The sequence below is a fragment of the Chamaea fasciata genome, unplaced genomic scaffold (assembly GCF_029207755.1).
Source record: "Chamaea fasciata isolate MVZ Bird 193981 ecotype frontalis unplaced genomic scaffold, bChaFas1.0.hap1 SCAF_8, whole genome shotgun sequence".
Lineage (NCBI taxonomy): Eukaryota > Metazoa > Chordata > Aves > Passeriformes > Sylviidae > Chamaea > Chamaea fasciata.
The window spans coordinates 33142718-33675476 of NW_027094093.1; the positions used below are offsets into that span (position 1 = coordinate 33142718).

The following is a 532759-nucleotide window of genomic DNA, read 5'->3' on the forward strand; positions in this document are numbered from 1 at the left end:
AAAAAGTCTTTACGACTCAGTGAAAAAGTAGTTGACTATAACTGACCTGGGTTTTAGTGCTGTGGAATGGCAGTGAGTCTGGATAGTCTTCTCCCTGTCTGGGAGCTTGACGTTTGGAGTATGGGAAGGAGCTGATAGGTGTGTGTGAAGCAGGAGTTTATCTTGTCCCAGGTTTGGAAGAAAATCTCTGAAGATTTTTACTCCTATGGTATATTTACTCTATCTGGGTTTCCCTCCCCATGAGAAGTGGAGGAATTGACTGCAGAGTTGCCATATTGCCTGGAAATCACATGCACTTTATGATGAAAACTCCTCCAAGAGATGGTTTGGAAGTCTTTGGTTTCTTTGACCCAGGTTTGCCCTAAGCTGAGACTCAGGGCTTTCCCTGTTCTGCTTCCCTCTTGCTCCTTTGGCTCCCACTGAAAGTGAACAGTCCTTCAGTGCTTCATCCTCTCAGCTAAAAACTAAAGGCTGGCTCTTCAGCTTCTTTTATTGTCTTGTTAAAAAGCAGAACCACTGTTTCCTCCCTATCAGTCTTTTAGATGGGGGAGCAGCACAGTTTGGTGTTCTTGTGAGCTTCATCACTCTTCTGTTTGCAGAAGCAATTGGAAGCAAATGATCCAGGTCGTCATTATTACTCATATTTTGTTTTTTTCCAGTTCTGCAGCTTCAGCTCCTTATTTGAGCTGCGTTGACACGTCATGAAGCACCACATTTTGGTCTGTAGTCATGCATATTAATAGTCAAGGCTGCTGCACAGCCTCTCCCTGATCTTGGCTTTCCATGGTGGCTCTCTCGGGTTTTGTTCCAGGACAAATACATTGTAGGTGCTCAAGAGGAAAACATTTTCTCCTAAATTATTTCAGCAAATGGAAACCCTTTTTTTACTCTGGCTGAAGACTTTGTCTTGGCTGTAAGCTTGAGAGATTTAAACATTTGCAGTTCCTTTTTATGTTTCAAACCCGTGCAGCATATTTTAAGTGAGCGAGCAGTCTGTCAAGTTACTAGAAATCATTACTTTGCCAGAGAGTTATCGAATGGATGTGAAAACAGGTGTTTGTCAGATTTTTACCTTCTGGACTGAATATTTTTGATGTTTGGGAACTTTTATCTGCAGTCAGCCATTGTGCTTTGTAGAGGAGAAGGCTTAATTCAGATTATCTGAGCAATCGGGGAGCTGAGATGCGGTTCTGTGATTCATAATTGAAATTTAGCCTTTAGATTAACTTCATTAGTATGCTGTTGAACAAGGACAGGGTGTTAATAAATGAAAAAAATCCTTCTGGGTTTAAGAACCAAGAGCCACAATAGGTCTTTGCAGATCGTTGAATGAATTTTTTATTTTTGCTGTGACAGCATTATTTTTGATTGGACCATGCTCTTTTTGTCTTTATTCCTCAAAATTGTCAAGAGAGAAATAGACAAAAGTTTTATCTGATGTGAGATTAAACCGAAAATTCTTCTACTAAAGCCACATTTATAAACCCCTCTGAGATCAAGAAAAGAAACATTAAAAAATAGACTATAGTTTCCTTTCTAACTGATGATTTGGAGTAATGAGTGAAACCTGACCTACGTCCTTCAAAGACATGAAACTTTCTGAAGAAGTAGAGACTACAGAATCTCCAGTCATTATCTTCTAAATGTTTGTAAAATGTTTGTCCTACTGAGATGACAAATATTAATTTCTGATTACTTTGTAAATTCTTGATCTAGGGTTTAATTAAAGGACTTTTCCAACCTAAACGGTTCTGTGTATATCTCACAGTAGTCCACGGGCCATCAGCATAGAAGGAAGTACTCAGACTTCTCCAAGTGGAATTTTCTTGCATGAAATGAAGGTTAATGTAGTTGAGTTTTGAATGACTGTGCTGTAATGGAGGAAGTTATAATTGGTTTTATTTGTAAGACCGTTTTTGCATTTTTATGCTATGTTTTATATGCTTTGCATGGTTTTATGGAAGATTTTGATAGATTCTCATTCATTAGTTGTAGAGCAGTACTAAGAAAGTAGGTTCACCAAAAAAAAAAAAAAAATTCCGGTTACCAGAAGAGCAGATATTAGGGATTTTTTGGTTCCTTCCCATCTTCACAGTTGCTCTTGATCTCCCTAAAACCTGAAGCAGAATATTTTGAGTTGTCTGTACATAGGCTTTTCAGCGAAGAGTCTTGCACTTGATGTAATCCTCTGCGCTTTGAGGTGCCGAGGCATCTGCTTCGGCAGGGAAGGATTACGGATGTAGCTTTTTTTTCCCTGCATTCAGCCTTGAGGGAAACACAGATTGCTGAACAACAGAGCAGATTGGTGTCTAGTGCTTGAAAGGCTGGGAGCTGAGTTTGAACTCCTGCACGGAGCCTGTGTGGGCCTGCAGGGGTTTGGGAAGCTTTGGGAATTACTGCAGCTGAGAGTCTGGGGTAAGGACAGTTTGGAAAAGAGAAGTGAAGAGTAGAGCGGGAAGTCTGTGTTATAATAAGTGGTGTGTAGAGTCCTTCAGTATTTGGGAGTAGCACAGGTTCTGATCTGACATACATGTCTGGGCTATGCAGCATTTTTCCATAGGGTTTGGCATGGGAGAACACATGCTTAAATGCTAGAAAGTTGTGACTGAGGAAACAGAGCTTGTATGAGACAGCTTAACATGGAGTCTAGTAACTTCCATTGTTTATCCCTGTGGAAGATGAGTCCTCACCAGCAGACGTAGTTCCCAGGTCCCAAAGTTCATAGTTCATAGATCCCAAAATGTCTTAATTCTCACAATAAGCTGTTGTTATGAAACCTTGACTTTATATACACTGCTGGACTGCTGTGGGAGAAAATTGCACTATCAGTGGTTCCGAGCTTACTGCAACCACTCTGTAGGAGAAGTGAAATACTTTCTCTCCAGAAGGATCCAGGCCCAAAAATATAAATTAAAAATAATTTTAAATGTGCTTTTTTTTTTTTTTTTTAAATATTTGCTATGCCTTTGAGCAGTGCCCAGAGTATAACATACTGTGTTCAGTTTTAAGTAGGGAAGCCTAATCTGCAAGAGCTTCCATTTTTCTAAGAGAAAATGATGCAGAGGGAAAGAAGAGGGAGAGAAAAAGGAGTAAATTAGAGAACTATGGACTTCAGATAACATTTAGCTATAATCCAATAGAACAAAGTTTGAATGATGAACTACCTGCTTGAAGACCAAAAGATAAACTCGATCTCCCCATAATCATTAACATTACACTTGATAGATGCTGTGAGAACAAGCAGTTTGTGAAGATACTTGAATAAAGGATGATGATGGCTTTGATTCACTTAATGAAGTGTGGTTTCCAATAGAAAAATAGTGTGAGAGAAGTACATGAAATATCTAAAGAGATTGGGGAAAAAAAAATGTTTGCTTTTCAGGGCACCACTGTTGATGTTTCATTTTGACAAGATGCTGTAAATAAATTCCCTGGAGATACTCGAGAGTCAAATATGCTTTCCAGTATTTTGTTTTCTGTAATTGAGAGCATTTCTGGTTACTAGGAATTTTTTTATTTGTCTTGATCCTTAAGCTGGGAGGAATCTCCGTTGGCAGCAGCAGCAGGGGAGTATGTTTAGCCTTTGCACACTCTTGAAAACTTGGGTCTGAGCAAGGGCACCCACTGCCAGGTCTTGGCTGCCCTCAGTCAATAGATTTGCCATTCTGAAAGTGAAATACGTGAACTAGAGATCGTGCTTAGTTCAAATGGCAAAACGCAAATAGTAATTTATCTACAAGATCTGAAATAGTAAAATCCTGGATGGAGGAATGAGAGAAAATCTTCACTTCCTTGTTCATTTGCAAAGGTTAAACTGGGAAGGTTTATCAGTGTGATGTGTTGGAGCTTCTCTTGATGTGATGGGGGTCAAGTGTTCCTCTTGCATTCTTGATGCTTCCTATAGTGTTAACTGGAGAATATTCATGAGTACGCTGGTGTTTATGGCCAGTCTGAAGAAAGATGCAGACAAATCTAACTTTTTAACTATAATCGAGTTTATTTTTCTTACTCAGGGGTTAGCGTGACCAGTCAACTAAAACAGATGATGCTTTTTCTTTTTATTTATGCAGGTGAGAGGGCTCGAGGAAATGGCCCTTAGCTGAGATAGGGGAAGTTCATATTTGGTATGAGAACAAAGTTTTTTGCTGTTGGGGTGGTCAGGCATTGGAAGAGGCTGCCCAGGGAGGTGGTGGAGTCGCCATCCGTGGAGGTGTTCCGGTGGAGCTGGATGATGAGGTTTAGGGGTTTACGGTACAGTGGCAGTGCTGGGCTGACAGTTGGGCTGGATGATCTTAAAGGGCTCTTCCAACCTTGGCAATTCTATGATCCTTTGCAGATCCAAGTGTGTATCATTTCCTGTATTTAAGTGATTACCTAATTATTCCTCCCCTCAAAGAAGGATTAAACCCTTCTCCTACATCTCTTTGGTGACTTGACTGTCTTTGTCTAAGTGGTCTTGTGGACTAAATCTTGTGCCTTGCTGCGTAGAAACTGTGATTCCAGATACAAATGCTTAAAATTCTCATTGTTAATTACTGGTCCTTGATTGAGACCCATGTCACAATGAGAGGTACCTGATGTGGTGTGACTGACCCAAGTCCATAAAACCTCTAAGAAGCTGCAACACATGGATATCCTTATTCTAATGAAAAGTTACAGTAAAAGGTTTAGTTTCTGTAAGACAAATGTGTATGAAATATAACCACAAATGGAGACCTTTCATTGAACTGGCAGCTTTTCTGCTCTGTCCTCATTTTCTGCGCCACTTTTTCCACTCATCGCTTCTTTTCGTGGACACATTCAAAAGATGTAACACAAAATGTTGAAGCCAGCTGAAGTCCGTTTGAGGTTTCTTGTTGATATAAATGTGAATGCAAAGGCTAGAGGTCCTGGACTTAGCTTTAAATAAATTTCCCCCTGTATCGAAGCACTGTCTGGAAATAGACTGTCAACATACCTTGAAAGAATTTAAGCAAAATTGAAAAAGCAAGAGTAGAGTCTGCTTCCAGCTTTTAGTATTATTATTTTGGTATTCCAGGTTTTCGCATCATCCTTTTCTTAAGCACTTCACAGAATCACAGCCTGAATTTTTAATGCATCTGCTCGTTTGTGGAAGGTATCCTGGTAGGCTGTTTCTGTTGAAACAGAGCTTAATCTCTGGCTTCACTGATCCTCTCTTTTAGTCAGAGCTGTCACTTACTTCAGGTCAGTTCAGGCACACTATAAATCAGGACCTTCTCACTAGTCAATCAGTGATTGATTTAGTTTTGCAGCACTCGAAGGCAGTCGTTTCTGGTTTAAAACTGAGTTAATGTGGCCTAACATTAAGGTAGGGTTGAGCACATCGCTGGGAGCTCGTGGGTTCTGGAGCAAAGACTGCTTTGTTACTGATTTGCAGTGTGGACATAGGCAAATAATTTTATGATTTAATGTAGAAGTACCAGCTGTGCTTCAGTCTTTTCTCTTCTCTTCCATGTTAACTTGAGTTCTTTAGGGCCTTGGAGTTGGAGTGTTCAGGGTTACGTGGGCTCCTTAGTACCTGGAAGTACGTAGAGATGGAAAACCATTCACCCTGGTGTGTGCCTCAGATGGAGACATTTGTGCTAATGGGGCTTTAAAAAACAAAGAGCTAGGTTTGCAAAGACCTTTAAAGGTCTTTCGCAGACTTATGTTTGAAAGTAAGACTAAATAGAATTGTTTTTTTCTTTTGAAGGTATGGAAAGCCTTCATCCCATTCCATGCCCTATCTACACCACAGCCCAAATACTGGAAACCCTCAAATGCTTTGCAATGCTGAACAGTGGATAACAAGTGCATCATGAGGGGACTGAACTCTATATGATAATATTGAAAGTTCTTGGGAGGGACCAGATTTTCTGATGTGCAGTTTGGATTTCTGTGCCTCATACTGCATGAAGAGTTAGTCTCACATCATGGTATTCCTGTGGAGGGAAGAGCTTGTATGTGAAGGAATTATATAGGAATTGGAAGTGTATATACTTGTGCCTCTCTGGGTTTCAAAGTTATCTCATGTGTATGTTCTGTAACCTTTCCATAATCTCAGAAAGTGGGAAAGCACTGCTGGTGTGAAGATGCTAAGCATTTCAGCTTTTTAGTAGAAAGAGAAAAATCCCTTGAAAAACATCCAGTTTTTAAAATGCAACAATGTTCAGACTTCTGTAATTGTTTCAAAATTTAATATGCTTTGTAAGTAATAACAAATAAAATCTGTTTTCCTGAGGCAGATGAAACTACAAGGATAACTGATAGTAAATCAAAAGAAAGTAGGGAAAGACTTTCATCCTCCTATTTCCTCTCTTGCAGTCTGTGGGTCTTCCGCTGTGGTGTTCTCCTACTTTGAAATTGCCCCAGTTAGGTTGGTCTGAAGTTATTGCTGCTACAAGAGAAATGTTTTTACATTACAAAGGTGTTTCATTTGACTAGCCTTGGAAGGGGGGAGGTATTTTTTCAGCAGTAGTTCCATTTCCAAAAGTACAGCCAACATCTCAGCGAGGGCAAGTAAGGGAGTCCAAGAAGCGTGTTTTCTGACAGTACATGGAATTTTTTTGTTTTTCAGGATGACTCTAAAATTCTGTTCTCTTGAAATAAGGATGAGGAAATACTTCTGGTTGTCTGGTTAGGGAAAAAAAAAATATTGTGTGATCTGTGGAATATACTTGGAACAATTCCAGAGCAGTGAGGGATGCTGTGGGTAGTGAACAGGATCCTGCAAGGCAGACTGCCCTCGGTGTTCAACAGAGCGTCTCTAACTTATTTAGCTCTTTTATGTCTCAATATTGGGGATTTGCCGGGGAGTGATGGCTGCTGTTGTGTGCTGGGATTGCTGCCTGTGTCACAAGTGACTGGATTGATGAATCGGTGCTCCCTGGAGCAGCTTTGCTCCCTGTGCCAAGCTGACATGGCACACACAGCCACATCCTCAGCTCTCCTGCAGGAGCATGAGCAGAGACTGTGGCAAAGCTGCACATTAGTCCAAAAAGGTTCTTTCTGAGCATCTTTAGCTTCTTTAAATATATGCCTGTATTTATGCCAGAATTTCCGAGTAATTATTCTGTTAAAACATGAATATTTGAAGCAACTAAAACAAATGAGGTGTGATAACATTAAATACAACTGAATTTGCCTGATCTGTTTAATAGATACGAATTGGTGCTGTGTTTAGCTTAATTTGTCATCATTTGCCCTGCTTTACTTTTGTTTCGGATGCAAAAAAATGAATGTCTAGATACTTGCTCTTCTACAGAGGCTTAATGGCATCCATAAAGGAGCTGGTTGCCTGACTCAGGAATTTGTCTGCTTGCGTTTCCACCTCACCTTCTCCTTCCTGGTTCCTTCTTGCTACTTTAGGCTTTGACCACGACAGTACTTGAGTGGCAGCAGCTGTAGAGATGAGAATGAACTGAAGCCAGCCCTTGTAAAGTAGGGAGTTAATGATATATTTATAAGGATACTATATATAGGTACTTTGGTATCAATATATACTATTAAATAATGTATAAGGTATTTACAGGAAAGAAACTTCAGCTCTGCAGAAGCAATTGTACCTACAATTACATGGCAACAAGCATCACACGCTGTGTTGTAGGTATAGGTAATGTTAGGCTGTTTAAAAACAAGTGGAGAATTGCTCCAAAAGTCCAGAATGGGCTAAATGCCGTTGCAGATCTTGAAGCAGGTTATAAAATTGTTCAGAGAAATCTTTTGAGGTAGTAAACAGAATTTAAAAGCCCCACGTGACTTTGAACTTGAGAATTGGAGCATCTTCTGTGAGAGATTTGTCAGTGTGGGAGAGCAGTGTTTTAGTGAGCTACCCCTAGAATAGATCCCGTGGGGAGCTCAGGATTATTGCAAACCTCTCCACCAAGTGTTGGGAATATTTGTTCGGCCTCACCTTCTTTAATAGAAGAAGTAAGTGGTTGTATGATAGGACTTTGGAGATTAAATAATGGTTTTTGATTATATGGAAGAAAACGAGAGCTACTCAGCAGTGTGGAAGATTGGTCTTCAATCCAGTAAGGCAGGTGGCAGAAATCCCTGAGTAAATGTTAACACTTAATAAAATCAAAGCTTTTCTTTCTGTAATTTCACCATGTTAACAGGAGAAAGGGGAAGAAGAGTTTAATAATTCATAGTATAAACAGTACATTGGCTTATAAGGCAGTTTCTGTTCAAAGCCATTAATTATGTTTTCTCCTTCATACAATGTGATCAAAACCAAATTAAAACCACAAACAAGCAAACAGACCCCCCAATTCCCTCTAACAAATCCCAAACCAAAAAAATCCCCTGAAAATAAACAACCCAGAGGTCTGATAGTTGTCTGCTTTGACCTGAGACATCTTGTCCCATGTCCCATCACCTCATATTTAAGCTGTTTGATTTTATAGATTTTTTTTTTTTGAGATTGTTCTTGTTTGGAATAATATAATAAGTAGTAGGATGAAAAGAAAAATGTGGATGGCAGAGCCAAGAGGAGCAGTTGAGCTTAAGGGTGGTAGGAGTCACTACCTGCAGAGATATCTTAGGTGACCACTGTGCTGGAGGCAGTGCTGGACACGTGCAGGAGATGCATTTAAGGGCACATCCCTCTCCTGGGGCTTTGGAGAGAAACTGCTCCTGCCCTGGTTTCTTCTGCCTACAAAGTGCTACTGCCAAACCTGCTCTTTTTTGGCTTCCCCAGGGTTTGTTTTGGGGAGAAGCCACCTCAAAGAGCTGCTGGCAAGGTCCTAGTGCTACCTTCAAGTGTTTCTTACTCAATTCCCTTATTATTCTGTCACGGCTCCATCCTGGTAACCTCTGACAGGGATCCTTCCCTCAAAACAACCTGACATTGAGTGAGGATAATACACTGCTCAACCATGATGATGATGATGGATGAGCTAATGTTATTTGACATGTATTTCATGTTAGAATTAATGTTGTCTTTGATGTTGCGAAGGTTGAATTCAGAGAAGGTTAATTGATTCTTGAGCTGAGAAGATGTCTTCAAAGTTCTTGGCAGTTCCTGGTAGTTCAGGTTGCAGGTGTGTCCTGGCTGTTATTCTACTTGCAGACCATCCTGGCAGCCTGGTGGGTGGAAGTATCACAAGTGGACATGTCGCATGAACACAGAGAAACAGCAAAAACTGAGTGGTTTGGGAGGTTTTTTTTGTCTTTTTACTAAAACCCCTGGGGTTTCATAGAGTTACAAAGCGCCTGTATCATCTTTTTTCATTCAGAACTATGTAAATTAAAATATGTGTGGGAGAAATAGATAACTGATTTGCAACTAGTACTAGATAATTTACTAATTACTTGTGTTTTCCAGTGTGTAGGATTATCATTTTAGAATAAAAAAAGTTGCCTCCAGATGCTCTTTTGAATTTGATTTTAGAGAAGATAGTGAAGGTTCAGGTATTCATCCTTGGAAATACATTTCAAGGTGGTGAAGCAGCCCTGAAATGACTCCGTCCTCTGATTCTGGGTGGAAATATCATGGATTGCTGGCTGCTTGTGTTGCATAATCAACATTATTGGAAGTTTATTGCCCAGTAGCAAAAAATTCTGACACTAACAGGACCAGTCTGTGTTGTTTAAAGCTTTGTGTGGTGGAAGTTACCATTTTTATTGTGGAATTGCCTCCTGTTGTTACAGCACTGGGCAGTCATCAAAATAAGTAGGAATCTCTAAATATTACTAACCACGACATATAAAAAAGTTTATATGATGTTTTGGTTATTAAATAAGTAAAGTCTTCTAAATGATACCTTTCACTATAAATGTGCTGTGACAGATTTAGTTATTTAATAAGTATGTGAAGTATTTTCAATGATACCTTTCACTATGAACATAACAAGAGAATAAATGACATCTTTAACATTGTGTCTCAAAGTTCTTCTATATTTTCGTGAATAGCCAAGTGTATTTTCCTTGTTACTTGATTGAGACCAGCAAAAGTATTATTTTAATCCATTTTTGGATAAAGTAGTAACACTGATATGTGCAGCAGTCTGACAAGATGTTAATTCATTGTAATATTGTTATCAACAGACTTCTAATAACTTTAAATACAACTTTGTCATATTAAATGTTCATGTGCCGGTAGAATGGGAAAGGTTGTTTTCAAATTCAAGGAAAGTGCAAAAGAGTGCTATTTGTCCCTAATTAAATATTGAGGACTTTTGTATTAAATATTTAATTGGCCAGCTGTACTGCAGTGGAGTGGTGGAGAAATGATAAAACCCTGCATTTGCACTTAAAGACTGTTCTTGGGCAGTCAAGTGACCTGTTGCTAAACGAATTGGAAGGAAGGAAGAGACTTAAATAAAATTACTTTTAGTGTGTTTCCCACCACTGCTGATCCAGGAAAAGGGCCCTTGATAATCACGTGGCTACAGCAGGCTCCTCTGAGCCGTTTTATATATAAGTGCACTGAGGATCTGTTTCTGACTTCTGTTTTCTGAAGGAGTCCTGGAAGTTTGGAAAGTCTTTAAGGCAGAGGAAAAGAGCAAATGCTCCTTCTGTGTGATAAGTCTGTATGAAAATTGGTGTTAAAGCGATGCAAATTGAAATGGTTCAGGTTGCTAGAATCTTTGTCAGTTTTACAGACAACTTTGAAGCAGACAGTTACCAGAAGAAGTGAATGTGTTCTTTTACGATGCATAAATTAGTCTTTGCCTGTTGAGGAGAAAGTGTAAAAGTCAAAGGGACGTATCAGACAAAACACGCAGGTCTGTTTTGAACCCTCTATAGATTCAGTTCAGAACAGGTAACTGCACTATGAAAGATGCCAAGGCAGAGCTTTGGACATGAAAATGTTGTGTGGGCTACACCTGTGAAATTGTCATGGGTCCGTAAGACCTCAGGAAAATCAAAATGTACATGTGGTGTGAGGCTGCGTCACATTATCATTTGGTCCAACACCCTGGGGTTTGGGGTTGTATTGCAAGCTTAAGTTCTGTGTCTCAGTAATCACAGAAGGATTTGGGTGGGAGGGGACCTTAAAGACCTCCTGAGTCCAACCCCCCTGTTGTGGGCAGGGGCAAAAACTTTATTACGAACCTTAGCAGTTGTTCCTAAGATGCTTTGAGGAATGTGTGTGTTGGGAACTCTGCGTCATTCCAGACATCATGAGAGGTGACATGATGGTTCTGCCCTATTTGCTTATCCTTCCTCTTCCATCCTGTCTCTACCCCTCCGTGAGTAACTGATAAGTTGAAGGAAAGATCAACTTCACATCTCAAGATGAATGATGTGACAACAGCTGACCTGGGCACACATTTGTCAAAAATTATTTTAACCTGAAAACGGAGGGTTTAAGCAATAATGAGAGATGTCCTGGAATGGCATCTCAGTCTGAGAAATTTTGTATTTGAAATATCTCTCTCTGTGCTGCTGTACCCAAGGGAGTTTCACTCTTTGGCATATAACTTTGAGTATATGGATTTCTGTGGGGTTTGCTTATGTTGTCTACAGTGTGTTAGATTTAGGTCACAGCAGATGTACTGTATTTGTATTTGGCTCGGGTTAATTGGATTACGAGGCTTAAGGAATGGAAAGCATGCTCATCTTGAGCAAAGAAAGATGAGATTTTTGGCTTTCTTCTGCAGCACATGGGGTCACGCGTGTTCCTGGATCATTTGGGTATTTGGTGCAATGAACAGTGATGCCCATGATCTGTTGTGTATTTCTGTTTCACTCTGCTGCCCTGACTACTGTGTTTTCCTCTGGCCTTGCTTTGTTACTGGGTGTTGGAAGAGATATTCAGAGATGCTTTATGGTTTAACTGTATGTTAAACTTCACCTCACTTCTCTGTGGCTGTGGGACTGAGCTCAGCAATGCAGGCAGTTCTTCCTTTGTTATGTCCCTTGAATATATTAGCTGGCTAGTTTTCCAAAAGTGGAGCTGTTGTTAATTACTATTGTAATAAATGTTGTGGTTGAATTAATGAAACCTAAAAAAGAACTCCAGATTTCATTGGGATGCCGTAAAGCTACGTCTTTTAATAAGTGTGAGTTTTTGTAAGAAGGAGCAAGACTTACTAAAAATGAACATAATGCTGTGCCAGTGTGCTAGCATGCTATAAATTCTGCCAGTATGTCGCATTCTGACATTTAGTAGTTTCGTTATTCTGTTTGTTGGTCACTTCTGAGTGAAGAGTTTTAATAAGAACTACATAAAATGTTTTTCATTAAAGCCCAGTGACTTTGAGGGCACTTCATGTACAGGATTTGCACACTCTTTTTTGTCCTTTTTTTTTTTTTTTTTTTTTTTTTTTTCACCAGGCATCACATATTCCCTCTGAATGTTATCAGTGTGTGGGTGTGATAATTTTTTATATTTTGAATTATCTAAGTTTTGTCACATACAGTGAACAAGGCTGTATGGGGTGCATAGCACAGACCCAGGAGTATTCAGTGGAGACTGTTGTGTGCTAGAGAGAAGAAGAACTGTTTAACACAGCAAACTGAAAGTTGTGCTCGTTCCTTGTATGGGAAACCAAAGTCCACTGAGTGGGAAAGTCTACCCAAGATTCATATTTATTTTCATAAAAAATATGTGTTAAGAGATGTTTCACTTTGTGAAGATTGTTTGTATTGCAAAGTGAGTTTCAGTTCTTCCTCTGACTTTACAACAGATGAATCTTTCCTCCAGTTTCTGAATTGCATATGTGCACCCGTAGGGACAGATTCCATCTTCTGAATGTCTAAAACTTTTTCCAACATCCTTATGCAAAATACTTTTTTATCTGAAAACTCTAATTGCAACTGAGACAGCTTAATGAAATATTCTGGGCTTGATTGAAGTTCTTCAATATTTTTTTCATGTTCCCAGCAGAACTTCTGGTAATTCACCAGAGAGTCAGTAGCTGGTAGGATGGAGGTGGAGATTTAGATTTACTTAGGATGAGGGATGCCTGCATTCAGATCAACTCTTCTTGGCTGCATTCAGATCTAGGACTTGGATTAATATTCAGGGATTCAGTTGACTATTTTGAATAAGGAGCTGTGGTGAGGTGCATCTCTCTCATGTTTTTGATGTAAAATATATGTGAGAAGGATAACCTTCATAATCCACCAGAACATTAAAAAGTTACAGGATGAAATAAACCACTCCAGTTCAGCTTTAATGACAAGTCACGGATGAACCCTGCAGCTCCTGCGTGCATAAGACAAGACTTATAACTGGGGAAGTTGCTTTAATTTGGCTCGAAATGTGGCCTGTCAGGAAGCCTTATAAGCAACTTTAACTGTATTATGCAATGGAAGGAAGCTATTACTTATCTAATTGCCTGGATTTTCATTAATAATGTAAAATTCCCTGCTTTTTTATTCCTCCAGGTGATTAACTGAAGATTTTTCTCAGCGATCTCCCCTCTGTTTTGGGAGAGAAGCAATGAACAGTCCAATAGATCTTTATCTCTGCTTTAGAAAAAAGGAATTGATGTGATTAACCTTTAGCAAAGATACCATGACTGTTAACATCTCATATGGTAGCTGTGCTGAGCCAGTGCTGAACTGTTGGGAAGAAGGTTAATGACTGATCCTCAGGCTCTAAAAGACTTTGGAGCTCTTTCCAGTACCTGGAGGGGCTCCAAGAGAGCTGGAGAGGGACTTTGGACAAGGGCATGCAGAGGTGGGACAAGGGGGAATGGCTTCACACTGACAGGGGGCAGGGTTAGATGGGATATTGGGAAGAAATCCTTTCCTGTGAGGGTGCTGAGGCCCTCACACGGGTGTCCTGGAGAAGCTGTGGATGTCCTGGAGGTGTGCAAGGCCAGGCTGGATGGGGCTTGGAGCAACCTGATCTTGTTGAAGATGTCTTTAAGGCCCCTTTGAGCCCAAACTGTTTTGTGATTCTGAGTTTATCTCCCATGATTTAAATACAGATTGCAGTGCGAGCTGGAGACTGTTGGATTTTTCACTGCTTCTAACTTTTCGTCTAAAACAACAGCAAAACTTTGGTGACAGAAAGTCACTCCACTCAGAAAGCCTGGAATTTTCAGCCTCCAGGGTTCCAACAGCAGAACTTGCACTGAAATTATTACATTAAGATAAACGGGCTACTCAGAGTTACAGATGTGTGATTTTAGTGAGATACTGGGGTAATATCATGAACTAGAACAGCAAAGCTTGAGTATTTCATGTGTTCACTGAAAGCTGGAGGTGGTGTGGGATGGTGGAGATGGCCTCATTATCTTAAATATGTTGGCTCATACTTAAATTTTACCTGAGAAGATGTCCGTGGATTGTGCACTGCTGTGGTGGGGTTTTCAGGGGAGCAGCAGTTTGTTGGCTGGATTGCTAATGGCCGTGGTGGGATCTTCATGAATTACCTTTTTCTCTCTGGGTTAGTGCCATTACCTTAACAAAGCATGAAGACTGCTAATTGCTAGAACTAGCAGCTTACCTTTGTGTGTAGCCATCAAAGAAATGTTGTATATAAACCACATGTGGTATGTTGTGGCATTAATTGGCTTTTATTGGTTTATCTTAATGATGGTCCATACTCAACAAAATCACAGGAATTCTTTTATCTGAGTAAAGGCTGGGATCCATGAGCAGAATATCTGGGTAAAGGCACTGACTGTTGCTTCCATTCAAGACATTGCTGCGCTCCAGCTGTCACATAAAAAACAAAATTCTCAAATGTAATATTTCTTAGAATTTATTTTTGTAGAGTTGTTTCTATGGCAGTTGTTATTTTCTGTGCAAATGGTGTGGTGAAAGTCAAATGGGTGAATGTTTCCTGAGGCTGAAGAAGCTTAGCGGAGCAACTGTTGCTGACTTTAAAACAAAGCAATCAACATCCATAACTAATGCCTCAACTTTTTAATGTGACTTTTAATATTTAAGTAGGAAAAAAATGCTGTGAGATCGTATAATCAATGCAACTGATAGATTTTAAGAAGTAATATTTGATTGAAAGTACTGCTTTTTTTCAGGTTTCAATCCATAATCATTCAGTGCATTGTTTTTTCCATAACCACATGTTCATTATTTTGTTCAGCCAGCCTTGAGCTAAAGGGTTGATGGATTAAACCTGACTCTAAGCTATTGCTTTATTTTTCTAGATACAATATTAAACCCAGGGATACATTTTAAGTGCAGAAAGTTGTGGTTACCAGGGTTGTCAGGCTCCAAGTAGCGTGTGCATTTCAAAGTGGGCTACAACTTCAGAACAACTTTGATTGTGGTGATTTTGCTCTTCAGCTGTAGAAGAGGAAAACCTGGCAGCAAGTCCTTGGAAGCGAAAAACAAAATCTGAAGCTTATACTTAAGCATTGGCAATCACAAAATGCTTTATTTTTTGAAGCCCCTCCTGGAGTAGGACATCCCCTGGGATGGGTTCATGAGTGAACTGTGGATGTGCTGCGTGCACATTTCTGTGCTGGTGCTTGGCTCAGTGTCCTTGTACTCACTGGAGTGTTGTGTCTCCTCCAGCTTCCCCTGTGCTCAGTATTCAGAAGCTGCCCTACAAAAGGGCTGGGTGTGCTGTTCTAACACACGTTCATTAACTTCCTTGCCCTGTTACTTTTTCGTGGAGGGAGTGCAAGGGTGGTGGAGTGAGTCCAAGGACAAGGGGCAAGTCAAAAGGAGAACACAAAGATGCTCCGAGTCCTTGGGCACCTCTGCTGTGGAGACAGGCTAGAGGAGCTGGGGCTCTTCAGCCTGGAGAAGAAAAGGCTCCAGGGAGACCTTAAACCACCTTCCAGTGCCTAAAAGGGCTCCAGGAGAGCTGGAGAGGGTCTTGGGACAAGGGCCTGGAGTGACAGGACCAGGCTTGCTGGAAGCCACTGCCCAGAGAAGCTGTGGGTGCCCCATCCCTGGAAATGTTCAAGACCAGGTTGGATGAGATTTGGAGCAACCTGGTCTAGAGGAAGATGTCCCTGCATGGGGTTGGGGTGTGGGTTGGAACAAGATGAGCGTTAAGGTCCCTTCCAACCCAACCCCTTCTATGCATTTGGGATTGGATTTCTTGGAAGAAGGTCATCTGTTGTCTTGTCATCTCTTCTGGAACACTTGCAGCCTGATGGTCAGCTGGATAACCTTCCTTTCCAAGCAGGGTGGTGGCAGTGCCTGTTGCAGCTGCCGTCCTGCTGCAGAGCTGTAACTGTGTTTTTGTAAAACAAAATGTAAGTAAGATGCTGTCTGTGTTTTTTCTCAAATGACTTTAATACTCTGGGAAGCTCAGTGGAGAATTAGGTGTTTATGCATGGATGAGGAGAAGTTTAATGAAGAGGAAAACTACAGTCTTTACTCATTTTAGCCTTTCTACTGTTTTTCAAATAAATCCACAGAGAAGTCGCAATATTAACGGTGTGCACCTATTCTTGTTGTACCTCTCAGCACTTTAGCATAGAAATTAAAGGCAAATAAACCCCTCCAAACCAAACCCAGAGCCAAGCTTTGAAAAATGATAATGGGACAAAACCTCAGAGCACTTTGTGTTTCAGGCTTTACAGAGCAAACTTTTTAACAAATGAGGGACTCCAGGGCTATAGTGTTGTAAAGTGAACCTGTGCTTTCATTTTAATTGCCCAGGTATTGAGAAATGAGAAAAAATTTTGAAAGCAGGGGTTTTTGCCCGGGCACAATCTTGAAATTAAATAAATAAATAGTATAATACAGAGGCACACACACATATATATGCACCAAGTGTTCTTTGCTGAGGGCAAGACTTAAGATGCTGTTTGGCTTTATCCTGTTCATCTCCCTGCACACATTTTGCTTCCCTGACCGCATGTGAGAAGGGGCAGCGGGAAGGAACTTATTCCGTAGCATTTATATTCATAATTTATGCCTGCAGCCTTGAAATAATCTCATTTGTCTTCCACTGTTACCGGAACAGTTTTGCTAGCAATGAAGAATGCTGGGAGCAATGAGGGATTCTGTTGTTTCAGCTTTTCATTTGTCTTCTGTAAAGAGTGGTTTTGAATAGAAAGATGAATCGGGCAGCGTTGTGTAATACAATTGCGGGGACGTACCCAACCTGATTTTGAGGAGGCTCGCAGGACTCCGGCTTGTCTGTTCAATAGATAACCAGGTTTATTGGGCAGATAATGCATTTCTCTGGGGCACAGGAGGAGAGCATGTCAGACACCTTCTCCTGCCTTTCCAGGGGATGGGCCGTGCTGCTGGCAGCAGGACTGGAGGAGGCTGTAGCTTTGCCAGGGAAGCGAGCAGGGGTGAAGGGAGGTTTTGAATCCCTGTGTGTCCCCTGCAGCAGAGTTTATCTGCCCCCAGCAGAATGCACGCAGAGAGAAGGCAGGGCTGCGATCCCACTTGCAGCTGGGAATCATTCCTAAAGTGAGCTCAGATCAGGCAAGGACTGATTTCTTTAATGAACCCTGACCAGGAGGAAGCCCTGCCCTGTGCACCTGAGCAGTGGCTGTGTCGGGGATGTCCTGGGGGACAGTGCTGGTTCACCTGTGCTCAGTCACAGAAACAGCTACACAAACTTTAACCTGAGCCAACTCAACCATTAGCAGTCTGTCAGCAGCAGTATGGCACTCAGCGTGGATTAATTTTTCCCTCTTGTCAGTAGTTCTGTGATTACAGAGCAGCAGTGACCTGTACCTGCAGTTTTTGTAGGTTAAACCAGCAGGTTATAGACTGCCCTGCAAAGTGGTGAATTGAGTCTGTAGAGGAAAAAATGATTTAAAACTTTGCTTGAGAGGAGTTTATAGAAGATTTTGGCTACTATAGACCTAGGAAACAAAAATGTTTGCGTTAGGCATTTTGTGTAACTTCTTACCTTGTTTACTCTGGAGTATATCTGAGTGAATGCTGGTGATTTAGGATTTATTTGGTGTAAATTAGATTAAAAGTCACCCTTGGGACCTAATTAAGCCATGTTATAAACAGGGCAGGAAGTTAAACACTTGCAGTAGATTTTGCAGATAACAGGTGTGAATGGATGCAAATAAATTTAAATTTTCATTGATCCGGGAATTTTAATTGCAGTTGTTGGTTGCTCTTGGGGTGACTGCCAAGAGCTCAGGACCATGGGCCATGAAGCTGTGCTGCTGCCCCTGCACAATCCATGCCATTCCACCTCTGCTCTCTGTGTTTCATGTTGTGCTGGTTGGTTCCCCTTCTTCCTCTGCCATTGATCCAAACGAACATATAAATGCATTTTTTTGGTTAGTCTAAGCAAGGGCATAGGATTTAAGAAATTTTCCTACAGACTCTTTCTTGTCGTTGACAAAATACTTTACAGACAAGCTTCAGTTTCCCAGTTGTCCCAAATGCAATCACTTCCTGACTGATTAAATATCACTTCTGCAGAAATGATTAATAATTCTAATGTAGTGTCTTCTACCTTGTTCCTGACAGCTAAAGGTGGCTGTGGGAAGTTTTTATACAGCTTCCCTTCCGTTCCCCTGATGGACGTTTCTGCAGTCAGGGATAAGGTGCCAAGCTCAGCATCAGCCACGTCTCACTCCCAGAGGCTCTGCTGCGGCCACAGGCTGAACCCTCAGCAGAGTCTCATTAACTTGCCACATACTTAGTGGCGGGCATGGAGAGCTCACAGATGTGTCATTACTGTGCTTAATGAAGGAAGCCACCCCTTGCTAGAGCACTGGTAAGATGTCTGTGTTTCCAGCTTGGCTAGTTTTATATTCTGTTAAATTTTAAATATTGTTTCTTCTAACTAAAGGCTCTGTGGAAGTAATAGGGAGCTTGTGTTTTATTTTCTGTTTGATTGAATCTTGACTTCAGTGCTGAAAGTAAGAGATAAATTCATTTTAAAATCTCTCTTTCCCTCAAAGAAATTTGATAACTAAGCTCCACATATTTTATTTTTATAACAGCTATCTGATGGGCTTTTAATAATTATAGTGTTGCTGAAGACTGCTGATGTAAAAGGAGAAAGTTGTTAGTACTTGTGTTAACTTTTAAAAGTATTTGGATTCACTTTCACAGAATGATTACTGCAAAGTGCTTTGTGCAACTTCAGTTGGGGAATGTCACCTTGTGGTTACCATTCTTTCAGGAAGTTTACATCTGATAGGACTGATCCTGCTGTTGTTGAAGATGGCAGCAAAACCTTTCCAGAACGCAGCAGTTCTTGTTGCTGGGACAGGAGACATTTGCTCTGATTGCTGGTTTACAGGGAACTGAGGCCTCTCCTCCCAAAATCAGGGCAGAGGGTTGTGAGGGGTGGTGTGGTTTGTTGGAATTTGAGCTGTATTCCCTCTCCCACACCGTAGTGCCCAGAAGTCCTTAGCGGTGTGTGGCTTCTCTGAATCTTCTTCCCCAAGAGCAGCTCTGTCATGTTTGTCACCCTTGTGCTCCAGTGAACGGGGCAGAGGTTTGTAGGGCACCAAGCTGCTTTTCACTTGCCATTAAAATTAAAGAGGGCCTGGGGAGCCCCTGTGCAGCAGCTGGTGATGCTGTCCCCGTGTGCCAGACTCATCCTGGGGAGCTGGTCCTTTGCCTCTGCTGTGAGTCTCGTGACAGGTGTGCAGCATCTCCCAGGAGTGCTGTTGTTGGTGAACTGAGCAGAAGATGAGTGCAGGCATGGTTGGGGAGGTGGAACAACCCATTCTTCTGGAGGCACTTGCTCCCATGATGTGGCAGTCCTGCTCTTGGGCTGGTGATGTCCGTCAGTGAAGCTCAGACAACCAGCTGGGGCTGGGGGCCAGAACTAGAGCAAGCCATGCTTCTGTTTTTTAAATTTTCGGCTAAAATTGAACAAAGCAGCAAAACTAACTTCCTCAAAGCAGACCAAAGCCTTAAGTGTAACTTCTGCAGCTCTAGCTCAGTTTAAAGCATTTGCTCAGATTACCTGGTTTGGAGGTCTTTATGGCTGATGAGCTTTCTCTCTTTGGATTAAGAGAATAACCGAAGCGAATCGTTGCCATGTAAGATATGGAAGTTCAAACGCAGTTCATGTTTAAAAGGGTTTATAATGAACTTCATTAAAAATGTCTGCTGATTACCTCTGGTGAACTGAAGTGCATATTGTAAAAGCTACTGATTTAAAGTCCATCTTACATAGGCTTGTATGTTGTGAACTTAAAAGATTTTTTCAGTATGAATTTGGACCAGCTCTTTAAGTGAGATTACACTCCGGGTTTTTAGGATGTGGAGATTTGGAAGATGTGTATCTCCACATTCTTTGAGGTGTTTTTGTAGACCAGAAGTCCTGTCCCTTAAACAACTCCTAAGGAACCCAGTGGTGCAAGGTTTTTACAAGGTCTAAACCCTCTATTGCATAGATAGAGATTTCACATGAAGTTTCCCAGACACATATTACTCAGAGGAACTTGCCACTGTTCCTGCTTTGAAATGCTTAAAAAACCTGTGGTTTGACCTTAAGAAAATGGTTGAATTCCTCCAGCTGGGCCCTGTCAGGAGTTTTGCATTCCCTGTTCTGCTGAGCATTGGTGTCACAGCAGGTACAGAGCTCCTGGACCATTGTTCGGCTTTGCTCGAGTGGTGGAGCAGAGCATCACCTGGTCCCTCACTGTGTCAGCTTCTGTGAGGCTGCACCTGCTCTAAAATAGCCATGTCTGCATTCAGTAGTAACTAACGCTGAGCTGTGCTGTGAGAAGTCTGTAGGAATAGAGACCTACAAACCTTGGAAGAGCTCACTGTGTAGAAGTCTCTGTGTGTGTGGGGGGGTTTTCTCTTCCTGTGAGGGTCTGTGGGGACTGTCTGTGCCTTAATGTGCCGGTGTTTGGAGCCGTAAGCCCAGATCCCTGGGGGAGGGCGGCTGAACAGCAGCAACTGATGGTGCTGTACTGCGCATTATCTTGTGGGAACATAACTTTGTCAAATGAAAAGCTTTAAGGCCAATGGTGTCAACTTACCCCGTTTCCTTTTCCTCTCAGGGATTTTTTTTTGTAGTATTTTTTTTTGGAATAAACCTAATACTCCTGATGTCTTACTGAAAAATGCCTCACAATTATTTTATGGGTATCAAGCACTGCAAAAGGAGTGTGGTGGTTAGTACTGAAATAGTGAAACGACTGGGGGCCTTGTACCTTGGCTAGAAATAATTGACTCATTAATCTTAACCACATCGAGCCCACCACATGGGGGTCAAACATAGTTTAATCCTAATAGGTGGGAATATGTCAGATTACACTCCAATTTTGACAGTAATTCCTCTCCCTGGAAAATTTGCTAATATTTTTACAAAGAAATTAGGAAGAAAGAGAGTAGAAGATACCGAGCAAGCTCTAATGCATATACTGAGACAAAAAAAGCAATGAGGCAGAATTGAAACCTTTACAAATGGGATTTTGAGGAATATTAGATGAGAGCCAACAAATGAGAAAAAGGGAAGGATGTGCCTTTTTTGGAATTTGATTTTTCCCTGTGCTGGTTGGGTGCTGGTATTCTTTCTTTTCCCTTTGGAAATAGTTGTTCACCCATGCACTTGTCAGTCTCTACTCCCTGAATCAGATGCTTAATGCTGTACCACAGTACAAAGTAATTTTTAAGCTTGAATATGTCTTCTCCTATCAAATCTGCATGTTACAAAATACCACATTGCAATGTAGTGGTTGTGATATGGTACTGTAATTTAAATAATGTTTCTAACCATTGGCAAATACAGCTCAGGGTCTGGTAAATAATGGATGGAAATTACAGTCGAAATGAGAATGTTAAATAGCCATTCCTAACAGATGGTCATCAGAAATCATTCAGCTTATCTGTTATAGACAGCACAAACACAGATATCCGTGCTTCTGCTGAATCAATTTTTACTTGAGCGCCTTGAAATCGTGGAGCAGTGTCCCAGTGCTAGTGCTTCTCTGGGAAGTCCATGTGATGGGTGGGTCTGTGTGTTGGCTGGGCACTGAAACACGGATCTGAGCATGGTGGATTGTGGATTCCTTGCCTTCAGGCTGCTGCTCTCAAACCTGTGTAAAAAGAATTGATTTCCTGAAGAGAAAGTCTCGGGCTGTGGGCTGAGCAAGAGGTGAGAAAGGTATGTCCTTCCTCCTGGCCCTCTTCCTCTCCATCCTGGAGCAGAGGTGCTGTGTGTGGTTGGGCTGAGGAACTGGGTATTAGAGCCGCATCTTATCTCATAAATCTGGGATGATTGACACCTAAACCTGCACCGTGGCCACCGCTGGTGTGTTATGCACGTGTTGTACAGAAACTGGCAGGAAGCCCATCAGGCTGAATTTCAGACTCCATGTAACAAGCACTTCCCTACGTTTCTCTGAAGGAAAAGGCCGCTTTAGAGCTTTAAATGAGTTAGTTACTGCAGATGGAGTCTCCTTGAAAAGTGCTTCCCAAGCTCGGGTATGCAAACTGCTCCTGCCCATGACTGTGCAAGAAGCTGGTTTTTCAGTCTGTATTAAGTCTAGGTTTGAGGTTGGTTGGTGGTGGGTGTTGGGTTGTGGGTTTTTTTTTTTTTTTTTTTTTTTTTTTTTTTTAAGATTAGGAAGTTTGGAGAAAAGAAATATGAGCCATGACAGGGAAAGGAGACTGCCAAAATGAGGAGAGCACAGAGGTATTGTGTTCTTGTTATCCATGTATGTGTAGTGTGTGTCAGGATTGTCCTTAAAGGGCTGTCCTAGGGTGACTATGATGCTTGTGTCCCCAGCTGTCTGTTCTCTGTGTGCTGTGTGTTGTGTTCTGTACCTTTAAGTCTGGTTCTGAGAGTGAAGCAGGGAAGGAAGTGCACAGTTTCTTTTGAACAACACAGTTCACTCCTCTGCATTTTCTTCTTCCTCAGGATGGTGTGTTCATCAGATGCACAGACAGCAGCCAGAGAGAGGGGTTTTTTTGTTTTTCTTTTAGTTAGTGTAGCTTGCTGAGGCAAAGAAGCTACCTGGACTGTTTTTTTTTTTCCTTTTTCTTGGGACTGTTTAAATCTGCTCTAAACTGAAAAAGCCAGAAGAAGACCAGGATCTCACGCCCACAGCCCACTGGGGCCTGGACCTCGGCATTTTCCAGCACTGAAGGGACTGGGACTGATAAGAGACTGAGAGAGCTGAGCTGAGTCCCAGCAAAGACTTCTCTCAGTTTTGCCATCTCTCTTCGGAGCGGCGAGAGGTTTTGTTGTTTCGTATTATTCATTCCTTATGCCTGTGGGCATTTTGTTTGTCAAATAAATAGTTTTTTCCGCTTTTCTCCAAAGAAGTTCTTTTTCCCAGACCGGCTGGAGAGAAAAGCCATTAAAGTTTTCTCTCCAGAAAAGCCCCATTCAGAGGTTTCCTCCCAAATTTGCCCTAAACCAAGACAATACATTTTCTATTGGCGTCCAACGTGTGGCTCTAAATAGTTAAAAACCCTTGTATTAATTGTTGATTGCATTTTAATTGTACTTTGTGTAAAAATAAAATAGTCAGTAGCCATGTTGCTCCTTAAATTCCTAATATCTCTTAAAATAAAGTCTTTTCTGTGTTTCTGTTCCCTAAGCTTTTTTGAAGTTTTAATACCTTTCTAGTCCCTAAGTTTGTTTTCTTATTCAAAAATAACTCCAATATTGTCCCTAACTCATAACTTTTACACTACCCCAAACACACCAAAATAAACACTATATACTCACAAAAATAAAAACCACCACAAAAGAGCTAAAAACCTATCCTGTACCTCATACTACAACCCGTAACACCATTCTAAATTTTAAAAAACAAATTCTTTGAAGACATAGTACCCCTAAAACAATTAAGTCAAACAATAAAACTCATTTCAAAAATAACCTTATCAACACCTGGCCTAGAGAACATAACAGTAAATGAATATACCATATCCTCTACCATACACCAACTGCCAAAAAGAAACAAATACAATCAACTGTTACAAACCACCTTAAAAACATTCAGTAAAAAGTCTTTCAAAAATTTGAAACAACATCTAACAAAAACCGCCTAGTTGGTTAACAAAGTTCCACCAACAAAACCAGCCCTGTCCAGTCTAAACTCCTGCATACTATAAATAAAAATAAAGTCCCTGTAGTGCATGTAAAAAATTTATTAAAAAACCAGTTTAAATTAATTCTGCCTCAAGTACAAACAAACCCATCCGTAAAATTGCCTTTACTCAAAAACCACATTGCACATAATAAATAATACAAAAAAAAATCCCAAAAACCAACACACTGTGTACCTCAAAAAAATCTAATTGTTAAGTAAAAACCATTTGTAAATATCACTTTTTGTTAAATGTCACTTCATTAAATGTCATTTTGTTAAATGTTTTCCACTTTTTTCTAAAGAAGTTCTTTTTCCTGGACCGGCTGGAGAGAAAAGCCGTTTAAGTTTTCTCTTCAGAGGAACCCCATTCAGAAGCTTCCTCCCAAATTTGCCCTAAACCAAGACAAGGGCCCGGAACAAAAGAGGAAAAGCTTTAAACATTCTGTGCTGCCTCAGATACTCAGTGAGTGCAGAGGTTGTCGGTGCTTTTGCAGATGTGAGAAAGAAAGGTCCAGCACTGCCAAGAGCTCTGGTAATGATCCTGGGGTACTGGCACCCTTAAGCAAATGAAAAGGCTGGGAAAGTTTTGTACACTAGCACAAAAGTACACGAGCTTTCTAGCATTGCTCTCATTTCCCCCAGACAGTTTGGGGACAGTTAACGAGGGGATTGTAGGGACAAAAATCCCCAGGTGCAACCACCACAGGAACATCCAGCAGCATGGCATGGTTTTAGAGGTAAGCTTAAGGACTTTGAAGAGAAGCGTGAGTTAGGACATGTCATTGGCAGTCACCATTATTTTTAAACCAATAAAGTAATAAGAACGGTGTTGAAATAAAAAAAAAAAAAAGCCAACTGAGACAGCTTCAGAATCGGATTCTATTTAGCAGTGTTACACTGCAGATAGATGCCCATGAAGCCGGGGCTGTCAGCTGCTGGCGTTTCGCTCAGCAGCAGACTGAAAGATGAATGCTTGTGCTGTCTGATCCTGATGCTGGAGTCATTGGGGATTACAGATGTATGAAGACAGACATGAAAAAATCAATATGATTTGGGGTTCGAGAAGTTGCCACCACTTTATGAAAATGGTGCTCTGTGTCTCTCAGGAGGAAGAGGTAACTTCAAGGTCGCAGGAGATGGTTGCTCCGTGCTGTGGCGTGATAGGTGATAACACATGTGAATTGCAGGAGCACAGGTGATGGCTCTTGATGTTTCATGAGTTCTCCTCAGCTCTGATAACTTGAAATGAGAAATGTTAAGGCTTCAGGATTTAGCACAACTCGGACAAATGAATACGTTCTCCAGTGATGCTGATTTTCAGAGTGGAATTTTATCCCAGGAGCAGCCTGGGTCTCCTCAAGGACGAACTGGTTGTTGTTGGCAAACTTGTGTCATAGTTTGGCTGTGCCTATGTAGATCGTCTGTATTGCTTAGTTACAGAAAGGAGAACACGGTGAGAGATCTTGAGGACAGGTTCTGCCCATCAGGGCTTCCTCAGAACATCTAAAACATGTCAGAGATTGGACATGAAATACATCAGAGCTTCTGCAACAAGGAGAAGCAGTGAATTATCATCAAAAGTGGCCAGATCTTGTGGTTCCTTGCTCTCAGCACAGAAAATACATTATCAGAAACACTGATACCAAGTGAATCATCTGTGTTGTTATATAGCAAATAAATTTTGAGTAGCTAAAACAAGCTCTGTGCTGTGAGTCTAGTCAAACATATGTATGTCGACAATGATACATGGTTGCTGTTAAACTTTATAAATCATTTGTAGTGAGGTAAATGAGCTAAAACCGGGCTGGAAGAAGTATGCAAATTAAAAGCAGAATGGAAATGAAGAAGGCTAGAAGGGAAAGGAGAGGTACCTACATTTGTGAGAATGCATGAGAAGAGGCTGTTCTTGTATAACATTTGCATTTGTGTAATCCCGCTCTGCGGACGGGGGATGGGAGGTGTTCCTAATCAGCACAGCTGTCTCGGCAGCAGGCTCAGGTGAGGAGGAAGAGCCTTGCTTTGCTCGGAGACAGGCAGTGGAGGTGAAAGCCAGAATTGTTCTGAGCAGCTCCATCCCCAGGAAAGAAGCGTCAGGTGCCCAGCCCCAACACTGCCCCATGTCCTGGTCTCCAGCTCAGACATGGTGCCTGATGGGACGGTGGTGGGAAGGGATTGGTTTGATAATGGAACTCTGCAGGGCAGAAGTGCTGCTGAATTCATCTTCGCTGCTGGTAGCTCGAAGATGCTGTGAAGGGAATCTGCAGCTGAAGACCGACTAAAATTTCAGGTACACTTTGATATTTTTCCTTTGTGACACGTTTCAAGTGTGACCATTAAGCACACGACCTTTTCCAGTGCCACTGACCTTGCGTGATGCTGCTGATGGAGTGGTGATGGGCAGATCCTGCTGCAAGGGATGGCTCATTGCTCAGGGAGCAGGGGGACTCTTCTTTCACAGAGAACGGCATCTCACACCAAGGTGAAGGACTCTCAAAAGTTGGAAGAACTTTTCTGTGAACTTGGGAGAATGGATGAGACTGAAGGAAGCCTGCTCCAGCTGATGTGAGCTAGTGTCCTTCCAGCAACTGACTGGACTGGCTGGTGGGAAGATGGACAGGGGCTTAGCTGGCCATCTCAAGAATGACTCCGGAGAGATGCTAATTTTCCTTATGCATGTCCCTCACAAGTTGAAGAAACTGGTGTGCTCATAGACTTTGAGAGGAGGTGCCCATGGTGCCCAGGCTACTGGAAGTGCTTGGAAGATTTAGCATAGTTCTCAGTTGGTGTAGTTGGATTGTGAGATTTTGCATCCCCTGAGGAACATAATCTGCAGTGAGGGAAGGCAGATAAAGTACAGTGTGCTCTGGCATGTTGCCTGTAAGCATGTGGCTGATGGTGGTTCATAAGATGGGAACTCATCTAGGACTGTCAGTATTGGCATTTAACTGGGCAGGAGCCTTAATCCAACTTAAATTGTTATGAGGCTTTCAATTCCCTCAAATTAAGGCTTCAGCAGTAAGTTTCTTTCAAAAGACAGGAAGATTTCCTAGCGCTGCGGCGTGTGATGTATTATTTGTCTGCCCTTATGATTCAATTTTCTGTGTGCTGCTTAACTGCTGTGAGGAGAAAGGGAAAGCAATTTGGTGTGGCCATGTGGGAGAGGTGCTGCAGAGCACGTTGTGCTCGGGCTCTCTGGGAATGCCAGCCAGGGCTGGCAGAGACAAAATGTGGGTTTGGCTCACACGTGGAGCTCCTGCTCTGGGGTGGCAGCAGGATCTGTGCAGTCCCTTCAGCGAGGAGGCTGCAGGGCATCCAGGTGACAGCTTGGGGAGCTCCACCATCCAGCCCGTAACTGCAGGTGTCCAAGGATGGGGCTCTTGCTGCTGGCCTCCCTCAGCACCCCAGCAGTACCCAGGTTTGGTTTTTCTCTGTTGGGCTTCACCTGCACCAGCAGATCCAGAAGTGGATGTTACTTCAGACCACCTGTGCCTGTCTGGCTCTGGGGGCTCTGGGCCTCTGGGCTCGTTCAGGGTTCATTGCCATAGTCCTGTCTTGCAGTTTTGTACTGGATATTTTAATGCAAAACATCAGGTGATTTCCCCCCTCTCCCCACACTGTGCTCTTTTAAAGCTTTAAGATGTGTTGAGGTGCTTTTAATTTTCTGTTGGGTTTCTGATCATCCCTTGGGATGCATTCAAGGTGGTGTCTGCAGATTTTATGTTGCCACCCTGAAAGAGACAAAACTTCCTCTTCTGAGATAAAGGAGATTCTGATATAATAGCACAATGTATGGATTGGGTCCTTAAGGTAAAGAAACAAAGTAGTGATGCACTGTAAGGGGAATATTTATGGAGGAAAATATTTTCCTGTTGTAGTAGGAGTGATTAATTTTAATTGTAGGTCTTGTACCATGCCAGTTGCAGACAATCAATTTTGTATCAAATAATATAGAATATCTTGCCAAATTATATATGCTAATTGATTATGAGCTTGTGTGTAATGTATTATTAAATTTTATTTTTAGCCTGGACTGTGCGTGCCTGTGTTCTGCTGCATGGTCTGAACCAAATTTCACGGTGGTAGGTGTGTCAAAGGCAATCACATTTCTGTGTGTGGAATGGGGGCTGGTGTGTGCCTGGAGCAGACTCAAACTCAGCTCCCACGGATGGCAAGGCTGCAGCATCCCAGGTGTGGTGGGCATCCCATCTATTGCTGCTACCTGTGTGCAGAGTGGGGGTGTGAGGAGGAGTTTGCTGAGCTGATGAAACAGCTCAGGTTGTGTGAGAAACTGGAGGGAAGCGTCTAGGGAGCATCCATACAAATCCAGGCTTCAGTACATCCATGAGACACCTCCTGCATTAGGTAAAACCATGAAGGAAATAAAGATTTACATTTTTCTGTCTGATGGGATTGTACTTGAGTTAATTGCTTCTAAAACGAGACCATAACTTCTGGCGAGGATGATGGGTGGCTACTGTTCAGATTTCATTTTGATAGTTTTCTTAATGCTTTGTTTTACATCAGAAACCCAACTTGAGATGCAAGAGGCCACTTTTCTGTTTGAGGCACTGGAGCACTGAGGAGTCCTGCTAAACAAATGAGTGAACTTGATTTCTGATGGATATTTTTTTTTCCATCTTTGTACTTTGCTGCAATACATACGTGTTTTCGTGCCGTGATATTTCTGAGAGGCTGTGGGAAATGGGATTATTAATAAACACATTCAGTAAGTACATTAATGAGTTTATTTTATGTATATGACTGCTCATCTGCATACATTACATGCTCCAGGGCTTTATCCAGAAAGGCAGTTTTCCTTCTGGTTATAAAGTGAAACGAGTTTTAACCAAGGAATGTGTTTTTGAAGTGGATTAAGTTGCTAACAAATTTCATTTGAGTTCAGTGACGGCAGACTCAGGTCCAGTATTGTAACACTTCATATCAAATGGCATAAATTCCTTTGATACAGGATTTATCTAGTGCTAGTCTTTTAAAGAAAGATTTAGAGAGAGCTTTTAATTCATACTGATTTTCTTTTTTAAAAGGAATGGATTTTTTTGTCATGAAAAATTCATATATATTACACTAATTAAGGAGTGTATGCACCCGATCTGTCTAGACTTAATTTCTGTATATTTTTTCTCCTTTCTCTTCGGCCTCTCTTTCCTCTAGTGCAGACTTTTTTTCCCTTTCAGAAGGGAATCACTTTACAAAAGCTTGGGCGTTTGCACAAGCCAGGTTTTTTTAAAAAAACGTTTTTAATCTATCTTAATATTTTTTTTTATATCCTATAGCAATATACAGTAGCTTTTATTAGGATCCTTACAATGTCTTTTTAAATCCCCAACTAACACTCGGCATGTCAGGATTATATATAAGCATAACCTTTTTTTAGAGCGTGTCTGGAAATCACAAGGAGCCTGATGGACGCTTATTTTTCACAGGCTGCTGTTTTAACCCCCCTAAGGCAATCAGAAGAGACTTTGCAGTAGTGTGTGTAATGTGAATAATTTTGGATACATTTCTTTCTCGTTTCTCTGAGATGCCTGGAAAAGAGTCTGGCTTCTGGAGCTTCTCATCACCTGCTTTCTGCAATCCCAGCCCATTTGCTGTGTCTTGTAAGGGGCACCTGAAATCGCTGGTCACATTTGAGAGTATTGCTAAAAAGGTTAGAATGATGGTTTTTTCCCTCCCCCAGTCATTTTTTTTTCCATCAGTCAGACTCATACTGCTGTATTGGAATGGAAAGGTACAGAAGAGACAGGGTTCACTGCTTACATACCTGTTTGTTTGTTAATTTGGTACTTTAAAATTCAAATTTATAGCTATAAATGGTGCTTAACTGCAAGAAGAATTTACATAAATACACAATTTCTTATTTCCCTACTCTTAACACTTTTAAAGCAAGGTGATATCCGTATTTAAAGTACACATCATAGCTTCAGTAAAAGTTTTGGCCTGGATACATGTATTTTCAGGATGGGTCTTTGGTCTGTTTAATTCAGGAAGTGAGACTGGATGTGCACAGTGATCTCCTTAAACGGTGCCAGTATTTATTGGAGAAAGTAAAATTACAAATTTTGGAGGAAAACAGGTATCTCTCTATTTGTTCAGAAATTAATTAAGCAGTAGCAAACAACCGGTGAATGGATTTTGAATTTGCAGAAACTTCTCTGTATTAGAATGGAAACAAACACGGATGTTGAGCAGATTCTGGTGGGTGTGTTTGAAGAGCTGTTAATGTACAGACTTCCATGGGGATACTTAGAGAAGTGTATATGTACAAAAGAATAAAAAATTATACTGCTGTAACTTCATTCCTAATTAACCTGTTTTCATAGAATGTGATGTTTATTTTTAGCTCTGAGAGCAACTCCTGGTTCTTCTCTGATGAGAAATGCTATGTGAGACAAAAGGGAAAGTTGGTTCTTCTGACTTACTTCTCTCTACAAGTTTTGCATTAATAAACAATGATATTTAGTACAGCAAATACGTGGAGGGAGGAAAGGAGCAATGTTTCCCCTGAGTTCCAGTGTCTGTATATCATTTTGGGTGCATAAAGTGTGCACTGAAATACCACAAAAATTGAAAAATTTGTTCTGTCTCAAATCACTGATAATGTTAAAGTTCAGTGTGTGCTGCTGGAGTGTGCATGGCATGGCAAGATTGTGTTAGGCTGCCAAGAGATAACAAAATGATGCAGGGAAATGTTTAGGAGACTCACTGGAGCTGGTGCACAACTATTTACTGGCACTTCCATCCCTGAGAGGCCTCGAGGAGTTTCATCTCGAGTGATGCACCTTACAGAGAGGGTCAGAGATCTTCCCTTGCCTGGAGCAATGCTGCTGTCCTGTTTTGGGGTCTTGGTGGCTCCCTGATCCTGGGGTACTGCTCAACAATCCGACAAACTGGCATCAGGATGAGATGGTTCTGCTCAACCTACTTCTGATGGTGGTACAAGTTTTGTTAAGAGATGGAATCATTTCCCAGGATCATCATTCAAGTATCTGATAGCAACTGGCCTAATGCAGAAATAGAGGAGAAAAACTCCTCTTTTCTTTCTCTTGGTGTAGGGTAGGCTATCAGTGTCTGTACAATGTTCCCTCATGGATTAAGTGCTGTTCCCCTGTTGATAGACCAGACATCAATCTTGCCAGCAAAGGAGAGAAACACCTCTGAGCTGGCCATCAGTTCCTGGCTATATGCTATCATCATTTCACTCCTGGGAGATGTGACATCTGTCACTTACTCCTGTGGGATTTGTGGACTATGGAGCGTTGAGAGTGACAGCTGCTTCAGTGAGTCTGGCAGCACTGATCTGAGCTTGGAGACCATGGCTTTGGTGAGGTGCCCTTCTCTCAAGGTGGGCTTGGCAAAGGAATCTGCAGTTTCTTTATGTTCTGTGTCGTTAGGAACCTGCCTTTTTTCTCCCCCATGCTGACAGTTCGTTCATCTGAAGGTGGGGCATGCATTGATATTCCAGTGCAGCTCTTCAGCTGCTGGAGGTGTTGGCCCATCACAGGGATCTGCAGGAAACCCTCCCTTTGTGTGTGTGTGCCTTCCAGCCTTGCCCAGGGAGCTGCTGGCACCAGCCAGATCACCCAGATCATCCAGCACCCACAGCCTTGGCAGTGTCTGACATCACTAACAAACCTCGTCAAGTCATTTTCTGAAAGCAGTTTTTTTTAAACTTCTTCCCAAATAAATTCCTGAAGATTAAAAATATATGCCTTGTAATAATGTCCCTATCTATTTTGCATGAGGTGGTGCATAGCTCTTTCTGCCTGCTAAATGCTGCATATTGTTTAAAGCATGCCTTGTGCTTTTTCTTATTGATTAATCTAAAATACAAATTTACAATTGATTCTCAAGTCTTGGATGCTGCTGAAAACCTCTGCTAGGAATAGACTTATATAGATGGTATTCACTGCTGCTTCCAGCATGTCGAAATATACTGAAGCACTATTTTTAGATGTTTTATGTGCAGTCAAAAGCTTTTTTGCTCACCCTCTCGCCTGTACTTTTATTTCTTGCAATTTGGAGAGTTTTGGATTAAAATAAAGGGAAAATTAGGAACAACAATCAATTTACCCTTAGCCTTACAGTTCCTTATTACAATTGCTAATTTATCAGTGGGTAGGTACCTCTCTTTTGTAATGGATATTGAGGATAATTTTAAATGCAACTTCTAAGCTTAGCCAATTTACATAGTACTCTGGGAGATTAGTCGCTTCTGCATAAAGAGCTGTGTGCATTTCAGGGGCGTTCTCGAGCCCTCTTGTGTAGTTTTTTTTTGAATGTTTGTTGTCATAATCATTGATTTCCTTAGCAAGGTGTTGACCTCTTAAGTAAGTATTGCAGATTGAAGCAGGCAAACTTTGGAGAATTGCTTGGGAGTCTTTGGTTGGAGCAGTTTTTCTCAACTCACAGTTGTATTGTGTTTGGAAGATTGGGTTGGTGCCCAGGAAAACTGTTGGATTTTATGTTCTGTGCAGGCAGTTTCCATGCTTCTGAGTTCGGGGTTCTTTGGTTCTGGTTTGCTGCTGCTTTGTTTTTGTCTACCATCAAGTGATCTTCAGTGAAACAGAAGCTGCATTTTCCTTCCCTTCTACCTCTGTATATTTACTTTCCTTGTTTATTTAAGCCATTAACATCACTAGCATCAGGACAGAAAATGTGAGAGCCACTAAATGGGATTATGTTAAAATGATGATTTAATTGAGCTCTTACACAGGATAAGAAGATTGTCTTGTTTTGCTGAACTGCAGTTTACAGAGGTCCTTGGCAAGGGGATGCCAAGTTGCTTTCGGCACTCATTAACACCAAATCCAAATCACTGCTAAATTTGTTTAGCAGGAAAAGTAACAAATAGAGGAAAAGCAGCGCCCATGGTTTTAAGTGTATTTATGTTTGCAAATATGTGTTCTCCTGTAATTCAGAGGAGATTCTTCCCACAGGACAAAAAATTCTCTGTTTTTTTTCCCCCCTTTATCTTAGAGTTGAAATGTTCCAATGAAACAATTGCTGGCATCACAAAATCCCACTCTTGAAAGTAGGACAGGAGACATTTTCCACTTTTTACAGATCAATCTTTTTGTATTACTGAAAGCAATTGCAGTCCTTTAAAAAAGGACTCAGGTACTGAGTAAAAATTACATAGTAAGTGGAGTTTAACTCTAGTTGTAACCCAGTTCCCTGCTAGCTTTACTACATAAAGAAGAAAAATATCCATAGAATTATGACCCAGCTCTTGTACTGCATCTGCCAAATATTGCCTGGTAGGCCAATTTTTAAAGAAATTCCCAGGGCTTGCAATATATTTATTTCTGCCATTTAAGTTTTAATTTAATTTTAGATTTGTTTATGTAATCAGATATATTGGATTACTGCTGCTATCAAGTCCTGTATTTAGTTCAGATTCCCATCTTTCTCAGGGAAGAAAATGCTGGAGGAATGTAAAATAGATAATGTGGAATACAAGCCTCTGGGAGTGGATGCGGGTTTTAATACTGAGAGTGTTTGTAAAAGAAGTCCTAAATACTTTAGCAAGATTTTAATCAGGTATAAGCACAGCTTTTTCACTGCAGAAGCTGTTAATCTCTCTTAGTGTGAACCCACAAAGAGCTACTGCCAGCACTGATTTCTCCTGAAGGTTGGCTCAATTTTCATTTAAATTCTGAAACACATGGGAGAGAAGGCTGAAGTCTGGTAAACATCCATCTGGGTGTGCTTTTACAGAAGGCTTTATGTGTTAATTGACTTATTAATTCAACTAATTGGGAAAAGTGTAAAAAAATGAGCAGGGAAATATATTAACCTGCAAAAGTCTGATGAGTTTACCTTGGCTAGTATGACAAATGTGTTTTTGAACGTCTTTCTGCTGTAACCATCCCAAAACTTCAGTGGACAAAATGCAAGGCTAAGTATGGATGTTTGGAACTGAGGATTTTGAGCAGGCTGTTGTGTTCCTAAAATACCCGTGTAGGCCTGACTTGGCACTTGAGTTGCTTTCCATCCTTCTCCTGAAACAGTGTTTTATATTCTTTGCTTGCAGCTTACAGGTGTGCCCTGTATCACTGACTGACTATATATAGTTATATATGTTATATATATATTATATATCCGTTTTACTTTGCTATTAAGGCTGAGATGCAGCTTTAAATCAAAAGTAGCCAGTGAACATGGCTAACTTCTCTTGTAGCATTTGTTGCATAGGCTGTATCTATTCTTTCTTAACTAGGTGGAAGCTAGTCCATACTGTGGTTATCAAATTTTGAGTTATTTAACCTAATATATTTAAGTAAAAAGCCTTTTTTTTTTTTTTAAATGGTGCACAGAACTGTTAAGAGTGAAGTAAATAACATTTGCTGTAATTGCAGTTATTGAATTTACAGGTACTTTCTGCCTGTTTCAAAGAGAAGTATGAGTAAGGCTTTAAGAGAGGGTTGAAAGCAAGTGTGATGAATAGATAAAAGCAAAAGAAGTCAAAGATAGATTTAAATTGCATTTTAATATAGACTTTAGTAATATGGTAAAAATAGATGTAATCACGAAACCTGACTATCTTAATACATTCCTGCAAGGCAAGCTTAATTCCAGGATTTCTTAAATGCTGATTATTCGTTACTGTAAAATTGTTATAGTATCCTCTTTTGGATAGAACGTGTGTGGTGTTTCCAAGCATCTAAAAGGCGGGGGGAAAAGGCAAAAAAACAATAGAGAAGAATATGTGAGAGTCATGAAAATGACTCCCAGGGAATTAGAGAATAGAAGGGAAATGGAAGTGAACAAAGGGCTTGTTAGGAGAAGGAACACAATGCTTTAGGGTGAGAAAAAGGGAGAAGAAAGCAAGCTGAGCAAAGGTGGTAGATGTAATAGAATTCTATCTGTTGCCTTTGGAAGAAATCAGCTAGTTTAGTATGGGAGAGAATTAAGGGCAAAGGATAGAGAGGATTTGAGGATTAAGGACAGGGTACTCAGGAGGAGATGTGCAGCAGGTGATGAAACTGGTGAGTAAAGAGATGGCAGAACTGAATGGAGGAAAGAGAATGGTAGTGAGGTGGGGGAAAGTCCTGGTTGTGGGACTTGGATGAGGTAAAACAACATCAGACCTCATGTCAGTTTGCATGAGCTTGGCAGACTGAGCTCTCTCTGGTGGGAACAGAAACAAAACAAAAGATTTGGGGGCAAATGTCAAGTATCCTGTGTGATTCACAGCTGTCTGGTCCTACTTTGAGCAGAAGGTTGGACTGAGGTGGGGTCATGCCCACCTGTCTTGTCCTGTGAGTGAGGAATGAGCTGCCCTGATGACTGTACTCACAGGGAGGAGTGGTCAGAGCAGGCAAGCAGTCTTTGGGGCAGTGCAGGTAATTGATGGGAAAGGACATGGCTCAAATGAAGCTGATCTTGGGAGAAACGAAGCCGTGAATGTGGAGCTGTGGGAATGGGCAGCTGTGTAAATTCACTGTGGTTCACTGATCACCTTGCGGAACTCAGGGAGGAAATGTATCTTCCTTTTTGCTCCTCTCATGCCTATCACCTTGAGTAAATCTGTGCCTTAATGATATTAAGGAGACATAAAATAGAAAATTGTATTTGAAACCAAATTAATGTCCTATTTCAGTGAATGAGATTGTTGAAGTAAAGCTGCAAAACTCATAAGGACACTACAGGCACTAGGCAAAAATAAATCCACACAGAGCCAGATCCCTCAGACACAGTCCCCCCTGTGACATCCAGTGGTGGAATTGGAGATGAAGGGACTGTAGGGGGCTCCGAGTTTTTACGGATGGAATAGATGTTCCTAAAGCAACAGGGGAGAGTCAGAGGATAGGTGAAAGTTAAGGGAAGTCTCTGCTGGAAAGATGCAGAAGGAAATGGAGGGAGAAACAAAATTTGGGCACCAGTGAGCAGTGTGTGCTCTGGGGCAGGGAGAGAAGACCCAGGCTGACACTACCGGCAGTGTAGGAGATTTTGGTTTTGTGGAAGTGTTTCATCCAGGTTTGATGTGTGTGTGAATTTTATTCTGCCTGAATTACTTCAGTAGTAGTTTTGGCCTGTTTTCTCTGCTCAGGTGTTTAATTTTTTAATTCAGACCAACCACTGCTGAATGCATGAATAGAAACCATTCCTTTAGTGGAACTGGCAGAGAGAAAATTCGAAAAGATAAATCCTTTTGGTGTGGCAAGGGTTGTTAATCAGGGACTCACCAGGTAAAGTGGTTCTGGATCCTTGTGGGCAGCACCACCAAAGAAACCAGACAACACTTTAGGTTACATGTTGAAGCTCTGAAATGTAAAATTAACTGATAATTTTCATAGGTCACGCTCTTCCCCATAAACCAAACTCATCTGCTCTCCTGGAGGGAGACAGAACAACTGAGCTGACTTCTCATTATCTCTTCCTATGGCGTATCCTTATTGAATTACTGCCGGGTAGAGGCAGCAGATGCTCATCAAGCCACTGCAGGACTCCTCTGTTAATTGAACTGTGATGGGGATGACAGCAGGGAAGGTCAGGATGATGGGACCAGTGATGTAACGTGAACTCTGGTAAGAGCAACCTGCACAGGCAATTGACCTTGCTCTAAACAATGTCACAACGAGGTCTTTTAGCAGTTCATATAATTACGATTATTTTTTTGTATCAATACTGCGACAGTGTCAGGGCCCCCTGTGCGAATCGTATCATGCTGTGTTCAGGGCAAATATATTTTTCACCGTAAAGAGATTAGACTTTCCAGTGTGATAAAGTACAGTGAGGGGAACAGCCAGCAAGAGGGAACAGAAATGGGAATGGGAAAGGTAACAGAATCACAGAATTCCTGACTAGATCTGTGGTTTTACTCAGCTGGCTGCTCCAACTGCTTTAAAGGGTAGTGTCATTCTTTCTAACTGCCTGTGTGGCAATCTGGAGTTTTTTGTTGCAGTCATGCATAGTTAATCCTGGGTTGAAAGCAAGTTCACTTTTAAATAAATGTGCTGGTATTATGAATGGGTTTTGAAAGGAAAAACCACATTTTTACACCTGGTTCAGCAGCTCCTGCCAAGTGCCTGGGAATGCCCAAGCTTCAGGCACACATCCCAAGGCAGGCACTGAGCTGGAGCATGTGCCTGCTGTTCTTCCCTCTCTGGAGGAGGTGATGGGATGTGCTGGTGTGGCACTTGGCTGCTGTGTGCATCTTCTGGAGAGGCAGATTATTCCTGGATACTGCCATGGCAGGGGGAAGGAGGTCTGGAGACCTTCCCTGGAGTCCCTAATGTGGCAGTGTGAGGGAGTTTGGTAAAAGGAGCAGCTCGTGCATTTCTGAAAGCAAATTCCAGCTGAAAAGCAGATGCTGCTTTTCAGTACAAGCCTTGTACCACTGCACTGTGTTGCTCTTGGTGAGCTGAAATCTGTGTGGCAGTCAGTAAAAGCTGAATTCAGAGTGCAGTGTCTGCACGTTGGCATCTGTGTGTGTGTTTAGAAAGCAATTTTTAGAGGTTCTTTTTACCAATATTTGGGGGGTGTGTCCATATTTTTTTTACCCTTCACTGTATCTTTATATTTTTATTTAAGCAATATAGTTTTTTCTTAACCCTTTTGTTATCCTGTCTGCCTGGGCCAGTTGGCATCAGTGTTGCAAAGCAGATAGAAGGAAAATCAACAAATCAGTATTAAGGAATCACAAAAATATTTTTTAATTAAGTTATTTTGACAGATCCAGCTATAATTATTTAAAATACATGTTCTGACATGGGACCTGACTTATACAGGATTTTATTCTGTAGAAATGATGAAGCCCTGGTTATAGGAGACTTCATCAAAAGACTTCATGGATGATGTTTGATAGGAAATGAAGAGGTACAGTGACAGGGCTTGATGTACTCTGTAGAGCCTGTGTGTTCATGGAGTGCTTCAGTTTTTGCCATGCATTGTGCTCTTTATTTTCTCCTTTCTTACAAGTTTATTCTTTGGTGCACTGAAATAAGCAGCTGATGGCAGAGGATGCATTAGAATAAACGTTTATTTCAGCACTTTGGAAATGAGTTTTTTGAAATGGGATCTATCTTGTGGATGTGTGTGTGTGTCTGTTCTTATTAGCTCATTTGGGTATAGGCTACAGCTAGGTAGTGCAAATGGCAAAACAGTAATGACTACCTACAAATAGAGGTACAGGTCTTGTGGAAAAGAAATTATTCTTAGTGTGTGTGTGACAGCAGAAGGAAAATTACACATTTAGGAAGTATTGAAGGTGGCCTCTGCATGTTTGGCTGGCTATTTTTGCCGAAGTCACCAGTATTTAGAGGTTCAAAACTGAACCCCAAATACTCTGCCCAGAACTGATTAACAGGGTAAAATGGTAAGCTTTTCCTGCCTGTTTGCGGTTGTTTCTTTGGTCAGAGGTTTGGGTGTGTGCGTGCACCCAGTTGCTCTGGTTGAGGTGTGGAAGTGCAGAGTATAACAATTTAAATTGGAGATAAGCTTCAGCAATGCCAGTCCTGTGGCAGGGAGGCAGATGGTCCTTCCCTGCTAAGCAGAGCCCAGATCTTTGCTGAGCTCATATGCCTGGTGGTACTTGATTGTATTATTCTGACCTTGTGTTTAAGATTGATAAACTCTACGTGGTGGCCATATTCCAGTGAGGAGAGAAAGAAAAACCCTGACCTACAGCCTGTGATGCTGTACTAATGTCAAATAATATAAAGTAATATCAGAATGCAGAAGAAAATCACTGCAGTAAAGCAATTTAATTTCTGAACTGAAAGCACTTTAATGGGAAAGCTCAGGAAATCTGCCATTGTTCCAGCAGCAGAGGTTATGAGGTTGTTTATTCTTTTTTTGAAACTCTGCTGCCTTGTAATTGGTGACTTTGAACCTTTCTGTTGTTTTCCATGTGAATGGTCCTGCTGCTAAAGTAGGGACATGGCTCTCTACTGAGTTTGATTCCAGGTTTGCCTTTTAACGGAAAATAATTTCAAATACTAGTTTTCAAATGGTATTATACTGCTGAATGTGCATTATATGCAATGCTTTGCCAGTGAAGTGAGAGTAATCCTCTTTGAACAAAAACTTGCAATAGCATTTACTGAAATGGTGTTGGAAGTAGTGCCAGCTCCCTTTGCCTTTGTTTAATTGCAATTTAACAGTAATCCAAGATCTGTGCAACTGTGACAGCAATTCTTAGATATAGCTTAGTTTCAAAGGACCTTCAGTTCATCCATTGCCAATGATAAAAGCTACAGCAGAGCAGTGTATTGATAATAGACTCAAACTTTTCTCTAGCCATTGAAAAATAAACAAAAAGAAACTTTTTTGTCCCTCAAAGCTATAAAGTTTTGTTGTTACAAAAAGGATGTGCTATAATGTGAAGAAATCACTGAGCTTATTCCAGGCTGTGTTCTGCTGTGCTGGCTGAGAAGCCTGGCATGAGGCATTCGGCTGTATTGCAAAAGGGTTGTATACATAACCTAGATAAAATAACTCCCAAAAAAATTATTTATCCCCCCAAAAATGTGACTTTGTAAGTTTCTAAGGTGACTGTTGGTGCGATTTCAAACAGGATTAATTGGGCAGGCTTCAGTCCGTTTCCCTGAACTTCTTGTCATCCCATTCACTTTTATGGTTTTCACTTGGTTTCAGAATTTTAGCCTTTCCTTTTCTTTACATTTTGTTTCCTCAGATTTTTCTTCTCCCCCTTTATTTACATTTCTTCCCTGATTTCAGGATTAGAATAGGAGTAATTTTGGCAAGGTTTGGTCCTTTCAACTGCCCCTCATTTCATCTCAGGCCATTTGGTGGTAATCACTCCATTTCCAAATTTTCTCTGTTTTTTCGATTGCACTGTTTTTGATCATATCTCCTTTGCAGAGTGTTTGTTAGACTTTGTTCTGTGATTTCAAGATTTCATTCCCTTTCCTGAAAGGAAGACTTTCCTTTTTCTCTGTCGTGTATGCTTTGGCCCTTTTGGCACTTTTTGAAGGGAGAATTCTGTTTCTTCTGGCTAAAATCCTGTGTTCTTCTCCTGATCTGCATTCTTAGCTCTGTTATCCTGTTGTGCTTGGGTTAGTCCTTTTATTATCATTGAGGGGCCCCAGATGCTTGCAGTTCTTTAAAGTATGCAAAGGGTGACAGCGTTCAGTTTCCCTTCTAAAATACAATTTAAAATATGTTCTAGAGCATTATTTAAAATACCTCCTAACATACAGTGCATGTTCTTGAGTTTTACTATAAGAGATCAGCCAGAATTTTTGAATCTCTGTCTCAGGTGTGTTGTTGAGATGTTTGGTTTGAGGTTCTACAGCCTTTTTTTTTTCTCTCTTTTGTATTTAATAAATTTATATAAGTGCATGAATATCCTGAAAAGGTTACTTAAAAGTTGTTGGACACTTACTATGTTCTGCTGCTCAGAAAAAAAAAAAAATAAAATCAATGCCCGAGTTCACCAGAGCAGCCTATTGACAATCTTGAGCATTTTGATCTTAATTGCTCTGTACTTGTCCCTGCTGCGAGGGGTGTGATAATGACTTGAAGAACATTTGTGAAGGTAAGTTACCCTACTTTGAGTGCTAAGATACAACACCAAAAGCACCAAGAGGTCTGTGGCTCTTAAATCCCATTGAGAAGTCCAGGGCTTGGATTTCCCTTGGGCCCTTGCACACTGGGTGCAGTTTGATAAGGCAGATGTTGGGGAGCTCTTGGTTGTTGAGCATCGTTTCTTCTGCTCTCAGTGGGCCTGGGGGCTGCAGGTGGCTGTGTCATGGACAGCTGGGGAGTATCAGGATGGTGCCTTGCCCAAACTCCTGAATCCTTCCTTGTCTTGGAAGTCTCCTGCCCTTCTGAGGGAGTGAAAGTCGCCCGTGTTGGTGTGCAAATGAAGCAAATTTTGCTTCAGCTGTATTTAGCTGATCTCCTGAACCAAGTTCCTGGGAAGTGTCTGCAAACCCCAGTCACTTTATATTCTTGAAAGTCAAGTGTGTTCCCATGGAGTCCATTGGAAGTACTCAGAGTGAAGGAGAAGTAAGAGCAGCATTGTTTAACAGAACAGTTCTGCTCCAGCACTGTTGTAATTAAAGTCGTTCAACTGATGGAAAGTCTATTCTCTGGTGTTTTCTTTAATGTAGTCATAATGCATCAGTCTGAGTTCCCTTGCTGGAACGTCTTTCATTATAATCCACTTAGCTAAGTTTATAATTAAGCTTCTAAATTCAAACCTGCTTTTGTTACATTTTTAGGATGTACAGAGACTGAAGCAGGAAAACTTAGGATTCGTGTTTTTTACCCCAAACAAGTTGATGTAAGTTAAGAAGCAATTATTTGGCAGTACAGTAATTTCATATGCTTGCTTTTAATTTCCAGGATCTTCTGTAGCTTTGGAACAAGGATTGGATGCAATTGAATAGAAGAATAAGGGAAAATAATTAATAGATTCTTACTGTTTTGACTGTAGACATCTCCAAATTACCCAAACTTTCAAATGTAACTGGTGATGATAGTGATGACTTACTGAGCTTTCCAGCAATGGAGTGTTCAGGAAGGTTGTTGAAGTTTGTATCTGAAGATGAACCATGAAATTTCTGTTGACCTTTGCTAATTTGAAGGTTGTGCAGGCTTCCTCCCACCCAAAGCAGGCTGGTTGAGACTGCTCATTGTGTGGAATTATCTCCTCTAGAAAGATGTGGGAACACCAAATACTTTTTCAGGCATTATTTACCCTTTCAGTTATTGTAGCAAATTACCAGAGAACCGTGGAGATTAATGTCTGGATTCTCAGTAAGTGACCACTTAGGACAAAAGTGCTGTCAGGCAGTTGTCAGCCTGATGTACAAATCTCGCTCATTCGCTCTGTATGTTTTTAACCAGGGTTTTCTCAAATGCTCCTGGAAGAAGAGCAAATATTCTCAGGTAAGGTTTGGAGGTGAGGCAGTAGAGGTATAGAAAATCAAGCTACCATTCTCATATATGCAAAGTCACTCTGCTGAAATCACAGGGAGCACTTGCAGAATTGAGTACTAGTGTCAGAGCGTGACCTTAGGTGACTTTTTACACAGGAAGTTTCTGATCGAGTTGGAAGTGGAGTAAACTTTGGGTGCCTCTGCTTTAACCAGAAGACTGTTACCCTCCAAATGTGTAGGGAGAAAATATGTGTAGGGTTTGTTTTAGGTATGGAAGTGTAAGGGAAGTTTAATGTAACTATGTTCATCATTAAATAAAGACTGGGCACATAGGTACTTACATCTGAATGCCTGTTTCTAGTTTGGCTGATGTGATTGTCCAAACACTTCTCTTTTGTTAAACTCCATGCCTGTAACACTAGCATTAGTGGGTTTTTGGAAGTTTCTCCCCCAGGGATGGTCAGCAGTTCTTGTCTGTGGTGATCAGCCTTTGCTGCAACAAGCCAGGCATTCTGCTGCTTCAGAAGAGAATAGAATTAGCTTTTTGGATAACAGCTTTCTGAGCAGTCAAGGCAGACTTTATCTGAGGATAAAGAGTATGATATAAACATCCAGATTATCTTGGAATATCACACACAATGGGTTTGTGTGTAAAAGGCAAACAGTCGCACAGTTACTGCTTATATTTGTATTAAGAAAATTTATTCATGATTAATGATGCTTATCTTTGTGCTAGACACCTGCCAAATGATTTATAACCACACATTTCCTCTGTAATGGCTCTTCTTTTTTGTTGTTGCTGTTCAGAGTATTTGGGATTGTTCTAATTGCATCATGTGTTTTAAATGGAGAGAGCTACCCAGGTGTCCTTGTCAGTATTCCCATCTCATACCAAAAAGTAGGTCAGATTTACCCATGACGGGAAAGGTCACAACTCCCAGTGAAGTCAGGGGGAATTGAACTGATGTATGACAAGGCTGAAATCATGTCTCAGGTTTGGATCAGTTTAAACTGATCTTTTTCTAAATTCGGTATTAAATACGTTGTAAATCCACGTTGGAGCAGAGCCAGGCTGAGCTTGCCTAAACCACAGAAATGGAGCAGAGGACTGGAGAAACCCCTGTCCCATGGAAACCTGGAGAAAGAGCAACTGCTCCCTTCTTTAACAGTGCATCATGTGAGGGTGGAGAGTCAAATTTGGACCATCAGTCTTTTATTTTTCAGTGTTAGATCATTTTGGGGACTCTGATGTGTCTTGGAGTAGCACAGTGCCTGTCACTCAGAAAAACCTGCCTTTGACTGCTCAGCAGTGGCTGGAAAATGGGAAAAGTTTCCCAGAGGCTTTTTCCCCCTCTCTAGCTAAGCAGGGATTAGACTGGAATTTGGCTGTTGGATATTCCATTGAGATTGAAAATTAAATTAGATTTTGATCACTTCAGAAATAAGATGCTTGTCAGCAGTATGCATATTTACTTATTTCTAACACTTTGTCCCTGGAATGCCATACTTTCAGCAGAAATGCAGGTTTCTAAAATAAATTTGCTTTTCAAAATAGTTTTATTCAATCCTGTCATTAAGAGAATTAGCAGTGGATTAGAAAATGTAAATGCGTTGTTATGATCATTAGAAAACTTGCACGTGTCTTTTTCAAGACTGCCTGTATATTCCCAGCCATTACAACTAGTGCATGATATCCGTGTTTTTCTAGACAAGATTCCATACAAACCAAACAAAATGACAAGGATGCTTGTGACTAATCCTCCAAATATCGAAACGACAAATACCTCATTATTTAATTTCAAGAGAATCCATTAGTGCAAACTATTATCTAGCCAGGCCTGGATTATAAAAGGTATTGACTAAATCGAGATAATTTTGGAAGAGCGAGATATTTTTTCAGACTAAAGCACATACGATGAACATATTTAGGAAATAATATGTTAATGTGGGGGTGGTGAGGCCCTGGCACAGGGTGCCCAGAGAAGCTGTGGCTGCTCCATCCCTGGAAGTGTCCGAGGCCAGGTTGGATGGGGCTTGGAGCAACCTGGGATAGTGTCCTTGCCCATGGCAGGGAGTTGGAATGAGATGAGCTTTAATGTCCCTTCCAACCCAAGCTGTTTTATGGTTTTATGATATTTAAGCAATTCCATGAATTTAATGACTAGTCTCGATGAAATCAATTTTTTAAATATAAATTTCATTTTTTTTCCCTCCTTTTTTGTCTGTGTTTGCCAGTTTACAGCTAGCCATGCTGACACATTTGGGAGCTGAGATATCATGTAACTAAATTTGATGTGAAGTGTTGGTGGCCTTCATAATGTAATTTATTCGTGTTTCTGTAGATAGCATATGTTGCCTGTGCAATAATTTTTTATCATATCAGGACAGAACAGCGACCGTTCCAAACTGTGTTACACAAACCTAGATACACAGACAAATTTTCATTGTGCTTTGCTGGGGTGTAAATCAGTGGAATCTATTGAGCTCCACTGGGGTGGAGGAGATTAGAATCAATGTCGTGGTGTCTAATTTATTTCTGGGTTTTTGTTTTCTGACTTAATGTAATCTCTGTTCTTGCTCCTTAGGGAGCAGCAGCCAGTTATCTTTGTAGTCCTGCCCAAAGAATGAGCTGATGTGAGGCCCCTTGTTTTGGGCAGGAGGCTGCTACTCCCAGGGACGTGCTGCTGTTTGCTGACCCTGTGAATGCTGAGATGAGGCAGTGCATTGAGAAAGCAGCTCATGAGCACTACTGGTGCTTCATTAAAAATCTCAGCATCTTTATCAGCTGTTATCTGAGATTTCCTTGGATTCTCCCATTTCACGCCCCTGCCTGTTTAGGTTGTGTGGTTTTTATGGAGTTTTCTGGCCCTGGAGAGCTGCCCTGAGTGCAGTGAGTGCTGTCCGCGCAGGGTTGGGCAGGTGGCTCCCCTCCAGCGCTGAAATCTGAGCATCCCAGTAATTTCTTTCCTGGTTTTGAGTTTTTGTATGTGAAACACAAAACTGACACTGGAGCCAGTGTCACTAACTCCTTTTCCTTCCCTTGACAGAGAGTCGGTGACTCTGTTTTCCGACCCTCATAGACGGTGACTGCGATGCTGAAGGCACTGGGCGAGTCGCTCCTCCTCAGCTCTTCTGTGTGAGGTGAGCAGCCACCCTGATGGGCAAAAAATGCTGAACTACAGGATTTCTGAGGGCCCTTCCTCCCCACACCCCAGGACTTCCCTGCTGCGTTGGATTCCTCGATGATGCTCAAGATTTCTGAGCTTGTGTGCTTCCTATGGAGCCGCTTGTGGTCTGTGTTACGTTGCCTGGGTGTCGGGACTTGGTGGGTTGCATTCTGAATTAAATGTGAATTCTGAATAAAATTTACCCAGAAGACATGGGCGAAGCATAAATGTGTTTCCTTGCCCATGTTACTGTGTTTGGTCAGGTTGGTGGGTTTTTAGGCTGTACATGCGATGCTGTTCATCTGAAATGCAAGAATGAGGTGAACCAGGTAACAGATATTACATTGTGTCGCCCGCTGTAGCTATTCAATATCTGATTAAATGTAATTGCATGAATTTATCATGATAGAAAGTGTTTCAAAGTAATTTGAATACAGCCTGGAATTAAAAGCTCAACTCTATATTCAGTGTGTACAATTTCCAGATTTATCTTCCGTTTCTTATCAAGAACGATGCTGTGTATTATGTGCCGTGACAATGTTGCTTTTCATAAGGTTAGGAATGTAATAGAATTTTCTGGACTGAACTTCTAATAACTGATAATTTTAATGAAAATCACTGAGATTATGGCCGTGAAGACAAATCTTGAAGACTGGTCTTATCTCCATCCTTACGCCAGTAGGGATGTGACATTTTTACCTATAAAAGTAGGATTAATCACTAATAAGTAGAACTATGTGGAGAATTTAAGCATGGCATAAATACATGGTATAAATACAAAAGCTGTTGCATCAGAAAAATCAATATGTAAATTTACATTAGAAACTTGTTTGATGCGGAATACCAGGAATGTTTTTTGAGATTTCTAAATTGTTCCCGCCTGAATGTGGATGAATCCAAAATAACTGAAACTCATGTAAAATCTGCCTAAGTGTCTAGTTGGTCGTCTTGTGGAATGAGAGACACGAAGATTGGAATTATTAGACTGAATTGGAATTTCTAAGATTTTATTTTGTATGAGTTTCCTAATCCTAATGAGTTTCTCCACTGTTTGGAGCTTTTCTGTAGTATACAAACAATGTGGGTGTTTGCTGAAGCTGGCATTTAGGAATTATCTCCTTCTTTGCATGGAAGACCCAGAGAAACATTCCTCCTTGCTTCCAGCACCACTCAGTGATTATTTTAATCAATTGTGTGGTCTGAAACTATTGCAGGAGCAGGACTTGATCCACTCCTGTCTCATTCACAATGTGAATGCCTCTTGTATTTGTCTGAAGTGTTGGGGAGCTTAATTAAAATCCTTTAGTCAGGGAGACCTCTCTGGAGTAACTGGTTGCTAACCTGGAGCTCAAAGATCCAAAAGGACTTGTATGAGTGTCCCAAATTCCATAGAAATGCCTGTGTAGTGTCTGGTTTTCCCTTTCAAGCTGGTCCATCATGTGCCAATAAGCAACCCCCATTTCCCTGCTTTTCCTGCTGCATTTTTGGTGTTGCTCTTGTGTATCCCATGTTTACACAGGGTTTGGAGCTAAAACGCTTCCAAGCCTGGATATTAAATGTAGGGCATGGGCTCTGGGTTTGGAGCTGAATTTTGTGCATGGAATCCATTCTCCCTTTGGTTTAGTCTGCCTGTATCATGATAACATTCCTGCTAAAGCCAAAGAGAGAAAAGAAGGGACACACCACACACTGCCACTGGATCCCTTGCCATTTGTTGGCACTCTTAGGATTTCTTCTTAAGAGCCTGCTAAAAGCATTTACAGGCTGGGACTGTAGGTCCTCTGGGAGCTGGCCCTTCCTCTCTTCCCCTCCTCCTTTTCTTTCCTCCCTCTCCAAGTGAAGCACCTCTAACAGACTTGTCCTCATCAAATCTGGCACACAGGGACTGGTAAATCCACAGTGGCCACCAGGTTACCCTTGGGCTGAGCCTCTTGCTGGGTTAAATATTTTAACAAGCCTTCTCTTACTGTTTTTTTTTTGTTAATTCTAGGACCAAAGAATACAAGAGACTGAATCATCTGAATTATGCTTCTACAACAGAACTGGGTTTCTCCTCATTGGGCATGGCAGAGCCTGGGGAGGCCCTTCCTTTTGTTTGTTTTCTTAATGTTGCAAATAGCTGATCTGGAAGCCAGGAGAGGTCACCAGTTTGTCTGGAAAACAGGTAGGAAAAAGATTTCTTGGCTTCTCTGCTAGATATTTGCTGTATTAAAGGATAGCAGGATTGTTCTTTGTCCGTTCTGTTTTAGTTCAATAGTAAATTTTTAAAGTCTGATAATGTCCTGTATTCTATTTATTTTTTTTTATTCTGAAAGATAGAAGGGGCTAGTCTGTGTTTGACATTAGTAATCTACATGTCTGTTGCAGTTATGCACCCAGAGCATAATTCTGGATTCCTTTCTGCTTTTCATATAAGAGTATTTTTACTGGATTATCATCCTAATGCTGCTTTCTTTGAAATATTTAATAATTTTTTTTCTAATTTTTGTATGCAAGGGGCACACCAGCATGTCTCAGGATGAACTGAGTCAGAAGTTCATGCTCTTGGTCGATTTATTTATAATTCCATTGGTACCTTTAGTGAATTATTTCTACCCCTCAGTCAGGTTGGATAGAAGCAGTGGTTGAATGTGTACAAGGTGGGGAAACCTGTGAAGATGTTTTGGGAGCACCAGACTCTTGGTGCTAGGGTGGTTTCAAGGAGATGGGCGGGTACAGCTGCACAGAACCAAACAAGGTGCATTGGATGCTTTGTAGCACAACACACAACAGGGATGTTCAATGAAATGGAAAGATTGGCGAATTTGGGAAATGTTTACCTAAAGTGCTTAATCAGAAATACCTAACTGAACCAGGGGTTTCATTGCCCAGGATCCCTTGGAGGTTTGGCCTTTTGTCACTGAGCAACGGAGAGATTAAGTAGGATGGAAAAATAATTTTCCTGCCTTTTTTTTTTTTTTTTTTTTTTTTTTGAGAGGTTCTTTGGTTATTTGTTTTTAAATTACATTTCTGTAGAATTTAATAGACTGAATTAGTGGAATAATGAAGCATGTTTTTCTGGGAGAACTCCTGTGCTGATAGGATCAACACAAACTTCTTGCCTGGCTGCTGGTATGGGAAGCAGGGGAAGGGCTGGTAAAGTACAGCACGATACTGTATTTCTAAAGACTTTTTTTCTTTACACTGTCTAGCATGTGAAATGAGGAGGAAATAAACAGCGACTCTCTTTTCTCCAATTCACTGTTATTTACATGATTTTTGAACAAGCTTTGAAAGGTAGAGTTGTTTTTTTAAGACAAATTAGAGCCTTCAGTGCTGTCTGTCTTCTCTTCAGTTCCAAAGCATGTTGTACTGTCTGTCTTTGGGGCTGTGCATTGGTAATCATAAAACTTTAATTTGACTTGATGATTCCAGCTGAAAACAAGGAGCTTTCAATGCTTCAAAGGCATCTGGGGCAGATGTAATTAGAACTAAGAAAATTTGGTGCCCAGGTTTGTGTGGGCACCATGCTCTGAAAGCTCCACAATGGGCTTGTTGTAAAGCTTCCTCTTCCAGATGCACAGGAAAATTGTCAGTTCTTGTGACTCCCACAGTGAATTAAAAATATCTGAGCTCTCGAGAGTCACCTTAAAAACTTTAAATCCTAAGAGTATTTCGATGTACTTTCTCTGCTTATGGAGTGACATGAGGTAGAAAACAACTTTGACTGATACGTTTTCCAAATGAAAATACCTTGTGAGTTTCAGCTGAATGCATTGTCCTGATTGAGGAAAAAAGATTTTTTTCTCCAATATTTGTAAAGATTACCCCCTTCCCTTTTTTTCCCCAGTGAAATATTTTGTTGAAAGTTAGATAAAAGTTACATCTAAGCCCCAAATGTTTAGTTCCAGGTTGAAATGAATAGTAACAGAAATGAATAGTAATTGAAATGAATAGAAAACATTTTGTGTCGCTGAGAGGCTAAGTATAATTAGTGAAGCCCCTACTTCCTCTGCAGTAGTAGTAAATCATCAGCATTTCTAAATTCTGGATCTTGTGTTCTGCAGTTGTCCTAAGAAATAACACAGTGGGCAGGAAAGGGCAGTCTGCTGTCAGGGTGGCATATGTAGCTTGATTTTGTAAGCATTTTCCTACCTTAACTGAAAAGTTTTTTCAGTTGTGATTAATCACAAAGGGGCGTCTTTCAGAAGATTAAAAGGCAATGTTTTGGGAAGAGAGGGGTGGTGACTGACATGGAATAGGTGGATCTGGAGAGGTAGAAGGGTTAGCGTAACCCCTTGTGGCAAGATATTAATAATAAAATAACTCTGGGATGTAGATCATGGAGATCTTGAGCTGTTGAGGTCTGCGGTTTGTATAATAACAATAACTGTGAAAAAATCATCCCACAGTTTGAGGACTTTTGTCCAATACAAAATAATAAAAAGTAAACAAAAGCACAGCACAGTGAACCTAAAATTAAGTCACTTTTAAAATAAAAACTGAGTAGATCCATTCCAGTAGAAGGAAAACCTGCAGCTGTTGTAATTTTTTTTTTAATAAAACAATCTGATGAAAAATGAGCAATCCATAATGGGAAAGGGGATGATCTGTTCTGTTTTTAAATCTTGAATTGTCTGTTGTAAGCATGGCAAGTTACTTACCTGCTGGGGAGAAATTCAACTTCTTATTGAAATGTCATGCTTTATAATTAAATAAGATTATGCTACTGAAAGCTCTGACTTTATGAAAATGAATTTATATGTACTGAAATAAATTTTCCTAGCACACAGAAGTCCAGGGAGGCATCCTTAATATGGATGGGGCTGGGGAAAAGAAAAAAAAACAATATCATATGATTGCTGCAGTTTATAATACAGACTTTTTTTCAGCCTTGACACTGTCTAATGAAGATTTGTACATTTTCATGCTGGGCTTGGTGGTCTTGGTCTAGGGGAAAACAACAGTACTGAGATCATTGCATCCACAGAAAACCCCAGGCTCTGTAATTCTAAAACGTGAGAACTTGGCAGTGTGAGGTAATTTTATACATACTCTTCCCTCAGCTATTCAGAGGGCTATCACTTGCAATGTTGCTAATTTGTGGCCTGTCCTAAAACCATTTATTTTGATGTTTTGGCTTCTAGAAGTTACAAATTAATATCTGTACCCTGCGTCTTCTTGTTTCCAGACAGTTCTTGTCAGATACTCATTTAGTGGCCTCTAAACATGAAAGCAATAATCATATCAGCTAAATTACTCAGCAACATCAAATAGCTGAATAATTTTCTCGCACTTGCTAAATTTAATTGGACCTAAATTCTTGTAAATTAATATTATTTAATGCAGTTGCCAATTAGCAATTAGAATATTTCACCATGTTAATTTTCTCCAACACTTGAGTAGTCCTGAGAGTTTCTGGAATTTCTGCAATGCCAGTGTGCCTATGTTTTAGTGATGGCCATTCAGGATTTTAAAACTGTGTATTGAATATTGACACACACGAGTCCACAGGATCCTTCTAGTTGTTTTTTCTTTTTTTTCTGATGAAGCTTTAAAATTTAGTTCCAAAATCAGAATTATGTGTAAGATACATGCAAATCTTTTGTGTCCTTTACAGAGAGGGGCTGATAATTAGGATTACAAAGTGCTGGAGTGTCGCTTTCCAGATAATCTTTTTGTAGCTCATGGACAAATTTCTGGCTCCCCTTCACTGCTGATGTCTTCAGCCTCTCCATAAACTACACCTCAGACATGTGCTGTTTCCCCCAAAATACAAACAGAATGCAAGATATGAGGGACATCACCCATAAGAAGCTCTCAGAGCTAAAGCAGTGACGTGGATTTATTTTTTAATGAGAGAAATACTGTAAAAAAGGTTTTTTTCTAGGATGAAAATGCCCTGATTTTAAGGAAAATGGTTCTTTAATCATGGTAAAAATGCTATCTGTCATGGAAATAATCCTCTGTCTATAGTGGAAGGGAAGATGGGGACTGTTAGAAACCCAGATGTTGTGTCCCAGTGAGTTTTCCTTCTCTAGAAAAATGAATCAGGATGGCTATTTAGCCCAGCAGGGACGTGCTCCCTGATATGAGTGGAAGAGCACTGAAAGTGAGGTATCAGACTGGGAAATGGGTTTGTAATGATTCTGATCACAGCAGAGAGATTTTTACCTGAGGAAGAAACCATTAAACGTCTGGAGTTCGTGGGCTTTCGGGAGCCAGGTGTGTGAGCCATAAGTACTCCTGCCCAAGGTGAACATAAAAAACTTTAATTTGGAGTTACTACCTGTGTTTGAAAGTCGTCTTTAAAATAGGGTTAGCAGATGGGTTTTGATCTGCAGTCGTTCTTCAGAAACAATCCGTAATGGAAAAGGGACGAAATGAACTTTCCGGAGAACAACTTCTAATGTGGAGGAACCTTTGAACCACCTGTGAGTGTGGGTGAGCCAGCCCTGACTATGATGAAAAAGGTCTTTTGTTCTCTGTTCTCAGATAATACCGCCGTAAAATGCCCTTTCTCAAGATCGTAATTTCAGGAAGGTCAAGTGCTGGTTTGGAAGTGCCTTTGACCTTATGTCTTAAAAGACAAGCTTTTACCCACGTACACCAAATGTTAAAAGGAGTCCAGGTCTTCAAAGGACAGCAGAGCTCAAACCTGCTGAAAGGAGACTCAAAAATAGCTCTGCAACAAGTGAAGTTTTCCCGAAAGCCCGACAAAATGCAGAGTGATTATCAGTCCTAAATGAATTAGTTTCTTTATTTGATAGGACAACAGCTCATGAATGCAGCACAAATGGCTTTTTAGTGATCTTTGTGTGGTGTCTGGAAGGTTCGTGATGTATCCGACTGACGCCTTCAGACTTCTCATTGTGTGGGAAACATTCCCATTGTGGGTTGTTCTTACGCTGCCTTGGTGGACGGAGTTTTAAATGCTGAAACTTTCAAGTGGAAATTTAGCCTTGATTTAATCCAACTTTGTATGATTCAAAGGATCTTCACTATGCTAAGAGGTTGGAACAGAAGTGATGCTCCTGGGTTATAGATTGCAGTCTTGTAGTATTGACAGCAGAAGCAATTAGTAGTTTTAAATAAAACCTCTTAAGTTTTGTTCTCAAACTAACCAGGCCACAGCCATAAACCTGATAATGAAAAGTTGTTCTAAAATGATAAAACTTCTTATTTTTACCTTTAACTTTATTCATGGTCAGTTTATGCCTCTGTTCCTGGGCCAGACTACTCTTTAATTCAAGTCATTCTTCTTTTGGTCATTGCTGCTAATGTATTTATGAATTGAGGATACCAAGCTTCTGGACCCCTGTGAGTAAACTTACTTCTTAGAACTGGTAGGTCAAATGAAATCTTTTCTTAGCACTGCTCATCAGAATTATATCAAATCTCAATTAAGATTTCACCCAGTGATATTTTATTTTATTTTATTTTATTTTATTGGAATTAGAATTGTGTGGCTTAAAATATCTCAGAATAATTTTTGAAAAAATATTTTGTATGAACACTTTCACTTGAAGCAGCGTGGTTGTTTTTAATGTGTTGGCGTAATTTCATAATGTAGCTATTAAAAAGGTGATTTAAATAAAAAATAGTACTTCAGTTCTAAATTTGTCGAAAATAATTACTTTAAAATAATATTTTATGAGACAGTATAATTTATGCTTCTATTTCTACAAAACATTGAAAAAATAACATTTGAAGATTCAAAGGAAGTTGTTTTGCAAAATTTCATTAGAAGCAAAATTTAATATGCTGGTTGATATTAGTCACTGATATTTGAGAAGCTTTAAGGGTGGCCTCAAAGCTAATCTCACGTTTCCTCAGACAGAAGTGCAGCTGTTTTGGATTGATAAATGTTTGGTTTTCTTTCTTCTTTGTTCCTTACCGTTTCCTATCCACATTTCCACCTTTCTGTTCCATGGATCTCAAAATTTTATTACATATGGTTCTGCTCCACTTCACCCGTCTTATTCCACTTCTGATATCGGTTTCATCATCTGGTCTTATTTTCTCAACAACTGTATCCAGCTTGTCTTGGAATTGTGGAGATGCACCTGTTGCCTTAATTTATAACTCCTTGCAGGGGTTGGTCAGTTCATGCCAAGGTGGGTGAGACCTTTCAGAGTTGGTAGAGACCTTGTGCCCTCAGCCAGGAAATACTGGGGAGTTTGGCAGAGAGCAAGACAAATGTAAACCAGAAGAGTTCCATAAAAGCTGGAGAAGCTTTCTTATGCTGGAACGTCATTTTCCAGCCTTGTCTTTCCTCCAGGTGCTTGAGGTCTGCTGCTGGGTTGGATAAATGCCGTGGCAGCCCATGGCACACACACCTGGGTCCTGTCCTTATCCCACTGGGCTGAAAGCTCCGTGGACGGGACATGGTTGAAGGGTTTGTGGCACAGAGTGCCAGCCAGCATCAGAGATGCTGGAATAGCTCCTGGAGGAGTTTGGGGTGCTGGTTAGAGACACACAAATACTTCAGCTGCTGCTGTTTTCCCTTGTCTCTAAAACCTGGCTTGTTTATTAGCTCTGGTTTCCTGTGGGGAACTGTAGACAGCAGAGGGAGGTTCTTGGTGGCACTGCTTAAAGGAGGAATCCTTGGCTTATTATATTTTCCTAGAAAAGCACTCCAGCAAGCAGTACAGGCTGCACAGAGTACCAGTCCAATTAAAAAGGCAAGCAGAGGAGGAACTGAAATAACGCTGAAATAAATGCTGAAATTAACACTTGATGTGCTTGGAGTACGAGTTCCTTGGCAGAGGCGAGTGCTGAGCCTGGCTGTGGGCTGGCTGCCTTCAGGGGGGAGCTTTTGCAGCATGTGCCTGGTCATTCTGTTATTGTTGGGCTTGCTAAACTGTTTCAGCAGCTCTTTTGTAGGAAGGCTGCCTGCTTTACCAAACATCTTTGTCAACCAGCATCAGATGTTCAGTAGGTGGTGGTTTAAACTAGATTACACGGGAGATTCACACTAATCTTTTAATGTCCCTCTTCTTTTCTTGAGAATAATAGTTTTTGAGAATAAGGTGCTTTTTTTCTGGTTTTTGTTGGTATTGGGAAAAGTATGTTAGGCTTCTTATCCTTTTCTTTCCTCAGTAGTTACTATGGGAACAGCGCTGGGGGTCACAGGGGAAAATCTGCAAAAGTGGTTTCTTTTATAATTTTCATTAAAAAAAATAAAAAGATAGCTTATTATTGGAATTGTGGTACTTTCATTCAACTTTGTTGGACTGTATTGTTGTACATATTTCAGTCACAAAAGAAGCACAGTGAGTGGCAAGAAAAACAGATGGGGATGTTTTTGTAGTTTTTCCTTGGGGTTAATATTTTTTAAATTGAATGCAGCTGTTGGAAAGATTTCTGTTGTTATGTATAGGCGGAGCATTAAAAATGGATGATCACATTTTCTGCCTGTTTTAGTGGAGTACTAGGTTTAATTACTCTGCTGCCCTTGTTCAGAACCCTGCAGGTTTTTTTTTTTTTTTAAATAAGTATATCTTAAGAGTTTTACTTGGCCACTTAGTTGACTGATTTCAGTGTATAAGGGTAATCACTTCCTCATTCAGCTCTTGTGTAGAGCACAGTTGTGGGTGAAAAATAACACAAAATTATATTAGAAATCCCTAAAATACACGTTGTTGTACTCAGTATGCAAGTTGTGCTGCTGACTCTTTCTAGGGACTCTCTTCATGAGGTTTGCGAAGTCTGCCCTCTGATACCCTTATTCCCTAGATTTTTTTTCTTCTGTTTTTGAGAACAGTCCTGCCATCACTGTTTTTTTCATTTTTCATTTATTATTTTTTCTTTTCTTTCCAAAAAGAAAACATAATATCTTTTTATTCTTTCTTATTTTAAGAAAATTTGAAGGGCCAAACCCAGAAACACTAAGTAGAGAAGTTGGAAGGGGTATTTCAGCTAGTGGATAGGTATGATGAAATGACCACTTCATGCAGGAGTTTTGAATGTCAGAGCTTCAGTTTGCCTGGGCTGACACCAGTCTGAGTGCAGGGTGTGATTCCAGAGGCACTGCCTGGTCCTTACTCTTGATGACACTGCCTGGTCTCTACCTCTTTGCAGAATTCTGCGGTTCCTTCTTCCAGAGACCTTCTAAAGCTCACGGTTGAATGTGTCTCCGTGTAGTACTTGCGTGTAATGGTGATTTAGGATTACAGAGCTAAGTTTGGAAAAGCATGTTAAACCCTCATTATGGTGGTTCTAAATACATTGGTTCTGTATGCTGGGGGTGAGTTGTAGACAGTTGCTGAAGCAGATCCAGCTTTTGTGTGGCATGTCCTGGAAGGCCAGCCATGAAAAATCACTTTTCAAATGAGAACTTAATAAAAACTTTCCTGCTCTGAACGCTAAGCCCTGCTCCCCGTGCGATTAGTGGTTTCATTTCTTTCCCAGCAGTTGGGTAATGATTATGGCTCCAGATGCTGCAGGAGTGATAAAGAGAGTGATTAATTTCACTTGAAAGGGCATATGTTCAAAGAGGAGCCAGCCCAGGGCCTCCAAGGCTGCTGAGTGTGTGTGCTGTGGTACCCAGCTGATCCCGGGGACAGGGCAGACAACCTCCCTGAGTTACCTTAAGCAATGTATTTGCTGCTTGGCTGTTGTATTCTTTTCCCAGGATCTATTTAAAAGCCCTTCATGGCTCTGTAAAGCAGTGCTGTCAGATTTTCAGGCTTTGAGGAGGGGCTGATGTCGCCAGCACAACCCGAGTGACTGCGAGCGAGCTCGGGGTTGTGTTTGTACCCTGTACAGAATTAAGTGGTAATGAAAGGTTCATATTCCCCGGCTTAGTCAACAGCAGCTTTGAAAGCGTTCCTACGCTTCATTTGCAAGAGTAGTTTGCGCTGTATGACACTGAAAAATTCTGACACCGAAAGCATTATATTTTCAATATGCTTAAAAATTAAATGTGCGAGGTAGGTACTCCTTTAAGTCTTTGTCAGGACTTCATTGTAAGTCGACAGAAATCTGAAACATGACTGGGCGTGCCACCCATGTGGTTAAATCCAGGGGATATCTGGTGTTTATTGTGTTACCTCCTGAAATTTTTCACTGTGTGGTGTCTTTTGGGGTTTATTCTGTCGCCCCTGAGATCCAAAGACCTTCAAATTTCAATAGTGTAATAATATCCACCTACATGTGAGGCATGCTTTATTTCTCTACATGGCGACTTTTATAATCATAACTTTCGCAGGTTTGAAGCTGCTGAAGGCAAAACTTCAGCACTTGTGACATCTTTAACATCTTTTGACCCATTAGTTACATTTATATCACTCATCTGCTTTTAAGCAAAATAAACACTTTTCTTCTATCTGTTGAAGATCTGTTGAAGACTGTATAGAGAAAAAAATATTTTTTTAAATTTTATTTGCATTCAATAAATTTAGATGTGTATTAGCTGCAGAGCTTTGAAGCAGCTGTCTGGATAGGATACAGAATTAGAGTTTTTACAGACAAGGATTAAAAGGAGGCTTTAGTGATTAAACACCAGAAACTTTCTGGAAGTTCTGGTATTAACTGTAGTGCTCATAAGGTAGCACTCATGCTTTTATTGTCATTCCCTTAATATTCTTGGTTGCATTAATAAAATAATGCTGTATCCAAGCAGAAGTGAAAATGAATTTCAGTAAATTGTTTGCAGCTCTGTGTGTTAAATGCATGTGGTGTATCACTAGAATAACTTATCTAAACTTTTCAGTTAAACTAATTCAGTACATCTGGTTTTCAATTGGCATTAAATATTTCATAACCTCTGTGCAGCTGTATCTTGATTCAGAACATTGTTAGTGTGAAATCTGTGATTCTGCAGATTGGAGCTTGTGTCTGCATTTAACAGGAGGCTCACTTGGAGTCGTTTTGAAGTTGTAGGAATCTGATAATGAGGGTTTATCCAAAGTTTCAACTGTTATTGATCCCACTTCTCTCTTAAGGAAATATCAAATCCTCTATCTTCTGCATTCCTCTGCAAAATGCCAAGATGATCTCTCTTTTAGCATTGTCCCCAAACAGTTTCAAACATGAGAAAGTGTGCAAAACAACCTTCCCAAAACCCCGAGTACATCCTTGCCTGCACAGCACCGGGAAAATTATCCGTGTGTCTCAGTGTTGAGTATGTTGTGTGGATGGCAGTGCCTCTGTGTGTGTGTGTTTTTGCATTAATTTTTGCCTGTGTTTTATGTCACCCGTGTGTAATTACAGTGTTGCCATCCAGCCAAGGGCACTGGCGGGGTGGCAGAAATAGAAACAGAGCTGCGATGTTTTGAAAAGACTGGGGACGGATCCAATGAGAGACAGGGAAGTCGGAGTAAATGATGACAGTAATGTTATTGTGCCCTAAGGGTCTTGCAAAGTACAGTACTTAAAACCCAATTTTTTGCTTTGTAGATAAGTGAGCGTGTCTCGGTTAAATCAATATACGTGTGCAATAGATGATAAAACTTGGTATTACATACCTCCTTTGATATTTTTCATACTTACTGCTTTAAAGGTAACATTATATTTATGTTCAGAACACTCCAAAGTACTTTACGCCTTTTGTTATGAGCTTTCGAACATGCTGCTTGGTTTAGTAATGGCAGCTCAGGCAGCCCGAAATTGTCACTCTCATGTTGGGTATTTATTGATGGTTAATTGACTGCTGACCTTTGCCAGGACTCTCTTCAAAGAGCGGAGAGTGATACCAGGGGATAGTAAATCAAAGAAATTGAAAAGCAGGTGAGAAAAGGTAATTCTGTGCAGTTACATTTAAATTTTGAAGCTGTCTTTTTTAGATAAAAACAAAGTTTAATATCAAACACCTCCTCACCCCCACTGCTTTTCCCATAGATATTTCCATGTGCTCCAGTATAAAAAAGAAAGTTTTACCTACTCTTCTTCACTGTGATTTACTTGTCCTTCATTGATTTTTTTTTTTTTAATGGATGAGCCAGCTTTCAAAGTCTTCAGAATGATTTAATTATTACAGCACACAGGGCGTCAAATCAGATTTAAGGTTTTTTTGATATAGTTTATGGAACAAACCAGCGAACAGATGCAGAGGATGGAAAGCTGCTGGTACTCAAATCAACTAGATGATTCTGCAGGCAGAAGATTCCCCGTAGACCTTAACTGAAAGGTCAGGAGGCAACCTTAGAATGTCCCATTTAATCCAATGTCATTGGGATAAATGCATTGTAACCGTGTGTCTGTGGTGTATCAGGAGCTAAAGAACTTGCAGTGTAAAAACTTGCAGTGTTCTGACTATACTGCCAAATAAAGCTATGCTACATCCAATAAAGCAATTACATGAAAAGCATTATAGTCAACTTCAATTCCAATACCAGCAGCATGATCAATCATTTTCAATCCAAGGGATGGTCTAATCGCTTTTTGCTGCTGCTTTGAAAGGTTACATTACTCAGTTATCTTGCAGCTGAGCAACCTTTTCATGTTTGCTTCACATAGGATTTTATAAATGTTCTTTCTTTCACTCTCAGTGTTTTGGTATGGCCTGTTCAGTGAGAGTTAAAAAAACTCGCTAACCTTTCCTTATCCCAATAACTTTTTACAGTTCTTAAACCTTTTTGGAATAGAAGAACTAATTGTCATGGTCAACAAACGTGATTTTTTTTCAGTCTGTTTCTCTTTATGAAATCCCCTTTTTGCTCCTGGTGCTGGTGTTGCCACTTCTCTTTCAGCGGAACAAGCATCCTGCATAAGTAATCTCATCTGTCTTCATCCTCTGCTTGTTCCTGTGCGCTTCAAGGACTTCTCTTCGCTTGGCACAATCCAGCCCGGGAGTCTGACTGGCTCAGTTTGTTGTTCAGAGTCATTCCTGTGACCAGCAGTGGTTTCTCTTCCCCCTCCTCTGCTTCGCTCCCGGCTGCGTGGGCAGCTCGCTGCAGGCTCTGTTATAGATGTCTGCTGGTGGATATTCATTGATACTGCCTAGGAAACACTATTGAATTCCTTCCTTAATCAGGCAGTTGGGGAAGTAGTTAAGGACAATTGTGTTACCATCATTAGGATAGTACCAGTGAGTTGATACTTCAGTGCCAAGACTGAGAGAATGGGGAAAAGATTTCCATCAAGCTCTCCTTTTGCTTCACCTCTCAAAGATAACAGGTGTTGGACTGATAAAATGACAGATGATTCAACTTCTTAACTTTTTTCTAAAAGTTTTATGGGTCCTGATTATTTTTTTTTCTCCACCAGTAGCCTAGATACTTTGTGAAAGATCCTTATTTTCAGCTCTTGTTGAACCAATTCTGTACTTTACTTGTGGACAGTGCCATTTAGACAATATTAGTCACAATGCAAAAGATTAACTTTTAGGCAAAGGATATCTCCTTTTCCTACAGCCAAACCTGAGTAATAGTTACTTGAATTACTGTACCCTGTATGCTGCTTGTTGGCCCATAAATTTGTTCCCTCCCTAGACCAGTAAAATTAATGTATTTTGCATGAATGAGAACTAAAAGGTCTCTAGCATTTTAGGTGGTTTTTTGCCACGTAAATAGCAATTGAAGCAGCTGGAAAATTTTAGCTTAAGAATAAATTATCAGAGATTTGTTCCATTTTATGTCTTTGGTATTGGCAAAGCTGTCTTGTCTGTTAATGTATTGCTGATGGATTTTTCATTTATTTGTTCACTAAATCCTAGCAGTTTCTTTCTGCCCAGCTCAAATACACTTTTTAGAGCCAGATACTGTCCTGTTTCCCTATGGACACACACACGTGTTCTGTTCTCCTTATCTTTGGGTAGCTGTTAACACATGGAACTTCCACTCATCTGAATGAACGTCTGGTGTTTTTTTATTTTTACTCTTTATCAGAACAAATTTATTCAGCCTGACTTCTGTGTGCTTTGTGCACTGACAGCTGCATGAAGGTGCCATAGGATGTCACAGGAGTCTGCTGATTGTTAATGTCATGCATTATTCTGGAATTTTTTTTTTTTTGTTCTTGTTAAACTAGGCTGGTAAACGCCATATGTAAAATTTCATGGCTTTTTCATAAAACCCTTCTAGTATCTTTCTGGAGACTCTGTTGATAAACTTTCCCTTAAGCATACATACAAATTAAATGTGAGAACCTGCGGCTAAAAGAACTTGCTCCGAGGCAATGATTCACAAGGATGAAAAATCAATGAAAGTTTCATTAAGAAAAGGGAAGAAAGTTTAGACAGGCTCTTTGCTTTGCTTTCCTGTGGGAAGTAGAGGGAGAAACTATTTTATTCAGCTTTTTTTTCTTAGAAATAAGGATCATAATGTGTATGGGGGTATTTTTGAGTGTGCTGCAAGTAGAATTATCCTCTGGAGAAGCAGCCTTGATCGCGCTGCTGGAGGAGTCGATTTGAAGCCTGACATGAAGGAAACTATATTTCCCCCCTATATTTGGGAGGACTTTCTGTTGAATCAGCAGTCTGAGAAGCAGCTGTGAGAGGGCAGGAGGGGGCTGTGGGAGCTGGGGGGCTGAAGTGTGCACGCCAACTCCAGCACAGGCACCTGCTCCGGCTGTGCGTGGGAACTCCTCTCTGCTGGGAGAGGTGTCTTGTGGAAGCTGGACTTCTATAGCAACCATATTTCCCTGTCATAACTCTCAGTCTTCGGGGTTTTTTTTTAGTTTTGCTATTAAAACTTGGTGATGACACATGTTAACAGTCTCCCAGTGACGTTTGGCAGTTGTACATCTGTTTGTTTTCATTAAATACTGTTTTTTGAAAAGTTTAAGGGCTGATCCGATTAAAACACAGTTAGGGTAGAAAAGCTGGCAGAGGTTCTCGCAGCCAAGAGTGAATTTATTTCTCCAATCTTGTTTAAAAAAGCAGGAATGCTGGCAGGGTTGAGTAGTAAATATGAGCTGTACATCTTGTTCAGTGAGCTTTTTCTGGATGCCTTGCATGAACCCAAAAGTGAGTTAAGTGAAACCCACGTGACTGAGGCTCTGACAGGGTTGTGGTGATGGATTAAAATCGGATGAGTGAAGCTGCTGCCACCCCAGACCATCTGCCCTGCTCTTTGTTGTGCATCCCAGAACAGCAATATTTGGTCTGTTCGTGAATCAGCTTTTATAAAGCAGAATTTAGCCTGGAATTCTACAGTCATCTGAACTGGGGCTGGTTTGCTTTTATATGTTTCTCCTAAATGGTTTTGGGGAGCTTTCAGACTGCCCCAGCTGTTTGATAAGGCACACTAAAAACGGGCTGCTGTGTGTGTTTCTGATCTGGGTAACGTGCTCGGGCTGCTTCCTCGCTTGTCTCTCCCTGCTTGTTGCTCTGTGGAAGTGCAAATGTGCCCATTTATGTGGCTGCTCTGCTCTGTGATGTGTCCACAGCCCCCCGAGTGTCCCTGTGCCAGCATTGCCTACCCTGGGGGTCAGCACAAATGCTGCTCTCAAGCTAAAGTTTCCTCAATCTACAGCTGAGGTCCTGTTTACCATTTCAGTCCCATAGAACCGCTGTACCCATCTGTAAATATTCTACCTTAAGAGCAAGCTACTCTCTTTTGCTTAAATATTTGTCTGATAGCGTGCAGTGATCGTCTAACTTGCATCTTCACCTGCAGTGCACCTGAACTGTAATTTGAGGAAAAGTTGCTTGGTTTTAGAGCAAAATTGGATTAAAGTTGATTAGCTAGAGCAAATGTGGTGTACCACAAACTGATGGCGGAGTTGTGTTGAAAGCAATAAACGGGAATAAACAAGTGTATGGGGCTGGAAATCCCGTGCCTGCAAGTGCCGTGAGCTCCAGGGCAACCTGTTCACCTTCCCCAGGTTTTGAACAGTGGCAGATGAACAGATTGGATCAGATCTTGTTTCAGCATCGTCTGTTTCCACAGCTGAAGCTCCCATATGATCAGATCCTATAAATTATTTAAGATGCAGAAGCTGTGTAACCAGAGTCTCCCGTAAAGGTTAAGGCTCCATCTGTTCTGCCAACCTCGAGGACTGTGCATTTCATGCCATTATCTGTATTGCTGGGTGACATCAGAAGAGTCAGGAACACTCAAAATGTTGCTTCCCATTTGCTGCTCAGCAGTGGGAACCTCACTGCATTAGCAGCATACACCTGAGATGCTCTTGGCCCAGCTTCATTCTCAGTCAGTGAGAAAGGAGCTGAACTGGACTGTACACAGCACCAAGAGATCTGAGAGGTTCTTGTGAGGAGAAGACAAAAAAAGTTAAATGGGAAAACCCCCAAAAAATCCAGTCTTTTGGGTTATTCTTGTATATAGTCTGTCTTGTTTAAAACATGCATTCAGTTTAAAATCTTAAGGTTAATCAGTATTTCAGTGATTCTCTTCAGAAATGAGTGTAGCAGAATTCCGCAGAATTTCCCATATAACACCACCAAATGAAATGACTCCACGTGCAGGTGATGAGGAGAATAAGAATGGACTTTTGGAAATTGAAATTCCTTTTCCAAGTTTCTTCCTTTAGAAGAGCGGGAATCGACTTTCTGAAAAGCTCCCTGAATTTTGCGTTGTGATATTAAAATGAGATATTGACATTGTTTTCTGGTTTCTCCTCCAACCCAAGTGATATGTATATTCCTAGGTACTTTATTCTACATATATAAAAAATCCCCAGAGAAATGTATGTTCTTAAAATGAGCATAGCTTCAGGTATAGGTAAAGGAGTCGTCGCAACTATCACAGCTGTTTAGTCTAAAATTATGGGAGTGAGGAAGGATGAAGTTTGGTCTCCTGGAGGAAGATTACAAACTTCTAAAGCTTAATTTTCAGAGCTTCATTTTCTCCTGTTCAGTTTATTGTGACCCTACCTGGAGTCTCTTCCTTAAAGCAGGATGATTTCCTTTCAGTTGGAAACCAGGTGGGATTGTAGATAAAATATCTTCTGGGTAGCTCCTGTGTGTTTTTTCTAAGTATAATAATTACGTTTCAGTCTTGTATTCTTCTGATGCAAAACCAAAACCCCAGGTACTGTTCCAGCTTTCTTCTGTGAGTTGTCTGTAAAGCTTCAACAGGCATGGTGGTGACAGCTGCCTGCTACCAGTGGTGTTACTGGTTGTTAGAAATTGTGTTAATGGGGAAATTTATAGCTCACAGTTTTGGGAGAGGAGGAAAACAACCAAAGCTAAATAAAGTCAATTGTTTGCTTTTTTTTTTTTTTTTTTTTTTTCTCCTTTCGAATTTGAAAAGATTTTTTGGCAGATAATGTTTGGCAGACTAGTCTGGCCTCATCCAAAGCTGTGTGTGTGTGTGTGTGACAGCTCAAAAGTGAAATGATTTAGACCCGCTTGCTGTCATATATTAGAGCTCAGCATTTTGCAGCTACTGAGGACAGATCAGACAGAGCTGATGTGCTTGGGTAGAGAACTCGTGGGAATTTATGGGTGGCAGCAGCACAGGCAGTGTAGAGGCTCCGGAGGAATCCTGTTTCTGTTGCCTGTGGAGATCCTGATGGGGTGGGCAGGGAATTGACACCATCCCTGGCATCTCTGAGCCCTGGGCTTGGAATGTGTTTGCACTGGGCTATGGTGAGAGCCCAGGAGTTGTGCAGCAGTTTCAGGAGGTGTTCCAGGTCCTCTGCTCCTGCTGGTGAGTAGGTGAGACATTCAGTCTGCATCAAAGATTTATCCCAGAGCTGAAAAAAAAATTAAGAAGAGGCAGTTAAATCTCTCTTTATGCTTCTTGATTTTATGGGATTTTTTCGTTCTGTGCCATGGCTGAAGTTTTTTGAGCTGGATGCTGAAAATATAACAGAACATAAAAGCTCATAAATTTAACAGAAGGTAGAAAGGCCATAGAATGAATAAATACATTTACCTTCCAGGAAATACCTTTTGCCAGCCACCTTCTCTTCATTCAGATTGGGCTCCACCTTCTCAAGCACATAAACTCCTGTTTCCAGAAAGAGATCTCTCCCAAAAGGCTTTAGTGGCTCCTTGGAAGGATACTAACTACTGAGGGCAGGTGGGCATCCTTTCTAATTTTAATGCGACCACTTTGCTTCTTGATACTTTTAAAGAAAGAGAGTGGCCCAGAGCTGGGATCTCTTTTCTCTCTCTTGCCCCTGCCCTGACAACCCAAGCCCTGTTTCCTGCCTGCTTTTTTGTGGACCTGTCCGGTCCCTGTGCAGCTTTGCATCCATCAGGGAAAGAGAACAAAAAAAGGTGAAATGGAGGTTAGTGGTTGTGTAGGACACCCTGTGCAGAGGGCTGTGATGGAGTGGGAGGAAGGATGTTTGCCAGCACCTACTGTGCTCAAGGGTCATCAATAAAAGGAAATTTAATTGTCACTTTTCTTTTGCAATACTTTCCGTTGGATTGTTTTTCCCATTTCTCTGAATTCATAGCTGTGACAACAAATGCTGTTTATTGGGACCAGTCAGCAGAGAGTTAAACTCTGGTAAATGGTATATGGTTCACCTGGGCTTAGCGGAATTGCAGGAAAACAGGATTTACAGGAGAAAATCAACAATGAAATCCAACATAACAAATTGGGAGGTGCTAACTGCTGCTGTTGTAGCTGGCGTCCTCCTGCACTGTGACCTGCCAGGTGTTCTTTGTGCTGTTGTGGGTGCCTGTCTGCTTTGGGTGGAGAACAATTCCATGAACAGACTGAAACAGAAAGAATCTGTGGCCTTAATAGTTTTTTCAGGCCTCTGCTTATTCTTAGATAAATTCTGTGATGGTACAAATAATAAACTTGATATTAAAATGCATCAGCTGCCTAAAACCACAGTGAGCTTTTCTATGTCTGAAGAGTGGTTAGGCTTACCTGAAGTCAACGTGGCATTATTTGTGCTCATGCAAAGATGTTTTGCTCCCTCTAAAATCATGGGGAATACTTTTCTCCCTGGTCAGTCCTCAAACAGATCCATAATTTCCTTCAGGGGGCTGAATTAGCGATAAAATGTTTGCAAGTACAAATTTTGTGAAGTCTATTGTTTCTCAATTTGTCAGAAAGACAGGCAGGGAAGGCTGTGACACCTTCCTGCTGCAGCCAGGAGCTACTCAAACAATCTAACATGAATCAAATCAGGATCAAAGCCCCTCATTGATTTATTAATGGGACGTAATTAACCAGCAAGCAGTGAACTGTATGTTCAGGGCCAATATTAGTAAGGCACCAGCTGAGCTGCAGTACAAGAGGTTTAATATAACTTTAGAAACACCTTTCAAGTTATAATCCCCGAAAGTTTCTAATCACCATCCCGGCTCCTGGTTGTGGGGGGGTCATTTCCCACAGATGATGTGGATGTTGTGCCCTGTGGTATCTGCCTCCCACTGCTCTCTCTCCTGCTATAAGAAGAAAAATCATGCCTTTTAAAATACTTTTCAAGCAGATTTCTTTTATTATTTCAGAAGTCTGTGTAATTCTTTGGTTGCTGTTTAGTCTGGCTGATGGCTCATGGTCATCCTCTTCAGGCACTTTTTTTGGCAGTTTTGGGCACTCCCAGTGCCATACAGAACTCTGATAAGCTACATCTTGGAGTGGTTCTTGGAACTGCTTTTTCTGCAGATGATATTTAAATCCCAGCCTTGGGATTACCTTAACTTAATGTACTAAGCAATGTGATACAGCTGTGGCTGCTCATCTCCCCACTTATCTCTATTCACTTCGCAGCTGCATTCATTTCAGTTATTTGCTAAGTGGCCTTTCCATTTATAAAGGGATTCAAGGATAGATGAGAAAACACTTGCAGTTTGTGCTGTATTATACCTTGCTTTAAGAGACCAAATGCTATTTTCATTTTAACAAAGAAGAAATACTTACTCATGTCCATAGCTGACTTCCTCTGGGTAAATAGGCAGTTTGTCTGCAGTAATTTCAGAGTGATAGAGCACTCAGTTAAATTTTTGGTCTTTTGTTTAATTCAGTTGATGTAATCTCCAGTCTCTCAATCAGTTTCAAACCAAAATATTATTTTGGATATCAGTGTATATTTCTGGCTTATTAAAGAAACAGATCATTTCTTGGCTGGTTATCGATCTGTTGCCAATTTACCTTTTCTCCCCTTTTTATTCTCCACGTTCGCGGTGCAGCACAGTTCTGTGCTCACAGTTGTTGCTGGTGGGAAGGAAGTGTGGTACTGAAACTCTCACAGTGTCCTGGCAGTGCTGCACTCCGTGCATTGACAAGGCTGTTTGAAACATGAGCACATCAGAAACGACAGTAGGAATAAAATATATTTAAAAAAAAGCTTGTTGGTGCAGAACTGTCTGGGGTTTCCAACCAGAAATGTGTGTGTGCCTGGGATGGAGCTCAGGCTGCAGTTGGGGCACTGCTCAGGAATACTTTATGTCTGTGTGTTCTGGCCACTTGGGTGTCCTTCAGGGGCACAGTGGAACCAAAGCATTCGATCCAGGGCAGGGAATGGATCACTCAGTGTCCGAGAGGGATGGGGTGAGCTTGTCTAATGGTGACTTCACAGCACCCAGGAGGCACTTAATCATATTGCTGGCATGATTCCTTTAGCTCCTGATATTCTTGAAACCTCATCTGTTTCTTAGCCTTGATCCTAACCAGCTTTTCTTTCTAACCATCCAGCTTTGCCATCTTTTTCTTTACATTGTGTGGTAAGCCATAAAGGCTAATCTGTATTAATTTTTTCTTTACAGTTTTCTGGTTTGCACGTTTGGATTTCTGTGATCCTTTTTAACAAGCTTCTTTCTAGCTTTTTGATAAAGTACTTTGCAATGATCATTTACATCTCTTGCAAAGACTTTGTTCAATTTGATTTGGCCTCAAAATTGTTTCAAGTGTATAGACATCACACTTTTAACAACAGTGTAAATAGATATTGAGTTGGAAGGCTCTTCAGTCCTTTTACTTACACTTTCACAGTTAAGTCAGAACTACTCATAAAGCTTAGGCTACTACTGTGTTGTAGTTTCCTTCTTTTCTTTCTGGTGCAAATACCAGAGCTGAGGCTCTCCTGGTAAATATCCAACCCCAAAACCTGTGGAAGAGATAGCTGAAATATTGAATCCAATTACCGAGTTTTTAAAGAAATATTTTACAGGCAATTAACAGTGACTACCAGTAATTTTTTGAAGTGTTATGTTGTTTTGACTGCATACCTAATGATGTTTTAATGGGTGTCAACTCCTATGCAAATACAAGAATTAGAGACGAGGGTGGATTTTTCAACGGCACAAAGGATAATTGGGTGTCTGACTCATATCAAAAGTTAATGCAAGTTGAGTGCCAAGTCCTTTTCGCGCCTCTGAATACCTCACACAGAAAGATAACTAGTCAGTGCTCCCACTACATGACCCTGGAGCAGTTATGTGTGCATTTAAGATTAATTTCTATTTTGGTTTTTTAGCATTGTTTCAAAGTTCAATGTACATGAGCTGGCTGAAGTGAGTGACGCTTGTGTGTGTGTGTGGAGCGAGATGTCTCGTGGGTGTTGGCTGGGGGTGATGGATACAGTCAGTACTGCCGAGGTGCTTTTAAAATCCTTGTTGGGAATGTCAGCTTGAAGACATACTTTTGGTAGCTCCTCTCAACTAACTACAGGCTTTTCATTGAAGGCTGAACATTTTGATAGCCAGGTGTGTCAAAACTGATCAGCTGCAAAATTGCTATTTGCGTGTGTTTCTTGAAAAGTAGTGTTATCTAAACTTTATTTTTTAAAACACTGCTGTGATAAAGACTCAGCCAAATGAACCCTCTGCTGACAGTAAAAGAAAAAGCCACACTTTGAGCCTTAGATGACATTCCTCTCTATGATATAGGGTGTTTTTTGGATTTCATGATTTTATGATGCCTGTCAGAGTTTACTGTGTTGTTCTTTGTTCTCCTTCAGTAATCAAGATCAGTACCTAAGATGGAATATCATTTGACCAAGCAGCTAAATAATTTTCCCTCCCTCAAGCTGTATAACCACTTCTTTTTGTGGATACGCTGGCTCTGGTCCAACGTTTGAGTCAGCAGGAATTTCCACTGACTTTGTGTGAGGTCTGCGGAAACAAAATGATGAACACCACAAATCCAGGCACAACTTCTGACAAATGGTGTCCCAGCAGACAGGTGGATTGCTGGAAAACATTAATCAGACAAATGCTTCTTAGTAGTCTCTTTGTTGGTGTAAGGCCAGAAGATGATGTATGTGAGAATAAAGGTGTGTTTCTTAGTGACCTTCAGCAAACCTTGGTTTTCCCTTCTTTCAAATGAGCCCAAGACAGCAGCAGGAGCGGCCAGCCCAGAGTGCCCCAGTGGCAGCCCCTGTCCCCAGCACTGCCCACGCTTGCTGCCTCTCATGCCCTGTAAGAAAGGGGAGAATATAGAGACTTTTTGTGTCCCCTTCCACTTCTGGCAGCCTGGAGTGTTAGGAAGCCCTGAGCTGCCCCATTATGAGGGATAATAACCTTCATAGCTCTGATGAGCTGTGCCATGAATCTGTCTGAACGACTCTTGAAACAATTTGTACTTCTGACATCCAACCACCTTAGAGCAGCAAGGCCCAAAATTTAATTCACTGCTACCCTGCTACGGCAAGGCTGAAAGAGAGGTTTTGCTCACTGTATCCTTTGGGTAATAAATCATATTCCTTTTTCTTACAGATTGTGCTTTTTAACTGAGTTATGCCCTGTATTTTTGTAAGGTTTTAAGATTGCTGCCTATCGGCTCATGATACAGGGTGAATACTCTTTTCCCTTTTTTTCCTTTACTCTTAGTGGTTCTCATATTGCATACCATAGGCAGTATTTGAAATGCTTCACCCTGAAAACCTGAAACATTCAGTGGCCCTGAACGTGGGACCCTGAGATTTTTTTCCCTCTTTTGTATAACCTCAGAATAAGTACCAAAGCCAGCTCTAAAATTTGATTTAATAAGTCTTGAACTGTGTTGCTCCAAATGCCCTGCCATTTTCAGAGCCAGGCAAGCAGCACTGGCATGGTGGGAGCTCTGCTGCAAGGCTTGGAGCTGGAAATGAAAAGGGGAATTGTCTCCCCAGGAAACAGAGGATGCGCTGGGAATGCTGCACAAAGCCAAAGGAAAGATGATAAATAGGCTTCTTAAAGCCCTGGATATTGCATCCTAAAGCTGAAGTCCTCCAGGGCTGTGTAGGTAGGTTGGAAGCACAGCTATGCTCTTCTTTAATATTAATTGAATCTACTGGCAACTTGCAACGTTGCAATTTTTGTTTCCCCATTCTCTTCTTTGGGGAATCTGTTAAATTTTCCCTACATCTCTGTCTGTGGTTCTGTTTCTTATATATGTGCTTGGCTGCCTGCTGCCAAATTACATGTTTAAGAGGTGAAAAGAAAACTTAATATCAACCCTGTCATGGACCTTTTCCCAACCTTGCTGAGTAATGCCCATCTGTTGACCAGACTGATGGAATGAATGATGAGAGATACCCTGTGAGATGTGTCAAGCTATTGAAAAAGAATTTTTTCCTGTTTTCCCTTATTGTAATAAAAAAAATTAGATCATTAAAACTGTTTTATGAACGTGAATGAACTAGAAAATATTATGACAAGGAAAGTTACTGAAGATAGAGAAATGAAATTTCAAGATGAGATTTATCTTCTTACTCTAATTTGTACTCCTGCTGTACTGTAAATGTAATAACCATCAAAATGAAAAATGCAACAGATTGATAATACCATTGAGTTTTAATTAAACCACTGAATTGAAAAGGGCCCAGATGGATAACTGGAAAATGTAGTTATAAGCCTGGTATGAAAAATGCTGGATTGCTAGTGATATGTCTTACAAATAAATGCTATGCCAAAAATAATCTCATTTTTAGAACATCTTCCTAAAATTAATCATTAAAGTTTCTAAAACAGATGGTTTCTAGATTTTATTTAATTTGGCTGCCAAACAGTTACCCTAGATCAGGAGTTCTGCTTTTAACAAATCCCTCTCTGAGAGGCCTGTCCAGTGCTGTGGTGTCCCAGGAAACACAGAGGAAGTGCCAAGGAATGTGAAAGCTCCAGTGAGTAAAATCATCCCTTAAACTATTTCAGTGTGGAAGCTGCATTAATTTGGCCCAAAGTGCTCAACACACAAGGCGATTCGACATGAGATAGTGCTAAACACTGCCCAAGCAAAACACATCTTTTACTCCTGGTATTTTTAAAATTATCATTTCAGTGGAGACTCTTAATCAAAAGGTGGCTCCATGCTGAGACCTCCCTGGCCTCGTGTCTTGGCACATTACTCCAGGTAATATTTTTTGCCACTAAACAAGCTAGTGTGTGAATTCATACCTGGGTGTGTGTGCACTAGTGAGTACAGAACCCTGGAAGTTTTCCTGATTTTATTTTCTGATGGAGTCTTCTGAAGTTATTGTCAAAGGGAATCTTCATCCTCAAGTTATTTTGTAGATATCTAAAAGTAAAAAAGCACCAGTCAAATTAAATTAGCTGTGATCAAATCCTAAAATTAGCATAGAAAGTCGCACAAATCAATATCTTGTTACCTTTAAAGCTTGTTATCTGTACCTTCTCATGAATTAATTCTAGAAACTTTATGCTAAATGATGTAAAAATTGATCTAAAGCTAGAAAAAAAAATTGGTGATCAATAAATTTCTTCTAGGCGAAGAGAAATTCATTATATTCTATAGGTATTACATTGCCAGGTATTCTTACCCTGCTCTGTCCTAATCACTACATTATTCTTGACTGAAAGCACATTAGCTGTAAAAATTCATGAAATGAGAAACAGAACATTATAAAGATTTTCTTGGGGTTTTGTCAGTAATGAGTTGTGCAGAAAAGTGGAACACACTCTCCTTGCCAGTGAAGATGTGCTGTGTCTGGTACTGCTTTACACTTCAGCATGACTGTGCCTTTTATCATTGCATAAGAAATTATTTCCTGATAAATTTGGAAAAGCATAAAATACGCTTTTCTTTTTCCTGCCAGAAAGACTGAACTTGTCTTTCTCTACCTAAATATATTTCTTACAATAAAATTGGGGGTAGGAGTGATGAGGTTCAGCATGTCATTCAGAGAAGTGGTTGATAAAGGACTTTTTACTTTGTTGGCTTTCCCTGCGGTGATCATCTGTATAATTTTAGCTGGGTGTTAGTGACAATGAGACACCTCTTTGGGCTGAATCACCTGTTTCAGCTGCCACCCAGTGCTTTGGCTGGCTCTTAAACTATCAAGTTTTATTTTCTGGCCCTGTGGCTGCAGTGTCTGTTCTTGGCAGCTGTTTAGAGCTGGATTAGGATTCCTTAGCTGATCAGCAGAGGTGCCCTGTGTTCCAAATTAAATCATGTTTAGGAGCCCCCCCTGGCTGGATACAGTGCTGGTGAGCACATGCCTCTGTGTGTGCTCCAAGGAAAACCCTCTCCTCTGTTAATTACCATTTTCTTACCCTGTTTTACCTGATGCCAGATGTTTTTCCGATCATGCTGCCCTCTGGCCTTTCTTTCCCTGTTCTTGTTGGTATTATTTTTCAATGCTTTGGCTTCTGCATAGATGTCACTAGGAGTGAAAAACAGGAGTTGTTGATATTCATGTAAGTCACTTCCCTACTACTTCAGCTTATTTTGATGATTCAGGAGAGCCTACACATTATGTAAATTGAATAGCAAATATGAATTCCTATTGACAAGACAGGAGAAGTACAATCTAAGAAAAAATGTAAAGCATATGCCAAATAATAAATAATTGAAACGGACTGAATTGTCAGAAAGTACCGGTTAATAATTTGTGACTGATGTGTAGCACTATTGTAATAAAGAAAATTTGGTTTTTTGTGCATTGTATGTCATAGAATAGGCACATAAATGTGAAGGTACAATTTGAAACACATCTATATTAAAAAGCTCCAGTTTGACACTGTGCTCACACGTGGGTGCTGGTTAACTGGTGTCATCCCCTCAGAGCAGTTAATGGGGAATAAGACACAATGGTGTCATGTGAACATGTGAACTTTCTCTTTTCTTGAATCTTGTGGTTTTGTTTAAAGAAGAGCTGCAGTGTGGGTTGAAGTGCAGTTCTTCGAGCAAGTCTGATTGAGATTGGATGAAGCCCAGATAACACTTGTTATGTCTGTGACAAATTTTGAGCAGTCACACTTAAGTTGTCACAAGAAGTGGGCTTCTTTTGTATATCAAGGTTTCTAATGGATTTGCATCAGCAGAAATGAAGTGGAAAAATTCACATTTTTAATTACTGGAATAACTTTATAAAGTAAAGCATTGCCATCTGTTAGCAGTTTTATAGTCAAAGCTCCCCTGGTTGGGCAGAGGGAGATGCCCATTGTGTGCTGAAACTCTTATCTTGGGGAAGCCTTCACTGGCATTTACCAAAAGTGCCTTTTATGACCCAAAGGATTTCAGTACCTGGGAGCCCAAATCTGTGCGGTTACGTACTTCAGAATCTGTGTGCTACCTTTATTTCATAAACCAAGCAAAATTTCTGCCTAAAGTGCAGCGCCTTTGGGAGTATTTCATTAAAACCCTGGTTTTTTAACAGCCCAGTCTCACATATATGTCTTTAAATGTCTCACGGGTTGTTTCATGCAGCTCGTGAGTAGAAGGCAGGCTGCAAATCCAGTCTGTGAGCATTTCATAACAACAGATCTGGATAGCCCTGTCTGCAAGTGAAATGTTTTCCAAGGGTAGATCTGAGGTGCCAGCCACAGTCTGCCTCACATCATTCCTTCTGTAACTTCAAATTAAGCATGTGTTCAGTTTCTCAATGATTAAAGTGCTAAAATATTGATATTATATATGCAGTATTTAAAAATTGCAAATGAATTATTAAGCTGAAACTTTAGACTCTTCCTCCTTCGGAGCTGAAGTCTGTGGTGAATGAATTCCTTTTAACAAGGCCACAGTTGTATGTTGGCCTGAGCCAAAGTTTGACAAGACACATTAAAAAAGCACCTAATTACCCTGTAATTCAAACAATATTATGGAAAGTATTTTCATATTTAGACTCTCTTACTGTGTTTACTCATCCCACTGCAAGTTCACCAATGCATCACTGTACCCTTGCCCTGGTTAATCTGTGTAAACACGGCTTTGAAGAATACTTTCAGGGAATGAATATTGTTAAAGCTTGGCAATTTAAATGATGTTTACTGATTTACTGCCATTAGTGTTAGACATTCATATATTACAGTGAAAAAAAATATTTTTTTTGCCTATTTTGTGGGACTTTTGTAGTGTCAGAGCACATCTGACCTCATGCCCTCCTGGGGATGGGTGGCTGGGTGTTTTGGGGTTTCCTTGTGCTGCCTGTTGTTCCATGCGATTCGGGAAGTTAATGTTACTCTCAGCCTCTGGGAGTTCCCATTTTTCCTTGCTTGGAGGAATGAAGGAGAACCTCTGTGTGTCATCCCACCTCTGATAGCAGCAGATCTCTGAATTTACTCTGAATTTACTCATGCTGCGCCCTTTCAGGCCGTGGAATAATTTGCAGTTGACAGACAGTAAAATTTGACTTTGAAAATTTTGGTTTTTGACCTTTCAGAAAAGTAGAGTGTGCTTCTGTGTACTCCAGGTGTTTTAATACAAATATTACAGTGCTACAAGCTCTTGTAAAATTGTTTTATCACAAGTGTAAGGAGGTGATGGAGATGGCTACAGCAGGATGCACCAGCTGGGGAGCAGTTTCTTTTGAAAGAACCTGTAGCTCAGTAATTTTGCAAAAATTTAATAATGAAAGCACACACATTTCTGTCTCTGTTCCCATGACATTTAAGCCCAGGACATAAAGGCAGGCATTTAGTCCTTCATACTTCAGAGGGGTATGAACAGTCTGTTGAACCACTGCCTGGTGAGAATGAGCTGCCTTTAGGAGCACTGAAATGACTGAACCTCTGAGCCTCATTATGCTGTTTTACCCGTGATCTTCCAAAGCTATTGCTGTTTGTTAATTCATTTGTAAAGCAGGTGTCCTATCTGAAATTCTCTGAACAACCCATCTAGTCAAAGATAAAATCAGATACCAAATAGCTGTACAGTGGAGTACAGAAAACTTTGATATTCAGTAAAATTTACTGAGAAAACTGGTGGTAGGCTTAATAAAAGGCGGTTGATGAAAAGCAACATGTAGCCTCTGATATATAGGACGGAAAGAGATTAAAAAATGGTGGCTTGTAAAATAGTCTAAGGAGGGCTTTTCCTGCATTGTGAGGAACAGCTGGGCTTTGCACGCTTCAGGGCTCCCAATCATCCTACTCAGAGCTTCAGATCAGGGGAACAGCATTTGGAAAAATCCAGCTCCAGAATGGCAGCATCCTGAGGCCTCCCCGTTCTGAGGTGGGGTTATCCCACAGTGCAGACCTTGTTCCAGCTGTGGGAATGAGGGTGAAGCCTTCACAGACGTCTCCAGCTCTGCACTCTGCTGCCGTGGAGTGAGGAGCTGCCTGAGGAGCGCGGGCTGTAGCACCAGTCCTGCAACAGTGGGAGATTATTTCCACTTGAGCTGCAGCAGCTGGTTTAAGCTTCTGCAAACTCTTGCTGTTAGGAAGGGCTGGAGCTCACACAAGTGTGGTGGCAAATACGTGATGCAGTGAGCAGAGGATGGAAGATCCTGGATGTTCCTCCCTTCGTAGAAAGGGAAGCTTTGAACAGATGTGTGTATTTTTAGTATATGCAGGGCATTTCTTTGGAGAATTAAAGTTCTCTGACATGCGGAATAATTGAAGCAATGTCTCTGTCTAAGAACAGAGCAATGTTGTGAGAGAAAATTATTTGTATTTTATGCAAAGTTTTGATCCGAGTGTAAAGTGGTAAATATTTGTAGTAATTCTCCATCTGCAGCAAACTTTTATAACCAGTGACCCATCTGTTTCAAGCTGCTGCTTTGAAACTTTCAAAGTGCTGCATCTCAGCCAGAGCCAATACACTTGGGCATTTATAAATTCAGTGTTTTGCATGATGCATTTAGTTAAAGAAGTGCACCTGACTTACTGGGTTGTTTTTTTCCCCCCTATACTGTAATGTTTCATGGAGTGTATTAATAAATAACATTTTGTTACTTTTTTTTTTGCTGAACATTCAGTTTTTGGGGAAGAAAGCAACCATTTCTAATAAAAGCAACTGATTGTGCTTCATCTTGCAGTCATGACAGAAGCGCTGAAGTGCTTGAAGGGAACAGCGTTGGGCCTTGTTATTAGCATGGAAAACCATAATTATGTTTATAGAATTTGAAGTCTGAAGCTCTTAACTCAAAATCCAGGTTTTGGGTGTTTTTTTTCCCACCTAATTTATGAAAACCTCATGGGAAATCATCCTCCCATCTTCTTTTTGGTTCCCCCCCATCTGCATCATCACAGTTTTGCTTCATTTATTTCCAAAGTTGTTCTTGTCTCCCTCTTTTGCTTCCCCATACCTACAGTACAAACATATAAAGTTCTTTTAGTACTGTTTTTATGGGCTCTATTTTTGGTTTTCAAAGCTTTCAAGGAGTCTCCTGCACACCAGACAACCTCTTACTCATTTTCATTTTTGTCTTCCAGTCATTACAATAATGAAGGTTTAGGAAATGCCTCACCAGCAGCATAAGCCATCAAGTCCAAAGATGTAAACAGATTACAGTTTCACCCACTGTCAGCTTTGTCTGCTCCACCAACATGCTATTTTACACCAGACTTTGGAAATCATTTAGTTGATTGATACAGCAATAAAAGGGCACTTAATAGCAACCAAGATAAAAAGCTTTGCCTAACATTCTTTGTCATGTGATAATAATGATCCTCACAACATTCCAGACCTCCTTAAATGATGAAAGTATTGTACATAAAAATGCTGTCAGAAAAAAACCTCCCTGCACTCTGACAATTCCTGCTAGGCTGAGAGGACCAATTAAAAAAAAAGTTCCTGTTTTCTCTTGTGACACCTGTCATTGCAGGAGAATTTGGAGTTGAGTGAAATCAGAGAAAAATGAACTTTAAAAAAGCGTACTAACCTTTTTTGGGGGTGCAGTTCTTTCCTGCTATGCACTGGTCAGAAAAGGTTAAACAGCAGTCAAAAAAAGCCTGAATATTCTACGGTCTCTTTATTTATTATAACTATAAATTTGGTTGAGCAATACAAGTATTACTTTGCCATAAATATTTTCTAGGTTTTTCTGTCTCAGATCAGATGCAAACATGTACTTTCTCCAGCTAAGGGGCTGGAAACACAAAAGATGTGGGTGGTTAAAGTTTCCTGTTGAGGCAGTTTTCACTTCTCAGGCAGCCCCTGCAGCTGTGGCCATGTGAGATCTCCTTGCCTGGGTCTCCAGTGAAAATGAGGTGTTTGTTCCTCTGTTCTGAATTGCACTTCATGATGAAGAGCAGGGGATGAGTTTGGAGCTGCTGTGTGTGTCTTCGGAGCACATTATAGGCTCTGCAAAAATATTGGATGTAGGGCTTAAGAGATTAGATGTATGAAGGAGAAAAGAATCAATTTAAGATGGAGAATCAGGGATTTTGCTATTCTGGTGCATCCAGTTGATCTCTGCTGGTAGAATATTTCTTGCAGGATTGGGGCAGAAGAAACAGTTGAATGTTGGTGGACTTTTCCTGAGGGGCAGAGAGACTGACAGTAGCACTCCTAGGGCAGAACTGTGGATAAAATCTGTGCTGTTTAATTAGAAGCTCAATGCTTGGTGTGGATGGGTAGTAACAAGATTGCAGAAGTGAAAATCACAATTAAAAGTCACATTCAAGGAGCTCTGACAGATCGGTTTCTGCTCGGAAAGCTGTTCACAATGGAAGGCATCTGCATGCTTCTCCTTTTCCTTTTTAACCTGGTTTACCATCTTGTACTGAATCAAGTCTTTCCCCATATTTCCCCGTGAACCTGCCCAGTTTTCACCATTTTGTGGCTCAACGGATCATTTTGGTATCTACTCCTCGGGGCTTAAAAACATTCCAGGTAATTAATGGGATACGCCTCCTGAAAGTGAGGATTTCTGAGGTAATACCTACAAAATACTTTTTGAAAGGTGACTTAAACTCCTACAGAACGAGTGGGAAAATTCAGAGCTTTGTGTAAAGATTATCTTTAACCTCAGCTGTGTCTGTGTAGTGAAAGAGGAGCTTCTCTGGGCGGAAGGTGCACGTGTGGCCATGACCTGGGTGCTCCCAGTTTCTGCTGGAGAAGCCAATTGCTCTTGATTTACCACTGAGGGCTCTTCCCTTGAGGGCCCTTTATGACCAGTCAGTGCATGTTCATACCCACCCCATCCTCCCAGCAGCAGTGTTTCGTTCTTACAAAAATATCACACGTATCTGTCATGGGCTTGTCTCTAAGTCCTGACATCTAGTCAATAAAAATTAGTTATGTGTGATTCTTCCTCCATCTGCACTCTCGTTTAAGCCAGTTCGCAGAAAATCTGTTAACAAAAGCGCAATTGCAGGGCTGTCAGAGGCTGCAAATTCCCAAATTTCTATAGAGGACATTTAAATATCATATTTTGCCCTTTGAAAACACTGGTTCATTTTTGTTTCTACGCTAACCGCTACTACAAGGTAATTTCCATTTCATAGGGAACACATGATATGCCCAAATGTGGGCTTAAAAAAACCTCTTCCCTTTGAACTTATATTTGTGGAGTTGAGTATCAAACCAGAAGGAAAATGCCTGAGGTGTTAGTGTCTAGCTGACACTGAGTCACACTGCAGGCATAGAATTTTCTTTTTCTTTTTCATTGTAAAAATACAGAACAAACATACCTAAGCATTCCAGTGACTTTCACAGGCATTGACTCAGACTGTACAGTGTTCCATTTGGGGATGAAATAGTATTCTGGTTCAGAACTGGCACCAGTCATATTTAAAAAAAAAAAAAAAAAAAAAGTACTTAACCTGCTCCTAAAGTGTCTGCTGTGCAGAATTATCTGAGACTTGAAGACTTGAAGAGAGAAGCGAGTGTGTATCCTGTTCTTAGACATCTTCACAGATATATAAAAAAATATATAAAAAAATATATATATCACTAATTTATTAGTTCTGAAATGTTTAAACATCAAGCATCATTCTAATTGCTGCAGTTTATAATTGACAAATGTGATTAACAGCACAACAGTGGTTAATCCAGATGCTGCTGCCAGTGCAAGGCTCGGTGGGCGTATGAGCTGCTGCAAATAAATTGACAAACACAGGCGGTGCTGATTTATTAGAGGAAGCTTTTTTTTAATAAGTATTTGAAATTAATAGTTATTCTGTATATTGCAAATGACTGTAAGCTACTGGGACACAAGGTGCCCAGTCTTGGGTGCCCAGTGGGGCTGGAGAGTTTAAGCATCACTGCCTTGAGCTAAGTGGCCTTGATCCAAGATGATTTTGTTACTCCTTCCAAAGAGTAGAAATTAAAAACCAGCAAACATAATTTTAGAAGAAGTGGTTCCCCGTCCTTCTCTACACATCCATGCTACCCCTCACTGAGCTGAACAGTTCAAACTCGTGTTCTGTGAGGATACAGAGCCCTGCTGGATGACTAGAAAAGCGGAGGGGAAAAAAAAGGTTTGGCAGTTTGTGAATTAGCACTGGAGATGGGAAATTATTGCCATTTCAGTTCTTAAGTTGTCACTGGAAAACAGGATTAGAGGAGGAAGGATTTCTCTAAGCCTTGGGAGAAAAGCTTTTGCAGTGGAATATTGACGCAGGAAGAAATGCCTGTATTCTGTGCTGTTAAGCACACTTAGGAAAATTGTTCAGTGCCAGTCACAGTTGGCTCTTCTGATAGTTCTCTTATGTAATTCATAAGAACAATCAGAGGAAGCTGATTTATATGGAAGTCAGCCTTTTTCCACTGTGCCTTTGTAGCTCTCCTTGGTCCCTGTGAGGTGGCTGATGGCAGTGAAGGTGTCCTGGCTCTGGGTGCTCCTGCTCTGGGTACCTGCTGGTGGAAAGCCTGTCCTGCTGTAAATACCCCAGCAGAGGGGTGGAGCTGCCTGGAGAAAGGTTATTTACTTCAAGAATGCTGGCTGGTATTTCCCTGATCTGCCTTTTGTTCCTCTACAGATTATTTTCTTAGGTCTGTTTTTGCTAAGAAAATGTGAAATATCTTCTCTAGAACTTTTTTTTTTTTTTTAATGGTAGTTTCTTTCCAATTTCTGAATGGCATATCAGACACTGGGTCTCATTCATCAGAACTACAAAATGCTTAAATGGTGTGGTGTAAGGAGTAGTAGGATGTTGTCTGTATTGTTTGGAAACAGCTGTGCAGACAGCCATCCAGTGCAGATTGACTAGCTAAACATTATTTCTCAAAATTGACCATTTTTTTAGGACACTGTAGTGGAATTTGGAACATGCTATAAGATTATCTTGCTTAAATGCAAGATGGTAAATCAAAAGGCTCTCTTAAGGGGGAGCAAATGGGGCTAAACCAGTGGCAGTGATGAGATGTTCTCACAGTGATTACTTGGGTTCTCAGGGGAAACTGTGTGGAACTGTGCAATGGAAATAAATCACATTGTGGCACCCATCAGTGTGCTATGGATTGCTTTTCTTAAGCAGGTCTTGGAGTAAGGAGCATACTAAACCCTGAAAGGCTCTTGTCTGGGCGGAGAAAGAAAAGGAACACCTTTAGGATGACAATAGAGAGAGAGAGAGAGAGTGACAGAATGGGAAAGAGAATGATTTGTTTTACCAACACCGAGGTGGAGGTATTCTAAAAATGTATAAAAGAACAGGATAAAGTGTATGTACATAGAATCCATTCATAGAGACTTCTTATTGTTTTTACCCTCCAATCTCCATGTTAATACCTTTGGGTGAAAGAATAAATAATTATTTGTGCTGTGGAGAAATGGTTTTTGGACTCATTCTAATGGGAAGTGTCACAGTGTTGTGGAAGGGAAAGAATTAGAGGTGTTGTGTTAACAGGGTTGGGAAGCAGAGGCAATAGCCCAGAGAGCTATTTTGAGACTGGGTGATTTCATCCAGGGGGAGAAAAGGGCTGTATAATCCCTTCCCCAAACAGGTGAATACAGAGGAGCCAGAAGGAGCCCAAAGATCAGCTCATTCTGTCACTTTTAACACAAATTGGTTGTTTTAACTCACGTGTTAACAAAAAAACTATTGGAAAATTCACGCAATTTGTTTTAATTTTATAATTTGGAATAATTGTGATCAATAAGTAGCCTCCCTTTTGGTTATAAGCTCTCATCACCAATAAAAATTACTTTGTATTGTTCCCCTGGGGTTTTAATTGCATTAAAAAATGATTGGCCCTAATAAACTTCTCCAGTCTGTGATAATTATAATCAAATAAGATATCCATATAAAAGCAGAAAATTATGCTGGAGCAAATGCAATCTTGATCATTAATTAGTGAACTATCAGAGGCCTTGCAGATGGCAGTCATTTGTTGCTTTGCAAACTGAAGTCTGACCATTGCAGCCTCAGCTGTGTGTTGTAAATTTCTCTTTCAGTTATTCCTGCATCAGTAGACATCTCTGTGTTTATCTACTTGGGTTGTGTGTAGCTCCCAGTTGTTTTTCATATGTAGAAATGTCACCAGAGAGGGTATTTGTTGTTTCAGTAAGACTGTGACCCTGCACAGTGCTTTAAAAAGCAGAGAAATGGATAAAGCTGCAGTTCATGGCAGGAAAAACACAGAACAGCAATTCACAGGCAGCGGTAAAGAAGAAGCTTGGCACAAGCAGTGTCTGCAGAAACTGCTGAGTTTTTTGAGTTCTGTGAAGAGGAGTTCACGTTTGGTGGCAGATCGTGCCGTGTTTCAGTGGTAACGTAGGAAAATGAGATTTCTTCCCTGTGAGAGCGGTGAGGCACTGGGACAGGTTGCCAGAGAAGTTGTGGATGACCCTGAAAGTGTTTCAGGCCAGGCTGGAGCAACCTGAAATAGTGGAAAGTGTCCCTGCCCATGGCAGGGATTGGAATGAAATGGTCTTTAAAATCCTTCCAACCCAAACTATTCTATGACTGTACGAAATGAATGAATGAGGAGAGAAGGAAAAATGAAGTGGACTCTGTATTTGGCAGCCAGCAGTGAAATCAAAGCCTCTGTGTTGGGCCACCACGTTTGGTTTTTGTGTGCCCTCCTCACAGGACACGGTGGGAGAATTGATGCTTTGGAGCTCTGGGCACGTTGGTACCAACCCCAGTTCTGCCAACATGGAAATATTTGAAATGAAGTGCAAGTTTAAAGGCACAATATACTTCCCATCTCTGGAGTCCTTGGAGAAATACTGAACCTACAGAAAAATGAATCCAAGGACAGGTGAGCTCATCTGTCAAACCCCTGTGAGATGGTGCCATCAAAAGTGTTGAGAGTACAGCTTTATTTACAAAGAATGCCAGCCAGAACTAAAGATCAGGAGCATCATTAGACCAAATTATCTTAATCTAATGACACATGACTCTCTTGTGTGTGGTATCAAGATAGAATGTGACATTTTTGTCTTACAGTAAGTTCCCCTCTAGTCAAATGGGCATCACAGCTGTCTTTGAGTTGCCGGAAGACTTTGATTCCTAAATCCCATAAAGTGGATTTAGGTCCCAGTTTGCCTTTTATTGATTAGAAAGTTAAATTTAATTGCTTACACAGTGTTTTTTTCCTATTTTACACATTTTATCAGTGAAATACAGGCCCGCATCTTTGACTTCAAACAATTCCATTTACATAATCAGCACATTTTCCATTCTCCCTCACAGTTTACGTATTGGTTGAGCTTGTCTGCCTGCAACGTGATCTGACCACAACGGCTAACCACTCCTCAGAGATAATTTACATTATTATTGCAATATGGATTAGGCATCAGTGGGAAGCGAGTCTGAGTCGATACGGAATTCTTTCCTGTGACTTCTTAAAAGAAATTACATAACAGCCTGATACTCATTTGAAAATTCAAAATGTTTCTGGGCAAACTGAGGTTCATCAATGAAACTTAGCAATTAATTATTCGACATCCAAAACGCAGGACAGAGTTAAATGAAAAATGGAGTAGGAATGTGGACTGTGCTCACCTCAAATTGACATAATAGAGACCAGTTTGTCCCTGTTTCCCTTTGGAAGACGATGCCATGGATGCTTCTGTCAAGTGTCTGCTGGTACTGACACTGCAACCCCCCTGAGTGAAGAACATGGATGTTGCAGGGAGACATATTTTTTCTTGCTGTAAAAGTGTTTTTCTCCTTGAGCTGGCAAACACATACACAAAAATAGACTGGAAAAAACCGAATTCTTGTGCCTGTCCGACCAATTTATTTGTCTAGGGCTTGAATTCCCTGAAGAGAGGAAATATGATGGATTCTGCAGGAAATAGCAGCTGTTCTTCCTCCTCCCTGGGGCATGGTGATCAGTAAACCCCCCCCTTATTTTTTATCAGTGTGATTGGCACCCAGTGTCTTGTTCTAATGGTCCAGCTGTTGAATGCTGTAATCCCTGTTGGCCTGATGGCACATGCTGTTGTTACTGCTGCATGCCCTTTATCTATATTCTTGATGATGGGTTAATATTTTAATGTAGCTTGTATAAGCAATTTCATCATAATGGCATGATTTTGGAGGGTTTTTTAGGGTGACTGTAAAAAGGTGTTTTCAAGCCTCACCAAAGTTTCGATAGGGAAAATCTGTTTTTCCCATAAATTATGAATATAGAAAGCCCTACAGACTTGTTTTTATGGATGGGTTTATTCACATATGAAACTTGAGCAGGGCTTTAACACGTCCTTAATCTAAGGAAGAATTTATAAAATGTTCTTATTAGTTGGTATTTTAAAAAAATTAAATCAGTTTCTATCATAGGTCTCTTTGTTATGCATAGTGTTCTTCAGCTATTACATATGAAATGAAATGAATTACTTAAAAAGATTAAGGTCTGTTGCAATACCCAAGACTCTGAACTTTGTAGTCAGGGAGCCATAGTGACTTGTTTTTCCAAGGCATTGCAGTACCTTATAAATGTAAAGACTGTGAGGGCTGATGCAAAACATCTTTATTTCTACTTACTGAGGCTGATTTATTCCCAAGACTCAGGATTTGAATCTGTCGCATTACAGCAGACACTTGTGTGTTTGCCAGTGTTCTGGCACAGTGCTCTGCCTGGGCTGGTCTGGGGGAACCTGGTTCCCTGTTCCTGGATTTGGGACTGCAGTTTCAGGAATAAAAGCACACAGATCTGTATGGACTGAGAAGGAGAGTCCGTATCTCTAATATGAGTCAAAGTGTTGCGAGGCAAATTTTTTCTCCTCTTGGTCAAGGAGATATCAAGAGATAAATAAATCCAGTTAATTAATGGTAATTTGGCTGAAGCTGTAAGAGGGTCATCACTGTTAGTCCAGATCTAATCATTGTGAAGGAGAAGAGTAACACGGGTAAAGTTGTTACACAGTTCCCACCTTGTACACCTTTCCCTTGCTCCCGTGCATCCTAAGGCTGGGGGTGTCACCTGGGGAGGTGGGAGGGTTGCCAGCATCTGGAATCTTCTCCCAGGAGAAATATGATGCTCATGTTGATGGTTTCTTCTCTAGGATCCTGCAGGAAGCTGTCCTGAAGGGCTAAGAAGATACAGGGAAATGTAGGAGTGCATACACTGTTTTATTCTCCCTTTATTGCAAAGTTTGGTGTGAGGCTTTCTGGACACATGGTGGGAAGCTTCTGCTTTCATAGTCTGGTGCAAACTGATGGCTTGTGGAAATAAATAAGGATATCTGTGGATATGGTGTGTGATCACACATCCGTCATTATCAGGGGAAAATTCTTTGGGCAGCAACTATTATAACCAGGCAAATTTAGATAAATGGAAATGGTGACTTAGTCATCATTAATACTGTGGTTTTGCATGAGTAAAAATGAATGTGGAAGAGTATTTAGTTGCTTAGTTTTCCTGTCAAGAGTGTTTTATTGGTTTAAGTGAGAATACTTGGAAGAAAGGGAATATGGTACAGTGGAGTGGTTTGGGAAGAGTGAGGGGACAACAAAACTAACTGGTCCTTTGGTAAAAGAACCCATGACAGTGCAGCCTACATTGCCTTACAGTGACCAAGCTCGGAGATCAGGAGGTGTTTTCTCTGCTCTTAAGGCATTAAAGTAGAAACAGTGGAAATTTAGCATACCAGCTTTAAGGAAGGATTTTTAAAAAAACACATCCTGGGAACAGTAAATATTGTTTAAAGGAATTGGAATTTTTGCTTGTTTTAAAAAGACCTGAAGTTTATGCAGATTATTAGCCATATACAGCCCACTTTTGCTTTCTGTTTATGCTTTTTGGAACACCCTTTCTATATGTGCAGCAGTATCAAGATTAGGTATAAACTAAAAATCTTTCTGCATCATCGCAGAAGGAATACAAGTCATTTAAGATCAATTTTCAAAGATGATGAATATCTTGAATTTCTAAACTTCAGATAAGGCAGACTGTAAATGTTTTAAACATGTAATGAATATGGATTGCATTTTCTTAGCTCCCTTTTCTTCATTGATTTCTGCATTTGACCAGTCATTTCTCTTTGTATATGTAAAATATATGGCTTACTGTTCAAAGGATCCCAAATCAAATTGGCTTTACTTACCTCAGAATATTCTGAATGAAGTTTGTTATGGGAATCTTAAGAAAGGAATAGACATTTATAATAGAATACTGTTTCCAAGTGGCTTCATTGAATTAAAGAATTCCTAGTGGAATTAAAACTCAATTAAGAGCAGTTATGTCAGTATCCTTAGTGGGAAAGCCAATTTTTCTTATTTTACAGAAGTAGCAGTCTGATTTGTCTACAGCTGAGTGTTCGCCATCTGCTGTGGGTGTAGACAGGTTTCCTGTGGATGGTTACACAAACTCTGCTCTGAACTTTGCAATTCTTTAAACCAGGGTAGAAGACCCAAGAGCTGGATTTCCTTCTGGAACAGCCCGGATAGCCCTCACCATTTTTAAGGGATTTCTTCCTGTAGCAGTGTCTTGTTTTCCTGTGGTGATACTGAATCTTCGCGTACTGGTTAATGAACCAGCTGGGGCATGCTAATGAGCTGGTTCATATGGAGACAGCTTACTCATATAAAACAGCAAAACGAAAAGCCACTTGAAATCTGTGGTTCAGGGTTATTAGCTAAGTGTTTTTATTGCCCTGTTGCCCAAAATCGCTCCTCATTCTGCCTGTCTGCATTACTCTCAGGGGATTTGGGAATAATTAGGTTACCAGATTTCCGTGTTTTGTCCATTCCCTGTCATAACCTGATCTTCAGAAGTATCCCCAGCCTCCATCATGACCTCCAAGGCACTGGAAGTGTCTCCTGAGGGAGGGGTTGGGAGCTGGCTCTGGTATTTCAGAACCCATGGTATGGCAGTCCTGACATTTTACATGTGCTTCTGGTGTGTTGGATACAGACTGAGCAGGAAAACACAGATTGATTCCAAAATGTGAGAAAAATGGGATAATTCGGATATAAATGTCTCACAGCATGTATTTATATGTCTGTGTGTACTTAAATATTTGACATCAGTTATGTGCATTATGCACATTCACACATATATCCTTTTTCTTTTATTTAATAATTCATGATTTTTCTTAATCAGATGTGTCGTAAGATATGAAGGGGAAAGGGATACTTTTCTTGCCTTATCTTTTCTGCCATTGCTGAGCTTGAGCAGGTGTTGGAAGGTTCCTTTGATAGCATCTCCTTTCAGTCAGGACTTTTGGGCTCATCCTCTCCTTTGATTAAACACTGGGGCAGCAACATCTTCTGTCAATATTTAGTAGGTTGAGGGATTTCAGGTGCTATCTGATGAACCTAAATGTGACCTAAATTGAACTGAAACCAGCTTGAGGCTTTTTATCTTCTTGAATCGTGTTTGAAGTGGTGATGGTTCTTGGAGGCGTATTTAAATTAATAACCACTGCATTATCTTGACAATACTGGTGGAGATAATGTGGGATTTCCATTATTCTGGCCTGGTTTTCGATCATTTCCCAGTTACAGTGAGGATGATGAATGAACATCGCCAAGAAATTATATTTTAAAACATTAGTTTTGCCATGTGGTGGCACAGGGGACCAGAGATGATTACCAGGGCTGATGTTTAATTTAAAATTGTCTAAAATTTTTTTACTTGACCCCTTTATATCAAGGTAAACCCGAGGCAGGCTTAGTTTATTCAGGTATCTCAGGCAGTCATGACATCAGTGCGTTAGATTTATTGTGCAGGCTAAACGATCATTTTATACATTCAATAGAGCCACTCAGGACTACAAAAGAGGACTCTTTGCAGCTGGATTTTCATGCAAATATCTTTATTTGTAGTGTAAAACAGTAGAACAGATAGGTGCTCTTGTGCAAATTACTAGCACTGTTTGTAAATATCTCTGCAATTGAAAGCAGCAGAAGTGCCAGATGTGTAATTACATTAGCACAGATATTCTACAGAAAGCTGCTTCTGTGAAACAGAAACAAGCTTAATGTGAAAATCTTTGCTTTTGAGAGCACGCATGCTATGCACATCATTAACCTGTTAATTAAATCTATTAAGGGCTGCATTTTCGGAGGCCTTGTTAAATGATTACTTATGTGCACAAGAATGTCTGTTTTCTAAAAAATCTTCAGTTGCAAAGTGTGGGCTGACATTGTGATAGCAGATGCCTTTGTTTGGATGTGAAATGCACGTACAGCATATGTGCATTTGTAACTGATATTTTCCCTTGTCACCGTTCTTTTATTTCAAAAAGTCAGGGCGTGAGATCTTTTATGGCAACAGTGACCGGATTTCCAAGTTCAAGATTGTTCGGCTCTGCTCAGCAAACAGAAAACCTGACTGCTGCCTGCCACATCTGGTAGTGGTTTTTGAAAGAAATGTGGGGCTGTGCTAGGAAAACCAGCCTCAGGATTAGGTATTATCAGCTGCCTAAACTTCTCAGAGGAGATGGTTTTATCCCTTGTGCTGAAGCTGTGAAAATGTAAGTAAAGGTGTCCATCTGTTAGGATTTCAGTGATAGATGAAGGCCATTCAGAAATGCAAACCCACTATAAATTCAGGATAGTGTGAGCAAAACACCTGCCAAAGAGGTAGCGAAGATCTAGCAGTCTGCTAAGGCTGACTCCTGAGTACTTCAGGGTGCAGTTTGATGTTTGAACACACTTCCATCTTTAACTTACTGGAACTGATGTTCTTCTTGCAGCTTTCTTTATTTCAGTAGTGCAGATATTAAAAAAAAAAAAGCATCCCAAACTCTGCCCCTTCTCCTAAACGTGCTTGTTCCCAGCCTGGAGCGTGGGTTAACACCTTGCAGGACTTGAAACTCTTGGGCTCCTGGTAAGGGCCTGACACAATTTATGGCCCAAACTATGGTACTCTCTTCTCTGTTTATCCTTAGAGCATTACTGGCTTTTGCTCCATGGAATCAATCTCAGCTGGGAAAGGAAAAAACTAAATTAAAATTAAAACTAGTCGAAAAATTCATGGGTTAATACAGCTCCTTCATACGATCCCTGGATCTCAGTCTGGCCTGATGTTCAGATCTTGATCTGACCATATTTTGCTCTCACCTGCATGTGCAGTCGTTTGGAATGATGCCTGGCAAAATCTGTCTCCAGATGGGATGGAGATTTTTCTTTCTTCACCTACTCATCCAGACATGATGTGCTTGGTTATATTTTGTAATTCTTGGCACAAGATTCCCAAGATTTTTCTTATCTTAACACCTGCAAGCCTGAATGAGGTAATGTAATCATGTTCCCTGAGTGCAAACTGAAGCATTTTAGTATTCTGTTCTGCTGTCAAGAAGCAGAATTTATGATGTGATGGGAGTTATTTCAATTAGGACATTATTTTCTTCGTTCTTGCTTTCCTATTACATTAATTAATTTCCCCCCTCTCCAAATTGAACTTTTGTGAACTGGATTTAGCTTTTTGGGGGGGTTTTTGGGTTTGGTTTTGGGTTTGTGTGTTTGTTTTGTTTTAGCATGTGCCATATGCCTGTCCTTCTTCCCTGAAGGGGAAACCACTGGCATCTCAAAACTTTTCACCCTGCTATGCACTGGAAACTGGAGCTCTTTGTCCCTCTCAGATTGCTCAGCCACCCTCCTGTCAGCAGCCAGTGCTCCCAGTGTCTGTGGGACAATGACATTGATTTACTGCTGGAGAACACTTATATTCCACATTTTGGCATAGCTTCTCACTTGGTTTATTCCTGTACAGCTATTTCCACACAACACAGCGACTTGTGCTTTTCTAAAACGCTTTTCCTCGAGAATGTGGAGTATCTAGAGTAAATGGAAATTTAATTATTAATCATTGAAAGGGGATAATTAAATATGGACTGTAAATAAAGTGAAAATGCCCAGTAAAAGCAATTTGTACAGTTCTACAATAACCTCGGTCCAGTTTCTATAGAATTGATAATGCACATGTTTAAAAATAGAACTTTTCACATGAATTAATTATGCTGTTGCCAGGGAATTGTTATTATAGGTGTTCTCCATCTTTGCAGAAATACCAATTAGCAGCAGTTGGGCTCCATGGGGCTCCTGCCCATTGTATAGCTCTTCTATAATGTTTATTAGGAATAATGAGTGCCCCATATGGTTGAGAAGGTATTTCTGTAGAAGTACCTGATGTCTGTGTTTCACCTTTGCTGTTCCAAGCGCTGTGGGCAGCCCCACTTCTGCTCCAGAGCAAGGGGACAGGGCCTGCTCCAAGTGGGGCTCACCAGAGGTCCCACCTGGAGAACTTCCCCAGGAGGACACACCTGTAGGTACATCAGCTCTGCAGGAGGCTGAGGGACAGGTGAAGCAGCTCCTCTCTTTCACCCCAGCCACACTTGGTAGCACCTCCATGAGCAGCTCTGGGTTTTGCGTCCTTTACCATCACATATTGATTGCTGCAGTAGCTGAAAATGTATGTGGGTTCTGGGCTGTGGTGGGTTATAAAATACGTAACTTGGAAATAGGATGAAGTTGAGCAGAAAAATTATAGTTCTCCCTTAAAATGATGTCTGGAGGGGGATGCATGTATTTCTGTGATAATGCGCTTGTGAAGTAAATTTGGATACTTCAGAAAGGTTTTGCAGGTGTGCAGATTGCTGTATTATTTCACAACTTTTTTTCTCTGAAACAGATTTTAATTTTGCTGTTATTTCAATGAACAAACATAATTTAGGCTTCATGAAAGGGTAAGAAAATTAGAAACCGCAGTTGCCACAATTTGGAAGAGAGGTTGGGCTGTATCTTCGGTGTTTTCTGGGTAATGAATTATTACAGATCTAAAGTAAGAATTCTCTGTGTGTCTTGGAGCTCGAATAAGCAGGTGTTGAACTGGTGCCAGTGCGTCCCCCCAGCTGTCCCACCAAGGCCTTGTCTCAGAGCAGTGGACCTTTGACAGAAAGTGTCTTACCGTGGTTCTCTCAGGAGTCCATGAGTGCCAGTCTTCACTGTCTTCATGAGTTCTTCCCTGTGAGGGTGGGGAGGCCCTGGCACAGGCTGTTCAGAGAAAATGTGGCTGCCCCATTTCCCTGGAAGTGTTCCAGGCCAGGTTGGACAGGGCTTGGTGTTACCTGGTCTAGTGGAAAGTCCTGCCCATGGCAGGAAACTGGAATGAAATGATGTTTATGGCCCCTTCCAACTCAAACCATTCCGTGATTTTATGATCTTGGTGATGTTTGCTGAGGTTCCTTGTGAAGATGCAGGTGAGGTGGACTCTCCAGAGCTGAGTGCATCCCAGCTGGGCTGTTAGCAGAACGTGGACGTGGGGTGACACCTGGGCTTTGCATGCTTGAAAAATATCTCAGAGTGCTACCCATGTGAAGGGCAGCAAGGGGAAGGCAGTGTGTGGGAAAAGCAGAAAAAAGTCTGTGTGAAGCTTGCTGGTATGAAAGCAGTGGTGTAGGGAGCTGTATCCAACTGGAGAGACTTCTGAATCACCCAGTTCCTGGAGCCAAGTAAGAAATAACCCCATTCCCAAATCTCTCTCTCTTCCTTCTACTTCTCTGCAAATATCAGAGTGGATCTCCTCAACTCCTTGTTTCATTGACTTTGAAGGGAACTGAGATTTCCTGTGGACTGGAGAAAAGATTTAAGTGTAACTGGGGGCTAGCAATGTGTCCAGCACTGCCCATGGTTCCCCCATGGCCCCCACTGGTGAACCACTGTTTGTGTTACACGAGGTGCTCTGTAACCTGTCTTGTGTTGATTCTGGTTTTGGATTTTTTTTTTTTCCCCACTGAGAAATAACAGTTCCTGTTGGGGATTACAAACCCCAGAGTCAAGATGGAGTGACTGAAGAAACATTTCTTTTGCTCTTAAGGTTACATTTACAAACACCATACAAAGGCTATTATGTTTTAAAAAGAATTGGTTTCCATAGATGTTTGGAATTCCAAAAAGGCCAGAGTTTGATTATAGCTATTTATAATCCAGTACTGAGGTGGTTTTAATCTCACATGCAGTAAACAATTTAGAGTTGTAATCTCTTGATAAGATCTGTTTGTTCTTTTTCTTTTTCAGTACATAAGCTTATATACATTTTGGTATAAGCTTAAATGTATATATCCACTGCTGTCAAGGCCAGAAATCTGTTCTCACAGACCCTCAAAATATGTTGGATGAATATAGCAGAAATGTGTGGGGGTATTTTTTATTTTTCTGTTTCTTAATTGAGAGTTGAAAGGAAAGAATATTTTTCCCTGGGCTGTCTCCGGGGTGTGGGCACATGATTGAGTAGCTCAGCTAATACCGTTTACATTAGTTCTTAATATTGGGAAGTCCTGCCTTCCAGTGCCAAGGGGTTAGTAAATCTCTGTATTTTCATAAACAGCAGTGTTCATTACATTCTGCTGCAGAATGTCTTTCTTGCTGGAGTGTGTCTTGAGTGTTACAGCATATGGATAATAAGGGAAAAACCTGAAATGTAAAATTGGAACAAACTGCTGCATGGCTGTAAGTCACTAAATTTCACATTTATTCAGATCTGAAATAAGATGAATAACTAAGCTGCTGAATTGCTCATTTGTGTAGGTCATGAAAGTTTAAAAAAGTGCTGCAGATATTTAAAATTAATTCCAGGAATCAGAGGAATTTTTTATGCCCTGTGTGACACACTGCAGATAGAACAATCGTCTTTTGTATAGAATCTTTCATAAGATTATAGTACAAAGGGATTTAATGAATTGCTGTTAATAATAAACAGGGAAATAATTGAGACAGTTAAGAACAGGCTAGGAAAATAATCTATATTTTGGCTGAGATGTGGCAGTAGGTGCCGGGCAAGGAGGCAGGAGGGCTCTTTTAGAAAGCAAGGGAATGGGCAGTTCAGCCAACTACAGCTATACTAACATTATATTATGAAATACATTATATTATTTCATGTATTATGGAATACTGAAACATCCCAGATCTGGTGTGCTAGACTCCAAAGATTTTAGCCTGTTTAGTCTGCAAGAAAAGATGTGCCTGTAGTATCCTTATCTAAATCTTTAGAATTACTTTTTTTGGCATGATATGCCAAGAACCACAATGCCTATGTATCATGCCAAGAAAAATAAAAAACATTCGTGAGGAACTGTGTTGTAGCTTTTATGATCTTCAACAGCCTTGGCACATGAGAAATAAATATACGTCCAAATCTCATAAAACATACATAATTCTCATAAAATTACATTAAAATTACATAAATCTCATAAAGCAACCAGTTATTCTGATGAACCTTATTCAGTGGAATTTATTTTTTGTCTCTTGCTAACAGTGAAGATTAATTAGCTGTAGTGCCATTAGGAATAGGCTCATGTGTTCTCTGAGTCAGTTGTTACCTGTTCTCAGAATTCACAGGCTGAGTTGGAGCTTTGCACTTCCCATAACCTTGCCCTGGTGGAAGGATGACATTCAGAGGGATTCTGGAATGTTTCAAGCAGAAGTATTCAATTAAAGTGGATGCTGCAGGGATTTTGGGGAGTTATGTCATGTCTGGTGGAGTTACTCTTCAGTAAATGAAGTTACATGTCTTTGTTATGATGGATAAGAATTAGGAGATTCTGTTCAAAAGCAAGTTGTTAAGGTCTTGAACAATTGCTCCTAAATTTGATAATTAAACTGAAAGAGAAGGTAAAAATGGGTAGAAAATATGACTATTCCAGTGGGTGTCCATTAATTTTTTCAGTGTTCCTTCACTGGAGCATATCTATTATCTGATACAAATTACTAACACAATATTCTATTTTACTGATCGCTCCTCTTCTGCTAAGTTTGCAAATCAGAGCATAGCAACAGGGACAGAGTCATTGTGGGAGATGTTTATTATTGAATGAATTCTTCGATGGTGAAATGGTTTCAATTAAGCTAAAATGTCACAATAAACAGAGCATAATTATTCTAGCAATTCTTATGAAGTAATAACATACTTACTAAGCAGCTTTTATTGGGATACCTCTTCTAAGTTTGGTGTTCAATGGTGTTTTATTTTGTCTGTACAGTGTAATTATTGTCTGGATAGCCTGCTTGCCCTATGTGTGTGTGACCTGTGTGTCAGAGAGCAGATGTCACTGCATCCTTTTCAGACACAATTATGGTGCAGCTGTAGGTAGGTCCTGCAGGCAGGAAAAACAAGTCAGTGCACAGTGCATCAAATCAACTCCAGTTGCTGTGTTATTGCATGTTTTGAAAGGGGTTAGAGAAGCTGTACAGGGTGATAGTACAGCTCTTTCTGGCTGATAAAAGATGAGAAACAGAACAATGTCTAATTTTGCTTTAATAGATTGTCTTGACTTACTAATCCCTTTCATGTCATTGCTTGTAGTGTTACAGATGACCTGAAAGAAACAGTGGGATGTCTTTGTTCACAGTTGTTCATAAACAAAGGCACCTCATCTATCTGTTACGATTTTTGTGTGAGCCCAGCAAGTTTTGTTTCACTTCTCATTTTTGGAAATAGTGATTTGGTTGAACTTCTCTTTGGCTTGGCTGACTAACAGGTTGATTCATGCTGCTGTGTGTTTATTGGTACTGAGCAGATCTCAGTGCTATTTATTAGTGAAAACCTTTTTGGGTTTTTTTTGGCATCCTGCTGGAGAAAGCCTTGCTTTCAGTTAAATGCTCCTACATAGGGAAACCCAGGTTGAAAAGGACCACAGGAGGTCATCTGGTTAAACCTCATCACAGAGCAGGTTCAGCACTGAATACACGCCAGGTTTCTCAGGGTTTGTTCAGTCTGATCTTGGAAACCTGCAAGGATGAGGTTCTGTTGTCCTTTGGGGCAGCCTGTTCCCGGGGTTATCATCACAGCAGTGAGGTTTTTCCTTACACCCAGCCTGGAGCCTCCCTGTTTCCATGTACATGCAGAGTTTCTTTCTCCCATCCGTGTCCTGCTGTGATCAAACATCTGATTAGGTCACAACACATAGGACACAGACTATCAATCCTTTATCTTCATATTGTTGTACTTCCTATAGACAGATCACTGTGACATTAATTTCCTTTTGTTTAGTCTTTTTCTTTAATTACCAGTGGCCTTTCATTCTAGATGGGGAGTTTTAAAGCATGTTTCTGAAATTCAGGCTTCTGATGCCTAAATTCCAGTGGGTTTATAACACAGTTAATATTATAATTCACATTGTGCTGAGATGTTTCTTTTAATTGACTCAGATGTATTTTGAGAAAAGTGTAAATTTAATATGAGCCTTCTAAAAATAATTAAATTCTAATTACAAAGTGGACTATTGACTAGGAAGTATTTACAGCTTTCTCCTCATTTAAGCTACTGAACAGGATATTTAACTAAGCAGTGAAACATTGTGGATAAGTTTACTGCCACGTCCTGAGGAGATTGTCAGGAAGTGAAAAAAAAAATCTATAGTAATGGGTTTTGCATCTGATTTTTGGCTTTCTTTTTCATCCCTCTTTTTTGAGTATGCCAAGAGCAGGCTTTGTTTTTAGCATGTTTGCCAGGGAATAATTGCAAATTGTAACGTGTCTAACGACAGTGTAATTACTTACAAGTTCTTGCTTGGGTTTTTTTTTTTTTTTTTGTAATTTGTCATTCTAAATTCACGTCTGACTTTAAATAATGGCTAGTTCTTGCTTCTGGCTTCAGCTGAGTGTCTCACTCCTGTGAGGAGTGGTCATTCTGCTGTTCATGAGTAGAGCAGTTCATGGGCAGCACCCAGGAGCGTATAAAAAGTACTGAAGAGAAAAGTTCTGTGCAATAGGGAAAGATCAGTGGTGAGTTTGATGAGTGATTTCCTCTGCTACAACTGCTTGGCATTCCTCCATGGGGGGGTTTAATGTTATTTTTAATGCAGTTTACTGTCTTAAGAAATAGTAAATCCTTGATTGGTTTAATGTGTTTCAAGGGCCTATTGATGTGTAAAATACTGTTCTGTTCAATGCTAAAGGGAAATAATTATTTTTAAATTTTTGCTTTAAATAAAACTGGTGAGAATGAAACTTCTCCTTTACGGAAACTTCCACATCTCAAAAAACTAAACCGCCTTTGCTGAAGTGCTGCAAAGAAATAAATAAGATCATGATACAATTAGGTTGTGATGCCTAATCATTGTTACTTTTCTCTGTTAATAAAAAGCCACCCAGGAGTTGAGGTCTGAATTTTGACTGTTACCTTTAGATGACAGTATTTACATAATCTGATGTCTGGTTTCAAATCTTGGTGGCATTAGAAAAGAATATTCTGTTAGATCAAGGTGAAGTACCAAGGACCAATGTTTAAGTTATCAATGGATCTCTTCCCTGTAACTGAACTTCAAAAGCATATTTAAAGATTTCTTTTTTTTTTTTTTTTCACTTAGTTTTTAAGCACACTGGATTCTGTTGACAGCCTGTAATTAGTTTAGGACAGCTTGTAGAGCACACTGGAGTTTGATGCTGCCTTTTCCCATTCAAGATACCTGTCATGGCTGAGTCCTTACCTTGGTCTGATGTCTTTTGGTGTGAAACAGAGGCATAAAAGGGACAAAGATTTTTGCACATAGCCTGAGGGATTCAGCAAAAGCTGGAGCTGTCTAAACCTCGAGGGCTCTGCAATCCCCTCTTGCCCCAGCCTGTCCACCACTGCAAAAGGTGCCTGACTGAGGGCAGAGCTGCAGCCCTGGCCTGAAGAGGAACATGGGATCTATTGAAAAAGAAGTTTAGTTATATCCATTTCCTATCTGCTTTCCTTCCTTTCCTAAAGAAATAAAAATAAAAATCAGGAGTTTTTATTTATTTACTTTCATTTTTCATTACACGATGTCAAGCCCCTGTCTCTGGAGGACCAATTCCTCCAATTCACAAAGAACAAGGGGACTGCCAACAAAACCACCACTGCCTGAACAAAATACCTGGGATTATAATTGCAGCTGGTATTGGACTGGTTTTGGCTTTTGTGTGCGTTTGGTTTTGTAGTATGAACATGTAACTGACTCCGGTAGTTTTAAAATCGATTTTTTTAAAAAAATTGACTGCAGTAGCGTTGCTTAATATAAATCAACTCATTTGTCGCAAGTTCATTGAAAGCTGCAAGCCTCGAAAAAGTAGAAAAGATAGGGCAGTTGCAGTGTATTTTCAGGCAAGAATTACATATGCAGTGTTTGTACTGAACAAAATGTCTCTTTTATGAGGTATTGGAAAGTTTTTAGACTTAGGAACAAGATAACACCCCCTTGAGATGATCATCAAAATCCCTTTAATAGTTAAGATTCGGCCTGAGTGCTTTTCTCTACCTTTGCTCTTCAGTTTGCCAGCAATTTTTTACTTTATAGCCATCATTATTTTTTTTTGATTTGGTGGATTTTTATTGAATAATATTTTCACAGACAAATCGTTCTGTTTAGCCTTGTCTGATTGCTTTCACTTGCAAATCCTCAAGATTCATAGATTACATAGGCATGTTCATGTGCTCCAAAACTGAAAATGACATTGCTGGGGTTTATTTTGGTTTAATTTCTCCTCCAGAATGATGGCTTTGCCACCTCTCATAGTGCCACGTGCTGCAAGTGGAAATGATTTACTCCGTGTACCTTGAGGGTGATTATTTTCATGTATTTATCCTCACTGGTTTATCCCTTTTGGATGGTGATTCTGTGGCTTCCCAGTGCAGTTTATTCTGTTGACTAATTGCTCTATTAAGACTGTTTTCCTCTTATCTAACTTGACTTTCTTTTCCTATTAGATGATTGTTCTTTTATGATCGCTTTTGTATTAATTTGTACAAATGAAATTAAATATTCATTTGGGATGAATTTTACTGCCGCAGAAATTAAAGGCTTGCCTTTAATTCGAAGCACTCTGAGGCATTTTCTTTTTTCCCCCCAAATTTCTCCGAGTGATTCAGTGATGTGAGCACGCTGGGAGAAGCGACTCGCTGCCTTTAGGAAGCATTTAACTAGTTTTAGGGGCCAGCTGGTAGTTATTTGCTTTTTAATACAGACAGGATATGGATTATAGATTTTATATATGATTTATATTTTTCTAACACATAAAGATAGGAGAATGGGGAGCATTTAAATTCAAAGAGGCAGGATTTACGTGAGATGTGAGGAAGAAATTCTTTAATCAGAGGGTGCGGAGGCCCTGGCACAGGTTGCCCAGAGCAGCTGTGGCTGCCCCATCCCTGGAAGTGTCCGAGGCCAGGTTGGATGGGGCTTGGAGCCACCTGGGATAGGGAAAGGTGTCCCTGGACATGGCAGCGGTTTGGAATGGGATGAGCTTTACGGTGCCGTCCAACCCAAGCCGTTCTGACTTTGTGGCGTTGTGGTTGTGTGATGCAGTGCCGGGTGTCAGGACAGATCCCGGGGAGCATTTATTCCATGGCGTTTCTCTTGCAGGTCACTGGGGCCGCTGCATCGGGGACTGCGGCTCGGGGGGCCTTCGCAGCCGGGCCGTCTGGTGCACCCACGCCGAGGGCTGGACCGCGTTCCACGCCAACTGCGACCAGCAGGACAAACCCGAGAGCCAGCGGAGGTGCTTTAAAGTCTGCGACTGGCACCTGGAGCTGTTCGAGTGGGAGGTTTCGGGATGGGACAGGTGCGGGCTCGTCCCGGCCGCGGGTGCTGAGGCGGGAGCCGAGGATTGTGTCACGGCACAGCACGGGCTGCAGCGCCGCAGCGTCCGCTGCCTGCAGAAACTGAACCGGACCGTGGTGTCCGGCGAGATCTGTGAGTATTTCAGCCCCCAGCCGCCCGCAGAGCAGGCCTGCCTGGTGCCCTGCCCTCGGGACTGCGTCGTGTCGCAGTTCTCGGGCTGGTCCCCGTGCGGCACGGGCTGCGCCGGCAGCCTGCAGCACCGCCGCCGGGCCGTCATCGCCCCTCCGCTCTACGGCGGCGCCCCGTGCCCCAACCTGACCGAGTCCCGGGCCTGTGCGGCTCCTGCCTGTCCCCTCGGGGAGGAGGAGCACACCTACAGCCTCCGCCTGGGCCCCTGGGGCGAATGCCGGCTGCCCCAGCCTAAGGACGTGGAGCTGGCGGGGAGGACTATGCTGGATTTGGGGTCGCACTCTGGAGAGAGAAGCTCGGCCGGACCTGCCGGCTCTCATCCCCACCACCATGCCGGGGAGGTGGAGATCGGCTACCAGACCAGGCAGGTCAGGTGTGTCAGGAGCGATGGCAAGCACGCAGCGCTGAGGTAAGGGTGATTCCTGCTCTGGGTCTGTGTGATGGAGCACCTGGCTCTGCCTGGCAGCGTCACAGTGAATGAGCCCCGTTCTTGGGTTTTCAATGGAATTTTTTATGTGTTTTCTTTATGAACCTCTTCTTGATTTAATTCCTTTCTAGCATGTGTTGAAGATTTTGCGTTCTTCTATGATTTGCGACTGTTTAATTCGTTTTGTATTTTTAATAATTCTCTTCTAGGTCTTTGTTGTTGTTGTTGTTTTGAGGAAATGGAAAAATGGAATTATATATCACTTTGTGCTGTTGCTGGGCCCTGGCTGTGGGAGGGGGAGGTTTCATTCTCGGTCATGTACCGCATATATTTGGTATAAGAGGCTAAGACTGCATCTGCTTAAACTCCTTCGTTCTTACAAATCAATGCAGGATGAAATAAGTCTGAAAAGTTTGGCCTTGTGAATATGCTGGAAGATATATTTGGAAAGAGGTCAGTGGGTAAATCTGGGATTGTCGTCCTTATTGAGGAGCCTTCCTGCCTAACTCTTGGCTCCTGGTACGGGATAGGGGACTGGCATGCCCACCTTTGATGGAGGTTGTTGATTCTGTCCTTATCTAATGATTTCTCTTTGTCTATATAGGTTACTTTGCCGTAATTTGAGTGTGAAGGTTACAGTAATACGCAGGAAATAATGGAAAGATTTATTCTTTCTATTTCTCACATTTAAATTTAAGCTGAGCTCTGCTGTTTGACTTCAGGTTGGATTTGGGTTGGTGCCAGTAGCTACAGATGACTGATAAATTGATTGACTTCTGAGAAAGTCAGAATTTCTGGAGATCTTACTGTGCTCTGGTTTTCAAGGAAATTGGAAGTTCTTGAAAAATCCCGCTCTTGAATTTTGCAGAAATCAATCTGTTTCTCAGTAATCCATAGCTGCTGGCGCCTGCACAAACTCAAATGGGAGAGATAAGGAGTTATTTTACATACAATTCTCTACCCCTGTTAATTTCTGCAGTGATCTTGCACACACACAGAGGTGAAAATACGAATTCTAACCTTTTTTCTTACCCACTCCTATTACACCCACAGCCAACTATGAAGCATTTTTTTATCAGTCGGAAAAAGTCAAGCTTTGTGAAATGTTTCAGCAGTTTCTAACATCTTGACTTTTTACTCATCTCTTAATATATGCTGATTCTAAATATACAGATTTTATGCTCATGTAGCTGCTTGACTTTAATGGAGTCACTTGTGTTTTATTCCACAGTGTGACCAGCAGCAGGTTTGTGTCTGTTAACACTTGTTAGCTTTCTCCTGCCTCTTGTATCTCATTCCTTATCAGAGGCTCTGGGAAGGGGATCCTGATTTTGTTAAAATTTCACTTGCTCTGCCCTCACACACTCACTGCTGTATTTCCTCTAAGAATGGAAGCTTTCTATAAATGTTTCCTCTTCTGTGTTATACATTGAATTTCTGGATGCCAGTGCAGAGTGTGCTGGGAACTTTAGTTTTACTGACAATCCCTGATCGAGCTGTCTTCTTTCTTGTTCCTTTCTGGGTTTTTTGCTGATCTAGCCCCCTTTTTTTGGGAGTGTACAGCTCCATTAGCCACCTCCTGGCAGTCTTTTTCTGCTGAGCTTGTGTCTCAGATTTACTGCAGAGCTGGGCCTGACCCATCCTTTGCTCTTACTCTAAATGCAAGTGCAAAGCCCATTGATTGAGTAGAGGAGAAAAGGTCACGTCATGTTACAGCATCCAGACACTCACACACTTTTCCCTTCTTCTTTGCACCTAAAATTCAAAGCTGGAAATCCAGCCCAAAATCCAGTCTGTGTTTAGTTCCAGGGTTGGAGTGTCACAGATATCAAATACTCCTGACAGTGACTCTCTTTAAGCAGCCCCTGGTAGAGTCCTCCTTGTTTTTGTTGTGCAGCAGATTTGCTGCTGTTCTTCTGAAGAGTGGCCCCCGTCTTACAGATGTTGCTTTACCCCAGCAGTGGTATTTTGGCTACTGATAAAGAAGAGTAAATGCATTTGCATAACCCTGTAGTGGGGGCTGGCAGGCAGCCAGGTGTGTGCTGTAAACCAGGAAAGAAGTGCCTTATTTGTGCTCCTGCATTTTCCTGGCCGACGTTTCCCGTTTCTAAGCAAGCACCACTGTAAATTAAACTTCTGTAAAACTGAATATCCCGAGATGTGCTTTAACTGTGGGCCCTGAGCTGCTGGTCTGCCAGGGCTTTGCCTTCCACCACTGCCCAGTTCTTGCAGGTAACAGGAATGGTGAGCTGAATGCCACCAAGGGCCACCAGAGCAGAGGGGCCACGTCCTCATCCTGCCTCCTAATTTATAATGAAATGGCAAAGATGCCTAATTTATTACCAGGGTTATTTAATTTACTGGTGTCTGACAGCAGGGCTGTAAATAACTCTCTCTTACTTGGAGAGGAGCATAAGCATGTGGAAGCCTGGACATGCTGTGTCAGGGGCACAGAGATGGGGACGTTTTTGATAAAATATCTTTTCAGTCTGGAGGTTCCACTTTTCTCAAAAGAGAAGGAAAAGGGACAAAGGAAGAGGAAAGTGAGGGACAGACCTTTTTGAAAACACCTGAAATGACAACAATTGAACAGCCAAACATCAGTAGGCTTCGAGACGGGTCCACTTTTGCTCAGAAACTATTTTGCTGTAGAAACATTATATTCATGAAAATAAAAGATATAACATCAAAACAGCATCCATAGCTATGGATCCAATTTGAACCTTTTAAAGAGTTTCTTTATTTAAAAGGTTGGATTTTTTTCCATACTATTTCAAATAGAATTCAGGTTTCTTTTCAGAAAGATGTTTCAGTTTTGCCTTAAGCCTTACATCCAACAACAGATTCAAACATAAGCACTTTCATGCAGTAAAAAAAAAACCCCAAAAAATCACCTCTGAAAAAGGTGCAAGAAATGAATGTGAAAGAAATTCTACTCTTTTTGTTTTTCTGTCTTGTCACAGTTGTAAAAATCTACAGAATAATGATACAAAGGCACTTGAGTTTTTCTTTCTTTCTTTCTTTCTTTCTTTCTTTCTTTCTTTCTTTCTTTCTTTCTTTCTTTCTCTCTTTCTCTCTTTCTCTCTTTCTCTCTTTCTCTCTTTCTCTCTTTCTCTCTTTCTCTCTTTCTCTCTTTCTCTCTTTCTCTCTTTCTCTCTCTCTCTCTCTCTTTCTCTCTTTCTCTCTTTCTCTCTTTCTCTCTTTCTCTCTTTCTCTCTTCTCTCTCTCTCTCTCTCTCTCTTTCTCTCTTTCTCTCTCTCTCTTTCTTTCTTTCTTTCTTTCTTTCTTTCTTTCTTTCTTTCTTTCTTTCTTTCTTCTTTTTTTTTTTAAATAAAAGGTTGTTTAGGTTAGACACTAAATTGCCATATAGTAAGATAAATATGCATGGTAAGATATTGAAATCCTAAATAAATTTAACCTGATTTTCTAACCTGATGTGCTCAGCTAACCATACTGAGAAGTTAAAGTCAGGAGCAAACAGTTATAAAGTGTTTTTTTATTGTTATTATTTGGATTAGGAGTATTTTATGTGTATATTTCTTAAACTCTTCATTCTATGTGTAAGATGACAACAGTGATATAATAGATCTGGATTTGGGTTTCTGTTTACTTTACTTTGTAAGTGAAAATTCAGGTCAAACTCAGTCAAGGGACAACCCATCTGTCAAGGCGGAGGTGGAGCAGCATTCAGCTCTTTTGTTTGCCTCTGTTATTTAAATTTCCATTATCCGTTTCCTAGTGGATTGTGCTTAACCACTTTGCTGTTGTAGGTTTTGAGGAAAAAAAAATATTTGCAGTTTCAGTGTTGACATTTTTCTGTTCTCTGGATGAATACAGAATTCTACAGTCCAGAGGTGAAAATGCTGTGCTGTAAAATGCTACTTGATGCTTGTGATTCCGATCTGGGAGAGAAATTCTATGTTCACATTCCTCCTGGCAGATGTAGGAATCAAGCCTCAGTGCTCAGGCTTGAAAACAAATCCCAGAGCTGCTGGAGAAGAAGGATATTTTATTTTCTAATGTTCTTTTCAAAAGTTTTGTCTCTCATTTCTTTTGCTTTTATTTAAAAGCACAAGAAACAAAGGAGCAGCGATGGCTTTTTAAATTTCCATTTTATTGGTGAGGCGTTAGAATAGGCTGCTCAGGGGATGGTTCAGAAGGCGTGTGGATGTGGCACCTGGGGATATGGTTTAGTGGTGGACCTGGCAGGGCTGGGTTGATAGTTGGACTCAATGATCTTAGAGATCTTTTCTCCCCTTAACGATTCCATGGTTCGATGATTTTAGAAGTGGTGTCCAATAATAGCTGCATTTTTTCTCCTGTTCCCAAACTGTGCTGGGAGGCAGCTGCCTCTGTAACCCCCAAGATCTCAGAGTCTGCCAAGGTAGTGCAAATGGAAGCCAGCACTTATTTTTAATTAAAACAGAGGATCTGGTGCATTAAGTTCTGGAAACACCAAAACTTCGACATCTTTATTGACGTTTGTTTGGATTAGAGGTCTCCCAGTTCCCTTTCCCTTAGGTCAGTTGTATGGCAGGCAAATATTCCATCTTCATCACCCACAAGGGGCTGATGTTTCTTCTGCCAAAGAAACCTCTGCTGCACAGGTGGAATATATGGTATCCAAAAGAGCCCTGGCAGCATTTGAAGACCCTAAAAATACATTAGGAATTTCTCAGAAGTGTGCCTGTTAACAGTGATTGCCAGTTTCTAAGGGAAATAAGTGTTTTGATGCTGTTGGAAACATGGCAAGACTGTCCATTATGAGATGTTTATATTATTGGCCAAGTGCAAAGAGCAGGTAGTGTGTATTCTAGCAGCCTGTAGGGCTGGGTCTTTGATTACAGAATAGAAGATACTAAAGAAGAGAAAAAATGGAAATGGGTTGATGACGTAGCGCATTTCAGGATTATCTTGCTCTGCAGCACGTGGGTTTGGACATGAGTTCCCTGGTCAGGCGTGACACTTCCCAGAGCTTGGCTGTGGACATGGTACCCTGTGCTCCTGGTGCTGCCTCTGTGCCAGCAGCGTGGCCATGGTGACAGCTTCTCTGTGTGCCCAGTTACTCTGCAGATGATCCTTCCAGTGTGAAAGGTTTAACAATGACCGCCTGTCTCATCCTGTAATATAAGGAAATGCATTTGCCCGTGGTTCTGAGTGCCTTGGTACAGTTGGGCAGGGAAAGCAGGGGTGACTCCTGTGCTGTGCCCAACCTGATTTACTGGTGCACGGCTCCTGGGTGGTGTTGCTGCTTTTTCCAGCTGCTGGAGCTGTTCCCACTCATTCCCGTGTGGTGGATGTGATGGCTCTGTGACTGCAGGGCATGGAGCACAGGCACTGAGCTGTTGGAAAATGAGCTGGTTTTGGTCAGTTGCTTTTTGTCCAGAGCAGGAAGGTGATGTGGTTCAGCTCGGGGCTGCCCAATTCCTGTGTCTCGTGGGTGTTTGTGTGGCTGGAGATGAAGGAGACGAGTGGTGCTGCTCCTTGGGCAGCTGCCTGAAAGTGACACAGCCACGGGGATGTGGAGCCACACACTCAGTGTGGTACCCAGGGCTGCTTTCCCTCCTCCTGTGCTGTTCTGCTCCAGGACTGCGAGTGTGAAAGAGACACGAGGAGGTTTCCTTTGGTTTAGTGTTTTGTGTTTCTTTAATTAGTGGTTTATTGCCCTACTGCACACAAGAGGCTCAGAGGGCACTGTGCCACACGAGTGAGCTGGGCTCCATGCTGCTGCTGCTGCTGGCTGCTCACTAATGGATCCATCCCACACCGCAGGCACCGCAGCGTGGGCTGGGAAACAATGCCTGTGGTTTTACAGTGTCAATCCAAGCATGTAACACAGAAAAAGGCATCAGTTGTGTGAGTACTCTACTATATCACAGTTACCAGATCGACCCCAAAGTAGAAGATCTAACCTGAGACATTAATGTGTCAAAAATCAGTTTAAAAACAGGGCTGATATAGTACCTTTTGTCCCCAAGACCTCCTTCCTGTCCCTGCTGGTTTGGATACAGCCACAGCAGCACAAATCTGTGTCTGGTTTGCAGCCTCAGATCAGTGAGTGTCTCGCAGGTCTGGGCTTCGTCTGTATTAGATCGTCCTAAATACATCTGCGACATGAAAGGCTGTGTCTGAATTTCATGCAAAAGAGTGTTTTTACATTTGTCTTTGTGTTGCTTGGTGTCACAATTAATTTGACTTGGAGGCTCTGAGTGAGTAGGTACAAGTTAATTAATTTTCTTTCTGTTCAGCAGTTGCTTGTAATTCTCCCTCGAAAGCCTACTTGAGCAGGATGGAAATTGCCAGCTCCATGTCTCATTCACCTTGAGGTCAACAAAGTTAGCATCTTGCCTTTTATAGCAGGAGCAGTGGGGGGATTTTCAGGGAAAGAAACAGCTATTCAGCCTCTGGCAAAGGCTTTTGCCAGTCCGAGGGTGATCTCTGGGCAGGGCTGGCTTTCCCAGCCAGAGTGTTGGTGCAGGTTTGGAGAATCCCGTAGGGAGAGGTGTTGGAGGTAATGTCTGGCTAAGAACTGGCAAAGGTTGTTTGAACCAAGACACAATCCAGATTTTTAAAGGCTTCATTTTATTTGGTGTTTCAGTAAAGATCAGGCAGGACTAAAATCTCTTTTGCAGTGGTGCAACCCCAAAGGTGGGTTTTGCTATTCACACTGTATCTGAATGGGAAGTTTTGATCACTTTAAAAAGTAATATCAGTTACCCCCTTCCCTCCGCTGAAATTATCTAAGAACTAATGTGCTCTTAGATAAACTTGACTTTTCTAGTTCCATCTTTTAAGGCAGTGTCTTTTATGTGCTGCTGCTTTATCTACTTAAAATCAGGAATTATTCTTCCTTGTTAATGTTTTGGCGTGGGTGGCTCCCCTGTTGAAAAGATATTAAAAGGGAAATAAAGTCACCATTCTCATGAGTGCACCTAATCTAATGTTCCAAAAACCCATTCATAATCCCTGGGTTAATAAGTGCATGTATAATGATTATTACATTCCAGAGCCTTGTTTTGATAGAACTGACGTTTTGTACCAGAGACAGCTTTGGAATCAGTTCCATTTGACTTGTAATAGACAAATGAGAGATTTTTTCAATTGTAAGCAAGAATAGTTTCAGTTTCAGGGGGCTACATCATGGGCTGTTTGTACTTGTTGAAGTTGTTTAAGTGAATCTCAGTAAAATCATCACAGCACCTGTGAGATTACTGAGTTTTATTCTGGGTGAAGAAATTGAGAGAAAAAATTGTTAGAGTTTTTTTTGTTTGTTTGTTTACTTTGAAGTTCACATAGAAGCCACTAAATGCTCTTATTTTGCTGGTGGTTGAGGGTCTAGTCAAACTTGATGTGTTTCAGTGGGAATATTCCTGTTGACCTATGTGAAAAGGGGGCCAGTTTCTAGACTGGAGAAGGGGGTGAATGCCCTTCATCTTCTCTCTTCCCCCCATGAGGCTGCCCAGCAACCCTGACCTGATTGCCCCTGTCTGTTTTCTTTAGAGGGAGGTAGGTTGGCCAAACTGTGCTGTAAGGAATAGCAGGAGAGGTAATGGCTGCTTTCCTGGCAGCAGTTTGGATTTCACACCTTTTAAGTGTACTTGTGTTTGCTCCTTACAGTTGGCAAAAGCTTGACTACAAGCTGCTGGAGGCTGGAGAAGAAAAATTAGAGTTCACACTGAGTTCATCAGGTGTGGTCGTAATTTCAGAGGCCAGTTTGCATCGTCCATATAACACTCTGCAGAAGTCAAAAGATGTAGCTTTGGGACTCTTCAAAATGTTATTCTGGGATTTTGTATCTTGATACTAAATCTCATCAGTTGGGAGCCCTTAGAATTTGGTTTGCCTTTGTATTTGGCCTAGGGTGGTGTCTTGACATGTTACAGAATGGATGAGATCATGTCCTGATGTCAGCAGGAATAATTGAGTCCCAAAGTCCAGGCCCAGCTGCAGCATTCCTGGGTCTCCGGTTGTTTGACAGGTTGGAAAACCCTCAGGCGTTGTTTGGCAGCACACGTTTGATAACAGCCTCATGGAACTGAGACCTTTCTTATTAGTGTGGGATTAATTATTTTTTTAAAAGAGCAGAGTTGCTCAGCAGGATGGGTTGATGGATAGATGGGTGGATAAAGGACATCTAGTCTTGTGTGTGGGATACTGGAATGGTTACCAGTGGCAGTGTTTCTCTTGGGCTTGGATTCTGTTTTCCATACAGGACAAACAGCTGTGAAATTCCAGCTATACAGGAGCGAATAGAATGTCTTGTGCATCTGTTTTAACTCGAGATAAATGAGATAGATTATTTACAAAGTACTCAGCATACAGGTTTGCACCCAGTGCTCGCTGGAGATGTGTTATGTGCCCCGCATTACAACTTCTCTTATTTCCATTGCACTGGTGTTGATGTAGATCTTCTGCTTGACCATGGATTTCTTCTTGGGGAGTTTGGCTTGGAAGAGCAGTTCATTAAGCAAGACCTCCTCAGCTGTTTGTACTGTCTTCTTACCGCAGCCTCTGCCTGCAAGACCCCGTCCCCGTGACCTCCAGGTGCTGTGTGATCCCCAAGGACTGCGCCACGTCCGAGTGGTCCCCGTGGAGCCCGTGCCGGCGCAGCTGCGGCTGGGGCAGCCTGGCCCCGGGGCTCCGCAGCCGGCGCCGCGACGTGCGCAGCGTGGCCCTGGGCGCCGGCAGGCCCTGCCCGGAGCTGGAGGAGAGGGAAGCCTGCAGTGCAGGAGGGAAGGCACCGCTGCAGCCCTGCCCCAGGTATGGCCACAGCTTCTCCCCTGGGCTGGTGTTTGTCACAAACGGGACGGGACCGCCGGGTGACGCGTTAGGAGCTTTATTCAGGCACCGGTCTCAGGCACCAGTCTCGGCTACATGGCGCGATACAGGAGATGGTACATGCTCTCATCTACCACGGACAGCCAAAGGTCTCTGTCACAGGGCATTTGAAAAGTTTCCCAGCCAACAGCGTGTTGCTGAAACTTACAAACAATTGTTCTAGCCAGTCACTGGAAGCACACGTACACCTGCTTCAAGCAGTGCTTGCTTGTCTGCTTTCTAATAACAATACACAATACTCCATTATTGAGCTTAAACTATCCTGCTAAGCATATTTTTCTACAGTCTTAAACTCTGTCTTAGCCAAGCCTAAAAACTCCAGCTTCTAAAAGTCTTCTTACCTTTACAATTTCCCACACTCCCCCAGGTTTTGGAAGTAAAGAAGCCCCTGCAGATCCTCCCTGCTCGGTTTGTGCATGGAGAGGGTGGCATGCGGTGCTTTCTCTGTGTCTGAGAGATCATTGATTTGGTCATTGTTGGCTGTGATTAGTGGTATAATTTATTGTTACTAATACTCTTCTAATTGTTGCTATTTTCATTATTCCTATTGCAATAATTACAGATATATGTAGAAATAAATTTGAATTACACCCACTACAGTTTACATTTTCATATTTTAAAAACTGAGAGCGGTTGCTCTTGTTTCCTGAAATGGCTTTTGTACTGCTTGCTGTTTCAGAGAATTTCATTGGCTGTGCAGAGTCTGGTCAGGTCTCCATGGCTGAGCTTTTATTGGCTTTGAAATTGTAATTTTTACATAAGATTTAATGATTCTTCTTCATGTCCCCATAAAAAAATCCCAGTCTTGCTTGAGGAAGATGGGAACTGCTCAGAGGTCATAGCTTGGACTTTACTCAGCTTCCATCTGTGTGCTCCTTGAAATGGGAAACTTTGCAGTCCATGAGAGCTTGCTTGGTTTGTGGTGTGAAGGAGAGGATCTCACCTTTCTGGTCTGCAAGCCCATGTCATCATGCTTGATAGTGTGATTTGCAAAGAAAATAAAATATTGCTTGATTTTTCGTGTGACATGTTCTGAGATCGACTGTAAAATGCTTTGGAATTGATAGAATTTTATATGCATGCAGAAAAATCTCCCTGTCTGTGAATGAGTGTGTTTAATGGGAGAGCTGCTCAGTGCTCAAGCCATGAGTTTCTAGGGCTTTTGCCAGATACTGCCAAAACCTTCTATAAAGCCTTTGCAAGATACATTTCTTAGGAAGGCATCACCTGTAAAAGTGTCTCTGTATCACTGGGCTCATTCAAAATCAAATGCTGATCATTTTTATGCACCCTGCTAGCAGAAGAGAGGAAGTATAAAAAAAATATTCTGTTGCTTGATTACATCCTGTGGAAAGGCTCTTACAGAGTGATTTTTGCTCCTGCCCAAGTGCACATCAATTTCAAAGACAATAGATTAACACATTGTCTTGCTGATTTTGTACAGGAGCGTGGGTGCAGGTGACACCTGACTGGGGGAGACTGGCTGGAAGTTAATCAGGGAGTGAACAGACGTGGGTCTGTCCCTGGTTTCTCACTTGCCCTTTTTGACATTGCACTGTATTGAAGGGCAAACGGTTGTGTAGAGCCAGGAGAGCCCAAAAGGTGAGAACCTGCAAACCACTGATAATTTTTGTAGGTGCCTCTCTCTCTGTAGAAGAAAATCTGTCGTTGTTTCAGTGTATTGCTGCTCTGCCCAGGTTTTCATGAGCCTGTGAACTCTGAAACCTTCCCCATCCTGTTGTGCCTCCCTACCTTGAGGCAACACCTCCGGGGCAATATCTGCATGAGTGAGGTTGAACTCTAATGTGCTAGCTCAGAAAAATAACAGTAAACTGGCAGGTTAATAGAGCCACTTAGCTGAAAAAATTAAAAAGTACAACTCTGCTATTTAGTTAATTGTTATTTCTAGGGATGTAATATCTCAAAATGCAGGTGGCAGGCTATGACCTTCCCCCACTGTGCAGAAGAATTTTACAGCAGTGCCTGGTTAGTAGACTTTGATTGATTCACTCAGTATAAAGAAGCGAGAATGAAAATCCATAATATTGCAGTGTGTGCTGTGTGTCTGCTGGATGTAAGGCTGTGGGGACCAGGATTTTGTATGATTGAACAGAAGTAAAAAATGTATGTTATTTAGGTTTCAGCAGCTGGTAAAGGTTGCTATTGGTCCGTGTTTCAGTTTGCAGCCTGGTGATTTGGTGTTGGTCCTTGGGAATTGGTGACTGAACTACTGGAAGTAGCTCAGATTGGAAAGCAGCAGCTTTCCTGACATAGAGAGATGTGGTGTTAATCTCTGTGAAATAATACAAGAAACCTTAGATGCTCCTATTCTCTGTATTTGACCACATTCTATTTGTAGGGTAATACCTAGAAAGATTTTGCTTTTTTCCCCCTTAAATACATGCCACTTCATCTGTGGTTTGCTGAGGCTTACCAAGCAGTGATCTTTTCTTTCTTCACCTTAAAAGAGGATGATGAAAAAGGAGCTTCAGTAGCAGAACTAAGAGGCTCTGCTTAATTTATCTGGTCTCAACACAAATCACTCCTTCTTTTTTTCTGTTTGCCTAATCAGATTAGTTTTTGAATCCTTTAAGGTGAGACTCCTGTTTACTTTCCAAGTTCCTAGAAATTTTCTCCTTTTTTTTAGGTTAATTTGGAAATAAATAGTTTCTCCTTTAGCTTTATTTTTAGGGCAAGAATTTTCCAAAGCATGCTTCAGGCACAGCAAAGAAAATGGGATAGGACATAGACCAGAATAGGTCACTGAGCAGAAGGAATAGAATTAGAAAGAAATTAATATTATACTTAGAAGAATATTAGGAAGAAATAGTTCATTGTGAGTGTGATAAGTCACTGGTACAGCTGCCCCCAGCAAAGTTGCGGCTGCTCCAACCCTGGAAGTGTCCAAGGCCAGGTTGGACAGGGCTTGGAGCAACCTGGGATAGTGAAAGGTGTCCGTGGTCTTGGCAGGGGGTTGGAATGAGGTGATCTTCAAGGTTCCTTCCAGCCCAAAGCAATCTGTGATTTTATGATTTTCTAGAGGCTGTTTTTTAATGCAGGGGCAGAGAGCACCCCATGACTGAATGAAGGTACATAGTGTGTGCTTCATCCACTGACATAAACCAGCAGCAGCTAAAGAGGTAGCCGGGCAGAGTTGTACTCCACAGAGAGAGGTGGGTGAAGTTATATTCCAGTCTCCTCAAAGGATCCAGAGATGACAAAAAATACTTTAAGCCTCAGAACTGCTCAGTTAAATAAAACCTCTATGCTCATGGCAAAGCTACAAGTTAAAGGTCCCATCACAGGTAGGTGGCACAGGTGTAAATTTGCGGTTAAATGAGAAGGGCTTTTAATTTTATGACTGAAGTTTACAATAACATCTATAATCAATAGTCTAAATGCAAGAAAATAAAACACTTTAACTGCATGTAAGACTCCAGAGCTTTGTGCTTTGTTTTACCTTTGGTTATTTGTTCTGAAAGGATTAAGTGCTTAAAAAGCTTAAACGCATAGGAGGTGATTCTACTTTCTTTTATTGTGGTATAAAGTTGGGATAGTTCAATTAAAGTGAATAGGTATATACAGGTATAAAACTTGTGTAAACACTAAGAGCATAAGTCCTGTAGACTAAGGAGACCAAGAGGTTACTATAAATTGGAAAGATATTGAGCCCTTGTTTGTTTCATAACTGTCACCGAGTCATCAGTTTTAAAACAACGTATTGTATCTTTTTTATCCTTGATGTGTCGCTTTCATGCTCACTGGGAATAAATAGATTTTCCAGAATTATGATTATGTCTTCATATCATTCATTTTGCTTGTGGTTGCTACGTTACGAGACAGGGATATAGCAGAAACTCTCCTTGCTTTGTTGGAAATTCAAAGCTTTTCAGAAGTTAAACGATGGAAAATGGGAATGTTTTAAGACTTGATTCTTTTTGAAAGGCCTATTGCTGAGATACAGATGTGATGGTATCGCTTTGTAAATGAGGTTTATTTTGCCAAATTAAAGATGAGGTGTTAGTGTGAAGTAGTAAAGGCTGGAGAGATAGTGCAGTGAACTGTGCTAGAAGGCTCTGGAGTTATACTTGGAGAGTAGAAGCAACACTACCCTTCAGCCCTTTGACTTCCTGGTGGGCTTGTCAATGGCTATGGAAATGTGTTCCTTTTAATGCCTGGAGGTCAGGATTTGTTTTTGGAGCGCTGGACAGCTGAGGGCACGTGCAGGTAAGAGCAGACAGGGCTGAGGCTCGGAGCTGGTGCCAGCAAGGCTGACGGAGCGCCGAGAGCTGTCCTTGCACACTTCTCACACACAAGTTACTCTGGGAGAATATATGAAGGGAATTTTTTTTTTTAAGAGTCATGAGCTGATGAAGTTTAATTATCTCTCTGAGCTCAGATTTAGTTATTTTGCATAATTTTAATCACCGATGGCCTAATTTTCATAGGTGTTAACTCCCGCAGCTCACGCTGAATAGGAGAAGCAGATGCTCACACCTCTGGAAATGAGTCTTTAGGATCCAGAGTTCACAGCTGACTTCCTAAGCCAGATATTGATAATGAGTTTTGCCTTAGTCAATTTTTAAGAGATACTTCCTTAAAACAACTATTTCCATGGCTGTGGAAAGATGCGTGCGTTCTATATTTAAGATTTTAATTTCAAAAGTAGACCTGAAAAGCACAGAGTTCCGAAGGGCTGTGGAGGAGGAATCCTCTTCACCTGGTGTTTGATGAAGAGCACTTCTCATTGCCTTTATGGTTGCATTTATCACTGCAGGCCCAAGAAATGGGATTAGGAATTCCCAGAAGGAACTAACGAGAAGAAGAATTCATGGCTGTGCTTTATATGTTGTGGGAATCAGTATTTGATACTTGTCATGTGAAAAGTGTATTCTTTATTGTTTTCTTTGGGGGTAATGAACCCTGTGAGTGTATCCACATTTGCACAAGATGCTGTGAGTTATTTAAGAGAGCATGAGAGCTCATCTGAACAGTACCTGTAAATGCAAGTAATTGGCAGTATTCACAGATATTTTCCGTGAATACATTACAAAATTTGGAAGTGCTTTGGGGCTAATGAAAAAAGAATCATTCACAAAATAAGTTAAGAGAACACTGATGTGTGCTGAAATCAGTGTGTTTATTTTTCATATAGTTTTGAGATGCAGGTTTGCTTGCCGTAGCTGTAGTCAGGAGCAGATACTCACTGTGGAGAACACACAGAATTATGATGTGGAAGGCTTTTTCTGCAAAGACACCCCACTGAGTTTGAGTTTACAGTGATCAGTCAGCAGTTAAGGAACATATGTAGTTTTAACAACTGTGGATCTGCTGTAAAAGGAGAGAGCATTTGTCTTGAGACTAAAAGAAGGAAATTATTTTACCTAGTTTACATTACACAAAACCAAAAGATTCCATGGTAAAAAGTAAACAAGGAAATTTCGAGGAGGGGAGGCATAAAGCAGCACAAGTGGGAACAGATTGGTTATAAAAACAATATTGCTTAAGATTTGCGTTCGGGAAGCTCGGGAAGACTTTGGGCTCTTATTTTCTCCCCTCGTACTGTGACCTGTGAATCAAAGCGAACTCTGCCTGTGGAAACAGTTGTGTTAGAAATATGCTCTACATTTTCTGTCATGATGGGGAGATAAATCCTGCTTTCCACGGATACACAGCACTGTTTTCCCTGTGGTTTTAATAAGTTCATCCTGGCATTTCAGCTGGTACACACCGACAACTGTTGTCTGTACAGCATTCACCTACCTGAATAAAAGCCTTAAATCCCTTGAAAACCTTTAATGCTCTTTAGGTGTGAATGGAAGATAGAATGAAAGTATTTTTTATATCACAACTTGGGGAAAGTGGAATTAACTGAGATGCTTTAACCAATCCCTTGAAGGAACTGGCAGTACCTTAAGCACTTAGAAAGGTGTCCCCTGTGGAAAAGCTGCAAGTGCTTGGAGCTCCACTTAGGCAGGATTTCAGCTGTTAAGGGTATTTCAGAGTGAGGTGTCCAGCTCTTGGCGGAGAGGGGTGGTTTAGTGCTTTGAGACACATGTTTGAAAGCTACTGTTCACACTTAATCAAACCTCTTAATCTTCACTCATTTTTTACACTCTGCTCAAAGGTGCTGTCAGGATGATTTAGTGTTTCACAACGCTTTGGAGATTGGTGCTCTGTCAAAAGTTTTACACAAGTGCTCCAGACAAATAGCACATACTTAACCTATGTAAATTTAACACTCAAAATGTTTCCAAACATTCCCTGTTTTGGATAGGAAAGTGCTGCTATAAAGCTTAAAATCTGCTATAAAGATTAAACCAATTGTATTTAGTCGTCCAATAAAGTACCTCTCCCTTACCTGTAGTCTTTCAAAAACTCATTTCACCTGTTCTCTTTCTGTTCCCAAAGGTTTGCCTGGAGGACTTCTGAATGGAAAGCTTGCCAAGTGTCTCTGCTCCTTGACCAGCAGGACCCTCACCACCAGAAGCAGGCAGGGCTCTGTGGAGGTGGGATCCAAACCCGGGTGGTCTACTGTGCCCAGATCATCGTGGAGCTGGGGACACACCGGCTGAAGGAGGGTACGTGTGGAGGGTCACTCTCAAGTGCTGACCTGAGCAGATCCGAGTGGGAGAAACAGGGAGAAAGAAGTAGATAAAGGAGTGGAGTCACTGGTAGCCTTTGGCTTGCTGATGCCCTCCTTGTATCCATGCCCACACAGGGAGGTGCTGCTCGGCCCTTGTCACGATCTGCTCACACAAGCGGGGTTCGTGATGGTTCGTTTTAGGGATCTCAGAGCACAAAAGACACAGCGGGGGACAAACTCAGTTTACTCAATCACAAATGCACCTTTATTTAGTGCCAACAAATGCGATAGTAGGGAGAGAAAAAGAGAATAGTTAGAAAAACAGAAAAGAGGGGAAGGGGATTATAGCTACCAACATGGAGGGTCGAGTCCTCGAGGCTTTTGAAGATGCCTATAGACGCGGTCTTCTCCAGTGGGGAGATCTCAAAAGTGAGCGGGGGTCTCCAGGGTTTTATAGTCCTCTCCGAAGCGACAGGCAGTTGGCCAAACAGGTGGGGGAAATCATTGCAGTGTGTTCATTTAGAGAACCCAGAACAAGTCGGTCGTCAGCAGGTACAGCGTCAACCAGTACAGTGTCAGCAGGCACAGTCACTTCACCGTGACTTGCCCATTGTTTCTGCTCAGGTTCTGATGTTCCGATATGGGTGCTGGGTTTTTCCATCGAACACACCTGCAGGCAGCACTTGGCCAACATCCCACCTCAGCCAGGCCAGAACTCCTGTGTTGAGATTTTAAAGTCCCTTTTAGGGGTTTCAGTCTCTGTCCTTGACGATGGTCGTGAGGCAGATGAGGGATCTTCAGACCGTCTCTTACAGCCCTGCAGGAGCTGCCAGGAGCCACAACCTTCTGGGATGAGCTGCTGCCAGTTCTGTTGTTCACCTGCACTGGGGGAGTTACAAAGGATGAAGGAACTAAATTATGCTTGGAGTTGACTTTTCTTCCTGTGTCATATATCAGAGAGCCCAGCCCCCTGGTAGCTGAATGCACTTATCTGTAGTATAGTCTTAGTTTAGAATATAAAACAGTTTGTCACACACCATTCCGGATATGGCTTTAGCCTCTGCTTTGGATTGATACACAATCTTTCTTGTGATTTGAAGGGGAAAGCAAAAATAATATTGTCACAACTTTTGAGCAGACAGATGGGTTTTGGACTCTGGAAGTGAGTTATATTTCCTTTAGAAGAATAATAAGTAGTTACAGATTCACAGTGAATAATTCATCATAGGCTGTTTTATTTACTCAATGTGGTGCTCTTGCAGAATGTGTTTTTGAGCAGAGATGTAAGATAATAACAACACAATATTGTATCTTAGATTTATTTACTTACAGAGGAGAAGGAAGTGTTTCCTGGATGCCCAGTGTGTGTCCCAGCATCCCTCACAGACTCCAAGGTTAGAGAAAACCAGACCTGTTCTAATCTCTATTCTGCCCATGCACAGTGGCTGATTCACCTCTCCCAGACATCTGGCGCTACTTTGCTCTCCCAACACAACCCCTCTCTCTTGTTCCACACAAGTGTGTGATGCAGGGGACTTGCAGAGTTAGAAAAGTGCTGTTGATGAAAGGTGTGGGGCATTTATTGACTTCCTTCCTCCTTCTGAGCGCTCCTGTGTTCTTGCGGCCACTGCGAGGCAGGTTGGTGAGCAGAGAGCTTGAACTGACTTCATTCACACTTTATCCTTTGTCAGAATTGTGAATTTCTCAGGAAGACTAAAGGAGTGCCTCTGAATGCCTTGAGCATTTACTTATCTCCTGTCCAGACTGCTGCTACATATTCAGTGTGTGACCTCCCTACAGCATTTTCCCTTCCTCAAAGTTCAATTCAGCTTAAAAGTTGCAAGCGCTCTCCTCAACTAAAAAAAACCCAAAACCGTGGGATACCTCTTCCTTGTGTTTACTCTTCTAATCTTAAAACAAACAACAATTCATATAGGCAACTGAAAAAACCCAGATGTGCAGAGCAATTGAACAAGGTATAAACTATTGCTGTAATTTCAAAGCAGTAGTGCAGATGTACAGTAGTGCTTGGAAAGTGAAAATCCCATCTACTGTCAGCACAGTCACAGGCAAATGGAAGCAGGGGAAGCCTTCCCTATTATCCCTCCTCGTCCAGTAATATTCAGTGTGTCTCATTTACTAGCTGACTAATTTTTGTTCTTTGAATAAATAAGGAATTACATTTTCTTAGGCTTTTTTCTTCTGGCAGTCAGAACTGGCAGAATACTTTTATTCATCGCTAGGGCATGTCATCTTTTACTGTACCAATTTTTCAGTGATGAGGAGAAGATGAGGAAGTTAATCCTCTACGTATAAAGCAAATACAGTGTCTAATTGCTACCATGGAAAGCACAGTAATTTTTCTTTCTTCACCTCTTGAGTGTCCTTAAAGGGATCATTCAGGAATCAAACAAGCGAGTCTAATGGGATATTACCATCCATCACAGTTGTTATTCTTCTGGTTACTTCCAAAGAGAATTTGGAGCTGGGCCCAATGACATATGTGAAAGAAGATTCTGTCCCGTGGTCTCTCCAGCAGCATTCTGGGATAAAATATGTTGAATCCTAGTTGGAGACAGGTACCATCTGTGATGTGTTTATACATACTGCTCAAAGCTCTTTTATTCCCCAGGGATACCTCTCCCATTTTTTATTTGCTTAAGTCTTCCCATCTATTTCTTCTTTTATTAAAATGTGTGTGTTTGGAAAGGGAGCACCTGTTTCCTTGAGTCCCTATAAGTCAGTTGTAGTTGTTTCAGAAGGTTAAGTCTACTGAAATCTTTCTGTATTTTGATTATAAAGTTCCAGCTTGAAGATACTGAAAATGGAAATCTCTCACTCAGGTATTACTTTAAGGGATGCATTGATAAGATTTCATATTTTCTCTCCCCCAAGACGTGATCTAACTAAGAAATCCCTGTCTTGATCCAAGTGAAGTTACATGTTTTTTAAGCCTTGAGGAGGAAATTCATACTATTAATATGAGTATTTGGAAGGAGAAGATCTTTCAGTCTTTGAAGTCCTTGGAACTATTCCTGCATTCTGAGGCTGTTACAGCCAAATTTACATTGGTAAATGTGTAAAGTGATGTGTAGTTCAGGGGTCTGTGTTCCTGTGTGTGTAGGTAACCTAAGTGAAGAGACTGTACTGGTTTTAATGCTGACTGTTCTGTCCAGGAAGTCCACTCCCTCCTCACTTGTGAGGCTTTTGTGAATTTAGGCTGAACTTCAACATAGTTACCTTTCAACAGATCCTGCTGTTTTTAAATATCTCACTGAATTTTAGCATGTTTTAATTTATAGTGCTTAATTTTCACAGAGAGGTGGTAATCTAGTAATTCCAGAGATGGAAGTGGCAAATCTGCATGTCTGAAATGATGTTGCTTTTAAAGGGGAGACACATTTTACACAAAAAGTAGCACAGAATATGCAAGTGAGCTGCTTGTGTTACAGCCCTTTCTGCCCTTCAGCTCTGGATACTCCCTGATCCCTGTGTCTCTACATCCCATTTCTGGAACAAACTGTAGGAATAGTGGTAACTACCCTTCTTTGTACCTCTTTTTTGAAAGTAAATCTCTTCACTCATATGAAAACTCTTTCAAGCAGCATAGAAATGCACATCCTTAACTTATTTTCAAAGCCAGACACTGGTACCATAGAACACAAATGCTTTCCTCTCTTCTGTAAGTGGGCTTACAAAAAGAGATAAGATTTTTGGGGTTTTATGAAATTTTATCTGAAATGTCTTTTTCCATAATAAATTTTAATTGATCTGGGTGAGTATCACTAAGTAGCAATCCCCAGTGTCCCAACGAAGAAGACATCTGGAAAAGGTAGGGAAGAATATTATGCAACAATCTGTTTATGAAACCTCTCCTTCTTTGGCAGTACAACTCTCCTCTCAATCACAATAAATTATTCCAGTGATATGGGAATGAAAATTCCTCTTAGAATCTGTGAACTGGTGTCTGTATTTATGTTCAAACAGTTAATAAACATATGTAGTTTCTAAATTTAATCTTCTACCTCAGGATTTTTTAACTTTCTTTTCTGAAGACCAGGGAGTATTCTTCTGTTTTCTAATTAATTTTGCCTTTTGGATTTATCTGGAAACTGTATCTCTTTATCAGTGGTCTGGGAGATGGCAGTCTTTATAAAATACTCCAGAAGTATTTCCTCTCTTCTCTGAACTAGTTACCTGCTGTTCCTCGTGACTGGGTTTGCTGCTCTTTCCATATTTTCTGTAGTTTTCTAACTAGGGTTCTGTCTGCCCTGTCATTCTTTCATGAAATTTGTGCCTTGGCATTTTTCCTTTTTTACTTGTTTGTATGAGATCCAATTTACCTCTTGCTTTCAGAATTTTCTTTAAGTGTTTTTGGAGCCTGTCTGCTTAAGTGTTAATTATAGGACTGAAAAGACCTTTGTGAAATATTGCTTTGCTTCCTTGAATCCTCTTTATTGTTTACTCAGCATAGTAAATTTGGCTAATAAAATGTATCTTTTATTACCTGCTCGCCAGAAATCATTCCAGATTCCTATATTCTTAATTTTTGTTATTTTACATCTGAAAATCCATGTGTAATTCTGATGCCTGAACAAGGTTCTTAAGTTTTTTTTTTTACATTTTTTTTGCTTAATGAGTTTCTCTGTCATATTCGTCTCCATATATTTATTTTTATTTGAGCTTTAATTTCAATAGCAGGTGTGTGACATAGTTGTGCCTTCATTATTTTTGGATAGCTTTTAGTGTTACCCTGCAAAACTATTTCTTACAGAAGTCTCTATTATTTTTATATTTCTCTTTCCTTAGAGAGAGATTAAACCCTCACCTGTTAGTAGACACAGTACCTTGCCTGACTTACTCCACTGAAGTTCCCCAGCCTATACTAATTTTTGCTTTATTTTTAGGTTGCAATTCCACTTTGTTCATTTTACATCAGATTGTTTTTTATAAACTTGTGTGTTGCTAGCTGTAGCAGCAAAACCTCCTTTAGTCTGTTTACAACTGAGGATTTGGAAAGTACTCAAGTACCTGTTCAGGTCTAATGGTTACTCTCTGATCCATCCCTGTGTGTATTCCCTTATGTAGTTTTGTGTTACAAGCCCCTTTACTGAGAGAATCACAAAATGGTCTGAAGCTGAAACTGGTCCCCTGCACTTTCATCTAAGTCCTACTTCTGCAAGTCTCAAAATGATTGTTTTATGGCCTTTATACCTTCTTGTTTTCCTCAAAATATTGAGCTTTCTCCCTGCTGCTGATGGACAAAAATGTCTATTCCATTCTTCTCTGATGAGTGCAATTTTCAGATTCTTCTTGATTCCCACATGGGAAATATTTTGGCACCATGTTTTCTTTTTCAGATATTGGTGGCTCTTTGGACTTGCACAGAGATTAATTTTGTTCATATATTATTCTCTATTTATTCTCATCCCTTTCTTTCTGCCCTAATGTCTTTTTTTAGCTCCAAAATTTGCTGTTTTACTTCCTTTGCTCTGTATGTGCTGTTTCCTGATGAGAGAGTGCCACAATCTTTTCCCTGCAAGTTCTTTGTTCTGCCCTGAATCGTGACCTTCCAGTGTGTGTCTCCTGGGGGATTAGTGTTTCAAACTGGTGCATGTGGCATCTGTTCAGTAAACTCTGGAAGTATTCTCGGGAAGAGGACAGTACCAGCGGAAAGTTTGAAAGTGCCACCATCCCCTTGGGTTCCAGGGGTCTCGTGAAGCGCCAGGTCAGACTCTTTAGGAACTGGAAGTTGGTTGTGCAGGTTGTTATTGTTTATGGCTGTTGCCATCCTGCATATTTATGCGGAAAGGACTGTGTTGATGGAGGGAAGCTGCCCGTAGGAGTTGATGCAGGTTAGGCACTGTTGGAGTGAATAGGAGTCCTGTGTGGAGTGTGAGCCCTGTATGAAATGCACTTTTTTTTTCCCTTTTTTTTTTCTTTTTTTTTTTTTTAATTTATGCTGGTGAAACTACAGAAATGAGAAGGTTAATTTACTCTACGGAAATTAGAATTTTAGGACTTTGATGTTTAAATCCTGTTTTCCTTGTCTGGTTTATGAAATTGAAAAGGAATAGGTTAGAATATATTAGTAATGAGAAAACTTGACTAGGACTGTAGGAGGGAGAGAAATGATGGTCAGCAGTGGTGTGAAAAAAGCTTTGTTGAGCTGCTTCTGGTACAGCAACAGGAACATCCAGCCTGGGGCTTAGCTGACCTGAATCACAGAAACCAGATTCTCAGGTGGAGCTTCTCCCCGCCAAGGATCCCTCTCATGCCAAACTAGCTGTTTATCACTGGGATGGCTGTACTAGCTTGAAAAGATGAGAAATACACCTCTGAAGTGTAAAATATATTCAGGGAAGTCTGTATCAGATTTATATTACTGGGATGCCAAGTTATTGATCTGTAAGCTCACCAAATGCTGAGCAGAATTTATGAGATACAACTCACATATTGAAAAAATAAATATGTAACAGCTGGCTTCTTCAAGGGAAACCCTGTAGAAGCTGGAGAGGAAATGATTTTATTCAGATTGTTGTAGTGCTTGACAGTGGTGTTTAAATGTGCATTTCAAAAATTTGAGTTTGAATCTATTAAGGAAAAAAACATTTTCCCTAATGTCTTTCAGTGGTGTAATGTTTTCAGTTATATCATATCTTAAAACTAATTAAACTAAGATGAGGTGAGTAATGTTTAAAAAGACTTGGACAGTGAAAGAAGTGAGCCTTTTAAGAGGTGCCTTATAAATAATAGGCCTTTTATTTGTCGACAAGCTATTTGTTATGACCATGAATAGTTATCCTTTTATAAATGCTTTAATTTGTTTAGCTGGCTGTGGTATCCAGCAAATAATATGCTGCCCAGTTAGTTCACGTCAGATACTAGGTTTTAGTCCAGCCTTTTATCTTTGAAAGCTAACATTTCAATTGCATCTGTATTTTTATAATTATTTCCTGCCACTGAAACTGGATTAATTCCATGCAAGACAGTGACGGTTTGTTCTGTGTAATTTTGTCCCGCTGCTGTTCTGAGGCCGGGGAGCTCCATTGTGTTCAGACAATACCATGGAGTGAGATGAAAAATTAAAAGGATTTGTGTGTACAAGGCTACGCCACAAACTGGGACACTGGGGAGAGAGAACGAAGCCAGAGGTGTCTGGAACAGGAGACACTGGTGAGAAATGAAGTTTGTGTGCCAGGGCCAGCTTTGTGTGGAGCAGCCTGGCTGCTCCCAGGATCTGTGCTGGCTGTGCCACCAGCTCAGCTGTGTCACTCAGCAGTGAGCAAAGCTCCCACTCTTACGAGGCTTTCATGAAGTTTTTGTGGATTTTCTTCCATGTTTCGTAGGTTTTCTTCTCTGTTTTCCTTGTTTCTTCTCTCACCCTCTCTAGTGGTCTGCTCCAGTGATTTCCAGCTTTACTTGGATAACAGCCAAGTGCTCAAATATCCCACAGAATCCTTTTTTCCTTCCCATCATTGCCTTTTCTGCCATCCCAGCATCCCTGTTGCCTCTGGTGTTGTTCCTGGACACCCTTAATGAATTGTCACCTCTGATCTGCTCAGTCATGTGGCTGCTGGTGGGGAGCCCCGTGTTCACTCTGAATTTTTGCCAGATATGTAGAGTCTGTTGTTAATCTCCACAAATTCTGCTGTAGCAAAACAATGCAGTATCCCAGCTGAGATCACAGTCCTCTTGAGCAGCAGAGGGAGGACACAGGGATACTTTTTGTGTGTGTCACTGTAATAAAATTATGAGGATTTTTATTGTTCTGAAACACATTAAGCCATTGTTGCTCTTGGCAATCCACTATTAACCCTCTTTCATGCTGTGATTAGCCTTCTATTCATACATTGTTCTTTGTCTATTAAATAGATTTTAATTGAAAATAGGCCTCCAACTTTGTGCTTAGTGGCTTCAAAGCTAATTGGTTCTTCCTCAAAGCAAAAAGGAATCCTTTCCATCAGCCATGGGGTGCATTAGACCCTTAATAGAGGGATGCAAGGGACTGGTCAGATTGCATTCACCACTTCTCCCTTGTGCAGTGTTTTGTTTTTCCTATAAAAATGTCTTTCAGGTTAGAGAAATTACTTATCCCTATTGTGTTTTACACATGAAGGTGTTTTTGTAGCTTAACTTGCTCCTTTGTGGTTTTCTCAAGTAATTTCCCTTTGTATTGATCCAAGTGTCTTTGGTTTATAAGTCCCAGCAAAGGCAGTAAGAGCTTTCACAAGGATATGCCATCCTTTTCTCGGACCTGCCTTGTATCCTGGCAATCTTTAGTTTGGATTAGTTTTACCATATGGTAAACATTTGGATTTATTTCCTTAAGAATTAAGTATTACCTAAAATATGTAAGAGGAGACCTGATAATCTTTGTGTGTATTCCAGATATATTAGTGATATTTAGGAAAGTCTCATTTTGATTTTAGAATGAAAAATACTTGGGTTTTCATTGTAAAAGGGAGATGTAATTAAAGTCCAGGAAAAAAAGTGTTATTTACCTCCTGAGGAGTTGAAAAACCATATTTGACAGGACCCCTTGCAAACAAAATGCCATCCTATGCATTTCTGCCTCTGTCTGGTCAGCATTGCTTTTAACATGGTGTGGGTATGTGTGCCTGCAAGTATCTGTCCACATGACTCTATTCAAAGATAATTTATTTATTGGCTTAAAATTACATTATGGAAATAATCATATCAGAGCTGATTTCCTCTTCTACTCTTCCTCCAAATCATTACCTCAGTAAAAATATATAGGGAAACAAGACACTTTAGAACCCAATTTATTATCTCCTGCTGGTAGCAATAACCTGAAAATAACAGCAAATAGTAAAATTCAAACTTGAGGCAAGACACTGGTGCTGGGAACAGCTGCAGTTGCATTTATAAAGGATAGATTCAATATAACAGCTATAGAAATGTGCAATGTTTCAGAGGCTCCCAGATTAGTACTTGATTGCTTTTTCACGTTTATTCTATAGATTGGGAAGAACACAGGATTTTAAAAGGTACGAACAAGCGTCATAAATAAGCTGCTACTTGAATCAGAGATGTTTCCTCCCCCTCCCACTCTCTGCTTCCCTGGCTTCTGCCTTTCACCTTCCTCCAAAAATGTGGCTAATGTTGTTCCAAGGAAAACAATTACTCAAAAAGCACTTTTTTCTATATGAATGCAAGAAAATGCCAGTGCAGAGTCAATTATTGAACGAAATCAGAAGGCTGGCCCATTCCTAAAGACATTCCTGGCAGCTGTGTTCATTTATCATAGGCATAATGTCAGTTTCTTTTCCTGAACAGGGCATCCCCAGCCCATCCCTGTGCCATTTGGAGGCTGCAGTGTGTGAGAATTTTGGCATTTAAAAGGTTCGCAGAAAAAGCCCCCCTTATCATTCCTTTATAATAAATAAAAAAGATAAATTCGTTAGAGTATAAAAGAATGACAGTAGAAAATCACATGAAGCTTTGAAATAAACCAGATGGAAATCAGAGGTTTTAACCAAATGGTTGAAGAAGGAATGAAATTCTATTTTAAAGAGGACCCTGCTGGTTCATCCTGTCACTCTGGGTGGAAACTGTGTCTCTCTGCCTGCCAGGCGTTGGAAAAGGAGGGTGTTGTATATGCATTTATCATTACAGCTTGGGTTTTTTGTTCTGGTCTTATTCCTGAAGACTGGAGGATTGCAGTCAGTGTAGAGTGAGGAGTATAAGCTGTCAGAGACTTGGAATGTATTTGGATATTTTATCAGAATGGTATTTTCTGATTTACCTTCTTTAGAATGCAAAGAACTGCTTAAGGAAGTGAGCAAACAAGCAGCCTTATTCCAGTGCCAAATAGGATGTAGGTCCTGGGGAAAGAGCTGCCAGTGCTAGAATTAAATAGGGCATCAGCCCAAGGGAGGAGGAGGAGGAGCAGGAGGGTGGTTGGGAGGGAGAGGAAGGCAGGGATTTCCATCAGAATGGGAAGAAGTCATCCATGATTGTGGTGGTAGCTCCTTTAACTTTTTGCAATCGATTTTTCCTGATTTTTTTAATCCAAAATCAATTTAAAATACTGTTGGGCGCACTGGTTGGTTTTCAAGGAAGGAGAACCATCCAGCTCTATCAAGGCTTCAACATTTAAATAGTTAAATTCAGTATAGAAACAGCCTAAAAATCAGTGAGGTGGGAAGAGCCTTTCCTGGCAATGACACCTTGAGTTAGAGCAAAGCAGGACTGGACTTTATTCCTTGGCTTGACCATTTGTACTCAGTTTTATTTCCTTTGGTTTCTCTAGGTGAACTCTCAGAAAACTGATACAGTTTTGCAAAGCTTGCTACTGAGACGCAGGTTAAGCCATGCATGAGACTTCTTGGTAAAATACACGCTCTTATCCTTAAAACTCTAATATTTATCTCATTCTGTCACTTCACTTGCAAGGTCTCTAGAAAAGGTCTCTTTATGTGAGCATTCAGCTGAATTGGTTTTTGCCACCTCGTTCTAATCTTTAAATGAACATGTCAAAGGCCTTACAGGGTCTCAGAAAACATTCAGAAAATGGTCTTTTTTACCAATGTATTATCTTTCAGTTTAGAATTAAATCACTCTTGTTTAATCCTGTTATTCTGATGAGTTAGAATCACAAGCACTGATACTGGTCTGACTATCGCTTCGGACTGATAGGTCTAAACTCAGCTTCAGGATGTGCAAATCAGAATTTGAGATATCGAGAGCTAAAGTCTTGTGTCTGAAAAAGAAAAAAAAAGTTGTGTTCTTCTTCAAATGATTCATTTAAAAGAAAACGGTGTAATATCAGAAAAAGGAAAGATTACTCATATATTGGGCATGTTTTTACAAATTCTTTTGAAATAAATTCCATGCATGGAAGCAAAGAAAAACAGACATGAAAAATAAAAATGAGGATAAAAAAACCTCAGTAGCTATAAAAATTAATGAAGTCTTGGTAATGCCATGGCAAAGTAAACTCAAACAAGCCTTTGACTTTTGAAAGACTGCTTTGATATTGATTTATCTAAAGAGACAGCCAAATTCAGCCTATAATGTAATTAAAATGCAATATCATATAATGACTCAGAGGACAGATTTAAGAGTCTTTCTTTCCCTTTTTCTTCCTCTCTCTGCCCCTAATAAAAAGGTGAAGAAGTTAATTGAATCTAAAAATCTCTTATGATAAATGAAAATACAAAGAGAGTAAACTTTACAAGTCCATTGTCAGTATCAACTAAACTGGTACTTGGCAGGGTTTGCGATTGGCTCATTTCTGGAAATCCATAGGTGCAAGGCAGCTCAGGTGAACATCTCTCCTCCTAGGCAGGGAAGATGCTTCATGCTTGTGCCTCTGTAGAAGAATCCGAGAGCTCTGCTCAGTTTTATTGGAAGTAGATGAAGAAAATTCCAAGGTCTGGACACTGCATCCATAATCCAGGGGTGGCAGTGCCCAGAAGGGCAGGGGAATGGGGAGAGTCCCCTGTGTTTGAGTTTTACTCACCAGTTGCAGTGGAAGAGTTTTGGATTCCCCTCTTAGGTATCTTTCTCTTCAGTCCTGTCTAAAGAGGTCTCCTTGGCCAAAAATGTGGGATTAGATCCCAGTTTGTTACTCCAGCACTGTGGGAAATCAGCTCTCAATCTAGTTTTAAAGCACCTGGTTACCACTAAGCTTAGTTTTAACTGGCTTGCTGTATATGGGTGATTTAGATAAAACTTTTAAGTGCCTTTCTGAACACAGGATTTACTTTTTGCCCCAAGGAGATAAGACCCTGAAAAATCACTGGATTTTGGTGCATTCTGGAAAACTAAGGCCAGCAGGACAATGTTACAGCCCTGACTTTCTTTATTCTTTTTTTTTTTTCCCTCTTAGTTGCCAGACCAGTGGATGGGAAGCTTTGCCAGGGTCCTGCCCCTGCCACCTCCCAGGTGTGTCACCTGCCGTGCCCGGCCGAGTGCGCCGTGTCCTCGTGGTCCCCGTGGGGTCCCTGCCTGCCCGAGAACTGCCAGCACCGCCACGGAGGGAGAGGTGAGCAGGGAGTGGAATCTTGCAAAAAGACTGCAATAGCAGAGGTGTCACGTTGGACACTGAGAGCCTAATGTGTTTTTTTAAAAAAGTTAATCTAACACAAGACGAAGCTCTTGGATGTGTGTGGTGGAATCTGACCTTTAAAAGCTTTTTGCCGTAATTCGTGTGAGGAGAAAAAGGAAGGTTTTTCAAGCTGATTCAGGTGCTTTTGTCCTGCACTGAACTTGGGCAGGATGATCTCTTGGGCTGCCCCTCTCTGATCCCCCCTGGAAGTCCTGCTGCACACCTGGATTCCAGGGCAGGGTATCAGGATTAAGGTGCTTCCCACAGCCTTGAAATCTGGACTCAGGTGGACCCAAGAGGTTGTTCTCATTCTTGTGGGTTTGGTTTGAGTCCCTGGAAGAAGAATGTGCAAATGTAATTCAGCCTCCCCTGGATTTTAATTGGCTGCTGTACATGTTTGTTGCTGCGACACGTGGAGATTCCTCGCTGAGCCTTTCCTGAGGCCCTGAGTTGCAAAGAGGGCTCTTGGAGTGTGCATGGCAGGGAGCGGATATTATTGTTTGGAAATTAGGCTTTTCTGAAAACTGCTTAAATATGTAAAATGATTTCAGCTGGTCAAAAATTTTCAAACGAAAAGAGAAATAATAGAAAACAATAATATCTGCGAAAGCATTTAATGTTTAAATTGTTCGGAATAATTTCTTTTGCTCATTTGAGAACTGTGGAAGCTCTTGATCTGTTATATATTCTGGGATGTCTTATTTTTCTTTTTATTTTCTGTTTCATGACCAAAGCATTTCCATGTGGCCTCTACTAATGCTGTATATTTGCCCCTGCTCTGAGGCTGTCAGAGGAAAAAAAACCATGTATTTTTTTCTGCCTTTTTCTTATAATTCTGTGTCATTTACATAACAGAACTTGCTGAAGGATACTTGTGTGTTAGTTCAGCATTGTACATAGCAACATGACTTTTGGTTTTATTCAGAAGGAGGTAGATTATGTAATCAATTCTATGATTATTTCTGTAACCTTTTTCTTCCACTTTACATTTGAATCTTCCAGTTTAATAGGATGTCATTTCAAAGAGGTCTGATATGCATTATGTATCAGAACACCTTACACCTTCATGAAACAGAATACTAATTTCTTAGTAAACTGCTCTGCTGTGTCTCCAAACAAATCCTTTCGTTAGCGGATTCCCAGGCAGAATATAGATGTCATTTATATCTTCAGTTCCTTAAGTGGTCCTCTCTTTTTATCTCAGTGCTGTTACAACATTAATGTATGCATCACTGCTAAATTTCTATATTCTGACATGTGTATTTCTATCTAATGTTGATGAAAGGGGAAAAGAAATGTGAAAAATGTGGGTTGCTGGAATTCTTTTCACACTGTTAGACTTTGCATGTCTGGGCACCTGCAGTCCCAATCAGTCCAGTTTGTAAATATTGTTCTCTTGTTTGTCTTTAAATCCCCAGCTCCAGATGCCCCATGGAGTCCTCTTGCTACTAGATTACTGTATGAATATTTTTTTTTTCTGTTGTCCAGTTAATTCAGCTCTGCTTTTTCCAGGCTTTAGGATGAGGCAGAGGCAGGTGGTGGTGGATCCAGTGGGCACCTTGGCAGGTTGTCCCCATTTGGTGGAGTCCATCCCGTGCGAGGACGCGCGGTGTCACGAGTGGCTGGTGTCCGAGGGGCCGTGCGTGACCGACCGAGGCAAGTGTGGGCCTGGCCACCGTGTCCTCAAGGCTGTCTGCAGGAGCAGGAAAGGTGAGCTGGGCTGTGCTCCTCAAGGCCCCCTGGTTTTTTATGCCTCCTAAAATGACGTTTTGTTGCAGAGCAGCTGCGATTATGTACAATGGCTCCTTAGTGAGTTTTTTTATGAAACTTTCAGGTTTTTGGGTAGACTGTGTTGCTCTTGAAAGCCTGGGTCTGATAGAGCTCAGGATTTTGCCTGGAGCCTTCTGTTCCATTTTATCCAAAAGGGAATGGCTCAGCTGTGCAGGTTGTGTGTTGTCATTGCCGGCCTTATTACCCCAGCAGTGGGATATTTGTACTAAATCAGGGCTCGCACTGAGGTCAGCAGCTCTATGGGCATTCAGAATATCAATCCAGCTCCCAGAACTACTTCTACCATCAGTTTTTAGCCTGTGGTCTGAATAATTCTCTCATTGGGATAACACTGTTACAGTCACGAGCAGGGATGCTCGGTTGTGCTGCCAAAATTAATACAAGACTAAGATGTAAATGAAATGATTGTACTGAGTAATCCTTCCCTTGGCAGCAGTTTAGACCTGCAGAGTGTTCGGCGTACAAGTTGCTAATAATGAGTAAGTACATTTTTATGTGACGTTTACAAACAGCCAGCAAGATGTTATTTCTTGTGTATGGTTTGAACCTCAGCCAAAAGTTTCATTTCTTGATAAGGTCACTGTTGTCAGATCTTTAGATTCAATTACATGGGGCACAATTTTGCAGTCCTTAGTCACAGCGAGACCCTGCTATCATCTGAAAAGTGGCAAAATTGTGCAACTTTAGAGCCTGATACTGTATCTGAAATGGAGAATTCCTCTTTCATGTAGTTTTTTTTAGCTGAGACCGATCACAGGAAACAATTTCAGGGTGGTAACAAGTGGTTAATTGGTAAGTGGTTGGTGTAGTGGGTTGTTTACCAGGCATTAGAACCTGGCAGAAAGAAATAATGGCTGCTTTGCTTGGAGAGAGTGGATTGTTCTGAAATGTATTTAAATCTGTGTGATTTTCTTATTTGTTTGTGAGAATGGGGGGAAAAAAGAAATCTTCAACTGGTACAAAATGACACAGCCAGAATGTTGAGGAGAGCAAAGAGCTCATTCTAAATTTTGCATGAGTGGTCTGTGCTGATGTGTGATGATTACTATAGGTCCAGGGCAGCAGGATGTGTGCAGATGGAGGCTGGCATTGCTGAGGAGCACCACGTACTTAACACTGTTAAAACTGTGCCAACATCCATCTCTGTGCACCAACTGGTGCTGAGGACAGAAAGTGTGTTACATGGCAGCTGCTCATTGATCAAGCTGTTCTCTGTGGCAATGGTCCTTCAGAAGCCAGACTTTTGAAGTGTCTCTTCTTCACTCAATTGTTCAACAAGGTATTGGAAGTCTTACAATACCCTTTTCATTTCAATTATCCTGTGCATGTTCTAGTTACAAAGAAAAAAACATGTTGGGACACTCTTCCCACCCCGCTGGCCTGAGGCAAACATTGTCACTAGATGTGATCAATGTCCGCTTACAACTGGGAAGGTTTCATCAGGAAATATCCAGGTTACCAGGCAGGTTAGAATCATTGCTTCGTACTACTCTGAAGACTTTCTGAAGTCTTGATTGAGTATGGGAGGTCTGGAAGGGTCCCTAAAGTTGAAGTTGGAAAAAGAGTCAAATTGTTTTTTCTTCTCTCAATTCACTGACGTAGTTGCTTTGTTCATAACCTTATTTATTTCCTTCTGTAATGTTCTCTTACCTAGATTTCCTTTGCAAGAAGTAGTCTACTTTTTTTTTTGGATAAAAGTTGGAGTAAGCGTCAGCTTTGCTTAATGTGTTTTACCTGGAATAGCTGGTTTGTTGGCAGTAGGAGGTCAGGAGGGAGTTATGTTAAACTGAGATGTGTCATTTACAGGTGAAATAGCATGAGGCCTGTGTCCATGCTTAGCATTGTACCCGTGTTCAGTATTCTGTGCAAGCAATGACCCTGCTGAAAGCTGTATTGTGTGCTCCTATTTTCATTTACTTAGGCGTCTTTTGTAGAATTCAGCTCTAAAATCCAGTGATTTATCCAGTCATTCTGTCATCCATGCTTGGCATTATTGCTCAGTATTCCTACTCAATGCCTGAAGGGATGAAAAAAAATTTTTTTTGGACCCTGTTAAATGCCAAAATCCAGCATATCATCATCTTAACAGTTCATTTGGGCCTGGAGTGAGTTGATGAGGGTACTTTGGGTTGTCTCTGTATTCTGTTGCTGCCTTCATTTCCATGTAAATGCCAGACTTTGTGACATGGTGCTCACTTCTCTTCACGAGCAGCTTCAGTGCTGCTGGTGTCAGCTGTGCTGCAGAGGAGTTTACCATCAGGCTTCTTGGCCTTTCCTACCTTCTCCCCTCCATCCTGAACCCATCCCATGGCTGAACCCGTGTCCTTTGTGCCTGTGCTCGGCTGTGTAACGCTGGGCTCTCCGTGGCTCAGACACAGGACGCCTTTTCCATGTGGGGTCTGTTCACCTGCCAAAAAGGAGTCACCATTGGACCATTTTGGTCACTATTTTCTTTCTCCCATGTACTGACCATGCTGCCAGCCCCTGTCATGAGAGAGGTGAGCGGGGCAGGGGCCAAAAAACCTCTTTCTCCAACTAAAGCCTCACCTTTGAATCCCTTGTAGTGTCCTTTCTCTCCATGTTAAAAAGCCATCCTTTCTGGTGAGATTGTTACACTGGCCCAGGTAACAAACTGCTGCTGGAGCTTGGACAACTGGGGAGTGAGTCTCAGATGGGTCAAGCTCTGATTCGTGGGGTTTCTCTGAAGGCTTCCCTGTCAAAACAACACCTGTGTGTAAGGGCTTGCTTGAACTTCAATGATGTAACACTCGTGCTCAGCCTAGAGGCACAGAAATGGCTTTTTGTTCCTTAAATAGGTTAATCTGTAATAATGAAGTGGTTCCACAGAGCACATACTATGGGCAGCAGGGTTTTATGTAGTAGCTGGAGTCTGTAATTTGTGATTTGGAGTACTTTAGCATGGATGAGGAGTAATGAGAAGACAATAGTAATCTCATTACTTTGTCATTATTAGGTGTCTTCTCCCACCTAGGAGTGTCTCTAATCTTTGTTAATAAGTTACTGAACACGTGCAAGATACTCTTAGTGTCTGGTCCATATCCCTTGAGTGCTTCTCTTCTGTATCAACAGAAGGCAGTAGTGTAATAAGTCAAATTAAATTAAATTATGTGTAGAAACACAATGGGAAGTAATGCATAGAATAGAGAAAGAATTCTTTTGTATGCTTCTTCTAAATAGAAGATGTTTTTTATTTAGCTGGTGAAGGTCAATGGATATGTTTGGGAAAGTCTGTGAAGCCAAAAGAACAGTATAGGAAAATTGATGATTGTACTAAAAATTGGATATTGTGTGTGTCATTGGCTACATTGATCTATAATTCAGATAAAATAATTTATTTGATAACTCTTTTTTTGTATTTACAGACACCTCAGGAATTATTTGTGATTTTTCTCAGAGGGGTTGATTTTAGTTGTTCAACAAGGAATTGAATAATTACCTGTTGGTAATGTGTTCTTGGGCAGAAAGCTGCAAGTATCTGACATTTGATTTTGGGCAGCCTTGATTAGCACTGACAAACATAATTGTGCATTGACCAGATGAAAGAAACTCCCTGAAAACTTTCCAGTTCACAAAACGTGAACATGGTCAAAACTTTTTCATTTTCAAATGCAGTTGTGCAGTAGCCAAAGTGTATTGTGTTTCTTTTTTTGAAGAGAGTGACCAAAATAATGTTTTGTGTGCTTGGCTTCTTTTGTCTTTGTAAGTGGTACAAGCACTTGGAGTATGGTGAGTCAGGGGACATTCAAACAGCAGGGCTTGGCTCAGGGTCAGCAGGTAGAACTTCAGTCCAGACAGGAGTACTTGTCCTTCAGAGGTAATTTCACAGTTGTTTGATTTGAGTGCTAAGAAATATATAAACATGTTGGGTTCAGTCTGATGAAGGAATTTGGGCACCCTTTTTATAGTCGTTTTCCCATACCTGTTTTGGGCTGCATTGGTAATAGAAAATGAGATTGAAACAAGACAAATGCCGAGCCAGACCTTGTTTTTAGAAATGCCCGTGGTGCAGCTTGTGCAGAGTAGTCATTATGGTAAGGAGTACAACCTGAGAACACATACGTAAAAGCAGCTATAACAATAAACTGATGAAATAACAAGTATGACTCATAAAAGTAACAATTCATTTTCCAAGCACTTTATAAATGTTTCTGACAATGCCATAAGCGAATTTTTGCCTATTAGCGAGTGCTCTTGAGTAGATCGTAAAATGTTATTATTCAGAATCATACCCACAAGTCATCAGTCTATTTTGCTGGAATTCCCATGTCATCATTTATTAATTTGCTTCTGCTTGTTCAGATTCCTACCAGAAGAACTATTAGTAGCAAGAGGATTTCTCTGTGACAGTGAACAGCATGGTGTCTAAGTAATCAAATATATGAAATAAGTCATACCCAAAGGCTTAATAGTTTTAATCAGAAAATTGTTAGATCAACAACAGGGATTAATGCGAAGGTCATGTGATTTTGCTGGATTCAGGCTCTTCTACTCTACTGGTTAACAAATCTAAGCGCAGCTCAGAAGCTGAGGAGTATTTTCCTCCCTGTACAGTCAGCTTGTGTGTCAGGGTTTCTTTGGTTTGTGGCAGTTAAAATTCATAGGATCAGAGTATGATTTGAGTTGGAAGGGATTTTAAAGATCACCTCATTTCAACCCCCTCTGCCATGGGCAGGGATGCCACAAGGTTGCTCAGGGCCCCATCCAACCAAGCAATCCAAACTTGTTATAAATGGTGTCTTCATTTTAAGGACAGTCTTTATAACTGTGCTGAATAATCTCTTATTCCTGCGCAGTCCAGGCAGTGCCAGGGAGATGCAGGTGCTGAGCCAGAGGAGCAGAGTCCAGAGGAGGGGCCCAGGATGCTGCTGACTCTCTCCCCTTGTAGCACCCAAAGGACTGGGCTGGGACCTGTCACAAAAACTCCATCCTCAGCCCTTTGTGCCTCACCTGGTGCTCTGAGGCACCCTGGGGGTGTCTGTGCATCCTTCCCAGCCTCAGCAGATCAGTGAATAACACCTGGCAGGTCTCAGGACTCATGGCTGAGGGGGTGAACCTTCCTGCTATGGAGCATCTGCCAAAGGGGCAGCTTGGGGTAAAGCACAGCTGCCAGGGGGGTTCTGGCAGTGCTGCTGAGAGGAACTTCAGCACAGCAGTTTTGTTTTATTTTCCTGTGCCATCTCTTTGGTTCTAGGCAGTTGGAATCTAGAACCTGGTGCTTGCCAAGAAGATAAGAGGGATTTTGTTTTTCAGTGTTAATAAGTTCACTGTAAAAGTACATTTGGGTTGAAGTACATCTGTTTCCAGGTTTCTGTTCCATCTGGCAGTTTTATTTGTGGAACTGGGGAATAGTATTTCAGAGAAAAAATGCTTTCTTTCAGCATTTTTTAGATTAAATGATTAATGTTTTGGGGGGTTTTTTTTGGCTAAATGAACTAGTCTTAAACAAAACAAAAAATTTAATTTTTTAAAAAAGAGGTTGCAAAAGCAGTGTATTCCTTTCAGATTAAGCAATCATTTTGCCTTACCTTGAAATTATTTTTTTTCTAAATCCTCCCCCAGTTTCTCTTCAATTCTATTTTAAACATTAGTTTTTTCTTCCTTTTCCCTTTCCTTTTTTTTTCTTTTTTTTCTTTTTTTTTTTTTTTTTTTTGGTTCAATGCCCAAACAGAGATCCATTATTCACACAACTCAATTGCCAGAGCAGACACTGAAATCCTGTTGGAACTGAAGCGAGGAGTAAAGGCAAGTAAGGTAATCAAAGCAGTGTTAGTTTAAGATCCAATATTGCACTCTGCCAGGGGTTGACAGTGAAGCTCTGCACTTGGAGAAGCTGAGGACTCTCTGGGGGTGGAATATCACCAGTGGTGTGCTCAGCTGCTTCTCTGTGCTTCCAGGTCAGTCTCAGTGTGTCCTGTGGGGTCCCCAAGAGTGTCTGTGATCCCTGCTCGGTGCAGAGCATCCCGAGGGGCTGGAGCATCCCCACCAGCTGAGCCCAAATCCTGCAGGAGGAAGGGGCTGCAAGGGCACCGGACAGCTGCTTTTCTTCCTCCTGAAGGGCCTGAGGAAAGCAGCCACCCGAAACCTAAACCGCTCCTGCTTTAACACTAGTCATAGAATCACTTAGGTAGGAAAAGACCTCCTAGAGTCCAATCTCAGCAAAGCCAAGTTCTTCCCTGGGAAGAGTTCATGGTTTTTCATTTTGCATTGGATTGACGATATAAAATTAAGCTCCATATTCTGTTTAATTTCTCAGAGAAAAGATTTACTGTGTTCAATTTACTGAAAATAAGTCTGAAATTACTTCTTTCCTCTTAGTTCCTGAGTGTCTCTCACCATACCCTGTCACTGGAGCCACTGATCTCAAATCAGTGGTTTTTTCTGACTTTTAGAAACACAGATTCTAAAAGGCAGCATGCAAGGCTTTCTAGCAATTGGGTAAGATCTGTATTTCTCATTTAGCAGCCATGGAGGAAGAAGGATGTTGCAGTATAGTAGCAGGGCTGAGTATTATGAGCATTTGAGGAGTCCTGAAGTATGATGTGTGAGTTGTTCAGTAGATTTGGGACCTGTGTTTCTTGTAGTCATAAAGATTGATGTTCTCTCTGAGCAGGCTGGTTGTTAATGAGCCAGGTGGAGTGGATTTAGTTACCTCCATCAAGCCAAACCTCCCAGCATCTGGTACCATGCCAAATATATGATGTCTCCTGCTGGAAACATTTAAAAACTCAAAATGCAGATTGTGCCCTGCTTGAGGACTGGTGCACAAGCAATGTGAGGACAGACACTGCCATGTTCAGGATAATTTACTGTCCTTGAATCCTCTGCTGAAATTGATGTCTGCAAAAGAAGCAGAAGATCAGCTTCAGGTTAATTTTAAGGTAAGCTGCTGGAAGGTTAGAGCTTTCTCTACTTAGTCACACTTTAACAGTTTTACTTCATTCAAGATTATAGCAGACATGTGGTCCACCAGCCAAGGAAGACAGAAATGGAAGAGTCTATAAATGATTCTTGTAGTAGCTATCTGTGTGTAAATAACTGTCTTGCAGTCAGGACTATTTCGCGAAAGTACGGGCTGAAATATCTAATGCTGGACAGGAGGAAAGCTGTGGACTAGAATTGTGAGGTTAAACTCAAGCATACTCAGATTTATTTTCTTTATCTTTGAATGCAAATATGTTGTATGATTTCCAGCTAAGCTGTGGCTGTGCTTTTTCAAATGCTGGTGGTTTGTCTTGTCAGTCACCCAGAAGGAAGCTACAGTTGGTATCCAGTGGTAATTTTAGCTCCTGGTATTTGGCTGATGGAGATGCAGTGGCGTTACCAGGAATAAAGCCAGCTTTCATCCTGTGCTGTCAGTATTAGGTATTACAGCCACCTGTGAACTCATTTTTTTCTTTTTCTCAGCCAGCTAAGTGTGAGCTTGTGGTCAGTGCAGAACGCCCTCAAATGAATTGCTATGCAAAACCACGATTCTTTTCAGTATCTAGTGCTCCTTTTTGATACCCTCCGTCTCCAAAAGATGTTTTACAAGACTTCAGAGCAGTGCTAAAATGGTGAGGGCAAAGGCTGCTTCTTCCCTATGGCTATTTCAGCAGAGAGGAGGTGGATTGTCAAATACCCAGCTCCCACTTGCACTGTGAGAGGGCGCAACAGATGCTGATGTTTTTTAAAAATTAACCTGAGCTCCAAGCACTTGTAGGTTAGGAACAAAGGGTCGAGGTATCCCTTTCAGAAATGGGAGCTATAACATTAAGAAAAATATAAACATCGGTTAATATGGCAAGATCTGTTTTGCCCTTTCTGTTTTAAATGTTAAGGAATAAGTTTGACCTACGTTGATCTGAGCTTGTGGTAAAGGTTACCTAAAGAGCAGGGGGATGTGTGTGACCTGTAGGTCTGTTACTTTGGTGCAAATGCTTTGAAGAAACTTCATGGGAGAATTAACATTTATATTCCAGGTTAGTGCATATATATAATTTAAAACTTTTTTTTTATAAGCTGCTTTTAATGTCTAGGAAGCCTTTATTGAGTTTGATGCTTTCTAACCTTTTGATTATAAGAGTGACGGAATGTTCTTGTATTGTATTTTGTAACTGCTGAAGTATTTGCAGCTAATTTTTTAAGTCTGGAAAAGAAATTGTATAATAGTTTTATTTGGTTTTGTCCCAGTTGTAGACAAAACCCCCAAGTTGTTCCTGTACGAAACTAGAAAAATACCTGTAAGTATCAACAGGAATTCTTGTTTTCTCAGTGAAATGAGGCATAAAATACCTGCTTGGCTGTTTTCTTTGAACTAAGCAGAACTTCACATACATGCAGTTCATTTTCCTTTTGGAGGGCTATTGTATTTCTTAGGGAACTCTGATTCAGTAAAAGATGCAAGAAAAACAGGATTGTTCTAGAACTGTGTTAGAAAGGTAGGCTGCTGACAAGTTGTAAAATTAACTAAGTGGATGAAACAGGAAGGAGTTTGGAAGGATCTGTTTGAAAAGTATTACTAATGGCAAAATTCTGCATCTGTTACCCAAATGTGGCTGAAGGTACCAGGAGGAGCAGGTGGAAGATGTGACAGTGAGGGTTCGTCTCGTCCATAAGGGTTCTGTTTTCTTGGATGAAGTGGGTTCCAAAGGGAGTTAAGGATTTATTGGCTTTTCTACTGAAGGGTTTCTCATCTGTGGATATGATAGACACTCCTTGATACCACACTCCTTGACCATGATATGGTAACATTTATGTTAAGACTTCAAAACTCACAGCTTCTTGGGGAATATAAGTAATGGGGATGCTTTATGTCATCTTTTTATCCTCCTCATCCCAAGTGGACTCTCTAAGGCATTTTGCTTACATTAATAAAATATTTCTAAATGTTCTGGTGTTCAGCTGATGGGATAAACTGTACAATGGCAAATTCTGATTTTCTTAAGTTGCCAGGGTGAATCAAGCCAGAAAATAGTATTTGGCACAAGTGTTATTTTTCAAATTCTTAATAGAGAGAAGATTGCCCAATTCGCATTTCAAAATTATTTAGCCAAGACTTGTGTTTCCTAAGAGAAATAGTCAGAACAGTATAAAAGGTTTAAATTAAACAGAAGATCATTAGGGTAAAGAAGTGACTGGCTGTGTTTTATTACATTCTGTGTATGAGGTTTAGTGGGATGGACTGCAAATCACATGATATGACTCATGGAAGAAAAAAATGTTTCAAAATATGCCAGTTAAGTCCTGTATGAAGTAGAAATAAACTCAACCTGATTCTGCAGACAGGAGGCTGGTAGTGAATGTCTGTAAGAAGTGGGGTGTGGGGCTGGGGGCTGCCCTGCAGCTCAGTCTGCAGGAGGGGTTGGGGTGAGGGAGAGGAGGGATGAGGAGGAAGGGCAGGGAGCAGCCTGCAGCCAGGAGGTCTCAGTGCTCCCTGTTCCTCTGGCAGGAGCTGCACCCTGGGTCTGTGCTCTGGTTGTCAGCACCAGCCTTCTTCCGAGGCTTACATCAGGGAACAATTCCAGTAACTTCAATAGACGGCTTCTCACATTGATCTCTGACCACAGCCCTTTCGTGGAGGGAGAAAAGCCGGGCTTTTTTTTGTGTGTAATTTAATCCTTCCCTGCTGGGTGGCCCTACAGAAAGCTTTTTCTGTAGCTGAAATTCCTTCAGTGCTGGACAGGAGCGATTGCGAGAACCACCTTTGTATAGTAGTTCTGAAGGCTGTTGAGTGGAAATGGAAGATAAGTCTTGTACTTTCTTTGAGTTTCTTTTTATCAAGCTGTTTATGAAGTAGAGCTGATTTAAAAACAATTTAGTCACTTGTTTTGAGGTTAATGGATGCTGGAGGGGAAGGTTCCCCCCCGTAAAATAAGGAAGTTTTGACAAACTTTTAATTAAGAATTTGGAACGTGGAAATTTTGGGGTAGTTCTGCACTACTGAGATTGGCTCTGGGGCGTATTGGTCAGTCAGGTTTTAAAAGTAAATCTTCCTCTTAATTCTAATTAAGTATTGTAATGCCAGCACTCTTCATTAGGCAGCAATTTGTGATTAGTCAGGTGGTAGTAATGGAAAGAGAAAAACATGTGAAGTAGTAGAGAAGTTGGAGAGCAGGGAAGACAGCTGTAAGATGTGCCTCCCAAATGCTTTCAGCATTCCCCTGTTGGCAAATTTCCCACTGAATTCAGTGAGTTCTGTGGGACAGGATTCAATCCCCACATAGATCCTGCCTTGTGTGGAAACACAAGTTCAGAGGACCTTGATTACACAACTTCAGCTCTGAAGCTGTGTCAAGAAATGATGCTAAGAACAGCTACAAAGAAGGGAAAACTCCTAATTCCCCCCAAACTTTGAAGCCGAGCTATTATTTTAAGTGTAGATACATTATTGAATTGTTTATCTGTGAATTGAATCTCGTATTTAGTAAATGGGAGCTTCTGTGAAGTGCCGGAGTGAATGTGAATTAGTGAGTTGAGAAAGATTAGCTCTGTGAGGAGATTGAGAACAATTTAAAATTCCACTGTATGGTGTTTTTCTTTCTGTCTGTGTGAAGTATGGCTGTAATTGCCTCAAATTAGGTAGTGCCTTTGTTTAGGAGAGTTAAACAAGTAACAGCATAAGATATTTCATGGTCCTTTTCTAAATAAACAGCTTGTTCAGTTTGGATCTTTAGGCAGCTTGTAAATGGCAGAGCCAAGTTTGTGGAGAGAACATATATATATATATACACACACACATATATATAGACATATATATATATATATGAGGTGGAGTTTCCTTAGAAACTGAATCATCCTGGATTGTTGGGATGCATTTTACAATTTGAAGCCTGGTCTTCCCCTACTGTGTAATTTTAGTGTCACCTTTTGTCATGGTTCCTAAAATAGATGTTTTATTAAAAAATTCCTGTGGAGACATGGGCTGTAAGCATGAATTTGCCTTGCTCCTTTCTGACAGCTGAGGTTTATATTTTGCCATCAGTTGCCTGGTGGTGTTGTCACCAATGAACTCTCACATTGACCTTGTAATTATCAAGTCCAGAAAGGGAAAAAACTGATAAAAATGGGCCAACACGCCCACGTGGACTGGGGCAGTTGCACTCAAACAATGCTGGTTTTTCCTTTCATATTTCTGGGAAGGAAAAAATAATCCCACAAAGTTCTTATGTTGGTCTTGTGGCCATTGTTGTCCATGGGGATTCAGGCACTGCATCTGGAGTGAGATGGTTGTAAAGTGACTTTTCTGGAAGGAGGGAGAATCTTTCCCTGCCATCAGCAAGTGAGCAGGGAATCTGCTGGGTCTGGGTGAGCCCAGGGTGCTTTGCTGGAGGGACAAAGTCACTTCCAGCTGGTTTGAGGTTCACCTGGCCCCTTTCCACATCTCCTCTGGTACTGTACTTAGGTCTGTCCCTGATCTGGGGGTTGTTTCCATTCATTACTGGCAAATATTGTTGTGACATAAAAAAACCACATCACTTTTGTAGTGAAAATGCAGCAGAACTGCTAAGTCCTCATGAACTTAATCGGTATTTGGCAATTCTGTAGAACAGGCTCCGTAAGTGCTTGAAGCAGGGAGGAGGTGAGCCTTGGCTACCCCTAATAGATGGTAAAAACCAAGATGATACTGTAAGTTCGAATTCCATTTTTTTTTACCAGATGCAGAATTCCCATCGCTCCTGTGCCCTGCTTTCAGTGCATTTCCCAAGTTTAATACCAAGTCAGCACTGTTTGTTGTGCACTTAGTGCTGTGTCAAAGGGGACCAGAGCCAAGAGGGTGTTTTGTTCTATTTCATGGTGTTTGCAGATAAAGCAGAGTGGTTTGGTAACTCTCTTGGAGACTCTGAGGCTCTAAGTTGGGCAGAGTGCTCCCCAGGCATGCATAGATCTAAGGATAGCACATTCTTGCCCATCAATAAGTATCTTAAGGTGTTTACTTTTAATGCTATATATGACTAAAGTCCCAGGGAAATAATTCCACTACTGCTGTTCATTTGTATCATTGGAGTCTGAATTAATTCAGCCTAGGCTAGGTTTTCTAATACATTATTTATTTAGGTCTTCAAAATGTCTGTGGTGCTGCATGTGGTTGACAGAACATGTTCTTGTTTGTTAATATTATATGGCATCCCGTTTTCCCAAGGCGCTTCAATAAATGCATGTCTTTGAATAAAGCTGGGATTTTAACAGGCGTTTTTTTCCCCTTGTGTTGTAACTGTAGCATCCCAGATTCTTAGCTCTGATTTCTCTTCTCTACAACCACCTATTTTAAATAGTTCTGGAAAGATCTTCAGTTCTTTAATGTTTGTTGTTTTTTTTCTTTCTTGTTTTTTTTTTTTTTTTTTTTTTTTAATGCTTGTTTATTGTTACCTGTGGGTAAGGCTTTATAAAGCCTTACCTATCGGTAACAGTTTATGTCTTGATTCTAAATATTTAGCCCAGTTTCTCCCACTGCCCCCAGGCACTAGAAGTGTATAAATACTCTTAAATTTAATTAAAAAAATCCCTGACATGAAGGGTGCAGCACGGAGCTCATATTTTCTGACAGCCCACAAAACTTACAAATCAAAAGACACGAGTGCTGTGTAAGTGATGGTGAAACAAATGGAATACAATACTTGGAAATGAATGAGTCCTGTGAATGAACATTGGCATGTACATCCCTGGCCCCATATGAAGATTAAAGTGAGTTGTCTGCTCTAAAATTGCATAATTGCTTCTGTGACTGATTTGGTGCTGCTCCATAATAAGTTGTGAACACTGTATGCTGACCTGGTTAATGGGATGTTTACTAAATGGATATATTTGTGTAGTTTAATAGGAGGATGCTTGGAAAAATTAGCAGGATGAGAAAGAATGGCTGGAGAGGGTAATTTTTCAGCAAGTGCTGAGGCTGTGAAGAGGAAGGCAGAGGCTGCCTTGCCATTAGCATTTGGGGGCTTGGAGGGGGAGGTTGGATGGGGCTGGATCCCTGACTTTCATGGAGCATCCTTGTCCTGAGTTCCTGTGGGAGTGGCTGCTCCAGGTGTGGGGTACCCAGACTGTGCCCCCACTGAAGGTGCTGCCAGGTGGGGATGTGTGTGCCCCTGGGAGCGGCCTCATCCTGCCGCCCTAACAGCTTCATTTGCTAAACTAGCTTTCTGGAATTTAGCTATTTTAAGTACTGTAGACTAAGATAATTATTTCATGAAGTAATATTATCTGCAAATTAACCTTGGATCTCTGCGGAGGTTCAGAAAGAGGGAGATAAGGAGTTTTATCACAAATTGCAGACTTACTGGGTTTAACGTAAAGGCCGTGGCAAGTAATACATTTAAACTGCATTTAAGTAGTAAAGACCAGAATATCAAAGTCTAAAAGCAATAAACATTAAATTATTCAGAAAGTTTTTATATTTTCTTTCTAGTTTATATGTTCTTTTCACACACTGTCATTTAATGAGGTTATATTCTGATTAAAGTAGAAAAATAAAAAAAAAGTAAAATGTTTTATTTCAGTAGATAAAAATGTAGCTTTTAAAATATATCAGGTTGCCCTGTGTAGTCTGAGCTGACTGTACAATTTCCCTGTCGTTCAGCATGGTTGCTAACTAACGGATTTTGGGGGGGGAAATCCCCTTCAATAGAGTTTCAACTGAAATCCATATTTTAATTTTAAGTGACAACTAATATATTTACTGTAATCCCTTTCAAATATTCTCTGGCAGGGTTCCCAGACATATATTTTTGAAGGTTAAATGGTTTAGGATTTATGTACTGTACTATGTAGGTGTATTGGCTTTGAGTGGCAAGGTTTTGGTAGCAAGTGAGCTACAGGGGTGGCTTCTGGAGGAGAAAATCGGGATTAAAGTGAAGCCTGCAGGGGAGGGAAGGTGTTTTAAGATTTGGGTTTATTTGCCATTATCCTGGTAATTAAACTGATCTCCCTGTGTGGAGTCTGTTCTGCCTGTGACTGCTGAATGATCCCTCCCTGCCCTTAACTCACCTCATGAACCTTCCGTGCTAATCCATGATGATCTCTCCAGTTGAGGAGGGCAGTGGCAGAGTGGCTTTGGTGGGCACCTGGTGCCCAGCCAGGGTCAGCCCACCACAGCAAGTCAGTCTGAATGAGGTGCTGAGTTCATAGGGCCCCTTCACTGCCAGACACCAGTTTGTGGCTCAGAAACACCGCAGCTGCAGCAGCAAAAGTTCTGCTGGTTAATGACCTGTGTTTCTGAGGGGCCCAGGGTGAGGTGCTGGTCTGGAAAACTGCTTTTTGCTCCTTGCAGAGCTCTCTTGGGTATCATTACACAGGGCTGATTCATGTAGCGTGGATGTACCTTTCTGCCAGCTCACAGTTTTGACTGTCCAGAAACACTTTTTTTTTTTTAATAGGCTGAAATTGGCATGAATAAGCAGCAGTAATTAAAATAATATTCCACAAGGTTTGCTTTTTAGTACGGCAGTGTGATTAAAATTGGTCCTGCCTTTTCCTGTCTCTGGGGAACCATTGTGTGCTCCTTGGCTAATGAAGTGGAATGAGCACTGTGATCAATATTTATGGTGTCGCTCTGGGCACCTGCAGCTCTTCCAACCCTTCTTGCATTGTAAAGCTGCAGTGGAGGTTCCTGACTGGAGCTCTTAATGGCTCCACTGCAGCTTGATGAGAAGGCTGCAGAGCCTGTTCCTGGGAGTGTTTCTCGTGAGGGTCACATGCCATCTGCACAGATTTGCTAGTTCTCATTATTGATTGACCGAAGTGGGAACTTGATTTTCTTAGTGATGTGCCTTCAGGTCTTCCAGTCATCTTTGGTGTTTGGGCTCTCCCTGTGTTGGCAACAACCACCCTTGGGGTACCATATCTTGCCACTGAACACACAAAAAAGACAGCATTTATGGATTATTTGAGCATAGTTTATAGACTTCTGTCCTATGGCTTTTCTTCTTTCTACACTCCAGTCTGCACTACAGGTTCTGTAACTGCTGGGGACAGTGTTTGTTTAATTCCAGCATGGTGCTGTGCAGTATCTACGCTGCACTTTTGCACCTTGCCAGTTTGGGAGCTGCTCCCAGCTGTGCCAAAATATTTTTCTGCAGCTGCTTATGAAGTCCACAGACTATTATCTGTCCAAATCAGCCCTGAACTACTTTATTCCCTTGTTTCTTGACCCCTTCAAGGCTTTCCCAAAATAATAATGTCATCTCTGAACTCTTGGTAGGTTGGTTTGTTGCAAAGTTTGCCCATTCCCTGGCAGTGACAGCAGCTGGAGGCAGTCCAGTGTAATTAGTAAGTATTTTGGAGACTTTGCCTTGGCAGCCCTATTAAATATGTGCAGTGAAAGCAGGATAAGTATGTGGCCTCATCTTTTTTTTTTTTTTTTTTCTCATTAGGGCATCTCTATCATCTGTAAGCTTATTTAATTGGAAATTAGCCATTCTTATTAACATAGGAGATACCCTTTGGTCCAAATCCTGACACTGGATAAATGTATAGAGTTTCCACTAAGGAGAAAAAAAATGCATCCGTATACTCCAGGGTGGAAATTTGCCCTTTTGTGTCCAGTGCAGTTCTCCTGGAAGAGAATTTCATTTTCTAGTAAAGGCAATAAATTTTCACTGCTCAGATAAGTGACTACAGAGGTTCATCATCAGGATTTGAAGAAATAAGCCTCCTAAGAAGATGGATGATGACAGGGGGAGTAAGAGCTGTTATCCAATCATTTGTCATGGTCCAGAACATTAAGATGTATTGGAAAGACCCCAAAGGTGTGTAGAACTTCCTTTTTCCCAGTGTGTAATAAGTTACCCTGTGCAGTCAGCCGGTATTGCGCTGTCTGAAAACTCATTCTGTTTGCATCTCTTTGTATACACAGCACACAAGTGTCAAAATCCTATATATTACTGGGAAGTATTCTACACACCATCCAGATGTAGCCCCACAGCTGCTGAAGAGAAAGGCCGACTTCCTAGGTCCTCATTTTCCTGCCCTTCTCTCACTCCTCCATCCCACTTCAGCTGTTGACATTTCACCTTGCTGTGAGTGTTCTGCTCCTGGCTTTCTCCAGAGGCTTTCCCCTCTGACTGTTTTTCTGTGGTTCCCTGCTCTACAGCCCTTGCCTTCTAGTTCTTCCCTTGTCTCAAAGCTTCAAAACCACAGAGCAGCCATGGGGGACTGTGTCAGCTAGTGAAAAGCTGGATTAAACATTCATGGCTGTAGGAGTGCTTGTTAGCATATATGTATTAATTCAACATTTCCTGCTGGTTTTCAATATGTTGGGAGGTTGTGTTGCCAGTGAGGTGACTTAAAGTCTGTAGTGGAATACGTTCCAACTGACTGCTTGAGACCAGGTAAAAATTTTACTCTGCTCATCTGGTTTCAGAGAAAAACCTTTACTCACTTTAAAAAACTAAGAAGATTCCTCACTAAACCAGACATGGTTGAGACCCCGTTTCTGAGGATTTTGTTGAATTCTGGCTCTGTAGCTGGGGTAGCTGATACTGAAAGTTCACCTTTAAGGAGGAGAGACACACCACCATGGTTTGCTGTGGTGAACTGCTCCTTGCATTGTTCTTTGGTGCTGGGAATTCATGCAAAGGTGAGGTTTTACATGTCTTGTCTGGGTTTGCCATGGCACAGAATGGCTCAGTAGCTTAAATTTGATCCAAAATTGAAAGCTGGCACTGTCTGCCTCCAGGAGGACCCCATGAGTTTGGGAGCCCCTTTGCACCGTTTCTGGCAGCATGTCTTCAGGTCCTGCAGGCATTCTGCAAACTGGTGCGGAGACCTGTTCCTGTGAGTTTAGATGTCAAACACGTGGCTGTGTTTCCAGAGAAGCAAAATGTAATTCTTCTGAGTCCCAGCCATGTAATTACAGCTGTAATAATAGCTATCATTTTGGATGCCTCCGTGCCAAACGCAAAGGTTGTTGTTTCTGTTAATGTTTTCAGAGGACTCTGTTCTGCTACTTTTTCCCTATTTGTGCCTTATCTGTGACTGAACAATTACCGGGAGCGTGATGAGGACATGGTATGCAGAAAGTCACCCTCTTGTCTCTTTTGCTGATGGCTGTGGGGAGTGTGAGTGCTGCTATCTCAGCTGCTAATCAATGGTGCTGGAGCTAATGTGCGCAGTGACCTTTGCGAGGAGAGAGGAGCTCGTGCCAATATTGCACTTGCAGTTTGACTCAGCTTTTACACTTTGTCATCCACTTGACTGCGGGAGCTCCTCCCTCACCTGGATTGCTGCTGGATCAGTTGCTGTTCTATCCACCAAGTTAAGAGATGCTCCCAGTTTCTTTTATATGTTAGTCCTGATGTTTTCCTTGGCCAGGTGTCATTGTTTTATGGGTGACTCCTGATCCTCCTGGTGTAAATTCCTTTTGTGCTTTGTTAAGTTCAAAGTGATCTTGCATAGCTGTATACTTCACAGTTTGGGGAAGTCAGTGGGATTTTTACTGCTGGAATTAGACACAACTTACAGCAGCCCATGGGTGAGCAAAGGTTATTCTCTAGCATTTCCCCTCTGGATTTTTATAGTGTTTAGAAGTCTGATGGATGGAGCTCTCAATTATTTAGCATTTATCAAGTTTTTGCTCACAACACCTAAACAAACATTGGTGTTACATAATTTTTTTTCTGAACATACAAGATATAATTCTGCTGCAGTAATTTACAAATGTATAAAAAACACATACTGTTGCTTAACCATCCCTTTCAATGGAATAGGTTTTGGATTGAAATTTTAAGTATGCATGAAGACAGTAAGATACCATTTGCACTGTTAGGATTTCAATAATGTATGGAATTAGCAGAGCTTTATTATATTTCTGTGCCTGCATGCCCTCCATAGAGTGAAAGTTGTAATAAATATAAGTTCAAAGGTAAAATTTTATTGCTGTGCATGAGAGGAGAAAAAATAAATTAGAATAATGTAATCATGCTCATATATGTTATGAATTTTGAACACTGTCTATTAGAAAGTTTGTCAAAATGTGCTTAGCTTTGAAAATACAGATTAACGCTGAAGGTTTTAATATTGTTTTTCCTTATATTCCTTTTCCTTGCAAATATAAGTGTAAAATATCTCCTGCCGAAAGCAATTGTCATAAAACGACACTTTCCTATTTTAATAGCTGAATAATCAGAACAAAAATATTTTCTAAGTTGCAGAGAGGTTATTGCTTTTTTCACACAAAGAAATTTAGTGGTGGAAAACCAAATTTTAGCCGTATATTCTTCGCTTTTTGTGTTTCTATTCTTATATGTGAAAAGCATGTCCAAATGTCTCCTGACAGCTTCGACACTTCAGGGTGATTAAAAATGGGGTGAGGTGTGCTCATCTGATTCCATTTACTGATTCTGTATTTTTCTTTAATCTGCTGGCAAAGTTAAAGTAGCAGCTCTCCAACAGGAGCTGGAAAATCTGTTAGGGGATGACTGGCTGGTATCAGTCTGGACCCTTTGGGGTTAATTTTTTTTTTCTTTTCTACTTTGGAGCAAATAAGGACCAGGTCAGTGTGGGAGGGCAGCTTCTGGCACTGAACCCAGAAAACATCATTTGTCTGAGCTCCCACCTTGGCTCATGGTCCTTCAGCCTCTCTGGGGCAGCCCCAAGTTGGTGAAATTTTGACAACAAAGGCAGTTCCTTCTGGGTTTTCTTCCCTTACCTTCCTTTTTGTTGTCCTCTCTTACCTCCCTCTCTTCTCCTTCTGTGAGCCCAGGGCACACCTTGAGGGCACTACACAAGTGTTGGCAATGAGCTTTTTTTGGACATTTTTTTCATACAGCGTCAGGTTTTAGCTCTGTCACTCAATTTGGGGAAAACCAAGCAGCTATTGGTGCACATACACCCTGTTTTTTTTTTTTTTGGTTTTTTTTGTTTTTTTTTTTTTTTTTAAGGTGTTTTAAACAGTTTGGATGCTGAATAATTGGGAAGAACACTGATGGATTTGTTTTGTTTTCTTCCTGAAAACAACTATCACCTTTAAATCTATAGAAACTTTCTGGAGAGAGAAGTGGAAGCTTTTCTAAATAAACCATTTTGGGTCATGATAAGTGGTTCCTGCCTTTAAATTCTGTTGATTACGTGGTAGCTGAGATGTGAGCAGGATGAGGCTGCTGTTCCAATATGATCAGTGAACCAGTTCCAGAGGGTGGAGCAGTTTAGAGACCAAATGCAGTTTAAGTGGCACTAGAGGAATGATGCACTACTGACTGAAAATGCAGGCTTTGTTATTAATGATGTAATTAAAGTTCCACCTCATAGGCAAAGTGGAAGCACACAGAAAATATTGTTAATACTGTGTTTCCTACATTTGATTTATCCCCATTTTAAGTACTAAATGATCTATGCAAAATACGGTGGGAATTAAACACTCTGTCTAAAATTCACAGCTTTATTATGTAAAAATGGTTCAAGCAGAGGTCAGGGTACATTAGCCAGAAGTAACTTAACCCAGCTGAAAAATGTCTAATGCACTTGACATGCACATTGCTACTTGGCTAAACCTGAGTGTACAGTGGGAAGTTCTCCTCAAGAGCCAAAGGTCATGGCTTGCTGTTTATATTGTTTTGGTCAAGAACAGATCTCAGATACTCATCTAGACCCTTGACTCATGATAATCTGTGGTACTGGGTGTATTTTCTTTATTGCAATTTTTAAAAGCTCAGTCCTGAGATTTGTGGATCAATTAGAGACAAAATTGAAAAAGATAGTAGTAATACTAAAAATAAAAAATAGCCTAGTATCTGGTCCTGCATATTCTGAACATTTCCTGATGGATAGTGGGAGCTCTCAGAGTTGCTTTATGAGCTTAGGCCAGACTCTGCAGCTGAACTAGAACACATTTTTGTGTTAACTGCTTCTAAATGAGCTCTTAGTTTTAAATAGTTGGCATAAATCTAATTTTAATTTACTGTTTTCATTTTCTTTTGCATTGATCCTCTTTTTGTAGAGATTCAATTGCAGACTTGGAGAAAGATGTTTTTTAAAGAGTCCAGATGGTATTTCCAATTATTTATTATCATTAGTATTCACTGTATCTGAAAACAAGACTTTTGCCAACTTAGATCAAATTCATCTGCTGCTCTATTGTTTATGAATTTTCAGTGTCCTGTGTTAATGCCAACTCACTTTTGGGGTGGTTTCTGGGGCTGCAAGAGAAAAAGGGTCGGCTATTCCCAATACATTGCAAATTGCCAGTTTGCTTTGGGAATATCACTTGGATAACAAGCAGTGATAAGTTTCTCATGTTTATGAGGAAATGAGCAAGGCATGTCATTATTAAGAGTAGCATAATCTGAAGAAAAATCATCATAATCAAACCAGAAGGTACAAAAGCTTTGGGGTTTTTCTGTGTCTGAACACAGAAGTTTTATTTTTGGGGTCAGTGGCTCTGAGGGAGCACAACTAGTTTTTCCCTTTGTAATGAGCCCCTTATAATTTTTTTTCAAGTTTTGAGTTGAGATTGAAGATGGTACCTTAAGTTTTATCAAAAAGAAGAGATTTGGAAATTTACGGGTGTGATGCATTGGGTATAAAATGCCAGCTGCTTTTTTTTCTGAACTAAAATGCCCAAAATCTTCAACTAAAATTATTCTGCCCCGTGCAAAGATATAAGATGAAGTGGATTCTGTACACTATTGGAATGAACAAGTCCACTAATACCTTTTTCCACAAAGTTTTAAAAATATATGTATATTTTATAATATTTTAATACATTGGAATTATTTGTGTAATTGGTTTCTACAATATTTTGTGTTGTTTAGCAATTGGAACAAAGCAGTACAGAGAAGGAAATAGAAAGACACCTGTTTCAATTATACCATAGCAGCAATTTCAACAATAAATCTTAATTGCAATCAGTCTTGATCAACCCACCTGCGCAGATTCCCTCATTTACAAGAAGGGAGGGATAATGGAGAGAAAAATGGAAAAGATTGGAAAGAAACAGAGGAAAAAAAAATGCTGCAGAACACTAATATGGATTATGTTATGTTCTTATACTTTAAGTTTTCAGATTGCTGTGCTGTGTTAATTATTAGGAACAGCAGCCTGAATTTCTGTGCTTTTCTCTGGGGATACAGTGAGTCCGTGTTTACTTTCAGCTGCCACTTGAGCAATTTCTCTTCCATTCAGGAGGGATTGTGCAAACAGCCACGAGGCAGAGCTAATTCTGCTTCTCTGCCCAAGCTCAGCAGGTGAGGGTGCAGAAAATTCCTTGAAGTGACAACTTGTCTTTCTTGTGTGGGGTAGGAGGCACGCCTGAGCTGATCTCACTGTGGGTACCTTCCTGCAGGTGTGCTGGTTGTTTTAACCTTGAGTGTGGAGATGTTGCACTGAGGTGTTCTGGGACCTTCTCTGCAGGCTTGGCAGCTGCTCACTGACGTGCCTCTCCTGTGCCGAGCTTTTGTGGAGCTTCCTTGGAGTCACAAATGAGTTTTCTTAAGTGCATTTGCATAAAGAGAGAAAAGAATTGTGGATAAACAGTCCGAATCGCAGTAGAGGATGTATAGGGAAGAGAGATACTGCTTTTTTTTTCTATACTCATCATCATCTTTTTCTCATAACCTCCGTAATAATCACTTGGACATAGCTAAGGGACAGGATTGTGGCCAACTATGCAGGGATTTGGGTGAGACTTTAGATTTTATGGAGATTTTGTAACATATTTCCAGACATCCATTGCATTTCCATTTTCATTATCATTACCTCTGTTCCTTTTTTGTACTTTTTGTCTTTACTTTTTCCTTATACTCCTCCATTGTTATTCCCTTTCTTTTCATTGTGCATTACGTGATTAAAAATGTTTTTGTAGTGGCATTTAACCAAGGTTTTTGACTCAAAACCTTAAAGATTGTCTCATCCCTTTTGTTTTTTTTTCCTCCCCAAAGAATGTCCTGGTTTATTTGTGTTTGTTTCCTCCTGTCTGTCATGAGTGGCTTGTTCTATTTCACAGCTTCACCTTCTTTCACGCTCTCGATCTCCCTCCCTCTTCATCTCTTTTGCATCCCCTTCCCTTCCGTGAGGCTCTGATAATAGTGATGGACCAGTGCAATTAAATTTATTCCATACACCACTGCTTTCCCTGACAAACTGACACCTCTCTTCTCCCACGTTCTTACCTGTTGACTGGCATTAAACAAAGTCAGCCAGGAGCCAGGATTTCAGTGGAGTGTGACATTCATCTGTGGAGATGACTGAGCACGGCAAGCCCTGGATGCTTTCTCCTCTAAAGCTGGTTATGCAACATGGGAAAAAAAGTAAATCTGTGATCTTGTGATGAGATGAAGACATTCAGGAGGGTTATAAGGAATTTCTCCTATTGTAATTTGATTGTTATTGCGTTTAAATATAACATTTTCCTTAGCTGATGAGGTGCCCAGGCCAGGATCCTGCCAGCTCACAGTTTCTCTTCATGCAGTTGCTCTCAGCAAACTGGCATGCAGTCAATAGGAATCCCTCCGAATTTACTGCTGCCTGTTGACATCTTACTCTGTTACAGGCAAGTATTTAATCAAAGTTTATTGTCACTCTTTTCTGAGATTTAAGTGAGACGTAAAATTTTACGATATGTATAGTATTTTAGATGACAGCTTCATTATTTCCACTGAATAATTTGAAATGCTACAAGGAGAAATATTGATGGCAAACTGGTAATTGTCATTAAATATGCAGCATTTTTGCGGCAGTCACTTGTGCCAAAAATAAATTTTCTGAACTTCTAGGTAGCGGTGCAGAACGATCTGAAATACAGTTCCTTTGTCTTGGGCCTTTTCCCATCATGGAGGTCACTTGAGGCTCCAAACATGTTCAAACCTGAAAACTTCAAAGTGACTTTGCAATTTTTCTTTCTAAAAAATGAGCATGGTATTATATTATCGAATGTCAAAAGGAGAGCACTTGGTTTGTTATTGAGTTGAACTTTCGATTCCTGCTGCCTGATGGGATTTTGATTTTTGCTGCCTTAGTTGTCTCCTGTCCAGTGGACATTCCCTTTTTCCTGAGCCAGGAGGGATGTCTTTGGCAGGAGTAATTAAAAACTGTGTCACGGGAGATGGGCACAACAGGTCACTGGGAAGAACGAGACAATGCACCAGAGCTGCAAGGCAGGGTGTAAAGCAGACAGGTGCAGTTTATTATTGGACTGGTTCCAAACAAAACATTCCTGTTGGTTCAGTGCCTCACCATGGACTGCATTGCTCAGGACTGTGGGAGCAGCTTCTCCTTCTGGAATGCAAAAGACAGTGAAAAAAAATTAAGTTTCTGGAAAACCCAATCTCTTCAGTTCAAGGAGGGTTTTAGGTCATTCCTTGTTTTGTTTCCCTTGTTGGGAAGAATTTAGTTTGCTTCTGGGTGAATGAAAAATTCCACTCAGAGTGGTGCTTCTCTCTTACCTTGTTAAAGAATTCAATTGAGGGACCAGTACATTAGGTAATGAGCTACTTTGTTAGCAAGTATATTTGCAAAAATGCCATGCTTGTCTTCTCTTTTGTAATTATTACGCCCTGACATGAAAGAAAAAAGGATTAAATCTTTCCTATAAAATGCTATCTGTTTGGTATATCTTGAGTATTTAGCTTTATAATCACTAAACTATTCAAGTAAAAGGCAATGAGTTTAAAAAAAACGCCGTTAGAGCTGGTCAGGATGCGTGCAATAAAGCATTTTGAATAGAAAACTGTAACATTTTTCTTAACTACAGCTTCTTTTAGGAAAGCAAGCATTCAGCGAGGCTGAGAACAATCAGTGCTTAAGGCGTGAAATAAAGAGCGTGTGAGAGGGATCAGCTGGGATGCTGAGGGTGCTGTTTCAATTCTTATCCCTCAGGCAGATCAGAAGCTGGATTGTGTGGGTTGTGCTCTCAGGTGATGGTGTCTGGTTGTGCTCTTGCTCCCAGCGTGGGCTGAGCAGCACCCGGAGGTGCTTTTCCACTGGGCACCCTCCAGCCTGGAGAGGTGCCAGGGGGTTTTGTGATCCGAGTGCGGGACCTGGCTCTTGGCCTTGTTGGACCTCACACAGCTGGCCTCAGCCCTTTGATCCAGCCTGTCCAGATCCCCCTGCAGAGCCTTCCTGCCCTCCAGCAGACCCACACTCCCGCCCAGTTTGATGCTGTCTGTGAACTTGCTGAGAGTGCCCTTGATCCCCTTGTCCTGACATCAGTAAAGACACTGAACAGGGCTGGGCCTGGTGCTGAGCCCTGGAGAGCACCACCAGTGACGGCCCCAGCTGGATGGAGCTCCAGCCACCATCACTCCCTGGGCTGCATGTCCAGCCAGGTTTTTACCCAGCAAACTGCACCAGTCCAAGCCATGAGCAGCCAGTTTTTCCAGGAGAGTTCTGTGGGAAGTGATATCAAAGGCTTTGATAAAGTCCAGACAGATATGTCCACAACCTTTCCCTCATCCACTAAGTGGGTCACCTTGTCATAGAAGGAGATCCAGGTTGGTTAAGAAGGACCTGCTTTTCCTAAATGTATGATGGCTGGGAATGATCCCCTGGTTTTGCTGTACATGCTGTGTGATAGCATTCGAGATGATCTACTCCATGACCTTCCCTGGTACTGAGGTCGAGTTCCAGGCCTGAAATTCCCTGGATCCTTCTTCCAGACCTTCTTATAGCTGGGTGTCACATTTGCCAGCCTCCAGTCACCAATCACCTCTGGGACTTTCCTGGATAGCCAGGGCTTCTGGTCAAAGATGGAGAGTGGTGTGGAGAGCCCTTCTGCCAGCTCCCTCAGTACATTTGGGTGGATCTCCCATCTGGCCCCATAAAACACTTTTGTGCATGTAAAGATTATGGAAAGATCTAGAAAGATTATTCAGCCATATGTGAGAGAAAGAATTACACCTTCAAGGTACCAAGTGGACAGTTTGGAAGCTCTTGAGAATTTAATATTCCCTTTAAATCTGCGACAATGCATAAAGTACACTTCAGCTATATCCTGTTCTAGTATTTTTCATGGAAAATGAAAGATTATTACCTCCCTTTTTAGTATACAGTAGTTTTCTGAGAGTTCTCTGCCAGGCAGCTGGTACAGAAGAAATTCCCCTTCTGCAGTAATAGAAGGCAGTAATTAAACCTGAACACAGCAAATGGAGCTATAATGTAAATCAAAGTGAGCGTTGAATTGTACCTTCATGAACCCAGTGGTAAACTCTTTCTAACAAAGCACAAAGCTTCCTTTCTTTGCCCAGGAACTGTGAATTGCTGCCTCTGTTTGCAGTGTTGCTGTTGCTGTCACCTGCTGTAAATCTAGTGTGAAAAATCGTGGAAGGAAGAAGTTGAAAGTGTATTTGCCGCCTTTCCCTGCAGGCTGGTCACCCCACAATATGTGGCATGTGAGCTTATGGGTGGAAAAAGCCACCCCAAAGGGGCCCCAAGTGTTTAAAGCATTTTCTGAGAGGTGTGGGTTGGGTTTTTTAAAGTCTGATTAAATCAGTGGAAAGGCTCTCTTGGCTTTCAACGAGTAGTTCTTCTCTGATGCTTAGGTCTGTAGCACAGTCTCATTGGTGGAAAAAACTGGGCTGAATTCAGAATTTGGTGAACGTCATGGCACTTTCTGGCCGTAAAGTCCTGAGGTAACAGAGAACCTGTGCTGTGGATGGAGGGGTGGGGCTCACACTTTCAGGGCCGGCGTCCCATCTCATCCCATCTGGTTCTGCAGCCTCTCCCTGGCTGTCCGTGTGCTTCCCTGGGAGTGATGGGAGAGGAGGACAGGTGTTTCACCCTGCTTCACCCAAGCCCCTGATCTCTTGATGCTGCTGTACCACTGACTCCTAAACTCCGCCTGCCCGGGCCGCCCTGCCGTTCCCTGCTGCCATACAGACAAGCTGTCAAAACATTAGCGGGGATTTTGACGCTTAAGTGACTCGGGAAGACAGCTGGAATAAGGCTTACAAGTTTATTTGCTGTTTTCACATTGGTTTTGGTTTTTTTTTTTTTTTTCTGTAGGTAGTTCTCAGCATTAGGTGAGCATCCAAAGCAGCAGTGGTGATACAGGGTCAAAGTGGGTTCAGCTTGGTTTTCCTTGGGATGCTGATGGATGGGGGCTCTGTAGGGGGGTGGTGCAAAGACTGGGCACTCAGAGCCTTTCCAGGTGAGCCCAAAGGAAAGGCAGTATAAAACCGAAGTATTTTTAACCATATCTTGCAGTCTCATTGCCTGCTGGATCTGCTGTTCCTTCTCATAATACGCTTGAAAAGTTTTATCTGTGCCTCGAAGGCGATGAGCCTGTCTTCATTTAGGGATGCATCTGCAGATAATAGCGCTGTGCTGTTGACAGCTTTATGTGCTCACAGCCTGCCTCTCTTATTTACTCACTTGTAGACGTGGGCTCTTGTAAAAGCAGCACAGTTTTCTACACTCCCAGTTATAATTGCTTCCTGGGCTGCCTTGTTACGGAGCCGGTTTCTGGAGCATGAGGTGAAAGAGGCACTTTCTGCCATTATAATTTTTTTTTTCTTATGTATAATTAAGACTGGATAGTCAGTATGGTTTTTTTCCTAGGTTCAAAATCAAAGAAACCTTGAAGGAAAGGTTTGTAACTATTGTAAGGGCAAAAGAGGAGGTAACATGTGGTGGGACCCTTTTGTTTATAAACAGTTGAGCTTCTAGAAACTTCAGGTATGTAGCTGAAATTTCCTGAGGATCCAGAAATACTAAATAATAGAACAGTGTAGCAAAGTCAGTCATGACTGTTCATCACTTAAAATACATTTGTAAGACATTGGGTGTGATTCAGTACTAAAAGAGTTATATTTTATGAATTTTTATGAATTATGATGTCCTTGTAAATTCTTTGTGATGACTCAAATTTCTTATTTAAAAAGTAGTTTATTTTCCTTTCTAAAAGCAATAGTTCCCTGTGTTGCGTTCCACATCTCATCCCTCATGTGCCTTAGTTTGCTGCTCATTCTGGCTTGTAGTTCTTTTGGTTGGTAGGTTTTTCCCCACTGTCCTTTCTTGTTGAAAGGGCTTTTGGAAAGATGCTTCTCATCAGGAGGACTGCTTTGGTCCAGGTCCCTTGGTTCTTCTGCAGCAGAAAGTATTTTTCTTTTGCCTGGTGGTGGCCCAGTAAATTCATACTTTTAGATCTCCTAGCTTTTGGGTGGGAAGCAGGAGTCAGAAATAAGAGTGGCTCATTCTGGTGAGGTTGAAGGGGAAGGACCAAAACATCTGCCACATACTTTTCTGGCCTACAGGAAAAAGAAATACAACTGCTTTGGGGACCTGCACAATTTGTATTGTGGAAAACAAGTTCTGTAGGTAGAGATTGCTTGAAAATATGGGGCAATTATCATTAGTTCTGTTGATATATTACAGCTTTCTGTTGATGATAGTGTCTCATTCCTTTCACTTACCTTTTTCAGAGAGTGGACTGCAGCCAAGATGTCACACTGCGAGCTTGAAACAAGTTTTTTTTTTTCTTCTTTGCTTTCCTGAATAAATTTTTAAGACGGTTGTTCAAGTATTACACTTTGCAGCCTGAAGCCTCACCACAAGCTGTTCTGTAGCATATTCCTCCACAGGCAGGTGGACATTTGACAAGAAGTCAGTCTGTTTGGTGCAGGCCGTGGGTATTGAACCAAGCTGTGCCTCCCTCCATGTCTGTCTTGTTTCATTTGCTCCAGGTGAAGAAGTGCCACACCACCTGTGCTCAGAGTTTCCCCATCCTGAGGTGGTGGCTTGTGAAGTCCCGTGTGCCAGGGACTGTGTGGTCAGCGAGTGGTCCCCGTGGTCCCCCTGCTCCCACTCCTGCTCCAGCAAAAACGCCGAGGGCACTCAGAGCAGGAGCAGGTCCATCCTGGCCCTTCCAGCCGAGGGTGAGTGCTCAACATTCCTGGATAATCAGTTCTTTTAATGCATTGACTTCCTTTCCTGAGCCAGACTGTGTTTAGATCAGAGCTAATCCCAGTTCCTTGGAAATCAGGGATAGTACTGAATGCTTGTCTCTGCCTAGAGACTGACAGATCTTGATGGGCTGGAGTTCATGTGTCACTTGGAGAAATTCTGTCACAGTTTAAAACTGTTTACTTCAGCCTCTGGATTGCTGTCAGTTGAGAGCCTGTCTGAGTGTGAATTTGGTTCTGGAGAGCTTCATCCTTTCCCATTAAAATTGCTGCATGACAGAGTCATCACACAAGTGTCTTTATGTGGGAACATATCAGTAATGATTTAAAACCAATGAACTGTGAAAAATGAGGAAATGGAAAAGAACTTGCCTTTTTTTTTTTCTTTTTAATGTAAGACCTGGAATGCATTGACCTGCTTGTTGTAGTAAGTAAATAGCTGTTGATAAACGTATGCCATTTCTTCTGGATCTTCATGGACATATCATGCATCTATTCTTTTACATATTAACGTAAGTGATACAGCTATTTAAACAAACCATACTGTATTAGAAGTGTAGTCTTCTAACACAGTATGGTAATTAATTTATGTGTTGGTTTATCACACAGGATTTGAAAGGTCTTGGATCAAGTGCATAAAAATTCATAAAACGTGAAGAGTTCCAACAGACTAAAGCCTTGTTGACACAAAATACCTGCTAGTGCCAAAACTGGGTGCAGTTAATGCAGCTGCAAAACACTTTTAGATGCAAATCTAGTCCAGGACAAGCTCTGTTAAGTGCTATTTTGTAAATTATCATTAAAGCCACCCACGGTTTCTGGGCTAATGTAAGGACTTGATCTTGCAGACCCTTACTCATGTGAAAGGTCTGTATTCACATAAACATCCTCATAAGCACTTGTGAAGAAAATTGGGACCCTTCAGGATGAAAATAATTGTTGATTGAGTGATAATAACTAATACTAAAAAAGTCTATGAGCTAGAGAATAATTAAAATGAAAATGCAGTTGATCTCATATTTATTTTCCATGGAGGTAATGAATCCAAATAACAGATAAAACAGGGAATTACAAGAGTGAAATTGTGAAAGAGTGAATTCTGGAAGTAGAGAAGCACAATCATCTCAGCCTAAAAGGCTAACCTAAAAAGGGTGTACTCTGAACTGGATACTTGAAGCTTCTCAGGAGGGAATAATTAACTATTATTCAAATAGTTACTATTGTTTGAATAATACTGCCACTATTAACTAAATAAAACTTCTTGACTTTTTCTGTGCATCTTTAGCAATGGTGTAACAATTTGCTGTGCAGAGGCACACATCTGTGTTGAGATAGTGATTGAAATTTGGTAGAGTGGGAGTGGAGTTAATACCATGATCACTGCAATATTAAGGCAATTTTAAATTACCTTTTTTCTCTACCTTTTTCATACCCAGCTCTCAGCTGAGCACCTGTCTTCTACAGCTGTGGTACCTTTGCCAAAGGTATTTTGTTTGGCCTCTGTCAATGGAGGAAGAGTTAGCTGTGGCTCTGCTGTTGGAGGACTTATGGAAATCTTGGGTCGTTTTCTCCAAGCTCTTTACCTGTACCCATATGATAACCAGGAAGCTGTTGATGAAACCTGGGGGACTTGATTTAAATCAGGTTTTAAAAGATAATTCTTTATACATCAGATGTCTGAAACTTGGTGCAAGAGGAGATCATGGAGCAGGCACTCCCAGCAGGTGTAAAATGAATTATAGGAACTGCTGAACATCATAAAAAAAATCTGTAAATGGCTATTGGAATGGCCAGGCAGAGGCATGTTGTCCTGCTTTCTTTGTATAAAAGTCGTCAATGAAATGCAGAAAGTGGCCAGGCCTTTGTGCTCTTTATGAAAACAGCATCTCCTGCTTGCAGTGCTGCAGGCAAGTTTGGACGGGCCATTTCTTACTATGCTGAGATAAATCTGCTTTGTTTAGGAGAGCTTCATTAATATATTGTAACTAACATAGTATTGAAAAAAAACACTCTAATTTTTCTGTGGGAAGTGCAAAATTCGAGTTGGATATGTTATTTAGTTGGTTTTTTTTTCTTTTTTTTCTTACAAATGGATCAGCCATTTTGCCATTTGCTTATTGCAATTATTTATTTTTAAGATGGGTCTCAAACACACACAAAAAACCCCTGGTTTGAATTTTTCCTGCCAAGTCAAATTCTTCAGGAAATAAGCTACCTGGGGCATTTTCTACTCCATCATCATCTTAAGCATTTCTGAGACTGAGCACTGTGTGGAACAGTCCATTTTCATGAAAAGGTGAATGGTAATGTGACATGATTATCCAGTGGGTTCGGCAGTTTCTCTCTTTTTCTTACTGCTGTTCATTGTGGCCATTTGGAGCCTTACCTTTTTTCAGGAGGGTCAGTCATGCAAGGCAATAGGCACCCTTTGACCTCCCTTCATCTCCTGGTGATTTTAGGAGAGTGTAAATGTGCTCTGAACCTTGTGGTATCTGTCTCCAACACTTCAGCTCTTTCAAAACCTTCAGCACTTTGGCTGTGTCCCAAGTTGTCTGGGCTCACCCTTTTGGAGGAGAATGGTTTTGATTTTAGTAATTTTTGCTTCTTTCTTTCTAAAATGACAATGCTTGCTGTTAAATTTCACTGCATTACTTATTACAGGATAAATTCAGGCTGCTGGCTGGAGTGTTAACGGCTTCTGGGGAGGCGCTTCAAACTCCTGTACTTTGGGGCTTTGTCAACAGTTGCTGACAGAGTGCAGCAGTTTAGCAAAATCTTTGGACATGAGTTTGAAGGATGGTGCTTCAGAGAAGTGAAGGCTTCACACTCAAAACATGTCTTTTAAGTTTCTCCCCTCCTAGATTTGCAGATGTGGGTGTCATTTGATGCATCCTGCTGTCATTACAGTTCAGCTTCCTCTGCTGCTCAAATCTTTAAGGCAACATGTGAATAGAGTCCAAATATGAGAGAGAGATGTTCCTTCTTGGGAGATTAGCAAGGAGAATGAACATAAAAACAGTGCTTAATTCGTCTTTAAACCTGATTGTGTGTTTTCTGAGTGATGCAGGCATTTAAATGGAATTAACTTGGCTATGTGTAGGAGTTATTGATAAAGTAACTCAGAAATATCCTTTGCCTATTTCTGTTTCCATTATGCATTGGAATACAATTTTATGCAAGGCTAGTTTAATGAGGAAACAATATTTTAGAAGGTTGTTATTACAGCCATAAAGGTCAACAGCTTTATTTAAGCTTTATTTATTAATTTTTTTTTTACGAGGCTGGGGGGGAAAGAGAAGGTATTGCGCGAATGTGACTTTTTAAAAAATTCTTTTTCTACACCTTCCTTTTGCCACGTGTCATGAGATGAGGATCAGGTGTTCTCTTGACCCTTTGCAGGTGGAAAAGCCTGTCCCCCTGAGAGAGCCCTGCAGGAGCAGCGTGCCTGCAACGAGCAGCCATGTGTACATTTCTTCTGGGAAGCCTCTCCCTGGAGCTTTTGCTCCCAGGACGTGCTGGGCACTGCTCTCAACGCCACCAGCAACTGGAGTGGGGAAACCACCTGTGGAGTGGGCATCCAGACCAGGAAAGTCTCCTGCAGGAAGAGCAGCTCTGGCCATGTCACCCCCAAAAGGTATTTAAAGAAAGCGTGTTAGTGTTTATAAATTAAATGTGTGCTGTATAAATGCATTTTCTGCAGCATTGAAATAATTTCATTTCAGGACCAACTCTCCAGGTACTCCATCACTGTTGTAGCAGGTAAAGAAACCAAATATCCAGCCCATTTTAACTTTTCATGTAAATCCAGGCAAAAAGCGTTCTTTCAGTGGTGGAGATTTTTTGCTGTAGCTACTCTGATTTATACTTTTCTGCAAATATTTTCCCTGAAGGACAGGTGTGAGGAAAATATAAAATACATTTGAATATAATGTTCAGCAACACGTTATTAGCAGTGCTCTAATAAAATAGAAAAGGTAAATAGATTTTGCATTATATTTACACTCCAATAAGGCAGTACCATATGTGTGATGTATATTGTTCACTTGGTTTATATAACTTCCATATTGTGATAGCAACACAACAAAATTACGTATTCTGCAGTAGAAATATCCCAAATTTTGCTTTGCTTTGCTAAATGAGGAAAATAAGTAGCACAGATGTTTTCCTTAATATCGAAAAATCAAGACGTTGCTAATTATTTTCACACCATTAATGAGTCCAGAGAATTTAAAACCAAGTTTGCTTTCCTATTGTAACTCTCAAAACAATGCTGTTTGTGTAAGCATACTGTGCTGATTTCAGTAAAGTTAATTAAAATTCTTGAGGTTAATGGGGTTACTTAAATAAAAGGAAAGAAGTCTGCTATTCATGTATGTCTCAAATGCATTGATAAGCTTGAACTTTACCTAATTAAACATGTTCATAGAGCTATGTAATGCCTAAAATAGTTGTTTGCCCCCTCCACTTTTGAGGTGGTGTAAGGGGAAATGGAACTGAAGGGGGTAAGTAAACACTTAAATAGCTGAATCATGGTTTTAACTTTTTTTTTCTTGTATGGATTAGTGGCACATTCCCCCTTCAAATGGGATCATTTTGGGTTGCATGCATTACTAAGTATTGTTGAGTGATCTTTTTTAACAAATTAATACGGAGTAAGATTAATTCCCTTCCTGTTCACCCACTTGATATGCAAGATCTGACTGATCCCCTAAAATTGTCCCTTTTCTGTTCTTCAAGTCCTCATATATTAACTGTGTCTGAAACTTTTATTAGAATATGTATGACATGTTTTCCATGTAGGAGTTAAAAATGAATGAAGAAAATCACAGAGCTCTTCATACTCTATTACACTTGAAACTATTTTTGTGTTCCTTGGAGGTTGAAAGTTGAGGAATATGTCATCAGCCCTTACAGACAGGTGGTTTGAAGGCTGTTGTGTACTGTGCTAAAACAGGACTACTTTATAAACATAACTACTCACTTTCTTTGGTTATGAATATATCTGTTTTACTCCCATAAGCTTTGTGGTTTTGATGGCACAATCATCAAAACATTTAGTCTGTACGCATCAAGCCAAGCTCCCCCTTTGAAAGAAATAAAAATTGCTTTTTTATTCATCCTTGAAGTGTACTAAATTCAGCTGGGTTGCATGAGTGAAAAGAAAATCAAGGCTTGCTCTAGCCAGGAGTGGTGTCTTTGCCATGGCAGTGTGCTCACAGCCCTGTGTAAGTCTTAGGAGTAAAATCTTTCTCCACAGTTTCAAGTTTTCATTTTGTTTTATCCGTGTTTGGATCCGTAGGTGTCCGGAGTCCCTGCGGCCTGAGGCGGTGCGGCCGTGTCTCCTCCCCTGCAGGAAGGACTGTGTTGTTACACTGTTCAGTGAGTGGACCCCCTGTCCCACAGCCTGTCAGCCTGGTAAGCCTTTAAGAAGTCAAAATTTGGGGGAAAATTAGAGCATTGGCCTAGAAACATGTGGCAGATGGAGTTCATACTAGTGTAATAATTTCAGGGCATTCGTCTGCGTGGGTTTTGGACCTGAGGACTTTGGCCCTTGACTTTTGAGTTGATGTTCTTGTGTGGGATCCTTATGAGCAGCTTTGGAGATGTGAATTCTCTTTGCCTGGAAAAAATTCCTTCTGGGTTTCTGCCTTCAGGGTCCTCCAAGGCCCCTGTGCTGTATGGCTGCACATGGAATTGCTTACATACTGGATGTAATTTTCTTGATCAGCTTGGGTGTACGTACAGGGCTGTGCAAGTACCTCCTGTGCTTTGTGGTTTTTCAAGGGCCAAGCATCTCTTTGATCTTGTTGGTTAACTTTGAGGCACAACAAATGTACAATGAAGTTTCTTTTTATAATCGTCTAGTGTTGGGTTTTCTGACAAATTTGTGTTTCATTAATTGTTCAGATGAAAGTCTGCTAAGTTACCAGAATATTTCATTATTGCTGGTAGTGTCCTTGCCCTTCAAAGATTATCAGTGGATGCTTTAGCATAGTCCTTGTTAGATTTTACAGGAAAATGAGTTGCTTTCTAAAACAGTGAATCCTGTTTTAATTAGCAATTTATTTTTAGACTTTAAATGAGCTGCCTATGAAGGAGTAGAATAAATTACCTGGTAAATTACTTTGTTTATTAAATAATAGTCTACAATTAAAATGAGAAGAAATTAATTATTTAACCTCCTTGGCAGTGTTATCATTTTAATATAATTCTAAATTAAAACTTCTTAGATGAGGGAGTTTGTTTTCTGCTAAATCTGTTATTGATATGGCCGCATTGCAAAAATTTTTTTTTTTTTAATTTGCATTGCACAATTAAAACCTCAGCACGATAATGAAATTTCAAAGCCACTGTACCTACGTGAGTTGTTAGGGGTGTTGTGGTTGTTTTTATAGAAAAGTTGTATTTAATGAAAGCAATATACAGATGGTGAATTACTAATCAGATCAAACAGGAACAGGTATTGCCTGGCAGATCTAAAATTAATTGTGTACCAGCATAAGATCAGAATGTAGACAAACATGGAATCACTAAATCAGCTTTACACAGAACTTTACCAGTTGAGCTGTTCATGGTTTATCTGAGGAAGTACGTCCGAGTTTACCATCTCACAATAAAAAAGCTGACATTTTCCCTACATTTAAATGTCATCAGACAACCGTCTGTCTTGTGGCAGAAGATTATCTCCTGCCTCAGAAGTGCAGACAGCACTGAACTTAGGGCAGGAACAGATGGACAGACAACATAATTCACAGAGGAAGTGCCACTGAATCCGAGCACCTGTTGGAGAGGCAGGAGCAGGGAGGTTGTTGCAAGTTATTGATTCTCTGCCATTGCAGATATTTAAAGGTGGCAACTGTCTGCTGCAGTCTTCTGTAATGTATCTGTTTTACCTGGTCTTTGAGGATGGATTGGAGAACGAATCAGGGGATCTGTAGTGTGGTTTCAGGATATGAAATGGGCTGAATGAGCAGCAGGTAGATTTTCTTCTGTCACCTGCTTTCCTGGGGGTGAAGGTGGCCTGGAGAGGTAACTGCTTTCAGCATGGATGAGGTACTCCCTGGTCTGTCAGCATAGATTTAAAACAGGGAGATTAGAAAAAGCAAACAACTAACAGTAAATAACATTTTTCATTTTCCTTCTGAAAACAGATGGTACCTTTAAGTACCTCTTCTCTTCTGGGCATTGGTTGTCCAGGAAGAAGGTTAGAAATTTCACAGTTACTTAATCCTGTAAACAAGTTTACATGAAGTGTTAGATAGTAGCAGTCCTATTTTTTCCCCATGCCTTAAATCAGATTTGAAATGAGATGGGGTAAAAGTGGATAAAATGCATGGTGTGCTGCAATAAGAAATTCCAACGACCTCTACCTTGTGTCAGACAGTCCATGATCTGCCACTTCCAATCCTCATAAATGCACAACCAGAGCTGGTCTAAGCAAAAGGCTTAAGAGCTCTTATCTCTACAAAGGTGTTGGAGACAGCACTGATTTTGGTGACCAAAATCTCAGAAAATCTGTCCTTGTTTTTTGTGTGAGCAGGGTCTTGTGTTGACCAGACTCTGGCTTTCCATCTGGTCAGGAGCAGAGTGGGAAGCCAAATGATTTCTGTGGAAGCTGGACCTGATAGAGCACGTGTTCCAGGAGTGAAAAGTGATTTTGTCCCCTCACCTGAGAATGGTGGTGCAGCTCTGTGAGCCCTGGGCATGGAAGCCTCTGTGGGTGAAAGACAAAGGAAGGAAGAGGATGCAAGATGCAGGGAGGAGTAAGAATTGCTTGGTAGGAATTGTAATCCCTGCTGTAAAGGGAGGAGGAAGGAGGCTGGTGGTACAGGAGGGTAAGGCACCCCTGAAATTCTCAAACAGCATTACCTGAGTTACAAAGTCAAGAACAGAGAAGTTAAGATGGTCCTTAGATCTTGAGGCTTTACTTTTTTCAGGAGGGCAAACAGTCAGAGCCATGCTGGAAATCAGTTTGGCTTTAAAAGGACAGTCCTCCACAGTGCTAGTACTCTGGAAAAATCCGGCTATAGCAATTTTAACTGAAATATAAAAATTATGCTCATTAACATTTGTAAGGAATGCTATAGAAAAGCTGGTGAGGAAATTCAATTTTGAAAATGGCGTTTGAGTAAGGTGCAATAAATGTTGAGGATAATTTAGTTTCTTGAGGTGGAGAAAATTACTGTGGGAAGCTCATTTAGATTTGGTACTGATTAATAGGAAGGAAATGGGTAAGATTCTAATGGTGGTAGATAATTTGAATGAAAATCATCACAAAGTGATAGAGTTCGTGATTCTTGGAAGGGAAGGATGGCAATATCAGAAGACATTAGGAAAAAAAAGGTATATGTAGACTTCGAAAAACTGCAGGAATTGGTATCTACACCTCTTGGGAACTTATTCTGTGCAGACAGGAGTACAGAAGACCTGGAAGCTCCAAGAAAGCCTGTCCAAAGGGCTGAAGCCCTCTTGGACTCTAATTTCTATTCTGAAACTGTGCTAATAGCAAGTCAGTAGCACTGAGGAGCGAGGCATGTGTGGGTCTGTGTGATTTGCAGCTTCAAGGTTTAAACCATGGAGAGGAGCGCCACACGCATCCAGAAAAGAAGCTCTTTTTTATCTTACTGTCTGAGTTGTTCAGGATCTTTTTTCCTTTTGGATTGTCATATTGTTTCACAAAGATAGAAACAAAAAACCAAGGATGCAAACTGGGCTAGAGGATATTAGATAGTGAAAAATGCATAAATGAATTAAAAATAAGGGGAAACTGAACGAAATATACTTTCTGAGAAATGGGGGATGCACAACATGGGGAATGTGCAGCTGCTGCCATTGTTTCCTATCTGAAGCCAGGAGAAGAATGTACTAAGGAGTGTTTCCATTGAGTTAGCTATTCCCATGTCAGTGAGGTTGTGTGAATAAGAAGGAAGTAGTAAAGTAATGCCAGAGCATCAAGTGACTGTCTTATGGGTGAGAATTACGTCTTAAAGAACTAAAACTCAGTAATACCGAGACAAACCAAACCAAACCTCTCCCCCTCACCTCTGCTCCTCCAAAAAAGAAAGGTTGAGAAAACTGTAGATTACTCATTCTAAATTCATTATGTAGACAGCCACAAGAGCAAGTTATGACTCAAGATATAAACATTTCAAGATTCAGATTGTAATAAACTGGCCATTAAGAATTTATTGAGAACAAATTGTCCCCAATAAATTTAATCTCCTCTTTTTTTAACAGTGTAGCTGTTCTAATTAAGGGAAGTGGTTGATTTTCGACACATTCAACTTTTATCAGGAAGCTGAGGAACAGTGGCTTAAATTAAATCACTCTTAAATGGGCACTCAGCTGCTTGAAAAATCTCACAGTGAAAATAGTCTGTCTGTGTCTCCTTTACTGCCTGTTATTGATACACACTGATAAGATCCTGTGAGCCTTCTCTTCAAGCAGAAGAGTCTCAGCTTTCCTGGTCTCCTCTGTGTGTCAAGTGCGCTGCTCCCTAAATAGTCTTTGTGGCCCCCGGCACCTCTGGACATACAATGGATTACAAAATTAATGAAAGTCAGCGGTTAGAAGTGCTGAAATCCTACCAAGCTTGTCAAATTCGGGAGCATGTTGTATGTAAGACCCCGGAGGAGTCACTGAACTCTGGCCTGGGGAGGCTGCAGATCCTTGGCACAGTGTTGTGAGAAAGTGAGCGACAGAGGAAATTGAATTTGACCTACAAAGGGCTGGGTTTCCTTAGTTTAGAGAGAAGAAGACTTAGAATAATGGGTGAAAACCTTTACAGTTTTGTAAAGGGTATGCATTAGGTGACAGGGATAAACATATAGTGGACAGAAGATAAAAGTTTAATTTCCAGGAGTGATGGTGTGGGCTAAATTTTCAAGGAAAGGCTCTTTGTGAGGCTTTGCAGGCACCAAATCAGGCATGTGGAAAGAGACTGTAGGAAGCTGTAGAGCTGCCTGAGGTAGCGGCTGGGAAAGAAGCAGGAGTGGGATCTCTCTGGATGTGCTTTTCCTGCCCCAGGGCAGCAGCCATGGTGAGCAGCCTCCTGCCAGTCCAGTGTCCCTTGGCAGTGATCTCACTGTGGTGGCACATCTGCCTATGGAGGTTTTTATGGCTTGGTATTTTTAAAGCAAACATTTTTTCGTTTTTTTTGGATCTGTAGTTGTACTTTGTGTTTATGGTGTGACTTCTGAGTGTTCCTTCTACTCTACTACATTGTAATTTTGCTGCTGCAGCTTTGCTCTTATTCTGAGCTGGAGAAAGAGTACTCATAGTGGGCTTACTGGCACACTGCTTTCCTCTTTCATACAGATTTGATGAAGTCCATTATTTAGAGCTTTTTGCCTGGTCTGTAATCCTTTAAGGAGTTTTCCTGAGATCCCTTTTTACTTTTCTAGCACCTGTTTTTGAAGTGTGAGAAGGAATGACATGTGCAGTGGTTAAACCATCTCTGTTTGCTCTTACCACTCACCCAGCCAAGGATTGTGTTTGCTTTAGCTGTAGAGACAAATAGATAAATCTTGGTTTTGTCTTTCCTGCTGCATCCTCTACCATGGATTTTGTGAACTGTGTTTCTAGATGGATTGATCTTGCATCAACTCAGGTTAAGTAGAGAGTTAGCCTCTGTTGGTTGCAATGGTTTTCCTATCAGCAAGTTATCATCTCTGATTTCTAGAGCCATAAAGATGGGTTACTGGTAGCAGCCTGAGACCACCAGAATGTGTTCTCAGAAACAAAATCTTCCATTATGACAGTTTGTTTCTTTGGTTTTTATTCTTTTTCCCCAGTTAAGGTGTTTATTTTCTTATTTATTTATTTTCTTACTTGATTTAGTGTTCTGTTAAATAGATGTTTTTGATGCATTTCTTAGGCTGTTGGTTTATCATCCTTCCAGCTTCTGTCCTCCTGAACTACTGGTAATTTCAAAGGAAGTAATGTTACAGAGTGCTCACAGTTTCAAAATATAAATGAAACACAGAGCATGCTTCTAACCAAGGCACTAAATCACTTAACTTGGAATGACAACCATGTCTGAAAGACAACTTTGTTTTTTTTTTTTTGCTTTACAGGCAATGCCACTGCAGTTAAGCAGTCCCGGTACAGGATTATCCTTCAGGATTCTGCCAATGGGGGACAGGCATGTCCAGACACCTTGTATGAGGAAAGAGAATGTGAAGATGTTCCCATCTGTCCAGTGTATAGGTAAAGACTGTAAGCTTGGAATCAGTCTCTAGTGGGAGTCCACTTCTCTAGAAATGACTCTTGTCCTGCACAATTTTCACCAGATAATAACATAATGTTGGAAAATGCAGAGTTTAAAACAAATAATTTATCTTGCAAAATGTGTAAAAGTAGAGTTCAAACTGGAGATTTCAGTAGATCTGGCATCATCAGAACAAGCACCAACAGACACAGCTCCTAGAAATAGTAACCTCATGGTCTGATGTGTGTAAGGAAGCTGTTACTGGGAACTTCCCCCCTCATTGTATCTAAAAATCAATGTAAGCTATTTTGGGACCACAAGCCCTAGAGTGCCTTAATCATAATTGCATGCTTATTGCAGAAACTCTTGTCTTTTCCCCTGGTACTCTCACTCCAGTGAATAGCACACACTTAAAAAGTTCTGATTAGACAAATAATACAATGGAGCAGTTACTCACTGCTCTTCATTAAGATTCTGTGGCCCATCTGTTGTGCAATGTTAGTAAACAGAAAAGCATTGTATCTTTGCATATGAACCTCCAGCCTGCACATCCCACAGGAGATGGTCCTGGAGCGGAGTGTGGAGCTGAAGGCAGTGCCAGGCAGGGAACACAACACTCTGCTCTGCCTGGTGCCATGGAAAGCTGCTTCCCATGGCTGGTACACCTGGGAGCATGGAAAACAGATTGGGAACAACATCAGTTGTGTAAGAGCAGGAAGAGAGCCTGGTGACAAAGCCCACTGGAGCTGTTTCCTGTGTATGTTACCTAACTTTGAAACATGCCCTGCAAAAATGAGAAAGGGGAGCATTGCTGGACAAGGATGTGGCTTCCTAGAAGGTGAACCTGCCATCTGAATTCCAGTTCCCGGTGCTTGTGTCAGGAGTAATCACAGCTTTGTGACTCCAAAGTCCCCACAGCATATTATGATTGGTCACTGGGGTTTCTGCTCAGATCTGTTCCCTGCTTTCCAGTTTTAAGGATTTCACTGTTGGCTGTTCCTGCTGCAGGTGGAGGAGCCACCGCTGGAGCCCGTGTGTGCTGGTGCCGGAGTCTGTGCGACAGCCGGGGTCCGGTGAGGGCTGTGGGCACGGGCTGCAGTCCCGGGGTAAGAGTCCTCCTCCTTCCAGCCCCCAGGGCTTGAGGTGTTGGACATGCCATTTCAGCAGGGTCTTTGCTCTGCTTCAGCAGATAATTTGGAAACCAACTGAAGTACTTCATGAAATAAAGTGTTTCGGGAACTGCTTCCATTATACATTAAAGTACCGCTAACACAATAGCTTGGAGTATCTGTGCTTGATGTTCAAATATCTTAACCTGATCTTCTGCCTAAAGCTGAAGCGTGTGAGCTTTAAATGAATTATCTATAGGCCTTTATGAAGTAATCCATTCTTTGTGCTAAAAATGGAAAGGATAATTTCCTCATGATTTTGAATTTTACTAATGATTTGCCTGAGGCCTGATTTTCATTAAGAGTGTTGAAGAAGTTCAGCATGGGTAAAGGCTTTGGGCTCCTGCCCTTGGCATAATTAAGCACTTAGAAATTAGTGGTCTCATTGTCTGAACAGAAGTGTTGAGAAGAATGTTCAGAGTATGCATCAGTCTGTAGTGGTGCCTGCAGATGGCTGGAGATGTGGCTGTTATCAGTCTCCTGGGAAATACAATGAAACCTTTAACAAAAGGTTATTTTTATTGAAAAAAAATTGCTATACAGGTATGCTAACTGAGGAAACTTGACATAATAATTTACTCCTTCACGAAGGTAGAAGCTATTCTTTAAAGATGAAATGAATTTCTTATATAATCTGGAAACAAAGGAAAAGAAAGAAAAGCCCTGACAGCATGTGGGATGTATCTGAAAGAAGAAATGTGTTTTAAACTAAAACTCAAAGGAGTAAATATCTTTAACTAGGTTTTGACCACAAGCCTTTCCACAGGGTTATCAAATCTGTAAATTGTATTGTTCAGTCAGTGTGAAGGGATGGTAATCTTTGTTTTCTAGTTGGTGCATGAACTTAGTGTTAATCTTACTCTGACAGAGTAGAAAAGTATCACACTTACTCTTACTCTGTGGAGAGCCCTCCAGTAATTACCTAGGCTATGTGCTGTTCTAGGGTAATTGTGAAAAACCTACCTTGGTGAGTTTAAGCAAAAATCGTTTCAGTGCCACGATCACTTTTGGTAATTAACTGTGGCTTTTGTAACAGCTTCGGCTTTCCTAATTACATCTAGTGATAGAACCACTCTGCTGGGTATTATTAAAGATGAGCGGGGTCTCAGGAAAATGAGATCTCAGATGAAACCCATGGAAGAAGATTTTTAAAGATATTTTGTGTGAACAAAAGGAGTGATCTCCACAGAGAAGGCAGCTGAAACCCAGCTGCTAACTCTGACCATACTGTGTCTGGAAAAGAAGCTGCTGGGTTTTCAGCAATTCTGGATCTTATCTGTAGATGTGTTTGGTATGGGAAACTTTCCTAAAGGTTTTTTTAACGCCTCTCCTTGCTGCTACTTGAACTCCTCAGGAGTGTGCGGAGTGCTCTGTGTTGTCAGGAGCAGCCCTTTAGGCAGAGGAGGTGTTTGCTTACATGCCTTGCAGGGGCTCTTCAGCTTGTAAACCTCAACACTGGAGGACTTCTGATCCTGTCATTCTTCACTGGAAGAAGGTTTTGGACTTGCTTTTGAACTACCATGTGAGGTGAGGCTGGGGATTTGGGTTTGTTCAGCCCAGAAGAGTGTCTAGTGTGGAGTTCACAGAGGAGATGGAGCCACACTTCCCAGAGGTGCACAGTGAATTAAAAGAAGATAAGTCATAGGCTGGAGTGAGAGAAACTCCCAGGTTGCCCAGAGAGACTGTAGATTGCTTGGAGATAATGAACTCTCAACAAAAGAAGGTCTTGAGCAGCCTTTTCTAACTTTGAGGTCGATCCTGCTTAGCGCAGGCATTGGATCCTCAGATCCAATTACCTTGTGTGGTACTGTGAGTCTGTGGGTGTTTTTAGGGGAATCTGTGCCATCAGTAGAAGAATCCCAGGTGTAAGAGGTAGATGCTGCCTTCCTGCAATATTCAGGCATCCTGTGAATGAGCTTGCATTCGAGGTATCACCACCACTCCACACAGTAATTGCCTTACACAATGTACAGCATCTTCAGCCAGTAAGTGCTTCTTCTCCAAAGAGTATTCATGTGAATTTGCCTGGTGCCTTTTTTACCATGTGGCAGCAATTACCCTTTTACCTCTGAAGATAATCAGTCTCTCTCTCTCCCTTGGAGCATCCATTTTTTAGATTTTTTTTTTTTTCTGTCCATACCCTGACTCTAGTATATAAAAGAGGATTTTAGTTTTCAGTGACTGTCATGTCTCGCCAATTATGTAAGAACATTGAATTCATATAAATTATTTCTAAAGAAAAACAGTACGTGTGTATGTGTACCTATTTAGGACAATGACTGTACTGAGGGAAAATGAGGTCTGAAATGACTTTCAAGCTCCATTCTTTCTCTTGGCTTGATTCTTAGAGATAGATAGAGATCCTGTTCCCTGAGTATTTTCACTGAAATTGCATGTAGATATACTGCGTAATATGCAGAAAGTATCAGAATTTGTCTGTGAATAATAAGCAGGATAGCCAAAGAGAGGACAGCTCTGGGGCAGCAGTTTTTATGGTATTATCTTGGAAAGATATTACACTAATTACAATAGACTTTCATTTTTTACCTCACCTTCAGTGGACTAACTTATTCAGCAAGCAGTGTTATAGGAAAGAGAAAGGTAGTCTTTAGAACTAATAAGTATAGTTGTTGTTTAAACTTAGTTGAGGCATTACTGGCAAAAAGCTCCCAAGACAGGGCACTCACGTAAAACAGGGTGATAGCTGGGGTTGTTCAGCCTAGAGAAGAGAAGATTGCAGGGAGATGTTGGAGCCCCTTACAGTGCCCTGAAGGGGCTTCAAGAGAGCTGGAGAGGGCATGGAATGGTAGGGCAAGGGGGAATGGCTTTAAACTGACAAAAAGTAGAGTTGGAGGAAATTCTTAACCATGAGAGTGGTTAGGCCCTGGCACAGGGGAAGAAGCCCTGTGAAGAGAATTTGTGGATGTCCCCATTTCTGAAGCGTTCAGGGCCACTGAACACTTGGATGGGGCTTGGAGCAATCTGGGCTGTGGAAGGTGTCCCTGCCCATGGCAGGGGTGGAATGAGATGAACTGGATGGCTTCCAATTCAGACCATTCCATGATTTCATGAGTATTTGCTGCTTCTTCAGGTGCTGTTTGGTGACTTCCCTGGTCTCAGATGTTCGTGATAGAGGATCCTTCAGGAATGACCTCTCCTTTCAGTGCTGACATGAAGAGCCACCTAAGACATGCAATTTTTGGGGAAAAACATGTTGCTCATTACAAGGGATTGTTAAGGTTTAATTAGTGGTTGGAAAGCCTGTTTTAAGCAAGTGTCTTTGAAGGTTGCTTCAAACACCACTGGTAGTGTAAATAGACACGTATTAAAGACCAGACGGATCTAGTGAGACTCTGCTTTAAAAACTGGTCCTGGAAATACACTGACAACATGATTATGAAAAAAGGAGTTACTTTCCAAAAGCAAGGAGAAGCTGCAGCAATAGAAAATGCCATGTCTTATTTCTCTTGCTCCTGCCACTTTGCTTTGATTCATTTGGAGTGTTTGACTATATTTCCTCCTCTTAATGAGACTGTAAGTCCTTCTCAGACTCCCCTCAGCGCCCCATCTCAAGAATACAGAAATGCTGTGACACAGAGCAGGAAATATTTTTAGAGATAGTTTATTGATTTATGTACAGGAAAACAACAATGCAGACTCACCAATGCAGTAATAAGAAGCTACTCCTTTGCTTTGGAGAACAGAACTCTCCCTGTCTCACCGGAGGTCACGGCGTGGATCAATCCTGGACAGCCCCATCGAGCATCTCTGGAGTGTATTTCTTTTGGTTGCTTTACTGTCAGACCACACAAGGATGTATTTCCTTTCCTGCTTTAACTGGGTTGTAAATTCACACCACATGGACTTTGCTAAGATGGTTAGTGTTAAATATAATCTGTTACAGTTGAAAAGTTGATGTATGAATTGACAGTGAAAACGTGGGATGCAGGCAGCACCAGACTCAGGCAATTTAAGATTCCTGTCTCCTTCATTGCAGGTTTCTGGCTCTTGCTCTGGAGCTTTCTGATAGCTGTAGGGACTTTGCAGACAAGACTGGTTTTAGACTGATTCAGACCAAGAACTTATCATAAGAAAAAAATGGTAACAATCTGCTATCTAAGTTTCCCGAGTGTATCTAAATGCAGTGATAGTTCCAGTGAAATCTTATATAAAACATAGGCATTACTGAGATCGCAAGTCTAATAGTGACCAAGTTATTGCATTATATTAAGCATGAATAGGATGAGTTTAGATGTAGCCTGCTAGGATTTTATCTACACAGATATTTCAAACAGGCATCCTTTAGCTGTATTATCTCATTATCTCATCAATAACACAGTAATGGCCACATATACTGTTGTTGTTTTTCCTGCAATTATTTTATGGTAAGCTCTTTATAATGAGATGCGCCATCAAAAAAGCGTCAGTGTTATCATTTTTTTTTTTTTTTTTTTTTTGCTTATAAGATAAGTCACCCAACAGTTATTCTCTGTTTTGTAGATAGTTAATGTAACTGCTGATTAGCTAAATTAACACATCATTGTGATTTGAGTTGCAGAGTGCTTTTGCACAGAATTACCAATTTCAGGAGGTACATATTAGAATCTTGTGGCAATTTACAGGTTGAAGGCAATGTGATAACCTGAAGTTTACAAGGAAGGCAATTATGATAGCAAACATGTCAGACTCAACTGCTTCTGTTCGCTGGTGATGTTTTCTGAGCAGGGCTCTTGGGACAGTCCTGTGTCAATCTGTCCAGCTCACAGCAGCTTACCTGTCATCAGCAGCTCCCTCCATTATTAGGAAGGAGGTAGGACAGGTAGGGGAATGGTACCTTGGGCTTTATTCTGAGTGATGCTGGGTATTCAGTTGTTGGTCAGTGTTTTTCCTGGTGGTTCTTGTCTAGGGTGTAACAGGTGGTTACAGGGACACAAACAGAGCACAGCAAACTGAACTTGACTGGTCCCAGCCAGAGTGCTGATCTGGAAGACACCTGCCTGGGAACTGGTGGCATTGGGAGCAAATAATTGAGGGGAAAAATAATTACCGGGGTAAAGACAGGAGCTGAGTCTTGCTTGTGATATGTTTGAAAAGAACATGAAGCAGAGTTTGTCTAGGGTGGCGCTGAGGAAGGAGATTGCCTTTCCAGAAAGAAGAGCCTTGGTCTGTTATCAGCCATGTCTGCCCAGGATTTCAGCAACACTTTACAGTTATAGTTACTCTGCATCATATTGCAAATTCGCTAAGATGTGTTGTGTTGTTTCCCTCTTGTCACTGATAATGCACTGATAATACAAAGAGTACTACGGTGGCAAGAAACAACCAAAGCAGAATTGATTCACTATTTTTTTTTTTGATAATCTGATTTCTTTCCTTGAAAAGGCAGTGAGCTAGAGGTCAGGCAATGAGGTAAGTGAAAAGCAGCACAGATAATGTTCTCTTAACTTCAGGAAGACATGGACTCCAGTCCCAAGTGTACTACAGAAGTATGACCTAGAGAAATGCAGGGCGAGGTGGTTGTGCAGCTTGTTGAAAAAACCCATTCCAAGCTCTGTTATCAGCTTTTTGCTGTCAGCCAGGAAGGCTGTTTCAGATAGCTTCTGATCAGATCCTGACAGCTTCCCACGGGGCACATGCACCCTGGACTGTCATCAGTGCTGTCACTAACAGTGTGGATGATGAACTAGAGAGCACATCTGTAACACATCTGGGTAGCTGCAAATTGTGAGTACTTGGAAGGGCAGACCAGAAGTACATGTTGGATAGATTTAAGCATGCTCTGAAATCACAAAAGTGAAATTTTCGTTGAGGAAAAAAACCCGTCAAATGCAGCACTTGCACTCTTAGAAAGGTGAGCAGCAATACTCTAGAGGAAAGTCTGGAATTCAGACTTATATCAGTGGCATGATCCTGTTGTAAAAAAGCACTCATCACAGAATCATTGCTTACGTTTTCCTTCTTATCTCCAAGTTCCTGAAATTTATTCTTCTGTTTCATAAAACAAAATGTATTTAACAGCCATAACACCTTTGGCCACTATAAGTAATGACAGACAATTGAGGTCAGATAAAAACACCAAAACTTTCTCTTGAGTAATTCCAATTCCTGCTTTGCCAATAGATTCAGAATAGATTAGGAACCTTTTTTTTTTAATACCCGAATTTCATTAACAGAAAAATATTAAGTATTTAGGAGTCTACCTCTGCTGAATAGCACTGAACAAATTAAAATCTCTTGAGCTTAATGGAACTTTACCCTTGGTTTTGCATTAAAAACTAATCTTCATTCTTGGTGAGCTGTGTATATCTCCACACAGGAGATGGAGAGAATGATCACTGCAGTATGGATGTGGGATTACATGAGTCCAGATTGTTTGTGTCAGATTTCTATCAGTTTACCTAGAAGCTTTGGTCTGTTTTTAACTGTAGATTTGATAATAGATTTGCTTCATGCAGAAACGTGTGGCAGTGTTTCACAAAGGGGGAAACAAGGAAAAATTGTGGAGGAGTCAAAAATGCCATACTAGTATCATACATACATATATGTCATGGAATGAGGAGGATACCCTCTCCCAGAGAGATTTTCCATGGGATTAATTTCAGTTTTGTAGCATTAGAATTGATTGGGAGCAGGAGGGGAGGGGAGAGTGTACAAATGAGGCTGTGTGAGGTATAGTGGATCAATTTCTCTGAGCACTTCAGCTGCCTTTGATATTCCTGTAATTTAATTTATGAGAAATAAAATCACCTGTTTTCACAGAAGTCATCCTAGGCCAATTTCTTAAAGCCTGGTGCTGTAGCAGAGGTGTCTATGCAAATGTGCACAGCTGGAATCTGCAGCTGGGCACTGCAGTAGGGCATGGAAATTTGTCTTCATATTGTATTACGTCCCGCTGATCTTCCAGGTAATGTGTTCCCCTAGACCAATTTTTCTTTCTTTGGGTGAAGTTGATAGGACAAGGGGAAGAAAGATTGATACTGGTTTGCCAGTGACAGGTTGTTCACAGAAGAGTGATGGTGGACTGCCGTCCTGTTTTTAATGGGGGATGTCAACAGGCATCAGAGGACACTTAAAACTATATTTCAGCCTGGGTCTGCCCAGCTTCCACCTCAGGTAGAGCTGCTCTAAGAGTATTTCATAGGCAGGAGGAGAATTGGCATGACGTTACTTTATAGATGTGAACTAATAGCAGGAGAGACTCCAAGTCATTTCTGTCACTGTAGCCTTATGCCAGCAACATAAAAATTGAGGAGACTCTTAGAGAATTTGTCCTGACAGCAATCTACAGTGCAGCATTTTATCTAAAGGCAACTCAATGATCTGTAGACTTTCTGTAAAATAAAGATGATGAAGACTACATCAGATAAATTCCATGTATTTGATTTCCTTCAAAACCAGGGCAGTATATTCCACTCTGTAGAAGGGAATAAGCAGACTCTCTAGCTTAACTATATACTGTTCCTATCTGATAAACAAAACAAATATCAGCCTCTTAGTACCACTCAGAGCATTTGTTTTCTGAGGGAAAGGAATAAAAAGCCTTAATCAAGTAGAACTGTCTTTTGAAGCCAGAAGGCACGGACCCTGAAAATGCATGCCAAGGGCATGTACCAACAGTGGGATTGTTAAAAGATCAAAATAATGAGAAGTAAAGCAGAGGGACATCAAAGCTTGCCAGGCTATGTATTGCTGCCTTGATTAGGAGGAAGGAGGGAAGAAGGGGGGGAAAAGGGTTTTAGATCAATAGGAAGTGGCCCGGTCACCTCAGACAGCACCATCCAAATGTGTACAATTTACAGGAATTGCTGGAGCATCTCAGTCATAAAAGTCCCACAGGATCTGACAGTGCTCACACCATATTTAACAGGCACAGAGGGAGAGAGTTGAGATTGTCTTATCTGAAGGAAACTCCTTTTTAAAATGTAAGGGTAGATAGATTTTCATTTTGTCTTTCATCCCTCTGATTAAGTTCAGCTCTCTTTGGTCCTCCCAAGATTTCTTTTATCTAGTGTGGAGTCTGTATGATCTAAGCAGCTATCGTTGGCGAAAGTCGTTTTTGGGGTCCTTTTTTAAATGATGGATTGTCATTAAACAGAGTATAGTAGATGAAAGAGGTCCAAGGAGATCCAAACTGTGCTGAGACTTACTCAGGAGGATGAAAGGCATAATGAGAGACGTAATGAAGAGCAATCTCTCCCTCAAACTGGAGACAGGCCCTTCCAATTATGACTTGTTTTTACCACTAGCTTCCAGTGATTTAAAATCCTTGTTATGAGCAGTTGATTCAGACTTTGCACACTAATCTTGAGAAATTTGTATTCTGTGAACAGTTGGTCTGGGTGGTGACACGTCATGGTTTGTGCAGAGGAGGTTGCAGACTAGAGCAGAAATCTCTTCTGTGGCCATGGGTGGTTGTAAGCAGACCTGTTCACACGGTCTTCTGTGTTCTCTTTATCAGAAATATGGGAGCCGTTTCATCCTAAAACTCTGTGTTCTTCACTTAGAACCTGAAACACAAGAGTTTCTAATCCTTGGTATTTTAAATGAGCTCTTGTAAGTGTTGCTGGTTTTGTGTGTGTGTCTGGTATACCTCAGTTCAATGGGGTAACCCTGCAGTGAGCAAACTCTTCTAGTTTCTTGATGATTTTCAATTTAATTGAGTCGTCCTTTGTTCTTGAGGCATTCGTGTCCTGGTTGGTCTCCTTTTTTGTTTGCTGTTTTATATAACATTTTCACATCCCTCTTGTTCACCTCTCCATGTGGAGGCAGGTTCATTCAGTACTGATTTAGATCTACTTTTGCTTCTATAAAATTTTAATTTCCTGTGTGTCACAGTTGTGCTGTTTATAACTCCAAAGACAATTCACGCCAAAGCCACTGTAGTTCGTAGGGAAATTGTTAAATATTCATCTGAGCCGAGCAGGATAAGATCCAGGTTTTCTTGAAAATGGCCTTAAGGAGAACCTTTCTTTAAACAGACATTTTAAATAGGAAAGCTTGAAGCATGACCAAAAATAAGCCAGTTTATTAAAAAGCTTTTATACCCTTAGTTACCAGGAAAACACCAGAGATGTTACTCTCACAGTCTTTACCCAAGTAACCTCTTTCTTGTCCTTAATGGTCACAGTCAAGTGGATTATCAGCTTGTGAGACATTCCAGGGCCATTAGTTGGAAGGATGAAGACCAGTTGTTTATTCTTACAGTATGGTAGAACCAAAGGAGTTTAATTTGAGAAATGGACAGCACTGGGTTGAAATGCTGATCCTGCTCAAATCAATGAAACATTCAAGGGCTCTGTCAATTGTTTGTTCTTCCACATCTTACCTCCTGGGGAAAAAAAAACCAAAACAACAAACCCAAACAAGCAAACAACCTCCCCCCCCAAAAAAAAACCCCCTAAACAAAAACCCAAACCAACAAACAGAAAAACAAATCAACAAACAAACCCAACTGCTGGTGAAAGGAAAACTGAGATGTTGAAAGGAATGCAGAGTTTGATTTAAGCATATATTGTTCATTGTCAGACTCCCGAGGTTTGACCTGTCTGGGGAGTTTCCTTCAGAGGAACGTGATGAAAGTTTCAGTTTGCATTTTCTTTTTCTGCATTACTTAGAAAGCACTTCTTAATGGAGATTATTGAGTAAAGTTTCTTTCAGTAATTAAGAACTAAATACTTACCATAGATATTAGCATCCTAAATAGCGGAACTCATCAATATGGCTTACCATAAATCTTCAAGCACAAGATTTTTTTAAGAAGTGTCATGCCACAAAGGAATAAAAGGAGTCCTGATGTCATGTTTGTTGACTGGGAATTTGTATATTAATGTTACTCCAATTGCTTTATGTCTGCAGTAGATGTTTTAGACACGAGTTTTCAATTTCAGAATAAATTAATAACCTTGAATCAAACTGTCTTTCAAAATTCCCAGCATCTCTCTTTCAAACAGGTGCACCAAAGTGACAGAAGAGTAACTGGAAGTGACAGGGACGCTTTATGAAATGCTTGCACTTGTGAGAATACAGCAGGTGCCTGTGAACTGGTCAATATTACATTTGCTTTGGGTGTCCAGTGGTGCTCTTTTGTGCTTGCACTGTTTCTAAATATGTTCAGAAGTATTAAAAATTCTGAGTGGTGTGTTTAGCACTTTCTAAACCGAGTCTGATGATTGCAGTAGTAATACTTCGAAACATTTTTCCTCTTGGAAACAACCCTTCTCCACTTCCCTGATCGTCATCAATTTGCTTCTGGAAAGACTCAGGAGAAAATTCCGTCCTCTTTATTTATAATAAATCAAGTGAAGCTTCATCCAAAAAATTGGAATTCCCCTGGAATAAAATTACTACACAAGAAAAAGCCATCTCTATACCTTGATGGCAATAGATAGTAATGAAAAATATGTCACCTTCTAACAAAGATTTTTCTAAAGTCAATTTTTTTCCAGGCAGCTGCTGGTTTTGCCAGGTGCTTGCATCATTTATTAAAGGATTGCTGATATTGGCTTTGTGAAATAAGGAAAGTTTTGAATAATGTATTCTGGTATTTGATAGACTTCTCCTGAAGAAGGGTATTTTGTAGTGTTAAATGTGGATCTTGGATGTGAAGCCTTGTAGCAAATGTTACTTTTCACTGCTTTTCTGATCAATTCAGGTCAGTACTATTGTTTCTTTTTGACAGTGCACTGAAGTTTCAGCCCTGCAATCATATATTTGTTTTCTTTGATGTGCCCCAAGCTGATTGAAATTTCTCCGAGTTCTCTCTTTCCTACTGTCTTTTAGATATGAACTTTCTGTATCTTAGTTTTTATCCCGGTCTTTGTGTAGGCAGAGGAAGTGCCTGAACTCGAGCTATGCAGTGTGAGGGGGTCATTCCAACCCATTAAAATGTAATAGGCTTGTCCAAGGCCATCTCCTAGAGCCTGTGTTTAATTCAGGGTGAAGAAGATCAGCACAGCGTCGGGGGATGCGGGACGTGCCGGGGCAATTGGGACATGTGGCCTTCCACAGCCACTGCCCTCGCTGACCACGGGCCTTTGCTGCTGTTTATTTATTCCTTGTGCTCCCGGAGGGAATCTTCATAATAGGCACTTAACAGCTTTTGAGAAAATCAAGCATAAATGGGCCTACAGAAGTGAGTAGCTACTGCAGACATGAGCTCTTGAGGGCGTTTGGGGGATTGTCTCTTCTGTTGCATTCTAACCCCCAGAACGTGGGATGTGTTCACAGACATTCCCTGTTCAGGGCACCGTGGAGAATTTGTGGGACAACATCAGAGCTGCCCTGTTTGTGATGAGTTGCCTTGACCAGTAGGTGCTTTTTCAGTACCTTCTTGAAATGTTTACTTAGTGGAGCACACAAAAAGCAGTGCAGAGCTCAGTCCTGTGAGATGGGATGGGTTTTGTGTGAGCCACGTTGCTGATGTAGTTACATGTGAGCAAACCTCCAGACAAACAGGGACAAATTTGTGCTTTAAGATAAATAGATACCTTCAGTGCCTGGTTTCATGGAGTATAAATTTTCCTGTAACCTAAGCACAACTGCTGATAATAATTAACTTGTGTGATGTGTGAAAGGAAGAGCTACATCAGCCCTATGGAATGGTGAGATGGATTGTTTCCTCTCTGTTCATCACAGTGATTAATTGTAGCGTTTATAGGAAGATGGCTGCTTTTTAGTAATTTTTGGGTTTAGATTATATACCTTGCCCCTTTTTAAAGCTCATTTAAATGTTAATACTCTGCAAATCTGATATAAAAGCATAAACTTTGTAATTTTAAATGCTTTGATGAGAAACAGGGCAAAATGTGTCTGCTCAAATGGTCTTATCTGAAGCCTTTCAAAGACGCCTGTTTTTCCTTATTAGATGAATTTCACAGGTAACTGTAAATACTGGAGGCAACCATGAAAGAGATTTAGAAGGATTATGGAGTTTCATTTGACCCTAATTGCTGGTGTTTCCAAGGGGCAGACTTAATAATAATGACACATATTAGCAGCTTGCAGTCGGTTCTGTGGTTTTGCAAGTATTACATTTTTACTATCAATGAAATAATCACCTAATGTGTTTCCAGAAGTTAAATACACTTAGTTCTTGGGCTGTATTTGAATAAAATTTGATTATATGCTTTGTGGAATGTAAATGTTCAGGCTTGCAGTGGAATAAGTGATGGATACACGAGTACAGCTGTCAAATAGTTTGATGAGGGGAGCCCAATGATCCTGTTGTATTTTCTCCCAGTGCAGTCTTCGTCATCTTCCATTACTTGCAAATGAGTTAATGTGTTCCACAAATGGAATTCAGCCACAGGTTTTTATTGGTGTTGAGTTTGCACAGTCAGAATGGCAGAAGCAAAAGAAATGATGTGTGGAGAGGCTTTATTGAGCAGAAGTCTGAAACTTGGGTAAAGTTGCAGGAGGAGTGAACAGAATTTAGCTTACTATTTAAAAATCTTTCAACGTTGCTCAAATCATACTGATTAAATGATAAACAAAGTACTTTCTTGAAATCTCAGTTAACTGGCATAAACACCCTGATTGAATTGTGCTGCAAACAGAACACTATGAAGGAAAATGTCTTTTCACCAGTTAGAGTTTTATCTTCTTTTTTTTTTTTAAGGTTTCTTATTAAAAATTTCATCTCAGGGTTTTCTCAGAAGATAAACTAGACTCAACAAAGAAGCTAATGCAAAAATAAGCTATTGCAGTGGCATCAATGAACAGATACAAGTGGCAAATAAGCAATTTGCAGATAGAGAGTCAACATCCCATGAAATGTTTATAAAGGTAATATTTAAGATCTCATAAAATCAAATTGTATTCAGATACAATAACAAAAGTCAGTAATAAAACAGTGGTGAATAGTCAGAGATTATCATAAAGCAAAAGGCTCTATTCCATTTCAGAGGTTTTCTTTAGTGCTAAGCCTTCTATGTGTTTTTATGTCAGCTCCACCCAATCTTCACTTACCCAGTTACTCGTGGTTAGAGTGTGCACATCCGAATCAAACTGCTGGAGGCATGTGCTTTTTGATGCAACATAATTTAATTACTAAGGAAGTCATTTAGGATTCACGGTGCTGAGCATTTTTAGGATTTTTGTCCTCAAGGAAACAAACTATTTTTAAAATAAGGCCATTGTTCTTTTTGTTTCACTGTGTCCTTCAACCTAATACAGAAAGAAAGTTGGTATGTATATTTTTTTCCCTTCTTTTGGTACAGCTGCCCCCTGTTGGATGATTATTGTTCCAGTGGTTTTGTGCAAATCACTAGGCTGATGTTCACCTCTGCCACATCAAGATCGGTTTCTCTAAGTTTGCTAGACCCAGGATTCATTAGAACAGACACTTTTGAAGTAGCTGGTTTATCCCTGATAGCCCTTTCCCTGTAAGGAAATCCACTCCCAGCAGTGCAGCTGTCCTGGGCTGTGGAGAGCCTGGGCTAGGTCTTGTGGGGTTGGTTGGCAGAGTGGAGGGTGTTTGGTTTTTGCCCGGAAATTTGCAGGAGGATCCTTTGTTACCTTTAATGCCTGTTGCTAATTCTGATTTTGCATGCTTGTGCTGCAGCCTTCTGCTAATCCACAGGAACCTGACCTAATTTTCACCTTTTTTGTTGTTGTTGTAGTTCCAAGGGCAGTGAATAGCTTTTGACTGAGCTCAGCTGATCTCACATACTCCAGATTATTCCCATTGTGGTTGTGCTCATTCCTCTCTCATAGGAGAGCTTTCTCTTTGGCTTTTCTCTTTTTTTTTCTGAGCTGCACCTTCCTTCAGTTTTCCCTGCCAGCCCAGCTTTCCAGCGTGCCTTACTTAGTTTTAATGCAAATACGTTTATATAAATGTATTTGTTTACCTGCCCATCCCAGCTGTTCCCCATTGGTTCCTGCTCATGGCTTATGCTCTATGCTGAGTGGAATTTACTCTGTCTCCACCCTGGCAGACCAAATTTTACCTGTCATTCTCTGTAAACTGTTTCAAAGATGGAAAAGATGTAAAATTTAAAAATAAGATGCATTTACCATCGTTTACATGCCATTACAGAAGTGCTGTACCTCCTTATGTTACTCTTCCAGTCACATGAATTCACCTCTGAAAGATTGGCTACAAAAGGGTTTCACCCCAAAATATATGTTAATGTGATAACTGTGTAAGCATTTTCAGTCTGTTTTTAGGCAAATATATTCATTTTGTGACACCTTAGTTATCTAAGATGAACTGTGATGCCAAGATGATGGAGGAGCCATCATCACAATTTGGGAGAGGGATTTAGGTGTCTCACCTGGCGCTGCCTCTGTATTTCACAGTGTGGGTGCATTTGGCAACCTGACAAAAATCAGCTCCCACTTTTTTATTTCCTCATGTGAGTTACTCTGAGAAGAGTTAATACTGGTGACTGTTGTTTGCTGTTTATTCTGTGTTTTCGTAGGTGTAGCAGATTTTAGGTTGATAAAGAATAATTTGGTTTTGGGAGGTGATTCTATATAATGTGTTTGTTTGAGGTTGTTGCTGAAAACTCACACTGTGGCTGTAATGGAAAGTGAATTAAACTGCATTTTAAACATATACAATAGAAAGGTAGATAAGCATTTGAAGCATTAGAGAATTAAATATTTCTTCACTTATTCACAATCTTTGCTCATCCTTTTGCTATGAGAGAACTATCAATCTTACATCTTTTAACTTAGATGTAACCTGTGTCCTTACTTCCAGTGAACACTTATGTTTTTTAGAATAATTTTATATAACATTGTGGAACAAGCTGTTACACTGGACAGTGTAGGATACAAGAATCTATTCAAAGCACCATATGAATCTCAGGGGGTTTTGTGTATTTACTGTGTTGGAAAACATGGGAGTTTCATCAAGACTTCTCATTTATTGATAGACACATCAGTGTTGATAGCTCATCTTTTTTTCCTTTTATTAGAAAAAGCTGCGTTTGCTAAGTTGAGTAGAGAAAGAGAAAGAAAATACATCCTGTGTATAGAGTTTTTATAAGTACACAATTCTCATCACTCCCAGGAGATAATGTGGTTTGGGGATGGGTTTTTTAAACTTCACTGTATTTTTACAGTAGTACAAGTACCTAGGACAGTGGGTTAATAGTTAAAATGGCCATTTTTTTGCATTCCTTTATTATTTTGAACAACTAGAAAAAAAATTTTTTGTTCATCTTGATGTAACTACCAATAGTACTTTTCAATCCCTTTTCTTTACCATTACACAAAGTCCAAATTTGTATATGTTAACCATACACCTTCAATATGTGGTATTTAATTTAATTTACATGGAAGGCTGTGAGGATGTCTTTGGTTCACACATCTAATGCTTTATGAGTCAAACAAGTAATTCAAGCTCTGTAGTCACAGTGCTACGTAATGACTGGGACATAATTTTTGAATTGACAGTCAACATATATTAAATCAGATCACCCATTTGAAACAGTTGTATTTCATAAACTGTAGCTGACAGTTTATTATCTTATCTGTGAGAATTCCTTTCTTCCTTCATCTTGCCTGAAAACCAATACCCACACAACTGAACTTTTGGTAGAAGTCAAGGTCACAGCTTTGGAATAAAGTTATATATGGGAATTGCCTGTCTTCATATTGAAAAGGTGAGTAAATCAAAAGTACTGATATGGTAATCTGCAGCGTGTTCTCTTGCATTATATTGAAACAGAATGATAAGAAGTTTGCTTGACTTTTAAAAACTGGTCTTGGTGCAACTTTCTTCAGAAAGCATCTTAATTAACTCATTTAAAAATGCCTTAAAAATAAGTTTAAAAAATCAAGAATGGCAGTAAATTGTAATGTGTGTGTATCTATCTATCTATCTATCTATATCTGTATATATATCTTGATGCCAGATCACACAACTTTTTTGGAATGACAGGAGTCAGGAGCTTGAGGATGTGATCCTTTCAGGGTGGAAGAGGTGTGCTTGGAGATGAGCAGGGGGCTGTTGATGCTCCCAGCCTGTCAGGCTACAGTTCCCATTCAGATTCTTTGTTCTTTTTCTGTGTTTCATCCTTCCCACTGCTGGGTTTTTCACTGAAATTTTGAACTGTGGGCAAAATTATTTTCAAACACTGGCTCTTGTTCAATTCCTTCTTACCCCGTGTTTTTTTTTTTTCTTGTTTTGTTTTTTGTTTTTTGTTTATTTTTTGGGGGGGGGACACATCAGTGAGATCTGCTGATGTGAGGTGAAGAGTCAGCGAAATAAAAATCAAAGTTGCCTCCGAGGATCTTCCTCTTCCTTATTTGTTAATTCAAACTTCCCAGCTTAATCAATGTCTCTTTTTTTTTCCTTGTTGGCACTGACCTTATAGGCCTGAATGAAGGCAATGTTTTTCATTGCTTCTAGGATGTTTTTGCCACATTGTTCATTAATTCACAGTGAAGAACTCATATTATACACACACACCATCTCCAGACTTCGCCATTAGTGCTGCCTTGATCTGTTGAAAAGTAGTGTTACATTCAACAAGATTTTTTGGGGGGATGGTGGGGAAGAAAAACATATCTTAAATTGCAAGTTTGTTTTTTTTTTTTTTTTCTGAAATGAATTATGCATTATTCCAAGTAAGTGAATACCGTGGATGAAATATTGGCATTTAATAATGTAATGCCAGAACCTCCTGGCATAAAGTTCAGTAGCTAGACCAATATTTAAACTGTTGAGCAACGTTATTGCTCTACTAAACCTCATCACTTCACATTTCTCTCTGCAAGACCTACTATTGCCTCAGGCTGTAAATGGAAGATGAGATTTTATTATAAGTCTCCTGGATTAGGTACACAGGAACCACACTGGTTGACATTGGCTTTGATATATACGAGCAAAAGTTTATATAGTCATTTTTACTGCATTTCCATTCTAAAAGTTAATTAACTGATAAGATATAACCCTGGAGCGTGGGCCTTCAGACAGGGCAAGACAAAGGTTTAGAGAGAAATTGAGACAAAGGTCTGATGCAATGAATGATGGAGGAAAGGCAAAATGCCAGTGCAGTAGCTCAGAGAACGTCTCACTTCTGTGTAGCTGTACAATCTGAATTTATTTGCCTGTGCCATGTCAAACTTGCTCATAGAAACAAATTGCTATGAATTCCTGCTATGCTGTATTTATACTTTCATTATAGCAACAGCAAGAGTTGGTCTCCCAAGTACAGCATATTTGTATGGAAAGTTCCCTTTCCTCTGGGCTTCTGATGAATTAAAAAGCTGCTGTTTACTGTTTCTTTGAAATACACACTTAAAATTCCAAATATCAGTTCTCGCTTCTGAAAAGGAAGTGTGATGTGAATCTTGATGGATTTTCAAAGTATTGAGGTAGTTTTGCATTGAGTTTTATTTCCTAAATAACTTATTCTAAAATAGAAGAAATAATTGCCACTTTGGGAAATTTTGGAAGTCGCTCTTGGTTAAGTTCCCTTGGTTTTAAGAGTTGTGGTAGTGCTGGGCATGATTGGAGATAGACTTTGTTCCCTCTGCAGGGAAGGGTCAGATGTTCCTCTGGGCTTCGTGTCACTGAGGCAGCTCCAGGTGTGGGTGGCTGATGTGCTCCACAGGGATGCCCTCCCTGCCTGGCTGGGTCCTGCCTCTCACAGGGCGGCACAGCCCCTGCTGCTGTGTGTGGGCAGGGCTGTGAGGGATAATTCTGCTCTTACACGAGGTGGGAGCTGATGATAATTCCCTGTGGCTCAGCCGCTCTCAAATGGGCATGTGAGGTAAACGTGAGTCTGCTGTTGTTGCAGTGGCACAGTGTGAATAGCCGCCTCCACTTCTAGAAGATTTTATTCCAACTTAATTTCCAGAGATGACCTTCCCCTGCTTTAAGTGCTCCTCAATTTGAACCTCTGATCTCGTAACGACAGTTGGCAGAAACCTTCAGCATCAAGAGAGATTCACACAGAGAGCAATTTTATGGGAGAAACTGCTCTGAGCTCCAACAAAGATGAACAAAACTTCACAGGTGAAAAGAGGGTATAAGCTGAGAGTCTAACTGGTGATTTATTATAGCCGAGATTAAAATGATTTGTACTGGAAAGACTGTAATAAAAGAAAATGCAGCATAGTGCAGTGTCCCAGCCTGTGGTTGCCTGGAATGAAGATTACCAATACCAATATTCCTTCAGCAGGATGGAAACTATTTCTGGGTCTGATGCAATTTATGTTCTGTTGTGTTAATTTTTTTTTATTGTATTTGATTGCTCTTTTCAGTTAAGTAAACCATCAATTATACAATCTGAACCAATGATAAAGGAATCATGATAGAGAACGTTCTGTGTCCAAATGTTGTATCTGCTGTTCATGAATGATCCTATTGTGATTAGTCACTGTTTGGATTTGTAATTTCTTTAGAAACAAATGCTTGCAAACAAATGCTTTATTTGTAGAAGAATCATTAAATAGAAAATATAATAGGATCCGTTGTTTTCCTGTTGAAATAATTGTGAGTTTTCCCATTGTTTCAGCAAGAACACAATCTGCTTGATAACCTCCCCCCGCAGTTATAGCAATTTAGTGCAAATTTGAGTAGCAGCAGCCAAATAAGAAATGTTTCTCTTTTCTTATGCCTGTGAGAAAGGAAGAGAAGATCACTGCATGAAAATCACAATGTCCTGTAAGATATCTCCTTTTGCATCTTCTCTGATCTTCTGCCTTGTTTTTAAGAGACTAGAAGGAAACAACAAATAGTCCCTTTAGATCTGTTAGCTTCAAAAGAGTAGTGAAAAGGAATGTACTGGCAGTGAGAATGGTCTGAGCAGCAAACCTAAGGGAAGATGGATGGAATTATTTTTATTATTTTTAAGAAGCAAAGCTATTAGATCTGCTTCATTCACACACAAAAAAGTTCATTTAGCATGAGCCAGGGGAAATACCGCTCCTAATACTTATGGAAATCAGGGTCTTTTGTATGCCCAGTTTAGAAATACAGCCTTCTTGGACTGTTAGTCTCTTCTGGGGGATTTGGGTGTCTTTTTTAGTTTTGTTTTGTCTTATATTTTTTTTTTTCCCTGCCAAAGAATGGGTGCCCTGACATAGGGTATCCAAAAAACACTTTTCCCCTGCACAGTAGGAATGTTTGGGAAAAAGTAGGGAAAGCTATTCTGGATGGATAATTTATATATTATGTATGTATGTATGGAACTCCCACACATCAGAGTGTGACTTTGCTCTTACTGGGATTCCAGTCTGCGTACTTAGTTTTCCCACTGGGTAAATCTCCTGAAAACCCTCAAACATTTCATTTTTCCAGGCTGTGGGAGGGAAATTTTTCACAATCTCTTTCTGCCTCTCTTACATTTAATCTAAGTACAGTGTCTTTACTGTACTTAGACTGTGCTGACCCTTGAATCTCAAGTCCAGTATCTTTATTTTTCTCTCACGAGGTGGACAATATTGTATGATTGCTGAAAGATACTTAATTTAGATAACATGAATTATTTGAGTATGTGTTTTTATTAGCTTCAGTCAAAGTAATTTCAGTTGCATTATCAGTTTTAGACTGGAGATGAGTAGCCAGACTTCAGACCTCAAAGCATTTAGTATTCTTATCTGTTTTTTATGGTAGAAAAGTGATAGTTAGAGTGAAAAGTTTTATGCAGGACCATATATACAAAACCCATTGGTATTTCAGAAAACTTTGAGAGCGGTTTCCATGAGGAGAATATAGATTAGGGTAAGTTGAAAAGCTGTTGAAGGGCCTGTGTGTGTCCCAGTAGCTTTAGGTGCTGGTCCCTGAGCGAGGGGGCAAGAGCAATGTGAGTTTTGAATACCAAAATGGGAAGAGCTGGAGAATGGGGAGCTGAGGAGGAAAGGTGGACTCAAGTCTTGCGGTGTTTGCCTTGAACCATCGTATTTTAAATCTCATGTTGGGGATCTTGTGAATATGTGGGTGTGTTAGTGTTTTGTTCTGGATTTAGTATCTCTGCTTCACTGCAGAGGAAGTCAGTGCTTGCTTAATCAGCGAAGTCATTTTCCTACTGGAGTTACTAGAAATACTGTAATGTTGTGTTTGTTTTCCATTTTCTCTCTCTCTAGTGTTATTTGGCATGTTTGATTCTCTGTGATTAGTGTCATCTCAATGCGTGTATTTATAGCAGGATGGCTTAGTCGTATTTTCAAGTTGTGCAATAAATAATTCATCTTAAATATAACTTGATGATAGGCACTACAAAGAAATTGAACTCAAGTAATTTTGGTAATTGTGGGCCACAGAAGGAGGAAAAAAATTAACATGTTTTTGTATTTTATGTTTTCTGAAAGGGGCATAATTTTTATGATTAATCATCTAATTCACTTCCATTGATTTTCTTTTTAATAGAAAATGAAAGTAAAAGCAATTCAAAACCTATAATAATGCTAGGGGGAAAAGGAAAAAATTGTGAAAGATTCTTTAGACTGATTGCATAATATAGAAGCACTCAGATTGCAGTTATTCTCTGGACAAAGTAAATTTGAAACATTAAAGGCTCATATTATTTTGCCTTCCTGGCCAGGCAGTGCGAACCACGTAGAATAAGAAAATGTTGTTTGAAAATAGTGCTCAACATTAATATATCAGTCCTGTGTTCTGCATTCAGTGTGTGGGTGGGAGGAGGAATGGGCTTTACAGCAATGTACTTCTCTCCTGCTCCTCCTCAAACAGTGGGCAGTTTTGGTTCCCAGATGAGGAAAAATAAAACCTCAAATCACACGGCTTGGCAAAATTGACATGTGCAGCTCAGCTCTTACAGCAATTCAGATCCTGTATTCCAAACCAAATAATTTATCACCTCATCCATGAGTATCGAAGGAAAATTGCACTCTGAGGAGTTCTTTTAGATGGAACAGAGGTGACTCCAGTTGGAGGCGTTAAATGGTTCTGGAGGTGCCCTCCCACCTTGCTGGCCCTCAACTGCAGCTGGGACTCCTTCTGAGGCTTCTGTGCCTACATTAACCCCATGCCCATCTTACTGTGGAAGGGCTGCAGAGAGAAACCAGCCTAAAGAGCAGCTACAGCATGGACCTTTAGCTTGAGAAAGGTGTTCACAGTTTTGCATGCTGTTTTTCCCTCCCTTCCAATTCCATCTCAAACTTCTCCCCTTTCCCATTACAATCTCTTCTCCTTGCTAATGCTCTGCACCCAACTTTTCTGCCCATTTCTTCCCTGACCCCTTTTCATGCAAATCATTTCAGTTGCTTTCCTTTATCTTTTCAGTTGGTATTTGCCATCTTTATTGCATGCCAAGCTCATCCCGGGCTCCCCTTGTTTGTTTATAGAGCCTGTTGGTTGGGATCTGTGTTTATTCAGTGCGCTGTTTGCTCCGTGGCATTTGTCAGCCCTTTAGCACTGCTGTCAATATCATTAATAATTACAAAAATGGGGAACTGGTGACCTCAGAGACAGTTTTCCTGCTGAAAAACTAGTTGTCCCAGCTCTTCCTCAGTTATTTGTACGAGATTTGTGTCTGTGATGTCCTTCCTGGCATAATTTGGGTTTTTTTTCCCTCAGACTTTTAATGGTTATCTTATGGTGTGTTTCTGTAAGTGCAGACTTTTGGACACAGTTCATGGCAGGGAGTGCTGTTGCATCCAAGGGGGCTGCCACAGGGATGGAGTTAACTGTATATTTATGTCCTTATAGAATCAGGACTTTAAATTTCAACCTGAGTCTCAGCAGAGCTTTATCTTATGTCTTCTATTATGTCTGCTTCTGGCCTGCTATAATGAGGGGTTGCATTAACATACCAATAATAGTGTAAATGTTCCACCTGGGATTCTGAAGAAACTTGTTGTAAGTATGAAGAAGCATCAGTATAGAAAATAAATGAGGTCATCATGAGTCGTGGGACTGTACTTAGAGTGAGCAAGTGTAGACTCTTATAGATATTTTATTCTTTAATTTTCTAATATATTATCCCTTAACTTCTTTTTCACTTACCTTAAACTTCTTTTTCATTATTTTCACTTACGAGTAGTAATATGTGTAAGAAATGATGTGTTATCTCATTACATTGAGGGATACCAAGAATAACTATGCAGCAGAAGTGAGTATTTTTCTGAACAAGAGGGTAAACAGCTATATTAAAATAATTTCTTTGACTTTACGTGCTGCCTTTGATTTTTCAACCGTTCTTAGAATTTGAAGACAGGGAAGATTATGACCTTATTTTGCCTACACCTCTTGCCATTAAAGCTGTTGTCTAGCCTCATAGCTCATCCTATTGTTCCTGTACTAATTCCAGTCATTTGATTTGCACTATTGCATAGCTTTAGTTTTAGTGTTTGGCCTGAGTGTACCTTCCTGGAATTATCAGTCATTGTTTTCAGATGTTCCAATGGCATTTAATTCCAGAGTTTTGAAAACACTAATTTACTTTTCTCAAATTGAAAGTGCCGTGGTACAATATAATTTTACTGGTTCGTAGTTGATGCTCTGTCTTTAGCTATCTGTTGGAATCCATTTTTAAAGGAGAATTGATTGTAACTTTGGTAAATGAATGTGATTACAGAGGCTGTCTGTAATTGGATTTTTACTTAAGAGGAATTAAATTTATGTTATGCTTCCTTATTGGAGGCAATGCTGTGCCTATAATATTTCATTCTCAATACAATTCCTTTTGTTGGGATCGTCTCCAATGCTCTTTAAGTCAGGCATGAGCACCTGGGAGCACCTGAGTTCCCTCAGTTTGATGCTGACACACTTCTCTGGTGACGATGTTGCATCATCCAAGGATGCCTTTAGTGCCTCTGCAGTCTGACAGTGTACAAACATTTGATTTCACCATCTAAAAGTTTATAGGAGAAGTGTCTGTTATTTACTTTCAATTTAGGAGAAATGTAGTTACAGAATGTAGCTCCCATATGCTTGTGTGTGCCATATGCTGAGATGCTGGCACACAGACACGCTCCTGTGGGTGGGAATGCAAAGCCAGAAGACAGAGACTGTCACACTGAATATCCCCTTAGCAGTCCTCGCTCAGTCTCTTGGAGGGGCCCTGTGGCTGCGGAAAGGGAAATTTGCTCCCCAAGCTCTACATTTAACACTTGACTTAAGCCTTGAACCAAAGCAGTTGCATCTGCAGCTATTTTCATTGCTCATATTAATCGCTTCGCAGGTGCATCCACACAGTCTGCTAAACAATTCCAGCCTTTCCCTGAAAAAAAAGGTTTCTTTTATAAGCCTCTTATACCTGGCTACCTTTCCGTTTAATTCGTGACCTCATGTTTATCATTACAAGAGAAAGTGGTTTGGTTTTTATTTTTTTTTGTGACAGCAGTTCTTTTTATATCAGTGGAACTGCATTAAAATGTCATCCCACAGTTTGGCCCCAAGTGTTTAATTCCAGTTTGGTGGGGTTGACTGGATGTAATAAAAAAGAATAGTGGTAGTTCAGAAGGAAATCCTGCATTTCCTCTCTTCATGGGAATCAATATTATAATTTGAAAGCCTTTATCTGGCAGTGTCCTATTATTAGCTGGTTTATTCATATGTTTTTGTCCATTTTAAATGCTGCAGGGATGGTGGAAATCACACATTATGCCTAGGAGGGATTTTTACTCTGATTTTTTTTCTCAGTGCATAGGACTGCAAATGGACTGCATTTGCTCTCTGAGGGTATCCCACTTGAAAAAACAAAAGAGATGTTGACATAGCAGAAATAGCTTTGTGGTATGAGTTTATTTAAAACCATTGTGACAGAACTGAGGATTAAGGGGAAATATTTTTTATGCAGCGTAAACCACATACGAGCCAAACCAATCAGTAGTTTGAAACCACTGAGGATAAATAATTTTACTTTCCTGAAGGTTCACCGAAAACAAATTTCTCTCATTCTCTTTCCAGAAGTGCTTGTATATGAAAATATTTTTCTCTTAGAAGTTAAAGCTGAGTAAACTGGGAAGTTTGCAGGAAGCAGAAATGAGGAGATTGGTTCCTGATGGAGCCATTGGAGTTGGGTCCATCATCTCTGCTGCTTTCTGCCTGCCCCTTCCCAGTCTGTCAGAATGCCCTAATGGGCTTTTGCTTTATATTTTCATTTATTTTAGCAGTTCATGCAGCTCACCTCAAGCCAGGTTTTAAGCATGAACAAGAATCACAGGAGATCCTCTTCTTCCCCTCCTTTAGGTGTTAGGTCTCTTACCAGAGTATCCATTAAATATTATTTTCAACCCCTTCTTGTCTCCGTGCTTATATGTACCTAATCCACTATATTAGTTGTTATTTTAATTTAACTTTCCTCTCTCGTGTTTCCATTGTCAGTCATTTCTTTAAGCTCCACAATCTCTGTCAAATATTTGCCCTGATTTCATACGTCCTGATATATCTGTCTATCTGCCCATCTATTCTAGCATCCAAATAGGCTCAGTGAACTCGATGAGTTATTTGAATGCTTAAAATTGTGACATTTGTGCAGCAGATCGGGCGGTTGGGTAATAACTGATCACAGCAGTGGGGTGTCTGGTTTAACATCGATACCTAGACTTCCATCACTCGTAGTGACATCATTAATAAATGTCAGGAATGAGCTGTGCCTTTCTGCCAGCTCCCAGTGAACATTGCAGCCGGGTGGTTTGCCCTGCAGTCACGCTTGCTGCTGCGTGGGGCTGGCAGTGCAGGACCACGTTCGTGTCCCTGCCAGGCCATGCTGAGGAGATGCTCTGCATCCCCTTGGCCACAGCTGGCGTGGTCACAGCTGTGTTGCCAAACCTGGGGTGTCCTTGCTGAAGGCAGTGAGGCTGCACAGACCTTGGGCACCAGAGTGTGTCACTTGTTTAACCTTGGTGAGGAGGGCAATTACACCGTGTCCCCTCGCAGAGCAGTGCCCTCTGTCCTGTGATTGAGGATGGGGAGGGCTCCCACTCTGATGGTGGGAGCTGGGAGCTGGAAAGGGTCACAGGATTGGAAGTGAAAGGCAAGGATCAGCAATTTAGAGGTGGTTATTAATATGCTGATTTGCTGTCACTTGAGTCTAAAGAGACTTTTAACAATTGCTTGCCTTTTGCATGCTCTTCAAAATGCTGATTTTTTTTCCCACAGAATCTAATTACATTTTAATAAGGTGTTTTTTTTATTTCCAGGTGATTGCCAAGCCATTCCTTTCTCCCATACAGTCGTGTAGTTAAAACCCCAAAAATCATGTGTATTCATTGCAGAGTTACACCCCAGTAAATCTTTTAACTGTAAGAAAACAGAGTTCTTTTTACTTTTCTTTTCATGCACTCTTACATTAAATGCTGGCAACAAGGCAAATATATGCAGCCTCAAACATCTGAATTATTTAGCAATTGTCATAAAATAATATCACAGGTTGTTAAAGTTAAATAATAAAATCTGGATTAGATAATTTCATCCCTAGTAGCTTTATGATACAATGTGTGGACTTGCCTAGAATCAGAGAGCTCAACATGACTAAATTCTCACGGCCAAATTCAGTTCATTACTCTCTCCCTGAGTTTATTACCTTAATCAAGTCATGACCTACCTTTGCTTTGTTTAACCTACACTGGAGGATATAAATAGCCTCTAATCTTGGAGGTTTTGTGAGAATTAATTATTATTAATGAAATGAAAGACTCCATGATGTGCAGGCTATTTTTATTTATTATAATTACTTACTATTAATTCACTGAATTTAGCAGGTTTTATCCTAGGCTTCCTGTGACTCAGATTCATACATTAAATACTTTTGTTCTCTGTCATGGCTATACAGTACCAATATCCACTGTGAAAAATTAATTATTAGTTCTGAAAAAGGACAACAGACAAAGTGGAAGAGTGTTAGAGGTATCACAATATTTAGGGAGCTCAAGACAGAGGAGCCAGACCTGGTGCTTACACCTCACTGCAAGAAGCGTTTAGCTGTAGCATCTACTCAGTCATTCCCTTCATCTGAAATTTGGAAAAAATGACAGTTTTGGAGAAGGAAGCTTTCTTTTATAGTTTTTAGGAGCGTTTTTTACCTCTTTAAAGCAGTTTCAATTCCATGAGTAGCAAGTGCATCACGCCTTGTGAATCCTGGCCTGGACGAAATATGTTTTCTGGCACGTGGCCACAGTGTTACCTGTTTTTTTGCTTGGTTATACAATGTATCGTTGGCTAAAGTGTCCCCACAAGCTTTAAAATAACTGCCTCCTTGAGAATACTGAGTTTAGATAATCATTAGATAACACACTGGTCAAATAAGAACGTGTCTTTACGGTTTTGTGAAGCTTCCAGCACATCACTGAGTGACAAATGAGCAATGCCCTAAAACCAAATCAGCTTTATTCTGTTAATCCAGGGGGGTGAATCTTGCATAAAACACCAGGACTGACTGCCCAGAGTGCAATACTATGTGTATATATGAGAACATAAAGATTTCTGTGCCATTGCTTGCAGCTGTGACGTGCCTGTCGGAGCAGGGTGGCTCTGCCGCCGTCGGTGACTGCGTGCGGTGGGCAGGAGCGATGCCAGCCCTCGTCCAGGAGTGCCTCATTCCCTGCAAGGATGACTGCACTTTCACCCCCTGGTCTAAATTCACAGCCTGCTCCTCTGACTGTGACACAACCAGGAGCAGGAGGCGGTCACTCACAGGTATAATCTTTGACAATATTTGTCTGATTGGGAATAACGCCTCTGGAGTGTTGGAGTGGTGGGAAAGTCCAGTTACCATCTTTAATTGGTTTTTGATCTAGCACTGATCATTGCTAGCCTTATACACATTCCAGGACAAGAGCAGTGCAGAAAAACTCGCTGGTGGAAAGGTTTTGGACATAAACCAACCAGGCTTTGTGCAGGTTTATCTGACCTAATCTGGGGATCGTGCAGAAAATACATGTACAAGAGTACAAATCAGTGTGATTTTCTGGAGGAAGTTTAAAACTGGGAGTTTTGTGCTCAGCAGTATGCCCCAGTTCAACAGGGCAAATTAATACCATGAAAAAAGGAAACCCAGTACCATTAGAACAGCTTTGTTTGATCTTTTACATGTATTCATTAAACTCACCGGTTCAAACCAAGTTTTCCATGCTTGCTGTCGAGGTTTGTTATTATGTTATTTGAATGCTGACCAAACTGAAAAGCTTTAAAAGTCCTTAACTTGAATAGTTTGGAACTGCATGTTTTGCTGGGAGTTGTCTTCCCCCACATGCATACTTAAATCAAATAAAAACGAATTACACTGTTCTTACAGGGTTTATAAGAAATTTGCTGTCATTGTTCTTCTCAACACAGGTTTTTTCATGTTCCTGTGTTGTGTTTGAGAGCTAATATGTACCTGGCTTGAGTTTGCTCCTTCAATAGAGGTGAAACTTCAAAGATTTTGACTGTGGACTGGAGTGCTAAAGTTGCTGTAAGAATATCTGCTGAGATAAAAGCTGGGATCTGAAGAGCAGCAAAATGTGGTGGCCCCCACTGCTCCTTCCTTCTAGACTCACTTGTCCTTGGCTGCATGGATGTCTTCTTACTCCATTTGTAACTGCTGCAATATTCTGTGTGTTTTACTAACTAACAATTACAGCATACATTTATACTGGTTTCAAGCTGCTGTTCATCAGTGTGGCTCATTAAAGGATAAAGATTCCTTTTTCACATAAAACCCCAGTATTATACAATGCTCTGTAGTTTCTGGCAATGAGTGTATTCAAAAGTGTTCTCTATACCATGCCTGTGTGTTTAAAGTAGGAGAAATGCTTGATCCCCAGCAAAATAAAAGGTGCCTGATCTTACAAAAAGTATGTAAAAAATAACGAATAATTACTTACAGGTAGTTTTAAATCTGATTTTTCTTTATGAATGTTGTGCAAGTTACAAAACAGTACAGCCCTACCTATCCCCATTCTTACTCTGTTCTGTATCAGATGGAGATCTGTTTCAAGTAAGTGGACCAAAAATGGTTTGTAATGCCCAGGTTTTGCTGCTTTGTCTCCTCACCTGCACTGTATTTGTGACCTACCACTACCAGTGTCTCCCCATCCAGCCTTGCTGGGTTCCATTTTTCCTGCCAGGGTGGAGCTTGTGGTCTCAGCCCATGCCCAGTGAAGGTGTCTTGAAAAGCAAGTGGTGAACATGCAGTGAGTGTCCCAGGTGGGGATGTGACAACACCCCAGAGAGCAGCAAGGAACAACCAAATCAGACTCTGGGTTTGGTTTGGCCCCTCTCAAAAGGGAAAGTCAGTGAGACAGTCGCCAACTTGTATTTGCATAAAAACTTCTTGAAAAATAGAGGTAGACAAAAGTCTTGAAAAAAATCTCATCCCCAGGAACTCATCCAAAGATTTAAGGAAAATGCCATTTTCAAAAGTATTTTTTGATGTTAAGAGTCCTTTATCCATTTGCATTTCACCTCTCTGTAAGTGTGCATGAATTGTACCTCTTGATCATCAACTGCGTGTGTCTATCCTCAAATGAATGCTTTGGCTTCATTATGAGAGTTCATTAATAATGTCATTTAGTGGAAATCTTCTAATTGTTTGCTAAGTATTTGCTTGCCCTCCACTCAATTTTTAATAGTATAATTCATTTTACTTTGTAATTCATCATCGACTCTACATATAAAATTAGTCATTACTTAAGTGAAAGACTTATTACAGAACGTATCAAAATTCAAAGTCATTACCATGAAAATACAGTTTTTTGGTGAGTCTCCTGTTAATTAATACAGTCAGTAAATTCACTGTATTGTGGATACAAAGCCCTTTCGGTATTTTTAATGTTTCCTATAATTTTTATGTATAGAATGTATTACCTGATAATATTTAATATATATAATGTTTGTTAGTATTCAGAACTGTAATTTTAAAAGAAAACACTATTTAACTGATGGGTTTATGTCCTCAAAAAATTTTGGAGATTGTATTTTTAGCAGCAATTTTTAAAGCAGTCTGCGAAGATGATAAAAATACCACTACCACTAATTCTAAAAATATTTCTTTGTGAAGAGTATGGGATCAATGTCACTTTTCCCCTTAAAATAGGGCTTTCATAGCAACTTCATTTAGAAGGAAGATTCCAACAAAACAGATGGCAGGGCAAGTTGGAAAAACTAAGTCACATAAGTGTGAGATTATTAACATCCTTACCTCAGTCTGTTGTGCTTCATGTCATGATGGCAAAACATGGGCAAATCCCAAACTCCTGTGTTGACTAATACAGTGCAGAACACACAACTGAACAGACAGAGTTTGTGGCTCCTCATGGCTTCTCAAACAGAAAAGGCTGGAAATTCCATTAGAGAACTCCCAATCTAGTCAGAGTCTTTTAAAAGAATTTCCTTGAAGTATGGGGAGTTAGTTGTATCTGCATTTCCTCATAAATATGTACATAAAATATAAACATAGATTTATCTGCCAAACTATAAAGATGCAGGCAAAAATTGATTTTTTTTAAATCCCTTTATGCTGGCAAATTCTACATTCCCCAGAACTCTGGCAATACAGTTTTGAAAGAGCTGGGGCTTGAAGGATGGTGATATTAAGGGTCTACAGTCAGGGGCCCTTCCTTTGGAGGAACATATTTGTATGGAAATAGGCATTGATGAGACCCAGCTTGTGTGCGGTGAAATGGCTCTTGATTCCAGACTGGAAAGGGGGGTTGTTGAGTTATATAACATATCTTTTGGTTTTAGTATCTTATTTGTGTGCAATGAAGAGAAAACATTTCTTCTGGGATCAAAGCTTTAAAAACCTTCTGCAGAAGTGTTTTTAGTGCATCCAAGATCCCCAAAGGAATGTTTTGAGGGTGGGATACAGATGCAGTTTGTTGCTGAAGATGAATTCTCCTGTGCAGATGCCAAATGCGAAGACATTCCTGAGCTCAGCCAGCATCAAGACTGTTCCATGGCACGCTGGCTGATCTGTGCCAAGAAGAGCATTGATTTTTATCTTTAGAGGCTGTGTACTGACATTTGTTCCCTTGAGCAGTTGTAGGGATGCAGGGAGCTTGAACTCTCTTTTTTGCATTATTTCTTCTTGTACTAGGGACCCCTTCTCATGCCTTGAAGTCCTGCAGGAGCAGGGCACAGAGAGTGCAGTTGCAGAGAGATGTACTGCGGGTTTGTTTGGATGCTGCTACTGCTTCCTAAAACTACTGAAAGGGCCTTCTTTTAAAACCTGTTGAAGGAACAGAGCAAAGGAAAACATGAAAGCAAACACGACCATTGAAATGCTTTCCAGCGCTAATAATTTACTGAGGATTATCTTTTTCTGTTTCCTTCAAAGCACGGTTTGTGTGCACAGCTCATCTTCAACTAATTTGTAAAGAAATCTCAAGGAAGTTGTAGCTAATGTAGGGCCCTCCGGAAGTTGTCCTGGCAACCATTGATTGTGAACAAATAAAGATAAAACAATCAATTTATTTTCATCAGATAATTAGAGGAAAATGATATTACATGAAATTACAAAGTTTCTGGGCAGACCATTCCTAGAGTAAGACTCTGTATTTTACTCCTTGATCTACCCATCAGAAGAGTATTTCCAAGTTCTCTGGTTGCCCCTGGAGATAAGTACGTTGTCCTTGCACGCCAGAGCACTGGCAGCAGCTAACAGACGCTTCAGAAACATCCCTGAATATTAACATTCAGATTGTCTTGGTTCTAATGTGTTGAATTCATGCAAGTATAAATAATACGACGTGTTGTTATCAAGAGCAGCAGATGTTGAGCTAACGCGCAGATTTCTGTGCTTGGAACAGGGCGAAGCAGAAAGCGAGACAAATGCCAGAACACAGAAGTTTATCCTCAAGTTGAAACAGAGCCGTGCCCCTGTGAAGTGTTCACCTCCCAGCCCCATGGAAATTGGTCTGACTGCATTATCAGAGGGGGTCCATCCCAGCTGCAGCTGGGAATGCCATCCCAGGGAGTGGCCAGGGAGTGTGGCCCGGGCGTGCGGCTGCGAGCCATCGCCTGCTACGACAAGACCGGCAGACTGGTGGAGCCATCTCGCTGTAGCAGTTCAGGTAAGGAGGAGTGAAACAGCCCACAACACCTGTGAATAGCCCTCTGTGGCTCACTGTGGGGCTTATCCGGGCTTATCCGAGGTGTGTGCTTGCTGCAATAGCTCTCACAGGTTTGCCGTGGGTGTTGGACACAGTTCTTCGAATATCTTCTTATTGCTCTTTAATACTGAGGTCTTCCTCGGTGTAAGGGTCTGCTGGCATTTATGCAATGGAAATGAAGCACAAGAAGGCTGAAGTTGGCTACACTGCCAGAGCACCAGAGGCATTTCTTTTATTTCCCTGAAAATCCCATAAAAGTATAAGCTTCGGAGGAGGTATATTTATTTCTATCAGCATTTTGTTTGAAGATATCTCCTACTTCTGCTTTTTCTTGTTTAGAAATTTTTATTCCCTTTCACTGTGTTTAGAGGTTTGCATGGTTGTTTTCAATGAAGGAATTTGCAATTTTCTAGAGATAATTATATTTAATTACAACATGCCTGTGATATCACCTGCTGTCCCTCATATCAGGCACCCATGGCATCAGCAGCCAATGGTCTCCTCCTTTCAAATATGTGCCAGTGTTAAGCTCAAATTCACAAAACATATTTTCATAAATTCACAGATTCTATTTTCATGTCCCTGCTTCCTGGGATGCTGCCCACTTATATTTCTTCTATAACCAAGTAGCCTGTAGGAGAAAGAGGGCAGAATTAAAATCAGGGAGAGCAGGATGTGTCATTCCATTTGGGTGTTTTTTCCCAATTTCCATGATATGCAGTTCATTGAATGGTTTAAGTTGGAAGTGGCCTTAAATATCATCTTATTTCAGCTCCAAGCCCCATCCAACAGTTCCTTGAATACTTCCAGGGATAGGGCAGCCACAGCTTCTGTGGGAAACTTGTGCTAGAGCTTCACCACCCTCACAGTTAAGAATTTCTTCCTGGTATCAGATCTAACCCTGCCCTCTGTGCGTTTGAAGCCATTCCCCCTTGTCCTATCACTTATCACAGACATAAGGTTTTATTTTAGGAGCAGAATCTCTAGCTGGGCTGCCCACAAACCACTGCTGCTCTCTGACTTACAGCCAAAAGTCTTGGGACACCACAGAGCAGGATGGAAGACTGCTGATGAGCTGTGTGATGGGAGGGGGAGAAATGATGTCTCAGGAGGAGATTAAGCCATGCAGTGGGCACCAGGAATATTCCTGAGAGTATAAAGGAGCAGAGAAATCAGCTCTCTGGAGGGTCTTCAGGATGGGATCAGCAGCCTGAGCTGCGTGTAATAAAAGGAAAAAACCTCCACCCTAATGAAGTGATGCACTCCTGGAGTGAATTCCTCTTGCAGCTGTTGATGGCTGTTCCAGCTGGCTGCACGGGTTCATAAAGCAGCTTTCCGTGGTTTGTGTTTCAACAATGTGCTTTTGTACCAATTGATTATGCCTCTGTTGCCCATGAAGGAGGAGTAGTACACCTTTCCCCCACATTACCTTTTCTTCTGCAAAAAGGGAGCTGCTGGCTTTTGGAAGGTGGGTTTGCCTGTGGCATGACTTGCTCTTTTGAGAAACTCAGGGTTTTTATCACTGTTAAAAAGGGGAGGTTGTCTATGCGTGGGCTTTTCTAAAATAACCTTGAAGGCTGTTTTCTGTCAATGATATTTATGTGGCATTTTTAATGGTCTGGCTTCTCTTAGGGAGGTAGTAGGGAGTGGTGGCTCCAGGGGAATATTGTTCACTTTCTTGTCTTGGGCTTTTTATGTGAGCAAAAATGATTGTGGCACTGCCCTGGCACAAAGCCCACGTCAGAGGCAGAGGGGTGGTCAGTGGCTTTGAGCATAGGATGACTAAAAATGGGCAGAAGCTCCATAGGCTCCACTTCCATCGCCTGGGACCTGCCTTCCAAGGTTACATGAAGGCAAGTCTGATATTTATGGTCTCTAGAGCTGGGAACTTTCAAAATGCATTTCTGAACACCTTATTGAATTAGTGATAGAAACAAATCATTATCCAATTAATAATTAGCAGAATGCTTCTCAACCATAATGGAGAAGAGCAATTTAGAGAAGCATGCAGAATTGCTAAGCCCTAAGAAATTATTCATGACAGTGTGTTTTTTAAGCAGCTCAGTTTATCTTGCTCACAATTAGTATCAGGTGACCTTTTAGCATTTGCTGGCTGACCATGATTATGGCTAATTAATCCATTGTCTTATATACTGAATGCCAGCCACTGTGATATCTGGGCATTGTTCTTGCTTTATGAGGTGGGGATAAGCATGTTCCTCTTTTATGCCTTTCAGGTCTTCTGACTTCTCTTTGTTTCCTGCTCTTCCTTCTGCAGGACAGTGCTTTTCCTTCCTTTCCCTTGAACCAGGACAGAAGTGAGAAGCTTTAGACTTAGACCTCAGTTCTTTGATGGGTCCTTTTGAAGAACTGCAAAATGTAGAAAGAGAGATGTGGGGATATGAATTGTGCCTCAAGAGTATGAGTAAATTTGTCCCAGATTTGATAATGCCCTGAGTACATGGTGTAAGATAATAAAAATGTGTAGAACAGAATAGGTCAGTTTGTAGCTTTTCTAGAGAACAAATTCTGGGCCTTTGCCTTCTTGTTGCAGTGATTTTCATTTTCCCTGACTGAAACCTTGTGAACTGAGACTTGAATAGGGTTTATTTCACTTGGTCAGTGTGACCTATTATTGTGAGTATATCAAGTTGTCAAGTGACTGTGCAGTTCACTTGAGTCTGGTGTCGAAATAAACTGCTCTGAAGGGTTCTGGTTTTGAGGCCCTGCTCTTACACTGACTTAGTGATTCTGCATTTGCAACTTGGAGGGCAAGGGGGGAACCTAAACAAAAACCCAATTTTGTCCGTTCATCTGTGTTTCCTAGAAGTTTAGACTCTAACTGTCCTAAGCCTATTATCTGCAAATACATTAACCCTTTAAGCATACTTTCCCAACTGGAAATGGATATTTTTTTCCCCACTGGTGTAGTTACTCCAAGGAGAATATCCCAGGGTCCAGGAAGAGTCAAGACAGAAGCATTCCAGCTATTTCTTTTTGGAAATGCTCTATTTACCTGCCTGGGGTCTACAGTTTCTTCTGTCAGGACCTGAAGCCTGGGCTGGAGGGAGAGACCTCTGCCCTGACCCACCAGAGCTGAACAAGCCTGGTGTCAGCAGTTTGGGTCAGCTGTAGTGGGCACACAGATCACCACTGACTAATTTACCCCTCCTTACTGCTATTTAATTATGTGTTAGCTCATGGTCATCAAGCTTAAGAATACAAATTGCAGGCTTTCCTGAATTTTATTCCTTTCTTTACCAAATCTTTTCTCCAGGAAAAACGAACTCTTTTTTTTCTTTTTCTTTTTTTTTTTTTTTGTTTTCATGGCTGGCTTTTGTGATAAACTGCTTTATTTTGATGGTGTGCCCTTTTTCCTTGATCACCCATTCAATAAGCTTGAGAAACGAGTGATCTGCATTTTCGAGCTGAGCTGGTGATTTTCTCCCAGATTTGGTTCACCCTTGTTTTTCTTCCTTTAAATTGGAAATGTGCCTATGAAATAATGGATAAGAGGTAACTACCTCTAACTACATTACAAAATTGTAACTGGTAGTTTGCCTCAATTTTCCTTCCCATCAGAAGACTGCGTATATTGTGTTGAGCTCACTACTAGTCCAGAGAGTCTCCGTTTGCTAAATCGTGTCTGGAGCATCGTCTTTGGCCATGAAATTGTCCTTTTAATTGCAGTTCCTCCGCTTCTCAATCTGTCATCTGAGCTGCTCATACTATTTTTGAATTTCCATCTCCTTTGTTTTGAATGATTTCCCGTCGTCCCTTTGCTTCTCTTTCTTGTGTGCGATGCCAACAGGGTTTTTTTAATCTTAGAGGAACATAGGGTGCCTCATCTGTTCCAAATCAAAGGCTGGAGATTTCTGTGCTCTTGCATGGAGCTTCTGCTTTTGATCCGACGGGCAATTTATGGAAAGCAGGAATTTGTGGAGAGGGCTTATCCTATTCTAATTCTGCTGTGCTCACAACAACAGGAACCGGGAAGAAAAAGGCACGACAGACAAATAGATCCTGGTTTTAAATCACTTAGCTGCAACCTGCAATCACCTTAAAAAGCTTTAATTATCTCTGAATTTATGATGGGCACGGCAGGGAAGCTCAAACACCTCCTTACTCTCAACACTGCAGTGTCTCCTTCTGTGAGCTCCAGTTGCTGGTGGACAAACCCATCCAAAAATGAAAATGCTGGGATTGACTCCCCTCATTTTAGGGGAAAATCTGCTGTTTTCAATCCCTAGATTTTAATAAGATTTCTGCAAATATTTATTTTTATAGGTCAAAAAGCCAAAAGCACAGCCTAATAGGTTAAAGGAATATGAGTCAGGTCTGTCCTGATCTGAAAGCCAACTTGCTGCTCCTACAAGGTGGCAGTTTCGGGGGAAAAACTGAAAAAAAAAAAAAAAGGTTGAAAATGCAACATTGAGTAGATGCCTGTTTATTTTTGGAAGTGTATCAATTTTAGTAATTACTGTGGTACTCATTTTTGCACATCTAGTAAATTTTATTTTGAAGAGTGAAATTGTAGAAATCCCTGATTTTGAAAATCTTCAGAAAGAGAAACTTTTCTGAACAGAAGTTCCCCTGTTTTTGAAAATATTCAAGGTTTTAATTTCATTCTTAGTCTGAGTGGCATTGTATATTGAAATTTCAGTTTTTAGTACAACCGGTTGATTTCAGAACCCAGCTAGGCTCTCTGTAATCACTTCCCAGGGATAACAAAGACATCCGTGTTTTGTCAGCACTGCAGCACAAACCCAAAACACAGCCCCATACCAGAAACTGTGAAGGCAATTAACTCTGCCCCAGCCAAAACCAGCTCAGTCTCTCTCTGTGGCCTTTTTATTACATGATTGGATTTCATTAATGGCTGTATTGGTGCTAGAAAGCTTTTCAAAGACTGCTGGAGAAGGAAGTTTCTGCTAAAAATTCACCTTATTTTCTGTCTATCCCATCCCCTGGCATGCGAATTAAGGCTGGGTCACAGGACTGCCCTGCCCTCAAGTCCCCACTTCAGGACTCTTTGAAACCACTGCCACCTTTGACTGTTTTCTGCTCTCTCACAGCTAAATAGCTTCTAAATTTAGCTTTGAAATCCTGGCTTGGTTCTGCTCTGGACTCTCTCTGACATTCCTACATGTCTCCTTGGGTGTGTGGTGACACTTTTAATTACAGCTTGTGGCTGCCAGGGGACCTGTAACAGACACAGAGCCTGGGAAGGACCTGGCCTCCATTTCTTGTTTGACTACAGGATTTTTACATATTGTTCCCATAACAGTGCTCAAAGAATGTTGATTTATTCCTTATCTTTTCCTTTGTTTGTTTTTTTTTTCCTTTTTTTTTTTTCAAAATCTGTTCCCCATAAGAAAATTTGGCCATGGTTCTTCCTTTGTGGATGTTAAAAGACTTACCAAATGAAATTGGATCACAGGACAACTGTTCAGACATTGAGTTCTCTGTGTTTTCCTGGCAACTCAATCAAAGATAAACAGCCATCAAAAAAGTTATTTCTGAATGGGTCAAACTGGCTATCAAAGAGGCTTATTTAAAGCAAGGTAAGACTTCCCCTGAGGCGTTAGTACACAGAAATGCACATTCTTCTCGGTCTTTATCTTCTTACAGAAAGGAAGCATGCATCCTAAGAAAGAATATTTAGAAACTTGGCTTTTGGAGCAGGATCCTCTCTAAGTGCTGCATTTAGTCAGAGAGATGTCTGTTGTTACTCCTTGGCTCTAAATACACATCTTTATTGCTTATCTTCTTGCCCAAATTTCTTTTATGCTTTTTGCTGCATTCCATAAAATGACCCCTTTGAAGAGGTGGCCGTGCCAGACTTTATGAAGGAATGACTTTTTACTGACCTCAAACAGACTTTCTCACGTTTGACATTCACCATCAGCTGCCTCTTGCTGGACCACCTCTGCCCACCCTTGCTCATGACCGTCCCTCTTGTTTCTATTTTTAGGTTCAGTTAGGGTTTTTTTCAGGTTTTTTTACTGATTGATTAAAGCTCTTCCTTGGGAGTCAGTAATGTTTTTAGTGTAGAAATTGTAACTCAGTGTAGAAATAGTCTCTGGGAGCTTTAGGAGAGCTGTGGTAGCAGGTTAATGCACTGGGTGATCTCCTGCCCTGATTTCTGCGGCAGGCTGTGGAAAGAGAATTTCCTTGAAATGTGGCCCATCTCTTCAGCCTTAATAACACATTTGTCACAAATACAGCCTGTTATGAGGCAAGGCTCTAATAAAATGTTGCCATACAAAGATAGACTTAGAATTAACATTTTTCTCTCCCTACATGTCATTCCATTTAATATGCTGTATTGGAAGTATGAAGAAATACCCTTTTAGGGTAATCCTGTTCATGTATTACATATTCTGGTCCTAAGACCTCTGTACTTGTGCTACTCGTGGAGAGCTTCCTGATCCCTCTGAGATGTTTGGCTGCACTGGGAAGTGACGTGGTGGTGGTTCATAGGATTCCTCTCGTCTTACATGGGGTTTTTTGCAGGTCTTTTAACCTGTTTTTGTTTTATACAGCTCTGATGAGCAGGACTTTCAGGCAAATAAATGGATGACAAATAATTTTTGAGTGGACAGTGACAATTCTGTATCTTTACCATTTCTGGGAAGCCCTGTGGCAGCTGGACATTGTAGGTATTGTAGTGGAGTGCAGTGGGCATTAAAGGGTTTAATGTCTGGTGCATTCTGGAGATTTTCAGAAGCAACTTAATTAAACTTAAACTTCAGCTCGGTCTGTTCTAAGGATTATCCCTGTGATACTGACGAGCAGTAGAGAATTTATCCTACCTTAGTCTCTTCCTGGCCCTGAAATACACTTTAATAGCTCTCTGTCCTCCAAGGTTTGCAAATGAGGATGGTGTAAATTAAATTACTGAGGGCCTGGTTTGCAAATCTTCAGATATCCCTCACTGTAGACAGAGATTCCCACTGTGAAATCTTGGCTCTCGTTTGTATTTGGTAACGTGGGGGAGTGACCACTAAAAATAGTGTTATTTAACAGGATTGCTTTGCCTTCTGCTTCTGAATTCACTGAAGTCCTCCAGCACAGGAGATTGAACAACACAACCAGAGAGCTCAAAGTCACACTGCAAAATTGAAACAAAAGTCTATCAGAAATTCAGTACATCAATACTCTGTGCTGGGGCCTGGTAGTGTCACAAAAATGTCCTGTTTCCCTCTCAAGGTTTTCCATCATATAAATGAGTCTCTGCTTTCCCCGTGCCTGAGCTGTGGAAAACCAGGACTGTTCCCTTTCTTAAAATCGTGTTTTCGTCAGATGTTTTTTATAGCACAGCTTTATTCAGGAAGGTCAGATGCTTCTGCAGCAAGGTGACCTCTAATAGGTGGAGTGAGACTCCTTATGCAAGCAGATGGGACCTGGTAGCAGGTACCTGGATTTTGGGAAAGCACTCATGGATCTTCCTGGTGCTGGTAATGGTTAGTGGCATCCTTACAACAGCACCTGTATAATTAAAGCGTGCAGTTGGGCTTCTCCTTTAGGCTCAATAGGAGAAGGAATTGAGGCAGAATATTGATTTAAATGTATTGATTTGAGGGTCATTGTGTCTCTTGCCTCCTGTGGCAGGGAGGGGTCACTGTGTCATTCACCTCCCATGACACTGGGGAGGGGGCAGTGGAGGTCACAGCTGGCTCACAACCTTCCTCTGCCTTTCCAGAGCCTGTGTGACCTGCTCATGAACAGAGGCCCTCACACTGGGAAAAACCCCTGGAGTTTGTAAATTACAGAACTAGGAATGTACATTTAAAGAAAAAAAAATTCATGCTGCTGTGAGCCCCCTTGATAATATTAATTGCACACTGATCTAATTAGTGTTCCTGTCTTCTGCAGAGTCATCTGCTGATTTATTTTGCCTGAAATAAAAGCAATATCATAATGCAGAATACATGCTAATTTTCAGGATGCAGGGAGATGCATCAGCGTGTTCCATTTTGTCAAGTGGAAGCCATAACGTTGTTGTCCAAGCCAAGTTGTCTAAATGAGGCTTTGCTGTGTCCTGGGGTCACAGCTTGGCAGCAGAAATGAGGTGGCATGTTTTGTTGACAGTGCCCATTGCCGTGGCTTCAGAAAGTGGCAGAAAGATGTTCTCCACAGAGGGCCCCAAAGTCAGAAATTGAGTTTCTTAGTGTGCTCCAGCAGAGCCTGAAACCATTGACCTTCAGGTCATTTATGAGGGGGGTAGATACTTTCAGTGACATTTGGCAGCAGCTTTCTCCCAGTGATGGACCCTTGGCTCTGGAAGATGCTTCCTGCCTGGTCCAAATTGCCCAAGTCTGTATTGATCTTCAGAGCACTCTGCAGTGCACATCTATTTTCAGAGCTGCTGTGCCATAAGGCCTCTGAGAGAAGTCAGGTGTAGGAGAAAAGGGAATTTGATGGTCTGTGGACAGTTTAATTGCATTCAGGCTTTTAAAAAAGTATTGTTTTCTTGTATAAACATCCTAATAATAGTAGAAAATAAACACAGTCTTGGGTTTGTTTTAAAAACATGCTCATACTATGAATTGAGTAGCCTGAAAAAATATATATGGTAAACAATCCATAATAAAATACAGTAGGCTGAGTTTTTTTCCTGATATATAGAGGATTCCAACACTGCTAAGAAAAAATAAAAAAGCTACTTCGTTTTATTTGAAGGAAACAGATGATTTTCCCAGTGGCAGAGTGATGAGCAAAGTATACAGAAAAACACAGCTGAGCTACTCCCCTAACTGCTATTGATCCCAGTGGATGGTTTTTTTATTTGAGTAAGGACTTTGTTAAGATGTCAGGGCTGCCAAGCAGCCAGACCAGCCCTTCACCATGGGAGAGCAGCCCTGGGAAAAGGAAGCATCATTCCCACAGTTGGTTTTGGAGCCTGGACAGACCTGTGCAGTGGATTTCTGCCCTCGTGCATCACGTGTCCCCTGTGAGATGAATGTACACTGGGAAGTCCTATTTATTTGCTCTATTTATTTGCACTCAGAAGGCAGCAGACGAGACTCCTTCCCCGGAAGAGTTCTCAGCTTGTTCTGCAATCTGTTACAAGGAAAGTGCTAATTAATGGAGATTTCCTTATTGAGTTTAAAGATTAAATATATCAACTACCAGGGCTTGTATCTAACGTCAAGCGTCTGCTTGCAAGTTCTTTAAGGAAGAAAACTGTAATGCAGAATCAAAAGAAATTAGAAATCATAATGCAAAGTCAGCATCAACCCAACTGCCTCCTCGGGATTTATAGAGACTGTGAAATTGAGCAATAAAACCAACCTTTGGATGAATTTCAATAACGATAATGTTGAGTTAAACTTACCAGCCTTTTTTACAAGTCCTCTCTGGTCTATTTAGAATCTCTAATCAGTCTGCTACGAGATAACGTGAGCGTGTGCATCTTTTGTTGAGAAAGTGGGAATAGATTAGCTAAGGATCCATTATTTGAGCCTTGCAAAATATTTGATGTGGAAGTTATTTTTGCTGGAGTTTTTTTTTTGGCTGTGCATTTGCTGAATGTAAATTAGATTATCTCCTAAATTTCTCAGCCAACTAATAATGCATAAAATCTCTCAAATCCTTGTGTACTATAAAAAAAAGAAGATTAAACAGATTTGTTCTGTGGCAAGATTAAATCCTTTTCGGCTGCAACTCAAGTTTTTAGCAACCTAAGTCTCCCAGACTTACTATGTTTAGTTCCCTTCAGTTAATAATTTTCTCCCTTGGAGCAGGATTTAGATTTTGAACAGGGATTATTTGGGATGATGTGCTCCCCTTGCAGCTCACAAGCTTCTGGAGCCTTTGGTTGTGCTGTGTGGCCTGTGACCAGTGGCTACCTTATTCTTGGCACATTGGGAAAGCCTCAGCCATAAAAATAAATACGAGCTGATGGAGTTAAGTCTGTGAGCTGCAGTCTGTACTCCATGCTGAGGTTTAACCTGAGGTGATGCAAGAGATTTGCCTTGCAGGAGATCCCAGAGCTTCAGCTGAGCAGAATTTGGCCCACAAAATGCTGTGGTCCACCAGGTCTCCCTTATAAAGTCTTTAGTTATTAAATTTCTAGCACTGCTTGGATTTACTGGTGTTATTTTGTGATATTTCACAGTCAGTAACCAAGTGAATGTAAATATTAATTGCAAAATGAATCAGTTTTTTTTTTCCTCTACCTTTGGTCTGTGTAATTAGAAACATTTCTCCTGTGTCACTGTCCAGTCTGCTGCTCCCTAGTTTGTTAAAGGGTGATCTCTCCTGTCCCAGAGACTCCAAGGGAAATTAGCAGTGTTATTACCACTGGCAGCTGTGGTGATGCACAGAATTGTCCCTCTCACAGTAATGACCTTGAGTTTTATGAAGCACCTCAAGGTTTACTAACAAGGGTAGAACTGCTAGAAGTTTGTTAATTGAAACCATGAAATATGTTAGAGAGGAGACAAATGAGTTTAAAGCCAATTCAATTAGAGGTGCATCTGTTTCCAAAGCTGCTGGAGAAATGTTTATTTTTGCATCACTTTTAAGCCAGCCTCTTGGAATGCTGCTGGCACTGTTGTTTAACACTGTATGCAGACCTTACACCCACAGCAGATTTATCTTCTGGAAGTGCAGTAGTCAGGTGGAAGTGTCCCTGATGTTTGCTTGTGAACCCACTGATGTCCTGCTTCTCCCAGCCCAGCCCCATGTGGCACCACTCACCCAGCCCATCACCCAGCTGCCTCCTCTTGCCTTGGCTCTGCTGGGTGGACAGCAAAAATGGGACAACAACAGTTTTTGCACCCTGTATTTGTACCTCTCTGATGCTGGCAGAAGGTGCCCAGAGAAGCTGTGGCTGCCCCATTTCCCTGGATGTGTCCAAGACCAGGTTGGATGGGGCTTGGGGCAACCTGGAATAGTGGAAGGTGTCCCTGTCCGTGGGACGGGGGTGAAACAAAATGAGCTTTGAGGTTTCTTCCAACACAAACCATCTGTGATTCCATGACAGCCACCAGACCATGGTCCTCACTTTATCCATCTGCTGTTGCTTTCTCTCTGGGCTGCACAGGAGAATTGAGGTGAGTCAGGACTGCTACACTGTGTGTCTGAGCCTTCCCAGGACATCCTGTGTCATCTGTGGGTGCTTTGTTTGTTAGAGACACTTTGGAGACTCCATTTGTGGCTTGTTAAGCAACAAGCACTCTGTTCTTAATGAATAAATCATAGTAAAATGAGCTGTGCAGCCTAGGTAAATGCATTTGTTCGTCCCAGTACGTTGACAGTGTCTCAGTAGAAAAACAATAGCACTTAAATGTAGAAAAGGCTTATTTGGTCATCCACATGAATTTTTTCCTGCCATTTCCCAGTAGCATGTTTCGAAGTGCCCATTTAAATAACCTGGTGTTCTTGTCACTACCTCCTGTGGCACCTGTGTGTGCAGCTCCAGCTCTGTGGTGGTCTGTGCTGTTGGCCCAGGTAGGACAGAGGCTCTCATTCTGCTCCGTCTGTATTAAATGAGTTTTATTTTAACAGTGTTTGAGATTTTGAGGAATAAGAATAGTAATTTTAAAAAGGAGGTTAAAGGAAGCGTCAAGAAATCTAAGAACACATGGAAAGCAGGCTGAACGTGGCTGGGAAGTAGAGAACATCTTATTCTGTGGAAGGTTTTGGAAATATGACAATTGTTTGGTACCAGGTTTTGCAGAGGGGAGAAAAATGGGGAATGTGATGAATGAGAGATAAATTTAAGGATGACACTGACAAAACCAGCTGTGTAAACTCAGCCTTGAGTTCATCTCCCAAGCTGAGCAACAGTAGCTCAGAAATGTTATTTACTTTATTAATATTCTGTTATGGTAAGACTATTTCTCTGGATCATAGCTTGAATGTAGAATTCTTTATTAATGGATTGTTTTAATAGCATATTGCCCTTGGGGGTTTTTGTCTGTTTAGTATTGTGCATCATGCCAAAGCTACAACTTTTCTAGGCATGCCAAAACTAGGATTATTGTGGGTCTTCTCAGTCCCCTGACAACAGCAAGTTATTGCTTGGCTCCTACAGAAAAAAAAATACCCTGGTCTCACAGACAATGGATGAGCTGAGTACAATGTTATTTTACTGTTCATCATAAAAAGATACCCATAAAGGCATTCTCTGTCTAAGCAGAGAGGGTGCATCACAGGAACGTTTTTGGAGGAAAATTTTGGTTGAATGAAATCTTTGCTCTGTGAATAAATACCATAGTGTAGGATGAACCTTAAGTGGTTGATAGAAGAGTAATGGCAATCTGTGAGGAGAGCTTGAAGGAAAGTTATGTTTCCATCTTGATTTTTTGTAGAATTGTTCAGTATGGAGAATCAGCTTCCTCTGGCCAGTATGGAAGTGTAGTGCTCTGTAGGTGGCCAGTATTTGATTATATTTAATGTAATTAAGAAACTCAAAAAGGAATGAGCAGCCTCTTAGCAACGGGATGTCTTTGGAATTTCTGTGGTTCACTGTGGGATAACTCACAGCGCTTTCTGGGGATGGAATACAATAGGTTCTTCTGTCTTCAGAGAAGAGTCTGTATTGGAAGGGACCTTTTAAAGGGCATCAGGTGAACCCGGTGAGCTAGACCAGATAGCTCCAAGCCCCATCCAACATGGCCGTGAACACTTCCAGGGGTGGGGCATCCACAGCTTCTCTTGGCAACTGTGCCAGTATTCTGCCATGTTCATTGTAAAATCTTCTTTCTTGTATATAAGAAAGATTGTTTATTATAACTTTTCCTTCATCTTCCTTATTTTTTTTGTAGTCTCTTCCTTTTTCTTGTCTTATATTTCTTTTTATTATAGATGTAGATCTTGAGCTGTCTAAAGACTTAGCCCATTTTGCCTTCTCTGATAAGTTGATAACCCCTCTGACTAATCCTACTTTGAAACAAGGCACTTTCTTTGTTTCTGTTGAGAGTTAATTACCCAGGCTGTCACACAGCCCAAGGAAAGATGATATTTCATACGGTGGTGGAACAGAACTCTTTGGAGAACTGCCTAAGAAATGCTTCTCATAAATCTATCATGAGAAAATTTCTTTTACTTATCATAATGTATTATGAATTGCTTTGAGTGGCAACCTAAGCAGATGGAACAGAATATCAGTGGGATATTTGGGAGTTTTATTTGGGGGAAAAAAGTGAGTCTGTTTTAGAAATATTTGTATGTGTGTGTGCATGGGTGTCATCTCACTGAGGTAAGCATACAAAGCATACAAAGTTGAAATAGCTCAAACATTTCAATATCGCCGGAATGGATTTCAGTCAGAAATAATTAAGATAGCCAGTTCCAGTGGCTTCGGAGTTGCAAATGAAGAGGCACCACAACAGTCAGAGATCAGAGGCAGCAGAGAAAATCAGAGCACGCTGTATGGGCACAGGTCTGCAGAGCTGGGGAAGAGTTACAGTGTGAGTTACGCGGGGAAATGATTGCAGCTGTCAGGCTGCGGGGTGGCCGCCGTAAAGAAACCAGGAGCAGCACCATCACAGGGAATCAGGAGAGGAGAAATAGAGCAGCACCGAGCTGAAGGAGCTGTTGCTGCTGCCGTTTTTTAAGGCACTGTTTACAAAAGCAACACCAGTATTTCTTGTACCTCTAGAAGGAAGATATTTTCCAGCGGATGGATGCCTAAATAAGCCTGAAACTTTTATTGATACTGACTTCAGGGTGAAGAGCAGGAGGGAGGCAGCGAATTGCTGCTGTGGGTTGATGCCCAGACTGTAACACAGTTCTGGTTTGCAGTGAGCAGCAGGCTTGGGCATGGTTCAGCCAGTAAATCCAGCTCTGAACCAGAATAATCTCCGTGCCTCAGCCTTGGTGCTTCATGGTTGTCTGGGGTTGTTGTCTGGGGCTTTTGGACAGCAGCTTCTTCTGGGTTGAGTTTTGTTGTTTGGGTGTTTTTTCCCTCTGTGCTGCAGTGAGCGTCACCTGGGTAGATGGGGGAAACCCTTCCTAAAAGAGTCACGAAATGAGTTAATTTGGTATTCTGTAGGTGAGGAATCAAGAGGGAGTGTTCACATGATGAAAGCCAAACAGAAATAAAGGGAGTAAAAATGAGGAACATCAGAACAGTGGTAGGGATGAAGTTATTTCCATACCCATCATTGCCAGAACTGTCAGAGGGATGAAGCTGCCTCTAATAAAGGCTGAGCTGAGCAGCCACTGGCTTTCATGGTCTAACATGAAATCTCTTTTTTGTTTAAATTACAATAATACGTACAGACATGACAAGCAGATAATAGGAACTGGGGGAGAATGAATGCAGCATGGTAAGCAGGAAGGTACAGGAATTATTCCACACTGCCAACACAGTGGACTGGTGCCACTAATTCCCTGGAGTCCCCCGAGGTTTGGCCACTCTCCTCTGCTGTTCTGCACACCAAGAGCTCCACAACCACTGCTGGGTTCTGCAAAATCTCTCTTCTCATATGCCAGCTCCTAAAACAGCTGTGGGATTGTGCCTTTTTGGAAGAACCTGTTGGGTTTTCATTCACAACGTTCTGGTCCTGCAGATGTCTGGTGTTGTGATTTTAGGAGATGATGATCTTGTGAGGACTTTCATGTCAAACCAGTTTAAGGTGAAAGTAAAGCTTTAAAATGCCATTTTTGAAACCCAGAATAAGCAAAGCATTTGGAAAGAGGCATAAAGAGAACTTGTGAGGTGTGGGAAACAGTTTTCATCTGCTTCTCCCAAGAAAAAGTCCCACAGTGGTCCAGCTGGCAGTCAGGTCCCTCACACAACTAATGGGAGCTGTTGCCTCCACCATCCTGTGGTTCTTTCTGCTGGGGAGAGAGCCTGTGTCTGCCTCCTGCCTGTGCCAGCTCTGGAGATGGCCACTGTAATGCAGAAGAAGTTAGTTCTCCAGAATTTTTCATGGCCACAGTGTAAAAAGGAAGGTAATTACCACATACTGGTGACCACCAGCTTCACAACAGGTACTTTGGCCAGCGTGTGTCCTTTACATCTTTCTGTTTTATCACTGCCTTCATTGGACTAAACCAAGTAGAAATTAATTTTAGTCTCTGCTTTTCTTCATAAATAATGCCATAACCTGACGTGGAATGGTGCTGTTGGTCTGCCAAATGCCTTCTTCTTAAGAAGTTCTTGTTTTGTGTTGGTTGCACATCCCTCAGGGGATGGGAGTTTGTTCGTCGTTTGTGGTGATTAAAACCTTTCTTAAATTTTTGGTTTAGGTTACATTGAGGAGCCTTGCACGGTCCCTTGCCCGTTTGATTGCAAATTAAGCGATTGGTCCAGCTGGTCTCCCTGCAGCTCCTCCTGTGGACCGGGGGTGAGAGTCCGATCCAAATGGCTCAAGGAGAAGCCCTACAATGGAGGTCGTCCCTGCCCCAAGCTGGACCTCAGGAATCAGGTGAGCGATTTCCAGTAGCCAACAGAAATCTCTCTCTGTGCTGTTTTCAGTCGGGATCCAAAGTTACTGTGCTGGTGAAGAAGTTAGAGATGGGAGTTATCTCTGGGCCACACCTTGGGTCACTTTTTGTAGACAAGCCTTGACCTTCTTGAGGACTGAGGGAGAGGTGCTCATGTATCAGCAGAATTTGACCTGACACGCTGTGTTTCTTACATGAAGAAATTGTTATCTCCCAAAGCACAGGAAGCCCTGGATTAATAATCCCACCTGGATAGCATGTAGACATCAGAGAACTCAGATGTCATGGATATTTTCAAAATTTTAATTCTTTCTGAGGCTGTGGTTGCTGTAGAAACGTTTGTTAAATAAAAATTGCTATTTTTAGCAACATTTCCCCTCAACACAGCAGAGGTTCCCTTGAACATTAATCTCTGTATATTCAATATTGAAGTATCCCTTCACAGGAAAATAATTTTTAAATTGCTACTCTTAAAGGAAGATCAGCATCTATTTAAATGCTACTTAATGCTCTATGCATTTCTGCAAAGTACATAGTGATTTCCTACGTTTGCTGATTAATTCTCAGCACTAATTAACACTGATGAAGTACTGTTTAGTTTTGTCTGCCCTATATTTCAGATTCAGCCATGAAAATTAATTAATAGGACAGAAACAGTCATGCTGAAGGAACTTCATATATGTGTTATGAATAATATGAATATGTATATGTATAAAATATGTGACATGTAGAAGTACTTCAGTGGTATCATACAAAGATTTATTTGGTAGGTGCTAGAGCTGGTGTATTCAGTTGTTTTTCTGGACAACCATTGCTGCAGCAGTCATGTCCTGGAATGCAGCACCACTTCCAGCTCCTGATTATGAACTTGCCTCATTTTCCCCACAGTTAATTTTATTTTCCTGTGAGAAACTTGGTAAATACTCCTTGGATTTTTTTTTTCTTCTTTTTCCTTATTTCTATTTGAAATTCATCAGAAGTAGGCTAACAGAAGCAGCAGGGACTACAGAAATATAAAACTGCTATAAAGTGTATGTTGTCCATAGCTCAGTACTTTTCTTAATAGATCAGACAGATCACCAGAGAGGCAAAGTGAAATCCCACAGTAACTGATAAGGTAACAATAAGCTCCTTTGTAATGAAAAGATACTGGGGTTTGTTACCCACAGACACAGCAGACTCCTTCCATTAATAGCAAACTTATTGCTATCATGTGTTGCCTATTCCCACACACATTAGAGTTGCCAGTTTCAAAAGCCTTTCAGAGAATATTAAAGGAAAGAAATTGTTCAAACTTGGAAGTTATGTCTTTGTACAGTTTATTGGTGCACAGTGCTTGCAAAGTGCCACGGCTGGTATTAATATAAACGTGGTTGGTGCTTTTTGCCTCTTTACCAGGAACACAGCGTCATGATCTAAAACCAACTGAATTCATTAGAGGCTTTCTGTTGCAGGCTGTAGTAGAAATGATGCAGAATTGTGTTCAGGTTTGTTTCTTTAGGTTTCTGGCTTCCTGTTTTTCAAGGTGTTTTTTTGGTTGGTTGCTTTTTGGAGCTTTTGTTTCTTTCCTTGTGAGTTTTTTTAGGATAAAACAGAAGCTATTTCTAACTGGTTTGGCACACAAATGGTTTATCTTCTTTGGATTCAGATATAAAGGATTGAGTCCAATTCTATGTATTTCAGAGCTTTTAGGATAAGAAGAAATTGTGCTAATAAGGAAAGTATGTATGTATGTACACTTAGACATGCACACAAATGCACATGCTTTTCCTGTGATTCTGTTCATTGCCTTCCTGAATACTTCTCAATACTTTGTGAGCTTCAGAAGGAGTTCTGCTCTGCACCCACTGGGCTTGGACTTCCAGCCCAGATTTAACACAGTAAGGTCCCTGGGCACATTCCAGGATGCACGAGTTGCCTACCCAGATGGTGAAGTAAATTAGCTGATGGCACTGCTGCTTAGCTAAGCTGGACACATATCATTAATCCACTGTCAGGCAGATTGTCTGCTGCTGTTCCCTCTGGTCTGGGCAGCTTTTAAATCCTAGAGCACAGCTCTACAGATTCATTATATATGAAAATGTGACATCCTAATTATTTTGTATAATCTGGATTAAATACCTGCAGTAAATTCTGGCTTTTGTTTGGTATCACATAGGGGAAAACTATATCACCATTGTACTGAGTTTTACTTTTCAGTGGCTACTGTGTTATATTGTGTTTTATGCATTTGATAAGATTTTAGATAACTTAGAACAAATAATGAATTCCTCCAGGTGCTAGTAGATTTCACTTATGATTTTCATTTTATTTTCTCCAGTATCTTTTGTTATTTTGGTTTCGATTATTGCCTCTGAAGTTGGGTCTTGCTATTGCGTAATCAATTACTTTGGAGAACTCTCCATTTTTCCAGTGTCCTATAAGTAAATCCCTCAGTCACTTTGTGTCTTTTTCTTAAGCCAGATAATCTTTTCACCCTCTTTTTGTACAGGGTGCTGTCTAGGTTTTTTTGGCAGAGCCCTGTATATCCTTTTCTTCAGTGCTTTTCAGGTATTTGACATAAATCTAACTATAGTGTTACTTGAAACACTGTTCTAGCAAGTCTTTCTTACCATTTCCCACCATGTACAGATATTTAGTAAAGCTACTGCTTTGGACAGAGGGACAATTTGCACACACACACACAAAAAAATTATTTTATGAATATAAGTCGTTATTTGAGTCACATAAACTGTGTTGTAAAAGACTCTCCCCCAAGAGTTTGTCCAGTCACTGTAGTGCAGCTTGCTTGTCTATTAAAGATAGAATATTTTAGCAGAAATTTGATTTTACACAGAGCTAATGGCATGTCCCATTACTGCATGATATTCCATGGGGTTTTTGCTCCTTATTCCACAGGGAGTTTGACTCCTCTGGAGTGTCTTGAAGCCATTCTTTTGGATGTGTCCATCTGCCTGTAGAGCCTCTCAAGCAGCCCACTCTTTTTGCAAGAGATGTGAGAAGTAAACTCCAAGTTAGGAGAATTTATTCAGCTTTTTTGTATTTATTCTTCTCATTGTAGGCAATGAACAAGGTTGAGCCCTTCAAGATTTTATTCCAGGCTATTTTCTAATAGAGGTGCCAAACATTTGCATGGGCTGGATGGTATTCTGATAAAATCACTCGATTTGATATGGTCCCTTCAGCCTTAAACTCTGCCTGTGTTGCTGCCCTGTGAAATGAAAGGATAAATTACAATATTTGGGGGAAGAGATGACAGTATTTTAATGCAGCTCCATGTAATACACCAAATTACTTTTGCCTTGTACCTCTGTTTGAAAATGGTTGAAGAGCTGGCTAACTACATTTAGCTCCATCTCTTAAAAAAAAAATGGGCTTTGCATGTAGGGGCTGTGCAGCTCTTATCTGGGGATGTGATTGCTTCTGAGCAGCCGATTGGATTAGGGGGTCAGCTGGCAGATGTTCTTGGCTGTGCCGTGCATGTTAAAAGAGGCGTAGGAAAATTTACATTTTTCTCTGCCTTGCTCTTCTTTGAATGCACTTACACAGCGTGCAGTTGCTATTTAATATGTAGTTCTACATGATGAAAGGTTAAATATGAGTTAAGGGGGGTTTATTGCTTGAATATTCTTTTATAGGTTTTTTAGGATTACTGTGAGAAAATGCATATTATTTTCAAGACTCATGAATTCCAGGGATTATTTTTTTATTGATTGCTCTCATACATATTCTTGTCAAGGTTTCCCCTCCTTCTCCTTCCTCCCCCTCTCTCCCTTAGCCAATACTGCTAAAGGACAAATATCATAGTGAGTAGTTTATTCCCTCTATATATGCTGTATATGTTTAACCAAACATTTTTAAAGGATTGGGAGTATTTGTAATGGCAAGCATAGCAGGAGAAAAATGTAGTGTATTTAAAATGTAAACTTACTGCTTTCATTAACATGAATATTTTATTCCTAATGACATTTTCTGGTGTTCACTGTAGAATATGAGAAATACAGACACTTTTCCCATTAGAATTGCAAGTACTTCTCCTGAAATTGCAGGAAAGGGAAAAGGAGGGTGGTGTGCTTACAGACCAGATCTCTCAGAAACAGGTGTGAAGATGTGTGAATTCCTGTAACTTTTTCATAGGAAGTGTCTGCTTTAGGTCCACTTGCACTTCAGAGAAAGGAATTGCTTTCAGCATTTTCAAAACTTTTAAACTCTTGTGTTAGAAGTTGGAACCCAGCATCTTTCACTGCTGTCACTGAATTATCTCCCATCTAGTCCCTGGCTGGTGAGTTGCGTGTATCACCTTCTTCCAGCATTTGGAATTGGTCTTCAAGAATATCATTATTAATGTTCTAACTATAAATAGCTCTTGCTCAAATCACTTCTTTTATAATACAGATTTCTAATTTTTAGAAAAGTCACTGAACTTTTTGAGGCACTCAGAATCTCTTCCTCTCATGGATTTCAGGTGCCAGTAGTTCATTCCTGAGCCTATTCCTGTACCAGTCCATCAGCTGTGTCAGATCCCTTCCTGTGCCATGCAGGAAATCTGTCTTACATTTTTCTCTGGCTCTATCAGCACTCGTTTGCTTCAAGTACAACTTAACTTCTGGAGAAAATAATACTATCCTTAATCTCAGTTTTACCTTCTGAAGGTCTGATTTCCTCCTACTCTGCCTTAAAGGAAGGAATTACCGCATAAAACACATCTGTCCTCTGATTCTAGTGCAGTTTTACAGTACCATAAAAATGACAAGTTTTTTTGCCTGCTGCACTAATGTGGGAGAATTTTCGGTGTCAGAAAATAGCAAGAACCTCCTGTTTCCCCTTACACTTTTCTTGCTGTGACTGGAAGTTTTGGTACTAAACTGCAATTTAGTTTGTTAAATGAGCAGAAGTAGCAGCCAAATCTGTGCAGCCTGAGCAGTATCTCACCTGCCTGAAGTGAGTCCCCCATGTGGGTGGGTGTTGCTTCACTTCCATGGGAAATCAAACCAGTTCCCATGTTCTCCTCCAGCATAACAACCCTGTAGTGTCTACTCTAACTCCCAGCATGTATTAATTTTATATTCAGCTTCAATAGCTATCCACACTTGATTTTCATTCCTCTTGCAGGTTTTCTGTTGAGTAAAGAGTCATATAAACATATTTTCACAATTGCCACTCATAAAAAGCTTTAGCTTTAGTAATGGAGCTGTTTAACAACTCCCTTAAAAGTATTTTTCACTTGTTGGTTTTTTTTTTCTAGATCGTTTCTTTAAACTTCTCTTTAATAAAAAACAACTTGATGTATGCTGTAATGCTGCTTTCTGTAATTGTGAGAGAACATTTGCACTTTGTGAGGTTAAATATGTTACCGTGTCGATCTCCTTCCTGGCATTACTTTCAGATCCACAAAAATTGTGCTAATTAATTAAACTACATTTTTTCCTGCCTACTCCACCCCCTACCAAGTTTTTAAGGAAATATATACCAAAGCATGAACTTCTGGTTTAAATGAAATTTATATGTTTGCATCTCTGGAACTGGGAATGTATCCATAATTCTTTCTGATTCAAATAGAGTTCCTATGTTTGTTGTTGAAAGGAATATTTATTGTTTAATATGGTAGCTTGTTGCAAAGTGTAGGAAAAGACAGGAATTGCGCCCAAAGTGCTCTGTCCTGTTGATTTCCTGCAGAGGAGATGGAATTAAATGGAAAATCAGCCGTAGAGAGCTGGGTGGCCCAGTGAAGAAAGTATTAACATTTCGCCTAAGGAACTGAAGTTCAACTGGTTTAGGCAATACTTTTATTTTTTAAGGAAAGGAGTGTGGTTTGTGCTGAATCTCTCGTGGACAATATGTCATGTTGGAGGACCTGCAAACGGCGTGTGCCATAAATCAGCGTGACAGCATCTAACACTGAGGCTGAACTTACTCTTGCTTGTCTTTGTCTTAGGAACAGGAGAACAAAAAGGATTGATGCCTTGGTTATTCCTTGGCAGCAGTTTTAATCTTGGGGGTTTTTTTGTTTGTTTGTTTGTTTGTTTTTCTCTCCTTCCTCCTTTTAGGAAGTTTTTTATTTCTTTCGTATGAAGTTTTGTGGGTTTTTTTCTGTTTTACGTTTGCAGTCATTAAGGAAGGGGAGATACTGCATAACAGTTAAAGTGAGGACCTAGCTTCTGTTCTACTTGGAACAAACTCAAGAATATTCAGAACAAAAATGTTGGTACATCTTCACCTTTTCATACAGTAGAAGATGTGAGAAAGAGTTATTTGGCATCTTGCATTTTATCACAGGTGATTTAGTTTTCAGAGAGAGTCAGTTACACAGAAGTACCCCTTCTCTTACTTTTGGCAAGCTAAATGAAGATTTTGAGATATTTTCCTTTTTTTTTTTGCTCTCTTTCATAACTCCTTTCAAAAATTAATTTCCAAAATATGATCTTGTTGATTCTAAAAACTTGTTTGCTATGATGCAATTCACAAATGTGGAAATTTCTTTTGAAATAGATTCTACGCCGAGTCATGAAATTCATGACAGTAATCTCTAGTTCTAAGAACCTGCCACATAAAAACTTCAAAACTTGTTTGAAGTGTGAAGTGCAGCAAGATGTTGGTAAGATGTTGGACCAGGAGTGTGTTGAACAGGAGGCGGCTGGGGTGTGTCCAGTGTGTAGGGAGCTGCTGTGTAAATCTGAATCATGGTGCAGAGCATCCAGCATGAACAAAAGTTGGGCTGAGTTGGTAAATGAGGTGCTGGTGCTGGCCTGATTTAGCTTTGGTTATCATCAGAAACTAGCGTGAGGCTGTTGGTTGTTAAAGAAGATTTTGGTCACTTCTTTCGTTTTGTTAGTGGACAGCGATATCTTCAGAAGGACTGAATTTTCTCATAAATATATAGCAGATTCTGTGTGTCCCCAGTTTAAAGCTGACCCCACTGCAGTGGATGCTGTTATTCCTAGGAGGAACAGGAGTTTGTTAAACATGGTCTGACTCACTTGCACGCTGTGAATATACCCCAAGCATTCAGAGCAGAAAATTTCTACTTTTCTGACTCCTTTATGAGTAAGAGAGAATAATTGGAAATGAAGTTACTGCTCAGAGAGGGTGAAGGGACATGAAGATGTATGCTGTGTGAATTCATCTGTCAGAGCTCTTGAGCAGCCAGGAACTCAAAGGTGCCTGTTGCATGATGGTCATGAAAATAACCCTGGGCTTGCCTCTTCTAAAGTATTTAATATTGCTCTGTTGTTCTGTCTAGAGCAGTTCTCACTGATTAATACTTAACAAGTGTTAATATTTTTTCTGCTGCAGACGTTTCTTGTGGCCGTTGCTCAGAAATTATAAGCAAATAGTTTGTTGGGTTTGCTTTGTTTTATGCTCTGTAGGTGATTGATAGATCCAGAAATGGACTTCATTTTCTTTTCATGTGGTTTAATTGGTTTCTTCCTCCAAGACAGCGGAATAAAAGTGCAGATGACCTTCTGTCTTCCTCTTGATGTCCCCCCACATGACAGGAAGGATTGTGCCAGGTTTGCTGTTGGCTAAATGCGTGCACTTGGACCGCCAGCTGAATACATGAATTTTGCATTGTCTTTAAGTGACAGCATCAAGATCATCAGCATTACCAGATTGCTGGCTGGAATATAAACCACTCAGAGATTTCAGATTTCAAGGCCCAATTACAGCTTTCTGAGTGGTTGTCAAATACAGCTCCCGTGTCAGGGAGGGCTGTTTGCAAGGGCTCTTTAACTAAAGTGGAAATACACTTTAGTCACATTCAGGTAGTTTGGGGAGAGAAAGGAAAAAAACATGACATGTCTCTTGTACAGCAGTTTGGGGCTCTCCCTGCCTCCTGAAGTCCTTGTTTTAGCAGGGCTACCAGGACGAGAGCTGTAAATACGAGTTTGCACAAATTCAGCTAATCCTTCCTCATTATCTATAAATCATGACACATTTTTGAGTTATAAAGAAGTGTGTTGCAGGCTGTAGCCACCACTAGAGAAACCAAAGGTGAGCAGATTTTTATATGTGAATGAAATGCCGAAGGATAGATTCTTCTTCTCCAATAAGATGTATATTCTGTCCATTCTAATTTTATTTACTGCTTCTCACTGGAGGAGTGCATAAATCAGCAGTCCTGTGCAGTTTGTTGTGATTTATTGCTTAATTAAAAGTTATGAGAGCTTTTAATCCGTCTATAATTTATAGTATTTTTGAGTCAGCTGTTTCTCATATTGTAACTTAACCAGGAAACTTGCATCCTTTTATGAAGGGAACATTTTGTGAGCCCTTGTATTCACTAATAGATGTGGTCCATGGTGGTGCCAGATTGACTTTGGAGCTCAAACTCAGAACCAAAGATAATTAAATATTAGTATGCTTAATAAAGTTTCTCCAGCATCAATTCCAGTTTGATGGCAAATTTTGTCTGCATGGTTTTTAGAGTTACAGATTAATTTTAAAAGGGATGCGACTCATGTGTGATTTCACAATGAACAGATGTTAGCTGCACATTAATAATTTAAAAAGCAGGCTTAAAATGGTTATGTAGATTTTAATGGAGGATTAATTTGGTTCTAGTGCTGGACCACATGCTGTTGTCAAAACAGTAGAACATCCAGTTTTAGTGTTTTTAGTTTGGTCATTGGGGGATTTTTATTGTTTTTTCTGTTGGTAGGTTGCTGCTGTGTTTTTTTTCCCATAATTAAAGTTATAACCAGCATACAATTTAAAAACAGATTTTTTTTCTCTGTATGAATTACTATGAAAGAATAAATATACTGTACGAAATTGAATTTTCGTAGTGATAGCAGGAGTGGCTGGCTTGAGGGAGGGCAGTCATCTGCTTTGAACTTCCATAGGTTTGTATCCCTCTTTCTCAAATATCTTTATTATTTGAAAAGACGTGCTAGTTTCAGTAGCAAAGCCTTGTCCAATCCTGGCACTATAGTTTTCAGGTAAAAGGTTTTGAGGTGAGCTTGGATCTCCCTGCTGGCACGTGTTTTGCCGTGGGTTTTGGCAGGAAGGAGGGTTCCCTTGAGCTGCGAGCCAGCTGCCCTCTGTTGGTTAGTTCAACCGGGCTGTGGTTTCATTTGTCATCCGTGTGACTTCTGGTGGCATGGATGGGAAGAGCCTTCCCCGAGCCCCGGCTGCCAGCCCTGTTTGACACCAGCGGGGTCCTTCCAGGAACCCCCCTCTCCTCCATGGGAGGTGGAGCCAAAGACTCAACTGCTCTTAACCTTACTAATAAGTTTTTTCCTACATAACTTCATATGTAATTACAGTGTTGTCACTGAACGGGCTTCATTGTTTCTTATACAAAACTTTGTTCCTCATTTTTTTAAAAAAACCCTTTTCTTTGAAATAATATTTTAGAATCATTAATAAAAGCCATTAAAGTGCTTTGCTGTAAAATCAGGTAGAAAATGTCGTATATCACATTAAATAAAAGCTGTAGACATCTTTTGGGTAGTCAGAAAGATGTTTATTCAGGCTATTCTGTAGGACTTTGAGAACTGGACAAATACAAGTAGCATGAACTTTGGCCATTAGAAGTGCCAAACCAAATAATATCTGTCAGCTTTGCTGGTCAGTCTGCATTCCCATTTTAATATCTGTTAAGTTTAAATGTCCTTTATGCTCTTACAAGTTATATTTAAATTGTTACTTTGAATTTTAAATTATTACTTCACTAAGTAAAAGTGAGAATTTTTCCTTCTCTAAGTGACATTATGAGGTTCATGAACTTTCTGATTAACTACCAGGCATAAAGGTTCTTCATTCTTGTTCTGAAGAGTCTGAGCAAAAAGAGTAAGGTGGAAAAGGTTTAGCAGCCTCTTCTAAGCAAGACTTTGAAAAGGAATGAAGATCTCGTCTTGTGCTACTTTTGTAATGTCTTATTGTATATATATTTAACTGGTGAAAAGAATTAGTCTCTGTTTGTTGATGCTGTTGTACCGTGTTCTATTTAATACATGGAGGTCATGTTTTTCATTCCATATTAGAAGATCTTTGCTCCTCAGTCCGTGCTTCCAGGTCCTGCAGCTGCAGTGGTTGGACATTCCTGAGGCCCCTCAGTTGGTTTTGTTTTTATTGAGAACAAATAGTGGTCACTACGTGCATCATATGGCTTTTTATCAACGTGCAGATTTTCAACATATCTTAAGATAAAGCCAATCTGTTTCTTTGATTTCAATTCTGCGTACTCTCAAGTGGCCATGTGGAACACAGATTTTTCTGTCTGCCACTTTGTAGCCAGCATTTCAGATTTTGTGAGCACCAGTGTTTGTTTGTTTTTTTAATGTTGCTTTTCCCCAGTTTGTAGCTTGGTTGTAAAGCTGAGCAGTAAATAAACAGATTTGTGTTTGTTGGAACACAAACCAGTGAGTACTTTAGCAACTGGAGTAACAATAGATATTCACTAGAAAATCCATGGGAGAAATCAATTACGCTCTGAGTTTGTCTTGTTGAGAGAATGGAAGTACTTGGTCTGTTCAAAGGACATACTACTCCAGTGATCAGCAGGTGGGCAGACAAAACAGGCTTTATGGAGAGTCTCACAGGTGAGTAAAACAGTGTGAAAAGATTAATTTTCTATTCTGCATGTTCCCAGAGCAACCACTGACAAAACAACTGGCTTTTCTGAGAGTGAGATGTGTAAGATTGTGTCTTACAGTGCACAGAACATGCACAACTCATCGGGCCTGAGAAAGGAAAGTCATGATTAAACTCAGTTGGATTAAACATTTGCATATAAAAGAGGTTTTTCTTAATATTAATTTCAGGTCAGTGTTTGATAAATGGCTCGCAGATTTTCATCAGTGCTCTCACATCTTGGCTTTTGCATAATAAGAATCCTCACAGGAGTTGTATGCAAACAGCAACGTTTCAGCCTAGTTACTTATCACACGGCAAATTCGAAGTACAAGTTGTATTTGGGTCATATCTGCATGCTAACCTCAGAAATTAATCCCAGCTAGAGCTAGAATAAATACCTTTTTTAACCTTGCTTCTGTGTTTTCAACCTGTCATAATAATGTAGCGTATCAGGGTGGCTGAGAGCTTGGCAATGGAAGGGAACACAGATGATTTCTGAAGTCCTCCTGATAACACTAAAATATTTATTTGTTTTGGAGTAAAACATTTATTTTAGGCAGATCTCTTTTAGTCTAGTGATGCTGATTCCATGCACCTGATTTCTCTACACCCGAATGAAAAATAATTTGTGATTAAATCCAGAGAATAATCGGTGCCTGACGGGCATTGGTTTAAAACTGAGGATGAGAGATTTTTCTTTCAGTTCCTAATGATGTTAAGGGAATTACTTCACCTTCATTCAGAACAGCATTGGGCAGTAGTTCTTCCCACTGCATCCTGTACCAAAAGACTGCACTTGAAAATCCACTGTGAGAAGTTTGGGTGTGGATCCAGGCTCTGCATGGTTCGTTTTCCACCTCTGTTTGCACTCCCCTCAAATCATGTGTGCCCAAACTGGTGATCAGCTCTTTGTGGGTGGTAGGACGTGTGCTCCAGCTGCTCCACGTGCCTGGTGGATGTGCTGGCACTTTGTGGCAGCTCCTCACTCCTGGAACATTCCCAGAAATCCCTGGCACTTGGCATGGCAGCAGATGCAAACACCAGTTTTATGGCCTGTTTTCCACCCAGTGTTTTTTTAACTACTGCGCTGTTGCAACCTGATGTGTCTGGCCCAATTCTTATCATTTAATTAAATAAAGGCAAATTGCAGTTAACTTTTAAGACGCCTGGAATTGGCTCAGCTTTTTTTAATAAAGCAGTATTAATTTAAGCAATATTTCCCTTTTTTCTTTCTTTTCAGTGAAGGTGAGACCTGGGATCCAAGTTAGATGTAAAGCCCTAAAAAGTGGCCTCCCTATAGAACAGTCAATCATTTCACATACCAGAAATTTTCATGGTTTTGCTGGGTTGTGACCCAGTCTGCAGAATTTGCAACAGATGACATTTGATTTAAACAACCAAAAGATAATTTTTTTGGCTTGAACTAATGTTTATCAATAGAGTTAATAATGAAAGAAACAATCAGTCTCCACATGCTTCCCTGAAATGTGTCCAATAGTATTTGCAACACTGTCGGAGTATCATTTCAATGGTGAAATGAGGAACATTTGTTGTTTTAAAAAGGGTTCATGTGTTGCAAATGGGAAAAAACCCAAATGTTTGGAGCGTGTCTCAGAGTCACACAAATATGACATGCTCTCAGGATTGTATTGCAAGCATCCAGGGAAAAGGAGCACTCTTCCCAGAAATTGATTACAGCAGAGCCAGGTGAGGCCAGAATAACCTGAGATGATGTTATTCTATTTAAAGTAAAATAAAAATATTGTCAGAGGTCTGTGCTGTCTGTTTCCTCAGTTCAAAATCCTTCTGTTAGAGTTCTGTCCCTATCCATTATGCTTTGGGGGAAAAATACTTGTTTATTTTCAGGTTTTTTTACTAATATTGTGTTACTTGCAGTGTGTAAATAGATTTTGTTTAGGGAAGAGTTCCACTTTTCCCTTTTACCATATGAAACTGTTACTGGTTTTGTTATTATGTTTGATGTGTATAAGGGTAACTACATCATGGAACTTAACCCATCCTTCCTAATTTGCTGGGAGGTAAATTTTTCTGTTAAATAATAGACCTTTTCCTATTTCTATTAAATTCAATTGATTAAAAGTCCTAATGGCTTGTGTGGAAACCAAAGTGGGCCACTTCTGTGATGATTCCACACAGCCTTGCTTGGTTCCAAAATTGAAGCTGTTGCAAACAGCATGGGTTGGGGAAAAAAAAAAAGGCATTTTTCATCTAAAAGCAGTTATTAAGAACAAATATGTTGGTTCAGTGTGGGTTTTTTAAATTATATTTTGTAACAAACTGTAAAAAATGAGTGTTTATCTTGGTAACTTTACATTAGTCTTTGCTTAAGCCAATTTATCTTTTCTTTGATACCCCAGAACTACCAAAAACCCATTAAGAGCTGCTAAAGACAAAACCCTATTCATTACCTACTTGCAATCAAAGATCACTTTTTCAGTGGTCTTGAATTTAATTTGCATTTAATTCGAGGTTTCATTAGGATAATTGTCTATTGGTTCACTTGTGTAATTGAAGGTTTGCAGGAAAATTAATGTGTGATCAGCCGAGGGAGAGGAGAGGTGTCACATTGCCTATTGTAGGTTCACACATGAAACACTCGTGGTATTTTCACATGACACAGGACTTACCACAGTCACAGGAACTGCAGACAACTGTATTTTCCAGTTGAAAACATTATTCAATTTTGCCTTGGTATTGGGCACATGATCTGCATTACTGCTGAAAGCCTGGCCCATCCTCTCCCGTTGAAAGTCATTCCCAGGCTGAGTGGATGGGTATTTTCTTCTGTCTCATCTTTGCTGAAGTTTCCATTAGTGCTAAAAGCTCTGCTGTCTGGTATTTTCTTTATAGGAAAAAACCATCTCTATTTTCCAATGATAAGGGAGAGATCCCTTACAGCTTCCTGTCTCTAGACATACTGAAACCTTTTGGCCACTCCTTGCAAACTGTGAGCTTCATTCTCAAAATTGCCATGTTGTTTTTCTTCTGCATTTCTCCGTGTTTGAATTCAGGAAATTAAGTGTCCAAATTTGCACACACCACACTAGAGAGGGTCTTAGCAGGGCTTTGTAAAACACTGGTAATTGCACTCCACCTTCTAGAGAAATTCTAAACTAAAACCTTCCTGAACTGCATTTTTGTCTGGTTTATTTCACAACCACATCACATAATGTTTCGTCTTGTGATTCCCTCCTGTAGTTTCCCAAGGCTGACTTTTGGGGTGTTTTTACTCTCCAGATACGTGATCCATGCTCTGTTCTCCTGAACTGCAGCCTCTTTCCCACGTTCCAGTCCAGCTCCATGTGGATCTTGCTCCACACTGTCCTGCTCCTCTTGTATAAAAATGTCATTTAGCTTCTCTCTTCAGTAAAATTTTAACAGGGCCGTAGCTATTTGTGTGCCAGTATAATTGGTGAAATATTATCCAAGGCTGGCTGTCAGAGCAGTCCCTCAGCAGTGATGCTAATAACTTCCCTCCAGCCTGACGTTCCCCATTTCATGCTCCTGTTGCTGTCCTACCTCTAGCTGTTTCAGGCCAATTTAAAATTTCTGTACTAATCCCCCATCTTCTTCAATTTAACTAATAACTTCCCAGGTGACACAACGTTAAAGCTTTCCCAAAATCGGACTGCCAAGATCAATTTCATTTCCTTTCTCTGGAAATTGAGTTTTTTTTTCTCTGAGAAAGATGTCAGATCAGTGTGCCTTACCTGTTTTAAATCCACTTGGTATTTCACCCCAAACTCTTTTAACTTCATTGGCTTGGATTATTCTTTCCTTAATACTTGTTCTAAGGCTTTGCTGCTGTTAAGGATAGAAGAAAGGGCTTTTAGTTCCTCTGGTAACTTTTTTTCCTTATTAAATATAGATGTGACATTGTTTCTGATTGTATGATATTGTTTGTGTCTTGTTAGATTTATTAAACTTGCTACCACACATGAAATTTTGTATGCCAGCTCATTCACTAGTTTGAATGGAAATCACTTAATTTCTGGACTTTTTTTTTTTTTTTTCTCTTGAGCTTTGTGTTCATCTCAACCTTGATACTTTCTGTTTGGTTATCATCATCATCATCGACATCAATGAGAACTGAAGCGTGTATTAATGAAATTTGGAGTTACCCACTGCCTTTGGTCTGCACTCCAGCTGCTGCAGCCTCAGTGTGTGGCAGCTCTGCCTCTGTGCAGATTATCTCTTCATGTAGCATTTGTCACCTTTCATCACTACTTTTAATGACTTCAGGAGAGCTCCCTTGTCCAGGCTGTGGCAGCTGCCCCTCACTGCCTCCTCTGCTCTCCTCCTCTGCCATTTCCAAACCCTAAGGGTGAGCTTCCCTTTGGTGCTTTCCTCACCTCCTCTCCATCATCCCTGCAGGATTTGTTCTGATCTCCTCAGCAAGAGAGCACCAGGCACGCTGCCTGCGAGTTTTTATTTCTTGCTGAGATGTGGATCCCTGCAAGTACCAGCTTCTCTGACTGAAAACCTCCAGTCCCCTTCCCCTGGCAGATCTTTCAGCCTCATGATCAGTGACTTCCCAGTTGGGTCCCTCACTGTGCACAGGTTGCCCTTTTGAAGCCAAGAGCTGTGACTGAAAATGCCAGCCTGTCTTTTCTAAGGGTTCTGCAAATGCTGGTGAATGCTTTAATTTGGAATTGTCATATTACCATATGCTTCAAATTTATTTTTATTACCAGCTCTTTCATTCCTCTTCCCTAGGAAGAAAAGAAAATCTGAAATAGCACCTTGTTTCAGTGGCTGAATGAAACTGTCAGTGGCTGCTTTTGGGAATATCTGATTCTAGTACTTTTATAAGAGGCATTTGTTCTGCAATAAATGAGAAGTCTTTTTAAAAAATAGTGGCCCAATAACACTGTTTTCATATTAAAATCTCCCTCTGGAGGTCTGGGGTGTGTTGCTCAACAGTATTATCCCAGTGGAACCATCCTAGTGTGCTTTCTGATCCCGTGACAATTTCAGCCTGGTTTTGATAAACTTCTTCAATAATTGAATTCACTGACTCTCATTTACCTCTCACTTTGGTGAATCTACATGGCATCAGGTAAGTCCCTTTTGATTTATATGTCTATAAGAAGAAACTTGAGGTAGCTGCATATCATCTTTATTTGAAGCCTTACAGAGTTGCACGGTGCTGCTTCTCAGCAGGAAACACAAACATCTGTATTTGCTTCCTGCTGCGTGAATTGTTATGTTCTAGGAGGAGTTTAGATTTTTCAGCAGAGCAACTAAAGAAGTATTTTTGTATACATGTTGACTTACAAACTGTATGTATTAGTATGTCCACAGGTACACACGGAGAAGATACTGGAGAAAAATGCAATTATGATCTAAGTTGAACACACACTGTGTATTTGTTTTGATTGACCTAAACACTAATTTATGTCATAAATTCAGTGAGAACTTCCAGTGGTCAGTTGGAAGAAAATACACATAAAAGATACTGTGATGACTTAAATCCTGTTGATACGTGCAGAAATCAGGAGAGCACTTTGGTTGCACAGCTTTGCAGAAGCTGAAGGTGCCCTCCTCCTCTGGCGCTGCCCTTTAGTCAAGCATTTGGTCGTGCATTCACTGATTCTGTGTTCAGCCTTGCCGCTCTTCAGCCTTAAACACAAGCTTGAGTATTCAACTGCAAGTGCCACATGGGAAATGCAGAGGTGTTTAATGAGTGATTGATGTTTTTCACCTTGTAATTAAATGTTATCCGTGAATATTTGTTCACATGAAAAATAAATAGGAATGTATGATGTTGGCCAGCAGGTCATTGGGAAAATTAATGACGAGAAAATTTTTCTCAGAGGTACTGTGGAAAAATGAACTGCACGAGTTAGTGGCCTGGATACAATTACTGAATACAGCAAGCAAATATAAATATATATATAAATTTATGAGAGAGGGCATAGAAAAGTTTAAGAAGAACTTTTAGTCATTAGTTTGTCCTGTTTGCTGGAAACTTTTACCTTTGGGGATGGTAGCTGTGAGTTCAAAGATAATAAAGACAGATCCTCATGAACAGTTTTCAAAAAGGTCTTTCAGTTATCAATAGTGCAAATCTAGGAAAAAGAACTTTTTTTCCTGTTGGAAAATACCACTGTCATTTTTTCCCACTTAATCCCCAAGCTGTAGAACGTTGAAAGGTCAGGCTTGATGGACTCACTTGGGAATATGTGGTGTCAGAGTAGAACAAAATGGACACTGTCAGTGGAGGTGTCTCTGTTCTGTCTCACCTGCATGTCTGTCCCAAATACACTTAAATGACAAATTGTCTGCAGCTGGATTGGTGGTCCTGTCTGTGTGTTCATTTCACCTCTGGTCTTCTACTGTCATTAGCCAGCCCAGTCGTTTGGTGGAGTGATGGGTTTCAATAAAGACGCTCATACATTAAATTCTAGCTACACCGGGCAGGGCTTCACTGCTAAATAGCTGTGACATTCCTGAAGTGAGTGATCTGGATTGGATAACAAGTTTGAAATAGGAGAGACCATGATTATGAAAGTGCTTTCTAAATCATCGATGTGCAACCTAAGAGTTGCACTTCTTTTATTCCTCACTTTAAAGGTGCTTTGTAGGACTTAGCTGGTAAAAGCCATTTTCAGAGGAATATTCTCTCCTTTAGAAGGGAGAACCTGTGTATTGCAAAGTTGTTTATATAGGCTATTAGAGAAACATTAAACTACTTTGCAAAGCTAATGGATATACCCTGATAAAATGCACTCAGATCCTTACCCAAACAGGACATGAGAAAATCTGATCAGCTCAGAGTGGTTTAGATAAAAACTAATGAGTGTGAAGCCTAAGTAATGACTGCCAGGTTGGGCTCATTGTTTGTCTGGTGCTTTGGGCTAAAAAGTGGCTGTTTATATGATCTGCAATGATGGCAGCTTTATTAAAAGTAGCATTGTTTTGGTCCCAATACAAATATCCAAATTCCCTGGACAACTGCCTACTTTTTTTTTTTTTTTTTTTTTTTAATTTGAAAGTCCTTTTATTCCTTGTGACTCTTCAAAATTAGTGAAGCATTCTTCTGTTAGTGGCATAAAATCCACTTTTTATTAATGTGCATCAGCTCTTACCCACAGCCCAGACACTTCACCATAACACAGAAGGGGATAATAGGCTGAATTATCCTTAAGCAATTGCAGTTGTAACTATTTCATGTCTTATTGTGGTATGTTAATTTGATTCTTTGCTGGGTCCCATGGACATATCTTCATTTTGACTACTGGAAGGCACAGTGGGATAAATGGATTAAAGTAGAACTAGCTCTTAGCACTATTTCTTATCACTTTTATGGTAATGTCTTCACTGATGTAGTTGCTGTATGCACACAGAAGGCAAATTTCTTTCCCAAAAATGGGAAAGCCCATCAGTATTAAACCAAATGTAAAAAAACATAATAAACCACAAAACAATGGGAAAGGGTCAAAGAGCAGTGAAAAGGGTGGTAGTGCAGGAATTGTTGGTCATTCAGGGTAATAGTAAACACAATGGGATGATGATGCTATTGTTGCCAGGTTATTTTTTTGAAAAAAAAAAGTACAATAAGTAGCAGCCGGTATTACCAAGAGTCCTGCAACCAGGACGTTGTGTCTGAGCGGTTTTGGGAGGGAGAGGTGAGGCTTGCAGCAGGAGTGAATCTCGAGGAAGTACTGAGAGCTGGGGAAAGGAATGATATTTCATATTAATTCCAGTTAAGCATTCCAGGAGGGTGGCATAAAGAAAGGTATAACATAAGTTCAGCAGTGAGTGCTCCTCAGTGGGGTCGTTGATGGAGCGGAGTGGGGACAACTGAAGTGAGAGAAAGATGAGCTAAAATAATGTGTTGACTGGAGAGGAACGCTTCAGCTATGACAGCCTAAGTGCTGGTTGAAAATGAAAGTTGAAGCCATGGGGGAGATAAAATTAGCTGTGGACAAGGGAGGGAGAAAGAAGAGCAGGCAGGCTGAGGGATAGCTCCCCTGTGCCCCATAAAAAGGAGGATAAGTGGAAGGAGCAAACTTATGAAAGGCATAGCAAAGAGACAGCTAACTCCTGCTCTCGGTACAGTTATTCCTTGGTGCAGTATATATAAAATGGGATGTAACATCTTTGCATTAGAGACCAGCTTTTTTTTTGTTCCTTGTTTGAATCTGAGGCTTTTAACACCTCACAAACACAAATCACCAGTGAGGTGCTCTGGCAGGAGCACTGCATCTGGGTGGTGAGTAGGGCATGTGCTCTTGCCTGTCTGCTCAGGCTGGGACAGCAGTTTTGGATGGCATTTTGTCCCTGCTGATGGTACTCCCACTCCGGAGCGTTCTCCAGCAGGCAGGGATGCACAGCTTTTGCCTTTGCAGATGGAAGTACCTCCGCAGGGAATGTTTCCAGCTAGAAGGAGGAGGGAGGGAAGAAGTTCATCATCGCCAGCAGGTGGGAAATTTTGCTACTGGCACTCAGCTCATAATTTCAGGAAGTTTGGCCCAGACTGGCACAGACTTGTGTCATGACCATATGCTCTGCCTTATAACGCTGCACTCTTTAAGTCTCATAGAAGCTTTCTTTATTAGAATGGTTAGATTAATTGTGTTTTATTAAGTGTTTTCTTGCCCGATTATTCATTGGTATGGAATGTGGAGAAAAGTGAGAACGTGAGACTGATAGGCAAGCTGCAAACATAGGTGATGGGGTTGTTCCCCAGTTTTTGGGGTTTTCCCTGTGCCTGTGGGAGCAGGGACCAGCTGCTTGGGCGTGGGAGACAAAGGTGGTGTTCCCTGAAGGTCAGGCAGGAGAGTCCTGCAGGAGCCAGAACTGGAATTCCCTGGTGCCTGAAGAATGGATGTTCCCTTCCTTCAGCTGCCCCAAATCAGCAGCCTCTAAAATACAATTTTTCCCCTCCCAGAATTTTCACTGGCTCTGTCAGCCCTCTGGGCCCTCTCTTGGATCCATCTCTGCTGCTGCCACCAAATTCAGATTTTCAACCTGCAGAGTTAGGGCAAAATAACTCGTTCAGTTTTGCCTCCATTACTGAGCAGCCATGGGCTGCCTCAGAAGGCAGGTGGGTATTTAATGTGACATTTGCACTTCTGTAAGGTTCTGCCAGTGTCGTGGGGGCCAGCTAATTCAGGTGAGCAATTGCCAGTGGTGGCCCAGTCTCATGAAGAACAGTAACATGACAGTTTATACTCCAGGCTTCTCTCTGTGGGATGATACTGCTCAAGGAAATTAAGCCTAAGAGATAATTCGGCAACAGGCTTATTTTAAATACTGATTAATGACTATTGCTTTAGTGCAGCTCCTGCTTTACTCATGATGTTTTAATATGGCAAAAGAATTATGATTAGTGCTTTTAGATTTTTAATGTTCAGATAGTTAAAATGTCCCGTAATAATCGCTCCCTTTAATATTCAGCATAACTATTACAGAGATATAATTGCGCTTTGGTGTTGAAAAGAAGAAACCAGGATCCCAACGTGGTCGTGAATGCCTTTTTCTGGTAGCTTAAATCAAATCCTTGGATTTCAAAGTCCTTGGCAGCAAGTTTTAAGAACTTTAATTAAAAAAGAAGTCTTCCATAAATTTAAAAAAAAAAAGAAAAGAAAAAAAGATATTTTGTTAAAAGGACTTACTGAAATATTGCAGTAAAAATATAGTGGAATATATACCAGAAAGCACAAGTAAAAGCATCAAAATCAGAAAACAAATTCAGATTCAAGGTGGCTGTAATCTTAGATGTACCTGTATAGCATACAAAGTGCCTCCAAGATTTGTAATCATTATTCTCGTGACATTAACGTGTTTTAGATCTGATTCTGCAATATCTCACACCATTGGAATCAGGAGTGATTTTCTAATAGAATAGCGAGAAGAAGAAGAAAACAAGAAAAACGAGAACAGGCTCCAACTCTGCCAATCTGGCTGATCCTTGGAAGAAGCAAGAAATATTTGCATACATTTTCCCTCCCGTGCCTCAGAGGTGGTATCTTGCATGCAGCAAGTCGTTTTCACCTCACCCGGCTTGTAATTCCGTTGCTTTGGGTTCTCCACTGCGGCTTTGTAAGCCGTGTTAAGAGCGGAAGGAGGGTGAACTCAAACCTTCCCTGGAACAGGAGAATCCCCCGGCGGCCGTGCAGGAGCCCCGCCAGGCTCAGAGCGCGTCTCAGCGTGTGGAGCCCGGCAGCGCTGCCGGGGCTGGCGCTTCGTCTGACGGAATATTTGATGCACGATCGCGGCTCGCAGGAAGGGCAGCGCTCCCGCACAGCCCCACAAGCTCTGCCCCTCCTCGGCTGTGTCAGCCCGCTGAGCTCGTCCTTGCCTCTGTCTCCCTCCAGGGTGAGCCCGTGTTGTGTCTCTGGATGCGCTCTGGGGTTGTGCTGCCTCCCGCGGCACCCATTTGGTCCCCTTGTCCCTCTGCAGCTTGGGGGGTGTCCCACGCTGCTTCAGTGCATGGAAAAAACTTCCCTCTCTGGTTCCTTAAAGCCTGACCTTACCTTCTTCCACGGGCCATTTTAAGGTGATATCCCTGCTGATATTAAACTGACAATTCGTGACACCCCTGCTTTTGTGGAGTTCTTTCCGTGATGTCCTGTTCCCCGTGTCCTCTCTTTGCCTGTTTCTCACTTGGCAAGGGCTGCTCTGATCTTGCCATTCTTCCTGAAAAATTGTTAATAGTTCTTTATTTCAGTGTTGTTTTCACTGATGGCTTGGCTGCTCTTGTCCATGTGTTGAAGTACCACAAGTACATGGCCCTTTCTCCCACTCCGTGTGTGGTTTTTCATCTCTTGGTTCCTCTTTCTGCTCCCCTTCTTCCTCCATTTGCCATAAACCTGAATATGGACAATTGATGACCCTCATCAATTACTTGGTGTGGCATTTCCCACTTTTTCAGGATGAATCCAGGAATCTCAGACGTAGTTAAACAAAGCACCCAGTTTACCACTGTCATAGGGCTGGCTGCTGATTCCTGCAGGAATGCACCAGGGAGGGATTGGAAAGGGAAGGCAGCAGTATTGTTTGCCTAAGTGAGTAATTACCCATAGGGGGGCAGTTTAGCAGCTTCTGACTTTGCTTTGTGTGTTGCTCAGGTAAGGATGAGGTGGAGAAAGGGGAGGTAGCTGAGTATTTTGCCTCTCATGTGAATTTCTCTGTGCACCTTCCAGCTCTGGTAGAAGCAGTGACCTCACTGAACTCATCACTGACAGCAGGAATGTGTGGGACTGGTTAAAGTAGGGCTGGAGCACTAAGCATGACAGGGGAAGGAGAAATGGGAATGGTTTAGCTTCTTGAGTAGGATAAGTTGAAGGTTAAAGAAAAATTGGGGAAAAAGGACACCGTAGAGGTATTCCCATTAATCTTTAAAGCTGGGAGGCTGACATCCTTACATAGTCAGTGGAAGGAGGTGAGTGCCTATAACATGCCTTAACTAGCAGCCTAAATTGAGGGTTTTAATGCCACCTGTTTTATCGTTATGATTCATGATCTTATTAACGCATTTTTAAAATGAAAAGAAGTGTCAGACGTCAGGAAGGATAACGGGTAGGTGTAGAGCCTGAACATCTGGTAAATGTTCTGTTCTGTTCATTTTAATAATAATTTTGGGTGTTTTTTCCTTCCTCTTTCATTATTTTTAGGTAAATGGGATTGTAGCTTAGCATGAAACTGATTTGGAAAATAAATTTGATGGCACGCTCCTTTACTTGCAGAGGTGGCTCGATCTCTGTAATGCAGTTTCTTGCATAAATGCATGGACCTTTTTATGTAAGTTTATTGCTTGTTAAAGCTGGGTCCTCAAGTCTAGATTATTACTTTAAAGGGTTTGTCCGTGGCTGTGGCCAAAACCATTTTTTGGAGCTGTTCAATTCTGATTTCTTTAAGAAGCACAGTGCTGCCTTTATTGGCCACATATCCTAATTTTAATAAGAGCTGCTGCTTTTTCTTGTATTCTTGCATTACTGAACCTCTGCTGTTTTGGCTGGGAGATACACCTGGCAGAATAATTTGCACACCCATACGCAGCTGTCATTTATTGGCAACTTAGAAAACTTTGCAAATGTAGTAAGTGCTTTGTATGTCTGAATTCATTTTTCACAGAAAGTCAGCAGGAAATAGAAGAATTCTCACAGAAGCATCCAAATACAGCTTGACCAATTTCTTCTGTGTTCAAATATGTCATAGTGATGTCTGGAAAGTGAGTGCCTTCCATTAGTGCAGCGCTGCACCTCAGACAGGTGCCTCGGTGGTGGCTGACCCCAGTATAATTGTCTTGGACCTGCAGCAGTCAGTTGTCCTCTGGTGTGTCTCCCCCAAACCATCATCTCTTCCCTTAACTTCTACTCTAAAATCCTGTCAAGCTCATAAATGCCTTTCCCATTCTTTCTCCTCTCTGAGGGCTGAGCTCCTGGCTGACATGCTGATGGATTTTATAAGGAAACGCCGACGGAGCACATTTCTGACACCGACCAATTAGTGATGGGTGTCTCCTGGACCGCTGCGCAGGCAGGAGCCCTCCCAGGGTGATAACTTAGCAGTTACAAAACAAATGATGCCTCACATGAGTTGATAATTACTGGTTCCTGTAGTTCCCACAGTGAAAATCGAGATAAAAGTGGGTTTTAGCCCATGCGCCAGTTTTGGAACTGCTCCCTTCAGCCTCTGAAGTTGCAGCACTCAGAGTGTATTAATGATCTGCTGTATGTGAGTGTCTAGAGAGGGTTTATGGACCCACCAGCCTTCAGCTTGAGCTGTGTTCTCCTGGGGATGTATTGCTGGTGGGGCGTGTGCTCCTGTTCACAGGCAGAATGGGAAAGAGGGTGTAAACCACAACAAGGAGCAGAATAATGAGCAGAATCCAGTGGTGTGGTGATGGTGGCTTAAACTGCTAAAGCAGGAGCTCAAGTAATCATGAGTGGTCACCCAAATTCAAAGCTACATTTATTGCAACTGAGGCTAGAACGTCTTTTCCCCAAAGGGTATCTCAAAACTCATTCTGAATGAACATTGAGGTGTAAGTTGAAATGATTCTTTCGACCTCAGTGATCCTTGTGCTTTCTGGAAATTGTACTGACACTTGAAACATTAGATTAGCCAGGAGGTTTTTTTAGCTCTGATTTCAGAGATGGTTTATGCTGAATATTAAGGAGGAAGGAGCTATGCATAGTAAAAAAAAAAAATTAAAAAAAAAAATCCCAGGTAACTTGATGAAAGCCTTATAAATAACTGTTTGAAAATAAGACCTTGTCATACTGGAACTAATACTGCTGTTGAACTAGTTGGAAAGTTATATTGACATTATTCAAGAATGTTTTATCTCTAGTACTTGTGATTCTAAGCTGTGCATTTATTAGATGTTGCCATTGGGAAAATGGACACCTATTATATATTCTTCTAAGAAAGGACAGTCATCTGGGATTCAGCACATGGCTGAGCAAAGGAAGTAAAGAGAAAATTAATTTTCATAGGGAAAGTTGGGCAGAAGATGAAAAAAAAATACATTAGAGAGGTGGCTGAGTGAAATAAGATAATCTAAAGACCAAAAATCACCTGTTGAACCAAATAAATAATTCAGGAAAACACTTGATGCCCAGGGATCCTGGGCTGAATTGGAAACTGAGCTCTCCCAGTCCTTGCCTGCTGTTATGAATCAATTCCTGACAGCTCCACTGCACTGTGCCAGAGGCTGGGATCTCCCCCAGCTGATCTTGGCAGACTCTGCCAGTGGCTTGTGTTGTCCTGGAACAGCCATAATTTCCCTGGCATTATGATGTCTGCTCTCAGAAATTACCTCCCACTGAAATGAAGGCCAGCTCACCGACCTACTTCTCCTGCAGGAACTTCCATGGCCTACATACACAAGGCTGAATGTTTTAAATAAAGATTTAACATGAATAAAATACCATCAGCCAGCTGACCTGCCTGATGTGGGAGCCCAGGCAGGATGGTGGTGTTTTGGGATTAAAGGTGTCTGCAGGGTGAAGTCCCACTGACACTTAGATTCCCACTGCTTGTTTTGAAAGTATGATTAAAGATTCTGAGGTGATTTATAGCTTCACCCTGTTCTTGATGTTCATATTAAATAGCCATAATCTCTGCAGAGAAATGTGCTGCAGCCTGAGGAGAGCTAGGTCAGGAAATAGAGGTTTCTCCCTGGATTTCTATGACTTCTAGGAAATCTTGGACATTCCCTTGCCTCCAGGTTTCTGAAATCCAGTGCTGTCATGAATCTCAATAGTTGGCAGACCAAATAATTCTGGAAAACCAGCCCAACTGCAATAAATGCTTTCAGATTTTTTGTCCTAAAATGTCTATTGAAAAAGGAACAGGTGAAGGGAAGAGTGAGCAAATGAGAGCATTTTCAGAAAGAGCAAATCACAGAGGGAGCCCCTGGCCATTTTTCAGGCTCTATCACATAATCAGAAGCATTCAAAAGCAGAAGTGTTGGGGGGAGATAAGGGACATGTACATGAGGGCAGTGAGGTCATGGGTAATAATCGGCAAGAACCTGAGAGAAACTGACCAGTCTAATCTCCTTAGCTTTATCTCTGGGAAGAGTAAAAACATTTATGCAGTATTGAGATGCAGTTCCAGTTTGTGGGAGGATGCAGATAAAAGCAGTGCAGAGCATCTTAGGAGCCAGTGTGGCCTAATTAAGAGAAAATACTGAACGTAATCCCCTAAGACTCCTCTCAGTGGTTCTTGGCTAAGGCAGCAGAGTTCAGTGTAAACAAGTTAAATATGCTGATATAAAACTGAATTGCGTAATAAACATACATAGAGAGCTTTCCTTCCCTTTTAATGCCTGGGAAAAGCACAGTAAATGGGCCAAGAAGCCAGGGGAGAGCAAGCAGTGTGATGTTTGAATGGTGTGTTCCCCTTTTCCATCGAAGTCCGGATTCAACCTGTGTGTGCTTAAGCTAAAGATTTCTGGGGCTTGTGTGGGCTGGGGCCATTCAGGCCCCTCTGTGATGCCCTGGCTGCTTCTGAATGGGAGTTTGGGCTGCAGGTACCACAGCTGTGTCATCCCACTGCTGAGGGAGGGGGAAGAGCCAAGTACCTGGTGTGAAAAGGCGTCTGGGGCTGAGCGGTGTCTGTGGGGGTTCGTAGCAGTTCCCAAACACATAAAGGCTGTAAATATCAAAGAAAGACACTGCTTACGCAATGTGGTGCTCAGGGGTATAACAAGAGTAATGGGCTGGAAGTAAGAGTGGAGATAGAGGCTGACTACAAGGGAAAGTCTTCCTAGCTCATCAACCAACCAGTGCTCTTTGCAGAGGGAAAGAGCTGTTGGCGCAGGACCGAAATAATTCTTCCTATAAGAATTTCTCAAGTTCTTCAGGTCCTACCAGAGGCCTGGGCGTGGATTACTGCTGTGTGTAATTCTGCTGATGGAGTGAGCCAGGGAGAAGATGAATAACCGCGTTCATGGTCCTGTTATTTCTGCCATATCAGAGCAGCGCTCGCCTCTCTGCTGCCGCACCAGCCTGATGGAGAACACGACCTCACTGGAGATATGCTTATATCCCCTGTCTGTGGCTGCTGTGTCTGCACTTCTGGCATGCTTGTGGTGCCATGAAAACAAATAAAGCAATCCTTAAGAGACAATATAGCAGAAAAAGGTCTGAATGCTTGGTATCACATTGGTCTGGGATAAAACAAGATAGGCGTCTGGAAGCATTCAGTCTGAGGGGGGTAATTCCTAACAAAAGCACGTGTTCTTATCATTAGAATTGCTGAAAATGTCATTTGCTGTAAGTAGATGTGCTCTGAAGAAGTCCGCACATGTTACTGTACTGAGCAAAGATAATTTTGCCTCACTGTATCTCTGGTTTGTTCTTTGTTTTAGAGCTGCCCTTGTGTGCACCATCAGGGGCTTCCTTCAGTACTTCACCTAATTTTCTTTAAGCCTCCTATAATTGTTCTCCAAGGAAAGGTGTATTTTACCCACTGTGGCATCTCACCTCATCCCCAGGAGGTCTTTAAAGCATAGCCATTACAACAGTGTCTGTTATCAGCTTTTTCTCTGCCCCGGCCCTTCCTGCTGGTGATATGTCTTGTTGATTCCAGGAATGCAAAAAGCATCAAGTCTGTCATCTTTGGAAAGCATCCAAGTGAGTTTTCCAGTAGGCGGGGAGGAGTGTTGAGGTGCCTTTCTCTCAGGTGGATGCTGTGGGCCCTCATGCTCTTCTGTGTGTGCCAACACCTCTGGGTTGCTGCTGTAGGGGGCTGCAGCAGCACTGGGTGGCTTCAATGGCATTCCCCACTGGAGAAACGGGATTTATAAGTATGTGTTCCTGATTTTAGAATCCGGAACTTTGGCAAATCCCAAGTGTCAGCAGAAGGGGTGTCTCTGATGTCTTTTGCCTGTGTGAACCACGCAGGTCCTGCCCAATGTGCCATTAGGCTTTTTCCTTTAGCTGCTTTGGTTTCACACTGCGGTGCTCAGGTGCAGCTGTAATCGTTTTGTCTGGATGAGTGAGGAAAAGAAATCCTTTTTCCTTTTGTGTGGGGAATTTCATGTCAGAGATATTTACAAAGAGCCCTCTGGCTGGCAGTGCACCACAGCTACCTGCTCACATTCCTTGTGGTTAACAGGAGCACATCCTGCTCCAGAGACCTCTGTCCAGTGGTTGAGGAAGCCAGGCAGGAGCAGAGAGGTGTCAATTTTGTGGTTTGGGTTGTTTATTTTGAATATCCTGTTTTGCTGACCATCACAGTGAGAAATACGATTTGTTTTCGTTGGTGTCCAGCAGTTGCCTGAGTTAGAAAGTCAGGCACTGTCCTTGAGAAACATCTTCCGCTGTATTTAGAAGGGAAAAATGCTGCCTCAGGTTTCCATTTTCCTCAATGTCTTTTGTTTTTATTAAGAAAAATATTTCCATGTCTAAACATGCAAAAGCACAAATAACAGTTGATTACTTTTTTTCTTCATTTCCATGGTGCAAAAGAAGGAAATTGTTTGGTGCTTTTCCTTCTATGATAGATTTTGTTGATACTGAAGGTAATAGAAGGCAGCTCAATTGTTCTATTCCATAATTGGAAAAAAGAAAACCAAACAAAACAACCAAAAAATCCAACCTAAACTATGGTTTATTCCAAATGCAGTGGATTTTTTGGTGATCTCTTGCAGGCTGTATTTCTCTATACCCATCTGAAACAATGTGCTCTATGCTGGTCCTCATAGCCTAGACTTGCCAACACTGGGCAATTAAAAATGTCATTTGCAAACTGTCTGATATCCCTGTAATAAACACTGAGAGGAATTTACTGCCATGCTCAAGTATTTTGAAATGGCTCTTTGAGTCAGCAGTTACTTTCCTTGCTGTGGAGTGTTCATGTCTAAGTCTAAATGAAAAGGCAATGAAATGTGGCTTGTGCCATGTTCCAGTATGTAAACGGTGACTACAAAGAAGGTGGAGGCTCCAGTTTTGCAAGGAGTTCTGTGGAAAAGGCACAGATGGATAAAAGTTTACTCCTTCCAGCTGCATACAAGGAAATTTTTTCACAGTGAGAACGATCCATTGGAATAATCTCCCCAGGGGAGGAGGTGGTGGTGGTTTCCCCAGTGTTGGACACTTTTATGAGGCTGGGCTGCCTTGTCTAGACTGTGCTTTTGGCATGAAAAGTTGGACCAGATGATCCCTGAGATCCCATCAAACCTCCTGTTCTCTGTTTCCCTGATTCTCTGAAGTGTGTGTGTCTGGACAAGCACACTGATGTGCAGCTGCACTGTGAGAGAGGCTTTGGTACAAACTGAATGGAGCTTTCTTGATTCTTACACCTGCATTGCTTGCTGAAAGCAGAGATTTCCAAAGTTGGTTTTGTGAAATAAGCTGAAAATAACCACACAAGTGTTGCCAATAGAGAAAATGAGAGCACTGAGGTCACTATCAAGCTGTCAGTAGATACACAGGCATTAGCCTTTTAAGTATTGCTGCTTTTCCAACTTTTCTATCTATTGCATGTCTCACATGATCAGAAGCTGTTACAGGACTTGCCAAACCACAGAGATGACCCAAGTCTAGCCCAGCAGGGTTCCATGTATTCCCTGTTGCAAACAACTTTGTCGTTGCCTCTCTGTGCGCCTCTGTCCTGCCTCAGACGTATTTTGCTTTGTGCTGTACTTTGTCAAGCCTTTGTAAAACACAGTGAGCCTCTTCCTTTAGTGTTTTCCTTTGTCTTTTCTTTGCCTTTATCCTTCCCAGTGTCACTGCCAGTATTCCTTGTTACCGTATTTCTCCTCTTTTTCTTGTTTCCCCTGAAATGCACTTCTGCACAGTAAATATTTGCCCTTCTTTGCCAGTTGTTCTCTCTCTCTTTCCTTTCTTTCCACTTTCCTGTCAATCAGCTCCTGTTTATTCCTAGTGATATCCATGCATACATGCATATCTTTATCCAAGTGCCAGGTACTACGCACTGACCTGCAGGAAGGTCAGAGGTGCACTGCTAAGTTAGGGGTCTTAGTAATAAACACCAGCAGGGGCAGCTGTTTCAGAGGCAAACCAAAGATCTGGAAGCCTCTATCCAGAGACAGGAGACTCCAATTTACATTTCCAAGTCTTCCATCTATTTTACCTACCCCAGAGTTACAGCTGAGAAATGGAAGAATTCATTGATGGATAGATGCAGGCAAGCCACTGTTTGCTTTATTTAAATAATTGCTTTTTTTTGTTCTCCTGCTCCATCCTGATGCCATTGGTGTCATCATGACCTAGGTAAGAACTGTATTCTCCTGCTGAATTCCAGCTGCTGTCTTGCTTAAAATTTAGTAGCTGGATCTGATGCAGTAAATAAAATATTGTCATCTTTGGGGGATCCACATTTGTGGGATGATACATGAATTGGCTGAACTCCAGTGTGCCTCTGATCTATAATGTAGAACTGTGGTTTTTTGAGAGCCTCTCAAAATGTACGTGAAATCCATGCAAGAATCCCTTAATCTTCAATGTGCAATTTGTATTTAAAGTATGTGGTGTGGCTTAATGAATGTGGTGCTCACTGCATGATTAATACGTGATTTAGAAGTCTTCAGTGGAGTTCCTCATTCAGAGATCCTAAGACCAGAGGTACATGATGATGATGATGAGGATGATGATGAGGATGATGATGAGGGTCTGCTTTGACCTCTTGTGCAGGATAAGCTCCTTGTCTGCAGTCAAACCCCTGCCTAGCTGGGGAGGTTGTGGCTGCAGGAGGAATAATCCTGGATAAACTGATCCAGTAGTTAATTTCCTTCATGCTTTAAAAGTTCCTTCTTTGTTTATAATTTTAGGATGAGTTTGTCCGACTACAGCTCTCGGCCTTGGGAACATACATCTTCACCTGCTAGCTTAAAAAGAGGTCTTCTAAGAAAAATTCTCTCTGTATATTCTCAAAAATAATTGAATCTCCTTTTTCCCATCTCTCATTTGAACCAAAGTAGGTTCCTTCCTTTTGCTACTTTGGGGCAAGTGTTCCAGACTTTGAATTATTTTCCTGGGTTTCCTTTAACTGCTCTGTCATTATCAATGTGACTTTTACAACGAGGAACTGGGACTGTAGGCAGTGTTACAACAACAGTGTTGTTAATATTTAATATAATGGCAGTTCCTCCCCTCTGTTCCTCTATGAGGTATTAGACAGCCCCTGGTTTCCAAAACAGAGTCTGGCAATCTGTGATTTATTCAAGGCAGCAGTGAATAAGCCAGCATAGAGCTCAGTGATGCTGCGGATAGATGGTTTCAAGCTGCTGGAAGATCTCTTTAAAGCTCTCTCAGGTGCCTTTTTGCTGCTCTGCATCTGGTGTGATACGGCAGAGTTATTTCTTTTTATGGCCAAGCATTGCTATTTTATCTGACAGTGATACCATGCTTTGTTGACAGACCTGCCGTCATATAGATAGTAACTAATTATATTGGTGTTTTAAATGTTTGCCTGTAAGGCAACAGAGGAAATGCCACCACTCACCTTGGAAATTGCATTCTGGTCTTTATAGTGTTACTGTCATCAGTTGTTCCCCAGTTGGTTCAAATCCTTCAGATTTCTGGTGAAGTTGGATACCTAAACCTGGATGTGCTTCCTGAGCTGAATCTGTGCCGCAGGTGAAGTGGTACCTCAGTGTTTTACAAACTCTGCATTAGTCTCATCATTTTACTGTACTATTGAATCACATTCTCTTTATGGTTCTCTGCAGTTTCTGGATCCAGGACAGTGGTACCACTGAGAGGCTGTTTGTTTCTCATCCTGTGTTCTCTCTGTTGTCTGGTCAGTCTCTGGTCACTGTACTTCTCTTTCAATCTGTTTTTTCATTCCATGTCACCAATTCATAAAGTACATCTTGAATTCTTTTCCTGTCCTCCAGTTGCCTGGCTGTCCCTCTCACCTTGGCAGCATCCACAGTCTGTAAGAATAATTTTCAGTCCATCAGCCCTACATTAATGAAAACAAGGAGTATGACTGGATACAGAACATAAAGCTCTGCAAGGCCATGTGTGTGGTTTCTTGCCAGTTACACTTTACTATTCTGAATGTGATTTTCCAGCATTGTACTGCAGAGTATTAGATTAATCCAAACCGTATTTCCTTAGCCTGAAGGTTTGTGAAAGGCTTACTAAGGTCGACATAATACCTGCCATTTCGCCCCTATCCACAGCATCTCTTATCCTATTACTCAAGAACATCAGAATGATTTCACTCAGTTTGTTCTTTACAAACCCATGCTGCCTGCTGCTCATCTCTTTGTTATTTTCTACTGCTTACAGATGATGTCTGTAGAAAAATATTTTCCCAAGAATAGAAGTTTGTATGGCTGCTGTGCAATTCACTGTTTTCCTCATTTCTTCCTCCAGCTCTCTTGCACTGCATCTTCTGAAGATGGTGGGCATCTTGTCCCTGTCGTTCTTAAATAACCCCATTGACACAGAAGTTATTTCAAGGATCTCTTCAAGTTTGCCCTCCTTGTTAGCCAAACTTTCTGAGTCGATGCCTACCACAAAAAAGTTCATTCCCTGTCTTTGTCTTCACCCTGTTGGTGATCTTCCATTTTCTGCCATTCCCTCTGTTGTGAAGTGACTTTTTTATAGTGCTGGGCTTTCTCTGTGTGGCTCCTGTGATCAGTAATGGTATTAACCCTTCTTTCTTTGATTCCTCAGTTCCTTTCAGATCTGCTATTCAACATCAGTTTCAGTCTCTGCCTTGTTAATTTTCCTTGCTTTTTCATCTGCAGTGGGCTGAGTGAATACTTTCTTTTAGACCATTTACATGATCTTTAAATTAACTGTGTCCTCTAATTTATATCACATCCTATTTGCTATATTGCATTATTTAATCTCTAAAAAGTTTCAGGTAGAGTGGTTCATACGACACACTGCAAAGTACAGCTGGGTTGGGTAGTCTCCATATGCATTTGCTTTCTATTTCCTCCTTTTTACTTACTGTTTTGGGATACAGCCTTTTTCACTCCATTATTTCCAGAACCATGGGTGCGTGAAGGTAGTGCTCCAGGGAATGGCAGAGGTGTGGGATCTGCTAAATCACTCTTGCCCTGACATACCCATCCTGACTGGTGCTACAGAGCAGGACTTGGTGCACTGGTCCTGCGTATTATATTGTACAGTGCCCTCCGGTACTGAATCAGGAGTTCAGTGTTCTGGTAGGGTTTCTGTAGTCAGACACTCATAAACTCCTTAAAAGCAAGAAAATACAGCAATGTGCTGGATGCTGGTTTTTGCAGAGCATGGACACAGGTGTGTGAAGCATTATTCTGTTATTCCCTCACAGAATCATAGAATGGTTTGGGTAATAAGGGACCTTAAATATTATATAGTCCAACTCCCCCCCACTGCACACCCCTAGGGATGTGTTCCTTGTCAGATTTATTCAAAAACCCATTTATTTACTTTTTATATAGCTTCTCATTAATCAGCAATATATAGGCAGTATCGATGTCCACTTTAAATAAATACATACTGCAGCAAAAATTCACCATGATCAATACTTTTTCTTCCCTAAATTTTAGTGAAGCACCTGTAAACGTTCAGATGTTTCTTGCTTGCTACAGCATGTCCCAGTGGAATTCAGTAGAAGTCTTTGCATTGATTCGTGTGGGTTTGTGCAGGTCCATGTAAAGCATTTAACCTCAAACTACGGGTCAGTGGTAGAAATGTAGGAATCTGAAAATACATATTCCCTGCCCTGAAAGAAAGGAATGACAACGGAGAAGAAAGATACCCAGAACTACAGGGACATCAGCTACCCCACAGGGTAGTGGCTCACAAGCAATTCCCTCTTCTCTTTTGGCTTGGGGACAGTGTATGTGCACTCTGATGTTTGAAGTAGGTTGGGTAGAATTTAACTTCTTGCTCAAGGGAGCCTTTAGTTTATTAAATATGGATGTTCTTTCAGGTAGAAGCATGGTTTCTCTCTGCAGCACATCACTTTCCTTGAACATACGCATTCGGGGAAGAAAACATGGCTCTTCTGTACCTAAATTTTTTCTGTCTGGATCCACCTGCAAGAAATAGCAATAAAAACTGTCAAATTGTAACAATTGCAGGATTTTTAAGTGTGCAGTGGTGTGGCTTTAGCTGCCTTCACATCTGTGGATTTGTGTGCCTGGTCCCAAGGCTGAGCTCTGTGCGGCACTGCTGGGGGATCTGCCTTTGCCTCACCTAATTACGGGGAGAAAATCACTCGAGTTATTGCCACGTCTGAACGCGGCACCGGCGTCTGCCTGTCCTGGCAGCAGGACTGCTCCCACAAACAGGCCGTGCAACAGGCTGTCACATCTCCTGCCTTCTGCATTGTCTTGCTCTTCTAGGAAAAAAATTCCAGCTCCAGTTACTAATCAGGGTGTGGGTGATCTCTCTGAACTCTGAAGCTATGGGATCTATCACTCATCCATCAGCGCCTGTCCCGCTCTCCCTGGGAGCACCCGTGTCTGCCTGGATGCTGCTGAGGAGGAATGAGACCTGCTGCTGAGCGGGCTGGGGGAAGAGCCACAGTCTCATCCTAACGAAACAATCAGGTTATGGGCTGGTTTGCATTTCTATTCCTGCTTTTCAGGATCATAAACTGGACTGTTTCTTGCTGTGACTGCGGGAAGCCTCAGGAGCAGTTTGCAGTTCTCTCTGCTTCCAGCCTTTGGTGTAGCCTCATAGACCTGCGTTTCAGAAAACATAACTTTCAACTGCCTGACACTTCCCAGTTTCTTCTATCTCTTGTCTATAGTGCTATCAATCAAGTTGTTCTTGTCAGTTAACTGGTTTTAAATCTCATGTGGAAAAATTGTCAGTTCAAGATCATACTACAGTAAGGACAGACGTGACCGCTCTTGTCGCGTTAATTCATTCTTGCTTAAGACATGAAAATAAACTGATAGAATATCAATTGGAAGCTCTTAGACCTTGAAATGATTTAAAATCTCCTAAAAGAAAGGCTAGGGCTGAGCTTTGTCTCCGAGGCATCATTTTTAACTTAGCAGGAAGCTCTGATGGTCTTTTCTTTAAATTGCCTATTGTCCAGATGCCTGCAAAGAAAGTGCTTCAGCGGGACTGTTTGTGTTTGGTGACGGCGTTTATTTCATTTCGTGTGACAGATGACTTGGCTTCTGGATCGAGTAATTACTCGCTCATATTCCTCCGGGGCAGGTTTCTGACCTGCTGGAGCAGTGATTTGGTCTGGGAGCGCCGGCTGGCTGGCCAGGGAACCGCGCTGGTGGCAGGGACAAGCTCCAGTGCCCCGTGTCCCCAGGCTGGGCTGGCTCCTGCCACACCTCTGTGGGGGCTTCCTTGGGTGTTTCAGTCACGGGAGAGGAGAGGGACATGGCAGCTGCAGACTTCACTAGAGACAGAGCCACCCAATTAATACTTAAATATCTGAAAGCCTTTTTGATCTGTTATGACTGATAGTTCATAATTGTGGGGTGTCTCACCAGATTTCACGTTCATAGATTTTCACAGATTTTCAAAAAAAATTTTTTATTATCCTAAACTTTGATTGTGACACACAGTGATGAGCTCCAGAGGATTGCTGGATGGAGCTGAATGAACTCTGCTTTATTCTTCAGCATAGTAGTGCTTTTCATTCACTCACAAAGAAATGGTTGATTTCTGCTTGAGGTAATTTTTTTTTTTTTTTAAAGATGGGGAAATCAAAGGATTGAATGCAACATTACATTGTGGCAATTCTATTTTACGCAGATTTTCTGCATTTTTTTCCTTTTTTTTTTTTTTTGCAGTATTATCGTGCAGCAGCCAAACTAATGAATATATAATTTTCTTTCCTTTCTGCTTGTCATGCCCTGCTAACATGGACATCTACAAAGGCTCAGGTTGGTGTTGCAATCTGTCTTCATCTTGTCGTTCTCATCTAGTAAAAAAGGGCTTTGATGTTTTCTTCATCAATCAGCTTTTTTTTTCTTCTTCCTCTCTTTAAAACTGGATCCAGCATTATTATAACATAACAGATTCATCCAGAGAGGTGCCACATTTGTTTGTTACCCCTGAAACTTCAGCTGCAGCAAAATGTGCTGTTTCAGAAACAAGGGATATTGATTTATTTGTATCTACTTAAATTTTCTATGCTTCCCTGGCTTTGTGACAGGGAGGCAGCAGCACCTACACCTTCTGAAATCTGCAAAAATGCATTGAAACTCTCACTAATGAGTTTCTGCCTTGTTTTAAACCCCTGTATTTGACAACATAGTAAGATGGCATTTGTTAGTATCTTATCTGGATTCAATACTTTCTTGATAGGAACGAAACATAATTAAAATGTAAAATAAAAGGAGAGGCACACTTTAATGCCTCAGGTTTTTTGATAACTCTGAGACTAAATTGTCTTGCCTGAGTATTTCAGGTAGAAATAAGTACCCAATATGTGCAAGGTTCTATTTTGTGCTGTGTCCTGCTCCTCAGAGGTTGTATTGACAGTAAAACCATGCGTAAACCAGAAAGGCAGGTTTGGGGCCAGGAGCTGCATATTTTTTCTTTATTTACTCATGTTGAATGATAGCAATTTGGTATTTTAATCTCTGAGAAAGAGCACTGATGCTTTACCGTGTTACAATTTGGTGTTTCTAGTGCCTCCAACAATCTCACAGAAAATAAAACCACTTACCACTCGTAAATCTGAATTAATAAACCTTGCTGAGCAACATGGTGGTTCTATCAGAGAGAGATGTAATGACTGGGGTTCGACAGAGCTCGCCTCAATTAACTTTCTAAACAAGGCATTTTCCACTCATTGCGCTTAAGAATTTGAAATAAATCAGTGTCTGACTTTGAATATTTAATTATTCATTAGAAGAAAGTGAGGGACTTACTAGGAGAATTTTGCAAAGTCCAGCAAAAAAAGAGATGAAGTAAAACCATCTAAAGGCCATGGTGAGGGAAAATGGAGCATCCAGATGCCTTTATAGCAAGAATACCCTGCTGCTTTCCTAATTTCTCCTCTTTTCCTCATTTTGCAGCCAGAATTTTACAGTGCTGATTTTTTTGATGGCTTCATCCTGAAATGTCTTTATCGGAGCTTTCCAGGATCTGATTTTAAGTTGAGATATCATCCAGTTAGTGCAAGAAACTGGGCATTTCCAGACTGAGTCCCCCAGTCCCCGAGGGCTTCCTTTAGTAAATCACTCAACTCTTCATCCTCAGTTGTCTCATGTGTAAATTAGGATTAAAGTTGAGCAGTTTTGAGGATGGGGCTATAAATAGATAATCAAGAGCAGGGGAAACTTCAGAGGCTTCATAAGTGTTTTCACTCTTTTCAGAGAAAATAATTTTTCAGCAGTTTTTGAAGTAGTGGAGGAAGGGTGAGGGGTCTGTTTGTGTAAGGGCTTCCGTGCTGCCCATGGGGCAGATACTGGGAACTGGAGCTACTCTGTGTCTGGGCTGTCGTAATTACTGCCCTGGCTCTGAACTTAGAATAAAATGGATCCCATCCTTTTTCCAGATACAAAGTTTTAGACAGTTTCAGGTTTTTTTTGGTCCAACTCCAGTGAAGGCTTTTCAGAACCTTAGCAGAGCTCTAATTGATTTTCTTTTCTCTGCACCACAAAGGAGGTAAAAAACACAAACTCCTTTGATTTTGGTGTAAATGGAAACTAAAACTGCTGAATTTGTTTCACAAGTATTTGTGCAGGGATCTGCTGAAGGCATACAAAATTCAGGAATTCCGATAATTTAGAAGTCTTACCGCAGATCTATTCAAACTTTTGTGCTCTAAGTAATTTTGAGCAATTTTCTTTTTTTAAGTTTTGGTGGCTATTTGCTGCAGCATCCAAATACCTAAAGAAAAGTATTCATCAGTGAGGCTACTGCTTTGCAAAATCTAATTTGCTTGAAAATTAACTGTTCAACCAGGTTTAATACTGGTGAGCGGTTAGCATATTTCTGGCAATCGTGATCAATATATAAACCAGCATGAAATAAAATCAATTTTATTTTAAAGAGAACTATTTAATGTTGAAATTTTAATGAGATAATTTCTGTGATGTAGTGTTTGTTAGTGTGCAAGTACTTGTCCTTCAGATATACAGTTAATTCAGTAAAGCTTTTAAGTGCGTGCTTAGATCTGCCAAATCAAACACGCAGTTAAGTAATTAACAAAGCAATACTCAATTTTTATTTCCGTTTTAAAGAACTAAATAAAAGAAATTCATTGTTAGAAATTATCTGGTTAGGATTAAACAGAATGCGAAAGCAGTATTGGAACATTATAAAAGTTATTCAGTTAATATATGGACACCTTTCAACCAAAGAAAAGATTTGGATGAATGAGATGGAGTCAACGTGGAAGTCAAATTTGTAGATTATTACAATGAATGGACATTTTTCCAGATGTATTTCCCACCATACTGTGGATCCATTTGTGTCAGGCTGGTTGCAGGAGTGCTGGCTGCGGCCCACATGACACCAGGTGGTGGCCGTAAGCTCTGAGAGGAGGAGAACATCCAACTGCTGCCTCCTCTTGCAGCCTGGATGTGCAGAGAAAACATACAAGTGGTTTTGCAAAATGGATTAAAAGTGAGCAAATTGCTGTTCAGTGTCAGTAGGGGTGGTTTTAACCCTTAGCAGCAAGTGTCTTTGCAAACCAGAGCAAGTCAGCTGTCTTCCCTATATGAAATCTTCTCTACCTTTACTGTTACACATGATGGTCTCCACAGTTTGAAAATGGGTTGTTATTTCTTAGGTTCTGACTGTTTCAATGTATTAGGTCTAATGTAACCTTGACGTAAGGGCAGCCATGTGAAATGAACTTATGTTAGCAATGAATTTAACCCATTTGTATTAGAAATGAATAGCACAGAGGTAGTCCTCAGGGTCTCAGGCAACTGCTACAGTGATCAGTTTGGTTGTTCTAATATAATAAGCAGATATTGACTTAGTTGGAGCGAACACCAAGATTTACTGTCATGAAAGCTAAAATATCGACGGAGGGAAAACCAGAGTCAATATTTACCTTGAGGGGCAATAAATCTTGATGTTCACTGAAATATGAAGTCACTATGATTTTCAGAAGTGTTGAACCTCATTCTAGTTTATTCTGCAGGTGCTCACCAGACAGGCTACCTGAAGTATAGGTATGAATTTCTTTTCATGAATCACATCAGTTGAGCAAGTGCATTTATTTCTGTAAGTCCTTTGGAAGCCTACACTTAAATAAGTAAGTAAGTTAGAGAACATTATAAATCACACCAAAGCTCTTTGGTGGTTAGATACTTGGATTTTTCATTAAAATGCAAGTATCAGCTATTAAAAGAGAAAATAAATAGATTGATATTTATATATCCTGTTGAAGTAGCTGTCCACATCAATAATGCTTCAGCAAAGGTTTAGGATTTGCATTTGAGTGAATGGGAACTGGATTGTTTTATTAGGGTAAGCTTTAGCAGATTGTCTCTTAAAAAGTAGCTTTTGTCCTTCTTCCCTTTAATTTATTGACAACTGTGCCCATCAACTTGATTTTGGGATTCAGGTGTTAAAGCAGTGTTCCAGGTTAATTCTGACTCCAAAGAGTGATCCTGTGAAAGGCAGCAGCAAAACTCCCCTTGGTTTCAGGCAGGCATCGTTTCAGCCCTTGGTTCACTGAGCCCAAAACCCAGCATGTAAATATGAATAAAAATTGAGGAAAGCAGTTAATTTGTTAAAATGCCAGAAGACTGTGTTCATTTCTTGAGGCAGTAAGGGGTGAAGCCAGGCTGGTCACCCTGGGTGCTATCTCTGCAGCTCCTTGCAGGTCAAGTGTCTACAGCTTCCAGCATCTTTCTCCCTCCATGTAGAACAATGGGTTCCTGTGCCTCTTGCATGGAATTAATTTCATTTTTGTCCTTCAGGGCATGGATTGTAGCACTACAGCTCCATACATGGGTGAGGGGCTCAGTGTGAAGTGGTTTGTAAATGCACTGTCATAGCAGGTTTGCATAAGCTTGGGGAAGGGTGAGCATTAAGCAGATTATTTTCAAAGGAACTGTTGTCTTTGTGCTTGGGAAGAGAAGTGCCACAGCTTTACCTGGGACTTCTGTATCTGCAGCAGAGGTAGTGGATGGCAAACTTGATGGGAGCCAAGAGACCTATACCATGTGTAATTTGAAGGTTGGATGCACTCTGTTACAGCCAGGGATCCATGGGAACACATCCCAAACCCTTCCAGGACTGGGTGCTTTGGGTTCCCAGGTTGGTGAGGAATGAGGGAGTGAGGACACCACATCCCATCCCAGCCTCTATTCAGGGTCAGGAAAGGGTTGTTCCCAGGGACCCAGGAGGTGAGAAGTGAACCTGGGGCCCTCTGTTTTGTGGGACCCACAGAACAGCAATGCTTCGTCAAAACCCATTAAAAATGAAAAATCAAGGGCACGTCTGTTTGACCTTCTTAAGTAGCACAGCTCCTAGCAAAAACAGGAATGGAAGGATTTAAGGTTTGTTATAGGGGTTTTTTTTCTAAATTAAAAAAAAATAAAGAAAAGAGGATTTGGAGGTGATTGAAAACAAATTATGGCAAGCCAGGAGAGAAAATGGGAGGAAAACATTCTCCTGTGGAGGAAAGGACTGCATGCCACATCACTGTGGTTTTTAAATGCAAAGATGGAGTTACAAATTGCATTCACAGCTTCCTGAACTCATTCCCACAGAGTTCCACCCGTGGAAAGCTTGCATCTCCTTGAGACTCCTACTTTAAAGCTTAATGGCATCCACAGGTGCCTGTTGTAACTTGTTCTGAAGAAATCTGTCCCTCCTGGTGACGCAGGTGGTTATTTACAGCTCTCCAGTGTCCCAGAGGTGGCATTGCTCAGCACTGACACAGGGCAGAGGGGAGGGCTCGTTCACAGGAACGATATGCTGTGGTGTCAGCGCAGTAACTTGGGAAAACAGCTTATATGTGACAGTTATAATTCAGGTTTTTGGTGGTGAGTGTAAGCTGGGGATCCTGACCAAAGAGGAAGTACTGCACAGGTCAGCAGAACATCACCAGGTGTCTGAGGTAGCACAGGGACATGCAGCCAGTGCTGTATGTCCTCTCTCCTCCAGCACAAAGTGGGATGTCTGTCTGTCTGTCTGTCTTTCGGAGGAGGAAGAGAACTGATGGCACTTCACATGTAATCGAACTGGTTTCACTCCATCAGACATCAGGCTAGAAGTGGCCTGATGTATCAATGGCTTTGTATTGTGATCCTCCCTGCTCTTTAAAGAGCACATTTGAAGTATCACTTCACGTTATGTGTATTTGTGTCAGCGCCTATGGGATTTCTGTTTTGGCTCACAGGATTCCTCAGATAGATTTTAGTTCACGTGGCATCCCGTGCCTGCCCAACTCCGTCTGGTTTTCCTACACAGTTACTACAGCAGGTACACACCACAGGAGGTTTTGACCACTAAAACGTATCTATGGTAAATGCCTGATGTTAAGCCTTTGCTGCTGTCCACTGGTGGGCTTTGCTGGTTAGCAGAGGTCTGAGGTTTAAGGGATATTAAGGCAGAGCAATCAGAGGTCAGTGAAACAACGAGATGGGATTCCCAAGCTCTCAGCCTCACCCTGGCTTCAGGCAGCAGGACTGGCAGTGCTGTGAACCTGCAGGATTCAAGGTGGTATACTCTAACCCCGAGGAAGGGTTACTTAATAGAGCAAGGAAAGGAATCTTAAATCCCCAAAGCTGCTCTTTGGACTGCCCTGGCTGCCCCACTGTGCCTGTGGAGGGAGGGAGGGAGGGAGGGAGGGAGGGAGGGAGGCAGAACCTCCTGCCTGCTCCCAACCTCATCTTCCTCTCCAGAAGTCTAAACGGCAGGAACAGGCCACCCAGCTTTTAATAAAACTTACTAAATTTTACCATCCTTGACACTGCCCTGTGAGGCACCTTCTCCCCAGGCTGGCCCCTGGCTGCCAGTTTTGTCCAAGTTTGGCTCTTTGCTCATTCCCTCTGTGATGAGGAAAAAACGAATCAGGCCTCAAGCACCTGTTTCCCTCACTGATCGTCTCCTGTGGATGGCAGGGTGTTTTGTCAGGCTACATAGGCAGGCTGTGGTTTTTCCATCCCCCTGTGGAGCAGGGAAGCTAATAAATACTCCCTGACTCTACATCCATCTCCTGGATGGATGTCTGTGGGGAGCACAAAGGCTTTGCAGTGCCTGAAGAGGGATTGCTGTTGTCCCCGGTGCGTGCAGGACTCAGTGGAGGTGACAGGCTGCTGGGGCAGGATGGTGGCTTCAGCTGTGTCCCAGCATCCGTGGGCTCCCTGCTGGCTGGTGCTGAGCCCAGGCTTGGTGGATGCTGCTTTTCTGTGCTCCCATGTACACTAGTTAATGATAACGAGCCTGGCTGCTCAGCTAATTAGCAGTGCTTGTGGTGCTGCTTGCTCAGTGTGAGAAGCTCAGCTCTGTGTGCACTTTGTACAAGGCGCAGACACCTGGACATTCTGGAGTTGGGCCAAGTGCCAGTGCCTTGGTGCACAGTCCACAAAGAACCAGAGAGTGCTTTCAGTTCAAATGGACCATAAAGATCATCTCGTTTGCAACTCCCCCATCATGGACAGGGACACCTTCCACTGGTTCAGTTTGCTCAAAGCCACGTCCAGGTTTGTCATTTGTGTTTAATAATATGGAGGGAAAATGGTGCTAATGGTGTGATTGCCTTTGCCCCCTTTGTTCTCTTCCCTTTCCCCTCCTTTGTGTGAAATGTGATGCTCTTATTAGATCATATTGTCCTTGCCTTCACCAGTTCAGACTTTGATTTCCCTTTTTCCTGTCTTTTCACCTTCACAGATTTTCCACTTTTCATCATCTGTTATTCTTCCTTCTCTGCTAAACCTATGCCCAGTGTAAGGCAGACCCACAGTTAAAATTATTTTCTGGCATTTTCTGTTTCACAGGAGTTTTCCTTTGCAAGTTTTCTTCCTTCCATTTGAAATGAAGGTGATTTTCTGATGGGACTCCAGTTTTGTTTTCAGACTGGTATCTCAATTTTCTTGTCTTCCCAGCTCCAATATGCTACAAAGAGGGTTTTTTTATTCTTGTGTCCCCAGCATGTCTAGTCATAATTTGCTGTTTTCAAATGAAGCTGTAAATTATTAAACGTGTGGCTGACTTTTTTGGGGGCTAGTTGGGAAGAAGGCCATTGGTTTAAAGTTTTTCTAATGGTAAGAATGAAATGGCTCCACAGCAACAAGGCTGAGGAGGTTTTGGTGTGTGGAAGAAGAAATTTTAGGTATGTTGTATTTTTCCAGGGTGGCACATTATGTTTCATGCAAAGCAACAGGGAATACTGTATCTTCAAATCAGCTTCTGCAGACAGCCAGATTCAAAATAAATAACTTTTATTCATCACTGTAATAGAACTGTTGATGCATTCATTTATTTAAACCTAAAAATCTGCTGAAGTGCTATATCTCAGTGTGCTGCTTTTAACAACCTGAATATCTGGCACCTTTTATCAAGCTTTTGGCTGTATTTTTCTCCCTACGTAGATACCATAGTTCAGGTGAACACACTGTCATGTTTGATTAGGAGATACGTTGGAGATAAGTCACTTGCAGGCAAAAAAGCATTTACCATTTTTGTGTATAAAAATGAAATTTGTAGGATGCATGAAATTTCATTCTTCTGTGGTAAATGGCTTATAAGACTGCGTTAGAAGCAAAGGTAAATGAGTGCTGATTTTAAGTTTGTTCCTTCTGAAACACAAAAGGATGTGGTACATACGATGCTGGTGAATGACATGTGATAGATTATACTGAGAGCAGGCAGAGCAAATGAAATTGTAATGGAGTTCCTCTTCTGGCTGCAGGAAATAGCTGTTATTTATCCTACTTCTGAAGATGCTGCATGCATATTGCTGTTCATTATATACTTAAAAATCCCTTGGCAAGTCAATAATGAGTAAATGAACTTCAAGCCATTACAACAGCCTTGGCATGAGGAGTGTAAGCCAGGATATTTTTTCGGTGTGCCTTTCTGTGGGCTTGGCTGAGGCATTTCTGCAGACATGCTAACCTGGACAGTTCAACCAAAGAGTTTGGTTCTTTTCTCCTGACAGGTGCACGAGGCGGTCCCATGCTACAGTGAGTGCAATCAGTATTCCTGGGAAGTAGGACCATGGTCTCCATGTGAAATCAACAGCGAACAAAATTCCCTGCACTGTGGAGAAGGAATACAAACGAGGAAAGTCAGGTGCGTGAGGGCAAAAGCTCAGGTATTCCAGATCAAAAAGAGCTGATACGTTCTTGCATAAAGCTGCAATATCTGGCCATCTGTCAGTGAGTGTGTTGCTGAGTCCAGTGTATTTCAAATGAAAAGAAACATGTTTATATGCCATGGTTTACAGGAAAAGCATTTCAGAGATGCAGCCTTGGTTTTTCAGGAACACGGCATGATATTTAAATTAGTATTCTTCAACCTAAATGCCATGTATACATAAAACTCCCTGAGGTGCAAAGCCTCCATATTTTGATTTGCTAACATTTTCCCCAAGTAATAGCACTGCACGCATCAGAGTGGCATTCATTATTACTGAATATTCATTCCCCAGGCATGGGGAAATGCTGAGTTATTTCTAAATGTTCAGATGTCACTAGCAGGAGCACTAAGATTTGTTCTCGCTGGTTGTCACTTTCTGTTTGCTCCTTTGTCAGCTGATCAAAGTTAAAATCCCTCTGTATGAAGTAACAAAAGCATGTTGTGCACGTAGCTGATTTCCATTTGCATTAACATACTAATTCTACTTTTTGACCAGCCATGCTGCTTGTAGCTATTGTCATGTCCACGTCCTGTATGGGGTTGAGGAAATTTGTTGATATCCATCGTGTGGTGATACTCTAATTAAAATGTGTGTTTTCTGTGTAGGTGTGTGAGCACTGCTGAGGACCACGGCGTGGAGGCTGTGCCCAACACTCTGTGTAGTGAGGCTGAAGTCCCAGAGACAGTGCAGAAGTGTAGCTTGTACTGTCCCAGTGAGTGTGCAGTGTCTGACTGGGGACAGTGGAGCCCGTGTCCACAGGTAGGCTCTCCTGCCCGTGTTCCTGGCAGTGTTCCTCATGCAGCAGTCTTCGCTTGTCCTTCAACTATTTCATGGCCTAGTTATTTTCTAGGAAAGTAAATTATTTTCTGAGGCATGTCAGCCTTAATGGATCCTGCCAGCGTGGTTGAATCCGGAGATATTTATGTCTCTACAGAGACAGAGCTATAGGAAGTTGGTTAGTGAAACACATAGTTATTACTGTGACAGTTGATTCAACTCATCCTTCCCCTTGATCAGCTGTGGGAGAGGGCCCACACAAGCTGGGTGGGTGAAGGGACACTATTCCAGCTGCAGTAAGGGCTGAATGCCTTAGGAAATGTTTGCAGAGGAGACCTCTATCACTGGTGCATGACTGCTGTAACAACCTGCTGGTAAACCCTGGGGGTGACACTCCTCTGGACAGGTCTTAGTCCTGAGGGAATGACAGCTCTCCCCTCCCAGCACACACTATTTCTGTCCAGTGTCTCCTCCTCCTCAAACCCTTGGGGGAAGATGCGAGGCAACAGCAGCAGAAGGGTATGACAGCGAGGTGCCTGAACGATTTGTCATGTCATGAAATACTCAAAACTTTGTGAATTATGCAGGGATTCAAGCCACTGCGAAGTGCTCTGTGTTTTCCTAAGTGTGCAAGATGGAAAGAAGTTGCAAATTCTGTGTTATGAAAAGCCTCTGGCCTCAAACCACGTGATTTCAGATCTATTGTTTCTCCCTGATCAGTGTTGAAATAGGTGCCAGGTTTAATCTCGGAGGGGTTTTTTAATAGACTTGCTTGATGTATTTAAGTGACAAACATATATTCATTGCCCCCATGTTAACAGGGCCATTACTGAAAGTTGAGTGGTTATTGGACAGGTATTTATACTAGTGCTGACACAGGTAATTTCCTTCCATAATATTTTGTGTAGCGTATCAATATACTCGGTAAGAACATGTCAAATAAAATCTTGTGTTTCATTTCCTGCCTTCACCTCCTCCCAAGCAGCATGGCTTTGATGAAGTATAACACGCTTGCAACCCATACAAATGCTTGGATACCTTGCAGAGTCCCACTGTGGTTGGGCTGTTTCTTTGCCACTGACTTTTTCAGGCATGGATTTTCTTCATTTTCCCACTCAGTGAACTGATGCAGAGATCCTTGAGGCTGTTGAGGGTTTCTCAGGTGTCTTGATGGCAGTCAGTTGGTTGTGAAGGACTGCTTGAAGCTTTGAGCACCCTCACATCTTTAAGACACGCTGAGTTTTTGCCTGAAGGCTCCTTTTTTTTGGCGATAGCGAAGCCTCCGTAGCCCAGAGGAACAGGAAAGGGAAGCCCAGAGCTCGTGGGCTGCACTCCATCAGGCAGCACGTCTCTTGGCAGGCGCAGGGCCACATGCCACAGTCCCTGTGTCTCCTTGTACATCCCTTTGCCATGGTGGATGTTAATTCATAAATGTGAGGGCATCTGCATGCCAATGCAATTAACTGAACAATATGTTTTCACAAGCTGTTCTGCAGTGCTTTGTTGTGAAACTGAGATGACTGTGTGCCGGCGGAGCATGTGTTTCTATAGTTCTGTCCAGATACGAGGCAATAAACAGCTTGAAGTTTTATGGGCAGATAAAACCCTCCCTTTGATGAGTTTACAGCAGCGCTGTCACCCTTTTACAGCTACTCTGGCTGTTGGTGTTGGGTTTTGAGAGAGAGCCACACAGCACAGCCCCTCCCAGGCTGCACATGCTGCACATCTCCAAGGCAAATGCTGGGCTTGCTGTTAGTGCAGAATGACTGTGCTGTATCACTGGTGTAACTTTGGCATGTGTGAGGCAGGGATTGAGGGAATTGTGGTGGCTGGAGTGAGGCACTGCCAGCCAGGGTGATTAATGAACCTTTCATCTCTTGAGCCACAAGGAGAGGTGGTCACTTAGGACAGCTACGAGTCGATGGACTCAAAAATTTCAAAAAATTTGAAAGATCACATCAGCTTGCAATGAAAAAGCAAAACTGTGCATCCTGGCTGCTCTATTTCAAGCACATTGTCATTTCATACCACAATAGATGGCACTCTTAGTCATAACACTCTCATGAGGCAGCTGCCAATGACCATTCCAGGAGGTCTTCCTGTAGCTCTGGTCATGTTTGTCTTGCTGGAGAGAAAGAGGATTTATGAAACTTGACAAATTCTAGTTTGTAAGAAATGAACAATCACAATTTCAGTCTTATCTTTGCCTGAGGAGCTTTTTGATTTGAGATATTTACCTAAGATTTTGTTTAGGTGAGAATTCTTTCCCAGTCGCTTTGGTGTTCTCCTCATGTTTTACAGTGTTGATAATAAATTCATCCTGATAGCAGAATAACTAACTCTTATCAGCTGAATATAAAGAGGCCTTTTAGATTATCCGTTGTACCTTTTGTCAATATGTCATTGTACTCTGGATACTTTCTAGGGTATTACTTGGTTTTATCTTGTAGCAATATTCTTCCCATGTGAATTTTCCACTTTCAGGATGGTAAATGATCTTGAATCGTGTTGAAATCAATGAGTCATAAAGGTGGTGACTGCTTTGTCAATGGAAAGTATTTTCTTCAATACTTTTTTTCTGCTAAAACATTGTATTTTTTCTACCTTTTTCGGCTGCATTTCCCTTTTGCTTTTAAACACTTTTATGGTCTTTTATAATTTCAGATGCTCCCACAATTCTTTTATGTGTGTTTTTCGACTGAATTACATAGTTTGCATCTTGATTATGGTGCTATTAAACACTGCTACACAAAGGTAAATTTTAATATTTCATCTAATGGTCAGAAATGAAGCTGTCAGAAATACAGTGCCTCAAGGTTGCTTTGAGGTTTTGTCTCCGTACTGGATTCAAGAAATGCATAGTTAGTGATTTAAATCTTCCCTATTATTCTTGATTTTTCTATTGAGAGAAGTAAATGCAAAATGGTTTTCCCTGTGGTTGAAGACTATTTTTTGGCTTGTAATGTTTTGTTCTTTGTCCTTAAGTAACATCCAAGTGACTTAAATATCAAGCTTTAAAGCCATTTACAATAACAGTTTGAAGCTTGCTAGTTAAAAGCAGAAAAACCCCCACCAAACCAACAAAAACCCACAAGGAAATTAGGTTGACTTGCATTTTGCTTAAGAGATTTCATATTTGTTCCAGGGACAATAGCCTGTTCAGTCAGACATCATCACTTGATTGCTCAAAGACCCAGCTAAGCAATCTGGGAACTGAAATCCTGTCATCTCTGTTACATATTCAGTGGTGGAATAACACACTCTTCCTGCGGCGTCTCGACTTTGTATTCATCTGACTTGGAAATGTAATTAATTGACTTCAATTGAATTCATCAAAGCATTCTTAAAAAGAGTTAATATGCAAGTGGTGCTACAAGTCCCTGAAATAATTACCTCAAATCTATTTCGTTAGCTCTCTGTCGGCGGATGGCTGTCGCAGCCCCCGTTGTGGATTGGAGTGGCCTCCTTGCTTGCCTCAGCTGTTGGCATTTCTAGAAGCTAATTCCAAGAGGTCTGAAATTAGTTAATTATAGGAGGTTGCGTGTGTGGTGAGTGAGAACAGCTGTCTCCATTTCAGCAAGCGTTTTCCTCATGGATCAATGGCGATGTGCTGCGCTCAGGACTTGCGACAATTGAGTTGCTATTCCCTGGAATCAGCGGGGGGAGCGGGATACCCACAACTGACCAGATTAAAAGTGTCACCAAGTGATACAGCGAGCTCTCAGGTCTGCACTGACTCTCTTTGTCGATGCAAGTTGGAGTTGTTACAGTTTGGAAATGCCAACTGGAAGAGAAATTCCGGACTCCTGTAGATACTGGGAGTCACTGTGTGGATTATGGAAGTCTCCAGCACAACTGGTACCTGAACACAGAATGGGCAAGGTTGGAAGGGACCACTGGAGGTCACCCAGTCCTTTCTTTTCAAGCAGGATTCCCCAGAGCACGTTCCTCAGAATTGTGTCCTCAGACAGCTTTTGGATATCTCCAGAGGCAGCTCCCCAACCTCTCTGGGTTTGGCACGTAAGTTTGGCAGAGGACCTGCGGCGTGAAGGCTGTACTGAAGAGTGAGGCTTGCACAGAGTTGTCCTTCTAGCCCAAGAGATAATTTATTCAAATCAAGCGTAAGAATTATGCTGGTCAAGGCTTTTTGGAAGAACATGAACTACTCCTTATGCATAGCTGTGACTTGGATGTTTTTGTGTGGCTTTGTCAAAAAAAAGTGGGTAACTGCTGTATTTTTTAGATTAGTTGTTTTATTTTTATTAATCTTTGCTAGCAATCGCTTTTTTAAAAGTAATGGTTCTGTGTGGAGGCAGGCGAGGTTTGAGAACCTGGATGCATCTGAAAAAGAAAATTTATGCAAGTACATTTTCATTTCAAAAGACTGCTGGTGTTATTGTGAATGGCTTGTTAAATTGTTACAAAACATCCACACTGGCGTGAACAATGTAATGGTTCATTGCTCTGTTAAAAACAGTCAAATACGGTTGCTGCCTTTGCATTTACCTTATTTTGAGGTTGTATGTTTCCTTATGAATAGCCGGTTAAGGATAATGCAGGCAGCTATTTATAGTGCAGGATGCATTATACAATCTGCTTGATAAATTAAACGGCTTAAAGAGCCCTGTAATGGGTTACAGCCTCTGTGCTGTACAGTTATGAGGCATATGAAAGCCTGGATCAATGGACAGCTCTTAAATTCCATCCCAAAGAGGGTCTAATAGTGTGTATTAATGTGTGACATGTTAACAGCTCTTACACTGCAACTTAGCTTTGTAACCTTGCAACTTTATTTTATTTAATACCCTTCTCTTCCAGAACAAACTTTCAGTGCTTTGTCAGTTCTGTGACTGTCAGAAGCAAAGGCTGGGTTGCATCCTTTGTGCATGTTTTTGTCCCTCACTTTTTATGTTAGCTTTAAATAGTGACAAGTGGTCATGGTGAAGAAATAACTTTGGCTAAAAGAAGTGTTAAAAAATGCAGTAGTCAATAGTGTCAGGAATTCCCCCATAGAATCAAGATGATGGCTGTTATAATTTCTAAGCGGTCCTTTGAGAAAAACCTTGATTTATTCCTGCCTTAACATTTTATAGACCTCTCATTGCTTCAGAATATTTTGTTTCTGTAGTGGCTTATATAATCTGGCCTGTAGATCCGTGGCTCTAGCTCAACTTTTTCATACTTTATGGAAAAGAGTAATGGAAATGGTGAGATTGAATACTATAAAGTAGGCTGGGGCAGTACAGTTATACCCGTAAAGAAACCTACTGTCTGTGTATGGCATCCTACTGCTGTAGGCTATTGATGTGCCACCTGAAGTGGCACCCCATTATTATTTTCATCCAAAAATTAATTCTGTTCCTATCACCAAAGGACACCTCATTGCTTAAAGTCATCAACAAGGAATCTTTCAACATCAACAAGCAACATAGTCTGGAAAACTTAACAGCCAAAGTGATTTGCAGCTGATCTTGAATGTACACAGAATTCTCCAGGCCTCTGACCTTCTACCTCTGTGCGCCACAGCTGTCTCCATTTCTTAGGACTTGTTTCCTCTCTGTTATTTATGGCCAGTGGGCACCCATAATCATTGTCCTTCTTTGATCCATAAATCTTTATTTCTAGTCTGGATGGTGTCAGAAGTGGGTTTCACTTTCCCAGACTAGGGAACATTTGCTGTTACACCCATTTCTATCCCATGGTTACATTCCAAATTCTCCCAACTGTGGAAACCAGTTAAGGGATTTATAACCACAGGCATAAAAATAAGTATCATGAGCATGAAGAGATGATATTAGAAATGCAAGTCAACCCCCCACTCCTGAACACACCTGTTGTAGGCACCTGCATTTGCTTATTTGCAACACTGTGGAAATGTTGGCTGATGCTGAGCACAAACCAGTTGCAGTAGTCTTACAGGCTATGGAGGAGGTAATGGCTGCTTAATGTAAAAAATAATTTAAAATGCTTCGTCTGTCAGTGAAAGCACTAGTTACTAACAGAGCAGTAGAAAGTAAAAGAATGTCTTTGGAAGTGTGGCATCCACTCAGTGGGAAGAGAGGAGCTGTAAATGAAGATACTCAGTAAAGCATTGCTGAAGCACAGTGGGCTTTATTTATTTCAAACTCCAGAAACTGTGGGTTCATACATGCTTGTTATTAGAAACTTGGATCCCTAGGGCAAATCCAGTCTTGATCCATGTACCTGAATGGCACCTTCACTATTTTGTATGGAAAATTAGTTGAGCAGTCAAATTAGTGTTGTCATTTTCTCCATTCGTGAGAATATTTAGAATCAACCTGTTATCTTGCTCAAATCTTGATGAATTCCATGGTAATTTCTTACTTTAGGTACTCAATAAATATTTCTTTCTTTTGCTGTCTTTTCTCTGAGTTGCTGATTGCCATTTCTGTCCTGCCTCCTAAACCTGTGATTTGCCATTGGTGGTGATTGGTTTTGCTCTCAGTGTTTTCTAAGATCCACATTCAGGAGTAGACATGCCCCATTGGCATTGCTTGTTAGTACCCTCAGCATCTCCCCACTGGAAACAATTCCTCTTCTTTACTTTCTCTGTTCATATCCCCTAATGCCACCGAATCTGCCAATCCATTTCTCAGCCTTTGCCATGTCATAAATATTTCTTCCAGCCTGGGTTTTTGGAGGGGTCCTGCAGGAGCTGTGCACCCAAGCCCATTGAGATTTCAGGGTGGCTGGATACTCAGCTCCCTCTTGCTTCTTTGAAAATTCCAGCTTTCATCTTTTTCTTTGCAAGTCATTCCCTCCTGCTGCTTACTCAGTTCCATATATATTTGGCTCAGTTTTTTACGTGGTTAACTTGAAAGAGCAAGGGCAGAAAATCAATTATAAAACTAAATTGACTTCTCAATTGACGTTAAGAGAAATTCAACAAATAATATTACAGGATATTAGTTACAGTTTGCCGACTTTGAACTTTTGCATGTTTCCCATGTCCTCAGCTTGATTAAATGAATGCTCTTCCTACAGAGATTCCTTATTATTCAAAACTAGTAAAAGTGAGGGGCTTATTGCATCAGCTCTGGCTTCGGAGCACCATGGCTCATCAGCACAGTGAGAATTCTGGCTTCAGAGCATCAGTAAACCAGTAAATCAGTTTGTTTGGATCCTGGCAAGCACCAGATAGATTTTGATTTGTTAGCTTGGTCTGCTGCCTACCAGGAGGATATCTGGGAGGGAAAATGGTCCTGCCAGCCAGGAAAACTCTGGGGCTCTATGACAGGACTGGGCTGCAGCAGTGTCCTATAATCAAGCACAACGGGGGCCTTGCTAGACTAGAGAAAAATACTATTTTATTAAAAGAATTTACTTATCTACAAATGAGGCATATTTTCTGTCTGCAGGTCCTTATTTTAAAAAGAGCAAAAGCTGGTATTTCTGAACTGGCACAGACAGCTTCTGTCACAATATCCATTGATTTTTTTCCCCTTTGGTAACATAATTCAGAGAAACATTAATTAGGAATAGCTACTGAGAAACATGCTTTGATTGTTTTCCTTAGTAATTTTGCTTTATTGGCAAATCATTTAAGTTATTAGTGTTATTTGTGAGAATGAACAATCAGATTAGTTGTGAAAAAAGCAGTAAACTATTGGTAAACACTTAGCATAGGTTTAATTTTCAGATAATTAGAAACAATTGGGTGTTTTAGCTGACCAAGGGTATTCAAATAAGATTACCATTTAAAATGATTTGACAAGGTGTGTGTCAGCAATAAAAATGTAATAGATTTTCCTTCATGTAGTGTAAACATAAGCAGAATAGGCCCTGACAATGTATTTTAAGAGCGGACCAGACTTTTTTTCCCATTTGTCCTGATATTTATTCTCTTCAGTTTTGCTATCATCTGTGCAGCTAATCCAGTTTACAGCATTCTGAGATCCAGATTTATGCTACAGGACCATTGCATTTCCCTCTAATATTCACAATACAGGAATTATCCACACTTTCACCTGTGCAGGGCTCGGTGTTTGCAGGCTGTTTGTTGCATGGTAATAAGCCTGTGGTTTTAAACTGTTAGTTATTTTTTATAATTATAGTACTCTATTGAAAAATCATGTTTTAAATCCCCAAGCATTTATGAAAATGTATTTCTACATGCATTGCTTTTTTTTTGCTGTTGTTTGTTTTGTTTTCTTTGCTGTTCCTGAGCAATCCTAATGAGAAACTGCTAGGAATTAAATGGGTCATCTTGCTCCATGAATGGCAGTGAATACCTTTAATACGGGATTTATTTTCATTAGGTTTGCTGTGACCACTTCCACTCACCCATTCCCATTACTGGATTGTGGGAATATAGCTCCTTGCTGCAGCGCTATGGGAGTGAGGATTGAGGGCTGCTAAAAACAAACAGTTTTCATGCCTGTGACACACAAGCAGAAATGAAAACCTGCCTCAGTTGGTTCATATTCCTGTGAATATGTAAACAAGCAAATCCTGGTTTACAGGCAGCTGGACATCAGCATTGGTGTCACAATACTCTGAAAAGTCACCTCGTCTTGTCAGCCTCATAACTGACATGCAATTACTAATGTCCTTCTTTGAAGTGAGGGCTTTGCTGTAATATCAGCTATTACTTAAAAACACATTAATTGCAACAAAAATCCTGTCCCGTTATTCAGTACTGTGGCATTTTACTGGAAGTCTTGGAAGGAGGTGCAAAGCAGTGCACACCAAAGTGGGGTCAGTCTTTATCCTGTTGTCCCCAAGGTTCCTTCCCAAAAAACATGGAAAAAAAAACCAGTATAGGAGGGCTAAAATAGCCAAGTCAGGGTGGATAAAAGATGACTTTTAGTAACACTGGATTCTTAACTTTGAACCACATTTCTTTAACCTTCACCTGCTTTTTAGTATTGTTAGAACAGGAGTGGGATTGTATCCTAACTCCATGTGGCCGTGGATGTGCATGAACAGCCCAGGTCTGTGGTGTCTGCGTGCTTTTCTGGAGTCAGTGATGTCTGTGTGATTTACTGGGGTCTCTGTACTGTCCATCCCTTCTCTGTCCAGGTGTGTGACCCCAATATTATGCAAACCCGAACCCGACAAGTGCTGAGGTATCCTGTCAGTTCAAAGCCCTGCCCTGAAGTTTCACAAATGAAGCCATGTATTCTTAATCAAAATTGCTTCCAGTACCAGTACAACCTAACAGGTAGGTACAAATATTCAATATACCCTTAGTATGTGTTTTTAGTTACGTTTGCTTGGGGTGTTGGTTAAAGCCTTGACATCACTGGTTTCAATAAAGTTAATTACACACCTACATTATTACATATTAGTGGACAAATGCACAATTTTTCTATTTAAATTGTTGTTGAAAGTACGTTGGAAATAAAGCATGCTGAATGGGATTTTCAATGGATTATCAACAGAATTAATTACAAAATTCCAATTAAAAGAGTATATCATCTGTGTGGTTCTGGTGAAGCCAGTAATACCAACGGAAGTCTGCTTTGAAGGTAATATGAGTTATATGGATGGGCATAGGATATTCAGAGCAAAATGCATTATTTAGGACCTTAGAAGCAATTGGTTCTGTTGCAAACAAATTACTGAAACAAAACCGAAAAAATCCTTTTGTTTTGACCAGCTGAAATAAATGAGAAAGGCATGCAGAGGAGAGATCTAAGAGAAGTTTGGGGGCTGGTGGGAAGGGAGAACAAAGCAAGATAAAATTTATGAATATGAAGTCAGTCTGTTTGTAATAAAAGCCCTAGAAACACAGGCAGCAGGATGATGCCTTTTTTATCATCACATTTCAGAAATGCAGAACATTTATGTGTTCATGTTTATCAAAGGTGGAAAACACAAAGTAATAGGTTTTCTTCTCATCCTTCTTATTTATTGGTGGTGTATGGAAATTTTAGTGGCTTCTATTATGCTTTTTGTTTATTTTAAATGGTGTTTTAAAGCTTATTTCAGTTTAGTTGTATTCTGACCAACGTAGTTTCAGACACGTTATAAGATATTAATTTTCTTCCGCTGGAAATACTGCTTTTCTTTCATGAGCATGAGAGTTTCATTTTAAATAATGGATAGCTTTGCCTCTGGTTAAACCAGAGTTCCCCTTCAGAAACTTCCCCAGCTGCTTTATCAAAGTGGAATTTTACTTCAGACAATACAGTCTTGTACCTGTGCCAACTGGATTGAACTGATAGCCTTTATCAGCGTTCAGCATGTGCACTCTGATGTGCCGGTGTCGCAATGGGATGCGGTATCGGACTGTGAAGAGAGCGTGTCTCCTCTGAGACTTGCCTGGCTTTGAGAACAACTTTCTTTTGTGGAGGGTTGTTCTTGGGTGTGGGATGCCCTGACACGGGGAAGTGCTGCTGCGGGTGAAGGTAACACCCATGTTCAAGGCTTCAAAGCCAGGCTGGATGGGACTTTGAGGTTCCTGGTCTAGGGGAAGGTGTCCCTGCCACAGCAGGGGATTGGAACTATACAGTCTTTAAGGTCCCTTCCAAGCCGTTCTGTGCCTGTCTGATTCTGTGTAGAGTGTAAAGGTGCCCTGCAGCCGTGCACCCTTTGCTTTGTGTCTGCAGGCTGGAGCGGGTGCCAGCTGGGGGCCAATGCCACCTGCGGTCACGGGGAGCGGCGCCGCCTCCTGAGCTGCCGGCGCAGCGACGGGGCCACCGTCAGCATGCAGCTCTGCCAGCAGGTGAGCAGGGCTGCGACACACAGAGGTCCCTGCGCTTGCACAAAGCTGGTGGTGCCTTCTGATCCACGCTAAGACATTCCCCATAAACGGTGGAAAAGTTTTGTGTGGTGCTGGGAGCGCACAGCCGGGGGCTTTGGGAAGTAGAGGGGTGTCAGCGGGTGGTGTCACTCCTTGACTTGGGCACACGGGGCATGGCTACCAACCCTGCACCATCCCAAAGCTGGGCACCAGGGGGATTGTGTCCTGCTGTTAGAAATCTAGGAATGAGATTCCTAGATTTTGGAATGAGACCCAAACACTGAAGGGATGCTTTCAACACTGACACCGCATTCATCCACTGCACCCTCAGGAGAGCTCCCCGTAAACACCATGCTGGTGCCCCACAGAGTTGCTGCCAGCTCCTGTTTGGGTTCTTGGCTGTGGCAGGAGGCGGCTGGGGCCTGGGGAAGCTGATGCCTGTGTTTCCCTGTCACAGCTGCACCTGGAGAAGCCCGTGCCCACGAGCAGCCGGTGCGTGGTGGGGTGTGCCGTGGACTGCCAGCTCTCCCCGTGGTCAGCCTGGTCGCAGTGCTCCCACACGTGTGGCGCCGGCGGTGAGTCCCTGCCTGCTCTCCTGACCCCCCACACCTCAGAAATGCAGCACAGACTGCACCCACAGTCCCAGGTGGGCTCAGGCAGTCCCTGAGTAGGGGTACAGAGCTCAGGGATAGCCTCGAACAACACCCCAATCCTTCAGAGGTGGTTTTGGACTCTCTGGAGGTCCTAAGGTGGTGGGTGATTAGAGCAAAGCAGGCTGTTTTCAAAGTACTCTGAAGTGAAAAATGCAACTGAGGGAACGAGTAGTCAGATGTCTGGAAGATTATTTTTTAATTAATTCAAACTCTCAGAATTCAGTCACAGCTACTGTTCACCCCAGAGATGGGGAGTATGTAAAGCTAGCAAAGGGTTTGGGAGTGTTACAAGATTCTGAAGAGATTAATAAATAAATACAAATTCTCTGGTGAAGTAATTTTTTGCCAAGTAATTGTATCCCATTGAAGAAAACACACAAAGACTATTTTTCATCATTTAGTGTATGCCTCTATCTCCATTTTGTATCCACAGGTCCCTTAACACTTATGTGACCCCAGTAACTTCAGCAAGTTCTGTAACCAATAGTACTCACCAGCGTACAAAAAGTGAAAGGATTAGGACCTTTTTCAACTTACGTGATTTAAAATACCCTTTGAGTATTGACATGATGAAATGCATTGAAGGTTTTATTCTCAATAAGCTTGGGACTTTATTTCCCAGGCTTCTGATGTGCATTAGATGTACAACTAATGGTCTTTAAGATTCAAAAGCCATAATGTATATTTGAATCAAATTCACTTAAGGTCAAAAGGAAAAAGCTCTTAACTTCCATAAAATGATTCCTTCAGATGGATTCCAGAGATCAAAGCATGTTACAGAAAAAGCTTAATATTTGGATTAGTGCTGTTCTTTCTTTGCTGAGCTTTTAGCCCGTTTGTGAAGTAGTGCTTTCTTTACAGAAATGAATAATTCATGGACAGTGTTTTAACAACAACACACTGGGAGAACTATTAATTCCAAATTTTTTTTTCTTTAAAATCCATTTTGGAGTGCTAATGCTTGTGTTGCTGAATAAACTTAATTTAATTTTTTGAGTGTTCAATCACTTACTAAGTTAAACAGAGTGTAGTGCAAAAGCAGGTTGTAATGTTTTTATGGCTTTTAGCATGCTCAAGGAGCAGCTCACCCTATACAGTACCTGAAGGTTTTTTCATCCTGAACTCTTATATTGCATAGTTTGCAGAAAGAGGTCCTGGAGTGAAGGTGTGTCTTGTATTTGGATCCTAAAATGCTTGTGCAAATTCCAAAGACTTTATAACGAGCTGCCAATGAGTACAAGGAGTCACTTGATGTCCTAAATCAGAGGAAAGCTGGAAACATTTGTGCCTTGCTGAAAATGACTTTCCAGTGAGCGTCCTGGCTTTTGGTGCCAACCCTCACTGGGGCTGCTTGAACCACACAGTCAAACCCAAGCTCAGCTCGGTTTATGGGTCATCTCTGATCCTCAAAGATCATAATTCTGCTGTACTGCTGGCTGGAGAGCTGTCTTGTACAGGCCACTGTACTGCTGCTGTTTCTTAACATGGATTTAAAAGCTGCAGATACTCTTCTGTGAACCTACGTCAGCTAAGCGGCTGGGGAAACTGTCTTACAAACTGTGTCGTAAAGAAGCCAAGTTTTGCTCAATCCTTCTCTGAACCACTTGAACAACTTTGCAGGGACCCAAGAGCTTTCTGAACCTCATGCCAAGGCAGGATCATCAGTGAAATGAAAGTATTCTGCCTCCAGGTTGTTCCAAGCACACGGTTTATTTTCCTGCAGCCTCAGTCCTGATCTGACTTTTGCTGTATCAGCTCAGAAGCCTGGAGCCACTGTGGCACCAAACATCCCTGGTGGAGAGACCTTGGCACCAGTCCTGTGGCAGTGGCCCTTGTGTGCTTCCAGCAGCACAAACAGTGTCACTTCAACTGCTTCACTGAGTGCCAGTGGATTGTAAATACTCCTGCATGATGGCAATGACAGAGAAGACTTGACTTGTGCACTCATCTACAGGTGGTGCTTCAGAGGAACACAGCGAGGGTTTCCAGCCAGGAGGGTCATGGACTGTGACACCTCTGAAGTCACCCTGACTTTCTCATGGGCATTCATGGGAGTAGGATGAAGCCTCAAGTTAGATAGGAAAAAACACAGGAGGACAATAAATAAGCTGTGGGAATTGGCTGTAGTAAACACTCCTAACTGCTTCCCTTTGCCAGGCAATAATGCCCACTGTTTGGTACAGCTAAAATGCAGGGCTTAGGTGCTCGGTGTGCAGAAATAATTAACAGCAAGTCAAAGGCAGCATTACTGGATCAGCTCACAACAATATTTTGCTTTTCTGGATTTTTTTGGAGAGTGTATGAAGGGCCTGCAGAAGCCCCATGAAGGACTTCAAAGAGAAACATAATTTAAATATAATTCAGGTCAAAATTTAGTGTTGCTGGATGTGTGTTTTCATCTGGTTTTTTATTCAAGCATTGTTGCTAACAATTTTATTCTGTCCTTCTCTTCCAGTAACAGTTTGATGTGATATATTTTAATGGGTGGTACCTTTACTCAGGTTTTATTTTATGGAATAATGCATTTAAACATGAAGTGGTGCTGCTCTACATGTGGCACTGGCATCTAACACAGCTCTGGTACACAGCAGCCAAAGGCGAATATATTGATTTTTATGGATGGTGATGAATAAAGCAGATCTCTCCTTCCTGCCTGTGTTGAGCCTGTGGAGATGTGTAACTGATGTTTGCCTGTTGAAGCTGTAGTTCTGGGCAGAGTTTGCTCAGGATGCTGAATGGGGCTTTAGGCTGACACTGGGTTATATATAAGGGTTCCTTATATCAGTTCTGTACTGCCATGAAAAGATGTGTAGAGCTGCTTTAATGGATGATGCTTCTGTGGCCTGAATCAAAGTTACAGGAAAGATGCTTGGTAAGGATAATCCCCAGCAAATTGAATTTCCTTTGTTAAGGCAAATGAATACATGAGGACGCTGAATTTTTCTACATAAACGTTTTCCAATCCCACATGGCTTCTCCCAAGTTCTCTAACAGGAGTGCTAAATTCTATAAAACCACCTACAGCTGTGCTTTGCCATTTACAACGCTGACTTCATCAGATAAAGGACAGGATTTACCAGGGCTGAACATGTTGCTGTACCTTACTCAATCCTCAGACCCCCAGGGACCATAGTGAGCTGTGGAGATGTAAATCCCAACACCAGAATGACCTGTGCGATAGAAGTGAAGGGACACAAGGGTGCACACGATGGAAAAATTCAGTGGTGGTATTCTTCCCTGGATTATCACCAGTTTGGGAAGACATTTTTGGTGTTGCCTTGTGAAGAACTCCATGTGATGCTTTCTCTCCCGCTACTCAAACTTGGCAAGCTGCAGTCTGACAGGGGGAGATGTTCCTGGGGATGTCCCAGTGCTGCTGGAGGAACTGGCAGTGCGAAGGGGATGAAAAGCCCTATTTATCACCTGTCCCACTTGCTTGTGACTGGACCTAACCTTGCCTCCAGGACTTATTTAAATAACTTGATCCCTGCTCTGGTCTTGTGGTTCCTTGGTAGAGCTGTTTTTTAATGCTCTCTCAAACTCACTAGACTGGTTACAACATGTTGGTCATTGTGACTGGGGTGAAATGTAGCAGGAATTTGAATCTTCTTGGTTTCAGCTCTGGCACATCACTTTGTGGGGATAAAGTGCAAGTAATGGCAAGAATTTTTGGGGAGTTAAAAAAATCCTCCTCTTTTGATTTGAAAATATAATCCTATATTCCTGAGCTGCAGTTCTTGCTGCTGACACAAAACAGAATTTTAAGTGACCAGCATTAACAAGACTGGCCTCTTTTGTTTTTTCCCTTTCAAAACTGATTTGAGGATATGAAGAAATGTGTATTTTTAATTTCAGCACAATTTATGTTCTGATTTTTGTATCATATAACATTGCAGAGCAGAGTAATCAGAGAAGTGGCCAATTCATTGGGAAATTAGAGAACAATTCAAAGGAAAATTAAAGAAATAACTAGGATTGCTTTAACTCTTCTAGAGTTTGTACTGGAAACAAATTAATTTCAGATGCAGTGAGATTCTGGTCTGCATAGGCAGTGAAAGACAAGGTATTTAAAAATAAAAAATGGAGTTTTTCTGGTACTTGAGTGGTAATCGATTACCTAGATAATGTTTTTGGAGTAAAAAAAAAATAAAAAATTAGAGCCTTAAGAAACTCACTGCAATCATTGTGCAAAGAAAAGTTTCAGTAAAATTTCTTTCTTCAGTTAATCATTCACCATGTTAAAAGAAAGTGATAGACTGAGTCAAGCCCCAGCTGACCACTGGGAATGTAGTGAGTTTCAATAGTTTGGATAACCAACTGTAAGAAACCAAAATGAAAAGAAAGGTTGTTAATTCCTCTTTCTGTTCAATGATCTTCCCATTTGCATATTGCTAGAAACATGTTAAACAGAGTGTACGAAAGGAAATTATTTAGTTAATTAAAACAGCTTGATGAATGCTTCAGGCTTTCAAGTCCCCGCTAATGAAATTGGATCTTTTAACCTTAGGAGATCTCCTTTCCCTTAGCTCCATGCAGGGAGCTGGTGCCTGGCAGAGTGCCCCAGAGCCCTGCAGCCACAGGCTTCCCACTGTTTCCCAAAGAGCCTTTTCTCCTGCTCACCAATACTCAGCACTCAGCATTAAGACAAATTTGGTCTCTGGCTGGAGACGGAGGAGCAACTAATTTTGACCAGTTGGGCTGGGGAGAGCTGTTGTGGGGTTCATCCAACAGCCGGCTGGGAGATTTCTCTTCCCTTGCTCTGATCTCCGAGTGAACCACAAGACTTTCCCTTTCCCTTTCCCTTCCCCTTCCCCTTCCCCTTTCCCGTCCTCTCCTCTCCCATCCCTCTCTTCCTTCTCCTTTCATTTTTTCTTTCCTTTTTCCTTTTCTTTTTCCTTTTCTTCTTCCTTTCCTCTCAGCTGGCAGGAGTTTTTCCACCTCCCAATGTATCTGATTCTGTGATGGCTGAATGCACAGTCATGTGGGGGGCAGCTTTTATCATCACCTCTGTTACAAACTCCCCAGGTCTAGGGATTAAAACTGGAAAAGGAAGAAGTCTTAAAATTGGTTTTAATGGGTTTAAAAATGGAATTCAGTGGGTCAGAAATAAAGGTAAAAAAGGTAAGAGAGCTTGCTAAGGTTTCCATCAGTGCCTTTTCCAGGTGTGTCTGCTTTTAGTTTTTATTTGCTAAAATGTTTTTGGAAACCTTGCTCTATGGATAGTCGTGATGACAGATATCAGAGATGTGCCTTACACCTGCAGTATCCTTAATTAAAAATCGTGTGCATAAATAGCTGGGAGAGGGATCTGGCTGGGTATTGCAGCCTCTCTGTTTTGCAGGGTGTTTGCTCCCCCACCAGACTCCCCTCTGCTCACGAAAGCTGCTGAAGGGCGGTGATCCAAAAGGGAGAGCTCCACCACAACACCTTATCTCTTCCTTTGCACTAGGTTAGCAATTACCGCTCGCCTCTGCCTTGTTGTATTTGTCTGCCCTTACTGCCCAGACCTTTCAGTTTGTAACTCAAGTCTACACATACTGAAAGACAGAGCAGAAATTTTATCCCCAGCACAATCTTCTGCATCCCACTGCATAAGGGCTTTTTCTTTTCCACTTTCCTTTTTTAATTGGAGATGGAATTCTAATTGAAACATTTTGAGTGAAAACATTCCTGGACATAAATGGACAGCAGAGGAGGCAGAAATGGAATTGCTGTAACTTTAATGAATATATTCAGTTTTATTAGTTCAAAAGTAGTACCATAATTGCTTTTTCCATTCAGTGGCTGAAGAAGTTTTCACCAATAATAAATAGGTTTTTAATGGAAATGGTAGAAGTGGTTATGGACGGTAATAACCACTACAGTGTTTGCAGTTTTCAAATTAGGTCCACATAATTGCTCATAAAAAGAAAATTTCATTTGTTAAAAATCTCTGGAAACATATTGAATGTGTAATGGTAGAAATGCTTCTGCCATAGGAATTATTTTCCTGTCATATTTAATAATCAGGATCTAGTCAAGTATTTAAATGTGTTGCATAAACAAATACTATATTTGGAAAACATACAAAACCATGTTTAAACAGTGTGCTTGAAAATATTAGCGACTGCATTTCTTAGACTTAGCAATCGCATCCCTATTATCCAAACAGTCTTCCCAATTAATTGCTTTTTTAAACAGATTTTAGCTCTGGGAAATGAGCTGGGAATGCCGATAAATTACAAAACCTGTCTTTCTTTTTCTTTCTTTCTTTCTTTCTCTCTCTGGCTGCCTCTCTGCCGGGCTGTGTGCTGTGTGTCCTAGGCCAGATGGTGCGTGGGCGCTCCGTGGTGCTGCGGGCGGCGGGCGAGGGCAGGCCCTGCCCGGAGCAGCTCACTCAGCACAGGAGCTGCCCTGTGAAGCCCTGCTACAGCTGGCAGCTGGGGCCCTGGTCTCCCTGCACCCTCCAGGTAGGGCTTTCTCCAGCCTCTCCAGAGCTTCCCCTGTGCCTGGGGTCAACGGCAAAATCCATCATCACGTTGTGGGATTAATTGCTGGTGGTGGGCTGGAGGTGTCTCTGGGGCTGGGGGAGGTCTGGAGGGAAGAGGGGGAAGTTCAGGAGCAGGGAACCCCTGCCCCTCATCTTCCAGCTATCAGCAGCCATTCATAACAAGTGATACGGGTTCAGGTACTGTGAGCTCATAGAATTACTGTGGGGATTTATGGAGTGAATGTGTTTGACTGGGCATAGTCATGGTGACCTATGATATAATTACATAAAATATCTCTAACAAGAAAATAGATACACTAGATAGCAAGGCAGCTTAGCCTTTTTAAATCTTTTTTTATTTCCTGTTTTTTTGAAGGACTGTATAGCAGGTCTTCCCCCCCAGGTCTCCGGTACAATAGTGTGAGTTATTGTATGTAGGGCTGGTTTCTACTTTCTCCTTACCCTGGCTATCTTTTTAATGATCTGAAAATGTCTGGATTCAGTTCCCATGTGCTGTCCTTACGCCTGCCACCTTTGCTCAGCACTGAGGCCATCATTTTTTCACTGGCAGTGACTTCCATCAAGCTTGAATTGACTTTTTCTTCCCCTCTGTGCTTTTTCTTCTCTCCTTATCTGTTAGATCACATTTCCAATATTAAAACGTATTAGTTGGTAACCTAGTTTAAGCAGAGGTGAATCTTTCACAGTGAGGTTTATCAGTCTCCTTAAATCTGACTTTGGTGAGATGGAGGTAGAAGTGTGGTGGAAACGAGCCCTGTCTGGTCCCAGGGGACAAGACCTGTGCCAGATCCTTCTCCACATCATATCATGTAGGAGATTGAAGCCAATAATGCACATAAAGACACTCATCCCTTGTGATTTCTGCTCTGCCAGTGCCTTCAATACCCACGTGGTTTCTCATTGTGGTGGAGGGATGTGTAGTGAATATGTGAGTGGCACAACAAATAGCCAGAATTTTCACAAATGAAATCTAGATTGTGACAGTCCAAGATCAGAGAAACAGAAGTACATTTATATTTTCTCTAGTCAACAACTCATTGCAACTAGTGATGTGAATGTGGTCCTTGTATATGCTGTACTCAGCATGTATAAAATGTGTACAACATATGTATAACATAAAAAGAACAAAATTATAGCATCAGGCTGATACTTTATCCAGCTAACATAAGCAGATTCTGTTAAACATCAGGGAAGAGACCTTCAACCATAGGAGCTAACACAGCTGCTAGAACAATTAGTAGGGAAGCTGAATTAAGGCCATGGCTTACTCCAGATAAATAACACATTGTGCAGATTAAAGTGTGCCCATCCCAAACCCAGCTAAATTTCAGCTCAGAGCGAGTAATCACAGCGTTCTGTAACCCAGATACCATCCCTGCATTCAGTGAGTTAGAGCCTGCTTCTCTCCTTCAATTACCATGGAGCAGTTTCTCTCCCCTTTGCTTTGTTTTGGAGAGAAGCCATTCTATTCATGTTCACTTCTCTTTAATGAGGTGCTTAGGAATTAAATGTAGTTCATAAATACAGAGTGATTTATTCCTGTGCTTTACCGGAAAAGAAGCTTAAGCCTGCGTTCTAAAGAAAGCTTTCAGAAGTCCTGTGTTCGAGGATGCTTTGTGAAATAAGGTAAAGCTTCCTATGGTAAGGCCAGAATGCATAGTGTGAGAGTGTCTTCCTGTAATAATAGAAATGGGACAATTAATTATAAGGCTAAAATATTTTTTCCTCGTATTATAACTGAGACTGCAAATCCTAGTTGTAGGAGGACTGTTTTATGCTAAATTGACTTCATGTGAATAATTAGAGGTGTCTTCGTGGTTAGGAATAGAGCCTGCTAAGTGTTCTGTGTTGCTGATTGTCACGGTGCGGAAATCAGCGTGTTGCTCCCCAAGTATTTGCACACATCCCAGGCACACCTGTGGCAGCATGGTGCATTTCCCCTGCATTCAGAGGGGTGCAGAACTCAGGAACTGGTCAGTGCATCCAATTTTAAAGGGTTCCAGGACATTAATCATTTTCCTCCTACAGTTGAAGTGGTTTACCCTGATGAGCTTAAAAAAAAGAAAAAAAAATTAGCAATATCTGACATTGTTCATAATTTTTTCCATTAAGGGAATATAAGTGGAATAGCCAGGCATTGTCAAACACGAGCTGGCTGACATTCCTAAAAAGACTAAGAACCTTTCCTTTCTAACAGTTTTAAAGGCACTCCCTTAAATGTGATCACGCAACACTCCCTCATTAGAGAGACTTTTACCTGATTAAATGCTCATCAACCTGTGAAGGCATTGCCCAATCAACTCTTTACCTGAAATAATTGTGAACACACAAACCCCAGTAAAAGCCAAGAAGGGAGAACTTTTCTTGAAGGCACATCTGGGTGAAGCGTCTCATTAGGGCTGTTACCTCCTGTCTTATTAGAGGAGGGAAGTGGGAAGTACTAGATACGATGTGAGGGAAGGCTCGTGGAGATGCTGCCTTACATTAGTGTTACTGAATTCCAGAGATTCCTGACTGTCCAACACAGGAGACTTAAACCTTCTCCTTATTTTCCCATCAGGGTGAGCAGGGTGAGAGGTGGAGGCCCCATGCAGGTGCTAGGGGAGGGGCACAAACATCCTGTATTTAGGAAACCCAGCATGGGTTCTGCATCCTCAGTAGGGTCAGCATGGGAATTTTTGCAGACAGATGGCAGGAATCCCTTGTGGAAGTCAAATTCCCACATATTTCCAGCAAGGAGATCATGACTCAAGAGGCGAATCCTGGTTCTCAGCAAACCTCAGAGGATCACACCTTCCAAAGAAGAGCATTTACAACGAGGAATTGATCCCCCGAGTTTTGAATATGTGATGGTTTCCTTGGCAGTGCTCCTCTGATTAGCAGCTATTCCCTGCACCCTTGGTGTGCCATTGCTGGCACAAACTTCCTCTGGTTCCACACCTGTTAATTAGATCTTCAAATGTATAATTTTTTGGGACATGAATAATTTTGAAGATAAGGAAGTTAATGCTGTGCTCCTGCATTGCTTAAGACCTTTTCAAATATGCCAAAAAGCGTCTCCTACTGTAAGTGACAGAGTGACATTTTCAGTGTGTTCAATTGATTGTAAAAACTCATTGCTGGTCTTGAAAGAAAGTGGAAGCCACTGTGAAAGAGCAAATCTTCCTCTTTGGGATTGTTTCAAAAATTCTTAAATTTTTGGTCTGTTTGCTTTGGGGTTTTTTTGGGTTTTTTAAATTTTATTCTAGACATTAGAAAATAGGAATGTAGCTCTAATGTAGTGTGATAAAAAAATGAAGTGTTGCCTGTGGCCTTTTATAGTGGAAACTGTTCTGAAAAAAATGTTGTTTTGACTTATTTATTTCTCAATATTCTTCTTATTATTTATATATTGATATGTATATAAATAATTATATACTCTTTGTAGAAGAAGTACACTTTTGAAAACTCTTCTTGTCTTCTCCAGTCATTTAGTCATTCTTTGAGTCACTTGGAACTGGAAATACTGCAGTTTGATCAGTGCCCATTTCCCCCAAGAATATCCTCCCTTCATCTTCTGTTCCCACCAGCCATTTCCAAGCACTCAAACCCAGTGGACAGCTGCACGAGTTTTTCACACACCATTAATCTCAGACCACAACAGAAGTTTCAGCAGTGAAACAGTAATTTAGAACAGCAAGTTACACACTGACTAAAGTGAAACACTGTGTTAAAAACTTGGAATCTGGCTGCATATAGTAAATCTACACTTCTTTAAGATGCTTTAGAATAGCAGCTGCTCTAAATCTAGCTATTTATGCTCTTACTTCCATTTTATTGTGGATCTGCAGCAGAAGGGAAGGAGAGAATGCAAAAGCTGCCAGGTGTGTGCAGGAGAGGCATCCTTGAGATTCCTGCTAGCAAACCTGCTGCTGGATGAATGCACTCGGTAGGAGCCATTCTGTTCTGCAGATGAAGTCCATTATTTTAAAAGAATCCACTGCCAAGAAATCCGAAGGAGCTTTTCCCTTGGTTATATAAAGGCAATGTTTCTTCCTTCTTCTTGAGTTTTGTTTACTGAACTTTTCTAAAATGCTGTTTCCACGAGGCTTCAGGCGCACATTCATGTGGCATCATGCAGACATGAGGCACCTCAGCAGCATCTCAGCTCTTCATCTGATGAGAATGAAACAATTGCACCCTCTAGAAATAGCCTCAGTGCTTCCTCTCTCAGAGCATCCTCAGCCCTTGATCATAACTTTAGCCAAGGAATATTGATTTTCCACTAAAGGATGTCATCTTCAGTAGTTTGGTGTATGCCTGGGTATTTCAGGACTGGGATGATGAGCATGGAGTGGCTCAGATGGAGCCTCTCTTTTCTTGTTCAAATGGGATTTAGTGCTGCCAGGTGATGGCTGACTTGGGTTGGTGTTTTGGTAGACTGTGTGACATGAATTGGTGATCTCTGTCCAGATCTGGTCATTCCTTTTAGAACATGACACAGCCCACAGTGCAGTAAGGATTTTTGCTGTTGTGGGGTTTAAATCATGTGAGTGCTCTTCTTGAGCTATCATCAAAGGAGGGTAGAAGAAATGTCTGTTCCTTATGGGCAAGCCCTGCTCTTGGCTTCTTAAGAGGAGCCCAAAATGTCTGTGCTCAGCTAACATGGCATTAATTAAGAATCAGTAAATTCATTAATTGAGTAAAAGGCATGAAAGGCAGACCTCAAAGGTGGTATTAATCCCTTATGAATGTGTCCTCTTCCACACCTTTGATAATGACACAGTTTCACGTGTGGCCTTGCCCTGCCTCTGATCTTCTGTAGAGAGGTGTACAGGGGAGATCTCCATCTGTCCTGTCATAACTGGGGATACTGTCGCAGACCAAATTGGTATCTTTGAAGACTTTTCATACAGAATCAACTGTGTTTCTTGTGTCATTTCCTAATGACGTTGATGTGTGCCTCTGTTCTCTTTCATCATCCCATAGGGTGGACAGTGTGGAGATGGATTGCAAGTCCGCAACCTCACGTGTGTAGTGCATGATGCATCAGTTTTTGCTGCATCCAAACCAGTGGAAAATGCATTATGTGGTGAGCTACCATCAAAAGAAAGTGTGCTGCAGTTACCCTGCTCTGTGCCTTGCCCAGGTAAAGACTTTGGAAGGTCACAGTGAATTTTCTGCCTGTGGTAGCTGTCTGAGGTGGACATGCTCCCGTAGTTCTGAGTACTGTCAGGCCTTGTAGTACAAATCTGTGCTTCAGCAGATCAGGTAAATGCTCAGTCTGCTGTTTCTAGACCACCTGAGAAAGTCTTCCTTTGTTTTTTGAGAAAATGAGATACCCCATGAAGCAGAAAATCCAAATATTGTGTACAACTGAGAGATATCCTAGGAATATTTCACTATTAAAGCTGTTGTATGCTTCGGTTAACCTTATCCTTATCCTTGAAGGCTAATTTTTTTTGAAAAGCTGTCATTTCTTGTTTCAACGTGCAGGCGACTGCCACCTGACAGAGTGGTCAGAGTGGAGCTCCTGTGAGCTCACCTGCATCAGTGGCAGGAGCTTTGAGACAAGCGGGCGCCAGTCTCGGTCCAGGGCCTTCCTGGTGCCGTCTGCAGAGAACCGGGACGGCTGCTCCGGACAGGACGTGGAGACTCGGCCTTGCTCAGGTAGCTTGGCCACAGCGCTGCTTCCTGCCCTGCAGGAATTTGTTCTGGGTTTGCTGCAAGGTGAAGGGTAACTGGTGTTGATGTTGTTGCAGGAGGGAAGTGTTACGAGTACCTGTGGCAGACCAGCCCTTGGCGGGACAACGTGCGCACGGTGTGGTGTCAGCGCTCGGACGGAGTGAATGTCACAGGTATGTCCCCACATGGCCTGGCAGACCTGTGAATGAAATGTCTCCACAGAGGCTTTTCTGCTGCTGCATCCGTTGCTCAGAGGGAGTTGGGCATCCTTCTTCACTCTTCCCAGATTTTCGGTTTGGATTTTTTTTGTGTGTAGGAAAGACAGGTGTCAGCTCAGCAGCCTTGCTGTCAGATCAACATCACAAATGCATTGCACAGGAGTATTTGGGCTAATTGCCCTTGGTGTCAGGATGGTCATGGGAAGAAATGAGTGCACACATAGTAAAGGGCTGCCTGGGCTGGGCTGGCTTGCACAGTCCTCAGTTCAACCCTCCTGTGGCTGTGAAGAGCAGAAGAGAACATCACACACATGGAAGAGACCCCATCTTCTGTACCTCCTCTGCTTTTCAAAACACAGGACTCTCAAATCACTCAAACTGTGAGATTCCTGCTGTTGCCGTGACCTACAAATTCTGCCTGTACAGGATGAAAAAGGAGATTCATGGTCAGAACTTTGAAGCTCCGTGAGAGATTGACAAAGGCAGTAGGGCTGCATAACCATGGGATCTCTTTCAATATGCACAGGGTAAATGAGGAGGGAGCAGAAACGAAAATGCAGATGTTCATGTCTAGTTCTATTTATAATGACTGGTTAGGATAATAACAAAAGTCTTATGTGCAAAGGTTGCCAAGTATTTAAGAATTCATTAACGTGTTTTTATTCCTATAGAAGCACAGGCTTTCCCAAGTGAGGATGGGCAAGGGCGTTATGTGGATTATGTCTTTTTATGTAGATAAGCCATTAATGAGGACACAGAAGATCTGCATCTAATTCCATATTCTGTCCCCAACTTCCTATGTGGCCAGTGGCAAATTGCTTAAATCTGTATATCTCTGTTCTTCATTAACAAGATGGGTATGATAATAATTCCCTGCCTTGTTAACGCAAATTAATTAATGCGATGCCTACAGATATTATGCTAATGTGCTTAATAGACTAGTATTTAACTATATAAAATAAGCAGGCAAGCACTTCTTACACTGTGATGATCTAAGGCAAAAACATTTTGAAGCATGCCCTTGAAAGCACTCAGTATTTTCTTTTCCAGGAGGGTGTCCTCTTCGGACAAAACCTGCCGAAGTCCAGCACTGCAGCCCGCCATGCAGAAAACCCTTCTCCTACTGCACACAGGTAACTGCTCGCTGAAGAACAGGGCTGGGAAATCAACTCTGCGAGATTTAATCAGTTAGATTGCATCTTAGATTGCATTCCAGGACCTAGAAAATAGTTTAGTTTGTCCGTGGTACCACCTCGAGGATGTTGTGGGAATTTCATCCTGAAAGGAAACCTGCACAAACGAGTGATGGAGTATTTATGTGGTGTTGCAAGTTTGGGTTAGTTCTGTGGAGGAGTTTTGGTTTTAATTTTAAAATTAAACCTCTTTGTTTAATTTTAATTGAATGCTGTTGGACTGTTCTTTAGAAAAGGGACTGTTTAAAACTTCTGTAAAAGAGGAGCGAAAGGAGCATCAGTCACCTGATCAGGAGTATCAGACCTGCAGACAGACATTATAGATTTAAGGCAATTAGCAAAGGAAAACAATATTAAAAAGTCATTTTAAAATAGAAATCCAGAAAACTGAGTATCTATTTAGAAAATAGATACAGACTTCTAAAAAACCTCTTTAAAAAACTGCTTAGTCTGATCCAGAGTAATGGATATTTGGTCATAAGAAAGCTTCATTTTAGATCCCCTGTGAAATACTGGAGTGGAAACATGTGAGGAGGGTTTGGGTCTGAAGGGGGATTGGTTTTTGTTTGTCTTTTCTATTGCCCAGCAGGGTCAGTGGGAAAATAGTTACTGACGAGAGGACTTTGCCCCAGATTCCTGTTGTTAAGCCTTTTGGGATGAAAATGTTTATATGTTGGACTTCTCTATAATTACTGTCTCTTTTTCAACCAATTCCCCAAATATATTCGGGCATTTTTGAACTGAAATGAGCTTGCAGGCACCAGTTCCTGGCTGATTTGGTTTGGTGGTGGTGAATTTGCATGCGCAGGTTACACCTTGCAGTTTGTTCAGGTTTTCCCTACAGTGTGCACTGTTCTGTGAGAGAGCAGTGTTTGGTTTAATGCTGAACTCCCTTTTATCTCCCAGAGAGGAGTCTGCGGCTGTGAGCGGGGATATACAGAAGTAATGAGATCAAATGGGTTCCTGGATTACTGCGTGAAGGTACCGGGTTTAGAAGATAAGAAAGCTGATGTTAAGACCATTGCCGGAAAAAATAAACCTGTCAACTCCAAAATGCATGACATTTTCAAAGGATGGTCTATTCAACCTTTTAATCCAGGTGAAAAACTTAAATATGAACGGAATAGATTGTCTTGAGGAGGTTTCTGTAGAAGAAGGGTACAAGCTTTGTAGGTGATAACATCAGAGATTGTGTCTGGGAGCTGCAGAGCGACCTCCCGGTTTCCAGCTCATGAGCTGTCTTTCATGCCTTTGTGCCTGTACAGAGGAATCACAATCTCTTATGTTGAGAGATAGCAAAGACAGAATGAAGCAATAATATTTTGCAAAAGTGTATGATTTGGGGGGGTGTTTAGAGCTATTATCTGATGATGTTTCTAGAAGTAATATGTTTGGACTAGGAAAGATATTGATCACTAGCGCTTCAGAAGTTTCAGAGCAGAAAGTGCTTAAGATTTCATTAAAGAAAACATTGGTTGTTTCTTGCCATATTTCAAAAATATATGAAAAGAACAGGGCAGAAAGTCTACAGTTTAGTCTTGAAGGTTGAAGTTACAACATGAAAAGCGTCCCTCAAAGGCAGACAAGCTGCTGTGCCCAAGCAGCTCATCTCAGGTGGATCTTTGACCTCCACAGCATAAAATCCTTCCCAGCTGGAACCTCAGACTGCATGTGCCCAGACTGGTCCATTGCTCTAATATCTGATTTCCATTTTGACTGTTGGTTTGAAGATGAATTCATTCAAAACAAGTTTCTGAAATTCAAATACGACTTTAAAAATGGGAAGCAAATGTTTCAGGCACATCAGGTTTTACTGAAATACATCTGTTCTCCTCATATCACAAAATATTGGCAGTGCAGATCTTCCCCCTCTTCGGGTACCTGACACTGCATTTGTTTGCAATTAGTTCCTAATGAACACGAGACTTTAGAAAACATGCAGCGAAAGGTTCTGTTAGGGGATTCAGGGAGCCATAATTCTGTCTGATATATGTGATCACACTTTGAATGTTACATTTACATATTTGATTTGCAGACAGTGGTTAACCTTTGCGTTGACAGTCTCTGGGCTCATAGTGCTCAGTCCAAAGCCTTTTAAAGTTGGCTGCTTTTTGATCAAACCCTTCATCCAGTTCACCCACGCAGTTCACCAGCAGTTTGAGTCACAGGTTTGGGGTTAATTGCCTTTTTGTCAACATCCCTGTCCCTCTGTAGGTTGTCTTACTTGGGTGTCATCTCTTTGGCTGGTACCTTCATGGGGTTAGAAAAAGAGAGGGAGGTGTAGGTGAATGCCGCAGTTCTCTCTTTTTACATCAGCATTTGAATCTGCAGCACTAAAAGTTTCTGGAGGGCATTACCTCAGTGCAGCACCTGTGAGCCAACTCTCACCCAAGGTGTGCAACAGAAATAGTGACTGAGGCACTTTTACAGAACATGGTGTTGCTTGATTTTAGGGCGGAAATGTTATAGAAACAATATAGGGGAAAGGAATAAAGGCGCTCCCTGTGTGCTAAGTGTATCACCAACCCTGTGGCATCCTGCAGTTAACTCTTCAATCTGTATGTGCTCTTCAGACCCCAGCTCAAGGCTGGTGCTCTTCAAATCACTCCCCTTTGTGTAACTTCACAACAAAATGTGTAATTGCTCCCTCAAAGAGGCTCTCAGGCTCAGTAGTCTGAGGATTTGCAGTGGCTGCACCAGGGAACCAGAGTTACCTCCCCATTCTGCTGCTGGCAGCAGGTCTGTGGTGAGAGCTGCCTGTATGGATGGCATTTAACACCCTGCAGCATCACAGTCCCTGACACTGTGCTGGTCAATGAAAGTACCTGTGCCTTCTCCAGCTAATCTCTGGTTTCCCTTCCCATTTGCTGTTTGGAACACTAATTTTATTTTGATTTAATGAGGCTGACATTTTTGTTCTAAACACTCTAGAGGAGTGCACAGAACTGATTTCAAATCAGGCTGTGTTTTTCCTCTCTTAACCACACTCTGAGAGGCCAGAGTTCAGGTATGAAAACCTTTCTTCAGCTTGAGAGGCAACTTAAATAGCATTGTTTAAATTGTCAGATGGCATGGTCCAGTGCCTTTCTGCTGGGGATGGAGAGCAGAGCTGCCTTCATAGCAGACATGCTGTGACGCCTTCATGGGGCTGTGACAGTCCCTTTGCAGGATTGCTAAATATTTCTTGGCCATCTGAGAGGGCAACAAATTTCCTACCTAGACTTCATCAAAATAACTCAAACAAACCAAGCCAGGCCTGATGAGCAGAGCTCTTCTCACGTGGGAGATAGTCTGCAAGTGTTTTGAGGAGCAGAAAAAAAATCTTAGAGGTACTCAGTTTTTTCCACAAAGTCTGGAAGAAAAATGAGAAAGAATGGGATCTGATTAAATGTGTTTCCCTTTGAAAAAATTTGTCATTCAAACATAAAATGAAAACCAGGCTCAGTGATTGTCCCTCTCACTTGACTGGATTTGAAATGGCCTCTGTCAAACCGTGTCTGTGGGCACAGCACAGGTTCCTGTTCCTGCCTCCAGTGTGTATTTGCAGCTCTGTTGATGTGAATCAGCTCAGACTGCTGCTGTGTGGAAAAGTACCAAAGCTGCTCCCTACAAGGAAAGCTGTCCAGCCAGAAACAGAGTGAGGAACAGAAATATTGATCTTTCAAAAATTGCTGTTATTATTAATGCAAAGCTTGTAATTAAGGACCTGTCCAAGTGAAGTGTTCTGAGACAAGGGAATATTTGAACAGACTCAAGCCCACATGAGCGTGGAGGGGTTCCTGGGTCACTGCAGCCCAAAAAGCCCAATCCTCAGCCTTACCTTGTCTTGAAGCCAGTTTTGTCTGCTGCTCCTGTGGCCCAACCAGAAAGCTCTTTCCCAGCTTTATCCCTCTTACTGTTACAAAGCCTATTCTTGTTTTTATTCTAAGCTGAATTTATTCCCATTTGTTGCCCAAGTGTTCCCCAGTTCTAAGCAGCTTTTTCACTTGTGTTTGCTGGTGTTTACCCCAACTCACCCCCAGGTCTTTATGGAGAACAATCCCATCCCTTCTCAGCCCTCAGCTAAACACATCAGGTGTTGCCTGTGTCTGTCTGGGTCAGCTCAGCGTTGAACTGCCTCTGCCAGAGCAACCACTGGGCTCTGGAGGGAATGTACCCCAACTACCCTGTGCCTCTGCCCCTTTCCATTAAAAATTTGTCTTTAAAATGAGGGCTTTTTTCAGAAATCGTCCTTGCTATCCAAAGTCTGGGGTTTATGAATTACTCCCAGCCAGTCCCTGCTGTGTTCCCCATCAATGATGCTACTAATTTCTCTTTAATTGATCTCTAAAAACTTTGTTTATTTTAGAATAAAGGTTTTTTTATTATTCTCTCTTCTACCTCTGTCCTTTTTCCTCGTCCTCCAACAGATGGTAAACTGAAGATATGGGTATATGGAGTATCAGCTGGAGGGTTCTTCATCATCGTTTTCCTGATTTTTACATCCTACCTGATGTGGTGAGTATGGCAGGTTTTCTGTCCTTAAATAAAAGCTAGTTTGCTTTTATTAAAACAACCCAAAATACATCACAACACTGCATTGCAGGAATTTAATGCTCAAGGCTTCAGGAAAGGATGGAGGTTCAGCAACCTAAGTGCCTTCATTTGGCCCCTACCTCAGAGTAATTAAAACTCTTCAAACTGTAAATGTTAACAGCCATTATTGTGAAGAAGTTTGGTGGCCAATTCAGGGAAAGAATTATTTTTGGTTATCAATAGGCCCTTATATTTGTTCAGACTTCTTCTGGGATTAGAAAGGGGTTTTATTGTATTCTTTAAAAAAAGATAAAGTAAAACTGAAGAAAGACAAGGAGAGTGATTGGAACAAGGAGCTGGCTTCTGCTCAAGGAAGGACTAAATAGAATAGGGACATTCAGTTGAAAAATGATGTTTGATGTGGGAATACAATAGAGATCTGTGAAATCATGAATGGGGGAGAAAAGGGTGCTATGGAATTTTTATCTCCCACAATAAAAGAAGTAGGAGGCATCTGATGAAATGGTCTTTTAAAATAAACATAAGATATTATTTTTCACTCAGTGCATTATTACCTTGTGAGCTTGCTGCTGCCAGGGCTGTGCATTCCAGAAAGATAAATGAATTCAGAGATGGCAAAAGAGTTCATGGGAGATTGGGTCTCTTGGTATTAATTGTGGTTTTTTGGCTGTTCGCTACAGCTCAGAAAATCCCTAAATAGGTTTTTGCAGTGAATAGATCAGCTGAAAACACGTCCCGTGTCTAAAGCTGCTCTCACCAGCCATTGTTAAGGACAGGGTACCAGGTCTGCCCCTTCAGTCCAGGGGCTGTTGGGTTTTCCAGGGGGTGAGGGGAGTCAGCCCTCCTCCAGCGCAGCCTCGCATGGGCAGGGGAGGTGAGCCCGGCCTGACAGCTCACCTTGCCCTCCCTGCTTTGGGTGTTTGGAAAGGCACTGCCACTGATACCTCTGGAGGACGGAAAGGGAAGAAGTGGGAGGCATCCAGGTGTCCTGCAATTGCCAAGGATTTGGCCTGAACTTACAAACATTCATGGTGCAAGCTGGCCCAAACCCTGTGCAATCAGGGCAGGCAACCAGAGAGTCGCAGCTGAGGCCTGACAGCATCACTGCCCGCTTTCATCCAGCAGTTTATTCCCTTTCACTCTCTTAGTCTTTCTCTCATTCTCTCTCAGGTTAAAAGCTCAAATAACACCTTAGGAGCTGCTTATTTTCCAAGCCATGTAGCTCCATTCCTCTTTGGCTTCACAGCAGAGGATACAGAGGATTTTTTAAATAACATCACACACTTCTCCATCATGTGGAGGCTGCTGAGGAAATGCGTTTCTCAATAATAATTATTGTTGCTTCAAAACCATGCCAAAGAAAAACGAGAATATCCCACTCCCAGACAGCTCATGTTCCAATTTTTCTGCGAGGTGTTCCTTGTTTTGTCAGCTGTGAGAAGAGACGGGAGACGAATGTGCTTTATTTCCTCTGCAGGTGGGGAGCACGGCTGGCTGCCCCTTCCTGGCAGGCTGTGTGTCCTTACCACACACCTGAGAGCACCACAGGGGCCATGTGGTGCCACCCAGTTACGGCATTCAGTAGCCACTGAATGTGGAAAGTTGTTTTTTTTTAAATAGAAGTTTGGGGGCTGATGATGTTTCTGAGCTTGTTCCAGTTTGTAATTTTGTCTTGTGAAATGCTTTTCTTGCAGCAAAAAAACGAAGCAGCATCAAAGCCCTCCACCACAGCAGAAGCCTCTAACCCTGGCCTATGATGGAGACATTGATATGTAACATAAACAAGAAATCCAAATGTAGACGTCGACTGCCTTAACTGCTTTCTTTTTTGGAACTCTCCGACTTCTCAGTTTTTTGAGGAATCTCCTGATGTATAGTATCCCGGGCAGAACAGAAGTATTGCAAGCTGAAAATTTTGCCACCCCTTTATTAAAAAAAAATAAATGGGGCAAAAAACTTGGATCTTGTGCAACTTTTCTGAAGAGACCAGAAGCTACATCCCTTCCTGTTGAACAATGGGAATAACAAAAAAAAAAAAAAAAAAGAAAGAAAGAATCTACAGACATCAAAAGGAATTAGTTTAAAAAAAAAGGCATGACAATCCCAAGGAAATTGTGACATTTACTGTAAATGACAAGATTGACACAGCATCATTATGCACTATATTAGTGCAGGGTTCTTTATTCTTCACATACTTCAACAATGAGTTTTCTAGTGTTTACATTTCGTTCAAAGACTTTAAAACCAGATCATGTATTTTGAGAAATGCAAGGAAGAATGAGTTGAAGTGTCTGAAGTTATCAGGTTTTTTAAAGTTTCTTCCTTCTTATCCTGTTTTCTAGTCTGGAATATGATTTTGCTTCATTTCCACCTACAGGACAGAATAAGGATTGTTGTGAAAAAGCATAGGTGGTTTCTTAACCAAGAATATTTTCTAAAGAGCTGAGTAGATAGGTGTTTTGATGAATGGCTTGAGGACTTGATTGTTTAAAAAGGATTTTAAATTAAATTAAACCATGTAGATACATTATGGCCAGTTTAAATTGTTATTCAGTTTAATTAAAACAAACTCTGCTTTTGTATTTAAATTTTCTTATCTGAAATATTTATAAATTCCTTTTTTTGAATTTAATTACCGGACCTCATTTAATATACATCAAACACAAATGCAGTTTGTAGAAGGTCTTGCTTTTTTAAATGTTTCAGAACCACTGAGAAGTTACATGTCGTAAAATTCTGGGAACATTTGAAGAGGGTAAGTGTTTATAATAGTGTGTGTTGCAAGTAAGAAAGTGCCATCTTGTGGTATTGACTTGTATTTATAAGCAAATAAAATGCTAAAGAGAGTGAGAAAATTGCTTCTGGTATGTTGAATTAAATGTGTGTAAACAACTTGTGTTATTAGTCATTTACTGAGTCTGAGATTGGCTTTGGATTTCAAAATCCTCTGGCATCATTTTGTGCTGCAGTGATTAGTGGGAGAAAGAGTACAGACAAGTACAAATCGAGAGAATAATTGCAGGTCTGGAGAATCCTTGGTCTTATTTTTAACTCAGTGCTGCTGCTTATTCCAGTAATGAGAAGAGAAAAAGAAGAATTGTTACCAGCCCAGCACCTGTGTGATCCTTCCCCATCCAGAGGTACCTGGGTCATCACAACAGATGGGTTTGGCTGGGGCAGAAGGCGTCGCTCATCTTGTCGTGTTGCTATTCACAGCTTTGTGAAGTGGTTTGAATGTTACGGTTTTATTGAAAAAATGATGGAACTGTAGATAGGTTTCCTTCCCTAGGTCGGGATCCCACCCACCCAGCATTGCTCCTGCAGCATCGAATTGAGATGGTATCGTGCCACTAAGGCAGGGTCAGGAATGTGGTTTGCTCTTCCCTCATTACAAAGAAAGGCTGATGGAACTGTGAGGAGAAATCGTCTCAGATGTTTTTGGGGCTGAAGATGTTCTGGCCCTGCTTTCCACCTTAGAGCTGTAACTGTTTATGGAATACAAAGCAGGATCCGGTGTTTCCTGGTGACATTGGGGTCCTAAATCTTTTTTCAACAGTGCCCTGTAGTGAACCATTGAGTAACATCTACAGAGAAAGAATTACAAGGGGAATAATGATCTGGCGCCTTTAGGAACAACACTGACAGATCTTAATATATTTTGTCTGTGGGATACCATGTCAGCAGAGTGGTACTCTCTGAATAATGAAGGAATGAACTCAATTAAGCATGTTGTTCAGCAAGGCATTGGAGTGGGAAAATTGGTGTAATAATAGCAAAAATGACAGCTGGAACATGTGGTCATTGCCCTCAGCATCAGGGTAAATTGCAATCCAAACTGTGATGAAGAGAAGGCTCTGGGGAGACCTCAGAGCACCTGCCAGTGCCTTCCCAGGGGGAATGGCTTCAAACAGAGGGCAGCTTTAGATGAGATATCAGGAAGAAATTCTTCCCTGTCAGGGTGGTGAGGACTTGCCACAGGTTGTCCAGAGAAACTGTGGCTGCCTCTGGAAGTGTTCAAGGACAGGCTGGATGGGGTTTGGAGGAAGCCTGGGATAGTGGGAGGTGTCCCTGCCCACAGCAGGGGTTCCCTTGTGAGTTCAGTTCCCTTGTGACCCAAACATTTCTGTGGCTCAATGATTCCGTGTCCAGTGCAGGAGATGGCAGATCCTGGGGAGGGTGAGGAGCTCCAGGTGCAACACTGCGAAGTGTGTTCGCATTGAGGAGGTGGATCTGGGGGTGTGGTTCAGTTTGGTGCCCCTCTCCCCACTCTGTGTCCCCACTTGGGCACCCTCTGGCCAAGAGGGACTGACCACGGTTCCCGCTGGGGCTGAGCGCTGCTTGTGGAGCCGCGGGCACGGGGTTGGTGCATGGGGACAAGACAAAATCTGCTGCAGAGCTGTTGCAGTTCAGTGGTGCCCTTTAGGGAATTGTTCAGAAATGCCCATTGGGAAATGAGTGCTCCTGTTTCACTTGGTGAAGTAAAGCAGCAGGGAAGGCTCGTGGGGCTGCTGTTGGAGGCAGCGGCTGCTGGCTGTGCACCGTCTGCCGGCACGTATAGGAATCTGTGTCTGCTCTTCGTCCAGCTTGGACAGCATGGTGATTCAAATGTCACGAGGTAATTGCATGTATTTGATAATTTGAGATTGAATTAAGCTGTGAAATTGAGCCAGTGGCCCTGCAGGGTCCATGAGGTTGAGAATGCAGCACAGTGCAAAACCAGGAATCGGCCGCTTAGATACCAAGGGTACGGCTCTTTGCAAGAGCCCTGGATATCCTGCTGGGGGGGATTCCCAGCTTCCTGTGGGAGCACTGGAGTCAATTCCTTCCTTTCATTGTCCAAAATGAGTCTAAATTTACCTTCTTCAAAGCCACTCTCCCTTGTCCTATCGCTCCACGCCTCTGTCCAAAGTCCCTCTCCAGCTCCATTGGAGCCCCTTTAGACACTGGAAGGGACTCCCAAGTCTGCCTGGATCCTTTTCTTCTCCAGTCTGAACAACCCCAACTCTTGGTGTAGCCTTTCTTCCTAGCAGAGGCGCTCCAGCCCTCTAATTGTATTTTTCCTAAATGCATAATGTAATTTGTACTTGTGAGTGGAAGGGGAAATGTAGTATCGATGCACTTGTGAGTGGAAGGAGAAATGTAGTTTAAATATAATTTTAAGTCTTGTTTTCAACTGGGAGGTTATAATGCAGAAAAAAATTACCTCATTCAGGACCTTCTGAAAGATGGATCAGGCTACCTGATGTATTAACGTGCCTCAGGACAGATTATGGTTCTGTCTGGTTTAAAATGTAATTTAAATGAATGAACTTCCACATCTTACAGCTGTGACATGCACCTGTCCTGGACAGGAGCTTGATTTATATCACCTTTGTGAAGATCTATCTGAGCCCGGGCTGTTACGTGCCATCCATGTGGATGTGCTCCTTGATTCCCGGAGACACAACCTGGCAGGTGACTCTGTTACACTGTCACTTAGCTGCTGACATGACTTGTGCCACCAGCCATGCCATTAAGCTATTGAGATGTCACACGACCTGATCCCTAATGCTCCTGATGGGCTGAGCCTCCTGCTCTGTCAGACGTGCAAGATTAAGGAAGTCCCAGGTAATTCCTCCTGTCCTTTCCTGCCAGCACCTCCCGGTGCAGCTGCATGGACGGGTTGGGACATGTCAGGGAGTTGTTACTGCTTGAGGAAGTTGTACAGATATGGGGTTGCCTTAAAGAAATCTGTTTGACCCATCAGGATAACCAGGGCTGGAAATGTGAGTGTAAAAAAACAGAGGCATTTGCATGAACTGCCACTGGATAAATGGAACCACGCACATCATTCCTTGTTCCTGCCTGGTAGAAAAGAAGGAAGTGTCTTGCTGTGAAATCTGATTGCAAGAGACCCCGCTCTGCCTTGGGAGAGGTTATTACTTAGCCACGCTTTGTGATCTGGTTATATTTACATTTGGGGAGAGAAGAGTGGATATGAATGAATAGTTATAACAGTAATCACAGCAATGGGATGCTTTCTGCCTGAATTTTTAATGTGTGCCCTTTCATCCCACAATCTAATAGAGTATATTCATGTTTTTAAATGAAAACCAGTGGTAAAATGGTCACATATGAAATGTCTGAGAAAATAACCTAAACCCCCATATTTGCAGACATTGGTAATTATGCTCATTTGCTTTGATTACATGTTTTGTTACAATCATGATGGGCTGTAGGCAGATACACAGGTTAAAGCAATTTGCAGGATTTATTCTGTCTGTGAAGAGATGTTTTGATGGAATAAAAAATCAGATTCGGTTTCCTCCAATAAGAAAAAGTGTTACTATTCTCCTCTGCTTCATGAAAGTTCACCTGTATGTTATGAGTGTTGGGCTTGTCACATGCCAACGTGACATTTGGAAAAAACTCCTCAGACATAACAGTGAAGAATCTTTCAACAGCATGGGGTGGAGCACCCAGCATTCATTTTGCAGATGAGGAAGATGGCATTCATAATTCTATATTTTTGGGTGCAATTTGGTTCCTACTCCATGTCAGCACTCTTCAAGTAGCTTTTCTTGGAGAAGTGTGTGAGCAGATGAGTGCAGCCCAGAAATGGTGTTTCCAGGACGCTGCCATTTCCCAGCAGGACTGGGCCAAGGAATGATGTGACATTTCCTCTCTCCATAGCAAACAACCTTTGGTAACTGCTCTGGAGCCCAAGAATTCAGGAATTAGCAGGAATTCACATACAGTTAGTGCCGCTTTTCTGTCACTGTTGTAGCATCAGGCAGACCCATAACTGAGGTGGCAGAGGGAGATGTATCTGATCTGAAGTCAGCAAACGTTTCTTATTGACTTCATTTAGAGATGATCAGACCAGTTGTTATCTGCTGCCTCCTTGGAGTTTTCCACCTTCACTGAGCTTTGTGAATATGAGTGCATTGATCCTGAAACACCTCATGTGGCAAATTAAGTGATTTAATTACGCAACTTGCGTTTGCTTTCTACATTACAAGTCAATTTAGCTCAGTGACTGGATTAGATGAACATCCCAGCAATTGACAGGTCAGACCAGTGAAAGACACAAACGTTCCCTGAGAAACATTCATTGTCTGTGACTGCTCTTCTGTAGTGGGAGGGCTGAGCTTCTTGGCTTGTGTGCACTGGGTACACCAAGTATATCCAAATTCATCTAAGTGAAGTACTTGGGGTGTACCTGAGGATGGAAATCTGGGGTTGTTTCACTGATGGGTTGCAACAGAGATTCAGTTTATGGTAATCTGTGCTTTGAGAAAAGAATTTGTGTCAGTCGACATCTGTGTTTTTCCTGTTAATAGTGGGTGTTTTAAATCTTTCCTCAGATGAAATAGAAGCCTTGTTCTGCAAGCAAGTGAAAGTAGGACTTTGGAGAAGGGATTGCACTGTGACAGAGGACTTTTTTTCCAACATACACCACACAGGACTTGCGGGTGTTGTAGCGCAGCTGAAGCACCAGTGAAGTGTTTGTTTTGAGAGATATAAGAAGGACATTTGCTGAACCCTTGACACTGTGTTTGAGCCATCCCTCCCAGTGACAAAGATGCTGAGGGGCCTGCCAGGGAGAGTCACAGCAGAGCCAGGTCAAACCAGAGCAATGTACAGAGATCTCTTGTTTTCTCCAATGGCCCCACACCACCTTTTTAACTGGGTAAACCACTTCATCTCCCGGTGTCTGACAGTCCTGGAGCAGAGAAAATGGGCTTTTATAACTCAGTCCAGTCGCAGCTCTGGTTTGTATTGCAAGGGGCTGTGCCTGATGGGCTCAGCAGAGGAGCATCAGACACATACATCTCTATAAGCTGTGCCCCCTGCCTGACGGCCCCGCTCTGCGGTGACAGCAGTGACATTCAGGCAGGTTTCTCATTGCTGGGAAGCATCAGGAGATTGCTGCTTCTCCAGTTGAGATGGGCTGAAAATATCACTTCATATACTGAATTCAAGCAGCTGATGGAGCCTGTTGAAGACAGAATTGAGATGAAAAGCTGTAATGCAGATGTGTCACATCACGGCGGTGTTGTCACTCTGTTTCTTTTTACGATATGGCGGATCCACAGCAATTAATTTTAAGTGCAGTCTCCATTGCTGCAGAGCGGTAACTTGAAATATTTACTACTTTATTTGCTTCATGCCAAGTGAGATTTCACTCAATTTGTCATTAGAAACACTGTTCTCTTCTGAGGAGAGAGTATATTTACATAAACTGCTCTCCAGTAATTCTGTGTGTTCTGTAGGAGTAGATTATGTGCATAAAAGTCTGCCGGTGAACCTGTGGGACTGAAGACAGATGTTGGGGAAAGAACAGATCTGTTCATTGCCCTCAGTGGGCTGTAGAAAGGCCAAAGAGATCAAACTCCCATTCCTTTGTCACTCCTCTGCATGCATGAATCATCACTGACCAAAAAAGCCCCTAAAACCAGCGACCCCCCCACCTCTTCAATATTACAAAGTTGTGCAGGAGTTTTGATGTACCAGCAGAGCATGATTTAGAAATGAAGAGCTGCCATCTGCAATGTTTGTCCTGGATCTCTTCTAAAGTCCCTGAAAATCAAAAACCAGAAAACGGCCTGTCTCACCTAATCAAGTGAACTTAGAAAGTGGATTTTGGGGGAGGGAGGGTGGGCAGAAGCCAAATGCTGTGAAATCTGAAGTGAAATGGAGAATGGTGCAGCCCAAGAGCACAGGGGATGCAGTGCTGGCTGTAGGACCAGCTCCCTCCTGAGTCTCAGCTGCACCATGTGGGAATGACTTGAAACCTGTCTGTCCTGTTGTTGTACAGAGAGAAATGTGTTCATTTATAGATCTGTAAAAATGGAAAATACACACAGGGGAGTCCTTCTCACTCTCTGCCATTCCCTGACAGGAGGTTGGAGCCAGGTGAGGACCAGGCTCTCTGGGTAGCACGTGACAAGAGGAAATGGCCTCAAGATGCACCAGGAGACGTTTGGGTTGGATGTCAGGGAAAATCTCTTCACCAAAAGGGTGGTTAAGCATAGGAACACACTGCCCAGGGCAGTGCTTGAGTCCCATTCCTGGAGGTATTTTAAAAGCCACGTAGATGTGGCACCTGGGGACATGGTTACTGCTGGAGGAGAGGTTGGGGTTGATGATCTTAAAGGACTTTTCCAATCTATTCTATTCTGTCACTGGTCCTCTTCTCCCTTAAATTTCTGCTGTCAAGGCACAAGCTTCTTCTTAACCTGGAATCAGCCTGGCTTTATTTCACAGGTGCAGCAGTTCCATGGGTGTGACTGCTTGGGTTCTGCCTTCAGGGCTGTGTTAAAACATAATTTAAGCTGGAAAGAAAAATCTATTGTGTTTGAAGATAAGCCCTGCTGCCAGCCATGGGCCAGGGACAGCAGTGATGCTGGGCCAGTGCTGGGAGCTTTGGGAAAGAAATCCCTATTAAGATGCTGTCAGTGCCTGGATCTGCGGCGTGGTGCAGTCAGGCATGTTCTGTGTTTCACATTTTGTTTAATATTAGACACTGTCTGCTGCGTGCTTTGTTTCTATTAATTATCTTTCATTTTCTTATCAGATTTGCTTACCTTTTTTATGTAAAAGTTTGGATCAGCTTTCTGAGACAAAAAAAAAAGAAAAAAAAATTAAAGCGGAGCTTTTCTCCCTTGCTGACACTGAAACAATGAATATGGATCAGAATTTTCATTTCCTTTTTTTTTGCCACATCCATTTGCTTGATAGAGCAAGCTTACCAGCCTAGTTTTACTTTGATAAACCTAATAAGGAAAAAGCACTTTCCACCTCCATATTATTTTATGCCTTGTTTGTGGCTTCAGCATCCCTTATACAGGTTTAAAGACAATTTATTCTTTATTGCCCTTGAGTCATTTTGGGAGAGCATTTGTGTTTTTCCCGACATAAAAATGTCCCCCTGTAACGTGATGAATATTAAATAGGTGCTTGAATGAGGATGGATCGGCGTGCTCTGCCCTGACAGCTCCATTTATCGCAGCGCCATAGGGGGAGCTGAAGTGCCGGTGCTGTCTGCCCGTGGATGTGGGGCCATGCACCCAAATTGCTTCACCAGCTGGCCGATTTCACGATGCTGACGGTGTGAAGTCCCTTCTGTCCTGCTTTCCAAAGGAGGCATTTGCTGCCCAGCTGAAAGCAGACCTTGGCTGCAAAACCAGGGAGCTGGTTTCTGTTCCTCTGCAGTCACCGTGTAGAGCAGGGCTGTGTCAGCAGCTCCCCACATCACCCATTACTCCATGAGTGGCCCAGGGATGAGCATCGGCCTGGGAGCAGAAAAATACCCAGGGCAGATGGAAAAGCCAAGGCAGGGAAGGGGAGAAGCTGCAGATGAGTACAGGAGGAAATAAATGGTGGATCCCTGTGCTGGCCCCTTCAGCCCCTTTCCGGGCAGTCCCTGTGAGGACGGGCTGCCATGACCCCTGCTTGTCCCCTCAGCAGGACAGGGACAGCTCAGCTGCCGTGGCTCATGTGTCCCCCCGTGAATCACCCCTTGAGACAGAAAAATGCCTGGCTGTGATATTTCCTCCTGCTACCAAGACAACAAACTGACACCCTCCTGCTATAAAGAAGAATTATGGGGAGGTGAAATCCTTTCTCGTTCCTGTAGTCCAAGGACAAGGAATGCCCAAGGAATGTGAGGTTTAAATTAGGTATTAGGAAAAATGTCTTCAACAAAAGAGGGGTCGGGCATTCGAACAGGCTGTGCAGGGAAGTGGTGGGGTCGCCATCTCTGGGAGTGCTCAAAAGGTGTGTGAATGTGGCACTTGAGTTTAGGGTTTAGTGGTGAACTGGTGGGGCTGGGTTAGCAGCAGCGCTTGATGATCTTGGAGGTCTTTTCCAAGCTCTGTGATTCCATGACAGTCCTGGAAGCGTTGCCTCCCCTAACCTGTCGTGTTCAAACACTCCTCATGCACAGAGCTGTTGCTGAGATGGGGATTTTCCTGTTCCTTGTGGACACATCCAGCTGCTCTCCAAGCAGAGGGTGAAGCAGAGAAACCCTCATTGCACACCAGGGCAGCACTTCATGTTAGTGCTGTCTGGAGCTGTCTGGAGCTGTCTGGAGCTGTCTGGAGCTGTCTGGAGTGGCCTTTCTGTGCTGCAGCCAGTGATGAAGCCGATGGGGTGGTTTGTGTGACTGGATTATTATTCTTTTCTCTCTAGGTTTTTTTCCTGAACGCTGCATTCCATGAATTCGTGTTGCTTTTTCTTCTGTTCCATTTGGGAGCTGGTGGAAGGAGGCTGTGCTAATAGGGTGCAGCACAAGTGCCCTTGCTGAGTCAAACATGCTCATGTTATGGAAACTGCTTTTCCATGTGGGAAGCATTCATTTTTAAGGAATGGAAACATGACAATATCTTCACTATCTATTAATAACAAGGAGGACAACCAGGTTAATTATCGCTTGCTTTAGCAAAAACGACTGTGTAATAGCACAGAAAAAATAGCACGAGTCTGCCCAAGATTATTTTAACTAACACATTCTCTCAACTGAAATTAAAAACTTTCACATAGGAAAGATCCTTGGCCATCCACAGCAGCAAATGTGACTCCCCCACCCACAGTGTCCTTATTTGCTTTGAGACCACCCTGAGGTTACCCCTGGCTATTGCCTCCCTCACCTGGCAGTTCTGTATTCCATGTCATGGGAATCAGAGAGTTGGCAGCGTTCTTACTGTTCCCCATTAATAAATAATTAAATTCTGCAAAAGTATTAAGCAATAATAGACCTGACAGAGCTAATGTATTAAGATCTCGAGGATCATTAGCCCAAAGAGTGTCTATTTCATAGAATCACAGAATCACAGGATGGTTTGTGTTGGAAGGGACCTTAACGATCATCCAGTTCCAGCCCCCTGCCGCGGGGATTTAGTGTTAAGAATTTAAACCCAGTGTGAATGCAGCAAAGCAAATGAAGATTCATGGTGATTCCCTGCGCCAGTCAAGGCTACAAGAAAAAGCAGTGGGGGAATATCCACATTCAATAGAGACACATCCTATTCCAATTTGTCAGGGCTGTTAAAGGTAAGAGCAGCTTCGCTTTGCCTCGAGGCCAGGCTGGACGTCACACAGGGCCCGCTTGCCTGAGCTTGTTTGTGTGCCCTGATGAATGGCCCGGTTGTTGTTGTTGTTTTTAAATTGACTTCCCACATCTTCCAGAGACCCTTGAAGAAGTCAAGCCCTGGCACCATGGAATGTGGCTATGGGATCATTACGTGGCCATGGGATGAGGTGGGTGAGAGCAGACTCCTGGGGCTCACAAGCACAGAGGTGATCACAAAGCAGCCAGTGGCCACTGTGGGGTCACCCCAAGCAAGTGTGGAGCCCCAGTCCCTGAGGAGCTGTGCTGAGAGCAGCACAGCTGAGAGGGGTGTCCTCAGGAGCAGGCAGGGAAGCCAGCCCTGCTGTGATCGGCACCACCAGAACAATGGCAGAGCTCAGTGTCTGCGCCACTCATAGGGCTGTAGGGTTTTAACACCTTTCCCAACCACCTATTTCTTCCTAAAGCATCAATCCTGACACATGGCAAGACCAGCCACAGCTGCTGCTGAGGGGTGCTGGCTGACCTGTCCTGGCATTGTCATGAACGTGGGATCTGCCCTGACTTAAAATGCATTTCCTCTCTTAACTCTGACTTTTTGGTGTATGCAAAGATACGGCAAAGCCCAAACTACAGCATCAATGGCATCCAAGTCTGTACAGCCTATCACGGAACTACAGGATAAAGCTTGTCCCTCCTCTATTTTGCCAGCCATGAGGGCTTGTAAAGGTGTTTTGCCCCCTTGCCGTGATGGCAATAAGCCTTTAAGTGAGCAAATTGGTTTTGAGGTACTGGAGTTTGTACCTTGTTTGCTGCTTGCCTTTCCTGCTGTTTCCATCCTGGCTCTGGGCAGGTACAAATAATGAATTAACTGCTGGATAAGCCCCATGCTCCCCTGAGCAATTATTCTGGCTTCTGCCAGAGCAGACTCAATTTGTCCTGTAATAAGTACAATTTTCTGAGAAGTTAGTTCTGGTTCAGGCGCTAATCATCCACATCTGTGCAGCACAGGTATTTTTTGGGGGGAGGAGCCAGCTGTGAGTCGAGATGCCAGACTGGCACATCTTCAGAGCATCATGGTGCTTTTGGGGATGTAAATATGGCATTAATTCAATCAGTGGAGGGAGGAACAGTGTAAAATATGCAATGATCTTGGGGTCCGCATTCAGCGCTTGCTTCCCCATCTCAGGGAGATCAGCACTGGTGATCCAACACGACTTTGAATCTCAACTATGTAAAATTTATTTGCAGAAGGTGCTGGAGGCTGGGAATGGAGGTACTGGTGAGAAAGGTGGTTTCCTACATCTGCTATTTAGCTCTGGGCAAGAAGTGTCGTTAGACAGAAAGCAAATCATGGCAAGCAGTGTTTGAGCAGCCGTGGGCACAGGGTGGACAGGCACCTGTAAGCCTCACACACCCCTAAACACCAGCTGAGAGAGGAAAATCGTGGTGGTGCCTGGGAGACCTCAGGCTGGATCGTGCTGAGCTGTTCAAGGTTTTCTCTCTGTGTTTTAACTTCAGGATGCTCAAACACAGTGTGAAACGGGGCAGGGATGGACACAAGCTCCAAATTTGGCTGTGAATCAGGTTTATGGACCAGGCTTGTGTACAACAACGCGCAGTCAAGGCTTTGCCCGTTTTTCTGGGAGCCCTGGGCCTGGTGAAGGACATTGGGGATGGGTGCTAAGGGAGGTTGGGCTAGTGGTTTGAGGAGCTGCCTGAAGGAACAGGCTGCTCACCTGCTGTGTCCTCAATCACCTGCACATCAGAGTCCTGACTGCTTGGGGAAAAGAGGAGGAAACGGCTGTTTTGTGTCTTCCCTCAGAGATCCAGTGTTATTGATTGCACAGCAGCAGGAAGAGCTCCTCGGGGCCTCCCCTGGGCAGGGATCCACAGCAGGTTAATAATCTCACTGTTTTCGTGCCTTGGACTGGGTGAGAAACTTGGCAAATTGCCTCTTTGCTGGCTCTGGTGAGGTCTGTGAGGGCTTCTGCACCAGCTCTATCATTGTAATCAGCTTCCCTCTTTGCATAATGTTTTGATGAGTCAAAATTGCCTGGTGTGTTAAAACAAATGATCTCTGCACACAGAGATAACTATCTGCATAATTGGTGTTAATCACTGCTGAATCCTCTGCGAATCTCTGTAATACAACTCTTGTCTTGGCTGTACACACCAATGGCTTGGGTGCACATATCCTGTACAGAATGATGTTCCCGGTGTCCAAAAAGCAAAGTCAAATACTGAAAGGCTTTGAAAGTGAGATTTTATGGTCTCGTGCCCAATCTTTAAATAGATGCAGAATCACAGTCAGTGTTATATCCTGTTTACTCATTTTGAATATATTATTAAGTGTTTATTGGTACCAAAAGAGCATAATTAAATAGCATGTCAACTGGAGATCAACACTGTATTGATGAGGGCTTGTGGCACAGGAGATGTGTGAATTTTATTAACGTTGTCATTTCCAGTCCCCAGCATCATAAAGGACTTGGACATTTCCCATTACAGTTGCAGATCTACCTTAACATTGCTAAAGCAATCATAGTGTGGGAAATTAGATATGAACTGAAAAATAATTAAAGGCCTGGTGACAACTTGATAACACTGAATAATTGAAGTGTTGGTAACAAATCCTGAATTCTAATTTTCTCCCTGTAGCTGATGCTAGTAATCAAGATCAAAAGTATCTTTGTTGCTTTAGGAAAGCTCTCTCACATTTGTATCATGTAAGGAGGGGAAGGAGAAGAGATGAAAACCTTAGGTCTGGGTTAGGTTGCTAACAGCTTGGAATCCCACTAAATCCTGCAGATGGGAATGGGCCAGAGCTGACCAAGCTTCTTCCCTCCTCACTCTTAGAAAAGCAAAAAAGCTGCAGGAGATACCTCCAGGAGCCTCTGCAGTGTTGTTTAGGATACATCCCCTGGGGAACAGGTGAGTGCAAGCAATCAAGGACATTCACTTTGAGGGAAATGTCCACTCCAAGGGGGGCAAACATGAGATGTACAGCATGGACTGCAGGGCTGGGCCAGGATGACACGGTGGCACGAGCCACAGAGTGTGGCTCAGCTCAGAGAGGTCCTGCTTTCACTAGAGGTGCTTCATTTGCTTCATTTTGAAGCAGTTGTGGTCTTGACACATTGAGGTTAATGAAATGCTGGGTGCAGGTCCTTTGTGACTCCTCACACCTGCCTGGGGCTGTGGGCCAGCCCCTGCCTCAGCAATCAGACCCTTTGAGGGGTAACTGGTTAAAATCTAGCTGGGGGGACAGGAAATGAGATTCTGTAGCCACAGGAGAGAGCAAGGATAGATAGGGGAGCTGGGGCCATCAGGACCTGTCATCACCTTGGTGGCCACCAAGGACTTAGTGCAATAAAAATTACAGTTGCTGCAATGATGACTTAAATAGCATCCTTGTCTGAGAAGATATTAAATACCTTAATGTTGTCCAGGGTTCATGCTGCTCCCTTTACTTGTGCAGGCAGCTGGAGCTGCCTCCAAGGGATGCTGGAGCTGATCCTGCACCCCTCTATTGCCAAGGTCACCCCACAACAGTGACAGGGAGCCTGTAGGGCTGGCTCTGCTCTGTGATGTGGTGTCCAGCCCCACTGGATTTGTGCAGCTTGCAGGACACGGGGAGAAGCCCATCAGAAATTGGTCATAGCTGGAGGGAATGGCAGGGAAAGAAACAGCGCCAAGATCCTTTTATTTTTGTCACTATTCAGGTAAACATAAATAAACTGCTGAGGTGTGTTACAACAGCACACAGCTTAGAAACGACAACAGACAGCACTTTGCAAGGTGACAGAAGGTTGCCTGTGCTTGATGCTTGCAGTAAAACAACCCCATTTTTTTTCCTTTAACATCCTGTGTATCTATTCACATGAACATTTACAACTGTAAAATTAGTTCTTTGTTTCCTATGCTGAAACTAGTCATTACTGTACTTTTTTTTTGTCTGATAAAACCATATGATAATATTTTGGCATAACTTAAAAGCCACATTTAAGTAAAGCAATTGGAGGCTGTAAGTCACCATCCCTGGAGGCATTAAAAGATGTGGTGCTTGGGGACATGGTTTAATGGTGGCCTTGGCAGTGCTGGGTTAGCCACTGGACTTGATGATCTTAAAGGGTTTTTCAACCAAAACAATTCAGTGGTACTATGACTCCAAAGAGCTGAAAAGCCAAGCATTTTCCTTTTCGCTGTTGGCTGTGTGACTCGAAGGCAGCACAGAGCCCTGAAGCTCCTTCCCTGCATGTCCTGTCCTGGTATTCGTCTGTGCATGTTTCTTGATCAACTTATTGAACTGAATTTGGCAGTGCACAGGAGTGGGGATCACTTACAGCACGGTGCCTCATTTTGGCTCTGGGTGCACATTTGAGACTGGAGGAAAGTGCCTTATCTCCTCTGTTATCTCATCCACTTCTGATCCCTTGACAGTTATTTTAACATCCCTTTTATCCCACCTGACCCCTCATTTGGAAGCTCTTGGAATCAGGTATTAGATTTGCTATCCAGTGTTCATTTGGCATTCCAGCAGAAGTCAAACTGTAATTAATAAATAGGAGGAGGAAGCGTTTCTGTAGGACTGGGGCACTAGAGGGTGCCTGGGGAGAGACAGCACACCCAACACCCGGCTGCCCTCCCAAAACCCAGGAGATTTTGGGATGAAATGAGGCACAGACTTTACTTCAGTGGACTGATACTCTCCATGAGCAAAAGCAAGAGCTGTCAGGAGAAAGGGAGGCAAAGGAAAAAGACTTTGATGAGGTCTTGTGGTAAAAACTGGCAGCTACTCTGCTGCATGACCTCCCACCTTCTCCAGCAGACCTCTGCCCACATTTAATGAGTTTGCTGAAATTTCCTGTAATTTAAGCAATCTCTCCCAAGAGCTGCTGCTGGAGCAGATGGGACAGGGGATGCAGGAGGAACACGAGGCCATGCCCTCACTGGGATGGGAATGTGCCAGCCCTGGGCACATTGCACGTGCTGTCAGTGCCTCATGGCAGGACAGGACCCTGCTGGCACTCTCTGGTGCATTTTGGGGATACCCACAATGCCAGGGGGAGCTTGGCTCCAGGAGAACCAGCTGGGGGAGGAGGTGGGAAATATCCTCCACATCATCCACCTCAGGCTTGTGGCCCTCACCAGGGTGCAGAGCCAAGGGCAGGATGGAGGTGCATTTTTCAGACAAGGTTTTCACAGGGTTTGGCTTTGCTGCCTCTGTAAGGGCTGAGCAGCACAACAGCAGATTGCGGAGGGACACAGGGCCCTGTAACTCTATCAGCTTTGATCAATTTTTCAGTCGAGTTGGGAATACACCAGAGAGCGTGTCAGCGTGCTTTATGGAGGGCTGCAAGTGCCTACCATGGCTAATCCATAAAGCTCAAATGGGTTCCTGGAAAACAGACATTTTGTTGTCACCATGAGGAGACTACTAAGCAGAGAAGGAAAAGCACAGAAGAGGAATAGCTGGAATCTGCAGTGCCTGCTGAAGCCTCTGGCAGCACCTGAGATCCAGGGCTGTGGTGTCCCCAGCCAGACAGGGCAGGGACACGGCGCCTGCTGCCATCCCAGTGCTCCTTCAGCCCTGCAACCTCCTCACCCTCTGGCCCAGGAAAAGCAACTGCCCTTCTGTTCGTGCTTAATGAAGTAGAACAAGCTGGTTTTAGCAATTAGTGGAGATGCAACTGAAAACACCAAACAATCCCCAGAGCTTCTGTTCTCCCAACCCTTAAAACACTGATTGCCACGAACTGGCAGCATAAGCTCCACATTTTGAGCATATGGAGTAGGAAAGACATTTATTTTGATAATATTTGAATTGTTCTCCCACTTTTCTGAACTGATTGTTATGATACAAGATTCATTTGCCTTCAGGGTATTTACCAGAGCCTTTTTCTCAGACTTCTGAAGACACCCTGACACCCACTCTCCCTCCCTGCCAAGGACTGAAAGCATTCATGAAATTGCTCTGAAATGAATCAATTTTTGGATTTCTTTCAAAGCATTTTCTGTGTTTTGAAGCCTGCAGTGCATTTTGGGTACCTTAGCATACTCCCAAGGCCGGAATTTTGCTGTTAAATATTTGCTAGAAGAGAGGGGGTTTTTTCACATTTCACCTGACTACAGGAGCTGGGAATTAATACAAGCACCAAATATCCTGACACTTGAGATAAAATAGTAAGAGTGGGTGCTCACTGCAGAAGGCCAAGGTTACTGGAGGCCAGAGCTGACAATTACTGTAGGACTGGAGCCCTCCTCACTCCCATAGAATTTCTGATGCATTGCACGGACTCCTGCAGCCTAAATGTGCTCCCGGGGCACCTCTGTGGAGTGCTGCTGCCCTGGAGAGCAGGGCTGATCCTGCCCACGCCTCTGCCAAACCAATTCTTCTGATTTTATCTTGCTTATTCTTAGGACAACTGTGGATTTCAAAAGAGAAGAAACAAACAAACTACAAAAAAGTTACCCAGAGATTTGACTGAGCCTGAGGAAATCTCCTGGCTTTTTCCCACAGTAGCTCCTCCAAAGTATGGACATTTTCAGAGATTACCAGTTTGCTGAATACCATTTTTCCCCCCTGCGTTCAATCTAAAGTGCCTTTTCTTTCCACAGCCTATAAAAGAAGACTAATCCACAAACTGAAAGGCAAACCCTTTCCTCTTCCTAAGTCTTGGTGCAGAGAATAATATTCAGCAGGAAGCAATTGCACCGTAACTGCTGCCTGAGGCCTGATCCCTACAGGATGAAAGCTCAGCGAGTGATAAGTTTCCAAATGACCTCTGTCAGCTCCTAAAGAGAAAAAGGAAAGACAACAGCAGCCCCTGCGAGTAGGAAAGGCCAGTTCGAGCTCAGCGTGATGGGATCAAACCATAACTGAGAGCAGAAAAGTGTCCTTGCATCCCCATCTAGTGGCTTTTGTAAAATAAATCTGTGGTTGCCTCGGTTTGGACACGCTCTCCTCTGTTACTGCAGTCTGCTCGATGACAGACATGCACATTGCTAAACTCAAAAGCTTCTGGATTTATCTATTTTTGTAAATACTCCTCAGGGTTTGAGAGATGGCAGAACTTAACACCAGTGGAAAAGAAGCCTTGACCCAGCTTTCACAGATGAGGTAAATTAGCTGAAGTTACTCTTTTTAAGAGTGGGACAGGCCAGAAAGGTTCACAGAAGAGCAGTCAAAGCCTGTGAAAAGTGAGCATCACCCACTGGGCTCATGCCCACTCATCCATTGCTTCTCCTCTCTGCTTCCCCACAGAAATGTGACTCATCCTCCCATGTACATTCACAGAGATATTCCAATTTTGTAACGTATTTTTGCCTGGCAGAGTGGTTTTTCCTGGGATGCTTTGGCTGCTCGAAGGGTTCAGATCCCTTCTATTCAGATGCGGTGTGATGGCTGGGCTCAGCCTTGCTGTAAGAGCAGGTAAGTGAAAATAATTTAAATTCTGATCCTTCATTTCCTGTCCCCCTCAATTCATCCTCTTGAATCACAAAAACCTCTCAGGGACCAGTCTCCAGCCTTACTATTTGCACTGCTAACTCTGAGCTAGGGACAAAATCTCTTTTGCTGGCAGTTCCTCATGTTTTGGTACAGCAGGATTTGCAAATGCCCCTGTTTTGGAGCGCTGTTCCTGTTGGATGTGTTTAATCCTGCTGATGTTAGACTCCGAGCACATGCTATGGGCAGCAACACAGGTACAGCCAGAGAAATTTAAATTCTGAGTGTGTTTTCCTGGCTGAAGACATGTGAGTTTTTGAGGGGTAAAAGGCACATTTTACCATATCTGTCTTTGCTCTCAGAGATAATATTTTTTGAATACTGGATAGGTGGTAGAGCAAAGCTGGTCTTCACCTTGAATCAAAGAGCCTTTTCTACAGGCAGCCACACTGGATTTCCCCTCTGCCCTTACCTTGGCTCTGTAATTACAACTACATGAGTAATAACCTCTACTCAAACAGGTTGAAAACGGTCCTTTCAAAAGGTCTGGAAGAGCTGTACCAGGCTCCAGGCTTTGATAAAGAGGCAGGAAAGGTTGTGATAAAAAAAAAAAGGAAAAATGTCTCCAAGACATATATACACTTCAGGTTTTTTGGGAGGTTGAACAGAAACATGTCTGGAGCCCAGCAGCAGTGAGGGCTGCTGCCCCCAGGGAGGGATGGATTCTGCTTCTGCAGTGCCTTTTTTTCAGTATTTATCAGAAATTATGTTCTTTTTCCCATTGGAAAATTGCCTATATACACATATTAAAAAAAAAATACTATTGCTCAAACTCCAAAATCTACTGCTGCCCAGGATTAAAGGATTAAAGAAAAACAGAATTTCTTCCATTAATGAGAAATCCTGTTGTTAACTATCAGGAAAATGGGTGCTACAGAATCGCTGGTTATCCTTCTCTCTACCAGAATTTACTTGATGGAGAATAACATGTTTGCATGAAATATTTCACCTAGGAGAGTACAGAAACTACTGCACTTGAGAAGATTAGTCCAAAAAACTGAAAATGTCTAACTGAAGAAACCATTTTCATTAAAACGGGAAACTGCTACAGAAGACCTTTGCTCACAAGAAAATCAGAGTTACATTACCTGAGCTTTAATCAAACGTTCTGGGTGGATTTGGAAAGGTCTCAAAAAACAAAGTAGTAAACATGGAATCATACACTGGTTTGGGTTGGAAGGGACCTTAAAAACCATTTAGTCCCAAACCTTCTGCCAAAGACACTCTAAAAATGCCAAGGACCTTCCTGACAATCATCAGCCTAAAAGCTGACTGCTATTTAGAAGGTAAATTAATTGAAATTTGATGTCCATACCCAGGCTTTCCTGCCTGGAGATGCACATCCAAGCTTGTGGTGGGCTGATGGAGATGGAGCACTGAGGGGAGCTCGGGGCCATGGGCAATACCGGCCTCAGACAGACCTGCCCTGGGGAAAGTGAATGACCTATTTCTGCAGGCTCAGCCCAAAACTGACCTCCGGAGAGTGTGGGAGGAAAAACAGCCGCTTTGTTCCCCTCTCCCTGCAGCCCAGCTCTGGCTTTAGCCATCCCCTCCCTGACCAAAAAATCAGCTTTTCCAGCCGGTGCGGAAAACAGAGTTCAGAGCGGATTTAGTCACGAGCTGGCCAGAACAGCCCCGAACACGGCTGGCAGAGGGAACATCCTCCCGAGCCAGCCCCGGGCAGCTGCCCACAATGTCCCGTTGTTCCGGGGCCCGGGAACAAAGGCTGCTGTTGCAGGCTAATGCCGGCTCAGGGTGGCATGTGCCTACGTGGGCTCTGCGGCCGGGGGGGCACAGGGACACAGGGACACAGGGACACAGGGAGGGGGAGCAGCGCCCCGGGGATGTACAAGGAGGTTCCCCAGGGTTTGCAGCTCCTGCCTGCTGGACATTTCTCGACAGCTCCGGGGAGGTATGGCTTCGTGCCGGGACCTGCGGGGTGTCCGTGCCTGGCTTTGGCATGCGGGGGTTTGAGGGGTGGCTTAGCCGGGACAAGGCAGAGGTGGCTGGGGGACACCAGGCTGCTGCCTGGGGCTCGGCTGGGACACTCCAGGTGCGTCTACTGTGGGTGTCTGGGGGGTGGCATCTCTGGTGGGACTGCTGAGGGAGTGAATTAACTGATGTAAAATCGCTGCCCAGGTGGTCACACGGCACCAGGAGCCAAAGCAAAGAGGTTCTGGTCTTTCCTCACCTTGAATATTTTGAATATTTGGTTGAAGAGTAGCAATGCAGTTGTTAAGGTGCTGCTGTGGACCTGCCTTGAGGTGGATAACTTAATCTGGAAGCTAAATCTATCTTAAACCAAGGCAGGTCACTTGATGGTGAAGCATGTCCACCTGAGGCCCCTGGTCTCAGAGATCTGTGAGGGGCAGGAAGTTTTCTGGGGATCTCAGCAAGAGGGGAGGCTTTATCTGTCATCTGCTCGATCTGTTCTACCTGTTGTCTTCAGGATCCTAATGCTGCTCTTTCCACCTGCAGACATCACTTGGAAATATAAAGTCTTTAAATCCTTTCTTGTTCACATTCCTGTTATTAGATTTTGGGCAAAAAGAACATCAGTCCTGTGGGTGTGTGTAGGGAAAAAATCCAAAGGCAAGTGCAGGGAGCACCCAGGGTTTTCTGAATTTGGAACGGTGACCACTGCACCTTCTGCTGCATTGTCCTTTCCTGGGGACCTCCAGCCACCTCTGCCCTGGATAGCTGTCCCCAAAAATGTTTCCCCGCTTTCTAATCCCTGCGGTTTAACAAGCAGAGTGGGAGCAGGCCGGGCTCGCTGCCCCCGTCCTGACTGCCCGCTCCCCCCGTTCCTTCCGTGGGGCAGGACACGGGGTGCCAGGCTGCCAGGGGCTGCGGTGATCGTAGAGGTTCTGCCCCTATGCCCCATTTCCCCCTGAGTACAGACGGAAAAATCACTTGCTCAGGTCCCCGGGCAGCCAGCGAGCTCCTCTTCTCCCTGGGGAACGCAGGGATCTCCCAGCGCATCCCCCATCCATCAGGCAGCAGCGCGGCAAGGATGCAGGAAAGCGTTCCCTCCCGCCCAGGGCGGCGAGCAGGAAGGCGAGAACAAAGCTCACAGCACAATAAAAAGCGGACGGAAAGGGCCCCCGGTCTGCCCGGCGCCGGCTCACATCCCTCAGCCGCTGCCACTCGGGCTCCGAAGGTTCGGGAGTCCCGCCGTGTCCCTTTCTGTGCCTGTCCCCGCAGCCACCAGGAGCCCGCTCCGCCCGCCCCGCGCCCGCTCCTGCCCCGCGGGGCTCGGGTTTCCCCCTGTCCCTGCCCCAGTGACGCTGCCTGTCCCCACAGGTCCGCCAGAGCCGCCCGGGGCCGTGCGGGGCCGGACATGCTGACCCAGGGCACGGGCTGAGCCCCAGCCCCCGCCCGGGGCACGGAATTCTGAGCGGGAAGGGACCCGCCAGGATCATCGGCCCCGCGTCCCTGCACAGCATCCCCCCGCCATGGAGCCGGCTCCGGAGGTGAAGAGGTAGGTGGGTTTTGGCAGGGAGTGGGATGGTGTTTCCCCACCTGCCGCCAATGTCGCAGATGGGGCTGTGGGTGGTGGGAGGAGCAGCAGATGTGCCCGATCTCTGGGAAGGATGGGGGCTAAGGGGGAGATCTTTAGCCCCCCCACAGCCTAAGTTTAGGAATAATGAAGTTTATGTGTTATGAATTTATTCTTGCAATTTGTGTTCCTAGAGAAAACTTTTTCAACTTAAAGAGGCTGCATCACCTAAAGTAATAATGTGACTTCCCTGCACCTGCTGTCCATAATGCCCTCAGTTCATGGAGGGAGGAGGTTTAACCTTGCAAGCTCGGTCTTAGCTGGGAGCTGTGGCAGTACCAGCTGCCCATGGGCATCCTGCTCCCTGGCAGGCCCTGCCTTGGTCCTGCTGTTGGGTATTGGGGTGCTGGGGTGGGCAGGACCAGCCCAAAATGTTATGTGCAAATTTTAGGATCTGGTCAGGATTTTAGCCAGATTTTACAGTTTGTTCTTGTTTCACCTTCCCAGCAACAAATGTTAATCCGTCTCAGAATCTAACCCCTGCCTGGGGAGAAATAGCAAAAATGTCAGTGGAAAGATCTTGGCATCGTCTGTGCTGGTGAATGCTTGTGCTGAAGTCTGTCCAGGTCTCCTGGCATGGCTGGAAACACTTGACCTGTCAGAAATGGAGCTTGTGTCCAAAGCTGTTCCTCCCTGCACAGGAAATGCCACGCTACCCTTCGGCATTTTAGTGGGAGATTTACTCTGAAAAACATCTTGCTGGGCTCCCCCAGCTGAGGGGACAGAACAGCCCTCTGTTTTGATGGGCAGAGGTGGAAGAGGTCAGAGGATTGAGTGGAAATTGGAGGGACTGGCCTGCAGCCAAGCTGGAGATTATGGAGGTGGGCTGAGTTCTGGCTCCTTCCCGATGAATTTCTGAGAGGTCTTTCCTGAGGAGGGGTAAGGTCAAGGTGAGAGAAGAGACCTTTGACATACCCCATGGACATGAGTTACACGACTTTGGCACTGAACTCAGATGAAATCAGCTGCCTTTGCAGGACTCTGGAAGTGCCCCAGTGTCTCTGAGACTTCTGGGACATCTCAGTCTTTTCTTGCCTTCATTGACAGAAGCAGTGGATTATTTGCCACTTCCTTGCCACATGGCCAGCACAGCCATTGCATACTTGCATCTCAAAGCCCCATACATGACTCCCTTCTTTATTTCTCCACCTCCTGCCTTGTTTTTTTCTTCACTTGGAATTTTTTCCCTTGGCAGAGGAGACTATTAGCCTGGGGTCTGCTCAGACTATCTCAGACTGCTTATCCTTGAGGCATTTTCTAACAGCAAAGCCTTGGTGTGTCTGAACACATTATATCACATACAACACATGATAGGGATAGCACCCCTAAGACTTGCTGTGCATCTGGATACTGAAATGTGGTTACACAGGAGGTGACTCTTCCCTTTGCACAGACAGCCTCACCCCAAGCCTGTCTTTGCAGAAGTGAGGTCCTTGCTCTGGTTTAAATTCATCCCTTCCTTTTGCCAGTGGCACCTCACCCCTGTTTAATGCATGAGGCATGTTGTCAAAGGAAAATTAAGAAAGGAAAATATCAGTCTGGTGTCTTCAGCTGCATTGACTGGTTGATGGTTCCACAGGGGTATGAAAATTTCCACAACACATCTCAGACAAACACTGGAGCAGTGGCCAGTTGTAGATGCCCTGTCCCTGGAAGTGTCCAAGGCCAGCTTGGACAGGGCTTGGAGCAACCTGGGGTAGTGGAAGGTGTCCCTGCCCATGGCAGGGGCTGGAATGAGATGAGTTTTGAGGTCCCTTCCAATCCAAACTCTTCTATTGACTTTAGGATTCAAGGATTCTATGACTATGATCAGCTACAAAGAAGTTTTGGCTTTCTCTAGTAAAAAAGTACAAAATAAATTATGGATTATCAGGAGAGGAAAGTTTGTCCTGGAGCACCTTCCCTTTGTTCTGCATTTTCAGTGCAGCTTCAAAAAAGCATACAGGTTTTTCAAATAACTGAAGTGCTATACTTTCCTTACAGGAATAGTTTCCCCAGCATGAACTTTGAAGCAGAGATTCTGACAACTCCACATGATAATTCAGGTATTTGGGAGAAAAAAAGGAAAAAAAGAGATTAAAGTAAAATGCCCACTCAGATTGCTATCACTACAAACATGTTTTCATTCTTTGGGAGTTGGAGAATGTTGGGAAAAAAAAAAAAAAAGAAAACGACAAAGCAGCAGGATGGTAAACTGACTGCAATTCAGGTGACTCAAGGTTTAGGTTAGGGTGAAGTTCAAAGGATAGAACATTGTTGGGTTCATGTGTTGAGGATACATATGTTGAAGATACACATTGACGCCTTTACCTGCAATAGGGGTGCACCAGGAATACAGCTGCCAAGGACATGTGGTTTTGGAAACAGCAGAGACATTCAGTTTGAAATGGTAGTGTCCTGGATGAGACATAGATGTTTCTCTTTTTATTGGTGACGAAAAGCAGGTGGTTAAAATGCAACTCCTTGAAAGGCAAAAATGAGGATGAAGATGTTCTGCAGAGTCCTGTCCCTCATTCTCATTTCATTTAAGAGGATTTTTTTCCCCACTGAATGATGCCTTTTCATTGAGCATTGATCTCGCAGGTGGAGGCTGCAGTATGCATGCCTTCCTACTGCAGCCCATTGTCTGACACACACCCAGCACTGCAGAGCATCTTCTCTTGAGCTCAAGTCTTAGTCCAGCCACTGCTCCTCAGCCCTGGGCAGCTGGCCAGAGCCTGTGCCCTGACAACAGCTCTGTCTTTAGGATGGGACAGCAGGAAAGGGAGACTTTGCAGTAATTGCTTGGAACCCCTTGGGTATTCCTGGGTTTTGGCTCAGAGGGAGAGATCTGGGTGTCAGTCACCCGCATTTGAACATGAACCCCTTCAGGTGAAATGCTGTGCCATCAGTTGCCCTCCTGGCCATGAGCTGCAGGTCCCAGCAGGGAATTCACCTCCCTGGCAGCCCGTTTCACAAATGAGATGCACAGGGCTGGATATTTTTGCTTCAGCTGCAGGTGGCAATGTTTGTGTTGCATCACCCCTCCTGGGCAGGGTGCCAAGAGCTGCCCATCTCAGTCACACTGTCCAGCACGGGCACGAGTGATGGCCCACAGCTTTGGACCCACTGGGTGACTCCCTTCACCTTTTGTTTAGTCTTCCAGAAAACCCCTCCAGTTCCATCCCTTCTTGCAAACAGTGTCCCACATCTGGCTAAATATTTTGGAGACATTTTCCTCAGGCTGTCCTGTAATGATGGGTCACTTTGCAAACATGCTGATGTTGAGGGGTACCCAAGAATAATTTTTGAACCCTGAGTGTGAACAACAAAGTGCATCCTCTGCATCGTTTTCCCAGACTTTTGGCTCCTGTTGGGTTAGGTTGGGTTTCTCCCATGAGGTAAGTGCTTTGACCCTTCAAATCCCTCAAAGCCTCTAACATGCAATCCATATTTGTTTCCCAAGAGCTCTACATGATCCCTTCCATGAGAAGCCTCACGGCTGAGGAGTATGTGGAGGCCTTTAAGACATTCTTGGATCACTCAACAGAGCACCAGTGCATGGATGAGTTCAACAAGGAACAAATGCCCAACATCGTGGCTGGGTAAGGAGCACTTCCCCCAAGGTGGGAAAGCCATCTCTTATCCTAGGAGTCAGCAACAACATTTAAGGATTTTGGGGGGCAGGAATGAACTTTAAATGCTTTTCAGTTTTAAGTCCCCTAATAGTGGCTTTTAGGATATTCTGTTTAAGCACTCCAGAGTACATGCTGTTTCAAATAATACACTGCACTGCCTCTCAGCTTATGGTAGGGAAAGACTCAAGACCTCATTCTCATGTCTGTCTCTTTTCATTAGCTGATTTTCCAAGGATTAAAGTTGGGAAGTTGTGGGTTTTTGGTTTTTTGGGGGTTTTTTTGGGTTTTTTTGGTGGGTTTTTTCTTGTGTTTTTTTTGTTGTTTTTTTTTTTTTTTTTTTCCCCTGAAAGGAAGTTCTCTTGTGCTCTCTCCCTGCTTTTGGGACTTCATCACATCCATCTAAACAGAAACACATCTCTAATTCTCTCCTAGTCGCTAATTCGTGGTTTTCCCAATCCCCTAAGACCTCCTTATTTCTATCCTAAGTCGATTTGCTTTGCTTAAGTACCAAATGATAAAGTTTTGTAAAGTATTGATGTAATATCTTAAGGCTGGATAACTGCAGACAGCTTCAGAACAGCCAAGATCCAAAGCACAAGAAAGTCCTTTCAAGTCTGGGTAATTTTTGGATGTTACAGGAACTGTATTTTTCTCCATTGAGAAAAAAAGGTTTAGGCAGGCAAATTCTTATTCTACAGATCATATATACATATATACATAAGCAATAAAATAATAATCATTAAAGATTACATTAAGAAATTTTAATTGTGAATTTAAATAATGGAAAACATTGTGGCTTTCTATTGAGGTCTTGACCCTCATTAGGGCTAAGGCTTCTGGACTTCCTCACACCCTTCAGGACTTGCTACTCATCCCACTCCTGCGGAATCATCACTGTGGTGCCTCCTGAGTGTGTTTGGGAAACTCAATCCCTCAGCACAGTCTGTTCCTGAGAGCAGAGTAAGGCCATAAATCATGCCAGAGCATGGCTGTGATTAAATATTCTGCTGGGAAGCACGTGACTGGAGTCTTTGAATAAGCAATTTTTAAAAGGTAAAAAAGTACTGAAGATTCAGACCCTCCTCCCAATTTCAATGCAAGGTTTACGTTGATAAGAGATGACTTCCAGTGGATAGCCTAATGGTTTTGCTTTTTCTGGATATTTATATCCAATATTCCCTCCTGAGGGTGCTGAGGTTTTCCCCAGCTCACCTTGTCCCTGCTTCCCCAGCAGTGCCATCCCAGTCAGGTACAGCCCCGTTGCCCTGGGGTTCCCAGAGGCTTTTTTGCCCAGTGCCAGCCTGAAGAAATCTCCTGGGCAAAGGGTGAGAAACTCTACACTGTGGTGCCTACTGTACTTTGAAATATGAGCTGGCTGGTCTGGGCAGGCTCCTGCCATGCTGGTTATGACCAGGCTCAAAAGGGATGATCAAATTTCTGTCCCAATTCATGTGCAGAACATGAAAATTTCCAGGCTGATGTGTCATCCAAGCTATAAGAATGAAAACATGAAGTTGTGTGATACAGTGTGGTTAAGTAATGTGAATTTATCCTTCCAGTCTCGGCCCTGGAAAATCGACCATCAGCGTTCTGGGAGTTGGGAGTGGCACAGGTGAGTGTGGGGATGGGGCACGGGGGAGCAGGAGGAGATACTGAAAATTTGAGCAATGAGGATTACTCAGACATTAATGACAGCATTTCCCATTGAAGCACAGAAGGGCAGAAGGAAGAGTGGAGTTGGGAGAAGAGGAGTGCTCCTTCCCTTCCTTCCATCTCCCTTCTGAAACACTGCTGCTTGGGTCTTTCTGGACACTGAGAATTGTGTGATTTTAGCTTAGTTTCTGCCTCTTGGTGACTCTCACCTGACTTTATTTGCCTCAAAGCCAGGACTCCTCCTTCTGGTTAGGTACAAGAGCATCTTCAAACCTTGTTGGAGAGAATTAAAAACATTGGAGAGGTTTTTTCCACCCAAAATCCTCCCTTAGACGATCCCCCCTAAAAGGATGTCTCCTTTTGCTTTGCTTTTAGGGATCTCAGAGGCCAAGGCTGGGCAATGCCCTGCTCTCAGTAGTGCAAAACCTCCTGGCCACAACCATTAGCATGCATCAGCTTTTTCAAGACATATTTATTTGTTACTGCTGTGTTTTTACCCAGTGATAAGTAGGGTTTATCTGCAAATAATATTTTTCCCCAGGGGGAAACCTATCCTTTGGAAAAATAGCTTTAAAGTTCTTCTAAATGCATTTGTGTTTAAAAAAAGCCAAAACAACAAAACAAAAAAAAACCCGGTGAAACAGCCAACTTTGCTCCTAGGGAAACTGGGAGAAAATAAAGAGTAGAGAAAAGAAGCTGTGGTTTGATTTGTCAGAGTTTACTTCTGCTTTGAAAAGTATTTTCAGCTGAATTTTAAGTGCTAATACTTTCAAATTAAAGCATTTTTCTCACTTTTTTTTTGTTTTGTTTTCCTGAGTAAGAGAAAATTAGCATTTGATTGTTTTCCCCAACTGGGAATATGTTGGAGCATATGAGAAACCAAGCAGGAAGAAATGATTCAGTTCTCAATTACCCTCTATTTTCATTAAGTAATATAAAACAGAAATTCTGACTCCACAAAAACGCAAGGGGGAAATGAACTATTAGCATCGTCCTTAATTTTCCTTATGTCCTCTTCAGAGGAGGTTTAAATGGAAAAATAAACCCTTTAAAATTTCCTGAGTTTCCTGGGTGAGTGCCCCTCACAGACGCCAGGACAGGGGTCCAGACCTACACCCCCCACGGCTGGAAGAGCTGAGCTGCTGGGGCTGGGCAGGGAGTGAGCTGGGATGGCACTGAATAAAAGGTTATATCTGATCCCTGACCTTTTCAGAGGTGGACTCTGGTTTCACAGAGCCCCCAGAATTAGTTTAGTTGATGAAAATATTAATGGGGATTAGTGGCTGACTCCACATCCTGAAAGCCTCTGTTGTGGTCCAAATCACGTTTTCTCACTCACCCCCCATTTTCTCATGGCTGGTTTAGCCCTGAGCTGGAACTTTCCAGTTGCAGAGAGGTTCCAGTCCTGTCCCAGCCTTGCTGTGGTCAGTGCTGAAGGGTTGTTGCTGGCAGGGCAAGTTGCAGCAGAGAAGTTCCTGCCCTGGAGTGCTTTATTTTACTGCTTGTTTATACAGACATCCTGGCTGAAGATGTTATCACCTGCTCTTGCAAACACTGCATTAAGGAATTTTACAGAGCTGGAGTGAAAAGACCCCAAACCTAAGCAGCTTTTAAGAAATCCACCTGCTGTTGATAGACCCATTTGCCTCCATCAGTGGCTCCAGGGCATGGGGCAGTGATGCTCTGCCTCTGGCCCTGCCCCAAGCCTGCAGGCAGCTCTGAGAGCTGGTGCTCCCCAAACCAGGCACTTACAAGCTGGCATCTAGGACTGTCACAAATGATTCAGCTGCTGCTCTTGGGATCTTCCTTCCTGTCAGCAATATTGGTCCCTGCACCCACCTTCAATGGATGCAGCCACAGCCTCTTCCCTTGAGCCTTTGGCTGGCCCTGCCCCACCTCCACTGCATTTCTCACGGGCCTGGGGTGTTTTCTCTCTAATTTCAAAACACTCGTCCTTCCTCAGATGTCCCTGTAGTGCTGGCATGGCTGATATTTCCCTCCTTGAATTCTACGTGCTGCAGCACCTGCCAAAGATGACGGCTCTTCCCGTGGCTGGTGCATCAGCTGAGAGAGCAGGGAGGATGCAGGATCTCCTATCAAGGCCTCTCTGTGTGACATTTGCCAGGCCAGGACTATTTTTAGGCCCCACCATCAGCTACAGGCAGGATTCTTGCAGAGGTCCCATCAAGGTGGTCGCATCTGCTGTTTATTTACACAGTTTCAAGTGAACCAGGGGGACTCATACGCTTGGCATATCATACATGGCATTCCTGGGAAATAAGCAGCATGACCTGTATCACCTCAGAAGAGGCTGGAAATTTCCTAGAACAGGAGGACAGACTGCTGCTTGCTCCTCCAGAGCTTACACAGCCCCACAGGAGCACCAACAGCTAAATCTGCAGGGCACTTTCACACAAATATAGGAGTCTCTACCTGTGTTTCCAAGATAACCATCAGTTATTTGATGCCCTGGGCTGAGACCATGTGGACAATCCCCAAAGAGGGAGGATCCAGGATACTGCATGCCAGGGGGTCTTTTCTCTTGTGATGCAGTTTCCCAGGTCTTGGGGCTGTCACAGCCAGCTGTGTCCCTGTGACAGCCCCAAAGCCACCCCACACATGCTGAGGTTTCACAGCTGTGTCAGCCACCTCCCTGCACCCAGTAAAACTTTGTGGGCTTGTTGAAAACTAACGTTTCACGGTTATTTTTGTAAACAGTGAGCTGTGATTGTTGACCTGTCTGTCCCACCAGCCAGGGTATTGCCATTAGCAGGTTTCTGTGCTGCTGCTTGTCTCTGCCTTGTCCTCAGGCTCCTCCGTGCCTCTGTATTGGCTTGAGCAGTACAATACCATGGTAAGAGCATCACCAGGTTATGCCACTGCAGGAGCCACAAAGCAGAACCTGCCTCACTTCTGCTGGGGGATTCCCTGGCAGGAGTGGTGGCACTGGCACCCTTCCATCGCATTTACCTGCTTTCTAAAGTAGTGAATTTGTGTTTATTGAATAGGTGAGCAGGATTTGAAAATGATCAGGATACTGCAGGCTGTGCACCCAGGGGTCTCTATTGACAATGAGATTGTGGAGCCCAACCCACAGCACGTGGCAGCTTACAAAGGTAAGGCTACACCTGCTGCCTGGGTTAGAGCAAGGACCATCCATTTGAATGATGACTTTTTCTGCTATTTTATGAAACTCATGGTTTTCTTCTACTTTTTGAAACAGAGCTGGTGAATCAAGCTCCAGACCTGCAGAATGTTTCTTTCATTTGGCACCAGCTCACTTCCTTGGAATATGAACAACAGGTGAAGGAGAAAGGCACACATAAGAAATTTGACTTCATCCATATGATCCAGGTAATGGACATTAACACAGGACTATTGGATTTAATTACCCACTTCAGTTCTGCTGTACGCTTGATTTTAGGACCAGAGCTGAGCACAGCTCTCCCACAGCAATTCTGCAGAAGCTCTACAAACACCAAAGCTGGCAATGCTCAGTGCTGTGAGGTGTCCCTAAATGGGCATGTGGAATCAGGAAAGGCTGGGAAGCATCTGGAACAGAATTTAAAACACCTCTAAAGAAAGGGTTTAAGCCTTTGGGGGGTCATTGCACTGCGGAGGAGGAATAATGGCCGTGTGTCACTGTCTGCTCTAGATGCTGTATCGTGTGGAGGATATTCCCAATACTATCAAGTTTTTCCACAGCTGCCTCGACCATCACGGTAAACTCCTGATCATCATTTTATCAGGTAAGGGAGCCTTTGTTGTTTTTTTTTTTTTTTTGCTCCATTGCTGGAGTTTTGAAGAGCTTTGAAGTTTGAGAGCCACAAATATTTATCTGGGGATGTCAGTGGTGTTTATTCTGCAGTAAATAACTAAAAAAAAAAAGCTGGATTTCATATGGAGAATGCAATCTTGGGCTTAGCCTTGGGCCCCAGTGTCTGATGGGGCCACTTAGGCACAGCCTTTGTGCTCTTGCTTCCCTGCTTATGGAATCCATGTAGCAGACAGAAGTGTGTATCTCCATGAATGAGGGTCAATCCTTCCTCTTGGTGAAATCAGCACTGTAAAAACACAACCTCAACTCTGGGTGGACTCATCCTTAGAGCTCTTATCTTTGTACAGCAATGACACAGACCCCAGAAGGACAAGAGATGCTGCCAAGAGCTGCAGGCTTTATGGCAGGACAGGAAAAAAGAGGCACAACACGATGGCCCTTCTTGAAAGAATAGTGTTTCATCCCTTGTGCCATTCATGAATCCCCAGCTCAGAGTGTGGTGGATAAGGCACAAATTCCCATGTTCCCCATTTAAACTGCCTCTCACATTGCCTGTCGGCTGTTTCTCTTGCTGTTTGGGGCTGCTATTTGAGGTATGTATTGTCCACTGAGCACTCATAAATGAGGTTTGATATGTGAAAACATCTGGACTGTTTTGGCCAAGGCATAGTTAGGAGGCAGCACGGATGTTCAGGCTCAGCACATTGGTCCCTCTGACTTATAAAAATATGGATATTGATATTGGATATTGATCTAATATCAATACCCAACTGTGATGGACAAAAAACTCTCTAACAGTTTAGAGTTAGAAAGTATGTGTTCAGTGCAATGCCAGGCAGGTGCATGGGATCACTCTCTAATAGGCCCTGCAAGATTACAAGTGTATACAGAGTCTATTTATTTACAAAAGTGTTGAATACCCAAAATGCAAATACATATTCATAACCCTGACACTTCCCATTCTCTGCATTGTATGGCAATTAGCTAAAAGCTATTAAGCGTGCATAGTTTGTTCCTTGAAATGGGTCGGTGGTCTCTTTTATGGGGAGGGGTCATAAAAGGAGGAAGGAAAATGAGTCTTGTTCTAAACTTTCAATCTTTTCAATGGATAACAAGACAAGCTATGGCTGGAACTCCAGCTTCCTGGCTTTGTGACTGTTCAGTGAGTTTCTGGATGTTAGGAAATTTACCATTGTCTTTGTTCCTTCAGATCTACTTTATCAGTTTCTCTGTTTCTCATTATAAACACAGCCAAACAAACATAAGAACGACAAGCAATTAGTTATTTAGATCCGGGATAACTATGCCAGATCCGGTTTCTTTCAACTATTAGCTGCTATTTATTTTTAGCAGAGCAATTAATTCAAGCAAAGCCTGTCTTCAACTACAATCTTAACTTTGCTAAAACCCTTAATTCTTTAAAATTAGTGTCTCACCTCTGTGTGTACCCTTCCTTCTGGGCAAATTCAGTGCTGGAGACATCTCCTCGGAGTTTCCTTTACCCAGGACAGTTTTGGAGGGAGGGCTGAGGGGAACCAGGGTTTCATGAGGCGCAGATATTTCTAAACAGACTCGTGTAAGGGGAAGCTCTGCCCCTGTCGAGGGCTGGCCCGGCAGAGAAGGAGCTTTCCCGGCTCTTTTCACAGTAGATTAGCCGGTGTTTGACTGCCTTGGCTTTGCCAAAGTAACCTTCCCCGGTGTCCCGGCAGACAGCAGCGGCTGGGCCAGCCTGTGGAAGAATTACAGGGACTGCCTGCCCGCCACCGACAGCGGCCACTACATCACCTGCGGCGGCATCACGGAGGTGCTGCGGCGGCTCGGGGTGGAGCACCGCGTGTACGAGTTCCCGTCGGGCTGGGACATCACCGAGTGCTTCGTCGAGGGGGACGCTGTGGGCGGCCGCATGATGGATTTCCTGACGGGGACAAAAAACTTCCTGGGCACGGCCCCGCCGGCGCTGCGGCGGCGGCTGCAGGAGGCTCTGTGCCAGCCCGAGTGCAGCAGCACCAGGGACGGCAGGATCATCTTCAGCAACAACCTCAGCATGATCGTCGTGGAGTCCTAGAGCCCGCAGCCTGCCCGGACTCGTTTTTTAACGCCGTGCTTTCACTGGGACCTCCACTTTTCTGTGTAGCCAGCGTGTTTACACACCCACAGACGAGTCTGCAGCACCTTGGCAGCTGCGAGGAGGTGGCAGCCCCTGTGCTGGCCGTGTACAGACCCACTGCTTCCATGTGTGCCAGGACAAAACCAGCAAGATGTCCCTGCTGCTTTGCACCCAGGTAATGTCACTGCACCCAGGCCTGAGCTGTAAGTTGCTCTGCTACTGCTCTAGGCTATTTCACGTGGTTTTATCAGCGTAGGCATTTACTGCCCCAAGTCTCTCAGCGTCTCACAATATAGACATGTCTTAAAAATTTATCAGCCTTTTTGTTTGGAGAATCTTTTGGAGCCCAGGATGATACTTGCCCTGTGCTCTTTCAGGCAGACATTAATTTTGTTACTTTCTTACTACTGTTTGTCTCCATATAAAATAAAAGCAATCTTAAAACAACAAAAAAAAGGTCACATCTGGTTCTGCACATGTGAGGTTATAGAAGATGAAGAGCAAAGAGGTCATTGAGTCAAAACCAAAAAATATGCAAAGTACCATTTTATGGAAGCATTAATGGTTTCTTGTAAGTGAGAAAGATGGGCCTGAGGATGTGGAAGAGCTGGCAGAGAGCTGCAGCTTGTCCTTGTGCTGCAGCCCTGGGAGGCAGCTTGGCTCTCTTGGAGCAGCATCACTGCAGCACAGCAAAACAGCACCAACGGCACTAAAATGTGGTTAAAACCTTAATATAGGTAAGTTAAGACTATTTCTCCAGGGCCCTGAGTTGTTCAGAGGGCTGAAGGAGGGGCTGCCAGGGCAGCCAGCTCTAAAGGGAGATGCCACACAGGATGAGGTTTGGTTCTGCTTTCGGCACCGTGGTGCTGTGCAGACCTTGGGCTGAGCACATGGGGAAAGCTGCCTGCAGTGTCAGCAGCCTCCGAGGGGGGAAAACAGCAGCTCAGGTGGGAAACACCTGCAGGCACAGAAGTCACCTCTATGTCTGATTTGTCCATGCTTAAGCTGGGTAGGACACACCTGTGTGCACCTGGAGGGGCTCAGGGTGATGTGTGGTATGGATCAAACGGCTTCTTCCAGCACCATGAACACATGGGTCGTCACACTGGGTTGCAAGACATTCCATGTCATTGTCACCCAGAGTCCTGCTGATCCTTCTAAAACATCCCACCCCACCCACCTGAATGCAGTTACTGCCAGGGGCAGCATCACCCTGAAAAGGTAATGAGCCTATGGAGTCACTGTGTCTCCACTCTGTCCTTTGGGGTTTTTGGGTACTTTTTTAGGTTTGGGTTTTATCATATCTTTCTGAAATGCAGCCATTTTTGTAACAGGAAAAATGAGCACAACAATGGGAAAACAGTAGCACAGTATCAAGTCCCTGGCAGGACTGAGACACCCTGGCCTGCAAGTACTACTGTTGTCAGTTCCAGAAACATCAGTCAATACTGGACAAGCTCCTGCAGAGTACCCCACACCTGTGCACAAGCTTTTCCCTTTGATTCATCCCATTGTTGATTCCATAGGCATCTCCTTTGCTGGTGCTGGCTCCCAGCACTGGGCAGGGAGTGAACAGCTGGGCTGTTGGACAGGCTCTCAGCACTGCTCCCATCAGTGTTCTTCCACTATGAATTCCCATGGTTTATTTCCAATCAGCAGTGATCTCTCTGTCTCTACCTGGTAGATTAAGAGGAAAAACAAAAGGTACCACAAACCAGGCTCGCTTCTCAACTTCGAAGAAGAATCTCCCTGTTAGTCTTTGCAGAAATTTGGCACAATACTGGGTTTGCCCAGATCTTCCCCAGCCCAAGAGGTTTTCCAGCCCTCTTTGGAGTTTCCTGTGCAGACAGACACATTTCCAGTAAGCACATACTCAGCAAGACCCTTCTGTGAGCACAAAATTTACCCACACCATTGTAAATCAATGCACAAAGGCTCAAAAAAAGGGAGCACTTCAAAGCAGACTGTTCAGTGACAGGCTGAGGAGATTAAACAGGGCACCCCATTAAAAACACGGCTGATCAATGCCTTGTGTGATTTTTCCTTTGATTCTTCAAAAGCAAGTAGTTTATCAACAACTCTGCTTGTACACATGGAATAAATAGCATCCTAAGTGTCCCATCTGTTGATACATTTATTCTTTGGTGAACATGCTGTTTAATAACTATTTGTTTTGCTTTCTAAAAGACGCTCTCCTCCCATGCAGAATTTCAGCCTGTGCTTCCCCAGCACCAGAGTGTGGCCACGAGAGGGCTGCAGCAGCCAGCAGAATAAATCCACCTCCCAAAACACTGGAAATGCTGAGCTGAAGCAGCAGAACCAAAGTCAGGCAGACAAATGTGTTCAGCTTCCTTTGCTGGCTCATTGCATCCAGATCCCAGCAGTTGGGGACCACACTGTTTTCTGCTGCAGTCATGGGCTCTGACTCCAATTCTGGGCTTTGGTTTTTAAAACAGTCACAACGGCACAGCACAGCTGCCACAGGGGATGCACAAAATCTGCCTTTGGGTTGGTTTTGTTTCCTCTCACTCAGCTCGGCTGCCACTGGAGCTCAGGTCTGTGGACAGGGACCCAGGAGTGACAGCTCCCAGGGAGGGAAACACCAGGAAGGGACCCAGGAGTGAAAGATCCCGGGGAGGGAAACACCAGGAAGGGGATGGCAGGAGTGAGAAGCTGCTCCAGCCTTAGCTTTGAGCCCAATCAACCCTGCTGAACTCAGTGCAGGAGGAGTCCTACTCCACTGTGAGTTTCATGGCAGTTCCCAGTTAGTTAGGAGCCAGTCCATGTCTCCCAGAGGGAACTGTGATGCTCCATCAGCACGAGTTTGTTCCAGTCCACAGAGAATGCTTTTGTGGATAGCCATGCAGTAAGCTGCCCTGTGTTCTCTGCAGTAGAATCAATGCCTGCAAAGCCCAAACTGTACAGTTCCACATAGAGCAGTTGCAGATTTTTCCCTTACTTCCAGTTTATAATATGCCCGTTGCAGTGCATAGCTCTGATTGTGTTACAGTCCCCTAAGAAGGAGCTGCAGGGAACAACCCTTTGCAATGCCAAGGAGGGATAATTTTAGTTTTACTGGGCCTCTACACAGTCTTGGGGGCTGAGTGGTTTGCCTTTGAAGTGCTAAGGCTTCCCTACTCATGAAAATCATCAGGGTAGTGAAGGTAGCATAGGAACTGCAAAATCTAGTAGCTGATTTCTGAATAATCTCATTAAAAAATGAGCTTAGTAAAATACTGGAGCATATACTGAAAAGATTATGCTTAATCTAAATGGGAGGGGTAAAATAAAGAGGCTGAATATTTTTCCCTCCCCATTTCCCCCTGGAAATCTGTTCAGGCTTATATCAAGCATGCAGGATTGTGCTCACCTTTGTAGGCCTTTGTAGGAATAATAACCTCCTGGACATGACTCTAGAAAGGTGTTTATCATCCTGCTTTTTAAACTGATTTTTTTTTTCAAGTTCATATCCTCCAGACTGAGGGCAAACATCTAATCCAAGTCTAAAAAATACCTTTATTATTGAGCATTGCTCCTTTTAGTCACTCCCCTCCCTTACTGAAGTATCAATAGAAACTTAAATCTTGCTAAATGGTGAAAGTCCTCTTAGGCAGAGAATGTGTTGTTCATCCCCCATTCTCCTTTAATTCCTTGTTAACAACAAATAAAGAAAGAAAGAAACAAATCCCTCCAAGATAAATGTTTGGAGTAGAAGCTCCAGCTGGAAAGATCTCGTGCCTGAGGAGGGTGTGTGGAACATGTGAGATGGCAAGATCCCAGTGGGGCTTTTCTTCTCATCTCTGAGAAGGAACAGGGAAGAGCAGAACAGGAGTTTCATTTCCACTCCCCACTTCTGATGACATGTTCGATTAGACCTGCCAGCAAATTGCCAGAGGAAGCATATGTTTTGTCATACATTGTAATGATGGCACCTCTGGTGAATTTATAAATGTGATAAGGAAATTTTCAGAGCGGTCTCTAAGTCCCTATTGCTTTGTTAACTTTTTTTTAGCATCCTATTAATCACCCTGTATGTATCTGTCAACAGCTGATATTATGGATTAAGGAAGATTACAGCTCATTGCTCCAGTGGCTGTTTTCTTTAGAATTTAACTCCATGGGCACTTTGCCATTCGCCTCCCTCTGACAGAACCAGCCCCTTGCTTTTGCAAACACTTTGCAGTGCTTCCCTCACTAAGAGCGGGTTTATTTTAAAAAGTATCAAAAATGCTCATCCAGAAGAGAAATAATTTTATTATTTCTGGAAGAAGGACTAATACACTTTCAGTGCTGAACAAAGAGTCCACAAGATCCTGATTTACGGAGATTTCCATGTAGATAAATGCTGACTTTGTTTTGTCATGCTTGTGCAGATCATGTCACTTGTTATTTGGAGAAAGACGTTATTTGAGGAAATTCAGAAAAAAAGTTTGACAGTTTAAATAAATTTAACTCATAAACTCTCTCCATTGTTTATTATCAACTATAGGTCATTCTCCAGTTCTATGTATTAATTATCCACTCTGGGATACAAAGAAATCCTTGTGACTCCTATGATGCAACACAAGGCAGAATTAACACCGGAGAATCAAAAAACTCACCCATGAACAAACTTAAGACTAAAAATTATTCACTCAAACTTACCCCCTTGTGCCAGGATTTGTTTTTATACATAAAAACAATAATGTCCAAAATACCAGTTTTGATCTAGACATTCCTCCTGAGCTTGTTTAATTCTTACAGCTTGTCTCCAAGGCCTTACCATTCCTTGCTCTCTTCTCTAGCAGAGCATCTCCCCACCACAGCCTCATCCCACAGCAGCCAAATTAAAGAAAACTTTCCTCCTGTGCTCAGAAGATGCAGGGTCATGGTCAGCCTCGCTCCTGGCTCACTTGCAATTCCTGCCGAATGTTAATGCAAATTTCTTGCTCCAGGGCCTCAGGTGACACAAAACTCCTCCGGGTGTTTTACTGGGAGCTTCTCACCCCCATTACAAATGTCTTAAAACAACAAGCTCTGCCAGAGCCTGCCTTCTCTGCACCTTGTGTAAATTATCCCTGGGCCACTGCTTAATGTTTATTATTTCTGATGCTTTGAAATTTTAAACTGAAGGCATTAATACAACCTATAGTACAAGGCCAGGTAAAGGGGTTAATTGGAGAGGAAATTCTTGCTTTGCTGTATAGGAGAGCTGTATTTTACTCCCCCTAACACCCAGCAAATACAGTCCCCAAATTCATTCTTGTTTTGGTGGGAATTTAAATAAATCTTCCAGTTCCATCTCTTGGTCACAAATTGCTTCTGAACATAATTAGCCTTTCTACTGGCACGGGAGCCTTGTTTATTTTTGTGTCAGTCCCTGGACAGTGTAGGAATTTATAAAATTTCACTTAGGCTTAGGCAAAAACTCCTCCTTGACCAGAATCCTGTACTTTCAAGGGAAGAAAGGAAGGAATATAGAAAATAGTCAATATTCTCTATTTTTCTTATACTTCCCCCACCCTCCCCTGCCTTTTGGAAACCTGTCGGTCATAGATCTCCTGTGCTGAAGGCTGAATCTGGGCACTCATCCCTCCTCCTTGCCTTTCCTCATTCATTTCCCTAATTTCTTTCCAGGTGTTTTGCAAAAATAGCCAACAAATAAATCCATTTCAATACCTCTGCACAGTCACTTTTTATCTTGGTGAAAGATATCTCCTTTTTTATATATAATTTCCTCTAGTGTGAGGATCATCTGGCCAACTTTCATAAACACCCCGATTCATAAACACCTTCTGATTCCAAAATCAGGCTAGAAATTATTTCAGAGATAACCTGCTGTTCAAAAATCTCTCATTTGGCTATTGAACCGAGAAATATTTAAGTCTGAGAATGCAAAGGAAATTTCATGTTTGTAATTAAGGGCCTCCTCTGTTCTCAGGGTATCTGTATTTGCGCTGGGCCCTGCCATGGGCTTTCCCAGGCTGGCCATGATCACTTCATCTTACTTGGAACCAATTTTCCATCTTTAAACCCTTCCTTTCCTTGCAGGCAGGTCGTGAGGCTGGATCCATTACTGCAAGCGAGAGGTTTATTACTGAGGTGATAAGTGTCATGCCAATACAATAGTAATAATAAATAACTTCTCTAAAAGTGTAAAAGGGCCTGACATTATTAATTGCATTTCAAGCTCTTGCAGTGTGTGTGGATCGGGACTGAATGCAGAGCAGACCAAAGGTTTTTTTTCTTGCTTGCGTTTTTGCTCTTTGGAAAGAAATGTGTTTTGTCCAGCTGAAATGTCCTCGGTGCACTGAGCCTGCAACAAACCTCCTCTCACCTGTGCAAGCCTCATCACTCCCCTCAGGGCTCAGATGTCCCTGCTGGGATGCAGAGATGGAGGGACACCCCTCTGACAGGCAGGGGATGTCTTTCTTTTCTTTTTCTCCCCTTCAAGAGCAAATGCAAGTGCTCTAAATCGTCTCAGTCCTAAGCAGAGATGGTGTCAGACAACTCCAACAGGAGGCAATCCTTTTAGATGCTTATAAAAGATGTGTTTTCCTGCACGTCTCCTGCAGGCTGTCATTCGCTGATCAATGTGCTGAGGGCTCACAATGCCCCCAAAGCGACTAAAGCTCTTGGTTAAAGGCAGAAATTGGTGCCAGGTGCTGCAGGGCTCTGGCACAAAGCATTGCACGAGGCTGCCTTGTACATCTGAGTTGAGATGCTCACAGATAAGTTCACTGAGCAAAAGCAGGTCACATCAGCAGATTTAATGCCTCCTTTGAACCTCCTGCACCTCATTTTCTGTCCTCTGCTGTAACATTTATCTTCTTTTGATCATTTAGTAACGGGCAGTTGTTTCATTACAATGGAAATAAAAATAGTTGACACAAAAGGGTGGAGTTTTGGCTATTCAGAGTGACAGTGAAAAGTTGCACTCCTGAGTTGGCTTGAATAGAGCGAACATTATTAAGTGGTGACATGAAAAAGACTTCTCAAAGGAGGTAATGCCTTCATCCAATTAATCCTTCCTAATGAACTTACCCTTCGGAGGTGGGCAGAACAGTTTCAGCATGAAGTTTGCGTCCTGTGATCATTTGTGCCAATAAAAGTCCTGCAAGGAAACTGATGAAAACTGATGTGAATGTGCCTGAAGTGAATTTATTTTGATATTTGACTTGTCAGGAAAAGGAAAAAAAAAAAGTGGTTTGTACTTTTCAACCTGATCTGCCATTGTGCTCTCTCCTGATGATCCCATTCTTTAATAACTCCTCAAATGATAATAAGGCTCCTGGGCATCCACTTCCCTTTGACTTTGCAGCTGAGAAAATTCCATGTTTGAAACACTTGGAAATGGAGTTTTATTTGATAACCTGTATTTTTGAGGTGGGTAACTACCTTGGTGAACACCTTGATGGTAACTTCAGTAATAGTCTAAAAATACTCTTCGGTCTCTGAGAAATTTGGATTGAGGAAAGAATCCTTTTCCCACTATGTTATAAGGATACTTTGCACTCAGGCACATTCTTTTATCAAAACATGTTTTATTCATCAATGCACCAGGCCCTCAATTGGTTTTGTTTAATTGTGGCTCTCTTTATACCACAGGCTTGGAAGTCCAGCTGTGACATTTCATTGCTGCTTTTACCAGTGCTTTGGAGAGCTCAAGAAAGAAAGTGACAGAAAGGGGAAAAGAAATGGGAAAGTTCAGTCAAAGCAGAAGTTGTCAGACTAAAACAAATCCAGAGGCGGGGGAAAAGTTAGAAGGATTGATAAGGAGATTTTAAGAATCTTATGTTTATGATGTGTTGGCCCAGTTAGAACTAGTTCTAAAGTGGGATACCATCTCCAAATGAGGGCACCCAAAATTATCTACCTAGCTCCTACCTCTGTTTTAATAACTCATATTAGTGATCTGATTTTCATCATGCCAGTGAGTATTTTTGCAGCCTTGACAAAAGAAGACATGCCCAAAGGGTAGGATGTAAACTGATAAACTGAAATTCCCAAATTTTAAATATTGTAGTGGCCACTACAACTTGTCCACTGCTATAAAATGATTCAGTAAAGTCATCATGAATGGCAACTCTAAGTCTTCCTCATCTCCAATTTAACCAGCAAAAAAGAGATCTTTAATGAGGACAATGGAGCTAATAGCTGGAGAGAAATTATTTTCCAGCTGCTACATGGTTCTGGGGTCATGATAAAATTAACCACTTTGAAGTTGTGCAGCCTGGTTTCATACCTCAGACAAAGAATTGGGATGATTTTTGAGCACTGCAAGCGGCTCATGCTTCTCCTACTGCTTGTGGCAGGAAGGAATGGTTTTTAACTTGCACTTTGTTCAATATAGTAGTGGAAAAGCCAGTGTATCCAGCCTAGTGCATCCAGTGGTGAGCACTGAATTAATATTTCTTTTCATGTTCTGGAAGAATGTCTCAATCAAAACGAGACTTTATGGCCTGTTTTTAATTTCACAGTCATAAAGATGAACATGCAACTTTTCCAGAGAAATAATTAGGTATCACAGAATAAAGCACGTCCCCATCAAATAATAATAACAACACATTTACTTAAGTACATACTAGCTAGAAAAACTATACTAGCTCTGACAGATTTTACTGTCTATAATTTATTTCTAGATTAATGGGGACTTTGTAGTCCACCAGTCCACTAAGTATACTTAGTGTATAATAATGTTTTTCTTAGCTATCATTTCTGTTTCTATTCCATGTAGACTAAAAACTACGACATCCATTGTTTTTAATTAATGTCTTGGTACAGTTTCTTTTAACAAAAACATAGTTCCTTTGCTCATTTTTTGCCAGACATTTAGCCCTGGGACCAAACCAGCCAATACGTATTTTTGTTTCCCTGGTGTTCCCATGGATGAGCTTCGATTAGAGTGGGTGCTCATCTAAATGTAAAACATCTAAAAATCACATGTAATTGCATGAAAACTGGCAGCAGGTTAATTAGTGCAGACTGTGACCCTGAGCTGGACATGCAGGTGGTGTAGTGGCTGTGAGACCTGAACCCAAGCCATCATGAGGTTCAAAACAGGAAAGGATATTTCTGCCGGCCCCAGTTTTCTGTGTTCTTTGATTTGATCTCCTCTTTAGGGCACATTGGGTTGTGCCTCAGAGCAGGCAGGGGGGCATATGCTGCTCTTGTCTTCCAGAGCAGGAACAGGTCAGAGAAGACACATTCCCTGGGTTGGGTTTAAAAGCTCAGACATGTTTTTTGGCTCGTGGCTGAGCTGATGCTTGAGTGACTCCTCTGATCGTAAAAGACACTGATGCATCAGCACCAGCCAACGCCAGAGCCATCTATTTACCCAGGGAAGTGCTGCAATAGATCAATGTTAAATGCTTATTTGTGCTTCACTGCTCCAAGGCACAGAAACTAATTACCAAAGATAAATTAGCCCTTGTGACAATGACTAAGAAATACACATCCCAGGATAGACCACCTTGACCACAAACACACATAATTCTGCCTGTGACGAGGAGCAGCCGAGGGTTACACAGCTCACCCTTCAGCCAGAGATCACTCAGGGTGGAGTGCTGCTGGCTTTGCCCGTGTGCTGGAGAGCTGGTGACCATTTGCTGAGCCCCTGACTTTCCCTTTTCCCTACAGGAAACACTCACTTGACTCCCGTGTGTCTCTGTTTGCCCAGCTGTGGATTAGCAGCAGCAATAAATAAAACACCTTGTGCAGATACCGGCAGACCTGACTGATGGCAAACTGTCCCCAATGGTTTTGAGTTAACACATGAGCTTATGAGCTTTGCCTTTACACCTTGGCTGCTCAGGAGCTGCAAGTGCCTTGCTCTGGGTCACCTGTGCAGCAGTCAGTAACAAATGGAAAGTTTTCAATTTGGGGTGTGATTACAAAGTTTTTCTAGCTAAAGGCCCTCAGTGTTTTTCATGGCAGCTGTAATCAGCAAATGCAGGCTTGTCAGAGTTGCAAGAGGTTTGTGATGCCACTGCTTCAGTTATCCCTCCCCTGGACCATTGACTTCTCTCTTCCTGCCAAATTTGGTGGATCTGAATCCAAAAGCATCTACCCCATGTTATTCCCTTATTCTTTAACTGGAGCTGAGGGACTCAGGATGGACTTCTGGGAGTGCCTGGCAGGCTGCAGAGCTCCTCTAATTTTTCCCTGCAAGGAAAGCAGAAGAGAGCTGCTTCCATTAACTTTTCACCCTGAGCCCTTACAAAAGGTCTTGCTAGGCTGGGCACTGCATTTTCCATGAATTGTGTAAAACCAGAGTACAAAGCCATTATGGATTCAACCCTGTTCACTGTGTCCATCATAACAAGCTCAGGGGAGACCAGCAGGTCTGCAGGAGGAATAACTTGAGGGGGGAAACTTTGGGAACACTCACAGTGCCTGGGGGAGGGTCATGCTGGTGTCAGTGTCTGTGGGAAAGCTCCTCTGTAAGCCAGGTTGACTAAATTGCTCTCAAATATCTCAGAAATGACAACACCCTTCCCTATCTCCATGGGAAGTACCTCTACCAACTGATATATCTTAACATTTCCCTTGCCCTTTTCACCTAAGTGTGGCACAGACCCATCTCATGCTGGAGCAGAGCAGTCCCTCACCTCTTCCCCTGTGCCATCCCACATTGTATTTTCAGCTCTCAAGGGCATCCATTCCTCTCAGTATCAAATCCCAATTCTCCTCTGTACTCAAGGCACCCCCTGGGTTTGGGGCATCAGCAAATCTTTATCAGCACAATCTTCTTTTCTGCCAGGATCATTAACGGGAATATTAAGCTGTATGACTGACCCTTGAGGAAGACCCTAGAAAATGGCTCCAGGTCTGGTCTTCTCTGAGCACTCGTTGCTGGACCCCAGGTATAATTAAGAGGAACAACCTGTATTTTTATAACTATGTTTTAGCAAGCTAATGTTTTCTAACTGTGAAGACCCTGATTGCTGCCTGAGAAAGTGAAGGATCACTTCTGTCTCTGTGACTTCCTCTCTCCACGTGTTTCCCAGCCGGCAGAGCAAAGCACTGATGAAGTTTCTGCAGCCAGACCTCCTGTGCTGGCTGGGGTGGACACATCAGCTCTGGCTTCCAGGCGTGGGGACACCGCCCCTGTCCCTGCCAAGCCATCAGGAAAGGATTGGCTCCAGCTCTTAACACGGCTGGATTTTACAGCATCTCCTTTGCAAGCCTGGAGGTACAGACCCGAAGGTTGCTCCTGGGTGGGGTTGTACCCATTCCATCAAACCCTCCCGGCCCTGTCGGCGCTGCCGCGGGTAGTTTTCCATAATTTTGGTTTCCGGCAGCAGAGGTCAGCATTGCCCTGCTGATGGACGGCCACGTTCCCACCTGCAGGGAACAGCAAAGCATCACACAATAAGTTTTCATTATTGTTCTTTTACTGTGATGGGTTGTGTCTTTGAGCTCCAGCAGCTCCTGGAGGGGCAGGTGACCGAGCTGTGTCTCCCGGGAAGTGACAGAGGAGGCTGCAGGGTGGCCTTGCACATGCCATGGGCTGCTCAAGGTGCCTGGGGACAGCAGACATGTACTCAGGGTGCCGTCATGGGACCTGTGGGACACGTGTGTCCACCTAGAGTTGCAGCAGGGGAGATACTGATACCCCCAGCACCACCAACATCCCCAAATACGGACAGGCAGTGGAGCCTGGGGGCCTTGGCCATGGATCTGATGTTCCCTGTTCATGTCAGGAGGGCATTTTGTCTGACTGATTTATGTCTTGTTAAATGGCTGAGGAATGTTATAAGCATGTTATAAGCATGTGACTCAACTGTTATTGCATATAGATGATTATTGCACTTCTAAACAGCCTATTGGACGCTCTAGTCAGCCCATTAAATAATTGCTCATTCTTTGTAAAGATCCTTTTGACACAAAGAGGGTCCAGCCGAGGAAACAAAAATGTGAGCCAATCCTCCAGGGACATATCTAATGCCTAATTGCTGTGCTATGTCCCTAACATTTTTTCTTGAGCTGGGAAATTCATCTTTCTGACTAGGAGTAGTCTTTATTTTGAAGTCTTTGGCGTTTTTACCTACATGTTGAATGATTGAGCCACGCAGTTTCTAATCCATATGTTCTGCACCGTGCTGAAGTTACACCACCCTTGGCACACAATGAAAATATTGCACACCAACAAGCCAGCAGCTGTGCAAGTCAAACTGGTTGCCTCAGTGTAGTTGTCAGCTAAAATCCCAGTCTAATAATAAACCCTGGAAGTTGTTGACAGAAGTAGTTTCCATGCTGTCTGGCATTCACTGTGTGCCTCCACTTGGAGCAGGGGAATGGCACAGAGCAAAGCTGTCCCCAGAAGCCTGAGTGGCCTGTGGGGACGGTGTAGGCAGCTCTGCAAAGCAAAGTGGCTTTGATGTCTCCATGGATGGACAAGGTGCTGATTAGCCTTTATTCTAGGTTGAGGGAAGTGGCTTCTGTCTTCTCCCTTGCACTCCAGGAGGTACAGAATTTTACGAGATAAATTTGGGCTGAATGCCTGACAAAAATAAACAGTTTGAAGGCTGGATTTGGTGTACTCTGGTAATGACCAGGAAATTCAGGTGCAGGTAAACCTGGTGAGCTTGGCCTTCAGCAGTGGCCATCAAATTGAAGGTCAACACGAAATCACCTCAAACGTTTGTGCGATGTGAGAGACTTTGTGGGATTGTTCAAAGGAAGCTGCCTAGGGAGCCCAGGACAGAACTCTGTTACAGGAATGAACCCTTATTACCATTCCCTCAGGGTCCCTCAGGCATTTATTGTACCTCATACATTTCTGTGCTTTCTTAAAATTTCCATCTCCTGCAGATGATTGCGAAGCCCACAGAAATTCTGCATTAGATCCCAAATGAGAAGTACACCAGTGGGACAAGGATTAATGCAGCAGTTTTGGTCTCAAGACATTGGGATGTGGTGCCCCATGGAGATGGAGATCTCACTGTGTGGTGGGAGCACCCTGGGCCCTCCCTGGTCCCCTCAGCTCTCCACCCTGCAGTTCGAGAGGTGTTTTCTATTGAGTTCATAAAAGAAACACCACACAGAATCCCCTGGCTGTGGCAATAGATTCAATCAGTCTCAGTCCATTAGCTTAACTAATCAATAGCTGTAAGTGCCATAATGCTGTCTCCTACTTCATCACAAAAGCTGAAAACTTACAGGAGGCCACGTGTAATTACGGGCACTCTCTCCATTAACATCAGGAGAATTAAACAGCCAATATTTGGGTGCCTGGCAGGTTACTTCTCTCAGGAAAGCTGGCACATCCAACTCAAACAGAGCTGATTAATGGGGAAAAAAAAAAGAGGAAAATTTTTATCAAGGCTTTTCATGATGTTATCATGTCACTTTCACCCCAGCAGCTCAGGATGTGTTTTGGATGGCAGACCTGCACCTCCCCAGGACCTGAGACAGAGATGTGCCCCTGGTTTGGAATGACTGCAGAAGATCCCACTCCCTTGCTCTGGAGTGAGAAAATACTTGGTGAAAATTGCAAGAGATAACACCAAGGGGAAAGAAAATTCCCACAATTATTAATTGTATAATTAATAGTAATTAATTTTAATAGTAAGCAACAACAACAGCAATAATCCCCTTTACAACTTTTTTTGCTTGTTCTCATGCTGTAAATCCTCTGTCTAGAAAAAAATTGGCTCCAAAATTTTATATTAAGCTCCCTTTAAAGCAGATGTCTGCCTCTGGGAAACCAAAAGTGGACCACATTTGCATTTTTGTGCCTCATGGCTGGAGGCTGGACCTTTAACCCTGCATTGCCAGCAGCATGGCAGAGCCGGGGGGTACATCCACAGCCCAGGTCTCTCCACTGGCCTCTGAGTTGTAAAAGTCATTAACTATAGCATGATCGTGTTTTTCCAATTATTTTTGCCATAACTGATGCACTGTAACCAATTCCAGTTCTCTTTGCTTTTTCATGTACCCATCCTTGTGTATCCTAATTTGAAAGATATTCCCTGCTGCCTTCCCCCACCCTTTCCAGTTCCCTTGGAATCTGGATGTGGCTACAACAGGAAGACAAGCACCCAGAGCATGGCCAGGAGGTGACTCCTATCACTGAAATCAGGAGCAAATCCTGGCTTCTTTTGTCATTAACTTTGCCAGGGGTTGTCAGAGCAGAGACAAAAGTCAAACCCTAGTGAAACACCAAACATGATCTGCAGAGCAGGCTCATCCCAGCGTAGAGATTCCAAAGAGGATTCCTGTTCAATAAAAGCATGAATGCACCTATATATAAAGCAACTCCGAGGCTTTTGTCTGTGGGAAGATGAGAGGTGAGTCGGGATCAAAATAACAAGATGGTAAAGTCGCTTTCTAATAAAAGCCTGATGCCTCTAGAGTAACTGGTCCCAGGTTTATTTAATCAGGAAAATAGCTGGGAGTTTAAATAACTTGCAATATAAAGTCTGCACAAAGGAGAGGGTGAGCAGGCTGGGTTAGATGTGTCTGTATCTTGCAGGAGGATGTGAATTTAAAAGAAGCAGTGACACTTGGAAACTGCCTACAATGGCACCAGCTGGACTGGGGGGACAGATAGAAACGGTATTAAAAATATATTATTTCCAGCAGCAGTTGCAGGGCTACAGGGCAGAAAGGGAAGGGAGAGCAGGGATCATGGAAAGAAATAAGGAGGGCAGGTGAAGACACCACGCCAAGAATGGCAGTTGCTGAGGCTGTAACAGGGGAAGGAGCTGAAAGGATGCAGTCAGGGACCGTCAGGGACTGAGCTGCCTCCTCCCAGTGCAAGCTGACAGCCAGGCTCCCTGCAGGCATCCCCCACTGCCCCTTCCATCCCACACACAGCCTTCCAAAATATTCCTCTTCAGACACAATTCTTCACATCTGGCTTCAGAGCAAATAAATACACCTTCAGTCTAAGGCTTGAGGAGATGACTGTCATTTCTTTGGGAATGACTTTTCACAGAGGGAGGGAAATCCACAGCACCTCTAGGGGAGCTTCAAGATGGCCTTTTCAGCATCTCTTGCTGAAGCACAAATGGACTCTGCAGGCAGGAGCTTCCAGTCAAGGCTCCTGTTGGCTCCAAATTAAGTTGTAATTAAAAAAAAATCAAATGACAGCACTATCCATGAAAAGCTCTTGTACATTTTCACTCAAGCAAAGTTACAGCACTATGTCAAGGGCTTTTGCATGATCCATGTACCTCCACTGATAAGTACCAGCAAGGAAGCAGTGCTTTTGTACTGATGTTTCACTGTGAAATCCCACATTTGCAATGTCTTTTGGCAGCAGGCGGTACGCTCAGCTCCAAAATTAATATATTAGTTCAAACTGTAGTGAAAAAAATAGTAGTATAAATTAAAGCATGGCTGTGTTCAAAGCCAAGCTTCAGCTTGGCTTTGGAGAGCAACTTTTTGCATCAGCAGGTGGTGATAAAGCAAGGAGGAATGGTTTTAAACTAAAAGAGGGCAGGCTTAGATTAAATGTTAGGAAGAAATTATTTTCTGTGAGGGTGGGGAGGTCCCAGCACGGGTTGCCCAGAGCAACTGTGGCTGCCCCATCCCTGGAAGTGTTCATGGCCAGGTTGGATGGGGCTTGGAGTAACCTGGGATAGTGGCGGGTGTCCCTGCCCATGGCAGGGGGTTGGAACATGAGGGTCTTTAAGGTCCCTTCTGACTCAAACAATTCTGTGATTTTCTGGCAATACCAAACCCTGATGGGTTGCAGCCCATCTCACTTTCCACTTGGAATGGCAAAGTCCCAAGGTCTAACTGCACTTGACAATAATTGATCATAACATCTGTCATTAAAAAAAAAAAAAAAAAGAAAAAGAAAAAAAAAAAAAGGATGGAATCATTGTTAATAGCAGTTTGCAAAACTGTCAGTCTGTTTCTGTGGTCCTGCCTGCAGTTTGTTTTGTGGCTGTGAGTTGCACAGTGCCATTAAAACTTACTCTGCTGGGTGTGCTTGCTGAGGATGAAGGGCTGGAGAGGCCAAGGCCAGAAAAAAAAGAAGAAAAAAGGGCAAAGAAAAAAAGGGAAAGGCAACCGATGGTGTGGAGGTGCTGGGTGCAAAGTCCCATTTCCAGGGTGCTCTCTTCTGTCCCAGGAAGCAGAATCTCTTCAGAAGAAGAAATATGGAGCATTTTGGATATAAATGTTGCCATGGCAATGTAATGCTCAAAGTGGTGCATGGGTTCTGCACTACACAGACACCGGGGGCTGCCACCCCTGGGCTGGCACTGCCATCCGGCCCCGGATCCCTCAGGCCTGAAGGGAATCAATTTTGTCTAAAGGATACTCTTCACCAGGTCAGGGTAATTTACACGTGGGGTTTTGACATGAGTGGTGGCTTAACAAACATCTGAAGTGTTTCTAATACAGACAACTTCATGCAAAGATTTTTATTATGAGAGTTGTAAGCAGCTACTGCCATTGGAGGGGGAGTGAGTGTGCCTAAACCCTTTCCAAAGCTTAACAGAAGTTCCCACAGGAAGAGATATGAAGGGCATGAAAATGTTACACTTCAAGCAGAGAGATTTAGGAGGCATGTGAGCCACGCCAAGGAGTTCTAAGTGGAATATTCAGTTGTCAAATTATGCTGTGACGGCAGGCACTGCTCCCCCTGCATTGCCATGTCAGAGCAGGGCACAGGCAGACATCAGTGCCATGTGCTCAGGGGGATGATGCCTTTCCAAACACAGCCTAGAAGAAAGCCCTTCTAATTTTGGTTGATTGCTTTTCAAGTGTGGCTTGCTCAGATCTTCTTTGTCGCACCAGCTCTTGAGGGAACAGCGAGAGGAGGAGGAAAGGGGAAATTAGTAATGTGGGGAATGTGCCAATGGGAAGTGGATGTTGCACAAATATAGGAAAGACAGTGATCTTTTGAGCCAGGAATATTTGTTCTGGAAAAAAACAGCTATTGCTGTTACAAGTGAAAAAATTAATTAAAACACGAGCAGGTATTAAGAGCTGCATGACTTCTGTCTCACTTCATGCTTTTGTCATCCATGGGTCTGAAGCTCCACTGAGTCAGCCTGCTGCCAGCCCCCCATGACAGTGTCTGAAAAAAAATGCCCAAGTTGTTGTTTTTCATGTGTAGGTTGTTGAGTGTTTCTGTCAGTTCCCTCCTCATATCACTGCACCTTCAAAAGAGAAAATAATTATTCCCATGTATGGGTAAAATGCCCTAAGAATTGTTTGGTTGTTTTTTGGTTTGGTTTTTTTTTTTTTTTTCCATAATGAATGAATATTGCTTCCTAAAACGTGTAGAAAACCTGAATGAGCAGCAAAAGTGGCACACAAAAAAAAAGGCCATCTCCTCTTCCCTGGCATAACTCTGCTTTCCCATAATATCAATAACCTGAGCCAGGTCTTTGCAGAGTCCTTCATGCTTCTCCAGCACAGAAAAAAGTTTCTTGGCAGAGATTGCAGTCCCCAGGAAAAAATGAGCTGCACGCAGGGCTAGCAAGAAGCTGAGGGTTTTGTGTCTTGTCTATGGCTGCTCGTGGCTTCCCAGGACAAGAGCTGCACACTCTGGATCATTTTCAGCAGCATGTCCTTCTACCAGCTCCTTCTGGTGTGGAGCATCTGTTGGTGAAGGTGGGACCATCCTTGACCACCTCCAAAACCAGGCACAGTAATGAAATCCCCTTACCAAAATTTTTTTAAATTGAATTTCTTTCTGAGATTAATTCAATTAAGAATTTCAGTTTCAAAATGCTAATTGAAATGCTCTAATATTTTGGGGTTTTTCTTCAGTTTGGGAATAGAGCACTGATTTGTTTCACTAATTGCAAGCCAGAAATTTGGAGTGCTCCATAATGAGACATTTCACAAACAATTTTTGGTTCAATTAACTTCAAGAACAGGAAAAGCAAAATTATTTTAACTAAGGCACACATTTGTAAAAATTTAATCTGTTCCTCAGTTGTACTGGCAAAGATAAAAAGACACATTTGTTGAACAAATCATTTCTCAGCAGCCAAGTTCAGGGTTAGCCTGTTGTAGTATAATGTGTATTATGACAACAAAAAATGAAATACAGCCAGGTATTAATTTTTTTCTCCTTCCCCCCCTTTTTTTTCTTTTATTACCATCTGTTTAAAAAGCATTTGGATAATGTTCTGAACAAGATGCTTTAACTTCCAGCCAGCCCTGAAGTGGTCAGGCAGTTGGATTAGATCGTCACTGTAGGGACCTTCCAAATGAAATATTCCCTCTTCCTCTTCCCTCCTTGCAGTGAGAGGGGTTGGGGAGCTGCACCCCTCTGGTGTGAAGAGCTGTGTCAGTCCAAAATGTGCAAGGCCCAGTTTGAAGGTGATGGTGCCTGTGCTGGGTTTAAGGAGGGACAGCAAATCCTCACCCGGATCATAGGGGATATTCATGGGGTGCAGCTGTGGGCGAGAGCGCTGCACCCACCCCAGGCTGCTGCGGGTGCCAAGCTCACCCCAAAGCTGTGGTGAGGATGGGGCTGGTTCAGACACAGACCCATGGCAGAGACAGCTGTGCTCAGTTCCCCCAAGGCACCCCCATTTGTAAGGGCTGCCCAAAGGAGCTGCAGGAGGCAGGAGTGGCTGTGGCAAGGCCCTTCTCCCCCTCACAGGGAAGTCTGCACCCGTGGACACGTATGTGTGCATGCAAAGCTTCGGAAATTTCCATTTTAATAAAAGTAACCTTGGAGGAGCATGAGCAATAACCTGTCTGTTCTTTGGCACTGACAGTTCAGTTGTCCTGAAAAATGAGATTTTGCTAGCCCAGCGCAGAGCTCTTGTTATCATCCCCAGCCTACATCAGCGTGCTTTATTAGGAGACAGCAGAAATAATTCTTCAGACATTAAGCAACGTCTCGCTTCTGCTTTTATCAGGCTGGCCGTGTCTGATTACATCAGATCCAGAGGTAAGTCCAATAAACTCCTGGATCTTTGGGCTCAGATATTTGGTCCATCTCCAAATGCTTCGAAATCTGGTTACAGTGTAGAAATAAGATTGTTCCTGTGCAGCCTTTCCCGCTCCTTCTGCCTCTTTCCAGTTTCCTAGATCTGACCCACATCCTCTGTAGTCCTGTGTTATATTAAGGCAGGGGGGACATTACACACGGATCCATTTCTCGAGCTTAGCTTTTCTCAGCTGTGACTCCAGCCTCTGATCCCTGCTCCAAAGGGATGGATCTTCCCTCAGGGGAGGATCACTGCAGCCACTCATGTGAGGGATGGTCTATTCCAGCACTCCCATCCCTTCTGAGATAAAAATCACCATTGCACAGCCTTAATCTCCTGTCTTCACATGTAGGCAGCAGCCAGTCCCAATATCCTGCTTGTATCCTGGTTTTTGCAAACTTAGAGAGGACTTTTCATTTCTGAAAGCATCAATGGATTCACCAGTTACCACAGCTCTCAGAAATCTTCAGAGGATTTTTTTTTCTGCTATTTCCACTTCTGCCATGGAACTAGAAGAGGCTGTTGGAGCTTGTGGATCAGCACAGCCTATGGGAAGTCCTGTGTTGCTGTTGGGTATGTCTGGTGGGCATCCTGGGAGCCTGGGGCAGGGCATGGTCCCCTCCCCCTTTCCTCCACCAAGGGCTCTCTCCCAGCATCACTTGGAGCATACCTGGAGGAAAAGATTTCAGTGGTTCATTTGGACCAAGACCACAGCATTTAACTCCTTTCTCTTTCTTCCCAGAGTATAAATTTTCAGCCCAAACCCACACAGATGTACTCCAGAGAAGGAAATAATCTGCAGATGTTGGCCGTTCCCAGCTCTTGACTCACCTAAGGGGCCAGTGGACAACTGCTTGTGTCCTTGCCAAGTTCCCAGGGGGACTTATCTTACTCACAACTTCGTATTTTAGTATTATTCTACCTCACAGTTGGCCAGGTATCTCCAGAGCTGTGAATTGTCCCTTGAGCTGCCATGACAGAGAGATGTTTAATATGTTATAGTGATTATTTCCCAAATATTAATGCCTTCAGGGCTTGTGGGGTTTCCTTTCAATAACTCAGCCTCCTGCTATCTAGGACAGTGCTGTATATAGGAGGACACATGGTAGAATGGGACAGAAAGATGATTTTTTCATAAATAAATATAAAGAATTTGTGGCAGCCCCATCCCTGGAAGGGCTTGAGGCCAGGCTGAATGGGGCTTGGAGCAGCCAGTTCTAATGGAAAGTGTCCCCACCCATGGCAGGGTTTGGGGTGAAATGGTCTTTAAGGTCCCTTCTAACACAACTATTCTGTGATTCTGTGATGGTCCTACAGTGTCAAACAGTGTACAACCACCTTAATGAACAAACCCATAGATCTGCCAGGTCTGTGTGTGGCCGGTTTCTCTGCACTGGGTCACTTTACAGAACGATTCTGGGCTCCACCCTGGCCCTTGTCCTCCTCTGCTGGTTCACAGCCTCTGTCCCAGCACAGCCTTGCCCTGGGCACAGGGCCAGGCAGGGGTGCAGCATCCCCAAATCCCCAGTGTCCCTGCACCAGGGCAGCGCTGAGCACACACCACACTGAAATGGTTGGGATTTCACTTAAACCTCAACAAATTCACCCCCAGGGGGAATTAAAGGAGCAAATTAAGCAGCATCTTTTATTTTCATAATGCACTTAGAAGCACCAGATGCATATAATCTTTATTTTGGGCTCTCTGAACTTAGGCTTTCCTGTTTAATGGCTACTGGCACTTGGAAAACCCATCCTTAATGCTCTATAGAGGGAAAAAAAGTGTGGGCCAGATGCACTGAGTTTATTTTCTTTAGACCAGCTTGCACAGCTTTGGTGATACCAATTAATACAGATTCCTAGAACTGCAGAGAAAACCAACCACCACTGATCTTGCTGTTCAGCTATGTCTGGACAGCAGTGCTTATCACCAATACAGAGCCAGGATGGGCTTCCCTGGGTCGGAGCATTGGCTGCAGAAGGGACATTCGCTGGGACACTGCAAACCAGTGGAAGCTGGCTTGATTTGGGGAACTTAGAGTTTTGTTTTCCTCAAAACACCCCTTGAAAATCAAGTAATAGAATTAGACAGCCACAGAATGTTTTCATTCAAAAGGACCTGAAAGACCGCCTAGTTCTAAGCTCCCTGACATGGGCAAGCAAGGCATGATTGTTGATTTGAGAGGGCAAAACTCTAGCTGGTCTCCCCATCATGCCTGTGTGGATTTGGCATCACTCTGAAGCACAGAATCATGTAATATGGCAGGTACTAAACACTGTGGCATTGCTGCTCCTGGTGAGATCCTTGGTAAAGAGCTTTTAAAGGGTATCTCATTCCCTCAGACTGGTGAGGAAATGGTGCTGTGAACAGAGAGAGAAAAAATTACAGTGGGTGTTGCCTTCACACACAGTCGTTCTGGCTGAACAATTTTAACTGTTGATATGAAATCTTCATTTGAGTAAACTCTCAGCTAAATGTCAAGCTGCAGCCATTCTCCCTGTAACTGTGCCTTTGAAAGCATCGTTATTATTATTATTGGTATTATTTTATATGACTTTTGTCATGTGAACAGCTCATTTCTCCTTGAACAGTTCATCTCTCTATCTAACTCCAGAGGGAAAACTTCTTCATTTAACTTAAAAAAAAAAATTCCTTCTTGCTAAACATGGAGAAACAAAGAATAATTTGAGGCACACCTAGAGCAAATGTATGGTGCCCTGAACACCAAATCACAATGTGATAACAGACACAGGTCAATGGTTTTATCCATACTTACGTTCCTTGGGATAAAACCACTCCTAACAGGGCTGCAGAGGGTGCACACAACTTGGAAAATGCTTGCCATTGCTTAAGCTCTGGAAAGCAAGGGATAAGAAGGATATCTGCTGGCAGGAAAACCAGCTAAAAAAGCAAAGTTATCTATAATGGAAGGATTCTATAGGCAAACTGCAAATGACGCTGCCCATCGCCACGTGCCACACACGGAGACAATTATTTCCAGTTTGTCAGGAGCTGCAGGTTCTATATTCCACTGGCAGGGCTTCATTGGTCACCCTTACTCTAATTAACACCGGGGCAGAGCTCTGTGCCTGGATGTTCCCACGGCAGGGTGGCCGTGCCCGGTGTGTCCTGGGGGACAGCTGGTGGGGACCGCGCCAAGGGTGGACGTGGGTATGGCAGGGTTGGAGCTGTCCCTCTGCCTCTCCGGGCAGCTGCTGCCATGTGAGGTTACGGCTCTGCTGCTCCTTCCTCAGGCAGCGAAACCTCTCCCGTGACGCGGCCCCGGGGGTGGGACGGCAGCAGGCGCCGGGAATGGGAATGGGAATGGGGCTGGACGGGGACGTGGCAGGACGGGGAGGTGGCTGCACAGAAAGGCTGGGAGGTGGCCGGCTGGGAGCACATCCCAGGAGCTCAGCAGCATCACTCGCACGTCCCCGAGGGGCACAGAACAGCCCAGGTGAGTACGGCAGGTGTCGATGGAGCAGATTCCCTCCAGAGTGATCCCGCTTTCGCTGGCGTTCGGCGGCGCACGGAAACCCGTGCTGATAAACCCAAACTCCCTCTGCAGACAGGTTACAGCTTTGGACACGCTCACTTTGTTTGCTGGCTTCCCGGGGAGGGCTTAAAGGGTTTTATGGCGAGTTTAAAGCAGGTTTCACACTGCTGATGCCGGCACAAAGCAGGGACGGATCAAGTAACTGCAGCATTGAGTGTCCGCTTTCAAGACTCCTCAATCTTTTTTGAGAGCTGTGGTTAAGTTTTGTTTATCACTGGAGGGAACATGCCCTAGTGAACATTATTGCCTTACAAGTTTCCATCAGCTTAATTCAGAAAACAATTCCTTCCTTCCTTCTCTTTACTCATTTTTAAAGTTTACTGTCCGCAATTCAAGCAGAAAAAAAAAATAAAAAACAAACCAAAAAAACCACAGAATGAAATAAATGGGGCAAATTCCAACAGCCACAAGTGTAATGAAAGAAATGAGACAAATTCCTTGAACTGCACCCAACATGAAAATTAATCTCAGCTGCTCATTAGAGGCTGCTGAGCAGGGGATGTTGGCAAACTAAATCATGGGAAGTAGAGGGAGGCACAGAAAAAAGGGTCGATTATCTAAATCTCCTCTTCTAAACTGCAAAATAGTTTTTCAAGATTGAAGGTAGCAAAAATATATTAGTGGCAAACAGCAAAGCCTCCTTATGCACTTAAAATATAAAGCAAGGAGTCAGGCACAGCCAAGGAATGGCTAAACACAGAATACACCATTGTGTTTTCAGGGTGGGTTAGCAGTGAGTAATTCTCATCCAAGGTACATCCTGGAGTTTTATTCCTTACTATCTCTGGAAAAATTCCCACTTGGATTCCCAGGTTAATTCAGATGCTGACTGAGTGTTTGAGTGCTGCTCATCTGGGTCAAGGAGGGGGTTTCAGTCAGAGGCTGACAAAGTGTTAAAAACTCTCCCATCTACTTGCTACCAGTGTTGCAGCTTGTTTTTCATTTGTGCTCTTTAAAATGCTCAGTTTTGCTATTTTTTTCCACTTGAAAGTATCCTTGCTGTCTGAGAAGGTGGGGAGCAGGGCGTGTACCAAAGCCAGTCTGCCTTGGAGGCAGCCTGGGTGGGAAATCAACCTTGGGACCTGCTCCAGAGGTCACCAGTGGTCTTTGGGACTGCCCCTAGGAGAGCAATTATCAGGCACTGCTAATTGATTATGAATTCTCAGCCATTGCCAGTGGCTCTGGTAGCAGCACACGCTGGAGGAAGTGAATTGTCACCAAGCTTCACCACGGCCCTTCCTGCAGGAACCTTTGGGACGTGAGGAGATTTGGCCCACGGGCTGCAAACCCAAAACATGGACTTGGATGTTACCTTTGTCATAGGCAGGGAAGGGAAAATGGCCAAGGCCAAGCCGCTGATGTTGTCATTGGAAAGGGGGCAGGAGAGGGATCTGGGCAGCTGCTCAGCATGATGGCTGTCCCTAAAAATAGTTCCTAGAAATAGTCCCTAGAAATAGTTCCTAGAAATAGTCCTCCATGCAGCAGAAAGAGAATAAGATGATGGTCAGGCAATGTGGATGTATCAAGATGAAATTGTTCCAAGCCCTTCTTTCTGCTGGTGTACAGGGGAGAAGGAGATGGCACCATTGTGTATGACATTCTCATAAACAAGTGAGGAAGACGTGGCCTTGATGAGACAGGTATTGGGTGGGTGGAAAACTGGTTGCACAGTTAGAAAATTTGTCAGAAGTTCACTGCCAGAAAGGGAGGTGATGGCAAATATGGACCTGTGCCTGCTGCTTTTGTTTCTGTTAATGGTTTGAAGGAGGGACGAGACTGTGTTATTTGATGTGCAGCTGGGAGGGACTTGAGCACAGAGGCCAGATTTATAATTCAAAGGGATGAGAGAAGCAGCCTGGAAAAAGCCCACGATTTCAATTCCAGTACTCATGCTGGTGAGTGAAGGCAGCGGGTGCAGGGTCTCAGTGGAGCCAGGGAAGCCATCCCAGCTGTGCTGGGAGCCAGGAAAACCAGTGGCTTAGGAGGGTTTTGTGCTGCACTTCAGCATCAATGGGGTTTGGCTGGAGACAGTCCAAAGAGAACTGTAAAAAAAACCCAAGATGTGGCTGGGATGTAACCTCTGCAGGAAAGCCAGAGGGGATGGTAAGAGACACTGAGGAAACGTGGCACGTCCTTAAACATGGTGCCTGTGAAGAGGAAGAGGGTTCCCCTTTCTCCTTGCCAGGTAGGACAAGATGTAATGAATTTAAACTGCAGCTTAAGAGAGGATCAAGACATCTTTGTGCACTTTTTAAGGTACAGTCTGGCGCTTCCCTGGTAACAGACTTTGCCTTCCCCACTCCTGATTCCCTGTAAGCCTGGTTTAGCACAACATCTATTCCAGTAACTCACATGGCTTTGGTGAATTAGCTACTTAACCCATGGGAATTGTACCATTATCTTCAGAAGAACTAGAAAAATAAAGTGCATTTATGAGGTTTTTATTGTTTTCACCCCACCATCAGCATTCCCTTTAAGAACATCAAAAGATTAAAAAAACAGATAGAGACATCTGCCAGTGTCTCTGGAGATGAGTGTTGCACTTTCTTCTAATCCAGACCCAAACTTTGGAGCCTCTCCATGCCTTCACAAAAGGAAGATTTTTTTTTTTTTTTTTTAAAGAACCATCTAAAGATCCTTTTACTGTGTTTAAACAGAGCCCTGTGTCAGCACAGTTAAAAAATGCTGGCACTTGCTCTGCACAGATTAAAGATGATAAATTACCCTTTGCTGCTTGGACACCATTTACAGCTTCGATTGCAAGATTGTGCAACACTCCGAGGCAGCAGCGGGGCCGGGGACGTGGAGCAAAGTCCGAGTGCAGGCTGCACTTTCCCCTCCAGCACTTTTCATTCCTTCTCTAGCCCTGAGAGAAGAGCTGCAAGGGAGCAGCCTGTCCCCTCCTGACGCCCAGCATGGCATCACCCATGAGGAATTTGCTCAATGATCCTGACAGATACCTCCAGTCATTCCGCCTCTTCCTGGAGAGGTCGACCGAGCACCAGAGCATGCGGGAGTTCGTGGAGCGGCAGCTGCCGGACGTGATAGCGAGGTAACAACGAGGTGACACCCCTGGGCTGAAGGACAGCCAGGGCCACTGTCCCACGGTGCTGCTGGCCTCGGGGGGCTGCCTGTGAGAGGCAGATTGCTGTTCCCTGCCCCGTCTGTCGGCCTCTGATAGGGCTTGGCTGCAGATGCCGTTTGCACACAGGGCTGGATGGACGGTGGCTCTCCGGGACGGAGGCTGCCTAGCAAGGAGGAGATAAGGCTGCATTGTTTCCTTGCACACAAACACAGCTGGCCCTGAACCAGCTCTGAAACGCGGAAACAGATACTACATTCTAGCATCAAAACTTGATTGTAAGCAGCTTTCTAAAAGTAGTCTTTTCAGGTAATATTTAGGGTTTCTCTGGGATGGCTGGATCATGCTCCTGCTTTGCCTGCCAGTGTGTGTCCTTTGCTGGACCCGGCACTTTGCAGGCTGGCTTGGGAGCAGGCAGCCAGCATCAAATCCTGGCTCTGGGGAGGCTCTTCTCAGGGTTTCATGGCTCTGCCAAAGCCTCACTCAGGGATTGTAGGGAGCATTGTGCTCTCCCCTCTCCCTCCCCATTTTGCATAATGCAAAACTTCTACAAATAATTTTTAAGCTGCTGGCCCAGACCCAGAGGGCTCTCTGTTCCTGTGAGCACAGACACAGAGAAGGCGTGTACTTGCTTCTGCTTTTATTCCTTCATAATAAAAGCAAAATGCCACCTCTACAAATTGCCAAAATAATTGGAAATTATGAATATCCAAAGGGAAGAGTTCTGAAACTGATCTGTTCTGCCCACTCGCAGGCGTGCCTGTGTACACACACAGTACATTTAGGTTTTGCCCTGCAAATTTTAGTCTTAATGAGATCTCCAGTGTCTCACATCATGAATGGCACCCTCTCTACAGGGCAGCTCTCCTAAAATGTATAAATAATGTTTTTCAGTATTGGAAACGGGAAGTCTACAATCAATGTTCTAAGTGTTGGTGGTGGAGCAGGTATGTATGGACTTCAATACAGATATGTTTTTTCCTTTTTCTTTTTTTAAAGAACAAAGGACTAAAAATTGTGAGAGGAGCAGAATGGGAAATAAGTCTTTCCTTGATAAGTCAGCTCCAGGGGACAGGTGGTGTTAGTTGGTGTGTGACCACATCTGAAAACAGCTTGTGCCTCTCCACTCTGATTGCTCTATGTCCTCCACAAAAAACTCGCCTTCTACACCATCACTCTTCAAAGGCAGAGAGAAGCTTGAATTGCTCCATAGAATTTCTACACAAAAACCCAAACCAATCAAACAAAACAAAATAAAAAACCCAACAACAACAACTCCCAAACCCAAAAAACCAAACAACAAAAAACCCCACCCAAACTCCTAACAACCTAATGTCTTAGATTCCTGAGAATACTGCATTTTTACCTGAACTGCAATTATTCTTCCCTGTAACTATTTATTGAGGTGATAACTCCCGTCACTGCCATATGAGAGCCATAGCTGAGCTCCGCTTTTCCTGTAGCTGTTTGCTGACCAGCACCAATGTACTGCTGTCCCCCAAAATACTGGAACTGAGCATAAAATCCAGAAGAAATCCAGAAGAAATCACAGAAAGTTACCCTTTGCTGCTTTATCTTAAGTTGACTGAGTGGAGAAACAATACCAGTAAGATCGAGTGGCTTATTTTCATTAAATTCTTGGCTAAGTGCCCCCATAATTAAAACCTATGTTTCCTTCTTTCTCCATTAAGTCACCACACTTAAATTTTATGTGAACAGTTAATCTAGTTTAAATGCTGTATTCATACCATCACCAAAGACTAACCTCAGTTTTTGTCAGTCTCTCCTCCACAGAGTAATAGTATGTAAATGGCGGGCATTAGTTATAAAACAGACAGTGTAACAGAGCAGGAACATTGCTCTCCAAAGGAAACCATTCTTCCGAAAAAAGAGAGAAAGGAAGGAAAGGAAGAGAGAGAGAGAGAGAGGAAGAGAGAGAGAGAAAGAGAGAGAAAGAGAGAAAGAGAGAAAAGAGAGAAAGAGAGAGAGAGGGAAAGAGAGAGGGAAAGAGAGAGAGAAAGAGTGAAAGAGGGAAAGAGAGAGAGAGAGAGAGAAAGAAAGAAAGGAAGGAAGGAAGGAAGGAAGGAAGGAAGGAAGGAAGGAAGGAAGGAAGGAAGGAAGGAAGGAAGGTTGGTTTTTAACAGGAACACTTAGTGAGGTCCTTCAGTCCCTGGTCGGAGACAGTCCAGCTTGCCATCAATCAACAATGGGTAGGCAAAGCTCACTTTGTGATGTAAAAAAATCCCCAAACCACCCAACCCCATCTGCTCACGGGTTTGTTCTAACCACGGATCCTTGTGAGGTCAGGAGGGAGCCGATTCCCAAATCCTTCCAGCCGATCCTGGCTGGTGTGGGAGGGCAGTGATGGAGCCACTGCCCGGCCCTGCTCTTCACAGGGAGGAGGCACGGAAGGAAAGCGTTTACTCTCCCCTTCTCCACCTCGGGAGTCAAGAACCCATTAACTGCAGCATCCTATCCCATTACACCGCCTTCGCTGCAGCCACTGCCTTATTAAATTCACACTCCAGCGCGCCGCACTCTGTACCTTTAAAAACCATAAAAGTCATCAGCGCCGCTGTAAAGTAGCAACTGGGCTATAAACTATCCCGTTACGTAAAATGTTTAATTAGAAACTTAATGGCGAACATAGTGGTAGCCTTTAAAAGGTAATTGTGTTGGAGAGTTTAAATAATTCGGATAGCCTAATTGCCAAATTGTTGATAATGCAAGCTGCCACCGATCTGACTGTAAAATGCCTCGGGACGCTTGTTTGCATATAAAAGAGCTAAGTGAAGTCAGTTAAGGCTGTGGATTAAATTATGAATCAAAGGGGTGGTTTTTTGGTTAAAAACAGTGCAAGGGTGATTTGGCCACACAAGAGCAGAACCTATTCGCATATGGAAATAAAAAATTCAATTATTTTTATTATTTTTTTAAAAATTAGGACCTGCACAGCCTTTTCAAAGGACTAAATCATTTTATAGAAAGCTGATAAGGCAACCAAAAATCAAACTATTGCAGTAGTTCATTAAAAAATTCTGTGTTCCCAAATTTTACCATGGTAGACTACAGAGTACAGGGCTTACAGCAATAGCAAAGCTGCAACTATTTCTGCTGCCTCAGAAATTCAATTTCCCTCCCTCAAAGAACGTGCTTCCAGAAATGCCATGTGAATGTTGGTGTTGCTGGTTGCTTTAAGAAAGACATGTAAGTCGGAAAAAATGCAACTCTTCCTCACTTTGTATATTATATCCTCTGGGCACTAATGAGCAATTTAGTGCCCAGTGTTTTTCTTTTCCTCCTCAGATATTCTGCACGATGGAGCTAATGCTGAAGTGGTGGGAGTCCAGGGGCTCTGAAAATGATGAGGGTGGGCAGAGGCTGTGCAGGTCTCTTTCCACAGCCCCTCAGCAAGGGCCTGCCTGGCCAACAGGGTGGTCTTCCATTCCAAAACTTTGCTGGGTGGCATTCCATTCAGTACAAAACTTTGTTCATTTGTAGGGAATTTTATAACATGGAGTTTTATGCAAGCACAAGTAAATCTTCTAGGACAAAGCTCAATATTTACTTGTAACATGACCCCTGGATCTATTATTCACTGCAGTTATTATCTGTTTCACTCTTTCTTACCTAATTTATTCTGCTGTTATTTTTTCCATCTGAAATCTATCCAAGCACAATAAGCAGAGGTTGAAGAAAGTTGAGCAAGCCAGTGGGATATTGTCCCTGGACCCATGCCTCAGTCAGAAATATCATCCCCCTGGGTTTCCTACATTGCAGATGGGGTGAGATGGCTGAGAATAATGGAGATATTTTTAAATTTTGAAATCTTGGATCTACCTGTACGCCCATCAATAAAATAATTACAGCTGGCATGAACAGTGCTTAGAGAGAACTCTTCCTCAAAAACATGGAATAGTCATCTCTGGGGTATTCTGTAAACAAGGGTTAGCTAAACACAAATGGTATGTGCTCTATTCATCATTCTTTTGGGAAAAGTCACAGGACACTAAAGACAGATATGAATATTGTCTCTGATTCCAGTGTAAATACATGTTCCCTTTCCCTCCCCCCATGACCTTGTAACCAGTGAGGTGCCTGGCTAAAATCGCTCCTACTGACTCCTAAGAAATCCTGCCAAGGTTGCTGGTGACTTGGAACCATCAGAACTGGCACTGTGAGAGTCATGTAGGATCTCCTACTCAAGGTTAGACCATGTCCAGAAAAAAAGAAGTCGAGCATGACTGTGTCTGCTTTTCCCTCGGCCCTGGTGGTGCCAGTCAGAGAGGAGAAATGGAGAGAGTTGGGACTAATATTTACATTTTTCTCAAATCCTAGAGCTCAGTCTTCAGTTACAACCTACTGAGAATGCAAAGCAGCTGCTTGGACCTTGGCAGAAATCAAACTGCCAAGCTGGGCATGTGAGGGTGGTGGAGAATTCCTTTGCCTGAGCTTTGTTTTCATTCTCTGTTTTTGGTCTGCTGCTTCTTTAGGTGAGATAGACTTGCAGATCCTCTCAAAAATACGAGCCAAATATCCTGGGGTCACCATCAACAACGATGCGATAGAGCCAAGTGCTGACCAAATCTCCAAGTACAAAGGTATTTTTACATGAAATAAATTAAATTTACATTAATTTTTTTGCATGCATTAAAAAGTTGTAATATGGTTGACCCTATGTTCAAATGTCTTGTTATCATAACTGTCTCTTAAAAGTTAAAAAAATTCAAAATTTCATGCTCTTTTGCCAGCATTGCTTCTCAACAATGTTCACTTTCATTAAAATCTTATTCTTTCACACTGCAAAGAACTCTGCATGGAAAATGCTTGACTAGACAGACTTCAAAAGCTAAGCAAGGTGGGAAGTGATGGGTGATTGCATGGAAATGGAGTGAAATCCCTGCATTTCAGAAAGTTTTTCTACTTCAACTTGTGTGGAATCAGGATCCTTCCTCAGCATCAAAGGGAAAATTTTAGTGTCTCATGGTAATTCTCTCACATCTTAAAACTCGTTTCCAACAAATAACTAAACCTCACAGTGGGGCACTAAATTAGTTACCAGGCTTTGAATTAGAAAACACGGAAAGGAAAGAAGGAGCGATAGGAAAGACTTTTGCCGTGTGCTCTGGGGCTCAGAGCTTCTTTCCTTCCCCAGCCCAAAGGTCTAAGCAGCATTCATGAAGGAAAGCAAAGAATTTTCCAAAGAGGACTGAGTGTTAACGAGGGTACTTTGATCAAATTACCCTACGAAGTGAGCATTAAATAGCAACAGTTTGATTATCACTGCATTAGCCCCTACCAGGATTCACCCCGCAGGTGATGGTGGTGTTGAGGGAGGTGACACCAGCCCTGAGCAGAGCACACCTGGCCAGAGAGAGGATGGATGCCGCATGGATGTGACAGCAATGTCTGAACCTCATCAGCTGAGTCTCCTGCTGGAAACGCTCCAAACCATAGTAAATACCAGGCTGAAAAACCATGCTGTAAATCCCCAGTCTTGCTCTTGCTTAAGTCCTTAAAAATGAAACATTCCCAGTGTGAATCAGCTTGTGGAAGTCAAAGGGGAAAAAAAGCAACAGTCCCTTTCTCCCTGCAGTGAGGTAGCTCTGAATTACTGGAAGCACCAAAGGCTCAGAGGAAAAACCTAATTTTTTTATATCTTTCTCAATTTAACACAGACCTGATCTCTTATAAGATGCCTTGTGCAAAATCCCCAGAGCTTTTATGTTGCTGAAGGTTGAAATGGTGATGGGTGGGCAACGCAGCATCTTCTCTGTTTATAAGACAGTTTGTGCACTTCAACAAAGAATTTCTGTCCTGTCTGGCCTACGCTGGACTGGATTTGCTCTGAATCTTCCCTGTGGCCCCACCATCTACCACCAATTAACTGGTGGTCCTATCCTGCTGCAGTGAGTTTCTTTCCAGAAGAAAGTTCAAGAAAATATAAAATGTTGTCCTTATTTTAAGTTTTATGCTAAACTAGAAATTAAATATTCATCTGAATTTCTTTCGTTAAACTCTCTTATTTGGTAATTAATCATGTCCCCAGTAGCTACCATTAATTAGGTTTCTGAGGCCTAAGATTTTCTGTAGAGAATTAGAAACATTATCTGCACCTCTGAGGATTCAGTAGTTATGTTTTCTGCCTCACCAAATGCTTTCTCCGTGGGAAGGAGAAGCCAAGCTCACGAGAGAAACTCGCTTGTGGGATGTGCAGTGATGACAAGCTCAGGTTTCTCTTAGGCTGTGGCATGTGATGGAGCCTTTCCTTAAAGCCTCATGGACAGGCTGTGTCTTTCCTTCATTCCTGGTGGAATCCCTTGGTGGCCATGGCTGGAGTGTTGGTGGCCCCATAACTGAGCTGCATCACCAGTGCAGGCAGCCCAGTTTTGATGGCACCCATCAGGTACACACCAAGCTTCTGGCTGGGAAAAGAATCTGGGGTGAACCCAGGGGAAAAGGTAGGAAAAGTTTTCATAGTGGCTTCAAATGAATATTTAAGCAGCAATTTACCATAATCCCATAATGAATTTGCACTTCCTTGAATGTGGACTTTTTAGGCCCAGCCTGGAAAGCAATTCCATTTTGTTCCCAGCTCCTCCTTGCAGACAGACCAACAACGAAAGTGAACCAGATTGCCCCAGATTATCGGTGAGGGGATAGGAGCTGCGTCTGAGTGTAGAACAGCAAATTAAATCTGAACTGCCAGTGCTGGGGCCAGGGACTGATAAATGGAAGCTAACAGAGCAACAGTGGCAGCATCTGAAAGGGGTGGCCCATTTCCAGCCACAGAAGAGAGGAGATAAGCAGTGACGGAGCATTTGTCATCTGCCTGACGGGGATGTGCCCAAATCAGAGCCCAAAAGGAGAAACATTGTCGTTAGTGGTGTAAAGGCACTGGTCTTAGCAAACAGTGCTGTTCTGAACATGTGTTCTGTAGCTAAGGCTCAGCCTGCCTTTGGGCCATGTAAGTTTTAAATTGATGCTAACTCCAGTGAAGCACAGGAACTGAATCAGGGCCTGCTTTGTCCTGGAGCAATCCCGAGCGCCAGGCAGCAACGCAGTGAGATGAGCTCCATATGCCAGCAGATGGACATTAGTATTCCAGCATCCCCTACACTATGAAATTATCTCTCAGTTTTGCTCCCATAAAAACAAAGGAAATGCAGCCATGAGCCAGGCCCTCAGTGTAACTTATTCTTTGAACCCACTTCTCCAAATTTCTGTTTTCCTCGGTCGCTGATGTGCATTGTATTGAGGTCTGAAGACACGCCATGTGTCACTCTTTAAAGCTCTTTGCTTTGAAACACTTTAATCCCTTTTGCCTGAAGCAGCTGGTCAGAACTGTGGGTTTCTGAAAAATTGTTTCAAAACAGAGTCAGCTGAATGTCAAGAGATGTGTCCCTGCTTTTGGAACAAAGCTCCTTCCCTCTCCTACCATCCGAGTTGCACAAACTTAGAAGAAGACGTTCACTTTCTCTGCCCTCCTCAACCTTTCAATTGTGCTTCTCTTCCCAAGAAACCCCCGCCTTGATCCATCCTTGATCATCTGTTTTATTTTGGGAAAAATCCTCCACCATGGCCTGACTCCTGCTCAGCCATGTGGGTTTTGTCTGGCACATAAGTGCTGGGGCCATCAGTCCTTCTATTCACCATGAAATGTGCTGCTTGTGGCCTTGTAACAATTCATCCCAGTCAACATTTTTTAATTCAGCTTGAGCCAGTCATGGGGAAAAAATTAATTCTTTTTTTTAGCTCAGGTAAACACCAGAGTAGCTCAAACAAGGGAGCAAAGGGAAAGCATCAGACTCTCTTAAGATTTTGTCCTCTACAGCCTTCTCCTCACATATGGGCTCAAGGTTTTTGCTATTCCACTGTTGCGTTAAACTGGTACCAAAATTTTCTACCTAAATAAGGTTTTTTTGATGTATTAAAGCTCTTAGTGAAAATCTGCCCCATATTTGCAATTGAGATAACTCTGTCCTGCCTTCTCTATTTCAGAGCGTGTGGCTCAGGCATCAAACCTCGAGAACATAAAGTTTACCTGGCATAAGGAGACAGCTAATGAATATGAAAGTCGAATGAATGCAGAAAAGAAGACTAAAAAATGGGACTTCATTCACATGATCCAGGTAAGAGTCTCTGCAAAGTAAATGTTGTCAAACACTCAGCTGTTAAAAGCGTGCCTGAAGTATGTGACCTCATTATCCACTCGTAGGGGAAGAAAGGTGAGTTTACTTCCCGGTAATTTGAAGTGCTTTAGCATAAATGAACTGCAAAAATGAAAAGCAGCTTTGAGCACAGTAGTCCTATTAACCAGGCTGTGGGTGGCAGTCAACTAAGAAACTAAGAATACATTTTAGCTAGTGTCTTCAAAAGCTCCTTGTTTCCAAGTTCACTGGAGCTTTCACTGAAGAAAGGCAAATCTCTTTATCTCAGGTTAATGAATGAATATGAGCTGGGTCCTGGCAGTGCCAGAGAGCAGGCAGGACATGACAGCCCTGAGCCTGCAGTGTGAGCCCGCAGCCCACACCTTCCTGATGTGCCTCATTGTCCCTGCTTTTCTGTCAGAATTGCTCCCGTTTGCCACTTTTAACCGTGGTACCAGTTATAACAGTCACCAGCATGGCACTGCGTGTCTCTAAGCATCTCTGCTTTCTCCAGATGCTCTATTATGTGAAAGATGTCCCAGCAACTCTCCGGTATTTCCACAGCCTCCTGGAATCACAGGCGAAGCTCCTCGTTATCCTGGTGTCAGGTGAGAGCTGCTCCACCAGTGCTGCTCAGTCAGGAAGGGGCTGTGAGGACCTTTGGGGTTCCTGTGTGTAGCACAGGCCATGGAGGTGAACAGACATCCCCTGAAACCTGTGCACTGGCATGTCTGCGTGGGCTGTAAACACCAAGGATTTATGAGCCCAAAACACCCATACCATGGCACAAAACAACCTTCTCTGCCCTTCCCCATCCTACAGCCTGTCCAGTGATGGAGGCCCTGCAGCAGGAGAGACTCCATCCCGCAGCTCGCACTCACAGGAGCCCCTTCAGCCTCTGCTGTTTGCTGGAAAAGGCTTTCCAGGCTGGGCACTGCATTTTCTCTCTCCCAGAGACTTGTGGCATTAAGCAAACAGCTACAGCAGGGCTCGGAAGTGCCATACAGCAGGTGTTGGAGCACATATGGTTCATTTTCTTTTCAAACAGCCTATTTCCCTAATATCATCATTTTGGGTACAAAACAGCGTTCTCAGGCTGTTTCAGATCTCATAGAGATGCTCTGTGGTCAGTCCAACAGGAAACTGTTGGAGCAGAATAAACGACAACCTTTTAATACTGTGGGGAAGGTATGCCAGAGACAGTGCGATGGTGGAGTCTAATTTGACTCTAGAAAGCCGTTAATTTGCCTCAAAAGCGATGGAAGTTTCAGCTGTGTAAACAGTCACATCTAACAACTCTGAAAGGTATGTTAAGCATTATTTGTTCAGAGGTTTAAGGTTAATTTCTCATTGAACTTGCCCACGTCTGCAAACGTGATGAAGTTCCTTTTATTTTGTTCATGAAGGATCCACTATGAAATGACACTTCTCACCTGAATTTATTCAACTACATTTTTTCCCCAAATGTTTTTGGTTTGAAGTGTTTTCAAGCAGTTTACAACAAGAAATCTGTATTTAAAATTATATTTTAAACCTGTTCATGTCCTTTGGTTGAATGAGAAATAATATCAGACTATTGCTGATTACCTGCATATAGCTAATTAAGACGCTTTTCCAGTTGCTTAACCTGTCCCTTTGGATATTCATAAAATATGAATACAGGAAATAATGTGTGCCTATTCAAAATTAAAATGATTAAAGTTCTGAGTTCATGAAAAGTATTTGAAGTCCTCTCCGGGCCAGATGACTCCGTGTTTTCTGATGGAGCAGAAATTGCTGGGGGCAACAAAAAAGTGGAAGAGAGGAACAGGACTCAGAATAGCAGTGAGGAAAGGAAGGGAAAAACCTTGAGGAAAACAAGAGAATAGAGAGGGGAAGGAAGTGCCATGAAAATGAGCACTGAAGCAAAAGGAGTCACTGGAAGATCATCAGAACAAAGCTCGTTTCACAAAAGGTAATGTCATCTCCAACGCAAACACATCAGGGTGAGTTAATTAAAAGGCAGCCTGAGAGCAGGGTCGGTAGGAGAGGGCTGGGGTCAGTCGGAGGAGGTTGCAATCCCCCCTGCCCCGGCAGTGCAGGACGTGCAGGGGCTGTTGACACCGCCTTGCAAACAAAAGCAGCGCCATATGCTGAGCCTTCCGAGAGCCATTATAATAATGCTGCGTTCAGGTAGGGGATAATTGCTCAGCTCCGAGATGGCACTGAGTCACACAACACTGACACCAGCACATTTCCTGCAATTAGTGCTCTGCATTCAATTTCCACCAGGTGAAAGAAAATATTGTAGCTTCTCTTCTAAACACCAAACTGTTTATTTGACTATAAGTAACTGTTTGCAGATAAAGCAACTGCAAAACTACGAGTAACTGGTTTTAGTACCTAGTGAAAATTATTGTTGTAACTTTCAAGAGCTGCTCATTAGGCTCAAAGTTATTTTCATCCTGTCCAGTGATTCTGAGTAATCCTTCTAAAAATGACTTATGGTAGAAACACCGAATCAGAGATCCAGGCTGGGGGAAAACAAAGATGTGAAGATGTATGTGGGGATGTATGTACTTCAACTTACCCAGCTGGTTTGCTTTATAAAATGTCTCTTGAGGAGAGGCACACTAGTGTGAACTGCTCTGGCCTCAGCTGGAGGCTCAAGGAGGAGCACCAGGGTAGGTGCCCACCCACTTCTGCAGCCCCCAAACCTGAGGAACAGAAGCAGGGTAGCAGCCAACTCCACCATATCCCAGGACACATCCCAGCTCTGGGAAGATCCCACTTGCAATGATGACAACTGCTTAAAACCTCAGAAAAGCAAAACTGCTTTCAAATGGTGTTTTTCCTGACCTCTGAGTGTTTTTCTAATGGTTTATCTCTTAGGAAAGAGCGGCTGGGAAACGCTGTGGAAGAAGTATGGGTCTTCCTTCCCTTTGCAAGATCTTTGCACTTATGTTTCCTCTGCTGATTTGCCAAGGATGCTGGATGCAGCTGGGCTGAAGTATCAGCTCTATGAGCTCCCATCCCACATGGACATAACGAGCTGCTTTATTGAAGGGGACAAAGATGGGGAGCTCTTGCTGGATTTCCTGACAGAAACACTTGACTTTGCTAAAACTGCCCCTCCTGAACTGAAGCGTCAGATAATGGAAGAGTTAAGAAAACCTGGATGCAGTGAAATCAGAGATGGGAAGGTGTTTTTCAATAACAACCTGGGTGTAATAGTGATTGAGCCATGAGTTAACCTCTTCTGCTTGATCCAAGGCAAAGAGATACAAACTATTAACAGCTGAAATGCATTTTTACATCTTTTATAAATGGCTTAATTTGCTTCTGCACTAATAGCATTTTTTAGAGCTTGTTAAGAAATCAGTATTAACATCTGTTGTTATAACTGAGCTTTAATATTTGATTAATTCTACACTAATCTATGAATGTGTAACTCACTAGGCAGTAAATTGTGCTTTATCCTACAGATGTTGTGTAATCAGCCATAACTCAGACCATCCACTCAGGCACTGCAGAAACCTAACCATTTCCTAAGGAATAATCCAGCACTACATGTGGTCCCACCATCTTCATTTAAAAACTCTCTACAGAACTAAATAAGCAGATTGCAGTCTCGGTGCAGCTGGCAGGAGTGCAGGCTCAGAATGACCAGCCATTGGGTGGATCTTTGATGGGATTTCTTGAGCTGGTGACTTGAAGATCTCATACCTGCAGCTACTGTGAAAGTGGCCTCACAACTGCATCTTCAATGGTTGCCTGCTCCTGCCTCTGCAGGCATCTCCATTCAATGGCACTGCTTCCCCTTCCTCTATTTTTGTTTCATCATGATGTATCTGCAGAGCCATTTGTGTGCCAGGTCCATAGTGGCACTACAAGAGGGAAGCAAGGGAAGGTGGTTGAGGCACAGGGTTGGTAACAATTGTCCTGGAGAGGTGGATTTCAGTGGTGAGCCCTGATGCAAAGTCTTTGTTAGGTATCAACTGCTGCAGTCACACTGAGTTTGGTTTTTTTTTTTTTTTTTTTTTTTAATTAACCAAAAAAATGCTTCTGGTTCCCCTGGCCTGGCTTCCAGGGCCAGAAGTGGCCTGTGAGCTTTATAACAAGAAAAATGTAAAAATAAACTCTGATACCAAAATGACTGGTTCCAGTAGCATTTTTTTTTTTTAAATGGCATTGTGGCAGGTAAATCTGTTCACTATACAGGGAATTCAACAAGAAGGGAGTTTCACCACCTCAGCCCCTTCTCCATGTGAGGCTGTTGTGGTTGATGCATTTGTTTTGCTAAATGATTTTATAGTTTTCAGAACTGTTTTCTCTCTACAAGGCACAATACATAGTGGGATACAACAGAGTCGCTTGAATGGATTTAACAGCCTGAATACTCGATTTATCCCCTGAGACAGGTGCGATTTCTGCCATTGAAATAATTTGATTCAGTCTTGAAATGGTTTACTTGAGGTAATAGTTTAGCTGCAAGGATTTATGCTTTATTTTTGCACACACATTTCTGATACAATATAGATTATTAATGATTTGAAGGGATTTCAAGAGATCATATTGGGTGTAATAGCAGTTTATATTTATTTTAGGGCTACTTATTTGAAACACAAACTTCTCCTGGTGCTCAAATGTTAATTCTGGTGGATTTTAGAATGTTTCCATGATAACCCTCTGCTGGACAGAACTCAATCTATTACCACTTTACCCAGTTCTGTGCACAGGCTCCTGCATTAGAAGACCTCAGTATATCTGTGAGCTGCTGTGGTCACACGCCAGAGCAGGAAAGAAAGAAAATCTCTCATTAGAACAGATTGCTGCACACATTTCTAATGGGAAACAAATTAAAGTTACATTTATTTTCGTGGCTCTTTTGGGCTGTCAGTGACCTTTTCTAAATGGTGCTTGCAAAGCAGGTGACTGCTGAACATTGCCACATCAACCCTGTCAGGGGTGAGATATCTCAGGGAGCCACGGAAATGCCAGAACAAAACCAAAAAAACACTAATCCAGCAACAAAACCCAGCAATAAAATGCCCTTGCAGATCCTGCTGTTTTATTGTTTATCAGATTTAAAACAAAAAAAACCAAAAACACCAAAAAAAACCCCAAAAAACCCCCACCCCAAAATAACAAAAACACAACCCGAAAAAAAACCCAAACCAACAAAATGAGAAAAAGGGGTTTTAGCAGTTTTGGAGGAGGCTTGTTCTGAAAACATGGGAGAGCTGAAAAGATGGGAAGCAGCAGAGCTGATCTGAACAGAAGAGGAGGATTTGACCACACACACACACACACACAAATAATCAGTGTAAATGCACAGAGAGCTTCTTTCCCTGTTCTGCTTCTGAAGAGAATTTCATTAAAAACTTGGGGGTGGTGGGGGGGATACAGTAAACTCCATTCTGTATCTTGCAACAGTTTGTGTTAAGGGGCTGGGGGAAAACTGAATGAGCAGAGCACCCTTCAGGGATAAATTAGTTTTAATTTTGAATTTGTAACACATTCACACATTTTCAAGAAGCAAGTACTTCAACTATTATTTAGGAGGAAATGAATGTGGGGAAGCACAATTTTATGCTCATTTTACCATAAAAACCTGAGGACATTTTGTAAATCTCTCAAACAAATTCCTAATAGAGTGGAGAACCACATTTTCATGTGAGAATCACCCTTAATTGTACAGTGAGACACTGCTTTCCACACAGGGGTTGGGAAATACAGTTTGTCCATGGACTGGGATTTGCACAGCAGTCTGGGGCCTCATCACCCTTAGGAATTTCTTCTTAATCTCTACTCTAAACCTGCTCTCTGTCAGTTTGAAGCCATTCCCTTTATGCTCTTGCTAAAAATCTTGTAAAAAGGTCAGACCCCAATTCCATATTTTCCTGGCTTGCACCCCTAAAAAATTAATCTGTAGGCTTTCTACAGAGGTTCAGTGAGAGCAGTGGTATTAAACCAGCACAATACTGATTGGATCAAGTTTGGCTTCAGGATACCTGTATTAAAACTACCCCAGAAATGATCCTGAAAGCTCTTCACGGGTGCCCCTTTCTGGCTAAATAGATGTTTTAGAAATGAAATGTGACCCTGGGTAAATGCAATCCTTACTATTGCATCTCTGTGTTTTTCTCAAAGATGGCTCTGAGCAGTGCTTGTTTTTAAATTAGGAGACTTTCTTTATTCTTTTCATTTCATGAGCACATAAACCTGGAATATACAGATCCTAATGCAGGTACAGGAGAAAAAAGCTGGAAGGAGGGAGGGAGGAGGAGGAAGAGGAGGCAGTCTTTTGAAACAACAGGCAAACACCTGGGCCTGTGTCCCTCTGATAAGTAAGCGTGAGCTTGTGGTTCTGATGCTGTGTCAGGTGATTATTTCCCAAAGGAATTCCCGTGGGAGGTTTGCTGTGCAGGGAAGGGAAGAGCCCGATGTCCATGAGTGAGGCACGGCTTTGGAGCGATGCCTGAGGCTGGGGGGGACCCACAATGGGGGAGGAGAAGGCTGACCCCCTCCAGAGAGCCCGGGCTTCATGCACATATCCCTCCACATCAAACACATCTGCCCAAGCAGCTTCAGGGCTGTTACTTTAAATCATACATAGAAAAATATTCTCACTGCTCCGTTAATTACCACAGCAAATTGAACAAATGCACTCGCAGCTCGGCTGCTGTCACCATTCCTGCATTGGGGTAATTCATGCTTGCAGCCCATGATAGGATTTTTAATGTCATTACACAGTAGGGCAAAGTCTTCATTTTTAATAAAAATACAAATGCTTAAATGAAATGGATTAATATCTAATTTTACATCTTCATTTACATGATGTGTAAAATTATCTTAAATATTTGTTATGGATGGAGTGACTTTCCACCAATTTAGTTTTTTTTTTTTTCATACTGGAGAATGTTAACAGAAATTGTAGCATAAATCATTGCCTTGTAGAGTACCAGAAGGTGCATATAAAAACCCATATCTTTACTGCACATATTTCCCATTAACCATAATCTATTAGTAATTGAAGTTCATTACAAATTCTTGTAGACTTTATTGCTATCATGCTGCATGACATAGTGAACCTGGCTTGCATAACAAGAAGTCCTTGCTGGGAAATATCCTATTAACAATGACAGTGCATTTGTCATTGTGATAATAAATCCAAAGCTGCCTGTAGATTATAAATTATTGCGGCGCCATTTCCACTGTTGTAGTTTAAAAGTTTTGTCAGCACTTCCATTTTACCCCTGCTTTACGGGCAGTTATAACTTGACCATAAAAATCTGCAGTGAGCTGAATCCCATCTTACAAGGTCTCACTCTCAGAGAATGTTTCTTCCCCCAGTGAGATTCATATTTCATCCATATGAAAACCTTTGAGGCAGAAGCTGTGTTTGTGACAGATTTTTTAGGTTCTGCATTTGCACAGATTTTAATTGGAAAGCCCAGGCCATTTGACAAGTAATTTGTCCATGATATTTCTAAAGATTGTGGTAAAATTAAAAAGTTCAGCAAGACAAAAAGACGGGAGCTGGGCTGAGCTGAGTCTTTGCTGGTTTAGCACCTGAAAGAGCTTCTGTCCTTATCTCCAGGTGCCAGAGACTTTGGGGAGCCATTCGGTAAACCCTGCTCCTCTTCAAAGGAGAAACTGGAGAGAAATGATTCTCCCCATAGGCCTCACAAAGGTGTTTTGAGGATTAATTACTGATGCAGAAATTCAGGCATGCACTCAAGTCATCCTTCATCATGTCTGCGCAATTCTTTCAGCTCTATATAGGTTTTAAGTGTTATTAAAAGGAAATTGCTATAGAGTTGAACTTTAAGTGTTAATTATGACTCGAGATACAAATGACATCAGGTCAAATCTTTCACAGTTTAACTCCCTAATTGACTTCAGCTCTCTGCACCAAGGGATATCTCTCTAGCTGAATGCATCTGTCTATCACATTACTCAAGTGCCTATAGCAATGCATCCAATTAGCTGGACGTAGCCATTATGCCTCAACAGTTCCTAAATAGTGCAGGATGAAGCCTTCATCTCCCTGAAATAATCAAGAAAATTTTACCTCTCACCAGGTCAGGTTTTCACATCTTCCTCCAGTACATGCTCTGTTTCTAAGTACTGCTTCCAGGTGTGGATAATGGATTCTGAAGTAAATATGATAAATTTTCTTTTCACATCAATAATGTCCTTCATCTCACAATGGCCTAAATTCCTTTAAAATCTTGATATGCAAAATCACTTTTCTGCACCTCAGTGGTAACTGGTCTCCTGGGTGAAATTCAGCAGCTGTTGGATCGTCCACGGCACCGTTTCCCAGCGATTTGTGGCAGGATGATGAGGAGGAAGTTGGCAGTCAAATGCTGAGGAGCAGAAAGCAATTTCCTCTGCTGGTACTGAGCAGGGGCACAGGCACTGACAAGTCTCCAGCCAAAATTGCAATCAGCTTTCCCTCTTCCTTGGCAGGAGAGTGGTGGGACATTGGGCTGGCACATAGGATTGGCTCAGGGTGAAGCCCTGGCACATCCAACAGCTCACGCTGGTGGTGGGACCAAGGGTGTCTACCATGGATGGGCTTGGCAGCAACTCTGTGTGGCAGTGTCCTGGTGTGGAAGGCAGGGATGAATCTGGTGGGTCTAAGGGGAAAGAAGATGTCTCCCCTTTTTGCTTAAATGGGAAGCAAATTGCTGTTGGAAGTCACAGATGGATGTGAACGGTACCCAAGAGTGTGAGTGTGTGGTACTGGCGTGAATCAGGATGGTGCTTTGTTCAAGAGTGGAGAACAGCTCGAAAACAGGACCAGAAGAAAATTGTTACAGTGTACTGCAGATTTCCTACCCAACCTTGTGTGGTTTTTTTGTATTATTTGGGCAAAGAACACCAAACCCCAATGAAAACCGAATTAAACAAATTAAACACTCTTTGAAATCCCTAAACCTAAACCGTGTCATCCTTTCCCATTTTGAATTCCCTCAGTCTAAAACATATCATAGTTTTCCACTCAAACAGAATAGAGGGACCTAGTATCTTCATGACTCTTAATGCTATAAATACATTTTGATACTTTTATAACCATGATTTTACGGAGGTCACAGTGAGGTACCATTTATTTTGGTGAGAGTAAGCAGGCTATTTGCCAGCAGATATAATCTCTTTGTTTTCTTAAAAGAAAATGAAATGACAGTCTTTGGGGGCTGTTTCAAGGATCCCGTGTGTTACAGTGGATCCTGGCGGAGATGAATTAGTGGCCAGTGTATAGGTGATCTTGCCAAAAATTAGTAGCAATGCAATTTATCATACCCTTCTGTAATTTATCTCACAACCATGTATTAGATTAGATAAAGACAGAAAGACATGTGAATTGGATGGACTGGACTAATACTGAAAACTTACACCTGCTTTTATTGAGGCTGACAGGAAGATTTCTGTTGCCTGCATTGCAATCAGGATTTGGCTTCACATTTTTAATTTGCTTTGAAGTATGATCTTGTCCAGCAGCGAGAAAAAAGCTAACTCAACATTAAAGTTTGTTGATTGTGTCTGCTATTTCTTATTCAATACAAATTTGTTCCATCATATATTTCACATTCAATCAATTAAAAAGTGTAAATCTAAACAAAAAACCCTCAACACCCAGAAACTTAAAAAGAAGAGCAATAAGCAGCTGTGAAGCTGCTGCAAACACCCATTACATGCTACACCGTTTTCAAGGTAACAAACCAATAGTTTATCTTGTCCCCTTCCAACAAAATCCATACTTCAAAACCCACTTTTCTTACCAAATCGGTCTGTCTGTAAGACAAACAATCTGCAACTGGGAGTGTTTACCTACAACAGCAGAAAGATGTGCTACACTGCCTTCAAATTCAGGAATATCACCAGCTACCTTCCTTAGGCTCGTTGCAAGCCAGTGATTGATATCTGTTCTTTTGCATTGCTTTCCTCTCATATCTCTTTGTCCCGCTGCTATAATCGATCACAGATTTTTCCATCAGGCTTCATGTCAGATTAGGATAGTGAACATGACTGCCTTAGAACAAACTGCTTCAAAGTGCACCAAGGCAAGCCTGGGACTCGAAGTACTCTGAAAGGGATTGTTTTGGGCACATCCATAAAGACAGTGCAGCAGCAGGCAGTCAGAAATACGCTTTTTTGGCGAGGGTTGGGGATGGCTCCTCTCTGTGGAACCCGTTGTGATCACATTTCCACTCTGGGGTGGGTGTTCTAAGTGAGGGGCAATGCCTGGCTCATCGTTTCCCTGATTCAGGCAGGAATTTCTGCTTAGGAGTCCATGGATGTATCTGGCAGGACCTGCACAGGTTTTCTACCTGAGGCTGGAGTTGCAAAGTCACACAGAGCTTTTGTGTTTAGTGCTTTATGTGCCACCAAGAGCTGCAAGGAGTGAAAGCCCAACAACTTTCCCTGAAATAGATTTTAAACATTCACTGTGACCAGTCTTCCCAGGAGAACTAAAATATCAGTCCCTTACTTAAACAGTTCTTTGGGGGATTACTGCTTGTTTCTATAGTGCCTACCACAATCGAGTCTTCATCTTGGTGGGTGTTTTAGGGGCATCTGTTGTATAAATGAAAATTTTTATTTTAATGTGAGGAACGGAGCATTGTTTAGAGAAGAGGGCTGTAAGGATTTGATCCAAATTTGGATCAGTGGTCATGGATGAGTTTGCTGACAGCAATTGCCCCATGGATGCTGTTGCTCAGATCTACAAATCCTGAAAGAGGAGTTGACCCATGGCAGCTGGATGACCTCTGGGACTTCCAGAAGAGGAACGGATGTTAAACTTCCACCTAGGTTCAAGAGAAGACATGAATGTAGTGGATGAGAAATGTTTTGAGGAGGATCACCCAGTGTCCAGTCAGGACATTCCTGAGCTGAAACAGGTGCAAGATTACTGAGGCAAATGATCCCATGTGCTTGCCCTGTACATATGGGATGCATAGGATAGTCACTGCTGGGTCCATACCCATGACCATGGCTGGAGGAATACTAAATAAATAATCATGATAGTCCAACCATTTAGAGCTTGTTGTAACCCACAATGAAACAACCATCAATGGAGGTGCTATATAAGACATTGTGACACAGAAGTGCTGTTACCCGTTTGACACACTAAACCCCTTTTCCCTAACAGTAACTGGCATTAGGCCACTGAAAGCAGTGCTTGCACAGCCCACAGGAGCACGAGCTCTGATATCCTGCATTTAATCCCAGGGAAGACACAGGCAGTGGTGCATTAGTGTAATGCTCTTAAACAAATTCTGAATAAAAGGCTTTTTGCTCTATGTGTGTAAAAAACAGGCACTCTGGGTTTTGCCTTGTGAAAGCGGGTGCTAAGAGTGCCTGAAATTGCGGCTTTCTGGAAAAAAAAGCCTGAGAAATCTTGAGAGTCAGCAGACAGAATATTTCCATCAGGAGCTATTACTGGGACTGGGATCTTTCCAGAAATATGTGAGGCGAAGTGCTGCTCAGGTGGATGTGCTGGCAGGGCAGAGGGCAAACTGTGAGATAAATACTCAGGTACTCATGGGCTGCTGTAACGCTGCACCAGGTAACGATCTGGGAGGGTAAAAAACCAGGATTGAACAAAAGTACAACTAAAATCTTGTACTCTGCCAGAGACACGGGTTTCAGCACAGACTTTGAAGTATTTCTGCGTCCTACAGGTCCTGGCTACTATTCCTCTTGCCTTGCAGAGGTTCTGAGGCTGTGCCTGAAGACAGCACTTGCCCTAAGGAAGAAACTGGGGTCTCCTGGGAGGCGAAGGGTGATGGCCAAAGAAATCTGGAGTTTCTTACCTTGCAGGTGAACCTCAGGCTAAGTGGCTGAGCAGCTGATTTGAACTCTTGGGTAGATAACCACTACAGCAGGAAAGGTTAACCTTGATTACTGAGGGAAACCTCATTCTGGGATGATTTATGGAGAGGGTACAACTGCCCTGTGTGCAAGCAGGGGCCACAGATGCCATGGTTTAGTGTTCAAATGGCTTATCCCTGTGTAAGGTCATTCATCACACATTGCTTTGGACTCCCAGGCCAATACACATAAAAGTCTATCTCACAACAGGCGCAGCCTTTTCGGCTCCCATCTGCCCACAGCAACCCTTCCAACATCATTAATTACATCCCTGCAATTGATTATATTGGCTGCAGCTCACCCCAGAGACAAAGCCACACTGGTGTGCCCCAAGGGGAGATTGTGTTAATAAACAAAAACAAACACAGGATCTCCATTTAAGAGCCAGTTTCAAAGCCCAGAAGTTGGAAGCTCAACCTCTGGACAACCACACTCCCATTTGTATTCCAAGGCTTCTTCATTTGTTTCAATTTCCTTGGTGTAATTCAGTTTCTTATGGATAAGTGGCAGGATGCTCCCACCAATAATGCATGGAAGGGGTCAGCTTCTTTTGCAGACAAAAAAAAGAAAGAAAGACACATACAGAGGAGACAAGAATTATGAGCTTGAGAGGGAACCACATGAGCAACAAAAAACTGATGCTGTGACCGGGCTGTGGTGCGGGACAGGCTGAGAATTCCAGGTCTTCCTAGAACAGATGTGAGAGGGGAAGTGGCACTCTCAGGGAAGAGTTTTCTCTCAGCTGTTATGAAAATATGAAAAGCAATTAAAACAACCTAAAAATAGGAAAGTCTCTTCCTCTTCTTCCTCCCCGCCCCCAGTGCTTCCCAAGGCTTTTGCTGACCTAGATAGAGGTAGGGGGACATGTCTGGCCTAACGCACAGGCAAAACCTGCTCTGTTTATTAACCAGGGACACGCTCTGAGGCAGGACTTGCAGCCCAAGCCCTCAGAGGAGCCCAGGAGCTCAGGCTGTAGCTGCTGTCAGCAAGGTGCCCTGTGGCCATGCCAGGAGCACTGAGGGCAGAGAGCAGAGCTGCCCACACCCAGCATGGGCAGTGATGAACAGAGGGGTTAAATTACCATTTATTTTGGACATAGGTGTTTATTCTGGTCATTGGACTTCTTTGTGCCCAGGGGGGAGAGGGCCACCACACCCAGCAAGGGCCATGCAGTTGTGCACACCCTTCTCCAAAGGATGGCTGAGACCACCAAAGAAAGCAGCTGGGAGCTCCAAGAGTACAGTGAGATGGCTGCTGAAGGCTTTGTGGGCTCACAGCCACAGTGAGTTTTAGGAATGGGCTTGGAGAACAGTAGACATTCAAAAAAACAAGCTTAGCATGCCTGGAAAGGAAATTTGGTGAGTGGGCGCCTTAAAAAAAAACTCCGATTGTACCAACAGCGTTGACATAAAAGGAGTAGGGAATAGGAAACTGTGTAATGGAGTTCTAATTATAATTCCTTTTGTTTTCCTAAAGAACATTAAAAAGCCATGATGTGACCAACGACTCAAGCCCAAAAAATACTTCCAATTTTATTTTTACACGCATTGGGGCCCCTTGTTAATTTACAGCTAGTGAAATAATAAACAAAGCTGATCTTCTCATTTGCATCTGACACTATAGAAATGGTAATTTTTAAAAGGTTACCCAGAATGAGTGTGAATCTTTGATTTCTGTCATTAGCATATTTAAGTCTACCTTAAGCAAGGTTTCCACCCTGAAACACACATTTTGTTAAAAGCTGTTCAGTGTCCATAACCATTCTGCTGCTTTCAAAATATGATGCCCTAGCAGGCCAAAGCTAACCTGTGCACATGAAAATAAGTTTAGTTTAATGTTGTGTTAAAAGAGTTTGGTCTCTGGAGCAGTCACTCTGCTTAATAACATGTAATCATTTGCCTTCTATTTAGTTTTCATTTAACTTCCCCCATACAAGCAACGAATCCAGTTTAATTAAACGTTCTTTTAAACAGCAAAAATGACACTGGTTTGTATTTTAAAAAATCTATATGCCACGGGGCACCCCTAAGACACAAAATCCTAATAAAGAGGATGTAAGATGTACAGCTAATAACAGAGCAAATTTGACATTTGCAGGGTAATTTAGTGAACCAAGTGCTTCCTCACAGGCTTCATGCGGGAGCGCAGTGGCTGCAGTGCCATTTAATAGAAGATGAAGGGCCATGTTTATAATAATGCTAATAAACAGCTAATCTGAAAATTAGACTAGCATGTGGCAAAGGGCTGTTGTGCATGTATAATAAATGCTGCTCAGTGCTGGGTGAAGCCTGTCAGCTGATGCTGGAATCCTGCTGCAGCTTTAATCAGCAGCCTGGGGTGGCCAGGCAAGGCTCGGTCTCCTGCACCCCGTGAGTCGCCAGGCTGCACACTGGGAGTGCAGAAATGCACATTAACCCTAAAGAATGATAATAAGGCCAGGAAAGGGGCACTGCAGATGCCCTTTACAGAGCTTGAAACAGCTCTGAAGTCCTGACATTCAGGGCAATGGCTTTGAGCTCAACAAGTGCTCAGTTCTCATCGCAGTAAGGGGTAAGGAGAGACATTAAGCATTTGAGACTTAAGTTGGATGGGGGGACTGAGCAACCTGGTATATTTGAAGGTGTCCCTGCCCATGGCAGGGGCTTGGAATGAGATGATCTTGAAAGTTCCTTCCAACCCAAACCGTTCTATGACTGACCAAGCATCCCCTTTCTGTTTTATTTTTCTCTGATAGTGTAAATCTGGGCTAAGCCTGGCCAAGAAGTAATTTAAATCCTCTTTTATTGAGGGCATCATAAGGTAGAAGAGGTAAATGAGGTAGAAAGGAGTGGTAAATGCTTATTTTTCTCCTTTAGAAGAATCAGGATCTTTAATAAAGTAAGTATTAGGGCAATGAAGAAATGAACACTGAAAGCATCTCACTCATTACTAAAATGAAAATGCTTGCTAATATATGCAGTGCACCTGGAAATGCCCATTCAAGTAATTACAAAAGGGAAAAACACCGGGGAAACAGACAAGCATGAAGACAATAGCCATTAGAAACAATATTAAATTAAGCACGCCTTTTGAGATCTACAAATTCACTGATTAAATTGTGCATTACAAACCCTGCCTTGACTTCACTCAGCTGGAGTCCTGGGGCAAACCTGCAACACATGAAAACAGCCTCTTGTTTTGCACTGAGATTAAGACAGGGCTGTTCCTAACTGTGCCTAGTCCTGGGGTTTTTTAAAAACACAAAAAATAACCTCTTTTCCCCTTCTTTTCCCCCAGCCCCCCAGATCCCAGCTAGCAGAAGGCATCACACTTCCCCAGTCTGAGCAAAACAAGGGCAGAAAAAAGGGCACTTCATGCCATGCAGCATTAAGCTTGGCAAACAGCATAAAGGCCATCAAAATCAGCAGGAACCTTCTCGTTGACCAAACAGCCCTTGAGTGTGGCCACCCGTGAGTGTTTTGGGTGAATTTGGCTCCACCCAGGACAGGGAGCTCCATGTTTTTCCCCATGGAGCCCCTCCCCACTCATCTAGAGGGCAGAAATCATCTCACACTTTGTTTTGGCAAAGGTGCCTTTCACAGTGGGGCAGAGCCAAGAGGGGAATCAACCCTCTGTGATTCCTGCCCCTCAGATATTCCTATTCCCAGGACAGCTCATGGGCCAGCAGATGTGAGCTGTGGCTCTCTCAAGGCACTCACAACCATAGGGATGTTTGAGTGTTTGTGCTTAATTTGCACAAATGGATGGAATGGAATTGAGACCAAAATGTGACCTTCCTGGTGACAAAACTCTGTCCTCTTACAGAGACGTGAGAAATGAGTGCGGACAAGTTTATTAATACGTTTATTGGAGTGCAGGGTTGTTTATCACCATTTTCCTATTGCTGATGAGATTTCCAGGGCTAATGGAAACTCTCCCACTTTCTCCAGTTCTCTGAGAGATCTCCTAAAATTGATTGTGGAAGCCAGCAACCACTTCCAATTGATTTTGTGTCATTAAACATTAAAAACTGTGTGCAGCTTTCATAGAGTTCTTTCTGCTGGAAAGTGGGCTGTTGTCTACCAGAAATCCCAGTTTGCTGCTAAAACAAGAAATCCCAGTTTGCTGCTAAAACAATAGATTGCCGGGGGGGGGGGGGGGGGGCTGTAAAATTATATAGAAAACTCTTTAAACTCTTTCGAGGTGATACTTTCTTGTAACAACACACACACATAATATATGCTCCTTCCTCTTCCAAAACTGTTGTTTATTTTTTCCAGCTTTTGGCTTTGTTTAGTGGGAAGAGAAGAGCTAAATAAAGATAATTTCTGCTTCTATCCACCCAGCTCATCCTTGCTTTTCCCTAGGCAATGAGGTGCTTCTCTTTTGTTCATTTTTAGGTAATCTCCTAACACACTTCCTTCCCTTTTTCCCCTCAAAAGTTTCCAGCAAGCCTGAAGGAAATAGAGCCTTTGAGGAGCCTTTGGTCCCAGGATAGCAGAAGCTGAGGGCTCCTTCTGTGTTCCTCAGTTCATTCCCTCCATCCAGAGGCAATCTGCATGAGGCAGATGGAAATTCCCAGTGCAGCTGCTGATGGGCAGTGGGAAGCAGTGAGCTCCTGTGCAGTTGCAGGCTGCAGAGCTCATACCTGGAGCTGATCACCGTGAGGGACCTCCAGAGACATATTTTGGGAACCCACATATATAAACGGGCACTTTCCAAAACCCAGTCTGTGAGAAGTGAATTCAGGACGACTCTGTCCCTTTCATACATGCATAAGAGAACTCTGTGGCCTGAGGTTGACAGAAGACCAGGAGAAAACTGGACCCTTTTCCCTCCACAAACCCACTGAGGGCCCTGTACACCTCTCCCACACCTTTGCAACTCACATTTCCATTAGCTGTACCCAAAGCCCGCAGCACTGATGAGCTGCTGAGGGGACAATGGGGAGATGACAAACCAGCCACCTGGAATGCTGCTGAGGGGACAATGGGGAGATGACAAACAGCAGGACCAGCCACCTGGAATGCTGCTTTGCTCAGATGTCCTGGTCACAAATGGAAAAGCACTCTGACTGAGGGACAAAGCCTCTGTTCCTGCAGGGAGCACGTTCAAGAGGACAGCTTTTGTGCACCATTTCTGCCTTGGTAATTAGGGCTGGAATAACCCCTAAAGTGACAGATAACATATTAAACACCTTCTGTGTCTTAGGAAGCACAGACTAGGTGTCACAAATGGAGACTCACATGGCCCAGCTGCCTCAGGCCATATGGTCACCCTGCTCCTCGCTGTGCCACGTTTGGAGGCACAGCAGGGTGGCAGTCGGGATGCTGGCCTGGGCCAGGAGTGGGGGCACATCTGAGGGTGACAGTGATGGTGGTCCTACAGAGCCCTGCTCCACGTGCTTTCTCTGTTAGGGTTTGTGGACTTGGTTCAGCTACTCAATCTGTGGTATGTAGAGCAGCCAAAATAATTCCATGCGAAATAAAGAGCTGAGAGCAGATGAAAATAGAGCTAATAATACAGTCATTAGGAAGGGAGCCAAGGCACAAATTGCAGTGTTGAGTGTGAAAGGAGAAGTCAGGAGAGGGAAAGGACTGTACATACCCTACACTGCTCAGGGGACACAAATATGTCCCCAAATAACAGCTGTCTGTAGCAAAGGGACAGCAAGAGACTGTGTGGTCAGACCTGTTGTCTTGGCACAGGACAGCATCCCAGCAGGATGGTGCTCAAGTGCAGGTTGCTCATGGCCCTGCCTTTTGGGCAAGAGCCCATCAAGCTACGGCAGCAGGCAGGGCAGGGACGTGTCACACCACACATTTGTGTCACCTGGGAAGATGGGACAAACACTCTGCTCTCACAGAGGTGCAGGACACACCTCGGAGGGGGTCATTTGCTGACACCAACATGGGTCACGATTGAGCTGCAGCCAGGTGTTTCAAAACAGCAAAATGACAGCCCAGGGGAGTCAGGGCGGTGATGAAAAATAATCTCCAGTCCTTGGACGGGCATTGATAATTGCACTGTAGGGCATGGGACTGGTTTGTCCTGTCGTAGTCCCACAAACAAAGCTTAGCCTTGGTGTGCTTTGTAAGGCAGCCACAACACCAGAAGTGGTTAACAGCAGCTGAGCAGTCAGGGATATTTTACTGCCATCTGCTTGATAGCCAGTGTTTCTGATCCATCTAAGGTCAGCCAGCGTATTTTGGTTTGCCCTCAGGTGAAAGCTGATGATAATGCAGCCTCTCCACCGGCCCTTCACGGCACCTATTTAAAGCTGCTCAAAGAGCCTGTGCAACTGCATGTCCTTAAGCAGAAAACTTCAAGTGCCTTTTTGTGCCAAGTGCTCTTCAGTTTAGACCAATCTTCAACTTGAAATGGGAGGAAAGTCCTTCCAGAGAGTAACAAAAGGGTGATTAAAGATACACTTCATAGATTCGTAGAATGGTTTGGGTTCAAAGGGACCATAAAGATCATTCAGTTCCAACTCCCTGCCATGGGCAGGGACACCTTCCACTAGGCCAGGTTGCAAAAATCCCTGTCCAGCCTGGCCTTGGACACTTCCAGGGATGGGACATCCACAGCTTCTCTGGGCAACCTGTGCCAGGGCCTCACCAGCCCCACAAGGAAGAATTTCTCCATACTATCTAATCTAACCCTGCCCTCTTTCAGTTTAAAGCCATTTAAAACTTGTCCTGTCACTTCATGCCCTTGTCCGAAGTCCCTCTCCAGCTCTCTTGAAGCCCTGTTAAATACTGGAAAGGGCTCTGAAGTCTCCCTGGAGCCATTTCTCCAAGCTAAACAACCCCAAGTCTCTCAGTGTGTCTCCAGAGCAGAGGGTCTCCAGCTCTCAGAGCATCTTCCTGGCTCTTCCCTGGACTTGTTCCAAGAGATCCGTGTCCCTTTTGTGTTGGGGGCCCCAGAGTTGGATGCAGAGCTCCAGATGGGGTCTCTAGAGAGCAGGACAGAGGAGCAGAATCTCCTTGCTCTGTTGGCTTCCTGGGCTGGAAGTGCTCATTGCTGAGTCACGTTGAGCTTCTCATCAGCCAATATTTGTTTATGCCATCTTTCTGCCTAAGATGATCAAGTCAATTCTCCTTCAGATGAGCATTTCTGCTATAATGAAAGTGTTGTGGAGCAAACAATGCAAGGCCACACTTCTGAAGTATTGACTGGAATGATTTCTCTCCACTCTTCTTGCCATCAGCTTTCTCTGCTGGCTCCCATCCAGTCTGTTGCATTCTTAAAATGAGAAAAAAAAAAATCCCAATTTCTTAATCACATGTAGTGGACTGGTAGTGATTTCCCTCAATATCTCTCTATGCCTCTAGAGAAATATAGTCTAGGCCAATTTCTGGCATCTCGCTTTCCTAATCCCCTATGTACTCCAAGGCAGAGGGTTTATTTAGTGGTGTGGAAATGTCCATGACTTCAATTTTTTTACCTGCTCTGTTGTCTCATTGCTGGAGGAAAAATGTTAAAGGATTTTTGGTTTTCTCTCTCTCTTTTTTTTTTAATAACACTATGAACCTAAAAAATTAAACTTTTTGCTAAAAAGTTTTGTTTACAAGTAACACCTAAAATTGCAGTAACAGAATGGAATTCCCACTCCTTTGATTTTCTTTGTTCCCTTGAAGGATTTCAATGTACATAATGAATTTTGGTGTTTAGTTGGGGCCTCTGCCAGAAGTTTCTTATCTTCGCAAAATTTTAGGCTAGAGAAATAATTTTCTCTCCATAATACAGGGTGGGGCAGGAGCAAGATGCAAAGACTTGAACCAGATTTCTAAAATCGTTGCTATCTCTAAACATGAGAGCAAAAACTAAATGGCAACTCAGGAGCTCACCTTGTGTGAAACCGAGAGGAGTTAGAAATTATTTTTTCATCTGAATGTCTCCAGACTCTGCCCCTCAGAGTGTGACTGGGTTTACCCATGAAGCCTGGGCAAATTGAACCTGCACTCCCAGCTCTGGCCCGAAGTGAGGACTGAGTCCACATCCAGTGATGATGCAAACATAGCTAAACACAGAGCAACACGTCCAAAAAAGCACAGAAGGGTGCTGAGGGCAATTAAACAGATGTTGTGAGGATGCTGTCTGTGTCACACTGTCTGCCCAGGCAGGCATGGTCCATCTTTGCCAGGGTGGCAAAAATGGCTTTTCTAAATAAATGTTCCAGATGAGCTGAACCAGACTGAAAGGTTTCCCTCTTTCCTCTTCATTTCTTTTACAATGCAAAGCAGAAGATACCTATGCCAAAGCATTTCATTTCTTCCAGTTTTATTGCCAGCCTTCAGGCTGCCTCATTCTGGACCTGCTGCAATCCAATCTGCTCTTGCTAATACTTCAAATATAATATTTATAACGGCCCAGGTTGAACCAAAGGCTACTTACACTGACAGATGTCACAAGCTATAGCTCTCCTTTCCATTTTATTGTTTGGTAGCTTCTGGCAAAGAGGGAGAGGATCTGGTAATGAAATGCTCCTTCTCTGCTTCAAACTCTCAGGAACATTTTGCTGAGCTGCCTATTATTCGCGGGGGAGTAATCAAGTGGTAGCTGGTTGTTTATCAATGTGTTATGCAAGGGAAGTTTACGTGGTGGCAGAGGATAAGATGTATTTCTGATTTAATTATCGAGCTGCAAGCCCATGTGAAGTTTTATACTTGTGGTTTTGGAGATGTGGGCAAACATACAATGCTGTGGACAGAAGGACCCTATTCTGTAATAGAGGAGTAAAATAATTTCTCAGTAACTAAAGATAATGAGTTCTGCAGGACTGTAAATAGGCGTGGAGCTGTTTTGCAGATAAAGCATCTCTGTGGTACTTTGCTACATCAGAGCAATGTGGAAAATTCTGCAGGGAACAATCTTCTCCTGGCAGATGGCTGGACCAGGAGACCTGCTCAATATTTTCCATGTCTAGTTTTCATGATTTATACAACATCATCCCTTGGAAAAGCAATCCTGAGAGGACATTATGATTCCATGATAATTCACTGTACTTGAGAGAAAAGAAAAAAAGCCTATATAAATATGTGTATCCCCTATGGTTGTAGTTAACAGACTTCTCCAAGTCCTGTTTCAGTTTTTTAACTTTCTTGGCTAGAACGACATGGAACTTTTTGTTAGCTGGCTGATTCCTTGGGAATAATAGTGATTTTGGGGGGAGAGTTCAGAGAATGGTCAGAGGGGAAGAAGGGGGGAGAGAAGACAATCAGGCCCTGAATTGTGCAAGAACTAAGCTCAGTCTCTGGGCAGTACCAGTCTGAGAACTCAGTACCTCCTGCCCTAGACTTGTGCCACTAGAGCACTTGTTAGCTCTCTCTGGGGAAGAAGGATATGTTTTCACATAGTCAGAGGATAAGAAAGGTGATGGAACAGCAAAAATAATCTGTTGGAAAGAAAATAGCTTTCCTCCACTCTATTCAAGTGCCTCAAGGGGGACAGCCCTTCTTCTGGTCTTCATTAGAAAGAGAAGTGTGAATCAAGGGAGAAAATAGGATCCAAGGGGAGCAAAAGGCTTCAGGGCAATTTTTTTTGCCCAGTACAACTCAGTGTGATGTTGCTGGCACTGGGAGAGTTTTGCATTGCTCTGTTATGAGCTGTCACTCCACATTGCACAGCAATGGGACTCAGCTGCTGTCCAAGAGCAGCGTTTCCCAGAAGTGAAGATGGAAATTGCCATGTTCATTAGGACATCAAAGACCAGAAATAAAAATATTGCAGATCAAGGAAATGTTTTCAGGCCGAACTGGGACGACACAAAAATGTGCAGACCAAAGAGCCCACAACGGCAAATGGCTGGGGACAGATGATTTTGAAATTAGCAATCAACTTAAATCAAACTAGCAATTCACTTAAAACCAGACTGAGGGGAGGACAATTAAGTCGGTAAATACAGAAACACTGTGAAAAAAGAAATATACCAACTTTGCTTATGTTTACAGCTGCACTCTGTCCCCCACCCTTGATCTTTCTGTACAAGCACAGTGTGGAAACAAGGCTCAGAGCTTTCCAAAGGCCACACAGAAGCAGAGGGCAGAAATCTGACTATTTGTTGGTTTTAGTCTCTCTTGATGTACATCCATGGCTACAGTATAACATCCACTGACAACTCCTACTTCATCCTTCTTTCCTGCAAAGGAGCTGCTCTTTAAATGCACACTTTTTTTAAAGGCAAACCACCCTGAAAGCTGGATGCCCTCATCTTGCGCAGATTTGATCTTAAATCCACAAAAAAATTAAAAAGGTATTCTGAATGCAGAGCAAACAGCAATTACCCTGACAGCTTCCCTATTTCAGCAATGGACTGCAGCTGTATTTGCTTTTGGGCAGGGAGCAGTTTTCACTTAAGCCATGGTGAGAGGAGGACACAAATCCCAGAATTTCATTGCCTGGAGGAATCCCCACAGCACACACATTTGGGTGTGAATTGAGTCCTCTGCTGGAAATGAGCCTGACCTTATTCTTGCTGCTCTTGGACACAGCTGGCCAGGACAATTTACATTGCCTGGAAACCAGGAAACAGAGCTTATGTCCGAGTGATTTTGCTCAACTGCTGTTTTCTAAAAAGCCCCAGCCTCAGCAGTCCTCAAGAGGTCTCTCCCACTCCTTTAATTTCTTAATACATGTAAAGCCAAACAGAAGAAAAACAGAGCAGAAGGTTCATTCAGTTAAGCTCTAGATTGACTTCATCCAACTTAATGCTTTTTAATCACTCTTTGAACAAAAGATTTAGTCCTCATAATCCTCCTTTTGCTCAATTTGCTGTTCCTTACTTTATGAAATCTACTATTTGTTTGGTTCCTCTGATAACCACCCCCTAAATGGGTCTGTGGGAGAAAAAAGGGGCTAACATCACAGGGAAAATGACTTTCAGGAATAAAATAGACCACAAATAACAGCTTTTCTTTCATAGCCCTTCATTGGAAAAGTGCATGCAAAAAGTCATGGAGCCCTTTCCACAGGGTAACCTCCTAAACTGCTCACCAAAACTTCTCATCAATCTCCAGGAGCATTATTGCGATTAGACCTGCTGATTTCAAAGCCAATGCAGCCATTTCTTGGGAAGACTGAGATTTAATTTTAGATTTAGAGACATTGGCAAAGAAATTCCTGTTATAGGCTCTGCTTCTCGGCAGTGTCCAGCAATGTGGCTGCCACTCTCCCAAACATTTGAACCTTCTTTTGCCTACGTATATTTTGACTGGGCTGTGATGGAAATTGCCAAACCCAGCCAGCGTGGTGGGCTGGGCTGTCCCAATTTTGGTGCCTCTCAAAGGCCGTGAGACTCCCTGCAGCAGCCGCTGGTGCTGTGGGTGTCTGGCTTTCACCAGCTTTCACCTTGCAGCAAAGAATAACTGTGCTCTGACAAATAAGTCAGTCTTTCCAAACATTTATCTCTGATTCATTGGGCCTTCAGGCCTGCTTAGGAGAAAGTAATTCAACCTCAGGATTTCAGCTGTGAAGAAATACACTTATGTGGGCAGGAGGAGAGCCAGACCCACAAATCACTGTCTTCCATCACTCAAATCCTGTTCTACCCTGGATTTCAACTGGTGTGTTCTGAACAAAATCCTTAAGAACTTTTTGCAAAGCCCAGAGCTATCTGTGCTCAGACCTTTCCTAATTTTCACAATATCTATCCCAGGCGTGCTATAGCCCTTCTTATGTGACAACATTTGCAAAATAAAAATTTAAATGCATGTTGTCCTTCTTAGAGTTTGTAAAGCTAAAATATATACCTCATCTTCCATTAGCTCCTCATTTAAAATAAATCAAATCAATTAAATATCACTTTTAAGGTATTATAAACTATTACATACTTGAAAACATTTATTCTCCAGGTTGATCACAAATAAATGTAAGTGCAAATTAGTCTAAAGTACTGATTTTTATCTTTCAATTGGACAATTTCAGTGAAAGTCCTTAAGAAAACTTATTGCTGTGTTTCCAACCATTCCATAAGGTCAGAGAGACGCGATCAAATATACCTAACACATCAGGTATCTTCAAAATTCTCCTGACATCATTTTCTCTTTATGAGAAAAGAAGAATTTGCCCTTAAACCAGGTGAAGGAGAATGGACCATTCTCCTAGACTTGAGCTGTATCTGGATTGTTTTGGAAAACTGGAACATGATTTCCTCTGAATAACAGACAGAGCCCCAGGCACTTTATATGTTCAAAAATTAAACTTACAACTGGCATACATCTGGCAGTGATCCTGTACATGAAATCCATTTGGTTGGCCAGATGGCCTGAGACTTGCAGCTTTTTAATCTTACGCACAAAGCACTTTAGGCTGGAAAAAACAATAAATACAACATAATACAGCATTGTGACAAAAAGACCCTTTTATTGGTTTTCCACCTATAGGTATGGAAAATCATGGGCAAAGTAAGTAGTATTTTCACACTTTAACTTCCTAGAATGTGCTATATCCTGTGACTTCATTCCTTTCTCCTCCACTTCTTATATCTAACTGATCCTCAGTGAAGGGTGAGTGATTCCTTAGGTACGAGGTTGGATGCTGGAGGCAGAGGATGGCATGACATTCCACAACTCTTCTTTGATGAGCAAGAGCAGGACTGCAGGATCCTAATATCTCTTTTATTTCTGCACACTTTCGGATAAAAATCCTACCTTGCCCTTCTGCACTAAAAACAGAGAGGGCTTTAAAAAGTGCATTTTTTTTCTACTGTCAGTATCTTCAAACAGCCAGGGGCCAGAAAAAAAACAAACATTCCATTCCCTTTGCTCTGAATGCACATTTCTTTTTCTCAAATACTTTTCTGTATGTTATTGGGGAAAACCTTTCTTGTCATTGACTTCTGCAGGAGTTGCAGTTCTTCCCCTGTATTCTGCTGATCAGTTCCTGTGTCTTTATCTGCTTTTAAAGCCACATTCTATTAAAATCAATGTAGAACTCCCACTGAATTCATGGTTCTGTGAACAGCCATCCACTAAGGCACCGTGGTATGATCACAAACTTTCACCTGACCCACGCCACCATTTAATGAGTGGCACCAGCACGGGAGCACCTTGCTGTGAGTTTGTGTTCAGTGCTTTGGTGTTCTCTGCAGCCCAGCAGAAGTGTTTGCACAGCTGTGTGAGCGAAGCAGCAGCTCAGCCTTCAGGTGTCTCACCCGTTCTTGCACTAAAGCTGCACGTTACCCTCTCATCCCCTCCTAGAGCTAATCCCTTTCTCACCCTCTCTTTGGAAAGGGTAATGGGCCATCTTTGGCTCAGACTTCTGTTATTCACCGTGCAACCAATTCACTCGGAATAGCAGCGTTTAGGACGCACAGATGAATTCACTCACGGGTTCGTTTCATCTTTCCAGTGATGCCTTTCTTGCTGGCAGCTTCAAAGGCATCTTAGTGGATAAACTGCCTGACCTACTAAAAGAAGTACAAAGAGAATCCCCTTCTCAATTTATTCTTGTGTTCCAAATTCATACTCAGATTTGTTTCTGAGCAGCTTTCATTTCTGTTAATCAGCTATGACAGTTTTAGCTCCCTTGAGTTGTTGCTTGGCTGCAGAGCTCCTCCTGTACTGTGATTTTCCCAATTGTTTCAGGAAATGCTGCTGCTGAAATGGCAGAGACCTGGACCTCAGCTGAACTGAATCAATACCTCCACCACAGGAAATTATTTCAAATTCATTACAGTTAAAGCAAGCAGATTTATGTCACCTGAGGCTTCTGTCCCTAAATGTAACAGAGATAGCACATATGTATTTATTGCCTAAAGACCTGGTCCAAATGCTCCTTTGCACTCTTCAATTCCATAAACACAACTAGCTGAGGGAAGACTGCTCTACACACCAAAGACCCTACAGTAAATTTGTGCTTCAAGGAAAGTAGGTGAATACAACAGATGTCCACAGCATACATGGAAAATAAGCACTCTCACTGCTGTCCTACACACAAGAAAGTGGGAGCTTGGGAAAGGTTCACCCAAGGCCATGAGGAGTGTTCAAGTGGGGCCAGGAGAGGAGGTGAGTGATGTTCACCTGTCAGCTCTGTGCTCTCTGCCCTGAGCACTGGGCTGTGCTGGTGCTCTCAATGGATGAAAAGGAAGATGTGTGGTTCAGAGTCAAGATCTGAGGATTTGTAACAAAAAAAAAGGAGAGAGAGAAAAAAAAAAGACAAACTACAGTAGTTTAGCTACTATCTGGGGTGGTTACCTACAGCATCTGAGGCTTGTAGACAAAGATTTGAGGTGAGAAGAAAAACCATTAAATAAACTCTTTTCCTCATCCCCAGTGTTCCCAGTTCCCCCATTTGTCACTGGCTGAAATCCCTTCAGCTGGATGGACAGACACACAGCACAGCTGGGAGCAGAGGACTTTAATTTGGACACCTCACTGCTAATTTATGAAGCCAACTCCAGCCAAGCAAGTTTGTCAGTCTTGGCCCCTTCCTTTAATGCTATTAGTATTCTGGAGGGTCTATTGACGATTTCATGCCAAATCAATTTTGGCACATTAAAGTGATTTGTCAGAAATCCAGCAAAAGAGCTTTCTTAATAATTCAGCTCTCAGACTCTGCAGTGCTGGTGGGAAGGCAGTACGTGCCTTAGGTGCCCTCAATTAGCTCTAAACATTTCAGAAACATTTTACTGAAATTTAAAGCATTTTAAGACATTTATTTTAAACTTTTGCTTTTAATTTTAACACTGAGTTGTAGTTTGCTTCAAGGTAATTTTAAAAGAAAACAAAAATGTCTTTAAGGAAAAATATTTGTACTTAAAAAAATGAACATTAGATTGTGAAAATGTACACTCGCAAAGTAGCCTTACACTACTTGATGTTAGTCAGGCAACAGAGCTGTCTTTCTGCCAGAGCAACAATGGTGCACAAATAAGCAAAATTATCAGTGTCCTTTGTGGGGTATGTATCAGCTCCTTCCAAAATATTCAAACTTTTTACCCCATATGTGGATTCATACAAATGTGACAGCCCATGGGCTTTAGATTTGTAAATGTACATGTCTGAGATGAAGGATCACATTAGCTGACTTTATGGGAAATGTTACTTACACCACACTGAAAGCTAGGAAAAGAAGAAGCATGAAATACAAAGTTCCTCTTGCCTTTGTGCTTGGGGTGAGGTAGGTTCAGAGGTTTAGTAAATGCTGACAGCTGGGAATGCTAAAGAACATGGAAGTGTAGTTGCTCTCTGGGTTGGATATGCATTAGCAGTCACTGGTTTGGGGTTCTTTTGTTGAATTATCTCAGTTACCAAAGAAATGGCCAGGGGTGCTAAATAGTTTGAAATGGGAAACAATCATCACCTGACCTGCCAGCACATTTAATGAGTGTTTGAGTGAATGTGCTGCAGCACAGAGACAGAATTGTCTGGGATCCATCCAAAAAACGGTGCCACCCAAATTCATGACAGCTAACCATAAAGGAAAAGGAAAATAAAACATTTCTGCTTTCCCATTATGGAATTTACCATCTATCTCTCTTTATGGGGCTTGGACAGGGCTCCAGCACCAGCTGAGGGCTTTGGGTCCAGCTGTCCAAGATGTCTGGCTCTGGTTCTGGCATCCCAGTCAGGCAGAGGTGACACCATCTGGCACTGCCAACTTGCTGCTCCTGCAAACTCCCCAGAACCCCTGAAGTGCTCCAGGCTCTTCTCCAGGGCTGGGCTTCCAACCAGGGGGGCACCTCCTCCCCAGGGAATCTACCCACTGAAAACTGCTTTTGGGGTGACTAAAAACAACGTTAGAGAACATAAAAATTACCCCCCACAGCCTGTAATGTATGAGAGTCTGGTAATGGATCTGAAGACAAACGTGTGTTACAGAAATAAATGTCACATACGGGAAAAATCAGTATCTTTCCCTGACTTTCCACTACGCAGGATGGTCAAGGAGACCTTTACAAGGGGACTAAAGACAATGTCCCAAAAACAAAGAGCTTATTTTGCTCTAGGTAAATGTACTGATATGCATGGGTGGCTTTTCCAGTTCTGGCACGTTGCTTCAATCTTTTCTTTCCCACCATGTGAACAAATGTTTGCTTGCTTCAAGTTCAAAACAGGCTTTCCAAGGCAAAATCCATCCAGATGGTGACCAGACTAAGGGGGGAGCCTCAGATTGCCCTAAACAAGTTTTTAAACCAAAGAAATTGTTTTCTGCAGTGTTCCTCGCTGATGATGCCTTTTCTGCTGTTGCTCATGACACTGATAGAATAAGCTGCTTTTGTTGATTAAAGCTCCAGAATCCCATAGGCAGCCTAAATCCTATCAAAAGGTTCATCTTCTCAGATGTTCTTTTTAAGTTCTTTACAGTTTCTGAATTCTCCCTACTATTTCTATCCTCATGGCTAAGCCCTTCATGCTATCTTTATGTAGTTCCTAGAAACGACATCAGCACTGCATGCAGTACATAGTTCAAAATACCACCCATGTTATTTTTGTACACGTATGCCACACAAAACTGCACTCCTCATGTACTGCACGGTAGTGACAGAGTCAAATTTAGCTGTGATTAGCCCAAAGCAGGAGGGTCTTCATCACATCCCAGCCCTCCCCTGACGCTGTTTTACACCACAACAACACAGACTCCGAGATTCAGAAGGCTGACAATGGCTCTTTTATTCTTGGGATGTGTCTCCCTTTTATACTATTCTACACAGACCAATCTGATTGGTGAAACAAAGGCAAACCTCTTCAATCACATTGGTCAGACCAGAGGGACATCAAGAAGAAGTCCCTCTTAGGAAAAGGAATGAATAACAGAGTACAGTTACAAAAAAATCTCTCCTGTTTACAGAAAATTCCCTGGGAAAAGAATTTCAGAAAACCAAAACACCTCAGCCATGGAACCAGGGCTACGCTCCACATCCTAAGCTGCTGTGCAAAATCCCCTTTTCGAGGCAGGGAACTTCATAACCAGTACCAGAGAGCTGCAGAGCACTGTGTGGGCTGGGGGATGCTGGAGGAGCTTTGGGACTGCTCAGTGCTACAGGGATGCTGCTCTGCAGGTGAGGAGGGATCTGGTCACCATAAGGCAACAAAAGAACTTGAAATACCCAGCTTCAATCCCTACTCCATTGGTGTGTGTGACCTTGGGAAGCACAAAAACCTCTGCCACGGTGAGATGGGGAAAAATGTGTTTCCTCACCTCCTGCAGTCATCAGGCTCCATTCCCGAAAGCTGCTCAGAGCCTGTGAACACAGTGTAAGTACAACAGATTGATAGTCTTTCCATTAACTTTGGATGAGACCTTATAGGCATTGTGCATTTCTCTCAGTGTTCAAAGTAAGCAATTATCCTTATTTCCATCTGTTCTTTCTCTGCCTGTGTCCTTTGAAAGTGATGGCAAAGGCTGACGAGGTAGAAAGACTGAGTGCCTCAGAAATAAGCAAAGTGAAACAAAATCCCTCATCAAAGTATGTCTGCAAAATATATATCTATACATAGGATCAAGCCTGAAATTTTTGCAAAATATTTTGTGAGCCATCATGAAGATTGTCTTCAAGGCTTGGGTGAGTGACACCTCCTCATCAGCCTGTTCAGGTCAATGGCACAGCTGGGGTTTAAATAAGTAATTTCTGAATATTGGCATGTTTAAGTACAAAACAATTTCATTTTACAATCTTTGTAAAACTGGCTCAGAAATGGACTGTGTAATTGACTTGTTTGAGAAGGAAAACACAAAAAAACCTTACTAGAGCTAGAGAAATCCATTTCAACAAAAAGATCACTTCTGCCCAGTAAAGTCATGCTCACCCACAGCAATTGCATTTTTTACCAGATGTTAAGAGACCTATAAAATCTCATGAAATAAGACAGCTAAATATTGGCTTTATATAAACCCAGCTGCAGGAAAAATGGGAGCAGCCTGTCTGTGAGAAGGGGAAAGGGAGAGAGGTGATGTGGTATCAGCACAACCTCTGAAGAGAGAAAAAAAGAGTTGTGATATCCTTAAAATTGCAGTCCTAAACCTCACATATACATGGGCTGTCTCTTGAACTCTGTTTAGCTGGTGCCAAATATCCTCCTAAAACTTCTTCATAAATCTAAAATGCCAGCTGCTGGGGAAAGTGCAGGTTCTCACCTGTGTTAGACATTCTCTATTACTCTGCCTGCATGGAGGTTTAGGAAATGAGGTTGCAGCCCCCTTTAAACACTGCTCTGTTGGTAACAACATATTCAGAGACTTGGAAATACGATGAATAGTTAGGAATAAATTCAGTTTCATTGCATTTGAGCCTAGATAGCATGTTTGATTTTTTAAATAATGCATTCTCAGCAGGCTTTAGCATCTTTCAGGTATCAGAGAAAAACCTGACCTGCAGCAAGTGCTCTGGGAAAGCCTTTCAGAGCAGCACTTGCCTCACCTCATCTGCAGCAGGTTCAAAGGATGTGGTGAAAGAATGGTCAGGGAGTTATTGCTCTTTCTCACAGGTGTCACAGGTCCTTCAGGGAAGCAGAGATCTGTGTTTCCAGCACTACAGAGTAGAAAATCAGGGTTGGTGTAAAGTCAGACAAGAGCAAGGGGTCAGGAAAGCTTTGAAAAACTTCTTGCTGGACACTTTTGAAACTGGACAAAGTAAGTGAGAGCAGGGGGAATGGTTCGTTGCACTTCCAGGATGATTTTCATGTGAACTCAGTGGGATTGTAAGATGGTCCTTCCTCTTCTTAAGTGGGATGGGTATGAGGGATAATGGTCAGACACTGAAAATTTCCAAAGGATCCCATCCTGGCACGCTTTGGCTTTCAAAACATTTCTAGAGTTGTTCAGACCCTGCACAGAAAAGGACAGCATCACTGACTTCCTTGACAAGCATCAAAAGAGGAATAAATAGAAATTGAAACCTGACACTGAGATTGCTCCGAAATTCATACTGCTGCCTTTATTCCATCAGGGTACACAAGACACCCTCAGTGCCTTTGGAAGCCTGAATTTCTGCCAAAGGCTCTTGGGGGCAACTTCCGCTTCTGTTAAAGAGGCTCAGCTTTAGTTACCCAAACAAATCCGTTGGCAACAAAGGTGTTAAATTTCTCTATTCACTACTAGGAAACATAGGTAGGAGTGAAATGTCCATTTGAAAATGTATTTCCATCTATGTGTGGATAGGCCTTTGTGTCTGGGAGTGTTATCAAGGTTAATTAGAAAAATTATCTCATCAGAACAGAAAAAAATCAGGTGAGTGGAATCTCTCTGCCTGAGACACGCTAATCTTTCCCTGCTCGGTTTCAAGTGCAACTGTGATCCATCAAAGTCACTCGGCTGTGCAGTCCCTCGAGGACATCAAAAGTTTAGCCCAGTGTGGCAATACTTGCACTGCACCCTCAGTATTAATGAACATGGGCGTCACCACTGCTTCCTGCAAGAATACACAATTGAAAAAAAGAAAAGTTAAAAAGCAAAGCTGATGTATCCATGCCATTAAATACTGTCGCTCCTTGAAAAGATACTCCCATGTTGTTTCTCTCTGTGGACTTTCCCTGAGTTAAATAAAAAGAAATTGTGGCCTTTCTCTGTCTCCATTGTTGTTTGATTGTTCTTATTCAATATTTACTTGCATGGTCTTTATTTTGTTTTCTTCTAATAAAATATGATGCCTGGCCAGTCAGGGCAGTGAATAAGAGGTGCATCTCTGCAAGAGTGTCTTTCAAAAGAAAAGTTAATGGTATCACTAAGTCTGTACTTGCTCAGGTTCCACACCACTACATTCTTCCTTTTTTCAAGTGGGCAGTCACCACCACTCATTCCTTGCTGGTTGTTCAGGCCATTGATTTTGAAATGTTCATTGTCTCCTTCAGTAAGGTTTTTATGGATCAAAAAGTCCCACACAGCATGATTCAGTGCTCACCTGTCATGCAAATTGGGTACTAGCTGGAAAAGATTGTAAGAGAAGCCAGGTGTTTCTGTTGTCATCTATAATGATATTTCTCACACTCTCCTTTGGGAGGATTTTGCTATGTCTCTAGTTCCCAGCCTTCTCTCTCACTGTTCACAGGACTCATTCCTTTGACTTCAGTTTCAGGAGTGCAAGATTTAGCCCATGATGTCTCCTCCAATATAAATAAACTGTTCACTCTTTTGTTTTCTCTTTTCTTTAGAGGCACCCACACATAGGATGCAGGCCTTTGCCTGATCCCTCTGCTCCGGCACTGCTCTTCACAGAGGGTGGAGGACAGAGCTCCAAAGTGCCAGCCTGGGATCAAGAAGGGACAAAATTGTCAGCATCAAGATCTATTTTTACATTTGGCTACACAGCGTCACCATAAATAAAATGGAAAATCACTGCCCCAGGTTTCTCCCTTTATCAGTCGTTGTCCTTTCTGCCGTGGCAACACAAAACAAGCAGGAGAGAAAACAAATTAAATTACTCTCTGGTGCATGGAAAAAAAAAAAAAAAAAAAAAGCCATTTAGTCCAGAATTCCCACTGGAACTGTCAGGCTGCAACAGGGAGAAAAATCTCGTAATACCGCTGCTGTGATGTGCAGGAGCATTAAGTGCTTGTTGATCTCCTGGCCAAGCACCGTGCACAGAAAGGCACCAGCCCCTCTGCAAGGGGTGCAGGGAGCCATGGGACCATGCTGCAAACTCTCCTGGTGTGGGAATTGTGGAGAATTCTTAAAGCCTGACAGAAGGCTCACATAGTTTTGTGTATCTGGGTGCAGACTTTGAGATAAAGTATGCTAAATTAGAAAGGCCATGGAATAGGACAGACGTTGTTGAGAGAGAAATTGAACTAGAAACAAGTTTCAAATAATGACCTTGCAAATAGACTAGATATTTTAGAGAAATGGAAGTACGAAAGATGTATTGTAGCAAGACCCACGTGGAGTATTTTAATAGATGATTAGTTTAGAAGCACTGGCAGCATTGTGTGGCAAAAGCTGACAGGCCAAAAAAACCCTTAAAATGTATTGTAATTAGGAAATAGTTTGCCTTCTGATTTTGATGGCGCGAATTGTAACATCCGTACTGTCTCGCCCTTCTCATGAGACTGAAAATGGAATAAAAGTCTTTAAAACACCTCTCAAGAGCCCTGTCTCTGGGTCAGGAAAAGGGGTTTTCTGACATCCTGGGTGTCAGAAAGTTCCCACAGCCACCAATTCATTAATCACAGCTGTCCTTACAACATCACCCCTACAGTTTTTAGGTCAGAGCAGCATTTCCAGCACAGCTCAGGCTGCCCTGTACACTCTCCAGCAGCAAATCAGAAAGTTCCTAATCTCCAATTTACCCAGTGTGTAACACAGATTGACTCCTGAAATGCATTTTTAAAACTCGGTTTTGATTCCAGTATAACTCACAATTAGAGACCCTCTTCTCTGCTGTAAATTGTGTGTTTTGTTCCGTGCTGATTTGCAGTGTCCCTGATGAGCAGTTAACAAGATGTCAATTAATCATGCAAATGGGAAGAAATAGGTATTCAGACGATTGCTCTACCTGGAGCTAAGATTTGGGACTTCATATGGTTACTTTCCTCTTATTTGGTTCTTTTGTTTGTTTTTGTTATTATTTGCATGGCTTTCTGCTTTTGCTGGTAAAGATAAACACATGCTCAATCCCTCCACTGTGTCATTGTTTTACTGGTTCTGAAAAGACACATTTCTGGCAAATCTTATTTCACATTGAATACAAAACAATATGCCCGTGTAAGGGGTTCCATTCCTTCAGAAAGTGTGCACCTTGTCCATGGACACTGCCCAGATTGTCAGCATGTGTCTGCAAACCCAGCTTTTCTCCAAAACATGCTGCTTCCTGGGAACATACAAAGTAACTTCACAGTTCTAAAAGGACAAACAACATTTTGTCACCATGCTGGACATTGCACCAACAGATATGAGGTCTTTGCAGTCCCTAAGCCCCAGCCAGAGCCTTCATTAGTCACGGAATTAGCTTGGAAACATGTTTCAGATTTCAGGGAAAAACTCACAAATTCACAAGATCCACGAGGACGATGTTACTCGGCAGAAAATGTGGCTGCACAGAGCAGTGTTAGGGCTTCAGCTCAGGCCATCATGAGCCATATCAAGCCATATCAAGACTGTTAAACCCAAGTGTTCTCTTCATCATCAGGCAAGGAGATTCAGGGCTTCCATACTAAACTGTCCTGGAGGGTTCTTCAAGGACAACCAAATGATTTCCCTCGCACGACTCCTTAGAAGGATGAATCTGAGTAATTGCATAGATTTAGAAGCCTGGGGTGCAGAGAGAAGTGCTTACGGGGCCCAAAAGGTGAACTCATCAGCAGACAGTCAGACAAGGGGAGTTAGTGCTGGTCAGTCTCCACTCAGAACATTTCCTTGGCTGCCAGGCTGCCCAGATCAGCCAGGCTGGACAGTGCAGGTGTGGGTATTTCAGGGTGCTTTGGCTGCCCTGCTGTGCTTGGACATGAGGGGACCAGATCCATGCAGCATAAACCTGGGGAGAGGCTCCAGGGACCAGGGGGACAGCAGGATCCTGGTGGAGCTTCCCACAGGAGATCCCTCCTGGCCCCTGAATCAGCCAGTGAAGGTGAATCTCCTCCACCATGGACAGAAATCCCAGGCTGAAAGTGAGGAGGTCGCTAGAGAGACTGAGCAGGGCTTGGGGACAGGACTGGTGGCCACAGAGCTCCTGCATGGCTGCTCCCCGCAGAGCCATGTCCTGTGCCACTGTCCTCAGGCACTGTGCAGTCCTCACGTGTCTTTTCCTCTTCCATCTATTGGGAGTTTCCCCTCGTTAATTTGATTTTGCTGTTCGATGTTTTCCTGAGCCTATGCTGAGCCTTTTCCTTTTTTTTTTTTTTTCCTTTTCTGTTTCCTTTTTTTTTTTTTTTTTTTTTTTCCTGGCAAAACCTACCCAGTGATTATTTGAAAGGCTGCAGAGGCATCTGGGGAGTTTCTCTTGTGCTGTTATGATTTAGGCTTGAAATTGCTTAATTGCTGTTTCCTCTACTTCTCATTTTCAGTTCCCTAATGGCTGTATCAATTTGTTGCCTATTATTCCCAATGATGGGGCAGTGTTTTTTGTGAGTGTTTCCACAAGCCATTTAAAAAACTCTTTTCTATGAGCAGCAGAAGGATCCAGTTTTTTGTCCTGGTTTGCCCCCTCGTTCCTGGGGCCAGGAGGAAGTCCCACATAAGGCACCAAGGGTTGCAGGCAAGCTTACATTTGGTTAAAATTTCTAAATGCCACCAAGCATGCTCAAAAATTTCCCCAGTTTTCCTATCACATATTGCTTTTAATTTAAATTATTAAATACTGATGGGTTTGTGTTGAATTTTTGTGAGGGATTACAGTAGTTATAAAGTTACAAAAATCTTGAGTTAAAAAATACACAGCAAAACAACTGAAGCAGAAAGGCAAGAAAGCAAAATCAGTGGTATGAACAAGTAAGAGGAGTGGAAAATAAAGTAGGCATAAATTAACTCACACTTATACTGGGTTAAAATACAAATTAGTCCACAAAACTCACTGCTGCAATATTTGTGAGACAAATGTTCAAATCCAGGATGTGTTTTTAGTGTTGCAGCCGTTCTCAACCCTGGGACAAGCACCCTGCATTTGATGCAGACCCCTAAGGTCAAGCAGGGACCCATTTCAGGTCAAATTTGTGCAACTGACTTGTGACTGTTTGCTAGTGCAACAAGAAGAGAGCTCATAAATCACCTTATATATCATGAAATAATTCTTCTATTGGAGATGAACTCGTTTTCTCTACTTATATTCTTTTGCCTTTGCTGTATTTTAGCATTGAAAGGTGTGAAATAAAGACATGTTTCAGATCCCTCTTTGCCATCTTGTGTTTTCAAATGTTAATCTTCTACATATGAATTTGTTTGATTTTAGGAGGGACTCGGAGTTGTCTCTGCTGTCAGTGCAACCTCAGGTGTTGGTCAAAAAAATCCTCATTTTTACTCGTCCTTTTATGTTGATAGGCACTTTAACATGACTCAAACACAAGTTAAACTTTACCAATTATATTTGTTACAAATGTATTTACAAACAGGAATTGTGCTAACAATCTGTTTTTGAAATGGATTTATCATACTGATCATTGGCAGTAGTAACACTTAAAAATGGGCTATGATTAGAAGAAAGCCAGCTCATGAATGGTGTCCAAAGTAGTAGCAGCCCTCTGGAGCCATATGGCACAGTGTTTAGGGGATGACAGGTGGTAGCCAGTGTTGAGAAGGAGACTCCACTCAGTTCCAAGTGCTAAGGAAGGATATTCAGCATATGTCCCTCCAAGAAATCTGTGTGAGGCTGGAAAAGGAAATGCTAATGATGCCTTCATGAGTTATCTTCTTTCCTGGCTCTCATGGAGTAATTTCAAGCTTCTGACACATCAGATTATTACCTGATCACAGAACCTCCAAGGAGCTGCTGACACTAATGGTCACTGATATTTCTTAACTGTACCAACCAGGGTTTAATATCTGCAGTGTGTGACAAGCACGGCTTCAACCAGGAGGTGAGGCTTCCTCCAGGGCTCTGACCTCTTGTTGATTTTCAGTCAGGCTGAGACAGTTGGGGCTGTTCAGCCTGGAAATGTCCAAGGACAGATTGGATGGAGCTTGGAGCAACCTGGTCTAGTGGAAGGTGTCCCTACCCATGGCGGGAGGTGGAACAAGATGAGTTTTGAGGTCCCTTCCAACCCAATCATTTCTGTGATTCTGTGATTCAAACATTCTGCTTTAATTAAGTACATTTTTGACTAAATTTATAATTTGGCTTAATTTCATTTAACCTCACGTTCAACAGCCATCGGCATGATTCCAAATTTCAGCACTTAATGTCTGGATCCACAAGGCAAAGTCCCAGTGAGCCGGACCCAGAGGGCTCTGAGTTCCTCCACATCAGGTACATAATTTCCAAGGTGCCATCCCATATTGGCAATTTTGTTAGCCTGCAAGTTATCTGGAAAGGTCAGATCTCAGTTCCATGACTCATCTTAGACCTGAGAGCACACTGTTCATGGTATATCTTATTTTTCAGCACAGTTCTCACTGGAACACCTGAATAACTTACAGGTTGCTGTGTCATTTCATATAAATTCACATACAGAGAAAGTTTAAAACTCAAAGAACTGCCAGCCAGACACATGGCTGGACAAATGCCAATTTTTGTCCAATCTTATTTAAAGCATTTACAGCTTACTTGGTTTCTTTGATGTAGTGCATTGGGTCAAAATACCCACCAAGCACTTTTTTTTTGTGTTTGAGGCATGTATTTAGAATTAGCTTAGACAAGGTGCATTACCCTTGAATTATCTGTGTGAGCTAAAGCAAAGCAGATGCAGGAAGAATGTGATTATCTTGGTAATGTTTGTGAAACAGATGCAAGTGCAAGCAGCAGAATAAAGCACCCTTCTCTGTTACTAATGTTGTTGCCACCAGGTTAATAATCCACTGCACATCCACCACCTCCTTACTCCGTCTACTGGCCAGACATGTGAAAAAAATATTACTAGGAAAAGGTCATATCAGAGATATCTGTTTAAAATTAGGTTTACCCATTGAAACATTGAACAGACACTCTTCTGGCTCCTACGGCATCAAATCCCACAGGTCAGTAAAAACAAGAATAATCTTTCTGTTCCCTTCACTTTTTTTTTCAATTTATTTCCCCTCAAAACAGCCTACTATAAAAGCACAAGCACACAATGAGCCCAAGCACGATGCAGGCTCCCCTCTGCAATAATTTTTTATCACAGGTTTGGTAATTGCTGAGCCCGGAGGAGAGAAGAAAAGGTGTGTGGCTACACACTCTCCTAGGCAGCACCCTGGGCCCAGCCTGGCCCAGTTTTGGGGGTGGCAGGGAAGGGTGGGGACAGCCAATTCATGTCTGGGTTGGCAGCCAAGGCTGACCTCAGGAGTCCTGTGGGGCAATTTGTCTTGCCTGAGGGTTATGAGGTGACAGGCAGGTGCTTTTCAAAGCTGACTGTACTCCATATATTTTTATTTTTTTTTCTGTAAAGGACTTGGAAGAGGCTGGTGGATGCCCTGGTGCTATCACATTCCCCTTGCCTTCCTTTTGCCCTGAGCTGTGTAGCCCATGGGAGGAAATCTCCAAATACCCAGCCTTGCCTCCCTCAGGGACTGGTTTCACTCCTTTGCACACAGGTTGGGGCCATGGCCTCCCTCCCTGAGCAGCCACTCCTTTCGTCCTGCCTGCAGGTGCATCTTGCTTCATCCACACACAGGTGAAGCAAAAGATAAAGGTCCTTCATCCCTCTCTGTCACTGGAAACAAACAGGAGAGGTGGGGAATCTTAGTGCTGTGCAAGGCACTAAGTCATATCTGACACAAAGTTATAGTGTGAGATGAACCAGAAATGTAAGGACTTTAACACTCAGCTCACAGCAGGCTGGAATATGTGGAAATTTTTCTAGGCATGAGTCCTTCACAGATTTCAATCCCTGGTTAAAAAAAAAAGAATCCGTAAAGACATCACGCGTTTGCCTACTAAAGGAAATTGACAAAGGAAAGATAAAAAACTTATATATTTCTATCACCAGCCTCCTAGGGAATAAGTACAGAGCTCTATCTTACTCTTCAGCACTGCATAAGATACAGAATGCAAAATTTCCTCCTTGAAATATTTTGGCACAAACAACTCTTCTGCACTATTTGTTTAGAAATCCAGTGGGGCTCCACTGAATAAAAGCTAGCATCTTCATACTGGTAGTTGAAATAAGAATTAATTTCATGCACAATTGGCAGCGCAGAAGGAACTTCCTTGATATCCAAAGAGCAAAAGATTTTATGAGGCTGCATATGTATTTACGATTATTTAAGGTTCTTGTTATAATGAAGATCCTTTAAGGAGAGGAAATTTGTATTTTAATTTGCATAAAGACAATAAAAACTCTTTGAGAAGCAATTTCTTTCTGTATAAAAAGTGAGAACATAGCACCTTAGTGGCACAGACATCTGTTACTTAAGCAGATGCCACCATGTAAACTCCATCAAGCAGCACAATCCACCAATCAGAAACCACCCAAACTACATCAGCAGCCAAAATTCAGTGGGTGGCTGGGAGCCTCCAAAGCAGGTTGAGAAATGATGGGCTTTTCTTCAGTGTCCTCATAACGTGTCCAGTGGCACGTATTTGTTCGCCATTAACAAACGCTGTGGCACCAGGCGGCTCCGAAGCTGCTCTTTGCTACAAAGTTAATCCCCGTGATCTGCAATCTCCAATTCCTGCCATCAAGATTCATACCCATGGAGCACCAGTCCTCCAACACACCAGATAAATAACCACTTCTTTGTTTCTCATTATGGCTGTGCTTCAGCTGATGTATCAATATCTCTGCCAGAGGTTAAATATTGCCTGCTTTAAGTGCTACATGCAGAGACACAAACTCGCAGGGCCAAATTCAGCAGCCCAGCGAAGTCTGGGGCTGATAAGCCCTTTCTGAAGTCAGCTTACACTTTAAATCAGGAGTTCATGAAAGGCATTAAGAAAAACTATTATATTACTAGAATGGATGGCAGTACAGTTTATATGTTACACCTTGAAGTAAGCAGCAGGATTTTCAATCACTTGATAACCTTGAAACTGCTAAGGTATCAAATTGCTATCATGAATATTGTACAGGAGCAGAAATAACTCAGAAAGCTGCCTTTGTGAATAATAATGTGGGAAAGAGCAATGTTCTTCTGGGCTGGGCTCACAATAGCACCGACAAGCAAATACACACAAAGGCAAGGCATGGACTTAAACAAGCATATTTGCATTTGACTATATATCAATCAGTTATCAGTGCAGCTGCATCTTACCTGGCCCACAGAGAAAATAAAAAGCCTGCTAGATAACTTTGCCATGCAGGAAAAAGAAACTCACTTTTATATATGCACCTGAAACTATTTGGATAAATGCCCTCTACTTTGATGGGCATTACGTGTTGAATAAGTATTTTAAAAGAATCACAGAACAGATCCATCCCTGCAGGAACTTAATGTTAACCTCGCAAAAATGTGTCTTCCTGGTTTGCATGCAAGAGCTGTTAACATATCTTGAGCCCTGATTCTGGTTTCATTCACTCGGGATGAAAATGCTGAGGTTCCCTGCATAAGAGAAAGCTGAGCCAGCCCTCCAGGCTCCCATGTTTATGCCCCGAATCAGTGGAGTTTATACCAAACTCCATTTTTGTTCTGAAGTACAGCATGGGTTTAGTCTTGTGGCATTTTCAGGTGACACAGCCTACTGAGATCATCTGACAGCCATGTGAAAACTCAATGTCTGGAGTGATTCATCATTGTGTCAGATTGTCCTGCACTTTGTCACAATGACTGACAATAGGGGAAACTTGGAAATAATACAAAGATTCAATGCTGGCTGATAATGCCTGCACTGTGATTAGAGCAGGCGGTGAGCACGTGAGGAGAATGATAATTTTGTTCCCCACCCCCAATTTCATATTGCGTGTGCTTTCAACAGCTGGGTGCCTGCACTTGCTTTCTTAATCTTCACTCCTGTGGAATTTTTAAGTGCAGAACCCTTTTTTTCCAGTATGTTAAAGAGCCATATTATTACAAATGCAAAAGTAAGTAACAGTGCAAAAGGGGAAATTCTGCCAGTACTGCTGGGCACTGCTTGGACAGGAGCATCTCTGGTGGATGTGCCCTTCCCTCCCAAATCCTAATCTTATCATGGAACCTCAACAGCATCTTAGATAATGATAAAATCATATGAAGCAACACTTACAGGAATGCTCTAAACCCAGCAAGCATGGGTGAATTTGTATGTGGAGCGGGATCTTGCGGCAGGGTCTTATAAAAATAATTATGGAAAAATATTCCCTTTATTTTGCATTGACTCACAATAAAGGTTTAAGGTAATTTCTGACTCGATAGGGTATTCACACTTGAACAGCCAGAAAAAGTGGTTGCAGTGAGTTACATGTTCTAAAGCTCTTCAAGTTTTATCAGTGTTCACAGCAACAACATCAGAGACCATGGACTTGCTGTGTAATTAATTGGGAGGAAAAGGAAAGCCCTTCCTCCAGCTGACCAGGTTATTTTGTTGGATAAAGAACAGGGGGGAAAAAAACAGACAGTAGCAAGGACCAGCAAAACAACCTTTGCTGTGTCCACCACAGTAATGAAGGCAGCAGAATTTCTCCCCTATTTGAAAATATAAGAGGAGCAAGTGGCCCTGGCTTGTGTCCCCTGTCCAGGGAGGGGACAGCGGCCTGGCTCCAGGGTGTGAAGGATGGGACAATCTGCCTCAGTGGATTTTCCCTGCAGAGACTGCTGTGGTGTGCTGCATCACCAGACAGGTGATTTTTAAAAATAGAAGAGTGCAAATTTCTCTGAAGAATCTTACTTGCTTACAAACTCAGAGGATATTTATAATTTCAGTGCTCATTCTCACGAGCAACCCACTTAATTAGATGTGTGCTATTGTGCTTTAGAAGCTGGGCCCTTGGAAGTAAAAGAGAAAGGAATTTCTGACAGAAGAAGAATGATCCAGTTATCTAATTGGCACTAGCAGTATATTTTTCTTTAAGCAAACACCAAGTTTAAAAGTAGTCAGAATTAAAAATGGGCAAACCTCCTGCAGCCTTGGTGCTGTACTGTGAGCCACTGGCGCTTCGTGTGAAGAACTGCACGATGCCAAAAGTGCTTCAACACATGGGAGAGAAGCCAGGGGCTGACTCTGGCCTTGCTTTTGCTGATATAAAGCTGAAAAAGCCACAGGCCAAGGTGGAGTCACTCTGAACTGGCACTGGTGCACCTGAAAGAAAATGAGATCAAATTAAAACAACCAGTGGAAAGTTATCTAATTTCCAGTGGCCACAGCTTGGCGTGGGTTAGGTTAGAGTGAGCTGGGAGCTGAGGTGTCTTAGGTTGGTTATATTGGAGCCCAAAATGCATTTTACTGCAATCACTGAGCGTTTTGTCCCAAACAAGTACAGGCATACAGCTTGAAAGTGTTTAATGAATTGGTACATCAATTTAGGCTCAATGACACGTCTCCATCCCCAACTGTGAAACTGCTCGGTGAACACAACTCTGTGCTTTATCTAATTTCAGGGTGCTGAATGAGGATACAAGAACAGGGTAGATGCTAAAATACATCTACACAATAAATGATCCATAGATTAGAAAGATGTCAGAAGCTATCTGCTAAATAAAGGTCCACAAACAATGCAAGATGAGGGAAAGAATGACTTTATTGATGTTGAAAAATCTCATCATTGACTTTATTTTCTTCAAAATGAGCAGTAAAAAGCCAAACATATTTTTTTCACTCTATTGGTTTGGTAAGATGAGTTTGAACCATCAGCTTAAGGTCTCTGGACCTTTAACTTGTGACAACAGTGATGGAAGATGCAAGTTTCCTAAAATGTTTTAACAACCAGAACAGTATCTGTCCATGTAGATATTAAAGATATAGCCAGTGAAAGCAATACAAATCCACCATGAGATTACAATCTAAACATCTGGGAAACAATTGGAATGTTCAATCATTCAAGTGAAATCATAGCTGGCCTTTGGACTTCCCAACATATTTTTTCCCCCAGTTGTTTCCTTCTTATAATTAACACCTAGTATTGAGTACAAGATTTTTTATTTTACAAAAAACATTCTTCCATGTGGATTGCAATTATCTTTGCAATATTTTAAAAGTAAGAAAACAGCAAAAAATAAAGAGCAGCTTCATTTTAATGCTCCAGTTTAATTAAAAAATTGTTCAAGTAATTTAAAAATGTAGGCATTAAAATACCAATTAAGCTTAAGGCAATTTTTCCTATTAATTTTGATGACATCAGTACAGAGGTGTCACATAAAGGTGACCCCTAAGAGACAGGTTATTTTGAATTTAACATTTGATTGTACTAGTGCTGAGAGAAAAATTAATTAATTTATGAAGAAATGGCACCTATTTGGCTAATCCCAACAGGCTGAACTTTGAAAACCGTGTCGCATTTCTACAACCAGTAACTTAGCAAACGTAGCCTCCTTTCAAGGTTTTAATTACAAAATTTTATTCCTCAGATGTCCATTTTGGGTGGCCACCTCGTTAAAAAGTTAAAATATTTAAGCGTAGTTTTAACTGTGCAGTAGGAACGGAACTGGAATTTATAGTTTGAGATAAAGGCTATTTGAAAGTGCAGTAATTGTTTCTAAAACTGTTTATTGTTCTAATTCTGTGTTGGTGGTTAAATGATAACATATAAAATTCATTTATTACCTGAACTCTAATGCTCTAAGGAATAGAGCAAGTTTTCATGGAGGCAGTAACACTGAAGAAAGCAGAAATTTCTATATCTAATTTGCGTATTTGCAATTAAAATTTTGTGTGTAACTGGACTGGACCTAAAAAGCACAGAATAGACGACCTTGCAGAACAGTTACTGGGAGTATCCTTATGGACCCAGAGAAACTAATTCTTTAAGCCAGCCTGGTTGTGATGGATTTAAGTTAAATTGATCTCATTTCATTTGAGATCTTAAATCGGTTAATGAGGCTGAAATATGCTTTATTTCAGGGAAGTCGTACTGATCCGGACGAGGAACAGAATTTATGCTGACGTTCGAGTCAAGTGCAAATACCACCAGCACTTCTTCATTACCACGTTAACTGGTGTGATCTGTTCTGCTCAGCAGAACTTGAACAAAATGTCAGGTTCCTAAATGAAGAAGCTCCTGGCTCTCCGTGAGAAACCGGCTGATTGGTTAAAAGTACTTCAACCTTTATTTAATTCATGCCTTATAAGTGCTCTTTGGCAGGAGCTCTTGGGATCTGATCTTATGTCACACTTACTGAAACTCATTTAATTATTGCAGCTGAGGAGGGCAGGGAGATGGTTATCTGACCAGGAAAATCTAATCCTCTTCTTTATCAGCTTAAACCCCAGCCCGGGGAAGTTGGTTTGGATTCCTGCGCTTCCCTCAGCCCCACCCACTAGTAACTGTTTGTCAGTACATGACCCTTCCTTTTGGTGTGTTTTTGGTTTTGTTTGTTTGTTTGTTTTTGGTTTTGTTTTTGTTTTTTTTTTTTTTTTTTTTTTTACAGGGGTGATTTCTACCAGAGATTTAAAAGGGTTTTGCAAGCAGAAGTCCACAGACTCCCTGAACACAGACCCTGTCCTGGAAATCTCTGAGCTGCTGCTCCTTGCCGTGTTAAGGTCATTAAGGGTGGGATTGCAAAAATCCCCAGTGGTTGTTTCAGTTGCCAGATGAAATGAATGGGATAATTTGGATACCCTGCAACCCCAGGCAGCCACTGCCAAACCAGGGACTGGTTTGTGCCTTCGTGCTGCCACGATGCTGCAAAGGGGCTGTGGCCCCAGCGCCTCTGGAGCACAGGTTAATGTCGAATTTTAATGAAGACCAAACTCCTGCCATAGATTTTTACGGGTCCTTGCTAAAAAACTTTTATGCTTTGTTCTAAAGAGAGGGAAAAGGCAAAACCACACATACTCTGCCCTTATGAGCGAATCATGAAATGGTTTTGATGGAAAGCACGTGCAGAATAAGGGATTCAGCCTAAGGCTAAAGACAGAATCAGTGACTTTTATAGCTTTGAAAATTGGCATTATGACCATCATTAAAGTAAAGTATCTCTCCTCATGGGGGGCCTTTATTTCATCAGGGGTTGAACATCTCTTAACACAATTAGTCACCCCCAAAATGCTGTCATTATAAAACTTAGCATTTTGAATTGTAACTTTAGAAAATTGGAAAAGACCAAACCATTTTGAGTGAGAATGTTCAGTAGCAGTGAGTCTTAGACCAGCATGGTTAGATTTATGATAAATTCTTATCTTTGTGATTCTCTTGTTACAAATTCCAACCTGAGCAACATACAAAACAAATGGTATAAATGTTTCCTTTGAAAACTTCTGTGTACTTCATGATTACACAGCTTATGAAGTTTAGGAGCCTTGGGCAAGCCAGCGAATGTGTAAGAGGAAGGCTTAAGAATTGTTTGTATGCTTGATTTGTTTTACAGTGCATTTGGTCTTTAGTTTTGATTGGATTGTCTTACTGAAACATGAAGGGCATTTAGAAAGTAAGGAAGTGAATAGGATACATTTGCAACTATATGCCCAAAAGCAAGATCTTAATGTCAGAAGTAAATTATAACAACTTGGGTTACTCATAACATACATTATAATTCAGAGCTTGGCAAACCACATCAAGGTTGTTCTTACCATGGTCTGACAAAAATATCTTTAAAGTCTTGTGTTTTTCAGGATTTATTTATGCTAGGAACTTCATAAATAAAAAGCAAATATTACCAAAGGCAAACCTTTTCTTTCTAAATGCTTCTGAATACTTCTGAAAATTAAAACATTAAGCCAATAATTGTCAGAGTAGTATGGTTCCAGTGGGTAAGACAGGTTTCAGCCATCACCTTTTATTCTGGTGGTTTTGGGTGCCCTTGAAGTGTTTTCTAGGAATCTACAAAGGACTTAGAGATAAACTTGTTGCCTATAGTTGAGAGTATCCCAGCCCCGTAAACCCTTTTGCAGGTGGTGTGGGATGTACAAATATGAGAAGTTTTGCTTGTGAGCAGCAGAGAAGCACGTGAGACTTCATGTTGGCCTGGCACATGGCAGCTCTCTGTGTGAAACCTGGAGGATTTTCCGTCTCAGCATCCCGGGTCCCTTATCCCTGCAAAGCCAGCTGCAGTGCTGAGGCCAAGGGTGTTCCAGCTCCCTGCTCTGCCTCTGGCAGCAGCCCTGGCCCTGGCAGGGGCAGAGCACTTCTGTCTGTGCAGCTCATTGCACGGGTAGGAGCATCCATCCCCTCCCCTGAACATGACTGCAGCTTCCACTAACCCGCAACTCCTGCACTTTCTGTACAAAGGACAGGTTCTCCATGTTCCCTCCCTACTCCTTAACAGATTTCTCTTCCGTGCAGTTGTCAGGTCTTCCCCAAACTCTCTTAAACCTTCAACATCCACAGCCTCTTCTGGCAAGGAGCCTCAAATTTAAATCACAGGTTTGGTGGGGGAAAAAAATAAATCTCCTTTTGTTTGTTTTAAATCTGCTCTTGTTTTGGAAAGTCCCTGCTCACCCTCTCACTGCCATTGGTGATTTTACAGATTTTTGTCATATCCCCATCACATGCTTTGCAAGCTGAATGTTACAAGCATGCCTGCTTTGTGAAGGAAAGCCTTTCCAGCAGCTTAACTCGTTTGTATCACAGGTATCTGGTTCAACGCCTGATCTCTCCAGTGGGATTAAACCACAAATCTCCCATTTCATGGTGACTTGACACCAGGTTTGTCTCCTGGGTGAAGTGAAACTCTCACCCCGGTTCCGGTTTTTATATAAACAGGAGAAGAGAGAGAAAGCAAGCAGTGACGGCAGCCACTTTCTGCAGGCTCCTGTTGGGGCACTTCGGGAACGATGGACTTGTGTTTCAGCCCCTGTTCTGCGGAATACTTCCCTGTGTTGTGCTGATTGCTCAGAGCTCAGGCACCTTTTGCTCCAGCGAAGGAGAGCCTGGTTTAACTCCACGGTGACTGATGACGAGGAGCAAGGTGATTGCTCCCAATTTACTCCGGTGGAAATGGCTACCACTTTAGAATCAGGCCCACTGAAAACCCAAAAATAAAAATATTCACAACCCTTAAATATAATAAGCCTGATTTGTCTTCATTTCAGCTGCAATCAGCGGGAGACATCCGTGCTGGAGTAAGCCTGAATGAAACATGAGATGGCATATTTAGGTTAACAATGGCTGAATTACTCTGGGCTTAGATTCCCGTGCAGGGTTTTAGTAGAAAAGGATCCATGTCATCATCACTGTGTCCAGACACTGGAACTGCAATCTCCTGGCACGAGAGCCACCACATTGTCACGCCAGCCCACGGCAGACAGGGGTTGTGCTGGGGCTGGACAGAGCTCCAAACTGTAGCTGATTTGAATCTATGTAGTTCTGAGCATTCCACAACTCCTGAAGTTTTCACCAAGCCCAGATTTATACCTAGTCTATTAACAAAAGTCCATGGGATTTTTGTTTATTCTGGAAGTGTACACATACTGAACTATGTCCATTCTCTCAGCAGGGCACAGGGGATTTTTGTTTGAGAATGCACACAGTATTGCCATTTGTTTTTTGGAAATCCTAAATATCCCTAAGGAAAGTCCACCAAAAGTAAATAAAATGTAGTAAATTTAAAATCCCTTAAACCCCCACTATTTAGCTTTCAAAATATTGTGATTTTTGTTTGGTATTGTTTGCTAATGATGTTGTCTGTAATATTCTGCTTCCAGTCTGGTCTGTACAGAAGAATTTTGTGTGTGTGTGTGTGTTTGTAGCTTGTTCACAGCATATGCACAATAACTGCACTGTGCTCTGCTGGTCTGAATGAGGAATTAAAAGGAAGTTTTCATATGGAAAATTAAAGAGTGGTAAGAGCTACAAAAAGCTATTTAATTCATGCTACTTATAACCTCTTGAAAAGAAACTAATGACAACGCCTGAGAAATCTTACAACAGCTCTGAGTACCCACCACGCCAGCATGATTTGCTGTGCTATTTATATGTGCCTCAACTTCTAGAAGCAAAGCCTGGGCATGGTATTTCAAGGCACTAAGCTCTTAGTGACTAATGCAAAATGTCATTATCAGGCACTAAATGCTTCTTCTTCTGTTTGTTTGGGTTTATTTCTATTTTTGTACAGCTTCCTTTATTAAGACAGTGGCAATGCATCAGTTCTGTGCTCCTCGGACCAGGATCTGGTACAATTTTGACTGTCAGGACACCAAGATGAAGCACATCCAGTACTGGCATTTTCCTAAGAATCCTACACATCTCTGACATCATCACACAAGGAAGAAACATTCAGTTCCCAAACTGCTTTACAAGAACATTTAATTCTTAGGATGGGAATGTCTGAGCAATGCCAATTTGTAAGAGAGAAACTACAGTAGCCAGTGGGTTTGAAAGTGAATGAAATGGGTGTAAGATTAGAGTCTGGCCAGCTGCGATATATCAACATTTATGGAGGGACACCTGACTGATTAAGAGAGAATTCCAGTTCAGCCTGGATTGTAGTCTGAGAACCCCCTGGAGCCCCATCACTTTTATTTCTACAAGAGTTTCCCATCAATAAATCAGTAGTACAGGTATCACAGAATCCCAGGATGGTTTGGGTTGGGAGGGACCTTAAAGTCAACTCATTCCAAACCTGCTGTCATGGGCAGGAAACCTCCCACGTTGTTCAGGGCCCCATCCAACCTAGCCTTGAACACTTCCGGAGACATTTTTAATAAGGGTGTTAAAAACCAAGTCAAAACAAAGCTACCCACTCTGCCTGTTCCCCCAAGTGCACTTTGAGCACAGGAAAATGGGAAGCCAGGAAGTTTAGATTTAAACAAAAATCAGACTCACAATTCTGCTTCAGAGGATCAAACCCCACAGGTTAAACCCTTCAAGAGCCTGAGCATGTAAGAAGCACTGAGCTCACTAAACCAGACCTGCCAGTCTTTTACTGTGGTTTATATTGATTAGATTATGAGCCTCAGGGATCATTGATCCAGTGCTCGACAGACAGAGTAGTTTTCACTTTCATGGTCACTCCATTGAACAGAATTCTGGAAGGAAAGGAGGATGCCAGATGGAAATGTCTCTGCCAGCCCTGCCTTCGCTGGCAGAACTTGGACTGCCCCAAACTTTCCCCCAAAGAGACCAGGCTGGATGCCTGCCTTACCTGTCACAGGTGTGACAGCTTATAGACCTTGACTTGGAGTTCCAAGCATCCTCTACAGGACACACTGAAAACATACAACCCAAACAGCGAAGATTCTAGAGAAAGCAGTAGTTTTCCCACTCAACATCTGTTGATATTTGAGGAAATTATGAGTTATTTGCCTCTTCCAAATACTCAAAAATACTGCAGTGTTTCAGAAAGCCCAGGGGTGGGATCAAGGGCAACTCCAGATATGTAAACACCACCACTGTGTCCATTACACAGCTGGCAGCATTTATGATCATTGGCTAATTGGGAAAAAGTAAAATGCAGTTTTGTGGCTTCTCTAAAGCACCAGTGTTTTGATGTCTTTCTTTCTTTCTTTTTTTTTTTTTTTTTTTTTTTTTTTTTTTTTTTTTTTAAGAAACGAAATATATTTCCACATTATGTTAATTCTAAAGTAAATTTCTACTTGCTCCGTGAAAATTGGAAGTCAAATGAAAGGGAACTAATCTGGGTATCTTACTGTGGGAGAACCTGCAGGGTGAACTCAACCAAACTATTAGACACTAGAGAAACCACATGGGAGGGAGCTGCTGGAAACAAAGCTTCATAAGTTCCACTGGCCACAGAATGACTCATTTCTTTCTTAGTTAGGATTAGTCCTTATAGGAGCAAATGGAAAAGCTGTGAGAAACTCCAGCAGGTAGCTAATTGCACAATGCAAAATCAAACACAGCCCATCAGATATGTTTTTTACCCCTCTCAGAGTATGGATGGGTAGTCCGGTGCCAAGAAACAAGGCAAAAATTTCAAGATACCTCCATGTTTCTATATATTTTCTGAAATTATTATTCCTCTTAAAATTATGCAGTAAGAACGGATGTTTTTATGAAAATATTAATTCTTTTATTGAACTGCAAATGCCACTTGCACAAGGGAGGAAGGGAAGCATGAGCCAGATGCAGAAAATTGCTCCTTTTGCTGGCAGTGTAGCTATTTATATGTTGACAAACAGTTGTGCCAAGAGCAGATGGATATTTTCTAGGACTGAAGAGCTGCTAATTGTTTGCTGCTGTTCCTCTCAGGTTCACGGGGGAAAGCCACTGGTGTTTTGCAGAGCAAGGCATGAAGGAACCAGTTCAAGCCACGCATTTGGCAGAGTGGCCCAGCAGCTCCTCGGAAGGTGTGGAGGATGCCCTGAAGCAAGAAGATGCTCTGCCAGATGTCAGCTCAACAGCTTCCAGCAAAGCACAGCCATGACGAGCAGCACTCCCCAAATCTTCTGCGAGTCCTGCACCGAGCTGTACAGAGTGCGGAGGTTTTCAGCTCAGCCTGCTGAACATCCTGAGCCTGTAAAGGTTTTGCAGTGTCTCACACGTATTTCAATCTTGTGGAAATAGAAAAGTTTTTACAGCACAATGCTGGAATGATAACTATTTAATCTGACAGGGAAAAGGCATCTTTCCATAAATCTGTTTATGAGTTACCTCAGCTCTGCTTGTTCCTATCTGAGGCTGAGGCGTGCACTGCCCACTTACTGACATATCAGATCCTGTTAGAGCGAAGTGCAAGAAAACTGAAGGAGATGAAGAACAGGAAATGTTTTGTTCTGTGTTTATTTTTTTTTAAACTCAACTGCTCTTAGCCCACTTTGGTAAAAGAAGTCACTATCATGTGTCATGATATTCTTACATATATCAGCACCAAAGTACAATTTAGTTAGCTTAAAAAAGTCTCAAATCTGATTTATCTATGAGACACACTTCACAACACAAACCAATTTTGCTGTAGTAATACCATGTCAATATTTCTTGACAGAAGACAAATGTTGTTATTATTTTGCCATTTCTTACCTTTGTAAAAGTTTAGAATTTTATAAAATGACTCTTCTTTACATGTCAAAATGGTAAGTTGTTGGAAAGAAAAAAATATTGAAGCCATTCTTATATCTATCAACGGTGATGGATTCTACAGTTAGGTTAAAAATTATTCTGGCACAATATTGATGTTCAAAAAATAAAAAGTAGACAATATTTTTAATGGATATGTACATTTTTCCTATCAAAACAGAATTTTAAAAAGCAGGAGAAAACCCACAAGAGCTATTTTTTATTGTGGTTTTGGTATTAAAAAGTATTCATTTGTATGCTGTCTGCTAGACCTAATTGTACAATATGTGTAGACATAATTTCCTCTCCATAATGGTGATCTCCAGAAAAAGCAGCCTCTCTTACCTTTGCGTTTCTCCTCTCCTTGCCCCTTCACTACGTGGAGAGCGACAGATATAAAATATTATCTCTGATTTACATTGAGCTTAAGAGATTACCTTAAAAAATTACTAAAACTCTTGAAAGTAAAATATTTCAAGATTTTGCTCTGCCTTTTAAAAAAAAATCTTTACAATGCTTAATAAATACAACTTTGAGGAACCATGCCTTGCCCTTCCATATGGATGCTCCCTCTTGTGCTGGTCTATTCTTGTTTCAACAATTATGTCTTGTGCTAACACAAAAGCTTAGCAAGACATGCAAGAACCACTGACCTCTGAGAAAAACTTCCAGGATTTATCTTGGGGATTACCTGGGTGTGACTGGCATGGAGGGGAGCAGATTTGCCCAGCTGATTCCAGGTGCGCAGCACCTGGTCCAGCAGAGGGCAGGTGAGCTTGCACACCTTGTTTTGATCTAAGCTGGTGCCAAGGTGCTAAAGTTAACCAGAGCACAGAGATGAGACCTCAGATTTTGTTCTGCAGCACCTCTGCCTGCTGCCGCCCACCATAAGATGTCATATGGAACACAATTTATTGCTTCATCCCCAGGCAAGCCAGGATTTAAGGACATGGTAAAGAAACTGTGTGATGGCAACAGAGAGCTTGAAGAGGGAAACCCAAACAACTTTGTCCACCAAGTTATCCAGCAGTGAATGAGTGCATTACTCTGTGATAAAACATGGCCAGTTTCTGACCTTTGCAGGGCATGTATGAGTCAACTCTGTTCCTTGTTAGCCCAGCCAGGTTTCAAAGATGTTCCTTCCCAAATCGAGAGTGAGCGAGTGGCAGTTCACAGATTCCCCATGAGAAGCCTGACACTGAGGTTTGATATTTAAGCTGTGCTCAGCCAAGTTACCAGTGAGCTGAGTGCAGAGATACGGCTTCAAATATGGGTGTTGAATAACAAATATAAATATGCGGCTATATGATATCTGTATTCAAATGAATTATGCAGACCAGCTTCAAGAAGCTCTGAGTTTGTGGAACAGAAAGACCTCAAAGGCTATTATGATCAAATTGAACCAAAGTTACAGTATTCATATAAATATTCACACACTTTTTTTTTTTTTCTTCAGCACCGTCCTGATTCATTTTTAATTGTAACAAATCAAAGCCAAGAGAAACACTGTACATTTCATTTCAAACTAAGGATTGCAGAATGAAAGTCTAAACATTTTCACTTATCTAAGGACCAGCTGCACTGAAATCACTGAAATTACTGCTGTGTTTTTATTTATATTGCAACAGCTATATTGGCCTAAAACTGACACAAAGGGAGAATTAGGCCATATATTTACGTTCTGCACATTCTATGGTTCACTTTCATGCTGATGATTTTGCTATGTTTCCCAACTCCATGCTGTGTAAGTAGCTGTGGATGATTATTTTACATTGCAGCAGCTATCGGGAAGGTTTATCAATTCTTGCATAAAAGTATACATACCCTGTATTCTGAACTTTAGGAACAGCCTTCATTTTTGCCTTAATCCTATGCATTATATAAGCAGAACATAAAAAATTTACCTTAAAAAAATTACCTGGACTTTAATCTGAAAATTGCACAATAACCCAATTACTGTATTTCAAAGAATTTAGAATTATTTTTGTTTGTTTCCCGTCCTTATTTCCTTCCTAGAACTGGCACAATGTCCTACAGAGCACATTGCACACATTCCCAGGTAGAAGCTGGGGATACAGCAGGGTCAGTGAAAAGCAGAGCATATATCAGTGCATATTCCTGTAAAATTACCATGCTTCTCTCCTTCTTTATCTTCCACCAGAGACACTAAGCAGATGATTTTGCAAAGACTTATGGATTCATTAAGTTTGAACCATGCCACATGTTCCTCCAACTTCAACAGAATTGCTCACACACTGAATTTAAGCACATACTTAACTGTTTTCCCTATTAACTCTGAATTCTGCATGGAATTCATGAGCAGTTTTCCCCGCGTTCTTGTAGGTTTTAAAAATAAGCAGAAAACCAAACCACTCAAAATAAAATAAAATAAAATAAAATAAAATAAAATAAAATAAAATAAAATAAAATAAAATAAAATAAAATAAAATAAAATAAAATAAAATAAAATAAAATCTGTCAAGGAGGCTAATATGCTGCTTTATTACACAAAATATTTAACTTGAATAATTTTTGGGGAGAGGCAGTGACAGAATGTATTGAATCCCTAATTCTTTTCTTTATCTTTACAAAGATAAAGAGAGTTATCTTATTTACTGAAGCTAGTTTATTTACTGGAGCACATAGAGCCATGTTAGAAGAGAATACTAGCATGGCTCTATGTGGTTTTTAAAGATACTGAGAAAAATATACTTTTTCTCAGTATATTTGGACTTTTGAAGGGTGTCTGATATCTATTATCCAAAAATTCTTTATGTACCTAAGCATGAAAATGCTGCTTTTTCTATGAACATAACATGTTATTTGGATCAAGGCTTATGTGTTCCCTTGTTAGACCTGTAAAAATCATACAGCGAAATGAATTTGTACTGCAGCCTCTGATTGAAAGTAAAGATTTGTGCACAGCAAACTATACAGAAATTAAGCACAGGCATTTACCTGATACCTAATGATTTTAAGTACTTTTTGAGATAAGTGTATGCCACATATGATAATTGTCCTATTGTTATGATTCCTAACAATTTCTCTCATAAAATTACACTGTGATTTTCTATTTCCCTGTTCTTCTATTTGCAAAATGCTTTTTAAAAAGCTAAGAACAAAAGGTAATTAAATTTACATCCTCAGAACAGAAATGTGGTTGTGCCCCTGATTTGTTTCACCAGCAATCAGGAACTACAGATATAAAATAAAATTTCATTCCTCACCATAAAAATTACATACAACACAGACCTTTCCATGTACTTGTAATTTTTGTAAACGAATGTATTTCTAAATCCCCCAAGTTCCTGTTCCCCACCAATCTCAGCCTATTGCTACATAGGAGCCTGACACAGGGAGCAATTAATCCACACTGCCAAACACCAGAGGAATGAAATGCTTTTTCAAATATCAAATCAGTCCAATTTCATTTAGACTTAAATGATTTTTCTGGTCCCTCTTCATGTAGATACCTCTGCAGTCAATTAGCATTGTCACTTTTAATCTGTAATACTCAGATACTGGTCATTTCCCATTAGAGTCTTATTAAATAGATTCTTATGGTCAGATAGAACCTTCTGCAACGTAATATCTGAGAGAGAAAACTGACAGCCATTATGCAGCTGGCATTTACAGAAAGGTTAGATACTGCAGATAACCTTAATCACAAGTCACACTACATGCCAGTGAACTACCTCACCACTTCCCAATCCCACCTAAACATTTCCCACCAAACAAACACTCTTGGGTTACCGCTCAGTTAAGCTTAACTAGATGTTTCCTAATGAAAATGTTCATATGCTTTAGGGCATCAGACTTTACACCAGGCTTTCATGTTAGATGGAGAAACCTTTTCAAGAGCTTTGCAGCTCCAGAGGATTTTGCTGCCCATAAAGCCACGTTCCCCTGAGCTGTGGACACGTGTTCTCTGCTGGATCCCTGGGCTGCCCCTCTGGCTTGATGAGAACCTGTCATTACTGAGGCTGCCCGTGCTAAATGATTCATTTGGAGGAGTCTCACGAGCAGCTCAGCCAGGAGGCTGAAGGGGGACAACTTCTGGCACCAAGAACCATCACCAGCAGCTGGGCAGTGACTTCAGATGTGCTGTTCTGGCACGGCATGGAGCTCAAACAGAATCAGAATTTCTCAGAGTGATTTTTTCTGTATGCAAAGCTGACAGCACAGGAGTCCAGCTTAGCAGGGTTTTGCCGAAAAGGAACTCTGTCTTGTTAAAAGGCACTCAACACACTCTAGCCCAAGCAGAAGACAAGGATTGGGTTCTTTAAAATAAAATTCTGATATTTAATGAAATTTTTTGTGACAGAGGATTTATTTAAAAAAAGGGATTTTGTAAAACAGCTGAGAACTCCTTTGAACATAAACCCAAAGGAAGAGATGGGTTGGCTGGGATGTAGGTAGATGCAGAAATCAATATATCCATCATGTGGCCTTAAATAGCGACAATTAAACCAGGATGCAGTGAAAATAGGTGAAAAATTGTCTGATTTGTTTATTTGCCGCCCTTCAAACTCAACAGAAACCCACTGACTTAATGAACAACAGAGCAGATCTGTGTGACCAAAGTGCTTGAATCACTGCTGGCTTACTGGTATGAGATCATGGCAAAGATTTCTCCACAGCAATGCAGACATCATCAGCAATGCTTGAACCATTTCCTGGGGGCATGAGCAAACCTCTACTCTCTGTTTTGTTGTGGTGCTCATGGTTGTGATGGCAAATACAGGCAGGATGGCTTGGCAGCAAGGACAGGGACACTGCAGTTGGGTCGTGGTTTTTGGTGTCCTTGAAACCTTCTTACTACATGGACACCAGGTCTAAGCCTGTGGCAAAATGAGGAACTGACCTTGGATCTTCATGTTGTGGTTCTTAGACCCTCCTCCCATTGCAATTCTAGGAAACGCAGCATTTATGCAAAAGCTAACTCACTATTAATTAGTTACTGCCAGTCACCGTGTTCGCACAGTAGATATTTTCAATATGCAACTTTATCAAAATATCTGTTTCATCCTGAGCAGGGCATGTGCACTTTCCCCCCCCCCCCCTCAGATTTGTTTAAGTGATTGCCTGCCTGATCAGTCCTACTGATTGTTTATCTCTGGTGGCACAACAGCACGCACGGAGCTGTGCTGCAAACTGACAGGCATCTCACTGCACAGAATAATTCAATGCCTCATTAAAAACAAGAATTAGATGTGGCTTTGGAGATTAGTGCCAAGAGAGTTTTGCCATTTTACATTCCTGTTGATGCAGACTGTAGGGATGTGCAGCGTGGATCAGGGTTTCCATCAGAAGGCTTCACAGAGGTCACTGTGGGCAAGCCTGTGTGGGCTTTCTCCCGAGTCACAGGGATATGTGTGGGTTTGTTTATTGCTGAAATCCCTTCCAAAGCACCCCTGTTTACACCGCATTAGGGTGACCCAGGAGAGAAAAAATGGAATAAAAGCCGAAAGCTCAGCATTAATGCTGCTCCTCGTGCTTACACATCAGAATAATTTCTGTCAAACCCTGAGACATAATAACACCCATAACACAATGCTGTTTTCTATAGTCTAATTTCTCCATACTTTACAGGTAACTGTAATATGCTTGAATTCTGGTTTGATTTTATGTTTGTGTGAGATCTACAAAATAAATCAAGGTGAAAAAAAATTAAGCAACCTCTGGTTACCTTCCTCTCTCCTCGTGTGTTTTTTCCTGAAACTTCCTATCAGGGATGAGAATAGTAGTTCACTGGCACAATGAAAAGGATTTGTACATTCATATTTTGAAGCTATCAGGAAAAATTTGGTAGTGAAATATTTTCCCTGCATCCTTTTAAAGTCTTTTCTTGACCCTTGAATCGAAGGCTAGAAAAATGCTTAATATCCTTCCAGCTTCCCTTGCTGGACAGACAAGGGCTATACTAAGGGTGGAGTTATATTAAGGATTATACTAAAGCAGCCTGACTTTTCTGGCCGTGGGGACTGACACAAGTCTCTGGAAGGAACCTCCTTCTAATAATCTGTCTGCAAACACAGGACTTGAGGACAGAGAAGGACTGAGGCTTCTCAGTCCCACTCTGTCCTTGCAGAGCTTGTGGACAGCAGCCAGTCACAAACTGTTCAGCATTACTCATTAGTAAAGCTCCTTGGGGCAGGGAAAGGCAACTTGTGCAGCCCTGTACAACAAACCAGGATTTCTGCTCTGCTCTTGCACAGGAAAAGGACAATCTCTGCCCAACTCCCTGCAGCCCACATGCTCGTGATAACCAGAGAGCATCTCTTTGTGCACAAGTAATACAAATATTACACAGCTCCCTACAGGGAATGAGAATGAGGGACTAAGCTCTAATAGTCATTAACAAATAACCACTGTTTCATTAAGCTGAGTGGTGAGGACTGTGCAGAATGGAAAACTACAGTGATTTAATATAGATTTCTAGTTGGAACATTATGATACCTGTAGAATACTTTACTAAATTACTGATGTCAGTTGTATTTCTCTTCGAGACTAGGGAAATAGGTTATTGGCACAATAAAACATCTAGAGGCATTTAAAATGTCAGTCTAATAGCAAGAACCAGTAAGGCTTTTAATTACCTTCTGTGCCATTTTTTTAATTGCTTCAGTGGCTGCAGTGCTTAGTGAATTCCTGACAGAGCAGCTGCAACTGACTTAATTTGAAATGTTTTTTAAGCTCTTGGAGGAAATATTAAGAAATGCAGTGGAAATCCAGGCAGCTACTTGGGATATTTTATGTGGTGCATGTGAGGAAATCTTTGGCTGTTTGCAACATGGGCAAGAATGTTTTGAAGAGCAGGAATGGATGTTCACATCAGCACTCCCCTGGTCTGGGTAGATGGTGTTGACTGGCTTTTGTAGGAGCTGTATTTTGACAATTCAATTCATAGAAAGCAAACCCCATCCCTCGTGGTCCTGGCAGCTGCAGAGGAAAGATCAGAGGCTCAATCGAAAGGCTGAGTGCCAGAAAATGTCCCAGGACCCTGGTGCTTCAAACAGAACTTATCCTTATCTTGCAGATGCATTTGCAGCTCTTGAGATCAAGCTCTGATTTTTTTCTTCAGGAGAGAAAGCTATTCTATCAACTGGGAAAAAAGCATATGAAAATTTTCCCCTAATAGAGCTTAATTTGCAGATAATGATGCACTCCACCCAAGGATTATCTACAGTGATCACGGAGGTGGACCTGAAGAATACCAAATATCCAGGTGAGCTCAGTTTTTTTCCCTGCAGAGAGGAGGACTCAGGCTCCCCCAGAGCCATGTGCCACTTCCAGTGGAGCTCTCCCAACCTCACCCTTCCCAGCCCTGGATAACCAGTCGGGGCTCAGGCACTACTGTCCCAAACACCTCACTGCCCCCAGCCTCAGATCAACAGGAGAGGTTCAGATGTTGGCCCAGCGCTGCTGAAGTTTCCTGGCAGAGGGAGCTGGGACTGGGGAAATCCCAGCAGAGTTCCAACCTATGGCTCTCCGGCAGGGCAAACCCATATGCTTTCAGGTTTATTTCATACTACACTGCACTCTGTTAATAAAATGGACTTTTAATCCATTTGAAAAACCACACGGGGCGCAGATCCATCTTGCAAACCTCTCTTTCCCTCCTGGGGTTTATCTCGATTAGGCTGTAAAAAGACATTGAAAAGGATTAGCTTAACACCTCCTAGCATTGTTTCAAAGGGTGTTTGTACCCTACAAAAGCACAGCAGTGTCACATTCTGGGTGGAAAATGGTCAAAGGAAACTTTTTTCCTAATAACACTGCAGAGAAGATATTCTACTCCAGCACATGCAAGAAGGTGAGGACTTCAGCCACTCAGGTGGTACAAAAACTAACAGTGCCTTATGTACTTCAATAAGTGCAGGCGGGACAAATTCTTAGAGACATGAGGACACATCATAGAAACAGGAAAGAATGAAATATTCATAATCCAACACAGTGATACTGGCGGACATTTAGCGTCATAAAATAAGATTATTCACCAAAAAAATTGGACTTTTTGTTGTCAATTCCAAATGGAAAAGATGTGCCTTTTCTAGCTTTTAATTTTGTCTTACATTGAAATCGGGAGAAAAACATAGACATGAGGTAAAAATGTACTGGCAACCTTTCTAAACTGAGGCTTTAGTTAAATATACAGAGTAGTCTTTAGAGTGAATATTTAATAGCAATTTTGAAGGTCAGCTACAGTCAGTAAACAGTTTATAAATTACGCTGAAAAATTCTTTTGATGAGTCCTTGCCATAAATCCTTTTTGTGTAAACTACAACTTATTCTACTGGGCCCTTTCTAATTTCATTCATTCTCACATAAATCAACAAAAAATCCATGGAAGTCAATGGAGTTACATTGAATACAGTATAAATTTTTCATTTGATTTTTCTAGGAAGTGTAAACTCATTGCATCAGCTTTTCAGGACTCGTATAGTTTTAGGAGAACATGTGCTGGTGACAAAATCCACCAGAAGATCTTATGTTCCAGTAGTCTAAAGATTCATGCTTACGAAACACTTGTCATATTTTAAAATAAGAGGTGTGTGTGTGTCAGATTTTACAGGAGATGGAGGAACTGGATCAGCATCTTTTATTTTAAGTGAGAGGGTTTGATTTAAGGAGATTTTGTCATTATTTTGAGTCGGAACATGTAAAACGGGTTTCAGTCTTACAGGGCAGATTTTATTCTCCTTAGCACACCACGATGTCTTGCTTGCTTGAATATAAAGAGATTGCATCTTTTTAGATGAGCACAGATGCAAAGGAAAAGCCAATAAGTCTCTATGTGCACAAAATGCATCATTGCCATCAGAAATAAGAAAACCTGGCCGTGTGTGCGTTTTTATTTCGGATTTACTCCTAAAGTCTTCTTGTAACTGGGAGAGATGTACGATCCAATACAAGCATTTCAATGTCTTACAGTCAAGTCTCTTTTCAGAGTGACTGGGTCTCCCTTCTTTCCTTACCCACCTATTTTCACAAACTGGCACTCATCGATTTCTTTGTCAGGTTTGGTTGGACAACATGTTCAAAAGTTGTCAGCAGGTGTGCACTGAAACAATGGGACTGCACCACATTTCGTTTTTCCAGAGGATTAAACTAAAATATCATTGGATAACAGCAGATGGGTGGACACATGAAAAACCCCCTAGAAGCAAGGAAATGCCCTTCCAGTACAGTGACATCCAAGCCTGTTACACAGCTTGACACCCCGCAGTTCACATCAAAGCTTCCCTCAAACATTAAAGCAAATCAGGTGCTAGTTTTACTTGTTTTAAACCACAAACCTTCTGGTTTCTTGGTCGCAGTTCCATTTTCATGAAAATTTGATGCAGTATAGGCAAGCAAAAGAATCTGGCAAATCACCCCCTAGAATTAAATACTCCTGCTAACACCTCTTCATTTTATGTGGAATTAAAATATCTGAGGAGAATACATAGCAAAATCAAGTCAGCAAAGTACATGAGAAGAAGTCAAAGAGGACAGAAACATCTTTATTAGCACGTTAACATTAAAATAACATTTAATATGATAATTTCAGTTATGTTGTGTTGCAAAAGGATCCCTGGAATCTTTAATAAAGGTGGGGAAATATTCCTGCACTTCTCCCAGATGTAGGGTGTGTTATTTTACTCAGGGTTTTCCCTCATATCAGGAAAAAAAAAATCGTATAAAACCATCTAATGTTTAAGTACTGTTCTATAAATTTATATGGTAAGAGTTCCAGAGGACCCTTAAAAATAGGGTAGGTTAGAATAATTTTTCATACTTAAATTCTGAAACCCATTCAAACACCATAAGCAGTGTACTGGAAGGCTACATTTTCTATCAGTTATCACTATCTTCACTCATCTATCAACTTTTATTCATTACTAGGTTCATATTAAAGAATTTTATTGGATCATTGACTAATGTTTTCTATTTTTCTGCTTCTGATTAATGTGTTTATTGATGCAAAACCAAACAGATATTACTTTTGGGAATAAACAGCAACACACCGAATTGAGCTTTAATGTTGGTTTCTTTACCACAGTGTCTAAAAATAAAGAATTAAAATATCTGCTTCCATTCATCATTTCACCTACACAGGTTCCAGTATCCTATTACATGAAAGAGGTTTTGCACTTGAGACAAAAGTTTAATTATCAGGCTGCTGCTAGAATTGTGATACATTCTCAGGTAGCTATATTACCTGTGATCTCCTAGCAGCATTTCAGTGTTTTAATTTTAACCAATGAGACACTTCATTTTACATCTCCAGAACCTTGTTAAATACACCGAACAACAACAAATTTTTTATTGATCTTAATGGAGGTTTTCAATGTTAACTTCATTTCACTCTGACATCCATTTAATTCCTTTTATTCCTTGCAGTCTTTAGTTTGGCATAGGACAATACAGTTCATTGAGGCTCTAATATGTTTAATTATGCTCCGTGGAAACATGTTTAAAATTCATTCCAGTTCTAACAGATGCATATAAGCCAAATGCTTCCATAAAAAGAAAACTGGAGACTTTACAAATTTCCTTCCATGCAGCAGGGAGGGAGGGTAATCCCTTTCCCATCTGCATATTTTGATGAGCTATTTTAGCCTGCAAGTTCCTAAATCTGAGGTTGTAACTTCAAAAAGGCAAACTCAGCAGTCCTGAGGCAAGCTGCAATCAGCAGACTCTACCAGCCCTGCCTCCCTCAGGCACAGAGCTGAGCCAGAGAGGAACCCAAACAGTGGATGCCTAGAGAGTGGTTTAAGAAAGAGGCCACCTGCCACTTCAAAGGTAGAAAGGTGAATGGGGTGGGACGTGCTCTGCCCTGTTCCCCACAAAGACCAGGGCTGTGCCTGGGAGAAAGGATCCCTGGAATTATGAACACAGGAAGCTGCAGCAGGCAGCAGATCCAGCTCAATGCCCACCACAATTCAACCACCTCCAGTTTCTAGTGCTGTGCCAACATATGGTGTAAAGTTGGGTACTGCTACGAAGAAACCCAAGGGGCAGAAGAAGAATTTTATAGACAAAATCAGCATTAATTTCACAAATTACCCTGTTCTAATTGCATTTATTCATTACTTACTCTTGCAGCATCACTGCTGGTGACCGAGATCTGATAACCTCTCTAACAACACTGATGTTGGAGTCAACACTAAACCCATCCCTTGCTGTGTAGCATCCAGCTCCCTGCCTCATCCAAAAAATCCTCCCCTTTGGCAGAATTTGGGCATGCATGAAAGCTCCAGAGGTGAGCTACTTCCATTAGCTCACCTCTGACTGGAATAACACAAATAATTAAATGTGCAAATTGTTTGGATGTGAAATTTTGCCTTAACATCCACCCAGTTTTCCTTTCTCCTGTATTTTCAGTCACAAATTTCCTTCACTGACCAGAAAATCCTAGAATTAATTTGATTCTTTTTTGTTCTTTTCCCTTTGGATGTTGTGAACTTGAATGTCATTCTATTTTTCTCTGTTAAGGACTAGGTTAACAGTTTCCTTTTTCTGGGTTGTTTTTGGATCCACTTTCTCCAGGAATTTTAACTTTCCTGCTTTGATGTGAGCAGTGTTGTAAACAGTACTCTAGACAATGTCCAACTCTACCATATGGAGCAATAAAAGTGCTTGGGTTTCCTTATGATTTATAGGGCACAGGATGGGTAATTCAATTCACTCCACTGCCTGATTTGTTTTTCATTGCCAGTAGACATTGGGATGAATACTTTAGGGATTATTTTAATGCAGAAACACCCAGATTGCTTTATTTGTCTAGATATCAGCACATTTTCCAGTTTATGAATGGCTTTTGGTTTCATTGTTTATTCATTTGCTTGGGCTGAATTTCATTTATCATTGGTAAGGTCCCATCATGTCGATGTTTTCCCCAATGAGCTGTGCTGTGCACATGGGACCTTTTTCTTTGCACATTCAGTTACTTTTAGTTGGTGTTATTACTTGGAAATTCAGTATAGATTAAGGGGATATTCTGCCCCTGCCAGCTCAGCCTCCCTCTGCACAGGACTATCATTTCAACCTGTCTGACACAAATTCAACATTTGTGTTTTGGCATAGGTGTTGCCACAACATTCCTACTAAAGTCTGAGTTTGTGTCACACAACCACTAGAATTACTCCAGCTATATTTAGTTTTCACTTTTGACTTTAAAATCCCTTCTGGACTACTACAAAACATCTTCTAAGAATCTAAATGTGATTACCTCTAAGTCTTCCTTAAGGACCAGGAGAGCAACAGTTTATTTTTCTTATTAAACGGTTGGAGCTCCAGTTAGCCCTCCCCAGAAATCTTTCCCTGGGGGAGACATGACTATTTCATGGGCATGGGCACACTTAAAATTGCCTCTAGCTATCAGCAAGCCTATAAAAGTCATTCAAATGTTGAAAAACATTTAAAATTGACTATTTTTAAAAATACATTTTCCAATCAGAAGTCTGTCTGTATAGCACAGTAAGGCCAAACAGAAAACAGATTTATTTAGCGTGATCTAAGAATGCTTATCACTCCTGCTGGAAATCCTGGTTTCTCAGACAAAAGAGAGTCTGTAAAGACCATACTTTAATTTTAGTGCTTCCCTGAATCACTGAGTATGAGAATTTTCCATGATTCAGGTGCACCATATTTTAAATCCCTCTTATCTTCCAGAAGTGTTTAAGAGAAGTCAAGTCCTGCCATGAAAGTCAAGCCCAACAAATCTGTAAGATAAGTAATTCTCAAGCCTTTTAAAGTAAAACTTGAGGAAATCACTAAAAAGGTAAAAAAAAAATAAAAATAATATATATATATATAAAGGAGGGACAGACGTAATGTCACGTGTGAACACTAAAATGTAGTACCATATTATTCAAAGTTGGAAATTCCCTCCAGCAACTGCAACTGGATACTTGTTTCTCTCTATTAATATTTCAATTTGCCTCCAGACACTACAGAAGATAAATTTAGGTTAAAGTATTTTCTTTTTCTCCACAGACTTCGGAACAAAACTTTAAAAAATCATTTTGCTTTACAAAGGTTTGATACTACACTTCCCTAATTTTATGCTGAACATCTGAATATAATAGAAAACTGTAAGGGTTTAGAGGAGAAAACAACCCCCAAATTTCAGGGGTGATCATCTACTATTCATGGATTTCTCTACTGTTGAGAGGCAACAACAGATTTTACTGTCTGTGTTGTGTCCTTTAATGCCTTTCTCTCTGGATTGCTGAATCATTTCACACAAGAGATGGTTATTTTCACTAAGCAATGCACCTGTCAGCGTTCTGAGCCGCAATGTTTGCTAAGGGAGCTGTGTCCACACGGGGAAAAAAGCAGTTTCCACATCCCTTGAAATGCCAGGGTGAGTAAATGATACTTTTCTGATGGAATAATATGATATAGGATGGGATTCTTGAAGGAGGCTATATGGCTGTATATAAATGAAAATATTAAATAATGAAAGCAAGCCAATTCATGCAGATAATTCCATAGACCTGAAGCAAGACAGGTCTACCTCAAGCTTTTGGTTTCATGAGCTTCATAACACAAGGAGAATCAAAGCATAAGATTCAACAAAGGAATTTTTTTTTTGCCACCAGTTTATGAAGAGAAGATTCAGCACGAAAATTGCCATGGTGTACTAAACAAAAAATTCAACAAAACAGAAATCAAAAATACTAAACACATCACAGTGCGCTATGTTGCTTAATTTTTGCACTTTAACTTTCATAGAATCATACAAGTCTAGAATGGTTTGTGTTGGAAGGGACCTCACAGATCATCCTGTTCCAATCCCCTTGCCATGGGCAGGGACACCTTCCTCTAGACAAGGTTTCTCAAAGCCCCATTGAACCAAGTCTTAAATTTTAAGAAGTCACTCTCCCTTACATATTTGCTACCTCCTGTGCATTTATATTCCTCTTATTATTATTTCCAGCATGACTTGCGGCTTCCAGGAGCTGAGCTTGGAATAGCCGGCGAGGATGTTTCTGCAGCAAAACAAACTGCACAAAAATCAGCACTGTATTATCTCTACAAACATGCACTCGTCCTTACTCATTTTGCAGTTCTCAATCTAATGGATGTCAGGGTATTTAATATGGCCCATTCTTCATGGAGAGTAGTCATCCCATTTGCTGCTGTGAGATTGATAGTGCTGAGTGCTATCAATCCCCAAAGCTCTGATGCAGGCCATGGACCTCAACCAAGAGATTCCTTTCCGTGCTATCAATCTCGCAGCTCTGTGCTCTCTCCAAGTCTTAAATCAGTCTGGTTGATATCTTTCCAGTTTCTGTATTCCTGCATCAGCAGTCTGGCTAAACATGGCCATCATTCACCACCTCTGTTTCAGCGGTGCTTACAAACACAATATCACTTTTCTTTTACTATTGTCATTACTATTTATTTTTATTACAATAACAACACTGAGGTGATCAGTGCTTTTCAAACCTAGGGAAAACTACAGACCCCATGTCCCAAAAGTGGAAGAGCCATACAGGGAGATTTTAACCATAGCAAGACTTTCAAACCTAGACAGCACAGAGGAATACAAACTTCAACAGCCCTGTGTTGAATAACAAGTGCAACATTTGTTCCATTATGGATGTTTCCATCTTTAACTCACCGAGCCCTGAGGCACCACAGAAAGCTCCTTCTGTTGGAGTGGAAAGGAACAAGCTCTGAGCACTACTGGTTACTTTGCCAGCCATTAAGTTGCCTCCTCAAATACTTCAAAAGGCCTCATGTGCTTTGTGGCTCTGGAAAATATTTTGGGTATATGTGAACATAGAAAGGAATATTGAATCGGCTTTCCTGTCTTTTTTTTTTCGTTTATATGATTTTTTAGGCTAAGTTTATCCATAAGGAATAGTATTTACAAACAGGCACTCCATAAAAGTACCAGCAGAATATAAGTCTTGGAAGGCAACAGAAGTCTTCAGTCGAAAGCTTATGGCTCACACAGAGAACAGTTGAAATGTCCCTCATATTCAAGTCTTAATATAAGCTGATAATTAAACCCTTTACCATTATTGTCGAATGTGGATTTTAAATCCTTAAAATATGGGAATGTCAAGTCACCTTTCCCACTGAGACAATTTAACAATTGAAATTTATGAACCATATCCGTCATTACGACTTCCATTATGTAAGAGGATCTTAATTTTAAGCCCATTCAAATTTTCAGTGGGAGGACGATGAAATAGTATGAGCCATAGCTTTTACAGAGCTGCTTCCACACAAAAACGATTAGATAATATCCTGCACAAGTATCTGAGTGATCCTTTATTTCTCATTTTTGTTCATCCTTCCCTAATTAATATGCACAAGAAATATTTCTGCACGAGCACCCTGCTTGGAGTGCCAAGATGAGAATCTGCATTGAAAATCAATAATTTAGTGGGGACTCTATTTACTGTTTATTTTTGCTGCCCATAAAGGCTGTCACAGAGACAGAGGCCCAACCATGCTACTGGGCAAAACAACTCCGTCTGAAGTGGAGTTTACAGAAACAGAGTCTACAAGTACAACCGACCATGGACAGAAAAGGAAAGGGAAATTAATGCACATAACCAGGTCAGAAAAAGGGGAAGTGATCAGAGTTAGACAAAACAGAGGGTGTGGTGATAAGAAAATAAGGATTGCCAGCTGATGGGGATGGGGAAAAGCAGTGCTGGACTCATCTTGTGCTCATCTTGAGTCCTGCAAAGGGACTCCAGTGCAAAACTTGCTCGTATTTGCTGGTGGAAGAGACATAGGTTCAAGTATAAAGAAAGATGAAATTAAATACACCATCCCCCTCCAACATGCAAGGCTCAAATGGGAAGTTCAGCTAAACCAAGTGCTCCACCAGAAAAAAAATAGTCAGTGAAAATCAAGAAAAATGCTCTTTTTATGTGAATAAGTTTTGAAATTATTTAACAGAAACTTGATAATTTCATATAAAAACACAGAGATGAAATTAAAATGCAGTATCTCAACTGGCCCAAGGAGCTGGATTAAGCAGATAGGGACAGAGATGTTTTTAATTACTAAGGAAAGGTCTTTTATTAGTCTCCAACTCATATATTGATTTTCTCTGATTAATTTATTAATGTGGTCTATGGAGTACTTACAATGTAAGTTTTTGTAGGCATTGCTGTAAATACCTGATTTCTCTCTCATCTTTCAAGGACAGATTTCTTTATTTTAAACTAAATTTCTCTTTATTCTACAGAAGACCTCATCTAGTCACAACTTCAGTCTGCGATGAATGCATCAAGTGAACTAATTTATGCTTTTTCTTGAATTATAATTACTCATTTTTTATAGAAACTGTGATTCCTGCAAGAAGAACTGATTGAACTTTCACTGCTTACAGCATGAGCCTATAAAGATGCTTGTATGAATCTTACAGTAATATCTTTACAGAAGACAGAAATGAGGATATAAAAACCTGAAATACAGTTCACTTAGATTGCAGTTTAGTGGAAGTACATGACACTTTATCAGTTGTATAAGTCCTCCTAACTAAATTATGTTACAATGATGAGTCCATTAATCATGCCTGCAGTATTCTCCCCATCGTAAGAGATATCTCCAATACACTCAGGCTCTCCTAAAGAAAAATACCACACGCTCATTTATCCTCTATTAAGGAAAAATAATGGAAGCAAGGTAATTACTAGCAACAGTGATGTAAAAATCAAAACATGAGCATATGCCAAAAACAATTGGGAAAAAATGAACAGTAAATTCTATCAGTAAAACTGTCCTGTTTTTCAGCAATAGAGTGAACTATAAAGAAACTCTATAAAGCTGTTAATGTAATGTAAATCAAGGCCACCAGAACCAAGGTCATGCAAAAATTGAACTTTCTAAAGCCAGGAGAGGAAAGTGATGGAAAAAAAAATCATATTCTATGGTATATACTATCCCACCTGTTAAATAATGGGGGTCAAGATGAAGTGAGAAAGGGCATAAAGCAGCATACAGGGTAGGAATGGGAGAGAGCAGTCATCAGTATGCAAAAACCATCTGTTTAAGGGAAGAATAATTAAAAGGTTATTTCAACAAAAGCAAATTAACTGCAGAGTTCAATATCTGCTTTGTCATTACAATCCACCCTAAACATTAATGCAAAGTGCAAATAGCTAGTAATTCTTTCACCTCTACAACACATGATGCTGGATCACAGAGAGTTTAGAAGAACCATTTAAAATGAGTTACTAAGCCCACTATGAAAGAAAAATATTTATTGTTGCTCATTGGCTTTCTTTTGGAGGGAGGGTAGTTCTTCTGCATTGCAAAGAACAACCTGTGATGTGATATTCTATATCTGAGTCCCCATAGCTATCAAAAAGCCCCCTCATTTGTCATAAAACTCTGACTATAACTGCAGTGGTTCAAATGCCTCTATGTAAAAAAATTGAAATTGCCATGGCAGTGGTCCCAGAAGCCGGGACATGTGCTCTGGGTAGATGTGCAGGCACAGCAAGGGAGCTCCAGCTGCCCCTCCACAGCACAGGCATCACATATTCATTACATGTTAACATATTTATTTATTACATGTTAACACGTCATACCCCCAACGCACTCAGTGAAGCTGGCACTGCTCTAACAGGCAGCTCAGCAGAAGCCAAATGAAAGTTTTACCACCCCATTTTATAACAGTTCATATTCCTTTAGTGTTTCCTTAAAATCACCTCTGAACTGAGCCCCTTTTTTCAATGATTTAAACTGTTTGAGTAGAAGCATTTTTCAGGTGCCTATACCTCTCTCAATGCAAATCAGTGTTTTTATACATCGTTGCAGAGAAGAGCTAAAATTACCACAGTAAAGAGAATTATTTCATTTTCCTATATATCATCCTTACATTAGGCTGAAAGCTCAAAGTGTTTTGCAAAGGAACGGAAATGCCAAGACTGACACACAAAGGCTTCATCTTCCAAACCTGCAGTTGTCAAAGGAAACACAATTTTCTGGGTTTTACACAATTAATCCTGCTTCATTTACTTAAACTTCAATGCCTGCAAAGTGTTTCTGTGCAAGTGCTGAAATGTGTGCATGCAAAAGCTGAATGTGTGCAGGCAGAAATGCATCATTAGCTTCTGCATGCACAGTAAAGAAAATTGGAACAAAAATGCCCAAAGGAAAAGATCCCATGAATTTACAGTGGAAATGGTCAAAAACCAATGGCTAAAAAGCAGCATTTAACCATCCAGCAATACATTGTACTTGTTGTTTGTTTTAGGCTTTTTTTAATATGGACTCCAACATATGTGTGGGTGTGTATGTATCTTCTGGGCAGAATGTGAATTAGATCAGTTAAAATACATATCAGCTCAACAGGGTGCCCCAAAACACTCACCAACCAACCCATCCATTGCTGCATTTGCCATCTTAAGCAAATTCAATTTCTTTCTTTGTGATAAAATAAGCCAGTTCAAAGCAGATAACATCTCACAATAATGAGTCCCAAAGCTGCAATTTAACACAAACCTAGCAATTCTATTATACAACACATCCAGTTCATTAAAAACAACAAGCCAGCTTGTATGTGATCTGTATCACCACAAATCAAACATCAGCAAACTAAGCTGCTGGGAAAAGCATGGTCCAGTTGGAAGAAAAAAAAATTAAGCCATGTAATCACCTCAAACAACAGCTACTTTAGATTTAGTGTTCAGATGAATTTATGTTCAAGAGCCATTAATTGTGAGATAAAAGCTGTTCTCATCCAGTAAACTTTAAGATTGTAACTCTCCCCTATATGAACTATAGTATATTCATAGTAAATATAACCACATTTAATGTATTATTCCACATTTCTGAGCTGATTCAAATATATGGATTACAGTATCAGAGTTAACCAGAGGATCTGGTTAATCAGTATTAGTTTATTTACTGGAAATCTGTGTGAAGGGCAACAGAAACCCATTTACAAGATATCACTGAAATAATTTGGACTCAGTCCTTCATTTCATGAGCTGCTGGACACCTGGCAACTCTCATTATCTTTAATGAGAAGCTTCCAAACCTTTTCAAAATATGAACTGGGCGCAATGGGCCCCCAGCTGAAGCATCTTATATATTTTAGCATTCACACCACTATAATGCCACCAGCCATGTTGCATTATACTTGCTTCACCTTGCTTAATGGAAAGGATCTATCAGGTTTAATGCTAATGAAATATTTTAAAATTCCTCTAGGCTCAATAAAAGGCAAGAGATGTGGCCCACACATAGTATTGAAGTTTTAAACACATAGTTTTAAAGCAACAATATACAACTCTTTCTTACAGGTTTACCATTTTAATTGCTATCTCTAATCTAATTTTATACCTAATAGACCATTCAGGATGCTTTGAAAGTAGCGTACATGTTACTGCAGAAATTTGCTTACTGCCTCACCACCCATCTCCTGAATTACTCTCAGTGTATGTGCTGCCACAATGTCTGAATATTCCCAGGACAAGATCTGGGAAGAGCAAAATGAGGCAGAGAATGCCCCTCCAACCCCACCCAGGCTCTGTGCCTCCACACTGCACACATGCACAAGGGAGATTCTTGGGATTTAGGATGTGCAGTTCCTATGGCCATTCTCCCATCTCCCACAGAGGAAAAGCAAGAGCTAGGTTATTCTGGTTTTTCACATACAAGAAAGAGAGGTTCCAATTTATTTCTCTAAATGCTACAGGCTGTGTCTTTCCATCACCAAAAAAAAGTGGAATCTGTGACAAGTACAAATCACAGCCACTGACAGAAAAGGCCAAATCTACCCAGTGATGTTCTTAATTGCACCAGGAGGCAAAAGGACATTTCCTGCAAAAATCAAGGCTGTGTTACACCGGCCTAACAGGGAAGCGAAGGGCGCAATATTAAAATCACCACAACAATCTGCTGACAGGCCAAAGAGAGCAAAGCTGTGCTTATGACAAACTTAGCTCTTCCCTAGAAGAAAATCTACTTTAAATTGCCTTATGCTTCTGTGCTGTCTGTAGAGGGACCAATGCTACCAGAGGGCAGACACAGAGACCAGGATGCCTGTAAGAATCTGGCTACCTGGTGGGATTTTGCTGTTGCCTCGAGGTTTTGGGAGCAAAAGAGCCAGAGTTGTGTGCCTTGCTCACAGCAGCGGTTACTGAGGAGCTGAACGCTGCTTTCAGGGCTTCTTGGGGTCACTAATTTGGGGTTTTATTACATTACAGATTTAGGAGGGTGCTCACAGGGTCTGGTGTGGGCATTTGTGTGCTATGGATGCTTGAACATAATGTTCATTTCTATACAAGTAATGGCTGCAGGAGCAGAAAGGCAGTACATTAACTAAAATCCAAATGATTTGGGGAAAACATGACGCTGCAACTTTGGCAAAACCTGAGAAATTGCTCTGCCCTGACACTGCCTCCAGAGACTCCCTGGCTTCAGGAGGAAGAAGCAGCAACTCGCTGTGCATGAGAAAGGGAGTGAGGAGTGAGAGACACCACTATACAAGAAATTAAAATTCAGAAATTTCATCTTTCAACCATCAAAACCTCACATTGTTTCAATGTTTCCAAATGTATTCAAGAGCCCTTAAATTCTCTGAAACCACAGCAGAGACAGACACTCTGTACAGAAATGTGAGGCTTCCCAAAATACCTCAGGGTCAGGAAATATGTCAGTCCTGGGTCAGTCCCCAGTGTCCCAGTAAGAGAAATTTGCCTGACAGGTTCCAACAATGCCAAGAAGCCATGAGACCTGCTTCTTGGAAGTGAAGGGAGGATGGATAGGGAAAAATCTCTGTTACAATTTCAGCTGGGATTTTCTAATTTTATGGCAAATGAATTTTCTCCTGAAAAAAAATGACTGTGATGGCAACTCCCCAGACCTCAGTCCTGCTCTTATCTGCAATGCTACCCTGAACAGGATGGACAGCGAGCAAAATCCTAGAGGCTTGGATCACTTAGGCAGATAAGAACACATTCTGCAGAAAGAGATGTGCTTCCATGGGCTGGAAAACATCACAAAATACACTGAAATGTGTCAGCTAAAAGACACCCAAACCCCATAGATACCTTCCCCTTTAGGAGAGTGCAGAGTGCCAGGATTCAAAGATATGAGCAGTGTTTAACAGCCACCAGCTGCTGCCTCCTGTGCTGGGTGCACAAGGCTGCACATCACATCATGCCTTGCAGGCTGCATTCTGAGACGTTCAGCCTTGCAGCAAGGGAGTTGGGGATTAATACCTTATTATCACAAAGACACATATAATTCAGCAGTTTGCTCAGTTTTGAGCAGGGTCTCAAGCCTGGCACTTTGCACAAAATCTGTCTTAAGCCAAAACAATTACAGATTTCCAAACAAGCTTCCAGTTGCTGGAGGGGGGAAGAGAAGGGCAATGAAAACCTGTTTGAAATAAAATGGACTTCTAGTGCCAGTGAGCAGTCAGCAGTACTATCTAGTCTCACCCGCGTTTTCAATTGTCAGAGATGGGATCTAAAAATTGTATTCAATAACAAGATTTTTAATCTTTAGAGACACGACTAGTCTCTAAACAGTGCTTGAGAGGAGCTAAGCAGAGAAGCTGATCAATGTGTCATAAACACAGTGTGCACAAACATATATACAGATATTGTTTAGTCAGAAGTGTTTTGCAGTACTATTCCCAATTCACAAAGGGCTTTTGGTTAGCAGATCTCCAGGTCAGCCAAGGTTTCATCACCACTGCATATTTCAGCCGCTGTAACAAACCCAGAGCAATCTTGCAACTTGGTAATCTTTCTAACCTCCTATTTCACAAGTTTAACTGTAAGTTTTACTCCTTAATTGTAAAGGAGTGAATTCCTACTATGAGGTTTTCCAACTTAACACAGCCCATAACTTGAGCAGCACCACTTTATGATACAGAAGCGTTACATGGTGCCAATACCATTAAACATATCAGCTAGTTACCTATAGCAATTGGTAGTTTTAATTTTGCTGCCAAAGAGCCAAAGTGAGAGTATTTTTGCAGACATTCGTTTTAGTGTTCTGTTTCAGTGGCTTAAAAGCCCCCAAAACTACAGATTTGCATTGATACCAGCTACACTGCTCTGTGCTTACTTTCTTTTTTCTGGAAAACAGTAAGTCATTGCTACTTTGGGAAAGCTACAAAATGAAGTGACCAAGAGCTACAGAATTGGCTCAGAAATGTAATCTGTGTTTGCCTTACTTGAGGATGGGCATAGACTTAAATACAAAACATACCACATACCATTCTCAGCAGCAGCTGTCAGCACTATTCCTCCAGCATAGTAAATTATGCTGGAAATTAAATGAGAAATTACTAGGTTTCCAGATCCTATACATCGAGAAGTGAGATACAGTATGAAATATTGCTTCTCAGATAAAGCAGCAGCCCTTGCCTCCAACTCTATACCACAACAGCCCCCAATGAAATATAATTGCTGGCAAGAGAGAGGTAAAAAATGAATCAGTGGCTTAAACATGAAACTGCCAGTAAGCAGACAGACAGGGCACCAAAAGGAAGCAATCTTCTCACATGGATTAGCTTGTTTCTCTCTGCTAACTTACCACAATTAATACTACACACACCAACAACTTGAAATATAAAATAAAGAGAAGATAAACCATTTTGGCAAGCTACTGCTATTGCCTTTAACTGGAGCAAGACATGTAGCGTCAATATCAGGCTCATTGAAGGAAGCGTTAAGTTCCTCATATTTGTTGTGCTTTTAATCCCTTTTTTTCCATAACTTATCTTTTTGAATAAAGTTGAAGCAATAGAATTCAAGACAGTTATTTGACATAGTCACCATGAATTCCTGACATATACTTAGTTCTGTTTCCTGAGTTACCTCTTTGTGTTTTTGCATTCCCAAGACACAAAAAACTCAGAAATTCTGATAGATACCTGTGCCTGGAGGCAGATGATGCTGCTGTGGCCTGGGGCACAGCTCAGCCCATAAGAAGCTGCAGCCTGGCCCAGAGCAGGAGATGTGAGAAGTGCAGCAGAACATCCAGGCTGGCTTTTGCCCTCGATGGGATGCAGTTTCCACTCACAGTGTGCAGCACCTGAGGCTGACAGGACAATGACATCTGCCTTGCAGCCTCCTCCAGCAACCCACTCCGTGAATGGTCCACATTCAGACCCTGGTCACCTTGACTGGGCCTCCAAGGGTTTCCCATACTTTCTCAGCCATAAATGCTCCAAGGAGAGTATAGGGAAAAGCCTTTTTCATACTGAAGAACTTTGTTTCCCTTTCATTTTTTCTATATGTGTTGCTTTCAGAGCTGGCTCTCCAGCTTCTACATGATCTTTGCTGTGACTTGTTTCACCATGTAGCTGGAAAGTGAAACTAAAATTCTGGCTATCCCGACATTTGCAGCTGGCTTTAGCCCTACACCCCAGCCTCTGTGATCTCAGGAGCCCCAGGCAGGAGCTGACATTACTCCTATGCTCCATACAAACCTATACACTCTGAACTCAGAGACATAAAAAATCCTATTTTTAAAAGCAATATTTAGCTCCTGTCTTTGAAAGATAAATGCCAGCTGAAAACCCGGCCAAGATACACAGACTAGAGAGCACTGTTCATCTCAAGCCACTTCTCTGAGCATCTCAAACTGCCCTATACAATTATCAAGTCAGTTAATTGCACCTTGTAGGTGGTCTGCATATGGGTTGGGACAGGCCTGATCAGAAAGCAGCAGTTTGCAATTGCTTTTTTTTTTAAATTCACGAATATTTTTAGCTCATATTTTACCTGCGAGCTTACATATTAACCCAAATTAAAACTGCACTTTGTTCTTTAAAAATGAAACTCAATATCAGTCACTCTCCTTTTATCTCTTTGGTGCAGTCGTACTGCTGGAGAGAGAAGTAATTAATGAAGAGAATCAAAAAGTTTCCAAAGTGTTTCCTCTTCACAATATAATCATGATTATATTAATGTGGTGTTTTTATTAAATGAAAATCAAGCCAACCTAGCCCTGTGACTGTTGCTTCACAGGCAAAGAAACCTTTATTAGCATTCCCTAGCTGCTGCTGCAATTCTTTCAGGGAATTTTTATTGCTGCAATATATATTCTCAGGTCTGCTACTAGATTTTTGTCTTGTTTATAGAATTTAAATGGTGTATTAGACTAAATTCTTCACTCTGCCTCTTTCCAGAAATGGAGATCCTAGACAGATGAGTTGATGGGAAGAAAACAAAATAGAAATAAACCCCCTAACACTTTTGTATTAGAATTCAGTAAGCAGCCACATTTGTATCAGATATCAAATTCTCTGCTGACCTCTGCTGAAGTTGTGGGAACAAGAGCAAAGGAAATGTGGTCAGGCAGCTGCAAGAGCCATGTGTTACCCTGATCCCAAACCCAGAGCTGTGAGGGTGATGCACCAGGATTGCAGCTCTGAAAACTTCAGAGTAGAGTCATGGAAGTGTTAATGTTGGAAAAGAGCTTTAAGATCATCTAGCCCAGCTGTCAAACCCAGCTCCACCACCAAGCTCGTCATTAAACCATGTCCCCAAGAGCCATACCTACACATTTTTTAACACTTCCAGGGTTGGTGACCCCACCACTTCCCTGAGCAGCCTGTTCCAGTGCTTTACAACCCATTCCATGAAATAATAACTGATCTAAACCTCGTCTGGTGCAAATTCAGGCTATTTCCTCTCATCCTGTCATTGGTTCCCTGGGAGAAAATACCACTTCACTACATCCCTCCTGTCAGGGAGTTGTAGAGAGTAAGAAGGTCCCTTCTGAGCCTCCTTTTCTCCAGGCTGAACCCTACCAGCTCCTTCAGCTGCTCCTCATGAGCCTTGAGCTCCAGATCCTCTCCCAGATCTGTTGCCCTTCTCTGGACTCACTCCAGCACCCCAACATCTTCCTTAGAGAGAGGACTGAGCATGGAGCTTTCTCCCCCCTGCCTGTCCTGCTGACTCCCAGTGCAGGGGCTGGGACACTCCCAGAGAAGTTGTCCCATTCCAGGCCAAGCTGGGATCTCGTGGTTCAATACATGGAGCAGCCAGAGGGTTGGACCTCGCTCTGCTTCTGCTCTTTCCATCAAGAAGCCCTAATGCAGAAGGGCCCTCACGACATGCCCAACAGTGCACAGGCTCTTTGAGTCACTGGGGTTATGTCCTCTGCTCTGAAATGTTGTTCCCCTCTTAGACACTTTATTTCCACTAAGCAAACAATCCCCAAATCCATATAGTGACTGCCAAGGTGCTAAAGGAAGAAATTAGGTGGATGCTTTTCTCAAATGGAGCTTTCTCCCCTGTCCTACATTTCAGAAGGGATGGGGCAGGGAGTGCCTGCCTTTCCCCAGGGTTTCTCTCCATCTGGTAAGCAGTTTATGTAAATAAAGTCATGCTGTGGCCCTCCCCTTGTTCAAATGGGAGCACACAGCTTCTTTCCCTGCAGCATTTTGGGCCCCAGGGCTTAGGTTTAAAGCCAGAATAACTCTGCTGAGTTCAGTGGAGTTACACTAACATTAAAATGGAGGAGTCTGAATCTTTGCATCTTAGTACTCCAGTCTTGCTGGCATTATTTTATTTATTCAGCTCGTCTTTCCAGAAAACATCCAATTTAGATAATAGCTAGTGGGAGAAGCAATCCCCTTTAGGGATCAGCAGTGGTTGTTATATGATTTCTTAACAATTTTCTCAGTGGCAAACAAGTCTGCTACTGAAATAGTACTTCTGTAGCGTGTGAGGGTACAGCTTCCAGAACTACTTGGGTCTATCAGAGCTGAGGAAAAAAAACCCAACAGGTTCATAATGCAAGATTGAATCACTCACAACAAATTCAGAGTTTACTTGGCCTCCTTTTCTCTTGGTTAGGTCGTGCTTTTTTGGCCTCAAAAGGCCAAGAGACAGTGCACAGATGTATCCCCTATCCAAAAGGGTGTCTGAGGAAAGATTTTTAATAATTTACTGCTGGCTATGTTGGACTACTTTGCATGTTGAGGCTGTAGCATTGTTGGTGTGTAACATGGCTGCTGGCACATGTAGAAGACAAAAAGTCCAAATATTTTAGGGCTGCTGGAGATGATTAATAACACCAAACAGTAGAATTAATTGGATTGATTGGATTCTTCAGCTTGCTATTACCTGCGCACCCATGGATGAGAAAGACAAAAGGTCAGAGTGGGATCTTCTGACTTTCCATTTCTTGGTGGTGACAAACTGCCCTGCCTAAAGCACTGCTGTGGTGGAGGCTGTGTGGGGTGTTTGAGGGTTATTTCTCCACACACAGAGTTAATGATTTGAGCTCAAAATTCCACTAATGATACACAAAAAGCACAGAGAATTTAGCCAGTCTTCTTTGATTATATGACTTTTCCAATAAAAATCAGAAAATAAATCAAGCTAAACCTCTCTGTTAACATTTATTAGAAACTCTGGCATTTCTCATTAGCTACTTTGTCATTAATTCACTTTTCTTTATTTAGGTGGGCTGAAATTGAAGCTTACTTTTGACAGCAGTCAGGAAAGTTAAGGAATGTGCAAAGAACACATTTTTATCCAGCTACACAATGCTAATTTTGAGAGTCTGACTGTCTCTTGCTCACATAGACCCAACACTTCTTCAAACTTCATCTGATGTCCACATTTCAGACCACAACCCATAACTTTGGGATGAAATGAAAAATTCTGACAACAATGAATTGATTTCATCTGGAGAATTAGCAAAGTTCAAAGGAGAGAGATAAGTTAAAAGATGCTTATAAAAAGTAGAAAAATTCAGAGCATACACAGCAGCACCACCATTCAGGAATAAGAAAAGCCAAATGAATATGACAAAGGGAACCCTACAAAATTCAACAAAGACAAGCACAAATAATCCCCAGACACAATATTGGCTGAGGATCAGGCCTGGGGGTCTTGGTCAACACTTGAATCAAGCCCTGAGCAGACTGATCTGACCCCAGAGCTGATCCCACTTTGAGCAGGAGTCTGGAGATCTCCTGAGGTCCTTTCCAACCTGAATTACTCTTACACAGCACTCAAATAAAGGCATCAAGCAGCTTGCTAGCTATTTATACCTCCTCCTTGGTCTAGCACACCACCATCCTACCAATAATCACGGGAAGCATTCCCCAAAAACCTGAGGAATGCTTCAGAGCCAGCTGATGGTTCAAACTCTATGTGCAATACACTCAGGGTATCTTATACCTTCAAGTACACATTAACTCATGCAAATCACGTCCACATTTACAGTACGATGAGAGTAACAATGATTTTACAAAGACCTTTGGAATCACAGGGATGCCATTAACAATCGTATTAAAATCCTTGGCACTAACACAGCTCAGCTTTACCAACAGTTAGCTTTTCTACTAACAGCAAAGCCTTCTAAGGCAGACTTGCATTAATCCTTGTGCCCTCTTCGAAAAGCTTTAAAAAGAACTACAGGTATTGTATGCAGATTTTGAAGTTTTCAAATTACTGGAGTTGTTGCAGCAGAGACCTGGTTTGAAGTAATGGCAGACACGGGATCCATCTTATTCTCAGGGACTTAGGGATAAAATTGTCTTTAGGTAGCAATTGCTAATTTCCACAGACTCGCATTTTGGGAGCATGCACAGCCTCATAGGAAATTTATAAAAAGAACAAGATTCTCTGTTCCACCACTGCATTTGTGGAGGAAGTTGTTATTATTCTAGATATTATCCCACTTTTCTGAGTGGGAAAGGTTGAGATGATTTAAAGAGAGGGCGGGTTTGCTGTTACTCAACAGGCAGAGTCTTTTTTCCCTTGAATCTGTGCAATACTCCTCGCAATCACATTTTCAATAAGAAATGCCTGTATGATCACAGAAGCCATCATTAAACACCAGGCAACTACTCCTTGTTCAGTTGTAGCGTCAGATACACACAAATATCAAATACTATTTGCATGATATCCTTCATTAGCAAAGGTTAGTTACACCTCTTGCACTTGTAAGGCTCTTAGCTCTTATCTCTAATTACGCTCTGGCTTGCCCAGCTGCACAGGGAAATTGCATTGATACAATCTTTAGAACTCACTTAGACCTGCAAGAGCAGGTTTGATTTAAATTACACAGATATCACTGACTCTACGTAAGGAACCCTGAGATCAGAATTTGCTGTCTATTATTAATAATAAAAGGATTCAGAATGGATTTGTCATGGAATGTGAAGCAGGGCAAACTGTGCCTCCTGGGACGTGACCTCTGAGAAACAAATTTACTCCAGCATATTAGCTGAATAAAGGCCTCGTATGAAACCCACGGATGTCAATGGGAAGGTGCTCAGGGGACCAGCCTGGCAGATCCAGAAGGAGAGCACTACATTCTGCATTAGCTCCCTGACAGCTCTACCTGTCCTGGGGCACAGCTACCAAGGCAGAGGTTTGCAGAGGTGAGGAAATGGCTAAACTGAGGGAGATTCTGAGTCTTTGGGACTGGACTGGGAACATGGAAGAAACCTGAGGACAGGAGAGATGGATATCTCACTCATCAGACTGAGGGATCCTAAACATGAGTAATAATGAGGCTCATATGTTATAGCCAGCTATCCATACAGCAACTGCTGATAGTTTCTACACATACAACTAGTTGTAGCTGGTTGCAGTAAGGAAGCTGATGGGTTGGATGAGTTGTGTGTGGTACTGTGGTACAGGCAGGAGACAGATGGGTCAGGGTGACAGGGACACCACTTGATGAGAATTCCCCTGGAGCTGGGATAGTGTAGAGGGCAAGTTCTTCTCCACCTTTACTGGACAAAGCTCTGGTGAAGGAACTGGGACACCTGGGAGGAAAATCAAAATGCTTCTCCAGCTTCTGAGCCTTGCACCTGCCATTCCATCTGCTGCCACTGCCAGTGCCACCTGGGCAAATCAGTGCTCGGATGGAGCACCAGGGACAGCAGCCATGGGAAGGGCAGAGATGACATCCCACAAGCCTGAAGCCACAGTGGCTCTATGAGCCACAGGCAGAGCTTGTTCCCACTCCAACCAGGTTGTACCACAGCCATCACACACACTGCAGCCACCAGAGATGGCTGAGTGGCATTTGACAGCTCTGACCTATCTTATATCTCTGTGCATAATTGTATTTTTCATAAGCCAGCTGAGATGAAATGAGTTCAGATATTGACTTTGATTCTCTGACTATTAAAAACACCCACATTTGCATGTATTTCATATAATTTGAGAATAATTTTAATTCATCAAAAAACAGTACAGATGAAAGTTCTCTGAGTTTATTTGCTTATCTACACTCCATGTTCATTTACATCAAAGACTTCACAAATTTCAGAGCTAAGTCTGATATATTTGAGCCACAAACAACTGTTAAATACCTGTATTTTCAAATAAACTTAGATTACATTTCAAAATTGCTGTAATGAATATACTGCCTATATATTGTCTGACATGTACAGAATCAACTTAAGTCTCCTCAAAGGGAAATTGATCAACTTGCAGACTTTGATCTGGACATGGTTCATTTGCAGAAGCCCAAAATGGAATTATAGTGCTTGCTGACTTCCTAACATTGCTTTTGAGGCTAGAAAACAACTGTTTGCTCTGCAAAGGAAAGCTAGACCTTAGATGTAGTAGATATGGGTATGGCTAAATGCTTGTGCTGTTTGTATGGGTAGAGCAGGGGAGACAGATAGGAAATTTGACCACAAAATTGCTTTTCACCACTTTTGAGACACCACTCCAAGATCCTGCTTTGATTCACACAACACACAGCCTGAACAAATTACAGTTGTGTAGCTTGGTTACTGTGTGTGTCGTCAAGTTGCAGTGAAGTACCTCACACTTGTGCAGGGGGGAAGAGTTTCTGTTGTGGCTCTTTAAAACTCAGGGGACTCGAGTTCACAGGAGAAATATCCTCTGTGGCCCAAGCGTGTCTTGTTTCCAGGTGACTCACCCGAAGGGATGAGCTCCCTGCTGTATTACATTTTATGGGCTACTAGAGGAAGAAAGGATATTTTGGTTCCAAGTGTGACAAGGGATCTGATCTGTAAACAGGAACCATAAAGAGTAAGCTGCTGCAAGAGATAAAATAGAAATGGTCTAAATGTCATAAGCAGTGCCGGTGAAGGGTCAAATTTTTGGATTAAGAAACATTTCAGACACTAACCTCAGAAAGATCCACACTCCTCTCAACAATATCAAAATTCTCTTGATAAAAAGGAACAATTTACTGCTGCACAAGAGTTACTGTGCCTTTTTTAACCCAGGCTGTGTTATAATCCCTCTCTGACAAACAGCCAAAGCCTCTCGGTGTCCTACAGGCCCAACACTTGTAGACTTGCCAGGTTGCCACATGGGAAACCAGTTCATGAAACCCTAAACTGCAAAGGAACCAAGCCAAATGCCATATGGACAAACTGCCAGTTCAAATGCTTTTGCAAGTCTTGGTGCTCCTTTAGAAGTCTGGGTTGAGCGAATTCTTCCTCCTGCTCAAATACTGTGTCAGACATCTACAAGGTCAAGCCTTGGGAGCACTCCTCGAGTTACTGCATTTATTTTTCAGAACAGCAAGTTCAATGATTAGCAGAATCACATCACAAATACTCAGCTATTAAATGTTCCTAACACAGCTGCCTCAGGGGAAGCAAGGGAAAGGTAAATATCGTAGAGATGTGATGAAATGAAACTCAGTTGCCCACAGGAGCAGAAGCATGGCAACTTCCACAGCCTGATACCAGGAGGTGCTGCTGGGCATCCTTCCAAGAGGCAGTATTAATTAGCAAGTATATCTAGGCCCTGATTTCACAGTCCTCCAGTAACATTCAGTCTCACAGAGATTGCAGCAACCTTGGCAGCTCTTACGTAAGATTCACATTTCGCAGAGGAAGCTGTCCACTGTGCTTCCCAGCTGAAAGCTGCAAGAACTTTCTTTCCCTGTCTCATTTCATTAGCTTTGACTTGCAGTGATCACCCCCACAAGACTCCAGCCCGCGCTGAGCAGTGGCTGCATGGAGTCTCCAACCAGTTCTGAGTGACACATCCCTGGCAGAGAGTCCAGGTCTGAAGGCATCACATGTATCAAAACTGCTGCATTAACAGTGATTTAATAATAAACTATTAGTAATTTAATTCAACTGGCAATTTTTGCCCTTTTTTGTCTTATTAAACAGATCAAGTTGTGTATATATTGAAAATGCTCTGTTCCGTTGTGGTTGCTTTATAAATATGTTCCTATTTCAGTGAGGTTACAGAGCACATAAAATTTTCATATAACTGAAATGAGCTGTGTAGGGTAAAAGTAAATGCCAGCAGGCATCTAAATATTGTAGCATCTGTTATATTTTACACTCTGTGATCACAAATCTTATAAAGCTTCACTGCATTTTAGCAGCATTCTTCACAAACTATTGAAGATTGATGGCTAGTGTAATTGCCATATCTGATACGCTATCATTTTTAATATACTGAGCTACTGCAACTGCCCCTTTCTTTGTACGATCAACCTATGTCTATTTTATGTTTCCACAAAGAGCACATTGTACCAGCAGCCAGTTATATTACTACCAAGTAATATTTTTACACACTGTAGTGTTATCTTAATTTTCACTGCAATATTGTTATATGTAAGTACAGACAATACAGGATAGTAGGCAGCAAGATAAAAACAGGAGCCTTCCTTTCATAAACAGCTACATATTTCAAAGGTATTATATTTTTATTCCTTTTCTTGTTGGTTATTATCTGTGCTTTCGAGATAAGACTGGGTCAAAATGGATTAGGCTGATGAAAATGGACTTCTAAATTTCATACACATTTGCAGATTATATTACCCAGAAAGAACAGTGCATATGCAAATTTCTAACCAAACTGAAAGTTCCTTAAGTCAAAAACACAACCTGGAGCTAGGAGGGGATCAAGAATCCTAACAAAATAGTTACATGCATAATGAATATCTATAGAAGCACAAACAACTACCTCACTGCCTTTCCATCCATCCTGCTGACTAATGATGTGCACGATTTGAAGAAAAAATTAGTCTTAAGGAGCAGCACTAGCACCTTGTTGATCAATTCAACAGAAAGCTTGTGAAAAAGAAGCAGATAAAGTACATTTCCTTGGCTAATCAAATAGATCTCTCATTTGTCATCCCCAGCCAGGCCCATTACTCCAAACTACATTTGAAATGCATACAAAAGCCTTTGCTTCAACTTCTAAATAAATAGAGCATTTCTGTTGGGGATGAGAGCACAGTGTCAGTCAGAGCTAGCTGTTGATTTCACCACCAAGAGAACCCTTTTTATTAACAAACAGCATCCAGTTGCCATTCTGTCAGCTCTGACTCCAGAAAATCAGAGGTTTAAGCCAGCAAACATAACCTGCCCTTTCATTAGTTGTCTGCAGACACAGGACATGCTAGCTTTGGTGAACATCTACAATAATTCAAGCTAAAATCTGGCAGCAGGAACCCATGTTTGAACCTTTCTTCACACAAAAAGCACAGCTGGCTACAGCTGAATTCCCCATGGGACTAATAATTTCTTGGTTTGCAAGAAGATGCTCTTAGGGCTCTCCTGAGAGCAAAAATTTCTACAGATTGTTTAACTTGCTCATCTTACTCTCAGAGGGCTTGTAAATGTGCATTAATACCTATGGGTGTAATAAATTCAGAGGAAAGGTGTCAGTCTTGGAGTAACAAAACCTCACTCTTTTCAACCTTGTTTCCATGAACAATATACAAAGTCAAACATTTCTCATTAGTGGAAAAAAAAATGAGAATGCTTCCAGAACAGCAAAAGTAATAAAAAACACTGAACATCTGCAGAGATATGGTTTAATGAACAAAGACTATCGAAGGCACTCACTGTCCTAATTTCCACTAAGTTGACAGACAATGCCCCAAAACTGCCTTTCATATCCAACATTAACTAATAAGCTAATCAGAGCAGAACAAGCCATTTGTGTAGGACTTTAAAATAAAGAATGGCAAGTATAGTTCTGTAACATATGCAGCATTTTGTTTTTGTTTTTAAACAAGAGAATGATTTGTTTTGCTAAAAGATGCACACACTTATGCTGAATAGTCTGTTCAGTATAAAAATGCCCAGATTTGTTTAATATTGCCTTACACTTTGCACAAGCTGCAATAAACTCTACAATTGTGAACCCTGGCCAAAACTCCCTGCAAAGCCTGTAAGATGTAGGTTGCCATAGTTCTGCCATTTGGCACTGAGCTGATTTGCTGTGGTGACCCTCCGTGCACCCATCAGTTTAGCATCAATAGGTGCTTGGCAAAAATGTCCTTTTCAGATGCTCCCCAGGACCATTCAGTGCATTTGCTGCGGAGACTAAGCTTTACTCAATAGAAAAGCTCTGGTTAAAATGCCTATTCCATTACTCAATAGAAATATTTTATTAGAATTAGAGGCCATAATAGATATGTAAAAGAAAGGAGGTTTACTCTGAACTTATTTTTACCCAGAACTGAATTTGCAGCTGTGACATTCATGTCCCTTGTGGCTTCAGACTTGGAAATTGATCTGAAAATGGATTTGGGGAGATACTTTGAAGTCTGTCATCTGTGGTCATTTGCTTGAATCGTGTATCCTCCCCATTTTCTCTAAAATGCCAGCTCTTTGCAGCAAAGGCTTCCATCTTCTGACTGTTGTATGGATCCTAAGACTAATGCTGGGACTAGTCAGTGTGGTTTGGGACTTCAGTGATGGTGTGATTTAGTACAAGTCACACACTGTGTAAGCAGAAACTATTCTAAATTATAATAATTATTGTAGACATTAATTTTTACTAGGATGAATCCATGAATGTACAAGCAGACATTTAAAATTTAGCATATTAAACTATTCATAATTTTATCTAGCCAGTGAAACTACAGAAGACTAAAGAGAATGAACTTAAAATTAGATTGATAGCAACTGAAACATATCCAAATACATAAAAGTAGAGGCTATTGAGGAAGAAAAAGTTACAGCACTGCTTTTTAAGCACAGAGCTCAATCACTTACCTCATTTCATTTCTGAGCCATTCCCAGCTAAGGGTACTTTAGGTCTTTTAAACCTAAGATACCACATTGCCCTTCTCCTCAATGACCTGGGCTGCCCAGATAACACTGAGAACATGAAAGGTCATCATTTACCTCACACAAAAACTTTTTACTCCTGTTCAAACAGGGAGCTCTGCTCACATAGGATAAGCCCACCATTAAGCACTGAATTAAATTAAAATGGATCTCTGAATTACATGTGCAGAAATCTTGGCAGGGGGTTTTGTGTTTGTGGGTTTTTATGAGTTTGTTTAGTCTAGTTTTGTTTTTCTATAACAATTCCCCAGTCCAGTACACTGTGGAGCTGCAAAAATAACCATGCTGAACCAGGGGAAGGGCTGTATTTTCTAGCATCAGTACTAGTCTATGGCAGCTTAAGATCCCTGTGAAACTACTGCTCCAGACTAAAAACCAAAACTTGCAGCAGGCAAAAAAAGACACTGAAGTGAAGATTTTACCTCTGAGATTAATTTAAACAAAGGTGTCCAGGTGCAAACTGGTAGTTGAGAAGCCCAGAGGCACAAACATGGTGTTTTATCTTATCAAGCTGTGGCATTTATGGGAGAAATGGAAAGTTCGTATTTGCATTGCTGACTCAGTTACAAGGTATACAAAAACACTGACCTTTGTGATGTTTGTTTTGTGCAGAGGGTATAGAAACACACCAGCATTCCAGTTGCAAATAACTCAATTGCAAAGATAAAAAGTTTATATTGTATAGCTTATGACCTGTCTTTTGTTGCTTGAAAAGACAAAACCGTGTCTCCTGATCTTTGAAAATGGAGATGAAAAATGTCCCTCTGGCTACTGAAGGATACCTTCTCGCCCTGGAGGGAGGGAGCACGAGGAGCTGAACTTGAACCTTGTATTCCCAGGTCAGTGTGAGTACAAACACCACTAAAACATGAAGGTCACATTTCAGTGTGCCAGAGGACTGAACCCAAGACCTGCACCTGGGAAAACTTAAAGGTTTCAAATCAAAGATTTAAATTCTCTCTGGTCTCTATCCCCACCTCCTCTCCTATCATGGCATGAACAATTTTATTAAGCTCCTTCAGAGACAGGAGCAATGAATGGAGTTGATGTTTGCAACGTGTTTAAACAAGAAGAAGAAATGTGTGAGTGATAAATGTTCTTGCAGTTATTGATAAGACTGAAAAATCTGCACAGGTGGAGGAGTTGGTGCCTCAAAAGAGCTGGGATTGCTTTTAAAAAGACCTAGATCCTGTTAGAATATATTGGGTAAACAAGGCAGAGTGAATAAAGGTCTCATGTGCAGTGCCAAGTCAACAAGGCTTTATTTACACGATCCCATCATTCTGCTGACAGATTCAGCAGCTGCAATATCTAATGCAAGACTAATGTGATTCCTCATGTGTCTGTCAGCAGTGACACTCCATGACCTTGGTAGAAACCAGAGAAGGAAGAGCAGTGAGAAATCCTGTTAACAGAAGAAAAAACATGGAGAAAAAAGGTGGAGCCCGAGGTTCTTACAAGACACCAGGAGCAGCACTGTGTTAATAGTCCCATTGGGAATGGAGTGTGTCTGACCACTTGATGTCAGACTTGACCCACATTTTAGTCAGCCTCCAGGGCAACAGAAGCTTCAGATTAATTTGATACAAACGTTACTGCACTTGAAAGATGTATTTGGAAAGACTTTTCTTTAGAACACGAGTTGTGGAAGGTCAAATATATGAAATAACATGAAAAGTGGTATTTGAATCCTGACCTACTCAAAGCAGCTAATAAAGTTCCTCACGGCAAGAAACTCACACGGTGCTCAAATCTTAATTTGAGAAATTGAAATCCTTAGATCAAAACATGTCTTGGGAGTGTAGGGAAACTTCACTCAGTAAGGCTTCACTTCAGGCACGGTTCTGCAGAAACCAACCAAACAGAAATCTGGCGTGCAGCACTCAGTATCTTGGAAATACAAAATACAGATTCACTTTCAGTCCCCAAAGCACTGACACATTGATCAGCCAGTATCAAAGCATTTATTACTCCTTGCAAGGTAGAAAACTTTGAAGTCATGACCTTACATCTCCTTCCAGGCACAGCTGTACAGCCTCTGTTGATCCCAGCCTGCACCATCACCTCCCTGTCCAAGGTCACCACCTTCTAAGCTTCTTGCCAGGACATGCATGAGGTGTTCAAGCGATAACAATTTTTCCTGTTGCAGAAATGTGGTTTAACAAAATGGAAGAAAACTAATCATCAGCTTCTAATTTGGGCAAGACAAGGCAATTCCTCATTGCAAATAGCTCCATTTAAACACTTCAAAAAGCTTTTCTGCCTTTGATTCCATCAAAGCAAGTGAATTAGCCAACATTTAAACTGCTTAACAAAGTCAGGTGCCTTGGACTTAAACTAGATAGAGAAATGTACCCAACTGCTCCTCTGATGGGTGAGTGGTGGTAAACAGAGCAGAGGAAGGGGTGTGCCACCAGGCTCCAGAAATGGTCAGTGGCAGAAGCTACTCCCAGGAGATCTTTATCCACCACCTAAATCCCCAGCTCAGGAAAGCACTAACCAACACTGCTTAACTTAACTGTGCTTAAAGTTGCACTGTGTTCAATGGGATGGAAGCATTTAATAACAATTACACTGGAGCTTAAATGACTTATGAAAGAATGAACTTAAAATTGTCCTGAAATTCCTCCTGAATGATGTCTAGGTCTTCACAGAGGCTTGGATATCAAGAAAATTGGAGTGGGTCATATGAAGAACTAAAATATTAGCACAGAAAGCTAAAGGCAGGGAGAAGGAAATGGACAATTGAGTGTAAATTTAAGCATCTCCAATTTATTCAAAAAGTCACCAATCCAAGACATTAGTGCAGTGAAGTTTGGCATGAGCTTTGATTTCAGTGGCTTTAATGGGGTTTAAGGACTTAATTTTGCTACTGTCAAGGTTTTAGGGGTCTAAACCAATATGGCCCTTAAGCACAGGATTCTCCCTACTTTTCTCAAGCAAATAAAATAGAAATAAAAAACCCCAGAAAAACACTGGCTGCTTCCTTCATGCCACAGCATGGGAATACATGATGATTTGTGCATCCTGCAGCAGTGATGTTATCTTTATCAGAGCACTCAAACACCAACATTCATTACCACAGCCTCAGCGACTGAAATCACTGGTTTGAAACATGCAGTGCCATTTTCTGCTCTGTACACCGATTTTCAGCAATCATAAAAGACCTTTCTAGTACCCAGTGAAGCAATAAAATAATCTATATTCTCTGTGCAGAAGTAGGAAAAACCCCCACAATTGAAACAATATAGTATTAGCAGAATGCAACACAACAAGCATTAAAAATAAAGCAGGATGTGAATAATTGTTAGGTAACTAATAACAAGCACAGGAGCACTACCACCTAAGCAATTAGATTTCAAATAAAGTGTATTTAAAAAAAACATAGGAAGAGATGGCTGAGCACCAAAAAATTGATTTTATTTATTTAGTTATTAATTGCTACCTGCAATTTACAATTTCTTCTCTTTTTTCAAAGTTATGTTTTATTTTACAAGAAGAAAGAGAAGAAAGTAAATATATATAATTTACCAGCTTCCCCAGGAAATTTAGCAAGGCAGAAAGCATAATGATTTCAAATCTCCTGAAAAGGGGCCATCTCATTTCTCTGAATTTAGATGATCATGACAGAGAAATGGCCCATGCTACTGGAATGGAGTATTTTTTCTTGGATCTCTTGGTCCTGCTTCTGGCTAAAGAAGGAGCATTTTGCTTTCTAAAGGAAGATGTAAAACTATCATACACCTGCTGGTGTCCTGTTAAACAATGAGTGGAAGCAGAAGAAGGCTGGGTTTGGCTTTTTTTCTATCTTCTCTAATAATCCAGGTTTTACTCTGAAGCCTGAAGATGTGAAGGACCTTCACTAGAACTGCAGTCCTCAGAAGATGTTTGGCCTGGCAAGTAACAGCCTTTGGAAAATTCTGATAGAAACCATTTAGTGGTAACAGTGGTACACAAGACATACAAATTGTTCTGACTCCCTCACAAGCTCTTTCCTTGTGTATCCACTGCTGTATTAAAAGTCAGCACAAATACAAATTCTGACAGAGGTTTCTTAGTAATCTGCACCAACACCACAACAACTGCATTTACAACTCTAGAGCCACCTGCAACCTTCTCTTCCAGGCAACAGGAAAAGGAGAAGATTTCCTGAATGGTATTCCAGGCAAACCCTACACAGAATTGGAGCACGGGTGGCCCAGATAGGAAACGTGTGAATGTTTCGTGTCAGGATTGTCATGCTGGACAGTATAAACTTCTCCCTCGAATGCCCAATGTGTAGATGTCAGATGGTACATTTTGGCTGTGAAAAGAAAAATCATTCTTGATCTGAGCTGCTGCCAGAGAGGCTTGGGAGAGTTTTCTGTAGTAGAGAGTGAGAAGTCTCACAGGTCCAAGGACAGTGAGCTGATGTGCCTATGCCATCTGGATCAGTGCATTTATTTCCTTACCAGGGCTCTAATATTTTCGGCCTTTGATCAGTTTATGACTTTTTAGTGCATGAGGCACTAGTACTGCATTCCATAATTCCTCTAGTTTTGTAATTTGTCCCTGTGCCTAAGTGGAAAAGTTATGCAGCAGGGAGAGATCGGGTCATAACTTGTTTTGCTTAGATTTGTTCCTGAGAATTTCCGACAATAAATGAAGTGCAGGCTTGCATGAAGGTGGCCTGGGGTCAGTGGGATGGGGAGGGAGGAGATTCTTTCAAGAATACTAATAAATGCTGCTGCCTGGGACAATGAATCATGTGGGCTCTATGAGGTTGAATTTGTAGGTCTTTTATCCAGGTGGCTGAACAGATTGGAAGCAAACTAACACATGCCTTGGAAAGGTCAGAATGGCCACAAAATTCAATCCCTTCACAGCAAAACATGAACCCGCTTTTCCAGCCAAGCCCTCCCATACTAAAAGTAGGAAAAGTAGTTCTATAGATGAGATTAATTCAGTCTTGAGAGCTTTCAAATTTGGGGTGGTTCTCAACATTTTGAGAGACCTGCATGTTGCTTAAATTAATTTCTCTATTAAAGCCCAGTTAAAGCACCTTTTCAGTCAGTATGATTATGTGGCTTGACACCAAAATCACTTTAGCATTGATGCTGATATGTCTAACTTATTTTCTTGGGAAAATAAGTGGCAAGGTACAAGCTAATAGAAGATTTCAAATACGTAATTTTGGAAGGACAAGATTCTGTGCTGAAAATCAGAGATCTTGAGGATGAGGTAACAAATTTTGGGTGTAGAAATAAACTGTTCCAACATTTTTCTGCACTATGGTCACACTCACCAGTAAAGAGCAGATGTAAAATGCATAAAAACTGGTTGCTTTTTCCAAACAAAACAAGTTAAAACAACTATACTTTAGCCAAAAAAAAAAAATTTATGTAAAAGATCCTTTAGATCTAGAACACAAATGGAATATCAGCTATTTTTAGTGGCATGAAATTTTTTCTAACCTTTGACTTGGAACATCCTACTAAAAGCCTCCTTTCAAAAGCATGAAATATCTGCCTAAATGTCTATATTATTTAAACCAGCAATTAGAACCAGATGTTACTGCATTTTATATTTAGACACCAAATTTCAATATCTTAAACAGAAAGAACACTCTTGAAGGACAGAAGGAATAATTTTCAAATGCAATTACAGCATATTGTTTTGATTCTCTCTCATTAATTTACCTGATTGCAAAGTAAAATTAAATGAAGTTATATTTAAATTTAAAATTGGACCTGTGAGTAATGTAACATCTTATTATCTTACTGCATGGGAAGAAGTGGTTTTAGTGTATATTTCACATTTCATTAAGCTGTCTATATCCTTCATAAAGTTGTTAAAAGACCTAGAGAATATAAAATGTCATATGTGTGAGTACACAGCATATCACAGCTGTTTTGTAGTGAATTCCCCCCAAAATGGCTTTTTTTTTAATATAAATCTGTAAATGACCTTAAGAAAAAACATGTGCCGTAAGCAATTGTCACTAAGAGCATCGGATTAAAAATCACACTGAAAGTTCACTCCACGTGCCCAGCGTCACAAAGACTTTGCACCAGTGCGGAGAGCAGAGCATCCATGTCAATATCCCAAGGGAAAAGTGAAAGGCAGCAGCCAAGCCTGTGTGAGCCCCAGGCACCACAGGCAGCACCTGATTCACTGGCAATACTTTGGGATCACACTCAGGATGTGTGCCTTGCTCTCTGGAGCTTGATCCAGGCAACCTTCCTGCCAAGGAGGTAAGGGAGCTCCTCTCAACAGCAGGGGCTAAACTTGGCTGCTCGTGGAAGCTCTTGGCTGGGAAATGCAACCACTCCAAGCAAACAAAAGATCAGTGTAAGTGGTCCCACTTCTGGCAGCTTCAAAAAAGAGGAGAAGATTGTAAGGCAGTTATTCAGGATTGAGGAGAAGCCAAATGCTGAAATGTTGTGTTTCACTTGCAAGTAGGCATCTGCAGCTACCAACAGTAGCAAAATGGGCTTACGGGTTTAAAAAAATTAAATTAAAAATTTTTGGTGGTACTTCCAAGCTACAAAAATATTTAGAGAGCTGCAGTTTCATTTAAAGCCCAACTCATGTGGATGTGAATGGAGAATCCCCTCGTATTTGACCTGCTGCTGTTCTGCAGACACTATAGTCCAAATCCAGACAACCGGGCAAAAATCCAGACATAAAGCTGCTAACATAAAGCTACCCAACATTTTTATTCCATAGATTCCCAGTTCACTTTTTTAAAATAATGCATCTTAATATAATTTGTAATATTTAGCAACCAACCTGGTTCTCAGAAAAACTGTCTGCTCCATTAGCAATAAAATAAATGGCAACAGGTTCCAAGCCTATGAGACTGCTGTGAAGACTTGTGCACAGGCATTCCAAGTGCTCCCAAGCAAGTTCACTGTCACCACGACTATCTTTGGAAAACACTGAGTGCACATGGCACAGTCCCATGCTACAATGTCTGGGGGTTGATGAGCAAACACACATTTCACCATAATTATAATACAAGCACTAAAATCTATTTCTTTTGCTGCATCTAAACCCACAGACTAAATAATGCCGTCAGTGACTCAAACAAAACTTTTACCAACTTGAGAGGGAAAGTTTGAGAGCATTTAAGGAGTTCTGTCAAGATGATTCCTACAGACCTTTCTTCATGAGGCTCCCTCTGAAGTGAATGGGATATAACACATGGGAAGATTTCACAGAGTTAGTGTCAGCCCCTCTCTGGTGGATTCACTTCAGAGTAATACTTTTGATTTTCTTACATTTACCCTAAATTCACTTCAGCAGAATCAAACCATCCGTGTGTAGACCTTTGATACCAGCTCATTAAATCAAAATCTAGAATATGTTCTCCTGCCAAAAACTGTCCCTTAAAAATCTATTCAATCTCTGTTATCAACCACATTTTACTCAAAGTGGTCTTGTATCATTACCCCTAACATTTATTGATACCACTGGCTTGTCTCTCCTCACTCATGGTAGGATGTGTCAGTCACTGGTTCGTTGCTGTATTTATCTGGCAGTACCTTTGGCCAGAAGGAAGAAGAGCCATCCCATTGTTGAAGGAATTTAGGGAAGTCTGATTCTGTACTGGTTCTATTGGAAACTTTGAGGTGGCACACACCACCACCAACATTCTCCTACACCTTTTCAGAACACCTTTCTCTGTCCTCCATTTAACTTCTTTAATTAGAAAAAAAGGCTCAGAGTAGGGCCAGGAGCAGGGTATAGCACTGGTATGGATGGAGCTGCACCATTCCTCAATATGAGAAAGGTGTCCATACATACATTCTCCTGCCCTTTCTCATTGCCAGAGGATGTTCAGGTCCAATGTAAACCAATAAAGAAGGTAATTCAGACTACCTTCTGAAAGTACAGGTCTGGAAACAAACAAAATCTGATTAATCTGGTCAGTTGAAGGTATTTGTACAAGCCTACCAGCAAGTTCTATCTGAGGGAATAAACTAAAAAATGACAGATCAGAAGTGTCATGTATATTTAAATTTATTCAGGTCTTCAGGTTCTGTATTCTGGACAATTTTCTCTATTACAACTCAAGAGAAGAGCTCTTACCTGATTAGTTTTCAGAAGAGGAATCCATACATGGAAATCCAGGTGCTTATACTGGAACACATATAGTTGTAATAAATTTGGAACCTGATATTTTGTCATAGACTTTTATATTCTTGTCTCCTTTGAGAGATTTTTTTTTATTTATTTTTTTTATTTTTTTTAGTAGCTGAGAGCAAAACTGTCCCTGTGAAATTGCTGTAAGTGCTCAGCTGACAGAGATCTCTTTGTCTGTCTCTACTGCACAGGGGTTTCTTCATCAGGATGTAACAAATATAAGAACTAATACTTGGCTCAGGATTTATTCTTTAAAAAAAATAAGAGGAAGAATTTTAATAATCACTTCTACACATTTACAGTCATTTTCTTCAAATATTTTTCATGTGACCTGAGATAGAGTTATTCTCTTTTTCACCATTTTCATAAAGCTCTGTCTTCTGTTTGAAAAATCTGCTTGTATTTTCTTCCCTAACATTAATCAAAGGTCTCTTATTTCAAGTTTGTGTATGGCCCCTTTATTCAGCATTGATCCACTCCCATAAGTTTAGGATCTTGCATACTTGCATAAGAATTTTCCCTCCCCTTAGGTACAGAGGAGAAATAAGTCAAAACTTTCTTTATAAATAATTCCTTAGTTATTAAATCATCTCAGATTGCCCCTGCAGCACCTTCTCAATATCTCCCTGTAACCAAGTGGCTGAAGCTGAGCACTATTTTCTAATGAGACCAGCAGCAGGCTGGAATAATTCCTGCAGTTTTATACACCACACTGCCAGAGCATATTTCAAAAACGTGCTTGCTCTTCTTCATTTCTGTTATTGTTACCAGGAAGGAGTGCTAATGGTTTACTCTATTATCTGCAGTCCATTCTGGGTTCTTGCCTTACAATGAATTCCTTGTTGTGTCCCTATTTAGACTGCAATCTTTGTGCTTATTCTTTTAGTAATTGGCTACATTACTTTGCATCATGCTGCACTGAATTTATGAACCACTTATCCACCCAAAGACCAATATGCTTGTGTTATAAATATTACATTTCTGCTCATTCCAGGCAATGCTGCTTTCACCTGTGTTTAAATCCCTAATCTACTCCACTCTCAAAACACCTCAGAGAAGGGTGAGCAGCTGCAGTTAAATGGACTAACTGCTATGCAGTCACTCATAAAAAAGGGAAAATGCCATGGAGGATTAAAAAACCAACAAAAACCAACCCACATCATCTGTGAAAGGCCAGGTTCTCCCAGTGGAGTCATTTAAGCAACAAGGGAGTTCCCTGACTTTTTAGCCAATTACAATGAAAGTTACAATGAAGTTTCATGAAATCTTGCCCAGTACCAACACTCCCTCACTGCCTTCTGTTCACTCAGGGTCTTTAAAGGGTCTGCTTCTTGGGGCTCCAAAATTTTCAAAGGGTTTCCCAACACCCTGCCAAGGCCCCTTTTTCTTTCTCTTTGGGTACTTGGAGCTGTGAGCAAGACTCAAATGATGCAGCCTTTACATGAACTGCCATTCGTGTAGCACAGCTATCCACCTCTCCAGCTTGTGCTTGTCTCTAACCACCCAAAACAGCATCTTGGCCTTTCTCCCTGGCACCTCCTTGCAAATATTTAACTATTATGTCACAATAAGGATGACTAAAATATTGCTGCTAGCCCTCTTACTCCACTACATGTGACCCTGCTACTCCTTTTCCTGCCTCTTGTGATGTATTTTGCCCGTCACTCAAATATTGAGAAGGGAGCCTGAGATGTGTCAAAGCCTTGATCCTTTCTACACAAGAACTGTGAAACTGCCATTTCTTTCTAAAAAGATGCTAAAAATCATGCAGACTTACAGCGTTAGGAATTTCATTCTTTTTGTTTTATTGCAAGTGTAACTTTTGCCTCATTTTCATCCACACAAAAATTCTTCAAGCTTCTCAGTGTGACCGTGGTACCCTTCTCTTTTTTGCCTCTTCACAGGTCTCACTTCTGGGTAAAATGCTTGCTCTCACTCTTATGACCTTCACAGCCTACCCCCCACTGGAAACAACAACTCCTGCCTCCACTGGATGTTAGCGCAGATTCCAGACAAACTATTCCCTGCTGCCATCTCCACTTGGGATGGATTTTTTTCCCCCCCAAGCATCCACAGAGCTATCCCATTATCCTTCAGAACCATTCTTATCCCATTCCTTGGCTTGACATCTCTAATGGACAAATGTTAGGCAGCTGGTGTGCTGATACTGTTTGCCTTCATGCTTATCAACTGTTTAGGAGTTGCTTTGCACTTCACCATCTGTCCATCTCCATCTGGTGTCTCCTGTCTTATAGCTTGGATTTAAGCTCTGGTAGTGGTGACTGTCTTCTAATTTTTTTTCCTTCTGCTAACAGTGCAGCAAGCACAGGGGGTTCTGGTCCATGACCACCATTTGCTAGGTACTGTGTAAAGCTAATTATTCAGTCAGCATGCCAGTGGACTATTTGCTCTGCATGGAACAAATATGGAACAGAGGGTGCTCATGGACTTCATACTCCTTTTGAATCTGCAACTAGCAGTCATTCCCTTTTCCTGTTGCTTCCCATTTCTCTGTCAATAGACAAGAAGATGAAGAGAGAGAAGGTAAACAGTGTCAATAAATATTTATCAGTTACCTTTCTGCTTTCTTTCCTTGTTGTTTCAGGAATTTCTAGGAAAACAAGATGAAAAATTATTTCTCCAGTTCCTCCTGAAACAAATGGAGGAGATTCAATGAAACAGAGAGACAGCAACGACCTCAAAGATCATCCCTGGTATTGGAAGATGAGCGAGTTCTGGAGGAAACTGGATGATTCGTATTGGGACAATGACCAGAGCACCATGCCAAGAGATATCCAGAGGTGAAAAGGACAGGGAGGAGAGCAGGGAGGAAGTGTGCTGCTCAGGATGCACAAGGCCATGATCTGCACAGAACAGAACACTGTGTTCCCTCAAGTGAGAAAAGAGGCAAAAGACCACTCTTGAAGAATAAGTAGGCAAGGGATATGAAGGGAGGACTATGAGTTATGACAGCATGAAAAATATTTTCCTTTCTAGACCTCTGGAATTCCTGCAGAACATCACTACTTTTTCAATGGGAAAAATTATCCATTTTTTTCTTAACCTCTACCTCACGTTAGAGGTAAAACTAAAAATAAAAAAAAACCTGTTTGTAGTGGCAAACACAGTTGTTGTTCTGCTCATATGGTGTAGAGATCCTGAGAAACATCAAGTATCTATTCTGAGGTACCTGGAAATCTTTAATGTCTCTGAAACGGGCCAGAAGTTTACCTAGCAGGTCTGAAAAGTGCTCAGTTCACTGTAGGATGGACCCTTCATTCCCGTCTTTTAAACAGTGATGTAGGAAAAAATCCTAAAAACAACACCAGATGTGATTCTAGCTACAGAGTTTTCACCCTCTAATAACTTCAGGCATTTCAGATGGTGCATTTTTGCTTGTTTGTTCAGGATTTTTATTATAATTACTATTATTAATAGTGTTATTTTCAGATACAGATATTATATGAATAATGAAATGACAAATGGTAACACCACACCTTTTTAATGAAGTATTCAAAAGAAATATCTTTTCCAAGACTTTTTTTTTTTTTTTGAAACTTAGGCTCTTGAATGAAAAGTTAAAGATCCAGGATGAGTGTATTTTAAGTCAATGAGGAAATGAAGCTGAGTGGTGTTTAGGAGACATTTATGACATATCACCTATATTAATCAGCACTGATAATTTAGGTTCAATCTCTCTGTTGGTTTTGTATTTCAAAGGACAGATCAAACACAACTATTTGAAATAGCTGCTGCTGGAAGTCTTGGGAGCAGTCCTCAGCCTGTACAAATCAGCACAGTTCTGGCAATTTCAGTGGATCTACACTGATTCACACAGCAGCAAATCTAGCGTTCCACTTTTGAAAAAGCTATTAAAATGCAAACAGTAGATTGACCATGGCTTAATGCTGTTAATCCAGCTGCCCTTGGTCTCTCTATTTTCTCTGCTTAGACTTCAGAGACATTTACTGTGTAGGTAAGCAGCATTAAATTAAGAGTTCTTCAAAGAACTGGACAGTATTGATTGGCAGAGGTTTTAAAGCCATACCTGTGAGGACTGTGCTCTGCTAGCAATAGTTTCAGCCTAATGCACACAAGCCCCGAGTCCTGGAGCTCTCCTGACACTGGTGACACTAACACTGCACAGCAACTGAAGGATGACTTCTGTAAGGTAGGACCCACTTTTCAGGATTCAGGGCTCAGCCTTATTTTCAGTCTGTTCCTCATGAGATACTTCACCAGAGGAAGTGTGACAAAAAAAGCTTCAAGAATGGCTTTGCTTTGTGGGATTCATTGTGAATGTAGGTGTCAGATCTTGTTCATAACTCGCTACCAAAATTCTTCTCTGCAGACAACAAAGGACTGACAGGTCCAGGCTATATTAAAAGCAGAACCCTATGTTCTTTATCTCCTTTTCTTACTCCAATATTTCCCTTTTGTTACCTTTTTATATGAAAAGAAAACATACAGTTTGACACAGTAGGCTTGCTGAGCCAGGGACTGCTGCTTTCTCTACAATCACAGAGCACAATGGGATTTTCCTCCAAGCAATAGTTCCTATAGCTTTTAATATCTTTTCAGTCAAAGACCTTGGTGGAGAGAATTCAGAAGTACCTCCCCCATATGATAACTTGTGGCTTTTATATCTGAGACCAAATTTCCTGAGACACCAGGAGGACCAAAAGAATGTGAGCCTGTGCAAACACACGCATACGACAAACTTTTTCTGTTTTTCTGCAGGGACCATCCTTGTCCCTGCTAATATCTGCTGAGCAGTCAGTAGGAAAAGAGACCTGAGGGGTGAGGGGAAGCTTGTATTGTCTCATTTTTTAAAGAATGTCCCAAGAGGGTCTCTTTTCACCTTGTTATAGAGAAGATCTACTGAGGAACAACGTATACACATAAAACAATGTGCACCGGGAGTGTGGGGGATTGATCCCAGCATCCCACTGCTGATTTATCACCAAGTCTTGGAAAAGCTCCAGTTTTCTTCTACAGAAAAACAAACTATTGCTTAAAAATATTAGAGCTTGATATTTGTCTTAGCTCTTGATTAGAAAATTAGTGCTGCCCCCTCCCTTCTTCTTCCCAAATTACAGCAATTGTACCTGTGAACAGGTGCTGTCAGAAACTAGCATCCATTAGTGTATTTTCTGGTTTCATGATTAGCTGATACAAAACTGAAGTGTAATCAAGTAAGGATTCATTCGTTTGATTAGCCATTGAAATTATTCTGTGCCTAATCAGATGCCTGGCTAGTTTGTCAGCCTCCTTTATGGAGTCTTCCTCTCAAATGGATGGTCCAAATGCATTCACAAAGCAGATCTGATTTAAGGATAGCAAGGGTCCTCTGACTCATCTTGGAGAGTCAAAACAGAAAGATGAAAGAACACCTCCAATGTGAACTTCACTCCTCACCTACCATAATAAAAATGAGCAGTTTTGAATTGCAAAGTCCTATGTACAACATAATAGGACTAAAGATGTTAACAGAGAGAATGATCTACTGCAACAAGCTCCCTCTGTGAGCTATAAAAACAGATCTGCAATGAAACAGACCCAGGCTTAAAATCTCTACCCCGATTCATGGTGAACAGGCTTCTCACTTGTGGATACCAAGGGATTTGTACTCTCAGATCTCATCTTTGGTGAGTTTCTGAGCATCAAGAAACAGTCTCCTTAAGACTGAACAATTGTAAAGAATGGGCATTTCTTTGAGGTTCTTACCAGAACTTGTGATCTGACAGGTGAGTCAAGAGGTAGCATGTGCAGTTTGTTGTGGGAAAAGATTGTTCTCGCTCCTCTCACTCTGGTTGCATTGCACTGAGCATGTTATCCAGAGGCATTACTGCTGTTGATGGTCTCAACCTGGGCCAGCAGAGGGGCCACCCTGGAGCCGGCAGCACTGGCTCCATCGGACACAGGAGAAGCTTCTGGCAGCTTCTCACAGAAGCCACCTTCATAACACCCCAGCTCCAAAACCCTGCCAGCCAAGCCCAACACAAGGAGCTGCCCTTCTACCGCTGCTGAGCCAATCCAAGTCAGGCCCACAACAAAATTCATTTCTGCAGCTCAGAGCTGTGAATTTCTTCCTCAGGCAGCTGCCTACATCTGTCCAAAGCCAGGCTTCCTCAAATCAATAGTAATTTTTCTACCTACCTAATTATTTGGTTTATTCTACAAGTATTCCAAGAAATTAATTTCTTGCTAATCTTGCTCCCTCCCCACTTACTCTTGGGTTGTTACACAGCAATACATGTTTGAAAGAAAACTGTTTCAGATGCAAGGGCACAGAAGAGTTTTTGCATCTAGTTAACACATAGAGGTCAAACACTTGCCAAACAGGAGCATGAAACTGGTTGCATTTTAGCATTCCTATAAGACTAAAAAGTCTTTTAAATACTAAATATCCTAAAGTAGTTATAACTCATTTCCACAGAAGTTATTAAAGCACAGAGATAATCCTGTTTGCTTCAATATCTTTTTTCCAAATATTAAAAAAACTAACTGGGTAAAATGACCATATATCTTATTTTCTGTTATTTCTATTTAAAAAAGTCCCAATCAAAAGTGGTAATGCTCAAATAACAGCTTAAATTGAAATGATGCTGGTTCATGACAAAGTCATTTTTGCTTTTCTGACTTTGGATGTTTTCTCATCAACTGTTCTTTTTTAAAACTAAGAAAAAAGGCAAAATGCTATTAGAGTATCTCAACTAATTTCAGAAGTTAGAAGAAATAGAACTATTTGGGATTTCACGTTCATAAATGGGTAGATACTATCAATACAGCAAATACATGATCTATAGATATTAGAAAGCACTTTACTGGAGATGATGAATCACTTTACTGAATGCAAGAATTCAATTGTGATTTTCTGCCTTTTAAACACAAACTCAACCTAAAAATTAAACATTGTTTACACTGGGGTCCAAGACCTGACTGGAGTGAACTCCACAGTCTTAGGCTGCTGTCAATGAATGCTGTAGGAATTCAAGTTCAGTTGCCAAAGACAGTGTATCAACTATTTCAGCAGTCCCTGTGTAAAGAGAAGTGGTTTTTCAGCCCCTGGGAATTAACAACTAAGTTCTACACCGGATGTCGAGCTGTTATTGTGATTTCAGGGTGGACTGAAAGGAAACAAGAGTTCTCTCAGGGTAAGTGGTACAGGAAATTGATAGCTAGACTTGCCTCTAAAGTGGGATCTACTCAGCTCCACTTGCTTCACTCAAACAGTTTGTACTTAGAATGTGTCTTCAGATAAGCAACTCTCTTTTCCCTCATCCACCAACAAAATCCAGCTGTCTTGAGTGGTATTTTAGAAAGGTTTAATACAGCTTGGAGTTTAAATTAAGCAGGATTCAAAGTTAAGATATTTCTCAAAAAAGGATCCATTATCCAGGATAGAAAGGATAAAAGTCAGAGTTTGTGTATTGACTCTTTCACTATTTTCAGCACAAGGATCAGTTTAGCTTTGTATTAACATTGCAAGAACTTCTCACTCTCAGAAACCTTTCTTTCCCCTTTCACTCACTGGTGAAGGATTCTGCCCTTCATGGTTAGAAAAGTCCCATGCAAAGAGAAAGGGACAAGACCTTCTAAAACAGATCTGAAAAAACAGAAACCTGGCAGGAACACACCAGCTGTTGGAGTTTCCCACCTTATCACTTAACTTCTTCCTTTCCTCTTCCAGCTGTGTCAGATCATTCAGCCACCTCGAATTGAGGAGAATTTGGATTAGAATCAATAGTGCCATTAATTTTTCCCTGTTATCAATTACTAATAGAAGTTAAGACAAAGGATCCTAGTTAGAATTCCAATTGACACTTTGTAGTGATGTATTTTACGGCTGATTTAGCATTTGCTCCTCTGCAAGCTTAATACCAGAAAAATTGATTCAGTACTTCTGAAATGAATGAATGATCTATTATTGACATTAGTAGTCTCATTCATGACTTTAAAAACTGACTAAATGTTAGTGATGTCTTATTTAGTAGTAACCACCAACAAATACCATTTCAAGAGTTCCTGTATTGTGCCTGATACCTGATGGAGGAGGAGGAGGAGAAAGAGGCCTTCTCATCTTTTCTAAAAGGGGTTGGAACTCCCTCTGCTGCTCTCTGTGGTTTGTAGGTTGCCTCTAATCTATTTCTGCTCCAGTGAAACACAGGATAAAAAATTTGGTGTAACTATGAACTAAGTTGCACTATCATGGTATGCAATCTGCAGAGAAAGGTGAGATACGAACACAGTACCTGCTTTGGGAAAGATTAGGTGTGACTCATCTAAACAGGGCTGCAGAAATGCCAGGGGACTTTCTGCTGATGGTCTCTTTAGGGACCCCTCTGTCCTCCTTTAAGGTGTCTCAGTTGTCCTGAAGAGAAAGGCTTACATGAAATCAGGCAACGCTGAGACTTCCTCACCTCAAGGTCTTCCAGTTGTCACTTGGGTTCTGAGGACAGCAAGGATTATCCAACTGCCCACTTCCTATTGAATGGTTACAATGGTGGTCCTGCCACAAGTTGGAGGAGTGCAGAGACTTCCTCCTGCTGCTTTATGCAGACTGACCCAGCCACCCTCAAGCCAGAGGGAGCTGAAGCAATGATCAGGTTTTCAGAGTCACTCACAAGCCACTGATCACATCTGAAATCATCCAGCCCCTTCAGTCACTTATTTAACAGCTTATCTCCTTGTACCCCGAATCACAGCACAGGAATTCTCTGTCTGGAAGGAGTGCGAGGAGCATAGCCCTTCAATTTTTATGTGCAAAACTGTAAGTTATACTGAAATAGTAAAAGAATGAAGAGACACTTACAAAGAGAAAGCTCGCCGTCGAGATAGTAGGAATAAAACCTCTACAAACCTGAAATGAAGTCAGTGACATTTAAAAAGGAAACTAAGAATCTACTCAGCTTGGCTTCGCAGTCCAGCAGCTTGGAAATGATGGCTCATGAGATGTTCTGTAACAAACAAATGTACCCTCTGGGCACAATACATATTATTGATCCTCAGGCAAGAAGAGAGGAGATTGAAAAACACAGATTAGAAAAAACCTGTAAGAAAACCTCAATTTCAACTTCTCTTTCAAGTTTTAAAATGCAATTGCAGATGTATACTAGGGGAAAGTGCTTCATATTTTCTGACACAGCGCCTTCATATCTCCTGTAGTTTCACACAACATTGTAATTCACAGGAATTCTCACAGGCTTCAGCTGTTGTGGACACTAATTGGAAAATTCAGTGAACAATGGGAACTATAAAGAAGTTACACTTCAACACAAAATCGTGTCCTCAGAAAAAAAATAAAAAAACCTCCTACAATAAGCTCCTCAAAAACTTCACTATCCCGCAAGGAAACTCAGGGGAATTCTTGTATAGTGTTAAATAGACATGAATGGCTTGAGTCCTGAAACAAAATGATTTAAACAGCAGAGTCACCAACCCTCCCGGTGGCTTCACAGTCAAGAGTTTATGGAAACAAATTATGAAATTATTAGCACTAGATTTGACCCATATTTCATAATTCTGGATCTAACAAACTGAATTAATTTAATTGCAACTCCTCCCAGGATAGCATGAAAACATATTTATACAAACCTTTCCTTTTGTGTAAATAACGAAAGCAATTATCCCCACAAACTAACCCACAGCTTTGGATAATTCGTTTCCAGCTAAGTACTGCTCTCAGAAGGACACTTCTTAAATGCTGGGTAAGAAAAGGGGGAAAAAATTAGTGCAGGATGTAAATGTCTGTGATAATCAATAGTTCATTGCTTAAATCTTTCAATGTAACTGAGAAAAGTTACATATTAAAAATCAAAATCTACATACTGCAATTAAGTATTAAAGTTTTCTATTCAATTGTTGTCTTAACTGGACATGACCTGCCCCTTTAAAAATATCTCTGCCTGTAGAAATTTGCAGCACAGATCTAGGACTCATTCTCAAAACCAAGTTTTTTTAAGAACAAGTCTTCTGTGATCATGGGGAACAAAGACTAAAAATAGTCTCCTACTCACAATTAATAGCATTCATGACTTTTCATTGACTTTCTATTAATGATTTCAGAGGTATTCCAACCGGAGTTACATTTAAATTAAAAATTAAAAGCACTAACCATACATGATGTAAATTCATTAGGATTGCTTAGTTACAGAAATGTTTATTTGAGAACATTTTTGGCAGCATTGTTAAAATAGGCTATCAAGTTGCAAATGCTAACTCTATGAATAATTACTGTCAAACTGCACAATGAATTATAAGTTATTATACATCTTACACCATAAAGTTGTTGTGCAGTTTATTTGGTTCTGGAAACACTGCCAGAGTTGATGCTAACCATAAAATTGATGAGATTTTGGACAACAGAGTAATAAACAAGGTAACAAACCAGACATTTTAAGTAACTGTAGGGATAAAGTCCCACTTTTCAAACACAAATATATCTAAAATTAGACTTTATGTTCATATTTCAACTAACTGTAAAACAGCTGATCTGAAAAGGTATCAAAAACCTACTGGTCTAGTGAGAGCTGATATTTTGCAGTATCATCCAGCCCTGGCCTGCTCTGTCTAGGAGCTTATCATGAGCATTTCACATTGCAAAGTCTGAAAACCTGCTGACAGGTTCTTGTGCAGCATCTCTTGCTCAGCTTCATGCCTTTTTATGGAACATGATAATGCTTGCTTTTTTGTTTTTCAAAGCTTCTTTCCTTTATAGTTCTTAGACTGAAGGCATTTCCTGTTTCAAGAAATTTCCTTTTTGTGTTTTCTACACTGACAGCACCCTGTTAAGTCTCCAGAAATCAGCTGTGTTATTAAATGATTATTTATGTATGAGGTCATGGTAATTATCATTCCTAATGCCTTGCATACCCTAATACCTCCAGGCTGGTAATCTTTAGCATGTCTTCTTCCAGCAAGCGTTAAGAGGCTTATGCCTGAGAATTTCAAGCAACTTGGAGAACAAGACAGAGTCCTGTTGCATTTCCAGCCTCACTTTTAACTGACATGCCTTTCCAGCTTCTCTTCTCACATGTGTTATCATTCTTTCATCATCCACTCTTTATGGCAAGTCCACAGGGCTCCATCAATCCTCAGTCAGTCTTCCCATACTGAATAACACACCTATTTAAATTCAAAAAAAGACCATTTCCTGGCCCTATTTGTTTATTCATCTCAGCAAGATCGTCTGAAAAGCACAAACATCCTCTTCTGAAGTTGGAGTCACTTCCCTGCAGCTTGTAAGAGCTGTAAGAGTACCCAGGAGGCATATTGATACAGATTTCTGCTCCTCTGAGCTACAAAAATATTGTTACAACTTCACTCACCTTTCCTCATTATATTTACATTTGATTAGTCTACACTAACTTACTGGCATTGTGCTTAGTCCTATTTGATACACCTCCCATACATGTGACTCCAACTCACATTTCTCATATTTATCGCTTGTTCTCTTTAATTCCACATCTTTTTGCTTGTCTCTTATTTTCCACAACAGTTCTTTTTAGCTTATTATAAACTCCTACTGGTTCCAGAATGCCTGCTTCAGCACAAAACCAAACCTGGACGATGTTTTGCAGGTTTCCAAACCACCCCAGTAACCTCCTATTTTAACCACATGGTGAGAAAATCAGTTTGGGTCTAAGGAAATAATCAAAAGCCCCATGGATTGTTTCACCCAGTTGCTGTTGTCTCAGAGGTATCAGCGGTGCTTAGAGGAAATGTTTCCTCATCACATACTCACATGCTAATGAAGGACCATCTCCATCACACCTTAAACTCTTTTTTTTTTTCTCGCCACAGGAAACGTTAGATGAATCAGTTTCCTTTGCATCACTGGTGATGAAAGAGGTAAGGAATATATGGGTGGGAGGGCATGGCCCAGAGCTGAAGAATATGAGCTGATGCGGATGTTCACCCTTGCCCTTTCTTAATAGCAAAGCCAATTAAAAAAGTTCCTATTCCCCACAATCCATGCATTCCTGCACCTCTCTTATGTTCTTCCAACTGTGTGATTTTTGTGCTCAGAGAAGGATATTGGAGAGGACAGGCATTCTATGAATATTTCTATGATATTTTGGAGGAGTTGTGCATCTGGAACAAATAAAGAATGCCTGTTTCTTAATGCTACATTGGTGTTAAGGCATTTGTTTTTTTACCAAATTTTTGGTAACAGTCCAATGCCTTCTTCCCAACATAATAAGGATGTATTGGCTATACAGTTCATAGTTTATATTCTTCAGGCCCAAACTGCTGATTCAAACCAATTGTTCTATATCTACAACAATCTGCTGCCAGAAAAGCTAAAGATGACCCTGAGAGTTTAAGACATCTCCACCCTCTGGATTTGGGTTACCATCTTCTTGCTGGAGGTGACAGTGGTGTCATGTTGTGGACTCAGTAATCCAAACAGGTTAATTTGACAGCTTGCCCACAGGAGGGCTGGTACCCTCCCTCTTCCTCCTTCTCCCTCTGCTTCTCACTGTGCCCTCAAGCCTCTGAGCTTATGCTGCTTTGGCCAAAACAATGTTAATTTTCCTTCTGGTAAATATTTGATCTGTTCACAAGGGCTGGTGGAAGGAAAAGGATGAAACCAAGCAGGGCTTCCTCTTGGAGATCAGCAGGCTCTGAGAAATGCATCAGGTTCTGGAGAAATGCAATATCATTCAGGAGTCCATGTTCATGCTCATGAGCTGCTTCAGTGCCAAGTCTTAACATTAAAACTGTGAGCAAAAACCAACCCAGAAAAAAACTCATCACCCTCTGGGCACTGAGACCAGATTTTCTATTGCCAGCAAGAAATGCAACATCCAGCAGATGGGCAGAATAAACAGCTGGAGGAAAAATGTAGCAACATATTTTGAAATATCATGAGAAGATGAGTTAGAGCTCATCTCATCATGCTATCATGACACTTGGAGCATTTTTCTGCTCTTACTTCATTAAAAGCTGAACAAATTGCACAACTGAATCCACCAGCTGAAACCAACCACGTCAATCAAACCTGCATAAAACCACCCAAGGAATCAAAACAACACATCACTCTGGGGCCAGCCCCAAGAGCTTTGGTTGGACCCATTTCACTGTGTCAGCACAGCAATGTGCTGACTGTGCTGTGAGCACAGGGCTCTGGGGGCAGAGGCAGAGAGGGCCGAGATGGCCCCAGCAGCCCATGGAACTCTGTTCTCAGGGGTTTCTGTCCCCACTGCAGAAGTGTGTGCAGTTTACAGCCTCCCTGCCTTATGCTAACACAGAATGGGTGACAAATCTCTTAAAACACCACCTAAGTTGCACTCTCTTCACAAGGTTTCCCTGCCAAGCTGCCCCTGCACAGAGCAGGAACTGAGCTGTCCCAGTGAGAGGCTGTAATTCCACATATCGTTTAGGACAGTATAGGCTGGTGCTGTGTCCATACCCTCCACATTTTTACCTTTCCTTTTCTGGCTCGCACGTCTTTCTTGTACAGCACGAGCACTTGTATGGCCACAAAGTGAAGCAGGTGAGGGGCTGAAACAAACCTTTTATGTTTTACTTCACCAAATCTGTCCTTTTGGACAGACATCTACACAAATGCTTGTGCTGTCACTAGGTTCTTTTCTGGAAACACTTCATGTCATGAGTCAGTGAGTAACCCTGGTCATGCTCCTCGCAGCCTGAGTTTAGTTCCTGTATCATGTAGTTCATACACAAGAAGTTTTACCAGGTTCTTTCAGAAATTTATCTATGAATTTACAAACAAGAAGCCTAGTTTAAGTTCAAAGAAAATGAGGCAAATTTTATCTGGCTTGGCAATCCTTTTTGAAGGCGTCTCTCTGCTTCTCCATCTCTGAAGAGTAGCTCAAACCAGAATATAAGGAAAGATGCAAAGATCTCCAGTTCAGAGTCACATCCCAAGTTATTTTTAGATGAAATAGTTACATTTTTAAATAGCCAGATGACAAAGTGCCTTTCAATGTTCAAAATGGCTAAATATTAATTCCTTTTAAATTAAAGGGCATTATAGGTATTTATAATCCCTATTGGTATTTATAATACTTGACATTAACACATAACCCTACACAATATGTAATTTTGCAATTCTGGCACCATACTTTCCTATTTATGCAAATGAGCTCTTCAGTGTAGTGCAGCTGTTTTCTCAGCCACATAAAGTGTTTGCTTGTTGCAGGAAAACATACGTAATTACGTTAGGTTGGCTGCCAAGAAATAATAGTCCTAGAAGTGAAACCTATGGATCAGACAACTGGTACATCAGTCTGTGTGTCACAGCACAGCTGCTGTCGCTAGGAGCTGTGGGATCAGTCCTTTGTAAACTTTCCAGCTTTTCACAGGTTCATGTCGTGCTGCTTTCCCTCCATTCAGCCCCATCTCTTAATGCTGTAAAATCAGCACCCTTCATTTCTCCTGATAATGGCTTTTCAAAAGGCAAAGCTTACAACTGTCTCTCTTACAGACACATTTCTTTCAGGTATATAGTACATTGCACATGCACTTTCCAGCATCAATTGCATTTTCAGTGGAGACAGTGATGCAGCACAGAGCCTGAGTGTTCAATTTGGGATTCTGGAAACCACTATAGAAATTTAATGGTGGAGACAGAGAGGTTTTGGACATCAAAAGTTTGGCTGCTCCTCTGGGCACAGAAGCTGTTCCAACTTCTCTGGTTCCATCTGCACGGCCTCCAAAAATTTCAGGGACCAGCTGCCCTGCAGGATATGTAATAGAATAGCAGCCACACTAACTGTTCTACCTACTTGTTGCGGAAACCATACAGAATGGTGGTAGCTTATGGATCATTTAAATGGGATTCCTTAAACTGTGAGGGGCAGACAGCTGGAAGCTTTACTGGGTTGTTTGAATCTCCTCTAATGCCAGCTGGTTAAAACAAAACACACCCAGATAACAACTTGCACTGTCCACTTTGCTCCACTCTAGGGTGGAGTAAAAAGCAAAGTGAGACTCTGAGGTTGGTGTTTTCCATAGGGACAGGCAGAGGCTGCAAGTCTCTGGAGAGAAGACAACAACCCAATATCCACTACAGCTCCAGGTGATCTGGGAAGCTCTGAGACATGATCCTAGAGGTTCCACATCAACAGAGCTCTTTTCTTTCCCACAAAATGTCCAGGCAAGTTTGTAAGGATCATCTGAATCAGAGAAGAAGAAATGAATACTGCCACATCCAGCCACGTCTTTTTCTGTGCTTGTGTTTCAGACTGACCCACACTGCAGTCTCCAACTTAATCTTTCATACATATCAAATATTTTATCTGCTGTACCATATTATGGTCTCTGAATTAAGGAAAATAAAATGTTCACAGCAAACAAACAACTCAGCTGTAAACTACCTGCCTTCACTTGCAACACCTTAAGCTCTTGAACCTCCTGCTGCCTCCTGCTTTGGTGTGGCCATGAAGGCTGAGGGTGTAAACACCTTTACTCAGCATCCCAATACGGTTGTCAGACTGTAATAAAACACTTTAAAGTGTCAATGTATAAAGATATATGTGTTTCTCTAGCTAATTATGGAATGCCTGCCTGTGCCATTTAGACTTCAACAATTAAAAAATGCTTGCTATCTTTATTATTCAGTTGATTTTCAAGATGAAAGGAAACCACAAAATATGCATCTTTTAAAGCACTAGCTCCTGACTCTGTGGATATACATGGCAAAGTGGTAGCAGCTGCAGTGATCTGATCTCATGTTGAATTTGGTTTCTTACAGATTGAAATTTGTTTATTTTTTCAGATGGAATAAGAAAGCTTGGTCAACAATAGCATATATTTAGTAAGACCACAGCCCATATATAAGCCACTTTGCAAATCCCATCTCTCAATTCCTTCTCAAACGAGGGCTCACAAATGGAGAACAGTGAAGATCCACATTTTGTCACAGCAAACAAAGTTTTTTTCCTTCTGGTTTCTATTACCACATCTCAAACTGTGTCCTCCCTGCCACTTTTCAAAAACGAAGACTCCTCCTTTTCTTCTGACAGCCTCGGACTTCTCCTTTCCACATAACCCACAGCACTCTCGTAGTGAATCAGCAATCCAGTCACGGGAAGCCTGAAGTGCCCCACTCTGGAGAGCAGCTGAGATGCAGTGAAATGAGGATGCCGCCTTATCAGCCCTCACAGCCCCTGCCAGGGCTGACCTTGGTGATTGATTTCCGTACAGCCGAGCCACCAGCTCTGTTCCCACACTGTGTTTTCTCTCTGGCCTCTGCTGACAAAGGGGCTGCTGGTGCTGGATGTCCAGGGGTGTGGAACCCACGGAAAATCTGCGGAGCACAGGGAGAGCTTCAACAAGTCCCCACCTGCAAACTCTGCTGAGACACTCACAGGTACAACGAGGTGAAATGCAACAAGCTGAGGCGTGTGGATGTTGGGGGAAAAGGATGCCCTGACCTGCTGCCCACCCCGTTTTAGAGCTGGGGAAGTTGTGCTGTCGGTGGTGTTGGGCAAAGCCTGCCTATCACATCACCAGATCGCACTCACCTCTAATTAAATTCAATTCGCTGCTTCCAGAGCTAAGCAAAAACACAGCCTCCAAGGAATTGTCAACTCTGCTAAAAAGCAAGTCAAAAATCACAAGAAAGCGTAGCTTAGAATATGAAACAAAAAGACGACTGTACAGACACTGCTTTTTTTTCTCTTAAAGAGAAGCCAATACACAAGTTTAAAGCTATCACCGAGTTTGTGAAACAAAGTTTGACGGGGAGGACCAAGTGCACTGATGCTAAGGATTTCACAAGCCCAGGGAGGCATTCCACCGGCACACTGTAAATGAACTCCCACTCACCCATTGAAGAGGCGACAACGAAACACGAAACACTCATTTACAACACTGCACAACAGCTGCAGGTAAAACCAGTCTGTGAGGACTCTGAACCAGGAACGGGCGAGTTACAGAAGCTCTTGTGAAAGAACAAGAGTGTTTCTGTTGAAGCCACCCACTGCAGCTGAGGCCTGAAGCAATGACAAGAAAAAGCGGTAACCCAAACCAGTCCATCAGAAATTGGTCACCAGCAGTGGTTAGTACCTATTTTAGAGGAAATAGATTGAGAAGCTGATAATTAATATTCACAAACTAATCGTGACAAATCATGACTACAGCAATTACTGCCGTCTGAGTAAAGCTATAGATCTGCTAATTTGCCACTTACACAACAATACATTCCTTTGTTAGAGCCTGGACTGGATGAGTCCTGTCAGGCTTAGTGGAAGACTGCATCACTACCCTAATGGGGAGATCCATTTGCTTTAGACTACTCACAATTACCACTTAATGTGTGCTGAGAACTGATTCCTCACATATCTGCAATAGGAAACGATGAGCCTTCAGCTGCTTCTAAAATCGAAGACTAAAATACAGGCAAGCCTGGGATCTATACCTGGAACAAAAGCTCAAGCAGGGCAAAAGAATTAGAGCAAAGGGAAGTGTGTAATATTCATCAGCTTTACCCTAAAGATCCTCTTGTTTTCTCTTAAGGCCTATTCCAGTTCCTAACTTGAGAATTACATTGACTTCACTTGGGCTGTGTGTCAATTTTTTTTTCACTTTTACTGCATGACCCAGATTTTAGACACCATGCTCATTAATCTATTCCAAATACAAGTTAAGAATATGACAAATTATTTCCTCATGTGTATTCTGTTCTAAAATCAGCCCCCAAAACAGCTTAGTAATTTGCATTGTTAGTATGCTTGAAAGTTCCTCACTTTTTGTCTTCAGACACTTTTTGCTACTCTTAGAATTGTGTCTCAAATAAATACACTTATTTTACCAGAAGAGAGGAGATCACTAATACAGAAAGAAGTTTTAATCCTACACATACCCACATAACTAAGGAAAAGGAAGTATGAGCCCAAATATATCAATTTTACTTTGAAGGACTTACTAAAAATCATAGACTAAAGAAGCTTATTTTCTTGGAGATGATTTTTTGGTACAGCAATATCTGACATCAATGTAAGGCCAGCGAAACTTCCTTAGTATGCAGCGAGGTGCCTGGAGCACTGCAGTAATTACACATGTGGCAGGACATAAACTCCTCTGCATTTGTGAGCAGCCTGTTAGTCAGAGTGCAGAATGTAAGGGGCACACATCAAAAAGCAGGCTCAAACACCACATGGGGAAAAAAAAGTAAGGAAGGAACGTATATGACTCTAGCATCAATGGTCGACTGATCTGATCCCTCTGCATGTGGCAGAATAAAATCTGCTGAAACCAAATCCCTTCCCTAAACTCTCATCATTCTTGAAGCCATGAATACCCACCAGTGTTAATGTAAATGTTGTCAGGCACCCAACCATTATTTCTAGAAGTAACCATTTCTCTCAGAAGTGCGTTCCCCAGGTCTCCCAGCACACTCTGCACTGTCTGTCTGTCGTTAGACTGCACACTCCTTGGGCCACCAAGTGTCATTTTTGCTGCCTCTTACAGCACTAAGCACATTACTGAAGCTTAGCATCCATAACTATGAAAAGCAAAGCAAAATCCCACAAGTTAACTTTGATGTGGTTGCAGATCCCAGTCCTGTTCTGACATCAAGAAATTGGACTCATGAAGGATTTGGGAAGGCTGTTAGAAAACATGGTGAAGATTTTTAGAGCTCACCTACTGAGGGAAAAAAGAGAAACTAGACACCGTTTACTGAAGTTTATTTAACTTTAGGAAACCTCTCCATGGGCACTTATAATCAGTGACTTCAACTTGCTTAGGGAGGGTGTCTGCACATAGAGAAACTTTATACAAACCTGAGCTATGAATTTCTGAATCTTTGATGGCTCTACATTCACTTCCAGGTAATGATGATGGCTGAGCCCACTTTTACACACACACACACACACACATATACATAAATATATATGAATATATAAAAATACAAGTATATATATATATACACATATATATATATATATACACACACACACAAGCCATGCCCACACAGGGATTTAGCATACGGAGAAATAAACAGCGTGTCATCAATTCACACTCTGCTGAGCAGCACTCTGAAGTGTCAGATGGCAATGATAAGAGTCATATCTTCAGGGTATGTGTACCTTTGTCATCAAACTTTAATCCAGACATTCTCTGCCACCTCTGAGCCCTCAGTTATTTCAGATAGCTTTTCTTCAGTGTAGCATGGGGAATGTGCAGGCTGGCACAGGCTTTTTCATTTCTAGTTTTATGGGGTGACAGCACTGCACCATCTAAGAAGAGAATTAAAACGCCATCATGCTGGGTGCATGCATAATGCCATAGTGAGAAATTCTGTCTCATCTCCTACCGTTGAATATTTATACAGAACAAGTGACTGGATTCCCCAGTGAAGTTTGAGGTTCTGTTGTGTTTGTGATTTTTTTGCATGTCCATAACAAGTCAATCACCGGCCTAAAATATTTATCTCATTTGGAGATGACAAAATCCCAAGGAACATCTCCCTCTCATGATCCAAAACCCACATGACAGTACATCTCAGCAACACTGGATGCTCCTCTTCTAAAGAGGTTTTAAGGGAAGCTAGGATTTTTGTTTCAAATTTAACTTTTCCTAGAGTATCCAAGACACACTCCTTCTTACCTGCATCCATTTTCAGAGCAGTGGAGAATGTTTTTACTACAGTAAAAGCTAGGACTTAAAGGACTGCAAATCATACTTTGGACTGTACTGATAGTTGTGTGTAACCAGTGATAAGAACTCAGGAAGGGATCATTGGATCAGGATTTCATCCTGACCTTTCTGAATAGGACATGATGAACTAGGTCCACCCATATTTTGACACCACCATTTTAAACCAGAAACCATAAAACCACACAGTATCAAATGCATTCTTAGTTACTTCATTCACTTGGTGGAAGGAAACACCACTGACCTTTTCCTCAGGAGTTACATTCACAGTCCTCCTATTAAAAAACAGAGAGATCAAGCACTTGTACCAAGTCAGATCACACATTCAGTCATTCTGTTGGAAGGAGAACGTTTGGATGTACTCTGCCAGTTCAACCCAATTCTCAAGCAGTACTGCCCTTCCTTGCTATTAAACATCTCAGACTCCCAGTTTATAATAAATGGAATTGGAATCCTCTGTCTTTTACCACAGCATTTCCCACTGATTTAATCAGTCTATTCATATTTCTTGCTGACCTGATTTTTCTCCCCTTTCACTTCTAAATCCTCTATTGACTTGAATTAATCTTGCAGAGTACGACTGGGAACTCATTGAGATTTGAATACAAGCTCTGGTAGCTCACAGAAGGCCTTCTCACACATCTATTAAAAAAAAAAAAAAAAGGTTAAGTGCCTAGTGAGAGAGGTAGCCAGGTGCCATTGGAAAAACCATAGCCCAACACACACAAGTAAAGAATGAAAGTGATGGTTAAAGCAAATCTGCTCTTGAGAAACAGTTTCAATTCAAGTTAAAACTCATTTGGGTGAAAGAGTAGAACTTTGCATAGGGAAAGTAATCACAGAACTGTTACTGAAATTAAGGCCCAGACAAGTTTCATGTGTACCACACTTAGGTCCTGCAATATGCTCTCTTACTTCATGCTGTGCCACAGGCAAAATACAAACAATGCACTGCAAATACCAAAATCTGTAACTAGCTACATTTAAATAACATGAAACCATTTCACAGGATCTGATCACAGGTTGATACTTTTGATCCCATCTTAAAACTGGAGCATATTTACACAACAGCTACCTACCTGTACAAACAAGGACACTTCAGTATGATATAAACTCATGCTGGTTACCTAATACAACCTCCCTAAATTAAAACTTATTAGTTAAGAGATTGTGAACAGAGGGTACTTCAAGATGCTGCAGTTTCATGAGAAACACACGTTTATTTCCTCAACCTAATTGCCCCTTCTTAGCTGCACTAAACTGAGGCGACAAAGAGGCTGCAATGTCATGACACAGACCAAACGTTTGTAATAAAATAAACAAGCACACCAGGAACATAAATTCAAAAACTATTTTGTAATAGTCAGATACAAGCCCATGTATACTCGGAAAGAACCATTTTTCTACAGTGGGAAACAAATATCCACTGGTGCCTAGAAAAATATGAAATGGCTGTCACCTTTTTTTTCTCAGTGTAACACTCACAGCGTGGAGTAAAACAGTTCTTCCAAGTACACTGGTTGTACTTGACATTTCTACTACTATTTCATAGACAAGAAAATTCTCTCAAACTGGGGACAAGAAACAACATGATACTACAGTACTGAACAACATAACACAGCTGTGATAGAAATCCCTACTACAGTTTGCCTTTCACATCGTTTTTCGGTTTTGGGTAATTGTTCCTGAAGTGTGGTTTATGGATCACTGTTGCCCAGCTAAGTCACGTCAGGGGATCTGTAGAGCTGCATACCCAGTATTTGCAGCAAAGAATTTGACAGAAGTGAATGCCTCCCTGAGAAATTTAGAGGCCTGATACTGACCCATAATTACACACTCAACACTCAACCCCTCCTCTCAGTTATAGGGCAATATTATCAGAAAGCAGCATTGTCCGTGTAAAGAACAAGGATTCAGGTTTCAGCTGGAAATAGAAAGGTTATAAATGGCCACAAGCTAAACTTTCAACCAAGGGAAGGTACTCTTATCCAATTACAAGAAAAGTTCCTGTCCCATCCTGCGATTAAACCATTTGTCTGGACTATTAATACTACCAGAGCAGAATTTTTTTATCTGGAGAGGTAAAAGCCATCACATGCAAAAAGAGCAGCCATTTGGCCAGGGAAAGAGTGCAAGTCAGAAGGCGTCACTTCATAGCAGAAATGTTATTAACAGGTTTTATCCCACATTTTCTGCTAATTTTTTCCCTTCTTTCTGTTGTATTCCTGGTTTGTTGTGGTTTTAGGGTTCTTTTTAATAGATTACTAAGAGCTTTGTGAGTTTCTGTCAGAAAATGAAAACACATTTTTCCTTAGGTACTTAGACGTAAGGGAAAAGGGAAAGGAGAAAACCATTTCAGCTGGATTCACTATTGCATTTAGCAAGTGTGCATGCAAAGATACTTATGAAGATGAATTTCATATTACAATAGAAGGTACAGAATCTTTTTGCCTATGTTGATAATTCTCCTCATTACTATACTATTACAATAGCTGTTGATAGCACTCTTATGAAAGTAGCAATTACAGAAAACTGGTACATTACATCTCATTTTCCTTCTTTATTCTAGTGCTTTGACCTTTGGAAGTTGGTGTAGATTCTTGGAGTGATTATATAGCTGTAAGTTTATGCCCAGTATCTACTGAAAGTATTTGCAAATTTAAAATAAATAATTTTCACCTTTAATTGCAATAGCAGAACTATTGCCTTATTACTATTCTTACTCACTTTGAAAGTGCCAAAGCTGCTGTGGGCAAATTGCCCCTCGATAAAAAAACTGCACATGAAGTTGCTGAAATAATCATGCAGTACAGTGTGGGCATTTAAAAATGAAGTAAAAACGTTATTCACAGATTCAAAGGATGAGAAATGAAAAAAATGAACTCTATCCCAGCCAAAACCAGGAAAAGCAATAATGAGCACTTACTGGTTTTAAAGGTACTTGGTGAATTAACTCACACATTTTTTACAAAACTGTCTCATTGTTTTAAATGTCCTTGAGAGTTCCATGCCATTAGCTAGCTCAGAAAATAAAATGCTTTTTTCCATCAAAATGTGCATGAAATCTATATCAGATTTTTCTTTGAGAAGATTATGTGAGTCAATATGGTTTCTGTATACCACTGTTTTCCATACTGTAACAAATGAAAATTAAGTATCTGGTGAAGTGGACAAGACATGTGCACGTTTTTCTGACAAAAACTGGTTGCTGTGTATTATCACTGTGTCTTCACCAATCTCAGGTCATGGGAGCAAGGGGAACAAGGAGCAGAGGACAACAGCAGTAAGAAGAGGAGAAGGAATACATGTTTAAAAAGCATTCAAAAAGGCCTAAGAGCTCTTTGACACCCATAACATGGCTTCCACCTCACTGGCAAACTGTCCCCTACAGTCTAAATAAGCATTCTCCGCATCCAAGGGATGGTCCTCTGGAGCCTGAAGAAGCCAACTCCTTTCCATGAGCCTGAGAAAACCACAGGTCCTCTGGAAACGCTCCCCTCCAGCAGCATCTCCACACGGGCACAGCTTCCCTAAGTGTCCCAGCAATGCAAGCACTGACAGCTCCAGTTCCTTCCTGCCTGCCTGCTTTGCCCTTGAGACAAACACCACAGTCAGGACCATTAGTCACTCTGTTGATCAGAGGAAAAGCCTGGCTGAATCAACACAGTGTTAGGATCTAATCCTGCCAGAAGAGTGAAGAGAAATTTCTGGTCAAGCAGATTTGCCACACTGCATGTCTGTGATTAGTTTCAATTTAGCCTTATGTAGTCTAAATAGAAGTGACGGCCAGAAAAAGCTGGAAACTGAACCTAAAAGTGAGGGGATGAACCACTGCTTGAACAGTGATCTTCCCACTGTATTAAAGAAATTAATATAATATTTGCATTTAATCACAGTAATTACAGTTAACTGAAGGGGAGGATTCCCGTTGTCTGAAGATCCAAGATATAAATTATATCCTTCATATGCCTATGTATTTATTACCTGAATTTTCAAGAACTCTTGGCTGTATAAAAGACATACCATTCCTCCAATTTCTGGTTTTGTTTGAAATGTCTAACCTGTTTGGTCCAGACTCCATGCCATGCTCAGTGAAAACAGCTTGAAAAGAATTAGAGATAATAAATTTATGTTAAGCCTTTAGGCTTTAATTCTTATTAATCAATTTGGCCTGTATGAAAGCCTGTCCTAAGCCTGAGATCATGAAGATCTCAGGTCTTCCAGCTTTTCACAATGATCACAACTGAACGCAGACTACATACACAGTACCAAGTAAAAGTCAGATAGTTTAGTCCACTTAGAAGTAGCACAGAAATACATACTCAAGGATGCAGTTTCAGAATTACATTTGAGGTACTACAGCTGAACTATAACTTACTTGCAATTCCAAATCACCAAAATCACTTAGGGGCAGTTTGGTACAACATTCAGAGCCTGTACAAGAGTCCTGATCACTGCAGAGATGGTACAAGAAAGGAACACTTGCTGCTGTAATGATTCTCTCTGGAGACCATGCCTTTTGGAGCTGTACAGCTCCAATTCAGAGCATTTGGCTTGCCACTTGTGTTTCAAAGTGAAAACGGAGCTGCTGGAACATTGAAAAGAAGTCAGAAAAGAACCTTGGCTATTTCTCAGTTTTAGATCCCCATAAGCATTCAGATCTAATTCACTTTCATATGTTAAATTGGAAAGGGGAAGATTTGAAGTTTCAAAGGCCTATTTATCTTCCTCCTAATCTGCCCTGCTAGTTCCCCGTGCAGTGAAACTTTTCCTGTTATCTGCTCCTGTCTATTATCACATTCTCCAACTCCCCTCTGGTGTTTCTGACCTTCACCTGCACATGCTGCTTCTCTCATCCCAAGCTCCTCTGGGGGATGCCAGCTCTGCTCTGAAACACGGAGCTACTTTTTTATAAACTCTTTTTTTTCCTTAAAATCCACATCCATTGTGACACGTGGAGACAATGAGATGACTAATGCCAAAGGGAATCTGGGAAATATGTGATAGTAGAAAGAACAACAGCAAAATTTATTCTTCATTGATAAGTTTGCTAGGGCATTTCTGCAGTGTAAAATACTATAGGACACAGGATGCTACTGGATGGAGCAGCTCTGAGGGACAGAGCTAATTAGCCTGAGCCCAGTGCCATGCCAGCAGGGTTAGAGGAGGAAGTAGGTGTGTCTTCATCAGAGCACCCATTAGAGTGTAGAGTTTCATTGGCAATTGAGCAAATGCAATTCCACTAAAGTTAACAAAACTCACATGATGCCTTATTTGTAGAGAGTTTTTTTCTTTAGGTCTTAGGTGCATGCAAACAAATGCTTCTTCCAGTAAAAACCCACCAATTTTGAACTTCTGTTGGAAAACAGAAAAAGAAATTCCTTGACATTTCTTGAAACAACTACAATGCAGCAATTATTCTCTTTTTATGGTCTTTTGACAATACAAAAATTTGAAAAACTATACATTTTATTTTGAGAGGTCTCCCATCAATGGAACAGAAAACCTCCCAAGCTGAGCTGCTCTGCTTGCCCACAGCTATTCCAGTGAGCTCTGAAATGCCACTTCCCACCTCGGGAGGCAGAGCAGAGACCTCACCGTGCCCCTCTAGGCACCGACTCACTCCATGGGGAGTGACCAGGCACAGAACATACCAACTTTAGGGATAATGAGCCGGGTGCGACTGACTGCCAGTCCCAGGGGTCACTCCCACAGGCTCCTGTGCGTGGTCAGCTCTGCAGCATCACAGCTATTTTTGAAAACGTAGAACTCCTACACTAATGGGATTATTTGTAATGCTGTGTAGCGAAATCAAAACGTGAATTTTGATTGAGTGCATGTCCTGAATTTTTCTAGCTAGCCAGTGCCATAAACTGCATTTTTATGATATCTTCATCCTTGACACTTTGACTTCTATTTTTTCCAGGTGGGTTGCTTAATGACCAATTTCCAACATGCTCACAGTGACTCAGGCATCATTTCTGCACCAGTCTGATCACCCTGTCACAAGTTCTCACTCACACAGATCTCTACTCCCACCTTCCATCTCAGATTGGGGGCCATATCTTATTGGCTGAACAGCAGGAAAGCATTAGCAGTAATTACAGAAATGTTTTTCCTCTGCTCTAATTACAGTGACATCAGCATTCTATTAACCTTTAAATTACTGGTATTTTTCCAGCGAGAACTGTAATGAAAAGCAGCTAAGAAAAAGAGTTTCGGAGCAGAGGAAAGAAAGCAGAGGTGCTTTCTGGTGGTGCCCGTGTAAAACCCTCCTGACAGTGCTCTGGTACAGATGGACACCACTGCCTCTCACAGGCCAGAGCCTCAGCTTCAAGTGTATTTTGGAGCAGCTTCACTGATCCTGGCAGCCTAGTATCTACAGAGCACAGTTTTTATTTCCCAGTCCTTAGAGATCTTGGGGAAAGCCACCTGGAGCTCAAAGTGCTATTGCAGGTACCTTGCAGCTGAAAACAATGAGAAGTTACTGTCTTGAATGTGCTCCTGGATGGACAGAAATAAGGATTTTTCTGGATTTGCTTCAATAACAATATACATTAAATGCTGAAGAACATGAAAAAGGAATAATTTTCTTTCTTTTGTGTTAGTCCACTTTCATCTGCTATAAAGTTGATTTTATTCCCTTGATGAGATTCCTTAATTTCTTTTGCAACTGGACTCAGAATGGAAATAACTTTTCAAGAGAAGCTAAGGAAAGAAGAGGCTGGAAGAAAACTAATTTTTTTTTTTGGAGCAAGTCAAATGAAGTAACAGATATTTTCATGTATTCTGAATATTGTGTTTAACATTTTAGGGATGCTTAGTCAGAGGAAGTGATTTTTTTGTCCCTTTAGGCTTTCCAAACACTTCATTCCTTTAAAGGAAGTGTGTGGAAATACCTCCCATGAGAATATGAATATTCAGGAAAAAATAGGGGACTATTTAAGCTGATACATATTTTTTGACTCAGTTGTTTCTGGCAGAAGTGCCTGTTCCCCATATACACCTCGGCATCCAGATGCACAATGGCAAGCACTTCTGGAGTTATATAACACAAATTTGTGTTCACAGTAGCATACACAGAGGCTTGGCACAGGAAGAACAGAGGAGAACCAGTAATGGAATAAAATAACCTTACTATCCCCTGCACACCTAGGAGGAGCCCAGTGCAGATGATTCTTTATGGAAACAGAATCGTTCTCGTCTTTCAATGACAAGAATGACTTTTGTAGATGCAGTTCTTGCTTCAGTGTAGAACTCTGCTGTGTGTCCTTTGTAAATGTGCTTAGAGTTCTCACTTTTACATTAAAGCTTCTCTGTTTTTCACATTTATTTGTGGCCAACATATTTATGCACTTATATTGTGAACTTCACACAATCCAATCCTGAAGAATGAGACCTGGATAAAAGAGTTCTGACTCAGAGGTTTGTTTTTTTTTTTTTAAATTAGAAGGCAATCCTTCTTTTTTTTTTTTTTTTCAGCACCTTTCCAAAGAACCTCTCTAGTGCATATAAATATTTTAAAAATGGACCAGGTGAAGTGAGTGCTATGACAAAAGATGTCAACTGAGACTCAAATCCTTGACCTGAGTCAGGCAGAGAAGGGACTTGAGTCAACTTTCTTGCTGTGTGACAGAGTCACCATGCCATGGATAATGCTGGATTGATTCCCCCCCTCTGTGTTTGAAATTTCAGGCAGAATTTCAGGGAATCCTTCTTTGGCCAAGAACCACTGAAACTGCCCTTCTCAAAGGACAAGTTTCAGCCTTTCCACAAAACACTTCTGTTAACTGAACAAAATATCATGACCAGTGGCTTTGTACCATTTCCTAAAACAGCCAAGAGGCTTCAGGACCATGATATTAATTTTCAGAACTTTATACTCTTAGAAACCTTAATCTTACTTCATTTCCTTGAGGCTGAGAACAGTCAGCATGAATTTACCACAGGTCAGATGAAGATTAGAGAAAGCCAAAGGCAGAGAGGAGCATGTAACCACAGCACAACCCTGCTGGCTTTAGGAACGTGGTGTTTTCTGAGCCTTGGCAGGGGTGACTGACTCCAGTACAGGAGCTCTTAAATCAGCACACACATTTATTGGAAATGCATCTGCAAAGAATTTCCCCCTAATGAAGCAAGTAAAAAGAACTGAAATTGCTTAGTATATACCTTTAGAAAGTCTTACTCATCTTAATATATTGGCACTGCTACAATTAATAGCCTGTTTGAATTTCCCTTACAGTTTCTATTACGGGAGGCTCATAATTCAGGAATAAAAATCTTACTCCAGGCTGAAATTTGTTATTATTTAGTGTCTGAACTTGTTTTATGCAGCTTTTCTGCACAACCTAGCTCACCTCCCACCCCCCAAGAGTAACAGATGTGGGGTCCCTCAACATAACCTGCTGGTAAGGGGTCAGCAAGCTGAGGTGTAAAATTTACAAGGCTGTATTTTTAAAAGAAATAGCTGGGTCTGTCCAAGGGCAGCTGGGGTAAGAGCTCAGGAAGTGGTTCCTCTGTCTAAATCTTTAAACACAATCAGAGAATGACCCTGTTCAGGGACAGGCCAAAGAAATGAGCCAGAGAGAGAATGGAAACAGAATCATGTCTGGTGCGACTTTTACCACAGCAGAAGTGATGACATTGGGATTGTTTCCAGATTGGTCATTACTGTCCCTTCTGGCTCATGTTGTGACTGCAAACATCAAAATCAGATCTGTGCAGGATCAAAACACTTTGCCATGTAAATCTGTTCCACGCCAGCCACAGATGCAAACTGCACTCCTGTGAAATTATCCAGAACAATGATGATGCATAGAAAGGTTTTCTACCATGACATGAAAACAGAGAACCTTAACTGGCAAATTAAATTTATGTGAGACAATGGTTTGCAGATGGAACACAGGACTTTTCTGATTGGGCAACTGGAGTTCAAAATCCTAATTTACTACACCCTCAAATCCACTACACATTTCCTTTTCCTTGAGGCATTACAGACTTTCTACACTCTCTCTTTTACACTTTTTCTTTCAATGTTTTTCACAATTACCTGAAATTTACAAGTCCATTCCTTTAACTCTCTTCTAATTTTTGAAAATTCAAAAGAGTCAGAATTAAGACCTGCTTTTAAAAAAAAAAAAATTCTCCAAAACACTGCCAGAGTATCACGTTTTATTATTTTGCAATAAAATTGCATGACATGGATAAAGGTGATTTAATACATCACTTATCATACTATCAGCAAACCCACAAGGATAATAACTTTAAAAAAGCAAGTTATGGAAAAGAAAAAAAAAGAAGTAGTAGTATGGAATGGTCTCCATCCAATAGAATGGATTTGGCAGCAAAGATCACCAGTTTCTACTCCCTTGCCACTTAGAGTCTCACCCTAACTGTCACTTTCCTTCTCTGTTCCTCATCTTCTCCATTTGTAAAACATGAATGTCATGACTGACTTCACAGAAAGCCTTCATGATTCACTTAGTCAAAATGCTCAGCTGAAAAATATATATGAACCTTCCTTGAGGAAAAGAAAATAAAACTTGCAGTTGATGTAGCTCCCAACAAGAAGAACTGCAAGAAGAAAATGAACTGTAAATTATCATTTTTAAGAACTTTACCAAACTGTAAAGGTTATGACCCATGACATCATGCTAAAACAAAGTTCATATGAAAATACAACTCTACAGATGATCATTGATGAGCCCTGAACAGGCAGCCATGAGGGAAGTTGTGTTTACAGGAATCACTTGATCAGAAAACACAGTGTTCTTTTTCAACTTTATGTGCATCTTGTCAGAGCATGAGGAGATTCTACCAATTCTTGGGCACTGATGCAGATTTCCCATAAAAAGGAAAATCTCCCAGGCTAAATCCACATATTTTAAATCAGAGATTGGCCGAGTTTTTCATTAGCCTTAAAATTAAACCTGTTTCTTAGGGTCTTAAAAAGCCTCTTTTCTTGCATGACAGACAATAACTTCCCACTTGTGCTGTTTTGTTTTTCAGTGAGATTACTGAGCGTGGATTCCAGCTTCCTATGGTATGTATTATCCTCTTCAGCCTGGAGTTCCCATTAAAACACTTCCTCATTTGCTCCAGGTTGACATTTAAATTTTGAAGAAATAACTAGCATTTAAAATATTAAAAAAAAAATCAACACTGCAACATTTGTTCTGGATTGTTACAGTTTTTTGATAGTTTGTATCTGGATAAGAGTTGGAAGGAGTATTTCCGATACACAAAGGGAGCGAAAAAACCCTACTGAACTAGAAAGGTTTATACATTCTCAGATGAAATGATATATTTTTAATTTGCAGGCATCTCTCTACAGCTCAGAAGCTATCCTCTACTGTGACAGATTGGAAAATTCCAGTACAATTTGTCTTTTCAAGCTGTCCCTGAAAGATTCCGGGGGAAGCTTTTTAAGTGCAGAAACATGTGCTGTGTTCTTTGCTTTTAACTTATATCCAAGCCACTGAACTGAGAACATTTCATGTTCTGTCACTTTCAATGTTTGTTAGTCTACGTCTATACTTGTGTCACTTGTGAGATTCTGTTAGAACAAAGACAGGGGTTTGTAAAAATGCGAGGTGTGAACGTAACATAGGAATTCACAGAAAGCTTTGTAAGCACAGAATTGCCAAACACAGGATGTGCAAACTCTGGTTCCCCTGGACAGATTTGTCAACTCAGGCTTTGTCTTGTCTCTCATGTGGAAAGTGGAACCAGTTCCTTATTCCAGAGCAGCGAATTCTGCCTGCTACTCAATATCAATGCACACTTTTTCATTATCGCGGCACAAGTTCCTCGATTCCTTTGGCCAAATACCTTTTTATTTGCCAAAATACTGAAGAGAATCCAAATTATTTGTGAATTTGAGTTACATTTTGTCTGGGTAAGTGTCAAAAATGGCAGGTAATGAGAGGAGTCAACACATTTTAGAAGAAATATTCTGTATCTAGCTTATATAATTATTTCATTTTGGTTTTTCATTCGGAAATATTTTAGAAGTCACTGCAATGCAAAAGAAAAATGTAGAAGAAATTAAACTCAATTTGATTTTAGAAAAAAAAAGTGAAACATTACTGTGGTAGATCAAGTTAATGGCTCATCTGAGATTTACTCAGCTGTTTTGGGAGGTGATTTTCTTGGAAGACAGGGTATTTCTGTGCCAGTTGTTTAAAAGTCCAGGCAACAGTGTATCGCCTTGTGATGAATTTGATAGCCAGTCCACTGGTCCTGCAATGCTCCAGTTCTCTCCGCATGGTCATGTACCAGTTGCTTATCAGTGTTGCTGGAGTGAGATTGCAGCCCTGCTGGAATCAGCCAGAACCCAGCTTGTCCTGGTCTTACAGCAAAGTGGCAAAAGAACATCCAGGAAGTCACTTTCTGCAGAAGAAGTGTCCGATTGAGAATCTTGTCACACAACTTGTGTCACTTGGTAGCCTCTGTGGGTGCTTGCACGTGCTGCAGTTTCCATCCTCATTGGGGAACAAACACTGGGATATTTCCTCCGCCCACAAACCACTCAGTAGTATTTTGGTCTAAGTGTTTTAGTTCCTGCTTTTGGTGTGTTTTCTCTGCCTTAAGAGGCCATGTCTGCTCTCTCAGACAGTGCCTGCCTGCTCTGCTTCCCCGTTCCCTCACCTTGAACTTTTGTAATTGTTGCGCATTAATGGCTATTAAGGTTTTGATCCTTTTCACTTTAAAGCCGCTTTCTGTCTCAGGTCACAGTTCTCACCAGACACTAAATACTTCTTCCAGTATTTCAGACATTGTTCCTAGTAACAGTGTCAATCATTTTATGTCCTTGCTTCACAATGGGAAAGCACAGAAATAAAAGAATAAGAAAAACGAAAAAGAAAAACAGTTTTATCTTCATTTTTTTCTTCATCATCATTTTCTGTAGGTGTTGCAGTAGTGCCTTGTTAATTGCATTTCCTGCCATGTTGTGGATGCCATAAATCTGCTCAGTGACATCAAGCTTCATCTTGGGAATGCTGAACAGTAACAGCTCGAGCTTTACAATCAAATTGTTCTTTATCTGCTGCTTACAGAAATCCCCGAACTGTGGCAAACGCCTGAGCCGTACATTTAGATTTGTACTGTCTGGTCTACACTCTTCTGTCTTTCAGCTTGTATTCCTCATATAAGTGCTATCCAATTTATTACTTGCATGAAAGACTCCTTACAGCACAGGAGTTGAAAAGGCTTCAAATGCTGCAGGTTTTCAGCCATAATTGCTGAAGTTGAGTTCAGCCTTATCTTCGTGGGTACCGCTAACACCATGGTAATTTCTTTCTTTCAGGTGAGGCACCACGTCAGCAACAGTTACAAACAGGGCCTGCACTTCTAAAGCTGTTTGAGACTCAAAAGAGGTAATTAAGGCTTTTTTAACCAGCATGCCATACTCTATAACTTTGCAACTTTGCTACGAATAAAATGTTGTAAGGTCAGGAGCACAAGTTTTTTTTCATTTTCAGCATTGTCCCTCACTGCTCCCAGGACTCATTCTGGCAGGTCTGTACTATGAAGCCCTGGGCACAAGTCCTCAGAGGCTTCCCTTATCTGTACAAATGAGTTTGCACAAATTCCCTCTCTTCTTGCATTGTTCTGAAAGCCCTGCTGTGTATTTGCACTCTATTAGCCAGTGTGCAGAGAGAAGAACAAGTAATATTGACCATTCAATAACTAATTCTCTGATAAAGAGGCCAGCTGAAGGGAAAACAGCTTTCCATTTATTTCAAAGAAAAATATTGGTAGACTTATATTTTTTAAATAAAACAGAAACACAATACCGCCATCCATGTTTCTCATAAGTAAATATGTTTGCCACTGATGAGGAACTCTCATAACCCAGTTTTTTAAGCTCCTCTTGAGATTGTTCATTCAGGTAGAAAAGAGCCAAATTCCCAAGCTTTGGTAAAAGCACTTGAGACAAGGTGCACACAGTTAAGAGATAAAAGCTATCCACCTCCTCGCACATGAGCAGCCAAGGAACTAGAAGCAAGTGGAGGTGATATTTACTGAGATTAACAGTTGGAAATTTCCCTCTCTGTTTTTGTTTCTGAGTTAGCCTGTAACTCCAAGGAATTAGCATTTGTGAAACATCTTCCTTGCATAAAATTTTTGAAATAAAAACTAAATAATCAATCTCAGTAATGGCTGATGAAGCTTTGTCAACAAAGACTGATCAAAGCACTAAAACTAAATCATTCTCCATCCAGATGTTACGGAATTCAGACTCCTTCCGAAAGTACTGCATGAAAAATTAGAACTGATTTCTAGAACAACAGAATACCAAAGCTGTAAATCAAAAGTATTTCAAAGGCACTTTGATTCACTGGACTAGAGTCATGTATTGTACCAACTGATCTCTGTTTCCTTCTTGCCAAGTATTGTTTCTTGTCTCCAGAATAAATTGTCCATATTCAGGAGTGACCTTAAAACTGCCATCAGGGAGCGATGACTCAGAGAAAAGCACCAAGGTGTTCCATGAGATCACAGCTTCCCGTGACTCTCTCCATTTTGAGGAGATGCTGCTGTCATCTTCTCTGATCTTAAAACTTGCAGGGCCAAACAGGTGGTTTAGATGACAAATCTGATCCTAGTGTTCTTAGAAGACATTTTTCAGAGTTGCAGCCATGACTGTCAATGGCTTTGAGATAACACACTTCAAGTTTTGTTGGCACTTAAAGAGAGTTCAAGGGAGTTATCTAGGATGATCATATTTAACTTCTTCCTTTTTAAACGTCCACCTTATAGGCTTGTGAAAGCAGATACACCTTGAAATAGTAAAATTCGATTGACTGTTGGGCAACCGAAAAGCAAGGTATCTGTTTGGATTTGTACCTATCTGGTCTTTTTCACCGAGACTCACTAGGGAGCTACTATTTATGTTTTCTGAATTTAAGCATAATATCTTGCAGTTGTTCCCCAGTGAATTCCTGCTTTTTGGTTATGACCATTATTGAGTCACCTTCTGTACCACTGTGAATAATTCCGTTGAATTTAATAGAGGTACTCGGGCATAAAGCAGCCACAGATATTAAAATATCTGATTCTAAATATCAAGTGTTTAATATTAAGTACTCAAAGTATAAAACAAGAAAGAGTTGAGAGCAATTAGGCACCTGAATTTTGGGTTACAAGAAAGTTGTACTTTTAATCTTGGGATTAAAATCCCAAAATTAAATTTTTATGCTTGGGAAAACGATGGGAAATTCTTTTTTAATGAAGAGATAGAGAACGAACCCACATATAAATATGAAAATATCACATCTTTTCAAATCAATGGTGTAAATAGACTTTTATTTTTTTAAAAAAAGGAAGCTACTTTCATCTTAAGTGGAATTTCGACCTAAGCATAATGTGCACAGGAGTTTGCTGCATAATATTCGTCTCTAATTAGCATTTGTTTTATGTAAATTTGGTAAAGCAGTTGAAAGCTGAAATCTCAAATGAAGTTTGCATCCAATTATAGTATTGCAAAATGATTCTAGCTCTGTTTTATCACTACATAATCTGACTCAGAAGACCTCTCTCTGCCTCAATCTACCTCTTCCTGATCAGCAGTTTTAAGTTGTTGAAGAGACCCCAGCAGATCTCCATCAGTGAGTAATACACTTGTCATACCACATTATTCATCTGAGATTTTGCTCTAGGAATAGGATACTTCCATGCTGGTCCCTTGAATCCCAAAGCAAGGGGAAACTATTAATCTTATGAATCATAATATGTCTAGAGACACTAAATGCTTGCCAGCAAGGAGAAATGAACTGGATGAAAACATCAATAGTGCAAAATCTGTGCTAAGGAGAACTACAGCACTTAGAGCACACATTCACAGGTAAAAAGGTGTTAAATCTAAGTAGATGCTAAAAGAAATAAAAAAAAAGTCAGAAACACCTGTATTGTCTTAAAATGAAAAGGTTGGCTTCAACAAAATTTCAAATATCTGGCATAATTCTGTTAGAAATTACCACAGGGCTGTTCTGTGTTCCCAGCTTGGTATTTAAAATTTGCATTGGGATCCTTCCAATAATCCTGCAAGTTGTTTGGTGATTTTTTTCTGGTATTCAGAATATGCCATTTGTCCTTACATCAATTCACAAGGAATGGGGAATATCTTATGCAAATCTCTAGTATTTCTTAGAGATGAAATTCAGTGACCACATATCTTTTCAGTAAAATTCAGGAATCACTCTGTAGGTGATTTTTTTTGTAGGAACTTACTGCACAGGTTATGTTATTTTGACAACTGAAGATATTGTTGGAGAATAGTCACAGTCTTACACTCTAATTAATTGAATTTTAGTAAAACCATACAACCAGATTAATTATAGATAGTAGTGGTGAATAAAGTTGTGTAAATTATGTCTTTTGAGGGGATGGTGAAATTGAAATATTAGGAAAAACAGCCAGTAGAATGCTTTCATTGCCCAGAAAAAACGATGAAAAATAATTTATTATCAAACAAAAATGCAGTTTGATACACAGTAAAAGCATGTTTCATTAGAGATTCATTAACTTTCTGAATTAACAGAGGCCAAACCACATGTAAAACATAAAGGCATAAGCTTTAAACTTAATATTCCTCCCCAATCCATTTTTTCCCCAGTGTATGATTTCCTACCCAAAAAATTGTGCAGTAGCAAAAAAAAAAAAAAAAAAAAAAAAAGAAAATACAGGATGTTTCGGTGGAAAATGCAGAACTGAACAAAATAGCCAATTTCATGTGTAACTCATAAATCCATGGGTAAATTATTGTGCAACAATCAGTAAATATCCAATGGCCTGTTATGCATATTTGGCAGGTCTAAAAATAGGCATTTACTGAAATGACAATGCTGCTTTATTTCAGTCGTTATTAAAAGTTCTGTATTTAGTGCTCCATGCTAAAAAAGTTTGGTTTGCAAAGTATGGCAGAAGAGCTCAGTCCTATAAAATGCTGCAATAGAAGGAATATGGGGGTTTTACCATGCATAGAGACAATTACACCAAATCCTGGCATGAAACTCAAGAGAATTTGGGGAATATTAATATTGAAATGTACTCTTGTGAGCAGCACAATTAAGGATTTTGTTTATCAGCCGGGAAGCAGGAGTCTGTTTCAAGAGGCAACACCACAGAATCTCACAACCAAAAACGTTAACAAAGTTCAAAACCACTTATCTTTCTCACAGAACTGAACTGAGGTGTGGTTTTTCCTCTAAATGTGCCTTAGAAGCTTGATCTTCATTCACTCAGATTCTTCAGTGAAGAATCTGTGGATTCTTCTAAGAGTCTGTTCATAGGCTCTCAGAGCCAACTGAATTGTGTTCAGATGCTGGGCATATCTCCATTTATAAATGATGATGTCTGGGGCTTTCATAAAATTCAGAACTTCATGTTTGTTCTCTCTATAAAAGTTACTTTTAAAGACATTTTAAAAGCTACTTGGTATTGAAATGAGGAAAAGACTGAATTTGGCTTCATTATCAAATTTATGAGTATAAGCCACAAAGCAGCATTTGCTCTTTATTGTTGCTTTCTGGTACTAAAAGAAATTTCCACATTCTCTGAAGTCTGTAGAAGGGAAGCCCCTTTGTGTTTCAGTGCTGTTTGGAGAGCAGAAGGAAGTACAGAAGGACAAATCTGGCATAACATTTAAAACCACAGGGTTTGACTTGATTTTTTTTTTTTTTTTTTTTTTGGAAAGGAGAGGAATGCTTACTTGCAAAGAACTTTAAAGAGGTTTTCTCATCCCTCAGCAAGATCTGAAAAGAATCTATGAATTTTACTAAGAAATAATTTTAAAAATTATCATCTTTCCTTGAAGAAGCTGTTATAAAAAATGTTACCACATCCAGTTGTGGCTGTCAGGTTTGTGACTTACTGAGCAGATATATATACCCCCGGTTTGCCATCTCATTTGTGACCCTCAGTGACTCAGCAGTGGCAGTAAAGGGAGAGTAAAGGACAAAAAACCTGGGACACAGCACATGGTTACGCAGCCATCATGGTTCTGGAGTCATTCATACGGCAAATATGAATAAAGAAAAACTAAGTATAAGATCAGAAGATTTTCTGGGGTGCAGATGGGGTTTTTTTTTTTGACAAGAAACTGGTGGTACCAGATTAGAAAATACTGAGGAGGAATAAAACAAAGATGGTCAGTGATTTGCAGCTCATCATGCTGCAGAAAAATTATTGTCATGTAGTGCTGAAACCAGTTTCCAGGAAGTTTTCTGCCATTATGAATTAAAGAAATACCCTCAGGAAGATAGGATACCTGCTTTGAAGTCCTTACTCTCCATTTTAAGGCAGAACAGTGAGCAGAGCAAACACAGAAACTGATGGAAAGGAACAAGACAATACAAAGCAAATTCTATTTAATAATTCTTTTTTAATGCTAATAACACATAAGCACCTCTTGAAATAAAATGTGTTGAAAAACTGACTAAAACTATTTAGGAAACATCTGCCCGTCTTGTGAAAATTTGAAAACTGAAATGTTTTAAATTTTCATATTTTGCATGAAAATCTTTTCAGTGTTTATTTGTTTTAATGGAATAAGAAAGGGAAGCTCACACCCAGCAGCTGCTGAGCTCAGGCAAAATTTGGGAGTCTCTACAAAGTTCAAGTCTCTGATAAAACCAGTGTTTGTTTATACAAAGTATGAACGGAGAAGATTTGGTGGTTACAGTAGCTTGGTGGTTTTTATCTGCGGTGAAAGACAGATCAAAACTCACACTGACTCAGGAAAAACAGAGACTTGGCTGTGACTCACCCCCACTGTCAGGCTCTGTGCTGCAGCCACTGGCAGAAACACTTCACTCCTCCAGTGTCACCCTCCTCTCTCAGAAGAAACTGCATCTTTGCTAAAACCTTCCTGCTAAAACTAGCATATATTTCACAGTGAGGATGCTGGCTTCAAAACACTGACCTTTTCAAGTGAAGACCCATTCTGTTGAAACATTACTGAATAATTTCAGGGCTGTATCATCACCTTGTAGGAAATTAATTGTTTGTCGTGGCTTAACAGTTTTATTCTTTTCTTTGCTTTTTCAGAAAGGAAGTCCAGGAAAATACCAAAATAATTTAAGGTGGGAAAGTCCCTCTAAATTGAGCAGTATCTTAATGCTCTGGAACTTTAAATTCCAAAAAGCAATTCAAATTCTGAAGCTCCTATATTATAAAAAGACAAAATACTTTCCTGCTGAAATAAATTTTTCACTCTATTAAAACTGCCCATAAAATTGTGATTTATATCAGCTAGATCTGCCTTTGCATTTACTTAATGCAAAGTCACCCATACATCTTGGCAAGCACATTTGCAGTGTTGTCTGCTGGCTCTGTTAAAAGTAAATAGGGTTGAATGAAATAAGATGCTTCAGATTTATCATGATTCCTCCAGAAAGTGCTCACATTTGGACAACAGACAGGAAAAGAAAACAGAAAGCATGTAATACTTGTCCTCTCTTGGGTTGCTTGCAATGGATTTTTCTAGAATATGTTAATAAAATAATTACACTGATTAAGAAAATAGATTAAATTAATATTCCTGTCTTTAATTTCTTTCAAAAGTGTTATTTTAGTATTATAATCCTGTTGTGGATCTTGGAAACTTATTGCAGCAATGTGCCTACATGCATGTATACAAACGGCTCCTTTCAGCAGAAATATCTGAGATTTATAATGAGTCTGTAATTCAGATATATAATTTCACCATTGAAGTATGGCTACTTATTGGGTAGAGAATGCTTCCACTCACAACTGCATTCTGCAAATCTCTTCAATTCATGTTTACGTATGCAAGTACTTCCCTTAAATCTGTGGGAGTAATACTAAAAACAATCTATTAACAGGCCCTGAGAGTTATCACCATGTGCAGCGGCTGAATTCAGCTCACCTCGTATCACAAAACAAGGGTGAAGATAGCTCATCAACAACCTAGAATGAATTCTCTATTTCACATAGAAGCACAGGAAATATGATGTTTAATATTACAGCAGACAGAATTTGTATTTTGAAGTGTTTATCTAAGGTGAAAGTCCCAACAGCCTGAAACTCGATCACATTGTATTGCCTGTCCAGACTGGAGCACTTCAAATCTCCACAAAGTAACCCTTGTATAGCCTTTATATATGTTAATATGATCTCCTAATCTTTCTAGGAGCATTCTTAAGTAAAATTTAGAGGTCTTTCACATTAAACAACCCTTCCCCACACAGAAATGTGTGCAATGAGAGCTTTTCCAGATGAGAAGCGATGGGCAGTCTAAATAGAGGAGTCAGTACTGCTGGCTGTGTGTACAATTAAAAACAACTACAACAGCCATTGTGTTTTCTTCAGGTGTCTTTAGAAATACAGTTTCCCAGGCTGTAATTTGGAAATTAACTATATTTAGTACTGGGTTTTATTTAGAAAAATAAGCCAGCATAACCTCTTTCTGTGAAAATTTTTGCAAAGTATGAATACCACCAAGGTCCTGCCAGAAAATGGTGTATATTGTAAGAGTATATTCCTGTGACTTCTCCTGCCTAGTCTGAGGACTCATGATCCAGGGCATTCACTCTGGACCCAGGAAAGTTTTGTCCTCCGTCTGGTCTCTGCCAAAATCTTTGTTTCCTGGAAGTGTGCTTAATCACTACACCCTGCCTTGCTTTTCTCTACCATTTCTGTCATAATTAGATTACAAACTCTGTGTTAGGTAAAACATTTGGCATGAAGGGTCACTTATCTCAATTGACCCATCGAGTGCTGCCAAAATGCAAATCACACCGATGCCTCCTGATGTGACAGAATTTCACCTTAACCTTACACAACAGGCCAACACTACGTGGGACACTTTAATTTAGCACTGAGAGGGCGCAAAAATGGGAATCTGAGGGGAAATGGCAGGAAACAGGACTAAACAGTGGATGAAAAGTGCAGGAAAACAAGTTAAACTTCTGCTAAAACCAAGTGGAGACTCCAGATCTGGCAGGTGGTAGTTGCTCTGCTTGGCCATTCACACACTCTGCCGTGGCATGTGCCCACACGCCCCAAAACATCGTCTATCTGAGGGTGAGCAAAGGAATTTTCCAGTCCAAGGGATGCATGAGCTGTAATCTCACCTTTTGACTGCCGGCAAATATGCATGCTTTCCACAACTTCTGCTAATGATTCATCTTTGCAGACTTTCTCTAGAGTGGGATTTAAGGGAGATGATGGTTACTAGATACAAAGATTCACTTGACTCACTGATTTCCTTATGTGCCAAGTTACTCTATTTAAATCCTAAGATTCCCATTGCAGACTCTTCAGTTACAATTAGGAATGCATCTCTGATTTTCAGTAAGAGTGACTGAATCCTGCCCTGTGAAAAAATGGTCATCTTTCACTTTCCAGCTGCAGCAGTGTCTCCACTCAACTGTTCAGCTCACAAGACCAAACATCCTGGTACTCTCTGTGTTCTCTTTGTGTTTCTCACAAATGACAAATGTTAACTGTGTTTTCTTCTAAGTAGTGGGCCACATAAAAGCAGCCTGGTCCTCCTGCAAGAATCCTGCTCACTAAATGGAGTAAGCACTGGCTGTGGATGTAAAGCTATTTCCTACAAGGGCTGGTGGGAAAAAGACTCCAAATAAACAAAAAATGCTGAGACATCTGAAAATACAGTGCAGCACTGAACAGGTTCATGAAATAGTTCTGAGAGAACTAGTACCACCAAAGGCAGTATGGTCCTGTCAGTGCAGTTTTTCTCTGCAGGATGAATTATCCCGGGCTCTGAGCCTCACTAATGCAGTTGTATCGATTTTGAGACCTTGCTAGCCTGGGTATCCTTACACAGCATAATGCTCTGTGTGTGTATTCTTAGCACTCATTCTCAGGAGAAGCAATTAAGGTGTCACCGGGTCTTAATTGTCTCCATAGAGGATGTTTTCTTTAAAGCCCTGTTTGTTTGAAAAACAAAGCAAAACATATTGCTTAAGTTTTATTTTCAGACCTCCACGGGGAGTTTCACAGTACTGTGCATGTAATTTACAAATTATCACACCACTTATTTTTAGAAGCAACTACTTTAGCGATGTAGAGAAATTCACCTGGTTCTAAAGGCAATAGATCTGACCAACAGCTCTCAGAACTGCTGGGTGGTGAACACGTGTACAGGGAGCAGGAAAGTCCTGGTTAGGAGCTGTGGACTGAAGATATTGAAGATAGTGTTTGTGCTCTCAGAACTGCTGGGTGGTGAACACGTGTGGAGGGAGCACAAAAGTCCTGGTCAGGGGCTGTGGACTGAAGACATTGAAGATACTGTTTGTGCCAGGCAGGAGCAGATCTGTGGGCAGGGCGAGAAGTTGAGCCCAACACCAGCCCTGTGCGTGGGGGAGCAGTCACTAAGGACCGGTTCTTCTCCAGCCCCATTACTGGGGAGGAGATGGAGCTTGTGAATGTCAATTTCAGGTCAACATCATTCGAAAAACAAAACAAAATAAAAAAATAAGTGAATAAGGAGTCCTCAGAGGAGCCCTGCTGACCCCTTTGAGCAGAGGTCCAGAGGAGGGCAATGAGGATAATTGGGGGACTGGAACATTTCTCTTACGAGGAAAGGTTGAGGGAGCTGGGCCTGTTAAGCCTTGAGAAGAGAGAGCTGAGAGGGGACCTCATTAATGTGCATAAACAACTAAAGGGGGTGCCAAGAAGATGACACCAGGGTCTTCTTGGTGGTGCGAAGCAACAGAAACATAAAATGGTTTGGGTTAGAAGGTGACCTTGATGATCATCTTGTTCCACCCCCTGCCACAGGCAGGGACACCTTTCCCTATCCCAGGTTACTCCAAGCCCCATCCAACCTGGCCTTGGACACTTCAGGGATGGGGCAGCCACAGCTTCTCTGGGCAACCTGTGCCAGGGCCTCACCACCTTCAATATTTTTCCCCTAAAATCTGATCTAAACTCACTCGCTCCATCTGAACCCGTTTCCCCTTCTCCTGTCACTACGTGCTCTTGTAAATAGCCTTGCCTCATCTTTCCAGTAAGTTCCCTTCAAGTACTGCAAGGCCGCAATGAGGTCATGCCAGAGCTTCTCTTTTCCAGGCTGAACAACCCCTTTGTCTCAGCCCCTCAGGAGAGGCGCTCCATCCTCCTGGACGGGCAAGGGAACATCAGGCCACACAGGAAGACACAGGAAATTCCACCTGAGCATGGGGAAGAACTCCTTTCTGGAACAGACTGGCCGGGGAGGGTAAGGAGATATCTCAGCGGAGACATTCCAGAACCATCTGGACACAATCCCTGGGCTCCGGGATAGTTCTGTGCGCCCCGATGATGCGCTGCGGTCGCGGGGAGCCGTCCCCCAGAGCCCCGGGAGCGTTCACCCCCAGCGGCGTCCCGGCCCGCTCCGCTCCCGCCCCGCCCCGCGCGCGTTCCCGGATGGAAGCGGCGCGTCCCGGGGCCGCGTGACCGCTGCCTCCCGGAAGTGCGGCGGGAGCGGGAGCGGGGCCGTGCGGGAGCCGGGAGGTGCCGACAGCGGGGCGGGCACGGCCGGGAGCAGCGGGACTCGGCGCGGGCAGCGATGCGGCTCCGCCGCCGCCCGAGCTCGCCGCCTTCGCCTCCCGCCGGGCGCCGGTGACCGTCACAGCGTCCCCGCCCCGGCGGAATGAGCCCCGCCGCGCCGCCCCGCCAGCGCCGCGATCCGGTACGTGCCGGGCCGGGGGTGTGCGGGGGGAAAAGCCTTTGTTGTGCCCTGGGGCCCGGGGCAGCGCCGGGGCTTTGCTGCGGGAGGGCCGGGCCGGGCCGCGGCCGCCGTGCGGCGGGGCGGGCGGTGTCGGCTCTGCGCGGTCCGGGGATCCAGCGATCCAGGGATCCTGCGATCCCCGGCTCGGGCTCCTGCGGGGCCCGGGGGAGCGCTGCCCGGCCGCGGAGAGCCCCGCGGAGCAGCGCGGTGTTTACCGCCCGTGCCCTCAATATCCGCCCCCGCCCTCCCCCCCCAAGTGCAGTTTGTTTTGGGAAGTTCACGTCGTGTGAGAAAGCTGAAAAAAAAAAAAAGATGGGGGGAGCGGGTTGGTTGGGAGGTTGTTTGCCGGCTTTGGGCTGCGGCAAAGTTTGCATCGGGGAGCGAATGGTGCGCGGGGAAAGCTGCCCTCGGTTCGCCGGCTGCGCGCACCATCTTAGACGTGGTCAGGAAGTGGAGTTGACTCAGGCTCTGTTTCACCTGATGATGTCGCCTGCTGAAATTCCCGGGAGTCCGGGGAAATTTGCATCACACTGAGGCTGTTCGAGGGCAGAAGTAGGTGAGAAAGGCCGCAAAGGACGGAAAACGGGAAAACAAAGGAAACAGCGGGAGCGATATCGGCGAGCTCTTGGTGTTTTTTGCACTGTAGGATACTGAAATCAGCAATCTGTTTAAAAGCGTAGCTTTGCTTTGTGACTGTGTTCTTCATTTCTTTTCTAGAGAAGTGTTAAGAGCCATAAAAATGGTATTTGAACAAAAAGGGTTGTCTCGAACCTCCTGCCAGGAAGAACAATCTGTGACAGAGTCAGGCAGGGTCCTTCCTTATTCTTATCAGTTCTGCAGAAAACATTTTGATAGATATCCCATATGGTTACAGGAATTTTTGCCACAGTGGTTTTGGGCTAAAAGATTTGTATGACTGCCAAGGCATTTTGTTTTAACCATAAGCAAATGAGGTTATTAAAAAAAAATTCTCATCTTCTGTTTGTTTTTTTTTTTTCCCCTAGAAGTTTTATTATTTCTAGAAATAAATATCCCTTTTTAGAGGGATACTTAGCAGTTACTGTCACTTCTGAAAGTATTTTACCTGGCTTGTCTCTCTGGGCCTTCTAGGATGTGTGGCCAGGACAACCATAAATGTTTGTGAAGGATTTCCAGTGTGTGTCCTGTTGCATGGTATTTCCCCCTCACTGTGTAAGGGGATATTTACTCAGGAAAGGGAAAGTAATTTTTAAATAATATGCCTTTGTATATAAAGCTGCAAGCTTGGTACAGGATTCCAGGCTTTGGTACATCAGCAGAAACTCTCTGCTGGAAATCTGAGATTTTAAATATCCAGAAATATCCTTGGTGTTATATTGCCTTGAAACAGCTTTCTGCCAAACTTTTAACTTTGGTACTTTGCAGCCTGCTTTTGAACTGTCAGTGAAAATAAAGAGTTACATTCTGTGCTTGCATAGGCGGCACAAGCTACTTGTTGCTATTAAAAACTTGTATATGCTATAGACAAATATAAAATGAATTTGAAAAGCCACCAAGTTTTCTTTCTGGCCCTAGTCACTGATTTCAACTGTTAGTGCATGCTTTTTACAGTTTTCCATGTTCAGTTGAAATCACTTGAAAGTACTTTTTTTTTCGCTTTTTTTTTCCTATGGGTTATGTTTCTCTGTTGATTTTTGTACCTTTGAAAGCACCCAAATTTAAATATACAGGAGAGAAAATGGAACCAGTTGTCATTATCAACATAAGTTAGAATGGAGAAGAAATGACTGAGGACAGCAGTAGGAAACAGTTGACTTGCACTTAAATCTCATCTTCATTCATTCTTCCCAGGTTTTCTGTCTGCATTGGTTGTTTTTTCAGCCTTTCATATACAATCTCTTCACATCTGTTCACTTTTATTCTCTTTGCATCTCATACTCTCATAGGAATGGTGGTAATGAGAAATTTGTCCTGTTGAATATCTCCAGGTGCTGTGGTATGCCCAGGCATAGGCTTCTGTGTGTCTTGCCTTACAAAACCACCTCAGCCTGCTTTTTTTTTTTTTCTTTTTTGTTATATTTTGTTATATTTTCCTGTTGATGACAAGTGGATATTTTTGGTGTTTTTTTCTCACAGTTTTTGTGACAGGTTCATATGCTCCTTATGGGCATTTCTGTCTCCTTGTCAAAAGCAGTCTGCTTCCTGTGTATTTAGCAAAACCTGGTGGAGACTAAGGAAGTCTTAAGTGAGATTGTTACACTTCCCAGAAGCAGCAACCTGATACTTGGAGTCATAAAATCCTGGGGTCTTCAAAATACTGTGCTCCCAATCAAAGCATGAAGACAGTGCATTTTGTCATGTATGTCCTGGGCCCTGTATTTTTAGGATGAAATAGAAGGCACTTCCCTCAGTGCTTGACTGATGCCTGTGGTCTCCAAGAGCCTCTTGTGCCTTGGCACTGGCACAGGTTATCCAGAGAAGCTGTGGCTGCTCCATCCCTGGAAGTGTCCAAGGTTGGATGGGGCTTGGAGCAGCCGGGCATAGTGGAAGGTGTCCCTGCCCATGGCAGGGGTTGGAATGAAATGGTCTTCAAGTTTCCTTCAAACCCAAACCATTCCATGATTCCCTTTCCCCTCTACAAAATACACGCGTATTCACAAGAGACATTCCTTCCTTTGATTTCTTGAGAAAATTTCCAGTTCATGTTCCTGTAACATTCTGTTGCTTCTTGTCCCACTTATATCAAAAGGCTTCCTTTGGAATTGTCCCTTCAAATGGAAGTAGGAAATCTCTCATTCAGATTGTGCTGGGTTCTCAGTGGAGATTTTGTTGCAGCACTGTGAGACGTGGAGGTATTTTAGTGGTGGCAATTTGGATGCTGTAGTTTCTAATTGAGAGAAGATAGTCGCTTGCCTTAGTTCAGTGGGTGTCCTAAGAAGTGTGTGTAACTGTGTTACAGAGTGTGTGTTTTGCATAAATGTGGGGTTTTGTTAATGTTTTAACTATTCAGCTTGTGTGGTGGAATTTTGGCTGGAGTGCATGTTCAGTACTGGAAAGTGCTTAACCTAAAAACCCTCAGCTATAAACCTCAACTCTGTTGGTTCCATTTTATCCAAATTTAATAGCTTTCCAATGTGTTTTTTGGTAGCCTGGTTTAAAATTATTCTTTATCAGCTAGAAGGTGTTTTTATGTTTGGTACAAGGAATCACTTTGCAACCATGCATGTATCTGTCAACGTTGTTGTGATGAGTGTTTGCATATAGCATTTGGGAAATGTAGTGGAAAGTCAGATACTCTTTCAGCTGATTCAGAAAGTCATTGGCATGGAATAATCCAGAGAGCTCACATGTCCAAATTCCCTGAATTAGATTCCTTATCCTTGATGCTGCCTTGCATCTCCCAGAAGCCATTTATCACTTCATTTTTTTGGTGAAAATTTTTACACGTGCTACTTTTAAGAGTCTGCATCAGCTCGGTTCGTGTGACATTTGCTTCTTGTACTATATTGTGACTTGAATTCTTAAGTAGTTCAAGGGTGAAGTATCATTTGATGTGTAATTTACCTGTGTGCTTTATAGAAAGGAAAAGCAATTGTGTGCCAGGGAGAACGCAACAGAGTAGCTCTTGGCATTGGCAGTGCTGCTGGTGGTGGAGTAAATGTCTCCAGCAGTTGGGAAACTTCCAAAGTTCATGGGGTGGGAACCTCTTATTGTTGTTGAGCGGAAAGGATCACTGGGTGAAACTCGGGAGCCAAGCTTTCTCTTGGCCTCCTTCCTGCTCGTTCCTTTATTGCCCGTCCCCTCCCAGGAGCTCGCTTACCAGTCGGTCAAGTTTTTTGCAAAATCGATTCATGAGCAGGGCTAGGAGTGGAGATGAAGGAAATGGGGGGTGATGACTTGCACTTGATTTCTTTCAAATGCCTTGTTTTCTTGTGTACTCAGTGTTCAGCAGATTATTTAGACCTGGGTGTTTCTAGAAGGGCTTGGGGTGGTTGCATCAGCGGCTGCTTCCTGAGCAATTGAAATTAGGTGTAGGTGCAGAACTCTGGCCTGAGGAATAGGTGGTAAGAACTTTCTCCTCTGGTGTCCTACTTTCTAGTTCTCTGTTCCATGCTGACTTTTTCTTTGGAAAAGTTCACAAAAGCTTTCGTTTTCCTGGCTTTCTTTATTCATATTCAGTTTCTAATTGATGAATCTGCTTTCTCCATTAATGTGGCCTGCAGCCTATGAAGGACAGATGATTTCAGTACACAGAGTTTAAGTTAAAAATCACTGGGTTAAGTCGAAATAAAATCTGAACACCAGTTATTTGTTGTTTTAAGAGCTTAATAAATCAATCTAGTAATTCAGATTAGCTAATAATTTCTCTAAATCCATTAGAGGAGACATATGCTTACTGTCTTCACAGAAGACAATAGGGCTGTGAATTACTTCATCTGTAGACATTACCTCAGCAACAAAACTATCACTCCTTAGTGGCAACTTTTCTTAAATATTAAAACAGGTAGATTCCTTGTTAACTGAGATTAATTTCAGAGTTGCTTGTTTGTATTTAAAACTCTTCAAGATAAAACCAGAACTGTTTTGTAACGAGTTTATATAACGAGCAGTTAATATAGTTTGCTTCAGGGATGGAGCAATATATAATGAAAATTTTAAATTTTAGCTTCTTCTTGTAAGTATCATATGTACCAGTGGGCACACTGGTATTTACATATCAAGTTGAGTAGCTGTTCTTGTAACAGGACAAAATACTCAATTTAACTAACATGCTTGTGCTGTGTACAAAGTTAATTGCAGCAATTACTCGTGTTCATATGGATTTATGCCTCTTTTTGGATTTTTTTTCCGTGCATTTGGAAAGTTCTGCATAGAGTCCGTATGAGCTTACTCAAAGTCATATTATTTCAGTTCTGAAAATGGTATTCTGAGGACGAAGTTGTCTGAAATCTCTGGCTGATTGGTGTGATTGCAGGTTAATGTAGTGCTTTGCTGTGCTGACTGTCCAAGTGGGTGTGATCTCACTCTTGGGTCTGGCACTGCACTTGGCTTATCGTGGTTTCAGAGGAATAAAAGGTATGAAATCTACTTTCAGTGGATTTTTCTGATCTCTGCAGAATATGTCAATGTAGATTTTTTTTTGTTTATTTATGTGCATATAGTGAGCAAATTTATATTAAAAATGGCAGCAGAAAAATATTTGTGTTGCAATGGGTGATATAGCTTCTATGAAACTGAAACTTCTTATATTATGAAGTTTGCATAAATACATTTTGTGCGAGTTTTGCAAAATCCACTGGGCAGGTGGTTGATCCAGGGTAAAAAATACAGTAAATAAATCTGAAAGATTTGAATTATTACTGTTGCATCTCATGAGAGCCATGTGATTAGGGGAGTTCCTGTCTTGCTTATGGCAAAAAAAGCGCCTTTTAAATAGCATTCTGCTGAAGTGGGGGTTTTCCCTTTTAAGAAAAAAAGAGAGGAAGGGGAGAGAGAAGGAAAGCATGCTATAACTAGGAGTGAAAGAAAAGCTTCCATAGGGCAGTAATCTGCTCAAAATTTGTGTGGCAAACTTTATACCCGGAGTTAGTTTCTATGATTAGTTGTATTAATACGATCACCAAGCAAAATCCACCGTTATTCTGTAGTCAGTGGTTTTGCCTATTGTTTTACAGGCCAGGCATCGTTTTTAATGATTAAATAGCAGTTGTGTTTGGAAATGTGCCATCCCCTCCAAGGAGTGTGAGCCTCCGCTCACTGAGTGCTGAGGAGAAAGATATATGGCAGTAACATCATCTAGTGTTAGTCTGGGTTACTAATAAATTACAGTGTCTGAGCTTTCAGAGGTTTCCAGAGTCACTTGTAAAGAGGGGCTTGGCACTTGGTGTTGGCTGACTTCTTGATTTCCTGGTAGTAAATTGCATTTTTTTTCCTGCTGTTTGTTTCTGTGCCGTGGGGGAGCACTTTTCCGTGGCAGCGCTGCTCCGTGTGTGTGCGAGGCCGCCTCGTCGGGATGATTCACGGTGTGGTTGTGTCTCCTGTGGATGGAGGCAAAAAGCAGCAGACTCAGATCTGCTTCTGGTCTGCCGTGTTTGACAGCACCCAGAGATGAAACCAAATCTATTTTACTCCACAGCCAGGCCACCTCGACAGGCCTGTGCCAGCCTCTTTGCCTTGCTGCTTACTTGGGAAATTCTCTTCAGTCTTGAGCAACTAAGACTGAGTAACTGGGGAAACTTAGTGGAAACTGCCAAGATTTGGATTGTTTCTGTAGTGGAAAAAGGGATCTGAAACAGATTATATCAGAATGGTTCTTAAATCCTGAAGTATAAGCAAAACCTGGATGTTTTTTGAAGAATAGAATGGTAGAGGCTGTCTACTTGTCTTTGCAATTCAGAAGCCAGTTTCTGTTGGACTAATATGTGAGCTGGACTCAATCATCCTTCCAAGTCAAGATATTCTATGAACTTTTAGGATTTTCTTTATCTCTGTGAGTCTAAACCAGTTGAGCTGCAGTCCAATCCTGAGATGTCAAATTTTGCTTGCATCGATGGCTTTTGGAGATTACTGCTTCATATTCACCGAAGCAAGTGTGTGTGCAGCTCTGCCTCTTGACCTGCCTGTCTTTCCCAGGATCTGTCTAATCAGCTGTTGTGGATTAGTTCAATTTCAAGACTGTTGGGATAAATTAGCATCAAATGCAGTTTGGTCCTCTGGCAGGATTGAGTTTTAGGCTTTTTTCCTCAATTTTCTAGCTTTAAAGTACCAGTTGTTTTTTGCACGAGGTCTGACACTCAGGCATAGAGGCCTGAAATGAGCTGTGACACTCAGAAATGTGGCCACTGCTTTGCCAGGGGAGGTAACAGGGCAACAAATGACTGATCAACCCCCTCCTGACAACATCTGTGAGTATGAGCTTTTGCCTGCTGAAAGCTGTTGGACCAATTCGATGTGAGCTTTGCAGGTGATGCCAGTCTGCTGAGGTTAATGAGGAGGTTTTTGCTGCTTGGTACAGCTCCTTTGCAGCAAATGGAAGCACCTATTTCCAGAGTACAGGCCAGTGCTTTTCGCAAATCATACGGGTTTTTAAAGAAAAGAAAAGCTAAACAACCCAAACCACTCTAGACTAGCTGTGAATCTACTAAAGGAAGATATTTTTTTGTTACAGTTGAAATCAACTTTCTGTTGTCTTATACAAACCCCTGTTCTAAGTGCAAAGAAGAAAGTTAAAATAAGAATTTTCGATTTGGTGAACTCTTGATTGTATGTGAGTAAAGCATTTAGGGAAGAAATGTCTTTGTTTAATATACTTTCACATGCCAATGATTTGTTGGAGTAAGAGTAATGGAGTGAAACTAAGGAGGGGAAAAGATCACTTTGGCTGTATACCAGGAAACAAACCCCGACAGCAATAGATTATTTGAATAGAATAGTTTCCCAAGAGGAATCGTGATGGAAATACCCCTCTTTTGGGTCCTGTAAAACTAGACTGGGCAATGAAAATGAAAAATGCTGTAAGAAATAATCTTGCATTTCTTCTCTGGGGAAATGTATAGATGAGTGCTGTAGGGATTGGTCTGGGACATCTAATACAGAGCACAGTGGGTTTCCTATATTAGAGAACAATAATGCAAGGCGAATGCTGAGGGATTTTTATCAGTGAGCTTGGCGGATGTAAACTAGACAGTTTTAGTTCCATCTCTCCTGAGCACTTGGGCTTTCTCACAGCTGAGGTAAAATTCAGCTTTATTTTTCAAAGCCTTAGGATAGGAAAGAAAATTTAGAGAAAAGCCTGAAAACAGCATGTATACAACTTTACAGTTTTTACAACCAATGGTATTATCTTGCTAATTTTGAGCTGCTGACTTCAGTGTCATCAGTCATAGGTGCACCATCATCCTTCTGAAAAGTTGGATGATGTTCTCAGTTCCCACGTGCTGAGTTTTGCCTTGCTGGTTTTTTTTTGCTGGAACCACCGTGAGGATGCACTTTTATATTCTGGAGTCTTAGTTGTAGCTATTTTGAGATGTCTGTGACCCCCAGCTGCCTGCCCTCTCTCTGCTGGAGTTTACTGTCCCTGGGCAGGGGTGACAGGGTGGATATGGAGTCTCTCAGCTGTCACAGCCCAGTCCATGGTAGTATTTTTTTTCTCACTGGAAAAGTGTGGAGAGAGTCATGAATTGGCTCATGGTGTGGCTGCTGGTTGTGTCTCCTGGCAGGGCACAGGCTTCCAGCAGAGATGTGGGATGGCAAGGATGAGATGCTAACCATGAGGCACTCAGGAGCAGCCAGAGCTTCTGATTTAAACCCCAAAGCTTGGGTTTGTGTCAGCTTGGTTGCTATTAAGTAGTTACAGAGCAAACATACACTTAAATAAGCATTTTTTAATATCGTGTTCTAAAAAAGCCTCAAACCTTTTTAACTGTTACAGCCTGCCTCCTCAGTGTCATAGGAGTTTCCTGTGTGTAGCCCAACTGCTGTTCCCTTCTTTTGCCCCAAAAAGGAGAACATTTTCATGTTAGAAGTACTGCAGATAATGTAAAGTGGAGTACCTCCTTAACCTGTAAGTTTTTTAACTTAGGGGATGGATATATGTTATTGCAATTGTGTAAGTATGAGTAATTCTGTTCACTCAAACGATGCAGTGATGGATGGGGTTTAAAATCAATAAATGCTGAACACTGTATTTAAATTTTTGTAGGTATATCTTGAGTGTGTTTTCAGAGGAGATAATAACTGAACAAATTGGAAAACTGCCTGAGCTTAATAGACCTTTCAGACATCTGTTATTGTGTTGTGGATCATCCAGCAGGAAACTTAGTTTAATAGTTAGCTGTTTAGGAAATACAACAGCAGTTCTTTCAAAAAGATCAATTGTGAAGGGTTGGAAATTCTCCTAATTAAGAAAACAATCCTATTTCTGGCAAAGGTCTCTTTTTTTTTCTACTTACTAGTAAAAATTGTAGGGATTTATGTAAGCTTAATTGGCTCATAAGACAAACTCTTAAACAAAAAAAAAAATCAACCGTAGGTGTTTCATGCAAAAAAGTGTGGCCCAGGTGGTGGGTGGCTGTTACACAAATCCTTCTGTGGTCAATGAGAAAGGGACATGGCTTTTTTCACTCTTAGATAGTTTGGCCTTTATAAGCTGATGCTGCCTAGAACTGGGTGAAATAACTTTGTCTTTGGCCTTAGAATGTCTTTCACTTCAGACATAACTGTTTTGGTTGGGTTTGTTTGTTTCCTTCATTTTTATATTCATAAATGTATTCTTTCTCAGCCAAGAATTGAGGTGGTGTTTTTTTCCGAGAAATTGTCTTCTCTGTAATTTGAAAAATGAAACTGATTCCTTTAAGAAATATTGATAGTTTTATATTTAACACTTACATATTAATTATATAATACTAAGTAATACTTTATTCACTGGTAATGAGAGGAAATTAGATGATTATCTCGGTAACTACACCGTGTTTATTTTGAATGGGTTTTTGGGAGCTGATATTACCGAATGAACAATTTATTTTTTTTTTTAAGCCAAACCCTCAAAATTTCACAAACTATATTTGGTTTCTAAATCATGTATTTACTAGGAATAAAAAGTTGGAGGAACAGAATGTTATTGACCAGTTCAACTTCAGAAGGTGATCTTTATTTCAGCCAGTGATGAAATACCAGCATTTCCAGAGAGGGGGCAAAAAGTGAATTCATAACAGCTTTGCATTTTGTGCAATGTTGAGCCCTGCTCAGGGAAAAACTGTCGCCATCCGAGTGGAATATGAAGGGCATGCACTTGGAATTTGTTGGTGTGACCCTGGAGGGAACCACTGTGATGCTGGAGGCCCGAGCCCTGGGAAGGAGAGATGCTGGAAGGAAGAGGCTCAGCAGGAGCTGATCACTGAGTTCACAGGGAGGGAGCAGGACAGGGTCACTGATTTGCTTTGAGAACGATCCTTGGGTTGGATTCTGGCAGGCTGGATTTGACTTTGGGGTGTGTTGGGTACCCTGCAGAGGACAGTTTGTTCAGCAGTGTGCCTGCTGCAATCCCTCACTCAAACACCGAGGTAAGCCATGGCTGTGGTTGATGTGCAGCACCTCGTGTGCTCCTGCTCCACTGTGCCTGCCCTGGGAGAGCTCCTGGGATCTGCTCCTGAGGACAGAGCTGGCCCAGCATCCTCCTAATGGGGCAGCAGCTCTTCACACAGCTTTGTGAAGTGTTTTCTGGGGTTATTACTGGGGGTGTAGAAAATTCTTCTTTGCGTGTTCCTGTGTATGTGGTGCTTTCTTAACGAGCTCGTCACTCCTTCAGTTGAGATAATTCCAGCACAAGATGTAAGAGACTGGGAATGTGCTCTTGTCTAGCTCTGAGAGGTTGAAAAGTAACTTTGTTTATAATAAAGTTGATAAATACTCAATTTCACAGAGGGGGAAACAGTAATATTTTTGAGAGTCATGTTATTGATGTAGGAAGTCACTTATGATCTTAAGATCTAGGAAAATGGAGATCTGATCCAGCTTTTGATGAAAATCTGTGCAAATGCATTTTTTGGAAGGTAGCCTGTGCTTTCTTTGCACTGTGTGTGCAAGTAATTAATTAACAGTAGTCAATTTCAGTTTAAGTTTAGTATAAGTATTTGTTTGAGTAGGACAGCTGTTCATTTAGTTCAGAAATAAAATATGCTTTGAGATATCTCCTTGTTTTCATGTTATTTCTGCCTGCTTGCTCACTGTAGGAGGATCACCTCCTCAAAGATCCTAATTTAACAGAATCTAGTCCATTTGCTGAGCAATTATCAGGTGAAGCCAGTACATTCCTTAACAGACCAGTAGAAGAAGTGAGTGATAAGCCCATCATTTTTGGGGTCTGGAGCTACAAGCAAAGAACCTTTGACCTTTTCTTCTTTTTTTTTTTTTTTTTTTTTTTTTTTAATAAGACTGTGAACACAAACTCTGAATTAAATCAGCACTGGCTGCTGTACAACATTCAGTATGAGTGTATTAGAAAAAAACCCAAACAAAGGAACTTGACACCCTTTAAGAATACATCTCATTTTCCTTTTGAAAACCAGAAACTTCTTTTACCCCATCCATTAAAGGTTGTTTTCCTGTTCCCAGAGCATGTTTGCCCTGATGGTCAGACATTTCTGCCTGGCAGGATGGCCACGCAGACTGGTTTGTTGGGCCGTGTCCAGACAGGCACAGCATTGCCTGAAAACTCTTGGAGCTGTTGTCTGATAATGTTCCATCATTTCGCTGCTTTGTTCATGATAGCCTGCAGAGTAATGAATGCAGGTTCTAGCATGAAAATTGTCCCTCTAAGTTGTTCCATCCTGCAGATAGCAGACCTGTCTTCCTGCACTTCACTGATTGAATTCCACCCAGTCGTTCTCTGACTGGTTTTGTGAACTCCACCTCTCTGTGTTCCCAACCATTTGGTCTAATAGGCTGTGATGAGGGGTTGGTACTTGGAAACCATTTTGTCTGAGCTGATGACAGTGGCTAATCAATGATTCATAAACAATTTCTTCAGAGTAGTATTTAGTCTCCTCCCTACACAGAGCTCAGAGGGTGAGCGTGGAGTGTCATCTCTGTTCTCACCTTCAGGCTGCCTGTGCGGGGTCCATTTTGCCCTGGTGACCATTGGTGGTCTTGCTGTCAGTCTGAGGACTGCAAGAGTCCTTCTCCAAACACCTCTACACTTCAGGACAGCATCTTGAAAGTTTGTGTTGTCTCTCACCTTGTAGCTCTGGGAAATATCGCCATGACCCCACCCAAATCCCAATTAATTGATTAAGGGAAGGGCAGAGCTGCAGCACTGCTAAACCATTTCCATCCTTCACCCTGTCTTTTGGTACATGTTAACAAAGGATCAGAAGCTCTGTTTGTTCATTCTCCCATTATTCAGTTTGTCTTGGTAGGTCCTTTGTTTTTCTTAAGTTCTGTGCTCAGGCGTACTGAAAAATACAGACAGCTCCTCAACACAGACTCCCAGTATGAAAGATTTAAAGTTACTGCTTTCTGCCAGTTTTCTCAGCCTAAAAGTGTGATTGGCTTAGCAGATCCATGCAAAAAAAGTGAGGTGTAAATCTGTTCCTCAGAGAGTTGTCCTCAGAGGGAGCATCATGAAAATCAGTTGTCTGGTGTTGGTGCTGCAAAGGGGAAACTTAACAAAAAGCTGAGGCTATTCAGAAGGACCTGAGAAGTGCACTTAGATGAAATCAGGCCTTCCTTAAATAAAGGCCTTGCAGCAGGTGGAAGCAGCCTCTGAAGCACAGATGCCTCGGGTGGAGCAGGTACAGACACAAGGCAACAGATGGACCTGAAAGTAATTGCAAATAACTACCTTTGCTTAGAGTTTAATTCTCAGCGAATCAAGCTGATTTAGCTGTGAGACGGGAGTGGGCAGATAACTACTGGTAGCTGGCCCAAGGTCACTGAACACTTTCTTAAAAGAGATTGTGTACAGCAGTTATTTTCAGGCTTTTCCAATTTAGAAACCCCTTCAGAGCAAATTTGGCTCAGATCTGCTGCTCCTTCATGGTTACTGGGAGCTGACTGGTCTAATGGGCTGAAGAATTGAGGTGCAGATGAGAGATGAGACAGTCCTGTGCATCTCATGCAAATGACAGAATAAGGAATGGGCTGTATTTCTTGCTTTTAGCTCTGGAGAATCTGGAGGAGCAGCAAGCAGGTTCAGTAAGGCTGAGGTAAGCTATTCTAACCCTTTCAGGATATGGTTCTGTGTCAAAATCCAAGGCATTTGGGGAACAGCTTCAGTTGTCACCATGAGTATAGGATGTGCTTCCAGAAATAATGGTCATATAAGTGCTGATATTTGCTTTTGAAAGCAAAAGTTCACCTGTATCCTTCCCAGGAATTTTACTCTGGGTTGTTCTATACAGAGAATCAAAACCAGTTGTAAGCATGTAATCAAAAACTATCTAATCACAGCATGCACAATATATGTGTTTGCTGCATAAAAAAAAAATGAAGCAAACAAGTTCAGTTATCTTAAATTTAGGGATGATGTTTGTTTTTCACTTACGGAGAGTGCTAATGAGGTGCTGAATGTTGCCACAAATAGAAGTTTTATTTGGGGAAAACTCATTGGTTAAAGACAGCTGAATTGTGTTTATGATTAGTTTTCAATGTCTCAGGGATCCATGTCTTACAGGAGACCTGTTCAGTGTTTTGTTTTCGCCCTGTCATAGCAGATCTGTTGGTAGACATTCATTAAGGGATATGATTATAAAGCATCTGCTTCCTCATCTGGTAAAAACTGAGAATTAGCTTTCTTTTCAAGGTCTTACACTTCTGTGATTCAGAGCAATCACCTGTCAGCAGACTTTGATGTGGAAGGGCTGCTTCATCCCATGAGTGAGAAAGGCAGAGGGGAAAGCATCCAGTGAGGATCGCAGCATTTCACAGACAGAATCCTTCCCGTGGGAATAATGAACTTGTTCACATCACGACTGAATTCTATGTGCTCTTGCAGTGTCTTTTTACCAATGTTTGCATAAAACCTTGTTTCGAAGTGTTGCTCCGTCCCTGGAGAGTTCCTTCGTGATTAGTGATGTGCAATCACATCTTTTGAGGAAGACAATTAATGCTGTTCTATCACAGCTAAAAAGAGCTGTACAGTGAAGCAGTCAAATGTTGCAGCGTGATGGTTGCTTTTAAGTGATAGCAGGATATGTTTAAAGAAACTTCCTCTACTAAGAGAAAATGTTTTGTGACAGAAATAATTGATTTTTTTTTTCTGGTTTGATTAGGGCTCATTTCACTTTTGAGCAATTTAATGAAATGGTTTAAGTGACAGGAATCTGTCCACAGCTGACAGCAGACCGTCCCTTAAAGGAGAGGCAGCCAGGAGCCCAGAGCTGCCCTCTCATTGCCCACCTTTCTTTCATTAGGCAGTCACAATTACTGCTGTGTAGCCAGGTGGGAATGATCTGGGCAGGTGACTCAGTTCCTGATGGGCAGGAGGAGCTGTAGTGCTCTCTCAGGCGCTGGTAGTTCATAACAAAATCACTTCATTTGTTGTTGGGAGTTGACTGAAACTGTTTTCTGGCTTTGTCCTTCAAGAGGGATCGAGCACGTGGTTGTGGTGATTATAGTTCTTCAGCTGTGTCTGTTGGTGTTAAACATAAAAAGCATCTGTGGAAAAAAAATACTGCTCGAAAAGCAGGTTTGATTCCTTACCCTCCATTCAGAAATCTCAGGGTTGTGTGAACCTATTCTACTCCCGGGTGGCTGAGTGTTCTTGTGAATTGTGTCTGGGTGAAAAACTGAGGCAGTGCACTAATAACCGAGTGCTCTAGGTACTCTGCAAATCAAAGGGGGAGAGCCTGAAGAAAGTTATAACGCTTCTGGAGTGGCCAAAGTGGTAATTTGCGAAGGGGGTGTTGAAATACTGTCATTAGTGGTGGTGTGTGATGCACAGGTGCTTGTTTTTGTAAATTGCTGTGTGAGAGCTCAGGTTTTGAGCACCAGTGGTTGTTGATGTGTGACACCCAGCAGAATCACTGTCCTCTTTTCAGGTTTAATTTTCAGATGCATCATTTAATAAACACAGTAAAATGAGTTTTTGTATTTCCCACACCTAAAAAGGGTGAACAAAATGTATTAATTACTTTTCTTAGGAAAATTACTGAAGCTTGGATTGCTCTCTTGATACTATAAACCTGCAATAAGTGGCAATGTCAAGGGTTCCCACCCCACCTCCTCCTGGGGAGATGTCCAGTGGACCTGTGGCTGAAAGCTGGTGTTACACACAGGTAATCTACATAAATTCCAATGGCTTTATTTTCTATTATTGTCATAATAGTCATTGAAAAACCCTAAACTAACGTTATTGACATACTGAAAAAATATAGCTGACAGTCTAAGTAGTTCTCATAGTTAATGCTTGATATGTAAGTTAAATTTTCTCAACATTTTCTGGTCTTTTGTTCAGGTTAAAGTAGTAAAATTTTCATACATGTGGACCATTAATAACTTCAGTTTTTGCCGTGAAGAAATGGGTGAAGTTTTAAAGAGTTCTACATTTTCATCAGGGCCAAATGACAAAATGAAGTGGTAAGGTCTTTGTTTGAGCAAGTGCTTTGATTTTCTTTTGGGGTTATTTTGCTCAGAAAAAATTGTAAAGTTAAATTACAAATGAATATTAAAACTTTGATGCTTCTTGAAGGGTTGCTGTAGGTATGGATCGGTTCTAATTTCAAAATGTCAGCAATTACAAAGGAAACATTTATTTCAGTAGCATTTATTATTGTGTCTTGTAAAAGTATTTCTGAATTAATTTTGGGTACCATTTAAAAATTACAAATCCTCCATTTTTTTTGCAGGTGCCTGAGGGTAAATCCAAAGGGATTAGATGATGAAAGCAAAGACTACTTGTCATTATATTTGCTTTTAGTCAGTTGTCCAAAAAGTGAAGTCAGAGCAAAATTCAAATTTTCCCTGCTGAATGCTAAAAGAGAAGAAACAAAAGCAATGGGTAAGGCAGTGTTAATGTGGTTTTGTAAGAACATCAGCAATGTAATTTTTTTTTCAGTTGAGAGCAGAATTTAATATTGAGATAAACTTTTGAAATACCTTTTTTAATTTCCTTTTAGGAACTTAATTATAAAATCCTGTTCATGTTTCACACATTTCTGATCACGGAGCTATGCTAATTCTATCCTGAGCAGTATAAATTACAGCACATTACCAACTGCTGTCACTCCAGGTCCTTGTCACTTAGTTTTTCCAGCAGATTATTCTTGTTTCCTGTTAGTAGAGGTGTATTTGCTTGTTTGTAGCTACAGTGGAAGTGTTTGATTTCCATTGTTAAATACATAAGCAGACATGGCTGGGTTTTTTTGCATCCTTTACAATATTTTGGTCTCTTTCAGCTGATTTACACTGTAATCAGTTTTAAAACGTGTGCCATGTAACCAAGGAATTAGAAGACTTTGAAATAACTGGTGATTTGATTTAATTGTTGTGTTGATATGAAAAACGTATGGAAGGCTCTTAGTTTCAAACTTGTGAGCACAACCTTCATTGGAAATGCTTTTTGGGGAAGCTGGGATTCTTGTGGAAATGAATAATTGAATGCTGATCTGCACTGAATTTGTTCTGCTGCCAGTCCTGTATATGAAGAGTATCTATTTTTCTTCCCTTCTTCTACTCCAGGACTTAAGAGATGTTTCAAGTCCTGTTTTGTTGTGAATTCTGCATTTCTTGCAAAAAGTCTGTAGTTCTGCAGTGTTTATACCCAAAGTTTACACTATTTCTCCTTGAGTAGCTAGGCCCACTTGTAATCTCAAATTGAATCCAAAGAACTGAGTTCAAATGTAAAAATTAAATTACTGGACTCTTTGGAAGGAAGGTAAATATATATGTTTCACATGCATCTTTCACTCTACCAGTCCTTTTACACTGATGGTGATGGTTTCTTCAGTCCCTGCAAACTTCCTTCTGGAGCTTAGATGAGCAAGGCTCCACTTGTGTACATTTGGAGAATTGTTTGGAGACTGTATTCATTTGGACTTGACACAGTCCAGGAGAGGATTGGTATTTGTAGTAAAATGTGAAACTGTGTCAAAAACTGTTTGGAGATAATCGTGGAAGCACAGAATTGTTGAGTTTGCACAGGAGCTCTGGAGGCTGGCTGACCCCAAACCCCTGCTGGAAGCAGGGTCAGTTTGCTTGGGACTTGTGGTGCTTTGAGATCTCCAAGGATGGAGACTCCACAGCTTACCTGGGTAATCTCTTTTAGTCTTTAGCCAGGTCCTGCTGGCCCTTTTTTGTCTTAGGGGTTCATTGTGGGTTCTTGTTGATTTGTTGTCCCCCAGGACCCCAATCTCCAGTGTCCTGTTTGTTCCTGACCAGTGGGTCTGTAGCAGACGCCCAAATCCTGACCCATCAGCTCTCTGTGGTTCATCATCCACTGCAGTGCTAAAAATCCTATGAGTGGGCGTGTCTTCAGCTTCTGCAGTAGTAGCTGTGCTCTGTTTGGCACCACAGGAGTTATAAATATGTTTTCACTTTGGGAAAGTACCAACAGAAGTCTTATTTCTTGGACTCTCCAGCCATTTGCCATCCGCTTCTGTAGATGCTGTGTGTTTACTGAGACAGGAAAATGATGCCCCTCTTCCAATATCCCTTGTAAATTGATAATTCATGCATAGGCTGCTGCTTCAAGGGATGAAGCTGTGTATGAAACAGATAGCAAACTAACATTTAACTTTATTAGAAAAAAAAATACATTTAGACTTCTGTGCTGCTCTATTTTGATTCTTAATTTGGGGGTTAACATTGGTTGTTGCTGCAAAGAGTAAAATCTAAGTCTGCAGAGTAAAGAATTTGGCTGAAGCTAGAGAATAAATTTTTCAATGCTTTTGAGAATGTGATTTCCTAATTTATTTTTTTTATTTCAATGTAATGATGTTAAAAGTTGGTGCAAGTGTGAAAACACTAATCCAGATGTTGAAAAAACGAGTCAATAATTTTTTAAAACGTGGTTTTCTTCCTTGATATACAGATTTTCAAATGTGAGCAGTGTTGTGTGTTAGTTCTGTTGCCCTCAAAGGGCACACTGCACTTGAGTGAGTGCATTACCCTCTGCTGCTGTGCTCTGCATGGGTGAGGGGTGGTTGATGCAGGAGTGTGATGAGGTGACAGGGACAGAGACCTCACACCTCCTGCAGTGTCAGCTCCTGGGTGGCTCTTCAGTGCATTCTGAAAATACGGTGAAAATCTCTGCAGGATATTTTGCTGTATATAATCCTAGTGAAGAACTGCTCTGAATATAGTTTTTCTTGGAGGTGAGGGCAGTGTGTGACACGTGTGTGTTTTCTGTGGTACATGCTGAAGAGTGTTCCAGTGGTGCTGCCACGGTCAATAATGTAGGGAAGTCTGGCTTTGTTTTGGAGGCTGTAGAAGGAATGATATTTTGACAGATTCTGCCATGAAAAACTCTTTGCTTTTATTACAAACTTCAGATTTAAACCTCTGAAGTGCTCGCTGGAAGGCTGAACATCTCTGCATACAGCAAATGAGATGGTGACGTGTTTCCTGCCCAGCTTCTTTGGATCTCTTAATGACATCCCTCCCCACGTCCTCCTCTGCTCTTATTTCAGTTTTCTTGCTGTCTTCATTTTGAACAATCTTTCTAAATTTAATTCAGAATGTGCTTTATTATACTTAGATTCTCAAAGCCATTCCCAAATAACCTCTTTCCCATATTATACTTACAGTATATCGTGCTTTTTCCTGTGGTTTAATTTGGGCAACAAGTGGCCACTTTTTAGTCAACCAGTCATGTAAAATGTGTGATCTTACTGAATTTACATGTGTTTGCACTGAGATGACTGTGGGAATTCTTTTTTTGGCTGTGAACATTAGGAAAAAAAGTTATCACAGCAAATCTAATGGATTAAAAAAAATATTATTTTAACTAGGGCCAAAAGGTAAATACAATTAATAACTTTTAGGACCAAAACATAGCTTAGAAGTTGAAAGCTTTCATTTCTGTTTTGCTGTTTTAATGCTTTTACTGTATTTCAAACTAATTTCAACCTGTGAAACAAGATTTTCCATTTCAGGAAGAAGTCAAACCAGATTGTTATGACAACTGCAGAGCGTTGTCAGGATGGGTTTGTGGTGACAGATTCACTGTAATGGTGCTTCCCTCTGTACAATTCCTGTTTTGACACATTGGCATTCTTAAACACTCACTGAAAAACTCCTTGTGCCTGGATGGTGCCTGAGAGATCTAAAGAGATGATATGGTTTGAATTACAAATTGTGCTCCACTAAGTTCTGTCAAGTGTTTTATAAAATAACTCTATTACAATATTTAAAAGGTTTTAATCAGTTCTGTGTTTTCTAGAAACGAGACATGTGATCCAAATGTGTGAAACTGATTAATTTTTTTTATTAACACTTAGTCTTGCTGTGGAATTAGGTGTTATTTGTTAATGTTTTTCCTTTAACTTGCTGTATTTGTACACAATTTTTTATCAGAAAGCCAAAGAGCATATCGATTTGTTCAAGGCAAGGACTGGGGATTTAAGAAATTTATCCGAAGAGATTTTTTACTAGATGAAGCTAATGGTCTTCTACCAGATGACAAGCTTACATTATTTTGTGAGGTGGGTAATAATTTTTAAGTAATAAAATTTTAAATAAAATGTTTCCTGCTTTAATACATAGAGATTTATGTTGATTTTAACAGTATCATACTCTAAAATTGTCTTCTGAAAACTGTAAGCTTGGTTAAATATCATTGCTTTGTCTGCGTTGCATTTTGTTGTTTTTTGGTGCTTGCACACTGAATTGTAGAATATTGAACTGATCACATGTAAACTGCTGGACTTCTCCATAAATTTGCTACAGTTGCATCGGAATTGACTGTAGAGTTATTTGTGGTGTGTGTTGTCTGTAAAAATGCTCTTTTACTGAGGTCACTTTTATTTAAAGAAGTTGTGTTTGGAATTAGGGGATTGGTTTTCACCGGATAAGCAGAAGGAAACGTTCACATACTGGTTCACATCAGAAAACAAAACCCAACTGATTGTCAGAATCTATATTCCTTTAATATCCTAATTGATGGCTAACCAATGAACAGATCTTGTCAGTAAATTAAATGCTTTCTGTTTTGACTAATTGTTACATTTTGTTTTCTGTATCCTTTTGTTTTCAAGTATCTTGTAGAAGGTGTGCTTGATACTGAAAACTAATTTTGAGAACTGTGGTATAAATTTAACTTCATGGTGTACTGTGGGTTCCTTCTTTATAATACCATTTATGCTCATAACCTAAATTTCCCTATTAAATTTCAGTTAGAAGCTTACTCAGTGTTAAAAATGGAAAGTAGAGAAAGTAGCAGTGTAAGTGGAGTGTATGTTGAATATACATTGACTAGTTATCTGGGTGCCATAAAGTGATTAGTGACTTAGGAGGATGATAGATGCTCTAACTGCTAATAAATTTGCTTTGATCTGTGTATTTACAGGAAATGTGTAAAATTGTCTTGGCAAGATTACAATTTAATTATATGTCATTATGCTGGGTTGGAAGAATAATTGAAATGTGGCCCTTGAGACTAGATATTGCAAATACAGTGCATCTTATTTTCACTTAGACAAGTTAAATTAGCTGCATGATAAATTTGTTATGAATGCAATTATTTGGGTGATAAAAGCAGATATAACAAGTGTTTTATGGCTCTGTAAAGATACTTTAGAGTATTTTCTCTTCTTAAGTTGTCCTCCTAATGAACACTTTGATGTAAATGAACAGCTCTTAAAAGTAGCATGTGGTTTTGGAATAGATCACTCTCTAATTTTAGAGATTAAGTTTGTTTAAAAAACGTAAGGAGAGGAAATACTGAATTTCCACAGAGAAATACTGTTATTTAAATTTTGATGCTAATCACTGAATTTAGCTGTGTTTTCCTGCAAAATGTCTCAATGTTTTAATGTGAGTTGCTTTTGTGAAATGTTGGACCTACCCCGATTATAAATGTTGAAGGAAGTAAAACATTTAGTTGTTCACAGTGAGCATGTTAAAATAACTTCTGGCTTGTTTCAGGGTGAAGGAAAAGCTCAGAAATCCAAATATTTTAAGAATTTCTTTCTTTGGATGTGTGATACAAGCTCTTCAGCTGTCCTTAGAAATGACAGGTGTTGTTTGAAGGACCTGTTTCTGTAGACAAGCCTGAAGTTTTTTGTCCTTTTAAAACTTGACTGTTAAGCTCCAACTTCCATGTTTGCCTTCCTACTTGTTTCCTCTTTGGAAAACTGGCTTTCCACTTCTTAAGCCTATATTTCACTTGGCTTGATAAAGCTTGTCAGATGTAGCAGGTATTTAGTGCAGGTCACTGGTTACTGTCTGTTGGTTAGCCCTTCTTCCTGCTGGCTTGCAGGAAGATTATTTGGTTGTCTTTGGCCGCAAAGATGGTCTTTCTTTGTTGCCAGAGATTCCCAAGATCAGCTGGGTATGCCCTTGGATTGGACCTGAAGGGCTGTTAAGCTTAATACTTTGTAAAGTCTGGTGCTGCCACCAGCAAGTGACCTAGTGACTAAATACAACCTCAGTTTTTTGGGCACACTGATGTCTGTTTCACTCAATTCTTCCTTTCCATATAATCTGGAAGTACTGAAGCCTTGCAGATGTTCCATTTGCTAATGGAATAGCATGTTCTCTGCTTTCACAGATCTCTTACCTGAGTCCAAGGAGTCTTTATATCACTCTTACCATTAGATTACCACAGATTCAAAATTAAGAAAATCATGGACATGATCCTTGTGAAGTGTCATTACACAGAACTTGTTTAAGTTGACAAGTTTTCAATAGTAATATGGGAATAAACTGATTGGATTTCAGCTTTATTTAAATAAATTATAAATAATAAGAGGATGCACTTGATTTATGGTGGGCTGTCTGGACAAGTGAGATATGAAATATCAGACCCCTATAATCCTTTGTATTTAGAATCTTCAAAGGACAATACACGCCAGGTCACGAGGGTGGGGGAGATTTGAATTCAAACTTTGCTTGGGTTATATCTTAAAAAGATGACCAGTAGCAAATTGTTGTGTTGCACAGCTCTCAATATGTATTAGAAACAGTTCTAAAACAGAAGTTTGGAAGGTCAGAGATCAATTTAAGTGCACTTAAAGAGTGTGTAGATGACTTTCCCTAGGCGCTGTCTGTAGCTAACAGGAGGATGCTGTGTGGACAACTGGGACCATGAACTTTGAGTCAAGGCTCTGGAAAAGCAGAACTCTCCGCAGGCCACAGAAGATGAGCTTGGCTAAACTAAAACTTTGTGTGTATGTATATCTCCTGAAATCACTGTGTATATGAAAACTGGGAAATAGCTCTATAGATTTTTTTCTATGTTATAAATGTATGGTCTAACTGTAAAAGGGAAATTTTGCTGTGCTTTGGGTTTCTTTTTTTTTTTTTAAGGTGGAAGAATATAAAGGAATTTCTTGTATTCACAGGGGGGTATGAGATGATACAGGGAATTAGGCGGTGATTCAAATCCCCAAGCTGCTGTCATAATTGGATCATCCTCCTCCTCTTCTAGTCTGGAGTTTGGCTTGCATTGCCTCAACTTTCTGTGAATCTGAGCTGTGCTGTTTTTGCTTTATGCCAGATTTATTCCACATGCCTTTGGAAATCAACCAAAGCCATGGTCCTAACAGTATCAGCGTTTTCTCTTAAGATCTAATCCTAATTTTCTGTATTTGGGAGATGGAGTGATCAAGATCTTGTAGTATGGCTTGTTAAGAAGGTTTTATTCTCAGGTCTGGGCTCTCAGACAAGAGAAGCAAAATCTGCTTAGCTCTTCTGTTTTCCTAACACACTGATTATAAGAACTTAGTATGTGAAGATAACTGAAAAAGCAGCAAAGAGTGCTGCTGTCCTGTTTAATTCCTGTATGAAATTCTTAAGCATAGGGAATAATGGCAGAATCCTCACTTCAAATGCACATATTTCAATTTTCTTAACTGCTTCTGTACAGAAGTTACATCCTGTGAGCATGCATTTCATTATTGAATTTACCTACTACACCTTGTATTTTAAAGTTATGGCTTTGAATCTTGTTTGGAAAACAATTGCTTGTGATTCCTGCCTCAACTGGACTAAGTAAAATGAAATAATGAAGGAGCTGTTACTTACACTTAGTTTTCATTATCACACTGCAGGTTATGTATAAACTTAACTGTCAGTACATTAAGGGATATCTTACTGAAAAATTCTGTGGATTGTTTTTGTGAAACTTCTGTAACCATGGGATCCTGATGATCTGTATAGAATTTTATATAGTGTATATTTTACTCAGATGTGTGAACTGCTAATTTAACTCTGAAATAGCATTAACTTGTTTTTGTTCCCCCTGGTTTTTTAAGAACTGTGTCTGTCATTTATTTTGGCATTTGTGTCAGGTGGCATGTGGTGTTGTGCTCTCTCTTTGTTTTGGTTGGATAAGTACGCAATATTAGAGTCTCTAAGTAAGCCCTATTTCTTTTATGTTACTTAAAAGTAAACTGTTAAGCATTGGTTTATGGATCTGGCATAATGCCAGAAGCTTCACTGTTTTTTGCTTTGTTTTGGAATTGTTGGAATTCAAGCAATAGGTACTGTGATTTAATTATTGTTGGCATTCAGTAATGAAGGAGTTGTCTTGCTGTGATTTTCTGTTAGGTAAGCGTGGTCCAAGACTCAGTAAATATATCAGGACAGTCTAATACAAACACTTTGAAGGTACCTGAATGTCGACTAGCAGAAGATTTAGGGAATCTCTGGGAAACAACAAGATTTACAGATTGCAGTTTTTATGTAGGAGGACAAGAATTCAAAGCTCATAAATCTGTCCTTGCAGGTACTTTCTACTTTTGTATTGCTATTTTTTTGTAATTTAAATCGCTATAAGTTTAAAATTCGATTTTATTTAATATTTACTTTTCCTGGTACAGCACGATCTCCAGTTTTCAATGCAATGTTTGAACATGAAATGGAGGAAAGCAAAAAGGTAAGCTTCACTGAAGATGTTACAGGTAAATACTTGTACCTTGTGAAAGAGGAAAACTTGAAGTAGAGCATATTGAGGAGGATGAGGGTTCTTATGGTGCATGAGGGCAGGAGGGACAGTTCCTGAACCTCTCCTGGTGAATTCTGAGGGAAGTTGTGTAGAAAGAATGGAAAAGGGCTGGAGGATTTGGATTTTTTCAGGTACTTGCATCTGCCCTAGATAATGTTCTTAAACATTAGCTACAGGTGTGATTGACCTGGTAATCTCTGCCCCCTTTTTGCCTCAGTTTGTATCCTATCAGCTGATTGACTTGACTAAGGTTTTGCTGTAGAGTATTGAAGTGTTTTTTATGGTAACCAAGAAACAAGAGGTGAATTATGACTGGAATTAAGCCCTCAGGCAGTGGAACACTTCTTTTCATTTGCAGCTTCTGCAGGCACTTGACCTGTGTAAGTGTTTTGATGGGTGGTTACTTAATCAGCAGAGCACTGCTTCTGCTTTTATGCACTTGATATCTCCCACAGTGAGGAGCTGTTTGTGTCTTTCTTGAAGAAGAATTATCAAAAATGGGTTGGTTATAAGCAGAATCCATGAAAAAGTGAGGAATTGATCACCTCACAAAAGGGTTATGATAGGTGATCATCATTTGGTCTTGAAAACTGCAAGGTGCCGCTTGTGTGCACAAATACATGAGGTGAACGTGGTGCTGTGGTACAGCTGAGGGTCACTTTCCTTCCCAGCACCTCTCCAGTTTGGAAACTGTCACAGGTGGAATTGGAGTATTGGGAGCATTTTATTGAGGTTCCTGGACTGAAAGAAATCCGGACAGGTCACAGTTTGAGTAATGTGCCATGCCAGGCCTTTGCTTTCATGTTAGCAGTGGATTTCCAGTGCAGCCCTGCTCCTAAATACTGATAGGAAACCAGACCATGTTCATCTCCTGTGCCTGGCATTTTTATACCCCATTCAAAAGTCTGGTGTTTGCTTCTGCATCTTTGACATCATTTCCTACTTCATTACTTGCTTGTAGGGGATACTGTTATGGGATTGGTCAGGCTTGCAATGCCACTCTTGTATTAGGACAATCTTCAGCTGTGTGATGTCATTTCAATGTGTTTGCTTTCTAGATCCTCAGAACAAAACCTGCCCTGTGTTGACTCAGTTTAAGCTGAGCCAAGAAGGGCTCAATTTGTTTTGTCTGCTGCTCTGACTTCTGATACTCCAAACACATTGCCTTTGTGTTGGAAACTCAGAAGCATTTTTAAATATTGCTGAAGCTGTCTTGATTTTTATGTACAGTCTGTGTGATAGACTCTTATGCATTTTTAGAAAAAAAAAAAAAAAAGCAATTACTTTATATTGCTGAAGCTTTTCCAGCTCATTTTTACCTAACTGTTAAGAGATTTTTTGATTGTTTTTGGCTTAACATTGTTGAATGTTACCTTAAATTTGTAAGGATTTTTTATGATGCATAGTGAATGAAAACCTGTAGCATTCATGCAGATGATGTTTAATATTCACTTAGAAATTGTAGCTAAATTCCAAAGATTTTTATTGATTCTTCTTCTTTACCAGAATCGTGTAGAAATAAATGATGTAGACCCTGAAGTTTTTAAAGAAATGATGAGATTCATTTACACGGGAAAAGCACCAAACCTTGAAAAAATGGCTGACAATTTGTTGGCAGCTGCAGACAAAGTAAGTAAATGACTCCAAAGTTCCCAAACCTGATGTTTGCTTGGGGAATGTTGATTTAAAAAAAAAAAAATCTTATATTCAGATTGTTTGATATAAATTTTGCTTTTTTAAAACATAAGAAGCAGTTCTCAACAGAAATAAAGGAAGATAGGAAAGAATAGACTTTTTAACAGTAGAAGACCGATAAATCTTTTTTTAAAGAAAAGTGTTTCAGGTATTTATTTAGTATCAATGTTTTTACAAATTGGAGATCATTAATATGATTTGGAAAATAGGGTTTTGAGTAAAATGTACACTAGATCTTTGTATTCTTCAGGAAGATTTATCCAAGTTCTTGAATTAACTATGCTTCCCTAAAGTACTGCTACGTTAGAACTTTCATCTTTTTGTCTTCTCTACAAACATAATAGTTCTGATCTTTCTTCTTTGTTGGGATCTTGTCTACACTTAAATTTGTTGTTCTGAAATACTTTTTCTACTGTGATTTTTTGAGGTAAAGTGATTTACAGCAGCCCAGCAATTAAGGTTTTTTTGAATGCTGGCCTTGATTTAGGGCATAATTGATAAATGTAGAGGCTATTATAATGTAGCGTTATATGATTGCAACACCAGAAAATAAAAATGAAACCTGTTCAGATTGTGACGCCCTTCAAAAAAGAAGTACGGTTTATTCATGCAAAATATAATATGGGAATGCAGTTATTTTCCATCAAATTTCTTGTAGGCTGTATCAAAGGTATGAGGGAAATTAGGAAAATCAGAGATGGTTTGGGGCTAAACATAAATTTGTTTTAAAGAATGTAGTTTGATGAAACCCCAGTGTATCAATTCTTGCCCTCACTTAGAGACCATTCAATGCTGATTTGGTTCCTTGCTCCTCCTCCCTTACCAAGCAGAAGTGAAATGAAAACTTCTGAACGAGTTATTTTTGTTGTTGTGATAAAAACTCTGTCAGCAAGGCCTGTAATGAGTTTGTGCCAAGCCTGATATGCCTGTGACACATCTGAGAACTGTTCAGTGCAGCACGTTGTGCTTTGCAGTACCTGTGAGGAAGCAGTTTGAGGTTAAACTCGGGAGGCACCGAGCCTAGCTGGAAGCGTGTTAAGAACTGCAGAGATGAGGACAGAAGGAATGAGTTTGAGGAATGATTAGTGCAGTTTTTCTTTCTCTCCAGTATGCACTGGAACGGCTGAAGGTGATGTGTGAGGAGGCACTCTGTAGTAACCTCTCGGTAGAAAATGTTGCTGACATTCTTATCCTCGCAGATTTGCACAGCGCTGAACAGCTAAAAGCACAAGCAATAGACTTTATTAACAGGCAAGTAATACTTAATGAGACTCTAAATATATTTGTGTTTATTCTTGGTGGACTTTTTCCAATATTAGCACGCTTCTCTCTTGCAGGTGCAGTGTTCTTAGACAACTTGGGTGTAAAGATGGGAAAAACTGGAATAGCAAGTAAGTTTCCCTGCCCCACGATGTTCTGTACAAACACTGCTAAGTAGACTGCAGATCTTAAGAACTGTTGCTTCATTTCCACACTACTGAGGCCTGTCACTGACTGTAAGTAAAGTAGGATTCAGCAGATGCTACCCCAGTTATGATTGTGACTCCCCCTTTAAATGACAGGGAATGTTAACTGCTCTCCAGTGTGAGATCCTAACAATAGCTGGTTTTCATTCCCTCTCCCAGGGGCATAGTGCTGTGAGAAGATGGAAGCAGCCTTAATAGAGAAAACCATTCTCAGGAGTAGCCAGGTTTGTGCCTGGAGGAGTGATAACCCCAGTGTGGGTTTGAGACTTGCTTGGGTCAGTCTGGGCCTGCAGTATTTCCACAGAAAGGAGGGCAGTTGCTCTCTTTGCCTTTGGGGACGTGTTTGTGCACCTTCCCACATGCCAGCACAAGTGCTCTGGAGGCCACACAACTCGTCAGTCAGGTCCCTCTGACTCTAAGGGCTCCTGCCTACACTGGAAATAGGTTGAGACTGTGTGGCTCAGGCCCTGGCACTGATTGCAGCAGCTCAGGTGAATCACAGAGTGGAAGGCAGCCAGCTGCAGAGTAGCTGGTGGTAGGCTCAAACAGTGTAAAGGGCAGTGGAGCACTTATTTCTTACCATCAGGATCTCCAGAGAACTTACAGGGTGTGTTGTACCACTTAGTTTAAATTATTGTTTCTCCTTGAAACAAAAAAAAGGCTTCAAAAAGGCTTTACAGGTATAATGATTGAGCATGATGTGGAAAAGAAGTGGGTGGTAAAAGGTAAATAGTAAAATGCCAGTAATAGAGATAAGTTCAGAATCGTAACTATGTAACTACTGGATGTATTTCTCCTCAAGTGATTTGGAAGTTCCTGAACTGACTTCTGTCTTGAGTGTTTGCTAGTTAACATGCTGGTCATCTTTGCTTCAGCTAAAACATCTACAGTAATTCAGGGAAATATATGAGAGGGCCTGGCTTAATTTACTGACTCTGGGCACCAGGGAGTCTGAACTTTGGTATTGTTTCTCAAGGCCCTTACCTTCACTGACTTGCAGCAGCAGATTAAAGGCTTGCATTAGAAATCTGCCAAAGGTGTTTTAGGGATCATGTGATGTAGAGGTCAGCTGATAACTTCATGCTTGCTAATGTTCCTGGAGCAATGTGAGGGTGCTCATGAAAGACTTTTGAAAATGCAGAGCAATTGGAACTTGGGATTGATGCATATTAGTTCCAAATTACAGATTTATCCTGTGACATGCAACCCAGCCAGTATAATATTCTTCATGTGCAAAGTGAATTTTTTTTTTGGTTTTTTTCTATATTAGTTCACCAAAAAGAAAATACACACATTGAGTAAATATATAGTTTTTAATCTCCTGAGTGTCAATATGATACTTGCTGAAATCTGTTGTTGCTTTTGTGTTAGTTAAAAATCAACAGTGGCCATTGAAAGCTATTTTGAATGTGGCCCATAATCTGCACTGGAAAAAGAGTGAATATTCTCAGTGTGCTCCACTGGAACTGAGACTGCAGGCTCCCAGTGAAGGGATCTGGAGCCAGCCAGCTAATCTGCCTTCATGGCTCTTTCTGGAGATGAGCTACATCATTTTTGCTGCAGTTTCAGCTGATTCAACTTGTCATCCTTCTCTCTCCCCAAATTGAGCATGCCCTTTTATGTAATGAGATTATCGTGTCTTCCTTGCTTTTTGTCTCTGCACTAGACCTCATTTTCTTGTAGTTTTCCTCCTTATTGTTTCTCCTGAGCAATTTCAAGGTGGTTATCCTGACACAGTTTTGTAGCTGAAGTCTGGCTGGTACTGAGTAGAGCTGAACCAAGTACCTTTTGTCCCACATCTGATCATATTTCTGTGCCCAAATTGCAAATTGCTGCTTGTCTCTGTTGGCACCCTCACTGGCATCCACAATATTTGACTGCCCTTCTGCAGCACCTCTGCCTTGCCTGCTCTTCTCTGCTGTGCGTTTGGTTTGTAAAATTGTGTGACTGTTCTCAATGCTTCTGTTTTCAGCCAAGCAACAGACATAATGGAAACTGCAGGCTGGAAGTCCATGATCCACTCCCACCCTCACTTAGTAGCCGAGGCCTTTCGCGCTCTGGCGTCTGCACAGTGTCCACAGTTTGGCATTCCACGCAAACGGCTAAAACAGTCCTGAAATCTTCCATGAACTCTAGAGAAATTGGACTGACTCCACTCCTCCTTGTCCAGAGGTGTTTTCACAAACCATAACAAGAGTTTTTGTTATCCTTGTCCACAGAACAGAAGCTGAAAAAGCCTATTGTTTGCTTTTCAGATGGATAATTTATGGTTTAATCCTCAGCTTTAAATTAGACTGATTACTCTAATTCACTGAAAGGCCTTAAATTATCTTCAATGACTCTCTAGTCCATATAGTCTAATGTATCTTGATTTTTTATTATTATTTTTTAATGTGCCTTGTCTTTTTGACTAGGCTCTGCAGGATTGCACTAGCTCCATAATGCAGTAAAGTTGATAACTGAAGATTAATTTTTGAAAGGGATCTTCCATTATTTTCAGAAGAAAAAAAAAGAAAAGAAAAGATTATAGTTTGGTCCTGTGCTAACTGGAAGGTTTTGACTGGCCTCTCGTTAAAAGCACTTGAACCAGAGGCACATCATGTACCCTAGGCAAGTGCTAAATATAGGGAGAGCCTGTTTACCTTCAGCGAATGCCTACAGGCTATTTATGGCAATATACTGCTTTGAACATAATTTATTTTTCATTGTGGGGGCAAATATGCAATGGTTTGGCCCAAAAATGTATTTTCATTACAGTTTGTAATGCTTATTGTGTGTGTGTCAAAGCTGTCCAAGCGGTGAAAAGAAACACAGAATAAACCTTTTGCTCGTGTTTCTTTACGGTCCATCATTAGTTTACATTTAATGCAGAACTGAACGAGAGGTGAAAGAGTTCAATGTGAGAAGGAATAGTGTTGTATATGGAATAAATATATCCCAGCGTATGGCTGCATAGAAAAGTCAAGGATGCATAGAATGACCAAATGTAAATTGAGGAAATGGGCCAAATGGATTTTGAATATGCACTTTTCACGTGTAACTTTTGTATGTTGTGTGGTACATATATATTTTGCTTTTGATGAATTAATGAGGTACAGGTAATTGTGGCTTAACTTTTTAGATACATTTTAAGATGCCCACAGCCACATGGGATTTAGTTTTGTTAGAAAAGAAAGGCATGTCTTTTTAAGACTCAATTGAAGGTGGCTATTGCGAGCTTTCATATTTAAGTAACAGAATATTTTCGCTTATTTGAAAAAGGCATGTGAATGATAAAAACTTTTGAGGGGATTTTTCCCATCTTGACGTACATGCATGGCTCCCACCAACACCTGGGGAGGCTGTGCACACATCGAGGAGTATTTCCCTGAAATGTCAGATGGTATCAGCAAGCGGAGACTTGCTCAGTCTTGCATTTCAGTTATTGTACTAGCATTGTGGATGGTATTGAAATTCTGCATAATGTGAAAAGGATGAAACATTTGTAAACTGCTTGTCACGGGCCAGTTCTTTATTATATGAACCTTAGCTTTAATATCAACATCCTCAGTGTTTGATAGCTTTGTTTACAATTGGGAGGAAAAGTCTGCAGTAGTGCACACTCTAAATGTTCCCTGAGTTATTGCATTGAGTTTACTGTAATAGTGATAATATGCTGTATTTCTTTTTTTTTTGGGGGGGGAAGACTTGGGTTTTGCAGTGGGGAAGGGGAGGAGAGATCTCACTTAATTTATAAATGTCTTTGCATAAGGGTTTGAGTTTGCCTATTAAAAAAAGTCGTGCAGGGAGGAGAGAGGAAGAATTTCAGATCTTTTCTCCATCCTCATTTCATTGAAATTCATCTGACTTGCTCTTAATAAATTTTTTAGAGAAGAGAATATATAATTTTATACTTTGGCATCTGGTAAACCACTTACAAAGGTAAATTGGAAAAAAATGCCCAGTTCAATTTAGAAGACTAAGACCTCTAAACATGAATCTTTCTTACCCTCTAACTAAATCTTTATGATGGCTAAAGTGTAAAATCAGAAATTCTAATAATATACAAGGCATCAAATTATATGTTTACAGAGATTTATCAATTTTTAAATATTCATCTAAGATATGGTCTCATAAGCATTCTCCGCTACAGGGAAGTGAAGGTGTTTATTCCAAAATCATGATGTTTTTGCTGCACTGTGAAATGTGTTGGGACTACAGCTCCTCATCCTCATCACTGTAAAACACACAGCACTCACGTGCAGAGTGACTTGAATATTTCATGCTGTAATGATTGCCCGGGCCAGCCTGTTCTAAAGTAACAACTCACAGTAATCAGATGGATTAGCTTAAGGATTTCTAGAAGTTATTATTTTTTAAAGCCTAATGGCACACTATGTACCAAAAAATGTCAGGCACTGTGCTGTGATATCACCTGCATCATAGAGTGTCCCCTCCTTGAGCCAGGCAGTGTGAACCGTGTGTTCCCCTACCAGGAAAGAGCCCTCTACTGATCCATCTGTTCAGACTGGACTTTATTTATTTATGTTTTCAAGTTCTGCCAGATCTTGAGGGAAAGGTAAAGCAGTTGCTGTATTCTTAAGTGAGTGCACTAATTATTCACCTTATTAATTACCTACGTGCAGTGTTCTCACTGGAACAGGACGTTGGTAATTACAACCTTCCCCTTTGGAAGTTTCATTCCCCACATCTCAAGAACTTGCCCTTAAAGCCTCAGTTGGAAGTGCAGCAGATCAGGAACGGTCCGATAATCAATGGTCAGGTTTTTCCAGGCTGAAATCTTGGGGTTTTTTTCCTAGTTTTCCCTCCAGGTTAGGAGTATGCCGTATGAAGGTGCCATGTTTTGGCTTGCCAACACTACTCTCTCAGACAGATGTGAACCACCACTTCCATGCTTTTCTGGGGAGAACCCTGCATGTGTCCTGTGTGTGTGTGCGTGTGTGTGTGTGTGACTGTGTGGTGTTTTTTGTCAAGGGTGACTTTCTAAAAATAAGGACTCAATTTGCTGTTAAAATGCTATTATGTATTATATATATATATATATTATTTTTTTTTTTCCTCCATTCAGACCTCTCCTAAGGAGATGCTTTGGGTGGAAGTTGCTTCAATAAATAAACCTTATTTCTTAGTCCATTTACTGCATGCAGAAGTATGAACACACTGTGCCTTTTTAGGAAACTCTTGCAATGAAGGGATGATTTAACAGGGTGCAAGGCCTTTGTAAAATGTATTTTTAAAGGTGAAGAAGAATACTCTTTGGTATACAATTGAGATGGAAAAGTTCAAGTTGCATTTGACCTCTGTTGCATGTTGATTCTTGCTTCCTAAATTCAATTTCACCGAGGTACAAACTACACAAACAAGTGGAATAAGTATTACAGATACAAGTTGAGTAATGGTATATTTTCGTGATATTGTGATAATATTTGCTGTTACAAGATAAGTGTATGTCAAAATGTAATAATCATGGACACAAGGTTACTCTAGTTCTGATGTTTTTCTAAACATTGAGTATTTAGTATAAAATTCACCTTTGCACAGATCAGTAGAAGACCTACACAGAGATTGTGTTCCTTTTAAATCCTCACAGCAAGGCTTCTCCTTTGGGAGAATAAAAGCCATGTGCAGTATTTGAAACTGTTTCACAGAAGGCAGTGAATTGCAAATGTGAGGTACTGCTACCTGAATTGTTGTCGAATTTTGTTGAATTTTGCAGTTGATTAAAATTCTTAAGCTCAATTGATTTTTTTTTTCTTTTTTTTTTTTTTTTGTAATTGACAAATGGAATGTTACTTGTCCTCTTTGTCTGGTGTCGATAGCGTGTTTAGTGCAGAGCTTAGCTCCTAGGCTAGCCAAGACACTTAGTCTCATATCTTGGCTTCTGCTTACAGTAAATGGACTATGTTTGTAAAGGGAATTCACTATTTCAAGTGTTTTGCAAGGAACTTCACTGTATTTGTAACCTGGTTTTTGAAGGCTTAAGATCAATGAGTCCTATTTTAGAAGTTAAACCAGTGAAATGACTTGGACCTGTTTTTGGGGTGGAAATGATAAAGAGAATTCAGATATGTAAACAGTCGTATCAAACCATCCAGCCTTTTTTTATCAGCTGATGTTATTGGTGAAATACTTTTTGTACCTTGTTGCTGAAAATATTTTTGCGTTTCAGCACATCAAGTTACAATAAAGTTGTTACTTATACAGAGTGTGTCTGTCTTTATTTGTTGTCTGTACTTGCATTTGTTCCCAATGGCTACCTTTGCTTTGAGAAAGGTATTTTACCAGCACTGCCAGTCTAGTGTCAAATATGCTGCTGTGCTTTTGGGAACCTCTTTTGGGGAGGATCATCTTGCAGCCTTGCTCTTATCTCCATTAACTTGGTTATTTTTCTGTTTTGACGCTTTAAAGCTCTGGACAGCTTAACTTGCCTACCTGAGAAGTGTTTCCCTTTACACAGACTCTGTCAGGACAAGAAGAGTTGATTCTGTGATAATGAAGGTGGGATTGGTGGGTTTGAAATCTGCTTTCTTTCTTCCACCCACCATCAAAACCCATCATCCTTTGTGGTGCCAAAGAGTAAAGGCTGCTAATGAGCACATCCAGCAGGAATGCTGCTGGCATTTGTTACAGGAGAAGTGGCAGTAAGAGGAATCTGTATGGGGAGTGCAGGGGTTTCATGTGATTATAAATACTTTGCAGTGATATGTGGGGTTGTTGATAGGCTGCTCTGTGTGCGTGCCTTTGGACACCCTGAACTCCTGCAAATGATGATGTCAAGGTAAGTTATTTTATAAAAAAGGTGTGTCTGGGTAGGTATGTGCAAAATTCTCCAGGTGTGCTTAAAATACACATCCCTTAATTGACTCCACAGTGATCCAGTGTGAGGTTCCTCGTGGGGTTTATGTCAATAGTGGCATAACTCACATCCCCACACACAGGTCAGTAACCTCTGAGGGTGCAGGACTGGTTACCACTGTGAGTGGTATCAGAATTATTTATGCAATCCAAATGTCTGATCTGAGCTTCAAATGCCAGATTAAAAAAAAAGAATATTAAGCTTCATTGTTTCTTTTTTTAGAAGGCTATGTTTTTATCCTTTCTGAAGATGGTTTTCCTCCCAGTTGTTCATCTTGTCATCATAAAAAGTTTTCTTTGTTATTCAGCAAAATTGATTCAATGAGCATTGATTTAACAAAACACCTGTTTTCTTTCTATAGCAAATTCCAGTTTTTGTGTGGAGACTGTGCACATGAAGAAAGCTTTTTCCTCCTTTTAGCTGAATATTGTTGAAAGTATTTTACAGTGTTGGTGCAGTCCTGTGTATGTCCTCTTTATTTAAAAAAGGAGAAGCTCAAATACTGAATCTCAATTGGTGATAGAGGCTGATAGAATAAAAACCATCTCTTGCTGTACAGAATTTCCTGCCGTGCCCTGTGCTGAAGGGATGGTTTGATGTTGAAGTATTTGAGTGCGGCCTGAGCAGTCAGGTGAGAAATTAAAGTTGATTAAAGTGAGTCTTTGTGCCACTGCTCTAAACTTCACAGTATTAATGGTTTTCTATGTTTTAGATGGCTTCAGTTACAATTACTGTCCAAGGTAGAATATTAAGTATTGCACTACAAATTTTATTTGCCACATTTTTTAAGTAAATCAGATTAATGATGCAGCTGCTTCCATTGCACGCAAATAACTTTGCACTTAACATTGTGATAGTGTGCTGACAGGAAATGCTATTAATTGCCACTTAAAATTAGTCTTGAACAGTTTATTTTTCTGCAAACTTCTTGGCAGTTTTCCACTAGAAGAACATGTTTTTTGTTGTCAGTTTTGAAGATTCCTTCTTTGTACTCTCAGAGAAAGTTGGAAAAAATACAAGGAGTCGAGTGAAGCATTTCAGATGTGAGATGCAAAAGATTTGCTTTTTCCATTACATGCACTGCACCAAGAAAAAAAACCCATCCCAGGCTCAGCTGAGAGAATTCGTGCGTGCTTTGGGATGGCTTTCCAGGGGGCGTCAATAAGTTATATTTTAGACAGGATGTGAAGTTGGTGCTCTAAGTGTAAAACTGGGCTTCTCACGAGTCAAGAATAAAGAACAGAAACAAGCTTGCGATTTTGAGACTCGGGAAGAAAAAAACAACTTTGCAGAGTTTGCATGGCCTTGGCTTCTAGAGAAAGTACCAGGAGTGTTTCTAGCTCTTGGTTAAAATGTTCTGAAGGAGGCTCAGAGCTGCAGCAATACCTGGTGATCAGCATCCTTCTTTGAAAATGTTACCTGACACCAACTTTTGTCTTGCACTCTTGGCAGAGTTTGGAGCATAACAAATATTTTCGTGCAGGTGCCGTGTTTCAATCAAGGGTAGGTGTATAATGAGTGGAAATCTCTGCTTTGCCCAACTTATGCATGTTTCATGCGTTGGCAGTGATAGTCGTGCAGAAAATAAATTACACCATGTCAGACTTGGTGCTGCTGCTCAGAATGGAGACAACCGGTGCTGCATTTTAAGCAGTTACAGTTTTTGACTTCCCACATTTCTCCCTGCACAGCTGACGGAGCCATTTCAGTTAAGAAAGGTAAATTTTGAAGCCTATGCAAAAACATTCTAATAGGGTGAAATCTTAAAGCACAGAAGTTCCAACTCCAGGCTGACCTATTTTAACCTTAATTGCCACATAAACTATTTATATTTTCCAATTTTTTAAGTTGGTGACTTTTCAGGAAGCTTTGAAATTGATTGTATGTATTACGTATACAATTTTCTACCCCAGCTGTGTTTATTGAGTCTTGAAACTTTTAAACAAACCACCTACTTGCTACTGAAGCGTGCAACTAAAATGTTTGCCTCCAGCAAAGACTTAATCTTGCCTCTGGTACTTGTGCCATCCACAGATTAAGAGCTGTGGTGGTTTTTGTAAAGCTCACACCATATGTTTTGAAGTGGAGAAAAAAATGTCGGTGAAATGGTGAATCTTGTCCCTGTCACCTCCTGCAGATGGGCTGCTCTTGCCAGACACACACATCAGGGAGTTCCTACACTACCATTCCTCCCTCTCAGCAGGACTGGGGGTTCTTGTGCTGGATTAAGAGTTTGTACCAACTCTACTCAGACAAGGAGGATTATTGCAGGACCACAAATAAGGGACATAAAACATTTGCATATTTATTGGCTGTTCCAGGAAAGATGAATTTGAGGTGTGGGTATGGAGCAGGGTGGATAGTTTTTGAATGCAGCTTTTTCTTCAAATGCCCTGCTGTTCGTCTCTTGTGGGATTTTTGAACGTGTGCTGGCATCTCTCAAATAATGTAAATAAAAATACAGAATACCTAGTGAATCTGCAAATGCTTTAGAGTGAAATTTGAGCAAGTTCAATTTTGCTGATTTAAAGAAATGAAGATGCAAATTTCCTTGTGACAGTGCCTTTAGAAAAAAATGTGTGGTGTCAGATGTAGTTAATCTCAGAACAAACTATAAAAGGGGTTAAATTGTGTACTAGATTAGGAAAATACTCAGTATTGTACCAGTAGTGCTAGAATAGCAGGCATCTACTTCTGACAAGATGACAGACCAGAGAATTGAAACTTAATGAATCTTAATGCTTTCTGTCATGTACTTCAATTTTCTCAAATTATTTCTCCAATTAGTTCTAGTCTTTGTGAAGGAATGATTAATGATAATTAATACATTCTTATAATTTGCATATTCAATCTCCAGTGTTTCTAAAAAAATACAGATTTGTGTATGTGGGCGAGGCTGGTTTGTGTGTTATTTCTTTGGGGTGCTGGGGTTTTTCAGATTTTCAGCTTTTTATTTCCACTTGAACAGGGAGAATAAGATGGATGCATTAGGGAGTTTAATATGGTCTTTCCAAATAAATAATTTGGGAATAACCCAAGGCTTGAATCTTTGCTGTAAAGATGTTTTCTCCTTAGTGGATAGGTAGGGAATGTAGGGGTACCAAGTTATTGTCAGGAGCTCAACTCATCTGCATCAGCTTTGGGAAACGTTTACAGCTGCAATTTGGCAAAACTAAATCCTGGAGGGCGTCTGCTCTTCAGAGGTTGGTTTTAGTTTATTTTAGTTTTAGAGTTTCTATATGCCTCCTTTATGTTGTCATTAATGTTGTTGTACCCCTGACATGCGCGCATGGAGGGATTTATCCAAATAAATAATCATACAAAATTTGTGTTTAAAATCAGTAACATGGGACTTTGAAAGGCACTGTTGTTTTGTCTGCATAGGAGCTCAGGTTGCCATGCTGCTCTGCAGGTATCCAACATTTGACTCATTAAAACAAGCCCAAAACCTGCTGCAGCTCTGGGAGCCTGCAAAAGTGGTGAGGTCTGTATGTCTGAAATTAGCATCTCTGAGTAGCTCTAGTAATCCTTTTTCTTTAGATACACTTCATCAGAGAAATGAAGTGTTGGCAGTTTCAGTTACTTTTTACATCAATAAATACTTCATTCTAGTTGTTTTGCCACCCAGTTAAATATGTGGTGTTTACTGGGGCAGCGTGCCCCAGTTAGATTCACCTCTGAATATTCTGTACAAATTGTAATTGAAGTACTTAAGCAGAGTATAAAAACTCACTTTATGGAAGAATTATCCTGAAAAAAAGATAGTATGGGTGTTCCGAATGTGTTGATTTGGTAACCAAGGGGCACACTCAGCAGGAGGCTGCAGTTTTCCAGTAAGGTATTGGAATATTCTGGGCAGTTAGGAGAAGAAGCGGAGGTAAAAAGTGCAGGTATTTTATGACTTTATTGGAGTAAGGTTTAAAGGACAAGGGGTTTTTTAATAATCAGCTGTTGAGGGTGCTCCATGTGGTATAAAACAAGGAGCATTTTGAATTTGGGGCCACTTTGTATAATAAATACTCACATCTACACTCTTGCTCGTAGTCATTCTATGAACAGTTGTTGTGTTTACTTTGTCAGTGCTGTCAAAAGAATCCATAATCTTGTTGCTTTTTGCAGAGAGCAAACTAAACATTTGTTCCTGGTTCCCCTGGATAAAAATATGTAGGGGAAGCTGCTATTGCACTGGGATTGTCTTTAACAGTAAACCTGGTTTGTGCTTTTGCATGAATTACAATGATGAATCTTTTCATCTGGCGTGAATACTTTTCTTCATTCTTTAGAAGAATGGAACTTAGGGCTGGCTCAGCAATGTTCAGTGCCACTGGGACAGCAACAGTAATAAAAATAAGCTTTATTTAGCTGTGTGTAGAGATTCTTACCACAGAACCATCAGTAGTGCTGTCATAGTTCTGTAATCTTTACCTGCTTTTCTTCCCAAGGGTGTGGCTGGCTGGGTGGAGCTGAGGCACCACTGCTCACCTGCCCACAGCTGGGACTCGTGTATGGGGTTGTCAGAAGCTCTTTATTCAGCAAGTTTGGCCTAAACAGTGAAGCTGGGGGTGAAGTGAAGGAGGACACTTGTGTTGCTCACCCCAATGCCCTCCAGCAGGGCAGTAGGAACGAGCAGAGGAGCAATGGGGCAATTGCAGTTTGCTTATGTTGTGATCTTTTTTCTTGGACATCTTTGTCAAATATTCAGAACAGAAGACTCATCAAATAATCGAAGAGCAGAGGGTGATGAGTGCTTTTATTTCCAGTGAATTTGAGCTGGAAGGACTTGGTGTCACTTTCACGTGCTAGGCCAAGTATTTTTTCCCATTTGCACCTTGCCGAATTTACTTTGTCCTCCTCTCCTGGGTATCAGCTGCTGGGAGCAGGTGAAGGGAAATGACAGTAAGGGAGAGATTCTGGCTGTGCTGTGAGTGCTGGGCTCAGTAGCCTGTTCCTGAGTGGGTGGGGGCAGAGCTGTCCTCACTGCTCTTGGCAGGAACTGCAGAAATCATTCGGAAAGGAAGAGAATCTTTCCTTGGTCCTTGCCCCCAGAGCTGTGTGCTGACATCATTTGTGTCCTTTGCAGCCTGGAAAAGGGATCTGAACAAAGACATGGAAGAGCCTGGTGTGATGATGGTACAGTTTGTTTTCTGGAGAAATACTGCCCTTACTGCAGAAATGCCTTAGCCAAATGCACGTTGTGAGCTTTAATGTGCTCTTGTATCCTGCAGTAGATTAAAATGTCAGTAATATTCTCCATATTTCACAGTCCCCTGAAAAATGCCTGGGGAAGCTGCACATGTCCTACGTCACTTGTGTCCCACCAATAAAACAACCCTCTAGGAGGGAATCTGTGCAGGCCATACAGCAAGATGCCAAATTAATTGCACCAAAATAATGAGTTAGCACCAAGTGCTAATTAAATATTGATGGAAGTCATACTTTCAATTATCTTCATTATGGCACAATGTTTTATGTAGACACGAAGCGCTGGGAATGTGAGCAGATATTGTCATTAATCTTGTCATATAAAAATATTAGTAATTTCTCAAAAATCCACTGTAAATGTGCTGGAGGTCCATGTTTAGAACCTTTTTGACAGAGTAAAGTTTTTTGTGTTCACCCCTTTTTCTCTTGAAGGAGCAGGGCAGGAAGGGCCAGCCTTGAGCTCAGGGAGGACAGAGCTGTAGGGCAGCAGAGCAGAGAGAGGAGTCCAGAGTGTGAGTGGCAGCAGGACATGAGAGGGGCTGGCGAGTGAGATGGGCCCAGGGTGCTCTGCTTTCGGGAGAATGGCATGGGCAGGAGCCACTTCCCTGCTCGTGTGCATTAGCACTGAGGAAACCTTTAAGCCTAAGAAATTAGAGGAATTTTTAAAGAGAAGGACTCTGTCAGTCAAAAACAAAAGTCCAGGACTATCTAGACTAGAGGCTAATTAAATGGTGAGTCCCAGGAAGAATCCTGTCCAAAACCAGTTTTATGTGCAGTTGCTTTTGTGGAGGATGGACAGAACTTGCCATGTAATTCACAGATGGAACAGGTGCTATAGTGTGCAGCCTTGTTCCTCTCAAGTCCCTTTGTGCTCTTCTAGAAAAAGAAAAGAATTAATTCCAAGACCTCCAAAGTCTTCCTGGAAAATGTTGTCCTAGGAATTCTTTTAATTTTAAATGGAATTTATTTTTCATCAGTAAATAGAAGGCGTAAACTGAGGTGAAAATTAACCCTTCCTGCAGACTTTGAGGAAGGGAAAGGTTTGTACAGGGCTGCCTTGGTGGGCCTTCTTTTCCAGACTGGACTGGAAAAGAGGTTTTCCTGCCCTCTCTGTGTGGAGCCATGATAAATTTGTGCTAGTTTGCAGAACAAAAAAAATATTAAAAATGCTGTTTTTGAGCCTCTTGGCCATAATTGGCAACTTTTGCAGCAGCTGATCGTGAAGGATGCTCACAGCAATGACTGTGTGATGTGCCAGGGTGGCTGTGTCTCCATGTGGTGGATGGGCACAAAAAATTCCTGTCCCAGGAGCGTGAATGTTCTTTGTCACTTCTGAGAGCACTTGAAGGTTAAGAGTGGAGACAGGTGGGCGACCGTAATTAAGGAGGAGGCTACGAAGCTTTTTATTGCAGTGGGTGCAGCCTTAGTGCCATTGTCTAAGTGTAAATTGTTCCTAAAAGATAACTCGGAGATTATTCACCCCGGAATCTCCCCGAGTCCAGGGAGAGGCATTTTCAAATTACCAGTGGTGAAGTGTGGCAGAGCAAAAGGAGCACTTGAGCTGAAGAACAGATAATGCCCAGCAGAGCAGAACTGCAGCAGCAGCTGCTGAGGAGGTAATTCTGTGCTCATAATGATTCCAGCTTCTCTCAAAAACTATCGCTTTGCAAGTATCCCTCATCTAAAGTACAGAGTTTCCCCAGACCATCGGAATAGAATCTCTCCACATCCCGAGCATGTGAAATTAATGACTGAATATTATGCTGAGAGCCATTTAATTAAAAACACTTTCATTAATAATGCAGTTGGAGAGTGTATGTGTGTTATGTAATTAAAGATAGTACATCAGTAAATGATACTATGCAAAACCAATTCAAAAAATTCAAATGAGTTGATGTAGCATAAGGAACTTAATTCAAGTGGGAATAAAGTCAGTGTGAAATAAGCTCAGAGTTTTTTTCCTGGAAGCTGCAATTAATCTGCTTCTAGCAACACAATTCAATACTCACATTTTAAATAAGGGGCTGTGCTTGTTTTAAAGATAACTGGGGTGGTGAATGAAAATAGATTCCTCTCTCTCCCCTCTTTTTGTCAAATATAAGTATCCCTTAATGTCTGGACCCTGATGAGCCTGGCTGACCTCGAGGATCAGGGCAGCCTTGCCCACCATTCATCAGCGCTGCTGTTTTTGCTCGGAGCACTCAGGCTGTGCTTGGCTGTGACAAAAGACTGTAGGTCTGGTATTTGTAGTGTTTTTACTTTAAAGCCAAGTGATGGAAGTGGAAGAGAGAGGTTATTCCCTCGGGACAGATCAATCTCCCTGTGTGGCGTTGCCTTCAAGAAGCTGGGGTGAGCAGGCATCTTGTTTTCCCCGGGTACTTTGGCTAATCCAAATCTTCCCCGACTGAAGTCAGAAACGCCTCAGTTAAATATATCTGACATGAGAAGTGGATTGGAATTAAGTAGCTCTAAGTACTATATAATAAATAGCCTCGCTTATCATCTTCAACATGGCAACTTGGAATAGTTTTTAATCCTTTAGTTTACCTGCTCAGAAATCTGTGTTAAATGTTCTGTGCTCCCAGGTTAGCAGTGCTCAGCATCACCGGCTTCAGACACACTGTCCACACTGTCCCACCGCCTCTTCCTTCAAGGAGTATTGCTGGCTTAGAGGAGACTGACAGCTCCTCTCAGAGCAGTTCTTCTGCTAAGCCAGAACATCTTCTGCAGTCCAAGTTAAATGAACTTGATGTGTTTTGAAAACCTGAACTGATTTTTCTTTTCTTTTTTGTCACTCTCCACAGCTCGGTGTGAGTTGCATTTCACCAGGGGCTCTTGAGATGTGGGCGGGAGTGTAAGTGCTCTCCACCCATCTAAAACCTCATGGTCGGGACGTTTCTCTCGTTTAGGTGTCCATCATTTCAGTCATGGGATGGTTTGGGTTGGAAGGAATCTTCAAGAGCCTCTCGTTCCACCCCCTGCCACGGGCAGGGACACCTTCCCTAGAGCAGGTTGCTCCAAGCAGGATCTCTAGCACAAAAGATGCCAGCAAAAGATGTTTGCTGAGAAGCAAGGCGGACTAGAAGTTCAAAGCAAACATCTTGGTAGCTTTAGGTGGGGGTGGTTTTTTCGGCCTTTTTTAACTTCGGGGCTAATTCAAATAACCTCCAAGTCTCGTGTTACACTATCCTCTATCCTGCCAATTTGGAAGCAATTATAAAGTATCACCTTTCAGGCAGATCACCGGCTTATTTGGAGCTGTTAAGATAAGGTAGCCAAGGCTTAATTGGCTCCTAATGATGAAAGAGCCACGCACTGTCTGGGAATGAGGCAAGAGAACAAGGAAATGGGATTTGCATCCGAGGGGCAGAAATGTAGGGCTGCCAAGGGCAGGTGAGCAGGGTGGGGACTGAATGTGAGGTGCTGGTGCGGGATCAGGCTGGTAAAAAAGCTGCCTTGTTTTCCAAGGATGGCTTACGTGAGGCAAGGAGAGCACTGGGGTGTGTGGGAAGGTGTCCCAGGGGCAGCTGTTGGACAAGGGCTCCTCTGTTGTGGCGTGCTCGACTCCTGCCATCAGGCTGTGTCCTGTGGTGCTCCCATGGCCCAGCTCTGGGTGGGAGTTCCAGGTCTGGCCCCCAGACAAGCCAAAAGAGACCATGGTGTCCCCACTTGCCAGCTCTGTGCTTCCCACCTTGCTCCTTTCCTGGTAGCCGAGAAAGGTGGATGAGCTTTTGACTTTCTCATCACCTCTGAACCCTGGGCATAGCTCAGCTCGTGTCTGGGTGAGGAATCTCAGGACATTCTGAGCTGGAAGGAAGTCAGAAGGATCACTGAGTCCAGCTCTTCAGTGAATGGTCCATATGGGGTCTAACCCACGGCCTGGGTGTTACCAGCACCCTGCTCTGACCAGCTGAGCTGCTCTCAGTGTGCACTTTCCATAAAATGAAGAAAATACATTTAAAAGTCCCTGAGTCCCTGAAGCAATGGAAGTGTTTTTGGTTTTTTCCCCCTCTGTTCTGGCTTGAGGACAAAAGCACAGGGCAGTGCAAGAGACTCTATTTGCCCTGGTTGGCTGTTCCATTACTGTGGAGTAGGAAGGTGCCGGTATTTCTTTTGGAGTCTATTTTAGAGTCCCACCACTGTTTATGCAGGTAGGATTTTTTTCTTCTCCAACTAAACTGTTTTCCCATGACTGTGATTGCTTTTTAATTGGGCTGCAGCTGGTGCTGGATTTGTGCTGAGCTGGAGACTGAATTACATCTTTGGAAAAAGCCTTTTTTTTTTTTTTTTTTTTTTTTTTTTTTTCCCTTTCAAAAATCACTCTCCATGGCTGGGGTTCTTGCTTGAGAGTACCAACAGCTCTGGGCTTGCTTCTGACTGACAACCTCCCAGTATCTGGGGCTGGAGAGCTGTGCCATGGA

General features: G+C 41.6%; 4 protein-coding genes across 11 annotated transcripts; all 4 read left to right on the top strand.

Moving 5' to 3' along the window:
- Nucleotides 1–46953: 46953 nt before the first annotated feature.
- THSD7B (thrombospondin type 1 domain containing 7B) lies at nt 46954–288802 on the top strand. Its single transcript, XM_066190387.1, has 27 exons — nt 46954–47092; nt 96547–97342; nt 105869–106120; nt 112610–112779; nt 124642–124797; nt 126373–126570; nt 154257–154448; nt 157875–158109; nt 159775–159890; nt 165551–165683; nt 166693–166790; nt 193219–193413; nt 197508–197771; nt 213021–213199; nt 256308–256441; nt 257114–257267; nt 266328–266469; nt 267860–267975; nt 268451–268568; nt 274950–275095; nt 280105–280264; nt 280612–280785; nt 280878–280973; nt 282069–282151; nt 283118–283310; nt 286621–286708; nt 288442–288802. Exons 1-27 carry the CDS (start codon nt 46954–46956, stop codon nt 288521–288523), a joined length of 4809 nt encoding a protein of 1602 aa, XP_066046484.1. The 3' UTR covers nt 288524–288802.
- A 19323-nt stretch (nt 288803–308125) lies between these two features.
- LOC136293528 (carnosine N-methyltransferase 2) lies at nt 308126–322030 on the top strand. Of its 4 annotated transcripts, none has more exons than XM_066190390.1 (9): nt 308126–308221; nt 309613–309790; nt 311852–311913; nt 313314–313452; nt 315045–315097; nt 318147–318254; nt 318362–318492; nt 318794–318887; nt 320626–322030. In XM_066190390.1, exons 2-9 carry the CDS (start codon nt 309765–309767, stop codon nt 320979–320981), a joined length of 969 nt encoding a protein of 322 aa, XP_066046487.1. In that variant the 5' UTR covers nt 308126–308221; nt 309613–309764; the 3' UTR covers nt 320982–322030. The 4 variants fall into 4 exon arrangements, with proteins under 4 accessions (XP_066046487.1, XP_066046489.1, XP_066046488.1 ...); XM_066190391.1 differs by lacking the exon at nt 308126–308221 and adding an exon at nt 309417–309469; XM_066190392.1 differs by lacking the exon at nt 311852–311913.
- A 21249-nt stretch (nt 322031–343279) lies between these two features.
- Nucleotides 343280–358837, top strand: LOC136293529 (histamine N-methyltransferase-like). The gene is made up of 7 exons (XM_066190393.1): nt 343280–343374; nt 346338–346525; nt 347450–347502; nt 351049–351156; nt 354557–354687; nt 355220–355313; nt 357577–358837. Exons 2-7 carry the CDS (start codon nt 346389–346391, stop codon nt 357930–357932), a joined length of 879 nt encoding a protein of 292 aa, XP_066046490.1. The 5' UTR covers nt 343280–343374; nt 346338–346388; the 3' UTR covers nt 357933–358837.
- Nucleotides 358838–489288: 130451 nt separating this feature from the next.
- On the top strand, nt 489289–522481 carry SPOPL (speckle type BTB/POZ protein like). 5 transcript variants are annotated; one of them, XM_066190394.1, is made up of 11 exons: nt 489289–489499; nt 504157–504291; nt 504471–504592; nt 504862–505013; nt 508529–508656; nt 512723–512900; nt 512995–513050; nt 514626–514748; nt 515923–516065; nt 516152–516205; nt 518253–522481. In XM_066190394.1, the coding sequence occupies exons 2-11, from the start codon at nt 504214–504216 to the stop codon at nt 518395–518397; spliced, it is 1179 nt and encodes a 392-aa protein (XP_066046491.1). In that variant the 5' UTR covers nt 489289–489499; nt 504157–504213; the 3' UTR covers nt 518398–522481. The 5 variants fall into 5 exon arrangements, with proteins under 5 accessions (XP_066046491.1, XP_066046493.1, XP_066046494.1 ...); XM_066190396.1 differs by lacking the exon at nt 489289–489499 and adding an exon at nt 502036–502221; XM_066190397.1 differs by lacking the exon at nt 489289–489499 and adding an exon at nt 503683–503702.
- The last annotated feature ends 10278 nt before the right edge of the window (nt 522482–532759 follow it).

Bases quoted from the DNA above. Each gene is read 5' to 3' on its own strand.
- THSD7B (XM_066190387.1), top strand. From the start codon at position 46,954: ATGCTTCTACAACAGAACTGGGTTTCTCCTCATTGGGCATGGCAGAGC. The intron at 158,110-159,774 runs GTATTTAAAGAA...TTGGATCCGTAG, and splicing joins GGCCATGTCACCCCCAAAAG to GTGTCCGGAGTCCCTGCGGC. The intron at 280,786-280,877 runs GTAGCTTGGCCA...ATGTTGTTGCAG, and splicing joins GGAGACTCGGCCTTGCTCAG to GAGGGAAGTGTTACGAGTAC.
- LOC136293528 (XM_066190389.1), top strand. From the start codon at position 311,730: ATGGATTATCAGGAGAGGAAAGTTTGTCCTGGAGCACCTTCCCTTTGT. The intron at 318,255-318,361 runs GTAAGGCTACAC...TTTTTGAAACAG, and splicing joins GCACGTGGCAGCTTACAAAG to AGCTGGTGAATCAAGCTCCA. The intron at 318,493-318,793 runs GTAATGGACATT...TGTCTGCTCTAG, and splicing joins ACTTCATCCATATGATCCAG to ATGCTGTATCGTGTGGAGGA.
- LOC136293529 (XM_066190393.1), top strand. From the start codon at position 346,389: ATGGCATCACCCATGAGGAATTTGCTCAATGATCCTGACAGATACCTC. The intron at 346,526-347,449 runs GTAACAACGAGG...AATGTTTTTCAG, and splicing joins CTGCCGGACGTGATAGCGAG to TATTGGAAACGGGAAGTCTA. The intron at 351,157-354,556 runs GTATTTTTACAT...TCTCTATTTCAG, and splicing joins CCAAATCTCCAAGTACAAAG to AGCGTGTGGCTCAGGCATCA.
- SPOPL (XM_066190394.1), top strand. From the start codon at position 504,214: ATGTCAAGGGTTCCCACCCCACCTCCTCCTGGGGAGATGTCCAGTGGA. The intron at 504,292-504,470 runs GTAATCTACATA...TCTTTTGTTCAG, and splicing joins AAAGCTGGTGTTACACACAG to GTTAAAGTAGTAAAATTTTC. The intron at 504,593-504,861 runs GTAAGGTCTTTG...TTTTTTTTGCAG, and splicing joins CCAAATGACAAAATGAAGTG to GTGCCTGAGGGTAAATCCAA.